At 45.9% G+C, this 406,445-nt stretch overlaps 2 protein-coding genes across 3 annotated transcripts in view; both read right to left on the reverse strand.

Annotated features, from left to right (window-relative positions):
- CIMIP6 (ciliary microtubule inner protein 6) overlaps nt 1-14,184 on the reverse strand; it is a 53,955-nt gene extending 39,771 nt beyond the window's left edge. Inside the window, exons 1-2 of the mRNA XM_073553921.1 lie at nt 14,049-14,184; nt 7,980-8,211 (exon numbers count right to left, since the gene is read on the reverse strand). Of these exons, the coding sequence (XP_073410022.1) occupies nt 7,980-8,211; nt 14,049-14,131 (315 nt within the window). The 5' untranslated portion in view covers nt 14,132-14,184. The remainder of the gene's footprint in view (nt 1-7,979; nt 8,212-14,048) is intronic.
- Nucleotides 14,185-45,861: 31,677 nt separating this feature from the next.
- ACYP2 (acylphosphatase 2) lies at nt 45,862-299,641 on the reverse strand. Of its 2 annotated transcripts, none has more exons than XM_073553923.1 (5): nt 299,492-299,641; nt 294,865-294,881; nt 282,435-282,544; nt 50,409-50,565; nt 45,862-46,182 (listed from the first exon to the last, which is right to left on the reverse strand). In XM_073553923.1, the coding sequence occupies exons 1-4, from the start codon at nt 299,628-299,630 to the stop codon at nt 50,451-50,453; spliced, it is 381 nt and encodes a 126-aa protein (XP_073410024.1). In that variant the 5' UTR covers nt 299,631-299,641; the 3' UTR covers nt 45,862-46,182; nt 50,409-50,450. The 2 variants fall into 2 exon arrangements, with proteins under 2 accessions (XP_073410024.1, XP_073410023.1); XM_073553922.1 differs by having other exon boundaries at nt 50,405-50,565.
- Nucleotides 299,642-406,445: the final 106,804 nt, after the last annotated feature.

A 406,445-nucleotide genomic window follows, 5' to 3' on the forward strand; every position in this document is an offset into this window, starting at 1 on the left:
TCCAGCCACTATAGCCTCAGTGGCGCCGGTTTAATCTTCAGGCTCTCGGGGGTTAATCCTGCTGGAGACCAGGTTGGAAGGTTAGTCACGCCCACGGTCTTTAAATAGTCATACTGGCATATGGGCGTCGCCGATTATAGCTTGTGTTTCATACCAAGTGGTTCCGGTCTGGAGTGGAGGTGTTCAAGAGAGAGAGATTCATATCTGGTGTCGTATGATCCGTCGTTATCCTTTCTCCTTCCCATATTTGTGTTTAGTTGTTCCCTGTTCACATTACTGTTTATTCCTGTGTGTGTGCGGCGCAGTGCAGTTTAAGTTCTCCCTGTCTGTCATTATTTGTGTGGGAGCTTTGGTGGTGTGACTCCTCACTGGGTGGAGGGTTAAGTGCAGGGCTGAGCAGGAGATAAGGAAAGGTCGGAGGCTCAGGCATTTGCACCTTCAGCAAAAACCCTGGGTTGAGGGTCAGACAGGGTTTCCCCTAGTAAAAGGGACACCACAGGGGCCCCGGGTATTTCAGCCTTAGTTGAACTAAGCCCCCGTGACAGATATTAATAGACTCCCTCCCAGACTAATAACACCAGCCCTCTGCAGCTCCAGAAATGACGCATCCATTAGATGCACCGATTCTGGCACTTAGCCTCAGCTCTTCCCACTTGCCCTGGTGGATTGGCAAGCGGAACACAGAGTTAGTACCGTGAGAAATTTCCGGGTACAGTGATGAGCGGTGAAGTAATTAAGGTTACCGCAGGTCACAGGCAGTGGTTCTCACGGTAAGCTCTGTGTGAGTTTGCCACCTGTGGACTGCTTTAACGTTACTGATGTCACTGTTTGCACTGTGAGAAAGTTTTCATGCTGTGAGCGGTGACATCACTAAGGTAACTGCAGTTCACAGGCTGGCTCACAAAGAGCTTACCATGAGAACCGCTGCCTGTCACCTGCGGTAACCTTAATTATGCCACCATTCAGTGCAGCCGGAAATTTCTCACGGTACTCTCAGTGTGTTCCAGCTGGTGTGCTGTGCGGTCACATTACTGATGTCACCACTCAACACACCATCCGAATGTAGCAGAGTTGGGGATCGCAGTGGGAACTCCTTAATATGGAATTACAGAAGACAGGTGAGTACAACTTTGATTTCCTTGAGAATAAATGGCTAAAAGAGGGTATGGGAGTGTTTTTTTAATTAAAGGACATTTCTCTGTATCTTTATTATTTTTGACTATGGGGTTAGTAATGGGGGTGTCTGATAGACACCCCTCCTTTACTAACCCCTGGGCTTGATGTCAGCAGACATAAAACTGCTGACATCAACCCCAAAACTATTACTCTGATTGCCAAGGCTAAGCGCCAGAATTGGCGCATCTAATGGATGTGGCATTTCTGGGATCCTGAGGGCTGGTGTTATTAGTTTGGGAGGAGGCCAGTATCCATTGCACCTTCCCAGCCTATTAATATCAGTCATTAACTGTCTGTTTAGCCTTTGCTAGTCATGAAAAAAAGAGGGGACCCCATGTCATTTTTTTGGGGGGTCCCCTTCTTAATAACCAGTAAAGGCTAAGCAGACAGCTGTGAGCTGTTATTAATAAGTTGGGAAGATCCATGGATAGTGGCCCCTTCCCAGAATAATAACACCTGTCCCTGTCTGCTTTCCCCCAGCTGTTTTTTTAAAAATTAGGAGAATCTCAAGCCATTTTTTTTTTTCATTTATTAGCTAAAAACATGTACAGTAAGCTGCACATGGACTGCTCTATATATGTCACTGACATCTTTCTATCTATTCTATCTCTATATCTATTCTATTCAGTCGGCTCGGGTTGTGAATTTACTGTACTTGGCTAAGGAAATGTTGGTTTCCTATGAGATGGGTGTGTAAAAATCAAACGGCATACACATGGGTCCATGTGCTGTGCAATTTTTTTCTCGCATCCTTTAACTTGCATTGGCAAGTCTCACCCGATATACACGGCCATTAGCAGCATGCTGCAAGTTTTTTCTTGGATCGATCACAGCTGTGAAAAAAATTGCAGCTGAGCACTGAATCAGTGAATAACATTTGTGAGAGTGAAATCCGATTTTTTTATTGTATTTCACTTGCTCAAATTATACGCAGATGAGTATGAGCCCTTAAAGCACTGTTTGCAGCTCACATGAAAAACAGTGTGGCCACAGTGAGGGTGAGGCTTAGCAAGGGGGAGAAAGCGGGGATAGGTCATGTTTCAGTGACCTATCAGTCAGAGACAGGAGGCAGGCTCTGTGCGAGGAAAAGGCATAGAGGCAGGATAGCTGTAGTGCACGGCCTGCCCACTGCACTTGCAACTCATTAGCATACAACTTCAACTATATATTTGTTTCTGTAAAACAGCAAAATGGATTTCTACAAGAAATGTAAGGTGTAATCAGCATGAATTACATACATGCCATTAGTTTGAGGAATAAAATCCTTATGACAGGTTATCTTTAAAGACAGTTTGTCAGGCCCTGTTCACAGTTTATAAATCTCATCTACTTGACCGCTATTGTAATGTGCTGTGAATTTTAGCTCTACAAATTCACAGGTAAAATCCACATTATATCCAGGCTTGGACAAAGCCTTAGAAGGGTGGTTCTGTCAAAGTATTGGGTCGATATAGAAAAGATCTACAACTCATCACAGAAAAATGTGACCTAGAATTGGGATGGTCTTATCACAGAGGTGTCATTTAGGTAGATGTCACAGTATAAGTATTACCTGTATGAAATCTGACTAATAGGGCAGGGAGGTGTCAGGGAAATAGATTTTCCGGAGACCAAAGACACTGTCCATGGGATATGGTGGCTTCAAGTTGGAGCTATAATTACATTTCCCATACATCCCCGAGCAAAACTAATCCAGAATCTGAAACACCCAACCCATTCCTAGACAGTGATATAGCCAGGGGTGGATTAAGGGTAGCCAGGGCCCTGGGCTGTTCAGACTCTGTGGGCCCCTCGGTCATGTGAGGGGATTGGGAAGTCACTAGTTTTCATGATGCATACGGTGCGTCAAGGGGCGGGAAGGGGTTAAATACTGAGGTAAAAAAAACCTCTGCAAATACGCAACATGTGCATGAGGACTCACAAATTCTGAGGTAAAAAACACCAAATGCCCAGCGTGTCCATGAGGCCTTACAAATACTAAGTGAAAAACTCACCAAATACTCAGCGTGTGCACGAGGCCTTATAAATACCGAGGTAAAAACTCACCAAATACTCAGCGTGTGCACGAGGCCTTACAAATACTGGAAGGCTTCCACCCAACATCTAGTCCTGACTCACCTGTACCTTAGATCGAAACCAGCTAATAGTCTGCAATCACATGCTGACCTGGACCCATGACCTGTCAGACAAGTTACTTCACATGAGTCACACAGAGGCTTCTGCTTCATGAACTTCCCCAGATAGAAGCAGCCTCCGATGTGCAGCCTGTGGCCAGATACACAGGAAGAGACGCTCCTCATCACAGGCTGTGTCCAACATGTCAGCAGAGGGGTTAACGCCAGACAAGTCGCCGTTTCCTTACACATTGGACATGACGCTGCATCTGGCGACATACAAGCGCACATTGCGCAATGTTAGTCATGTCCCAGATGTTCAGCATGTGGAGGACCAAGGGGGGACCAAAAAAGACCCCAGGAGCATGGGAAAGTGGATGGCGGTAGGAGGGGAAGGGTTTATATAGGGGTCGGAGTAAGTAAATATACATATATATGCAGGCAGCGCACAGATGCACAATCCTCAGGTTGTATAACTTTCAACTGGTCAAAACATTTCGCTCAGTAGGCCAAGAAAGAAATGTGTCAGGAATAAAGTACACCTCATAGTAACTTATGTGTAAGGCAGAGGTGACAAAACCCGCCATCTCGTGCCCACCTTACTAGAGGTGCCCACTGCCCACATATAACAAAGTTGATGGAAACAGGTGACTTCCACTATGATGATTGGTTACCGGCCGCCTGACCACACCCATTTCACAACTAGTCACACCCATGTCCACGCCCCAACCACACCCATTTAGCACTGCTGATCACACTGACTGGTACTGAGGGCACAGTGGCTGGTACTGTGGGCACACTGACTGGCACTGAGGAAAAGAAAGAAAGAACAGAGAAAGAGAGAAAAGAAAAAAGAGAGAGAAAGAAAGGAGAGATAAAGAAAGAACAGAGAGAAAGAAAGAAGAAAGAAAGAGAAACAGAGAGAGTAAGGAAGAAAGAACAGAGAGAAAGAACGAGGGGACAGAAAAAAGAACAGAGAGAGAAAAAACGAGGGGAAAGAAAGAACAGAGAGGGAGAGAGAAAGAAAGAACAAAGAGAAAGAAAGAGGGGAAAGAAAGAACAGAGAGAGAAAAAAGAAAGAAAGAAAGAAAGGGGAAAGAAAGAACAAAGAGGGAGAGAGAAAGAAAGAGGGGAAAGAAGGAACACAGAGAGAAAGAAGGAAAGAGAAAGAAGGAGTTGAAAGAAAGAACAAAGAGAGAAAGAAAGGGGAAATAAAGAACAGAGAGGGAGAGAGAAAGAAAGAGGGTAAAGAAAGAACAGAAAGTGAAAGAAACAAAGAACAGAGAGAGAAAGAAAGAAAGACAAGGAAAGAGGGGAAAGAAAGAAAGATTCTATAAAGATACTATACCAGCCTGGCTCACATTGTAGTGCCCACCTGAGCCTCCTGGTGCAGGACATATCATGATCCACTCACATGGCCAATATCCCCGAGTCCAAGGCGATCCCGCTGTCCGTGCTGTCGGAAGAGGACATAGGACATGGTGATGATCTGAAGCATTCCCTGAAGCGCCTCCATGGTTCCGTCACAATCTCCTCCGGTCAGCTTCCAGCACGTCACTTCCGATGGAATGTCACGTGCGAGTTTTCAAGTGCTGCTCGGGGCTCCGCCGTATACTCCTGTGTCCGCGGGAAAAGTAAGCTCCCGGTCGGGGCAGTGGGGCAGACTCTCAAAATCTGGGACGGTTGGGAGGTATGAATGCTCCCCATCATACACCATGTACACGCATGGCTCCGCACACCTCATACACACACGGTTCCGCTTTGTATGCCTCGTACACACGGCTTCGCGCCGTACACCTCGCATACACACGGCTCCACTCAGTACACACATGGCTCCACTCCGTAAACCTTGTACATATGCGGCTCTACGCCGTACACCTTATACACATGCGGCCACGCTCTGTACACCTTGTACACACATGGCTCTGCTCAGTAAACCTTGTACACATGCGGCTTTGCTCCATACACCTCATACACACACGGCTCCACTCCATAAACACACGGCTCAGCTCTGTACACTTTGTACACACAGGGCTCTGTTCCGTACACCTCATACACACGCGGCTCCGCTTTGTACACCACGTACACACACGCGGCTTTGCTCCGTACACCTCGTACACATATGCGGCTTCGCTCTGTACACCTCGTACACACACGCGGCTCCACTCCGTACACTCGTGGCTCTGCTCCGTACACCTCGCACGCGCGCGGCTCCGTACACCTCTTACACGCGCAGCTTCGCTCCGTAAACACACGGCTCAGCTCTGTACACACAGGGCTCCGTTCCGTACACCTCATACACACGCGGCTCCGCTCCGTACACACATGCGGCTTTGCTCCGTACACCTCGTACACACACGTGGCTTTGCTCCGTACACACATGCGGCTTCGCTCCGTACGCCTCGTACACACATGCAGCTTCGCTCCGTACACCTCGTACACACACGGCTCTGCTCCGTACACCTCGTACACACACACGGCTCCGCTCCGTACACCTCGCACACACACACGGCTCCGCTCCGTACACCTCGCACACATGTGGCTCCACTACGTACACCTCGCATGCGCGCAGCCCCGCTCCTTACACCTCGTACACACACGGCTCCGCTTCATACACCTCGCACGTGTGCAGCTCTGCTCCGTACACCTCACACATGTGCAGCTCTGCTCCATACACCTCGCACATTCGCGGCTCTGCTCCGTACATGTCGCACACGCGCAGCTCCGCTCCGTACACCTCGCACATTCGCGGCTCTGCTCCGTACACCTCGTACACACACGGCTCAGCTTTGTACACCTCGCACACACGCGGCTCTGCTCTGTACACCTCGCACACACACGCAGCTACATTCACTCTGTAAACCCCTCCTGACCCCACACATAATTCCCTCTTCCAGCACCATGACAACCAGCACAGCAGTCCCACATACAATACATTGAGGGCTGTGTGCACAGGACCTGTGACCTCATCACAGGTCCTGTGCGCACAGAGCAGAGATTTATTAGTGAGGGGCTGGCGCTGCAGTGGCCGGTGGGTCTGATAGGGGGAGGAAGGGTTCGGTATATGGGGGGGGCGTGGCGTTATGGTGGCAGATTATAATGGGGCAATTTTCCTTGTGCTGGTGGGCCCCCCCACACCACTGGGCCCTGGACTACCGCCCAGATTGACCTCAGTATAATCCGCCACTGGATATTGCTTCTGACCTTTCCTTTGTGCCTGTTCGCCCTTATCCAAGATGGAGTCTTGTATCTCATCTTGTCATGGAACTTCCTGTCTGTTCTGATTATTTAAGTCCGGCCGTGTGCTCCTCTTTGCCTGAGTATTTTGTTGCTGTTGGCTCCTGAGCTACTCACTGTCTGCTGGTGGACTACCTGCTGCTGCTCATTAGTCGGTGCTCTGCCTCTCCACGTTCTGCAGCCTACAGGTCTCTGTGCATCTCCCTGATCCTGTCTGTGCTTAATTACTGTCTGGACATCTAGTGTGGAACTATTCGCCTGTGGATCTGCTGTGGCCCGTAAAGAATCTTGAGACATCACCATCTCCTCTAGGCCTGTGTTTGTTGGGTTGCGTTGCTGGACTTGTGTGGGACTTTCAGCCCAAAAATGTATATATAGTGACCTTCTGCTGTTAATGCCACTCCTTATAATGCTGGTCTTCTACGTTTAAGTGCCATGCGCATTTACACCCATATGATTGCTGGACTTCTACACTTTAGTGCTGTGTGCGTGCTCCATCATAATATCGCTGGACTTCCTTATTAAATGCGGTGTGCTTACTCTCATACTAGCTGCTGGACTCCCATGTTTAGTGACTCGTGCACACCTGCATATTACTGTTGGACTGGTTCATATTAGCGGTCGCGCCCCACTCGTCAGTTACACTGGACATTTCCATATTGTGCTGTGCAGTCATTACTGTTGCAGGAAGTGCTCTGTTAGTTTTGCTTTACTTTCATCATTCTATATTGTGCAGTGTTTTCATTACTATTGCAGGAAGTGCTGTTATTTTTGTTTCACTTGCATTATTCTATATGTGTTGTTTTCATTACTATTGCAGGAAGTGCTCTGTTAGTTTTATTGCACTTCTTAATATACTTATGTACATCAGCTTTGATCTCAGTTTCATATTATCCCACGCAATCCGAGTCCGTAGTACTCATATAATTGTTACACTCGCTGCCCTTGCCCTGAATCTAGTTAAGCAGGTCATAATACAGTTGAATCTTGGCCCCCCTACCTGGCACCTAACACCAAGGTCCCCCCCAGTTACACCTTTTCTTAAGGCGGCCATACACTTTAGATGTCTGTAGGCTAAACCATGCTTCAGCTGATCGTTCAGCCACCAGCCATCTCAGCAGACTCTCCCATAGACAGGAGCGCACACTCAGCTGAGCGCTCGTGTTCTCTATGAGAAAGCCGCTGACTGACATGTCGGCTCGTAGCTTATCTCAGGGACAGAATGCGATCGGCAGTCTGAAATCAGAATTGCATGCCTGACATCTCCCCCGACCATCAGTCGCCTGACGCCCCCATACACATTATATCGTTGGCCACACCAGGATTCTGCTGACATTAGTTTTCTTTGCATGGGGCCATAGGGCTGAGTGCCTGGTTAGTAGCATCTGTGGTTGTGCCAGGTGGCAGAGGACTATGACGCTAGTCAGGCTCACAGTATTGGGCGGCACTTACCTGCTTGTGTTTGGTGTTTGAGGTTAACATGTAGGTTGTAGGTTCATTCAAGCACCTGACATTGTCTCGGATGAACCTAGCATGGTACGGATGTGGCACGTTGTTTCGATTTGGAGACCTGGGATGTGGCGGAGGGTTATCAGACTTCTTGACCAGAATAGGAGGCATGATTTTACTTTGATCCAAACTCACGTCAAATAGATTTTCATTAAATATTCTGTACGTATTTGGCCTGTTGACAAGAGCAATAGTTATCCCAGATAATAAATCAGAAGTCACAGAAGAAGGATTCATTTTGGATGTCACATTTTTCCTTGTCCTCCACAAATCCATACACTGCAGCATTGCTCATCCTGAGCTTCCCTGTTCATATGGTGATTGCAGAACTACAGAAAGAGCCGCTTAGTTATGTGTGCGGGAAGTAGGTGAACACCTGAGGAAGGCTGGGCACAGCTGAAATGCACTGCGTTTTTAAATACATTTTTATTTTCATTTTATCTCTTTGCCTTTGTCAGCGCCGGATTTTCTACTCCTGAACTCTCCAGTTTGGCCGCAGCCATCAGTATTTGTACCCGCACCCCCCAGCATGTTAGAGGGTTTTCTTTTAATGTTCACACCTATACTCACCTACTGCGCTCAGAAAAGCGCTACTTTCCTTTCTCACCCTTTTTTTTCCTCCCTGACAAGAGGATTTTCTCCAGATTTAGCCCGTCTCCTAGAACATGCTCACTTTACCTTTCTTCCATTTGAGTCACTGGAATCTGGTGGCCTCAGTGCAAAATCTCCAACAAGACCCTCAGGTATCACAAGTATCAGTAATTAATAGTATTGATCTGGGTCAGGAGGGACCTTCTGAGGCCCCCTAGGATCCAGGGCCCTGCACCCATTATAATTACGCCCCTGCCCTCTCGCACCCCGCACCTTGCAGTACAGAACATCAGTATGACTCTTGGACCAATTCCCTTCCCCCCTAATTTGCTAATGTTACAGTATGTGGAGAAGGGTACCCCTAATAAAATGTGCACCCCTCAGGAAGAGCAGGTTGTCTTGTTCCTTCTTTCCATTCTCCTCTCAATGGCTGCTGCTGATACATGCTCAGTATTTATATACATTTTTGAACACTTTGACTCTACAGGGGGCACTTTAGCTTTATTTGGGGAAACACTATGGCTCTTTATGTGGAGGCACTAGCTGATTATGGGGGCACTCCAATTCTGCTAATGAGGGCTCAATCACTGGTTACGCAGTCTGGCTGTTATGGGGGCTCAGTCACTGATTATGGGGCAGTCTGGCTGTTATGGGGGCTCAATCACTGGTTATGGGGGCAGTCTGGCTGTTATGGGGGCTCAATCACTGGTTATGGGGGCAGTCTGGCTGTTGTGGGGGCTCAGTCACTGATTATGGGGGCAGTCTGGCTGTTATGGGGGCTCAGTTACTGATTATGGGAGCAGTCTGGTTGTTATTGGGGCTCAATCACTGATTATGGGGGCACTCTGGCAGCTATGGGGGCTCAGTCATTGTTTATGGGGCACTCTGGCTATTATAGGGGCTCAAGCACTGATTATGGGAGGAGTCTGGCTGTTATGGGGGCTCAATCATTGATTATGGGGGCAGTCTGGCTGTTATTGGGGCTCAATCACTGATATCACTGATTATGGAGGCAGTCTGGCTGTTATGGGGGCTCAGTCACTGGTTATGGGGGCAGTCTGGCTGTTATGGGGGCTCAGTCACTGATTTTGGGGGCAGTCTGGCTGTTATGGGGGCTCAATCACTGATTATGGGGGGCAGTCTGACTATTATGGGGCTCAGTTACTGATTATGGGGGCATTCTGGTTGTTATGGGTGCTCAGTCACTGATTATGGGGGGTAGTCTGGCTGTTACCGAGGCTCAATCACTGATTATGGGGGCAATTAGGCAGCTATGGGAGCTCAGTCATTGTTTATGGGGCACTCTGGCTATTATAGGGGCTCAAGCACTGATTATGGGAGGAGTCTGGCTGTTATGGGGGCTCAATCATTGATTATGGGGGCAGTCTAGCTGTTATGGGGCTCAATCACTGATTATGGGGGGCAGTCTGGTTGTTATTGGGGCTCAGTTACTGATTATGGGGGCACTCTGGCTGTTATGGGGGCTCAGTCACTAAGTATGAGTGCACTTTGACTTTTATGGGGGCTTGATGAGATTGCGAGGGCACAGACTATCTGATAAACTCCATCAGCCGTATGGCCATGATTCCTGCCCTCTGCCTTGTTCTCACCCCCTCAGTCCTCACACTGGTGTGGTCACTTCTTCATTCATCTGATAACCTGCAGACACACAGGCAGTGAGCGGCCGGAGCACCCGGAGGGGCCGCACTTACAGCACGCGGTCGGGCGCTCTCTTCTTCCTCGCCATGTACATCTCCATGGTCCGGTACATTGTGCCGCGGCGCAGACTCCCGGGAAATCACTGCTCCTTCCAGGGATATAGCACCGCGTTCTCGTCGCCTGGTAACCACTTTGGGCGCATGCGCAAATGTGTGTCTGGAGACGTGACTTGTGCTGTAGCCTTCATATACTGTGATGTAAAGTTCACAGCACAGAGCGGCGGAGGCTGCAGGCGGTGTGCGTGCACCCGTCATCTGTCCAGCCGTCCGTCTATCCGTCTCTCTGTCATTTATTTGTCCATCCATCTGTCTTCATCCATCTGTCAGTCTGTCTTCTATTTGTCTTTCTAGCTGTCCAACTGTCCGTCTATCTGCCTATCCATCCATCCATGATCTATCCGTCATCTATTGGTCTGTCCGCCTGTCTATCCATCCATCTACCTATCTGTCTGTAAACTATTTGCCTGTCCGTCCATCCAGGGGCAGACATTGACAGCTTGGGGCCCCTGTGCAAGAAATGTGTCTGGGCTCCCTTCCTTTTATGGCGACAAAGCGACAAATATATATATATATATCCACACACACCTACATGTATATAACATAGTCTCCTTTATTATGTATATTACTGTCCCTTATACAGTGCCGTCTCTTGTTATGTACAGTACCGTCCCTTACATATTGGATTATATAGAGCCCTGTTTTGTATTACATACCATCCTGTCTTGTTAGCTGTATAATGCAATGATGGCTGATGGAGCATGGGAAAGCTTTTTTCTAATTGAGGGGCTGATGGACTGGTCATCTGGTCACCGCCACCTCGATCAGCAGTCATTTTATATCTAAAAAGAGAGGGGACTATGGAATAAAAGGGGGTGCTAATCTGGCGCCCCCAGGGGTATGGTCGCCATACTGGCTTTGCCTTCCCCCAGGGGAGTGTAAATGCCAGGCTTGGAAGCAGTGATGGGTCTCTCCAGCAGTTAACCTAATGCATGCAACACAGTTCCACTCCAGGCCAGCATGGGGGACTCTGAACCAGGATTCTGGAGAGGAGTGTCCTCTGAGGGCCAGGAGGAAGACGGGTCAGATAGTCTGCGGAGGGTGAAGTGTGCAGACGGGAGGTGCGAAGCTGGAGGTCGAGCAGCAGAAGGCGAGCTCCCTCAGCTTGAGAGCGCACAGAACTGGAGCCTGGTCTCCACGGTGGTACGGATACTGACGGTCCTGCCACAGATACCAGAGGAGTAGGAGGCTGTAAATGCCCTGCTCCCGGCAAAGACTTGGGACACAACAGCAATTGAATAGAGAGCCAGGACCGAAGAGAGGAGTCCCCGAGAGAGGCTACAGCTGTCTGTCATACAAGTATAGTTCTAGAAACATCTGAAGAGAGGCATTTCAGAGTAACTAAGTACTGGAGTGTTTCACACCACAAGGCGCTAGGAAGGAGACTGCACAGCCCTTCTGCTGAGAGAGAATCCTGATCTGCTTCCAGGCTAACCTGCCCCAATACCATCTGTGATCAGGACCCTGGACTGCATATACTAAGTAAAGGTACAGAAACTGCAACCGCAGTGTCTTGTCTGTCCCCTACGCTTCCAGCACTGCTACATCCCCGTGCCGGTTACATCTACACTGCCCTGGGACTACAGCTCCACCTGTGGGGAGCTTTTACATCTTTGCTGCGCCCTACCATCAGTCCCAGCGGATCTGTATGCAGCGTTGGCCTAACACCATACTTGCCAACACAACGGTGGCGTCACGAACTATTCCACCATTAACTACATCACCGCCATTAATACTGGGCGCCCAGGGCCACGGACCTGGTCACCGCTGCTGTGACACATCCCCCTGACACTGGCCCGGTACCAAGTACCCCACAGCCCTGGGAGGGTGTCCCAACTTGGCGTCACGAACAGGATTATGGCGCCCGGTATCCCCGGGTCCTGTGTGCCATAGACTGTGATTGTGAGCAAGGTACTTTCCTTTAAACGAGCAACCCCTGGGACAGAGGGCCAACCCCCAGGAGTAGGATCACCAGGCCCAAGGAACTGGAGAGCCTAGTATGTGGGAGGGAGACCGATCCTTCCTGTGGTGATTGACGGCATCCCCATGAACGCTTTGCTGGACACTGGCTCCCAGGTGACCACTGTGCCGTATATTTTGTACAAGAGGTATTGGGCTGATTCTGAACTCACCCGAGGCCCAACTGATGAACTAACAGTAGTTGCTAGTAATGGTCATACCTTGCACGCAGATTGGATGCAAGGAAATTACTGTTAAAGTGGGACGGTAGAGTTAAAGTCTCAAGGTTGGATAATTGTTGATACTGATCGACGTGAATGCAATCCCATGATGACTCTTGGTACAAATGTAATTGAAAACTGTCTGTCCGAGGTTATTGTCTTGTTGCAACAGGTGGCTGAGACTGCTGGTTCCAGAGAACAACGAGTCCTGCAGAAGGAGATCCGAGCCCTGATGCAAAGGCAACAGGTAGAACTCTCTGGCGGGGAGATTGGCAGCGTCAGAGTGAGTGATGCTTTCCCCATTGTAACACCCCCCAAGAATGAAATGTTGATATGGTGTCGGGCAGCTATAGGCCTTAGAGGGAGGGATTACCAGGCATTGGTGGAACCAGTATACTCCGAAAGCAGGCCCACTGTCCTGACAGCCAGAGGGGTGGTTGATGTACGAAAAGGGAGAGTACCTGTACGCCTTTTGAATTGTGGGGAGGAGGAGGCCACAATACCTCGGTATGCCACAGTTGCTAAGTTGCTCACTGTTAATAATAACTCCTTGCAGGCAGCAGAGCCTTTGGTCTCATCCGATCAGGTGGAGGACAATGGCTCTGTGAAGCAGCTAGAAGAGTGGTGCAAGCAACTGCAGGTGGGAACTGACTCTACACCTTCATACCAGAGAAATGGGGTCTATAGAGTGACACAAGAGTATGAGCGGGTATTCAGCAAACACCCACTAGATTTTGGGCAGGCAAAAGGGGCTCAACATCATATCCCCACAGAAGACCATCCACCCATAAAGGAGAGGTACAGACCTATACCCCCAACACAGTACCAGTGTGCTAAGAGTATGTTGAGGGAGATGAAGGAAGCTGGGGTTATCAGAGACAGTTGTAGCCCCTGGGCAGCTCCAATAGTTTTTGTAAAGAAAAAGGATGGTACCATGGGAATGTGTATTGATTACAGGAAAATTAACAGCATTACACATAAAGATGCCTACCCATTACCTAGGATTGAGGAATCCTTAGCTGCACTTAAAACTGCTAATTACTTTTCCACCTTGGATCTCACCAGTGGGTACTTGCAGGTTCCCGTGGCAGAGGCAGATAAGGAGAAAACCACATTTACCACTCCAATGGGTCTCTGTGAGTTCAATTATATGCCATTTGCGCTCTGCACTGCCCCAGGAACATTTCAACGGCTGATAGAGTGCTGCCTGGGACACATGAACTTTGAAACAGTCCTGTTGTACCTGGATGATGTCATTGTTTTCTCCAAAACCTATGAAGATCACCTGGAACACCTGGGTTTAGTGTTTGAAGCGTTGTCCAATTTTGGCCTGAAGGTGAAGCTGTTATGCTCGCCATGTCTGTTATGTCCGCCATGTCTGTTTTGCCTCATGACCCTGGAGCGGTGTGCATGCGCATCTCATGTCTGCTATCCTCCTTGTTCCCTAGAGCAGTGTGCACACTCACCTCATGTCTGCTGAGCTGCAAGATGCCTGCGTTTCTGCTTTGTCTTCTGTGATCTTCTCGTCATGTCTAGAAACCTTGATCATGTGACGTTTCCTAAGATCCTGCACTGTCTGGTTCTGCAATCATCTCGTCATGTCTGAAACTCTGATCATGTGACCTTTCCTAGGATCCTGCACTGTCTGGTTCTGCAATCATCTCGTCATGTCTGAAACCTTGATCATGTGACGTTTCCTAAGATCCTGCACTGTCTGGTTCTGTGATCATCTCATCATGTCTGAAACCCTGATCATGTGACTGCGCTCTGTGATCCTGGAGCATCTGAACTAGGAAGTTCTCCCCTGGTCCTGACCCGGAAGAGGAGGTGCTATGCCCTATATTAGACCGCCCCTTCCTATGCTCAGGGCCTGAGTATTGTCCCTGCATGGCTGCTTGGTCTGTGGGGCGCTCCCTCTATTCTGTGCCCTTGCACTCTGCTCTGTCGTGCAGATCTGCACACGCTCCGTGCTCGTGCTCCATCTCTTGTCCCGTGCCTTGTCTTATGTTTGTCCGTTGTGCCATGTTCGTCTTTGTCTTGCTTGGACTTGTAGTCCTTCTGTTATTCTCTGCCTTGCCAGTTTTCACTATGCCTTGTTTCGTACCTTGCCTAGCTCTGCCTTGTTCCTCCCTATGGTCTCAGTCTTTGCTTGCTCTGCCCCGCTCTCTCCTATGGTGCTCTGTAGTGCTCCCTGGCACACGCACCATCCCTCCTTTCTTTCCTTTTGTGCTCTTTTCCATGTCTAGTCCCAAGGCTCTGCCTTGGCCCGGCTCTGGGCTTCGGTCTACGCTCCGCTGCTAGACTGTTTCCTATTATGCTCTCTTGCACGTTTCTAGGCTAGTCCCAAGGTTCTCCCTTGGCCCGGCTCTGGGCTTCGGCCTACGCTCCGCTGCTAGCTCTGTTCTTGCTCTGACCTGATTCCGTGTTTCTGCCTATGCTTCCGTCCCAGGTTCTGTACACTGCCTAAGCTCTGTCTTGTTTCTCGTCTTATCTTCCCTTGCTCTGTTTCTTCGTATGCTCTTTGCATGTGCCTGGCCTTCCTAGCCTCCTGTTTGTGCCTCAGCCGTGCCTGCCCTAGCCGTGCCCGCCTGCTTGTGCCTCAGCCGTGCTCGTCGGTCAGTGACAGCTGTGTCGCCTGCCATGCCTCAGTTGGGTTTGCTGGAGTCGTGCCCGTCTGTCAGTGCCGCAGCCCGATCAGCTAGTCAGTGCCCCAGCCGTGCCCTCTGTTCTCCCTTGCACTTCGCGCTGTTTCCGCACTGTGCTCTGCGTGCTCTCTAAAGCACGTGCCTGCCCTCGCCTGCCCATGGCATACCTCCCCGTGCTTCTGTAAAAGTACGCGCAGGCTTTGCCATGTCCCCTGTTGTGCCCTCTTGCACGCACAGGCCCTAACCCTGTCCTGGAACCCTGACCCTGACGTGCCTCTCTGCACGTACAGGACTCTGCCTCGCCTGACCCTGGCGTGCCCCTTTGCACGCGTAGGACTCTGTCTAGTATCTTGTGCCTTGGCGTGTCTCTACACACGCACTCTGTCTTACCTTGTGCTTTGGCGTGTCTCCAAGCACGCACCCTGCCTTGAACCCTGGCGTGTCTCCAAGCACGCACCCTGCCTTGAACCCTGGCGTGTCTCCAAGCACGCACCCTGCCTTGAACCCTGGCGTGTCTCCAAGCACGCACCCTGCCTTGAACCCTGGCGTGTCTCCAAGCACGCACCCTGCCTTGAACCCTGGCTTGCCTGCCGGATTCCCGAAACCTGCCGACCGTTGCCAGAGGTCCGGAACCAGATGACTGCGGCCTGATGTCTGGAGCTGATGTCCGCAGCCTGATGCCTGGACCCTGTCGGTCGTTGCCAGTAGTCCGGAGTCCGATGCCATCGCACCCCGTCTTGGATCCTGGCATGTCCTAGCATGCATCCCTTCTAGGAACTCTTGTGTGATCCCTATCACGTATCCTGTCCTGGACCCTGGTATGTTTTCGTGCACATACTATGCCTGGAACATTTGGCGTGCCCTTGCACGCATCCTGCCGTGTTTCACTGTTTGTGCCCTGCACCTGATTCCCTGTTATGCCTTGCACCTGAATAAAGTGTGAATCCACGTTTGAGGAAGAAACTGTGTGACTTCGCTTTATGTTTGGTATCCTGTCCGTCCTGTTGTCAGACACTCAATAGTGTCTCCTTGAGCCGGCCGTCTGGTCCAGCTGCCGTGGTGGCTCACCCACTTGGTCTCGCCCCTGACACTCCCTGTTCAGGGGGTGGGTTCTCACTAGGTCAGCACGCCCTAGGTGGGTGGGTGCCACGGCCCAGAGGGTCCACTCTAAAAAGGAAAATGGCCTCAGCAGTAGCTGAGTCCATCACAGAAGCCCTCCAAATGCCACCTCCTGAAGCCCAAGGTACAGTACCTCGGTCATGTGGTCAGTGCAGAAGGTGTGGCACCAGATCCTGATAAGGTTACAGTCATCCGGGACTGGCCGAAGCCCAGCAACCTCCATGAAGTTCGCCAATTCCTTGGACTGGTAGGTTATTACCGAAGATTCATCAAGGGCTTTACTGAAATAGCCACCCCTATGCAAAACCTTCTGGTGGGGCAGTCCAAGAAGATCAAGCAGAAAAATTCCACCTTTGAATGGACAGAAGAGTTGGAGGGGTCCTTCACCAGATTGAAGATGGCTCTCACAGGTGACGAAGTTCTGGCCTACCCAGATTATGAGAAACCCTTTGTGCTGTATACAGATGCCAGCAATGTGGGACTAGGGGCGGTACTGTCGCATGTACAGAATGGAAAAGAAAAGTGATCTCCTATGCCAGCAGGAAGTTGCGTCCCACTGAAAGGAACCCCGATAACTACAGTTCTTTCAAGTTGCAGTTCCTTGCCATAGTCTGGGCTGTCACCGAAAGGTTCAAACATTACCTGGCCTCAGCCAAGTTTACAATCTTCACGGACAACAATCCGTTGACTCACTTGGACACTGCAAAGCTAGGTGCACTGGAACAGCGATGGATGGCTCGGCTATCTAACTATGAGTTACCATCAAGTACCGGGCAGGGCACAAGAATGTTGATGCGCTGTCCAGAATGCCGAACCTACCAGATGCAGGAGAAGACCCTGAGGCTCTTGAAGCGATAGAGCTACCTCCCTTCCACCGGCCACTTGCATCCCAACGTGCTCAAGGAGTGAGAGACAGACGGTCTGGCTTGAAGGAGGTCACTGTAACGGGGTCTACCAAGCTGGGGTACCTCTTTCAGTACCACCCCGTGTTTTCGGAGGTCCGCTCTGCGTTGGCTGGAGTCTGAATGAATGACGCTGGCTGGAATTCCTTGGTTACATGGGCGCATATAAAAGATCACTGCTTCTCCATGTATTTCCAGTCTGACAACACTTTACTCACAGGACACAGAATATATCACACAGATACAGAGGGCCGGCCAATAGAAAAGCGGCAGGCCAGACATACATTACAAAAGCCGCAGGTGGCCGGAGCCTGCCGATGTTTACTGTGGGAATTACAAAGGTGGGGGAGGGCAGACAAAAGGAGAATATCGTGTCCCCCCTGCCCAGGGGCGCAGCCTGTGAACTGATGCATTAGGGACATGCATCTCACATGGAACCTATTATACATACATATAACTGCACAACATATTCTGGGTGCTGAGTGGTTCTGTAACACGTAACATGGCTCCCCTTTTCAGCGATGCGATCGGCATACACAGTGTGATCCTCAACGGATCGGTTTGGGGATGACCGAAGTTTATGGGGTTGGTACAAGTTCCGTTTGTCGACAGTCTATCGGCGTTACAGTTTTGTTTGCTGGGTCTGTGGTGGATGGTGAAGTCCAGAGGTTGTAGGGCTAAACTCCACCGCAGCAATCTGGCGTTGTCTCCGGAGACCCGATTAAGCCAGACTAGGGGATTATGGTCCGTTAGGAGGGAAAACTCGTCCATACAAATATGGTTGCAACTTCTTGAGTGACCATACTACCTCCAGGCACTCCTTCTCGATGGCCGCATAGCTTACTTCACGGGGCAGTAATTTCCAACTCAGGTAAGCTGCCGGGTGTTCTTGGCCGTCCGGCCCGACTTGGCTCAGTACTGCCCCCAATCCAAACATAGAAGCGTCTGTGTGAACAAGGAAACGTTTAGTTGGATCGGGTGCGGCCAATACAGGGGTATTGGTGAGGGCGTCCTTTAGTTGGCGGAAGGCTTCGTCACACTCTGAGGTCCAGGTTACCTGGCGGGGTTGGTTCTAACGGGTCAAATCAGTGAGGGGCTTGGCTACGCTGCTGTAATTGGGAACGAATTTCCTGTAATACCCCGCTATCCCTAGAAACGCCATGACCTGGGTTTTAGTGCGTGGGATGGGCCACTTGGCTATGGCCTCAATCTTGGCTGGTTCTGGTCGCTGTTTCCCACTTCCCACCCAATGCCCTAAATACTGAACCTCTGCTTTGCCCACGTGACACTTGTTTGGGTTCAGGGTGATTCCGGCCTGGTGGATCCTGTCCAATACTGTCTCTAGGTGATTTAGATGCTCTTCCCATGTCGCACTGTAGATGGTGATGTCGTCCAGGTAGGCACAAGCCTAGTCCTGGAGACCATCCAGAAGCCGGTCCGCCAGCCTTTGGAAGGCCGCCGGGGCATTCTTCATCCCGAATGGCATAACTCGAAACTGGAATAAGCTGAACGGGGTGACAAATGCCGACTTGGGAATAGCGTCAGGACTAAGGGGAATCTGCCATTAGCCTTTGCATAGATCGATGGTGGTCAAATACTTTGCCCCCGCCAGCCGGTCTAACAACTCATTCACACGCGGCATGGGGTATGCATCCGTCACTGTTTTCTCATTGAGCCTACGATAGTCTACATAAAACCGTGTAGTCCCATCCTTCTTGGGCACTAACACTACGGGGGACGCCCAGGGACTATCTGACTCTTCAATGACCCCTAAACGCAGCATCTCTTGTATCTCTTGTCGCATCCCCTCTCGTACAGACTCAGGGACGCGGAAGGGGTTTTGTCGCAGGGGGGTCTGATCCTGGGTCTCAACCTTGTGTTGTGCCAGGTGAGTGTACCCTGGCCTCCCCGAAAACATCCTCTGTCGCTGCCTCAACAACTCCTCCGCCTGCTGTCTCTCCCGGGGGCCTAGGTCTTCACCCAAGTGTACCTGGTCCCATGTTTTAGACTGAGTCCTTTCCCCTAAGACAGCCGGCAAGGGAAGTCCGGCTAAATCCTCTGCTTCAGGTGCACAGATGGCCACTACCTCTTCAGGGCGCTCCCGGTAGGGCTTCAGCATATTCACGTGGAACATGCGGATAACCCTGGGGTCGTCACAATCGGCGGCATTATAGGTTGTGTCGGCTATTTTCCCCACTACCTGGTAGGGCCCCTGCCATGCAGCTTGAAACTTATTCTGCTTAGTGGGCTCTAACACCAGGACCTTCTGTCCTATTTCCAAAGTGCGCTCTCAGGCCCTCCGATCGTACCATATGCGCTGGTGCCGCTGGGTCGCCTGCATGTTCTCACGTACAGCCTGAGTCAGCTCTTGTAGGCGGTCCCGGAATTCCAGCACATAGGGTACAATAGGTACCCCTTCTATGAGGCCCTTCCCTTACCAGTGTTCCAGCACTAAGTCTAGGGTCCCCTTACCCGTCTCACGTATACCAGCTCGAACGGTGAGAACCCCGTGGATTCTTGGGGCACCTCCCGATAGGCAAACAGGAGATGTGGCAAGAATTTCTCCCAGTCCCTGTATGTCCTGGTAAAAGTCCCAATGAGCTGTTTTAATGTCCCGTTAAAGCGTTCACACAACCCATTGGTTCGCGGGTGGTACGGGGCGCTTCTAATGGACTTTACGCTGCACAGCTTCCACAGTTGGTTGGTCACCTCTGCTGTAAACTGGGTACCCTGGTCCGAGATAATCTCCCGGGGAAATCCAACCCGTGAGAACACCTGGAGCAGGGCGGCCGCCATCGTCTCTGCCAGTATGTTAGGTAACGCAACCGCCTCTGGATACCGTGTGGCATAATCTACCACTGTCAATATATACTTTTTCCCTGATGGACTGGGTTTGTCTAACGGCCCTATCAGATCAACCGCTACTCGGCTAAATGGTTCCTCCACAATGGGGAGGGGGCGTAATTTGGCCTTGCATCGATTCCCCCCCTCTTGCCAATGCACTGGCAACTGTCACAGGTCTGGCAGTACTGACGAACATAATAGGTTACCCCCGGCCACAAGAAGTTTTGTGTCAGACGATGCCTGGTGCGACTGACGCCGAAGTGCCCGGCTAAGGGTATGTCATGAGAGATTCGCAGTATTTCCTGCCTATACTTCTTGGGAACTACCAGCTGTCATTTTATAGTGGGGCTTGTCCCTGTGTGGTGCTGCTTTGTGATCCGGTAGAGGAGTCCCTGCTTCCATACAAACTGTTCCCCTTCCAGTACCCCTTTCCCCTTCTGTGCCTTCCCACGATATCCCTCTAATGAAGGATCCTCAAGTAACTCCCTCTTAAATTAATCTGGGGTGGCCCAAGAAATGTGTCTGGCTATGGGAATACGTGTAGGGCTGGGATGTCTTACCTGTGCCTCCTCTGAGTGTGATTCCGCCTCCGCAGCTCGAGCTTGTTTCCGGGTGGTCAAAGGATATGTCTCGGTCAAAGGATATGTCTCAGCCAGAGGGGCCACCGAGAATGCAGACAACATGGGCCCCAAGTCATTTCCCAGCAAGACGTCTGCAGGCAAATCCTCCATCAAGCCAACCTCAACAAGGCCATCCCCGACTCCCCAGTTCAGGTGAATCCTGGCAGTGGGCAGTCGATGTATGGCTCCCCCTGCTACACGGACTGCCACTGTCCGGTCCGTCTTCTCTTGGTCCCGGACGAGATGAGGCTTCACAAGGGTCAAAGTTGCTCCGGAATCTCTTAGTCCCTGCATACGTTTCCCATTAACCCACACGACCTATCGATGCTGTTGTCGATTATCTGCCCGGGCTGCCTGCACGGGGTCTACTTCATGCAGCACTTCCTCCATCTCTTCCACTCCTTGGTTAGTCGTAGCCCCCAATGCCGGGTCAGCTTCGCCTTGGTAGCAGTATACAGCAGCCCAGCTGAAGGTAGCTGTTCCTGCCTTTGGCCAATGGGTATGCTGAGTCGGTTGGGACATTGTCTTTGCAGGTGGCCCAGCTGATGGCAGGTGTGGCATCGCGCCCCAGGGGGACTGTGGTAGGCCGGGTTTCTAGCTGGTCCCCCTACAATCCGGTGGTTTGGGGCCCTCCAGGTCCATGGGCGGGCCCCTAGTGACCATCTTTGATCCGGACAACTACGGCCTCCTGGCATCATGATGTTCATCGGCCAGACGAGCGGCTTCCTCAAGAGTCATTGGCCGCCTGTCCCGAAGCCATTCCTGTGTCTCGGGGGTTAGTCCATTAAAGAATCGTTCTAACAAGAAGAGCTGGAGGACGTCCTCCTTAGTGGTTGCTTGGCTCCCTTGTACCAACTGTAGCAGTGACCGCCGTAATTTACAGGCCCATTCAGCGTGGGTATCGATTACGCGTTTTATAAGTCCGTGGAACTTTTGGCGGTATGCCTCTGGTGTCAGTGCATACCGGGCCAAGATCACTTCTTTGATCCGCTCATAGTCCATACAGTCCTCATCAGGTACCGTGCGATAGGCGTCCGCTGCCCGGCCTGTCAGCTTGCTGGCCAGAATCTGAACCTGTTCCTCCGGCTTCATTTGATGAAGGGCACACTGCCGCTCAAAGTCCTGCAGAAAGCCATCAATGTCTTCCTCTGCCTCCCCCAACTGTCGGAATACTATACTAAGTAAAGGTACAGAAACTGCAACCGCTGTGTCTTGTCTGTTCCCTACGCTTCCAGAACTGCTACATCCCTGTGCCGGTTACATATACACTGCCCTGGGACTACAGCTCCACCTGTGGGGAGCTTTTACATCTTTGCTGCGCCCTACCATCAGTCCCAGCGGATCTGTATGCAGCGTTGGACTAACACCATACTTGCCAACACCACGGGTGGCATCAAACTATTCCACCATTAACTACATCACCGCAGTTGATATTGGGCGCCCAGGGCCACGGACCGGGTCACCGCTGCTGTGACACATCCCCCTGACACCGGCCCGGTACCGAGTACCCCACAGCCCTGGGAGGGCGTCCCACTGTGAATAACAAAATTAACAAGAATACACTGTGTAAGAGACAGCACTGTACATAACAGCAGAGAAAGCTATATAATAAGGGACAGCACCCTATATAACTAGAGAGGATGGTACGTAATAAGGGACGGTGTTATACATAATAAAAGAGGAAACTATGTAACTAAGAATGGTGTTATACAGAATTAGTGAGTACACTATATACTAAGGGACTGTGTTAGACATAATAAGCGATAATAATGTCTTCCTCCACCTCCCCCTGGTCCCAAGTCCATTATAAGTCCCCCTTCCTCCCATCCCAATCCCCACACCCCTCATTGTCCTCCTCCTCTTGCATCCCATTATTGTCCTCTCCCCACCCCATCATTGCCCATTCCACCACCTTCATCATTTCCTCCTCCCCACCACCTCCATTATTGCCCTTTCCACAACCACAACCATCATTGCATTCTCCTCCACCACCTCCATCATTGCTTTTCCACCACTACCAGATCAATGTCCTTTACACCACCTCCATCATTGCTTTCTCCCCTACCACCCAATCATTGCCCTTTCCATCACTCCCATCATTGTCCTTTTCACCACCTCTTTTATTGCCTTCTCCACCACCTCCATCATTGACTTCTTCCCCACCACTCCCATCGTCTTTTCCACCACCACCACCATCATTGCCTTCTCCCCCACATCCATCATTGACTTCTCCCCCACCCCCATCATTGCCCTTTTGTTATGAATGAGTCACCGAGGAGGAAAAAACAAAAAGCAAGCTAAGCCCAGAAAACCGGAGAGCTTGGTAACTAGCGTATTGCAGACCCCTGATCCTATCCACAACAACTAGCAGTAGCCGTGGAGCGTGCCTACGGTGGTCCTAGATGCTTCGTCACGGCTGGAGAACTAAATAAGCCTAAAGAAAGAAAGGGAAAATCTAAACTGCCCCAGAGAAGACGCCAAAGCAATAGACAGCCCCCAACATGTATTGTCGGTGAAACAAGATGAAAACAGACACAGATAGAAAGATAGGCTGAGCAAACGATGGGGCCCTCACTAACTAGAAAGGACAGGAAAGAAAAGCTGCTGTCTGCAATCACGCAAAAAACCCTGCCAAAAAAAATGTCCAACATGCCTGATAGAAAAAGGCCCTGAAGTCGCTAGACTTCAAATCACTATATCAGCACTCAGGTATATTCTGGAGACAGAGCAAAAGAGATCAACTGATCAGAGACAAAATGGGGATTCAGCCCAGTCCCAGCCAGGGCTGGCTGAACACAAAAACTAAGTAAACCAGACAAAACTCATATGAACAATAGCAGAGAAAACTTAGCTTTAGGAAGGCAGGAACCAAACTGGAAACCAGAAGCCACAGTCAGGAAAAATCACCAGCAAGAAACTAGGGAGTCGGCTGCCTTAAATCCAATCAGAAACTCCTGATGTCCAATCGCAGTCCTCTTCCTCAGGTGGCCGGTCTCTGCCATTTAGATCAGCTTCATTACCTCCCTTCGCCAACAGAGGGAGTCCAGATAGAGAATTCACTACTCCTCTGTCAGCACAGCCAGCTCCATAACCCTCACCAGAAGCCAGAGGCAAACCTGAAAATGAGCTCACAACACCCTTTCCACCACCCCCATCATTGCCTTCTCCCCCACCACCACCATCATTGCACATTCCACCGCATCCATCATTTTCTCCTACCCCAATATCCCCATCATTGCCATTTCCACCACCACCATCCTTGTCCTTTCCACCACCTCCATCATGGCCTTCACCACCACCATCATAGCCCTTTCCACCACCTCCATAATTGCTTTCTCCCCTACCACCCCATCATTGCCCTCTCCATCACTCACATCATTGTCCTTTCCACCACCTCCATCATTACCACCTTCCCCACCACTCCCATCATTGTCTTTTCCCACTACCACCATCATTTCCTCCTCCCCCACCATCCCCATCATTGCCCTTTCCACCACCTCCATCATTTCCTCCTCCCCCACCATACCCATCATTGCCCTTTCCACCACCACCACCATCCTTGCCCTTTCCACCACCACCATCCTTGCCCTTTCCTCCAACTCCCTCATTGCCTTCTTCTCCACCACTATCATTGCCCATTCCACCAAGTCCATCATTTCCTGCTCCCCCACCATCCCCATCCATGCCCATGCCACCACGACCATCATTTCCTCCTCCCCACCATCCCTATCATTACCCTCTCCATCACCCCATCATTGTCTTCTCCCCATTACCTCCATCATTGCCCTCTCCTCCACCTACACACACAGGCACACACAGCACCATTCACCTCTCTGCACATTCCCCCGCAGCGCTATGCATGCACGCACACACACACAACACACATACATACAAAAAACACACACACACAGCACCTCTCACCTCTCCACACGCTCTCTCCCGCAGCTGAAGCATCACCATCGCCGGCAGCTTCCTCTCTCTGGCACAGCAAGCCGCTGAATGATTACGTCATTTAGCGGCACTGCTGTCTGTGTGAGAGGAAGCACGGACAGGAAGCAGGAAGGATCACTGCAGCTCCACTCCACAGCTATTTTCTCTTGTAGATAGCGGAGCTCCAGGGATCACTCGCTGCCCGCCGCACAAGAGGGAAATCTGGCCAGGGGCCCCCCGGAGCCTCGCGGCCGGATAAACAGGCCAGATTGCCCTCATCATTAGCCACCCTGCAGGGGCCCCTATCCATCTGTCTGTCCATCCGTACATCTATCCATAATCTGTCCGTCCATCCATCTGTCTGTCTACCTGTCCTTCTATCCATAATCTGTCTGTCCGTCCATCCGTCTGTCCTTCCGTCTATTTATCCATCCATCTATCTGTAATCTATTAGTTTATCTATCCATCCATATGTCTGTCCATCCATCTATCTGTCAACTATTTGTCTATCTGTCCGTCCGTCCATCAATCCATCATTGTCTGTCTATCCATGTATATTCAGCTCTCAATTTATTTTACTCACTTATATATCACCATCATATTCTGCAGCTCTTTACAGACATTATCATCACTGTCCCCATTGGGGCTCACAATCTAAATTCCCTATCATTATATCTTTGGAGTGTGGAAGAAAACCAGAGAACCTGGAGGAAACCCACACAAACACAGGGAGAACATACTGACTCCTTGCATATGTTGTCCTTGATGGAATCTGTCTATCTATCTGTGGAGACGGGGGGTGGGCGGGTGCCCCAGTCCGCTAACTGAAACCACATGGACCAAGGATCGTCCCACAGAACGACCGCTCTCCCTTTTAATATGGGCAAAACACTACTCAGACAACACAGTATGAGGGTAAAACAGTGTGGCAATGTTTATTGAACCACAAAACAGTCCCAGCAAAATACTTAAAGATGGTGCACATTACAGAGTCTCACCCTTCCACTGATTCACCTCGATAATGGCAGATGTTATGTCAGAGCTCCCAGGGTCGGCTACCCCACCTGTGGCACACATACACAGAGGAGGTAACAACAAGCTTAGAAAGATGACAGTCCATTAAGGTACAAGGCCAGTTGACCCGAGGGTCACAACCTGGTTTCTCCGAATATCTCCATGGAGCCAGGCGACCTGCGGGTCCCAATCCTGGTTTTCTCCAAATGTATCCATGGTTCAGTGATGGTCAATGGAGCAGATCTGTATTCTTCCAATCGGAGCCTAGAACTCCTAGGTTGTTTCCTGTACAATGATAGATCTGTTTCCCTCTTGATGAAACCGTGATGTATTGGCTGCTGTCCTGTTTCTGGTCCTTTTGATGTATGGCTGTCTTGGCAGAATCTCTAGTTGTCTCTCTCTGTCTCTGAGTCTCTGTCAGTCAGAGAGGCATATCACATCTTTTTATGTTTAACAAATGTCCTTCAATCCAGCATCACAGATAAGGGGAAGAATGGTGATGACAATGTTGCATTGTTTGATTATGTTATCTATTTGCATAGATTTTCCTCCTGTTTTAAAAATAAACAAACTACTTCGCTTAGAGAATGATTAATTAGCATATCAGTAAACATGACTAGTCATCAAGGATAAGCACACAATACAAGTCATTATTACAGGCTTATACAAGCAAAAATCTGTTTTCTTGACCAACACATAAACTCAAAAGCCAACATACAAATAACAGTTTATTCTTCTTGGTTTGCTAAAAAATAGTCGTCTGGGTAATTAAGATACAATGTTGTGTCTCCACACTCTATCTATCTATCTATCTATCTATCTATCTATCTATCTATCTATCTATCATCTCATAGAACCTGACAGCGGACACATGCTGCACAATCCACGGGCCTCATGTATCAGGTACTGGCTGCATGATTTCAGCCATATACATATATGTTTGACTCTGAAACTATGCAGTATTTCATAGAATCAATTTATCTAGTACATGTCCAAATGTAAGTACAGATTAGAGCCCGCTAATGATAGATTAGATAAAGCTAAATAAACGGGATAAAAACTAACTTTGAATAAAAAATGTTTCAAATGTGTCTCCCGCGGCTGTATGGATTAATGGTATGTTAATATAGTGTTCTCACTTATAGGCTCATAGACTGTAAGCTTGCAAGCAGGGCCCTCACTCCTCTTGGTATTTGTTATAATCTACTGTATGTGATTATTGTTATGCTGTAATGTCTATTGTCTGTACAAATCCCCTCTGAAATGTAAAGTGCTGCGGAATATGTCGGCGCTATAAAAATAAAATTTATTATTATTATTATTAGGCTGGTATAAATGTAAGGAATATCCTTGTGTAACGAGGATAGATTCTCATGTCATCAATATCATAGTTGGCTGAGATCGTACAGCGAGTGCCTGATACATGTTACCTGTGGATCGCACAGCTCGTATCATCTGACAGGTTCACTTTAATATACTGTTTATTGCCAATGCAAGTATATAATCCCTTGAACTTTGGATACTCAGTGCTTATATTATTCATCCCAGTTTACTGTCAGATAATTGTAAACTTCTAAAAAAGGGGTAAAACCTATGAATAGGTGATATGTGTCTAATGGCGGGGTCACACTGGCAATGATAACAGGGTTCCTATGTCACCTTATTAAATAGAGCAGTGGTTGCTCTTCCGTATTGGCGTAGTTTCAAAATCTACGGAACTGAGAGAGAAAGCCGTGCCGTATTCAGCTGTCACCGACCTCATAGACTTTGAATGAAGCAGTAGGTAAATACATGCTTTATTGGCGCTCCATTCAAATAGGGTACATTGAACCCCCCTCCTCGTTATCTGTGGGACCCCCAGCTCCCAGACATACTTCTAATCTGTGGATAGGTAATACATTTTAACTATGTTGAGAAAGGGATAGGGTGCGATGAATTCCAGGCGCTGACACTTGACAGACTGACTCCAATCATGAGGATAAAAAAACTGTTTTATTTCTGCAACATGTTTCGGAATAGAGCTTTCTCCTCACTAGCTTGGCCCGTGCAAAATTTTCACACATTGGTCGTCGGGGGCGCAGGCAATTTCAGAAAAAGCAAGCTGGTCAAATGTAAATGTATTTCATGAGCTGATGAACACAGACAGTTATTTCTAATATATGTAGATTAGTAATACAATAAATTGTTTTGATAAGTAGAGGCCAAAAAATGTCTTCTGGTTGAGGTGCCACCTGCAGGTCATTGTGTCTTTCTGCAGGTTTATGAAAATGAATGTTTAAACTGTATTTAGTGATAAAATCATGAATGTGTGGTTTGTTTGGCTGTTTTCTTGCTGAAGGAAGCAAGATTACCTTTCAAATGGTGTATCGTGTATGTGGGGGGCGATGTAATCAGCGAAAAAGCAGTGCATGTTTACAAATGTGTTGGTAGTGTGCTTTGGGGTTCTGTGGTGCCACCTGCAGGTCATTTTTCCTTACTGCAGGTTTATGAAAATTAATGTTTAAACTGTATTTTGTGATCAAATTGTGGATGTGTGGTTTGTTTGGCTATTTTCTTGCTGAAGGGGAAAGTTTACCTTTCAAATGGTGTATCATTTGTGTGTGTGGGTGCAGTATGAACGGGGATACAAAGGAATCACCGAAAAACAGTGTTTATAAATAATAGAATAGATGTGGGCATAATACAAAAGACGTACCTTCTCCCATATAACGGGATCGGACGTGACGTTTTTTTCCCCCACGTTAACCATCATGATCAAAAGCAATATTAAAATATATGTGAATCTAAAAACACGATATGATATTAAATATAAACATATTGTAAATCATTATCAAAATATTACTGATTCTATCCTCGCGATTGGAGTCGCTCTCCGGAGTTTGAGTGATCAGATATTGAAGGCCTACCGTATTTTTCGGACTATAAGACGCACCGGACCATAAGACGCACCCCAATTTTCAGTAGGAAAATAGGGAAAAAAAAAATAATGTGTCAAATGGGGGTCCGTCTTACAGTCCGAATTCAGCTTACCTGGGAAGGGATCCGGCACAGGTGAAGTAGTCACAGGGGTCATTCAGTGGTCCAGGCTCGTGCGGTGGCAGCTCTGTGCTGGGGCAGGTTGGTTGTGCTGGGGCAGCTGCGCTGGGGTAGGGGCAGCTGTGCTGGGGCAGGGGCAGCTGTGCTGGGGCAGCTGTGCTGGGGCAGGGGCAGCAGTGCTGGGGCTGGGGCAGCTGTGCTGAGGCAGGGGCAGCTGTGCTGGGACAGGGGCAGCTGTGCTGGGGCAGCTGTGCTGGGGCTGGGGCAGGAGTGCTGGGGCAGGTGGGCTCTGCGGTGGTGGCAGCTGTGCTGGGGCAGGGGCAGCTGTGCTGGGGCAGGGGCAGCAGTGCTGGGGCAGGGGCAGCTGTGCTGGGGCTGGGGCAGCAGTGCTGAGGCAGGGGCAGCTGTGCTGGAGCAGGTGGGCTCTGCGGTGGTGGCAGCTGTGCTGAGGCAGGGGCAGCTGTGCTGGGGCAGGGGCAGCAGTGCTGGGGCAGGGGCAGCAGTGCTGGGGCAGGGGCAGCAGTGCTGGGGCAGGGGCAGCTGTGCTGGGGCAGGGGCAGCAGTGCTGGGGCTGGGGCAGGTGGGCTCTGCGGTGGTGGCAGCGGACGGCGCTCTGCGGTGCGGTAGTGGCAGCGGCCTGTGCTCCGGTGCAGGGGCCGCGGCTCCGCCGGCATTTCTTCGCAGCCCGGAGGCCTCTGCAGTTCCCTTGCTGGCCGCCGCCATGTTGCGGTGGCCTCCGGGAGCATGGACGCCGGAAAGATGGCCGCCGTTCCGGGGACGGCGTATGCGCGGGATCAGATCTCGTCCCGAGATCTCGGGGGACGAGATTCAAATCTCGGCAACGAGATCTCGTCCCCTGAGATCTCGGGACGTGATCTGGAGCTGCGCATGCGCCGTCCCCGGACCGGCGGCCATCTTCCCGGCGTCCATGCTCCCGGAGGCCACCGCAACATGGCGGCGGTCAGCAAGGGAACTGCGGGGGCCTCCGGGCTGCGAAGAAATGCCGGCGGAGCCGCCGCCCCTGCACCGGAGCACAGCCCGCTGCCACCACCGCACCGCAGAGCGCCGCCCGCTGCCACCACCGCACTGCAGAGCCCCGCCCGGTGCCACCAGCCACCAGGTTAGACCGTGTATTGCGACCATAAGACGCACCCCCCACTTTCCCCCAAAATTTTGGGGGAGAAAAGTGCGTCTTATGGTCGGAAAAATACGGTATTTTAACTTATTTATTGATCCATACAGACATACGTTTTTTTTAAAAAAAGGATCTGACAATCTGTGAATTCAGTCCGTTAGACTCAGCATGTCCTAATTAGATCCATTTTTGGGGATCAGATCCGGTTGTTAAGGTCTATGGGGATCTGTTAAAAATGAATGAAAAGCAGAAGACATCCAGTTTTTCATCCATGTTTCGTCGGTTTTTAACTGATTGCTAAGAATAAATGGTTAATAAAAAGTACAGTTAGCCTCAGTTTAAAAAAAAATGGATTTAACACAGAAGTGAAGCGGAGGTAAAATAGGTGACACATGAGAGAAACACGATACTGATTTGATGAATGTAAAAATGTAAATGGATGTGTAGCCCGGAGAGAATGCTGATATTTTCTGCTGCACAAAAGATCATTTCACCAGATCAAAGAGCGTTTTCTTAGTTCATGGGATGATCGTCATGTCAAAATATATGTAACGAGCCTTTTTGACAACATTTTGCTCTCGATTATCTTGCAGTGTATATGCACCTTTAGGCTAGGTGAAGACGACCGTAGATTCTCTCATCTGAGAAAATCGGGTCGATTATGCACATCACACTCTGATCAAACTCTGATCAGTGTCAGCATAGTATGATCATAGTGCACTCCGATTCTCTCGGGTGAGGAGAAGATGATGAAAAAAAAATTCTACATCATCTCCATTCATTTAATCCATGGAAATTGCATTGCACTGCGCTCAGATGACATTCCAGTGCAGTCCATTGTTTTCCATGCACTCACTGACATGCGATTCAAATATCAGGTCAAACTCCTGCACCGTCTCTGCCCAAGGAAAAAATCTCACATGTGTGTGGCGCCCCTGAGGGTTCAGTCGCCACAGAGGTACTGCACCTGCTCCTGAGGTGTGGTACCCCACCATCCAGGTAAGGTGGAGACACCTGACCACACTCCAACACCTGCATCCCACACAACATAGTAGTGTAGCAAAGCACCCTTTGGTGGCTCCCTGCTTGGAATATGAAGCGTGCTGGGAGGCGGATGGAGTTTAGTTTGCACTAAAAGAGCGGGAAGAAGATAGGATTTAGTCAGTTAGTCACAGGAGTCTGACGAGGTCAGTCTGTGAAAGGAGATCCCCTGAGTGGGATGGAGGAAGGAAGTGCTGCAGCCGACCTCAGTGACCTGAGTCCGCTGGCACAAGAAGGGAACATTGATAGAAAGCCTGACTCTCCATAAGAAGGAAAGGATTGATACGGAACGTGAGGAGAATAAGAGAACCAAAGATCAGGGTTAGAGGAGAACACTTCCCAAGTTCTAAGCACAAGGCCGGGGTCCGGTCCCCCGAGGTTGTATGGACACTAGTGGTCCTGCAGTAGACACCGGAGGAATAGAAGTAGTGACCACTTTATTCCCACACCAGACTTGGGGCACAACAGCAACGTGTGTGAGCCGGGACAAGGTAGAAGGAGTCCCCGAAGTAGGCTACAGCTGTCTGCCGTACAAGTAGAGTTCATAGGAATATCTGACAGGAGGAACTCCAGTGTAACAAAGTACTGTGAGTACTTCATTCAAAGGCGCTAAGAGGGAGACGTTCAGAAAAGGCACATATGTTGGCGGAGTGTTGGAAAGGAGTACTTCATCTTGCCTGAAAGTTGGCTGAGTTCCTGACCCAGAGGACACGCACGGATGCAGGCCCCTGTACCACAACAGACTGTGAGTAAAGCTTTGGAACTACATGCCCTGGTGTCCTCCACTTATTCCTGCGTCAACCTGCCCGGCACTGCTACATCCCTCCTGCGCCCAACACTACACCATCTAAGTGTCACTTCACCTACACTGCCCTGGGACTACAGCTCTACCTGTGGAGGGCTATAACATCATTGCTGCACTACACCATCTGTCCCAGAGGATCTGTCTGCAGCGTCGGCTTAACATTTGCCGAACACCACAGGTGGTGTCACGAATCACTTATAAACTTTCACCACCATAAGCACACTGAAACAACAACTTTTGCAATGGAGCCCCAGGGCCACGGACCGGGTCACTGCTGCCGTGACAACTCCCGTTGAGAAGATCAACCGGCCCAGTACCGAGTACCCCACAGCCCTGGTGAGTGAGAGCGCTCCATGTGCACGGCCCCATAGCATAACATTAGTCCCAGTGTGATCCAATGTTTTATCAGATTGCACTTGGACTGATAATACGCCTGTCTGCACCTGCCCTTACTCAAACACTTGTTTGGCCGACAGTCTGCAGCCTTCTCCCCTTGCTTCCCCAATACTACAATACCGGTTCATTTAAACAGGATGTGATTACGGGACTATCTACAGTGCTGCAACTATAACACACAGTGGATTTTCCAACCGGAAAATGTGTATGAAAGATCCTCTGTGGATTCGACCTGTGTGAACACACCCTAAGGCTAGGTTCATATTAAGGCCGGGGTCAGACTTGCGAGAAACTCGAACGAGTCTCGCACGTCAGTACTCGGCACTGCCGCCACCACTCGGACCAGAGCGGTCAGCTGCATGTATTTCTATGCAGCTGAACGCTCCGATCCGAGTGCCGGCGGCAGTGCTGAGTAGTGACATGCGAGACTCGTCCGAGTTTCTCGCAAGTCTGACCCCGGCCTAATACTGTGTTCTCCGTTGAACACTGCGTTGGGGTTTATGTTGCAATCCACAAAAAAACAGGATACCAACAGGAGCCCCAATGGGGCCATTCACTTCCATGAAGGTGACAGAGTCACTGTGGAGCGTTGTATCCTTGTAAGCCTAGCCTGTTTTCATTTCCACACCTGAACCTGTCAAAGCGTCAGAATAATTCCAATGTAATCAGAATATTTCATGTTTTCAGATGATCCGAATGTTGTGAGTGAAGATCCTGGTTCCTTCGACTGACCGCTCCCAGACATCCAGACGAGGTTTCTGCAGATGTGGATGAACAGTCTTCTCCATATATGACGCGGTCCCTCTAAGAGATGGGCATGCATTGCTGACACTATAAAAACAAAGTGATGACTAGTGACTACTGCGCTCTCATAACAATGACTGACAGAGCAGATGAATAGGCCTAAATGCAGCATTTGTCAGTGTTAATCCTCTGCCTGAACACTGGAGTGCTGATTGTCTAAATTCATTATGTGAGCGGTATCATCCAGCATTTTGTAAGGTACATGTGAGGAGGAGTAACTTTTTTGCTGCAACAGTGTTACATTTCTTGGATGTCTGACAGTTCTTTAATTAAATCACACATCACTTTGCTTCTGTCATCTACATAGTTGTGATATTTGTAAAATGACTTATTTGTTTTAGAAAATGAATATAACAATATTAAAGGGATTTTCAGTAAAGTTGTGTCCCCAGGCACAGTTTCGTATAAATAAAACCCCAAACAAACAAACAAACAAACAAACCCGTCTTTACTCACCCGTCTCCGGTCAAACACTGAGTCTAAGTCCCCCGGTGAGCTCAGCAAATCACTGAGCTAAGCAACTTTGCTTGGGTAGATGGCACGAGCGAGCTGCACAGTACTACTGATTGGCTGCAGCACCGGCCATATGATGTCAGTGTAACAGACAATACAGACACTGGAGCAGCATTGGAGACTTGGCATTGGACCTGGGAAGGGTGAGAAAAATTCAGTTTGTTTCCTAAGGCTATGTGCCCACGTTAGCGTTTTTAACCGCTCAGAAAATCGGACTCCTTCCCAGAAACCGCTCGTTTTTGATGCGTTTTTTTCCGCGCGGTTTCTGGGAACATTGGAAATGGCTAAAAACGCGCAGCTATGCGGAAAATAATAAGCATGCTGCGTTTATAGCCGCTAAGCGTTTTTTAAGGTTTTAAAAACGCATGCATTAGCACAAAAAGCCAAAAATGCATTAAATTTAATGGGAAGCATCTTTTAAGCGTTTCTGCAGCATCTGATCCGGCTCAAACGCTGCGGAAACGCTTACAAAAACGCAATGTGGGCACACAGCCTTAAACAAACCACGTGGGGACAAGTCCTCTGAAAACGGAAATACCTTTTAATGTAGTGTGAGGCAGTGAGAGGTGCTATATGCGAGGGTCACTATCTCCCAGGATGTGCATAGAGGCGTATTATGGACGCTGGAGTGCATTGCAGTCACAGATATAGCTGTGGTTGAAGTGCAAGATACAAGTAAGTGTGGACTTGATCAAGCTATTTGCCCAACGCAGATTTAAGGAAATTCGACATGAGCTTTTTTTTTTGTAGTAAACTACAGGACGGTAGTGGGGCGGTTCACTCCCTCCAGCCGGGTCTTACAAGTGGCCCATGGCCACAGATCCCATTTAAAAAACCCTGCAGCAAAGGGTTGGGTGTGTCAGTGTTGGTTTGCAAGCTGCATCCGGCTTAGGTGTGCTGTTAACACAGAACCAAGGGAGGCGAACGCCTGGTGCCCCTCAGCGTGACACGGTGGTGCCGGATAGGGACTGTCTTGACGTCCCGGCTACAATCCGGAAGATACTGTTTTGCCTTTTCATTTGTGAGTTTATGGACTTTAAAAGTGTCATGTGGGTCGCCCTCACAGGGCTGTGGGGTACTCGCCACCGGGCCGGTGTCAGGGGGATGTGTCACAGCAACGGTGACCTGGTCCATGGCCTTGGGCGCCCAAAAATCATTGGGAGTTTGTAATGTAGTTTAAGTGGAATGGAATAGTTTGTGACGCCACCTGTGGTGTTCGGCAAGGGAGGTGTTAAACCGACGCTGCAAACAGATCCTCCGGGACTGATGGTGTGGTGCAGCAAAGATGGTATAGCCCTCCACAGGCAGGGCTGTTGTCCCAGGGCAGAGCAGATGTGGGGACACTTAGGTGGTGAAGTGTCTGGCGCAGAGGATGTAGCAGTGTCAGGCAGATGGACGCAGGAAGGAATGGAGGACACCGGGGCATGTAGTTCCAAAGCTTTATTCACAGTCAGTAGTGCCCGCTTCTGTGCCGTGTCCTCCGGGTCAGGGACCCAGCCAACCCCCAGGCAAGATGGAAAGCTCCCCTCCAACACTCCACCAACTTATGTGCCTTTCCTGAATGTCTCCTCTATAGCGCCTTTAAGTGTGAAGATCTCCAGTACCGTGGTACGCTGGAGTTCCTCCTGACAGATGTTCCCAAGAACTCTACTTGTACGGCAGACAGCTGTAGCCTGCTTCGGGGACTCCCTTCTCCTGAGTCCCGGCTCTCTATCCAATTGCTGTTGTGCCCCAAGTCTTAGATGGGAGTAATGCATTTACAGCCAACTACTCCACCGGTGTCTGCTGCAGAACCATAAGTGTCCATACAACCTCGGGGACCGGGCCCTGGCTTTGCGCTGAGAACCTATAGGCAGAGTTCCTCTTCTAACCCACGTCCTCTCTGTTCTCTCTACTCCTTCGTTCCGTACTTGTCTTTCTTATGGAAGCTTAGGTTTTAGTTCTACGTCTTTCTCCTTCTTTTCCTTTCCTGTGCCAGCTGGCTCAGATCACTGAGGCAGCTGCAGCACTCCTTCCTCCATCCCTTCTTCCAGGGATCCTCACTCCTGTCTGAGTGACTTCCTACCCGACTGACCTTCTGTCAGACTGAACCTCTCATCCTACACTTTCCCACTCTTTTATGTATCTTAACTCCACCCACCTCCCAGCACGTCCAGTGTTCCAAGCAGGGAACCACCAAAGGTGCTCTGCTACTCTCTAAGCACTGAGCCACAATGTGGTTGTGCAGAACTACCCTGTTGTGTGTGGGGTGCGAGTGTTGGAGTGTGGAAAGGAGTTCCCACCTTACCTGGATGGTGGGGCACTACACCTTAGGAGAAGGTGCAGTACCTCTGTGGCGACCGAGCCTCAGGGGCGCCACACATGCCCATATGTCTGTTATGCCACATGACCCCTGGAGCAGTGTGCAAGCGCACCGAACTATCATGCCGGTATGTCTTTTGCTGCAAGATCCCTGGAAGCAGTGTGCACATGCACCTCGTGACTGTTGTGCTGCAAGATGCCTGGAGCAGTGTGCACGTGCACCTCATCTCATGCCTGCCTGCCATTGCCAGTGCGCATGTGTGTTTTACCTCATGGCTACACGCCGTTGTTGTGTGACCAGCCGTCTCTGCTCTGCCTGCAGCAATCCTCTCTGTGTTCCTGGTGCTCCTGATCATGTGACCTTTCCTATATTCCAGCACTGTCTGACCCAGCTAACCTCTCAGTGTTTCTGGAGCCCCTTATCATGTGACCTTCTCTATGGTCCAGCCCAGTCTGATCTAGCAATGCTCTCTATGATCCTGGGGGAACTGAACCGGAAGTCCTCGCCTGGTCCTGACACGGAAGTGCAGGTGCTAATGCCCTATATCAGACCGCCCCTTCCTATGGTCGGGGCCTGAGTATGGTGTTGCTTCCCTGCATGGCTGCTTGGTCTGCTCGGTCGCTCCCTGTAGTGCTTCTCTGCACACGCTCTGTGCTTGTATTCTGCCTCTTGTTTCGTAACTTGTTTTATGTTGTCTCTCGTGCTGTGTTTGTCCTTGTTATTCTTAGACTTGTAGTCCTTCCGGTGGTCTCTGCCTTAGTCTGTTTTGCTATGTCTTGCCTTAGCTATTCTTAGACTTGTAGTCCTTCCTCGTTCTCTGCCTTGCCTGTTTCACCATGTCTGGCCTTTGCTATTCTGAGCCTTGTAGTACTTCCACGTTCTCTGTCTTTGCCTGGTTTTCCTTACTCTGCCCTATGGTGCTCTCTTGCACATTCCATGTCTAGTCTCAAGGTTCTGCCTTGACCCGGCTCTGGGCTTCGGCCTACACTCCGCTGCTAGACTGTGTCCTATCGTGCTCTCTAGCACATTTCATGGCTAGTCTCAAGGTTCTCCCTTGATCCGGCTCTGGGCTTCGGCCTACACTCCGCTGCTAGCCCAATACTCTCTCTGACCCCACTCTGTGCTTCTGCCTACGTTCTGCTCCTTGTTCCATACCTTGTCTAGCTTTGCCTTGTTTCTTGCCTTGCCTTGCCTTATTTCTTCGTGTGCCCTTTGCAATCGCCTGGCCTTCCTAGCCTCCTGTCTGTGCCTCAGCCGTGCCCGCCCTAGCCGTGCCCGCCTGCTTGTGCCTCAGCTGTGCTCGTCGGCCAATGACAGCTGTGTCGCCTGTTATGCCTCAGCCGGGTTCGCCTCAGTCTTGCCCGTCTGTCTGTGCCTCAGCCCGACCAGCTAGCCAGTGCCCCAGCCATGCTCTCTGTGCATCCTTGCACCCACGCTGTCTCTGCACTGTTCTTTGCGTGCTTCTCCAATAGTATGCACAGGCCCTAGCCTGCTCCTTGGCATACCTCCCCGTGCTTCTGTAAAAGTACGTGCAGGTCTTGCCATGTACCCTATCGTGCCCTCTAGCATGTACAGGCCCTAGCTTGTACCCTGTCGTGCCCTCTTGCACGCACAGGCCTTAGCCTGAACCCTGGCGTGCCTCCTAGCACGTGCAGGTCCTTGCCTTAGCCTGAACCCTGGCGTGTCTCCTAGCATGCGCTAGACCTTGCCTTGAACCCTGACCCTGGCATGTCCCTTGGCACGCGCAGGACCTTGCCTTGTACCCTGACCCTGGCGTGTCCCTCGGCATGCGCAGGACCTTGCCTTGTACCCTGACCCTGGCGTGTCCCTTGGCATGCGCAGGACCTTGCCTTGTACCCTGACCCTGGTGTGTCCCTTGGCACGCGCAGGACGTTGCCATGTACCCTCCTCCTGGCGTGTCCCTCGGCATGCGCAGGACCTTGCCTTGTACCCTGACACTGGCGTGTCCCTTGGCACGTGCAGGACCTTGCCCTGTACCCTGACCCTGGCGTGTCCCTCAGCACATGCAGGACCTTGCCTTGGACCTTGAACCCTGGCGTGTCCCTACACACGCACCATGTCTTGTACTTTGAACCTTGACGTGTCCCCTACACATGCGTCGTGTTTTGTACTTTGAACCTGGCATGTCCCCTACACACGCACCTTGCCTTGCACTTTGCCCTGGACCCTGGTGTGCCCCTAGCACGCACCCTGCCTGGAACTTTGCCTTGGACCTTGGCGTGTTCCCTAACATGCACCATGCCTGGAGATCTGTCGTGCCTCCTTGCTTGAACCCTGGTTTGCCTGCCGGATGCCCGGGACCTGCTGATCGCTGCCAGAGATTGTAAGTCTGATGACTGCGGCCTTATGTCCGGAGCAGATGTCCGCAGCCTGATGCCCTGATCATGTTGATCGTTGCCAGCTGTCCGGAGTCCGATGCCATTGAGCCCTTGCCTGTACCCAGGTGTGCCGCCTGGCACGTACCATGCCATGGATCTTGGTGTGCCACGCACGCACCTTGCTGTGTTTTGCCTGTTATCACGTCTTGCACCTGATGTTACCCTGAGTTTGCCTTAATGAAGATACCTTGAATTCACGTCTTGTCTTGTCTTGTTTCCTGCACGTCCTTTGTCGTCAGACACTCGTATTTAGTGTCTACCTGAGCCGGCCGTCTGGTTCCAACAATCGTGGTGGCTCACCCCCTTGGTCTTGCCCCTGACACTCCCTGTATAGGGGTGGTTCCTCACAAGGTCAGCTCGCCCTAGGTGGGTGCCACGACCCAGAGGGTCCACTCTAAAGAAAACGACTCAGCGTAAGCTGAATCCATCACAAAAAGACATTTTGCTTTGAACTTTACTGGGTCACTGCCTCACTACTGCACGGTGTGGACACTGCCGCACTACAGTCATCACTACTGAGACATCGGCTCAGGATCCTTATCTATTAGCAAGGAATTGCTACAAAGACTGTCTGATGTTCCAGAAGACCTTGTTTATTTTGGACCACAAGGAGTACTATGTACAGCATCATTTCTTCTTTATGGTGGGGCTGACTGAAAATTAAACATTTACTTCTTCCATTTTTATTTTTTCCCAGTCATTAGATATTGATGAGTGATCCTCAGGCTAGATCATCAATATAAGATCAGGGTGGGTCCAAGTCCTGGCACCCCACTGATCAGCTGTTACAGGCTCCGGCGGTGACCCAGGTGTAAGCATTGCGCAAAGCTCCAGTGTGCAGCTCCTTTCTATGTGTAATGGCTGCATTCAAGTATTATAGATCAGCACCTGTTCTCTTTAATAGGAACATCATGCTGTTAAGTATTGAATGGAGCTGGACAATGAAGCTTTGTCCATTTTTTACCTCCTGTCAGAGCCTGTAACAGCGGATCAGTGGGGAGCAAGTTGCTGGACCCACACCAATCTGATATTGATGATCTATTGTCATGATGGTTCCTCAGTATCTGTTGACTGGACATCCACTTTAAATTTAGGCTGGTTATGTACAAAAGATATCAGGGTACTGTAGAATGGTTCCCATACCCTTGAATTGTTTTGAATAAGAGTTGTTCTGTAGTACTCTGCAGCTGCCACTATACATTGAATGGACATGCACAGTGCAGCTCCATTCATTGTTTTCATACAGCCACAGCTAGAGCCTGTAACAGCTGATCAGATCAGTGGTGGTCAGACTCCCAGCACACTCCATGTATTGTGATAAGACAACCCCTTTATTTCTCAACTTTTATCATCATGTAGCTTTTTCGTCTAAAATTCCAAGTCTATTCATTTCTTATTATATTTTTACAGCTGTTAGAGCTGAGTCTTACTGACAGTGGAATATCTAAGGGGGGTAGGCACAGCATTTGCAGCCGTCCGAAGTGTCTCTCAGTGTGATTCTGCCATTCTCTGAGCCACTTGTGAAACTGACAGCCAACTCAGAAGATGTAAACCGTCGGATCCTTGAATTAAATTGTACTCGTGTCTTCCTGGTACAAGTACAACTAAATGGTGGTTTTGGTTTTGATGATGTATTTCAGTTCTGTTGGTGGTTCTAGTGATATATTCCTTTACTGATGGTACTTCTAGTGATGTATTTCTGTACTGATAGTAGTTCTAGTGCTGTATTTCTGTGAGGAGAGTCCAGCTTCTGGTAGAGAAAAAGTTTTTACCCTTTGCCACGACAGCACCCACTGGAGGTATCGAATCCGCCCCATTGGAACAGGAAACCCTACAGAAAGATAAAAGGGGACGGTCCACCTTTCCTCCTCTGTTTTGGTTCCCTGTTCCCAGGGAACCCCAGGATTATCCTTCAGGAAGACATACCTGGGCCATTGCACGCCGCCTGTGCAGTATCCGTGAGAACGGCAGAGGCTGCGGTCCAGAGGCAGCGTCGGGGGAGTTTCCGATAGATGGCTCCCCCCTCGTCTGACAGATAGAGGTGATGACCGGGTCCGGGAAGGGCCACCCGGTCTCACCTAGGAGCGCGCTGGGTAGAGCCGATCTCTCAGAGGCCGCCGCTGCAGGAGTGGTAAGTGCGCCAGTGGCGCGAAGAAAAAAAAAAAGAAGGGGAGATCCAAGCAGCGGTGGCGGCAGCATCATGGTGAGAGGCACGGGCCGTATACAGAGCTGGCCGGCGCAAATGCTCCAAGCCCCGGAAGTAATGGGTAAACTTCCGGGGCATGATGGCTGAGGCGGAGCTCAAGTGTGCAGGCACGAGGACGCATGAACCTGGAGGGGAGGAGGAACAACTTCCGGGTCGTAAAAGAAAAAAAAAAAAAGGAGGGAAAAGGCTATTTAAACAAGCGCCGCGGGGTAAGCAGCACTGAGCCATGTCATCTCCAGGGGACATGCACGCTCCAGCAGGGGACTCTGCTGGGGGCAATTCCTCCAGGGACCGCGCTACCAAGGGATCCATGGACACTGCTCGCAGGAGTGAGACGGGAGAATCAAGATCCAGGACTGGGTCTCAGCCATCTGATCCGGTACCGTAAGCTTCATTGGGTGAGTGGGCAAAATATATACTCTGCCTAATAAGCTGACACCCCCCTTTTTCTTTCGCCATGTCTCCCCCTCTTTCCAGGTGAAGAAAAAAGAAAAATCCAAACACAAAGAAGGCGCTTTATGCGCTCAGCCTCTCCCTGACTCCTACCCCAAAAAGCTCTGTAAGCAATGCACCAGAGAGACTAGACAGGGGACCGAAGTGTCATCAAAGGACATACGGACCATAATTAGAGAGGAACTACAGGCTATCACCCGTGCCAGTACTCCCTCAGAATCTAGGAGCAAAAAACAAGTAAGGGTACCGTTACACCTAGCGATCAGGATCGCTGGTGCATCGCTAGGTGGTCGCTAGTGAGCTGCCACACAAGCAGATCTCACTAGCGACATCGCTGGGGAAGGGGGTCACTACTTACCTGTCAGACGTGGCGATCCTGACATCCTCCCGCCCGGCTCCACGCGTCGCTCATCGTCACAGCAGGAAGCGCCGCAGGAAGTGACCGACGAGGAATGATCCAGGAGCTTCTTGCGCGATCAGCGATAACCAGCGGGGGAGCCGGTCGGAGGTAAGTATCACATGCAGCGATATCGCTAGCAATATCGCTGCAATGTCACAAAATCGGTGACTTTACAGCGATATTGCTAGCGATATCGCAGTGTGTAACGGGGGCTTAACTCTCAGCTCAGATTCGGAGGAGGAACAGGGGATAATCTCTTATTCCTCACTCATGTCATCATCATCATCGTCGTCATCAGAAATTGAGGGACGATCATGTTTTCCTCTGGATAGTGTGGATAACTTAGTCAAATCCGTAAGGAACACTATGGGGTGTGAGGAGACAAAGGGCGCCCAAACCACGCAAGATATAATGTTTGCGGGTTTGTCAGAAAGGAAAAGGAGAGCGTTTCCAGTAATACCGGCAATTAAGGCCCTAATAAAGAGAGAATGGGAAAAACACGATCAAAGAAGTTTTCTCCCATCGGCCTGAAAGAGGAAATATCCATTTAGCGACGACGATCTATTGAAATGGACAAAAATTCCAAAAGTTGATGCTGTTGTAGCCTCTACCTCGAAGCAGTCTACTATTCCAGTAGAGGATGCAGGCTTACTGTCCGACTCACTAGACCGTAAAGCGGAGTCATCATTAAAAAGGTCTTGGGAATCTACTACATGCATTTTTAAGCCAGCAGTAGCCAGCACATGCACCGCCAGTTCAATGCTCATGTGGTTGGACCAACTAGATCAACAGATCGAGCAGAAAGTGTCTCGGGAAAAGCTACGGGCCGCTATTCCATTAATTAGAGGAGCAGCAGCCTTCATGGCCGATGCATCGGCAGACACCCTACGGCTAGCAGCAAGGTCGGCGGGTCTTGTAAACAACGCCAGGCGGGTGATATGGATGAAGAGCTGGAAGGGGGACGCGCAATCAAAATCTAAGATCTGCGCAACCCCGTGCGAGGGTGAGTTTCTCTTTGGGAAAGCCCTAGATGACATACTCGCCAAAGCGAAAGAAAGGAAGAAGGCTTTCCCTGATTCTTCTATCCCTTTCTACAGGAGAACCTTTAAAAGGCGACCGTTTGGGAAAAGGAGACAAACGGATAGATCAACTAGATGGCCCACAAAAGAAGAGAAGCAAAAGGGTAGCATGTTTAGATGTTCAACATTCCGAAAAGAAAATAAATACTGAACAATCAGTCCCCCCAGTAGAGGGTAGACTGAAATTTTTTTTTCAAAATGGAAAGCAATAACATCAAGTTCATGGATTCTAAATATAATTAAAGAAGGAATAAAATTACAATTCCTTCATATTCCTCACGACTTATTTATCATAGCCCGCCTTAACTCAATAGTGCAACAAAAGGCCCTCGAAATAGAAATTTGGAGTCTACTATCCAAGGGGGTTTTAGTAAAAGTCCAAGGGGGACAAGAAGGTAGAGGATTCTACTCGCCTTTGTTTTTAGTTTCCAAACCAGATGGTACGTTTAGAACAATCAGAAATTTGAGGAAGCTTAATACGTTTATAAAAAATTATACGTTTAAAATGGAATCAATCAGATCCACCATTAAACTTCTCTTTCCAAACTGTGTAATGGCAGGAATTGACTTAAAAGATGCTTACTATCATTTTCCTATTCATTATAGGTACCAAAGGTACCTAAGGGTCGCAGTGGTATTCGAAGGCAAGATCCATCACTTTCAGTATAAGGCCATGCCCTTCAGTCTCTCTACAGCACCGAGAATCTTCACCAAGGTGATGTTAGAGGTGATGGCCTATCTTCGTCAGAAAGACACCTTAATCGTGCCTTACCTTGATGATTTCTTAGTTATTGGGAACTCGATCACCCAGTGTGCTAGATGTGTGGCTGATACGGTCTCATCTTTGCAGGATCTAGGCTGGATCATCAACTTCCAGAAGACCAGACTTGTTCCACACTCCCTTCAGATGTTCTTAGGGTTCCAGTTAGACTCTACAACCCAGAGATGTCTGCTCGATCAGGTAAAAATTGCGCTCATAAAAGATAAGGTTGAGGCAGCAATGGATAGACCACGTATGTCTCTGAGAGAGGCAATGTCCCTATTGGGGTCGCTCACTTCTTGTGCCCCGGCAGTTCAGTGGGCCCAATATCACATCCGCACACTGCAACATCAGATCCTCCAAGAGGACAGGCGGTGGTCACCTGGAGAACAAGATAACCTTATCCCAGGAAGTCTTGACTTCTCTACAATGGTGGCTAGATAGTAATCATCTGTCCACGGGAGTCCCATGGGTAATATTACCATCCCATATCTTAACCACCGACGCTAGCCCCCATGGCTGGGGAGCCCATATGGGGAGTAGCTTCTGACAAGGAAGGTGGAGTAGGGACAAACTGTGCTACTCATCTAATTTAAAGGAGCTGACGGCAGTATATTATGCTCTACATCATTTTCTTCCACAGCTCCAGCAGAAGCATGTCAGGATCCTATAGGACAACACCACTACAGTGGCCTATTTAAACAGACAGGGAGGTACTCGATCAGAGACTCTGATGTCTTCTGCGGCAAGAATCTTAAACTTAGCCGAAAATTATTTGTTGTCCCTCTCTGTCCTCCATATCAAGGGAAAGAACAACCAAGAGGCAGACTTCTTAAGTCGACCCACACTTCGGCAAGGGGAGTGGCGCTTCAATCACCGAATTTTCAAGGACATAGCAGCTCTATGGGGGCAACCTCAGGTGGACCTCTTTACTACGAAAGAGAACAGACAAATAAAAACATTTGCCTCCCTGTCCCTGTCAGATCACCCAGACATACTGGACGCCCTCCAGGCCTCATGGAAATTCAACCTGGCAAATGCCTTTCCTCCGATAATCCTTCTACCACAGGTCATTCGGAAGATCAGAGAGGACAAGGCGAGAGTAATTTTGATAGCACCATTCTGGCCCAAGAGACCGTGGTTCTCATGGCTACGAACCATGTCGGTGTCAGATCCTTGGGTTCACCCTTCGATTCCCAACCTACTCTCCCAAGTCCCTTTTTTCCACCCCCCAAGTGGACAGCTTACACTTGACGGCGTGGAATTTGAAAGGCAGCTACTAAGATCAAGAGGGCTTTCCGAAACACTAATTGCTACGCTCCTACAGAGCAGGAAGCAGTCCACTACTCAGATTTATACAAGAATATGGGAAAAATTTCTGCAGTTCCATACAACCCCTCATACCACAGAAATCCCGATAGTTCCTATCTTGGAATTTCAGGGAATAAGTGGGTATCACGATTTATTACAGCTTGTGAACGAACGGCCCCAGTTCACATACCTACAATCCCTTCGTGGGACCTAAACTTAGTCTTAGACGCCCTAACGGAAGCCCCCTTCGAACGGATAGACACGATATCTCTAAAATACCTGTCACTCAAGACGGCCCTCTTAGTAGCACTAACGTCTACTAGGAGAGTGAGCGACATCCAAGCTCTATCCATAGACCCACCCTTTTTTCAGATACACCAAGATAGGTTGATATTAAAAGCAGACCCCTCATACCTTCCTAAGGTATCGACAAAATTCCATAGATCTCAAGAGATACTCCTCCCGACCTTCTTTAGAGACCCCTCCACTCCTGAGGAGCAGAAATTCCACACCTTGGACGTTAGAAGAACTGTCATAAAATGCATTGAGAGATCCAGGAGCAGGAGGCAGTGCAGGGCTCGGTTCGTATCTTTTCATGGCTGTAAAAAAGATACGGAGACACGAAGAGCACCTTGTCCCGATGGATCAGGGATGCCATTCGTCTAGCCTACTCTGCGAGAAGTGAAGATCCTCCGGAGAATATCAGTGCACATTCTACCAGAGCAATGGCATCCTTCTGGGCGGCAATTTGGTCAACCCCTTCTACCTTCTATAATCACTATAGACTTGATCTTTCATCAACTTCTGACCTAAGCTTTGGCAGGACTGTCCTTGGCACGGTGGTCCCATCAGACTACATCAGACGGTGAGCTGGCTACTCTTCGCAGTACGCTGTATTTCTGTATTGGTAATTGTAGTGGTTCTGGTGATGTATTTCTGTGCTTGGTTCTGATCCTGTTCACATGTAACAATCCATAACTTGTCAGATAGCATGATACATAGCTACAGCTATAAAGTTTTGTGGTGTCTGACAAGTTAAGGATTACTACATATGATATAATTATGTTAGTCACATTAACTGGAAAATTAAGCCCTGTAGCCTGCCATATCCCAACAGTGTGTACTATATTCACTGTCAGGATTTTGTCCTGCTTGACAGCTAAAGTGATCATCACATGGCCACTCATACACGATTTTCATACTTGTGATCGCCTGCCTGCTTTTTTGCCTTTTTCACAATCACTTTTTAATGTGATTGTATATTATTTTTTTTCGTTCACCGTTGATGTGGGGTTTGGGATCTCCAGAATTTTAGGCCTGATTCATCATAAGTAATTTTTTTAAAAGTCTTAATTTTCTTTGCACAAATACAGTGTACTCCCTCTCTAGAGTGATTTTATGTAATTTTGCAGCATTTGGTAACATTTTGTAAAATGTGTGACTTTTGCATTGAAAAGTTGCAATAAAGGTTAAAGACAAAGTAAAGGTAAATTTTTAACAGTAATGAATACCATGAGACAAAAAAAGAAAAGAGACTTAAAAAAAAAAGGATCAATCGGGGCCCATGACTTTGCAAGCAATTTATTACATTTTATATCAGTTGTCTATAAGGAAAAACTAAAAACCAGCAAAGATGAACAATGAAGATTTAAACGACAGGTTGAGCATTGCAACAAGCCAAGTGTTAATGTGATTTAATAATATTGATCATGACTATTACATTATATAAAAATACTTGGCAATTTTTACAAATTGACATAAAACAGATAAAATTTTAGTGATACAATAAAACATGTAGATTCAAGGGGGAACATTCACACATCAGGCGTGCTACAAGTTCTGCACTGCAGAGGGCCTCCATGACATCCAATAATCCAGTGATGAACCTATAGGGGCGCATAGGAAAGAAATCATGATGCAGAAGGGTTGGATTATAGGATCTGAAGACCAGTTGCCTCTACAACAGACCATGTAGATCAGATACGTGAAGAATGGAGAATATTAATAAAACCGTCTAAAAGAAAAACTGCTTGGTTTACCCATAGCAATCAATCACGGCGCAGCTTTTTTTCGGCATCCTGCTCTTTAAAAATGATTTGCAATTGGTTGTTATGGTAAAGAGAAATAAAGAAAGAAAGACAGTTTTTGTTTAAATTTTTTTTACATAAATCTGTCCCATGATGTCAAACTGAGGAAATCTGATCGTTTTCAGTTGCAATCAAAATTATTCAGCCTCCTTACAATTTAGAGTTATTAGCAAAATTTCTGCAGTTTGCGTTAAATCAATCGAACAAGAGCCATTTTATGAACCCAACAAAACTGATATAACAAGTGGCTTTTCTCTATTCAGCACAAAATGGCACCTTTACTGACTACTCATAGGGTCATAGGGTAGAGGGATCATCCGTATTCTAATTTGCACATGGAAACACGAGAATCAATGGGATGAAATTGAAAGGGAGAAGATACAGATTAGATATTAGAAAAAACTTTTTGACAGTGAGGGTGATCAATGAGTGGAACAGACTGCCAGAAGAGGTGGTGAGTTCTCCTTCAATGGAAGTCTTCAAACAGAGGCTGGACAGAGACCTGTTTGAGATGGCTTAGTGAATACTGCTTTCTGCAGGGGTTTGGACACTATGACCCTATGATTCTACTGCAGTCCTAGAATTATTCAGCCCCTTCATGACTGGCATCTTAAGTACCTAGTAAATTCCCATAGACCGTTATGACCTGTTGAAAATGTGATGTATAGCCAGACACCAGCTTCTAGCAAAGTTCCTAAGGAATCTTATGTCAATCCTCATGAGCAATGGCCTCTAGCTTATTAATGTTCTTCACTTATCAAGAGTGGTCCAAAATGTTACAAGAACATATCACTGTCTTGCACAAATAAGGAACAAAAAGATACAAAAGCATTGATTGTTCCTAGTAATACCATAATCCTAAGGAGGTTGGTGGTCAAAATACATTGCGTGAATGTAAAAGATATGTAATGCAGGAAGATTTGCACAGTAAGGTACAGTACACGCTAAATACTGAATGTCTCCATACTCCAACTCCAAGACATACACCTCTATCAGCCCAAAAATACAAGAAGAGTTGACTTCAATAAGACTCAAAACCATATAAATAAAACAGAGGAGTTTGCAGATTCTTTCCAGTGGAGCAATGAAACAAAACTGGAACTTTTTGGATCTATGGATCATTGGTACTGTATGTCTACAGGAGGAAGAATGAAGCATACATTGAAGAGAACACTCTGCCAGCAGTTAAAGGTAACTTGTCTGGTCCAATAATGCAATTAGCCTGCAGATATAGAGTTTATCTGCAGGTTAATAGTGTTATGAAGGTCCATGGCTACAATGTTGGACCTTGGAGATACTGTAACTTTATTCCTCCTGTGAGCTGCCAGCTTTCAGTCATGCAGGCATGCTTGGAGCACACTGTGCACAGCACTGAGAGCGGTAGCTGTAAGCACACTCCAGGGACAGATGACTCTGTACAGATAGGTGTGCTTACAGCCACCGTTCTCCGTGCTGTGAGTGGTGACAGTGACTACTCCGGGTACGCCTGCATGATTGAAAGCCGGAGGCTTAAGGAAGGAATAAAGTTCATTTTCTCCCAGGTGTCGCCCTTTCAGTACAGTGGCAGGGCACGTTGATAATACTGTTAACTTGCAGATTCAGGCTATATCTGCAGGTTAATAGCATTATTTGACCTGGTAGGATCACTTTAAGCATGGTGCTGGCTCGGTGCTGCCTACAGTGAAGCATGACTGAGTCTCCGTAACGTCTACAGCGGAGCGCGTCGGTTGCTTGATGCCTACAGTGAAGTATGGCAGTAACTTGATAATGCCTATGGTGCAGCATGGTGGTAGCTTGGTGATGCCTACAGTGAAGCATGGCATTGTCTCAGTGATACCTACAGTGAAGCATGGCAGTGGCTCGATGATGCCTACAGTGAAGCATAGCATGGCTTGATGATGGTCTGGGGCTGCTTTGTGCGGTGATGTTTTTGGACTGCTTTGCTTCCTGTTAACCTGCAGCGTGTGGAGGGCAAGATGACTCAATCAAATATCAGCAAATCCTAAGAGAAAGCTGAAGCTTAGGCATCATTTCACATTTCAACAGGATGCTTCCAAACATAGCTCAAAGTCCTCCGAAACATGGTTTCGGAAAAAGTCCAAAAAGATTCTAGAGCAGCTGTCACAAGTGTCTGACTTGAACCCTATAGAAAATCATTGGTGAGATATGAAGAAGCAGATTGCAGCTCGTAAACCGAACATTATTAGCTAACTGGAGTCCAGAACCGTGGAGGATTGGGCTAAGGTTCCTCAGGGGAAAAATGGTATCTGGCTATGCATCATGTTTGCAGCAGTCATAGAGTATTAAAGACACTGGTCATGGAGGGGTTGAATAAATTTGAGACTATAGATGTCATTTGGAGAAACCACTTGTTATATTAGTTGTGTTGAGTTACATTTATTTATTTTACTGAGTTATATAGCGCCATTAATTCATTCCACAGCACTTTACAGACATTATCACTGTCCCCATCACAATCTAGATTCCCTATCAGTATGTACATACAAACTCCTTGCAGATGTTGTCCTTGGTGGGATTTGAACCCAGGACCCCAGCGCTACAAAGCAACAGTGCTAACCACTAGATATAAATTGTTATTGTGATATTGGTATATTACTGTATAAATGGCAGAAAGTTTTTAAACTTTGATTTCATCTGTACACAATAAGTGTCCTTTCACAGGCTGATAAATTGCCTGCAAGGAGCAGTGTGAGCAATCATCACGTAGAGCCCATGCAATATAGGAAAGGGCCTTAAGGCTGTGTTCACATACGCATCACGCTCTGCATCTCTCAGGAAAACCATAAAGTAGTACAAGATCTGTCACACAACACGACCGACACTGCAAGTGTATGATGCACCACGTTGACTTTAAATGTTGTCCATTAGGCTCCACCAAGGTGTCCATCACTTAATGTTAATCGTTCCCTGTTATCTGCTGCTATTAAAGGAAAAACCTCTGTGTAAATTATTATTTCTCCTGCAAGGCACTTACCAGACAAATGGCACTCAAAAGAAACAAATTTTTTGTTTTCCAAATATTGTATGGAGCCTTTTATATGTCTTACATGGGCTGTCTAGTTTAGAAAATGTATTTTTATATACAGTATCCAATTGGGAAATGTTTGAATTAGTCAAAATATATCCTATTAATTCAGATGGGTCATTCGTCAGGGAGGAGAGTGGATGCAGAAAGTCTCTGCCTCTGCGGAGGAACTGTCCTGCGTTACACACAAAACCTCTTGATCTGAAACGTTTCTGGGCAGTGCTCAATTTCCCCCTGTGGTGGCGCTGCCTGGAAATTGAACACTTAAGCCCACGTCACACATAGCGACGCACCAGCGATCCTGACAACGATATGACGAGATCGCTGGTGAGCTGTCAAACAGGCAGATCTCACCAGCGATCAGGACCAGTGAGGACGCGGGTATAAGCGCGTGCGTCGCTTAGTTACCCGCTGTTTACCTTGGATACCAGCTCCCAGCGTCTGCTTACAGCGCTGGGAGCTCGCTGATCGCTGGTCTCTTGCTGCCACACACAGCGATGCACCCTGGGCAGCGGGCGACCAACGATCAAAAAAAGGCCCAGGACATTCCTGAACGATCAGCGATACCTGGCGGGGGGGGGGGGGGGCGGTCGCTGATAGGTGTCACACACAGCGATCTCGCTGCTGAGGTCGCTGTTGCGTCACAAAACTTGTGACTCAGCAGTGATCTCGCTAGCGATCTCGCTTAGTGTGATGGGGGCTTCACTGCCAGGTTGTCCCACATATTCAGCCGATCCCAGCAGTGGATCCCATTATCAAACTGAGATTGACCGGAGTGTAGTCTCTATACAGCCACAAAACTGTATTTCATTAGAAACCTCGGTAGTAGACACAATTCCATCGATTCCTGAATGTTCAGTGACAATTTAATCTGGAATATTACTAAAAGAACTTAATTCTTGGAGAGATAATAGTTGGTAAAACATTACATTGGTATCCCACTATGCATATACTATACAGTATCACACTACGTACATACTATACAGAAGCATATTTGTTATTTGTCGTCGTATCTTCTTTCTTAGTATTTGGTACTGAATCCCGTGAATTGAAGACTAGGAATCTCCTTCTCGTTAGAAAAGTCAGTACGGTCAATCCTTGAGCTGGGACTTCCTACTTTACTCAGCCAGGCTTTCCTGAAAAAAAAAAGTAAGAAAAAGAAAATGTCATAGTAATAGAAATGAGTGACATAGAAGAAAATGTATTCTAAAAACATTCCTATTCGGCTCTTCTGTGCCCAATGTGGAGCTCATACACAGATCGCTAGAGCCACAATGGATACCGATCCGTCCATCATAAGGATACATTGTAAAAAAAAGTATGGTATTGTGGTGTAGTGACCACTGTGTCCGTAGGGGGCGCTGTGTGGAGGTCCCAGGACGGGCGTACAGGCACATCCATTGTGGTAATGGGAGTAGGATGATAAATTACAATTATGTATCTCAAGGTGGGTGGCCTTGGGATGGAGGCTCGAGTGTTATTCAGCAGAGGTACTGCTGAGGTTTCTGGTACAATGTGTCAGGGAAGCCTTCAGGTGACCGGTGAGATGGGTGGGACCAGTCACCTACAAACCCACCCAGGGGCGTGTGTCTAAAAACGCCCATAGTAAACTGTATGTGTGTGAATGGTTGTGAATCTGATATAGGACCTGCGATGAGGTCATAGCCATGTGATCTGGTGGGCGTGGCTACAGACCATATAAGGTGACCAGGGAAGGTCACATGAGAGAGTTTCTGGATCTGATTGGAGCGCGTGTGGAAGGTCCAGGGAGGCCGACGTGCTAGAGGGTCTGCTGCCCTCCTGATCGGCACATGCTGAGGCCGTGGACCTGGTGAGGCTGGGTATAATGGCTGCGTGTCTGACAGTTCCCAGGAGGGACCGGACGTCTGCAGTGTGAGCAGCTAAGAGGTAACTCGGACAGGGAAGATTAACTGAGAGACTGTATAGCCTGATGGCTGGATAAAGCACAGCCTGTGTGACCACAGGGCTAAGGGAGCAGAGCTACACTATGAAGATTCATTGTTGTCTGCAGTAAGAATGTTCCGTTTTCCTCATGCTGCTATGGTTTATGCTGCCTAATAAACCGCATGGACTCTGTTTATGTTGGAAAGCCTGTGCCGGACCTGGGTTTTTCTGCAGCCAAGAGAGTATCCCCAACCTGAGTAACAAGCGCTACCTTACAATTGGTGGAGAATGCGAAGGGCACTGTTGTAGCCTTGTTGCTAGGGGCAACGGACGAGGTCTGGAAAACTAGGTTGCTGAAGGCAATGGTCCCAAGAAGCACATGTTGCAGTGCTGGCGACTCTGAGCCAGGAGAGCGGACGGTCTTGAAAACCGTGAGTTATACTGACCGGGGTCAGTGAAAGAGATTTATAGGACACCTCTGCAGTAGAGGGGTCAGAGAACTTGCGTGGCCGTGTAGTAAGGTGGTCCTCTTACCGCCGCGAACAGACTGAGACGGAGACTGAAGTGCATCCAACAGGTCCTCTTTATTGGCCATCCTCTTGACGACCGCAGCAACATACAGCAGCAGCTAGACACTTTCCGCACACAGGCCCGGGTATCTTTGCTTCCTCCTTACTTCTGTATGACGGCCCTCGCGGCTCTTTCACTGCAGCTGCCCTAGGCCTACCACTACAGCGCTTCGTCTGCCCGAGTCCGTCCGTCTTGTGGTACCCCCAGGCTCTCTCAGTCTGCGGCTTCTCTTGTCTCTCCGTCTGCAATTTCTCCTGTCTCTCCATCTGCGGCTTCTCTTGTCAGTGTGGTAATTGCAGGTAAGCAGGATGCAGTGACGAGTCGCGAGACAATTTGGTGCTTTCTATAATAACGTTTATAAGACTAGAGGGAACTTTCCTCAGTCACGGCTTGATCACCAAAAGGGGTAACACGGGATGCCCTCGCAGGGGCTCTAAAACAAGCAAACACAAACGGGTAGAACACGACTACTTCCAGCAATAGCCGGTCACTATAGGGCCGCGGTATGGCCAACTACGGGTCCGTAAATATATAGTCAACTTAGCCGTCCAGACGTCCCTCGCCATTCGGGATGGTGGTCTTTCGGCGTAGTAGTTGCTGGGCCCAGTTGCTGAGCCGTTGGCGAAGTCTTTGCGCGCTCCGGCGCGCTGATGACACTGGAGCCCCACAGGCCCCGGCGGAATCCTTGAACGGATGGGCCGCAGTCTCCGGACTGGGGCAAGCAGCAGCGATGTAGGGTGGCGAATCACAGACCACCTGCGCAGCTAACGGCTGCAACGGGGAGTCCGCGGCAAGCAGAGGCTCGGCCCCTGCTGCGGACACAGAGCGGGACAGTGGTGGCCGGCGGCAGCACTGTACTTGCCGCGGCCACTGGTGAGAGCAGGGTGGCTGCGGGTGGCGGGGAACAGGCCGCAGCCGCGGGCCAGAGCGAGATGGCAGTGGTCGCGGGTGACCGCGGGTAGGCCGCAGCCGCGGGCTGAGGTGAGGCGGAAGCGGCCGCGGGTCGAACTGGGGCCGCAGAGACCGCGGGCTGGAGTGGGGCAGCAAATCTCGGATGATCGCCCTGGTGCCGTCCCTCTGGAGTCCTCAGTCGGCGTCTTCCCTGGCACTGGTGGGTCGCTCTATCTTGCAGTCGCTGCCACGGTCTCCTGCTGCCTCTGTCCCGGTCTGCTGACTCATCGTCCTGGGGATTCCCCGCCTCCTTTATACTGGTCCCTCCCCTAGCCCATCTGTCTGTCACAACGGTCCGTCCTCAAACTCTGTCCCCCGGGGACAGTTTCCCCCGGAACCCAGATGACGGCTCCCTTGGTTCCGGCCCGGACACTCGACGGGGGCCGTTCCTCCCACATCAGGGCCACCCCCCTGACTGTCTCAGATGTCAGTCCCTTCTGGAGCTTCACCACTGTACTTCTCTTCCTCATGTCTACTCTTCTCAGCTCCTCTCCCTGGACTGACTGCTTCTAGAACTCTACCTGCTTTTTATCCCCCTCCTTGAGGATTTATCCCAGAGTTATGGTAACACTGCCCCCCATGACTATGCGGTTTCGTAGCCCTAAGCTGGTGTTAAGTCTTTTTCTCACAACTCTCTCTACTCCCATCTTGCGGCCAAACTTCAGTATTGCACCCATCTCCACTATTTCAGCTGTCTCCCATCTATAAATGCAACAGTCCACCTAAAGCACGCTATACCATTACTATCCCACTGCAGACAGGTCCGTACGTCAGTCCACCTCCCCTACAGCCGGCAGGTGACGGTAGTGAAAACTGTGTGGTATGCTGACCGGAGTCAGAGAAAGAGACTGTGGATAAATTGTGGGATACCTCTGAGGAGAAGAGGCGTCCTGGAACCTGTGGGGCCATCACCAACAGGTTTACAGACAGGAGTCTGTGTTGTACTGACCGGGGTCAGTGAGAAAGACTGTCGACCTAGAGAGGCCGGTGTGTTGGGAAACCCTGGGAGGAGGGTCGGATCCCTGAATAGCACCCGGTGAGGCCACGTGTGTTTTGTGTTGTGTTTTTTTTTCTTTTCCCTCTCAAGTCAGCTTGCGGTGGCTCAGTGGGGTCACGAAGGTGACAAGTGGCTGGCTGTAACTCGGAGGGGTTACGAAGCTTGCTGTGGATCGGTGGGTCCATGAATACAGCGCAGAAGGAGCTGCATTGACGCCAGCAGCTGTTTGTGAGCGGCAGCCGGAGGTGCTGGTGATTTGAGGCTACAGCAGGAGCTGTGGCACTGCCAGCAGGAGCTGGTGTGGTGTAGTAAGAGTTTATCAGAGCGTTCAACCTCTTAAATGGCCAGTACCAGCCCGAAAGACAGAAACTGTACTGTGTGAACTCTGGCCTAAGAAGGCCTGTAGAGGGGACATGGGGAAATCCCAAAAGGGGGCGGTGACCCAAATGGGGGTGGTGGCCCAAAAACGGGTGGAGTCCCAAAAGGGGATAGTGGCCCAAAAGGGGGTGGAGTCCCAAAAGGGAGTAGTTGCCCAAAAAGGGGTGGAGTCCCGAGGAATGGGGGCAGAGCATCCTGATGTAAAAGGGGTGGAACAGATGAACTGTTGCCAGGAGCAAATGTCCTATGTATGTCCTATCTGCCTGGTGAACTACCCAGCTGGCACGATGCTACGGGGGTGTGGCCTCCAGATAAATAATGAAGATATAGTTGGTCTGGTCGACCCTGGGAGCTCGGTGACTCTAGTGAGGGTTGCTCCTGAGATACCTAGCAGAAAGGTGGGGGTCACTTACAACCACGGGGGCACTAAGAATTGTCCAGTCGTCAGGGTAGTCTTTGAGACAGGCTGGGACATTGTGGGACAGGATGTCACGATAGTCCCGAATTTGTCCTGTCCAGTGGTTATAGGCTGCGACTCTAGACTGTTCTCTGGCTTGTGGGAGAGGGGAGTTCCTCTACAGTAAGGGGATGGAGAACTTTCTACTGTTGGGCTAGCAGACATTGAGACGGTGACGCCTCCTAAAGTGGACAGGTCAGATGTAGAAGTGACCGGAAGAAGGGGTACGTCTGCCCAACTTACGGACCTGATGTCTCGTGACATGACTGATGGTGAGCTGGTAGATAAGACGACTGGAGCGGACACACGGTCAGAGGGTAACTGGAGGGTTCACTCAGCAGATCGGGGTGTCTCAGAATCTGGGGGTGACTGTGACTCTAAGACAGAAAGGGAGCACAGAGTAGATAAGCTGGAGAAGGAAGTCTCTGAGCACAAAGGTCACCTGTCAATGTGGCAAATTCTGAATAAGACCCTCAGAGAAGAGGTAGAAATGCTCAAAGAAACAGTACGAGGTCTTCTGCGGGAAAAGAAGGTGGCGGACGAAGACTTGCAGCAGCCAAGCCTGAGCGATAACAAGACGGAACTGCCAGTACCCATCTTGGCAAAGGGTCGCGAAGAGGGTAAATCTCATGAAGATTTTGAGCTTAGAGCTGAACAAGACAGTCACCCAGTCGGGACAACTGTAAACCTGGAGCCATCTGTCCAGGAAGAGAGCGAGCCCAAGATCTTCAAGTACCCGAAGACGTGCAAGAAGCCTGTACCAGTGAAGGTGTGCATGAGGCTTTTAAAAAGGCGGTCCAAGCATGTAGTGTGAACTGGGCATTAGAGACAAAACAGCTGGTGGCACTATCAACCAGGGAAGACACAGCAAAGCGGGTAGCTGTCCTGACAGAGATGCATCTGCAATGTCTCCACGCTAAACAGATGTTCAGGCGGAGTAATGGGAAAGCGGCTCGACGTTTAGAGCTGGCAAGGGAAGCTAAGAATCGGCTGGGCCTGGGGGAAGATGTAATTCCGGTACCCAAAGATCTGGTGGGGAGAGTCATGGGAAGGCTCGGGAAGGTGATGCAAGACCTTGTAAATATCTCCGGTGTAGCGAGGGTGAAGATCCCTCCTGATGGTGAATTCCAGCTATCTGGTGAAGAGGACATGATTCCCATTGTTGTGGTTGGCTCCATGGAAAGCCATAAAAACTTTCAGTTGCTCCTAGAATATAGAGTAACGTACCTACAGGAGATTGAGCAATTGAAACTTGACCGACTACAGATCAACAAAGAGATGCGGAACATCAGGTGGCGGCCGCCTGCAACCCAAGATGTAAGGACCCGAAGGGTCCCTCCAAGTAGTGAAATTGCAGGTGGCCGAACACTGTCAGCGAGGCAAGGACATCAAAAATCTGCAAGTGGCAGTTCGACTGGCAGCACGAGGCTGAGAAACCTTAGCTCTGGTGCGATACTCAATGGGTCAGACTCAGGCCGGACAGTTGACGTGACTGTAAGGGGGACTTCTGACTGTACCCACCGGGAGAGCCAGCCAATGAGAGAAAGGTCAGGTGACGGTGCGCACTGTAGAAAGGTGGAGACTAAAGAGTGTCTGGTCATGCAGATGGACTTTGACTGGAAGGCCAAAGCCCAAGGCCGATATACTGACCGCTGGAGGCCGGAGAGGCCTAACGTAAATATGATGCGGTATGACAGCCAAAACAGATGGAGACGGTCCTCTAGACTTGTAGGGCAAGGTGACATGGGTCCCCGGTCTCGAGATCCCTGAGTGATGTCATGTGTTCAACCCCACAAGTTTGAACAGAGGGGGGAGGTATGTGGTGTAGTGACCACTGTGTCCGCTTGGGGGCGCTGTGTGGGGGTCCCAGGACGGGCGTACTGGAATATCTATTGTGGTAATGGGAGTAGGATGATAAATGACCATTATGTATCTCAAGGTGGGTGGCCTTGGGATGGAGGCTCGAGTGTTATTCAGCAGAGGTACTGCTGAGGTTTCTGGTACAATGTGTCAGGGAAGCCTTCAGGTGGCTGGTGAGATGGGTGGGACCAGTCACCTACAAACCCACCCAGGGGCGTGTGTCTAAAACGCCCATAGTAAACTGTATGTGTGTGAATGGTTGTGAATCTGAAATACGACCTACGATGAGGTCATAGCCATGTGATCTGGTGGGCGTGGCTACGGACCATATAAGGTGACCAGGGAAAGTCACATGAGAGAGTGCCTGGATCTGATTGGAGCACGTGTGGAAGGTTCCGGAAGGCCGATGTGCTAGAGGGTCTGCTGCCCTCCTGAACGGCACATGCTGAGGCCGTGGACCTGGTGAGGCTGGGTATAATGGCTGCGTATCTGACAGTTCCCAGGAGGGACTGGACGTCTGCAGTGTGAGCAGCTAAGAGGTAACCCGGACAGGGAAGATTAACTGAGAGACTGTATAGCCTGATGGCTGGATAAAACACAGCCTGTGTGACCACAGGGCTAAGGGAGCAGAGCTACACTATGAAGATTCATTGTTGTCTGCTGTAAGAATGTTCCGTTTTCCTCATGCTGCTATGGTTTATGCTGCCTAATAAACCACATGGACTATATTTATGTTGAAAAGCCTGTGCCGGACCTGGGTTTTTCTGCTGCCAAGAGAGTATCCCCAACCTGAGTAACAAGTGCTACCTTACAGTATATAGTGTGGCACTCTATATAGGAAAGCCCAGACTGCTGTCCTTTCCTATAAAGTAAAACAAATGGTCTGATGGAAGCCAAAAGATCACATATTTGGCCTTCATCTGGTGAATGGGGGCCCACAGGAACGTTACAGTGTTCGTCAAGAAAAGCTCCTGACATATACTTTAGGCCAAGTGCTCAGAAACAGTGCACTTAGCCTTATTCAGCTAAAGGCTTTCTATACAGGTCTAGTTGTGCTCTGTAAATTAGTCCTGGATGCCAAAATACATTCCAAACAGTGCAACAAAATCCTGAATCCGGATCATGGAAAAAAAAGTGCACGGTATGTTAAAAAAATAGCTTTAAAGGGAATCTGTCAGCAGGTTATTGCTGTGTAATCTGAGTGGCAGCATGAGGTAGGGGCTGAGACGTTGAATTCAGTGACGTGTCACTTATTAGGCTGTGTGCTGTTCTTTCAATACAATGAATGTTTATCATCAGACTACAGTTCACGTGCCAAGTGGTCCATCTGTGACCCCAGCACTGATTATATGCTTACTCTCAATATACATTGTACACGGAGAGCCTTTCACAGCTCTGCTTCACGCTACAGCTAAAAAATCTGATTGTCAGAACTGCTGTACCTAGTAAACTAAGTAATACATTGCTGGAATCAGGGTCTCTCTTCCTACATTATGCTGCTCTCAGATGAGGTAGCAAAAACCTGGTAACAGATACTCTTTAAGGAAATTTAGATTGTAAATCCCTCTTTCATAAAACCTCTTAAATTGTACATCTGTAGTTTCTATTGAAGTTGTGCTCAATTTGATTGAGTATAACTGCCAAAACATAAAATGCCGAAGCGGTAACAGATATGGTTGATACACTTTCATGAATTGTCCTGAGTCACTAGCTTAATGCTGGCTTTGTATTATAGCACATAATGAAGGCAATTGGCCAATTGTGTCCTGAGGATCCACGGTGAGCATAAGCTCCGACCTCGTCTCCCTACTTTAAAAAAGTTTTTATTACCTGTTAAACATCTCATGTTTCCCTTTACGTGGCCGACCAATTGTTCTCCACGATTTTGAAATCTTGGTTGCACTTACTCAATCACTTTATCAAGTTGCAATGGTTTAGACACCGGATTTACTGGCTTCCTTCTACATGTACTGTGTACAACCGTTGAAAATGAAATACCCATCAGTGCTTTTAGGCTCTCAAGGACAGTCATTCCTTAAGCCTCAGTTATTTGGTCTGCAGACTTCAGGCTACTTTTTCTAATTCTAATCCCAAAACAAGGCTAAATAAGCAAAAGTTCATCCATAATAATACAGCAAAAACTCAAAAGAAAAAATAGGACCAAGAGCAGTAGAAAAGATAAATAAATGTTATTATTGCAAAATTTATGAATGTAAAATTGTATATAATGTAACAATGTATAAACAAGGGAATCAGCGACACCTAGATACCACACTCAAACTAGGTCGGTGCATAAATGACAAATTAATTAATAAAATCTGTATACATCACATATAACCATGGCAGTAAGACAAAGATTCACAATCGGCCATATATATGATGAACCACCAGTATAAGAGTACAAGTAAAGAATTGCCACCAGATATAAAGTGCAAAAAGATATATATATATATAATGTATATGGTCACAGGAGGACCTTCATAAAATATATATATATACACAAGTAGAGTATGTGTGTCAGTGTCCAGCTCCAGCAATGAGACTCATGGGTCTTTCCCATCTGGTAATCAGGTGGGAAATCCGCCTTCAGGTTTGGACCGTGAAGAAGGCAGATTAGGCCGCCGAAACGCGTAGTCCCATTTGCGCTTATCTCTGCCATGCACTCTGGTTTCTGATCCTTGTGGGTCGTTTTTTTACCTTGTTGAAGAAATAAAGAAAAGCATAATTTTACTCCAACCCTGGTTTGCTGAGTTCTTGCTGGATTTCCTTTTTGTTCTCATACATACACAAGTATATCGGCAAGTATCTCTCAAAGAGCAAATAATATCAAATATAAAGTGCAATGGTGCAATATATGTGGACCAAAACACGGACTCACTAAAAATATATACAGAGATATATACTGTATAAACTGACAGCTAAGTTTTCAAATAACATTCAGTGGTTCAAAAGTTAAAAAATACTGGCCATGATGATACATACAATGAGGTATATGTAGGTATATTAAGCAATGTATATATATAATACCGAAGACCAACCTGGCTGAAGTGTGGGCATGGAGACCCCAACGCGCGTTTCGCTTTGATGCTTCTTCTTCTTTTGTGATATATACAGATTTTATTAATTAATTTGTCATTTATGTTCCGACCTAGTTTGAGTGTGGTATCTAGGTGTCGCTGATTCCCTTGTCTATACATTGTTATATTATATACAATTTTTATGTTCATAAATTTTGCAATAATAACATTTATATATCTTTTCTACTGCTCCTTGGTCCTATTTTTTCTAAATCTCTAAGATTGGCAGCCATGTTAGAAATACACTGGAGTTGCAGTTCAGTCCTGGCCACATTGTCTACAAGCCTGCAAAGTCCTCTTTCCGCAACTCTTCTGGATTGCAGACAACTATTTGTTTCACAAGGACATGTACGAAATGTAATTCCATCTGAGTAAGGAGGAGATTCAGTCCCCCCTTAGATGTGGTTCTGAGTACTGTGGCATCGCCACTGCAGGTAATAACTGGCCTCAGGGTCACATGCGGGTAGTTGGAACATCATTAGTTTAGGACAGCTGGCAAAGACAGGCAAGAGTGGAACCATTGTAGTCAAAAAAGATTTACCAAGTACAACTTATTCTACCACATGCCCTGCTTGGACCATCCCTTTAAGAAACAAATGGAGCGAAAGCTGGTGTAAAACACTTGGAAAAGTTGAAACTAACCCATGTTACACATCCATGTTGGCCGTGTTACAAATCCATGTTGGCCGTGTTACACATCCACGTTGGCCGTGTTACAAATCCTTGTTGGCCTGGTTACACATCCATGTTAGCCGTGTTACACATCCATGTTGGCCGTGTTACACATCCATGTTGGCCGTGTTACACATCCATGTTGGCCTTGTTACACATCCATGTTGGCCTTGTTACACATCCATGTTGGCCTTGTTACACATCCATGTTGGCCGTGTTACACATCCATGTTGGCCTTGTTACACATCCATGTTGGCCTTGTTACACATCCATGTTGGCCGTGTTACACATCCATGTTGGCCGTGTTACAAATGTACTTTCCTTTCATTATGTGATATTGGCATTTCATAATACTATAGAAACATTTTAGGCCAGTCTTTTTTTGAGGTACATATCATTTATTGACTAATTTTTTTTTTTTTCTGCGGGGGGATGCCTTAATTTTGTAGCAACAGTGTGTGCTATGAGGTCTACAGTATATAGCAATGATTAATCATTTAAAAATATTAATTTTCATTGATTTTTTTTCTTAAATATTTTGTTTTAGGGAGGTTCTTTATATCTGCAGTTGTATCACATGGGGACCATTGCTGCTTTGCATTGGAAAGTGTGCCATCTTAACTTTTTGGCTCCAGCGTGGCTGAATTGGTTGCACCAATGAAATGTCTGCCCCGTCCTATTTCCGTCAGTATCCATTGTTCTGCCTTCTTCAACGTATGACGCTGTGTGGATTCCAGCATACGGCTTAACCTTTCATCCACTCCCAGAAACAAGACTGTATGGGTGCTTAATTCTATATTTATTGGGATGATACGGATAACAATGGGAGATGATAACAGATGGTATGGTAGAACACAGTAGTAGATGAGATCAGGGGTTGTTGTACAAAGTTGTAGATGATATCAGAGATTGTTGAACACAGTTATGGATGATTCAGAGATTGCTGTACACAATGTGGATGATTCAGAGATTGCTGTACACAATGTGGATGATTCAGAGATTGTTGTACACAATGTGGATGATTCAGGTAAAAACTATAAGAAACAGATATTGCAGCATGTCAGTACTAGTAGACAATATCACAGCAATACAGGGTACTATCACAACAGTAGCAATGATACAGGATACTGTTATATCGGTAGCATGCATTATATAGAAGCTGAGCAATACAACATACACAGCAGTAAAAGAGAAAGAGATATCTAAAACAACTAATGGCTGCCAGCTTTGCACTCACAGAACAGAGGATGCATATAACTATCATGCAGTGTAATAGCATTACAGGAGCTGAACATGCATTGCAAACATCATAAGGCATGCACTATGGCCAGCTAACACAGATGCATAGCATAGTTTACATAAATGCATTTAACCTTACCGGAATCCACTTGTTATAAGCAGTGGTTTTGCATGGAGCTGAGCACATGTGAGCTACTGAGAAGTTCGGCAGGAATGGTTACATGCTGCAAACCCCGGCAGGAAGAAGGGGCGGTTCTGAACAGTTAACCATTTAGAGGAACAAAAGATTCCAAACACATGAATAAGAAAGAGAATGGCAACTATGACACCTAATGGCCATAGCTGGAACAGCACTTAAAATATCTTGCTGCACAGAATGGGCAGAACATCCATGATGGATTTATCCCTTGTAAGTGCAATGTTTGGCACTATGTCTGGAATATATCGCTCTGTGGGGGCAAGATTTGACAGTATATGATCATTGTCTGGCTTTATGTGGGCACTGCATAACATTACTGTTTAGCAACGCCGCTCACTCTGGGCAGAGTAGTGTTCACCGTGTGTCTGGGCTGTGTGCAGCGCTGGGTACTTAAGTGGTGCGTGGCACTCTTCAAAGTGTGCGGGGTTTCTGGGCACGTAAGATCACTGTTATACAATGTCCTTGTGGCACTTCAGCAGATTCAGATAAACATATACAGATGCCAACATTTATAGAGCACACGACAGCCCCACATTTCTCTAGGAGTCATGTTTTATCTTGATTATATGTAAATTTTAGCTAGAAGTCCTTGTGAATGAAAAAAACAAAACAACTTGTCATATTTTTCTTGCAGGCATATTTCTAAAATGTTTCCAAACTTGCAAATAAAAAGATGTCATTATGCTGTAAAACTGAACAGATAAAGGGATATTGTCACCGTAAGCGGTATAATACGCCCGTGCATCCCTGGATGGTGGGTGGCAGTGCAGTAAGTGTAGACCGCCAACAGGTGCACAGAACAATGATGAATAGATTTGCTGCCATACAAATATGAGTTCCTACAGCACAAAGCCTCTATTTATACCCGATGACAACTTAGCATAAATTTATTGAATAGTACAAAGACATGCTAAAGATATTACACAAGTTATCGTTATATGACCACTATAAAGCCACACTCGTTTTGGTAACAATCACAGCACTTTATATCTATACAGAAATACATAGAAAATGGAGATTTAGTGATATTCCCATGCGGCTACATACTGATATAAGCGGGATGAGATAAGATATATCCAAGACAGTTTGATATCCATATCAAGGCATAGCTTGCTAGGGGCTTTGTTATCTCCTCTTGTCGAGGCCTGGATTTTTATGAAAAGATGGGTAGGTTTGGTAGCAAAACCTGACATTCTCTACCTTTCCTAATTTTGTTGTCCTCAATCAATCCAGGTGCTAGGCTTAAAGGTGATTTGTCACAGGGTCAATACGGTCCTGTTTGTGTTCTTAATTTATTCCCGTTGCTCTCCTGACCATTCCGTTTTTTGTTTTTTAAAAATCCGTCATACAGTTCCAGAGATATTGACCCTTTTATTTAATTCAAATTTGTATGTTTTGTATCAATAAGGCGTGGCCCACAGATTATCTGGGTGTGTCTTTAGGCTGCTCTGAATAATTACCATGTGAGCCACGCCCCCTTTTTAATGACCATAAAAATTTACACTAAATAAAAAGGCCCAAATCTCTGGAACCATACAGTGGATTTAAAAGAAACAAAAAGCAACTTACTCAGGGGAGCAGGAGCAGTAACGCAAGGGCAAAAATTGTCTTCTTCTGACCTGGTGACTGGTCCTCTATAAATCATTACTGGGTGGATAAAGATGTGGATTGGGATGGGGAGATCCCATATAAAGGGACTGATGGTATCTATCTGATGGTATGAGATCTACCAGCCTCCAGTTGGACATTTTTGTATTTGTTTCAGAGAGTCAGGAGTATGCCACTTGTATAGTGTACTCAGCTGTAAAAGATATATATAACTATGGAGCTAATTTCCCACACTGGGCAAAGAGCAATGTATTAGAGCCTCACAGAAAGAAGAAGCAAATGTGGTTGTCCTGATTTAAAGGGTAAATAATAGTGGTGAGCGAACGTGCTGGGATAAGGTGTTATCCGAGCATGCTCGGGTGCTTACCGAGTGTCTTCAAAGTGCTTGAATAATATGTTCCAGTCCCTGCGGCCGGATGTCTCGCGGCTGTTTGACAGCTGCAACACATGTGGGGATTGTCTAACTAAAAGGAAATCCCCACGTGTCGTGGCTGTTGAAGAGCCGAGAGACATGCAGCCGCAGGGCCTAGAACATATTATTCGAGCACGTTCAAGACACTCGGTAAGCACCTGAGCATGCTCAGATAACACCTTATCCCAGTACGTTTGCTCATTACCAGTAAACAATTTGAAAAAAAGAATCCAAATGATAAAAATGGTCTGCAAAAGTCTGATCATGCTCATTTCTATCTGACCTCTCATTCTTGCAAACATACATTACATTACGAGGACAAGAGTATAGCTGTGGAATCAATACACACAAGGTTTGTTCATAATCTGTAGCCATGGAGACACATTGGTCAGCATGGTAAATGGTAAACAAAAGAAAAATGGTATATTTGTAATTGAGACTATTATCAAAGTTTATCCTTTTGTTTTTCATTTTCTGTAGGTATTTTAATTCACATGAGATTAAAAATAAGGGAATGAAAGATAAAGTATGTTAGAAACGGCAGTATTCTATTTTTTGGCTCCAGTCTCGCACACTTTCTAATCTTTACTATTAAGTCCTATAGTCCTCGGATATATTGGTAGGTACAGTGAGACCTGAGGGGGGTCTGAGGGTGGAAGGAATTGTGTGAACCTCTCACAGTTTTTTGACATGGCTGAAGTCCATTCAGGATAAGTCTGGAATGTAGGTACGGGGTCTCCATAATAAAACACATTCGTCCATTATTTCCACAAGGTCATGAAGAAGTTAGAGGATATCTCAAGGTTACGTGGGGACAGAATATAAATAAAGAAGGGACGTGCCCCAAGAAAGATTATGCCATCCGATGCCTGCGGATTGCAAGGATTAATATTAAACAAAGTGAATTAACGAAATGACAGAAATAGCCTGGGATTAAAAGCCCTCATTCTGCCTGTATCATAAGGAAGCCTGGTGATGGGATTCTCAGGCTGCGTTCCGTTATTCTGCGTTCTGTCATCGCAATGTAAACTCCTATCGACTCTGCTTCCCTTTGTCTACATTAAGCATTGTGACTCTGTTATGCTTTCCTCGCTACAGACTTCCGGTCACATTGTTACTCAATAATTCCATTAGCACCAGCAGAAGAACTGGAGCATACGCTAAGCAGGATAGAAAGGCCGTGCCAGAGAGCGGCTACACGTACCGGCAGGTCAGAGTCATTGCACGGATTTGTCTATGTGGAGGGCGTATCCAGGGAAATGCACTTCCAAGTGGATTTTAATTCCAAGCGTGCTGAAAAAAAGTATATACCCCCTCACATTTCCATTGTCATCATTTATCACAATCATTTTTAAACATTTGTTATATCCGCTACTTACCGGCAAAAAATAAATAAATGGACACTTACAGTAAATTAGGTGGATTTTCTGTAAACCGCGACGTGTCTGTACCCTAAGGCTCATTTCCCACTACTGAGTCTTTACAGCTCCAGAATAGTTGATGGAATTTATAGAAATCTCACGCCCATTGTGCTTTTTTTTTTGCGTTGTGTAAATTAACCTGCGGTGCGTTTTTTTTTATCCTCCACATGTCATTTTTTCTTGTGGGTACTCAGAGTTTTACGTGCAGAGTTTCTCCATAGAATTGCAATAGATGTGGAAAATCCAAAGTTAAAAAAAAGCACAACCATTTTTAGTGTATTTTTGCTGTAGAAGTGCATGAAAGTCGCAGGTAGTCTGTACATGACTGTATCAATAAAAAGTTGTCTAAGTCAAACACCAGGAAATATAAAAAAAACAAAGCAGCTTTATTTATAACATGACACCCCAAAAGGAGACAAAAAATGTAGGGTCAAAAACACCATTAAAAACTTTAAGTAAAAAACGTACTAAAAACGCAAGAAATCTACCTTCGGTACAGTAATAAGTGCAGAAATGCTGCAGAAAACCTGTTACATCAAAAACTCACCAAATTTTTATTATCAAAACGTAGTCCAAAACTGTTATGTTATCCTTCTGTTGCCTTTGTTTTATTTATATATATATATATATATATATATATATATATATATATATATATATATAAATAACACTTACGCGGTACAAGTGTTACCACTGTCATCAGTAATTTTCACGGGTGGAGAAATAAGTTACAAAGCTTCTTCCTTTTCAATCACGTAGTACAGCAAATGGATTCCACACTGATGCCATCCGTGTGCTGTGCATGTTTTCCCCGGACCGATAGCCTTGTTTTGGCCCTTGTCCCTGTCTGCTGGAAAAAAAAAACGGATATGTCTCCGTGTGTTTTGCATGGACACACGGTCTGTAAAATAACACAGACATGTAAATAGCACCATGGATTATAATGTTATAATGGGTACGTGCTGTATGCATGAAGAAAACTGATACGACATGTACGTGCAACACGGACATCTGATTGAGGACCAAAGGGTTAGACATTGGAATGGACCTCGCCCTGTCACACATCCCAAATGTGATTGCTGGGAGCTGTTGGGTTTGTGTGGATGTAAAAGACCGGGCTTGATAGGATGCCTATTAGTTTTATACTGGCAGTCATTTTGCACTGCATTCCAAAAACCGCAGTGCTTTATAAAAACTGTCAAACATAGTCTAAAAATCAGATCAGTTTAGTTTACTGAAAAAAAACACATGTAAGGTTTTTTTTATAGGCAAAACAATAAAAGTAATATCTCAAACTTTAAAATTAATAATTCTGACATTTTTTCTTGTAGAAATCTAAAATAATATACCGTAAAAATGACATTTTGGTCTGATAGCATAAACCTGTATCAACCTTATATGACACGCCATACACGCTGACTACTGACGTAGGTTCCTCAGCGTGGACACTATGCTTAGTTTCTTTTCATTCATATGCACTATGTATGTTTGATTGAAGAGGCCGAAGAAAATATGAAAGATGGGGAAGGAGGAAAAGATGATGCACTGAAGACCGGGCAGCGAGACAGGTAAGCAATTGGGTCGCCCTCCCAGGGCTGTGGGGTACTCGGTACCGGGCCGGTGTCAGGGGGAAAGGTGTCACATCGGTGGTGACCAGGTCCGTGGCCCTGGGCGCCCAAATCAATGGTGGTTTGTGATATAGTTTATGTGATAGTTCGTGACGCCACCTGTGGTGTTTGGCAAGCAAGATGTTAAGCCAACACTGCGTGCAGATCCTCTGGGGCTGATGGTGTGTTGCAGCATAGATGGTGTAGCTCCCCACAGGTGAAGCTGTAACCCCAGGGCAGTGTAATAGCAATAGATGAGAATAGGCGCAGGAGTTGTGAGGAATGCTGGTACCCAGATGTAACGGTGCTGACGGTGTTAGCGCACAAATGAATGGAAGACACCAGGGCTTGCAGTTCCAAAGCTTTACTCACAGTCCGTGGTACACACTGGTTCCTGCCTCCGTGCCATGTCCTCCGGGGCAGAGACTCAATCAACCTCCTGGACAAGTCAGGATTCTCCTCTCCAACACTCCTCCAACATGTACCTCTCCTGAATGACTCCGCTATTGCGCCTTAAGATGTGAAGATCTCCAGTACCGTAGTACTCTGGAGTTCCTCCTGTCAGATGTTCCTAACAACTCCACTTGTATGGCAGACAGCTGTAGCCTCTCTCAGGGACTCCCTTCTCCGGAGTCCTGGCTCTCTATTCAGTTGCTGTTGTGCCCCAAGTCTTAGATGGGAATAGTGCAATTACAGCCAACTACTCCACCGGTGTCTGCTGCAGAACCATAAGCGTCCATACAACCTCGGAGACTGGGCCCCGGCCTTGCGCTGAGAACCTATAGGCAGGGTTCCTCTTCCGACCCACAACTCCTCTCTGTTCTCTCTACTCCTCTTTCCTAGGGAAGCTTAGGTTGCAGTTCTACGTCTTTCTCCTTCTGTTCCTCTCCCGTGCCAGCTGGCTCAGATCACTGAGGCAACTGCAGCACTCCTTCCTCCATCCCTTCTTCCAGGGATCCCCACTCCTCCCGAGTGGCTTCCTTCCTCACTGACCTTCTGTCAGACTGAACCTCCAGACTGATCTCTAATTCTAAACCTTCCCAACCTTTTATATGGATCTCAACTCCACCCACCTCCCAGCACATCCAGTGTTCCAAGCAGGGAACCACCAGGGCACTCCTAATGTCTAGGAGGAGAGAGAACCCTCACTGTGATTGTGCTGAACTACCCTGTTGTGTTGGATGTGATTGATGGAGTGTGGAAAGGAGTTCCCAACTTACCTAGGTGGTGGGGCACCACACCTTAGGAGAAGGTGCAGTACCTCTGTGGTGACTGAGCCTCAGGGGCTCCACACAATGAGGGGAGTTTAAGGAAGGAGGAGTTTGAGGACGCAGCCGGAGAGGTGAGCATATCGTCGTCCCTGCATGGAGAGAGCAGGGAAACCATGCGGGGGAGCCACCAGTGTATGTTACAGTAATCCCCTTTTACACCTCTTCTTCTTCAAGCCTGCGAGGACTCCCTGCAGAGAAAATGGAGCCAGATTCTTCCTCCTAAGCTCCCACAACCTTTCATCAGGACCATGATCTCTCCAAGCCACTGGAAGAAAGGTTATGTCTCCCACCTTCTTCTTGGTCAGGATGCTTCTCACCAACTGAACATCCAGGAGCAGAACGGAGTGGGCTTGGAAACAGGAACCTTAAATTGCTCAGTCTCTCTTAGCCCAGCAAGGCTGACTATCACCTTGGAAGAAACGAAGATGGACTGGGATTCTTCCTCCTGGTCGGTAGATAGTAGAGACTCAGAAGATGTCTCTGCCTTGACGTTCTCATCCTGTGACCACCTGTAAGCAGAAGGTACCTGCTCAGGGTCAATCTTCATATTGGTCTCACCAAGGATTCATCCTTGAGGCGGGAAGGGGGGGTCAGGAAACAGGTCATTGGAACAACTGCCTGGCAGTGAAGATGGCATCACTGGAGACCCAGTTTACAGTGTAGCGACCAGACACCTGTTGCAAGATGACTGTCCCTAATGAAGTACTTCGCCGGACCTCCAGTCTAGCACAGGCTATTGAGTTCTTAGCCAGGTAAGACCTAAGAGAAGTTGGTGAAAGATATCAGACAGCACATAGAAAGCAATTTTCTCTGAACGGAATACTCCTATCTGGAGTTCTATAGGTTACATGATGACTTGAACTACTTGGAGTGGGTCCTTCCCTTCAACGGATGTTATTCTCAATGGATTCTGCAGGCACTGAATGGAAATTTGACTTCCGATCTACCACGGCCTGCTGTAAGAAATTTCCCACCGAACTGGAGTCAAGATAAGCTGTTTCGTTCAACTGGATACCTCCACAGGTCATGGATGCATTCAAAATCAGTGGTGGAGAAACTCCACTCTCACTTGGGAAAGCTCCACCTACAGACCCTAGGTTTTGGAGTTTTTCAGGTCTCTCAGGACAGCAATTAATTAATTTCTTGGCGCTACCGCAGCCAAAGCACACTCCTTTGACACGAGCATGTTCCTTCTTCTGCTCTGCCAGCCTAACGCGATCAACCTGCATGAGCTCAGTGTAGACGCATGTCTCAGGTAGCTGGAGAACAAGCAGTCTCTGGAAAAATGGAGCCAAACGTGACAGTTTCCTTTAACGCGTCACTTCTCTGGTCTGCTCTTGAAACTTGAGGTCGATCTGAAATGTCAGAGATTTTAATTCATCTAGAGTGGCAGGAATAGACCAGGCAATTTGTCCTTGATCCTTCTGGATAATCCCTCCCAGAAGGTGGCTACCAATGCTTTGTTGTTCCAACCTAGTTTGGAAGAAAAGGTACTGTACCGGATGGCATACTGGCTGATGGATAAATCTCCTTCACATAGTCTGAGATGGGAAGATGCAGTGGAGGAAGCATGACCAGGTTTGTCAAAGACCGCTCGGAAAGCCACCAGGAAGGCCTGTAGGTCCATCATCACAGGATACCTTCTTTCTCACAAAGCGTTAATCTATACCAGGGCATCTCCTGTAAGGTGGTACATCAGGAATTCCACTTTAACCCCATCAGACAGAAATTGATGGGCCAAAAGCTCATAGAGCAAGATGCACTGGTTCAAAAATCCACGGCACTGCTTGGGATCTCCGTTGAATTGTGATAGAGCCGATAAACGAGGATTGGTCTTTACAGATGGTATCCGAGTGCTGTCCAGTTTTTTAATGTACCTGTTGACTTGAGTTGCCGATTTTGATTCAATACTTGGGTCAAAATAAAACCTTTTTCTATGCTTTTGTGCAGACCACAAAAAACTGGATATTTGAACAGCCGCTTAAACTATCATAGGTACAAGTGCTATGTGTAAAAATCACGGATAGAACTTGTATGTGATTAACAAATGTCTAAATCAGGCTTTTTTGTGTTTCTGTGAAGTTGACCCTAATGTGGAAAGTGGTTACGATCTGTGTACAATAGAAAGGTGAAGAATATGCTAATACTATATAAACAGTTAATAAATGATATTGTTGGATTTTACATTATGGCACGACTCATTGTGGGATGATTTTTTAATGTTCTACATTATACCAAATAAACAGATACATGAGCGTCTTATGTTTTGTAAATATTGTACCCAGCTAATCATATTTGTAGAGATCTTATCTAAGAGGCGGCTGCTCCTTTAAAGTTTTAGACTTATTGGACATCTAAAATAAGCTTGAAAAGTTCTGAGCTGCTTCTATTGCTAATTAAACATTCATAAGCAGTCATATTTCTTCACAATGTACAGTCAAAGAGTGCCAAGAACAGCCAAGCCACCCAAAGAGATCATGCCCGGCATTGTGAAGAGACTGAACAAAGTTATCTGGAGAACAGATCTAAGAGCAGAATGAAAATAGAAAGATGAAAACCCTTCCAGGTAGGAAAGCTGCAGTGAACATTTCACTTTATTATAAACTGCAGTGGCTCCGATTATTACAGGTTAGGGGGTTTCACTACAATATGTACTGATGGAATATCGACAGGATTTGGCATAGTATTCATGTCTGATCTGTGGTCGCATTTGCTGACACCTCCACTGATTTTTCAAATAAATGTACTGCGATTCCAAGTGAAATACACTGGTTATTCTGCCTATTTAAAAAAAAACAAAAACAAAAAAAACCCAGCACCACGCCCTTTCTAGTCATGATTCAGGATTGTTGAACAGCCTTAATTAATGTGAGAAGACCGAATTTTTGGTCTAAGTGCGATCTGACAGAACATCGTATGTCACTCTGACCAATGTTAGTCTATGGTGTCGTGCACATGTCCCATTTTTTCCTTGGATCTCTTCTTGCCAGAGTTTGATCTGCTGTTTAGATAACACTTGTCCATGCAAGGCAATGAGTTCGTCAAAACCATTGAACTCACTAGGATGACATCTAAGTGCAGTACAATTTCCGTGGCCTCACAGATTAGAGAAGAGGGAGACATTTTTTTTTCTCCACCTTCTCCTCATCCAAGAGATCAGATCACACTAAGATCACACTCTGATCAGAGTTTGATCAGAGCGTCATTTGTATAATCGTCCGATTCTGTAAGAGAATCTAGGGGTTTTCTCAAGTTGGTATCTTCATGAGCGCACCCGGCTTCCTGATTTGCCTCACCGCTCTGAACTGTGTGCTCTCACAGCCTGGTAGGACAGGCAGGGCTGCATCAACAGCATGGGAGAGGCACCGTAGCTGGACAATTTAAGAAAATCCGGTCAGCTTCAGAGCAGCACCTGCCGGCTGTACAGCATAGATTCTGATGCTACCGCAAGCTCCTTGCCTAGGTAGCTGGCGAGGCTGGGATTTCAGGATGGCCAGTAACCAGATCTGTTGAGAACAGAGTGGGTTTTTAATAATATGTAAATTGCAAAGTCGCTTGCTTTATGAAACACTTAGTAATTTTGCTTTTTTAAGAAATGTAAACAACCACTTTAAAGGGAATTTGTAACCCCTGGGATGTATATGACCTATTAATATGGGCATACAAGTAATAGAAATGATACACTAGTCCTATCTGTATCCCTCGTATTAGCTGTTGTGTTGTTGAGAAATCTTAGATTCTTTCTTTAAGTTAATTTCTTTCAGGCTCTGGTGCGTGCAGTGCCTGGAATAAATCCCTGCCCCATCTTCATTTTAATACTACTCCCCTCCCATGCACGTCACTTCTGGCACTGCATTCAGGGATCTTGTGCGCAGGCGACTTCTGCTCCACTGACCTCCAGTGTGCGCGACAATAAGGTGCTCTCCCCACTTCCTCCCTGCATAGTCATCGCTATGTACACAAGGTTCCTAGCTATGACTATGCAGGGAAGAAGAGGGGAGACCACCTTATCATCGCACACACCAGAGGTCACAGTGACTCTCCTGCGCAGAAGATCCCTGAATGCACTGCCCATAGTAGGGAGGAAAGGGTACGGATTGTGGAAGGAGTGCAGTGCGCAGGCGCGGGATTTCAGCACCACAGGTGACCTGCATGGGAGAGGTGTAGTAATGTAATGAGGACAGGAGGCAGGGATTTCTTCTAGGCACCGCATGCCCCAGAGCCTGGAAGAAATCATTAGCATAAAGAAAGAATATAACATTTCTCAACAACAAGGCCATTAATATGAGGCATACAGGTAGGACTAGTGTATCATTTCTATTACCTGTACACCCATATTATTAGGTCATATGCGTCCTGGGGGGGGTGACAGATTCCCTTTAAACCACACAGACAGCTAATGGTCAGCCCACCTTATCTGTTCTGTTTGATTAAGGACTAGGTTTGCATCCAGCATTCACATTGCAGTCATTGCTTGACATGTGACATTACATCCAAACTGCTACAAACTGTTTAGTTCTTCTTGTACTTATTAGGTTCATGTTGTCCCCAAAACAATACATGGTTTGTATCTCTCTTTATTAATTTGTTGCTGGGTGCAATAGACATTGGGCAGTGGTTTAGAGCTCGTAATTCCACAATCCTAATGCTGGAATCATTTATTTAATCTTACTGTATATAATAAGAGGCAGAAAAAATATCTCCTCCTGGCTCTGCTCAGTCTGTATTCAATACCTTGAAAAAGTATTCATACTCCGTGAACTTTTCCATATTTTTTCACATTACATCCACAAAATTAAATTTTATTGGGATTTTAATGTGATACACCAACACAAATTAGTGAGTATTTTTGAAGTTATACATGGTTACACCACTCATTGTGTCTGTGACACACTGAGTGACAGTTCAGCCGTCCAATCTGGGGCTGCAGCGTGCTGAGCTGTCAGGGTTGTGAGTGACAGTTGATCCTACCAATTAGGGCTGGGGAGTGCTGGGTTCAGGGCCGGCCCGAACGTATAGGCAAACTAGGCGGCCGCCTAGGGCGCCGACCCAAAGGTTGGTGCCAGAGAAAAAATAGAAAAAATTATAAAAAATCTTTTCAAAAGGCAAAAAGTTTTAGGGATGGAAAGAAAAGTGTACATATTTAAGGGCAAATATGACGCAAGAGAGGTTGGTAACAATTTTGATAGAATCTAAAGTTGCTAAACAAATTAATCTCGGTGACTTAGTGTCATCCTTTTATAAAAAAGGCAAGGAAACAAAAATTTTAATTACCTATGGTCGTTTTTGTTTTGTGTTATTGATTACTTTGTATATATTTGTCCTATACAACTTCTCAGAAGATTAAAGAGTTAGGAGAGAGTTAATTAATCATTGTTGTCGTGGTTTATTTTGCTCCTAAATTTATATCCCAAGTTTTCATCTACTGCCAAGAATAGTAGGGGCGCAACAAAATAGCTTCGCCTAGGGCACCGTAATCTCTCGGGCCGGCCCTGGCTGGGTTTCCTCCAGGCGTCTCCCATCCTGGATTATTATCTGACTATTTAGCTGGCTATATCTGATTGCTGCCAGTTGTAGCTTAGCTCAAGTGGTGTGTGTTTGCTCTGTGCTCTGAGTTCTCATATGCTGATCTTTGTTGCCTGACCTTAGATTTGACTTTGACCATCCGTTTGCCTAGCCCCTTTTGTCTTGATCGGCTACCTTCTTGAAATTCTGTCCTTCAACCGTGACCTGACTGCTCCTCTGCCTTTCACCTTAGTTTACAACTAGCTGTCTTGGTATCGGACCCCAATCCCCTTGACTACCCTGTTTCACAGCTTGTAGCCTCATATCAACCTATGTATAAATTTCAAGGAGGAATAACAGAGGAACAACACAATGCAGAGTTATAAAAAAATGCTCAAATGCTCCAGAATATTTCATGAAGAATAGAGACATTTGCCAAAATTGTCATGTCAGAGATGGTGACAGTTCCTCTTTAACTAATAGACAAATGCTGAAGTGACAAAAACAAAACAGAGATCAAAGTATGACGTAAAATATAAATTTAAGAGTGTATCGACAAAAGAAAGAGGTTTACATGTGTGCAAGATTAATGAGGCGGGAATCCTAATTTATCTCTAACTGGCTTATGGATGGCATTGAAATAGTTTTAAATAGATATGTATCATTGCTGAGAGGGGCTTGCATTTGTTTTTGCTGACAGCAAGAGACTTCCATGCATTGTAAGGTCTAGTGCCAGACAAAAAGGGAAGAGTCTGCAGCGTGGACTCACCTTATAAATTATTCAGACACTAAGTGCATTATGCCTCTCCTTGTTCTGTAGCCGAAGCAGTGAGAAACAAGAGCAGGAACCTTGATGGAACAGCATTCAGGATATGTGGCGCCCGACATCTACGCAAGCTTCAATGGATACCTCTGTTATTGCACGTAAATTATCCGAAGACCCCTTTTTATCTGATGCTTATGGCTCAGTCTTTATTTTTTTCCCTTTACACTTTACGTTGTATTTTAAGGTAAATGGGTCAGTAGACTAATGCAATTATATTCCTCAAATAGTTCAGTAATTAAGAGAAAGAAGGAAGCCGCGGGGAGAAGATATCATCAACCTATTATTAGTATATGCGCACATCACACAGATCCAGGACTCACATTTCTATTTCTGTATGTAGTATTAATGCTTTGTGAATTCAGCTAGGCACATTTTCACAATGTAATCCCGATATCTAAAGCTAACTCTTTAGCTTTGAGGAGAATGTCCTTAAAGAGAATCTGTCAGCAGGTTTTGCTTTGTGATTTAAGAGCAGCATGATGTAGGGGCAGAGACACTGATTCCAGTGATGTCTCTTACTGTTCAGTGTGTTACTGTTTCTATAAAATGAATCCTTTATCAGCAGGTTATCACTACGGGACTAGGCATCTCTTGCCTCCTAGTCAACTGTTTTATGTAATTCTGCCTCAACCACTGATTAGCAGCTTTCTGTCACTATACAGTGTACACATAAATCTGCCAATCAATGGTGTGGGTAATGTTAGGCATGGCTCAGCATTCAGAGCTCTACTAGATCTGTAGCAGAGAAAACTGTGATTCTATCACAACTGCTGCACCCAGTATACCAAGTGATACATAACTGGAATCAGTTTCTCTGTTCCTGCATCATGCTTCTGTCAGATTTCATAGCAAAAAAACTCCTGACAGAGTTCCTTTAAAAGAGTGTTACATGGGCATAGCTATCAAATTCTTGACCTGTACCACTCCCACAAACTTGTTTTTCGGATGTGTAGGCCACAGTGCTGCTTTTAGGCTACATTCCCATGATGAGATTTTGTTGAGCTTTTTGATGTTGTAGATTATTTGGACCATTGCTGCACACATTAAGTAAATTAGATTACTTCCATTTTTCAAAAAATATGCAGCACAAAAGCTCACCGAAAACTTATCAAGGGAACGTATAAAAACGTATCTGCTGCCCTTCAAAAAAATACATACAGGTGCTTCTCACAAAATTAGAATATCATCAAAAAGTTAATTTATTTCAGCTTTTCAATACATAAAGTGAAACTCATATATTATATAGCGTCATTACAGAGTGATCTATTTCACGTGTTTATTTCTGTTAATGTTGATGATTATGGTTTACAACCAATGAAAACCCAAAAGTTGTTATCTCAGTAAATTACAATAATTAACAAAAAACACCTTCAAAATCTTCCTAAGTGTTTAAAAAGGTTCTTAGTCTGTTTCATTAGGCTCCACAATCATGGGGAAGACTGCTGACATGACAGATGTCCAGAAGGCCGTCATTGACACTCCACAAGGAGGGTAAGCCACAAAAGGCCATTACTAAAGAAGCTGACTGTTCACAGAGTGCTGTAGCCAAGCATATTAATGGAAAGTTGAGTGGAAGGAAAAAGTGTGGTAGAAAAAGGTGCACAAGCAACCGGGATAACCGCAGCCTTGAAAGGATTGTTAAGAAAAGGCCATTGAAAAATTTGGGGGAGATTCACAAGGAGTGGACTGCTGCTGGAGTCATTGCTTCAAGAGCCACCACACAGACGAATCCAGGACATGGGCTACAAGTGTCACATTGTGCTAAGCCACTCATGACCAACAGACAACGCGAGAAGCGTCTTACCTGGGCCAAGGAGTGTCACGATCCATTTTTGGATCCGTGGCAGATTTGGATCCTCACATTAAAACTTTTTTCCTTTCAGGCCATTGGGCATTAATATCAGTTTTCCCCCTGTTGGCCGCTGATGTAATTACATTGTTGGTGAGTTTTTTGATGCAGGTGGTGACTACTTTCACCTTCCTTTAAAAGGCCACCTGATGCATCAGCTGACTGTTGGTTGTACAGGTCCTTTTGGATACCAACCGTGCTGAGGACAGGAGGTTGCTGGTGCAGTGGTGCTTCAGCTGAATGCAGTTATCTGGTGCCTTACTCTGCTGTGCGGTGCATTGCAGCAGAGAAAGCTAAGTGTGTTTTTTGTTAACCTGTTCCTTTTGTTGTCTGTCATATTAGTGCAGCGCTGGGACCAGCGCACTTGCCAATTCCCTACTTAGGGGTAGGCGCTGGGCAAGCGAGGGCTAAGGTATCCTGCTCGGCGACAGTTTGAAAGAAGCCATATAGGGACATCAGGATAGACCAGGGCACAGCCTCAGGAGAGTGCAGAGGTGTCCATTCCCCATACCCTATCGCAGGGCCCACCATTGTACTGTAATTGTGTCCCTGGTGTTCCCTTGTTTGTTTGCTGTTTGGTGACCGAACAATTGTTGGGTCGTGTCGCACTGGTCAGACACTCCGTGACAAGGAGAAAAAGAACTGGACTGCTCATTGGTCCAAGGTGTTTTCAGATGAAAGTAAATTTTGCATTTCATTTAGAAATCAAGGTCCCAGAGTCTGGAGGAAAAGTGGAGGGGCCACAATTCAAGCTGCTGGAGGTCTAGTGTGAAGTTTCCACAATCAATGATGGTTTGGGGAGCCATGTCATCTGCTGATGTAGGTCCACTGTGTTTTATCAAGACCAAAGTCAGCGCAGCCGTCTACCAGGAAATTTTAGAGCACTTCTTACTTCCCTCTGATGACAAGCTTTTTGGAGATGTAAATTTCATTCTCCAGCAGGACTTGGCTCCTGTCCACACTGCCAGAAGTACCAATACCTGGTATAAAAACAACAGTATCACTGAACTTGATTGGCCAGAAAACTCGCCTGATCTTAACCCCATTGAGAATCTATGGGGTATTGTCAAGAGGAAGATGAGAGACACCAGACACAACAATGCAGACAAGCTGAAGGCTGCTATCAAAGCAACCTGGGCTTCCATAACACCTCAGCAGTGCCACAGGCTGATTGCCTCCATGCCACGCCCCACTGATGCAGTAATTGATGCAAAAGGAGCCCCGACCAAGTATTGAGTGCATTTACTGAACATACATTTCAGTAGGCCAACATTTTAGATTTTAAATTCATTTTTCAAGCTGGTGTTATAAAGTATTCTAATTTACTGAGATAATGACTTTTGGGTTTTCATTGGCTGTAAGCCATAATCATCAACATTAAAAAAATAAACACTTGAAATAGATCACTCTGTGTGTAATGACTCTTTATAATATATGAGTTTCACCTTTTTGTATTGAAGAACTGAAATAAATTAACTTTTTGATATTCTCATTTAGTGAGAATCACTTGTACTGTATATACAGTGGGTACGGAAAGTTTTCAGACCCCTTTAAATTTTTCACTCTGTTTCATTGCAGCCATTTGGTAAATTGAAAAAAGTTATTTTTTTTCTCATTAATGTACACTCTGCACCTCATTTTTAATGAAAAAGAAAACAGAAATGTAGAAATTTTTGCAAATCTATTAGAAAAGAAAACTGAATTATCACATGGTCATAAGTATTCAGATCCTTTGCTCAGACACTCATATTTAAGTCACATGCTGTCGATTTCCTTGTGATCCTCCTTCATTGGAGTCCAGCTGTGTTTAATTAAACTGATAGGACTTGATTTGTAAAGGCACACACCTGTCTATATAAGATCTCACAGCTCACAGTGCATGTCAGACCAAATGAGAATCATGAGGTCAAAGGAACTGGCCAAGGAGCTCAGAGACAGAATTGTGGCAAGGCACAGAGCTGGCCAAGGTTACAAAAGAATTTCTGCTGTACTCAAGGTTCCTAAGAGCACAGTGGCCTCCATAATCCTTAAATGGAAGAAGTTTGGGACCACCAGAAGTCTTCCTAGACCTGGCCGTCCAGTCAAACTGAGCAATCGTGGGAGAAGAACCTTGGTGAGAGAGGTAAAGAAGAACCCCAAGATCACTGTGGCTGAGCTCCAGAGATACAGTAGGGAGATGGGAGAAAGTTCCACAAAGTCAACTATCACTGCAGCCCTCCACCAGTTTGGGCCTTTATGGCAGAGTGGCCAGACGAAAGCTTCCCCTCAGTTCCAGACATATGAAAGCCCACAGTTTGCTAAAAAACACATGATGGACTCCCAGACTATGAGAAATAAGATTCTCTGGTCTGATGAGACGAAGATAGAACTTTTTGGTGATAATTCTAAGCGGTATGTGTAGAGAAATCCAAGCACTGCTCATCACCTGCCCAAAACAATCCCAACAGTGAAACATGGTGGTGGCAGCATCATGCTATGGGGGAGTTTTTCAGCTGCAGGGACAGGATGACTGGTTGCAACTGAAGTAAACATGATTGCGGCCAAGTACAGAGATATCCTGGATGAAAACCTCTTCCAGAGTGCTCTGGACCTCAGACTTGGCTGAAGGTTCACCTTCCAACAAGACAATGACCCTAAGCACCCAGCTAAAATAACAAAGGAGTGGCTTCAGAACAACTCTGTGACCATTCTTGACTGGCCCAGACAGAGCCCTGACCTAAATCCAATTAAGCATCTCTGGAGAGACCTGAAAATGGCTATCCACCAACCATCACCATCCATCCTGACGGAACTGGAGAGGATCTGCAAGGAAGAATGGCAGAGGATCCCCAAATCCAGGGGTGAAAAACTTGTTGCATCATTCCCCAGAAGACTCATGGCTGTACTAACTCCAAAGGGTGCTTCTACTCAATACTGAGCAAAGGGTCTGAATACTTATGACCATGTGATATTTCAGTTTTTCCTTTTTAATAAATTTGCAAAAAATTCTACATTTCTGTTATTTTTCAGTCAAGATGGGGTGCAGAGTGTACATTAATGAGAAAAAAATGAACTTTTTTGAGTTTACCAAATGGCTGCAATGAAGCAAAGAGTGAAAAACTTAAAGGGGTTTGAAAATACTTTCCGCACCTACTGTATATGGAGTGTATATGTTCTCCTTCCGTATATATGCATTTGTATGTAGAATTTCATTGGTTATTACACAAGATCCAAGGCAAAAGAAATGAGAAAGTATGCAAAACAGGTCAGTCTTTAAAGCGAATCTGTCAGCAGATTTTTGCTATTAGATCGGAGGACAATATGATGTAGCAGCTAAGACTCTGAATTCTGGGATGTGTTATGTATTAAGCTGTGTGCTGTTGTTTCCATACAATAAATGTTTTATCACCAGGAGATTATTCCTGCCTGGACTACGGGACACAGGAGCCCTGGTCCCACTTTGCCCCCTCCTGTAATAAGCAGCTCACTGTCGATAGACAATGTTCATACAGAGCCTGGTGTGGGCAGGGGCAGCTTCTGAGCTCTGTTACAGCTAAAAACTCTGATTGTGTTACAACTGCTGCACCCAGTAAAGTAAGTCAGGATCTCTTTACCTACATCATGCTTCTCTCAGATGAGTAAAAAAAAAAAATAAAAAACAAATCTAAACTGAGAAAAGTAAGTTAATGTGTATGCACAATGTAAGTGCATATTAACACATGACCATTAATCAGAGAAAACAAAAAACACAAATATCCTGAACTAAAAAGTGAAAAATATACTGCAAATAATGCATAAAGGTAATAATAATAATAAGGGTATTTAGTAAACATAATTTTGATCAAAACAATGTACAAGCCATCCCGCCACGTCACGGCAACCCTTGTGGGACAGTCCCTACTCTAGTATTTAGTTCAGGATATTTGTGTTTTTTGTTTTCTCTGATTAATGGTCATGTGTTAATATGCACTTACATTGTGCATACACATTAACTTACTTTTCTCAGTTCAGATTTGTTTTTTATTCATTTCATTGTGCATTCAATGCATATATGGGTGTGACCGCCCTTTTTCTGAGCTGGGAAAGCCATCCAGTCTGGCCTAAGCTGTTACTAGTGGTTCAGCCGCTCGACCCTTGTTCACATTCACGCCACTTGGCAAGTGAAAAGGTTTTAAATACTAGAGTAGGGACTGTCCCACAAGGGTTGCCGTGACGTGGCGGGATGGCTTGTACATTATTTTGATCAAAATTATGTTTACTAAATACCCTTATTATTATTATTACCTTTATGCATTATTTGCAGTATATTTTTCACTTTTTAGTTCAGGATATTTGTGTTTTTTGTTTTCTCTCAGATGAGGTAGCAAAAACTTGGAGACAGATTCCCTTTAAGACTCTTTTTATACATATTTATTCCTAGGTCTATCATATCCCGTCCTGGGGAGCAATCTCAGAAATAAATTTCAGCATCACTAATAAGATACACAATTTAACCTTGAACTCATCCAATACTTTATTTATTTTCTTACACATCACTAGCCCATCAACCAGTTATAGAAAATCCCATTGTATTTGCCAAATGTTGAGTTCCGTCAAAATCATTAAGTTTTCTTTATCAACATCCTGCAGTAAAATGAATGATCACATAAACACAACTAAAACTCTATTTACTTTATTTCTTGGAACGTAATAATATACAATTGTTCCCAAAAAAACGTTTCCAGACTTCACAGATCCAGAGTGGTAGAAGTCGCCCCACATACATCACAGCTCTTACAAATGTTTGATGCTTATGAGCAAATATTTAGAAGTGGAATTAAACATTAGTTTATGAGAATAGTTCTTATAATTAGCAGATGACGGTTTACAAGTGGACATATACAAACAATATTAAATAGCGGTTCCTCTGGACTATAACATTAATAATAATAATAATCTTTATTTATATAGCGACAACATATTCCGCAGCGCTTTACAGTTTAACAGTTTCAAACCACAAGTCATAAGTAACAACGTTAACAATACAGTAATTAAAGTAAAATAAGACGACCCTGCTCGTGAGAGCTTACAATCTACAATGAGGTGGGGGAGATACAAAGTACAGGTGTGTATTTACAGTGATGTATTTACAATGATGGTCCAGCCATCTTGAGAAGGTGGGGGACAGAGATAGTGAATGGGCTACATACTCACACTTGCACATAAAATGACTGATTAGTGAACGTGATAGCCTGCTCTCAATAGATGTTTTGAGAGAGCGCCTAAAACTGTGCAAATTGTGGATAGTCCTATTTTCTTGGGGTAGAGCATTCCAGAGGATTGGCGCAGCGCGGGAAAAATCTTGGAGTCGGGAGTGGGAGGTGCGGATTAGTGCAGAGGTTAGTCGATAGTCGTTTGCAGAGTGCAGCGGTCAGTTAGGCCGATAGACAGAAATGAGGGAGGAGATGTAGGGGGGTGCTGCACTGTGGAGAGCTTTGTGGGTGAGAACAAGTACTTTGAATTGGATCCTGTAATGAATGGGCAGCCAATGTAAGGACTGGCGAAGAGCGGACGCGTCCGAGTACCGATTAGCCAGGTAGATGACCCTGGCTGCTGCATTAAGTATGGACTGAAGAGGGGAAAGTCGAGTAGCGGGGAGGCCAATTAATAGAGCGTTGCAGTAATCCAGGCGGGAGTGGATCAATGCTACAGTGAGGGTTTTTGTTGTTTCCATGGTGAGAAAAGGGAAAATTCTGGAGATGCTCTTTAGGTGTAGGCAGCAAGAGCGGGCAAGACCTTGTATATGGGATGTGAAGGAAAGGTTGGTGTCAAACATAACACCCAGACAGAGTGCCTGCTGCCGGGGTGTTATTATGGTGCCACCCACGGAGAGGGAAGTGTCAGATTTAGGGAGGTTAGTAGATGGTGGGAGCAGAAGAAGTTCAGTTTTTGAGAGGCTAAGTTTCAGATAGAGAGCGGACATGACGTTGGAGACTGCGGACAGACAGTCACTGGCGTTCTGTAGTACAGCGGGGGTAAGGTCGGGGGATGACGTATATAGTCGTGTATCATCAGCATAAAGATGGTACTGAAAGCCAAATCTGCTGATGGTCTGTCCAATTGGGGCCGTGTAGAGAGAGAAGAGAAGGGGGCCAAGGACTGAACATTAATGACCTAGCCATAGGATAGACTTTTTATTATCAATGTAGGTCTGATCTGTGGGATCCTTACAATTTAGATGGGCAGAGGCTGCAGTGCCAGGCATGGATGTTTGTGCGGATGAGTCATTGTGCCTTTGTTATGTAGTATAGGTCTCCATACAAATTAGATAAAAGTTGGGAAGGATTCGCCAACTATCGCCAACCATCAAATGTCTATGGAGTTCTCCCAACTCTCCCCTGACAATTGATGACATAAGGGGAGGGATTTTGTTGACTTTCAACAGCCATCCTATTTTTCCCATTTCAGAGATGAACTGCTGTCAGAGTAGTCCGGCAGTGGCTCTTTCATGGAACATTTGGGTGCGCCGAGAAATCCTGCATGTAGCAGCATTTAGCAAAGATATCCATCAGCCAAACAATCATTTGGCCAACAGCTAACTAATTTATATGGGGGCCTTAAAGGGGTGCTGCAGAAGCTGGATTTCCGTGGTCCTCTATTGTGCTTATTGATCTGCCCCCCCTTTAAAACAGCTGCCAGTACCCACTGGTGATGGCTTATCTCTCATGATGGACAAAGAATTGAAATCCAACATGCATGAATCCTTTCTCTTCTGACATCTGCCATTTCAGGGAAAAAAGAGGAACGACACCCATACCAACTAGATGATCAGTCAATCCTGCTGGCAGGTTGACATTAATAGTCTAATCTTATCCTGCCCAACCAGAGTTGTACAAGTGCCGTGTCTCTTTTTTATTTAATCTGTAAGGGAAGATGTTCTTGGTACTGCAGCTCAATCCCATTTAAATGAATAGGACCATGCGCAGTAAGGGCTTATGCACACGACTGTAAAAATCAGACAAGTGCTGACAATATAGAGAAGATGGAGAAACTTTTTTCTTCCTCCACCTCTGAGAAAATCACATCACACGCTGATCCCACGCTGATCCCACTCTGATCCCACTCTGATCCCACTCTGATCCCACTCTGATCCCACTCTGATCCCACTCTGAATTCACTCTGATCTCACTCTCATCCCACTCTGATTTCACTCTGATCACACTCTGATCACACTCCAATCAAACTCTGATTAGAGTTTGATAAGAGTGTGATTAGCATATTCGGTTCATGTTAGCCAAGTGTAAAAGGCACAGTCACCCCTACATTTAATGTAATTGATACAGACATATAATCTGCATATCAAATCGACTTTCCAAAAAACCCGCTGACCTGCCATCACACCTTAATTTCTATTTCTTTTACTGTATATCTAGTGTTAACACGTTGCTTATGAAATCATACAATATCTGTGATTGCAGATTGAACAAAATATGTTGCCAAATCTTAATCGAACATATTGAACTATTTATATGTAATCTATGAAAGGAAAATACATTATATGAAGTGAAGAGAACAGGGAATAAACTATACATGGAGTAATCTCAACAGTTACAGTATACGGGTTTCTATCCTCTGTAGGTTTTTCTAATATTACCAGAACACCTGGAAATAATTTATTTCACTTATTGCGGAGTTAAACATGTTTTAGGTTGCATTTGCTAAAATCCATTGAATGTGTTTCCGAGGTAATGATTTAATACATATCATATGGGGAGCTATAAAGAATGTATCACAGGGACAATGGTATCAATCCTGAACTTTAGAAGGTAAAACACTTCTAGAAGCAGTTCCTGTCCTGATTACGCTGTGTAATATTTTCCATCTCTCTACATTGATGGATTGGTAAGAGTGAAGTGACTGAAACATGTTAATGGAATTTACAAGTGTTCGCTTTCATTGTCCAGTCTTCTGACCTTTTCTGAGGGTGGGGCTTTCTTTAAAACTCTGAATCTCAGACATTTCCTCTTTCCTGACATAAGGGAGGAAGGTGCTTTGTGCTCACGACAAGTCATATTTAGCATTGTCTTGTTACTGTTTATAAGCAAAAAAAGGGCATGAACAGTTTTGTAATGATTTATATGACTTTCACCGTAGCCAAAACTGTTAGGATGTACTAAGTCTGTCAACGAAATGTATGGCTCTTCTGTTGAGTGCATAAAAACTTTTCAAAGGCACCAGTGGACAAGTTACACTACTAAGGGAGTCTGTCAGCACAGTCACTAAGGGAGTCTGTCAGCACAAATGACTGTACAAACATAGCACAGATGCTCTAGACATTCTTGTCAAGGCCCAGAAATTCATTGCATGTTCCCACCTTCTGGTTTTCCATCTAAAGCTGTCCTCCTCTTTCTTGATTGACCGCTCTGGTTTTACAGGAACCAGAGAAGGAAAGAGAAGGTGCACTGCACTGTATGGCCAAGCCAAAGGTGCACTAAGTGACTGGGCTTGATTTGTACAGACATTTTGTCCTGTGAGATACCCTCTAAATGTCTTGAGGTAGTAAAATACATTGTATAATTTCAAAAGTACAATCTATAATCAATATGTGTGTAAGAGGGTGTGACATAAAAGATGAGAATACCCAGCACTGTGCCTGATGAAGAGACCTGAGTAGTCTCGAAAGATTGCAATTTGTTACCATCTTTTCAGTTAGTCATTAAAAGGTATCAACCACTGAGGACTCTCAATATCTGAATATTTTTCTATCTCCCAGCACCTTGCGGCCTTTGTGCAGGAGGATTGCCATCTGTTGTTCAAATGGGACCCTGCGGAACCAACCAGAAAAGGGAAAGTTTCAGGAGGGACGAGTCTGAATGAAGAACCGGGTCAGGTGACCTTAATGACACAGTTCCCCGGTACAAAAGGCCAGCGCGGCAAAACGAGAGAATATTTGATGCCAAGAGAATGGCTGGTCAGGACGTGTGTTGAGTAAGATGGTAAGGCCGAGGTTCCAGAATGTGTCTGGAAGCATGACTCAACAGGTTGTGAAGCAGAACCCATATGGCGTCCGAAAAAAGTTCCGGAATCCCAAACACCAGATCCGCGCCAAGCAAGTTCTGGAGCCCAAAATACACCAGTCAAGGTCCTAAGACCAGGATTGTGCTGGTCAAGACTAAGAGGCCAGACGACACCTGTCAGGAGCTGAGGCCCAGCCCTCATCCCATCGGGTACGAGAGACATCCGCCATTGATCAAGCACTGAATATCCGTTAAGAAACTCCGCTCCGGGGTGGACATCTGCGGTGGTGAACGGGAGGCATGAGTGAGTCGGGCCTTTGCTTCCAGCACTGACCTAAGGTACAGGCGATGGCCTGGGCTAGCACAGCAGACAGGGCGGGGGCCGGATGAAGTGAAGGAGGCCCAACGTGCCATGTTAAAGTTAGTCAGGAGGACTTGCAACCAAGTTGGGAAGAAACAGAGACCCTCGCTAGGGCTTGTGTTAGAGGAAGAAACAGTACAGTGACTCTCATGGAACCGGGATTATTATCCCCGTTAGATAGTTATAAGAATATATAACAAGCGACTGTTGTAATACTTAGAGTGAACCTGAGGATTAATTGTATATCTTATGTTGTATATTTCATGCTGTAATTGCTCTGTTTTGCACTATTCACTGTTGCTATTATTAACACAACTTCCCGCCACACTAAAGAAATCAACAGTTTAATTGGTTACTTCCGCTTTGTCCCTGTCTGGGTGTTGCATCCAGTCACCTGCTTACATGTGTGTAAGAGTGATGGACAATGGATGTCACGTTCCTACCTCTGAAGACACCAATCATGTCATGTGTATTGTATTATGTGAATAGTGTTATGCATCATCTTTTGGTATAAATTGTGTCATGTGATGTTTGCCTGTTTAATATGCATAAAATGTATTGTGACATAGAGTATGATAAGCATTGATAGTATAATGTAGTGTATAGTGTATGTGTAAAGAGGTGGCTGGGACCCTCATGTGCCTTCTCCCTCTTGGTCACTGTTCACATGTGGCACCTTATTGTTTATTAGTGATTATATACTGTGAGGTCATGTACTGTAATGCAAATGTACTATGTGTTGCTGTATTATGTATGTAATGTGTACTGCATAAAATTAGGGCTAGGATAGGATCTTGGATAGTATAGAGCCATAGAGGTTAGAACAGAGGGGGGCATTATAAAGTTAAGGAATAGAGTAGCATAGAGTGATAATAAAGTACAGACAGTAAATGGGAGGGACAGCACTGAGCAGGGAAGAATGGGACTGGCACTTCCTGATTAGAGCAGAAGCCCAGGCAGTCTGCCCAGGGCAGGTGGTATGAGAGACAGTGGAGCAGACAGCTACAGGCCCTGGGGATAAAGCTGTGATGGCAGAAAGGGGCCCCAGGCTAGAGAGTAGTGCAGGCGGGCACCAGCTCAGCAGGACCATCCCCAGGAAGGATCCGGGGTCCACGACTGGGGCGGGAGTCATGGAGTTGGCACTACCAGCACCTTTCCCAATTGGAACCGGATGAGGGGCTGACAGGGAGCTGGTGATGTAGGAAGTACAGATGGGACACAAACTGTCCACAGAGATAGCAGGGATTACCGGGAGAACAGAAGGAGAGGATACAGAAAGTAGCAGGGAAAGTGCAAGATATGAGGCTCTGTGTGAATTGTGCTGCCAAAGTGATGCGTGCCCATGTTACCAGTTAAGTTGAATTGTTTGAAAAGGACTGTGACTCTGCAGTGTTTTATGAAACCTGAAACCATGAAGACGAAGTGACAGAAACTGTGTTATGCTGCAGCTGAAGGAACTTTGCATTTCATCTATGGGGCGCCAGGGTGTGGGAACAGATCAACCAGTGGCCACGGCTACCTTACTGGCCGCGTTACATATATGTAATGTAAAGTTAATGCCTAGTGTTGGTAGTGTACAGCATAGGGTAAGGCTTAGGTTAGGACTTAGGACACAAGATAGGTAGGATAAGGTAGTGACTGTAGTAAGATAGTGACTTTAGGGTAAGGATAGTGTTAATGTTCAGGACTAGCCCATAGTGTTAGGGGCTAGTGTTAAGTCAAGTGAATACTTCTAGATAGATAAATAGATAGATAAGGACAAGTGCAAGTACAAGTATGAAGTGTTTGTGAGCAGTGCTGCTGTTTGGGTGAACTACTAAGAGAAAAGGATACAAGGGATTAGCGTGACCTGGAACTGACTGAAGAGACAGGGTGGCCTTCCACCTTAAAGGGGTCCTTGGATAGGACGACATTTCACAAGAAACCCCGAACTTGCAAAACGCCGAAGGTAGTGGACATAAACAGGACTGAGTTTGTGGGACTAGTGGGTGGTCCTGAGCAGTAGATATGAAAATGTTACATGTTGCATTTTTTAATCTGGCTCAATGATTTTGCAGTAGAATCAATTGAAATACAAATAATTGATCATAAGCTGAATTAGTGCAAAGCCTGTTCATGAGAGCATAAAGCTGGCAGCGCAGTTCAACGGTCTCCTTAAGAATTAAATATTCTCCCCAAAAAGTAGTGCTTGTAGAGGAAAATCCTTCTGTATTTCCGTTCAGTCAGAACAAGAATGCTATGCTTGATTTTGGCAGATTTATAGGGAATCTGACAACAAGCCTTATTTATGCCTCTTTATGATGAAATTGGAGACATACAGGAGTACAGTAGCGGTCAGAATACAATCCCATGAATGAGCCTTTAGCATTCCCCTGTCTCATTAAAAATTAAAAACAATTCCAAGTAGAGGTGTTACAAGTAACCCATGGCCAATACTAAAATATCTTCAGGTTTCCAGGTAGCAAGATTTATTTTGTACATTACTAGTGTGGAAACACAAGAGTCAGTGGGTTTTCTCATTTGCTGGCAAAAGACGACATGGACCTGGGTTCATCCCACTAAACGCCCGCACTCCTTTCACGTGGGCAGAATACTACTCCAGACAACACAGGGTGAGGGTAAAACAGCATGGCAATGTTTTATTGAACCACAAAACAGACAATAACATGTAGCACATTCCCAGCAAGTACCCAAGATGGTGCAAGTTACAGTCTCACCCTTCTGCTGACTCATCGGGATTAGAGCAGCTGTGACTTCAGAGCCTCCAGGGCCGACTGCTCACACCAGTGAGGTACATGGCCAAGTGACATAAATTGTCCCAACCTGGATTATCCAAATGTCTGTGAAGGTTCAGTGATGCGCTTGTAATAATCTGCAGGTACTGATGATGTCACCACGGATCAGCGACAGATCAAGAGTTAAAGGGTTTATTTACAGGGAATAGACTCTCCATGCAGGGAGAAGCAGTGGGGGCTAAAAATGATAAGGTAAACGGTAAAGCGGTACACAAAAGGCTAGGTAAAGCTATGAAACTGTTAAGCAGAGTAGCAATAGTTAAACGGGAATTCTTGTAACTTATCAGTCCGGTGAAGTCTTGATTGTGTGGCGCCCCTGAGGCTCAGTCGCCACAGAGGTACTGCACCTCCTCCTGAGGTGTGGTGCCCCACCATCCAGGTAAGGTGGAGGCTCCTGACCACACTCCAACACATGCACCCCACACCACAAAGTAGTGTACCAAAGCACATTCCGCGGCTCCCTGCTTGGAGTGTAGCAAAGCACCCATTGGTGGCTCCCTGCTTGGAACACGAAACGTGCTGCGTGGTGGGTAAAGCTTAGTGACATTAAAGAGAGCGGGAAGAGTTTAGGTGAGGAGAGTTGTTGTTCAGTTGGAGAGAGAAGAAGATCCCCAGAGAGAGGGATAGATGGATGGAAGTGCTGCAGCAGATCCCAGTGACCTGGGTCTGCTGGCACAGGAAAGGAAGAGAGAGAGAGCGACATAGACTGAAAGCCTGATTTTCCATAGAAAGAAAGATTAGTACGGAACGTGAGCAGTAAAAGAGAACAGAGGACGTGGGCTAGAAGAGAACCCTTCCTAGAAGTTCTAAACGCAAGGCCGGGGCCCGGTCCCCGAGGTTGTATGGATACTAATAGTCCTGCAGCACACACCGGAGTAATAGAAGTAGTGACCGCTTTATTACCACACAAGACTTGGGGGCACAACAACAACTGGATAGTGAGCCGGGACTTAGTAGCAAGGAGTCCCCGAAGCAGGCTACAGCTGTCTGCCGTACAAGTAGGGTTCATAAGAACATCGGACAGGAGGAACTCCAGTGTAACTCAGTACTAGGAGTACTTCATTTAAAGGCACTCTAAGGAGACGTTCAGAAAGGCACATGTTGGCGGAGTGTTGGAAAGGAGTATTCCATCTGGCTTGGAGGTTGACTGAGTCCCTAACCTAACCCGGAGGACACGGCACGGAAGCAGGCACCTGTTTCTACAACAGACTGTGAGTAAAGCTTTGGAACTGCATGCCCTGGTGTCCTCCACTCATTCCTGCGCCACAAACCTGGCACCACTACATCCCTGTGCCTACACTGCGCCATTCCTGCAACGCTTATCTACACTACCCTGGGATCCTGCTTCACCTGTGGGGAGCTAAAACATCTTTGCTGCACCATACCATCAGTCCCAGAGGATCTGCATGCAGCGTCGGCCTAACACCCCCCTTGCCGAACACCACAGGTGGCGTCACGAACCATTCAACTTTATTCCACCATTCAATACCCCCCTTTTTAAATGGGCGCCCAGGGCAACAGACCGGGTCACCGCTGCTGTGACAATCCCCTCTGAGAGACCGGCCCGGTACCGAGTACCCCACAGCCCTGGGAGGGCGACCCATTTTGGCGTCACGAACAGGATGACGAGACCCGATGCCATCGGGTTCTGTGTGCCTAGGACTCAAATCTTTTGAAAATGAAAAGGGGGAGACAGGGCGCTTCCAATGCGTAGGTCTGTATGGAAAGTAGATGAGTGCGCACAGCAAGTGTTAGGCTCACCTGATAGGGTTGTGAGAGTCACAACACCTACAATCGCATAAAACAGCTGCAGCAGTCTGCAGGAGGTCCAAGGACTTGGTACAAAGAGAAGGGTGGTAGTGCAATAAGAGACTGCGCTGCTGTGGTAGAATTCAAGGTATCTTTATTGCCAACGCGTTTCCTGAGCCAGTCCCAGCTCACTGACATGCCCTGATGGTGAGCTGGGACTGGCTCAGGAAACGCGTTGGCAATAAAGATACCTTGAATTCTACCACAGCAGCGCAGTCTCTTATTGCACTACCAGCCTTATCTTTTGAAAATGTGCAGAAGACCCAATTTAACAGACTGTAAAATGAACTCTAAAAATGGCCGCTGGCGCAGTGAAGAAGGGCATGACAATATGGGTGGTCCTAAGAAAAGACCACAAACTGTCCTGGGCTTCCCCTGTCTGAACTTCTATGCAACAGCAACATGGCCCACCCCCTGAGGGGTTCGTATACTGGCCTGGTAAGGAGAAGTAGGAAGAAGACGCCGCCCTCAGAAGGAGGGGCGAGAGCCAGTGGCGGGAAAAGAGTCCAGGTAGGGAGAAGGATGCCAGAACGCCATGATGGAAGGAGCACGGAGGCCAGAAGAAAATGGCGGGGAGAAGTCATCCTCCCCCAAGCAACACCCGCGGAGCATACAGCCGCTGCGACACCCTTTACAGCGGTCGCCACCACCTCCGGGCCGGTGCTGTCACTGGAAAGGCCTGCCAGAAGAAGGTACATGAGGGTTCCGGAGGCTGTGGGACAGGAGCTGAGTCTCAGCCCGGCTCTAGCGCGGCCGCGCAGGCTTTTATCGGCATGCCCCCGTCCTGTGCCAACACGGATGCAACTACCGGCCGTTCATCAGTCCACTCCCGGGGTTGCGGCTGCCATCATTCGTCCCCCGGTACCTAAGCAGGAGTCAGCACATCACAGGGAAACACCGGGTATGGTCGCTGTACCTGCCATGATCCTGGTACTAGGAGCCGTGCCTGTGGACAGAAATGGTCCGGTGATTACTCAAACCATGAGAGGTGGCATTCCAATGGCATCCAGCCCACAACGACCGGCCATAGCACCGCCAAATGTGGTACCACTTGGGGTCGCAGAGTAGCATCTATCGGTACTGGCTACAGCCCTTGCTGACTTGTTGGCAGCAGAAACACCACCTGCAACAGCTGATGTGCAATCCGTACCGGTAGCAATGACAATCGCTGCCATTCCACCTGAGCCAGTGGCAACCCATCCCTCTCCAGGAGAAAAGGAGTACCTGCAATTTGTAGACCGCTAGCAACAGGAGGAAGACACCCAGAGCATCCCCCCTGGAAGCAGCCCAAGCAACCAGCTTCCGGAACCCCAGGAGGGGATAACTAGTCATAATGTTGATTTAAACTAACTTTTGTTGCCCAGGAGGGTATTTGCACCTTTGCTCTTGTTTTCTTTTTTTTTTGGTTATCATATTGTTGTTTTCTTGTTTTCTTCCAAGTTGTTGCCCAGTTTGGTTGGCAGCCTTTACACTTGAACTGTGGAGATCATGGACGCTGAGTGATCCAGAACTGCTAATGTACATAGTTTGCACCTCTTTAGGTGCTTTCTCTTGGTTTTACATAGGAACCTGCCCTTGGAACAAGGACTACCTCGTTACAGGGACATTTCCAGACATGATGGCCGGTCCAATGTCTACTCTTTGCACTTATTGATAAAGATTAGTATTTTTGAACAAGAAACTAGAAAGTGATAGTGTGAAGTGAAAGTATTAATGACAGATTTCATAGGGTTTAATTGAGAAAGAAGTACAATGAATGTTTTACAATGTTTGAATAAAGATGTGAGAATTGAATAAAAATATGCAAATGACGAATCAGGCAATAACGGTTGTCACTTCTAAGACAAAAGGAAAAGAAGAGAGTAGAAAATGTGAAAGATAACAGAAAAGAAATGTGTTACTAAAGCTGATAGTGAATTTGCCTCCATAGCACTTTAAATTAGGTAGCATAACTTTAAATATAGATAGACAGTTAAATTGTTTGTAACGTTCAAGAAACAGTGCCTCCCACATTGGGAAGTTTAGTATAAGACATGTTCATTATGCAATATAAAAATTTGTATATTCCTGTATTGTCAACTTTGTTTCCTTGCAGCTCGCGGACGTGCTGTGTTTAATGGGGGGTATGTGGCGCCCCTGAGGCTCAGTCGCCACAGAGGTACTGCACCTCCTCCTGAGGTGTGGTGCCCCACCATCCAGGTAAGATAGAGGCTCCTGACCACACTCCAACATCTGCACCCCACACCACAAAGTAGTGCAGCAAAGCACCTTCGGCGGCTCCCTGCTTGGAGTGTAGCAAAGCACCCATTGGTGGCTCCCTGCTTGGAACACGAAACGTGCTGGGTGGTGGGTGGAGCTTAGTGACATTAAAGAGAGCGGGAAGAGTTTAGGTGAGGAGAGTTGTTGTTCAGTTGGAGAGAGAAGAAGATCCCCAGAGAGAGGGATAGATGGATGGAAGTGCTGCAGCAGATCCCAGTGACCTGGGTCTGCTGGCACAGGAAAGGAAGAGAGAGAGAGCGACATAGACTGAAAGCCTGATTTTCCATAGAAAGAAAGATTAGTACGGAACGTGAGCAGTAAAAGAGAACAGAGGACGTGGGCTAGAAGAGAACCCTTCCTAGAAGTTCTAAACGCAAGGCCGGGGCCCGGTCCCCGAGGTTGTATGGATACTAATAGTCCTGCAGCACACACCGGAGTAATAGAAGTAGTGACCGCTTTATTACCACACAAGACTTGGGGGCACAACAACAACTGGATAGTGAGCCGGGACTTAGTAGCAAGGAGTCCCCGAAGCAGGCTACAGCTGTCTGCCGTACAAGTAGGGTTCATAAGAACATCGGACAGGAGGAACTCCAGTGTAACTCAGTACTAGGAGTACTTCATTTAAAGGCGCTATAAGAGGAGACGTTCAGAAAGGCACATGTTGGCGGAGTGTTAGAAAGGAGTATTCCATCTGGCTTGGAGGTTGACTGAGTCCCTAACCTAACCCGGAGGACACAGCATGGAAGCAGGCACCTGTTTGTACAACAGACTGAGTAAAGCTTTGGAACTACATGCCCTGGTGTCCTCCACTCATTCCTGCGCCACACACCTGGCACCACTACATCCCTGTGCCTACACTGCGCCATTCCTGCAACGCTTATCTACACTACCCTGGGATACTGCTTCACCTGTGGGGAGCTATAACATCTTTGCTGTGCCATACCATCAGTCCCAGAGGATCTGCATGCAGCGTCGGCCTAACACCCCCCTTGCCGAACACCACAGGTGGCGTCACGAACCATTCAACTTTATTCCACCATTCAATACCCCCTTTTTACATGGGCGCCCAGGGCCACAGACCGGGTCACCACTGCTGTGACAATCCCCTCTGAGAGACCGGCCTGGTACCGAGTACCCCACAGCCCTGGGAGGGCGACCCAATTGCAGGGTCTCTTTCTCCAACGTTGGCACCGTCAACAGCGGCACTTGAAGTCTCTGTATTCTCTCCTCTCTTTGAAACCGGGAACTCCGGGTTTAAAGCAGGAAGCAGGGAGACGCTGTGAACCTGAGTCTCCCCTGCTCTAAGTCTCTGTATGTAAAGCAGTCTCTCCGCAGGAACGATGCTGTGCACACTGAAAAGTCTCTCTGTTACACTCAGGGGCTCTGGCCAGTTATTACAGGCACTGGGGCTGCGCGCACAGGTCACTCTCATCACTGTCTCTGCACTGTCAGGGGGAAAGCCTTCTCTGGTCACAGGGGCTACCGAGTCCACGTACTCACAGACTATATCTCGTCCTTCAGACCTCGTCCTCTGACGGGGAGTTCTCTCTCTCCTGGAGTGTGGTGCTGCAGCCTGCTTCTTATGTGACGTGCGCTGCTCTGCCTCTGGCACGCTCTGCGGGCTTTTGTGCCCTCAGACTGCTCAGCTTCCGGTCACTTGGTGTAACTTGAGAAGCATCGTTCTCCAAAACTGTGCTATGAAAGCTGTTTCAAGTCATCACAGCTTGATGAGTATAGCGCTAGCTTCTACGTAATTTCCTGATTTTTGGGTTTCGTCACTCTCAAAGTATTTGTTAGAGCATCTATGATGGCAGTAAATACACTGCTCAAAAAAATAAAGGGAACACTTAAAAAACAGAATATAACTCCAAGTAAATCAAACTTCTGTGAAATCAAACTGTCCAGTTAGGAAGCAGCAATGTTTGACAATCAATTTCACATGCTGTTGTGCAAATGGAATAGACAACAGATGGAAATTATTGGCAATTATCAAGACACCCTCAATAAAGAAGTGGTTCTGCAGGTGGGGACCACAGACCACATCTCAGTACCAATGCTTTCTGACTGATGTTTTGGCCCCCTCCAGGAGACGTGGAGGGGGCTGTAGGAGGGCAACAACCCAGCAGCAGGACCGCTACCTCAGTCTGTGCAAGGAGGAACAGGAGGAGCACTGCCAGAGCCCTGCAAAATGATCTCCAGTAGGCCACAAATGTGCATGTGTCTGCACAAATGGTTAGAAACCGACTCCATAAGGATGGTCTGAGTGCCCGACGTACGTAGATGGGGGTTGTGCTCACAGCCCAACACCGTGCGGCCCTCCAAAGAAATGCCACCCCACATCATTACTGACCCACTGCCAAACTGGTCATGCTGAAGTATGTTGCAGGCAGCAGATCACTCTCCGTGGCGTCTCCAGACTTTGTCACATCTGTCACATTTGCTCAGTGTGAACCTGCTTTCATCTGTGAAGAACACAGGGCACCAGTGGCGAATTTGCCAATCCTGGTGTTCTTGGCAAATGCCAATCGTCCTGCAAGGTGTTGGTCTGTGAGGACAACCCCCATCTACGTACGGCGGGCACTCAGACCATCCTCATGGAGTCAGTTTATAACCGTTTGTGCAGACACATGGACATTTGTGGCCTGCTGGAGGTCATTTTGCAGGGCTCTGGCAGTGCTCCTCCTGTTCCTCCTTGCACAAAGGCGGAGGTAACGGTCCTGCTGTTGGGTTGTTGCCCGACCTACGGCCCCCTCCATGTCTCCTGGTGTACTGGCCTGTCTCCTGGTAGCGCCTCCAGCCTCTGGACACAATGCTAACAGACACAGCAAACCTTTTTGCCACAGCTCGCATTGATGTGCCATCTGTCAGAGACACCGCACTGAACTTGCTCACTGAGCCAGTGTGCGTGTCCTGAGTAAAGCGAAAGCGTGCTCAAGGCTACCTGTGGAGCGGGCAGCAACCAAATAGATGCGTACTTCAGAGCTGCAGGGCCTGAAGCACGTGACTGCTAGAGGCGTGGCCTAAACTCCACAGAGCTAGGAGCTGCAAGACAATTCCTAGCAGAGTAACTGTGAGACAAAGTTACCAAGGGGCATAGACAGGGAGAATAGTCAGGACATAGCCAATGAGTCACACACAGAGATAGCTGCAAGGTACCAGAGGGGTGAGCAGAGAGTGGTCAGGTCACAGGCAATGAGTCATACACAGATAGCTGCAAGGTACAAGAGGGGCAAGCAGAGAGTAATCAGGTCACAGGCAATGGGTCATACACAGATAATAACGCAGTACAAAATCAACAGGCAAACTCACAACGGGAAACAGAATCGGGTCAGAACCATATAAACAAGCTATAGCAATAAACAGGCACACGGGGGTCAGCACACTAGACCAAAGGCAAAAGTATAACTGGCAGGGATTGAAGCTACCCAGAGGTTTATGAAGCTCTCCCAGAACCAGAAAGAGGCCACAATCATTAACTCCAAGTGTGCAGGTCAAAACCTGCACAGAGCTCCAGACATTAACCCCCGGTGTGCAGCTCAAAAACCTGCATTGGGATCATGACAGTACCCCCCTCTCAACGGGGGGCCTCTGGACCCCCAGGCTTCCCCGGGTACTTGGCATGGAACGCCCGAACCAGGCGATCTGCATGTACCGAATGAGCAGGGACCCATGAGCGCTCTTCTGGTCCATATCCCTTCCAGTGGACCAGGTACTGCAAAGAGCGGCGCACCCGCCGAGAGTCCACAATATGTCCGACCTCATACTCCAATTGACCCTCCACCAGCACTGGGGGAACAACAGTCTCAGAGTTCTCTTTGACAGATCCTGCTGGTTTCAACAGAGACTTATGGAACACATTAGATATTTTTAAGGAGGCGGGGAGACGCAACCTATATGCCACAGGGTTGACTATCTCCATAATCTCGTACGGACCAATGAACTTTGGTCCCATCTTAACTGATGGTACCTTCAAGTTGATGTTACGCGTGGAGAGCCAAACCTTCTCTCCCACCTGAAACATGTCTCCCGAGGCTCTCTTTTTGTCCGCAAAATATTTGTATCTCCCCTGGGCCCGAGAGATATTACGCCAGACTTCAGCCCAGAGGTTTTTTAACCGTTGAACAGACCCCTCTGCTCCTGGACAACCGGAATCCACCCGAGAAAACTCCCCAAAATGCGGATAAAAGCCATAGTTAATCAGGAATGGGGACATGTTGGTGGACTGACTCACCCGGTTGTTAAAAGCAAATTCAGCCAACGGTAACGCATCACACCAATCCTCCTGTCTGGCGGAGGTCAGACACCTGAGAATTTGTTCCAGAGATTGATTGGTGCGTTCCGTCTGACCATTGCTCTCCGGGTGATATGCCGACGAGAAGGAGAGTGAGATGCCCAATTTCATACAGAACGCCCTCCAAAATTTGGCCACAAACTGCACACCTCTGTCAGACACAACATTCAGGGGTACCCCATGCAATCGGACCACATGCTGCACAAACAACCTTGACAATGTTTCTGCTGAAGGTAATGCTGCCAAGGGAATGAAATGGGCCTGTTTAGAAAACCTGTCCACCACCACCCAGATCACGGTATTGCCCCTGGAAGGTGGAAGACCAGTAATAAAATCCATGGAAAGATGAGTCCATGGCCTATCAGGAACCGGTAAAGGTATGAGTTCCCAAGCCGGTCGGTTATGCGAGCTTTTGGAACGGGCACACATGCCACAAGCAGAAACAAATTCCTTGACATCGGCCCTTAATGAAGGCCACCAAAAACCCCTGGTTACTGCCTCTCTAGTGGCCGTGATACTTGGATGAGCACTCAGCCTAGAATCATGAAACTCCTGCAGAAGTCTAGGCCGCAATGAATCTGGAAAAAACAGTTTATCGCTTGGCCTGGTTGCCGGAGCTAGGGCCTGAGCCCTTAGGATTTCTTGCTCCAACTCAGTTGAGACCCCCGCCACTACCACTCCTGGGGGAAGAATGGAGGACGGCGGCTCAGGGGGAGACACTGGATCAAAACTTCTGGACAGGGCATCCGCTTTAACATTTTTGGATCCTGGTCGAAAAGTAATTGAGAACTGAAATCGTGAAAAAAAAAGTGACCAATGGGCCTGTCTAGGAGTAAGCCTCTTAGCAGATTCAAGGTATGCCAAATTTTTGTGATCCGTGACAACCGTGATAGGGTGAGCCGCCCCTTCCAAAAAGTGCCTCCATTCCTCAAATGCCAGCTTGACCGCAAGAAGTTCTCTATTGCCTACATCATAGTTTTTCTCAGCTGAAGAGAACTTCTTGGAGAAGAAGGCACAGGGTTTGAGACTGGTAAGAGTGGCCGGACCCTGGGACAGCACAGCCCCCACCCCCACTTCAGAAGCATCCACCTCCACAATGAATGGTTTGGACGGGTCAGGTTGCACCAACACCGGGGCAGACATAAAACATTTCTTAATTGCTGAGAAGGATTCCTTAGCGAGTACAGACCAATTTTTTACATCAGCTCCCTTCTGGGTAAGATCCGTGAGTGGTTTAACCACTTGTGAGAAACCCTTAATGAATCTCCGGTAATAGTTCGCAAATCCTAAGAAGCGCTGGAGCCCCTTGAGATCTCGAAGCTGAACCCAGTCAGCGATCGCCAGCACCTTCTTAGGATCTATACGAAACCCCTCACAGGACACAATCAACCCCAAAAAAGACAACTCCTGTACAAAAAACGAACATTTTTCCAGTTTGGCGAACAATTGGTTCTCCCTGAGTCTCTGGAGAACAGTCTTTAGATGTTACAAGTGAGATTGACTATCCGGGGAATACACCAACATATCATCCAAATAAATAATAACAAAACGGCCTATCAGATCAGAAAACACAACATTGATGAAATTTTGGAAAATAGCGGGTGCATTAGTTAACCCAAATGGCATTACCAGGTTCTCAAAGAATCCCTCTGATGTGAGGAATGCCGTTTTCCACTCGTCCCCTTCCCGAACCCTTATCAGATTGTAGGCCCCCCGCAGATCCAACTTGGAGAACCATTGGGCCCCAGCTAACTGGTTATATAAGTCTGGGATGAGGGGAAGTGGGTAAGAGTTCCTAACCGTTATCTTGTTCAGTTCCCGAAAGTCGAGGCACGGTCGCAAACCACCATCTTTTTTCTTCACAAAGAAGAACCCTGCTGCCACAGGTGACACAGAAGGCCTTATATGCCCTTTGCGGAGACTCTCAGCTATGTACTCCTTCATGGCTTGGCGCTCAGGCCCAGACAAATTGAACAATCGAGCCTTAGGTAACTTGGCTCCGGGTACTAAATCAATGGCGCAATCATAGGGTCTATGTGGTGGCAGCGCCTCAGCCTCACTTTCGGAAAAAATGTCTTCGAAATCTTTCAGGTACTCCGGAATACCTTCCAGATCGACAGACGACACAGACACTGATTTAACAGCGTTAACAAGATGTCCCCGGTTACCACATTTACTATTGCATCCACATTGAGTGATTTCCCCTGTAACCCAATCAATGGTAGGATTATGGCGTTGAAGCCAAGGCATCCCCAGTACCAGTCCTGCAGGCAAGTTATCTACCACCAGACAACTTAGTTTCTCCACATGAGTGGAACCCACTTTTAGAGAAAAAAGTTCAGACCTGCAACAGATACCGTCTTGGGTAAGAGGAGATGAGTCAATTGCCACAAGTTTAACAGGATCGTGAAGCCTGACTGTCCCTATCTTATAAAGAGTCATAACCTTGGTATCAATCAGGTTCACAGCCGAACCGCAGTCAATAAAAGCAGTAGTCTGAACAGGACCATAACCAAGTTCCAGTTCCACCCGCAGCACCATTTTTGCACATGAGGAAAATTGTACCTGAAGGTCTGGGTAGCCTCCTCGATTACTACCCAGACCTAGTCGTTTCCCGCCATCTTGGAGGATGACGGACAGGAGGGGCAGTCCTTCTTCCAATGTCCAGATTTCCCACAATAGAAGCACAACTGCTTTTCCCGGCGGCGTCTTCTTTCCTTTCCCTCACAGGTGACAGCGTTCACCTCCATAGCCATAGGAAGAGTCTGGGTCTCATCTCCACTGAAGAATAAGGGCGTTTCCCATTGCATAATGCCTCTAGCCCGCAGCCTGCGATCCATGCGAACCACTTGGACCATGGCATCCTCCAGGGAGTCAGGCGAAGGATGAAGTGCCAAAGCATCCTTCAGACGTTCACACAGGCCTCTGTGGAACAGCCCCCGCAGGGCGGCGTCACTCCAGGAATTTTCCGCTGCCCAACGTCTGAATTCAGTACAGAACCATTCGGCCGAGTGCTCCCCCTGACAGACACTCATCACTTTGTCCTCAGCCAACCGCACTCTATCAGGCTCATCATAAATAAGCCCTAAGGCTTCAAAAAATGCATCCACAGACATTCTCTCAGGGGCAGAAGAGGAAAGCGAGAATGCCCAGGCTTGTGGGGACCCCCTAAGCAGGGACATCACCACCCCCACCCTCTGTTTCTCATCCCCAGAGGAGCGGGGTCTCAAAGAAAAAAAAAGCTTACAGCCCTCCTTAAATGCCCTGAAATCATCCTTGTTACCAGAAAATATATCTGGCAATTTAACCGGGGATTCAGGTGGGACTAAAATGACATCACTATTCCCCACCTGCTGGAAGCCAGCGGAAAGTACCCCCTGAACTGAGTCCTCAACCCGCCGTTGGGACTGGGCCAGAGCTTGGTGTTCCAAACTAAGCTTCTGCAGTGACTGAGTCAAGCTTCTCACCTGCTCAGATAAAGCACACATTGGGTCCATGCTGCAGAAGTGAGGAGAGAAAAAAAAATTGTAGGCCAGTTATAATGTCAGAGACACCGCACTGAACTTGCTCACTGAGCCAGTGTGCGTGTCCTGAGTAAAGCGAAAGCGTGCTCAAGGCTACCTGTGGAGGGGGCAGCAACCGAATAGATATGTACTTCAGAGCTACAGGGCCTGAAGCACGTGACTGCTAGAGGCGTGGCTTAAACTCCACAGAGCTAGGAGCTGCAAGACAATTCCTAGCAGAGTAACTGTGAGACAAAGTTACCAAGGGGCATAGACAGGGAGAATAGTCAGGACGTAGCCAATGAGTCACACACAGAGATAGCTGCAAGGTACCAGAGGGGCGAGCAGAGAGTAGTCAGGTCACAGGCAATGAGTCATACACACAGAGGCGTATCTAGGCTTTCTGGCACCCGGGGCAAGATTTGGTTCGGCGCCCCCCCCCCCCCCCAAGTACATATGCGACTTGCACACTTAGCCATGTACCTGCGAGCTGCTCCTCCTAATGCTCTCAATGTTCAGTAAAAAACTGAAAGCAGGAAGAGAAGCTCGTTGTCACAGGACCATAAGTATGAAAATCGCATATGAGTGAAGTGTCCATGTGATGGCACTGGAACCTGCAGAGCTGAATCCTGACATTGCAGCTTCTGTATTCTCACAACGAATGCACTGCACACTTTTAGGATTCTCCCTTGTCGATGTACAGTCATGTCAGCACAAGTATGTGATTTATATACTTCTGGCCACATTCCGACTAGACGTGTCCGGCCTCGCTCCGTTCATTTTCATGGAGTGAGGCCACACATGGCTAGTCAGCATGTGACCGCATGTATGTAAATTACCGGCATGAGAGAATCCTGACAGCGTTCAGTGAGCACTGTGAGAATTCAGAAGTCTGCAGTCACATAGAATGACTGCAGACTCAGCGCAAACCTGGACAACCCCTATAATGCTCCTAACAAATAAAAACATGAGAATTAGTCAGTGTCACAAATAACATTTACACCCAGGTACCTTATAGATGACGTCGTCTCTGCAGTCGTTCTCCTTTTCTTCTTCTTGTCCAGAACCCATGATGAGTTTTCTCATCCACAGCCATCTCTGTAGACTTCCATCTTCTCCGGTCTTCTGCAGCAAATCTCCACACGACGCCCTTAAAGATAGAAGTGTCATTATAATGCTCCTGAATAAAAATATCTGCAATATACTGTCACCTCACACTATTCCCCTCCCTCCTCATACTGTCTCCTCATATATTTACCCCCTCACTCTCTATACTGCCTGCTCACACATATCCCCGACTTCCCATACTGTGTCCACATACATTCACCCGTTCGCACCCCTTACTGTCTGCACCCAACCCCCATACTGTTTCCTCATACTCTTCATTTTGTGTCCTCAAATCTCCCCACACACATTAAATACCATCCCCACTCCAAATCCCCCATCACTAATCCCCCACACACATTAAGTACCCCCCATCCCCACTCAATAACCCCTCATCCCTACTCCCAAATCCCCCCACACATTATGTACCCCCACTCCAAATCTCCCCACACATTATGTACCCCCACTCCAAATCCCCCCACACATTAACCCCCATCCCCACTCATTAACCCCCATCCCCACTCATTAATCCCCCCACTCATTAACCCCCATCTCCACTCATTAACCCCCACAGTCATTAACCCCATCTCCACTCATTAACCCCCCAATCATTAACCCCCATCCCCACATTAACCCCCATCTCCACTCATTAACCCCCCACTAACCCCCATCACCACATTAATCCCATCTCCACTCATTAACCCCCATCCCCACATTAATCCCATCTCCACACATTAACCCCCATCCCCACATTAATCCCATCTCCACTCATTAACCCCCATCCCACATTAATCCCATCTCCACACATTAACCCCCATCCCCACATTAATCCCATCTCCACTCATTAACCCCCACACATTAACGCCCATCTCCACTCATTAACCCCCCACTCATTAACCCCCATCCCCACATTAACCCCCATCTCCACTCATTAACCCCCACACATTAACCCCCATCTCCACTCATTAACCCCCATCCCCACATTAATCCCATCTCCACACATTAACCCCCATCCCCACATTAATCCCCATCCCCACATTAATCCCATCTCCACACATTAACCCCCATCCCCACATTAATCCCATCTCCACTCATTAACCCCCACACATTAACCCCCATCTCCACTCATTAACCCCCCACTCATTAACCCCATCCCCACATTAACCCCCATCTCCACTCATTAACCCCCACACATTAACCCCCATCTCCACTCATTAACCCCATCCCCACATTAAGCCCCATCTCCACTCATTAACCCCCATCTCCACTCATTAACCCCCTTCCCCACATTAAGCCCCATATCCACTCATTAACCCCCATCCCCACATTAAGCCCCATCTCCACTCATGAACACCCCCATCTCCACCCATTAACCCCCCACTCATTAACCCCCATCTCCACTCATTAACCCCCATCCCCACATTAACCCCCATATCCACTCATTAACCCCCATCTCCCATCTTCGGTGGTTCTTCAGCTCCACAGAGGAGCACACTTACCACCAGCGTTCGCTCTGGGCGCCGGGGAGTGACTTCAGCAGCGTGATCACATGACCTGATCACGCTGCTGATGTCGCTCTGGCCCGGCGGTCAGAGCTTCAATTGTACTGGCGTCTGTATAGACGCCAGTACAATTGCTGCCTGGGAGTCGGCGCGGCCTCCTTCTCTGTGTCGGCTGTCAGCTTGACAGCCGACACAGAGAACCGCCGACACACAGGACGGGGGGCGGCAGAACGCAGCCGCAGGGGGAGAGACACTGCCGACTGCTGCATTAGGCGGCCGGGCGGCCCGACTGCGCCCCCCTGCTGCCTGCGCCCGGGGCAACTGCCCCGGCTGCCCCCCCCTGGATACGCCACTGCATACACAGATAGCTGCAAGGTACAAGAGGGGCAAGCAGAGAGTAATCAGGTCACAGGCAATGTGTCATACACAGATAATTACGCAGTACAAAATCAACAGGAAAACTCACAACGGGAAACAGAATCGGGTCAGAACCATATAAACAAGCTATAGCAATAAACAGGCACACGGGGGTCAGCACACTAGACCAAAGGCAAAAGTATAACTGGCAGGGATTGAAGCTACCCAGAGGTTTATGAAGCTCTCCCAGAACCAGAAAGAGGCCACATTCATTAACCCCAAGTGTGCAGGTCAAAACCTGCACAGAGCTCCAGACATTAACCCCCGGTGTGCAGCTCAAAAACCTGCATTGGGATCATGACACCATCCTTAATGAGCTGCACTACCTGAGCCACTTGTGTGGGTTGTAGAGTCCATCTCATGCTACCACGATTGTGAAAGCACAACCAACATTTAAAAGTGACCAAAACATCAGCCAGAAAGCATTGGTACTGAGATGTGGTCTGTGGTCCCCACCTGCAGAACCACTCCTTTATTGAGGGTATCTTGATAATTGCCAATAATTTCCATCTGTTGTCTATTCCATTTGCACAACAGCATGTGAAATTGATTGTCAATCAGTGTTGCTTCCTAAGTGGACAGTTTGATTTCACAGAAGTTTGATTTACTTGGAGTTATATTCTGTTGTTTAGTGTTCCCTTTATTTTTTTAAGCAGTGTATGTAGAAGTCAAGCGATATGAGCGTAATAATTCATCTAGAATCACTATTGTAACTCCAAATCTGGAATTTTGCTTTAACACGTGGATTATGCTGTGCCGCTCAATTTATCTAATGTATATGGATGTAAATTTAAAATCTAGAATTTTATATGGCACTTTCAAAATAACACTGAAAAATGTGTAAATATCTGGTTCCTATTTCTTCTATATATACGTCCCCCTGTCTGCTACGCCCTTCGCCATGTCCTAGGTTGGCCTTATGAGAAATTCGACCCTGGTTGTCTGCATATGGGGACATTTTTTTTTCCATTCCAAAATTTTTTTCCTTTTCAATATACAGTGCAACATAGAGGCTATAGAAAGAAAATGGCGCAAAATGTATAGCCCCTAATAAATGCATATAAGTAAAAAAAAAATATCCCCAAGAGGTGGACAACTCCTTTATAGAGTTTCTACTGCTACCTGCCATGTTACATGTGCTTGTTCGACCTATTAGAATGCCACAATGAATTATTGGACCTTGCAGGCCAAGTGGCATATTTTACTGTTACACACAGTTCAATGCAAGTGAATACGCTTTTGCAAAATCCTATTTACAAGAGGCGGAAAAAAGTATTCAGATAAAAGTTGGAGTATGAATTTTAGTAGTTTTCTTTTACCTGCTGTCATATCAATTGCTTTGAAAAATATTTGATGCATGCTTTTCCTGCTTGATGCCCCCACTTATCCACACAATACCTGAAATATAGTACATGGTTAAAACAGTAAGTCACTTGATTGCTAGGGGAGTATTCTGGCATAATAGAAGAAAATTTGAGGAATGCAGAGACTCCCAATGGTATTTATACAAATTAATAATAACCTGCCTCTTTCTTCCTCGCTTCTCCATCATACAGGGTTAGGTGGGAGTGCTGGATTGGCAGTGAACGCTATCAGGAATGCAAGTTGAAAGAGAATAGTTTGCTATCTTATGCAGTCAAACTGTGTTTCTCTGGATTTTTAGGCCAAGTATGCTTTTAATTAATGTCAGGATTTCTGTGAGATTGGAATACCAATCCACTGCTTTGCTACAATGCATTAATTCAGACCTCAGCATGGCCACAGAAAAGTAGGAGCAAGTCAGTAATAAAAGGTACAGAACCGCTTTCTACTGTACATATGTGTTAGAAAATGTCTTATAATCATCTTATCTGCACAGTTTTTCAGTAAAACAAACCAGAGGTGAACATGGCATTCTTGAATTAATTAACTAAATGTTAGTAATTTTAAATGGTTATCATCATGTTTATAATGATGGATGGAATACAGGTAGTACAAAGTAATAGAGGTAGTACACAATAATATAGGCAGTGCACAGGAATACAGATAGTGCTCAAAAATACAGTAAGTATACAGGAATACAGGTAGTACAGAGGAATGAAAGTAGTGCACAGAAACACAGGTAGTACACAAAAATGCAGATAGTACACAGAAATACAGGTAGTGCACAGAAATTCTGGTAGTACACAGGAATACAGGTACTGCTCAGAAATACAGGTAGTACACAGAAATACAGGTAGTGCACAGAAATTCTGGTAGTACACAGGAATACAGGTAGTGCACAGGAATACAGGTAGTGCACAGAAATACAGGTAGTGCACAGGAATACAGGTAGTGCACAACAGGAATACAGGTTGTACAGGGGTGTATAGCTAGCAAGCATTGTTCTGAAACTGGCTGGATTCAGTGCTACTGTGTACTGATGATGCTGCAGAGGGAAAGCTGCCTGTGCTTGCAATATTGAAAGTGCACAGTTAGGGCGCACTATCTGAACCGTCAATCATTAGCAGTATAATATCTCCTGGCAAGCAGGAACCCTGGAGGCTGCGGAACGTCTGAAAATATATCATGAGAGTACCCCTTTAAGTTTTACAGATCATACTTTAAAACACTTTTCCAAGGAAAAATGTTGGCTTTGTAAATATGATTCTTAGATTATTTTACACTGATTTTAAGAATGACCTTTTCATCACGGATCACACCCAAAATGAAGGAGAAAACATCTGCTGGTTCCTTCTTGGAATCTCGTGGTTTATTTGTACTTTGCCTGATGTAACTATAAATGCATAAATGTGTAAGAGGTCCGAATAAGATCCAGTGGGTCACAAACCGAGACTGAGGCAGAAATCCTAGAATTGTCTTTACTCAAATAGCAGATAAAGTAGAACTTAGTATGTGGAGGAAACAGATTGAAATACCCTAATAGAGTACACTCACTCAGCCAGAGCTGAAATCACTATGCTAATCCAAGGTTCTCTGAAAAAGTGTATCACACAGAGATTTAAAATAAATTTACCTGTCAAAAAGGTCAATTCAGGTACTCAGAGAACAGGTGTAATCGAATGAAGTAATATGAAGCGACCCCCTGGGATGGCACACTGAGTATAACCTATGCAATCCTACAATAACAATACATAATAATACAATACAATGTTCTTAAGCGCTTTAACTAGGAATACCCGGGGATGTATGACTATGGTACCGTTAACCTGAGGTGAGTCTCCTCTCAGGCATATAGATTGCATCGGCTGCAGCCAGTCCCAAATCTTCGGCGCCAATCAGTTGCAGCAGCATAAGGTTCCTCGTCTTGTCGGCTAGTGCCGAGCCCAAATGCCGGGGACTTGTATTTCTGTAGCCACAAGATGCCGTCTCTCCTCCTGTAGTCCTCACGAATTCTCCTAGAATCAACCCGCCTGATTCTGTATAAAATATCTGTCCAATGTTGCTTTTCAGCTCACCACAGCAGGGACTCCACAGAGCTCCACAGTCACACAGCTCTCTGGAACATTCTGTCTCTGTTCCACAGCAAGGCCTCAGGCTCCCAGGTTAAAGGGGTTAAGACCCTCCACACACGCTGGCAGTGAACAGTCTCTTAGAGCGTCCAATCTCTTTTCTTCTCTTAAGCTGCTCCACACTCACAGTGTCTCTCAGGGCAGTCTCTCCTCTTACTGAAGCTTTCCTTACAGCTCTAGACAGCAGACACTTGGCCCCACCCCCAGCAACAGAGTTTCCTGGAAGAACCTGCTCTTAGCTGCAGCAGGCAGACACCATGGGGTCCTAGTGCTCTCCTAGTATAATTAAAGTTTACCCTCTTACAAATGTAGTCTTCCATAAGAAGGTGATAAAGTGACAGGACTGGAAGATGTAGGGTATCAGCATGGCACTGGTTACTCTGTAAGGTCCTCTGTAGAATAGAGGGCTAGCCCCACACCTGACCATGCAATAATGGGGTCAATAGGGGATGGGTCTCTTTCTTCATGTATTCTCTCATATACTGTATATTGAGTTTAAATGTTGTCATATACATGATTCATTATAGTTAATAGCCTAATAGGGTGTCTGTCAGGACAGGGGGATGTGCATAAGGTATGTAATATAAATCGGTTATAATTATATCAATAATATTATTACTACAACATATACAGTAATTAGAAAAACTATGTACCCCCTCTTAGAATATACGACAACTTACAATGTGATATTTATTTAACAAAAGCTAGGCCAAAATGCAGAAGCCATGTGTGAAAAATTAAGTATATTCATTGAATCCATAGAACCTTTTTAAGCACTAGTAACGTAAGGCTGTGTACGCACGTTGCGTTTTTTTAGCAGCATTTTTCCACTGCAAAAACGCTGCAAAAACGCATCCCATACAATCCTATGGGATTCCGCATTGCAGTGCTAATGCTGCGGATTTTTCCGCTGCAGAATCGCATAGCGGAAAAATACGCAGCATGTTCATTCTTTGTGCGGCATCGCGGCGATTCCGCACACATAGGAATGCATTGATCCGCTTACCTTCCGCATGTGGCTATGCAGATGGTACCCAGAAGTCTGGAGGAGAGGAGACTCTCCTCCAGGCCCTGGGTACCATAATCCTGTAAAAAAAATAGAATAAAAATAAAAAATTGTGATATTCTCACCTTCCGACGGCCACCGGAGCCTTCCCGCCTCTCACCACGCTGCCGGCATCTTCCGGTCCCAGTGATGCTTTGCGCGAATCACCTGAGATGAAGTCGCGCTCTCGTGAGCGTGACGTCACAAAGGTCCTTCGCACAAAGTATCACTGAGACCAGAAGATGCCAGGAGCACCGATGAGGAGATCGGGGGCAGTCGGAAGGTGAGTATAACCATTTTTTAAATTTTTTAAAATTATTTTTAACATCCTATCTTGTAAACACTATGCTTGACAAGTGTGACCAACCTGTCAATCAGTTTTCCAAGCGATGCTACAGATCGCTTGGAAAATGGTAGCAATCTGCAAGCTAATTACGCTTGAAAAACGCTAGTGTTTAGCGGGAATACGCATGCCAATTCCGCATGCGTATTTCCTACGGCAGGGAGTTCCAGAATTGCCATGGAAATTTCCGCGGCAATTCCGAACGTGTGCACATAGCCTGAAGCAATCAAAAATACCAAAAATATATAAATAGTAATAAAAAATAACATAGTACTCTCTATAAACAATATTATTACTTGTTATTTTGGATGATAACGGTGGTGCAAGTGGATTTGTGGGCCAAATGTACCACAGGACCGGGCCTGCGTAGGAAGGGGCATAGCTAAGAGTCTACCAGGTAATTACTGGAGCTCCTGATGGTGGAGACAGACTGGACTGCAGGTATCCACCAGTTACCTCTCTTAGGCAGATCCTGGCACTGCAGCTGCTTACCCCAGGGGTCAGGTTTGCTGCCACTGACTAAGGCAATGTTCAGACACACCGGTCTAGGACACTGGATAAGGGACTGGCAGCACTCGGACTGAGGGACCAAGTTCAGGCCCTGGCGTCACTGGTACGAGGGGACTTTAGGAACAGGACTGTCCGCACCAGATCCAAGGGACAATGTTCAGACACTGGCAGCACCTGAACCAGGGGACTTTGGAAACAGGACTGACCACACCGACACCAGGGGGCAATGTCGAGGACACGGCTACATCGTGTCAAGGGATTTGGATTCAGGACACTGGCCGCACCGGGTCCAGGTGACCTCACAACTTCACTGGTAGAACACCACATTACATAATGACTAAACTCCTTCCTTGGTGACTCCCTAAGGGAAAGGGAGTCTTTTATACAGGATGACCCCCAGAAATTGGCTTCGCCTCCTCTTCATGAAAAATAATGGCAGACGCCTTCCGAGATCTAGCAATCGGCACCTGGCAATAGCAGTTTTTTTCCTATTTTTTTTCCTTTTTATCATTGTGATAAATCCTAGCACAGTGATCAAAAGACAATAATTTGTATGTCATACCCCCATGTCATTCCCTTAATCAGATTATTTTTTTGTTTATCATTTTATTTCTTTGCCATTAGGGTTAGGGTTGGGCTTAGGGTTAGGGTTTCCAGTTGGGTTTAGGGTTGAGCATAGGTTATTTTTAAAAGTAAAAAAAAGATGACGATCTGACGACTAGTGTTGAGCGCAAGTGCTCGCTACTGCCATACACGGGCAATCCCTGCAATTGTTTTGGATGTCTAACAACCGCGAAACATGTGGGGCGGGGACTCAAGCATGTCACTCGAGCACCCGTGATACTTGGTGCATACCTGAGCACCAGATAAAAACTTGAGTAGCGAGCACTTATGCTCAACACTAATGACAACATATTCAATATGTCATAACTCTCATAACATAAAATTTTTTAGTGTTACCTCTTGCAAAAGTGAGAATTTTGGGGCTAAATAAAGATTTTAGTGAAAAACACTTTTGGGGAGTTTCCAATTTATAGGCCGCTCAAAGCAAAGTCCACTCTCTCAGTGGGTCATGGCCCCCGTAAACCATAACAATAAAGTCTGCACTATAATATGGCACTCTTTCTCTTCTGAGCTTTGCACTGTGCCTCAAAAGTAGGCTCCAATTACATGTCGAATATTGGCGCACTCAGGAGAAATTGCACAACAAGCTGAGAGGTCCATTTTTTCCTATTAGCCCTTATAAAAATTAACAATTTGGGGCTTAAACATAATTTTAGCGATAAAAATGCAATTATTCTTTCTTTGCTGCTCAATGTTATAAATTTCTGTGAATAAATGAACGGGTTAATGTGAATATCATCCGCACTGCTGAAAAATTGATAGTCCAGACGTGCTTCACATAGAAAAATGGTGGTGAATAAACGCTTGGACGTTCATTTATTTATAACATAGGCACTTGCTGACCATGGATCTGCTGCAGCAGATATTTCTACATGCTGTAATAATAGCTCCATTTTGTGTGTATAATCTGACTACCGTATATACTCGAGTATAAGCCGACCCCCCTAATTTTGCCACAAAAAAATGGGAAAACTTATTGACTCGAGTATAAGCCTAGGGTGGAAAATGCAGCAGCTACTGGTGAATTTAAAAAATAAAAATAGATACCAATAAAAGTAAAATTAATTGAGACATCAGTAAGTTAAATGTTTTTGAATATCCATATTGAATCAGGAGCCCAACATAATGTTCCATACAGTTCATGATATCCCCATAAGATGCTCCATACAAAATACACCCCATATAATGCTGCACAAAGGTTAATAATGGCCCTATAAGATACTCCATAGAATAATATGCCCCATATGCTGCTCCATAAAGGTTGTGGCCCCATAAGATGTTCCATAGATTGTGCCCCCATAAGATGCTCCATAGATTATGCCCCCATATGCTGCCCCCATAAGATGCTCCATAGATTATTCCCCCATTAGATGCTCCATAGATTATTCCCCTATATGCTGCCCCCATAAGTTGCTCCATAGATTATGCCCCCATATGCTGCCCCGTAAGATGCTCCATAGATTATGCCCCCATATGCTGCCCCCATAAGATACTCCATAGATTATTCCCCTATATGCTGCCCCCATAAGATGCTCCATAGATTATTACCCCATATGCTGCCCCCATAAGATGCACCATAGATTATTCCCCCATATGCTACTGTGGCGCCCCCAGGAGTATGGTTGCCACACTGACATTACCTTCCTCCTTAGGAGTGTGATGTCAGGCTTGGAGGCAATGAAGGGTCTCTCTGACAGTTAATCAATACACACAACACAGTTCCCACTCCATGGCAGAAGAGGGAGCTCTGAACCAGAATTGGGGGAGGAGTGCTCTCTGAGGGCCAGGAAGGGAAATGAGTAGTTAGTGTGAGGAGGGCAAAGAGTGTAGACGTGTGGAGAGAAGCTAGGGGTTGAGCTGAGGATAGAGGGCTCCCTCTGTTGTGAGTTCATTCTCCCCTTCACCTTTGATGTCTGATAAACTCCCTCTGCTGGTGAAGAGAGGTAGTGAAATTGATTGGGATGGGAAGAACCTGTCGTCTGAACAGGCGGAGTGTGATTGGACATCTGGAATTTCTGTTTGTATTCAGCCAGTCCTGGTTGGGACTGGCTGAATTCCATTTTTGTCTCTGATCAGTTGATCTCTTTGCTCTGTTTTCAGAATATACCTGAGTGCTGATATAGTGATTTTGAAGTCTAGCGACTTCAGGGCCTTTTTCCCTATCAGACGGTTGGGACATTTTTGGTAGGGTTTTTTGCGGATTGCAGCCAGCATCTTTTCTGTCCTGTCCTATCTAGTTAGTTGGGCCCCATCGTTTGCGCAGCCTGTCTTTCTGTCTGTGCTTGTGTTTTCATCTGTTTTTCACCGGCAATACATGTTGAGGGCTGTCTATTGCTTTGGGGTCTGCTCTGGGGCAGTTTAGATTTCCCCTTTCCTACTTTAGGCTTATGTAGTTCTCCGGCTGTGACGAGGGGTCTAGGGCACCGTAGGAACCCCCCACGGCTACTGTTAGTTGTGGTGTATAGGATCAGGGGTCTGCAATCCGATAGCTACCAACCTCTCCGGTTTTCTGGACTTAGCTTGTATTTTTGTTTTCTCCTCCTCCGGTGACTTATTCATAACATCCCTCCCAGTGATAGCGCATGATCTGAAGCCTGGTCTCCACGGTTGTATGGATACTGAAGGTCCTGCAACAGAAACCAGAGGAATAGGAAGCTGTAAATGCTCTATTCCCAACTAAATGTGGAGCAACAACAAAAAAAGCGGTCTATATGAGCGCTAAAGGAGAGGCAGAAACCAGAAAAAGGGTAAAAAAAACTCAGCTTTAATTATTCCTCCAATACCCACAACGTGTTTCTATGGTCACAGCCGTCTTCCTCAGGTGGAAGGTGGAATAGGAAGCTGTAAATGCTCTTTTCCCAACGAAGACTCGGAGGCACAACAGCGATGGGTGAGCCAAGAGAGATAGAGGGCTACAGCTGTCTGCCATACGAGGTAGTTCTAAGAGAAGATAAGAAGGAGTAACTTCAGTGTAACACAGTACTGGATGTACCTCAAGCCAGCGCTAGGAAGGAGACTGCACAACCCATCTGATATAGAGATCCCTAAGTTGCTTCCAGGCTAGCCTGCTCCTGTGCCATCTGTAACCAGGACCCTGGACTGTGTTTGCCAAGTAAAGGTAAAGAAACTGCACCCCGTTGTGTCCTTGCCTCCTTCCTGCAGCATCCTCAGCACTGCTACATCTCTGTGCCAAACACTGCACCCTCTTCCTAAACATTCCGCTACACTGCCCTGGGACCAACATCCCTACCTGTGGAAAGCTATAACATCACTGCTGCACCCCACCATCTGTCCCAGAGGATCTGTCTGCAGTGTCGGCTTAACACCTCCCTTGCCGAACACCACAGGTGGCATCACGAATCACTTATAAACTTTATTCCCAACTCAAACCCTTTTACATGGGCACCCAGGGCAATGGACTGGGTCACCGCTGCTGTGACCTTCCCCTCTGAAGGACCGGCCTGGTACCGAGTATCCCACAGCCCTGGGAGGGCGACCCATTTTGGTGTCACGAACAGGATTACGGAGCCCGGTATCCCCAGGTCCTGTGTGCCAGAAACTGTTTTGTGTACTGTGGACTGTTGGTGCCATTGCCGCCATTATCCCGCTGCTTGGCGCGCGCGGGAAACCAGAGAGGCGGGCCGTCGTGGGCGGAGCCTGCCAAAGAGCGCAAGGAAGTGAAGTGCCAGTGTGCAGTTTGTTTGATGTGTACCCTCTATCTGAAAGCCATAAGGTGAACATCCTGATTGGGCAGCTAACTGGTGCAGCACAGAGAGAAGTAAAAGCCTGGCAGGACACTGACAAAGAGACTGTTAAAAAGATTTTGGCCAAGCTAAGAAGCACCTTTGACACCCGCACTGCAGCTGAAATCAAGATGAGGTTCTTTGGATGTAAACAGAAAGCACAGGACAGTATAAGAGACTATGCTCTTAACTTCCAGGAGGCGCTGCGAGCCTTCAAGCAGATTGACCCTGACAGTGTGAAAGATGGGGATGGACTGTTAAAGGAGCAATTTATTGAAGGACTCTTATCCAGCACCCACAGAGCACAGCTGCGCTTAATAGCCCTACAGAACCCTGATATGGACTTTGCTGATTTCAAGGACAGGGCTATCCAGGTGCTGCAGGAACCAACTGTCAGCCGTCCAGCGCCCCCTAGGCGCCAAGCGATCACCTACCACCAGGAAGCAACATCTTTCCCTTCCATCCCTGTGGAGGCTGATGCACAGACTCTGGATAATGATCCGACAGAAGAGCTGCGTCTTCAGGTCCAGGAGTTGACCAAAGGGATGGCTGCACTTACTAAGACCGTGCAGTCCCTGCAGGTGTCCTCCAAGGAGAAGATCCAGCTTGCTTCCAGTCCAGAGGATGTCCGTGGCTCCGGAAGAGGAGAACCCCACCACTCCGAAGGAGGAACAACGATCGCTATGACCAGGACGAACGACCCATCTGTCGTCACTGCCGCAAGGCAGGTCACCTTGCAAGATTCTGTTATTTAAACGAGCAACCCCTGGGGCAGAGGGCCAACCCCCAGGAGTAGGACCACAAGACCCAAGGAACTGGCGAGCCAAGTATGTTGGAGGGAGACCGATCCTTCCAGTGGTGATTGATGGCATCCCCATGAACGCTTTGCTGGACACTGGCTCCCAGGTGACCACTATGCTCTATATCCTCTACAAGCGGTATTGGGCTGACTCTGAACTTACCCGTGGCCAAAGTGATGAACTGACAGTAATTGCCAGTAATGGTCAGTCTTTACCGGAAGTGGGATGAAATTTCTGTTAGAGTAGAGTTAAAATCTCAATGTATGATAGTTGTGGATATTGATCGACGAGAATGTAATCCCATGATGGCTCTTGGTACAAATGTAATTGAAAATTGTCTTTCCGAGGTTATTGTCTTGTCGCAACAGGTGGCTGAGACTGCTGGTTCCAGTGAACAATGAGTCCTGCAGAAGGAGATCAAAGCCCTGATGCAAAGACAGCAGGTAGAACTCTCTGGCGGAGAAATTGTCAGCGTCAGAGTGAGTGATGCTTTCCCCATTGCAATACCCCCCCCCAGATGTGAAATGTTGATTTAGTGTCGGGCAGCCATAGGCCTCAGAGGAAAAGATTACCAAGCATTGGTAGAGCCAGTGTACTCTGATAGCTGGCCCACTGTCCTGACAGCCAGAGGGGTAGTTGATGTTCGCAAAGGGAGAGTACCTGTACGCCTCTTGAATTGTGGGGAGGAGGAGGCCACAATACCTCGGTATGCCACAGTGGCTAAGCTGCTTACTGTCAGTAACAATGCAATGCAGGCAGCAGAGCTCTTGGTCTCATCCGACCAGGTGGAGGACAATGGCTCTGTGAAGCAGCTGCGGGAGTGGTGCCAGCAACTGCAGGTGGGAACTGACTCCACACCTACATACCAGAAAAATGGGGTTTACAGAGTGACCCAGGAATATGAGCGGGTATTCAGTAAACACCCCCTAGATTTTGGGAAGGCAAAAGGGGTTCAACACCATATCCCCACTGGAGATTATCCACCCATTAAAGAAAGGTACCGGCCTATACCCCCAACACAATACCAATGTGCTAAAGGTATGTTGAGAGAGATGAAGGAAGCAGGGGTTATCAGAGACAGATGTAGCCCCTGGGCAGCTTCAATAGTTTTTGTAAAGAAAAAGGATGGTTGTTGTGAGTTCATTCTCTGGTTCACCAGTTGTGAGTTCTCTTTCCAGACTCCCTCTGGTGGTAACAGGAGGTAGTGAGGCTGATTTGATCGGTGGAGATCTGCCACCTGAGAATGAGGATGATGATTGGACTTCAGGAGTTTCAGATTGGATTTAAGACAGCCGACGCCCAATTCAGTTGCTGGTGATTCCTTCTGGCTTGTCAGCTCTTGGCTTTCAGCTCTGTTCCAGTCATCTAAAGCTACGATTTTCTGCTAATGTTCACACTTGATTTTGTTGGTCTATTCAGTTTTTTGTGTGGTCAGCAATCCCCGGCTGGGGGCTGTGCTGAATTTCTACTCTTATTTATCAGTATTTTGCCAATTTGCCCCTTACTAGTTTGGCCTCTTTTTGCTCTGTCTCAGAATATTTCAGAGTGCTGATATAGTGGGAGAAGTCTAGTGACTTCAGGGTTAATTTTGCTATCAGAAGTGTTGGACATTATTTTTGTAGGCTTTCTGCAGGTTGCAGACAGTGTCTTTCCTTTCCTTTCTAGTTAGTTTGGGCCCCATCGTTTACTCAGCCTATTTTCCTGCCTGTGTTTGTGCTTTCATCTTGTTTCACTGTCAATACATGTGTGGGGGCTATCTATTCCTTTGGGGTCTGCTCTGGGGCAGTTAGTTTTCCCCTTTTCATGCTTCAGACTTATTTAGTCCTCCGGCTGTGACGAAGCGTCTAGGAACATCGTAGGTACGCTCCACGGCTGCTGCTAGTTGTGTGGTAGGATCAGGGATCTGCAATCTGCATAGTTACCAACCTCTCTGGTTTTCTGTGACTTAGCTTGTTTTGCTTTTTTCTCCTCAGTGACCCATTCATAACAGAATCACCAGCCATACCGCAGATTCTAGGGTACTCAAAAGCAGGAAAAAGTTGTTAAAAAAAAAAAAGTGTCAGAATTTTTTTTTTTATATTTTTTCCTCTTTTTCTCTGGGGCCGTAGGAGAATTTTTTTTTCTTTTTCCTAATGGAGATTAAGCAATTGTCTGATTGTGTGGAGCAGCTTGCTGCTGAAGTGCAGGGAATTTCCACCTACCTCATTCAGTCACATGCTGCTGAACCTAAGATCCCTACTCCTGAAGTGTTTTCTGGGTATCGGTCTAAATTTCTGAATTTTAAGAATAATTGTAAATTATTTCTGGCCTTGAAGCCAAACTCATCGGGGAGCTCTGTGCAGCAGGTTAAAATTGTCATCTCCTTGCTGCGCGGCGATCCCCAGGATTGGGCTTTTTCTTTGACACCTGAAAATCCTATTCTGACTAATGTGGATGCATTTTTTCAAGTCTTGGGGTTGTTGTGTGATGAACCTAATGCTGTTGATCAAGCTGAGAGAACCCTGTTGGCATTAAACCAGGGTCAGGATTCTGCAGTTATACTGTAAAAACTTCCAAAAGTGGGCGGTCCTTACTACATGGAATGATAGTGCAATGGCAGCTCTCTTTCGGAAGGGTTTATCAGAGACCGTAAAATATGTTATGGTGGGATTTCCTGTTCCCTCTGGTCTGGATGATTCTATGTCATTAGCCATTCAAGTTGATCGGCGTTTACGTGAACGTAAAACTACACGGGAGGCGCTGCCACCTTTTGAACAAACGTCTGAACCTATGCAATGTGATGGGGTTTTGTCTAGGGTGCAACGTCAGGAGTTTAGAAGGCGTAATAAGCTGTGTTTTTTCTGTGGAGACGTCTCTCATACTATTTCTGTCTGCCCTAAATGAGAGAAACGTTTTGCACACACATTTTCTGTGGGCAGTGTACAACCTAAGTTTCTTTTGGCAATTACTCTGATCTGCTCCTTATCCACGTTTTCCATGAGGGCTTTTGTGGATTCAGAAGCGGCGTTGAATCTGATGGATTTGGACTTTGCTAAACGTTGGGGTTTTTCCATGACGCCTCTGCGGACGCCTATTCCTTTGAGGGGTATTGATGCTACTCCTTTGGCGGAGAATAAACCTCAGTTTTGGACCCAGGTGACAATGCGAGTTGCCCCGGACCACCAAGAAAATTGTAAATTTTTGGTGCTGCATAATTTGCATGATACTATTGTTCTGGGTTTTCCTTGGTTGCAAACTCATAATCCAGTTTTGGATTGGAAATCTGGGTCTGTGGCGAGTTGGGGTTGCCAGTGTGTTCTTAGGGATGCTCCTGTTTTCTCCACCTCTCCTCAGTCTCATGATATTCCTGATTATCTAGCCGATTTTTCTGATGTATTTAGTGAGAGCAAGTCTGCATCTTTGCCTCCTCATAGGAGTTATGACTGTGCAATTGAGTTGATGCCTGGGTGTAAATTTCCTAAGGGTCGGCTTTTCAACTTATCAGTACCCGAACATGATGCTATGCGATCCTATATTAAGGAGTCATTGGAGAAGGGTCATATTAGACCATCCTCGTCACCTTTAGGTGCTGGGTTTTTTTTTGTGGCCAAGAAAGATGATTCATTAAGAACATGTATTGATTTTCATTCCCTTAACAAGATGACGGTTAAATATCAGTACCCGTTACCTCTGATGTCTGATTTATTCTCCAGAGTTCAGAGTGCCTGCTGGTTTACTAAGCTTGACCTCAGGGGGGCGTATAATCTTAGTCGCATTAAGCACGGGAATGAATTGAAGACGGCGTTTAATACTCCGGAGGGACATTTTGAGTACCTGGTGATGCCTTTTGGGCTCACTAATGCCCCTTCTGTCTTCCAGTCCTTTATGAATGATATTTTCCGTGACTTTGTGGATAAGTTTTTGATCATCTATCTGGCTGATATTTTGATCTTTTCTAGTGATTGGGATTCTCATGTGGAACACGTCCGGACTGTGTTCCGCATTTTGAGGGAGAATTCCCTGTTTGTTAAGGGATCGAAATGCCTCTTTGGTGTACAGAGGATTTCATTTTTGGGATTTATCTTATCTCCATCGACTATTGACATGGACCCGGCCAAGGTACAGGCCATTTATGATTGGGTTTAGCCTACTTCTTTGAAGGCCCTCCAGAAGTTTTTGGGTTTTGCTAATTTCTATCGTAAATTTATAGGTAATTTTTCTGGTATTGTCAAACCACTGACTGATCTGACCAAGGAGTCATGGGAAGCCTAGGTAACTTTAGGCTGAAACCCTGGAGCCCCTGCGGTGTCCCTCAGACTAGGGGAAACCCTGTCTGTCCCTCAACCCAGGGTTTACACTGAAGGTGTGCCTGCCTGGGCCTCCACCCTGTCCTTGTCTCCTGTCCAGCCCTAAGCTGAACCCACCACCCTCCACCCAGTGAGGAGACCAAACACCAGACCCCACAAATAAGTATGGACAGGGATAAAGGAAACGCACCACACCGCGTACACACAGGGGAATACAATAATGTGCAAGGGCAACCAAAAAATACAACACAGGGAGGCAAAATGGCAACAACGGAATATACTACACCAGAAACCGTAGGCTCCTTAGACCACCACTCCAGACCGGTATCGCTAGCAGAAGGCAAGAGCTATAGTCGGCGACTCCCATAGTCACGCAGGACAATTTAAAGACAGAGGGCGTGGCTAAGCCCTCAGCCAGAATGACAACCTGGTTAACCCAATCCAAGCCGGATCAGAAGACCAACCAGCGCCGCTGAGAACCAAGTGGTAGGATGGGGTATTACCGCTGTCTGCCGGACACCCTGGTGCGAACAGTGTCCGACATGACAGAAGGGCGCTGATGTGCTGAATTGGTCTCCTGAGGCTATCTCAGCATTTCAGGAGCTTAAGCAGAGATTTACTTCAGCTCCAGTTTTACGGCAACCTGATGTCTCACTTCCATTTCAGGTGGAGGTAGATGCTTCTGAGATTGGTGCAGGAGCTGTTTTGTCCCAAAAAGACCCTGTGACTTCTAAGATGAATCCCTGTGCCTTCTTTTCTCGAAAGTTCTCTCCATCTGAACGCAACTATGATGTGGGGAATCGGGAACTGTTAGCCATGAAATGGGCATTTGAGGAGTGGAGACATTGGTTGGAGGGAGCTAGACATCAAGTTGTGGTCCTCACCGATCACAAGAATATGATTTATCTGGAGTCGGCCAAACGCTAGATGGGACTTGTTTTTCACGCGTTTTAATTTTGTGGTCTCTTTTCTTCCGGGCACTAAGAATGTTAAGGCAGACGCCCTTTCTAGGAGTTTCTTTGCCAATTCTCTTAGTGTGACCGAGCCTAAAACCATCCTAGGTGAAGGGGTAGTTCTTTCTGCCATTTCGCCCGATTTGCGACGTGCCCTGGAGGATTTTTAGGAGGATAAACCTGAGCGCTGCCCTATGGGAAAATTGTATGTTCCTGACCAGTGGAGAAAGAGAGTGATGTCTGAAATTCATTGCTCCGCATTGGCTGGTCATCCAGGTATTTTTGGTACCAGAGATTTGGTGAATCGGTCCTTTTGGTGGCCTGCCTTATCTCGTGACGTCAGGAATTTTGTACAGTCCTGTGGGTCTTGTTCTCGGTCTAAACCCTGTTCTCGTTCTAGTGGGTTGCTGATGCCCTTGCCGGTGCCCAAGAGGCCATGGACCCATAAGTCAATGGATTTTATTTCTGATCTTCCTTTCTCTCAGAGAATGACTGTTATCTGGGTGATTTGTGATAGATTTTCGAAGATGGTCCATCTTGTACCACTCCCAAAGTTGCCATCTTCCGCTGAGTTGGTGCCCTTGTTTTTACAACAGGTGGTTCGGTTACATGGGATTCCTGAGAACATTGTGTCCGACAGAGGAGTCCAGTTTGTTTCCAGATTCTGGAAAGCCTTTTGTTCCAGTCTGGGAATTCCGTTATCCTTCTCCGCGTTTCATTCCCAGACCAATGGACAGACTGAGAGAACAAACCAGACCTTGGAGTCTTATTTGAGATGTTTTATATCTGCTGATCAGGATGATTGGGTCTCATTTTTACCCTTGGCCGAATTCGCACTGAACAATAGAGCTAGTTCTGCTACTTTGATGTCACCCTTTTTCTGTAATTTTGGGTTTCATCCTCGATTCTCTTCAGGGCAAGTGGAATCTTCGTCCTGCCCAGGGGTGGACACTGTGGTTAAGAGAATGCAGCAGATATGGGACCAAGTGGTGGATAAGTTGTCACTCTTTTCCAATCGGCATAGGACCATTGGTCCCCGATTTAAAGTGGGTGATATGGTTTGGTTGTCGTCTAAGAATATTCCTATGAAGGTTGCATCTACTAAATTTATGCCAAGATTTATTGGTCCTCATAAGATTTTGGAAATTCTTAATCCTGTTTCGTTTCGATTGTCTCTTCCAGTTATGTTCAAGATCCATAACGTATTTCACAAATCTCTGTTGAAGAGGTTTGTTGAGCCAGTGGTTCCTATGGCAGCACCTCCTGACCCTGTGTTGGTTGAAGGCAATGTGGAATATGAGGTAGAGAAAATATTGGATTCTCGTCTGGCTAGACAGAGACTCCAGTATTTGGTTAAATGGAAGGGTTATGGTCAGGAGGATAATTCTTGGGTCTCTGCCTCTGATATTCATGCCAATAGATTGGTTCGTGCTTTTCACCGGGCCCATCCTGATTGGCCTGGTGGCGTGGATGAGGGTTCGGTGACCCCTCCTCAAGGGGGGGTACTGTTGTGAGTTCATTCTCTGGTTCACCAGTTGTGAGTTCTCCTTCCAGACTCCCTCTGGTGGTAACAGGAGGTAGTGAGGCTGATTTGATCGGTGGAGATCTGCCACCTGAGAATGAGGATGACGATTGGACCTCAGGAGTCTCATATTGGATTTAAGACAGCCGACGCCCTATTCAGTTGCTGGTGATTCCTTCTGGCTTGTCAGCTCTTGGTTTTCAGCTCTGTTCCAGTCATCTAAAGCTAAGTTTTTCTGCTAATGTTCACACTTGATTTTGTTGGTCTATTCAGTTTTTTGTGTGGTCAGCCAGCCCCGACTGGGGGCTGTGCTGAATTTCCACTCTTATCTATCAGTATTTTGCCAATTTGCTTTTTGTCCCTTACTAGTTTGGCCTCTTTTTGCTCTGTCTCAGAATATTTCAGAGTGCTGATATAGTGGGAGAAGTCTAGTGACTTCAGGGTTAATTTTGCTATCAGAAGTGTTGGACATTATTTTTGTAGGGTTTTTTGCAGGTTGCAGACAGTGTCTTTCCTTTCCTTTCCTTTCTAGTTAGTTTGGGCCCCATCGTTTACTCAGCCTATTTTCCTGCCTGTGTTTGTGCTTTCATCTTGTTTCACCGTCAATACATGTGTGGGGGCTATCTATTCCTTTGGGGTCTGCTCTGGGGCAGTTAGTTTTCCCCTTTTCATGCTTCAGGCTTATTTAGTCCTCCGGCTGTGTCGAAGCGTCTAGGAACATCGTAGGTACGCTCCACGGCTGCTGCTAGTTGTGTGGTAGGATCAGGGATCTGAAATCTGCATAGTTACCAACCTCTCTGGTTTTCTGTGACTTAGCTTGTTTTGCTTTTTTTCTCCTCGGTGATCCATTCATAACAGATGGTACCATGAGAATATGTGTTGATTACAGGAAAATTAACAGCATTACACTTAAGGATGCCTACCCATTAACCAGAATTGAAGAGTCATTAGCTGCACTTAAAACTGCTAACTATTTTTCCACCTTAGATCTCACTAGTGGGTATTGGCAGATTCCCGTGGCAGAGGCAGACAAGAAGAAAACAGCATTTACCACCCCAATGGGTCTCTATGAGTTCAAATATATGCCATTCGGTCTCTGCACCGCCCCAGGAACATTTCAATGGCTGATGGAGTGCTGCCTGGGACACAAGAACTTCGAGACGGTCCTGTTGTACCTTGATGATGTCATTGTTTTCTCCAAGACTTATGAAGTCCATCTGAAGCACCTGGCTGAGGTGTTTGAAGCCTTGTCTAACTTTGGCCTGAAGGTGAAGCCTTCCAAATGCCACCTCCTGAAGCCAAAGGTACAGTACCTCGGTCATGTAGTGAGTGCAGAAGGTGTGGCACCAGATCCTGACAAAGTCACAGTCATCCGGGACTGGCCGAAGCCCAGCAACCTCCATGAAGTACGTCAATTTCTTGGGTTGGTAGGCTACTACCGAAGGTTCATCAAAGGCTTTACTGAGATAGCCACTCCTATGCAAAATCTTCTGGTGGGACAGTCCAAGAAAGCCAAACAGAAGAGTTCCACATTTGAATGGACTGAGGAGTTGGAGAGGTCCTTCACCTGACTGAAGATGGCTCTCACAGGAGATGAAGTTCTGGCCTACCCAGATTATGACCAACCCTTTGTGTTGTATACTGATGCCAGCAATGTGGGACTTGGAGCAGTACTGTCACAGGTACAGAATGGCAAAGAAAGAGTGATCTCCTACGCCAGCAGGAAGCTTCGTCCCACTGAAAGGAACTCTGAGAACTACAGTTCCTTCAAGCTGGAGTTCCACGCCATAGTCTGGGCTGTGACTGAAAGATTCAAGCATTACCTAGCTTCTGCCAAGTTTACCATCTTCACGGGCAACAACCTGTTGACTCACTTGGAAACTGCAAAACTAGGTGCACTGGAGCAGCGATGGATGGCTCGGCTGTCTAACTATGAGTTTACCATCACGTACCGAGCAGGGCATAAGAATGCCAATGCTGATGCGCTGTCCAGAATGTCTAATCTGCCAGATGCAGGAGAAGACCCTAAGGCTCTTGAAGAAATAGAGTTACCTCCCTTCCACCGGCCAATTGCGGCCCAACGTGCTCAAGGAGTGAGAAACAGGCGGTCTGGCTTGAAAGAGGTCACTCTAAATCCATTGCCCCATCATGACTGGGCAGAAACGCAGGATAGCATCCCCGCAGTCTGCCTGGTGAAGGAGCTACTGTCACAAGCTGACTCACGCCCAGAGTCGGATGCTCCTGAAGAAACCCAGCAGTTGTGGAAGGAAAGAGGCCGGCTGTTCATTTATGAAGGAAAGCTGTGTCAGACTAGTATCAATGCCCGCACTCATGAGCTAATCTGGCAGGTGGTAGTCCCAAGGAGAGAGGCATCAATGGTCTTGGAAGAATACCACAATGGAGCTGGACACTTCGGATGGAAGAAATTGGAAGCATTGCTCCGGGAGAGGTTCTACTGGGCTGGTATGAGGAAAGCCATTGAAAAGTGGTGCCGGGAGTGTGGACAATGTAACCAGTGCAGAAAGGATCGAAACTGCCAGAGAGCTCCTCTACAGCCAATAATAACCAAACAGCCACTTGAGTTGGTCGCCCTAGACCATGTGAAGCTGGTCCCAATCCGTTCAGGCTACATCTATGCTCTTACCATCGTGGACCACTACTCAACATTCCTGGTAGTTGTGCCTGTCAAAGATCAAACAGCCAGGACAGCAGCCAGAGCGTTCCAACAGCACTTCTGTAGACCACATGGATACCCAGAGCGAGTGCTTACAGATCAAGGTCCAGCTTTTGAGGCAGAAGTGTTCCAGGAATTCTGTAACTTGTACGGTTGCAAGAAGATCAGGACAACACCGTACCATCCACAGACCAATGGCATGTGTGAAAAGATGAACCAGGTAGTGATTGACCTACTGAAGACCTTGCCTTTGGAGGAGAGGAATCTGTGGCCAGAAAAGTTGCCAGATCTTGTAGACCTCTACAACCACAGTCCTGTGAATTCCACCAACTGCACTCCAGCCTACCTAATGAGAGCGAGGCCTGGCAAGTTGCCTATTGATCTGGATATGGGAGTCCTTACCCCTGAAGTGACATCACCCGATGCTGACTGGGATACAGAGAGGCAGCAACAGTATAGGAGAGTACAAGAGTGTGTGGAAAAGAGTCTAGCTCAGGCAAGACAAAAACAAGAGAGGAACTACAATCAGCATGCACCTGCAGTCCCCTTGTCACCAGGAGAACAAGTCCTCAAGAGGAAAACAAGACTGCATAAATTAGCCGACCAATGGAAAGCTGAACCCTATGCCATTCTACCCTCAAATTTTGACAATACCAAGGTGTGCCTTATTAGTAAAGATGGAGAGAGACCTCAGCAGCAGTATCAAGGGATCATTTCAAATTATGCCCGGACCAGTTAAGAGAAAGAATGGAAGAACAAAATAACATCCAACCCATAGAAGAAGAAAAGGTCAGCACTATATTTGGAGAATTCCCTGCCAATTGGACTAAAGCAAATGATGCCATAGTGGTGCCAGTGTTGACATTACCCCAACTGATAGTACAAGAAGTGACCCAAGAAAATCCTGAAAATCAGGCAGTGGATGCTACACTAGCAGTGGAGCCAGAGAATCATCGCCCTGCCAGTGGTGAATCTGTCATGCCCACAGTGAGTAGAAGTGGTCCTAGGAAATCTAGTATCCCCGTGCTACGCAGAACCACCAGTAGTGTATCCAGTACATCACACACTACACCAGTAGTTAGCATCAGGCAACCAGTAAGATCCTCAACCATGCCAGTGTTACGTAGATCTACCCATACTACACAAGGTATACCGCCCATCAGATATCGTGTATAGATAAGTTCCTGTAAATATTGAAATTGTGTGTATATAATGTATGTAACTGTTCAAGTTTTGTGCCTACAGATAATCTGTAAGAAATCCCTTTTTGAATATTCCAGTTTAGTTTTGATGGACATTCTGGCCACAGGACTGTGTGTGGTCACTATCCATGTAAATCGTTCACCAATTGCCCAGGAATGGACCATGGACGTTGATACATGGACTTATCATCACAGGACTATTTTTGGAGCTTTTGGTTTTTGTAATTTTTCATTTTTCTAAATCTTGTACATTTATATTTGTTTATTCGGTTATATGTTGTGTATGTTTTTCATCAGCCCAGGAGTGCTGAAATGCACTAGGGGGGAATGTGGCGCCCCCAGGAGTATGGTCGCCACACTGGCAATACCTTCCTCCTTGGAAGTGTGATGTCAGGCTTGGAGGCAATGAAGGGTCTCTCTGACAGTTAATCAATACACACAACACAGTTCCCACTCCATGTCAGCAGAGGGAGCTCAGAACCAGAATTGGGGGAGGAGTGCTCTCTGAGGGCCAGGAAGGGAAATGAGTAGTTAGTGTGAGGAGGGCAAAGAGTGTAGACATGTGGAGAGAAGCTGGAGGTTGAGCTGAGGATAGAGGGCTCCCTCCCAGTGATAGCGCATGATCTGGAGCCTGGTCTCCACGGTTGTATGGATACTGAAGGTCCTGCAACAGAACCAGAGGAATAGGAAGCTCTAAATGCTCTATTCCCAACTAAGACTCAGAGTCACAACAGCGACGGGTGAGCCAAGAGAGATAGAGGGATACAGCTGTCTGCCATACGAGGAGGTTCTAAGAGAAGATAAGAAGGAGGAACTTCAGTGTAACACAGTACTGGATGTACCTCAAGCCAGCGCTAGGAAGGAGACTACACTACCCATCTGATAGAGAGATCCCTGAGTTGCTTCCAGGCTAGCCTGCTCCTGTGTCATCTGTAACCAGGACCCTGGACTGCGATTGCCAAGTAAATGTAAAGAAACTGCACCCCCGTTGTGTCCTTGCCTCCTTCCTGCAACATCCTCAGCACTGCTACATCTCTGTGCCAAACACTGCACCCTCTTCCTAAATATTCCACTACACTGCCCTGGGACCAACAGCCCTACCTGTGGAGGGCTATAACATCACTGCTGCACCCCACCATCTGTCCCAGAGGATCTGTCTGCAGCATCAGCTTAACACCTCCCTTGCCGAACACCACAGGTGGCATCACGAATCACTTATAAACTTTATTCCCAACTCAACCCCTTTTACATGGGCGCCCAGGGCCACGGACTGGGTCACCGCTGCTGTGACCTTCCCCTCTGAAGGACTGGCCTGGTACCGAGTATCCGACAGCCCTGGGAGGGCAACCCACTACCCCCATAAGATGCTCCATAGATTATGCCCCCATATGCTGTCCCCATAAGATGCTCCATAGTTTATTCCCCCATATGCTGCCCCCATAAGTTGCTCCATAGATTATTCCCCCATATGCTGCCCCATAAGATGCTCCATAGAATATTCCCCCATATGCTGCCCCCATAAGATGCTCCATAGATTATGCCTTCATGTGCTGCCGCTGCTGCTGCAGTTAAAAATAAAAAAATGACATACTCACCTCTCCGTCGCTGGGGCCAGGTGCCGGTGTCACTGCTGGCCCCTGATATACTCACCTGTCCTGCGTCCATGGTTGCTTGCTGCTGTCTGGCACGTCATCTGTCAGTGACGTTCAGACTGCAGGGGGAGCAGCGCACACTAACCATGTCACCGCGCCCTCTGCTGTCTGAACATCACTGACAGATGACGTGCCAGACAGCAACAAGCAGCCATAGACACAGGACAGGTGAGTATCACTATACTTACCCGTCCTGGCGCTGTCTCTTCAGCCCCCAGCTTCTCCGCGATCTCCCTTCCTGCCTTCAGCGGTCACATGGTACCGCTCATTAAATCTCATGAATATGCACATATTCATGAGTTTAATGAGTGGTACCATGTGACCGCTGAAGGAGCTGAGATCGTGGAGAAGCTGGGGGCTGAAGAGACCGTGCCAGGACAGGTAAGTATGACCTGACACCCCCGCCCCCCCTCCCCCTCTGACCCCCTGGTGTATATGACTTGAATATAAGCCGAGAGGGGGACTTTCAGCCCAAAAAAATGGGCTGAAAATCTCGGCTTATATACTAGTATATACGATATATTGATTTATTGTGCATCGGATAAGACCCTATTTACGCTGATCTCTCCAGTAGCATTCGTTTGATAAATTTCTGTGAGGCACATGTGGTATCAACATGCTCAGTACATCCCTAGATTAATTTATTGAGCCCTGTGGTTTGTAAAATGACATCACTTATGGGGAGTTTCTGTTGTTGTGACACCTCAAGAGCTCTGCCAATGTGACATGGCATCCCCAAACCATTCCAGCAAAATCTGCAATGTGGTGCTTCTTCCCTTCTGAGCTTGCACTGTCTGAAGTTATTTTCGACCACATATGGGGTATCAGTGTACACAGGAGAAATTGCATAACAAATTGTATGGCCCATTTTTCTGCGCTACCCTTGCAAAAATGAAAAATGTGGGACAAAATCAACATTTTTTAAGGGAAAAATGTATTTTTTCATTTTTACAGTTCAACGTTATAAAGTTCTGTGGAGCACCTGTGGGCTCAAGGTGCTCACCACACATCTAGATACATGTTATGAATGAGTCACCGGAGGAGGAAAAAACAAAAACACAAGACCGATCGCCAAAAAACACATCAGGAGTAGTGATCTTCGGTTCAGCAGCATGTGAATGAGCAAGATAGGCGGAAATTCCCCGCACTTCAGCAGTAAGCTGCACCACACGATCAGATAATTGCTTAATCTCCATTGAGAAAAAATTCCCCCTACGGCCTCAGAGAAATAGAGGAAAAAATATACACAAAAAAAAAAAAATTCTGACACTTCTTTTTTTTTTGTTTACAATTCTTTCCTGCTATTGAGTACCCTAGAATCTGCGGTATGGCTGGTGATTCTGTTATGAATGAGTCACCGGAGGAGGAGAAAACAAAAATACAAGCTAAGTCCAGAAAACCGGAGAGGTTGGTAGCTATCGGATTGCAGACCCCTGATCCTATACACCACAACTAACAGTAGCCGTGGGGGTTCCTACGGTGCCCTAGACCCCTCGTCACAGCCGGAGAGCTAAATAAGCCTAAAGAAAGGGGAAATCTAAACTGCCCCAGAGCAGACCCCAAAGCACTAGACAGCCCCCAACATGTATTGTCGGTGAAAAACAGATGAAAACACAAACACAGACAGAAAGACAGGCTGAGCAAATGATGGGGCCCAACTAACTAGATAGGAAAGGACAGAAAAGATGCTGGCTGCAATCATGCAAAAAACCCTGCCAAAAATAATGTCCAACACGTCTGATAGAAAAGGCCCTGAAGTCACTAGACTTCAAAATCACTATATCAGCACTCAGGTATATTCTGAAGACAGAGCAAAGAGATCAACTGATCAGAGACAAAAATGGAGTTCAGCCCGTCCCAACCAGGGCAGGCTGAACACAAACACTAAGTAAACATACAAAATCTCATGGAAAAATAGCAGAGCAAAAACTTAGATTTTAGTAGACAGGAACTAAACTGGATGCCAGAGGTCAGAGCAGAAAGGATCACCAGCAACCCTGCAGGGCGTCGACTGCCTTATATCCACTCAGAAATTCCGGATGTCCAATCACACTCCACCTGTTCAGATGACAGGTTCTTCCCATCCAGATCAATTTCACTACCTCCTTTCACCAGCAGAGGGAGTTCATCAGACATCAGAGGTGAAGGAGAAAATGAACTCATACCAGATACATTTCATGAGGTGTCGTTTCCAAAATGGGGTCACTTGAGGGGTTTTCCACTGTTTAGGCACATCAGGGGCTCTCCAAACATGACATGGTGCCCGCCATTGATGAAAGCAAATTTTGCGTTCAAAAAATCAAATGGCCCTCCTTCCCTTCTGAGCCCTGATGTGCGCCCAAAGAGAAGTTTTCCCCCACATATGGGCTATCTTGTACTCAGGAAAAACTGCACTACAAATTGTATGGTCTATTTCTCCTGTTAACCCTTGAGAAAATGTAAAATTTGTTGCTAAAAGAGGATTTTGTGGGAGAAATATGATTTTTTTATTTTTATGGCTCTACGTTATAAACTTCTGTGAAGCTGCTAGGGTTTCAAGGTGCTTACCTCACATCTAGATACATTCCTTGAGGTGTTTAGTTTCCAAAATGTGGTTAATTGTGGTGGGAGTTCTACTGTTTAGGCACATGAGGGCCTCTCAAAAAGCGACATGGTGTTCACTCTCAATTCCAGCTATTTTTGCTTTCCAAAGGTGCTCCTTCCCTTTTGAGCCCCGTCGTACACTCAACCAGTAGTTTTCTTCCACATATCGGGTATATGTGTACTCAGTAGAAATTGCACAGCAAATTTTGGGGTTCATATTCTCCTGCTTCCCTTGTGAAAGTAAAAAAAATTGGGGCTAAAGTAAATTTTTTGTGAAAAAAAAGTAAAATGTTAATTTTTTCCTTCCACATTCCATCAATTCCTGTGAAGCACCTGAAGAGTTATACTTCTTGAATGTGTTTTTTTTTAGGACTTTGAGCTGTGCAGTTTTTAGAATGGTGTCACTTTTGTGTATTTTCTGTAATATAGGCCCCAAAAGTCACTTCAAATATGATGTGGTCCCTAAAAAAGGTAATTGTTTCAAAAAGTATGCAGAATTAAAGTAGACATGTGGGAAATGTGATTTATTAACTATTTTGTGTGGTATAATTATGATTTAAGGGCATAACAATTTAAAGTTTGCAACTTGCGAAATTTTTTAATTTTTTTTGTCATATTTTTGATATTTTCAGAAATATACACACATCATATCAACCAAAATGTACCACTATCATGAAGTACAATATGCCACGAAAAAACAATATCAGAATCACTGGGATCCGTTGAAGCTTTCCAGAGTTATTACCACATAAAGTGGTAAGGTCAAAAATAGCTCCGTCAATTAGAGATTACAAATACTATCTATTAAAATATTAAATTAATTTATTCATATGGTAAACACTGTAAAGAGATAAAAAAATCAAAATCCAAAAATTGCATTTTTTTTGTCCAACTCCCTAAAAAAATGCAATAAATAGTAATGTTCATAAAGCAATTTTTTTTTGTTTACAAAAGTCAGATTTTTTTATCACATAAATAGAAAAGAAAATTGATGTTACTTTGGTATTGCCATAATTGCACTGATACAGATTATAATTTCTTTAGGTAATTTGGAAGTGTTGATAATGTTACACAACTAAACTCATCTGTTCTGCTCTTTCCCCTAAAGGGACCATATCTGAAAGGGGTGAGTCATTTCTACTCTAATATCCCAGTACTTTCTAATCATGTAGGAGGATAGACCAAGTGATCAGGGCTGTATTCTTACATCTCACACACTGAGAAACCGGCTTGGTTTGTGGGGCGGTGTTCTTTTCTGTTATGTTGCTGCCTGCTTATGATTGGGCATCTGTTATGCTGTGAGGCTGAATACCTCCGGGAGCTGAACCCTCAGGACCGCGACGACAGACCTCCCCTAGGCGAGCTGACCAGGTGGACCACCCCCTATACAGGGAGTGTTCGGGGCAGACCCAAGGGAGACTATCGCCGCGGAAGCTGATACCCGGGGACAACTGGAGGATGACGTAGGCCGGGGGAGGACTGGAGATCCGGCGGGGAAGGAAGACGACTACAGGGGAGACTGCTGTTGCCGCGAGGATGGAGGTGACCACCAGGAGGGATGCTGGAACAGGTAGCGGAAGGGAAGCTGGAACAGGCGGACGAGGACAGGAACGGAGCAGACCTGGAAAGGAACCCGAGAGGGTAACTAACAGGCAGACTAGCAGGAAGTCAGGAGGGGTGCAAGGCACAGAGACAGACAGAGCGCTAGGAAGCGTGGACCCGATATCAGAGCGCGAAGCACAATTGATAATCAGGCAGGGAACCTAGGGAGAGGCTGCCTGATATAGGGCACGCAGGTGGACTTCCGGGTTAGGGAGAGGCGGAGTCTGGGATCCGAGGGATGGGACGCTTGGTCAGGGGGGGCGTGCGCCTGCGTACCTGGAGAGGAGCAGAGGAGGCGGGCCGAGAGGACCGGAAGTGCCTGGACAGCGTGGAGCCAGAGGGGAGAGCGGAGACCGTCGGCGTCATGGCAACAGGGGACGCAGCAGTGGTGGGCAGCACGGCGGCGGCAGGAGCAGGACCAGAAGCAGGGCCAGGACGCACTGTGGCGGCAGCGGTCAGAGCGGCGGCCACAGAAGCCGCAGGACGCGCCGGAGCCGGGGAGGTGAGCGTGACAGTACCCCCCTCCTTACGCCCCCTCCTCTTAAGGCCAGAAAGGAATCGGGCTAGGATACGAGGAGCCTGAATATTCTTGCGGGGCTCCCAAGATCTCTCCTCGGGGCCGAATCCCTTCCAGTCAATTAAGAAGAGGGTCCTACCTCTGGATCTTTTCATCGCAAGAATGTCTTTAACTTCAAAGACATCCTGTGCGGACACAGGCAGGGGAGAGCGGCCAGTGGAAGGGTGAACACGGTTCAGGATGACAGGCTTTAAGAGAGAAGCATGGAACGAATTAGGAATTCTCAGCGAGGCGGGAAGTTTTAACTTGTAGGCCACATCATTGATACAAGCCAAGACTTCAAACGGACCTATATACCGTGGACCCAGTTTGTACGAGGGTTGTTTTAGACGGACAAATTTTGAAGACAGCCATACTTTATCTCCGGGTTGGTACAGTGGAGAATCCAGGCGTCTTTTGTCCGCATGTCTCTTGATCCTACCTTGAGCCTGATCAAGTGCGGTTTTGGTCTCCTGCCAGACCCTGGAGAACTCCTCGGTCAGAAGATCGGCCGCCGGCACACCAGAGACAGGAGGTACCGGCAGAGGAACACCTGGATGTTGTCCATAGACAATGAAGAAGGGTGATTTGGAGGAGGATTCACTGGTATGGTTGTTGTAGGTGAATTCAGCCGAAGGGAGTAGGTTGGACCAATCATTCTGGTGGGCGTGGGAAAAATCCCGGAGATAAGATACAAGGATTTGATTCGTGCGTTCAGCCTGGCCGTTGGTCTGGGGATGGTAGGAAGAGGAGAAGTCCAATGTTACCTCCATCATACTGCACAGGGCCCTCCAAAACCGTGAGGTGAACTGAACCCCTCTGTCGGAAACGATATGTTTGGGGAAGCCGTGAATCCGGAACACATGGGTGACGAAAATCTTCGCCAATTCAGGCGCGGAGGGTAAGCCGGGCAGAGCAATAAAATGGGCCATCTTAGAAAACCGATCCACCACGACCAAGATGACGGTGTGACCAGAAGACCGGGGCAGATCAGTAATAAAGTCCATTGCGACATGCTGCCAGGGGGCCGAAGGAATCGGAAGCGGGTGTAAGAGTCTGGAGGGTAGGTGCCGTGGGACTTTGTTTCTGGCACACGATGGACACGAAGCGATGAAGTTTCGGACATCTTGACGAAGCGATGGCCACCAATAAAAACGAGAAATGAGAAGGAGCGTTTTCTTGAGGCCTACATGGCCGGCTAGTTTGGAGGCATGGCCCACGACGTAGTACTGGTTTTCTCTCGCTTTCCTGCACGAAGGTCTTACCCGACGGCAATGAAGTCAAGCTAACGGGTGCGACCATGATGACTTTACTGGGATCCATGATGTGCGATGGCTCCTCTTCATGATCCGAGACCAGAAAGGACCGGGATAACGCATCTGCTTTGAGATTCTTGTCTCCAGGACGGAAATGCAGTTCAAAGTCGAAGCCAGGTTCTTGTGGTCGGTGTAGATTTTGAACGGATGCACAGCTCCCTCCAGAAGGTACCGCCACTCCTCCAGGGCCAATTTGATGGCAAGCAACTCTGTCACCAATGGCGTAGTTTCTCTCCGCGGTGGAGAACATCTTCGAGAAAAAACTGCAGGTGAGCAGACGACCGGAGGGAGATCTCTGGGAAAGAACCGCCCCTGCTCCGATGGCTGATGCATCTACTTCGAGAATAAAAGGTTTGTTGACCTCAGGACGATGGAGGATGGGAGCCGTAGTGAAAGCTTGTCTCAAGGCTTGAAAAGCATCCTCAGCCTCCGGGGACCAGAGGTGAGGATTGGCTCCCTTTCGGGTTAGGGCGGAGATTGGAGTGGTCAAGGTAGAAAAGTGTGGAATAAACTGCCGATAATAATTGGCAAAACCAAGGAAACGTTGGATCGCCTTGATTCCCTGGGGACGCGGCCATTTGAGCACGGCGGACACTTTTCCCGGGTCCATACGTAGGCCTGAGTCCGAAATGATAACCCAGGAACGGCAGAGAAGACTGCTCGAAGGCGCATTTTTCGAGTTTGGCGTAGAGACGATGCTCTCTTAATCGTAGTAAGACTTGACGGACGTCTTTTCGGTGGGCAGCTAGGTCCGGGGAAAATACGAGGATATCGTCCAAATACACCACCACACAAGATCTCGAAACACGTCGTTGACGAACTCCTGAAACACTGCGGGAGCATTAAACAGACCAAAAGGCATAACCAAATACTTGTAGTGGCCGTCTCGGGTATTGAAAGCGGTCTTCCACTCGTCTCCGGAGCGAATGCGGACCAGATTATAGGCCCCTCGGAGATCCAATTTCGTGAAGACTCGAGCTCCCCGTAGACGGTCAAATAGCTCTGGAATGAGAGGCAGCGGGTATTTGTTTTTGATGGTGATATTATTGAGACCCCGATAATCAATGCAGGGACGAAGAGATCCATTCTTTTTCTTGACAAAAAAGAAGCCTGCTCCTACCACGACTACTACGACGACTTGCGAATAAAGCCTCTGGCCAAGTTTTCCTGGATATATTCGGTCATGGCCAGTGTCTTGGGAGGGGATAAAGGATAGATCCGATCGCGAGGTGGAGTCGACCCTGGGACCAGATCGATTGGGCAATCGTAGGGTCGATGCGGGGGCAGAACCTCCGCCTCCTTCTTATCAAAGATGTCCGAGAAAGCCCAATAGGCTGATGGAAGATCAGTGGAGGCCAAAGTGAGAGGCGTGAAGTTCTTCGGTAGAACGGCTGACAGACATCTATCTTGACAGGACTGTCCCCAGCGCAGGATGTCCCCGGAGCGCCAGTTCAAGGTAGGCTCGTGCGTTCTCAACCAGGGTAGGCCCAAGAGGATAGTATGGGATAGCGCGGGCAGTACATAAAAAAGACAATCTTCTCCCGGTGTAGGGCTCCAATCTGAAGTTCCACTTCTTCGGTGACCTGAGTAACGGACATCTGCAAGGGTCGGCCGTCGACCGAAGCAATCTGCCGATGAGTCTCCAGGGATCGCACAGGGATCCGAAGTCTCTTAACCGCCTTGAGCTGAATAAAGTTGCCCGCTGCGCCTGAATCAAGATAAGCCCACTCAGAGAAACGTTTGGAGCCTATGTGCAAAAGAACGGAGAGAACCAAAGGTAGAGAGGAATCATAATCACCTAGGGAGGCCTCTCTTACCTGACCTAGGCGGAGGCGTTTCCCGGGCGGATAGGACAGGAACGGAGGAAGTGGGAAGCACTCCCACAATAGAAGCAGAGCCTCTGTTCAATCCTCTTTCTCCGGCGCTCCTCCACCGGTTTTAGCCGATCTACTTGCATGGGTTCCGGTGCAGATACCACAGAAGACGAGGCAGGACGGGAGCGGGGAGGGCTACGAGCGACCGGAAGGACGCGAGGTCTTCTCTCTCAGGCGGTCTCACGGGATCGCTCCTGGAATCGTAGGTCAATGCGGGTGGCCAAGGAAATCAAGTCCTCCAGGGAGGCTGGAGTATCACGGCCTGATAACTCGTCTTTAATTCGAGCTGAGAGTCCCCGCCAAAAGGCTCCCACCAAAGGCCTCATTGTTCCACCCCAACTCAGAGGATAGGGTACGGAACCGAATGGCATACTGACCTACCGAGAGTGCCCCCTGGTGGAGATTAAACAGCGCGTCAGTAGTAGAGACTAAGCGACCTGGTTCATCGAACACCTTCCGAAAGGATCATCTCGTTCCCAGAGGGGGTTAACCCAAGCCAGGGCCTCCCCCTCCAAGTGGGACACGACAAAAGCAACCTTGGCCCGGTCAGTGGGATACTGCAGAGGGGACAGTTCAAAGTGTAGCTGACATTGATTTAGGAACCCTCTGCATAATTTGGGATCGCCGTTATAGCATGGGGGCTTTGCTAGACGTGGTGGGTGGGGTGCTGCGGCCTGGAGTGGTGTGGAGGTTGTGGACTGGAGGATGACGTAGGCCGGGGGAGGACTGGAGATCCGGCGGGGAAGGAAGACGACCACAGGGGAGACTGCTGTTGCCGCGAGGATGGTGACCACCAGGAGGGATGCTGGAACAGGTAGCGGAAGGGAAGCTGGAACAGGCGGACGAGGTCAGGAACGGAGCAGACCTGGAAAGGAACACGAGAGGGTAACTAACAGGCAGACTAGCAGGAAGTCAGGAGGGGTGCAAGGCACAGAGACAGAGCGCTAGGAAGTGTGGACCCGATATCAGAGCGCGAAGCACAATTGATAATCAGGCAGGGAACCTAGGGAGAGGCTGCCTGATATAGGGCACGCAGGTGGACTTCCGGGTTAGGGAGAGGCGGAGTCTGGGATCCGAGGGATAGGACGCTTGGTCAGGGGGGGCGTGCGCCTGCGTACCTGGAGAGGATATCTGATAACACCCAATGGGATTTTACAAAAGTTAACTCATTAGGTGCCAAGTACTTTGATTTGCTTATATCTCCAAAAGAGAGAGGAGACATTTTAAAAAAAAAAAGTTTTATTCTACTGCAGTCACTATTACATCATGTGTCCAGTTCAATGAGAAACATTTTGTGAAATGTCCTCTTTAAATATAATATCAACATTTTGAACTTTGAAATGTGTTTTACGTGTGCACATTAAAAAAGCAAAGGGGCAGTAGATACAACATATATTTTCATATAACAATTTTTTCTCATTTGTAATAAGTAGAGTTGAGCGACTTTGGTCGGATCGGGTTTCATGAAACCCAAATGAAACAAAATTTGAGTCGGATGAAACTGGTCCGACTAGGGCAAAAAAAAAAGTCGGAGTTTCGTCTCAAACCCGACCCCAATGCAAGTCAATGGGATCTAAAAGTCGGCATTAAGCGGATGACATTTTTTTGCCCTAGGCGGACCAGTTTCTCCAACTCAAATTTTGTTTCATTCGGTTTCACGAAACTCAATCCGACCAAAGTCGCTCAACTCTAGTAATAAGGTTCTCATGAAGCCTGCAGTATAGGAATACATATACAATGTTTTATCGAGATTAAATTAGAAAATGCGTTGGGACGTGTAAAAACTCATAGAAACAGCAATATGGGATAATAGCAATTTAATGAGATATAATGATTGTGACAATCAGCATAAGTTGTGTGGCTACGTGATTGTGGTCATTTAGCACTGCTAAAATTTACTTAAGAAGCTCTATTGAATGGTTTTACCATTATGTATCTTCCAAAATAGCAAGTATAAATAGCATTTATACCTTGATTGTCAAATTCATACGAATATATCTTATGAGGGTTATAAACACATAAATGCGCCAATAAAACTAAATCCGCAATATTTTTATTCCATGAATTCTAGTAAGTTTTATTAGTATACCATTTTTTCAGTTGTGTGCTTCTATTGTACAGCTCTGGAAAAATCAAAAGACCACCACATCAAAATCCTGTCATGGGCAGCCCATTCTCCAGACCTGAACCCCATTGAAAACCTCTGGAAGATGGATAGTCACAAGCCATCAAACAAAGAAGAACTGCTTACATTTTTGTACCAGGAGTGGCATAAGGTCACCCAAAAGCAGTGTGAAAGACTGGTGGAAAGCATGCCAAGACGCATGAAAGCTGTGATTAAAAATCATGGTTACTCCACAAAATATTGATTTCTGAACTCTTCCTAAGTTAAAACATTAGTGTTGTTGTTTCTAAATGATTATGAACTTGTTTTCTTTGCATTATTTGAGGTCTGAAAACACTGGGGTTTCCTTTTTCATTTTGACCATATTTCCTTTTCAGAAAAAAAAATACAAAATTTATTTCTTGGATATTTGGAGACACGTTGTCAGAAATTTTAGTCTAAAAGTACAATTTACATTTTACTCAAAAATAGACCTATAAAGAGAAAAATCAGACAAACTGAACATTTGGAAGTGGTCTCTTAATTTATGCCAGAGCTGTATATGTTTAATTTTGTGTCGGCTCATGTAAATACATTGGTATGACTAAATAGATTAATAAATTATATTTATCTGTAAGAGGGATATACAAGCGTTGAAATTTATTTGATTTTAATTTGAAGTAATTATTTTCTGTATGACTGAATCAATTTCTTACAAAATTTTGAAGGAATTTTGGCCCATTCTTCTTTTCAATGTTCTTTCATTTCTGCAAGGTCTAGGGGCATTCTTTTGTGCACACCTCTGTAAAAGTCCCACCACAGTATTTCAAGTGAGCTGAGGTCTGGACTATGACTTGATCATTGCAACTCCTTGAGTTTTCTTTTTAAGCCACTCTGATGTAAATTTGCAGATATGCTTGGATCACGGTCCTTTTGCATGTTGTAGCTTTTGGATAGATGGCCTTACATTTGACTCTAGAATACCTTGATTTACAGAGGAGATCATGGTTGACTCATGCCTACAAAAAACCCAGGACATGTGACTGCAAAACAAGTCCAAATTATCACCCCTCCACCACTGTGCGTGATAATATGCATTGTTTGTGCTAATATCATGTATTTGTTTTTAGCCAAGCTTCTCCACTCTGGTTTTGTTTATCCAAACGACATTGTTCCAGAAGTTTTGCAGTTTGCAAACGTTTTTAGAAAAAAGACGCTTTTTTTCTGGGAGTCCTCCAAAACAAACTATTCCTGTTCCGCCTTTTCCTAATTAGACTCTCATAAACTTTTACTTTAACATGCTAACTGAGGCCGTTAGAGTCGGAGCTGTAACTCTTAGGTTTTTTGCAATTTCTCTGGGAATTGATTGGTCTGATCTTGGGGAGAATTTGCCGAGATGTGCACCCTAGGGAATACTGTCAGCTATCTCAAATGTTTCCCACTTATGAATAATATTTCTCGTTATAGAATATTGAACCCCAAATTGATTGAAAATGACCTTATAACCCTTACCAGATTGATGGGCAGCAGTAATTGATTTTTTATCATCACCGCTAATATCTTTTCTCCTTGGCATTTGCTGCTCCAGACCAGCAGACCACCCAAAATTTTGCTTTTATAAAGGTGGTTACATTTACTGATGAACAATTAACCTCTTCAACCCCAAGGGTGGTTTGCACGTTCATGACCGGGCCAATTTTTACAATTCTGACCACTGTCCCTTTATGAGGTAATAACTCTGAACTGCTTCCATGGATCCCGGTGATTCTGACATTGTTTTCTCGTGACATATTGTACTTCATGTTAGTGGTAAAATTTCGTTCAAATAACTTGCGTTTATTTGTGAAAAAAACGGAAATTTGGTGAAAATTTTGAAAATTTCGCAATTTTCCAACTTTGAATTTTTATGCCCTTAAATCACAGAGATACGGCACACAAAAACTTGATAAGCAACATTTCCCACATGTGTATTTTACATCAGCACAATTTTGGAACCAAAATTTTTTTTGTTAGGAAGTTATAAGGGTTAAAAATTGACCAGCGATTTCTCATTTTTGCAACACCATTTTATTTTTACGGACCACATCACATTTGAAGCCACTTTGAGGGGTCTATATGATAGAAAATACCCAAAAGAGACACCATTCTAAAAACTGCACCCCTTATGGTGCTCTAAACCACATTTAAGAAGTTTATTAACCCTTTAGGTGCGTCACAGGAATTTTTTGAATATTTAAAAAAAAATGAACATCTAACTTTTTTTCACAAAAAAAATACTTCAGGTTCAATTTTTTAAATTTTACCAAGGGTAACAGGAGAAATTGGACTGCAAAAGTTATTGTGCAATTTGTCCTGAGTAAGCTGTTACCTGACATGTGGGGGGGAACCACTGTTTCGGCGCATGACAGAGCTCAGAAGGGAAGGAGCGCCGTTTGACTTTTTCAATGCAAAATTAGCTGGAATTCAGATCGGACGCCATGTCACGTTTGGAGAGTCCCTGATGTACCTAAACAGTGGAAACCCCCCCAAGTGACCCCATTTTGGAAACTAGACCCCCAAGGAACTTATCTAGATATGTCGTGAGAACTTTGAACCCACAAGGGCTTCACAGAAGTTTATAATGTACAGCGGTACAATTAAAAAATCATATTTTTTCCACAAAAATGATATTTTCACCCCCAATTTTTATTTTCCCAAGGGTAACAGGACCCTATACGTTATTGTGCAACTTGTCCTGCATACGCTGATACCCCACATGTGGGGGTAAACCACTATTTGGGCGCATGGCAGAGCTCGTAAGGGAAGCAGCGCCATTTGACGTTTTTGGCTGGAATTGAGATCGGACACCATGTCACGATTGGAAAACCCCTGATGTTCCAAAACAGTGGAAACCCCCACAAATGACCCCATTTTGGAAACTAGACCCACCAAGGAACTTATCTAGATGTGTCGTGAGAACTTTGAACCCCCAAGGGCTTCACAGAAGTTTATAACACAGCCGTACAATTAAAAAATCATATTTTTTCCACAAAAATGATCTTTTCACCCTCAATTCTTATTTTTCCAAGGGTAACAGGACCCTAAAAGTTATTGTTCAATTTGACCTGAGTACGGTGATACACCAAATGTGGGGGTAAACCACTATTTGGGCGCATGGCAGAGCTCGGAAGGGAAGCAGAGCCATTTGACGTTTTTGGCTGGAATTGAGATCTGACACCTTGTCGTGTTTGGAAAGCGCCTGATGTACCAAAACAGTGGAAACCCCCCACAAATGACACCATTTTGGAAACTAGACCCCCCAAGGAACTTATCTAGATGTGTGGTGAGCACTTTGACCCCTCCAGTGCTTCACTGAAGTTTATAACGCCCGGGCGTGAAAATAAAAAATTCGTATTTTTTCCACAAACATGATCTTTTAGTCACCAATTTTTTTATTTTCCCAAGGGTACCAGGAGAAATTGGACCCCAAAAGTTGTTGTCCAATTTGTCCTGAGTACGCTGACACCCCATATGTGGGAGAAAACTACTGTATGGGCACACGTCGGGGCTCGGAAGGGAAGTAGTGACATTTTGGAATGCAGACTTTGATGGGATGGTCTGCGGGTGTCATGTGCGTTTGGAGAGCCCCTGATGTACCTAAACTATTGAAACTCCCCACAAGTGACCCCATTTTGGACACTAGACCCCCCACGGAACTTATCTAGATGTGTGGTGAGCACTTTGAACCCCCAAGTGCTTCACAGAAGTTTATAACGCCCGGGCGTGAAAATAAAAAAATCATTTTTTTCCACAAAAATGATATTTTTTCCCCCAATTTTTTATTTTCCTAACGGTAACAGGAGAAGTGGGACCCCAAAAGTTGTTTTGCAATTTGTGTAGGCTGATACCCTACATGTGGGGGTAAAACACTGTTTGGGCGCATGGCAGAGCTTGGAAGGGAAGGAGCACCATTTGACTTTTTCAACTCAGAAATGGGTGTGTTGTGAGCTCATTTTCTCGTTCACCTTTGATGTCCGATGAACTCCCTCTGCTGGTGAAAGGAGGTGGTGAAACTGATTTGGATGGGAGAAACCTGTCATCTGAACAGGTGGATTGCAATTGGACATCCGGAATCTCTGAGTGGATATAAGGCTGCCGACGCCCTGTAAGGTTGCTGGTGATTTCTCTGCTCTGAGCTCTGGCCTCCAGTTCAGTTCCTGTCTTCTGAAAGCTAAGTTTTGCTCTGTTATTGTTCCATGAGATTTTGTCTGATTTGCTTAGTTTTGTGTTCAGCCAGCCCCGGCTGGGGCTTTGCTGAATTTCGATTTTGTCCCTGATCGGTTAAATCTCTTTTGCTCTGTCTTCAGAATATATCGGAGTGCTGATATAGGGATTTTGAAGTCTAGTGACTTCAGGGCCGTTTTTCTTATCAGACATGTTGGGACATTTTTGGTAGGGTTTTTGTGGATTGCAGCTAGCATCTTTTCTGTCCTTTCCTATGTAGTTAGTTGGGCCCCATCGTTTGCTCTGCCTGTCTTTCTGTCTGTGTTTGTGTTTTCACCGACAATACATGTTGGGGTGTTATGATTGAGTCACCGTAGGAGGCAAAAACAGAAATGCTAGCTAAGTCCTGAAAACCAGAGAAGTTGGCAACTATCAGATTGCAGACCCTTGAACCTATCAACACAACTAGCAGTAGCCGTGGGGGGTTCCTACGATGACCTAGACCCCTCGATCACAGCCGGAGAGATACATAGGCCTAAAGAAGGAAAGGGGAAATCTAACTGTCACAGAGCAGACCCCAAAGCAATAGGCAGCCCCCCACATATAATGACGGTGAAGCAAGATGAAAACACTTACACAGACAGAAAGACAGGCTGAGCAAAGACGGGGCCCAAAAACTACTTAGATAGGAACGGATAGGAAGGCTGCTGTCTGCAATCTGCCAAAACCCTATCAGAGACAAAAGCCAACAAGCTGATAAAAAATGGCCCTGAAGCAACTAAGCTTCAAAAACTAAATCAGCACTCAGGTACTTTCAGAAGACAGAGCTCACGGAACACTGCACACTCCAGCAGGGAGTGGCAGAATCCAAAAAGCAAGAAAAACAAAAACAAATCTTAGCTGCAAAAAGACAAAACAGAAAACTCCTGCTCTTTAGGAGAGCAGGAATCAGACTGGTGTCCAAGAGTCCACAGAGAAATCACCCGCAGGGCAGAAAGGGCGTAGGCTGTCTTAAATCCAGTCAGTGACTCCACTCAGCCAATCGTCTTCATTAGTCCCAGGTGCCTGATAATCAGGCTCACTACCTTCCTTCACTAGAATAGGGAGTTCACCAGGCCTCAGTGACAGAGGGGAAAATGAACTCACAACATTGGGGGCTGTCTATTGCTTTGGGGTCTGCTCTGGGGCAGTTTAGATTTCTCCTTTCTTTCTTTAGGCTTATTTAGCTCTCTGGCTGTAACGAGGTGTCTAGGATCACCGTAGGAACACTCCACAGCTACTGTTAGTTGTGTGAATAGGAACAGGGGTCTGCAATCCGTTAGCTATCAACCTCTCCAGTTTTCTGGACTTAGCTTGCATTTTTATTTTTTCCTCCTCCGGTAACTCATTCATAACAGAATCACCAGCCATACCGCAGATTCTAGGGTACTCAATAGCAGGAAAGAATTGTAAACAAAAAAAAAAAAGTGTCAGAATTTTTTTTATGTATATTTTTTCCTCTTTTTCTCTGGGGCCGTAGGAGGAATTTTTTCTTAATGGAGATTAAGCAATTGTGTGATCGTGTGGAGCAGCTTACTGCTGAAGTGCGGGGAATTTCCGCCTATCTTGCTCATTCACATGCTGCTGAACCAAACATCCCTACTCCTGATGTGTTTTTTGGGGATCAGTCTAAATTTTTGAATTTTAAGAATAATTGTAAATTATTTCTTGCCTTGAAGCCTAGCTCATTGGGGAGCTCTGCGCAGCAGATTAAAATTGTCATCTCTTTGCTGCGCGGCGATCCCCAGGATTGGGCGTTTTCTTTGACACCTGATGATCCTATTCTAACTAATATGAACGCATTTTTTCAAGCCTTGGCGTTGTTGTATGATGAACCTAATGCTATTGATCAAGCTGAAAAAGCCCTGTTGGCATTGAGCCAGGGTCAGGATTCTGCAGAGTTGTACTGTCAAAAATTCCAAAAGTGGCCGGTCCTTACTACCTGGAATGATGGTGCCTTGGCAGCTCTCTTTCAGAAGGGTTTGTCAGAAACTGTAAAAGATACTATGGTGGGACTTCCTGTTCCCTCTGGTCTTGATGATTCTATGTCATTAGCCATTCAGGTTGATCAGCGTTTACGTGAACGTAAAATTACACGAGAAATGTTGCCACCTGTTGAACAAATGTCTGAACCTATGCAATGTGATAGAGTTTTTTCTAGGGCGCAACGCCAGGAGTTCAGAAGGCGTAATAAGCTGTGTTTTTTCTGTGGAGATGCCTCTCATATTATTTATGTCTGCCCTAAATGAGAGAAACTTCTTGCACACACATTTGCTGTGGGTGGTGTACAACCTAAGTTTCTTCTGGCAATTACTCTGATCTGCTCCCTGTCCACATTTTCCGCTAAGGCTTTTGTGGATTCAGGAGCGGCTCTGACCCTGATGGACTTGGATTTTGCTAAACGTTGTGGGTTTCCTATGACACCTCTGCGGATGCCTATCCCTTTGAGGGGTATTGATGCTACTCCTTTGGCGAAGAATAAACCTCAGTTTTGGACCCAGGTGGTAATGCGGGTCGCCCCAGACCATCAAGAAAATTGCAGATTTTGTGTTGCATAATTTGCATGATACCATTGTTCTGGGGTTTCCCTGGTTGCAAATCCATAATCCAGTTTTTGATTGGAAATCTGTGTCTGTGGTGAGTTGGGGTTGTCGGTGTGCTCTTAGTGATGCTCCTGTTTTCTCCACCTCTCCCCAGTCGCATGATGTTCCTGACTATTTGGCTGATTTTTATGATGTACTTAGTGAGAATAAGTCTGCGTCTTTGCCTCCTCATAGGAGTTATGACTGTGCAATTGAGCTGAGCCCTGGGTGTAAATTTTCCAAGGGTCGACTTTTCAATTTATCTGTACCCAAGCACGAGGCTATGCGATCTTATATTAAGGAGTCGTTGGAGAAGGGTCATATTAGACCATCCTCTTCACCCTTGGGTGCTGTTTTTTTTTTCGTGGCCAAGAAAGATGGTTCATTAAGGCCTTGTATTGACTATCGTTCCCTCAACAAAATTACTGTTAAATATCAGTATCCGTTACCCCTGATTTCTGATCTATTCTCCAGAGTTAAAGGTGCTTGCTGGTTTACTAAGCTTGACCTCAGGGGGGGGCATATAATCTTATTCGCATTAAGCATGGGGATGAATGGAAGACGGCGTTTAATACTCCGGAGGGACATTTTGAGTACCTGGTGATGCCTTTTGGGCTCAATAATGCCCCTTCTGTCTTCCAGTGCTTCATGAATGATATTTTCCGTGACTTTGTGGATACATTTTTGATCATCTATCTGGATGATATTTTGATCTTTTCCAGGGATTGGGACTCTCATGTGGAACATGCTCGGACTGTGTTCCGGATTTTGAGGGAGAATTCCCTGTATGTTAAGGGATCAAAATGCCTTTTTGGTGTACAGAGCATTTCATTTTTGGGATTTATTTTGTCTCCGTCAACTATTGAAATGGACCCGGCCAAGGTACAGGCCATTTATGATTGGGTTCAGCCCACTTCTTTGAAGGCCCTCCAGAAGTTTTTGGGTTTTGCTAATTTTTATCGTAAATTTATAGCTAATTTTTCTGGTATTGCCAAACCATTGACTGATTTGACTAAGAAGGGTGCTGATGTGCTGAATTGGTCTCCAGAGGCTGTTTCTTCCTTTCAGGAGCTGAAGCGGAGGTTCACTTCTGCTCAAGTTTTGCGGCAACGTGATGTCTCACTCCCGTTTCAGGTAGAGGTGGACGCTTCTGAGATTGGTGCAGGAGCTGTTTTGTCCCAAAAAGATCCGGTAACATCTAAAATGAATCCCTGTGCTTTCTTTTCCCGAAAGTTCTCCCCATCTGAATGCAACTATGATGTGGGGAATCGGGAACTGTTAGCCATGAAATGGGCATTTGAGGAGTGGAGACATTGGTAGCAGGGAGCTAGACATCAAGTCGTGGTCCTCACTGACCACAAGAATTTGATTTACCTTGAGTCGGCCAAATGCTTGAATCCTAGACAGGCTAGGTGGGCCTTGTTTTTCACACGTTTTGATTTTGTGGTCTCTTTTCTTCCAGGCTTTGAGAATGTCAAGGCAGATGCCCTCTCTAGGAGTTTCTTTGCTGATTCTCCTATTGTGACCAAGCCTGCTACCATCTTAGGTGAGGGGGTAGTTCTTTCTGCCATCTCACCCGATTTGAGAAGTGCTCTGGAAGAGTTTCAGGAGGACAAACCTGAGCGTTGTCCCATTGGAAAATTGTATGTTCCTGACCAGTGGAGAAAGAGAGTAATGTCTGAAGTTCATTGCTCCGCATTGGCTGGTCATCCAGGTATTTTTGGTACTAGAGATTTGGTGAGTCGGTCTTTTTGGTGGCCCGCCTTATCTCATGATGTCAGGAATTTTGTGCAGTCCTGTGGGACTTGCTCCCGGTCTAAACCTTGTTCTCGCTCTAGTTGGTTGTTGATGCCTTTGCCGGTGCCCAGGAGGCCATGGACCCATATTTCAATGGATTTTCTTTGTGATCTGCCTGTCTCCCAGAGAATGACTGTTATCTGGGTGATTTGTGATAGATTCTCTAAGATGGTCCATCTTGTACCCCTCCCTAAGTTGCCATCTTCCTCAGAGTTGGTGCCCTTGTTTTTGCAACAGATGGTTTGCTTGCATGGGATTCCTGAGAACATTGTATCTGACAGAGGAGTTCAGTTTGTCTCTAGATTTTGGAGGACTTTTTGTTCCAAGCTGGGAATTGAGTTGTCCTTCTCCTCTGCGTTTCACCCTCAGACCAATGGGCAGACGGAGAGAACAAACCAGACTTTGGAGTCTTATTTGAGATGTTTTATCTCTGCTGATCAGGATGATTGGGTCTCATTTTTGCCCTTGGCCGAATTTGCTTTAAATAATAGAGCCTTTTTTGCCACTTTGATGTCACCTTTTTTTGTAACTTTGGGTTTCATCCTCGATTCTCTTCAGGGCAGGTGGAGTCTTCTGCCTGCCCAGGTGTTGACATTGTGGTGGAGAGAATGCACCAGATTTGGGACCAAGTGGTGGATAAGTTGTCTCTCTCCCAGGAAAAGGCACAGCGGTTTTCCAACCGACATAGGACCATTGGTCCCCGGTTTAAGGTGGGTGATATGGTTTGGTTGTCATCAAAGAATATCTCTATGAAGGTGGCTTCTCCAAAGTTTAAACCTAGATTTATTGGACCTTACAAGATTTTGGAGATTTTTAATCCGGTCTATTTTCGATTGGCTCTTCCTCTTACATTTAAGATCCATAACGTGTTTCATAAGTCTCTGTTGAAGAGGTTTGTTGAGCCAGTAGTTCCTGTGGTGGCACCTCCTGACCCTGTATTGGTTAAAGGTAATGTGGAATATGAGGTTGAGAAGATACTGGATTCTAGTATTTGGTTAAGTGGAAGGGTTATGGCCAGGAGGATAATTCTTGGGTCTCTGCATCTGATATTCATGCCGAAAGATTGGTTTATGCTTTTCATCGGGCCCATCCTGATCGGCCTGGTGGCGTGGATGAGGGTTCGGTGACCCCTCCTCAAGGGGGAGGTACTGTTGTGAGCTCATTTTCTCGTTCATCTTTGATGTCTGATGAACTCCCTCTGCTGGTGAAAGGAGGTGGTGAAACTGATTTGGATGGGAGAAACCTGTCATCTGAACAGGTGGATTGCGATTGGACATCCGGAATCTCTGAGTGGATATAAGGCTGCCGACGCCCTGTAAGGTTGCTGGTGATTTCTCTGCTCTGAGCTCTGGCCTCCAGTTCAGTTCCTGTCTTCTGAAAGCTAAGTTTTGCTCTGTTATTGTTCCATGAGATTTTGTCTGATTTGCTTAGTTTTGTGTTCAGCCAGCCCCGGCTGGGGCTTTGCTGAATTTCCATTTTGTCCCTGATCAGTTAAATCTCTTTTGCTCTGTCTTCAGAATATATCGGGAGTGCTGATATAGGGATTTTGAAGTCTAGTGACTTCAGGGCCGTTTTTCTTATCAGACGTGTTGGGACATTTTTGGTAGGGTTTTTGCGGATTGCAGCTAGCATCTTTTCTGTCCTTTCCTATCTAGTTAGTTGGGCCCCATCGTTTGCTCTGCCTGTCTTTCTGTCTGTGTTTGTGTTTTCATCTGTTTTCACCGACAATACATGTTGGGGGCTGTCTATTGCTTTGGGGTCTGCTTTGGGGCAGTTTAGATTTCCTCTTTCTTTCTTTAGGCTTATTTAGCTCTCTGGCTATGACGAGGTGTCTAGGATCACCGTAGGAACACTCCACGGCTACTGTTAGTTGTGTGAATAGGATCAGGGGTCTGCAATCTGTTAGCTGCCAACCTCAACGGTTTTCTGGACTTAGCTTGCATTTTTGTTTTTTCCTCCTCCGGTGACTCATTCGTAACAGGCTGGAATTGAGATCAGACGCCATGTTGCATTTGGAGAGCACCTGATGTCCCCAAACAGTGGAAACCCCCAACTCTAACTCCAACCCTAACGCCAACACACCCCTAACCCTAATCTCAGCCCTAACCCTAGCCCTAACCCTAGCCCTAACCCTAGCCCTGGCCCTAACCCTGGCCCTAACCCTAATGGGAAAAAGGAAATAAATACACTTTGTTTTAATTTTATTATTTTTCCCTTACTAAGGGGGTGATAACGGGGGGTTTGATTTACTATTTATGGCGGTTTTTATATTTGCCAGCTGTCATACGCTAAAAGACGCTTTTTAGTGTAAAAATAGTTTTTGCATCACCACATATTGAGAGCTATAATTTTTCCATATTTCGACCCACCTAGTCATGTGAGGTCTTATTTTTTGCGGGATGAGTTGACGTTTTTATTGGTATCATTTTCGGGCACTTGACATTTTTTGATCGCTTTTTATTCCGATTTTTGGGACGCAGAATGAACAAAAACCAGCGTTTCATGAATTTCTTTTGGGGGGGTGCGTTTACACCGTTCCGCGTGCGGTAAAATTGATAAAGTGGTTTTATTCTTCAGGTCAGTACGGTTACAGCGATACCTCATTTAGGTCTTTTTTATGTTTTGTCTGTTTTATGCAATGAAAACTATTTTATATAAAAAATAATTATTTTTGCTTCGCTTTATTCTGCAAGCTATAGCTTTTTTAATTTTTTGCTCATGAGTCATGATGCTGTGTTGCGGCTCGTTTTTTGCGGGACAAGATGACGTTTTCAGCGGTACCATGGATATTTATATGCATCTTTTTGATCGCGCGTTATTGCACTTTTTGTTTGGTGGTATGATAAATCATTATTTTTTGCTTCGTTTTTTATTTTTATTTTTTTAGGGGTTCACTAAAGGGGTTAACTAATGGGACAGTTTTATAGGGCAGGTCGTTACGGACGTGGCGATACGTAATATGTGTACTTTTATTGTTTTTTTTTATTTCAAAAAAATGGATTTATTGGGATAATTTTTTTTTTTTCTAATTTATTTGCCAATTTTTTAAAAATTATTTTAACACTTTTTTTTTTTTTTACTTTATTACATAGTCCCAGGTAGGACATCACTGTCCTGTGACAGATCGCTGATCTGTCACATCACAGATCACTTTGCAGGCACTGAGGAAGCTGGCTCCCTGCAGGCCCCCGTCGCCATCTTGGATTTGGGGGCCTGCAGGGAAGGAGCCCCCCGCAGTGATCGCGGTGTGCAAGGGGATAACGTGTCGGGGGTGGTCCGTGACCGCCCCTGACACATTGTGCCGGGTGTCAGCTGTGATAATAAGCTGACACCCGTCCGCGATCAGCGGCGCTCACCACGTGGGCGCCGCTAATCGCTGAGATGTACTATCCCGTCCATGGGCATAGGGGCCCGGGTCCCATGGACAGGATAGTACGTCTGATGTCAGGAAGGGGTTAATCAAGGGTATGTAATTAGCAGCACTTGGTTGCTACTTTCTCTCTTAGTTCCTAGAGAAGAAGTAAGAGTGTACTTAATTTTTCAGACATTGCTTCTTTTTGGCCTAGTTTTTGGTAAATAAATAATAACACAGTATAATTTGTCATATGTTGTCATTCATCTGAGGTTTTACTTTCCTAATTTTAAGATCTCCTGAGGACTAGATGTTTTTCATTATTTCCTGATATGTAAAACTATAGAATTCAAAGAGGGTGTACTTAGTTTTTTCATGGCTGCATGTATCTATGTCTCAGCATCATTTCAACCATCCTATATCGATCTGGATACTCCCAATTTTTAGACACTGTCACAGTAGGTCTATCACTTTTCAATGCAGTCACAATGTCCCATGTCGCTCCTATGACTTTGATGTCAATGTGAACACGCCATTTGACCAGCATGTATTCCGACCTAGAGTACCTGCTTCAGTACAGCGCTGTCAAGGTTGAATGGGGTGTGAAAGTGAAGTCCATAGTCATCCCATCCATTACTGAGCAGGACTGGATGTGCCTTGGCTGAGATTGGGTGTAGTTAGGCTTTGCCTACCATATGTAATCAGGCACTGCCAGTGGTCACCTGGCAGCTCTAAAATAGCTACCAAGGACATGCTTAGCGCAAGCCACTCCACTCACCATATCCCATGGGCTAGACTGATCTTTACCCTTTAACCCCTGCACAAAGATCTGGACTTATACAGGGCCTCTAGGCTGGGGCCATGGAAAAAGCTGCTGTTTAGTGGTGCAGTCTGGCAGGAGTGGTCAGGTAGCTGAGTCAGAACCAAAAGTGCAGAAAAAGTACAAAATCAGAATATGTAAGAATAATCAGTAAAACAAAAAAGTCTAGGTCAAAACAGGAAACAATGATGATACATAGGAGCTGAATGGATCGGACTAAACCAGAGAAGAACAAGACTTTATCTGTCAGCTTTCAGAAGTAAGCTGGAAGCTTAAGTAGGCTTAAGTAGGCTGTGGTGCTCTGCAATTGGTTGGAGCAGTTTGCTGATAACTCCAGCTGGATAGCATGCACCCACATACTGCCAAACTGGGCGGCATTGCAGGTCTCATCCACCCTAATCTTAGTGCCTGGACAGAGCCTGCGCCATTCAGAGCTTCTGGTTTTGTTTCTCCTATCACCAGTGATACCCGCAGAATGAATTCAGGAAACAGAAGCCGACATTGCAGTAGCATGATTTGGCGTAGATATGACACCATATCCCTTGTTTTATTCATTCAGCTTTGGGATGTATACATTATAATTTCAGCCTATTTATTTAAAAGGGAATTGTACAATTCTTAATTTTCACTGGTTTATTGCCAGATAACTCTTGTCTATACAGACGATTTGGTTTAAAACAAAGCTCCAAACTCGATAAAGATATATTAATTAAAGACAAAATCAATACAAAATAAAATCTATTCTCACTTTAAATGCCGTAGCCACAAAGATCAGAATTATTAATGTTTCTACTAAACAAAGTTTTGTTCCACAACGTGCGGTGAATTTCTATAAAAATGAAGAAATAGTTTCTGAATTTCCCCCCTTCATGTACTTTTACCCTTCATCCAGATCTTGTTAGGAGTAGATGGCTCGCACCAGAATGTTACTCATGTTAGACAATGGCTGGCAGCAAATCAAACAGTAATTACTGAATCTCTGTCACGAATCTATGAGAATGTCGGAGTACATAAACATAACCCTTTGCACTTTAAGACAGCTCGTTTGATTTATCTGCGCCACTATATATTTTAAGACAAAATTGTTCTACTGGTGGCATCTATTCTATTGTCTCGTTACCCTTTCTCAAATATCATTCCACAAAGGGATCTATTCACAAGTTACCAGTATTTCATATTATTCATGTAACTTCTTCTAAATTAATTATAATCGTAACTAAGTTAATCCTGTAGCAAGAATCCATGACTCTTCCTCTTCATTTCTATTGTAAAGTCACTTTGGTGTTCAGTGTTTTGTTCTTTAGAAAAATGCCAGGTGGAACAAAGAAAGTAGACGTCTTGATGGAATCTGCTCCAGCATAAGCATTGACCAATTAAAAGGCTTCAAAATGCTTCCGGAAAAAAACTCTTCCAAAGCACTTTAAAAACTCTTGAAACCTCAGGAAAGAAGAAAAACTCCTCCAAAAACACCTCCAAAACTCCCCCCATAGCTTATAAGTTCGAGAGCTGGGCCCACACTCCTCTTGGTATATATTGAGTTATCTGTTACTCTAATATTGACTGTATATATCCCCTCTGAATTGTAAAACGCTGTGAAATATGATGGCGCTATAGAAATAAAATTATAATTATATAGTTTCCATTTGAAATATTCATAGTTTTTGACCGACACAAAAAACTCCGGTCACATACTGGTGAACTACATAAGTATTATTTTGCACTATGTAATATGTACCATGTGATTGTAATAAGCCCGAGGCACTGTACTATGTAGAATTAAGGTCCCTGGAACTTCCTCTCAGTTTGCTTTATGTTACATTTTAATTGGATTTGTTTTATACAGTTTAATGTAGTATTTCAGTATCGAGCATTGAACAGAGCTGTTGTCTACCATGACTGTCGTAATTTTTCAGCTCTGGGAATCCTTAAATATTTTTTCTGCCATTTTAGATCCTAAAATCCATTTAGTATTAGTATAGCTAAAGGCACATTTATTGTAGTATTAAAATACAAGCTGGCCATACTTCTAACATAGCTCTGACCCAAATATTCATTTGCTAACTTATCTGTCCCAACTTCATACGCAAACTTGCAGGTAGTGAATTCTATATCTATCTTGCCCATAAAAAGCATGGGATCCGTCACCCATTATATACAGTAACTTGTATTAGCCCAGCCTATATTGAACCTTAAGGCCACATTCCCAATATGAGCTTTTGAAGTTGCAGATTTTCTGCACCATTTCTGCACCCTGTAAGGAAAATAACATATTATCAGATGCACCCGATCACTAGGCGTCCCCATTGGGGTTCAAAATAGGAAAGCAATTTTTTAACTAAAATGGTGTTGTGTATTTTAGTCCATTTTAATGGGAGCTCTCCTGCGGGGCAGTGGCAGTGGAGTTGGGTCACAGGAGGCAGGGTTGCTGCTTCAGGGGGTAGGCGGCGGCAAGAGTGGGGCGATGCTAGGGGCCCTGGTACCTCAGAAGATGTTGGCGCCGGTGAGCAGAGTCTTTTCCTGTAGATGTCCCTGTGGTGGGCTTCAGGATAATAGCCGCTGGAGGCGGAGTATGCACAGATTGAGATCCTGGTAGATGCCGCCTCACCCCGTACCATCCCCCCGCTCCTGCTGCTGGCCTCCTGAAGCAGCAACCCTGCCTCCTGTGACCCCTCTCCATCACAGTAGACCCCTCACCCCTGGTAAGATACTAAATTTTGGTGAACAAAATGTGTCTTATAATCCAAAAAAATATGATCGATTACTTGCATTTTTTAAAAACATGCAACATAAATGACTCACCAAAAACTCATCGCAGGAATATAGCCTAAGGTGGTTGTACCAGGATTGCAACCTATCACGTATCCACATACTGAAACCATGTAGCATATTGTGCTTATTAAAGTGACAGTAACCAGAAAGCTTTTTGTGCCAATGTTTGTGCAGTTCTATACAGTAAAGTTGAACTGTTTGCATTGTACAGTATGTGATTGTCTTCCATTAATGGGACACCACTCCAGAACGAATACCCATTCTACAAGGAGGTCTGGCTCCTAACCTTGACAATCAGATGTTATCACTAATGCAATGGCTATATCACATCATAGATGGACAGTCTTTGCTATAACAGGAGCCCCTCTAACTTAGTGTATCTCCGTTCTATCACATCTACAGTATATACCACCATAGGGAATATAAAGTTTTATGATACAACCTATAAACTGATAATTGGTAGCTACAGCTGGTCAATAGGCTACATACATAAAGTTTTACCCTTATATGCAACTAACACTTTAGGCAAAATATGTAAATATATATTGTAATTTTTTACATTTTAAAAATTACAAAAAGGAAAATGGGCATATGCAAAAGTTTTAGCGCCCGTGGAGATTTGTGTGCTTAAATAACTTTGACCAAGTTTTCAGACCTTAATTAGCCTGTTAGGGTTACGGCTTGTTCACTATCATCTAAGATCAGGTGGTGCAAAGTTTCCAGCTTTATAAAAACTCAGCCTCCTCTAACCTTATGCCAAAAAACAGCAGCCATGGGTTCTTCTAAGCCAACACTAGCACTCTGAAAATGAAAATGGTGGATCCCCACAAAGCAAGAGAAGGCTGTAAGAAGGTAGCAAAGTGTTTTCAAGTTTCCTTTTCCTCAGTTCGAAATGTAATTAAAAGATAGCAAATAGCAGGAAAACAGTGGAGGTAAAGATAAGGTCTAGGAGACCAAGAAAAAATTTCAGAGAGCGCTGCTCATAGGATTCTAGATCTTCAGAAAGATTTAGCAGACTCTGGAGTTGTGATACATTGTTCTACAGACACTAGCACATATATCGTCTTCATGGAAGACTCATCAGAAGAAAACCTCTCCTGTGTCCTTAACATTCAGTGTCAGAAATATGCAAAAGATCCTGTGGACTGATGAGGTTAAAATAGAACTCTTTGGCCATAATGATCAAAGATATGTGTGTAGAAGAAAGGTCACACAATTTCAGTAAAATAACAATTTTCCACCCATGAAGCATGGGGTCGATTTGGGGTTGTGTTGCAGCTAATGGGAAGAATGAATTCATTGAAATTTCAACAAATTCTTGATGCAAACATAACACCATCTATAAAAAAGTGAAGTTGAAAAGAGGATGGCTTCTACAAATGGATAATGATACTAAACACATGTCAAAATGCACAATAGACAACCTCAAAAGGAAGAAGCTGAAGGTTTTACAATGGCCCTCACAGTCCCCTAATACTTACATGTTTACAATTGCTCATTTTGTCCTTCTACCCAGCTAATTCTTTTAATTTCCTTTAGTTCTATGACATCATGTGATTAAAAACTGACTAGCGGAATCCTTCTAAGCTCTATGTTGAAACAGGAGGTCGATTTTCCCTGGTTGAGTCATGAGTCACTGCAAAAGTCACTGGCTGGGGGTAGGGGAGCAGCTGCTTCAGGAGGTGAAGAGGGGGAAGACTCAAGCAGGGAAAAGTGACTTTCTTTTTCTACATGGAGCTAAGAAAACAAAAAATTTAGCTGGGTACGGGTAGAAAGGCAAAACGAGTAACTGTAAGCGCAAACTGCTATATAATATAATGACTGCAATATATTAAGAGGATGAAAACTTTGATGGGAGTGCTTCCTTAACGTTTCATGTAAAACATTTTTAGGAATTTAAAGATACTCCACTAAAAGATAATCTGTCACCAGGTTTTTGACACCTAATCTTAGACCAGCATAATATAGAGGCAGCGATTCTGATCCCACAATGTGTCACTTACTAGGCTGCCCTTTGGAGTTTTGATAGAATCACTATTTTATCAGTACGAAATTATCTCCTACCATATAGTCATCCATAATCATGAGTTCTTTATGTAACACCTGCACAGGGAACTGTCAGAGCAGCTACCGGTATACTGGAGCTTACAGACACTAAGAAGAGTTTTGCAGCGGCTGTTAAACAAGGACCTACAGACATTAACCGTTTTTCCCCTGAGCGGCAGTGGACTACAATTCCCAGGGACCCTTGTTTCAGTCAGATGACACGGCCTGGAAGGATAGAAGGAGAGAGAGTGGATTGGAGGAGGAGTGACTTGGGGGAGGGAGGTGGGCAGGAAGTGAAAGTAAAGATTCAGAGGAGGAGCGTGGCAGCTTGCTGTGAGAGACAGAGCGGTGTGGATCTGCATTCCTCTACGCTGCAGAGTGTGGCGGCCCCTGCTGAGATACCCGTGCTGCTGGAGAGAGCACGGTCCTGTCACCCTTTGAGGCAATTAACATCAAAGACCAAGAGAGTTCTGCCGACACTCCCACCGCATAAAGGCCTAAATCCTGCCGCCCCCAGCTGGTGTCCAGAGAACCCTCCGACCGTTTGAGACACACAGTGAGTGCCCTTCTGAGCCTTGTGGTTCTACCAGCGCTATTTACAGTGAGTACACTACAACCCAGACTATTGACAGTAATATTCATCTAAGTGCACTAACGGTTCTAATTTGTGCGCCAACACCCGCGGCAACTGGGCCCCAACGTTTGGACTGAGTTAATACAAAAGAGGGGGAACCTGCTACGTTATGTTTGCAGGGTTGGAGTAGAAGTAGACTGTGATGTGTATATAACTTTTATAGAGCACTGTTATTGTATTGTATGTTATTCCTTTAAACCCACCTCAATTCTGCTGAATAGCAATAAATCTGTTAAACGGTTTTACTCCTGCTCCCTGGGTGTGTACTGAGCTGTGGCAGGGGTTTCCCGAATCAGTCCCTGGCAGAAGATAACTGTCCTTCTGCAGTCCCAGAGAGAGAGCTCCAATCAAGATTCGGGTGGAGGCACAGCGCCCTAGAGAGGTGAGACCCCCCCATAACACCCAGTGTACCGTGGTAGCCCTAAAGGGGTGTTACATTTATAACTCGATCCCCACTGCTGATTGGCAGCTTTCTGCCTATGCACAGTGTACACAGAAAGCTGCCAATCATTGGTGTGGGTGGGGTTATACAGAGCTCAGCATTCAGAGAACTGCTAGATCTGCAGCAGATACAAGTGATTTTATAAAAAATGTCATAATGCAACCCAGTATGTGATATATCACTGGACTCAGGGTCTCTACCCCTACATTATGCTGCTCTCAGCAGAAAACCTGGTGACAGATTCTCTGTAAACACTTCACATCAAGGCTAATTTCTGTTTTTGCATTTCCGTTTTTTCCTCCCCTTTTTCCTAGAGACTTAACACTTATTTTTCTGCTCACATAGACATATGATGGCATGTTTTTTGCAGGACGAGTTGTACTTTTGAACGACATCATTAATTTTACCGCATAGTGTACTGGAAAACGGGAATAAAATTCCAAGTACGGTGAAATTGTGAAAAAAAAAATTGTGAAAAAAAACACAATTCTGACATTGTGTTTTGGGAATTGTTTTAACAGTGTACATTTGTGTTAGTAATGACCATGCAATATGATTCTCCACTTTAATACAATTACGGTGATACCCAAAATGTCCATTTTTTTAAATTATTGTAGTGGTGAAAAAAATCAGAAGTTTGTAAAAAAAAAAAAAAACAATTGGGGGGTTTATGTCATGATTTTACGAGACCCAAAACATTTTTGTTTTCGGCTGATGGAGTGGAGCTGTGTGGAGCTTACTTTTTTGTAGGACGAAACAATGCTTTTACTAGTACCATTTTGGGATAGATGTGACATATTGATCACTTGTTACAGCCATTTGGTGGAATTGCAGTGGCCAAAAAACCCTGTAACTTTCACGTTCTTGAATTTCTTCTGTTTACGGGATCATGAAGGAATCCATGAAGGAATCCATAGGAATTCCGAAACGCGTTGGTTTTTTGGTCCTCTTCTCAATTCGTACTTTTCTCTGATACCACGTGACCGTGTGAGTCATGTGATTGAAGACGTCACGCAGGTCCTGTCAGGTCCTGCATGTATACCGCTGAGTATACCAACACTTCTGGACAGAAGTAACTGAGCGTCTGTCACAGGCCAGGACAGCGCTCCTGAGCTCACTCTGAAGCCGCCAGCTAACGACCTCCTCTCCGCCCTTTGGGGCATAAGTTGCTGCTACCCACCGGATCTCGTCACCAAGTCCTCTACAAACATATACCTCACAAATACTTCACAGGTAACATACCACTAGCAATATCTGGGAAGTTTGTTACCTTTATATTGCATTTATATTGCATGCACATTGTACCGTACTAAAATAACAACTAATACAGAGTACAACTGTATCTAAATACAAGAGAAAAAAAGTTCAGCTCCAGCTGCTTGTAAAATCTTCTTTAATGGAAAACATTTAAAATAAGCAATTCGAGAAGCTCTCCATATAACTGCACCACAGCAGAAGAAAACAGGCTACGCGTTTCGACCTGACGGTCTTTGTCAAAGCCATGCTTAGAGTCTACCCTGGGTCGGATATATATATGTGGATGACAAATGAAACAACGTATAAAAATCCCGTTACATTATAGACCAATCAAATAAAACACATATAAACCGATACATACATTCACAGTAGATTTAGCAATAGTGCAACAATAAATCATGTCTTTTGTTAAGACCATATGGATGTCTTGTGTTTAAATGGTATATCCAAAACGCTTCTCGGGTGAGGAGACATCGCCTGATGTTTCCCCCCCGAGATGACAGGTTAACTCGTTCTATTCCCTGGACTTTGAAGTGCAATGTATTGCGGGCATTACATTCAATAAAACGTCTAGAGACTGCTGAAATATTTCGCGTATAATTGTTTGTGCTACTTATGTCATTTAAATGTTCCCTTATTCTTATCTTGAGCTGCCTAGAAGTACAGCCGACATAGGACAAATCACATTGATCACAATTAATTTTATAAACTATATTGCTGGAATTACAATTAATGTAATTTTTTATTTTAAATTGTGAGGTGTGATTATTGTTAGTGAATTCCTGTGATATTTGGACATGTTTACACATCTTGCAAATATTGGCACCGCATTTGAAAAAACCTTTAATAGTTAGCCAGTTTTCCTTGGGTTTTTGATATGTTAATGAAAACATGCTAGGAGATAATATACTCCCCAAAGAAGGTGCTTTTCTAGATACCACATTAATTCCTGATGACAAAATTTTAGCTAATTTATCATCCTCATAAAGGATGGGTAAAAACTTGCAAACAATATTTTTGATAGACGAAAATTGCCGACTATACTGGAAACATATATAGGGTTTAATTCCCATGTTTGCTACCTTTTTTTTCCCCTCTGTATTGGGTGCCAGTAATTCATCCCGATTTTTAGTCTGCACTATTTTCTTCGCTCTAGTCAGAGTCCAATTCGGATAACTGCGGTTTCTCAATTTATTAGTGACATGCCTGAATTCTTCTTGTAAAACCTCACTCGAACTGCAATTTCGTTTAATTCTAATATATTCACCCACAGGAACAGACCTAATTGTATGCTTGTTATGGCTGCTTGTTGCATGTAAAACCGTATTTCCACTATAAGGTTTATGGTGCGTTTTGGTATGAATCACTGCACCATCTATACCCCTTAGATCTAAATCCAAAAATGAAAGCTGGCTTCTTTTGTATTTTCTACATTTATCTAAATACAGCCCTGAAGCTGCTAAAAACACCAATAACGGGCGTGTGTTCTTCCTCTTAGCATCTACCTGTACAATTGCAATCTGCTTTATGTTGAATCTGCAGAACCTTGGCACAGGCATGAAAATATCATTCCACATCTAAACATCTAATTTAACATGCCTGCAACATCAGTTATTTTATTTTTGTTAGCCATTAAAAGGTACCATAACTACAAGAATATCTTGTTTTCCCACTGAGAGCATTCTTTTTTCAACTGACTGACATGGTGTTAGGAATCTGTGTCCTGCCATACTTATGCAGAGATCCAGATCCTCACATTTGTCTCCAGAGGCTAAGTCCTTTCAGCCAGCTTCTGAGCATGCTCATGGAATGAGCTCCCTTTGGAGTTCAGGAGTCAGGTGCTCAGGTCCTGCTCCTGATTCCATTGGTTCAGCTCAGGGCTCTGGAGATTTCTGGCAGGTCCCGTACACTATAAAAAGTGCGCATGGCCGCTATTCCATGCGATAGTATTTTCTATACTTGCTGCTGTGTGCTTGGTGATGGATGCTTGGTCTGGTGAATGACTTATTATGAAACCCCTTCCCTCTGATATTACGTTTGTGTGAGTGATTGGGTACAGCCAGTATTGCGCTAGCGCCAGCGCGCTCAAGCATCACCTGTTGCAGCAGTCAGCGTCCTGCATTTGCGCCTGCAGTCATTTTGGCGTTCGCAGTTGCGACGCCGTGCACACGTCCTACAACGGTAAGTCCACTCGGGTGTAGTGACGTCTTTTAACTACTACGATTATTGACTACCGTACGTGTGCTGCTGAGTATCTGAGGTTACTCAGACTCAGCATTTTTGTATTTATGTTATTTGTGTAGCTCTGTGAGTCCTAACAGAGCTTGCTTTAGTGCACTAGGTGCAGTTCAACCCTGTGCATACTACCGCTGTAGTGCTCTGCCTCCCTTAGCAGCGGTTTTGCCATCTGCCGCACGGTGGACCCCGAGTGGCGAAGGCACTTTAATTATTTTTTTTTTTTAGTGCCTTCCGCCACTCATAACATAATACTAGCGCCAGGGTCTGGCTAAGAGATGGCAGATCAGCAGCAGCTGTTACAGCTTGTGCGTCTGCTCGAGGCTCGTCTTGCTACCCTGGAGAGGTCTCTTGCAGCTGCGCAGGCTACAGATGCTGCCGTCCAGGCACTCACGGATGCGGTAGGGCGTATGTCCATGTCCACCCTTGCGCCGACAGTTACCCGCCTCCCGTTGCCCGATAAATATGCTGGGGATGGCGCCTCCTGTAGGGGTTTTATCAGCCAGTGCTCGATACACCTAGAGCTGCTGGCAGCGCAATTCCCTACGGAGCGGGCTAAGGTGACTTTTGTTATCTCCCTACTGTCGGGCAAGGCGCTGGAATGGGCTACGCCTCTGTGGGAGCGTGGCGACCCCGAGATTCGGACCGTTGCTAACCTGCTAACTGCCATCAGGCAAGTTTTTCTCGGTCCTCGGGTCACGCATGATACGTCCCTGCAGTTACTCGCCCTTACTCAGGGGTCACTCTCGGTCAGCCAGTACGCCGTCCGTTTTCGGACACTGGCGTCCGAGTTGGAATGGTCCGACAAGGCCCTAATCCCCATTTTTTGGCGAGGTCTAGCGGAGCATGTGAAAGATGCTCTCTCAACTAGAGAGATTCCCACCAGCTTGGAGGAGCTAATCTCAGTCTCCTCACGTATCGACCTCCGTTTTTCGGAGCGCGGTATGGAGCGGGCTCACTCCAAGCGCAAATCCGTTTCGGCTCCCAAATTTTTCGTTCCCCTTGAGCTAGACGAGCCAGAGGTTCTACCTCCTGAGCCCATGGAGGTGTCTCGTACCAACGTTAATCCAGACTCTGAACAAGAATCCATCTGCGGTTGTCATCATGTCGGTGCGGTTTCTCCGGAAGCCGGCTCCCTGCAAAGGTTAGAGTCTGGACCAGTTATTGAGACCTTTGTCCCTCCTCATCTTAGGGCTCAGGTGCTCGCCTGGGCACATGCGCCTAACACGCACCACCATCGGGGCTATATGCAGGTCTCAAAACTATTGGCTGGTGCGTATTGGTGGCCCCATAGAGCTCGGGACATAAAAAAATTTATTCAGGCTTGCACCTTATGTGCTCAGCCTAACCCTCCTAGGCAGAGGGTGGTGACATCTGCCGACACGCGGCAGCGTGCCTCTGTCACTCCCGCTCCTACTATCTCCCAAGTGTCCCTCTTGAAACCTGGTGACCTTGATTCCTCTGCCTCCCAGGTGTCTCGGGTTACTGTATCTCCTACCGGGACACCAAGCTCGCCCTCGGACGAGTTTGAGCCCTATGCCACCGTAGGGCACAGGGTATTCACCCTGAAGGCTCAGGGAGGAGGGGGCCTTAGGGGGGGTAATGTTAGGAATCTGTGTCCTGCCATACTTATGCAGAGATCCAGATCCTCACATTTGTCTCCAGAGGCTAAGTCCTTTCAGCCAGCTTCTGAGCATGCTCATGGAATGAGCTCCCATTGGAGTTCAGGAGTCAGGTGCTCAGGTCCTGCTCCTGATTCTATTGGTTCAGCTCAGGGCTCTGGAGATTTCTGGCAGGTCCCGTACGCTATAAAAAGTGCGCATGGCCGCTATTCCATGCGCTAGTATTTTCTATACTTGCTGCTGTGTGCTTGGTGATGGATGCTTGGTCTGGTGAATGACTTATTATGAAACCCCTTCCCTCTGATATTACGTTTGTGTGAGTGATTGGGTACAGCCAGTATTGCGCTAGCGCCAGCGCGCTCAAGCATCACCTGTTGCAGCAGTCAGCATCCTGCATTTGCGCCTGCAGTCATTTTGGCGTTCGCAGTTGCGACGCCGTGCACACGTCCTACAACGGTAAGTCCACTCGGGTGTAGTGACGTCTTTTAACTACTCCGATTATTGACTACCGTACGTGTGCTGCTGAGTATCTGAGAAGGTTACTCAGACTCAGCGTTTTTGTATTTATGTTATTTGTGCAGCTCTGTGAGTCCTAACAGAGCTTGCTTTAGTGCACTAGGTGCAGTTCAACCCTGTGCACACTACCGCTGTAGTGCTCTGCCTCCCTTAGCAGTGGTTTTGCCATCTGCCGCACGGTGGACCCCGAGTGGCGAAGGCACTTTAATTATTTTTTTTTTTTAGTGCCTTCCGCCACTCATAACATAATACTAGCGCCAGGGTCTGGCTAAGAGATGGCAGATCAGCAGCAGCTGTTACAGCTTGTGCGTCTGCTCGAGGCTCGTCTTGCTACCCTGGAGAGGTCTCTCGCAGCTGCGCAGACTACAGATGCTGCCGTCCAGGCACTCACGGATGCGGTAGGGCGTATGTCCATGTCCACCCTTGCGCCGACAGTTACCCGCCTCCCGTTGCCCGATAAATATGCTGGGGATGGCGCCTCCTGTAGGGGTTTTATCAGCCAGTGCTCGATACACCTAGAGCTGCTGGCAGCGCAATTCCCTACGGAGCGGGCTAAGGTGGCTTTTGTTATCTCCCTACTGTCGGGCAAGGCGCTGGAATGGGCTACGCCTCTGTGGGAGCGTGGCGACCCCGAGATTCGGACCATTGCTAACCTGCTAACTGCCATCAGGCAAGTTTTTCTCGGTCCTCGGGTCACGCATGATACGTCCCTGCAGTTACTCGCCCTTACTCAGGGGTCACTCTCGGTCAGCCAGTACGCCGTCCGTTTTCGGACACTGGCGTCCGAGTTGGAATGGTCTGACAAGGCCCTAATCCCCGTTTTTTGGCGAGGTCTAGCGGAGCATGTGAAAGATGCTCTCTCAACTAGAGAGATTCCCACCAGCTTGGAGGAGCTAATCTCAGTCTCCTCACGTATCGACCTCCATTTTTCGGAGCGCGGTATGGAGCGGGCTCACTCCAAGTGCAAATCCGTTTCGGCTCCCAAATTTTTCGTTCCCCTTGAGCTAGATGAGCCAGAGGTTCTACCTCCTGAGCCCATGGAGGTGTCTCGTACCAACGTTAATCCAGACTCTGAACAAGAATCCATCTGCGGTTGTCATCATGTCGGTGCGGTTTCTCCGGAAGCCGGCTCCCTGCAAAGTTTAGAGTCTGGACCAGTTATTGAGACCTTTGTCCCTCCTCATCTTAGGGCTCAGGTGCTCGCCTGGGCACATGCGCCTAACACGCACCACCATCGGGGCTATATGCAGGTCTCAAAACTATTGGCTGGTGCGTATTGGTGGCCCCATAGAGCTCGGGACATAAAAAAATTTATTCAGGCTTGCACCTTATGTGCTCAGCCTAACCCTCCTAGGCAGAGGGTGGTGACATCTGCCGACACGCGGCAGCGTGCCTCTGTCACTCCCGCTCCTACTATCTCCCAAGTGTCCCTCTTGAAACCTGGTGACCTTGATTCCTCTGCCTCCCAGGTGTCTCGGGTTACTGTATCTCCTACCGGGACACCAAGCTCGCCCTCGGACGAGTTTGAGCCCTATGCCACCGTAGGGCACAGGGTATTTGCCCTGAAGGCTCAGGGAGGAGGGGGCCTTAGGGGGGGTAATGTTAGGAATCTGTGTCCTGCCATACTTATGCAGAGATCCAGATCCTCACATTTGTCTCCAGAGGCTAAGTCCTTTCAGCCAGCTTCTGAGCATGCTCATGGAATGAGCTCCCATTGGAGTTCAGGAGTCAGGTGCTCAGGTCCTGCTCCTGATTCCATTGGTTCAGCTCAGGGCTCTGGAGATTTCTGGCAGGTCCCGTACGCTATAAAAAGTGCGCATGGCCGCTATTCCATGCGCTAGTATTTTCTATACTTGCTGCTGTGTGCTTGGTGATGGATGCTTGGTCTGGTGAATGACTTATTATGAAACCCCTTCCCTCTGATATTACGTTTGTGTGAGTGATTGGGTACAGTCAGTATTGCACTAGCGCGCTCAAGCATCACCTGTTGCAGCAGTCAGCGTCCTGCATTTGCGCCTGCAGTCATTTTGGCGTTCGCAGTTGCGACGCCGTGCACACGTCCTACAACGGTAAGTCCACTCGGGTGTAGTGACGTCTTTTAACTACTCCGATTATTGACTACCCGTACGTGTGCTGCTGAGTATCTGAGGTTACTCAGACTCAGCGTTTTTGTATTTGTTATTTGTGCAGCTCTGTGAGTCCTAACAGAGCTTGCTTTAGTGCACTAGGTGCAGTTCAACCCTGTGCACAGTACCGCTGTAGTGCTCTGCCTCCCTTAGCAGCGGTTTTGCCATCTGCCGCACGGTGGACCCCGAGTGGCGAAGGCACTTTAATTATTTTTTTTTTTTAGTGCCTTCCGCCACTCATAACACATGGTACCAAACTCTTTTTTTCTTTTAACCTGCACTAATTAGGAGCACTTCTTATTAAATAGTGCAAATTTCTATTAGCAGTGCAGGCGTTCAACTGTTCAGCTTAGAGTCTGCCTGGTGTGGAATGGAGGTTTCGGTTATTGGTAGAGGCGTTTGGCATGTTGATCTGAGATTGTTGCTTGGTGTCTTGGCTGTGGATGAGGCTTCAATCCTCATCCTCTCCTATTAGATTTTCCTTCATTTTCTCTCCGGTGTTCCTCTCTGTTGTCTGTGACTGCATATTTGTATGTTTGCTATTTTCATTTATCCTTGTACGTCCTCCCTTGTTAGTCTGGTTTTTGTATATACACACATTATTACTCCCTCGATGGGGGAGGGGGACAGATATACGGCTGATTCAGGAGTTGAGAAAGGTAATCCAGGGAGCAGGGATAGCTACGGCGCCCCTAGAATTGGGGACAGGGAAGGAGCCCCTGGCCCCAGGAATTACGACAATAGAGTTGTGATAGCAACACTTTGCTCTGCCCTAGATAGATAGGACAGAGAGAATTATGCCTGCACAGGAGCAGGATGCTAGACACTGTGTGGATAACATGGGACGTGTCATCCACACAAAGTGGTGAAGGAGGACAGCGATCACAAGAAGAGAGTTGGCACCAGATCCAGACTAGAGACGCCCATTGGACCGGACGGCTCCATAGGTGAGAATCATAAAAACTCTTTTTCTTGTCTTGCAGGCTGTATTGGGGATTAAATTAAAGCAACAGAGACACCGAATATGGCATAAAAAAAATATATATGCAAGAATTTATACGTATCTATATTATAAATAAAACCCAGTGCTCTGTGGAAAAAAAAGTGGAAACCACTCAAAGTGTACGAGGTGACCAAACAACTGAAACCACAGAATAGCCAAAGAATTCCAGACAGGAAATTAGGTAATAATTATTTTTATTAAATAATTGTGCCAGAGAAAAGAATTACATAAAAACAATGTGCGCACACTTAGGACAAAAGCCATATTGGAAAAGGCGGACATTAAAATTATATGCATGAAAAATATATAAACCTTAAAGTACAAGAAAAAAATAAAAAAATATAAAAAAAAAATATAAATACGTGCAAATGACAAGGAATATTCAGAATAAAATTAATCACACAAATAGTGCATGTGCAGTATATGTGAAAAAACATGAAATGTGCATGATGAATAAAATGTATATACAATTCAAACTGAATCCAAACCGAATCTAAACCATATAAAAAGTGCCAGGAGGCGTACTAGTGGAATAATATATAACAGTAATGTACCTTTAAGGGTCGCCGGGTCCTGTAACCACGTGCACCCTTAAAGGTACTGTACATTACTATTATATATTATTCCTCTAGTATTTATCCTGGCAGTTTGGCACTTTATATATGGTTTGGATTCAGTTTGAATTTTATATATGCACATTTCATATTTTTTTCACATATACTGCACATGCACTTTTTGTGCGATTAATTTTATTCAAAATATTCAATGTCATTTGCACGTATTTATATTTTTTATTTTTATCATTTTTTTATTTTTTTTATTGCACTTTGAGGTTTATTATATACTAGCTGAAGAGCCCGGCGCTGCCTGGGCATAGTAACTAACTGTGGTTAGTTATAGCAAATTATAATTATCCTCCATCCCATAGTCCCGTGCCCATATACCCATCATACATATCCACCATCCCATAGGCCCGTGCCCATATACCCATCATACAGATCCTCCATCCCATAGTCGAGTGCCCATATACCCATCACACATCCTCCATCCCATAGTCCCATGCCCATATACCCATCATACAGATCCTCCATCCCATAGTCCAGTGCCCATATACCCATCACACATCTTCCATCCCATAGTCAACCATTATGACATCATAATGTGCGGCGGCGCTTGCAACCTATGATGACATCAACGTCGCCATGGCAACCATTGTGACATCATAATGAGGGGCGGGGCTTGATACGCACACACTTTTTCCCCATTATGTACCTAGGGGCAAAACTGTTTGGTGAATTGGAACGCACGGGGTTAAAATTTCGCCTCACAACATAGCCTAGGACGCTCTCTGGGTCCAGACGTGTGACTGTGCCAAATTTTGTGGTTGTAGCTGCGACAGTGCAGATGCCTATCCCGAACATACACCGATACATACACACCCACACACCCACATTGAGCTTTACATATTAGATTTTTCATACATATAATTTTTGGGTCCGCCTTTTCCAATATGGCTTTTATATATTTTTGTCCTAAATACACGCACATTGTTTTTATATAATTCTTTTCTTTGCTACAATTATTTAATAAAAATATTTATTACCTAATTTCCTGTCTGGAATTCATTGGCTATTCTGTGGTTTCAGGTGTTTGGTCAGGCTGTATTGGAATACCCCTTTAAGTCCAATTAAATAATATTGTGAAATTCATTCCCTACACTTAGTTAATGTATTAATTAAATCAAAACAATAAGAACCTCGTTTTACATCCACTTACTTCAAGTCTGTGTCACAAGCAAAACTAAGCAGATTGCAACAATTTTGTGATATTGGTTCCAGCTGGAAATTCTGCAAAAGATTCTTGTTATCTTCAGAGGCAGATTGGTGCGTCCTCGTATAAATATGTATTGGGAGTATGTGCTGCATCTTCATACATAGCTAGACTTACTTTATAAGAAACGACTCGAGAGCGTAAACCATAAATCCGTAAAAATAGCAGCTCAGCAGAAGCTAAAGATGCAAAACTGTGTAAGTCAAGAGCAACCATCAGCAACAGCGTTTTCTGCGAAGAGCAGGGAGGCTGCAGCGAGGGGTATTGATTTAGGAACAATCTAGAAGCAAAGATATTTCTATAAGCGGGTTGACATCTAGTGAGCACATCTGGTACTACAACAACAGAACGTGCGGTAGCAGGGTCTTCGCTCATGTTATAACATTGATGTCAGTAAGGCCTCATTATAGACTCACTGGTGAATTTGGAAGTGACCACAGTGCAGTTTGCTGTGCTTTAAGGGGATACGTCAGTCTTGATGGCCGTGGTGAGGTCCACCGAATTCATTAAGAGGCGCACGCCAGTTAATGAATTTGGTACATTTTCTCAGTGATATGCACCTCTCGCGAAATGTCACCTCTGGTGTAAGGTAAACTACTAAACTGGCATAAAATGATGACTCCGACAGGCGGAGTCCCGCCTATTCCTTGCCTACTGTGGCAGAGCTGACTGGAACTGGAATGAAAACAACAAAATCACAATTTTTTTTCCTTAGGTCTCATTTATACGTCCATGGCAATCGGTCCCAGCATGGAACACTAATGCACGAACTGGTCAGTGCCTCTCCTGACCCGAGAGTGACAGCTTCATATACTTCTATGAGGTTGTCACACTCGGGTCAGGAGATCCGCGGTCAGTACAAACATTGTGGTCCGAGATCGGACCGAAATCCACAGACGTTTGAATGAGCCTTATCTTTACATTGCACCATTTTTATTCAGCACTTGCTGAAGAGCCCGGCACTACCCGGGCATAGTAACTAACTGTGGTTAGTTATAGCAAATTATAATTATCCTCTATCCCATAGTCCCATGCCCATAAACCCATCATACATATCCACGATCCCATAGGCCCGTGCCCATATACCCATCATACATATCCTCCATCCCATAGTCGAGTGCTCACATACCCATCACACATCCTCCATCCCATAGTCCCATGCCCATATACCCATCACACACCCTCCATCCCATAGTCCCATGCCCATATACCCATCATACATATTCGCCATCCCATAGTCGAGTGCCCATATACCCATCACACATCCTTCATCTCATAGTCCCATGCCCATATACCCATCATACATATCCTCCATCCCATAGTCCCGTGCCCATATACCCATCATACATATTCTCCATCCCATAGTCCCATGCCCATAAACCCATCATAAATATCCACGATCCCATAGGCCCATGCCCATATACCCATCATACATATCCTCCATCCCATAGTCGAGTGCTCACATACCCATCACACATCCTCCATCCCATAGTCCCATGCCCATATACCCATCACACACCCTCCATCCCATAGTCCCATGCCCATATACCCATCATACATATTCGCCATCCCATAGTCGAGTGCCCATATACCCATCACACCTCCTCCATCCCATAGTCCCGTGCCCATATACCCATCATACATATCCTCCATCCCATAGTCCCGTGCCCATATACCCATCATACATATCCGCCATCCCATAGTCCCGTGCCCATATACCTGTCATACATATCCTCCATCCCATAGTCCAGTGCCCATATACCCATCACACATCCTCCATCCCATAGTCAACCATTACGACATCATAATGAGCGGCGGGGCTTGCAACCTATGATGACATCAGCGTCGCCATGGCAACCATTATGACATCATAATGAGGGGTGGGGCTTGATACACACACTTTTTCCCCATTATGTAGATAGGGGCAAAATTGTTTGGTGAATTGGAACGCGCGGGGTTAAAATTTCGCCTCACAACATAGCCTAGGACGCTCTTGGGGTCCAGACGTGTGACTGTGCCAAATTTTGTGGCTTTAGCTTCGACGGTGCAGATGCCAATCCCGGACATACACACACACACACATGCATACATACATACATACACACACTTGAGCTTTATATATTAGATTTCAAAGTGTTCTAGAAAACTGTCATAAACCCTTAGATGTTTCAGCTCCACGCTTCACAAAAACCAAGGACATGTGAACGACCCCATAGACTATAACAGGTGCTTGTTCTGAGAAAGACGCAAAAAATGATGGGGCAGATTTACTATTCAAAATGCTCCAGAATTTCATCTTAAATTCAGCCAGAAATGTTGGCACACATGCTGTTACACACACTGTGACCTCAGGAGGGAACAGGGTTTAGCTGATTTTAATGAATACATGTGCTATCTGTGAAAAATGCCCATCAACATGAGGCCAAACATTTGTTAAGTTTATCATCCAGCATGAGCCGCTTTCAATAAATTTGGCACATCTAATCTAATTGTAAGCTCTATAATTCTGAGACAAATAATAAATCCAGGGCTCCCAACCATCCCAGATCTAGCGGGACAGTCCCGATTTTGACACTCTGTCCCGGCCAGGATTTTAGTTTTCCCGCACTGTGAATCAGCCTCCACACCAACCTGTCATTTCAGAAGGGGCTGTGTGTTATGCGTCGGGTTCCTGCAGTGGCTCAGCAGGAATCTATAGCCTCATATTCTGCGGTCTCCCATTATCTATCGACCGCAGAGGAGATTGCTCAGCAATCCTGGCATCCCAGACACTCTGCCCAGTCCTGCTCTGTGGGTCTGGCAGTTGCTGCCACCTTTGGGTCAGCAATAGCAATGCAGGCTGTTCAGCAGCAAATCACTCCAGAGGCTAAGTCCCTCCGTCACTCTACTGGGCATGCTCACAAGACGATCTCCCATTGGAGATCGGGAGTCACGTGCTCAGGTCCTTCTCCAGATCTGATTTGTCCATCTTAGAGTTCTGGAAGGTCCCGGAAGCGCACGGCTATAAAAAAGGCCCGCATGGCCGCTCGGTTTGGGCCCCATCATTTGCTCAGTCTATTTTCTGCCTGTGTTTGCCCCTCTTCTGGTCTCACCGACAATATGTTTGGGGGCTATCTATTTCTTTGGGGTTCTTCTCCCAGGCAGGTTAGATTTCACCTTTCTTGCTTTAGGCCTAGTTTGTTCTCCGGCTGTGTCGAGGCGTCTAGGGAATCGTAGGTACGCTCCACGGCTACTGTTAGTTGTGTTGTTAGGATTAGGGGTCTGCAATTCGCTAAGTGACCAACCTTTCTGGTTTCCTGGTGGCCTAGCCTATTCCTGCCATCCTCCTTGGTGACCTGTTCATAACACGGAGCCCTGTGTATACAAAGTGTACGGACCTAAGCTGCGTGTGTATGAAATGGAGCCCTGTTTGTACAAAGTTTACGGAACTGAGCCGTGTGTGTACAGAGCGCAGTAGAGCCTTGTGTACACGGTTTGTGTATGGAGCGAAGCCACATGAGTACAAGGTGTATGGAGCAGAGCTGCATGTGTACAAGGTTTACGGAGTGGAGCCATGTGTGTACAAGATGTACAGAGTGTGGCTGCGTGTGTACAAGGTGTACGGAGCAGAGCCGCATGTGTGCGAGGTTTACGGAGTGAAGCCATGTGTGTACTGATTGGAGCCGTGTGTGTGCTAGGTGTACGGAGCGGAGCCGTGTGTGTACAAGGCATACAAAGTAGAACTGTGTGTGTATGAGGTGTGCGGAGCCATGCGTGTACGAGGTCGGTGTATGGTGGGGAGCATTCATATCTCCCAACCATCCTGTATCCAGCGGGACAGTTCAGATTTTGAGAGTCTGCCCCGCTGTCTCGGCAGGGAGCTTACTTTTCCCGCAGACATAGGAGTACACGGCGGAGCCCCAAGGAGCACTTTAAAACTCGCACGTGACGTTCCACCAGAAGTGACGTGCTGGAAGCTGACTGGAAATGAGGTAATTTCGGGAGGGGATTGTGACGAAACCATGGAGGCACTTCAGGGAATGCTTCAGATCCATCACCATGTCCTCCTCTGACAGCGCGGACAGTGGGATTGCCTTGTAATTGGGGATGCCAGCCATGTGAGTTACTCATGATATGTCCTGCATCGGGAGGCTCAGGTGGGCATTACAATGGGAGCCGGGCTGCTATAGTATCTTTATAGAATCTTTCTTTCTCTCTGTTTCTTTCTCTCTCTGCTCTTTCTTTCCCTCTCTAATCTTTATTTCTTTCTCTCTGTTCTGTCTTTCTTTCTTTCCCCTCTTTCTCTCTCTCTGTTCATTCTTACTTCCCCCTCTTTCTTTCTCTCTCTGTTCTTTCTTTCCCCTCCTTTCTTTCTCTCTGTTTTTCCTTTCCCCTCTTTCTTTCTCTCTGTTCTTCAGTTATTTCCCTCTTCCTTTCGCTCTCTGTTCTTTCTTTCTCTCTCCTTTCTTTCCCCTCTTTCTTTTTCTGTTGTTTCTTTCCCCTCTTTCTTTCTCTATCTGTTCTTTCTTTCCCCTCTTTCTGGTCTTTCTTTCTTTTGCTCTGTTCTTCCTTTCTCTCTCTCTCTCTGTTCTTTCTCTCTCTCTTCTTTCTTTCTTTCTCTCTCTGTTCTTTCTTTCCCCTCTTTCTTTCGCTCTCTGTTCTTTATTTTTCTCTCTCTGTTCTTTCTTTCTTTCTTTACCCTCTTTCTTTCTTTCTCTCCGTTCTTTCTTTCTTTCTCTCTCTCTGTTCTTTCTTTCTCTTTCTTTTTTTCTCTCTCTCTGTCCTTTCTTTTCCTCAGTATCAGTCAGTGTGCCCATAGTACCAACCACTGTGCCCTCAGTACCAGTCAGTGTGATCAGCAGTGCCAAATGGGTGAGATTGGGGCATGGATATGGGTGTGACTAGTTGTGAAATGGGTGTGGTCAGGGGCATGGCTAAAACTTGCCATGGCGCACTGCGCGCTGCAGCCTCTGTCCCTCCTTCAAAAGTTGGGAGGTATGATAAATCTACCCCAGTCTCTGAGCTGCTATTACTTTAGGTATAGGAACTTTTTTCTTTGGTGCTGTGGGAATGGTGCTTTTGTAGAGAGCTATTTCCTGCACAGTCTCTCAGGGAGCTAGTAATAACCGTGGCTTCAGAAATGCTCAGGTGGCCATGTTTATGCTATGTTCAGACATGGCATACCAGCTCTGCTTGTGTAGTGCAGACTTTGTACCATAAATCCACAACAACCTACAATACAATACATGTGATTAGGGATGTGATAGAAAAATTCTGCATGTGCAGCCCAATACTCATTGTTTTCACAAGTTTCATCCCTTAGGGCTCACTCCCACTAGTGATCAAATCTGACAAATGCAATCCAATTTTTAACTAACAATTTAATCCTATGCTTCTGCTGTTAGGCATTGGATTCCTGCCTCTGCACAGGACGAATCCAGAGCCTTGCCCTCTGCGGTCTCCCATTCCTCTCCAGCCACATAGGAGCCTGCTCAGCAAAGACGTTGTTCCCAGCATCTTGCTCAGTCTACTGCTGTTGGCTTGGTTACTGCTGCTAATCAGGGGTCAGCTATAGTAACCTGCAATAGCCAGCAGCGAGCTGCCCTTAGGACTAAGTCCTTCTTTCGTCCCACTGAGCATGTCCGTAGGAAGTCCTCTCATTTGAGGTCTGAGGTCACATGCTCAGATCCTATTGCTGCTCCCATTGGACCACTAGGAAGGTCCCGGAAGAACGCCGCTATAAAAGAGTCGCATGGCCATGTGCTAATATAGACTCTTATTGTATATTGTGTGAGTGATGATGGATGCATGTATCTGGTGACTGACTCATTATGACTGCCCTCCCTTGGATACGTATGGTATAGGGCTATAGAGTTAGAGTCAGCACCTACTAGTGGCTTGGTCTGCGCCACGGTGCTTCCACATCTCAGCACCTCACTCAGCGCCATATGGTGCCATCCAGAGCTGGGCACCTTCAGTACCGCATTAAGCGGCTGCATCCGCCAGTGCGACGCCGTGCGCAAGTCTAGCGCTTTCCTCCATTGTTCTGGGTGGTTAGTGGCGTCCGCCAGAGCGGTGCAGTTTGCACACAGTGCGCTTTAGTTATTTTATTTGTTTCTTCCTGACACCACTGTTGCGGTGCCGAGCATGGTGTGACTAGAGGGTCTCTAACCCAGTGTCTCCAGGGTAGAGTCCTGTGTCTATACACCAGTGCTCACATTGCCGAGCTCTGTGAGCATAAACAGGCTGCGGCATTTGTGTTTGGTGGTCGGGCGGCTCTGTGAGGTAACAGAGTCCGCCTCTGTACACAATAAGTGGAGTTAACCCTGTGTGTTCCTCTATTGTACCGCCATATAATGTCTGCCATTACCGAGCAGCAGTTACCATCCCTGCACGGTGGACTCCGGGCTGCGAACGCACCTACATTAAATACCTTCCTTATTATTTGGTGAGTTCCGCCAGCCTGTAACATCTGTTCTCAGTGGCGTTTATTTTTCCTGTTCCAATAGGATCGCGATCTGCCAGGAAAAAAAAAAATTGCAGAATGCTGCGATTGCATGCCAAATTCGGGTCACATGCACCAATATAAAAGTCTTTGGATGTGTGTGAAACATAGTACTGCACTTGGATATCACCGGTAGCAGAGGAGATGGAGAAATCACTTTCTCTGCAGCTGTGCTCCGATCCTCTTGCACAAGAGGATCGGCGCACAGAGCACTGACACTTGGCTCACGCTCACAGCAGAACAGGAGCCAAGTGTCATTACCATATCACTTCCGAATTGATATGCTGGTGTGACTCCGGCCTTAGAGTGTATGCACAAAGCGTCGTTTTTAGGTGGATTTCATCCACCTGAATGAACAAATGCACAGTAATGCTAAAACCACTTGTTGTGCCTAAGTTCAAAATTCGTGAGGCAGCTAAAAGAACTAATTGGTTTATTGTTCTTGCAGTTTCCACTTGGAAACGCCACTATGTTATACATAGAATGTAAAAAAAAACACCAGTGGCAAAGCTGCCACTGAAAAGATGCTTTCAGGAAAAACAACACTAGCATTTTCCTGAATCGTCTTCCCCTTCAAAAACAATTTGGATACTCCTGCATCTAAAAGACATTGTGTGCACATAGTGTAAAAATAGAAACCATATATACTCGTGTATAAGATGAGATTTTCAGCCCATTTTTTTGGGCTGAAAGTCCCCCTCTCGGCTTATACACGGGTCATATACCTGGGGGTCGGTGGGGGAGGGGGAGCGGGGGTGTCAGAGATCATACTTATCTTTCCTGCCGCGGTCTCTGCAGCCTCGCTCGCTTCTCCACTGTCTCCCTTCCTGTCTTCAGTGGTCACGTGGTGCTGCTCATTACCACTCATGAATATGCGCATATTCATGAGTGGTAATGAGCGGTACCACGTGACCGCTGAAGCCAGGAAGGGAAGGGAGACAGTGGAGAAGCGAACGAGGCTGCAGAGACCGCGGCAGGATGGGTGAGTATAGCGATATTCACCTGTACCCCGGTCCATCACTGCTCACCGCTATCTCTGCTGCATCCTGTGTCAGTGACGTTTAGGCAGCAGGGGGCGCGGTGACGTGATTAGTGCGCACCGCCCCTCTGCTGGCTGAACAGTCACTGACACAAGACGAGGCAGACCCAGGAGAGGGGAGTATGTTTTTTTTTTTTGCAGCATATGGAGGCATATTCTATGGGGCAGCATATGGGGGCATAGTCTATGGGGCAGCATATGGGGGCATAGTCTATGGGGCAGCATATGGGGGCATAGTCAATGGGGCAGCATATGGGGGCATAGTCAATGGGGCAGCATATGGGGGGCATAGTCTATGGGGCAGCATATGGGGGCATAGTCTATGGGGCAGCATATGGGGGGCATAGTCTATGGGGCAGCATATGGGGGCATAGTCTATGGGGCAGCATATGGGGGGCATAGTCTATGGGGCAACATATGGGGGCCATAGTCTATGGGGCAGCATATGGGGGGGCATAGTCTATGGGGCAGCATATGGGGGTATAGTCTATGGGGCAGCATATGGGGGGCATATTCTATGGAGCAGCATATGGGGCATATTCTATTGGGCAGCATATGGGGCATAGTCTATGGAGCAGCATATGGGGCATATTCTATGGGGCAGCATATGGAGGCATAGTCTATGGGGCAGCATATGGAGGCATAGTCTATGGGGCAGCATATAGGGGCATAGTCTATGGGGCAGCATATGGGGGGCATATTCTATGGAGCAGCATATGGGGGCATATTCTATGGGGCAGCATATGGGGGCATAGTCTATGGAGCAGCATATGGGGCATATTCTATGGAGCAGCATATAGGGGCATAGTCTATGGAGCAGTATATGGGGGCATATTCTATGGGGCAGCATATGGGGGCATAGTCTATGGAGCAGCATATGGGGGCATAGTCTATGGATTCCACCCTCGGCTTATACACGAGTCAATAAGTTTTCCCAGTTTTTTGTGGCAAAATTAGGGGGGTCGGCTTATACACGGGTCGGCTTATACGCGAGTATATACGGTATTAGAAATATTTACTGCACTTTGGTATCATAAAGCAAGTGTCATCCTTGGTATATTCACCACGATGATAGTGTCTTTTCTTGATAGCCCATCCATTAATAATCTTGAAACTTACAGACTAGGCAATCAGTAGTTTACTCAGTTTTCTCAGTATTCATAAGAGCATTCACGGAGGCCGCACACTCCGGCTTCTGCTATTATTATGCACTTACTCCAAAGAGAAGCGTATTTGATTTTTACTATGGATTCATTAGAGCAATTATTGTGGAATTTCTTTGTATATCATATGCAGTTATTGCATTTATTGTGAGTTTCAAAAGCATAATTCTTATAAAGCGCCTTTGTAGGTTGCTTGCATTTTCGCAAAATTTGTCTGGTATTTACAGTGGGTACGGAAAGTATTCAGACTCCATTGAAATTTTTCACTCTTTGTTTCATTGCAGCCATTTGGTAAATTAAAAAAAGCTAATTTCTTCCCCATTAATGTACATTCTGCACCCCATATTAACTGAAAAATACCAAGAAATGGAGTAAGTTCTGCAAATTTATTAAAAAAGAAAAACTGAAATATCACATGGTCGTAAGTATTCAGACACTTTGCTGCAATAAAACAGAGTGAATAATTTAAAGGGGTCTGAATACTTTCCATACCCACTGTAGACTTCTGTCATTCTCTCACATGTATGACTGAAACATAGCAGGTGGTGGTGTATTTGGAGTGTGCCGTTTTATGAATACTGAGAAATAAGTAACCTAGTTTGACTACTTCGTATGTTTCAAGTTTATAAATAGATGGACTATCAAAAGGACATAATCATTGTGCTTGTAAGCAGGTTGCGGGATGCAGTGATGCAAGGGAGGCAAAGCAAGGGTTAACAGGGTTAACAATTTAATTGGAACAATAGAGAAACTCCTTGCAGGGAGAAAACAGTTAAATTGAAAAGGGGAAATTGCAATGTAACAACAGTCCAGTAATCAAACTTATTGTGTCTTTAAGGTCCTCCAGATGAGGTCCAAAAGTTAACGATCCAACTTCTGGCTACGGCGGGCTGTCACCGGTTTTACCCACTGAGCCCCTAGTCTCTAATTCTGAGATCTGCCGAAGTCCTGGTGTCACGTGTTGGCTGCTGTGCTCTGGCCCACAGAGAAGATTGCAACTTAATGTCCTGCAGCCGTCTCTCACCTCTCCACACGAGCGTGGTCTCACTTTCAGCTGGGCGCATAGTGCTCTCCAATCTCACCTTTCTACCCGAGTGTCCAATGTAAGCCGGCGCAGCATGTCGTGGCGCTGATGCTTGGGGTGCGGAGCGCACTGCTCACCCTGCTGCGCTCTCCCTGACGGCGGGAAACTGACTGCCGCTTTGCATGCTTTTGGCTCTGCTTCCGGTTTAACCATGCCCCCTCGCCCCGGGTCATGGGACCTGTCCGGTTCACTTTGTCTTCGTCCAGGCAACATGGGACGCAGCCTCGACAGTTACGGACCCGGCTCAATACAGGTACCCGCAGCCCGGTTCACCTCCTTACATGGTGAATATACTAAGGATGAAACTTGATTTGATATGAATGAATATTTTAATTGCATATCTCCTTTTGTGCATTTAGTTTTTTAACTCTAAGGGTTCGATCGCACTATCATATAAAAAACATTGGTCTCATTCTCATCCAGGAGAGTGTGACGATTTTTGCTCTCACTTGTCATCCTTGTGCAATCCGTTTTTTTACTCAGCTGATATTAATAATTTCCAGGGCCATTTACAGTTTCCTATGCTACAGAACTGTAATGTATCCTTAAAAATCAGATGTTATACTGATGGTTCGTATACTGGTGCTCCGTATACTGATGCTTCATATACTGGTGCTTCATATACTGGTGGTCCGTATACTGATGCTCCGTATACTAGTGATCTGTATACAGGTGGTAAGTGTACTGGTGGTCCGTATACTGATGGTCCATACACTGGTGCTCCATATACTGATGGTCCGTATACGGCTGCTCTGTATACGGATGCTCCGTATACTGGTGCTCCATATTCTGGTGCTCCGTATACTGATGGTCCGCATACTGGTGCTCCGTATACTCGTGATCCTCATACTGATGCTCCGTATACTGGTGTTCCGTATACTGATGCTCCGTATACTGGTGGTCCGTGTACTGGTGGTCCGTGTACTGGTGGTCCGTGTACTGGTGGTCCGTATATTGGTATACCGTGTACTGGTGGTCCGCATGCTGATGCTCTGTATGGCATGGAATTTTCTTTCTTGCACTGTACTGATTTCGGAGTGAAATCGCAGCCTTCTGTGATTTATTTTCTCATGATGAATACAGCTGAGATGAAATACTCAGATCTGCACTGCCTCATTGGTCTGAGTACAATCAGATTATCAGATTGCACTCGGCCGATTTATATGCTAGTATGAGAGGACTCTTAAGTGGAGTGCACGGATTGCGCATGGTTCTCAATGTCTACACCTTTCTTTTTGCTTATGTGATGGTTTGCACACGCCCCTAGTGTCACGTCCCATGATTTAGAATCATACAGGCAGTGCTGCATTTAATTATATTGCTTTTTATGTGTATAGATCTGTCCCTTTTAGAGGTTGTCTCCTCTCCCCTCGCATGTGACTCTCATTTCTGTAACCCCCCCTTCTTCTCCATCTTTGAGTCCATCTCCATCTTGGAGACACGTTTTATACAGCTCTGTACAAGGAAAGTCTCTTTTTACCTACTGTAACTGTGCATTATGCAAGGATTCAGCTGAGAATAAACCTTCTACTGGACCCTTCAAACGTGCTCTTTTACAGTCGAGTTTAAGCTATCTGCGGACATCACTAAACGTGAGTAATGGTAAACAGACGCCATGGGATGGCAGTCTGAGCGCCCAACGCTTACAGTTTGGCCATGGAAGCAGAATACTTAGTATATAGGGTCAAAATCCAGTGTGAATTTACAGCAAAACCTGTAACAATATGGATTCAATGCAGATTTATAGTAAAATCCATGTCACCTATGGCTTTAGTTTAGGCTGGGACTACACTGCAATTTTGGTAATGATGTATGTAGCGCAGGCCCAAGATTCCTGAACCATAGTGAAAGCGAATCTTTGGCTACGCTACACATGTCGTGGCCGAAATGGTAGTGCAGCTCCAGCCTTAGGCCGAGGTCACACTTGCGAGAAACTTGCACGAGTCTTGCATGTCAATACCCGACACTGCCGCCGGCACTCGGGACCGGAGCGTTCAGCTGCATAGAAATACAGACTCGTGTGAGACTCGTACATACAAGTTTCTCGCAAGTCTGACCCCGGCCTCAAAGAGGTTGTCAGACTCGAAATACAAATTTTTTTCAAGCTAATCTGTGCTGTATTGTGATATACAACATCCCTCTACATTTTGTTTTTTTTCTGCCTTTCGTTTCTCCTGAATTTCACTTCAATCCTGCACCCAAATTGTTTACCTGTGGCTCTACCAAACTTCTCCCTGTGTTTTGTTATCTAACCTCACAGTCAGAGCTGGAATCACCCGGCCTCAGTGTCCAGCACAGCCCTCTGCACACTCATTGGCTGTCAGTAATCTGCCCCTGCGCTGACCTCTGTCATCACTCCAGTATTGGAAATAACAGAGCAGTGCCCTGCGTCCTCATCTGTGGAAAGCAGAACAATCACTGCACTCCACATCACATCCACAGTGGTGACTGAGCATCACATGTCCACACATCACATCCACAGTGGTGACTGAGCGTCACATGTCCACACATCACATCCACAGTGGTGACAGAGCATCACATGTCCACACATCACATCCACAGTGGTGACTGAGCGTCACATGTCCACACATCACATCCACAGTGGTGACAGAGCATCACATGTCCACACATCACATCCACAGTGGTGACTGAGCGTCACATGTCCACACATCACATCCACAGTGGTGACAGAGCATCACATGTCCACACATCACATCCACAGTGGTGACAGAGCTTCACATGTCCCCACATCATATCCACAATGGTGACTGAGCGTCACATGTCCACACATCACATCCACAGTGGTGATAGAGCGTCACATGTCTCCACATCACATCCACAGTGGTGACTGAGCATCACATGTTTCCACATCACATCCACAGTGGTGACTGAGCGTCACATGTCCACACATCACATCCACAGTGGTGATAGAGCGTCACATGTCCACACATCACATCCACAGTGGTGACAGAGCTTCACATGTCCACACATCACATCCACAGTGGTGACAGAGCGTCATATGTCCACACATCACATCCACAACGGTGACAGAGCGTCACATGTCCACACATCACATCCACAGTGGTGACAGAGCGTCATATGTCCACACATCACATCCACAGTGGTGACAGAGCTTCACATGTCCCCACGTCACATCCACAATGGTGACTGAGCGTCACATGTCCACACATCACATCCACAGTGGTGACAGAGCGTCATATGTCCACACATCACATCCACAATGGTGACAGAGCGTCACATGTCCACACATCACATCCACAGTGGTGACAGAGCTTCACATGTCCCCACATCACATCCACAATGGTGACTGAGCGTCACATGTCCACACATCACATCCACAGTGGTGACAGAGCGTCATATGTCCACACATCACATCCACAATGGTGACAGAGCGTCACATGTCCACACATCACATCCACAGTGGTGACAGAGCTTCACATGTCCCCACATCACATCCACAATGGTGACTGAGCGTCACATGTCCACACATCACATCCACAGTGGTGACAGAGCGTCACATGTCCACACATCACATCCACAGTGGTGACAGAGCGTCACATGTCCACACATCACATCCACAGTGGTGACAGAGCGTCACATGTCCACACATCACATCCACAGTGGTGACAGAGCGTCACATGTCCACACATCACATCCACAGTGGTGACAGAGCGTCACATGTCCACACATCACATCCACAGTGGTGACTGAGCGTCACATGTCCACACATCACATCCACAGTGGTGACAGAGCGTCACATGTCCACACATCACATCCACAGTGGTGACAGAGCGTCACATGTCCACACATCACATCCACAGTGGTGACAGAGCGTCACATGTCCCCACATCACATCCACAGTGGTGACAGAGCGTCACATGTCCCCACATCACATCCACAGTGGTGACTGAGCGTCACATGTCTACACATCACATCCACAGTGGTGACTGAGCGTCACATGTCCCCACATCACATCCACAGTGGTGACAGAGCGTCACATGTCCACACATCACATCCACAGTGGTGATAGAGCTTCACATGTCTCCACATCACATCCACAGTGGTGATAGAGCGTCACATCCCCACAACACATCCACAGTGGTGATAGAGCGTCACACATCTCCAGATTACATCCACAGTTGTGATAGTATAGGGGGGGTACGGAGTCTAATTTAAAGGGGTTGTCCGGGCTTTTCACATAATCTCACGTCCAAGGGGGGGGGGTGTTATGGCATTGAAATGAGAACTGGTCGTAACCTCCTACTCTGCTCCAAACATGCCCTCTATAGCAACAACCCCACCCTCCATAGATACAGGCCCTCCCCGTCCACATGAAGAAGCCCTCACACAGTAACAAATCCTCCCCCTCTAGCAGCCTCACTGCAGGGAGCTGCTCCTCCCTCAGACACACGCTGAACAGTGATCTATGGAAAGTGAAACTAGTGAGGAGGAGGGAAAATCGTCCTGTATTCTGGGCCACTCCATGATTACAATACATAACTCATTATCAGTAATTCCTTCCCTCACTGTCCCAGGCTGCTGGCAGCAGTGAGAACAGACTGTGTGATGGCCAGTGATGGGGGTCTGCAGCTTCTAATCTGCACAGGGGATGGCAGTCACTGATGTAATCTGTTGTGTGACAAAGCCTCTGCTGTGTGAATGAGACAGTTCTGTGTCACTGATGGCTTCACACAGCAGCAGATTTGGTGCAGTGTATGTGTGAGCACTGTGTCTCTAATGACACAAATACTGATGGGAGCAGCCTGTCCAATCAGCAGCTGTAACAGTGTGAAGTGTTGGGGGGTGTATGTATGGAGATATACTGTATATGATACTAAGGATTCTGATACTATAAATAAAGGGCTTGTTTGTGTTGTTGAGGAGCCCTTCCTTCATTCCTTCTTAGCTTTTCACTATTCCTTTCTGACCCTGGCATACCTCCAGCCTGTGTAAGGTGTGTACCTATATCCTATCACTTTATAATGTTTCTAGCAGAAATACATAACCGGTGCACACGAACGATTCACCTCTGCCAGTGCTGGGAAAGACAAGCTGCAATTTATTTATGTATTTTCCCATCACCTCCGGGCAATTTTCTGTTTTTCGTTTTTCCCTCTCCTTCCATAACTTTTCTATTTTAGTATTTGTGTCATTAGAGACACAGTGCTCACACATTCACTGCACCAAATCTGCTGCTGTGTGAAGACATCAGTGACACAGAGCTGCTCTCTGCAGTGAGGCTGCTAGAGGGGGAGGATTTGTTACTGTGTGATGACGGCTTCTTCATGTGGACGGGGAGGGCCTGTAGCTATGGAGGGTGGGGTTGTTGCTATAGAGGGCATGTTTGGAGTAGAGTAGGAGGTTACAACCAGTTCTCATTTCAATGCCATAACACCCCCCCCATGGACGTTCTGTTCAGAATATCTAGAAAACCGTGCAAACTAGTGACAGAAAGTAAATTACTTATTGTCATAATTCTGCAGCCCAGATATGTACTGAGATTATGTGAAAAGCCCGGACAATCCCTTTAAGCCCTGCTCACCTTGCACACGTCCTTATGTCTCTGTACAATTGGTATATATGGTGTAATGCTTTGTCTGTGTGTGTGTGTGTGTGTGTGTGTGTGTATATATATATAAAATTGAATGTGTGTGTGTGTATCACCAACCAATCACAAAGTATCTTTCATTTCTTTCACCAGAGCTGTTTAAAAGAAGCTGAGCTGTGATTGGTTGCTATGAGCAACAGTTTTCCCACTCGACTACACCTCAGCAGACACTGACATGGTGGGAGAAATCTAGTATCCCTGGGAACATAAGTTCCCAGCCATTGTCTGCCACCAGAAAGGAGCAGAGAGCACATGACAGAAATGAATCACTCCCGTGCCCATATACCCATCACACATCCTCCATCCCATAGGCACATCTTCCCTCTTAAAGGGATCTCCAGTATGGAAGTTAGGGCAAAATTCTATCAGGGCTTTGATACTGACCCCAGGCCTCTCTTAAAGGGATCATTGGTATGGAAGTTAGGGGAAATCCATCCAGCTCTTTGGTTTTGACCCCAGGCCTCTCTTAAAGGGATCCCCGGTATGGAATTAGGACTGTTCCACTCAGCACTGTGGTTCTGACCCCAGGGTCTATTAAAGGGATCATTGGTATGGAAGTTAGGGCAATTCCACTAAGCGCTCTGGGTCTGATCCCAGGGTCTCTTAAAGGGATTCCCGGTACGGAAGTGAGGGCATATCCACTCGTGGGGTATCCTTGATCATGAGGAAGGTGAGAGATCAGCCTAAAACTACAATGGAGGAACTTGTTAATGATCTCAAGGCATTTGGGACCACAGTCACCAAGAAAACCATTGATAACGCATTACGCGGTAAAGGTTTAAAATTCTGCAGTGCCCACATTGTCCCCCTGCTCAAGAAGGCACATGTGCAGGCCCGTCTTAAGTTTGCCAATAAACACCTGGATGATTCTGAGAGTGATTGGGAGAAGGTGCTGTGGTCAGATAAGACAAAAATTGAGCTTTGGCATTAGCTTAACTCGCCGTGCCTGGAGGAAGAGAAATGCTGCCTATGACCCAAAGAACACCAGCCCCACTGTCAAGCATGGAGGGAGGTGGAAACATTCTGTTTTGTGGGTGTTTCTCTGATAAAGGCACAGGACTACTTCACCGCATCAATGGGAGAATGGATGGAGCCATGTACTGTAAAATCCTGAGTGACAACCTCCTCCTATCCGCCAGGACATTAAAAATGGATCGTGGTTAGGTCTTGTTGTTTTGGATCTTTCAAGGCAACAAAGGAGTGGCTCAAAAAGAAGCACATTAAGGTCATGGAGTGGCCTAGCCAGTCTTCAGACCGTAATCCCATAGAAAACTTATGGAGGGAGTTGAAGCTCCGAGTTGCCAAGCGACAGCCTCAAAATCTTAATGATTTAGTGATGATCTGCAAAGAGGAGTGGACCAAAATTCCTCCTGACATGTGCGCAAACCTCATCATCAACTACAAAAAAATATCTTAATGCTGTGCTTGCCAAAAAGGGTTTTGCCACCAAGTATTAAGTCTTGTTTACCAGAGGGATCAAATACTTATTTCTCACTGCAAAATGCAAATAAATTTATATAATTTATACAATGTGATTTTCTGGATTTTATTTTTGATATTCTGTCTCTCAATGTTAAAATTAACCTACCCTTAAAATTATAGACTGTTCATGGCTTTGTCAGTGGGCAAACTTTACAAAATCAGCAAGGGATAAAATACTTATTTCCCCAACTGTATACCACATAATACACTTCAGCTGCTGCAGAACCTCTGTCTATAGTGATGTGTGTATGAATGTTTGCGTAGATGGATGGATGAGGTAGGGATGGATGGATGAGGGTGGCATGGATGTACAAGGGTGTTAGGGATGGATGCACAGAGCACATTATACTCAACTATGTAGAAACCTTTTCCTTCCTGGTTTGTCCAATAATCTGAGTCATTCCCCTGCTGCCTCCCACTGGGAGGCTGGAGCAGGAGGAGGGGGAGGGTCTGGAAGAGACTGGGAGGGATATGACCTGTCTATCCAAGATAGGAAAACTCTAGTCTGGGAGTGAGTAGCTCCTCCAGAATCAGTAGGCAGCTGCTCATCAGACTAAATGTGATATCTAGCACACTATGCAGAATGCTGACAGGGAATATATTACAAATTGTCAGTGTGGCACCCCTGAGGGTTCAGTCGCCACAGAGGTACTACACCTCCTCCTGAGGTGTGGTGCCTCACTACCAGGTAAGATGGAAACACCTGACCAGACTCCAGCACCTGCACCCAGCACGGAAACCTTAGAACAGCAGAGCACCCTCTATGGCCCCTGCTTGGTTCATGAAGGGTTCTGGGAGGTGGGTGGAGCTTAGATTGCACTAAGAGGGGAAAGCTGACAGGAAGTTAGGGCAGATCCCCAGAGAGGGATGGAGTGAAAGGACGTATTTGCAGCAGCCTCCTGTGAGCTGGAGCTGCTGGCAAGGAAAGAGAGAAAGAGAAAGATCAGTTCTTCAGAAGAAAGATAGAAAAGGACAGAACGTGAGGACAAGAGAGCTGGGGATTAGGGCTAGAGCAGAGCCCTTCCCTAAGTTTAATGCGCCAAAGGCCAGGCGCTGGTATCCGAGGCTGTGTGTGATACTAATGATCCAACAGCAGAAACCGGAGGAATAGGCGTTGTGACCACTTTATTCCCACCTAAGACTCGACGACACAGCAGCAACGTGTGTGAGCCAGGACATGATGGTATTGAATCCCCGAAGTAGGCTACAGCTGCCTGTCTTGCGAGTGAAGTTCTAAGTAACAGCAAGAAAGAGGAACTTGAGTGTAATTCATAACTACAAGTACTTCAGATTAGCGCTTTTAAGGTGACGTTCAGAAAAGGCACATGAAATGGGGTGCTGGAAGGGTGTATTCCATCTGCCTGGGAGTTGGCTGAGCCCCTGAGCTGGAGGACACAGCACTGAAGCAGGCACATGTCTATGCCAGAAATGTGAGTAAAGCATTGGAACTGCATTCAGCTGTGTCATTGCCTTCTTCCTGTGTCAACCCCCTTTAGTACTGCTACATCTCTGTGCCTAAATACTACACCATCTACCTCAACATCAACTACTGCTGCCCTGGGACTCCAGTTTTGCCTGTGGAGAACTATTACACCTCTGTGCATCATACCATCTGTCCCAGAGGATCTGCACTGCAGCGCTGGTCCCCTTCTGACCAGATACCACAGGTGGCGTCACGAACTTATCCATACATAAACTTTATTCATTCCACCTATCTTACATGGACACCCAGGGCCACGGACTGGGTCACCGCCACCGCAACACATCCCGTTAAGACACCAGCCCGGTACCGAGTAAGTGAGAACTCCCCACTTGCCCCGGGGGTGATCCATCAGCATTCTGCATCCTAGGTACACACACAAATTATACAAAAAGCCCTGACAACCCCTCTAAGTAGAATCCCACAGGAGGATCTCTAGAATGGTGGTAAGTAGTGATGAGCAAGTATACTCGTTACTCGAGATTTCCCGAGCATGTTCGGGTGATCTCCAAGTATTTGGATGTGATGGGAGATTTAGTTTCTGTTGCCATAGCTGCATGATTTGCAGCTGCTAGACAGCCTGAATACATGTGGGGATTTCCTAACAAACAGGCAATCACCACATATATTCAGGCTGTCTAGCAGCCGCAAATCATGTAGCCACGGCGACAAAAACTAAATCTCCGAGCACATCCAAATACTCGGAGATGACCCGAGCATGCTCGGGAACACCCAAGCAGCGAGTATACTCACTCATCACTAGTGGTAAGCGCTAGGTAAGAATTTTGTTGGTTCGGTCTGTGGCACTGTTAGATTTATTCCAGAGGGTCACTTTGAAAAGGATTGGAATATAATGTTTTTATCATCTTTCCTTTTTATGGTGTAATGTACTCACATTAAAACCTCAAAAATAAGAGAAACAGTTTCTTGTCTTATGTCTATGGTATGCATTTAATTGCAGCTGTAAGAGCAAAACAATTCATCTGGACATCAGTTTATCTAGGATGTTTTCCTTCTTCACAGCTAGAAAGGAGCTATTAAATATATTTTTAGCTTTACATGGTAATGGTTGTTTGCTGCAGCTACGGGATACTAAGCTTTCCTCCCACCGTAGGTGGATTTGGAGTTGTCCCAGGCTGATGAGAAAATAACATTGTTATGCAGTGTATAATGGAAACACCATGGGCACAGCACCCTAAATATAAGGCACACCTCACCTTTGGCTTGGTTAATGGTTAATTATAGAACACATCTATCTTTCATTTATTTTCCAAGCAGCACAAGCATTTACCCATCACTATTTATGTTCATGTAGGGAAGGTGACCTGACGGACGGACGGACTAGTCAGAGTGAAGAAGGAAAGGTTTGCACAGTGTGGGTAGGTGTTAGGTATTACAGTGGGAAAACAGCTAGGAAAGTGTAGTGGACGTGCAGTACCTTGGGTTGACCATTAGATGGCAGGGAGGAGTGTGAGCAAAGGACTTGACAACAGCTTAGGGCTTTAGAAACCGTTGGTCATGGGGGGCGTGGTTAGAGTGACAGTTTCAAGGAACCGGGTTAGCTATAAATACTGAGGGAGGGTTCCAGAAGGTGCCAATCCCCAGGGGGAGCTCCAGTGACAGGAGGACTGCGACAGTCTGTGCGCTGTGAGGAGAATCCAGACCAGGGGGACTGAGGAGAGAGAACGTCAGGGGGGTGGTCCTGACAGGAAAGTACCGCAAAAAGGGACGAGACAGAGGCGAAACACACCGTGTGAAAGGAGACGTCTGACCAGTAAAATTACTGTTGGTGTACGGGCCTAAGGCGGCCACAGTGACGGACCTGTCAGCAGCGTCGACAAAGTAAAGTAGGGACGGTACGTGCATGAATGTCCCTGGTGCTAAGGTACAGTGTGTAAAGCGGGCCTTGAAACGGAGGCTCAGGAAAGTGAAGTGTATTGAAGTGAAGTGCGTTGTACTTCAGAGGCCGTCAGGCGGACGGCCAGCGAATAAACCTGGACCTGTTGTACCCAAATGTTGCCTCCAGTTGTCTCTGTACGTCTCTGCGCGGTATAAAGAGGGACCACCCCCCAGCTCGGCCCACACCACCTCTACATTCACACAGGGTTTCTTTCTTGTTGACAGAAAATCAGCACCCTTTGGACGGGGTAAGACTAGTGTATGGCATCCGATGCCAGAGCATCGAATGCGATATGCTAATGACCCTCGGGCTCCTGCTCTGCTGCGAACAGGAGCAGAGTGTCATGCGTCTGTGCTCCGAGCCTCTCGCACAGAGAGGATCGGAACACAGCTGCGGAGAAGGTGGAGAAATGAATTTCTCCATCTCCTCCATTGCCGGGGTCAGCATATATCGCACATCACTCGAAAGTTATCCGAGTGATGTGCGTTGTCTCACTCGCACCCATAGACTTATATGGGTGCGAGAGCCGAGACTCGGACGAGTGTCAGTGACAATCGCAGCATGCTGCGATTTCACTTACATGCTGAAAACGGCCGCATAGCACTCGTCCGTATTCATCGCTAGGGTGACCCTGGCCTTAAATTTAATTTGTCACCAAGGTTTTTCTATGTACTCTGAGAGCAACATGATGTAGGGTCTGTGACCATGATTCCAGCAATGTTTCACTTACTAGGCTGCTTGATGTCATTTTGATACAATTACAGTTTTCTCAGTTGCTGATCTAGCAGTGCTCTGAATGCTGAGCCCTGTAGAAGAGGAAGTACAAGATTGGGCATATCTCTCTTGCACCAGTTCCGGAACTAATGGGACTGTCAACAATGTTGCAGTGTGGAAGACTTTCAGACAAAGACCGTCCCATGTGGTTGCGGTAGGCGGAGCCGGGCTAAAAAGCGCTGTGCGCGGCAAAAAAGGGTCAGAGTCCAGGCAAGAAAGCTAAGCAGACAGTCAGCTGTGAGAACATAGCATACATTTGTCGCAGGCCGTCTTGATTGATCCCTGGTGTAGGCGCAGGCTGACTTGATAGATCTCCGGTGTACCGGTTGACTGTGTGTGGACGACGGACTGCCAGCTTCCCGCTTACCTCCATGTCTGGAGGTGACTCACATTCTCAACCAGAGACTGTAATGTGCGTGCAGCGCAGTGAGAAGTAGGTGACTAGGCTAGATCCTCTTAGCCAGATACCTGCATACACCGCGGATCGAAGTCTTGTTCCGGCGGTCCCTTGTACTGGACTGAGCACAGCTTGTGGCGTTCTTGTGTGTGGGAATCTCTCACATCCTTTAAGAATCCTTCACCCTCCCCTTGGACTGGAACCCCGTCTTCTACAGACACCGCAGAGACGTCACGTGCCGCTGTTGTCGGTGCCACCGTTGGAGAACCGAGACGCTGCAATCAAGAAGACTATACACTGATAAGTTTGACTCTCCTTCGTTCCTACCCTTCCCCTTCCAAACTTCCTGTCCTGTCCTCCGTCCTATCATACCCCCGTTTCCTTACACTCCCTGCGCAGAGTATTCCTGTTGTTAATAAATCCCTGTTAATCGGTCGCTCTCCCAGGGCTGTGGGGTACTCGGTACCAGGCCGGTGTCGGCGGGATGTGTCACAGCAGCGGTGACCCGGTCCGTGGCCCTGGGCGCCCAATTAATGGGGGAAATTGAATGGTAGAATGTAGTGAATGGAATAGTTCGTGACGCCACCTGTGGTGCTCGGCAAGAGAGGTGTTAAGCCGACGCTGCATGCAGATCCGCTGGGACTGGTGGTATGGTGCAGCAAAGATGTAAAAGGTCCCCACAGGTGAAGCTGTAGTCCCAGGGCAGTGTAGATGTGGTTAGCACGGGGATGTAGCGGTGTCGGAAAGGTAGGAAGCAGACAAGACACAGCAGGGTGCAATTTCTGTACCTTTACTTGGTAAATGCAGTCCAGGGTCCTGATTACAGATGGTACCGGAGCAGGCTAGCCTGGAAGCAACTCAGGGATTCTCTCTCAGCAAATGGGCTGTGCAGTCTCCTTCCCAGCGCTTACTTGAGGAATCTCCAGTACTGAGTTACACTGAAGTTCCTCCTGTCAGATGTTCCCAAGAACTCTACTTGTATGGCAAACAACTGTAGCCTGTTCCAGGGACTCCTCACTCCTAAGTCCCGACTCACTATCCGTGCTGCTGTTGTGCCCTCAAGTCTTAGATGGGAGTATTGTATTTACAGCCTTCTACTCCTCTGGTGTCTGCTGTAGGATCATCAGTGTCCATACAGCCGTGGAGACCAGGCTCCAGTTCATGCACTCTTACGGGAGATGAGCTCTTCCTCTCAGCTCTATCTCAGCGCTCCTTCCACACGTCTGCACATTTCACCCTCTGCAGACTAACTACCCACTTTTTCCTCTTGGCCCTCAGAGAGCACTCCTCCCCTGAATTTCCTGTTCAGAGCTCCCCCTGCTGGCCTGGAGTGGAACTGTGTTGCATGCATAGATTGACTGCGAGAGAGACCCGTCATTGCCTCCAAGCCTGGCATTACCCTCCCTGGAGGAAGGCAAAGCCACTGTGGTGGCCATACTCCTGGGGGCACCACATTAACTCTTGATCTGTCTCCTGTCCGTGACGACATCCCACGTTCCTGCGATTTCTACATAACCCCACCCACAACACTGTTTGGCAGCTTTCTGTGTATACTGTACATTGTCAGAAAAGTACCAATCAGTGGTGGGGGTGGGGTTCCACAGAGCAGATGACAGGAGGTAGGAGACACTTAAGTCTTGTTTTGATAATCTCCTGCTGATAAAATACTGATTTTACTGAAACACCTCCCACCAAGTCTCTAGGACCCTGGTGTAAACTAAGGTTCAGGTACCTGTTTAGCTATTGTTCTCATTCTATAAGGCTCCAGTCAGATTTATTATGTTAGTTTGCGGGTCCTCCGCAGATATTTTTTATTTAATGTACAATGTAAGCATCAGTAATTCTCATACTGGTTTATTCTCCATAGCCCCATAGAGTAAATAACGATACTACTGTACATTCATTGGACTTACTGTACATTTGGCTTCCATAGTTTTTTTTCCTCACTGGCACTGCATAAACACCTGCAGATTACTGGATAGCCCGTAAAGCTTTTTGTTATTTTGTTTTTTGCAAAGGCAAGCTCGACAAGTTAGAAATGATAACGAAATGTCATATGAAAGAGTGAGATTTCTCTTGCTTGTCATTCTAGAAATGTTCCCTCAAATCACATGATCTTTACTATATTGTCCTCTTATTAATTCTTTCTACTTTATATTTTCTATGGAAGGTGCTGCGAGGAAAACACTTACTAAAATATGCAATAAAGACTGAGCACACAATATTACATTCTATATTACGCCTTGTCTTCTTAAAGCACACCTAAATGTTATGCAAAACCTGTATATTTTTTAGTATGTTTCCTCAGCTCTTCCATTTGCACATTATGTGTCCCCTCTCTGAGTCAGCAGGCTCTTCCTGGCAAGTGTGGACATATTACTTGTGGAGCTTTTGTAGCAACCCAGGGACTGAAGTTGTCAGACTGAGTACCATGGCATTAGAACGGCTCATTACTTATCTACAAAACATGGATATAGCCAAGCATAATGAGATGGTGCCACCACCTCTTGGGCACCAACTAACAAAAGACTGGTAAGTGTGAATGACTCGTACATGGCTATGTAATGTGTCAGGATGTGAATGGCGCATTTGCCTATGATGGTAGGTCCTGATATGAATGGATTGTGAGGTTTGTGTCCAATGAATGTGTGGCTCTTGGTGGCAGATATGATATGTGAGCCATAAGCCCTATGTGTGTCAAATGTGTCCTATGTCTTGGTGTCCCATCTATGGCATGTTTGTAACAAATGAGTAAGCATACCTCCCAACTTTTGAAGAAAGGAAAGAGGGACAAAGGATGTCACGCGTGCCGCAGCAAAATTTAGGCCACACCCCGACCACACCCATTTCACAACTAGTCACAACCATGTCCACGCCCCAATCACACCCATTTAGCACTGCTGATCACACTGACTGGTACCGAGGGCACAGTGGCTGGCATTATGGGTACAGTGGCTGGCATTATGGGCACAGTGGCTGGTACTGTTGGCACACTGACTGGTACTGAGGAAAAGAAAGAACAGAGAGAAAAAAGAAAACAGAGAAAAAGAAAGAACAGAGAGGGAAAGAAAGAAGGGAAAAAAGAACAAAGAGAGAAAGAAACAAAGAAAGAAAGATGGGAAAGAAAGAGAGAACAGAGAAAGAAAGAGGGGGAAGAAAGAAGAAAGAAAGAGATAGAAATAAAAGAGAAAGAAAGAGGGACAGAAAAAAAGAACAGAGAGAGAAAGAAAGAGAAAGAAAGAAAGAGAACAGAGAGAGAAAGAAAGTAAGAACAGAGAAAAAGAAAGGAAGAACAGATAGAGAGAAAGAAATAGGGGAAGAGAGAACAGAGAGAGAGAAAGAAAGAGGGGAAAGAAACAGAGAGAGAAAGAACAGAGAGAAAGAAAGAGGGGACAGAAAAAAAGAACGGAGAGAGGAAAAAAAGAAATAGGGGAAAGAAAGAACAGAGAGTTAGAGAGAAAGAAAGAGGGGAAAGAAAGACCAGTGAGAGAAAGAGAACAAAGAGAACATAGAGAGAAAGAAAGAGAACAGAGAGAATGGAAGAACAGAGAGAAAGAACAGAGCAAAAGAAAGAACAGAGAAAGAGAAAGAGGGGAAAGAAAGAGAACATAGAGAGTAAGAAAGAAATAACAGAAAGAAAGAACAGAGAAAGAAAGATGAGAGAGATAGATTAGAGAGAGAAAGAGAGGAAAGAAAAAACAGCAAAAGAAAGAACAGAGAGAAAGAAAGAAAGATGAGAGAGAAAGATTAGAGAGAGAAAGCGAGGAAAGAGAAAGAACAGAGCAAAATAAAGAACAGAAAGAAAGAGAGAGGGGAAAGAAAGAGAAAGAATAGAGAGAAAGAATGAGGAGACAGACAGAAAAAACAACAGAGAGAAAAAAGAAAGAGGGGAAAGAAAGAACACAGAGAGAAAGAAAAAAACAGAGAGAAAGAAAGATTAGAGAAAGAAAGAGGGGAAAGAAAGAACAGAGAGAGAAAAAAGAGGGGGAAGAAATAAAGAACAGAAAGAAAGGAAGAGGGGAAAGAAAGAAAGAGGGGAAAGAACAAAGAGAGAAAGAAAGAACAGAGAGAGAAAGAAAGATTAGAGAGAGAAAGAAAGAGGGGAAAGAACAGAGAGAAAGAAAGAGGAAAAAGAAAGAACAAAGAGAAAAAGTGCAGAGAAAGAAAGAACAGAGAGGAAAGAAAGAACAGAGAGAAAGAAAGAGGGGAAAGAACAGAGAAAGAAAGAACAGAGAGAGAAAGGAAGAACAGAGAGAGAAAGAAAGATTAGAGAGAGAAAGAAAGAGGGGAAAGAAAGAACAGAGCGAAAGAAAGAACAGAGAGAGAGAAAGGAAGATGGGAAAGAAAGAAGAGAGAGAGAAAGAAACACAGAGAGAAAGAAATAAAGATTCTATAAAGATACTATAGCAGCCCGGCTCACATTTTAGTGCCCTCCGGAGCCTCCTGATGCAGGACATATCATGATCTGCTCACATGGCCAACATCCCCGCGTCCATGGTGATCCTGCTGTCGGAGGAGGACACGGTGATGGATCTGAAGCATTCCCTGAAGTGCCTCCATGGTTCCGTCACAATCTCCTCCCGAAATTACCTAATTTCCGGTCAACTTCCAGGACGTCATTTCCGGTGGAACGTCACGTGCAAATTTTAAAGTGCTCCTCGGGGCTCCGCCGTGTACTCCTGTGTCCGCGGGAAGAGTAACCTCCCGGCCGGGGCAATGAGGTAGACTCAAAATCGCGACTGTCCTGCTGGATCCGGGACGGTTGGAAGGTATAAATGCTCCCCACCATACACCTTGTACAAGCATGGCTCTGCACACCTCATACACATGGCTCTGCTCCGTACACCTCGTGCACACATGGCTCCACTCAGTATACACATGGCTCCACTACGTAAACCTCGTACAAATGCGACTCTACTCCGTACACCTTGTACACATGCGGCCACGCTCTGTACACCTTGTACACACATGGCTCCACTCCATAAACCTTGTACACATGCGGCTTTGCTCCATACACCTCGTACACACGCGGTTCCACTCCGTACACCTCGTACACACGCGGCTCCGCTCCATACACACGCAGCTCCGCTCTGTACACCCCATACACACACGGCTCTGCTCCGCTCCGTACACACACGGCTTAGTTTCATACACTTCATACACACAGGGTTCCGTTTCGTACGCCCTGCACACACGCGGCTCCGCTCCGTACAACCGTACACACATGGCTCCGCTCCATACACACGGGGCTCCACTCGGTACACCCCGTACACACGCGGCTCTGCTCAGCTCCGTTAACACATGGCTCAGCTCTGTACACTTTGTACACACAGGGCTCCGTTCCATACACCTTGTACACACGTGGCTCCGCTCCGTACACCTTATACACACGCGACTCCTCTCTGTACTCACGTGACTCCACTCCGTACACCTCGTACACACGCGACTCCACCCCGTACACACGCAGCTCCGCACACCTCGTACACACGCGGCTCCGCTCCGTACACCCCGTACACACGCAGCTCTGCTCCACATGCATCTCTGCTCTGTACACCTCATACACGCAGCTCTGCTCCGTACACCTCGTACACACGCGGCTCCGCTCCATGCACATCTCTGCTCTGTACACGTCGTACACACGCGGTTCCGCTCCGTACACATGGTTCCACTCCATACACACACGGCTCCGCTCCGTACACCTCGTACACATGCGGCTCCGCTCCGTACACCTCGTACACACGCGGCTCTGCTCCATACGCATCTCTGCTCTGTACACCTCGTTCACATATGGCTTTGCTTCGTACACCTTGTACACATGCGGCTTTGCTTCGTACACCTCGTACACACGCAGCTCCGCTCCATACACGCGGCTCCGCTCCATACATACGCGGCTCTACTCGGTACACCCCGTACACATACGGCTCGGCTCAACTCCGTAAACGTCTCAGCTCGGTACACATTGTACACACAGGGCTCCATTCCATACACCTCGTACACACGCGGCTCCGCTCCGTACACCTCGTACACACGCGACTCCACTCCGTAACACGCAGCTCCACTCCTACACCTCGTACACACGCGGCTCCGCTCCGTACACCCCGTGCACACGCAGCTCTGCTCCACATGCATCTCTGCTCTGTACACCTCATACACACGCAGCTCTGCTCCGTACACCTCGTACACACGCGGCTCCGCTCCATGCACATCTCTGCTCTGTACACGTCGTACACACGTGGCTCCGCACACATGGCTCCACTCCATACACATACGGCTCCGCTCCGTACACCTCGTACACATGCGGCTCCGCTCCGTACACCTCGTACACACGCGGCTCTGCTCCATACGCATCTCTGCTCTGTACACCTCGTACATATACGGCTTTGCTTCGTACATCTTGTACACACGCAGCTTTGCTTCGTACACCTCGTACACACGCAGCTCCGCTCCGTACACGCGGCTCCGCTCCATACATACGCGGATCTACTGGGTACACCCCGTACACACACGGCTCGGCTCAACTCCGTAAACGGCTCAGCTCCGTACACTTTGTACACACAGGGCTCCATTCCATACACCTCGTACACACGTGGCTCCGCTCCGTACACCTCGTACACACGCGTCTCCGCTCCATACACCTCGTACACACGCGGCTCTGCTCCGTACACACGCGGCTCCGCTCCGTACACCTCGTACACACGCGGCTCGGCTCAACTCCGTAAACTGCTCAGCTCCGTACACTTTGTACACACAGGGCTCCATTCAGTACACGTCGTACACACGCGGCTCCGCTCCGTACACGTCGTACACACGCGGCTCCGCTCCGTACACCTCGTACACACGCGCTCCGCTCCGTACACCTCGTACACACACGGCTCCGCCCCATACACCTTGTACACCCCTTCTGACCCCACACATAAACTTCCCTCATCCAGCACCATGATGACCAGCACAGCAGAGAGTCCTGCATACACTGAGGCTCATCGCTAGGCTGTAGTACTCTTCTCTGTGCGCACAGGACCTGTGATGAGGTCACAGGAGGAGAGGAGTCAGGAATCACATGATCATCATGTGACTCCTGACTCCTCCTGTCCTGTGACCTCATCACAGGTCCTGTGCGCACAAAAGAGAACTACAGCCTAGAGACGTCATTCTAGGCTGTGAGTGGCTGCGGTAGGTCTCTGGGAGGGCGAGGATTGGGTGCATGGGGGGGCGTGTGGCTTATCTCCCTGCAGTGTGGGAAAAATAGTGTCCCGGGTGGGCGGAGATGCAACCTTCATAGGAATATTCTTAGACGACAACCAAACCATATCACCCACTTTAAATTGGGGACCAATGGTCCTATGCCGGTTGGAAAATCGCTGGGGCTTTTCCTGAGACAGTGACAACTTATCCACCATTTGGTCCCATATCTGCTGCATTCTCGTAACCACCGTGTCCACACCAGGGCAGGACGAAGATTCCACTTGCCCTGAAGAGAATCGAGGATGAAACCCAAAATTACAGAAAAAGGGTGACATCAAAGTGGCAGAACTAGCTCTATTGTTCAGTGCGAATTCGGCCAAGGGCAAAAATGAGACCCAATCATCCTGATCAGCAGATATGAAACATCTCAAATAAGTCTCCAAGGTCTGGTTTGTTCTCTCAGTCTGTCCATTGGTCTGGGGATGAAACGCAGAGGAGAAGGATAACTGAATTCCCAGATTGGAACAAAAGGCTTTCCAGAATCTGGAAACAAACTGGACTCCTCTGTCAGACACAATGTTCTCAGGAATCCCATGTAACCGAACCACCTGTTGTAAAAACAAGGGCACCAACTCAGCAGAAGATGGCAACTTTGGGAGTGGTACAAGATGGACCATCTTCGAAAATCTATCACAAATCACCCAGATAACAGTCATTCTCTGAGAGACAGGAAGATCAGAAATAAAATCCATTGAGATATGGGTCCATGGCCTCTTGGGCACCGGCAAGGGCATCAGCAACCCACTAGAACGAGAACAGGGTCCCACAGGACTGTACAAAATTCCTGACGTCACGAGATAAGGCAGGCCACCAAAAGGACCGACTCACCAAATCTCTGGTACCAAAAATACCTGGATGACCAGCCAATGCGGAGCAATGAAGTTTAGACATCACTCTCTTTCTCCACTGGTCAGGAACATACAATTTTCCCATAGGGCAATGCTCAGGTTTATCCTCCCGAAATTCCTCCAGGGCGCGTCTCAAATCGGGCGAAATGGCAGAAAGAACTACCCCCCACCTAGGATGGTAGTAGGCTCGGTCACACTAAGAGAATCGGCAAAGAAACTCCTAGAAAGGGCGTCTGCCTTAACATTCTTAGTGCCCGGAAGAAAAGAGACCACAAAATTAAAACGTGTGAAAAACAAGGCCCATCTAGCCTGTCTAGGATTCAAGCGTTTGGCCGACTCCAGATTAATCAAATTCTTGTGGTCAGTGAGGACCACAACTTGATGTCTAGCTCCCACCAACCAATGTCTCCACTCCTCAAATGCCCACTTCATGGCTAACAATTCCCGATTCCCCACGTCATAGTTGCGTTCAGATGGGGAGAACTTTTGAGAAAAGAAGGCACAGGGATTCATCTTAGAAGTCACAGGGTCTTTTTAGGACAAAACAGCTCCTGCACCAATCTCAGAAGCATCTACCTCCACCTGAAATGGAAGTGAGACATCAGGTTGCCGTAAAACTGGAGCTGAAGTAAATCTCTGCTTAAGCTCCTGAAATGCTGAGATAGCCTCAGGAGACCAATTCAGCACATCAGTGCCCTTCTTGGTCAGATCAGTCAGTGGTTTGACAATACCAGAAAAATTACCAATAAATTTACGATAGAAATTAGCAAAACCCAAAAACTTCTGAAGGGCCTTCAAAGAAGTAGGCTGAACCAAATCATAAATGGCTTGTACCTTGGCCGGGTCCATTTCAATAGTCGATGGAGATAAGATAAATCCCAAAAATGAAATCCTCTGTACACCAAAGAGGCATTTCGATCCCTTAACAAACAGGCAATTCTCCCTCAAAATCCGGAACACAGTCCGGAGGTGTTCCACATGAGAATCCCAAAAAAACTAGAAAAGATCAAAATATCATCCAGATAGATGATCAGAAACTTATCCACAAAGTTACGGAAAATATCATTCATAAAGGACTGGAAGACAGAAGGGGCATTAGTGAGCCCAAAAGGCATCACCAGGTACTCAATGTCCCTCTGGAGTATTAAACGCCGTCTTCCATTCATCCCCGTGCTTGATGCAAATAAGATTATACGCCCCCCTGAGGTCAAGCTTAGTAAACCAGCAGGCACTCTTAATTCTGGAGTATAAATCAGACATCAGAGGTAACGGGTACTGATATTTAACCGTCATCTTGTTAAGGGAACGATAATCAATACACGGTCTTAATGAACCATCTTTCTTGGCCACAAAAAAAACCCAGCAGCTAAGGGTGAAGAGGATGGTCTAATATGACCCTTCTCCAATGACTCCTTAATATAGGATCGCATAGCATCATGTTCGGGTACTGATAAGTTGAAAAGCCGACCCTTGGGAAATTTACACCCAGGCATCAACTCAATTGCACAGTCATAACTCCTATGAGGAGGCAAAGACGCAGACTTGCTCTCACTAAATACATCAGAAAAATCGGCTAGATAATCAGGAATATCATGTGACTGAGGAGAGGTGGAGAAAACAGGAGCGTCCCTAAGAACACACTGACAACCCCAACTCACCACAGACCCAGATTTCCAATCCAAAACTGGATTATGAGTTTGCAACCAAGGAAAACCCAGAACAATAGTATCATGCAAATTATGCAGCACCAAAAATTTACAATTTTCTTGGTGGTCTGGGGCAACCCGCATCGTCACCTGGGTCCAAAACTGAGGTTTATTCTCCGCCAAAGGAGTAGCATCAATACCCCTCAAAGGAATAGGCGTCCGCAGAGGCGTAATGGAAAAACCACAACGTTTAGCAAAGTCCAAACCCATCAGATTCAACGCTGCTCCTGAATCCACAAAAGCCTTCGTGGAAAATGTGGATAAGGAGCAGATCAGAGTAATTGCCAAAAGAAACTTAGGTTGTATACTGCCCACAGCAAATGTGTTTGCAAAACGTTTCTCTCGTTTTGGGCAGACAGAAATAGTATGAGAGATGTCTCCACAGAAAAAACACAGCTTATTACGCCTTCTAAACTCCTGACGTTGCGCCCTAGACAAAACTATCACATTGCATAGGTTCAGACATTTGTCCAAAAGGTGGCAATTCCTCTCGTGTAATTTTGCGTTCACGTAAACGCCAATCAATTTGAATGGCTAATGACATAGAATCATCAAGACCAGAGGGAACAGGAAATCGCACCATAGTATCTTTTACGGTTTCTAACAAACCCTTCCGAAAGAGAGCTGCCAAGGCACCATTATTCCCGGTAGTAAGGACCGCCCACTTTCGGAATTTTTGACAGTATAACTCTGCAGAATCCTGACCCTGGTTCAATGCCAACAGGGTTCTCTCAGCTTGATCAACAGCATTAGGTTCATCATACAACAACCCCAAGGCTTGAAAAAATGCATCCACATTAGTCAGAATAGGATCTTCAGGTGTCAAAGAAAACGCCCAATCCTGGGGATCGCCGCACAGCAAAGAGATGACAATTTTAACCTGCTGCGCAGAGCTCAATGATGAATTAGGCTTCTAGGCAAGAAATAATTTACAATTATTCTTAAAATTCAAAAATTTAGACCGATCCCCAAAAACACATCAGGAGTAGGGATCCTTGGTTCAGCAGCATGTGAATGAGCGAGATAGGCGGAAATTCCCCGCACTTAAGCAGTGAGCTGCTCCACACAATCAGACAATTGCTTAATGTCCATTAAATAAAAAAAAAATCCTCCTACGGCCCGGCCTTAGAGAAAAAGAGGAAAAAATATACAAAGAAAAAAAAATTGACACTTTTTTTTTTACAATTCTTCCCTGCTTTTGAGTACCCTAGAATCTGCGGTATGGCTGGTGATTCTGTTATGAATGCGTCACCGAGGAGAAAAAGGCAAAGCAAGCTAAGCCACAGAAAACCAGAGTGGTTGGTAACTATGCAGATTGCAGATCCCTGATCTTACCACACAACTAGCAGTAGCCGTGGAGCGTGCCTACGATGTTCCTAGACGCCTTGTCACGGCCGGAGGACTACATAAGCCTAAAGCAAGAAAAGGGAAAACTAACTGTCCCAGAGCAGACCCCAAAGGAATAGATAGCCCCCCACACATGTATTGACGGTGAAACAAGATGAAGGCACAAACACAGGCAGGAAAATAGGCTGAGCAAATGATGGGACCCAAACTAACTAGACAGGAAAGGAAAGGGAAGACACTGTCTACAACCTGCAAAAAAACCCTACAAAAATAATGTCCAACCCTTCTGATAGCAAAATTAACCCTGAAGTCACTAGACTTCTCCCACTATATCAGCACTCTGAAATATTCTGAGACAGAGCAAAAAGAGACCAAACTAGGAAGGGACAAAAAGCCAATTGGCAAAATACTGATAAATAAGAGTGGAAATTCAGCTCAGCCCCCAGCCGGGGCTGGCAGACCACACAAAAAACTGAATAGACCAACAAAATCAAGAGTGAACATTAGCAGAAAAACTTAGCTTTAGATGACTGGAACAGAGCTGAAAACCAAGAGCTGACAAGCCAGAAGGAATCACCAGCAACTGAATAGGGCGTCGGCTGTCTTAAATCCAGTCTGAGAATCCTGAGATCCAATCGTCATCCTCATTCTCAGGTGGCAGATCTCCACCGATCAAACCAGCCGCACCACCTCCCGTCACCACCAGAGGAAGTCCAGAAGGGGAACTCACAACTGGTGAACCAGAGAATGAACTCACAACAACGTCTCTCAGGTGCCAGCACTGGCCAAACGTCTGGCAAGTGTAATAAGTATGTATTTTGAAAAAATGGCATGTGTACTTTGGGTGAAAGGCACATGTGCTGTATGTGTGATGCATGTGAAGCTTGTGTCCATCATGCTTGTCAACAATAACACTGGAGAGATCACAGAGATCCCACTGATGCAACCAATTGTTAAGATTGATACTGGGAAGCTCACACAGATTCCACCGCTGCCCCAATTGTCAACGTTCGCAGCCAAGGGGTCACGCTGAAACCACCACGCTGTTATGTCACGAACAGCCCCCTGCTGCCCCTTATCATCAGGACAGTTACACAACTGGCCAACAATTAATGGATGAGGCTGCGGCTGTTACTACTAATAGGCCAGTTATTGGAGAACTAACTGAGCATAAGTATGTACACCTTCGATTTCAACGCATGGAATATAAAGTATATATACCTGGTGTATGGTCACTGCTAACTTCATGATAACCCAAGAACTACACGCTGCCACCACTAGTTGTTTATACCGGCCGACTGGATGCCTGATTTCTGGTACTGTATGGCTTTCAGGAGTGTAGTTTACAGAACAAAAGGAACAGAGCTATTAAATTTAATATTTAATCCAGAACGATAAGCATTGTTTATAAAAAATATTTGTGAAAAAGATTTTACAAAGGGGACAAAACAATACAGTATATACAATTATATTAAATAAAAAGATAAAAGAAACATAGTACGCTGGTCACAGAGATGGCTCAGCTTAGTGAAAGAGAGCATTTTGATTGGAAGCGTCCAGTGAACGTGGATCATGCATACACTGATATGTATCTCTCTGCATGGAACACAGATCATAACTGCCTTGTCTATTTATCAGCACCTAAGTTACACCCACACACTCCTCCTTGATGACCTCATGTGGGGCTGACCTTGGAATATGACTTCAGTTAACAAAAATTGTGATATTCCCAACATTCAGGATATCTTCACTCCTGACGATCACAGGCGTTCAATCTCGACATTGTGACGCTAGTCACTTCTCGGCTAAGCCATGAGTCAAAGTGGTCAAGGAGTCTAAGGTCAGAAGCCAGTAGGGTATGTCATAAACAGAAGGAAGAGATACAAAGTGTGTTCAGGTAAAGTTCCAAGGTCAGAATACCAAGAGGATAATGGATCAGAGCAGAAGGGGTTAAACAGTCGGATGGTCAGAACGAAGTCCAAGATCAGGCAGCAAAAGATCAAGCATACAGAACTCAAGGCACAGGAAACACAAACCTCACTTGTTGAATGCACATCTGGGAGAAGCAGCTCAGTTAAGCAGTATGGCACCCGGGATAATGAACACTTGAAGACAGCCGACAGCTCCCAGTCTCAGACTGGATAGTCGAGCTGTCAATCAACACACTGACAGCTCAGCACGCCCTTGTACCAGATTGGATGGCCAAGCTGTCAGTAACTGCATCCCAGACACACTGAGGGCTGGAACTGTGACAGTACCCCCACTTCTAAGGGGGATCACCGGACCCCCAGGTTTCCCAGAAAATTTTAGATGGAAGGTCCTGACTAAACATTCGGCCTTCACATCTTGGGCAGGGACCCATGATCTCTCCTCTGGTCTGTATACCCTCCAGTGGATGAGGTACTGGAGGTGTGGCGCACCCTACACTAGACGTCTCCAGACTAGGGAGGAGCTGGGTAGAGGGTGTGAGTGGAGAAAATGGAGAAGGGAGGAGCTAGAGTTAGTGACAGTTGGGGTGAGACAGTGAGAAGAGAAAACAGTTGGTGGAAGGGACTGGAGGAGTGAGGAGCTAGTCCCAGGAATAGAGAGGAGTGACGAAGGAGTCAGAGAGGGGCTCCAGAGAGTAAGAAGGGGTCCTAGGGGCATGGGAAGTGAAGAATCCACCCATTGCGCCCGAATCCATGCCGACTGCAGTCGGGTGGAGGGACCAGGTTGCAGTGGGGGACCGGCCCCAGACTAGTGGATAGACTGTAGGACTCAGCTAGAAAACCAGAGGCTGTAGTATCTGTATATGCGACAGCCAAATATGCACACAATCGCTGAAAAGGCAGCCTCAGAGGATAAAGGGGACCAAGAGGACATCACCCGACAGGATCTGCTGCTGGCTTGGGACACTGTGTGTGATGCTAAGGGCAGGAAAGGTGGGAGCCAGTGCAGAGAGACAACCAGAGAAGATACATAAGAAGGGAGGTCCTGGTAAAGCGTACCCCAAAATACCCGAGAGCTGGCTGGACCACAGATTCGGAGGACACAGCACCCCGTTTGGTGATTCTAACTTGAAAGACCGTGAGTAAAAGTGTGAAGACTGCATCCTGCTGTGTCCTCCAATTATTTTACTGCGCCATTTACCCTGCACTATAGCTGTGACAATCATCTACTACTCTATAATTGCCCTGGGGCCTAGCTCTACCTGTGGAGAGCTGTAAAATCTCAGCTGCATCACCAACGGCTCAAGTGGATCAGAATTGCATCATCAGCCATCTTCTTATTGCCTAACACCACGGGTGGCGTCACGACATAATCCCCTATAAACTTTCCCCTTACATTTTATTGCACCCCCAGGGCCACGGACCGTGTCACTGCTTCCGTGACATCCCCTAAAGAACTACCGGCCCGGACCGAGTACCCCATGGCTCTAGCGGGTGTTGCAGAGGTAATTAGGGACCATCCAAAAATCCACACAACTCTCTGAACCTCATACTCCAGGCCATTATCTACTGAAAGCGAAGGAGGCAGGGATGAGAGAGACAATGCAGAAGAGACATACTCCTTTAATAGGGATTTATGGAATACGTTAGGGATGCGAAGGGATGGAGGAAGCTTTAATCTAAATGTCACAGGATTGACAACTTCTAGGGTCTCATATGGACTAATAAACTTTGGACCCAACTTCGCCGACAACACTTTAAGTTTAGTGTTCCTGGAAAACAACCAAACCTTATCCCCAATCTTAAAAACAGGACCCTCCGAACGTCTATCGGCCTTTTGTTTTTGGCAAATCTGAGCAGTTCTAATATTCTTCTGAACCTGACTCCAGATATCACAAGTGTCTGTACGGCGACCTCCACCCCAGGGCACTAAGAACTAATCCTAGAAAACCATAATTATAGAACGGTGAGGCTCCCGTAGATTGATTTACTCGACTGTTAAAAGCAAACTTAGCGAGAGGTAAAAAGGAAGACCAGTCCTCTGTCGAGCTGCCACAAAGCACCATAAAATTTGTTCCAAAGATTGATTTGTCCTCTTAATCTGACCAATGGTTTCAGAGTGATAAGCAGATGAAAATGACAAGTCAATCCCTAGATTACTGCAAAAAGCACTTCAAAATTTAGAGACAAATTGTACTCCACTATCAGACACAATGTTCAGCGGGATCCCATCTAACCTTACAATATGAGAAATAAACAACCTGGAGAGTGTCTCTGCATTAGGTAATCCTGACAAAGGAACAAAATTAGCTTGTTTGCTGAATCGATCAACTACCACCCAGATAGCAGATTTCCCATCAGACAGAGGCAAATCTGTAAAGAATTCCATGGAAAAATGAGTCCATGGTCTTTCTGGACTTGGCAATGGAGCCAATTCCCCAGCCGACCGGCCATGACTGACTTTGGCGCATGCGCAGACTTCACAAGCAGATACAAATTCTTTAATATCATTATGCATGGATGGCCAGCAAAAAAGTCTAGCAACTGCTTTCTGTGTAGCAGTTACCCCAAGATGACCACTTAAAACGGAAATATGAAATTCCTGTAACACCCGCAATCTTAGGTATACAGGCACAAATAATTTGGACCCTGGGGAAGCGGGATGACAACTGTAATGGGTGAGAAATGTAATCCAGCAAAACTTTTAAAAAAAAATTCGGATTGTTATATATCACAGAAATGTACTATAGAACATGTGAAACTGTATGGTTGAGAAATTTAAGACTTCAGAATTTTTGAATGCTTTTTATCAGTTTATAGATCACAGACCAAGGAATAGTGTATGGATGAGAACTGTAATCCAGTCAATATTTTTTAATGCATTTTTGGAGTGTTAGATATCACAAAAATGTGCCACAGAACACGTGAAACTGCATAGCTGAGAAAATTAGGACTGCAAAATTTTACAACACCTTTTCTCAGCTTTAGAGATCACAAAAATTTATCTAGACCATGTAATACTGTATGGCTAAGAAATGTAAGCTTGCAAAATACTTTTTTGTAGTGTTTATATATAAAAAATTAATTCAGAACACAGAATAGTGTATGGGTAAGAAATTTAACCCAGGGAAATGTTTTAAAGCTTTATATAACACTAAAAAGTAACACAAATCACATATTACTAGTTGGATCAAAATATATTCAATTTTTTCTCCCCCCCCAAAAAAAAGCTACAAAGCTACTATATATTTGCCAATGGACTACACAGCCCTAATCCCTGTCTACAGACTGGAATCTGTCATTCTCCCTGCTCCTGCAACTCTCTCAAACTCCCTAGGCTTAATATACATTGTATGTGATACAAACAGCAATGCAAACGATTAAGACTTAGAATAACTGTACTGTAAGTATGATGGCTCAGCTTTAGCACCAGTATCAACAATACAGGTCTCTGATTCTTTATACTGTTCACACACAGGCCTAGACAAGCAGTCTCTCCCTCCAATGGCGTCAGTATGTCAAGACTGGCGGTGCCTGTTCTTTTATAACCCCTGATGATGTCACACAGCCAGCCAATCACAGTATTACCACAACCAAGGTCGTTATGGCAATACAGTGAAGCGCAGGCTGTTAGGCGTCGGGTTCCTGCAGCCGCACAGCAGGGATACAGAGCCTCACATCCTGTGATTTCCCATTCTCCATCGACCGCAGAGGAACTTGCTCAGCAGCCCCGTCGTTCCCGACGCTCTGCTCAGACCAGCTCTGTGGGTCTGGCTGTTGCTGCCACCTCTGGGCCAGCAACAGCAGCGCAGGCTGATCAGCAGCAAGTCACTTCAGAGGCTAAGTCCTTCCGTCGCTCCACTGAGCATGCTCACGAGACGATCTCCCATTGGAGATCGGGAGTCACATGCCCAGGTCCTTCTCCAGATCTGATTGGTCCATCTCAGGGATCTGGAAGCTTCCGGAAGGTCCTGGCTATAAAAGGTTCGCATGGCCGCTCGGCCATGTGCTAGTATAGACTCTAGTTGCTACCTGTGTGAATGATGATGGATGCATGAACCTGCAAATGACTCATTAAGATCCCCCTCCCTCTGATATTATTTGTGTGGATAGGGACTTAGTCATAGAGTCAGCGTCAGTAAGTGGCACGCTACAGGCCACAGTGCATATTTCCACAGAACTAGCGTCCGACAGTGCGCCCCCTCCCAGGCATTGTCGTATAGCGGCTGTGTCAGCCGCCACGCTGCAGTCAGCAGCACTTGTCGGTGTTCGTGGTAGCGACGCCGCATGCACGGTAGGTCTAGACGTACACTGACCCTGTGTCTTGGGCCCTAGTCCTGTGACCATATACCATCATGCATGCATTCTGCTGAGACCTGTGAGTCCAACAGGCTCGGTATTTAAGTTTATTGCTTTGGCGCCTCTGTGAATCAACAAAGTATGCCTAGCGCTCACCGGGTGACGTTCAACCCGCGTGCGATATACCGCCACATTGCGTGTCTGCCATTACCTAGCAGCAGTGTAACACCTTCTGCACGGTGGACCCCGGGCGGCAAACGCACTTTCTATTATTTATTATTTAGTGCATTCCGCCGCCCCTAACACAGGCAATCCCCACATGCTTATTGACTATGTAACAGGTGCCAAAAATGCGGGGCGGGGATCCAAGTTTTACATACAGTACCTCTGATTACTCGCCGAGTACATCCGAGCACAGTGATACTAGAATGGTAACTGAGTAACCTTTGCTCATCCCTAGTGATAAGGCAGACAAATGAAGATATGAAAACACTTGCTAACATAAAATGAAAAAATCATGGATAACAGACAATAAACACCTGCCGAAAAGGGGTATAGGTCTGTTCTTCTCTTGCCACAAAACAACCACTGCATGTGTGTCACGATTCCAGCCCTCAGTGTATCTGGGATGCAGTCCAATCTGGTACAGGGACATGCTGAAGCTGTCAGTACTTAGATTGCCAGCTCTGTGTTCAGTCTGTTACAGGGGCGTGCTGAGCTGTCAGTGTTGTGATTGACAGCTTGGCCGACCAATCTGAGACTGGGAGGTTCTGGCTGTCCCCAGGTGTTCATTGTCTCAGGTGATTGCCCGGGTACTTGACTGGGCTGTTAGTTCCAGAACTCTGCCAGATGTACATTCAGCTTATGTGTGGTTTGTTTCTCTATGCATTGTATTTTGTTTGTTGATCTCTCATTGCCTGACAATGTACTTCTTTCTGATCATCCGTCTGTTTAACCCCTTTTTTTCTGATCTGCTACCTTCCTGGTATTTTGTCCAAGGACTGTTGCCTGACTTTAATTTTGTCTCTTCCTTACGTTTAGGACGTACTCTCCTGGCTTTTGACCTCAGACTCTTTGACTATCTCGACTCACGGTTTGTCTGTGAGAAGAGACTCAGTGTCACAATGCAGTCATGCTAGACACTAAGACTAAACGTCTACGCTAGCTACAAGCTATGCTGCCCTGTCTGAGTTACTGCCAGGAAGTCCTCTATGATTCTGCTACATAGCTTATATAGGCTAGTCCCAACACTCAACTGTGTTTTATCCTACTCACTGTCTGTTTCTGGGAAGAACTCAGCTTCTTAACAGTACAGCACAAAGCACTACGTTGTATCACAACACAATTCACATTACACATCACTCTCACAATAACACATGACATTACACTTAACATTGTACATAGCACTGATATCTTCAAGGGGTACAGGGCAATATATCCATCTCTTTACATATGCAAGCCTTCCCTAAAATAGACATTGTCTGGATAAGATCATATGTTGTTCTAAAATCTCAATATGATGCTCAGTATTGAAAGTGCCTTTAATATGTGTAAGCTGCCAATGCCATAATCACAAATGCACCCCCATACGATCAAAGATGAAGGACTTTGAACTGTGTGCTGATAACAAGCTGGATGATATCTCTAGTTTTGAGTCTGCAGGACACAACATCCATGGTTTTCTTAAAGAATTTCAAATTTTGATTTATTTGACCACAAAACCGTTTTCCATTTTGCCTCAGTCCATTTTAAATGAGCTTTGACCCAGAGAAGATGGCAGCGTTTCTGGATTGGGTTGATATAAGGCTTCATCTTTGCATGATAAAGCTTACATTTGCATTTGCGGATTGCAAAGCAATTTGTGTTCACCGACAATGATTTCTGGAAGTATTCCTGAGCCCATGAAGTGATCTTCACGTCCCAATCATGAATGTTTTTAATGCAATACCACTTGTAGTCCTGAAGATTACGAGCATCCAATATTGACCGTCTACCTTGTCCCCTGTGCACATGGCTTTTAAAGAATTTCTGAATCTTTTGATATAATGTACTGTAGATGATGGGATATCCAAAGTATTCGCAATTTTACGATGAAGAACATTTTTTCTGAAATTGCTCCACAATTTGTAGACTCAGTTGTTCACAGATTGGTGACCTCCTCTGACAATTTTTGCTTCTGAGGGACTCTGCCTGTATAACATGCTCCTTTTATATAGTCATGAGACTTAGTCGAAAATTGATTCTAAAGCTGTTTTTCATTTTTTCAGGGTTTTTCAGGGTTTTGTTATCCATGTTCCAACTTTTTTGAGATGTGTTGTTGGCATCAATATCAATTTCTAAATTAGTTTTTTCAAATGAAATGGAAGAATGTCTAATTTTCACCTTCAGTTGTGTTGTAAATAAAATATCACAATATGACATTTCCAAATCATTGTTTTCTTTTACACAGTGTCCCAACTTTTTTGAAATGGTGCTGTAGAAAAGAGTTTTCTTTTTTTCATTATGTGGATAGCAAATCAGTGTAAAGTATGGTTGAAAATTCTTTTTATTCTTCTTTAAATGTCAAAATTTGAGAAGCCCAGAGCCCATGTAACAGTAACTGCTCTGTGTACTGCAAGCCATCCGGAAAACAGACCTTTGGCAGACGTGAGACCCTGAACTGACGAGGCAGGAAAGGAATTCTCTCATCTCCAAAAACTTCAGCAAGTGAGATATTTACATCCGCTTGTCTGTATTTTGGCATATGCAAGGTCGTAGTTAAAAAGAAACAAAGTTCTTGAACCTATTCTTTCATTTGTTAAGGTGCAACATCATGTCACATTGACAAATAGCTGGTGCTTACTTCTGGGATTTTCATACTGTTGTCAGCTCAAAGCAGATATAAAGAGCAAGTGCAGTCAGTAACAGAATATGAAAGCATATGTTCTAAAAAACTGAGCATTTATTAACCTCTTCCTACCTGTTTAGTTTGCAAAAAAGAAGGCGAAGAGGAGACTTAATAGCGTCTACAAATATCTGAAGGGATGTCACAGTGTAGAGGGATCATCCTTATTCTTATTTGTACATGGAAACACAAGAAGCAATAGAATGAAACTCAAAGGGAGAAGATACAGATTACATATTAGGAAAACTTTTTGACAGTGAGGGTGATCAATGAGTGGAATAGGCTGCCACCGGAGGTGGTGAGTTCTCCTTCAATGGAAGTCTTCAAACAGAGGTTGGGCAGACATCTGTCTGAGATGGTTTAGTGATCCTGTATTGAGCAGGGGGTTGGACATGATGACCCTGGTGGTTCCTTCCAACTCTAACATTCTATGATTCTATGGTACTTGCCCCACATAAATAATAATAATAATAATAATAAATTTTATTTCTATAGCGCCGACATATTCCGCAGCACTTTACATTTCAGAGGGGACAGACAATAGACATTACAGCATAACAATAATCACATAGATCATAACAGATACCAAGAGGAATGAGGGCCCTGCTCGCAAGCTTACAATCTATGGACCAGCTATAATGTTAAGTGTGTAACCGTACAGACACAGAGGGCTAATGGATGCATCATAAAGCATGTGGGAACATGATGCGGGGAACCTGGTTATGGTAAAACTTTTGGCTGTGCCACACAGGGATAGATTAGGTTAATGCATTGAGGCGATAGGCCAGTCTGAATAAATGCGTTTTCAGGGCACGCTTAAAGTGATCGTATGTGGGGGGCAAAGGAAAGCTCGGAATCAAGTAAGACCCCAAGGCAACGGGCATGTTGCTGGGGAGTAATAGTGGAGCCACACACGGAAATGGCAATGTTGGGTATAGGTACATTAGCAGCGGGAGGAAACACAAGTAGTTCAGTCTTTGACAGGTTCAGTTTCAGATATAGTGAGGACATGATGTTAGACACAGCGTTTAGACAATCGCTGGTGTTTTCTAGGAAGGCAGGCATGATGTCGGGAGAAGAAGCATATAATTGGGTGTCATCAGCATAGAGATGGTACTGGAAACCCAATCTACTGATTGTTTGACCAATAGGGGCAGTGTACAAAGAGAAGAGGAGGGGGCCTAGGACTGATCCTTGAGGAACCCCAACAGTAAATTAAAAGGCTAATAGTATGGAGCACAATGACAACTTAATCTTGTAATCTGACAACTGGAAATTCAATTCCGTTCTTGAAACATCTAAACACCAGGGACTGTTATACCATTAGTGCAACCTGTGCAGCCACATACAAGGGAGATCCATATGCCCTCCATGACGTGAGGATTAATGAATATACTTCTCAAGGTGAACCTCACAGGAGGAAAGTTAAATAGACTGGCCCACCACATGAGGCGTACATCAGCCTGCAAAAGCCGGCTAAAGGACCGGTGTTCCTCCAGACTTATGTATGAAATTAATTTGTTCCATTCTCAATAAAGCAAAATCATGGTGCAATAAAAGTCATGACATTAGGCCATGAAAGAAGATTCAGTATTACTAGATATTGTGCAGGAATGGTAAATGGCTCACAACCAAACATCCTCCATAATGGTGTCCATCCCAGGAAGGAGATGACTCAGTCATTAAGAACACTCAGGGACACATTTATCAAGAGAAGAGGCTTGTCGTCTGTTCTACAACTGCTCTGCACCAGCTTTCCAGGGTAATTGGGTTATACAATATTTATATCCTCCAGCTCTACAAACTCTTGATTTGCAGACACATTGTACTTCCATGACTGAAAGGGAAATGTGCTGTGTCAATAATAATCAATAGTTCTGCTCCTATTTAAACCGGTAATTATTTGCATTATTGCAAAAATGTATCATAGAGGCACAAAGACACCAAGAACGCACTCCATTCCTCTGTAATATCCTTAGAGAGCTATTAAAAGCCAATGTGTCCTCCTAACAAACCAAACTGTGACTAAAACTTCACCATCCTACAGTTATACGTACACAGAAAAAAGGCTGTAGGCAACTATTTACCCCAGCTCCATTATAAACATGGGCTTGGCTAAATGTAAATGTTTATTTCAATCAGACCTTATCAGATACTAATATCTGCAAAGGTTATGGTTACCACCTCTGGGACCCTCTCTTATTTCAAGAACATGCGTTCCTGATGCGGATTAGGTGGCTTTTCTCGAGACCTAGAAGTGGGACCTGCATCTATCAGAAATTAATCCCTTTAAATGTTTGAGATTGTAATAACTTTTTAATATAGACAGACCCCAGTATTAAATAAAGGTACTGTATATAAGGTTTTAGTATAGACAGATCCTGGTATTAATTTGTTAAATTCACTAACAATTATTTTAATCCTAAATATCTATTTAATGTATTAATCAAATCTATTTTCTGATTTACTTTAATTAATAATTCCCTTTAGTTCCCTCTCTACTCTGCTTCCTTGCTTTATTTTTTTTTCCTTCCTGTTTGATGACGCTTCGTTTGATAACTCCCAGTGCATGCTGGGACACTCATATGAGTCGTCATCTTGGGCAGGGGCTGCAGTCACTGCCGGAGCCTCTCTGCCCCACCCCTGAAACGAAGCGATATCTGTGACGTCCATTTCAGGGTCTTTCCTAGATCTCCGCTCTACTAAGCATGCGTCAACTGTCAATTGCTATGTATGCTTAGTAAGATTTTGTCACTGCACAGCGACAGTGTGCTCCATCACCAGCTCTGATGAGAATAAGAATTGACGAGCCGGCAAGAGATCACACTGTCATATTAAATTCAATATGGGTGCCCTCACAGCTCCAATCTGAATATGGGGGTGTGGCGCCCCCAGGAGTATGGCCGCCACAGTGGATTTGCCTTCCTCCAGGGGAGGGTAATGCCAGGCTTGGAGGCAATGATGGGTCTCTCTCGCAGTCAATCCATACATGCAACACAGTTCCACTCCAGGCCAGCTGGGGGAGCTCTGAACCGGAATTAAAGGGAGGAGTGCTCTCTGAGGGCCAAGAGGGAGAAGTGGTCAGTAGTTAGTCTGCGGAGGGTGAAGTGTGCAGACATGTAGAGAGAAGCTGGAGGTTGAGCTAGGAAAGGAGAGCTCCCTCACAGTGAGAGCGGATGAACTGGAGCCTGGTCTCCACGGTTGTATGGATACTAACGGTCTTGCAACAGACACCAGAGGAGTAGGAGGCTGTAAATCCCCTACTCCCATCTAAGACTTGAGGGCACAACAGCAGCTTGGATAGTGAGCCAGGACTCAAGAGAGAGGAGTCCCTGAGAAAGGCTACAGCTGTCTGCCGTGCAAGTAAGGTTCTTGGGAACATCTGACAGGAGGAATGTCAATGTAATTCAGTACTAGGAGTACTTCATTCAACCAAGCGCTAGGAAGGAGACTGCACAGCTTATCTGATGAGAGAGAATCCCTGAATTGCTTGCAGGCTAGCCTGCTCCCTTACCATCTGTAATCAGGACCCTGGACTGCAATTATCAAGTAAAGGTACAGAAATTGCACCCCACTGTGCCTTGTCTGCTTCCTACCCTTACGGCACTGCTACATCCCCGTGCCAACCACATCTACACTGCCCTGGGACTATAGCTTCACCTGTGGGGAGCTTTTACATCCTTGCTGCACCCTAATAATAATAATAATAATAATTTTTATTTATATAGCGCCAACATATTCCGCAGCACTTTACAATTAAGCGGGGACATGTACAGACAATAAATTCAATACAAGTTAAGACAATTCAAACAGTGACATTAGGAGTGAGGTCCCTGCTCGCAAGCTTACAATCTACAAGGAAATGGGGGGACACAGTAGGTGAGAAATGCTTGTTAATTCAGGTCTGGCAATTATAATAGGGATTTTCATATAAAGCTGCATGATCCGGTCATCAGCTCGTGTGTTTAAGTGCAATAGACAAGTATCAAGTGCAGTTATCATTTGCATGAAGGGTGTGGAGACAGATGAATAGTAGGGTGCAGATTCAGAATAATATTTGGAAGGAGGGAACAGGGCAAAGTTAGCTTGCTGAGTAGTTGATGTGGTAGGCTTGTTTGAAGAGATGGGTTTTCAAAGCGCGCTTGAATAGGTCAGGGCTAGGTATCAGTCTGATCGTCTGGGGAAGTGCATTCCAGAGAGCTGGAGCAGCACGAGAGAAGTCTTGGAGACGGAGGTGCGAGGTTCGGATTACGGGGGATGTCAGTCTTAGGTCATTTGTAGAACGGAGGGCACGTGTAGGGCGATAGACAGAGATGAGAGAGGAGATATAAGGCGGTGCAGAACAGTGGAGAGCTTTGTGGGTGAGAGAGATGAGTTTATACTGGACCCTGTAGCGAATAGGTAGCCAGTGTAATGACTGGCACAAGATGGAGGCATCGGTGAAGCGGCTGGACAGAAATATGACCCTGGCTGCCGCATTCAAGATGGATTGGAGAGGAGAAAGTTTGGTAAGAGGGAGACCGATCAGAAGAGAGTTGCAGTAGTCCAGACGAGAATGAATAAGAGCGACAGTAAGAGTCTTAGCAGTTTCAAAGGTGAGAAAAGGTCGGATTCTGGAGATGTTTTTAAGATGCAGGTGACAAGAGCGACTGAGTGATCGGATGTACGGAGTAAAGGAAAGTTCAGTGTCGAATATGACCCCAAGACAGCGGGCATGCTGCTTGGGAGTTATGGTTGAACCCTCCAGGGTTATTTCGATGTTAGGTAGAGTGAGGTTAGTAGAGGGGAGAAACACAAGAAGTTCAGTTTTAGAGAGATTTAGTTTCAGATAGAGGGAGGACATGATGCTAGAGACAGCAGACAGACAATCCTTGGTATTTTGAATTAGGGTAGGGGTGATGTCAGGGGAAGAAGTGTATAATTGGGTGTCATCAGCATAGAGATGATACTGGAACCCAAATCTGCTGATTGTTTGTCCAATAGGGCAGTGTATAAAGAGAAGAGGAGGGGGCCTAGGACTGAGCCCTGCGGGACCCCGATAGTAAGGGGACGAGAAGAGGAAGAGGAGCCGGAAAAAGATACAGTGAAGGAGCGGTCAGAGAGGTAGGAGGAGAACCAGGAGAGGGCTGTGTCCTTGAGGCCTATAGAGCGGAGCATAGTGAGGAGGAGCTGGTGATCCACAGTGTCAAATGCGGCAGAGAGATCCAGGAGAATCAGCAGGGAGCAATGACCTTTCGATTTAGCTGTTATTAAATCATTAGAGACTTTAGTGAGGGCAGTTTCAGTAGAGTGTAAAGAGCGGAAACCAGATTGTAAGGGGTCGAGAAGAGAGTTATCCGAGAGATAGCGGATTAGACGGGAGTGGACCAGGCGTTCCAGGAGTTTAGAGATGAAGGGAAGGTTAGAGACAGGTCTGTAGTTAGCAGTGCAGTTCTGGTCCAGGGATGGCTTTTTAAGTAAAGGGGTTATGATGGCATGTTTAAATGAGGAGGGAAATATACCTGAAGAAAGAGAGAGGTTAAATATTTTAGTCAGGTGAGTGGTGACCACTGGTGAGAGAGACTGCAGGAGCTGTGAAGGAATAGGGTCACTGTTGCAGGTTGTAGGCCGAGCAGAAGCGAGGAGCTTGGAAACTTCTTCTTCTGAAACAGGCTCAAAGATGTCTAGTGAGCTTGAGGTGCGGCAGGGAAGGGGATCCAGGCACTGAGGAGATAGGGCTGAGATATCCTGATGGATGTGGTTGATTTTTTCTAGGAAATAAGTGGCCAGATCCTCACCGCTGAGGTTGGTGATGGGGGCCTGTACTTTAGGTTTCAGGAGGGAGTTTAAGGTTTCAAAAAGTCGTCTTGGGTTGTTGGATAGTGAGGTGATGAGGGTGGTGAAGTAGGATTGTTTGGCCAGATGAAGGGCAGAGTTATAGGTTTTGAGCATGAACTTATAGTGGATGAAGTCTTCTGCTAAGAGAGATTTTCTCCACTGCCGCTCTGCACACCTCGAGCAGCGCTGAAGAAAGCGTGTTTGCGTTGTGTGCCAGGGCTGCCGTTGTCTGTGTCGGGTCTTTCTGCGTATAGAAGGTGCTGCTTCATCTAGGGCATTCTTCAGTGTATTATTGAAGTGTGACAATGCTATGTCTGGACAGGAGAGGGTGGAGATGGGGGCTAAAGATGTGTGGAGATTGTCCCTAAGCTGTTGGGTATTAATGGTACGTGTATTCCGATAAGTGTGGTAAGTGGGGGTGTCCCGGGTGAGGAGACAATTCTTGACAGAGAAGGAAAGAAGGTTGTGGTCCGAGAGCGGGAGAGGTGAATTATTAAAGTCGTGCAGCGAGCCGGGACTGGAGAAAACCAGGTCCAGAGTATTCCCGTCCTCATGTGTAGGAGAATTAGTAAACTGTGAGAGGCCGAATGAAGAAGTTAGAGAAAGAAGATGAGAGGCAGACTGGGAGAGCGGATCATTGATGGGGATGTTAAAGTCTCCCATGATGAGGGTGGGGATGTCACAGGATAGAAAGTAAGTAAGCCAGGTGGTGAAGTGGTCTAGAAACTGGCGGGAGGAGCCTGGAGGGCGATAAACGACCGCCACTCGTAAGGAGAAGGGCTTAAAGAGTCTGACGGCGTGGACTTCAAAGGAAGGAAATGTAAGTGAGGGAACCGGGGGGGATGACCTGGAAAGCACATGGTGATGAAAGGAGCAAACCAACACCTCCACCCTGTCTGTTCTCAGGTCTGGGGTTATGTGAAAATTTCAGCCCACCAAACGAGAGAGCGGCAGCAGCGGTGGTGTCTGAATGCTGGATCCAGGTTTCTGTAATAGCCAGAAGGTTAAGGGAATTAGAGAGAAAAAGATCGTGAATGTAAGTCAGTTTGTTACACACAGACCGTGCATTCCAGAGAGCACATTGGAAAGTGAGAGGAGAAGGCATGCACTGAATGTTAATAAGATTAGCAGGGTTTCTATATGCAGCTGGAGGAGAGTAACGTATGCTGGTGGAGGTAGGCCCAGGGTTGGGGGAGATGTCACCTGCAACTATTAAAAGGAGAAAAAACAGAAAAAGCAGGTGGTGGGATGATTTGTATGAACGTTTTGAGTGCTGCATGGAGGTTTTGGATGGTTTGGTGTGGGTAAGAAATGTCAATAGAGCCTCAGAGTTAAACATGGGAGAGGGGAAAAGGGAGGGGTGGATATGCAGAGAGTGAACAGAATGTGTAAAAGGGCAGGCGAGTTGTAAAAAAAGCAGAAGTGAAGACAAATAAGCAGCAGGGTGATATGATCAATGCATATGTAGTACGACTGACCAAGAAGCAAGCGTGCATGAAAAACTTATGCACCTTACCTGTCTCCTGCCCTGTCCAACTGCATTGTCTAACTGCAAAACACTTGATCCTGTTGCACTTAATATCTGTTGCACGCGTGAGCCTGCACGCGTGCTATCCCAGCCAGAGCTAAATATATATGAAATGAAATGTCTGCTAGCTTCAGCCACCAAAAGGCCACAATCAGTAATTAACCAATTAGCACAAGGCCAGAGCAGGCATTACTATGCAGGGTAAATAACTAACGCTGGACAAGGCCATCAAACAGAGAAAGGGAAAAAAAAAAAAAAAAACCTTTCTACACTTCAAAGCAGAAACCAAATAGATAAAAAATAAAGACCCACCACAGGAGTGATGGAATGAAATACCATGAAAATATCTGGCAATATATGATGCAGTTCACACTTGTCAGACAGCATACATGGATGATGGAATGAAATACCTGTGTGAAGAAGAGAAGAGAGGAACATCAGCTTCAATGCATTGTCTAACTGCAAAACACTTGATCCTGTACCATCAGTCCCAGCGGATCTGCGTGCAGCGTCGGCTGGACACCTCCCTTGCCGAGCACCACAGGTGGTGTCACAAACTATTCCACTCCATTAACTACATTTCCCCATTACTTGGGCACCCAGGGCCAAGGACCGGGTCACCGCTGCTGTGACACATTCCCCTGACACCGGCTCGGTACCGAGTACCCCACAGCCCTGGGAGAGCGACCCAATTTGGCGTCACGAACAGGATTACGGAGCCCGGTACCCCCGGGTCCTGTGTGCCATAGACTGTGTGTGAAAATTGGCACCAATAGCCACCATTACCACGCTGCTTGGTGCTCGTGGGAAGAAAGAGGCAGGCCTTCGTGGGCGGAGCCTGCCGCAGAGCGCGAGGATGCGAAGTGCCACGCGGGATGAGAGGACAGCGCGCAAGAGAAGGAGGAGATAAGGCCTACAGCCCGGAGCGTCGGGCCTGTGAAGTGACCGCCGGTGAGCTCACATAACCCCCGGCCCTGGCTAATGTTAACTAGGGGGGAAGAGGATGTCTGCGCCAGATGGCAATGCAGTGGCAGGTGCCGTTGCCAACCCCGCAGCACCGCAAGGAGAGCCCACCGCAGCGGTCTCCATAATGCCACTGTCCATGCCCTACATCCCGGGAGCGGCCTGGCTACCGCAGTACTCGGGTGAGTCGCATACCCTGAGTGAATTTAAAGAAAGACTGTGCAGTTTGTTTAAAGTATACCCTCTATCTGAAAGCCAGAAAGTTAATATCCTGATTGGACAGCTAACGGGTGCAGCACAGAGAGAGGTGAAAGCCTGGCAGGACACTGATAGAGAGAGTATTGCAAAGATCCTGGCCAAGCTGAGAAGCACCTTTGACACCCGCACTGCAGCTGAAATCAAGATGAGGTTCTTTGGCTGTAAACAGAAGGCGCAGGATAGTATCAGGGACTATGCTCTCAACCTGCAGGAGGCGCTGCGAGCAGTTAAGCAAGCTGATCCTGACAGTGTGAAAGAGGAAGATAAACTGTTAAAGGAGCTGTTCATTGAAGGACTAGCCAGCACCCACAGAGGACAGTTGCGTATCATAACCCTGCAAAACCCTGATCTGGACTTTGCTGATTTTAAGGACAGGGCTATACGGGTACTGCAGGAATCCACTGACAGCTGTCCAGCGCCCCCTAGGCGCCCAGTGATCACCTACCATCAGGAAGCAACATCTTTTCCTTCCATCCCTGTGGAGGCTGATGCACAAACCCTGGATAAAGATCCAACAGAGGAGCTGCGTCTTCAGGTCCAGGAGTTGACCAAAGGAATGGCTGCACTTACTAAAACTGTGCAGTCCCTGCAGGTGTCCTCCAAACAAAAGATCCAGCTGGCTTCCTGTCCAGAGGATGTCCCGTGGCTCCGGAGGAGGAGAGCCCCGCCACTTCGAGGAAGGAACAGCGATCGCTATGACCAGGACGGACGTCCCATCTGTCGTCGCTGCTACAAGGCAGGTCATCTTGCGAGATTTTTTCCTTTAAACGAGCAACCCCTGGGGCAGAAGGCCAACCCCCAGGAGTAGGATCCCCAGGCCCAAGGAACTGGAGAGCCAAGTATGTTGGAGGGAGACCAATCCTTCCAGTGGTGATTGACGGCATCCCCATGAACGCTTTGTTGGACACTGGCTCCCAGGTGACCACTATGCCGTTCATTCTTTACAAGAGGTATTGAGCTGATTCTGAACTTACCCGTGGCCCAACTGATGAACTGACAGTAGTTGCCAGTAATAGTCAGTCTTTGCCGCAGATTGGATGCAAAGAAATTACTGTTAAAGTGGGTTGGGTAGAAATAAAGTCTCAAGGTCTGATAGTTGTTGATATTGATCGACGTGAATGTAATCCCATGATGACTCTTGGTACAAATGTAATTGAAAACTGTCTTTCCGAGGTTATTGTCTTGTTGCAACAGGTGGCTGAGACTGCTGGTTCCGGTGAACAACGAGTCCTGCAGAAGGAGATCAGAGCCCTGATGCAAAGACAACAGGTAGAACTCTCTGGCGGAGAGATTGGCAGCGTCAGAGTGAGTGATACTTTCCCCATTGCAATACCCCCCAGATGTGAAATGTTGGTTTGGTGTCAGGGAGCTATAGGTCTTAGAGGGAGAGATTACCAGGCATTGGTAGAACCAGTATACTCCGACAGCAGGCCCACTGTCCTGACAGCCAGAGGGGTGGTTGATGTGCGAAAAGGGAGAGTACATGTACGTCTTTTGAATTGTGGGGAGGAAGAGGCCACAATACCTCGGTACGCCACAGTTGCTAAGCTGCTCACAGTTAATAACAACTCTTTGCAGGCAGCAGAGCCCTTGATCTCATCCGATCAGGTGGAGGACAATGGCTCTGTGAAGCAGCCAGAGGAGTGGTGCCAGCAACTGCAGATGGGGACTGACTCTACACCTTCATACCAGAAAAATGGGGTTTACAGAGTGACAAAAGAGTATGAGCGGGTATTCAGCAAACACCCACTAGCTTTTGGGCAGGCAAAAGGGGTTCAACATCACATCCCCACTGGAGACCATCCACCCATAAAGGAGAGGTACAGACCTATACCCTCAACACACTACCAGTGTGCTAAGAGTATGTTGAGAGAGATGAAGGAAGCTGGGGTTATTAGAGACAGTTGTAGCCCATGGGCAGCTCCAATAGTTTTTGTAAAGAAAAAGGATGGTACCATGAGAATGTGTGTTGATTACAGAAAAATTAACAGCATTACACATAAAGATGCCTACCCATTACCCAGAATTGAGGAATCATTAGGTGCACTTAAAACTGCTAATTACTTTTCCAACTTGGATCTCACCAGTGGGTATTGGCAGGTTCCCGTGGCAGAGGCAGACAAGGAGAAAACAGTATTTACCACTTCAATGGGTCTCTTGGAGTTCAATTATATGCCATTTGGGCTCTGCACTGCTCCAGGAACATTTCAACGGCTGATGGAGTGCTGCCTGGGACACATGAACTTTGAGACGGTCCTGTTGTACCTGGATGATGTCATTGTTTTCTCCAAAACCTATGAAGATCATCTGGAACACCTGGATGAAGTGTTTGAAGCTTTGGCCAATTTTGGCCTGAAGGTGAAGCCTTCCAAATGCCACCTCCTGAAGCCCAAGGTACAGTACCTCGGTCATGTGGTCAGTGCAGAAGGTGTGGCACCAGATCCTGACAAGGTCACAGTCATCCGGGACTGGCCGAAGCCCAGCAACCTTCATGAAGTACGCCAATTCCTTGGACTGGTAGGCTACTACCGAAGATTCATCAAAGGCTTTACCGAAATAGCCACCCCTATGCAAAACCTTCTGGTGGGGCAGTCCAAGAAGACCAAACAGAAAAATTCCACCTTTGAATGGACTGAAGAGTTCACTCCCCTGAAGATGGCTCTCACCGGTGATGAAGTTCTGGCCTACCCAGATTATGACAAACCCTTTGTGCTGTACACTGATGCTAGCAATGTGGGACTAGGAGCAGTACTGTCGCAGGTACAGAATGGAAAGGAAAGAGTGATCTCCTACGCCAGCAGGAAGCTGTGCCCCACTGAAAGGAACCCTGACAACTACAGTTCTTTCCTGCTGGAGTTCCTTGCCATAGTCTGGGCTGTCACCAAAAGGTTCAAACATTACCTAGCCTCTGCCAAGTTCACTATCTTCACGGACAACAACCCGTTGACGCACTTGGACACTGCAAAACTAGGTGCACTGGAGCAACGATGGATGGCTCGGCTGTCTAACTATGAGTTTACTGTCAAGTACCGAGCAGGGCACAAGAATGCCAATGCTGACGCACTGTCCAGGATGCCTAATCTGCCAGACGCAGGAGAAGACCCTGACGCTCTTGAGGAAATAGAATTGCCTCCCTTCCACCGGCCACTTGCGACCCAACATGCTCAAGGAGTGAGAAACAGACGGTCTGGCTTGAAGGAGGTCACCCTGAATCCATTGCCCCATCATGATTGGGCAGAAACGCAAGATAGTGACCCTGCAGTCCGCCTGGTGAAGGAGCTGCTGACACGAGCTGACTCACGTCCAGAGTCGGATGCTCTTGAAGAAACTCAGCAGTTGTGGAAGGAGAGAGGCCGGCTGTTCATTTATGAAGGGAAGCTGTGTCGGAGGAGTATCAATGCCCGCACTCATGAGCTGGTCTGGCAGGTGATAGTCCCAAATACAGAGGCATCAATGGTCCTGGAAGCATACCACAATGGAGCTGGACACTTCGGATGGAAGAAGTTGGAAGCATTGCTCCGAGAGAGGTTCTACTAGGCTGGTATGAGGAGAGCCATTGAGAGGTGGTGCCGGGAGTGTGGACAATGTAAGCTGCGCAGAAAGGATCGAGACAGCCAGAGAGCTCCTCTACAGCCAATCATCACCAAACAGCCCCTTGAGTTGGTAGCCCTGGACCATGTGAAGCTGGTTCCAAGCCGGTCAGGCTACATCTATGCTCTTACCATTGTGGACCACTACTCAAGATTCCTGGTAGTTGTGCCTGTAAAAGATCAGACGGCCAGGATGGCAGCCTGAGCATTCCAACAGCACTTCTGTAGACCACATGGGTATCCTGAAAGAGTGCTTACGGATCAAGGCCCAGCTTTCGAGGCAGAAGTGTTCCAAGAATTCTGTGACCTGTATGGTTGTAAGAAGATCCGGACAACACCGTACCACCCACAGACCAATGGCATGTGCGAGCAGATGAACCAGGTAGTGATTGACCTCCTGAAGACTTTGCCCTTGGAGGAGAGGAATCTGTGGCCAGAGAAGTTGCCAGATCTGGTAGACCTCTACAACCATATTCCAGTGAACTCTACCAACTGTACCCCAGCCTACTTAATGAGAGCACCACCTGGTAAACTGCCTATTGATTTGGACATGGGAGTCCTGACACCTGAAGTAACGTCACCAGATGCTGACGGGACACAGAGAGGCAGCAACAGTACAGAAGAGTTCAAGAATGTGTGGAAAGGAGTCTGGCTCAGGCAAGACAAAAGCAGGAGAAGCTTTACAATCAAAGTGCACCTGCCGTTCCTTTGTCGCCGGGAGAGCAAGTCTTGAAAAGGAATAGAAGACTGCACATATTGGATGATCAATGGGAAGCTGAACCTTATAGCATTCTGCCCTCGAACTTTGATAATACTAAGGTATGCCTTGTTAGTAAAGATGGAGGAGAGACCTCAGCAGCAGTATCGAGAGATCATTTGAAGTTATGCCCTGACAAGTTAAAAGAAAGAAAAGAAGAACCAGATAACATCCAGCCCATAGTGGAAGAAGAGAAGATCAGCACAGTGCTTGGGGAATTCCCTGCGAATTGGACTAAAGTGAACGATGCTATAATGGTGCCAGTGTTGACATTTCCCCAACTGGTAGTACAGGGAGAAGTGACTCAAGAGAATCAGGAAAATCGGGTAGCAGATGCCACACCAGCAGTGGAGCCAGAGAACCCTCGCCCTGCCAGTGGTGAACCTGTTGTGCCCCTGGTGAGTCTAAGAGTTCACAGACAATCTAGGATCCCTGTGCCATGCAGAACCCCCAGTAGTGTATCCAGTACATTACCCACTACACCAGTCTTACACAGACCTACACGTATCACCCAAGGCATACTACCAGTTAGATTCCGCATCTAAAGTAATATGACTGTTGAAATGTAAATATGTAACTGTTTTTCAAGTTTTGGTGCCTACAGGTAACCTGTAAGAGTTTCCTTTAAATTTGCCAGTTTGTTTTATGGACATTGTACCACAGGATTTGTGTAGTCAAAAACTTTCCTTGTAAATATTTCCCCATTTGCCCAGAAATGGACCATGGACATTGGTGCTTGGACTTATCATCATAGGACCATTTTTGAAGCTCTTGGTTTTTGTAACTTTTTCATTTTTAACTCTTGTACAATTATTTTTGTCTAACTGTTTATATGTTTCACGTTTTTTTTTGTTCAGTCCAGGAGTGCTGACTTGCACTAGGGGGAATGTGGCGCCCCCAGATGTATGGCTGCCACAGTGGATTTGCCATCCTCCAGGGGAGGGTAATGCCAGGCTTGGAGGCAATGATGGGTCTCTCTCGCAGTCAATCCATACATGCAACAAAGTTCCACTCCAGGCCAGCAGGGGGAGCTCTGAACCGGAATTAAGGGGAGGAGTGCTCTCTGAGGGCCAAGAGGGAGAAGTGGTCAGTAGTTAGTCTGCGGAGGGTGAAGTGTGCAGACGTGTAGAGAGAAGCTGGAGGTTGAGTTAGGAAAGGAGAGCTCCCTCACAGTGAGAGTGCATGAACTGGAGCCTGGTCTTCACGGTTGTATGGATACTAACGGTCCTGCAACAGACACCAGAGGAGTAGGAGGCTGTAAATGCCCTACTCCCATCTAAGACTTGTGGGCACAACAGCAGCTTGGATAGTGAGCCAGGACTCAAGAGAGAGGAGTCCCCGAGAAAGGCTACAGCTGTCTGCCATGCAAGTAAGGTTCTTGGGAACATCTGACAGGAGGAACTTCAGTGTAATTCAGTACTAGGAGTACTTCATTCAACTGAGCGCTAGGAAGGAGACTGCACAGCCCATCTGATGAGAGAGAATCCCTGAATTGCTTCCAGGCTAGCCTGCTCCCTTACCATCTATAATCAGGACCCTGGACTGCAGTTATCAAGTAAAGGTACAGAAATTGCACCCCGCTGTATCTTGTCTTCTTCCTACCCTTACGGCACTGCTACATCCCCGTGCCAACCACCTCTACACTGCCCTGGGACTATAGCTTCACATGTGGGGAGCTTTTACATCCTTGCTGCACCCTACCATCAGTCCCAGCGGATCTGCATGCAGCGTCAGCTTGATACCTCCCTTGCTGAGCACCACAGGTGGCGTCACGAACTATTCCATTCCATTAACTATATTCCCCCATTACTTGGGCGCCCAGGGCCACGGACCGGGTCACCGCTGCTGTGACACATTCCCCTGACACTGGCCCGGTACCGAGTACCCCACAGCCCTGGGAGGGCGACCCAGGGGCATTCACAGTCCCCCATAACCTCTCACGCAGTATTATTGCCCACAGTCCTCCATTCAGTATTGTGGCCCCCATAGTCCCCTGTACAGTATAATGGACCTCATCAGCTGCTCACTCAGTATGATGGACTCCACCACCCACTTCCCCCTCAATATTATGACCCCATCAGCCCCCCACTCAGTATTATGGCAAAAGGCTCCCTGTTTCACCATTCTGTTGAACGGTGTCTGTAGTATGAGAATGTGGATATCGCTGAAATTGTGATTACAGGTGGAGGAGGCCCGATGCCGAATGTGGACTGCTGCTATGGACGGTACACTACTGTCACAGTGTGGTCATATTATAGTACGCAGTCTATGTATAAAGAGTTTGCTTACATGGACTGGAATGTCAGCACTACACGACTGCTGTTCAGAAAACCTTTACTGATTGGCGTTTTTTAATTGCATCTTTACACAAGCCAAATGAAGAAAATGATGGATACTAAGCGATCTGTAATAGATCACTCCGTGCGCATAGGCCGCCATAGTTCTTTGCAGTGCGAGTCCTGCTTACATAGGACGATGCGCTGTTGAGAATGATGATTTTTTTTCCATTGCACAAAAGATTTTTTCACGCCATGAACGAGCATTTTGACATTTTTTCGGCAGCCTGTCCACACTGGAAAAACGTTTTCAAGTATGCTCCTTCATGATTATCTTTCAGTGTAAATGCAGCTACAGACTATGCATGCAAGTAATTTATATAGTAATTCACAGAAAAGAGCAAAGATTCAAAAAATATCACAGAAAAAAACAGACTTTCTTACTAACACCAGATCACAATACCAAAGGACTCCCGGATGCAGAAAACGATAAAGGCGGGAGCAGCACAGGGGCAGAATACTGCTAAATCAACCACTCACAAACCTTCTAATTCTTGGAGGAGGTGGTTGCCTAGTATTATAAATGTACATAGAAGAGTCTTGTGTAGGGCGCTGATCACACAGATAAGTGTTATACACTGTGTCTGGTGAGCAGTCTATTGATGACGCCCATACTATTAGATCAGGCGGGCTGTCCAGCACTATATAAGTGCATCCCAAGGACGGACACCCCAATTTACCCAGGCAGCACTAAAGAACCCGACTGCATCCTGCATAGAAATGGAAAAAAATATGCAATAAAAAGTTAGATATATAAAGTACATGAGGTGTTGGGTGATATTTTGGCCAAAATATGAAAGCTTGCAACTAGCCCATTCATGAATGGTAGGTTGTAAGTGGTTGTATCATCAGTATTTTGCAACTGTGCTGCCCCCGCCTTTATCATGGGGGTCTGCTGCATCCTGTATGGCTTTGGTATTGTGCTCTGGTGTTGGACAAGCCCCATCCTGGCTCCTCCCCGACTCCACCCATTTTGGTAAAGCTCTTTAAAATTAGTGTGAAAATGCCAAAACTTGCAACATTTTTGCACAACTCTGTGTTGAGCAAAACAAAAAATAATTGATTTTTCAAAGCTCTTTGGCTAGATTTCTGGTGTAAAAATTTTGATGAAACAGTTCCTATGTCTATAGTTTCAGTAATTAGTTTGCATAGGGCTCATAAGCTAAAGTATTAGCAGTCTAAATAACTTAGTCGAGCGTTATGTAGAGAAGCAGAAATCTTCTGCAGCAGGTGTGGTGGAACGCACTGTCAATAGGATAAGGAGCTGTGTGTCGTACCAGTCCCTCATCTATACGATCCCTAAGAAATTTCCTCGTTGGCAAATTTTGAAAGATCCAATGACAAACAGTGTTTTTGTCCTGAACACTATAGATTGCAGAAAAAACATGTTTTTTGTGGACTGACCATAAATTAACAAACATTTGGTAACCCTGATTAGACTGGATTCACAATGACAGTTGGGAACAAACAGATGGAATTCACAATGACCGAAGAAAATGATGGATGGCACTCACCAATGCGGTTTCAACTTGCTCAGTTTCAGAACTGATGTAAACGGAAGCAGAGGGTTCCCGTTGTTTATTATAGGGCCCATTATGTATCAATTTTTAGAAGGAGAAAAAAAAAAGCAAATCATTTAACTTTTTCCAAACAGACCCCATAATAATTAATGAGGTATTGGGGTCCCTCTGCTTCCTTTTGTATCAGTTATGCAACTTACTACCCATTTTGGACATTACGGTAATTCTGTTTTGCCTGTTCCTAAAACATAACAAAATTCCCAATTCAGCTTTATATCCAAAGAATATCTTGTAGTCACAATTATTATATGTATAGTAGATGTGCAGTCGGTCAGTTCTTCCTTAATACAACATTACATGGGTCACAAAAGGCTTTCTGTCTATTCCATCGTTAAATTAACAAACGTAGATTTTTACGGTCATAGATCATACGCTATTAAAGCTCAGTGGGCACTGCCATCTGCTCAGTCTTGACAACACCGATATATGAATATAGCATGGTGGCGAAGCTCATATTAATTGTAAAAAATAATAATTTTATAGCTTAATTTTATGCACAGTGTGAGAATCATGTGGGAATAGTGGATGAGGGCAGGTATATCTCGCCCAGATTCCTTTCCTATGTGGCCTAGTCTGGTCAGTATCGCACCTGCTTGCTAATGAATAATGGGAGGTGGATATAAAAGGATGCCAGGTGGTTGTGTGAGTGTCTCAGCCTGGGAACACAGAGAGCCTGTCTGTGTGAGAGACACACGTGAGTGGAAGCAGTGCCCACTGCAACTGTGGTTTGGCTGGACGGGAGAAGCCCGCCAGTTGGTAGTTAGGTTGTCCATTGTTTAGTTAGTGCCGGACAGGCAAGGATTTGTTTTATGTTTTATTTCCTTTTGCATTGCTTTCACCGTTAATAAACCTGACCCAGGGTCAGTTATACACGAATCCCAGCTCTGCGCCTGAGTTTCATGCTGAATGCACGTGACCTTTGACCCCAGCAAAAGCGATCCCGGAGTGTTTTATCACAACAGATATAAAATACAATGTAAACTAGAGGTCTCAAATGTTTTTTCAGTTTATACAAAAGAAGCATTTTTAGTAAGAGGGAATAGTCCCACTTCGCTCATTAATAATTTGCTCATCACTAGTGACACTTCCTGTTTGAGCCCATTAAATCCATTTTGGGACCTCCCTTGTTTATTGGCACACTCGATATCCTTCCTACAGAGTAGCCAATTTTTTTTATTATTAGCATATCTGGACACAAGAAGCTGTTTTGGTTATAGTCAGAAAGTGAATATTTTATCAAATGGTTCAAGAAGATCAGTGTCCAAATCATTATTATTTCATTTATCCTTCCATTCATCAACCCCCCATGTACGATTTGTATGATTTATTCCCTCATTTTGAGATTAATGCAACATTGTATTCAGGAGTCAGCAATGTTAACAACTGAAATTAACAGGCTATATATCATAATAACCTGTCTATATCAGTGTGTAGATCACGGTCTCCTCCAAAACAGGTGCATACTTAGGATCAAAGGCTTTCCAAAAGGGACAAAGAGACAAAAAGTGTATAATATGTACCGTGGTTATAAAAAGTCTACATATACCAGTTAAAATGATTTTAGAACTTTTTTATTTCAGAACTATTCCACCTTTAGTGCTACCAATAATATGAACAAATCCATTCAGAAATAAACTGAATTCATTTTGAGATAAAAATAACGAAACTAAATTAATGTGGTTTAATAAGTGTGAACACCCCCTCATAATTGGGAATGTAGTTGTGTTCAGAATTAGCAAATCACATTTAAACTCATGTTACATAGTAGTCAGTACATAGTTGCCATCATTTACAGTGATTCTGATTAACTCCATATAAAGTTTAGCTGTTCTAGTAGGATTGAAAATGTTCTTAGTAGCATTTTACAGCAGAAGCCACTGTCCATAAACAGTTTACAACACAGCAAATTGCTCAAATTTATCAGCCAGGAAAAGGATAGAAAAAAATTTCCAAGGCAGATGGAAGCACTGCCCATAGATATACCATGGAGCACTGTGAAGATGTTTATCAAGAAATGGCTTAAATTTGGCACACCGGTGACATTGTCATGCTGGTGACTCGCACCACTTCTAAGCGCCGCCCCTCCCTGCGTCAGATTTTCACACTGAGCTGCCTATTGCACACTCCCAGCTCTGCCATATCCACTCCCCAGACTCTGCATGAATTTATATCCACTATGTGCTTCTCTTGCCTAAAGGCCCCGTCTCACATAGCGAGATCGCTAATATGTCACCGATTTTGTGATGCAACAGCGACCTCACCTGCGATCGTGCTACATGTGACACGCAGCAGTGACCGGCCCCCCTGCTGGATATCGCTGATCATGCAGGAATGTCCTGGGCCATTTTTTCGCCGTCGGTGTCCCGCTGGCCAGCATGCATCACTGTGTTTGATTGCTGGATCATTGCTGCGTCGCTGAAGAGATCTGCCTGTTTGGTAGCTTACTAGTGATCATTTAGCGATGCACCAGTGATCCCTACCAGGTCGTATCATTGTCAGGATCGCTGGTGCTTCGCTAAGTGAAACGGGACCCTAACCCCTGCCAGCATGTGATATATTAGGAAGCTCCTCCCCCAACATCTTGCCTGAGCTTTGCTCCAGTTGCAGTTTGCTACTTGTGCTGTCAAGGTGTTGTATTGTTCTGATTAACCTGTTTTGACCTGGCTTGTTCACTCATTTTATCTGACCTCTCTGCTCCTGACCCCAGCTTAGTACATTGAACCTGTGCTGCCTGCCCTGACCTCAGACTTCCTGTCTACATCTCAGTCTTCATCATCTGTTCCTCGTATTCCTGCCTTGACTTGAAGGTCAGCTGCTGCAGTACCGGACACTGCCCAAGAGTGCCACCTGGTGACTACCCTAATGGCCCAAGCCTTTCCTCACTATCAAAGACTCTAGTGAAGAAGAAGTAGTCACTTAATCACACCCCTCCAGGGTAAGCCTGGCCAGTGGCAAAGTGCACCATCGTCACAGACATTATCTGAAACTGGACTTCCCTCAGAAATTGATACAGCACATTAAAGCATCTGAAGGAATATCTGCAAAGTACTGTTGTATATTGAATCTGACAAGAGTCTCCAGTATTCTTCATGTCTGGCAGGCTGGGGAAGGTGGCAAGACTGAAGCTTTTTCTTACAAAGCTATGTTTTGCCAAAACGTACGTCAAGTCTGCCAAAAGCATGTGGGAAAATGTGTATTGGTCTGATGAGACCAAGGTTGAACTAATTGGTCATAATTCCAAAAGTTACAGTGGGTACGAAAAGTATTCAGACCCCTTTAAATTTTTCACTCTTTGTTTCATTGTAGCCATTTGGTAAATTCAAAAAAGTTCATTTTTTTTCACATTAACGTACACTCTGCACCCCATCTTGGTTTTATAAAAAACAGAATTAGACGTTTTTGCAAATTTATTAAAAAAGGAAAACTGAAATATAACATGGTCATAAGTATTCAGACCCTTTGCTCAGACACTCATATTTAAGTCACATGCTGTCCATTTCCTTGTAATCCTTCTTGAGATGGTTCTACTACTTCATTGGAGTCCAGCTGTGCTTAATTAAACTGATAGGACTTGACTTGGAAAGGCACACACCTGTCTATATAAGACCTCACAGCTCACAGTGCATGTCAGACCAAATGAGAATCATAAGGTCAAAGTAACTGGCCAAGGAGCTCAGAGACAGAATTGTGGCTAGGTACACATCTGGCCAAGGTTACAAAAGAATTTCTGCAGTACTCAAGGTTCCTAAGAGCACAGTGGCCTCCATAATCCTTAAATGGAAGAAGTTTGGGACCACCAGAAGTCTTCCTAGACCTGGTCATCCAGCCAAACTGAGCAATCGAGGGAGAAGAACATTGGTGAGAGAGGTAAAGAAGAACCAAGATCACTGTGGCTGAGCTCTAGAGATGCAGTAGGGAGATGGGAGAAAGTTCCACAAAGTTAACTATCACTGCAGCTCTCCACCACTTTGGCCTCTATGGCAGAGTGGCTCGTCGGAAGCCTTTCCTCAGTGCAAGACATATGAAAGCCTGCATAGAGTTTGCTAGAAAAACATGAAGGACTCCCAGACTATGAGAAATAACATTCTCTGATCTGATGAGGTAAAGATAGAACTTTTTGGTGATAATTCTAAGCGGTATGTGTGGAGAAGACCAGGCACTGCTCATCATCTGCCCAATACAATCCCAACAGTGAAACATGGTGGTGTCAGCATCATGCTATAGGGATGTTTTTCAGCTGCAGGGACAGGATGACTGGTAGCAATTGAATGAAACATGAATTCGGCCAAGTACAGAGATGTCCTGGATGAAAACCTCTTCCAGAGTGCTCTGGATCTCAGACTTGGCCGAAGGTTCACCTTCCAACAAGACAATGACCCTAAGCACACAGCTAAAATAACAAAGGAATGGCTTCAGAACTGTTGCGGTGGCGGAACACACTTAAAAAAATATAAACAAATCGTGTTCACCGCCCGGAGTCCACCATGCGGCAGGTGTAATAACTGCTGCTAAATAGGCAGAGCACCAGGACGGTAATGTGCACAGGGAAGAAATGTACCTGGTGCACAAAAGCAAGCTCTGTTAGAACTCACAGAGCTGTACCCAAAAAACACAAATACAAAAACGCTGAGTCTGTATTAACTTCACAGACACTCAGCGGCACACATGCGGTAGCCAGAGCCGGAGTAGTTAAGAATGGCACTACAACCGAATGAACTTACCGTAAGTAAGTGTGTGCACGGCGTCGCAACTGCGAACGCCAAAAGCGGGCTGCAGGCGCGATATAGCAGGCGCAAAGCAGGATGCTGGCTGCTGCAATAGGTGGAGCTCGAGCACACTGGCGCTAGCGCGCACACTGGCTGTATCCCAATCACTCACACATTCGTATTATCAGAGGGAAGGGGTTTCTTAATAAGTCATTCACCAGTCCAAGCATCCATCACCAAACACACAGCAGCAAGTATGGAAATACTAGCGCATGGTATAGCGGCCATGCGCACTTTTTATAGCGTACGGGACCTGCTGGAAATCTCCAGAGCCCCGAGCATAACCAATCAAATCAGGAGCAGGACCTGAGCACCTGACTCCTGAACTCCAATGAGAGCTAGTCCCGTGAGCATGCTCAGAAGCAGGGAAAAAGGACTTAGCCTCGGAGACAAATGTGAGAATCTGGGTTGCTGCACAAGCATAGAATGACCCAGATTCCTAACATTACCCCCCCTCCTAGGGCCCCCTCCTCCCTGAACCCTCCGGTCCACAAGCCTGTGCCCGAAAGGAGCACAGGTCTCAGACTCGTCAAAAGGCGAGCCTGATCTCCCGGTAGGTGAAGCTGAAAACCGGGAGATGCGGACGGTATCGGGGGAGACCAGATCACTAGGTCTCAGGAGGGACACCCGGGAAACAATGGGAGTTTTAGGAGAAGGCCGCCGTGTATCGGCGGGCGTAGCCACTCTCCGTTCGGGAAGGCTATCCCAAGCACATAGGGTGCATGCCCGAATTAATTTTTTTACATCCCGAGCCCTGTGCGGCCACCAATACGAACCGGCCAGTGACCTGAGCACCTGACTCCTGAACTCCAATGAGAGCTAGTCCCGTGAGCATGCTCAGAAGCAGGGAAAAAGGACAGCCTCTGGAGACAAATGTGAGAATCTGGGTTGCTGCATAAGCATAGAATGACCCAGATTCCTAACATGAACAACTCTGTGATCATTCTTGACTGGCCAAGCCAGAGCCCTGACCTAAACCCAATTGAGCATCTTTGGAGAGACCTGAAAATGGCTGCCCACCAACGTTCACCATCCAACCTGATGGAACTGGAGAGGATCTGCAAGGAAGAATGGCAGAGGATCCCCAAATCCAGGTGTGAAAAACTTGTTGCATCATTCCAAAGAAGACTTATGGCTGTACCAACTCAGAAGGGTGCTTCTACTCAATACTGAGCAAAAGGTCTGAATATGTACAGTATTTAGTTAGCCACCAATTGTGCAAGTTCTCCCACTTAAAAAGATGATAGAGACCTGTAATTGTCATCATAGGCAGACCACAACTATGAAAGTCAAAATGAGAAAACAAATCCAGAAAATCACTTTGTCTGATTTGGCAAGATTTATTTAGCAAATTATGGTGTAAAATAAGTATTTGGTCACTAAAAACATGCAAGATTTCTGGCTCTCACAGACCTGTAACTTCTTTAAAAGGCTCCTCTGTCCTCCACTCATTGCCTGTAGTAATGGCACCTGTTTGAAGTTGTTATCGATATAAAAGACACCTGTCCACAACCTCAAACAGTCACACTCCAAACTTCACTATGGTGAAGACCAAAGAGCTGTCAAAGGACACCAGAAACAAAATTTTAGCCCTGCACCAGGCTGAAAAGACTGAATCTGCAAAAGGCAAGCAGCTTGGTGTGATGAAATCAACTGTGGGAGCAATAATAAGAAAATGAAAGACATACAGGACAACTGACAATCTCCCTCGATCTGGGGCTTCACGCAAAATCTCACCCCATGGGGTCAAAATGATCACAAGAACGGTGAGCAAAAATCCCAGAACCACATGGGGGGACCTAGTGAATGACCTGCATAGAGCTGGGACCACCGTAACAAAGGCTACCATCAGTAAAAACACTACGCCACCAGGGACTCAGATACTGCGGTGCCCAACATGTCCCCCTGCTTAAGCCAGTACATGTCCGGGCCCGTCTGAAGTTTGCGAGACAGCATTTGGATTATCCAGGAGAGTATAGGGAGAATGTTGTATGGTCTGATTAAACCAAAGTAGAACTGTTTGGTATAAACAAAACTCGTTGTGTTTGGAGGAGACAGAATGCAGAGTTGCATCCAAAGAACACCATATCTACTGTGAAGCATGGGGGTGGAAACATCATGCTTTGGGGCTGTTTCTCTGCAAAGGGACCAGGACGACTGATCCGTGTACATGAAAGAATGAATGGGGCCATATATCGTGAGATTTTGAGTGCAAACCTCCTTCTATCATCAAGGGCATTGAAGATGAAACGTGGATGGGTCTTTCAGTATGATAATGATCCCAAGTAGATGACGGTCCTGGAGTGGCCTAGACAGTCTCCAGATCTCAACCCCATAGAAAAACTTTTTAGGGATTTGAAAGTCTGTGTTGCCCAGCGACAGGCCCAAAACATCACTGCTCTAGAGGAGATCTGCATGGAGGAATGGGCAAACATACCACCAACAGAGTGTGCCAACCTTGTGAAGACTTACAGAAAACTTTTGAACTCTGTCATTGCCAACAAAGGATCTATAACAAAATACTGAGATGTACTTTTGTTAATGTCCAAATACTTATTGTTACACCCGGTCCCCGTCCTGGCGCTGCGCCCAGGTCTGCCGCTGTTACACCTGTCCCCCGTCCTGGCGCTGCGTCCAGGCCTGCCGCTGCTCTGCGTTCTGGGCACTCACCTCGAGCCTCTCATGCTGCTGCTCAGCATTCTGTCCTCCCTCCTGGATCTCAGAGGGGCTTACAATTTGAGCCGAATCAGAGATGGAGAAGAATGGAAAACAACCTTCAACACTCGTGATGGCCACTACGAGTACCTGGTAATGCCATTTGGTCTAAGCAATGCTCCCGCTGTTTTCCAAGAGTTCGTCAATGACATTTTCAGGGATCTGCTTTACACCTGTGTTGTTGTCTACCTAGATGACATTCTGATTTTTTCTACTGACTTGGTCTCGCATCGCAGACAAGTGCGCCTGGTCTTACAGAGGCTCAGGGAGAACAGACTGTACGCCAAGTTTGAAAAGTGCCTCTTTGAACAATCCTCTTTGCCTTTCCTCGGTTACATTGTTTCCTCCACAGGATTAAAAATGGATCCAGAGAAGTTATCGGCTGTACTCAAGTGGCCTCGTCCGTCTGGGTTGAAGGCCATACAGCGATCCCTGGGCTTCGCCAACTACTACAGGCAATTCATTCCTAACTTCTTCACCCGAGTGGCGCCCATCTCAGCTCTAATCCGGAAAGGTACAAATCCGAAGGATTGGCCTCCTGAGGCTGAGGAGGTCTTTGTTTCTCTCAAAAAGGCCTTTGCTGTCGCACCTGTTCTTCATCGTCCTAACTCCAATGAACAATTTTTTCTTGAAGTTGATGCCTCTTCAGTAGGTGCGGGAGCTGTACTAACCCAGAAATCGTCCTCCGGGCGAATGCATTCCTGTGGTTTTTTTTCCAAGGTTTTTTCTTCCGCAGAGAGGAATTACTGTTGGAGATCGGTAATTGTTGGCTATCAAATTGGCTCTGCAGGAGTGGAGGCATCTTCTAGAAGGAGCTCTTCATCCAAACTGCACAAAGGCTGAATCCTTGTCAAGCCCGCTGGGCTTTGTTTTTTGCCCGTTTTAACTTTGTTCTTCATTTTCGCCCAGCTGACAAAAATGTCAAAGCAGACGCACTTTCCAGAGCCTTTCTACCTCCTTATCAAGAAGAAGAACCGCAGCACATCATTGAACCCTCAAGGTTAATCAGGGTTGTTTCTACTGATCTTGCCCGGCTGCCTCCCTGGAAGACTTTCATGTCAGCTTCTGAGCGTACTCATGTCCTTCGGTGGGGTCACTCGTCCAAGTTGGCTGGTCATGCTGGCCAGAGAAAGACTCTGCAACTCATCTCCCGGTACTACTGGTGGCCTGCCATGGCTAAGGACATTCTGGAGTATGTCACAGCCTGTCCTTCCTGTGCTCATAACAAGACGGCCAAGCATCTACCCGCAGGTAGGCTTCAGCCTCTTCCAATTCCGTCTGCCCCCTGGCAGCATATCACGATGGACTTCATCACAGATCTCCCGATCTCATCTGGCTGTTCTGTGGTGTGGGTAGTGGTGGATCGCTTCTCCAAAATGGCTCACTTCGTTCCACTACCCGGTCTTCCAACTGCTCCTGAGTTGATGGACCTGTTCATCTGGCACATCTTCCGTCTCCATGGTTTCCCTCTCCACATCGTGTCCGACAGAGGAGTCCAGTTCACCTCAAGATTCTGGAGAGCAGTTTGTAAACTGGTAAGAATTGAACTGGATTTTTCCTCAGCGTACCATCCCCAGTCCAATGGACAAGTGGAGAGGACAAATCAAATCCTGGCTGGATGCCTGTGTCACTTTGTCAACACCCATCATGACGACTGGGTAGACTTACTGTCCTGGGCCGAATTTTCTTACAACAATCAAGTGAATCTTCTGGAAAGTCTCCCTTTCAGATTGTCTTCGGATTGCAACCCGGAATACCTCTTCCCATCTCCAGATCATCTGGCGTTCCAGCTGCCGATACTTTCTCCGAAGATTTTTCTAAGGTCTGGAGGGATACCAAAACTGCTCTGGAGAAAGCCTCCCAGCATATGAAAAGGCATGCGGACAAGAGACATTTGGATGCGCATATCTTTCGTCCCGGAGACAAGGTATGGCTCTCTTCTAAGTACATCCGGTTAAAGATGCCATCCTACAAATTGGGTCCCCGGTTCATCAGACCATTTGAGATCTTGAGACAGATCAATCCAGTCTCATACAAGCTGAAGTTGCCCACTTCCCTACGTGTGCCTAACTCCTTTCATGTTTCTATCCTCAAACCAGTAGTTTTGAGTCCCTTCTTTAAGGATCCGGGTACCACTCCTGACCCTGTCTCCGAGGATGATGTTTTTGAGGTAAAACATATCCTGGCCGTAAAAAAAGTAAGGTGTAAGACCTACTACCTGGTGGACTGGAAGGGTTTTGGTCCTGAGGAGAGATCTTGGAAGCCTAGGGAGAACATCCAGGCTCCTCTTCTCCTTAAACGGTTCTACGCAGGCTTGAAGAAGAGGGGGTGTAAGGAGGGAGATACTGTTACACCCGGTCCCCGTCCTGGCGCTGCGCCCAGGTCTGCCGCTGTTACACCTGGCCCCCGTCCTGGCGCTGCATCCAGGCCTGCCACTGCTCTCCGTTCTGGGCACTCACCTCGAGCCTCTCATGCTGCTGCTCAGCATTCTGTCCTCCCTCCTGCCTCCTCCTCCTGGCGTCCTGTGAGGAGATCTGTAACTAAGGCTATTCGGGCACGCCCGCCCGCTCTCTTGCCTTTTTAAAGGGGCGGAATGCATTATTCAAACAATGCAATCAACCAATGGCAGCGCACTGGCTGCTATTTCTGGCCTCATAGGGAGAGCGCCGGAGCAACGAGTATCTATCATTGCTACATCCGGTTCTCATGCTAACCTGTCTGCACTGCGTCTGCAGTCTCTGTGCATTGTCTAATGCTCTCTGTTTCCACAGCATATCAGTATCCTGTGTTACCTGGTTATATCAGCAATTATCTGGGCCTAAGCCATCCCGTTCCGCCTACAGCCATCCGAGTCCAAGGACTGTGTGAAGGTCACTGGAACCGACTCCTTACCAACTAACCGGATCCAGGACCCAGCGCATTACGGACTCTGCTGTAACTTTTGTTATCCCTTTTGGTCCCGCTGGGACAGCTGCCACGTGTTCGGGGTCTAACTGGAGGTAGCACCTGTGTCCTCTGGGTATTCCATTCTGGCCCTGCCTGAGGGGCTTTACTACGGGTGCCCGGGGCTCACTAGTCACGCCCACTTCGGAGCCCCCGGGACCGTGGTCCCGAGGTTCCACTTAAAAAATAAAAACGAATGTGAACTTCACCATCTCTGCCTCCACTTCCATTCGTTACACTTATTTTCCACCTTAATTTGCAAAATAGATCTTGCCAAATCAGGCAAGGTGATTTTCAGGATTTGTTTTCTCATTTTGACTCTCATAGTTGTGGTCTACCTATAATGTCAATTACAGGCCTCTCTCATCTTTTTAAATGGGAGAACTTGCACAATTGGTGGCTGACTAAATATTTTTTTTCCCTCTGTACATAACCCTTATCAAGTTCAGTAAAGTTTCCATGTTTGAACGCAAGTCTCCTTTATTAATATGTGGAATTCATGGTCCTGGAGAGCCAATACCATCACCTAAAGGCAGCCTGCATGGGCGCAAGGCCCTCACACCACCAACACCCCACCAGGACCCAAGCCGCGACTCGCCCACGGCTACCGCCCTTGGTCATTTTACACATTCCCCAAACTATCCAAAAAGGCTGAAAGATTAGTGTGTGTTGAAAAAAAACTGTGAAAGAGAAATGCTATGTATATTTGCCGTGAAATTCAGTTGCGGTCCCACACCCACTGAGTCCAGGCACCCCAGAGTCACTTCTCGAGCAGCACTTGTGTAGCTCAGGCTTTCAAACTTAACCCAGCCTCGTGTTATTGATCTTGGTGGTCAGTGTAACCTGAATACTACGTAAGCCACCCCAAAGCCACCACCCAGTGTGCAATATGGTAACAATCTATATCGGTGGTCCTGGCACTAGCTATAGACACAGAGGTCTTGATCTTGAGACTTGATCTTAGCCAAAAGAATGAGAAGGCTCAAATTTAAGGTGAACAGAGCCTAGAGCTGACATTCCGGAAATTCATGAAAACTGCAGTATGTGCTTCTGATGTAATTGAGCACCATGTGTTATTTCTTCTGTGTGGATGACTGCAGGTACTCTAACTCTTTTGTATATGTTATGTGGTGCTCCTGATGCTCAGTCGCAACAGAGGTACTGCACCTTTTCCTAAGGTGTAGTGCCCCACCATCCAGGTAAGGTGGGAACTCCTTTCCACACTCCAACACTCGCACCCCACACAAGAGGGTAGTTCTGCACAACCACATTGCGGCTCAGTGCTTAGAGAGTAGCAGAGCACCTCTGGTGGTTCCCTGCTTGGAACACTGGATGTGCTGGGAGGTGGGTGGAGTTGAGATACATAAAAAGAGTGGGAAAGTGTAGGATTACAGGTCAGTCTGACGGGAGGGTCAGCGAGGAAGGAAGCCACTCGGGTGGAGTGGGGATCCCTGGAAGAAGGGATGAAGGAAGGAGAGCTGCAGCTGCCTCAGTGACCTGAGCCAGCTGGAACGGGAAGGGAAAAGAAGGAGAAAGACGTAGAACTGCAACCTAAGCTTCCTAAGAGAGAGAAAGACAAGTACGGAATGAAGGAGTAGGAGAACAGAGAGGACGTGGGTTGGAAGAGGAACCCTGCCTATAGGTTCTCAGCGCAAGGCCGGGGCCCGGTCCCCGAGGTTGTATGGACACTTATGGTTCTGCAGCAGACACCAGTGGAGTAGTTGGCTGTAAATGCACTACGCCCATCTAAGACTTGGGGCACAACAGCAACTGGATAGTGAGCCAGGACTCAAGAGAGAGGAGTCCCCGAGAGAGGCTACAGCTGTCTGCCGTACAAGTAGAGTTCTTGGGAACATCTGACAGAAGGAACTCCGGAGTACCACGGTACTGGAGATCTTCACACTTTAAGGCGCAATAGAGGAGTCGTTCAGGAAAGGTACATGGTGGCGGAGTGTTGGAGGGGAGCTTTCCATCTGGCCTGGAGGTTGGCTGAGTCTCTGACCCGGAGGACACGGCTCGGAGGCAGGCATCCTTGTGTACCGCAGACTGTGAGTAAAGCCTTGGAACTGCAAGCCTCGGTGTCCTCCATTCATTCTTACGCCAACCCGCTCAGCACCGCTACATCTGGGTACCATCCTTTACACGGCCTGCGCCTTTCCACAACCATTACAACAACACTGCCCTGGGACCTCAGCCCTGCCTGTGGAGGGCTATGCCATCACTGATGCACCATACCGTCTGTCCCAGAGGATCTGTCTGCGGCGTCGGCTTAGCACCTCCCTTGCCAAGCACCACAGGTGGCGTCACAAACTATTCCATTCCACATTGACTACATATCGCCATTACTTGGGTGCCCAGGGCCACGGTCCGGGTCACCGCTGCTATGACGCGTCCACTGATATTGGCCCGGTACCGAGTACCCCGCAGCCCTGGGAGGGCGACCCAGTTACATCCTTACTTTCAGAATGACTGCAGATTACACATTATTGTCTACCAAAATGACTACAATAGGAACATTTCTTGCTTAGATAATTGGTTGCTATTGTAACCCAGTGACGTTTCAATTCGGATACATTATTCACAAGAATAGTAGGACACAAACATAACTTATCTTAAGCAAATGCCAGATATACAGCTTTCATCCAGTAGTAAAGTGTACTTGTAAGGAGATGGCCGGTCCCCTCAGTTGCACCCCCTCCTTTTGCTGTGTGACTCCCCTGTGCACGTCCTATGTACCCATGTTACATTCTGTAATGTTTTGTAATGTGTTTTGTCATGTCATGTGAATCAAATTGTCTTATAGTGTTCTCCTTTTAAATGCCTGTCTAGTTAGGGACATCAATGGTTAAATGTGAGGGTCTGGGTTAGCAATAGAGAGAGGAAGTTGCTCTTTCCCTCCAGTTCTGCCCGGAGTGTCAGCCAGGGCAGACGTAGACAAGAAGAGGGGCATTGCCAGACTCCCGGATGGGAGAGATCTGCTGCCCCGGACCAAGAACCTTTATGGACTAAAGCATTGCAACACAGGTCTTCAGGACTTTGAAGGGGCCTTTGCTAAAGGGTCTCAGACGCCCAGATTCCAGCGAGCGGTTTGCTGTTAACTTTGGCTGCTGCGGCCGTTGTGGGTACGACTGCAGCAAACATCAGGGAAAGAGCAAGAAAGTCTGTGTTGTATTTGTCTTTCATGTCCATTCTTCATCTCTGTTCAATAAATAGTTACTGTTCCCTGTTGGAATACAGCTGCATCCCTGGACTCTTAATTGCCCGGACTGCTGTGACCAGAAGAAAGAAAAGGTAACTCTGTTTGGGGGAACGACTGAATCCATCCCAGACTGCATGTACAAGGGGCCGGGGTGTCTACATACTGTGTTTAGAGGGTGAGCTCGGTCCGGACTAGCACCCCGGTGTCCCTTGTATTACACTCTACAATGGTGATATAAAGCCTGAATAATCAAGATGCATTGCATTTGCATTTTACATGTAATTTTACATGATAAAAACAAATCTCACTTTGCTCACCACTTACTCTTCTAGAAAGAAGAATTGGAGAAATCAAATTCCATACAGTCTTCTAGCAGACGCCATAGTAGAAGACAGGAAGTATTTGTGGTATTAGTGTATTATAAGAACTGTACTATTAAAAGAAGATACTTTTAACAATATTTAACCCCTTCACCCCCAAGGGTGGTTTGCACGTTCATGACAGGGCCAATTTTTACAATTCTGACCACTGTACCTTTGAGGTCATAACTCTGGAACGCCTCCATGGATCCCGGTGATTCTGACATTGTTTTCTCGTGACATATTGTACTTCATGTTAGTGGTAAAATTTAATTCAAATGCGTTTATTTGTGGGAAAACGGAAAGTTGGCGAAAATTTTGAAAATTTCGCAATTTTCCAACTTTGAATTTTTATGCCCTTAAATCACAGAGATACAGCACACAAAAAACTTGATAACTAACATTTCCCACATGTTTACTTTACATCAGCACAATTTGGGAACCAAAATTTTTTTTGTTAGGAAGTTATAAGGGTTAAAAGTTGACCAGCGATTTCTCATTTTTACAACACCATTTTATTTTTAGGACCACATCACATTTGAGGTCACTTTGAGGGGTCTATATGATAGAAAATACCCAAAAGTGACACCATTCTAAAAACTGCACCCCTTAAGGTGCTCAAAACCACATTCAAGAAGTTTATTAACCCTTTAGGTGCATCACAGGAATTTTTTTGAATATTTAAAAAAAAATGAACATCTAACTTTTTTTCACAAAAAAAATACTTCAGGTTCAATTTTTTTTATTTTACCAAGGGTAACAGGAGAAATTGGACTGCAAAAGTTATTGTGCAATTTGTCCTGAGTATGCTGATACCTGATATGTGGGGGGGAACTACTGTTTCGGCGCATGGCAGAGCTCAGAATAGAAGGAGCGCCGTTTGACTTTTTCAATGCAAAATTGACTGGAATTCAGATCGGACGCCATGTCACGTTTGGAGAGTCCCTGATGTACCTAAACAGTGGAAACCCCCTACAAGTTACCCCATTTTGGAAACTAGACCCCCCAAGGAACTTATCTAGATATGTGGTGAGAACTTTGAACCCACAAGGGCTTTACAGAAGTTTATAACGTACAGCGGTACAATTAAAAAATCATATTTTTTCCACAAAAATGATCTTTTCACCCCAATTTTTATTTTCCCAAGGGTAACAGGACCCTAAAAGTTATTGCGCAATTTGTCCTGAGTACGCTGATACCCCACATGTGGGGGTAAACCACTATTTGGGCGCATGGCAGAGCTCGGAAGGGAAGCAGCGCCATTTGACGTTTTTGGCTGGAATTGAGATCGGACACCATGTCGCGATTGGAAAACCCCTGATGTACCTAAACAGTGGAAACCCCCCACAAATGACACCATTTTGGAAACTAGACCCCCTAAGGAACTTATCTAGATGTGTGGTGAGAACTTTGAACCCCCAAGGGCTTCACAGAAGTCTATAACATAAAGCCGTACAATTAAAAAATCATATTTTTTCCACAAAAATGATCTTTTCACCCTCAATTCTTATTTTTCCAAGGGTAACAGGACCCTAAAAGTTATTGTGCAATTTGTCCTGAGTACGCTGATGCCCCACATGTGGGGGTAAACCACTATTTGGGCGCATGGCAGAGCTCGGAAGGGAAGCAGCGCCATTTGACGTTTTTGGCTGGAATTGAGATCGGACACCATGTCGCGATTGGAAAACCCCTGATGTACCTAATCAGTGGAAACCCCCCACAAATGACACCATTTTGTAAACTAGACCCCCCAAGGAACTTATCTAGATGTGTGGTGAGCACTTTGAACCCCCCAGTGCTTCACAGAAGTTTATAACGCCCGGGCGTGAAAATAAAAAATTCGTATTTTTTCCACAAACATGATCTTTTAGTCACCGTTTTTTTATTTTCCCAAGGGTACCAGGAGAAATTGGGCCCCAAAAGTTGTTGTACAATTTGTCCTGAGTATGCTGATACCCCATATGTGGGAGAAAACTACTGTATGGACACACGTCGGGGCTCGGAAGGGAAGTAGTGACGTTTTGGAATGCAGACTTTGAGGGAATGTTCTGCGGTTGTCATGTTGCCTTTGGAGAGCCCCTAATGTACCTAAACAGTGGAAACCCCCCACAAATGACCCCATTTTGGAAACGAGACCCCCTAAGGAACTTATCTAGATGTGTGGTGAGCACTTTGAACCCCCAAGGGCTTCACAGAAGTTTATAATGCCCGGGCATGAAAATAAAAAAAATCGTATTTTTTCCACAAACATGATCAATTAGTCCCCAATTTTTTCATTTTCCCAAGGGTAACAGGAGAAATTGAACCCCAAAAGTTGTTGTCCAATTTGTCATGAGTACGCTGACACCCCATATGTGGGAGAAAACTACTGTATAGACACACGTCAGGGCTCGGAAGGGAAGTAGTGACGTTTTGGAATGCAGACTTTGATGGAATGGTCTGCGGGTGTCATGTTGCCTTTGGAGAGCCCCTAATGTACCTAAACAGTGGAAACCTCCACAAATGACCCCATTTTGGAAATGAGACCCCCTAAGGAACTTATCTAGATGTGTGGTGAGCACTTTGAACCCCCAAGTGCTTCACAGAAGTTTATAACGCTCGGACGTGAAAATAAAAAAATCATTTTTTTCCACACAAATGATATTTTTGCCCCCAATTTTTTATTTTCCTAAGGGTAACAGGAGAAATTGGACCCCAAAAATTGTTTTGCAATTTGACTTGAGTAGGCTGATACCCTACATGTGGGGGTAAAACACTGTTTGGGCGCATGGCAGAGCTTGGAAGGGAAGGAGCACCATTTGACTTTTTCAACTCAGAATTGGCTGGAATTGAGATCAGACGCCATGTTGCATTTGGAGAGCCCCTGATGTGCCCAAACAGTGGAAACCCCCAATTCTAACTCCAACCCGAACCCCAACACACCCCTAACCCTAATCTCAGCCCTAACCCTAACCCTATCCCTAACCCTAACCCTAGCCCTAACCCTAATGGAAAAATGGAAATAAATACATTTTTTTTATTTTATTATTTTCCCTAACTAAGGGGGTGATAACGGGGGGTTTGATTTACTATTTATGGCGGTTTTTATATTTGGCAGCTGTCGCACGCTAAAAGACGCTTTTTATTGCAAAAATAGTTTTTGCATCACCACATATTGAGAGCTCTAATTTTTCCGTATTTTGACCCACCGTGTCATGTGAGGTCTTATTTTTTGCGGGACGAGTTGACGTTTTTATTGGTACCATTTTCGGGCACGTAACATTTTTTGATCACTTTTTATTCCGATTTTTGGGACGCAAAATGAACAAAAACCAGCGTTTCATGAATTTCTTTTGGGGGGGTGCGTTTACACCGTTCTGCGTGCGATAAAATTGATAAAGCGGTTTTATTCTTCGGGTCAGTACACTAAGGCTGAGTTCACACGTGGCTTTTTTTCGCGTTTCCATGGCGGTTTTAACCGCGCGATTTTGCCGCGAAAACGCGAAAAATAAGCATCCCATGCATTCCTATGGGATTCCGCAATCATAGAATCGTAGAGTTGGAAGGGACCTCCTGGGCCATCTGGTCCAACCCCCTGCTCAAAGCAGGATTCGCTAAATCATCCCAGTCAGATGTCTGTCCAGCCTCTGTTTGAAGACTTCCATTGAAGGAGAACTCACCACTTCTCGTGGCAGCCTGTTCCACTCATTGATCACTCTAACTGTCAAAAAGTTTTTTCTAATATCTAATCTGTGTCTCCTCCCATTCAGTTTCATCCCATTGCTTCTAGTCTTTCCTTGTGCAAATGAGAATAAAGTTGATCCTTCTACAATGTGACAGCCCTTTAGATATTTGTAGACAGCTATTAAGTCTCCTCTCAGTCTTCTCTTTTGCAAACTAAACATTCCCAAATCCTGCAACCTTTCCTCATAAGACAGGGTTTGCAGACCGGTCACCATTCTGGTCGCTCTTTTCTGAACTTGCTCCAGTTTGTTGATGTCTTTTTTAAAATGTGGTGCCCAAAACTGGACACAATATTCCAGATGAGGTCTGACCAAAGAGGAGTAGAGGGAAATAATGACTTCACGTGATCTAGACTGTATGCTTCTGTTAATACATCCTAGAATTGCATTTGCCTTTTTTGCTGCTGCATCACACTGTTGACTCATATTCAGTCTGTGATCTATTAGTATACCCAAGTCTTTTTCACATGTGCTGTCACTTAGCCCTATTCCTCCCATTCTATATATGCTTTTTCCATTTTTATTGCCCAGATGTAGTACTTTGCATTTCTCCCTGTTAAAAACCATTCTGTTAGTTGCTGCCCACATCTCCAGTTTATTTAAATCTTTTTGAATCCTCTCTCTCTCTTTTCTAGTATTAGCTATCCCTCCTAGCTTTGTGTCATCAGCAAATTTAATCAGTTTACCCTCAATTCCTTCATCTAAATCGTTGATAAAGATGTTGAACAATACAGGGCCCAGGACAGAGCCCTGTGGTACCCCACTTGAGACATTCTTCCAACTGGATGTGCAGCCATTTACGACCACTCTTTGGGTCCGATCACTAAGCCAGTTATGAATCCACCTAACAGTTGCCTTGTCCATTCCATACTTAATCATTTTTTCAATAAGGATTGTATGAGAGACTTTGTCAAATGCTTTGCTGAAGTCAAGATATACTATATCTACAGCATTTCCTTGATCCACCCAATCAGTGATACCGTCATAGAAGGAAATTAAGTTAGTCTGACATGACTTATTAGTTACAAACCCATGCTGACTCTGTTTAATCACTTCATTCTTATCCAGGTATTGACATACATGTTGTTTAATAATTTGTTCAAAGATCTTTCCTGGTATAGAAGTCAGACTCACTGGCCTATAGTTACCTGGGTCCACCTTCTTCCCCTTTTTGAAGATAGGAACAACATTTGCTCTTCTCCAGTCTTCTGGCACTTCTCCTGTTCTCCAAGAATTTTCAAAGATTATAGAGAGGGGTTCAAAAATTTCTTCTGCTATCTCCTTCAGTACTCTGGGGTGTAATTCATCTGGACCTGGAGACTTGAATTCATTTAGGCTAGCTAAGTGTTTCCTCACTATCTTTCTGTTTATAGATATCCTGGATTCTTCTATTCCCTTAATAGGACAGTGAATAACAGTTGATGTTACATTTCCTTTCTGAGAGAAAACAGATGCAAAATAGGAATTTAAAAGTTCAGCCTTCTCAACATCCTGTCTTACCATTTCATCATTTTCATCCTGTAAAAATCCTATAGCATCTTTGACTTTTCTTTTACTTTTGACATATCCCCAAAATCCTTTATTATTGCTTTTGACATCTCTTGCAAGCCTCAATTCATTTTCAGCTTTAGCTAATCTGATTTGTGCCCTGCAGGTTCTGCAGACAGCATTATATTCTTCTTTAGATATGCCTCCCTCTTTCCATTTTATAAACATTTTTTTCTTCCTTTTTAGCATGTGCTTAAGTTCTGTGTTCATCCATCCTGGTTTCCTTAACTGCTTCCTATTCTTCCCTCTTTTCGGAATTGTTAACAACTGTGCTTTGAGAATTTCATTTTTCAAGATTTCCCATCCTTCCTGGACATTTTTGTCTTTAAGGATATCCAGCCATTGGATCCCTCCAATTCTCTTTCTGAATCCCTTAAAATCTGCCTTTCTGAAATCTAACCTTGACATCTGAGTCTTCACAGGTCTTCCGCCTCTAGTTATCCAAAATTCTAAAATAGCATGGTCGCTACCTCCTAGGGTCCCAGCCACTTTTACCTCCTCAACCATTTCCTCCCTGTTTATAAGGATTAGATCCAAGGTAGCAGTTCCCCTTGTTTTCTCCCTTACCTTTTGGAAGATAAAGTTGTCAGCAAGAGAGGATAAGAATTTCCTTGACCTGTTAGTTTTGCCTGAGAGAGATTCCCAACAAATGTCTGGATAGTTGAAATCTCCCATGACAACTATGTCATATTTTTTGGAGAACTTGGCCATTTGATGCATAAAGAGTTCATCCATAGCTTCAGCTTGCACAGGCGGCCTGTAGTAAATGCCTACAATGGTGTCCTTTCCATTGTTCTGTCCTTGTATTCTTACCCAAACAGTTTCCACAGAACTCCCAGTCTCTGAAGCTTCAATCTCTGTGCAGATATACGCGTTTCTAACATACAATGCGACACCCCCTCCTCGTTTATCAAGTCTGTTTCTTGCAAATAAGTTGTATCCTTCTAGTCTTGTATTCCAATCATGTGTATTGTCCCACCAAGTTTCAGTGAGTCCAATGACATCATATTTCTTTTCCTGTGTTAGTAGTTCCAATTCTCCTTGTTTGTTGCCCATGCTTTGTGCATTAGTATAGAAACATTTTAGTTTGTGATTGGTTTCTCTTTCTCCAATATTTTTATTAATTAGATTCTTTCGTCTTTGTTCTTCCTTTCCACTTCTAATAGCAGAGTTCTCAATAGCATTTGTCAGGTGTATGGCTTTTTCTGGTCTTTTGCTTCCCTTCCCATGTTGTTCTAGTTTAAAGCTCTCCTTACAAGTGTAGCAAGGCGACTTCCAAATACATGCTTACCAGTCTTCGTAAGGTGCACCCCATCTCTAGCAAGTAGTCCATCGTATAAGTAGTTCACTCCGTGATCCAGAAATCCAAATCGTTGCTGACGGCACCATCGACGTAGCCAGTTGTTCACCTGCAGAATCTTATTCCACCTCCTTGTTCCATGGCTGTACTAATGCTGCGGTTTTTACCGCGGTGGAATCGCTTCGCGGTAAAAACCGCAGCATGCTCATTAATTTGCGGAATCGCGCCGATCCCGCACCCATAGGAATGCATTGTTCCGCTTACTTTCCGCATGTGGCTGTGCACACCATGCGGAAAGTAAGCAGAACATTTGCGGATGGTACCCACGGTCCGGAGGAGAGGAGACTGTCCTCCGGGCTTTGGGTACCATATCCCTGCAAAAAATAGAATTTAAAAATAAAAAATATTGTTATTCTCACCCTCCGACGTCCCGCGCAGTCTTCCTGCTTCTCTTCACGCTCTCGTTCCCAGTAGTCCTTTGCGAAAATGCCCGCGATGGCGTCCGTTCTCGCGGGATCGCGAAGTCTGACGTTATCGCGAATTACCGCGAAATGTCGCGATCCCGCGAGAACTGACGTCATCGCGGGCATTTTCGCAAAGGATTACTGGGAACGGATGAGCGGGACGTCGGAGGGTAAGAATAACACTATTTTTTTTTTTTACATTCTATCTTTTACTATTGATGCCGCATAGGCGGCCTCAGTAGTAAAAAGTTGGTCACACTTGTCAAACACTATGTTTGACGAGTGTGACCAACCTGTCAATCAGTTCTCCAAGCGATGCTACAGATCGCTTGGAGAACGCTAGCATTTTGCAAGCTAAATACGCTTGCAAAACGTTAGTTTTTCTGCGGGAAAATCGCGGGAATTTAAAATGCGATTTTCCCGCGGACTGGAATTCCGGAATTCTCGCGGTAATTTCCGCGAGAGTTCCGGTACGTGTGCACTTAGCCTTACAGAGATACCTTATTTAGGTCTTTTTTTATGTTTTGTCGGTTTTATGCAATGAAAACTATTTTATATAAAAAATAATTATTTTTGCATCGCTTTATTCTGCGAGCTATAACTTTTTTATTTTTTCGCTGATGATGCTGTGTGGCAGCTCATTTTTTGCGGGACAAGATGACATTTTCAGCGGTACCATGGATATTTATATGCGTCTTTTTGATCGCGCGTTATTACACTTTTTGTTTGGCGGTATGTAATAAATCATTATTTTTTGCTTTGTTTTTATTTTTATTTTTTAAGGGGTTCGCTAAAGGGGTTAACTAATGGGACAGTTTTATAGGGCCGGTCGTTACGGATGCGGCGATACCTAATATGTGTACTTTTATTGTTTTGGGTTTTTTTATTTCTAAAAAATGGATTTATTTGGGGGAATATTTTTTTTTTTTTCTAATTTATTTGGCGATTATTTTTAATTTATTTTAACTTTTTTTTATTTTTTTTTTACTTTATTAAATAGTCCCAGGTGGGACATCACTGTCCTGTGACAGATCGCTGATCTGTCACATCACAGATCACTGTGACAGATCAGCAATCTGTCACAGGCACTGCAGAAGGCTTCCTCATGCCTGCGCTTTGCAGGCACTGAGGATGCCAGCTTCCTGCAGGCCCCCGAAGGCCCCCGTCGCCATCTTGGATTCGGGGGCCTGCAGGGAAGGAGCCCCGGGCAGCAGCGCTGCACATTGCACTGCCGTGGGGGGCTCAGGGAAGCAAGGAGGGAGCCCCCTCCCTGCCGATGCTTCCCTTTAACCCCCCGTACACCGCGATCATGTTTGATCGCGGTGTGCAAGGGGTTAACGTGTCGGGGGCGGTCCGTGACCGCCCCTGACACATTGTGCCAGGTGTCAGCTGTGATAATCAGCTGACACCCGGCCGCGATCAGCGGTGCTCACCACGTGGGCGCCGCTGATCGCAGTAGACGTACTATCCCGTCCATGGGCATAGGGGCCCGGGTCCCATGGACGGGATAGTACGTCTCATGTCAGGAAGGGGTTAAAGAAATCTGTCAGCAGGTTTTTGTTACTTCTTCTGAGAGTAGCAAGTTGTAGGTAAAGAGAACCCTGATTCCAATGAATCAACCTTTACTGCATATATGTCAAACTCTAGGCCGCTGGTCAAATCTGGCCCTCAGAATGAGTAAAATTGGCCCTTGAAACCAGACAGGTTCAACCGGCATCATACTTTTGACTGTTTCAGCACCCTAGATGCCGATAGGCTAAGTGCACACGTTGCAGAAAATTTCAGCTCAAAAACCTGACTCCCTTCCCAGAAACCGCACCTTTTTTGTCTTCACGTTCTCCGCGAGATTTTGTCGCGGTTATGGCGCGTTTTTTGCACGGTTTTGATGCGTTTTTTTCCGCAGCGTTTTCAAAACGCATTGACCAAGCCAGAAACGCGGAAAAATGCGCAAAATTAATGAGCATGCTGCATTTTTTACCGCGATGCGTTTTTTCGCGGTAAAAACGCATCAATATGCACAAAAAGTGCAAAATGCATAGAAATTAATGGGAAGCTTATTTTTAGCGGTTTTATAGCCATTTTATAGCCAAAACTGCATTAAAAACCGCTAAAAAAACGCTGTGTGTGAACACAGCCATACAGTTAAAAGCAAAGATGGAAGAGGGAGCATCAGCTGACAAGGAGGGAAAAGTTTTTAATGATGGTCAAGCAATACCTGGCTGACAAAATCAGCATACCCCCTAATTCCTCTGAAACCTTCAACTATTGGGTTTCAAAGCTGGACAGTTAGCATGATATGTCCCTCTATGCCTTGGCGGTGTTGTGCTGCCCTGCCACTAGCATGTTGTCTGACCGGGTATTTAGTGCTGCAGGGAGGGTCATAACAAACAGGCACTTTCGCCTGTCAACAGAAAATGCTTATAGGCTCGCTCTGATAAAAATGAACCTTGCCTGGATTAGCGCCGACTTTTCCATACCACCAAATGACAGCAGCACATAAAGTGTTTTTAATCTTCAATATTTGAATGAGGCCCTCCAGTTGTTGCCTTCAAGGGTGTATGGATGATCCTCCTTATATTTTTTTGTGGCTTTACACTGTGTGCAGAGCCTTTATGAGTGTAGAAGAACCACAACTACACTTTCTTAATATTTGAATGAGGCACTCCAGTTGGTGCCTTCAAGGCTGTATGGATGACCATCCTAATAATTATTTTTCTGCCTTTGCATTGTGGGCAGAGCCTTTATGAGTGTAGAAGTACCACAACTACTCTTTCTTCATATTTGAAAGAAGCACTCCAGTTGGTGCCTTCAATGGTCTATGAGTGAACCTGCTTGTAATTTTTTTCAGGTTTTGCACTGTGTGCTGAGCTTTTATGAGTGTAGGAGAACTACAACTACACTTTGTTCACAATACTTGAATAAGGCACTACAGTTGGTGCCTTCAAAGTTGTATGGATGTCCCTGCTTGTAATTCGTGTCAGGCTTTGCACTTAGTGCATAGCCTTTATGAGTCTAGGAGTACCACTATATGACAATTTGAACAGAATGCGTATGAGGCCCTCCTTTATGTCTAATAAAGGGTGTATCTGAGTCTGTCTTCCATCTAATTTTTTGCAGTTCTTGCTTCCTAAATAAATTACACTGAAATTTAAATTTTTGTAATAAAATGTAAATTTTGGTTTATTTAAATTATTTTTTAAAATACTTTTTAAGTTTTGCTTTATATACAAATCATTAAACAGGAATCAATGTTTCTTATTTTTTTTTTCCCAGTAACCCCCATTTTCTCTCCAATTTTGAATGTTTTATTGTCAGTCCTTAAAGTGGAGTAAAAGTTTGACACCATTCTTAGCAGCGATCTGGGAGTCAGAAATGTTTCCAGGGGTCTTCCCCAAGCTGTTCCATTCAGCACTTTTTCCTTCCATTTTTACATTTTCACTGCCCCCCAGACCTCCTTGTAGGGTCTGCCAGAAAAATGGATTTCCTATTGACTCCCTTACACTAGTTACTCAAAACGAGCATCTGAGTTATTAAGAATTGCTCGGTTTGAGCAAGCATTTTAGTTCTCGCTCATCACTATTTGTTATTCCTGTGTTTCAAAACAGATTATCTAGAGGAGGTGAATGTGAGAGCAGTCTGCAGCCCTTCCGAATGTATTGGTGCTAAATATATAATGGGAAATAAGTAATGGAAAAGAAAATATCATAAAAATTGGCTTTGGAAGTCAGGGCTCTTCCATATTAGAGGCATTTCAGACATAACAAAATATTTTGCAAACAAGCAATCTTGTTACTTTTTGTGTCTATATGTTTCTTTTTTGCTACCTTATCTATAATTGCAATAGGGTGAACTAATCCAAAAATCCCAGAAAGCTGTGCAGTTCTCTACTTACACAATGTCAATGATCTCATCCCCTACTGACACAGGCTTCTCACTTCTGCTACCATTAATCTCACCTCACATTACAATGTCTTTATTATTATTACTATACATGCCCCATGAACAGGAAACAGGCAGTTGAATGGGAACTCTAAATAATTTCTTTATGCTTATTGTAATCTACTGACCATGAGATCATGTCCATATGACTAATTCTCGTGTATGTCCAGATTAGGGGAAGGATGAGGATAGGTTAAAAATATTTTATTTATCAATGTTATGAACTGTTCACATTTACGGACAATGGATCTGCGCATTGGGGATGAGTATGAGATCTGCGTAGTGTGACTGGTAATAGGATCTGTTCACTGTGGCTGGTTATAGGATCAAGGTAGTGTGGCTGGTAATAGGATTTGTGCATTAGGGCTGGTTATGGGATCTGTGTACTATCGCTGGTATCTGTGTAGTGACGTTAGTAACAGGATATAGACACTATGTCTAGTTATAGGATCTGTGTAGTTTTGTCAGCAGATAGTTGGATTTGTGCATGGAGGCTAGTTACAGAATAGGATCTTTGGCTGGTAATAATAGATCACTTACAATGTGCTAGTAATATGGTCCTTATAGTGGTTACAGTAATAGGGTTTGTACAGTGGCGTAACTACAAAGTTATGGGCCCTGGTGCGAACTTTCAAATGGAGCCCCCCTGCCAAAATACATGCACATCTCTGCTCCGTACACCTCGTACACACGCGGCTCCTCTCCATCCACCTCGTACACACGCGGCTCCACTCCGTACACCTCGTACACACGCGGCTCCGCTCCGTACACCTCGTACCCATGCGGCTCCGCTCCGTACACCTCGTACACACACGACTCCACTCTACACATCCCATACACACACGGCTCCAATCCGTACACACACAGCTCCGCTCTGCACACCCCACACACACAGGGCTCAGCTCCATAAAGTGCGTACACACGCGGCTCCGCTCCGTACAACTCGTACACACGCGGCTCCGCTCCGTACAACTCGTACACACGCGGCTCCGCTCCGTACAACTCGTACACACGCGGCTCCGCTCCATACACCTCGTACACACGCGGCTCCGCTCCGTACACCTCGTACACACGCGGCTCCGCTCCGTACACCTCGTACACACGCGGCTCCGCTCCGTACACCTCGTACACACGCGGCTCCGCTCCGTACACCTCGTACACACGCGGCTCCGCTCCGTACACCTCGTACACACGCGGCTCCGCTACGTACACACGCGGCTCCGCTCCGTACACCTCGTACACATACGACTCCGCTCTACACATCCCATACACACACGGCTCCAATCCGTACACACACAGCTCCGCTCTGCACACCCCACACACACAGGGCTCAGCTCCATAAAGTGCGTACACACGCGGCTCCGCTCCGTACAACTCGTACACACGCGGCTCCGCTCCGTACACCTCGTACACACGCGGCTCCGCTCCGTACACCTCGTACACACGCGGCTCCGCTCCGTACACCTCGTACACACGCGGCTCCGCTCCGTACACCTCGTACACACGCGGCTCCGCTCCGTACACCTCGTACACACGCGGCTCCGCTCCGTACACCTCGTACACACGCGGCTCCGCTCCGTACACCTCGTACACACGCGGCTCCGCTCCGTACACCTCGTACACACGCGGCTCCGCTCCGTACACACGCGGCTCCGCTCCGTACACCTCGTACACATACGACTCCGCTCTACACATCCCATACACACACGGCTCCAATCCGTACACACACAGCTCCGCTCTGCACACCCCACACACACAGGGCTCAGCTCCATAAAGTGCGTACACACGCGGCTCCGCTCCGTACACCTCGTACACACGCGGCTCCGCTCCGTACACCTCGTACACACGCGGCTCCGCTCCGTACACCTCGTACACACGCGGCTCCGCTCCGTACACCTCGTACACACGCGGCTCCGCTCCGTACACCTCGTACACACGCGGCTCCGCTACGTACACACGCGGCTCCGCTACGTACACCTCGTACACATACGACTCCGCTCCGTACACCTCGTACACACACACGACTCCACTCTACACATCCCATACACACACGGCTCCAATCCGTACACACACAGCTCCGCTCTGCACACCCCATACACACAGGGCTCAGCTCCATAAAGTGAGTACACACATGGCTCCGCTCCGTACACACACGGCTCCGCTCCGTACACCTCGTACACACACGGCTCCGCTCCGTACACACACGGCTCCGCTCCGTACACCTCGTACACACACGACTCCGCTCCGTACACACACGGCTCCGCTCCGTACACCTCGTACACACACGGCTCCGCTCCGTACACCTCGTACACACGCGACTCCGCTCCGTACACCTCGTACACACGCGGCTCCGCTCCGTACACCTCGTACACACGCGGCTCCGCTCCGTACACCTCGTACACACGCGGCTCCGCTACGTACACCTCGTACACACGCGGCTCCGCTCCGTACACCTCGTACACACGCGGCTCCGCTCCGTACACACGCGGCTCCGCTCCGTACACCTCGTACACACGCGGCTCCGCTCCGTACACCTCGTACACACGCGGCTCCGCTCCGTACACCTCGTACACACGCGGCTCCGCTCCGTACACACGCGGCTCCGCTACGTACACCTCGTACACATACGACTCCGCTCCGTACACCTCGTACACACTCGACTCCGCTCCGTACACCTCGTACACACTCGACTCCGCTCCGTACACCTCGTACACACACAGCTCTGCTCTGCACACCCCATACACACACGGCTCCGCTCCGTACACCTCATACACACACACGACTCTGCTACATCCACCCTGTAAAGCCCCCCTGACCCCACACAGAAACTTCCCCTCATCCAGCATCAGACAACCAGCACAGCAGAGTCCTGCAGACATCCTGATCATGTGACCCGTGACTCCTCCCCTCCTGTGACCTCATCAGAGGTCGTGTGCTCACAGAAAAGGACTAAATTGCAGGCAGGAGGGCGAGGAAGGGGTGCATAGAGGGGGTGGCGGCTCAGTGCTGGAGATGCGGGGGGGTCAAAAACGGGACTATCCCGCGAGAATCGGCACGGCTGGCAGATATCACAGTCTGACCTGCCGGGCCACTCACTCCCCCCGGGCCCAGTCGCAGTGGCGACCGCAGCGACTGTGGTAGTTACGCCTCTGGGTTTGCAGTGGAACTCAAAATGTGGGGTTTTCTCCCCAATATAATATACAAATATAAAATAAGGCATAAACAAAAAATGTTGACATAGTTTCCTTTTTACATTCCACCACAGTTTCAGAAGTGAATTCATAACAGATGGGAAAATATAAATGACTGACTTATATTCCTTTCCGCAGGATCCACTTCACCAGTGGAGTTTTTCTAAAAAAAAAAGCAAAAACACTTTTGATACACTACTAAAGTTCAATTTCCAATAAAGTAAGTGATGGTGAATGTACGCACTTTCAGTATAGAATGACTGTTAAAGTTATTCTTATGGTTTATAAGCTATATTTCCACCACTATCCACCACCAGTGGATCCTAAGGAAATGGCAAAGTGCAATATATATTTCCGGAACAGGTCGGATTTAGAGCACAAGTGGTGAAAATGTAGCTGTATCAGAGTGGAGTGTTTTATTTTTTCTTCTATTTCATCTCTTATCCCTTTTACCTAAATTTTATGTTTATCATTGGAAAAAAACATTGTAAATTCTTTCTATGTATATCCAAACCAAAAAGAGAAGATGGGTAGTAGGAAAAGGTGATTGACTCGTAGAAGCGCCACAGCACGAAATGATCGTCGTCAACTGCACACTGAAGATGTGTTAATTGTTATGAATAAAGTGAAATTTCAGGACTGGTCAGTGCTACCCATCTTCTCTTTTTGGTTTGGATCTGCGATGCTGTCTTTTCTGGGTGAGCTCCCGAAGTCTCGGGGTAAACACCTTTAGTAATTTATAACACCATTTGCACATGTTGCTAGCGGTATCGGCGGTGCTGTCCTCTTTTTCTATTTCAAGTATGGACTTTCTATGTATATGCGTAGTGTATATAGTTTCTTCAGCAAGAATTTTAAGAAACTAAAGCCGCCCAAACACTAGATGGCTGCAAGCCAAATGATTATTCGGCCAATTGAACAAGCACTCCTGTGTTCTCTATGTGAAAGCAGTCGGCTAACATGTTTGCTGGCGTCTTATCTCTGAGGGAACAATGCGATTGACATCTACCCTGATTATCAGTTGGCTGGCACCCCCAAACATTAGAATGTTGGCCAAACCCATCGATATTGGCAGGTTCAGACAACATTAATCTCATGTGTATGGGAGGGCTTAATAAATCATATTGGCATATTAATGGAATATGAGTGACTTTAGCATAGGCAAAGTAAAAACAGAATTATATTTTAGTTTATTCTTATGGCTAGGTTGGTAATTGCAAGAGAGTGGAAGTCTTAAGGCCCCCATACAAATACGAAAACCAACAGACCAACGTTCAGCCAACAGTTATCTCTTCTGACTCCCTCTAGCAGCGGTCTGAATAACCAAAGGGTCAAACATTAAAAATCAAACTTCTCGACAGTTGTCTTCACCAATTTCATCTGTACAGGGTTGCAATGGACTATTCACATTAGACTATCGTCATCCAAACCCGCCAATATCGTTCAGCTAACATGTTAACGTGTATGGGGACTGAATAAGTTACAATTCATATATGTATATACAGCATATATATGTATATAATATATATATATATATATAGATCTTAGTAACAAAGCCACTGGCAAAGAGGGGAGATATGTTTCGCTGAAGCTAATGGTTTCAGTGTTGTAAAATCCAGAAGATTTCCTCCAGCACATTAAGTGTTGCGAAGGGTTAACTGGCCAATTTGTTTCGGTTTTTGTGGACAAACATAAAGTGGGTGGGAGGTTGGCCACCTTTACTCCACCCTAGGGTGTGGTCTGGGACTTAAATAGTTAGTCTCCAGAGGCAGTCCAGTGTTAAGTAGAACTGGAGAGAGGAACTCAAGCGGTTTGTATCCTGAGGAGTAATGACTGAACCTGTGGCTACTAAATTCTCCAGAGCAGGCAGATCTCTGCAGATGTTTGGACTTTGATACACCATTTTGTTTAGTTTTCCTCAAAGCACTGTGTTTATTTTTTACTTCATGTTGGTTTATGCCATCTGTATAATAAACAGAAGATTAAAAGAGACAGTGTTCCCGTTTTCTACAACCGTGTACGGCTGAATGAGCTGATCTATCACAATATATATACACTGTATATGCACCCTCCATTCTGGTTTTTATGGAGGACATATACTATGATGAGGGACATAAAGTGTAATGAACCCCATAGTCATCCATAAAATATAATGCACCTCATAAGTATAATGCACCCGATGTCATCCATAAAATATAGTGCACATCCCATAGTCATCCATAAAGTCTAATGCACCCAACAGTAACAGTCATCCACAAGGTACTGTACAACGCACCCCTTAGTCATCCATGTATTAGTATGGCCACTGGTTTAAAAAATACTCACCTTCCCTTCATTCTCCGTCACGCGGTGTGCTCTTGTGAAGCCAGCAGCTGACTTCGATGTGCAATGGGAGCGTAAGACGTCACTGCCATGCGCCCCGTCATGTGCATGCCAATGTAAGCCCTTAGCCTGTGATTGACCTGCTGCGTGTATTATGGCGCAAGGACCCAATGTGTCTGTACAATATATAATATAAGCATAAATATTAATATAACAAGGACGCACATCCAGTTAATGTTTCTGCTGCCATAGGTGTGCCACTGACCCGCCGGGCCTGATCGCATCAGCCACCAGGGTCATTACACCCCTGCTCCTCACCATAGCTGAGGCCTAGGATTAATTACAATGGTGACATATTATAGTCCTTCAAAAATTTGGGAGTATGATGCCCCATAATACAATGAGAGCAAAAGAGTGTTAGGAACGGCGGAACGCACTAAATAAAAATATAAATAAAGTGCGTTCGCCGCTCGGGGTCCACTGTGCGGTAGATGGTATAACCGCTGCTAGCTGGTGGCAGAGCAATATGGCGGAGGTGCGCACGGGGTTAACCTTCACCCAGGTGCGCAGAGCAGTCACTGTTTAGTCACAGAGATGCTACCGAACATAAAGTGCTGAGCCTGTTAGGGTCACAGGAACTCAGAGAAATAACACTCATGGTAAATGGTCACAGGAGTAGCCCAAGATGGCGGCACTAAGTCCTTCTAGACCTACTGTGTGTGTCCGCATGTATAGCGTCGCAGCCGTGAACGCTCAAGAGGTCTGCTACTGCAGCGCGGCGTGGATACTGCCGCTCAACGACACCGCTATGGCGCAAGTGCAAGGTCGGACACTAGCAGCTGTGGCTATGGAGCAATAGCGCGCTGGTACTGGCAATAACTCAATCCCTCACACAAGCGTATTATCAAAGGGTAGGGGTTTCAAATGAGTCATTCACCAGATCACGCATCCATCCACATTCACACAGCAGCAAGTATGACTATACTAGCGCCTGTCGGAATAGCCATGCGTGCCTTTCATAGCAGCCGGGACCTTCTGGGAGCTTCCAGACCTCCGAGATGGACCAATGAGATCTGGAGCGGGACCTGAGCACATGACTCCCGATCTCCAATGGGAGATCATCTCATGAGCATGCTCAGAAGGCAGATGGAAGAACTTAGCCTCTGGAGAGATTTGCTGCAAGGCAATCTCCTTTGCAATCTCTTCTGCAGTAGATAAAGCGCAGGAGACTGCAGAATGTGAGGGCCTGGATTCCTGCATAGTAACCGCAGAAATCTGACTCCTAACAAAGAGATCAAAATATATTTTTAAAAAAATCAAAATTTTATTGATACCATTTAATAACATGATGTAAACAAACAGTACATATTGATGAGTGAAGGTGAATGACAAGGTGGACAGACCCGGCAAAAAAAACACACACATGGCACACCATCTAATCAATAATTAAAATTTGGTTTTGAGTGGACTGTGTGATACTCTGTGTCCTTATGTATGTGCTGCAGTGTGGATAGTGAGGAGTGGGGCAAAATAGTGTGTACACCCTTGTAAAGTGAATTTATAGAGCAAAAAAAGAGTCAATTGCTAATATCATGGTGTCACACATAATGCTCCCCATTGCTACCTCCATCATTGCACTCAGTCCAGCTAAAAATGTTCTCACATGAATGTAAAGTGCTGTGAATAGTGCTTACTCATAAGGGATGTCTGTTGGGAACATCCACCAAAGCCCCGAATGGTGACATGCTGTAGGCAGGACATCATCGCAGTAGCCCTATAAACAAAGACCAGATGAGCAACAAAGAGCCAACATTGGAGCATTATTGGAAGGTTATAGGGGCAAGGCAGATCAAAGGGGCCCCTGCCTTCCACCTTTAACAAGGAACTGGACTTATTACAGAGTCCCTGGATTATGTCCTTGGAGTAACTACAGGCCAGTGGAACTAGCTGACAAAGTAGAGTCCAGGCAAAACCTGAGCATTCAGATAAAAAGAAAATCCAGAAGTCAAAGACAACAACAGCTGGGGGAAGGTCTAAGAGAACAGAGTCAGAGGCAGAATAGACAGGCAAATGGAGGGTTAAACCAGTTCAGGGTCATCACCGGGTATCAAATAAGCTTGGTCCGGGTAGTACAGGAAAACAGACCATGGTAGGTAAATACTTATAACCGGCAACTCCGAGAAAACTACTAGGATGTTAAATAAGGTGTGGTCCTCATTCAAAACCCACAGCAAAGATTAGCCACCCTGTAGAAACACAGACTCCCTGTCCTAATCATGCCAACACACATGACTGGCCTACACCTGTATCATCCAGCACCGTCCGCAGAGTAAGGTTGAGCCAGGTATAACAAGAAGGGGCTTCAGCATTTAAGTAGTGCTTATTTTTATTTTAAAGCATTATTTTAATGGACAATTACTTTAAGTGTCTGCCAGTTATTTTGTTTAGAAAATGTTAATTTTACATTCAAAGTCAAATGCAGTAAAAAGAACTAAAAAGTTAGGAAGGAAAAGGGGTCAGGTAAACACACAGAGGGAATAGTATTTAGACACAAATTCATTTCAGTGTACATTTATTACAAGGGACATGCATACATCCGTTGTCTATAGAGTGCAAAATTGAGGTAAAAAAGAAATTTGGTAATATTTTGATATAAAATTTGCAAGTCGTTCAAGCCCTGTCTGTGGTCCATAAACAGTAACAGGGGTCATTTACTTGGGACTTTGAAATCTCTGATCCCAGATTCATTGGAGAATAGAGACTGTGAAGTGCAGATATATCAAGCGCACAGCTGTTTTCTACAAATGTCCTCCCAAAAAGCAGTGCGTTCTGCTGTGTTTCATAGCCTCACCCTTAGGCGTTCTCTGTTATCCAGACTGGACTATCACCAAACTTATCACATTACTAATGGAAGATAACTGTACAGCTGCAAAAACATCTGCTCCCCTGATGAGATCTGCAGATGCCTGCACTCGCAAATATGGTATTTAAAAGAACAGGAGGCGAATGTGTGAATTATTGTATATAACACAAGACCAAAGATTTTACTCTTTTATATCGTTGGAAGAACAAAAATGCTGTTTGTTTTTGTTTTGTCTTGTTTTCTTTTTTTAATTAAATGTTGGACTACAACACAATGAAGAAAATATAATACCAAGGTGAGTAAGCAAGGAGGGAGGGAAACCCTACCTAAGGGTACCGTTACACGTAGCGACGCACCAACGATTCCGACAACGATACGATCTGGCTAAGATCGTTTGTGCATCGCTAGTAAGCAGTCATAGAGGCCAATCTTCATAACGACGCATCAGCGATCAGCGATGTCACTAACGACCACGGCGATCGTTGGTACCGTGTCACACACTGTCTATAATAGCGATTCAGACTTTGAATAGGCGTCCTTCAGCGCTATCTATATGAGTTCGGAGTCGCCAACGAGGTCGCTCGTCGTTGATAAGGGGCGTCAAACACAGCGATGCATGCTGGTCAGCGTGACGCCAGCGATCAAAAAATGATCCTGAACGTTCGCGCACGATCAGCGACATCGCAGGAGGGAGCCGGTCGTTTCCGCGTATCACACTTAGCGAGATCGCTAGCGATGTCGCTGTTGCGTCACAAAATCGTTGTCACTTCAGCGATATCGCTAGCGATCTCACCGTGTGTAACGGGGGGCTTAAGAGTCATCACTATTTTTCCTTTGAGGGACATGAATGGCTAAAATGACACACTTGTCGCTTGTTTTCCGGGATTTGTTTCCTTACCCGGAGTCCGCTGCCCTCTGCTGTGCTCCACGTTGAGTTTTGTAAGTTGCTCAGAATGGATAAATGACATCATCTCCCTAGAGCTATTTAAGGCCCATTTAGACACACACCTGTGTCTTGGGATTGAGACTCTATTCCTATGTTTTGTGTGCTTGACCATCTGTGCTTTTTGTGTTTGAATTTGTGCCTGCATTCATCTCTGCTGGCAGTGTCGGACTAGGATGCCAAGAGCCCGGGCTTAAAGCTTCACCTGGTGAGCCTAGGAGCTACAAATGAAAATTTGATCCAACAAATTGACCAAATTTTTTTTTGGGGGGTGGAGGTGTGTGCAGAAGAGTGTCCGAAGCTTGGCCCTATGTCTGTATAGGGCATGTGTGGTCAAAAATGTGCAACTTTTCTGGTGCACATTTTTGACCACAAGCCTTTGGCTTAATGAATCGTTCTTATTAGATTGACTTGCAATTTTAAGGAAAATCACATACGGTATGGCATACTGTGATATCACAATGAGTTGTGTGAAAAGACAAACTATGGTTTACATTAAAGCAGAATAGGAGAAACACAGCAGGACATGGAGCATAACCATGTGATTGCTCTTCTGTAAGACTCCGGTAAGATATGGACAATTATCTCACTGCTTATCAATGACGTGGTTCCTCAGTCTGCCAACTTGTACAGTTGTCAAAATTACAAATGTGTAACCACTTATAAAGTAAGGGAGACAAGTCGAGAGCAGTCTGTGCGTAGTCAGTGTATGGTCAGTGTGCAGGGTTTGCTTTATCAGTACAAGGGTGTATGTTATGTAAGGAGCTGAGACATGTACTATGTCCTTCATCACTTGTTACTGCTTCCCTCCCAGCATGAGATCCGGATGCTACATTATAATTTTCTCATCCCTGAGCTCAGCTCAGCTGTACGGCTCTGCAGTAATGTCAGGGAATCAAATCCTACTTTTGGCATGTGCACACATGGCTAAATAAGAGGTTATGATTCTCATTGTGATGAGGTCACCTTCACTGCATGTTTGGCGCACTTTGTAAAACTGAATATTTACCGTGTATATGTAAGGGTCAGCAGGTGTGCGAGATGCAGTGACGAGCAGGAGGCAGATCAAGAGTTAAACGGTCTTTAATACAGGGAATACTCCACACAGGGAGAGAATAGAGGAGGTATGGGGGGGGTTAAGGTTCAGGAAGAGAACAAGTGTTCAAATAACAGGTAAACTTATCAGTCTGATGTTTCCAGAGGAGAGAAGCTTTGAGATCCCACGGTGGCGTTGTAGGAGACACGTGAAGTCTCTGGCCTGGTCCTCGAGGAAAGTGAGGCACTATCTCCTGACAACCACGATGTATCCTGGCTCTTCTAGGCGTATTCTTGCAGTACCGGGGCAAGGTGTCCGTGGAGGAGGCATCTGTGGCGCCGGTACAGAAGGAAGGAGATCAGCGGTGGGGACCGGAATTATCCTTCCAGTCTCTGTGTTTACCCCTGTCAAGCCTTTCAGTGTGTACTGTCATCAGGCAGCGGTACAGTACCAGATATCTCCTCAGTGTCGGAGGTGAGAGAGACCACCGTCATGCGCTGCTCGCAGCCTGGCTGGGCGTGTGTCGTCCGTCGGCAATTTTCTCCTGCTGCGCTCAATGTCTTACCGCTAAAGAGGCTGTTTTGGCACGCGCCGTCCCTTTTATCACAGACCTGCCCCCTGTAGTCAAGTACAAAGGTCTGTCCCGGTCAGAAAATCCTTCCCCCGGCAACAATGGTGACAGCCCCAATAGTTCCGGCCCTGATACAAGCGAAGTACCACTAGCCTGGTCCATCTGCCTACATATATATATTTATAATGGGAAAATGCTATATGTCAACTTTTTCTAATATACTTTCCTATACAGTCCTCATTTGATGTTTGTTACAATTAAAATTTTTGCTATAATTTTTACGACTTGACACTACATGCTCAGGTTTACCTTCGGCAAGTCTTTGATGGATTATCATCATGAATGATTTTATAATCTGTGAGTGTTAATCTAGGCCTGATTTATCAAGACTGTTTGACAGAAATCTGGCTTTGTTGCCAAAGCAACTAATCGGTATTCAGCTTTTATCCCTCTGAAATATAAAAATATAGAAAAACACTAGCTCACCTCCAAACCAAGAATCAGGATCAGTTTGTAACACTGGTGAGCTTGTGACATAACTCCTGACTTCCAGCCAGTCAGAAGTTGCAGTCACAAAATGGCACCTCAGGACTGGAGAAGAAAAAAGGTGACTACACTGGGGAATTAGTACAAGGCTGGGGGGCAGGAACCTTACCTTAGTAGCACTACTACAGCGCTGAAAAAAAAAACACTGGCATGGTGCTTTATCCTTACCCTATCAAATATTTCTGATATGAGAAGCAAATGGTAGCTATTTTTTATGGTGATTTAATTTCAACCTAAGATTCCCATCTTTCTTCTTCACAAGGAAGAAACCAGCTCTGGCCGATGGTGTTGACTTTCGAATAAAGTTCCTCTCTCCTCTCAAATTTTGCATAATAAATGTAGACACAGCTTAAAGGGAAGGTGCCATCCAAAAAATTTTTTTTCAGCAATTGAAAAAATGTAAAGAATTAATGTTTACATTTTCGTAAAAAATATCATTTGTTTTTAATTTTGCTAAATAATTTTAAAAAGTTTGGCATTTCCACTTGTTAACACTAGGGGGAGCAGCTACTGAAATCTGGCACAAAAACCTATGACATCTAGGAACACAGTGAGCAGCCATTTTGATGGGGCCTGCAAAGTTACTGTCTTTGCATGTAAACTCTGGATCAGAACGGCCATCAATCAGCCTGATCCAGACTTTGCAGGCAAAGACCCCATTCCCCTCCTCAGATCCTGTCCTGGCGATGTGTGAAAGCGAGGCGACAGGCGCAGTCCGGGGTGACGCTGGGAAGCAGGATGGGGGAAATGTAGCCATACAGTAACATAAAAATGAGACCCCTCTCTTCAGCTGCCTCACCAGCCCTCCCCTGACTGCACCTATTACCCCTGACCCGTGTGCAGGTGCTCAGCCAGAACCACCCTAGGATGGGTCCCCTTTTAGCAGATAATACTGCCATAGTCTTCTCACATAATACCGCCATATAGATCATACACAATACCGCCATATAGATCTCACACAAAACCAGCAGGGTGACAGCAGCACAGAGTATTTCAGGAGAGCAGTATCACACAGGAGAGGATTAGATACACGGCTCAGCAGGCAGCATCACACAGGAGAGGATTAGATACACAGCTCAGCAGTCAGTATCACACAGGAGAGGATTAGATACACGGCTCAGCAGGCAGCATCACATAGGATTAGATACACGGCTCAGCAGTCAGTGTCACACAGGAGAGGATTAGATACACGGCTCAGCAGTCAGTATCACACAGGAAAGAATTAGATACACGGCTCAGCACACAGTATCACACAGGAGAGGATTAGATACACGGCTCAGCAGGCAGTATCACACAGGAGAGGATTAGATACACAGCTCAGCAGTAAGTATCACACAGGGGAGGATTAGATACACAGCTCAGCAGAAAGTATCACACAGGAGAGGATTAGATACACGGCTCAGCAGTTAGTATCACATAGGATTAGATACACGGCTCAGCAGTCAGTATCACACAGGAGAGGATTAGATACACGGCTCAGCAGTCAGTATCACACAGGAGAGGATTAGATACACAGCTCAGCAGTCAGTATCACACAGGATAGGATTAGATACACGGCTCAGCAGTCAGTATCACACAGGATAGGATTAGATACACGGCTCAGCAGTCAGTATCACACAGGAGAGGATTAGATACACGGCTCAGCACACAGTATCACACAGGAGAGGATCAGATACACGGCTCAGCACACAGTATCACACAGGAGAGAATTAGATACACGGCTCAGCACACAGTATCACACAGGAGAGGATTAGATACACGGCTCAGCAGGCAGTATCACACAGGACAGGATTAGATACATGGCTCAGCAGTCAGTATCACATAGGATTAGATACACGGCTCAGCACACAGTATCACACAGGAGAGGATTAGATACACAGCTCAGCAGGCAGTATCACACAGGAGAGGATTAGATACACGGCTCAGCAGTCAGTATCACATAGGATTAGATACACGGCTCAGCAGTCAGTATCACACAGGAGAGGATTAGATACACGGCTCAGCAGTCAGTATCACACAGGAGAGGATTAGATACACGGCTCAGCAGTCAGTATCACACAGGATAGGATTAGATACACGGCTCAGCAGACAGTATCACACAGGATAGGATTAGATACACGGCTCAGCAGACAGTATCACACAGGAGAGGATTAGATACACGGCTCAGCACACAGTATCACACAGGAGAGGATTAGATACACGGCTCAGCACACAGTATCACACAGGAGAGGATTAGATACACGGCTCAGCAGACAGTATCACACAGGAGAGGATTAGATACACGGCTCAGCAGGCAGTATCACACAGGAGAGGATTAGATACACGGCTCAGCACACAGTATCACACAGGACAGGATTAGATACACGGCTCAGTAGGCAGTATCACAAAGGAGAGAATTAGATACACGGCTCAGCACACAGTATCACACAGGAGAGGATTAGATACACGGCTCAGCAGGCAGTATCACACAGGAGAGGATTAGATACACGGCTCAGCACACAGTATCACACAGGACAGGATTAGATACACGGCTCAGCACACAGTATCACACAGGACAGGATTAGATACACGGCTCAGCAGGCAGTATCACAGGAGACAGTATTACAGATATGCCCACACTGGTGAAACTTCCAGCCCCCCCCCCATACACTAGAGTATGGGCTGTATATGTCACTGTCCTCCTCAGACAGCCATAAAAGCTCTCATAAAAGTAAGGTGTCAGATTACCGGAGATCACTGGGGCTGTGAGTGAGGAGGCGGAGACAGAAGAACACAGTAGAGCAGGAAGCACAGGGCCGAGCCTGGAGTAGCAGGACAGAGGAGCATAGAGGAAAGTCACCCACACTCACCACTCTCCATCCTCCGGCTCCAGTGAGCGCTTCTCTCCTCTGCTGACCACCTTCTCCATATCTTCAGCCTCTCCTCACAACACAGGACCTGTTATGCCACAAGTGGTCCTGTGATAGAGGGTAAGTGGAGCTCAGCAGATAGCACTGAGCTACAGTAAAATGGCGCCCAGCCACACCTACAGCAGTGAATGGTGCAGCCCACAGGGGCGTGCCCAGTTCACTGCTAATGAGGCTGCAATGTGGGGTCGGGAGCCGATCGCAGTCTCCTATGTCCAGGGACGGCCATATTTGCAGAGTGCTCCACAGATCTGCAAATCAAGATGGCAGCGCCCAGTGGCTACATGAAAACATTATTACAAACAAACCATAAATCCTGGTTAGTACAACATTTGCTTTAACAACATGTTTTGTTACTTACTATTTTTTTGCAAATTATATAAAATTGCGGCACCTTCCCTTTAAGTCTCATGAAGGGACAAAGAATATATCCTTCATCTAGGTGGCTCAGTTACAGAGAAAAGAGGAATAGCACAGTCAAACGACCAGTGAGACAGCAGAGTTTCAGCTTGTTTGGAGAAGACATTTGCAAAGTCATGATAAGAATGAAGAGGAGAAGGAAGTTTGGAACAAATAATAGAGAGGAGATTTAATACAACTTTGGAAACAAGAAAATCCAGGTGATCTTGTCCATTGACCAATGAATAGCTAGAACATGAAGCCTTATCCACAGCAGTCCTAAGTGCACCAATGATTTTATAAGAGACAAATCTAGAAAAGAATTGTCCTCAAAATGAAATGCTCAACTTGGAGGGTCACCTTCACAGTACAGCATTTTCTATGGCTTGGCAAAATTGTGGATTTTCAGAGATCCTGTAAACTTCAGTGGATTTCATAAAGAAATTAAAGGAATTCTCAGCCCACTGACCAATGTAGACTCAATAAAGTTCTCTGCAGCTCTGAAGTCTATAGAGGATGCTCCCACAACCAGAGTATTTAAAGAAGAGTGACATGGATACGATTATCTATAGTGGAGGCTAACGTTAACCTAAAAGATCCAAGCGTGCAGAGCCGAAGACTCTACAGACCTCCACCTGTGTGAGGCTGTAAGCAGGTTACTCCACACAGGGAAGTAAACAGTTAAATGAATAGTTCAATTTGTAAAGGATATGCAGAGTTAAGGAACAATGAATCAGGTAATGGCAGTTCCTGTAAATCACTTAATGTGGCAGTAATTCCTCAGGCTGTGAATTCTGCTGGGAAGGCAATAGCGCCAACAACAGCTGGTGCGGTGCTTATCCAAGAAGGTCCTGTAGGCAAAGAGGATCCATCTTCTGGTGGCAGTGGTCGGTCTCTGGTACCTTTCGCTGAGCCCCTAGTCCATGAGTTGATGCGGCTGAGACAATTAAGTCTGCAGCGCTGTCCGGGTCCAACGTAGACCGGCAAGTATGAACTGGCAAATCAGGGAGCAAGTGTCTGTCCTGTACCTGGTCTCTCTTATCTGGCACGTGTGCGGTACTCACGGACACGGAACGTATGGTGCCTGGCTCTCGGGTGGTCACCGGCACACTGCACCTCTCTCACTGAAGTCTCCGCTGTTGGCGGCGGGAGTCAATGGACGCTGGTCTACGCAATGCCTGTACACGCGGAATGGAGCACTCCTCTCTCTGGCTACTGCAGACGCACGACACCTCTCAGCGTAGTGGTCCCTCTGCAGACGGCAGGGCCCAACCAATGCGGCCTATCGCGGCATCGGTACTCGGGGGGGCGAAGCGTGCCGCTCAGCTGAAGGCGCAATGCTGCGGGTTGGCGACAAACTCCCTGCTGCTGTGCGCGCTTTGCTTTTTATGTAACTCTGCCTCCCCAGGTCGTCGGGTCGGTCCGGCTTCTCATTTCTTCCCCCAGGCAACAGGGGATACAGCCTCAACAGTTCCGGACAAGGCAAGCATGTACCCGCAGCCCGGTCTTCCCCTTACAAGGCAACACAGGGCCAAGAGGAGCCAAAAGGCCTGGCACCCCTCAGCGTACACAGCGGTGTAGTCGCCATCTGCAACCATTCTTTTTTCTTTCATTGCCTGGTCTCTGCTTAGTAGTGAAAGCAGCAGTGACCTCATCCATCAATTGTCAGACAACTGCATAATTGTTTTGACGATTGGAGGCAGCGGAGTACAGGATCCTGACAAAAAGAAGACAGAAGTGGGATATCTGCATGTTTCCCCCAGCTATTCCCTGACACACACAGGTTATTCTGAAATTACCTGAAATGACGGGTATTATTGAAATATCTTTATTATCCTGAAAGATGAAACTTTTATCATTATTATTATTATTATTATTATTATTATTATTATTATTAATAAGCCTTTTTATAGCTCTCCCAAAGGGACATTAACATGTAATGTTTAAATGCTTCCACAACCACAACGCAAAGCTTTTAGTATTATAATTTATATGTGGCTGAGCTTCATAGGAGTGCCAATATGGCGTCAAAAGTTGCACTCTACAGACTCCAGATTGCAATGGTGACCCATTGGCATCTCATTGAATGGGGCAGGGTCAGCCATTGGTGGTAAAATGAACTTACCCCGGGATCTAATCTCTTAAATGTCTTTGTCAGTGATTGAAAGCAACATTATCGTGGTGATACTGCAGTGATCAGTGCTTTTTAAACAGCAGCGTTGGAGACAGGTGACAGCTGTATAACACAGCCAAACTCATCACATAGAAAGGCGGCTCAGCTTCTAGCCCACTACATAAACTCACAACTGTCGTTCACTGTACATGTATGGTGTATGTCAGGAAGGGTTTGGTTCAGACAGTTTGCACCTACAGGCTTTTTGGATGTAATACTAACCTCATGTACCCTGATGGATTACATGTGTAGAATGAATCTTACATGGTAATTAACATTTGATATTACTGAAGTTTGGATCTGTAAACCCCCACAGATTGCTGAAATGGAGAGGACAAAGCACTCAGTTAAGTACAATCCTCCTTCGTCTATGATCGTCTATTCTTCGGAGACACAAGAAGAATAGTGTCCATACTCATATACTTTCCATATAGTTGTGGCCAAAAGTATTGACACCCCTGCAATTCTATCAGATAATACTCAGTTTCCTCCTGAAAATGACTGCAAACACAAATTTTTTGGTATTATTATCTTCATTTAATTTGTCTTAAATGAACAAACACAAAAGAGAATGAAGCAAAAAGCAAAACATTGATCATTTCACACAAAACTCCAAAAATGGGCCAGACAAAAGTATTAGCACCCTCAGCCTAATACTTGGTTGCACAACCTTTAGCCAAAATAACTGCGACCAACAGCTTCCGGTAACCATCAATGAGTTTCTTACAATGCTCTGCTGGAATTTTAGACCATTCTTCTGTGGCAAACTGCTCCAGGTCCCTGATATTTGAAGTGTGCCTTCTCCAAACTGCCATTTTTAGATCTCTCCACAGGTGTTCTATGGGATTCAGGTCTGGACTCATTGCTGGCCACCTTAGAAGTCTCCAGTGCTTTCTCTCAAACCATTTTCTAGTGCTTTTTGAAGTGTGTTTTGGGTCATTGTCTTGCTGGAAGACCCATGACCTCTGAGGGAGACCCAGCTTTCTCACACTGGGCCCTACATTATGCTGCAAAATTTGTTGGTAGCCTTCTGACTTCATAATACCATGCACACGGTCAAGCAGTCCAGTGCCAGAGGCAGCAAAGCAACCCCAAAACATCAGGGAACCTCCGCCATGTTTGACTGTAGGGACCGTGTTCTTTTCTTTGAATGCCTCTTTTTTTCTCCAGTAAACTCTATGTTGATGCCTTTGCCCAAAAAGCTCTACTTTTGTCTCATCTGACCAGAGAACATTCTTCCAAAACGTTTTAGGCTTTTTCAGGTAAGTTTTGGCAAACTCCAGCCTGGCTTTTTTATGTCTCGGGGTATGAAGTGGGGTCTTCCTGGGTCTCCTACCATACAGTCCCTTTTCATTCAGATGCCGACGGATAGTACGGGTTGACACTGTTGTACCCTCGGACTGCAGGGCAGCTTGAACTTGTTTGGATGTTAGTCGAGGTTCTTTACCCAACATCCTCACAATCTTGCGTTGAAATCTCTTGTCAATTTTTCTTTTCCGTCCACATCTAGGGAGGTTAGCCACAGTGCCATGGGCTTTAAACTTCTTGATGACACTGCGCACGGTAGACACAGGAACATTCAGGTCTTTGGAGATGGACTTGTAGCCTTGAGATTGCTCATGCTTCCTCACAATTTGGTTTCTCAAGTCCTCAGACAGTTCTTTGGTCTTCTTTCTTTTCTCCATGCTCAATGTGGTACACACAAGGACACAGGACAGAGGTTGAGTCAACTTTAATCCATGTCAACTGGCTGCAAGTGTGATTTAGTTATTGCCAACACCTGTTAGGTGCCACAGGTAAGTTACAGGTGCTGTTAATTACACAAATTAGAGAAGCATCACATGATTTTTCGAACAGTGCCAATACTTTTGTCCACCCTCTTTTTTTATGTTTGGTGTGGAATTATATCCAATTTGGCTTTAGGACAATTCTTTTTGTGTTTTTTCATTTAAGACAAATTAAATGAAGATAATAATACCAAAGAATTTGTGTTTGCAATCATTTTCAGGAAGAAACTGAGTATTATCTGACAGAATTGCAGGGGTGTCAATACTTTTGGCCACAACTGTAGATCCATAAACTTCTTTGGCCAGTTCTCATGGAGAGCTGATCAAAGCCGATCAAAGCTGAAGGGGGGTGAGTGCTCAACCTCGCTTCAGTACACGTTCTTTCAGTGATTAGTAGGGGTCTCATTACTTGTGGGGTGCAGACGCAGTGTGGGGTGCAGACGCAGTGTGGGGTGCAGCACGCAAGCATCCCATAAGCAAAGCATCACAGAAGCTAAGCATCAAGCAAAATGTCAGTTATCCATGGCAGTTAATCAGGGCAGCAATCAGGTAACCCACACTTTACTTTCCCCTTTAACCATGTGCTTTATTTCTATCCTCCTGTGCTCCCTTGCCATCCACATTCACCGCCCCATCCCTCCTCCATCACGACTCATACACATCAGCCCCTCTATACTTCCCTTTTCCATTAACAGCTCTCATGCACTCCTCACATTCCTGAAAAACCTCAGCCCATCTTGCCCAAACACATTGCAGAAAAAAACTACTTACAATTCCAACAACTATTTGCTCTTTATCTTCCTACTCCTATTGATTTCAGGTGACATCTCCCCCAACCCTGGTCCACCATCCCCTAACCTCAACCCCTACCCTACCTCATATTGAAACCATAATAATCTTATTAATATTTCTGGCACTCCCTCATCTCCATCTTTTAATTGTGCCCTCTGGAATCCACGGTCTGTATGTAACAAGCTTCCGTTCCTGAACAACTACATTCTGAACAACTCTCTTAATCTATTGGCCCTCACTGAAACCTGGATTCAAGATTCTGACAGTGTCTCTCCTGCTGCCATTTCCTATGGTGGCTTACAATTCTCTAATTCCCCGTGACCCAAAAACAGACATGGTGGCAGAGTCGGCATACTCCTGTCCCCACTATCCACTTTCCAGGTCATCCCCCCAGTTCCATCACTCTCATTCCCTTCTTTTGAGGTCCACACCATCAGGCTCTTCTATCCCCTCTCCCTCAGAATAGCGATCATATACCGGCCCCCAGGCTCAGCCACCCACTTCCTTGACCACTTTTTAGCCTGGCTGCCGCACTTCATGTCCTCAGAACTACCAACTCTTATCCTGGGAGACTTCAACATCTCCATTAACAGCCCTACTTCCACATCTGCATCCCAACTTCTATCACTAACCACCTCTCTAGGCCTCTTGCAGCTTTCAACCTCTGAGACACACAAGGACGGTAACACCCTTGATCTGTTCTTTTTCTGGCTCTGTTCAATCTCCCACCTAAATAAGTCACCGCTTCCACTCTTTGACCACAACATTCTCTCCTTCACACTCACAAATCCTCGCCCACCCCAGCTCCCTCTTACCTACCACACAGTCAGAAATCTACAAGCCATTAACTCTCAGACACTTTCAGACTCCCTACACTCATCACTGTCCCCAATCTCCTCTTTTTCCTGTCCTTATCTGGCTGTTCATCACTACAACGACACTCTTAGAAGTACCCTTGACCAAGTAGCTCCCCTCACCCTCAGAACTTCCAAGCACAGAGTAAAACAGTCCTGGCTCACATCGCAAACTCAACTTCTCCAGTGATGCTCTAGGAGTTCTGAACGCCAATGGAGAAAAACGCACGCACCAGAAGACTTCATCCACTTCAAATTTATGTTAAGAACCTATAACACTGCCCTTCACCTTGCCAAACAGACCTACTTCACCACCCTGTCTCCTGACTAGCCAACAGCCCCAAGAAACTTTTTGACACTTTTCACTCCCTCCCCAGGCCAAAAGCACAAGCCCCTATCACAGACATTTCTGCTGACGACCTGGCCTCCCACTTTACAGAAAAAATAGATAATATCCGTCAGGAAATCTGTTCCCAACCACCAAGTGCTGTGACTTCCATCCCTTCCAGCATCTCCCTTGGCTCACTTTCCACATTTGATCCCATCACAGAAGAAGTCTCCAGACTCCGCTCTTCCGACCACATGCACTACTGACCCCATTCCCTCACATCTCCTCCAGTCTCTCTCTCCAGTCGTCACAACTCACCTAACTGCAATCTTTTATCTCTCCCACTCCTCGGGCATTTTCCCATCCTCCTTCAAACACGCCATTGTTACTCCATTACTAAAGAAACTCGCTCTCGAACCATCCTGCACAAACAACTACAGACCAGTCTCCAATCTTCCCTTCATCTCTAAACTTTTGGAGCGCCTAGTTTACTCCCGCCTTACCTATTACCTCGCCACTCACTCCCTCCTAGACCCTTCACAGTCCGGCTTCCGCCCCCTACATTTGACTGAAACTGCACTCATCAAAGTGACCAATGACCTTCTGACAGCAAAACGTAATGGTGACCACTCTCTGCTCATTCTTCTTGACCTATCTGCAGCTTTTGACACTGTTGACCACCATCTTCTACTCTCTAGGCTCCAGTCTGTTACACCGCTTTGACATACTCACCCGGCCTCCGATCCCACGCCGTCTCTGCATACTCACCCGGCCTCCGCTCCCACGCCGCAGCCTCTCGCCACCCGAGGGCCACGGCGGTCACCTCTGACAGGCTCGCGGCCGGCGCCATCTCTGCATGCAATGCGCATGCGCCATAGGCCGCGGCTACGCCTCCCTTCTGCTTCTTGTGCTCCGGCTGTGCCCTGACTCGGAAGCACCTTCGGACCAATGGCAGACCAGACGGGGCCATATCACGCTGCTTCCCCCTAGGGGAGGTGCCTGATCGTTGTGTTACCTTGCACACTGGGCCCTGCTTCCTCCTGTGCTCCCTTCAGCCTCTCAGTTCTGTCCTCGGTGTTTCTTGCAGCAGCCTCACAGCCCTGTCATCAGTGTTCCCTGCAGTCTTCTCCGTCCTGCTCCAGTCCTGCTCCAGTGTTCCTGTTCCCTCCTGTTCCGCTCAGTTCCAGCGTTACTACAGTCCTACTCCAGTCCTGTTCCAGGGTTCCTGTTCTTTCCTGCTTTTGCTCTGTTCCAGCATTCCTACAGTCCTACTCCAGTCCTGTTCCAGTGTTCCTCTTCCCTCCTGCTCTGCTCCAGCGTTCCTACAGTCCTACTCCAGTCCTGTTCCTGTGTTCCTGTTCCATTCTACTCCAGTCCTGCCTGTGGTGTTCCTGCTCCATCCAGCTATCCACATTCCTGCCTTACAATCTACATTTCAGTCCTGCACTCCTACTCCAGTCCATCCTGAGCCGCCCCTCTCGGTACCAGCTACCGTGGTACTTGAACCCTCTGGCCTGCTCCTAACGGTCCCTGTATTGGGGTCGGTTCCACCTGGCAGCTCGCCCGGGGCCCCTCGGTGCCACGGTCCAGAGGGTCCACTCCTGGAGATTCTGGCTCCTGACCACCACGCTAACAGAACGATCAGGCCATGGACTCCGCCGGTACTACTGCAGCTACTCAGAAAGAGTTGCTCTTCCTGCGGGAGAATCAGGGACGCATTATGTCGGTCATGAAGTCTATGGACACCCGTTTGTCGGCCCTGCAGGTGGCTGATCCTGGAAATGCCACTGAACTGGCCAGTCTCCAACAGGAGCTGGGTCAGCAACAAGATACTCAAGCCCACATTTTGTCTTACATGGCCTCCTTTGACAGTCGCTTGTCAGCCCTCCAGGCTGCCACCACAGCCCCGACTCCTCCCTCCGCGTCTACAGCTCTCCCAACGCCCCGCCTCACCAAACCACCTCGCTTCAACGGGGATCCCAAGCTCTATAGGGGGTTCTTAAATCAGTGTAGCCTCCACTTTGAATGGTTGCCACAGCAATATCCCTCTGACCGGGCCAAGGTGACCTTCATCATGTCCCATCTGGAGGGGGAGGCCCTGTCTTGGTTGAATCCCCTCTGGGAACGTGACGACCCTGTAGTCTCGAGTCTTCCGGTTTTCCTGGATACTTTTCGCAGAGTCTTCGATGAGCTGGGCCGGTTAGCCTCACTCACTCAGTCACTCTTTAACTTACATCAGGGTTCTCTCACGGTCGGACAGTACGCTATTCGCTTTCGCACTATCTCCGAGCTCGGCTGGAATAACGCGGCCTTGGTGGGGGCATTCTGGCGCCGTCTTTCAGGCAGAATAAAAGATGAACTCGCAGGTCGAGATACCCCATCCACCTTAGAGGACCTTATCTCGCTGGCTACCCGCATTGACCTACGCTTCCAGGAGCGCGCTCGGGAGTCAGCAAGAGACAGGAGGTCCACCATGCCAGTTCCCCTTTTCACCCGTTCTGCCAGTCCCCGTTCGGCCGAGTCCTCTTCTCCCTCCTCGGTCGAATCCATACAGATAGATCGCCTAAAGTTGGCCAAGTTGGCTCAGAGAGAGAGGCGGGCACAAGGTCTGTGCATTTATTGCGGTGATTCGTCACACTATGTCCGCAACTGTCCTAAGAGGCAGGAAAACATCTCCACCTAGGTCAGATAAGAGAGGCCTCCCTAGGTAATGATGATCCCTCTCAACCTCTTACGATTTCTGTGCTTTTGGTTTCAGGGGAGAGATGTGGTTCCGAGGTGGCCTAAGTGGATTCGGGCTCGGCAGGTAACTTAATTCGACCTGAAGAGGTGGACAAATACCAAATTCCCATGGTTACTCTATCTAACCCTATCCAGATTGCCGCAGTGGATGGCAAACCGCTACAGGTGACCGTCACCTTGGTCACTGAAGAAGTGGAGTTGCAAGTCGGAGCCTTACAGCGAGAGAAGATAGCCTTTTACGTTTTGCCTAAGCTCTCTCACTCCATTCTACTCGGTCTTCCATGGTTAAGGACTCATCAGCCTGTTCTCCACTGGTCTTCTGGGGAGATACTCCGCTGAGGGCACCTGTGCCAAGCTCGCTGTCTGACTCCTGTCTGCCTGGCGGCCGCTCCTCGGTGACCTCCAGACCTTCCAGGTCTTCCTCCAGCCTACAGCTCCTACGCCGATGTTTTTGATAAGAAGGAAGCGGAGGTCCTTCCTCCACACCGGCTGTTTGACTGCCCAATTGAACTTGTTCCTGGTTCAACCCCTCCAATGGGCAGAATCTACCCCCTGTCTCCCGCAGAGACTACCGCCATGTCCGAGTACGTCCGAGAGAACCTCGCCAAAGGCTTTATACGGAAATCCGCTTCGCCCGCGGGAGCTGGGTTCTTCTTCGTCAAAAAGAAGGACGGAACTCTACGGCCGTGCATTGACTATAGGGCCTTGAATGAGATTCCCATCAAGAACAGGTACCCTCTTCCACTCATTCCGGAGCTGTTTGACCATCTCAGAGGGGCTCGGGTCTTCTCCAAGCTGGACCTCAGAGGAGCCTATAATCTGGTCAGTATCCGTGCAGGTGACGAGTGGAAGACCGCTTTCAACACTCGAGACGGCCATTACGAGTACCTGGTCATGCCATTTGGTCTCTGCAATGCTCCTGTGGTGTTTCAAGAGTTCGTCAGTGAGATCTTCCGGGATCTCTTGTACTCCTGTGTAGTCGTGTACTTAGACGACATCCTCGTCTTCTCGCCGGACCTCTCGTCCCACAGAAAGAGTGTCCGCCTGGTGCTACAGCGTCTTCGGGAGAACCGCCTGTATGCGAAGATAGAGAAATGTCTCTTCGAACAGACCTCTTTGCCGTTTCTGGGATACATTATCTCCGACACTGGACTAAGGATGGATCCCGAGAAGTTGTCTGCCATTCTCAAATGGCCTCGCCCCATCGGAGTAAGGGCGATACAACGCTTTCTCGGATTCGCCAATTATTACCAGCAATTCGTCTCCCACTTCTCTGCGATCACAAGACCTATTTCTGCTCTCACCCATAAAAGGACTACCCCCAAAGACTGGACTCCTGAGGCGGAAGAGGCCTTTCTGTCCCTAAAACAGGCTTTCTCCACGGCTCCGGTCCTGCATCACCCTGAGGGCAATCGACCTTTTGTAATCGAGGTGGACGCTTCCTCGACAGGTGCCGGGGCAGTATTGTCCCAGAGATCCGCCTCCGGTCGCCTGCACCCTTGTGGCTTCTTCTCGAAGGCCTTTTCTCCATCCGAGTGTAACTACTTGATCGGCGACCGGGAACTCCTGGCCATCAAGTTGGCCCTGGAGGAATGGCGTCACCTCCTGGAAGGAGCTGTCCATCCCTTTGTCATCTTCTTGGACCACAAGAATCTGGCCTATCTCCAGTCTGCCCAGAGACTCAACCCTCGACAGGCCAGATGGTCCTTATTTTTCGCCCGATTTGACTTCGAGCTCCGTTTCCGTGCTGGCAACAAGAATACCAAAGCCAACGCCCTATCCAGGGTCTTCCAGCCACACGAAACCACAGAGGAACCTTCGCATATCATTGATCCCACTAGGATCATCACAGTGGCTCCATTGAACTGGCTTGCTCCTCCTCCAGGCAAGACGCTTGTGCCTGAGAACCTCAAGTGAAAAGTCCTCCTATGGGGGCACTCCTCCAAACTGGCCGGCCGTGCCGGAACTAAGAAGACCCTTGACCTTATCACGCGTCACTACTGGTGGCCCATGCGTCGCCAAGATGTACTCGACTTTGTGGCTTCTTGTCCATCCTGTGCTAAAAACAAAGTGCCACGAAGACCTCCGTCTGGCTTGTTGCTTCCGTTGCCCGTCCCTGCGGTCCCTTGGGAAAACATCGCCATGGATTTCATCACCGACCTACCCTGCTCTTCGGGCTGCACAGTCATTTTGGTGGTGGTGGATCGTTTTTCCAAGATGGCTCACTTCGTCCCTCTGCCGAGTCTTCCCTCAGCACCGGAGCTGGCCAAAGTTTTCATTCACCAGATCTTCAGACTCCATGGACTATCTCAACGCATCGTGTCTGACCGAGGGGTTCAGTTTACCTCCAAGTTCTAGCGATCACTTTGTAAGCTCATGAACTTTTCCCTCGACTTCTCTGCCTACCTTCCACAGTCCAACCAGCAGGTAGAGAGTACCAACCAGACGTTGACTGGGTACCTACATCATTTCTCCAACGCCCACCAGAACGATTGGGTCGACTTACTCCCCTGGGCAGAGTTCACTTATAACAACCATGCTGGCGAGTCCTCGGCCAAGTCTCCATTCTTCTTTGTCTTTGGCAGACATCCTGGTGTTCCCCTTCTAATAACCCCTGCCTCCGAGGTACCTGCGGCCAAAGCCTTGTCCTCTGAAATTTCCAAGATTTGGGCCGAGACCAATACATCACTCAAGAGGTCTGCTGATCAGATGAAGAATTATGCCGACAAAAGGAGATTGGATCCTCCACCGTATCGTGTCGGGGACAAAGTCTGGCTCGCCTCCAAATTCATCCGGTTGAAACTGCCCTCCTACAAGTTGGGACCATGCTACATCGGTCCGTTTGAAATTCTTGGATGTATCAACGAGATCACCTACAAATTGAGGTTGCCTGCTTCGCTCCGGGTCCCGAACACCTTCCACATCTCTCTCCTGAAGCCTGTGGTGCTGAATCGCTTCCATTCCTTGCCTGATCCTGGTCCTCAGCCGGTGGGTACCGATGATGTCTTTGAAGTGCAGGACATTCTCGCTATGAAGAGGGTTAGAGGTAGGACATTCTTTCTTGTTGACTGGAAGGGCTTTGGTCCTGAGGAGAGATCCTGGGAACCTCGGGAGAATATCAATGCTCCCCGTATCCTCAAGAGATTTCTTGCTAATCTCCGGGGAGGGCAGCGTAGGGGAGGGGGTACTGTTACACCGCTCCGACATACTCACCCGGCCTCCGATCTCACGCCGTCTCTGCATACTCACCCGACCTCCGCTCCCACGCCACAGCCTCTCGCCACCCGACAGCCACGGCTGGAACCTCTGACAGGCTCGCGGCCGGCGCCATCACAGTATGCAATGCGCATGCGCCAAAGGCAGCGGCCGCGCCTCCCTTCTGCTTCTTGTGCTCCAGCTGTGCCCTGACCCGGAAGCACCTTCGAACCAATGGCAGACCAGACAGGGCCATATCAGGCCGCTTCCCCCTGAGGGAGACGCCTGATCGTTGTGTTACCTTGCACACTGGGCCCTGCTTCCTCCTGTGCTCTCTGCAGCCTCTCGGTTCCGTCCTCGGTGTTTCATGCAGCAGCCTCGCAGTCCTGTCATCCGTGTTCCCTGCAGTCTTATCCGTCCTGCTCCAGTTCTGCTCCAGTGTTCCTGTTCCCTCCTGCTCCGCTCTGTTCCAGCATTCCTACAGTCCTACTCCAGTCCTGTTCCAGTGTTCCTGTTCCCTCCTGCTCTTGCTCTGTTCCAGCATTCCTACAGTCCTACTCCAGTCCTGTTCCAGTGTTCCTGTTCCCTCCTGCTCTTGCTCTGTTCCAGCGTTCCTTCAGTCCTACTCCAGTCCTGTTCCTGTTCCATCCTACTCCAGTCCTGCCTCTGGTGTTCCTGCTCCATCCAGCTATCCACATTCCTGCCTTACAGTCTACACTTCAGTCCTGCACTCCTACTCCAGTCCATCCTGAGCCGCCCCTCTCGGTACCGGCTACCGTGGTACTTGAACCCCTGGGCCTGCTCCTAACGGTCCCTGTATAGGGGTCGGTTCCACCTGGCAGCTCGCGCGGGGCCCCTCGGTGCCACGGTCCAGAGGGTCCACTCCTTGAGATTCTGGCTCCTGACCACCACACTAACACAGTCACTAGGCATTAAGGACACAGCTCTCTCCTGGTTCTCTTCCTATCTTTCTGACCGCTCCTTCAGTGTTTTGTTCTCTGGCTCCACGTCATCTCCTCTTCCTCTCGCTGTCGGGGTACCTCAGGGCTCAGTCCTTGGCCCCTTCTCTTCTCTCTCTACACGGCCCAATTGGACAATCAGCAGATTTGTCTTTCAGTACTATCTTTACACTGATGACACACAACTATATACGTCATTCCCTGACCTTACCCCCACTGTACTAAAGAGCGCCAGTGACTGTCTGTCCACAGTCTCAAACATCATGTCCGCTCTCTTTCTGAAACTCAACCTCTCCCAAACTGAACTTCTTCTGCTCCCGCCGTCTACAAACCTCCCTAAATCTGACATTTCCCTCTCCGTGGGTGGCACCACAATAACACCCCAGCAGCAGGCGCGCTGTCTGGGTGTTATGTTTAACAACAATCTCTCCTTCACATCCCATATACAATCTCTTGTCCGCTCTTGCCGCTTACACCTAAAGAACATCGCTAGAATCCGCCCGTTTCTCACCATGGAAACAACAAGCACCCTCACTGTAGCATTGATCCACTCCCACCTGGATTCCTGCTCTATTAATTGGCCTCCCCATTACTCGACTATCCCCTCTCCTGTCCATACTTAATGCAGCGGCCGGGATCGTCCATCTGGCTAATCGGTACTCGTACACGTCCGCTCTTCGCCAGTCCTTACATTGGCTGCCCATTCATTATAGGATCCTATTCAAAGTACTTGTTCTCACTCAAAAAGCTCTCCACAGTGCAGCACCCCCCTTACATCTCCTCCCTCATTTCTGTCTATCGGCCTAACCGACCGCTGCGCTCTGCAAATGAGTTTCGACTAACCTCTGCACTAATCCGTACCTCCCACTCCCGACTCCAAGACTTCTCCCGTGCTGCGTCAATCCTCTGGAATGCTCTACCCCAAGAAATTAGGACTATCCACAAATTGCATAGTTTCAGGCGTTCCCTCAAAACACATTTGTTCAGAGCGGCCTATCACGTTCACTAATCACAGTCATTCTATGTGTAAGTGTGCATGTGTACCCCATTCACTATCTCCATCCATCCCTCTCTCCCTCAAGATGGCTGGACCATCATTATAAATACATCATTGTAAATACACACCTGTACTTTGTATCTCCCCCACCTCTTTGTAGATTGTAAGTAGAGTTGAGCAACTTTGGTCGGATCGGGTTTCATGAAACAAAATTTGTTTCAAATGAAACTGGTCCGACTAGGGCAAAAAAAGTTGGAGTTTCATCCGAAACCCGACCCCAATGCAAGTCAATGGAAAATAAAAGTCGGCATTGAGCGGATGACATTCATCCACTCAATGCCGACTTTTCATCCCCATTGACTTGCATTGGGGTCGGGTTTCGGACAATACTCCGACTTTTTTTGCCCTAGTCGGACCAGTTTCATCTGAAATAAATTTTGTTTCATGAAACCCGATCCGACCAAAGTCGCTCAACTCTAATTGTAAGCTCTCACGAGCAGGGTCATCTTATTCTGCTTTAATTATTGTATTGTTAACGTTGCTACTTATGACTTATGTTTGGAACTGTTAAACTGTAAAGCGCTGCGGAATATATTGGCACTATATAAATAAAGATTATTATTATTATTTAACACATATCATTAAGGCTATGTGTCCAAAATCCGGAAGTAGCAGCATTTTGGACACCGTTTTTTCACTGCTTACAAAATACTGGGTTCTATTGAACGCAAGTAAATCCGCCTGTGTTCATTTACCGCAATCAACACATTTCTATTGATGAAATTGACATGCTGCGGATCTGAAAGACGTGTCGCATGTCAGTTTCCGCAGGTGATCTTCAGGCGCATATATACGCATAGTGAACATGGGATTTCTCAAAATCCTATCCACTATGCTGTAACATCTGGCTACTGCGGTTTTGACGCTACATAAATGCGTGTCTTCAAAACCGCAGTACTTCCCGATAGAGTTGAGTGACTTTGGTCGGATCGGGTTTCATGAAACAAAATTTGTTTCAGATGAAACTGGTCCGACTAGGGCAAAAAAAAGTCAGAGTTTCGTCCGAAACCCGACCCCAATGCAAGTCAATGGGGAATAAAAGTCGGCATTGAGTGGATGAATGTCATCCGCTCAATGCCGACTTTTATTTCCCATTGACTTGCATTGGGGTCGGGTTTCGGAGGAAACTCCGACTTTTTTTTGCCCTAGTCGGACCAGTTTCATGTGAAACAAATTTTGTTTCATGAAACCCGATCCGACCAAATTCGCTCAACTCTATTTCCCGATCATGAGCACGTACCCTAGCATATGTCAGATGTTTTATTTCAATTTTTTTATTAAATACATTATGATGACAGTAATGTTACTATTTCTTATAGCGATATACAAAATGACATAGGCGATTACCACCATTTTTTTATACATTAATGTAGCATTATTTTCATATGAGCTCATGTTATGTGCACATTTGCTAAATGAGTCCTGTCTTATGCCAACTGTTACTTATTCTTATGAAATCATCCATCACAGTGTAAACTTTTCATGTTACGCTGATCAGTTTCATTAAATGTTTCACTCTCCTGGAATGTTTTTATTTCAGGAAGGATCAGATGAAATCTTCTGCTTGGTCTACAATATCAGTAGCAATTAGGAACACTCTACTACCAGCTGCTCAAGTGAAAAACGTCATCTGTAACATTAATTCTATTATCTAATTCTCGCTCACAATCATTTTGAAAAAGTTAAAAAAGAGTAAATATCATTATATTTATTTTTTTTGTGCGCACTTTGAGTATTTGCAGAAATTTCTGCAAGATTTCTGCATCTCTTAGCAGCACAAAAGTTGCTGCAAAAACATGCGTTTTGCCGCATTTATTGGTGCGTTTTTGCAGCAGTTTTGTATATGTTTTTTGCATGTGTTTTTGTACAGCAGCGAAGGCTTTTTTGAGCTAAATAAACAGATATTTTAAAAAATTTTGTGATGTAATTTCTTGGTTCAACACCTCATTTTTCATTCTGATGCAATAGTATCAGGGTAATGGGATTAGGGCTTGGTGTCAGCAGATGTCATTCACACCAAGCCATAGGTTTAGTAATAAAAAGATGTCAGCCCGACACCCTCATTACTAAGCCGGAAAGTAAACACACACATACATTGTAACCAGACTATGTAGGAGCCTTAACAAAATAAACCTACATAGACTGTAACCAAACAGTAACTGTTAATTTTTACAAAAAAATGAAAAAAAATTGCATGGGCTCCCACAGAATTTTCATAACCAGCAGAGGGAAAGCCGATGGCTGAGCGCTGATGTTAATATTCTGGGAAGTAGCCAATAGCCATAAAGGTTACCAGGCTATTATTAACAGGTCAAAGCTGTTTCCTTAGCCTTTACTGCCTAATTTACAGGGGGACCCCAGAAAAAAATTGACATAGTAAAATCTAACCAGCAAAGCCTAGGCAGACAGCTGTGGGATGATATTAATAGTCTAGGAAAGGGCCATGGATACTGGCCCCCTCCCAGACTAAAAACATCAGCTCTCAGCCACCCCAGAAAAGGTGCATCTATAAGATGCACCAAATCAGGTGCTTAGCCTTGCTCTTCCCACTTTCCCTGGTGCGGTGGCAAGTGAGGTAATCAAACCCACAGGTTAGTAACGATGAGAGGTCTATAAGACACCCTAATTACTAATCTCATAGTGATATTATAAAAAAACACACACACCCAGGATAAAGTACTTTATTTGAAATAATGACACAGTCCTTTATTGAATCTAAATTAAACCATACTCACCATATACCTAATCCACTGAAGCCAATGTCTCCTGTAGCAAAAATAAAATAATAAACCACAATATTCCTCCTGTCCGCCGAGAAAAAAATAATCCATAATGTACCACGATAATCGCAATTACTTTGAGAGCAGTCACTGGTGTGACTGCTGTCAAGAACAGCCGGCTACACACTGACACAGGAGGTAGTCACTCCCTTAGTGTATAGCGCTGAGCTGCGGCGATAGAATTCACTTGAGTTCATCAGCTGATCAGCTCCGGTGATCTCTTTTACGGCACCACCGCTGCGGGAGAAAGTTCTCACACGGCGGTGGTGCCATAAGCGAGTTTATCGTAGCTTATCAGCTGCTGAATTCCAGTGAACTCTATCACCGCAGCTCAGCGCTGTACACGGAGGGAGCGTTAACGCTTCTGTGAGTGTGTAGCCGGCGGCCGGTTAGAGCAGTCACATCTCCTGATGTGACTGTTCTACTCGTTTGATTGCCGTGGGACACTCTGGATTACATGGACTACAGCAGACAGGTGGTATATGGTTGTTAATTTTTTTTAATTGTTTTATTGCACGCTCCGCTCCTGAGTGACAGCGGCAGTGCCGGGTATTAACATGTGAGACTCCGCCATGTTTCTCGCATGTGTTATCCCGGTCTGAGGCAGAGACCCTGATTACAGCCAAGTATCAATAAATGGCCTGTGAGTCGTATTTTAAAAAAATAAAATTATAGTTTTAACTGCCTTAGATCTAGCCATTCTCTGAATGCTGACCTCTCCATAAGGCTGGTTTCACACGTCCTGATATTTGCGTTACCGGAAAAACCGGTAGCAGAGATATCAGTGTCCGTGTGTGTACTACGTGCAGCACACCTGTGGCAACCGTATGCCACCCGTGTGCCGCATCAGGACCACACGGACGGACACCGGGGAAGTAGCGCTACTATAAGCCGCTGTCCCCCGGCAGCTGATGCTGAAGCTGGCTGTCATCCATTCTCCCCTGCTCTGCCGCGATCAGCGCGAGCAGAGGAGAATGAATGAAAAACTGACCTGCTGTGACCTCCGTCAGAGAATGCAAGCGATGAGGTCACTGTGTCAGAACTCGAACTGCCGTGACCTCATCACTTGCATTCTCCGACGGTCCTGAGGTCATGGTAGGTCATTTTTCTCATTCATTCATTCTCCCCTGCTCGCTGGCACAGCAGGGGAGAATGGATGACAGTCACATTCAGCACCTGCCACCGGGGAACAGCGGCTTACTGTAGCGCTACTTCCCCGGCGACCATCCGTGTACATGGAGGACAGTGTGCACTGTTCTCCGTTTTTATGTGTGCAGCACGTTTTGCGGCCCGTGTGTCCGGGTGAAAACGGACATGTCTGCGCACGGACACACGGTGCGTGAAAACACGCAGGCATGTGCATAGACCCATCTATTTGAATGGGTGTATGTGTGTCAGTGTCTCCGGTACGTGAGAAAACTGTCACCACACGTACCGGAGACAATGACGTGTGAAACCGGCCTAACCCTGCCTACACCAACGTATAGCAGCTTTATGTGTACACCGTGCATTAGCAGAAAATTGTTAACCAGTGCTGAGGAGGGTTATACAGAGCTCATGAATATTGAGGATTAAATGGCAGCAGTTTAAAGGGAATTTTTCACCCCCTGGACGATTTTTATCTATTACTATGAGTATACAGGTAAGTGAATGGTTAAACCAGGCATCTATCAAAATCTGTAAGGCAAGCTAGTGAGGTTACATAGACTATGTGCCTGAAGTATGTTTCAATAAAGTGAATTTATCATGTACCCAAATTTGTAGAGGTCTTCTACATCTTACTTATTTCTGCTTCTCTGCTTTTTCTGCTTCTCGATAAACCTCCCCTTACATTATAGAGATACACTGCCTGCGATCTAGGCACTTAACCACTCTATGTTTTTGCTGCATTTGTTTCACACTTGTAAAATAGGCATATTACCTTTCACATGCACAGTAATCAGCTTTTTTTTACAAATCGTTTCTTAGAAAATGACATCCCCTAAACCATGAATCTTTTCAACAATAGGAACACTGTGGCTAGCAGAAATGTGTCCTTATTTTTATCAAATGTTGTAGATATTTTCAGTGTAGGTCATGTTTTATTATACGGTATTTTGTTCTAAAAACACTCACATGGAATTCACTTTTTCTTCTGATCCTTGGACTTGCCCCTGTACAGTGCCTTGTCTTGTATTTTTCACCCATCCAACAACACCAAGTTTGTTTCCTTCAGCTTCTGTGTACTGCACCAAATGACATAGAAATATTCTTTAAATATATGTTAGTATAAAATGTGAATTGATCATAGACTTTTTCGGTGTGAGGAATTGAAATGTACTGCACAATTCTCTGTTAGGCTAGAGTCACACACAATGTAAAAAAAAATACAGTCCGTTTTTCACGGACCAGAATCGCACAAATGTTTCATGAACAGTGATCCATATGTCATCCGAATGTCATGCGAGGATGTGATTTTCTCGCATCTAAGCATCCGTGTGACATCCGTATGGCATCCGTATGACGAGGTTTTCTCGCCGGCTTGCAAAATGGACATATAATGGAGCCCAATGACAAGTTAAAACACAAATGAAAGAATAGATATATACACATAGATTACACACACACACACATATATATATATATACACATGTCATTGAGACACATATATATATATATTTATATTTCATAGAGTTCTACATAGCATAATAGCCGCTAAAATCAATTGCCGGCTTCTGTAAAATCAATACACAACCCGACATGAAATGACACATGGTTTGCATACAGTAATTCATACAGTTCATTTCATTTATTTTTTTATATGTTCTTGACTAATAATTAGATTAGGGTATGTGTGTAAAATTTTGGACACATAGGTGTTAAATTAAAGGGTAAATTCATTGAAAAAAATTGCGTAGGCTCCCGGGGTAATTTCTGGGTTTTTTTCAGGACACCAAGGGATTTTGTTGGATTAGCAGAATAATAAATTTGGTCAAAAACGTATTATTAACCCATGAGCCACCGCTAAAGACAATGGGAATAGAGAGGCTAAGTGTCAGAAAAGGCACATCTTATAGATGTGCCTTTTTTGGGGTGGCTGGGGGCAGATTTTTTTAGCCGGGGGGAGCAAAAACAATGGTCCCTCTCTAGGCTATTAATATCTGCCCTCACTCACTGGCTTTCCCTCTCTATGATTCACACTATAGGAACAGAAAAGCGCAAATAGGGTCTTATCCAATGATAGGAAATAGAAATATATAAATTCTACTCACCCGTTCTCGGAGAGAAAAGACACATAGGATTAATAAGCTGCTGCACGTCCAAGGGTCAGACAGATAACCGCCGAAGTATAAAATCCAATGGAGCTTTTTTTGGACTCCGTGCGCTGCTTAATAATATACAGGATTACAGTTGAGATGAAAGATCAATGCTTTTATTCCCAACGCGTTTCGAAGTATAAGCCACTTCTTCTTCAGTGGATGGCAGACATGAAAAATTAGCGTTTTTTCATGTCTGTCATCCCCTGAGGAAGAAGTGGCTTATACTTCGAGACGCGTTGGGAATGAAAACATTGATCTTTCATCTCAACTGTAATCCTGTATATTATTATGCAGCGCACGGAGTCCAAAAAAAGCTCCATTGGATTTTATGGCTTTCCCTCTCTGGCAGAGAAATTACCATGGGAGCCCACACAATTTTTTTCAACGAATTTACCCGTTAATTTAACACCTACATGTCCAAAATTTTACACACATACCCTAATCTAATTATTAGTCAAAGACATATAAAAAACTAAATGAAATAAAATGGTTTACCGTATGTAAACCATGTGTCATTTCATGTCGGGTTTTGTAATAATTTCACAGAAGCCGGCAATTGATTTAGCAGCTATTAGGCTATGTAGAACTCTATGAAATATAAATATATATATGTGTATCAATGACGTGTGTATATATATATATATCTATCTATATATATATTGCCTTGTTTAACAAGCAGAGAAATGTTTTACCTCACCTCACAGAAAGAATCAACTGAGATACCCTGCTGTAATGTCTGTATACTCACCATGCTTCCCCATCACTAGGACATGTGTAAAGGTCCCGTTACATTTAGCGATGCACCAGCGATCCCGACAACGATGCGACCCGGTCAGGATCGCTGGTGCATCGCTAAATGGTCGCTAGTGAGCTGCCAAACAGGCAGATCTCACCAGCGATGCAGCAGCGGTTGGCGGTCGTTACTTACCTGTCAGACGGCAGCTCTGGTGACGACTTCCTCATGCATCTATAGAGTCGCTTGTCGGCGCCAGCAGGAAGCCGACAATGAGAAATGGACCAGGCCGATCTCGCGCGATCAGCGATATCCAGCGGGGAGCCAGGTCGGAGGTTAGTGTCACATGTAGTGAGATCGCTACCGATATCGCTGTTGCATCACAAAATCGGTGACGCTTTAGCGATATCGCAGGCGATCTCGCTATGTGTGAAGGGGGCTTTATAATCATAGAATCATAGAATCGTAGAGTTGGAAGGGACCTCCTGGGCCATCTGGTCCAACCCCCTGCTCAAAGCAGGATTCGCTAAATCATCCCAGTCAGATGTCTGTCCAGCCTCTGTTTGAAGACTTCCATTGAAGGAGAACTCACCACTTCTCGTGGCAGCCTGTTCCACTCATTGATCACTCTAACTGTCAAAAAGTTTTTTCTAATATCTAATCTGTGTCTCCTCCCATTCAGTTTCATCCCATTGCTTCTAGTCTTTCCTTGTGCAAATGAGAATAAAGTTGATCCTTCTACAATGTGACAGCCCTTTAGATATTTGTAGACAGCTATTAAGTCTCCTCTCAGTCTTCTCTTTTGCAAACTAAACATTCCCAAATCCTGCAACCTTTCCTCATAAGACAGGGTTTGCAGACCGGTCACCATTCTGGTCGCTCTTTTCTGAACTTGCTCCAGTTTGTTGATGTCTTTTTTAAAATGTGGTGCCCAAAACTGGACACAATATTCCAGATGAGGTCTGACCAAAGAGGAGTAGAGGGAAATAATGACTTCACGTGATCTAGACTGTATGCTTCTGTTAATACATCCTAGAATTGCATTTGCCTTTTTTGCTGCTGCATCACACTGTTGACTCATCACACTGTTGACTCATAATCAGACCATATCCCTGTACAGTCAGACATGGTCATTGCACAGTACACAGCAGGGGCACATTTATAAGATTATCTCACCACAGGAACATTTTTTGGAACACATCCAATTGTGGAAATTATTATTCCAAGATCTATTGATTAAGATGTACTTTGTTTATGGGACAACCCCTTTAATGCATGTTTTTTTTTGTTAACATGTTTTTAGTTACTTGTTGCACTCTTGAAATTGCAAATAGTCTGCATCCCTCTGTAAGAATTATAATTTTTGACTTTTTAGAGTGCGCATATATATATTTCCCATTTAAATTGTAGGCTTCTCTTGAGAGGCATGTTTAGTAGAATAGGCACCCATCAAAGGGAGGTCACCTTGCCATTGTTGATGGATAAACATGAATTGGGAAATTTATGCACTAAGAGCCATCATTTTTTTGTAAGCACATTCTATTTAGTAATAATGTAGTTTAAATCTCATGTATTCAGTGTTTGTATATATCTTGGCTTTACAGAGTGCTGCTGTGTTAATTTTTTTGTATGTTATGTAGTCATTGCAGCTTGCACCTGTTCACATTACATGGAGGTGCTGGTGAGGTTTTTTATTTTTTACGGTTTACGATTGGAGGTTGTGACTGCCTCCTTTTTAACTTTGCACTCCTCACATCAGCCCAAAGGTGGTTTTAAATTGAAGGCTTATAGCTCGAGAGAGGCATGATTAGTAGGATAGGTACCCATCAGAAAGAGGTCACCTTGCCACAGTTGATGGGCATACATAAATTGACCAGTTTGTGAACTAAGCACATTTTATTTAGTAACAATGCAGTGTAGATCTCATGTATTCATTTATATATATATATATATATATATATATATATATCTTGTCCCTTACAGAGTGCTGCTGTGTTCCTTTTTTGTATGTTATGTATCCATTGCAGCTTTCACCTGTTCACGTTATATCAAGATGTTGATCAGGTTTTCTGTTGTGTGCATCTCTTTCTCTCTCTTTATATATATATATATATATATATAGTGGTGTAGTGACCACTGTGTTCGCTAGGGGGCGCTGTGTGGGTGTCCCGGGACGGACAAATAGCCATGTCCAGAGTGGTAATAGGAGCAGAGTGCTAAAGGATCGTTATGTATCCCATGGTGGGTGGCCTTGGGATGAAGGCTTGATTATGTGCTGATAAGCAGAGATGATCTTTCGTGCCAATGTATTAGGGAGAAGCCTTCAAGTGATTGGTGAGATGGGTGAGATCAATCACCTACAAACCCACCTAGGGGCAGGTGTATAGAACGCCATAGTAAAGTATATGTGTGTGAATGATTGAAGGATCTGTGATGAGGTCATAGCCATGTGATCTGGTGGGCATGGCTACGGACCTTATAAGGTGGCCATGGTAGGTCACATGAGTGAATGCTTGGACCCGGTTGGTCCGTATGGAAGGTCTCGTTTGGGCTGACGTGGCTGCCTTCCTGACAGCACGTGGAGAGGCTGTGGATAATGGCTGCATATGTCTGAGAGTTCCCAGGAGGACTTAGAAGCAGCTATGAGAAAGTAATCCGGAGAGGGGATATAACTGTGAGGCTAGAGAGCCTGTGTGCTGGACAGTACACAGCCTGTGTGACCACAGGGTTAACAGAGTGAAGCTCTGTCATGGACGCTATGCTGTTTATATGAACTTTCTGTTGCTGTTGCTTGGGTTTATGCAGCATAATAAACCGAACGGACTGAGTTATGTTAAGAAACCTGTGCCGGACGTGATTTATCGGCTGCCAAGCAAGTATCCCCTACCTGAATAACAAGTGTTACCTTACAATTGTTGGAGAATGCTATGGGCAGTGTTGTAGCTTTGTTGCTAGGGGCAACGGACGAGGTCTGCAAAGCTCGGTTGCTAAGGGCAACGGTTCCAACAGCACATGTTGCAGTGCTGGCAACGCTGAGTCAGAAGGGCTGATGGTCTTGAAAGACGTGCGTTATGCTGACCGGGGTCAGTGGAAGAGACTTACAGGACACTTCTGTAGTAGAGGGGTCTGAGAACCTGCGTGGCCAGCAGGTGACGGTCGTGAAAACCGTGTGATGTGCTGACCATGTGATGTGCTGACCGGGGTCAGAGAAAGAGACTCGTGAATGCTATAGGGTGCCTCTGTGGATAAGAGGTACCCGAGAACCTGTGTGGCCGACACAGGTAACGGACAGGTGTCCGTTTTGTACTGACCGGGGTCAGTGAGAAAGACTGTGTACCTGGAGGGTTCAGTGTGCGAGGTCCTGGAGGGTCAGTGTTGGGCGATTCTAGGAGAAGAATCGGATCCCTGGTGCACGTGCTGTGACCTTGGACCTGGTGAGGCGTGAGTGTTGGGCAGTCTCAGGCGGAGACAGATGTCCTGAATAGCACCCACTGAGCCCCTGGACCTGGTGAGGCCGGTGTGTTGGGAAACCCTGGGAGGAGGGTCGGCTGTTATGAATGAGTCACCGGAGGAGGAAAAAACAAAAATGCAAGCTAAGTCCAGAAAACCGGAGAGGTTGGTAGCTAGCGGATTGCAGACCCCTGATCCTATTCACAACAACTAACAGTAGCCGTGGAGCGTTCCTACAGTGGTCCTAGATGCCTCTTCACAGCCAGAGAACTAAATAAGCCTAAAGAAAGAAAGGGGAAATCTAAACTGCCCCAGAGCAGATCCCAAAGCAATAGACAGACCCCCAACATGTATTGTCAGTGAAAACAGATGAAAACACAAACACAGACAGAAAGACAGGTAGAGCAAACGATGGGGCCCAACTAACTAGATAGGAAAGGACAGAAAAGATGCTGGCTGCAATCCGCAAAAACCCTACCAAAAATGTCCCCACACGTCTGATAGGAAAAATGGCCCTAAAGTCACTAGACTTCAAAATCCCTGTATCAGCACTCCGATATACTCTGAAGACAGAGCAAAAAGAGATTTAACCGATCTGGGACAAAAATGGAAATTCAGCAGAGCCCCAGCCGGGGCTGGCAGAACACAAAACTGAGCAAATCAGACAAAATCTCATGGAACAATAACAGAGCAAAACTTAGCTTTAGAAGACAGGAACTGAACTGGAGGCCAGAGCTCAGAGCAGAGAAATCACCAGCAACCCTACAGGGCGTCGGCTGCCTTATATCCACTCAGAGATTCCGGATGTCCAATCGCAATCCACCTGTTCAGGTGACAGGTTTCTCCCATCCAAATCAGTTTCACCACCTCCTTTCACCAGCAGAGGGAGTTCATCGGACATCAAAGGTGAACAAGAAAATGAGCTTACAACAGTCGGCTCCCTGAATAGCACCCGGTGCGCCCTGTGTGTTGGATGGTGTCAGGAGGAGACGGACGTCCTGAATAGCACACAGACAGGACACGTAAGTTTTATGTGTTTTTTTTTCTCTTTTCTCAACTCAGCTTGCGGTGGCTCAGTGGGGTCAAGAAGGTGACAAGTGGCTTGCTGTAACTCAGCGGGGTTATGAAGGTGACAAGGGGCTTGCTGTAACCCGGCGGGGTTACGAAGGTGACAAGCGGCTTGCTGTAACTCGGCGAGGTTACGAAGGTGACACCAGCAGCTGTGTGTGAATGGCAGCCGGAGGTGTCAGAGATCGGAGACAGCAGGAGCTGTGGTGGTGCCAACAAGAACTTGTGTGGTAGCGTTAAAGAGACATAAACTGTGTTGTGTGAACTGTCTAAGGAGACCTGTAGAAATGACATGGAGAAATCCCGAAAGGGGGCAGGGACCCAAAATGGGGTGGTAACCCAAAAAGGGGTGGAGTCCCAGAGGGGGGCGGCGACCCAAATCGGGGTGGTTCAGAAAAGGGCAGCACTGGTTACCTCAGTGGACATGTCTGGGGAACCACAGTGTGTGTGTATGACTTTTTCAGAAAGTGGGACAGTCTTTCCGGATAATGACGGGCCGCAGGTGTGTACCGTGATGCTGCACCGGAAAAGTCTCTGGTCGGCTGGACTCAAAGAGTCAGGTGACTCTGACAGGTAATCCTCTCACTTTCTGAATGACCGAGAAAATGGTCCAGGTTCGCTGTAAACATGGGGTCACGGTGAACTATGCGGTTGACAGAGTAATGTTTGACCCGTCCCACAGCGTTGAGTGCTAAGGTGGCGGTATACCACCAGACTTAGTGTATGCCATGGAGATGCGCCGGGAATTTGTTGTGTTTGATGATGTAAGGCAGGGGGATGGAGACAATTCTACTGTTGAGCTAGCAGACATTAAGATGGTGACGCCTCCTAAAGTCGAAAGGTCAGATGTAGAAGGGACCGGAAGAGGGGGTGCGTCAACCCAACTTACCGACCTGATGTCTCATGACATGACTGATGGTGAGCTGGTAGATGAGACGACTGGAGTAGACACACGGTCAGACGATGACTGGAGGGTTCACTCGACTGATGGGGCTGACCCAGTGGTTCCCGTTGAAGATATAATTAGAGAAGTAGTGGTGCGACATGTGATGGCCAAAAAAGAACAAGACCATGAGATACAGTTGATAAAAGAGACAGTGGAAGAACATCTCGAACGAGAACGGGTCCTGAGACAAATGGCCGAGCACAGGGTGGAGGGGCTCGAGAAAGAAGTCTTGGAGCTCAGAGGTCACTTGTCAACCTGGCAAAGCGTGAACAAGACCCTTAGGGAAGAGATGGAAGAACTCAGAGGAGTAGTAAAAGGTCTTCTGCGGGAGAAGAGCTTGGATGAAGATTTACAGCGGCCGGGCCCGAGTGATAACAAGACGGAACTGCCATTACCCATCTTGGCAAAGGGTCATGAAATGATAAAATCTCATGAAGTTTGTGAGCTTAGAAATGAAGAAGACAGTCACCCAGTCGGGTCAACTGCAGTGAGTGAAGTGTTCGTGGTAAACCCAGAGCCTTCTGTCCAGGAAGACGGCAGGACCACGACCTTCAAGTCTGTGATTGACGTGCCCGAAGACATGCAAGAAGCCTGTGCTGAGGAAGGTGTGCATGAGGCTTTCAAGGAGGCAGTCAAGGCGTGTAAGGTGCACTGGGCATCTGAGACTAAGCAGTTGGTAATAATATCAGCCAGGGAAGACACAGCAAAGTGGGTAGCTGTCCTGAAAAACATGCATCTGCAATGTCTTCACGCCAAACAGTTGTTCAGACGGAGTAATATAAAAGCTGCTCGATGCCTAGAGATAGCAAGGGAAGCGAAGAAACGGCTCGGCTTGGTGGAAGATATAATTCCCGTACCCAAAGGTCTGATTGGAAGAATCATTGGAAGACTCGGGAAGGTAATGCAAGACCTTGTAAATATGTCCGGTGTGGCAAGGGTGAGGATCCCTCCAGATGACGAAGTTCAGGTATCAGCTGAAGAGGGCGTTATTCCCGTCATGGTGGTTGGCTCCATGGAAGGCCTGAAGAACTTTCGGATACTCTTGGAGTATCGGGTGAGGTACCTGCAAGATATTGAGCAGTTGAGGCTGGACCGACTGCAGATCAACATAGAGGTGCGGAACATCAGGTGGCGGCCGCCTTCAACCCAAGATGTAAGGACCCGAAGGGTCCCTCCAAGAGGTGACATGGCAAGTGGCCGAAGAATGTCAACAAGGCAAGGACATCAAAAGGCTGCAAGTGGCAGTTCGACGGGCCGTACAAGGCTGAGAGACCTTAGTTCCTGTGAGACGCTGACTGGGTCAGACTCAGGCCAGACAGTAGGCTCAACTAAGACTTATGACCGCACCAACCGGGAGAGCCGGTTGGGGAACGGAGTGCACTGGAGGAGTGTGATGAATAAACAGTGTCTGATTATGCAGACAGACTGTGACTGGATGGCCAAAGATCAAGGCCGATATTCTGACCGCTGGGGGCGGGGGAGGCCTAATGTAGAGATGAGGCCATATGACAAACAAAACAGACGAAGACGGTTCTCTCGATCCAGTTGGGCAAGGTGACATGGGTGCCCGGTCTCGAGATCCCGGGGTGATGTTGCATGTTCAACCCCACAAGCTTGAACAGAGGGGGGAGGTATGTGGTGTAGTGAACTCTGCGTCCACTAGCGGGCACTGTGTGGGTGTCCCAGGACAGACGGATAGCCATGTCCAGAGTGGTAACAGGAGCAGGGTGCTAAAGGATCGTTATGTATCCCATGGTGGGTGGCCTTGGGATGAAGGCTTGATTATGTGCTGATCTGCAGAGCTGATCTTTCGTGCCAATGTATTAGGGAGAAGCCTTCAGGTGATTGGTGAGACGGGTGATACAATCACCTACAAACCCATCTAGGAGTGCGTGTATAGAACGCCATAGAAAGTTTATGTGTGTGAATGATTGAAGGACCTGTGATGAGGTCATAGCCATGTGATCCGGTGGGCGTGGCTACTGACCATATAAGGTGGACAGGGTAGGTCACATGAGTGAATGCTTGGACCGTATGGAAGGTCTCGTTTGGGCTGACGTGGCTGCCTTCCTGACAGCACGTGGAGAGGCTGTGGATTTTGGCTGCATATGTCTGAGAGTTCCCAGGAGGGGGAATGAACGTCAGGACTGAGAAGCAGCTATGAGAAGGTAACCCGGAGAAGGGATATAACTGTGAGGCTAGAGAACCTGTGTTCTGGACAGTGCACAACTTGTGTGACCACAGGGTTAACAGAGTGAAGCTCTGTCATGGACGCTATGCTGTTTATATGAACTTTCTGTTGCTGTTGCTTGGGTTTATGCAGCATAATAAACCGAATGGACTGAGTTATGTTAAGAAACCTGTGCCGGACGTGATTTATCGGCTGCCAAGCAAGTATCCCCTACCTGAATAACAAGCGCTACCTTACAATATATATATATATATATATATATATATATATATATATATATACAGTCATATGTAAAAGTTTGGGCACCCCTATTAATGTTAACCTTTTTTCTTAATAGCAATTTTGGTTTTTGCAACAGGTATTTCAGTTTCATATATCTAATAACTGATGGACTCAGTTATATTTCTGAGGAGCCCATGATGCCACTCTTCATAGGAGAATCAAATAGGAGAACTACTTGCAAGTGGCCACTTTAAATACCTTTTCTCATGATTTGATACACCTGGCTATGAAGTTCAAAGCTCAATGAGGTTACAAAACCAATTTAGTGCTTCAGGAAGTCAGTAAAAAGTAGTTAGGAGTGTTCAAATCAAGAAAATGATAAGGGTGCCCATACTTTTGCACCGGTCAAATTTTGTTTAAATGCAGATTGCACATTTTCTGTTAGTACAATAAACCTCATTTGAATCCAGAAATATAACTGAGTCCATCAGTTATTAGATATATGAAACTGAAATAGCTGTTGCAAAAACCAAAATTGTTATAAAGAAAAAAGGTTAACATTAATAGGGGTGCCCAAACTTTTACATATGACTGTATATATACAGTTTTGGCCAAAAGTATTGACACCCCTGCAATTTTGTCAGATAATACTCAGTTTCTTCCTGAAAATGATTGCAAACACAAATTCTTTGGTATTATTATCTTCATTTAATTTGTTTTAAATGAAAAACACAAAAAGAATTGTCCTAAAGCCAAATTGGATATAATTCCACACCAAACATAAAAAAGAGGGTGGACAAAAGTATTGGCACTGTTCGAAAAATCATGTGATGCTTCTCTAATTTGTGTAATTAACAGCACCTGTAACTTACCTGTGGCACCTAACAGGTGTTGGCAATAACTAAATCACACTTGCAGCCAGTTGACATGGATTAAAGTTGACTCAACCTCTGTCCTGTGTCCTTGTGTGTACCACATTGAGCATGGAGAAAAGAAAGAAGACCAAAGAACTGTGTGAGGACTTGAGAAACCAAATTGTGAGGAAGCATGAGCAATCTCAAAGCTACAAGTCCATCTCCAAAGACCTGAATGTTCCTGTGTCTACCGTGCGCAGTGTCATCAAGAAGTTTAAAGCCCATGGCACTGTGGCTAACCTCCCTAGATGTGGACGGAAAAGAAAAATTGACAAGAGATTTCAACGCAAGATTGTGCGGATGCTGGATAAAGAACCTCGACTAACATCCAAACAAGTTCAAGCTGCCCTGCAGCCCGAGGGTACAACAGTGTCAACCCGTACTATCCGTCGGCGTCTGAATGAAAAGGGACTGCATGGTAGGAGACCCAGGAAGACCCCACTTCTTACCCCGAGACATATAAAAGCCAGGCTGGAGTTTGCCAAAACTTACCTGAAAAAGCCTAAAACGTTTTGGAAGAATGTTCTCTGGTCAGATGAGACAAAAGTAGAGCTTTTTGGGCAAAGGCATCAACATAGAGTTTACAGGAGAAAAAAAGAGGCATTCAAAGAAAAAAACACGGTTTTTACAGTCAAACATGGCGGAGGTTCCCTGATGTTTTGGGGTTGCTTTGCTGCCTCTGGCACTGGACTGCTTGACCATGTGCATGGCATTATGAAGTCAGAAGACTACCAACAAATTTTGCAGCATAATGTAGGGCCCAGTGTGAGAAAGCTGGGTCTCCCTCAGAGGACATGGGTCTTCCAGCAGGACAATGACCCAAAACACACTTCAAAAAGCACTAGAAAATGGTTTGAGAGAAAGCACTGGAGATTTCTAAGGTGGCCAGCAATGAGTCCAGACCTGAATCCCATAGAACACCTGTGGAGAGATCTAAAAATGGCAGCTTGGAAAGCTTCAAATATCAGGGACCTGGAGCAGTTTTCCAAAGAAGAATGGTCTAAAATTCCAGCAGAGCATTGTAAGAAACTCATTGATGGTTACCGGAAGCGGTTGGTCGCAGTTATTTTGGCTAAAGGTTGTGCAACCAAGTATTAGGCTGAGGGTGCCAATACTTTTGTCTGGCCCATTCTTGGAGTTTTGTGTGAAATGATCAATGTTTTGCTTTTTGCTTCATTCTCTTTTGTGTTTTTTCATTTAAGACAAATTAAATGAAGATAATAATACCAAAGAATTTGTGTTTGCAATCATTTTCAGGAAGAAATTGAGCATTATCTGACAAAATTGCAGGGGTGTCAATATTTTTGGCCACAACTGTATATATATATATATATATATATATATATATATATATATAGGTGGCACCTCACTTATAATGAATTTTTTTTATAGCCATAATGCTCTTGTGTTTTCAGTATGACAGTTTGGTAGCAACATGACTGTGCCATTAGAACAGAACCTTTAAGACTAATGACCATGAGCGAAGATGTTATACTCTGGAGCATCCTCTATCCACCAGAAGAGAGCGGCATATGATGCTACATTTTCCTAATGATACAAGTGTACAATAATATGAGTTTCAGGATGAGGGTGCCAATCATTGGACTATCTCTTTAATGTTTACTATGAATCTCTACTAATTTGTACAGAGGCTAATGCAAAATTACAACTATGGTTGACAGAAGTATTAATCCATGAATCATTAAATATGTGAACACTTACCATTCTGAAGCAAACACCTAAAAGAGAATGAAAAAGAATATTTCACTATATACTGTAGGCTGGAAATACAATTATCCGTGGTAAATTCATGGTTCCTGGTCACCATGGGCTCTCTAGATCTGACATATATTTTAGGCTATATTTATATCTCTACTGGAAAATTGACTTATTAATAGGAAAATCTAGCTTATTAAGGAAGAACTCATGAAGAAAACTGCAGATCCCATTTGAGTTTATTGAATCAATTGAGGGCCATTAGCATCTGCCATGTGACAAATACAACCTGGATTTCTCTGTTTTGTTCATATGATGGAGAGAAACAACGGAATTGAATAGTGCAAATGTGAACAGAGCCTTTCTCGAGATATTTCTTACCTATTATCTATTATTATCTGCCTGCTGTCTTCTCCCTGCTAGGCTCTGCTTCACTGTCAGGTCTCACACACAGAGGGATAGTCCTGTCAGTCAATCAGAATCGGGTGGGTAGAAGTCTGCGGGAACCAGTCCACCATTGACTAGTCTTCTCTCAGTCACATCTTTTCTGACTCCTTGTTCAAAGCATGTTTTCTCTAAATTGCTGTTGTGTTTCAGAGTGAGACATAGATGTAAATGCTTATGTCCCCCTAAAAAATTGAGAAAAGTATTCAAGGAGTGATACCTTTATTGACTAACCAGAGAAATTTTATTTGCAAGCTTTCAAGGCTCAGAAGGCCCCTTCTGAGCCTTGAAAGCTTGCAAATATAATTTCTCTGGTTAGCCAATAAAGGTATCACTCCTTGAATACTTTTCTCAATTTTTTGGGGGGACAAAAGTATTTACATCTATTTTTCTGGCGAACACGGTACCACAATATTATTTTGTATTGTACATCGTAAGAGTGAGACATAGATATGAAGATGGAACCGGTCTCTAATTCTTCCAGTGGTTTGAGCTGCATAAATCACATAACAGGTTCCATTTGGTGTAATAATAATTATTATTATTATCATTATTATAATAGCAAAATTTATTCCATGGCACTTTACATGTGAGGAGAGTTGTTAGGAACATCTGACAGGAGGAACTTCAGAGTACCACGGTACTGTAGCTCTTCACACTACAAGGTGCAATAGAGAAGTCATTCAGGAGAGGTACATGTTGGCGGGTTATTGGAGAGGAGAATCCTGACTTGCCTGGGAGGTTGATTGAGTCTCTGCCCCGGAGGAAACTGCACGGAGGCCGGTACCAGTGTGTACCACGAACTGTGAGTAAAGCTTTGGAACTACAAGCCCTGGTGTCTTCCATTCACTTGTGCGCCCACGCCGTCAGCACTGCTACATCTGGGTACCAACATTCCTCACACCACCTGCGCCTATACACTGCCCTGGGGTTACAGCTTCACCTGTGGGGAGCTACACCATCTATGCTGCAACACACCATCAGCCCCAGAGGATCTGCACGCAGCGTTGGCTTAACATCTTGCTTGCCAAACACCACAGGTGGCGTCATGAACTATTCCATTTCATTAACTACAAACCACCATTGATTTGGGCGCCCAGGGCCACGGACCGGGTCACAGCTGTTGTGACACATCCCACTGACACCGGCCCGGTACCGAGTACCCCACAGTCCTGGGAGGGTGACCCATATGCTGTATATGGGGCAGCTGTGTGGGGCTCATGCTGTATATGGGGAGACTGTGTGGGGTTCATGCTGTATATGGGGAGGCTGTGTGGGGCTCATGCTGTATATGAGGAGGCTGTGTGAGCTCATGTTGTATATAGGGAGGCTGTGTGGGGGCTCTTACATTAAAAAACGGGCTGGGGGGTGCTTAAACAATATATAGAAGGGGCTGTATTGAGGATCAAACAATATATTAGGGGATGTCAGCATACTTAATTCTGTTCAATATTACGTGATACAATAATATTAATATAATTATCAATAGTATAATTATAATATATTGATATTAATATTGAGCAGAATTAATTTCAGCCTATTGGCTCGGCCCTCCACAGCAGTCACGGTCTCTCATGTGGCCCCTCAGGAAAATTATTTGCCCACCCCTGCTCTACAGTATACTACTACTACACAAAGGATGGTTCCCTTTTATGCCTCTTTCATATATCTGTAATTTTTATCATATATAAGAACACTGACTGTTGCTTAACAGTGTTTTTCTCTCAGCCTGGTTTATAGCGTTTGATCAATGTCTCAGTTTTTAACATCAATGTTTCATCAGTGATTTTTCACTGTTGGAAAAAAAATGCAAGGCTTCTTCTATCCAAAATAATGTTAATATCATGTATAGCACATGGACTGCAAATTGACGCCATCCGTGTGCTGCTTATGCTTTTCATGGACCCATAGAAGTTTATGATAATGTTGACCTGTGATAAAAAATGGACATATCTCCGTGAATTTTTTTGTGGGTCACTTAGTCTGCAAAAAAGCATGGAAATTTCACATTAGACCTCTCTGGGACCTTGATTTCCAAGGTCTAGTGTGAAGTATCCACAATCAGTGATGGTTTCGGGAGCCAGGTCACCTGCTGATGCAGGTCCACTGTGCTTTATCAAGACCAAAGTCAGTGTGGCACCCCAGGAGCTCGGTAACCACAGTGCCATTGCCTCCCTCCCGGGGGGGTGATGTCATGCCTGGCAGCAAGGAGGGATTCTTTGGCCAGGTACAACAACATACAACACTTTCTTACTCCAGATCAGAAGGGGGAGCTCTAAACCCAGTTTCAGGGGAGCTTCCAGCAAGTTCTGGGCTGGGGGTGGAGTTAGTTTAATCAGTCTGAGGGAGATAGAGAGGAGAGTGGACATGAATGAAGGACCTGAGGAGTGGAGCTAGAGTTAAGCTTACCTCAGGGTCAAGTGCTAAAGACCGGACACCGGAGTCCATGGCTGTGTGGGTGCTGAAGCCCCGACAGCTAAATCCGGAGGGCAGGGGATTTCAGGTCCCCTGGCCCCACCATAACACCTGAAGGCACAGCAGCAACAGGCAGTGTCGGATCCACAGTGAAGTAGTGACCCCTGCAACAGGCTCAAGCTGCCTGCTATACAGGCAAGAACAAAAGGAACAGAAAAGAGCAGATGGCTGAGCACAGCTTTAGGCAGCAAGGACCTTAGCATACAGCACAATAGGGAGGCCTACTCTGGCCCACCTGGCTATATGGATCCCAAATTGCTTCCAGGCTGAACGGATCTCCAATACCAGCTGTAATTGGTGCTATGGACTACATCACGAACTGTGAGTAAAAGAGTGAAGACTGCACTTTGCTGTGTCCTCCACTTTATTTGCTGTGACACTTGCTCTGTACTACAATCACCATCATCTCCATATATCACACTATACAGACCCGGGACTAGCTCCACCTGTGGGGAGCTGTACCAACTCTGCTGCACTACCATCAGCCCCAGTGGTCTCCTCAGCAGCATCGGCTAACACTTTTAGTGCCGAACACCACAGGTGGCATCACAAACTGCAAACTATACTTTATAAACTTTAATTCCCCTTTCCATCATTTTTATTGGACCCCCAGGGCCACGAATCGGGTCACTGCTGCTGTGACGCACCCCCTTAAGGACTGGCCCGGTACCAAGTGCCCACATGGCCCTGGCAGGGCGCTCCATCAGCGCAGCCATCTACCAAAAAATTTTAGAGCACTTCATGCTTCCCACTGATGACAAGCTTTTTGGAGATGGAAATGTCATTCTCCAGCAGGACTTGGCATCTGACCACACTGACAAAAGTACCAATTTTTTCAGTGTTTTTTCACCACCCATTCATTTCAGTGGGGGAAAAACGCTGAAAGAAGTGGCATGCTCAAAATCCTACTGACAAAAAAGCAAGCTGTGTGCATGAGTTTTCATAAATCTCAAACACTTTGCTGGTACTGTAAAATGCAGCTGAAAATTTGCAAAAAAAGACGCTGCAAAAACACCTAGTGTGAACTTAGCCTGAGGGTGTGTACACAGGTCAGCATTTGCAGCAGATTTTTCTGCACCAAAAACCAAAGTGTTGGCAGGAAAAACACTGTGGGAAATAAGTGCATTTTTTTTTACATGTTTTTAATGCATTTTTAATTGTGTTTTTTCCCATTCATTTTAATAAGCGAAGAATGCTGTAAAATGCTGAGAGAATTGAAATGCTGCATATTTTAAAAAAAAAAAACTTTGTTCAAATCCAGAAGGAAAAAAAGCAGCTTGTGCAGATTTCAGAAATCTCATTCACTTTGCTGATAATGTAAAGTGCAATATTTTTTACCCTTGACAAATGTAGCATGTGGACAATCTCTTACATCAAAGCTTTTTATAAGGGCAATGATTGTGATTGACAAGATCATGTTTGGTGCCTCTGTGCATGAATACACAGCATGTCTTTTTGTGCACCTTTTCCTTGACAAAGCCCTGCATATTCCCTGGATAAGATCTCGCTGGAGGGTCTGACGTGTGATAAGAAGCAGTGGTAAGGAGCATGAGCACATTACAAAATCACACACAGCTCCATGGCTTTCTGTACCCGGCCTGCAGATTCCTGTTTTCAAGATGAGCTATGTTTAGAAGCACTGCGAGTTTCTTAATTTATCATGCATGCAGGAAAGCTCTGCAATTCATAGGCCAAGAAGAAAAAGCACACCTACCCTGAACACGGCCAAAGACTTCATAATCTACAGATTTCAGAGAGTTTGATGCCTTTACTAGGCCAGACATTGTCATAAAGGTGAAAGCAAGCACCAGGGCACAGGCTGAATGCATCGAGGTAGGTTCCCAGTCTGACATCTCATCTTACTGGTGTCACGATGCTGCGGACAGCCAACCAGGGCGAAGAGGAGGATGCCACCAGTCTGAGACCATCTGAGCACTTACAAGCTTAGCTGTTGCAGAGACAAACGATCCTGGCATTATCTGAAAATAAGAGGTTATTGAACATCTCTGTGTATTTCCAGATCTTGAGATTTTATAATCAGTTTGTACCATACTACAATGTACACAGGCTCTATTATTGTGGGGTGGTCCACTACATTGTTAGTGATTACTTATCCTTAAGATCAGCTTAGTGAAGTCCAACACCTTGCAATCCCACTTATAAGCCGTAATCAGTTCCTGTGGCAGCTGGATATAAGTACTGAATGGAGCTGAACAGCATGGCTTCGTATATTTTAGGGGAGTGAATTGAAACGTCCCCTTTAATGCCACCTCCCCTTTAAGGAGTTCTAATATGAATATATTGTAAATGTTGTACAGGTATAATTATGCTCCTGTACTGCTACATTACTGTGTATTACTGCTGTTCTCATTGGTACTGTCACATTATATGTGTTACCATGTTGTCCATATTGTAATATATTGTGTTTATTATGTTCTACATATAAATAGATAGGTTAGGGTAAGCTGGTGCATCATTCGGGTTCAATAGTGGAGGGCACTATTAGTATAGAGTTTCTAGATATGGATAAGTATAGTTCTGTAGTGGGCCACTAGATGGGAGTATACTAGTGGGTCTCGTTTGGTATAGCTATAGGAAGTTCACACAGGGTTAACTGTAGGAGGAGCTGCTATGGGTTAAGCAAGTGTAGGAGATAGGAACAGTTTAGAAGGACAAGCACGCCCAAAGGGTCCAGAAGGGCTCTAAGCCCAGGACACCATAGCAGCTATGCAATGTTATGAAGAAGAAAAGCACGGGCACAGTCAGACGGGTGCCGGATAAGAACGGAGCACCTGGGAAATTGCAGTTTATGACAGCATCAGGAAAAGGATGGAATATGTGGTCCAAAAGTCGTGCAGGGCGCAAAATATTCACCATGCGGCAGATCTTGAATAGGGCTGAAGCTTGCAAATCCGGGACAAATGGGATCCCCTATGTGCTGAGGTCCTACAAGAGTGATGCTGCGGTACCGCCAAGGGTGCTACTACCCCGTAATGTGCATGAGGACAAAGAAAACAGGAAAGGGAAAGTGCAGGTGGAATGATGTGTGGACTGTAAAGGACCGTTGAAGAGAAAAGGGACCGTTGAAGAGAAAAGTAAAATTATTTGGTTGGCATCTGAACCAGTATCTGTGTCCGTTCTTTCTACCCTGTGCACAGAAGCTGAGAACCCTGAACAGGTACGCCGGTAGAAGATGACAATTTTTCCGTAGGAAGAGGCTGGGACACCAAGGCCCTGGTGTCCTCAGTCACGACTACCATCCTGGCCCCTTCTTACATATTGTGTAGTAGTTGCTGCTTAAAAAAAAAAGAAAAAAGGAAGGAATCAAAATTGCTGGAAAAATGACAAACATTCTTAAATAATTAGGAAATACAATATTAATAGCAACAAGCATAGATGGAATGAATGACTTATTACAAAGTGTCAAGATGGAAAGCTCAAACATAGGACTGCTACTCAACACATAGACAAAGATATTGACTACTGCCAGGTACAACTGGGACACATTTGAGATGGATGGTGATGACCTGGAAGTTGTAATGGACCTCAAATTTCTTGGCTCAATGATCGCTCAAGATGCAGCAATGACACTGAAAGTCAATAGAAGAATAGTTAGGACAAATCTTCAATGAAGTCACTGGACAAGATCTATGAATCGAGGAAGCGGTGATGAATACACAGCTCTTAGAGAGTTTGGTCATTTTTGTGGTATCATTGGGTCGCCCTCCCAGGGCCGTGGGGTACTCGGTACTGGGCCGGTATCAGCGGGATGTGTCACAGCAGCAGTGACCCGGTCCGTGGCCCTGTGCGCCCAAGTAATAGGGGAAATTGAATGGTGGAAATGCAATGGATTAGATGAATAGTTTGTGACGCCACCTGTGGTGTTTGGCAACTGAGGTGTTAGGCCGACGTTGCATGCATATCATCTGGGACTGGTGGTGTGGTGCAGCAAAGATGTTAAAGCTCCCCACAGGTGGAGCTGTAGTCCCAGGACAGTGTAAAAAGGAGATAATAGTGGGGAGACGTGGATGGTGCAGAAATGTAGCGGTGTTGAGGATATTGGCGCCGGAATGAGTGGAGGACACAAGGGCTTGAAGTTCCAAAGCTTTACTCACAGTCTGTAGTACGTACAGGTGCCTGCCTCCGTGCTGTGTCCTCCAGGTCAGGGGCTCAGTCAACCTCCAGGCAAGATGGAATGCTCCCTTCCAACACTCCGCCAACATGTGCCTTTCAGAACTTCTCCTCTATAGCGCCTTTGAGTGAAGTACTCCCAGTACTGAGTTACACTGGAGTTCCTCCTGTCAGATGTTCCCAAGAACTATACTTGTACGGCAGAGAGCTGTAGCCTGCTTCGGGGACTCCTTACTCCTAAGACCCGGCTCACTATCAAGGTTGCTGTTGTGCCCTCAAGTCTTAGATGGGAGTAGTGCATTTACAGCCCACTACTCCTCCGGTGTCTGCTGTAGGACCCTTAGTATCCATACAACCTCGGGGACCGGGCCCCGGCCTTGCGCTTAGAACTTCTAGGCAGGGTTCTCTCCTAACCCACGTCCTCTGTTCCCTTTTACTCCTACGTTCCATACTAGTCTTTCCTTCTTATGGAAGATCAGGTTTCTCTTCAATGTCTGTCTCTCTTTCTTTCCTTTCCCGTGCCAGCAGACCCAGATCACTGTGATCTGCTGCAGCACTTCCTTCCTCCATCCCTCTCTCAGGGATCTCTTCTCTACTTACAGTGACTGACTGACTGACCCAAATCCTAAACCTTCCCGCTCTTTTATGTATTCTAACTCCACCCGCCTCCCAGCACGTTTCGTGTTCCAAGCAGGGAGCCACCAAAGGTGCTCTGCTACACTCCAAGCAGGGAGTCGCAATGTGGCTTTGCTACACTACTTTGTGATGATGGGTGCAGGTGTTGGAGCGTGGTCAGGAGCCTCCAACTTACCTGGATGGTGGGGTACCACACCTCAGGAGGAGGTGCAGTACCTCTGTGGCAACTGAACCCTAAGGGGCGCCACATCATACTGATACAAAACCTCAACTATGAATTCCTCCTCAAGTTATCCAAATTTCTAATGTAGCATGATCGCTGCCTCCTAGGGTCCCTCCTGTTTATAAGAATTAGATCCAAGGTAGCAGATCCCCTTGTTCTCTCTTTTACCTTTTGTAAAATAAAATTGTCAGCAAGAGACGATTAAGAACTTGCTGGACCTCTTATTTTTGCCTGAGATTCTCAAGAAATGTCTGGATAGTTGAAATCTACCATGATCACTATATCATTTTTTTTTATAACTTGGCAATCTGATGCATAAAAATTTAATCCATATCTTTAGCTTGCTCAGGTGGCCTGTAGTAAACGTCTACAATGGTGTCCTTTCCATTGTTCTCTCATTACATTTTAACCAAACAGTTTCCACAGAACTCAAAGTCTCTGAAGCTTCAATGCCACACCTCCTCCCCAATTATTAAGTCTGTTTTTTGCAAATAAGTTGTATCATTCTAGCCTTGTATTCCAATCATGTGTATCGTCCCGCCAAGTATCAGTGATGCCAATGACATCATATTTCTTTTCCTGTGTAAGTAGTTCCAATTCTCCTTGTTTGTTGCCCATGCTATGTGCATTTGTATAGAAACATTTTAGTTTGTGATCGGTCTCTCTTTCTCCAATATTTTTATTATTCTGATTTTTTTGGCTTTGTTTCTTCTTTGTCCTTTCCACTTCTAAAAGCAAAGTTCTCAATTGTATTTGCTTCCTGTATGGCTTTCCCTGGCCTTTTTCTTCCCTTCCTACAATGTTGTAGTTCAAAGCTCTCCTGATGAGTGTACCAAGGCGACTTCCAAATATCTGTTTCCAGTGTTGGTAAATTTCAGCCCATCTCTAGTAAGTAGCCCATCGTATAGGTCAGTGGTTTTCAACCAGTGTTCCGCGGCACACTAGTGTGCCGCGACACATGGTCGGGTGTGCCGCGTGTCCGCATGGCTAATTTACATGCGATGCAAATTAGCCATGTGGAGGCAAGCAGGGCGGCGGGTCGGAGAGGCAGCAGTCCCGTGTCGCTTCCTCCCTGACACAGCAGTCAGCGGCGCGGCTGGATGACATCATCATTCAGCCCCGCGGCTGCTGTGCCAGTGAGAGGAAGCTGCCGGTGAGGAGAGGTGAGGGGTGTGTGTGTGTGTGTGTGTGTGTGTGTCTAGGTGAGAGGTGTGTGTTTGTGTGCGTATGTAGGTGAGTTGATGGATGTGATGAGAAGCAATGATGGGAGTCATGGAGAAGGCGGTGATGGGGAGAGGGCAATGGAGAAGGCGGTGATGGGGGTGATAAGAAGGCGGTGGTGGGGTGAGAGCAATGATGGGGTTGTCGAAAGGGCAATAATGGGGTGGTGGGGAGAAGGAAATGATGGAGGTAGTGGAATGGGCAATTTCTACATGAAGGGGATTATGATGGGGCATATTACTAAAAGAAGGGGATAATGATGGGGCATATTACTAAAAGAAAGGGATAATTATGTGGCTCATATACTGCAATATAAAGGGGTACAATGAGAAATACTATGGCCATGAGGCTGGAGTACAAGCGCCAGCTCATATACTATATATATATATTGTATATGCTGATAATTATGTGGCTCATATACGTGGGACTGTATGTATGACTTTACATGGGACTGTATATATATATGGGAATACATGGGACTGTATGTATGAGGTTACATGGGATTGTATATATGAGGGGGTTATCCTTTTTTATTTAACTTTTTTAAAATAAATAATTTATTGAAAGGACCTCTGCCAGGCATATTTCACTCTTGAGGGCTTAAAAAGCAGCTCTTGTGGTGATAAGAAGCTGATTTAAAACCCCCAAGAGTGAACTCCGTGAGAGCTGTATGTGTGGAATAATAAATGATATTTTGCCGGTCTTCAGCAGTCATGTCCTGCTTGAATTGTATTGAATTGTACTGTTTTAGTGTCATTTTGTGCCATTTTGGTTGGTGGTGTGCCCCGGGATTTTTTACGTATAAAAAGTGTGCCGCGGCTCAAAAAAGGTTGAAAATCACTGGTATAGGTAATTCACTCCGTGATCCAGAAATGCTATTCCTTGTTGGCGACACCATTGATGTAGCCAGTTGTTTAACTGTAGAATCTTAGTCCACCTCCTTGTTCCATGCCATCTATTATTATTATTATTATTATTATTATGCATTTATATAGCGCCATTTATTCCATGGCGCTTTACATGTGAAAAGGGGAAATATAGACAAGCATAATAAACATGTGTAAGACAAGGGACACACAAGTACATAAGGAGAGGGTACCCTGCCCGCGAGGGCTCACATTCTACTGGGAGGATGGATGAGAAGACCACTTGCACTCCCAGTTCTTTCACTTTCTTACCTAAGTTTTGAAAGTCTCTGCAGATGGTTTCCAGGTCGTTTCTTGCAGTGTCATTTGTCCCCATATGTATTAGCAGGAATGGGTAGTCATCTGTAGGTCTGAAGCGTCCTCCTGATATCCTGGCAGCCACATCTTTGATTTTTGCACCTGGAAGACAGCACATTTCTCTTGAGGTTATATCCGGTCCGCAGATAGCGGCCTCTGTTACTCTCAACAGGGAATCTCCCATGACCACCACTTTCCATTTCTTCTTCACAACATTTTTCTTTCTCCCTCCAGGAGGACTCTGAGGGCGTACAAGGTTGCTCTTTATGGGCAAAAACCTCATCTTGATATATTTGATCATAGTTCTCCTGCGTGAGAGCCTGGTACTGGTTCCTGAGCAGTATGGATGCTGACTGCCTCCCGATCCTCCTGCTTCTCTGTGTCACGTGTTTCCATTTCTCTGTTTCTTCAGATGCACTACAAAATTATTCTCTTTCTGTATTCTAAGAATTAATCACTTTCCTTAATTTTCAATGTAGCTATTTGCTCTTCGAAACTTTGCAACTTTTCCTCCAACAGGGACATGAGCTTCAATTTCAGGCAAGCGAAGTTTGTATTTTCAACTGGTAAGTCTGTGAACATTGTAGCCTGTAATGCTGCTTACTAAAAGGCTATTGGCCTCTTTCATGTTCTTAATATTTATATGATGTCAAAGTAGTGAAGATCGGGTCAAAATTCACAAGATTTTAGTGTATATATAAGAGGAGCAGATGTCGTAGTCTCGCCTTGGTCCTGGTGCTTGAGCCCAAAGACCGTCTACCACATAAGAAAAATTAAAACTTCTTTATAATTAAATGGTAAGAGAATATACATGTTCTATCATGCAAAGGATTATATCATTAGTAATACTGCTCTGTGCAATGTAAACAATCTTTATAGAAGGAAAAGTGCACACGCAGCATCCATCTCCGGGAAGGCATTAATATACAATATACAATATATAAGATTCACAGCCAGATAACGAGCCTATGCTATTGCATCAATGGTATTTCGCACTGCAGTTTGCGGAGTTTGGAATACGTCAAACTAATTTTATCATAGGCTTCCTTTTAATGGTGAGCTACTGCCATCGAATGGACAATCTGAAAAATGCACAAAGCCAACATCTTTTTTTATTTATATAGCGCCTTTACAATTCAGACGGGACATGGACAAATACCATGAGACATTAAAAAGTGCTCTCTGTCGCAAAAACAAAATAATAATCTTGTAGTAATGATACAATGGCATGTAAAAGTTTGGGCTCCATTGGTCAAAATTACTGTTATTATGAACATTTAAGCAAGCTGAAGATGAAATGATCTCTGAAAGGCCCAAAGTTAAAGACGACACATTTCCTTTGTATTTTAGGCAAACAATAAATAAATAAATATATATATACAGTGCCTACAAGTAGTATTCAACCCCCTGCAGATTTAGCAGGTTTGATAAGATGCAAATAAGTTAGAGCCTTCAAACTTCACACAAGAGCAGGATTTATTAACAGATGCATAAATCTTACAAACCAAAAAGTTATGTTGCTCAGTTAAATTTTAATAAATTTTAAACATAAAAGTGTGGGTCAATTATTATTCAACCCCTAGGTTTAATATTTTGTGGAATAACCCTTGTTTGCAATTACAGCTAATAATCGTCTTTTATAAGACCTGATCAGGCCGGCACAAGTCTCTGGAGTTATCTTGGCCCACTCCTCCATGCAGATCTTCTCCAAGTTATCTAGGTTCTTTGGGTGTCTCATGTGGACTTTAATCTTGAGCTTCTTCCACAAGTTTTCAATTGGGTTAAGGTCAGGAGACTGACTAGGCCACTCCAATACCTTGATTTTTTGCCTCTTGAACCAGGCCTTGGTTTTCTTGGCTGTGTGCTTTGGGTCATTGTCTTGTTGAAAGATGAAATGATGACCCATCTTAAGATCCTTGATGGAGGAGCGGAGGTTCTTGGCCAAAATCTCCAGGTAGGCCGTGCTATCCATCTTCCCATGGATGCGGACCAGATGGCCAGGCCCCTTGGCTGAGAAACAGCCCCACAGCATGATGCTGCCACCACCATGCTTGACTGCAGGGATGGTATTCTTGGGGTCGTATGCAGTGCCATCCAGTCTCCAAACGTCACGTGTGTGGTTGGCACCAAAGATCTCGATCTTGGTCTCATCAGACCAGAGAACCTTGAACCAGTCTGTCTCAGAGTCCTCCAAGTGATCATGAGCAAACTGTAGACGAGCCTTGACATGACGCTTTGAAAGTAAAGGTACCTTACGGGCTCGTCTGGAACGGAGACCATTGCGGTGGAGTACGTTACTTATGGTATTGACTGAAACCAATGTCCCCACTGCCATGAGATCTTCCCGGAGCTCCTTCCTTGTTGTCCTTGGGTTAGCCTTGACTCTTCGGACAAGCCTGGCCTCGGCACGGGAGGAAACTTTCAAAGGCTGTCCAGGCCGTGGAAGGCTAACAGTAGTTCCATAAGCCTTCCACTTCCAGATGATGCTCCCAACAGTGGAGACAGGTAGGCCCAACTCCTTGGAAAGGGTTTTGTACCCCTTGCCAGCCTTGTGACCCTCCACGATCTTGTCTCTGATGGCCTTGGAATGCTCCTTTGTCTTTCCCATGTTGACCATGTATGAGTGCTGTTCACAAGTTTGGGGAGGGTCTTAAATAGTCAGAAAAGGCTGGAAAAAGAGATAATTAATCCAAACATGTGAAGCTCATTGTTCTTTGTGCCTGAAATACTTCTTAATACTTTAGGGGAACCAAACAGAATTCTGGTGGTTTGAGGGGTTGAATAATAAATGACCCTCTGAATAAACTTTTCACAATTTAAAAAAAAATTTAACAAAGAAATAACATTCTTTTTTGCTGCAGTGCACTTCACACTTCCAGGCTGATCTACAGTCCAAATGTCACAATGCCAAGTTAATTCCGAATGTGTAAACCTGCTAAATCTGCAGGGGGTTGAATACTACTTGTAGGCACTGTATATATATATATATATATATATATATATATACACACTGCTCAAAAGAATAAAGGGAACACTTAAACAACAGAATATAACTCCAAGTAAATCAAATTTCTGTGAAATCAAACTGTCCACTTAGGAAGCAACACTGATTGACAATTGTCACGGCCCCCACCGCCGCATGCCCTGCCACGGCCCCCACCGCGCACCCGGCCGCACGCTGTCATACTCACCTGCCAGCGCCGCAGCTCCCCTCACTGCAGCGTCGGCGGCGGCGTCCTCTGTCCCACCCGCGGCCGGTGACGTCACTGCGACTCCTGCGCATGCGTCCTAGGCCGCGGCCGGCTCTCCCTGCTGGATCTTATACTCCGGCGGTGCCTTAACCCGGTAGCACCGCCGGACCAATGGGGGCGGGTCCTTACCTATATCAGGCCGCCCTCCCTTAGTGGAGGCGCCTGATCGTTAATGTTTCATTAGCACTCTGGGTCCCCGTGGTGTTGCCCCGTATGTGGCTTACCTCACCCTGCCTTGTGCTTCCTTGCAGCCCTGCCTGACCCGTGCCTGATCCTGCTGTCTGTGGTCTAGTCCTGCCTTCCTACTCCGGTCCTGCTCCGTCCTGTTGTCCGTGCTCCAGTTCCCATCCTGCTGTCTGTGGTCCAGTCCTGCCCTCCTACTCCGGTCCTGCTCCGTCCTGTTGTCCGTGCTCCAGTTCCCGTCCTGCTGTCTGTGGTCCAGTTCTGCCTTACTGCTCTGGTCCTGCCTACCCGTGCCTTCCTCCGTAGCGCACTCCGAGCCGCCCCTCTTGGTTCCGGCTACCGTGGCATTCGAACCCCTGGACCTGCTCCTAACGATCCCTGTATAGGGGTTGGTTCCACCTGGTTGCTCGTCCGGGGCCCCTCGGTGCCACGGTCCAGAGGTTCCACTCCGTTCCACTCCGGGACACCTTGCCTAGGCGGCGCTAACAACAATCAATTTCACATGCTGTTGTGCAAATGGAATAGACAACAGATGGAAATTATTGGCAATTATCAAAACACCCTCAATAAAGGAGTGGTTCTGCAGGTGGGGACCACAGACCACATCTCAGTACCAATGCTTTCTGGCTGATGTTTTGGTCACTTTTGAATGTTGGTTGTTCTTTCACACTCGTGGTAGCATGAGAGAGACTCTACAACCCACAGAAGCGGCTCAGGTAGTGCAGCTCATCCAGGATGGCACATCAATGCGAGCTGTGGCAAGAAGGTTTGCTGTGTCTGTCAGCGTAGTGTCCAGAGGCTGGAGGCGCTACCAGGAGACAGGCCAGTACACCAGGAGATGTGGAGGGGGCCGTAGGAGGACAGCAACCCAGCAGCAGGACCGCTACCTCAGCCTTTGTACAAGGAGGAACAGGAGGAGCACTGCCAGAGCCCTGCAAAATGACCTCCAGCAGGCCACAAATGTGCATATGTCTGCACAATCGGTTAGAAACCGACTCCATGAGGATGGTCTGAGTGCCCGACGTCCACAGAGCCTGCGACCATGACATAATTATTTCCTAGTGTTCACATCTGGCTACTTGCCTTCTTTAGAAATAATCATATATTGGTATTGTTTGATTTATAATTGTCTTGGTGACACTTTACTGTGATATGGATCACCAACTCTTGATCTCAGCTTCATAATATGTAAGGGTTTTCATGTAAAGCTTCAAGGACCAGTCACCAATCAGTGTGTGTATGTGTCCAGATACAAAGTGCTACTGAGTACATTAAGGGTGTGGAAACACACTACAGGACCAAATTTAGGGGAGAATGTGGGTCGCCCTCCCAGGGCTGTGGGGTACTCGTACCGGGCCGGTATCAGTGGGATGTGTCACAGCAGCGGTGACCCGGACCGTCGCCCTGGGCACCCAAGAAATAGGAAGATGTGAATGTAGTTAGATGAATAGTTCGTGATGCCACCTGTGGTGTTCGGCAAGGGAGGTGTTAAGCCGACGCTGCATGCAGATCCACTGGGACTCATGGTATGGTGCAGCAAAGATGTAAAAGCTCCCCACAGGTGAAGCTATAGTCCCAGGGCAGTGTGGATGTGGTTGGCACGGGGTTGTAGCGATGCCAGAAAGGTAGGAAGCAGACAAGACAGCAGGGTGCAATTTCTGTACCTTTACTTAATAACTGCAGTCCAGGGTCCTGATTACAGATGGTACCGGAGCAGGCTAGCCTGGAATCAACTCAGGGATTCTCTCTCAGTAGGTGGGCTGTGCAGTCTCCTTCCTAGCGCTTATTTGAGGGATCTCCAGTACCGAGTTGCACTGAAGTTCCTCCTGTCAGATGTCCCCAAGAACTCTACTTGTACGGCAGACAGCTGTAGCCTGCTCCAGGGACTCCTCACTCCTAAGTCACGGCTCACTATCACTATCACTGTTGCTGTTGTGCCCTCAAGTCGTAGATGGGAGTATTGCATTTACAGCCTTCTACTCCTCTGGTGTCTGCTGTAGGACCATCAGTGTCCGTACAACCTTGGAGACCAGGCTCCAGTTCATGCGCTCTTGCGGGAGACGAGCTCTTCCTCTCAACTCTATCTCAGCGCTCCTTCCTCATGTCTGCACACTTCACCCTCCGCAGACTAACTCCTCACTCCTTCCTCTTGGCCCTCAGAGAGCACTCCTCCTCCGAATTTCGGTTCAGAGCTCCCCCTGCTGGCCTGGAGTCGAACTGTGCTGCATGCATAGACTGACTGTGAGAGAGACCCGTCGTTGCCTCCAAGCCTGCCATTACCCTCCCTGGAGGAAGGCAAAGCCACTGTGGCGACCATACTCCTGGGGGCGCCACATTCCCCCCTAGTGCAAGTCAGCACTCCTGGGCTGAACAAAACATGAAAACATATAGACAGTTAAACAAGGTGAACAATAATAATTATACAAGATTTGTAAAAAAAGGAAAAATGTACAAATACCAAGTGCTTCAAAAATGGTCCTATGATGATAAGTCCAGCATCAACGTCCATGGTCCATTCCTGGGCAAATGGTGAACTATTTACGAGAAAGTTTTTGACCACACAAGTCCTGTGGTTCAATGTCCATAAACAAGGGAAAAACTGGAAAATTTAAAGGAAAGTCTTACAGATTACCTGTAGGTACAAAAGCTTAAACAGTTACCTATTTACAAACAGGTTAACAGTTACAATACTTAACTTTATTTTATATTGGACAGTTATACGCGGAATCTAACTGGTAGTATGCCTTGGGTGATACGAGTAGATCTGCGTAACACTGGTGTTGTAATGGCCCTTACTGATCGTCTGGTTCTAACTACTGGTGTAGTATGTGAACTGGGTGGTACATGTCTACGTGTTCTTAGAGTCACTATGGGCATGACAGATTCACTACTGGCAGGGTGAGGGTTCTCTGTCTCCACTGTAGAGGTGTGGGCGCCGAGCTGGGGGGTGGTCCCTCTTCTTACCGCGCAGAGACGAAACAGAGACAAGATGAGGCAACATTCGGGTACAACAGGTCCAGGTTTATTCGCTTGCCGTCCGCCTGACGGCCTCTGAAGTACACCGCACTTCACTTCAATTCACTTCACTTTCCTGGGCCTCCGTTTCTAGGCCCGCTTTACACACCGTACCTTAGGACCAGGGACGTACATGCACGTACCATCCCTACTTCACTTGATGACGCTGCTGACAGGTCCGTCACTGTGGCCGCCTTAGGCCCGTACACCAACAGTAATTTTACTGGTCAGACGTCTTCTTCCACACGGTATGTTTCGCCTCTGTCTCGTCCTTTTTGCAGTACTTTCCTGTCAGGACCACCCCCCTGACGTTCTCTCTCCTCAGTCCCCCTGGTCTGGATTCACCTCACAGCGCACAGACTGTCGCAGTCCTCCTGTCACTGGAGCTCCCCCTGGGGACTGGAACCTTCTGGAACCCTCCCTCAGTATTTATAGCTCACCCGGTTCCTTGAAACTGTCACTCCGCCCCCCATGACCAACGGTTTCTAAAGCCCTAAGCTGATGTCAAGTCCTTTGCTCACACTCCTCCCTGCCATCTAATGGTCAACCCAAGGTACTGCACGTCCACTACACTTTCCTAGCTGTTTTCCCACTGTAATACCTGACACCTACCCACACTGTGCAAACCTATCCTTCTTTACTCTGACTAGTCCGTCCGTCCGTCAGGTCACTTTCCCTACACCACTGCTGGTGTATCATCTGCTGCCTGATGTTCCTGATCTTCAGGGTTTTCTGGAATCACTTCTTCCTGTGCTACCTATTGGGGAAATGTCAACACTGGCACTACTATGGCATCATTTACTTTAGTCCAATTTGCAGGGAATTCTCCAAGTATTGTGCTGACCTTCTCTTCTTATTCTTTCAGTTGGATGTTTTCTGGTTCTTCCATTCTTTCTTTTAACAAGTCAGGACATAGCTTCAGATGATCTTTTGATATGGCTGCTGAGGTTTCTCCTCCATCTTTGCTAATAAGGCACACCTTGGTATTGTCAAAGTTTGAGGGCAAAATGGTATAAGGTACAGCTTCCCATTGATCATCCAATTTGTGTGATCTTTTCCTTTTTAAGACTTGTTCTCCTGGTGACAAGTGAACTGCAGGAGCATTTTGATTGTAAAGCTTCTCCTGCTTTTGTCTTGCCTGAGCAAGACTCTTTTCCATACATTCTTGAACTCTTCTGTACTGTTGTTGTCTTTCTATATCCCAGTCAGCATCTGGGGACGTCACTTCCGGTGTCAGGACTCCCATGTCCAAATCAATAGGCAGCTTACCAGGTCTTGCTCTCATTAGGTAGGCTGGGGTACAGTTGGTGGAGTTCACAGGGATATGGTTGTAGAGGTCTACGAGATCTGGCAACTTTTCTGGCCACAGATTTCTCTCCTCCAAAGGCAGTCTTCAGTAGGTCAATCACTACCTGGTTCATCTTCTCACACATGCCATTGGTCTGTGGATGGTACAGGGTTGTCCGGATCTTCTTGCAACCATACAAGTTACAGAATTCCTGGAATACTTCTGCTTCAAAAGCTGGACTTTGATCCGTAAGTACTCTTTCAGGGTAACCATGTGGTCTACAGAAGTGCTGTTGGAATGCTCTGGCTGCTGTCCTGGCTGTTTGATCTTTGACAGGCACAACTACCAGGAATCTTGAGTAGTGGTCCACAATGGTAAGAGCATAGATGTAGCCTGACCGGCTTGGAACCAGCTTCACATGGTCCAGGGCGACCAACTCGAGTGGCTGTTTGGTTACTATTGGCTGCAGAGGAGCTCTCTGGCTGTTTCGATTGTTTCTGCACAGGTTACATTGTCCACACTCCCGACACCACTTTTCAATGGCTTTCCTCAATCCAGCCCAGTAGAATCTCTCCCGGAGCAAGGCTTCCAACTTCTTCCAACCGAAGTGTCCAGCTCCATTGTGGTATGCTTCCAAGACCATTGATGCCTCTCTCTTTGGGACTACCACCTGCCAGACCAGCTCATGAGTGCGGGCATTGATACTCCTCCGACACAGCTTTCCTTCATAGATGAACAGCCGGCCTCTTTCCTTCCGCAACTGCTGGGTTTCTTCAGGAGCATCTGACTCTGGGCGTGAGTCAGCTTGTGACAGTAGCTCCTTCACCAGGCGGACTGCAGGGTCACTATCTTGCGTTTCTGCCCAGTCATGATGGGGCAATGGATTTAGGATGACCTCTTTCAAGCCAGACCGTCTGTTTCTCACTCCTTGAGCACGTTGGGCTGCAATTGGCCGGTGGAAGGGAGGTAGCTCTATTTCTTCAAGAGCCTCAGGGTCTTCTCCTGTATCTGGCAGATTAGGCATTCTGGACAGCACATCAGCATTGGCATTCTTGTGCCCTGCTCGGTACTTGATGGTGAATTCATAGTTAGATAGCTGAGCCATCCATCGCTGTTCCAGTGCACCCAGTTTTGCAGTTTCCAAGTGAGTCAACGGGTTGTTGTCCGTGAAGATGGTGAACTTGGCTGAGGCTAGGTAATGTTTGAATCTTTCGGTGACAGCCCAGACTATGGCAAGGAACTCCAGCTTGAAGGAACTGTAGTTGTCCGGGTTCCTTTCAGTGGGACGCAGCTTCCTGCTGGCATAGGAGATCACTCTTTCGTTTCCATTCTGTACCTGCGACAGTACTGCTCCAAGTCCCACGTTGCTGGCATCAGTGTACAACACAAAGGGCTTGTCATAATCTGGGCAGGCCAGAACTTCATCACCTGTGAGAGCCATCTACAGTCGAGTGAAGGATCTCTCCAACTCCTCAGTCCATTCAAAGGTGGAATTTTTCTGTTTGGTCTTCTTGGACTGCCCCACCAGAAGATTTTGCATAGGGGTGGCTATTTCAGTAAAGCCTTTGATGAATCTTCGGTAGTAGCCTACCAGTCCAAGGAATTGGCGCACTTCATGGAGGTTGCTGGGCTTCTGCCAGTCCCTGATGACTGTGACTTTGTCAGGATCTGGTGCCACACCTTCTGCACTCACCACATGACCGAGGTACTGTACCTTAGGCTTCAGGAGGTGGCATTTGGAAGGCTTCACCTTTAGGCCAAAATTGGACAAAGCCTCAAACACTTCAGCCAGGTGTTCCAGATGGTCCTCATACGTCTTGGAGAAAACAATGGCATCATCAAGGTACAACAGGACTGTCTCAAAGTTCATGTGTCCCAGGCAGCACTCCATCAGCCGTTGAAATGTTCCTGGGGCGGTGCAGAGCCCGAATGGCATATAGTTGAACTCACAGAGACCCATTGGAGTGGTAAATGCCGTTTTCTCCTTGTCTGCCTCTGCCACAGGAACCTGCCAATACCCACTAGTGAGATCCAAGGTGGAAAAGTAGTTAGCAGTCTTAAGTGCAGCTAATGATTCCTCAATTCTAGGTAATGGGTAGGCGTCTTTATGTGTAATGCTGTTAATTTTCCTGTAATCAACACACATTCTCATGGTACCATCATTCTTCTTTACAAAAACTATGGGTGCTGCCCAAGGGGCTACAACTGTCTCTGATAACCCCAGCTTCCTTCATCTCTCTCAACATACTCTTAGCACATTGGTATTGTGTTGGGGGTATAGGCCGGTACCTTTCTTTAATGGGTGGATGATCTCCAGTGGGGATATGATGTTGAACCCCTTTTGACTGCCCAAAATCTAGTGGGTGTTTACTGAATACCCACTCATATTCTTGTGTCACTCTGTAAACCCCATTTTTCTGGTATGAAGATGTAGAGTCAACCTGCAGTTGCTGACACCACTCCTCTGGCTGCTTCACAGAGCCATTGTCCTCCACCTGATCGGATGAGACCAAGGGCTCTGCTGCCTGCAATGAGTTGTTATTAACAGTGAGCAGCTTAGCAACTGTGGCGTACCGAGGTATTGTTGCCTCCTCCTCCCCACAATTCAAGAGGCGTACAGGTACTCTCCCTTTTCTGACATCAACCACCCCTCTGGCTGTCAGGACAGTGGGTCTGCTATCAGAGTATACTGGTTCTACCAATGCCTGGTAGTCTTTCCCTCTGAGACCTATGGCTGCCCAACACCAAATCAACATTTCACATCTGGGGGGTATTGCAATGGGGAAGGGATCACTCACTCTGACACTGCCAATTTCTCCGCCAGAGAGTTCTACCTGTTGTCTTTGCATCAGGGCTCTGACCTCCTTCTGAAGGACTCGTTGTTCACTGGAACCAGCAGTCTCAGCCACCTGTTGCAACAAGACAATAACCTCGGAAAGACAATTTTCAATTACATTGGTACCAAGAGTCATCATGGGATTACATTCACGTCGATCAATATCCACAACTATCAGACCTTGAGATTTTAGCTCTACCCGACCCACTTTAACAGTAATCTCTTTACATCCAATCTGCGGCAAAGACTGACCATTACTGGCAACTACTGTCAGTTCATCAGTTGGGCCACGGGTAAGTTCAGAATCAGCCCAATACCTCTTGTAAAGAATGTACGGCATAGTGGTCACCTGGGAGCCCGTGTCCAGCAGAGCGTTCATGGGGATACCGTCAATCACCACTGGAAGGATTGGTCTCCCTCCAACATACTTGGCTCTCCAGTTCTTTGGGCCTGGGGATCCTATTCCTGGGGGTTGGCCCTCAACCCCAGGGGCTGCTTGTTTAAAGGACAGAATCTTGCAAGATGACCTGCCTTATAACAGGGATGACAGATGGGACGTCCGTCCTGGTCATAGCGATCGTTGTGCCACCCTCGGAGTGGCGGAATCCTCTTCCTCCGGAGCCATGGGACATCCTCTGGACTGGAGGCAAGCTGGATCTTCTCCTTGGAGGATCCTTGCAGGGACTGCACATTTTTAGTAAGTGCAGCCATTCCTTTGGTCAACTCCTGGACCTGAAGACGCAGCTCCTCAGTTGGATCTTTATCCAGAGTCTGTGCATCAGCCTCCACAGGGATGGAAGGGAAAGATGTTGCTTCCTGGTGGTAGGTGATCGCTGGGCGCCGAGGGGGCGCTGGACTGTTGTCAGTTGGCTCCTGCAGTACCCGAATAGCCCTGTCCTTGAAATCAGCAAAGTCCAGATCAGGGTCTTGCAGGGTTATGATGCGCAACTGTCCTCTGTGTGTACGGGATAGAAGTCCTTCAATGAACTGCTCCTTTAACAGTTTGTCTTCCTCCTTCACACTGTCAGGATCAACTTGCTTAACTGCCCGCAGCGCCTCCTGCAAGTTAAGAGCATAGTCCCTTATACTGTCCTGCGCTTTCTGTTTACATCCAAAGAATCTCATCTTGATTTCAGCTGCAGTGCCGGTGTCAAAGGTGCTCCTCAGCTTGGCTAGGATCTTTTTAACAGTCTCTTTGTCAGTGTCCTGCCAGGCTTTGACTTCTCTCTGTGCCGCTCCTGTTAGCTGTCCAATAAGGATATGCACTTTCTGGCTTTCAGACAGGGGGTATACTTCAAACTACACAGTCTCTCTTTGAATTCACTCAGGGTATGTGACTCACCCGAGTACTGCGGTAGCCAGGCTGCTCCTGGAAGGTAGGGCATAGACAGCGGCATTATGGGGACCGCTGCGGCGGGCGCTATTCAGCGGCACTGAGGGGTTGGCGGCGGCGTCTGCCACTACATTGCTGCGGGACACAGACATCCTCTTCCCCCCCCTAGTTAACGTTAGCCAGGGCCGGGAGTTGTGTGAGCTGATCGGCAGCCGCTTCACAGGCCCGATGCTCTGGGCTGTAGGCCTCAGCTCCTCCCACTTCTCGCGCGTTTCTCCCCTTCCCGCGCGGGACTTCACTGCTTCGCGCTCTCGGAGGGGCTCCGCCCACGAAGGCCCGCCTCTTTGGTATCCCGCGCATGCCAAGCAGCACGGCAATGGCAGCAATGGCGCCAACACAGTCTTTTACACAAACACAGTCTATGGCACACAGGACCCGGGGGTACCGGGCTCCGTGATCCTGTTCGTGATGCCAAATTGGGTCGCCCTCCCAGGGCTGTGGGGTACTCTGTACCGGGCCTGTATCAGTGGAATGTGTCACAGCAGCGGTGACCCGGACCGTGGCCCTGGGCGTCCAAGTAATAGGAAGATGTGAATGTAGTTAGATGAATAGTTCGTGACACCACCTGTGGTGTTCGGCAAGGGAGGTGTTAAGCCGACGCTGCATGCAGATCCACTGGGACTGATGGTATGATGCAGCAAAGATGTAAAAGCTCCCCACAGGTGAAGCTATAGTCCCAGGGCAGTGTGGATGTGGTTGGCACGGGGTTGTAGCGGTGCCAGAAAGGTAGGAAGCAGACAAGACACAGCGGGGTGCAATTTCTGTACCTTTACTTGATAACTGCAGTCCAGGGTCCTGATTACAGATGGTACCGGAGCAGGCTAGCCTGGAAGCAACTCAGGGATTCTCTCTCAGCAGATGGGCTGTGCAGTCTCATTCCTAGTGCTTATTTGAGGGATCTCCAGTACCGAGTTGCACTGAAGTTCCTCCTGTCAGATGTCCCCAAGAACTCTACTTGTACGGCAGACAGCTGTAGCCTGCTCCAGGGACTCCTCTCTCCTAAGTCCCGGCTCACTATCAGTGTTGCTGTTGTGCCCTCAAGTTGTAGATGGGAGTATTGCATTTACAGCCTTCTACTCCTCTGGTGTCTGCTGTAGGACCATCAGTGTCCGTACAACCGTGGAGACCAGGCTCCAGTTAGCTCTTCCTCTCAGCTCTATCTCAGCGCTCCTTCCTCACATGTGCACACTTCACCCTCCACAGACTAAGGATGTGGGCCCACGTAGCGTTTTAAAACGCTCACTAAAAACCGGACTCCTTCCCAGAAATCGCGCGTTTTTTTCCACGCGATTTCACTGCGATTTTACCGCGATTATGATCGCGATTTTGCCGCAATTTTCACGTGCGATATTCAAGCACTTTCCAAGCGATTTGAAGCATCGCTTGGAAAGTGATTGACAGGTTGGTCACACTCGTCAAACATAGTGTTTGACAAGTGTGACCAGGTTTTTACTATTGATGCTGCCTATGCGGCATCAATAGTAAAAGATAGAATGTTAAAATGCTAAAAAAATAAAAAAATCGGGGTATATTTACCTTCCGGCGTCCCGCGCTGCATTCCCGGGCCTCAGCGTTCCCAGTAATGCCTTGCGAGACCTGTGATGACGTAGTCTCGCGTTACTATAGCGATCTCGCGAGACCGCTAGAGTCACGCGAGACTACGTCATTACAGGGCCTTGCCGCAAGGCATTACTGGGAACGCTAGGCCGGGAATGCAGCGCGGGACATCGGAAGGTAAATATACCCCGATTTTTTATTCTTTTTTTTACAGGGGTATGGTGCCCAGGGCCTGGAGGACAGTCTCCTCTCCTCCACACCGTGGGTACCAACCGCACATGAGACGCTTAACTTCCCGCATGGTGGGCATAGCCACATGCGGGAAGTAAGCGATTCTCATGCATTCCTATGGGTGCGGAATCGCGGCAATTCTTTGCGATTCCGCACAAAAGAATGAGCATGCTGCGATTTTTTCCGCGATGCGATTCCGCCGCCGAAAAAAGCGCAGCATTAGCACAGCATGTGCGGAATGCCATAGGAATGCATGGGGGGCGTTCTGTGCACGATTTTTAAACGTTTTCGCTGCGTTTTCACGCCGAAAAACGCGGCACAAACGCTTAAAAATCGCTAAGTGGGCACATAGCCTAACTCCTCACTCCTTCCTCTTGGCCCTCAGAGAGCACTCCTCCCCCGAATTCCGGTTCAGAGTTCCTCCTGCTGGCCTGGAGTGGAACTGTGTTGCATGCATAGATTGACTGCGAGAGAGACCCGTTGTTGCCTCCAAGCCTGGCATTACCCTCCCTGGAGGAAGGCAAAGCCACTGTGGCGACCATACTCCTGGGGGCGCCACAAATGCAAGAAGGGAGAACAGAGAAATGTTAGAATAATGACATGATGGGATATGACTGCTTAAAAACTTGTGCTTTTAGGACAATTTAAAACTGTGGACACTGGGAATTATCCTGGTTATCTGGGATAGTACATTCCAGAGGACAGTTGCAGCACAGGAAAAGTCTTGGAGACGGGAATGGGAGGTCTGGATTATAGAGGATGTCAGTCTTAGATCATTGGCAGGATGTAAAGCACAGTTATGGTAGTAGACGGAGATGCAGGGAGATGCAGAACTGTGGATAGCTTTGTCAGTGAGAGTGGTAGGTTTATGTTGTATTCTATAGCAGAGGGGCAAGTAGTGCAAGGAATGGCACAGGTTGGATGCATGGGTGTAGCGACTGAACAGGAACATGAGCTTGGCTGCTGCATTCAGCATAGATCGGAGAGGGGAGAGTTTAATGAGAAGAAGACCAATTACTAGACAGTTAAGCAAAACAAAATGATTTTAGAATGTTGGAGTGGCCCTCACTCCAACTTATAAGTATATGGAATATAGTTTACAGCCAATAAGAATAGAAGAAATACATAGAAATGTGATTTCCAATAATCTCCAAGGGCTACCCACAGTGTTCGTTTATTTATGTACTTCATGAATACAAGTGTTCCATACATAAATGTGGGTGTTTTGTACATGATACCAAATTCAAAGCTACTGTATATAATAAGTAAAAGACACTTCCTGTGACCACCCATCTTAGTCACATCCCTCATCAGCCTCTTTGTGCACGTCCTCTTGTGAGAACTATAACACCCAAAGGGCAGGTGCAGATGACTGTATTATTCATCCGAGTGCGATCCGAGAAAACATCAGATCGCACCAGGACCAGTTAGTCTATGGGGCCATGTGCATGTCCGATTTTTTTTTGGAAAGCGTCCTTCCAAGAAAAAAAAATGCTGCATGTCCAAGTTTGATCCGATATACAGAACACACTTGGCCATGCAGGTCAATGAGTGTGTGGAAATCATCTTACTGCATTCACATGACATCTGAGTGCAGTTCGATTTCCACGCACTGATACATTGGAGTCAATGGAGAAAGTTTGTTCTCCAACTTCTCCCCAATGCGTGCTCTCTCTCGGATCACACAATGCTGACACTCTGATCAAACTCTGATTAGAGTTTGATCAGAATGTCATTTGAATAAATGGCTGACACTCTCGGATGTGAGAACCTAAGGCTGTCTGCAATAGCCCTAATTGTGATATTTGGCAGACCTGGAGACATTTACATCTTCCTTATTCGAATAAAAGGACAAAGACATCTTATCACTTCAATATTGCTTCCAAAAATAGAGAACAGGAGTAAGACGCCTAAGTCTAAAAAAGTATTTATATTTCAAATATACATCATATTACATCAGATAAGGATAAAAAGGAGACAAGTGGTTGTAGATGGTAACTTTTAGGTCCTAAACAATTCACAAAAGAAAGCATTCCTTCATATAAAACCTAGCAAAACAAGTCAATGGACAGGCAACGTGGCTGCACCACCCCAAATATTCTAGGGTTGGAACTCTTAAACCCAAGTCCACCTAGAGGTATAGTCAGGAAGTGCAGTGAAGGGTGAACATATAACCCAATCCAGAATGTGATAGGGCAAGTCAAAAAAGGAAAATTTAAACCACCTGGAGAGGAGCAAACCAAAAGGGGGGAACAAAAACAATCGGAACCATCAGCATTTGCACTGGGAAGAAAAGGCAATAGCTCAGTAGACAGAGGAACCGACTATGGAGAAACAGGTGAGCCGATCAAATCCTCAAGCCGAGCCATGACACCAGATACTAAAAATGCTGTAACCTATCCATCAGTTGCATAGTAGTTTAAGACATAGCAGTTATTACCAGGTCTGTCTATCTATCTAGCTATGTGTCTATCTATCTTTATTATGGGGCACATCATACTATGTGGGACATTACTTTGGGGGCATAATATTATGTCTGGATGCACTGTAGAGGCATCATACTGTATAGGGAACATATTTTGGGGGCATCTTTCTGGAAAGGGCTATGGGGCATCATACTGTGTATGTGGGGGCATCATACTGAATGGGGAACCGTGTATAGGGTGTTGCATTGCTGTGGGGCATCATATTGTGTCTGGAGGTACTGTGGAGACATCATACTTTGTGGGGCACGTATTTTGGGGACATCAAACTGTGTGTGGGGGTGCTGTGGTGGCATCATATTGTGTCTGGAGGTACTGTGGAGACATCATACTTTGTGGGGCACGTATTTTGGGGACATCAAACTGTGTGTGGGGGTGCTGTGGTGGCATCATATTGTGTCTGGAGGTATTGTGGAGACATCATACTTTGTGGGGCACGTATTTTGTGGACATCAAACTGTATGTAAGGGTGCTGTGGTGGCATCATAAAGTGTGGGGCGGCTGTTGAGGGATCATACTATGTTAGAGGCTGTGTTAGCATCATATTGTAATGAGAAGGCACTGAAGGGCATTCTACTTTATGTGGGAGAGACCGGTGACATCATATTGTGTGTAGAGGGTTGTGGGTGCAGCATTCTGTGTATGAGAGTGCTGTGAGCGCATTATACTATTGCCAAGGGTAAATCATGCTGAATGGAGGGCCGTGGGGGCATCATACTGTGTGGGCGGTTGCTGTGACGGTATCATATTGTGTCTGGAGACACTATCAAGACATCATACTGTGTGAGGAACTTATTGTGCATGCATTATACTGTATGTGTGCGGGATGCACTTTTTTTGGAGGTATGCAGGGGCACATCTGAGAAAATAAAGGAGTGTAAGCAATGTTTTACCTCACAGAATCAAACCCATGCTGTCTTGTCTATATACTCTTGTTGCCACCCTTGCCCAGGAAATTTATGTTCAGACCATGTTTCTGTATGGTTAGACACAAGCAACCATTACACAGTACACAGCAGGGGCACATGTATAAGATTATCTCAGCACAGGAACATTTTTTTCAACTCATCCAATTGTGGAAATTATTATATTCCTAGATCTGTTGATTAAAATGAACTTTGTCTGTAGGACAAACCTTTTAATGCAGTTTAATTTTCATATACTCTATGCTTGCATACATTCTAGTGCATACAGTGCTGCTGTATTCTTTTTTTTTGTGAATTATGCAGTCAAAGCAGCTTGCACATGTTCACACTTCCTGTATGTCTGTTTTCTTGATGTATTATTAATCTTCTCTGCACTGTTTGCGGAATTGATGTGTTTTCCTGTTTAACTATGTTAAAATTTCAATAAATATGATTTTGGAAAAAAAAAGGAGGTGCAGGTCAGTTTTTCATTTTTTACAGTGAGCATGAGGTTTCATGAAATCACATTCACTTTGCTCAAACTATTAAAAGCTGCAAATTTTCTGCACTATAAAACTCAGCAACAAAAAATGCATTTTTTCACTATGTGGCAACAAGACCTTAGGGGCATAATGATAGAACTAATATCAAGGCCAAAGAGAACCTGTCATCTGGAGGCCTCAGTCATAGGTCTGTATAACAGAATCGCTCACAGGCTATGTGCAATGTCATACAGGCTGCTTTCTCAGCCCTTAGGGCTCATACTCACTTGCGAGAGACTTGCACAATTCTCATGCGAGTCTCTCGCATGAAAACCTGGCACTGACGCCGGCACTGGGACCGGAGCGCGCGGCTACATGTATTGCTATGCAGCCGCACGCTAAGGTCCGAGTGCCGGCGGCAATGCCAAGTTTTCATGCGAGAGACTCACACGAGAATCGTGCGAGTCTCTCGCAAGTGAGTATGAGCCCTTAAAGTGAACCTGTTACCTAATGTCTCTGGTTCTACCTGTACTCCCCAGGAACTTGCCCGCTGCCTTGGGGTCATATTTGATTCAGATCTTTCATTCACCCCCCACATGCAATCATTGGCTCGCTCTTGTCATCTACAACTCAAAAACATTTCTAGAATTCGCCCTTTTCTTACTTTTGACTCTGCAAAAACGCTTACTGTAGTTTTGTACTGTTATTCATTCCCATCTGAACTATTGTAACTCTCTGCTAATCGGTCTCCCTTTTACTAAACTCTCCCTTCTCCAATCTGTCTTGAATGTTTCAACAAGGATCATACCCCTCACCAACCATTACACTGATGCCTCTAGAAGTATGCCGCAGCATACCTCGATGCCATTGTGGTCTTTAGCCCTGACAGGGCTAGTCATGTGCCAAAGGTACAGGCGGTTCTGGATGCTTTAAGAAATGCGGAGTTCACCATAAATCCCAGAAAGTGTGCCATTGTAAGAGGCGGCCAGGACGGTAGTCATAGCCGAGGACACCGGGGTTGTGGTGTCCTGGCCTCCTCCCACAGGAAAACTATCAGCTTCTACTGGCGTACCTGTTTGGGGTGCGACCCAGCTCCTGTACACTTGGTTTCAGTGCTTAAGGTTGAAATAACGGACACAGATACCAGTTCAGAAGATACCAGTTCAGAAGTCAACTCAACGATTTTACTTTGCTCTTCAACAGTCCCGGACACATCAGTTACATTACAGTCCACACATCATTCCTCCTGCACTTTCCCATTCTTACTTTCTGTATCCTCACTCGCACTGTGGGGTAGTAGCACCCTTGGCGGTACCGCAGCATCACTCCTGTAGGACCTCAAGACATAGGGGATCCAGTTCATCCGCTTCGCCCCGGAATTGCAAGCTTCAGCCTCATTTAAGATCTGCCACATGGTGAATATTCTGCGCCCTGCACGACTTTTGGACCACATATTCCTTTCCGTTCCTGCTGCTGTCATAAACTGTAATTTCTCAGGTGCTCCGGTCTTATCCAGCACCCATCTGACTGTGCCCGTGCTTTTCTTCTTCCAACAACGTTACGTAGCTGCTAGCGTCCTGGGCTTAGAGCCCTTGTGGACTTGTCGGGCATGCTCTCCCTTCTGACTTAATCCTATAGCCTACACTTAATAATCCATAGCAGCTCCTCCTACAGTTAACCCCTATGTGAACTTCCTATCAGCTATACCTAACAAGGCCCACTAGTATAACCCCCATCTAGTGGCCCACTACAGAACTACACTTACCATATCTAGAAACTCTATACTAATAGTTCCCTCCACTATTGAACCCGAAGGATGCACTGGCTTACCCTAAACTTACGCATCAATATGCAAAACATAATACAATACAATCTATACAGCTTGGTAACACATATATAATGTGGCGGCACCAATGAGAACGGCGGTAATACACAATAGTGTAGCAATACCGAGCATAAATATATCTGCACAACATTTACAATATATTAATATTAGAACTCCTGAAAGGGGAGGTGGCATTAAAGGGATATTCTACTTCAATCCTCTATACCATAGGGAAGGAAGAGGCAAAGTACCTAGGTTATGTCGTCGGGAGGGGTGAAATTAAGCCGCAAATAAACAAGATCGAGGCGATTCAAGAGTGGCTGCAACCACTTTCTAAGAAGCAAGTGAGGGCTTTTCTTGGAATTGTGGGGTATTATCGGCGATTCATTCCAAGTTTCGCCATAATTACTGCACCATTGACATATCATATTAAAGGCATCAAATTGATGATAATTAAATGGACTGCTAACATAGAGATGATGTTCCAGGAGCTGAAGCAGGCTCTATGTAAACATCCGGTTCTGATCGCACCAGACTTCAGCAAAGAGTTCGTGGTCCAGACGGATGTGTCAGAAGTCGGCTTGGGAGCCGTGCTGTCTCAAAAAATTAACGGAAAATAACATCCCATCCTGTATTTGAGCCAGAAGCTCTTGTTATATGAGAACTACACCATGGTCAAGAAGGAGTGTCTAGCTATACAATGGGTCGTGGATACATTGAATTATTATCTACTAGGCCGGAGGTTCAAACTTGTGTCCAACATGCCCCACTGAGATGTTTAAGGGAGAAAAAGGCTAAGAATGCACGGGTGACTAGGTGGTTCTTAGGCCTTCAGGATTTCAGGTTCCACATAGAATACAGGCCCGGGAAGGTACACAGTAATGCAGATGCCCTCTCCTGAATTCTCTGTTTGGTGTTTGAATGTGCCAAAGCCCCCGGCTTTGGGCAGAGGGGGGATATGTGACAGGGTCACTGGCACTGTACGTGAGGGGAGATATGTGTCACAAAGGTTGCTTTCTTGCGTGATGTGAAGCCATAAGATTTCCTCCAGCATGATATGTGCTGAGAGCAATCCAGGCGCTATATGGGTCTGGCTTTCATGGTGGGTAGGTCAGAGATAGTATTTCACATCTCAGGAAAAATAATTTTTGGAGTGCACAGCATCAAAAAATTCACAGAAAAAAACCCAACTGTTTCACTATATTAAAAGATAACTTTTAAATTTTATCTAAAATTAGCAACCAGTACAATCAACACAATACCATCACCAATTATTAGAAAGACACTAGATAGAAGAAGCTGAAGGGGGTGCCTAACCCTAGTCTATAACTGTATCCACCCTTCCTACCAGCGGAGGTTGGCACCCTATTCCTGCGCAAATGGCACCTTCGATCACCGTCGACTATCCCTTCTACCCCTTGGAAGCTCTATTAAATACACAAGGAAGTGGATCACCAAATAAGTAATAGTAAAAGAGAAAAAATAAAATATATAAATATTAAATCTTACACATTAAAAAGTTAAACCAAATCCCGATAAAGAATAGGATGGCAGACAATCCGGAAGGTGCAGAAAAAAGGAAAACAATACTAGGTACGGACTGGAAGAAAGTGGAAGAGACAGGTAAGATAATACCAAACATGCATAAATAAAATAAAAAATAAAAAAATATACCGTATATATAAAAAATAATAAAAATATAATAAAAAATAAAATAAAACAAAAAATAATTAAACCCAATAAGATTATTAAAATGCCTTTATTAAAATATGGCATTTAATAATATATAAAATAATTAATGGCAATAAAAGGTACGTATAATATAGCTTAGTAAAACCACAAAAAGAGAGACCATCAGCACACAATATATAACCAATACAATATAGCACCACAAAAATAGAATGATAAAATTATATAGAAAAATAAATCTAAGATGGCACGTAATGTGAGAGGTACTAATACCAGATACAGTAAATAGCATGGACATAGCCATACAAATTATTGCACATACATGCTGTAGGTCCAAATAGACCGAACAAAAAACATTAAATACAATAATGGTAATTAAGCATAGATACCTGGAATGGGCTATAGGTGTAAAAAATGCACCCCGACGTGCGTTTCGGATCAATATCCTTCGTCAGGGGGTTGGAAGCCCTTGGAAGAGCTATAGGAATAGGGTAGAAAAACGATTGTTTTTTTTTTTAAAAATGGTACTTATCAGTAGGAAAGGGGGAGAGATAAAGCTGACAGTCAGTATACAAGTATAGTATATTCTGGACAAGGGGCAGGCGGTGTGGCTGTCCCTATTCTGTCCATGCCTGTCAGCAGAGGTTGGCACCCTTTTAAATGGCCAGATTGGTGCCCCCGCTCCTCGACGGCTATCCCAAATAACCGTAGTCGGCTGATTTCATGGGGAGCTTGATAACATTTAAAGGGCTAAAGTGCTTCGGCAAGGCATCAACAGAATAAATGAACTGCTGAGTCGGGCAAATGACAGATTCAAATATAAGTGGTATTATAAAGAAGAGCTCATCTAAAGAAAGGATGTGTGCAGATGTACTGTTATAAAACAATGCAATAGATTTACTGAATGTAAATAGTAAATATTGATATTTTGCATTTGTATCAACTATAGTATGCCAAAAGATATCCACAGCATCAATCCTCTATATTGATCACCCCATAAGCGGAGTAAACATCCACACCGTAAATATGCAATCAAATTGGAGCTCATCATTAGGTACAAAAGAGCCCATAAATCCGACAAAGAAACCATGTATGCAATAAATGAAACTCGACGAGCTTCCCCTCTATAGGAGATTCATCAGGAGTGCATATACATGTTGAAAGGACTACTTAGCTTGTTACTTAGTGGTACATGAATATGGATGAAGTCCTGAGCGCACAGGGAGAGTTCCCTCTGGATGTAGTGCCCTTTGTCAGAGGGTCATCATGCGACCTTCGCTCTTAATTTTTCCAGGGTGTGTATGATGCTCTCCTTCATAATTTTTACAGGATGTGTATGAAACCTACCTTTACAGTTCTCTTACATATAAATATGTATCCCCCCAAGGGGTAAATGTTTTTCAGCCCTTGCACTTAGTGCATAGCTTTTACCAGTCTAGGAGTCCCACTCCTTAAAAATGGGAAAAAAATGCTTTCTGAGGTCCTCCTCTATGCGTCTTCCAAGGTATATTGCAGTCACTCGTCCTAATTTTTGGCAACCCTTGCACTTAGTGCATAGGCTTTATGAGTCAATGAGTCCCACTACCTAACAATTTTATCAGAATGTGAATGAGGTCCTCTTTTATGTCTAATACAGGGTGTTGTGAGTTCATTTTTCCCTTCACCATTGAGGTCTGATGAACTCCCTCCTCTAGTGAAGGAAGGTAGTGAGACTGATTACCAAACACCTGGGCAGCTAGATGATGACTGGGTGGCTGGAATTGTGGACTGGATATAAGGCTGCCGACGCCCTTCTTCCTGGCTGGTGATTTTCCTGCTGGATTCTTGGAGACCAGTCTGATTCCTGCATCTCAAAGCTAAGTTTTTCTGCTCTGCTTTGTACTCTTCAGTTTTGTTTTGCCTTGTTTTTTGGGAGTTCTGCCATCCCCGGCCGGGGGTGAGCTGAATTCCATTTTTGTCTCTGATCTGTTGATATTTTGCTCTGTCTTCAGAATATACCTGAGTGCTGATATAGTCTTTTGAAGCCTAGCGACTTCAGGGCCTGTTTTTCCTATCAGTCGGTTGGCTCATTTTGATAGGGTTTTTTTTCAGATGGCAGACAGCAGCTTTCCTATCCTATGCTATGTAGTTAGCTTGGGCCCCATCATTTGCTCAACCTATCTTTCTATCTGTGTTAGTGTTTTCATCTTGCTTCACCGTCATTATATGTTGGGGGCTGCCTATTGCTTTGGGGTCTGCTCTGGGGCAATTTAGTTTTTCCCCTTTCTGTCTTTAGGCTATATAGTTCTCCGGCTGTGATCGAGGGGTATAGGGCACCATAGGAACTCCCCACGGCTACTGCTAGTTGTTGTGGATAGGTTCAGGGGTCTGCAATCCGATAGCTGCCAACCTCTCTGGTTTTTCTGGACTTAGCTGGTATTTTGTTTTTTCCTCCTTCGGTGACTCATCATAACAGAATCACCAGCCATACCACAGATCCTAGGGTACTCAATAGCAGGACAGAATTGTAGAAAAAAAAAAAAAAAAGTGTCAGAATTTTTTTTTTTTTTTTGTGTGCATATTTTTTCCTCTATATCTCTGAGGCCGTAGGGGGAATTTTTCTCTCAATGGAGATGAAGCAATTGTCTGATCGTGTGGAGCAGCTCGCTGCTGAAGTGCGGGGAATTTCCGCCTATCTTGCTCATTCACATGCTGCTGAACCAAAGATTCCTTCTCCTGATGTATTTTTGGGGGATCGGTCTAAATTCTTGAATTTCAAGAATAATTGTAAATTATTTTTTGCCTTGAAGCCTAACTCGTCGGGGAACTCCGCGCAGCAGGTTAAAATTGTCATCTCTTTGCTGCGCGGCGATCCCCATGATTGGGCGTTTTCTTTGAAACCTGATGATCCTATTCTGAATAATGTGAACGCATTTTTTCAAGCCTTGGGGTTGTTGTATGATGAACCTAATGCTATTGATCAGGCTGAAAAGACCCTGTTGGCATTAAGCCAGGGTCGGGATTCTGCAGAGTTGTACTGTCAAAAATTCCGAAAGTGGGCGGTCCTTACTACCTGGAATGATGGTGCCTTGGCAGCCCTCTTTTGGAAGGGTTTGTCAGAAACTGTAAAAGATACTATGGTGGGTTTCCTGTTCCCTCTGGTCTTGACGATTCTATGTCATTAGCCATTCAGGTGGATCGGCGTTTACGTGAACGCAAAACTACACGAGAGATGTTACCACCTGTTGAACAAATGTCTGAACCTATGCAATGTGATAGAGTTTTGTCTAGGGCGCAACGTCAGGAGTTCTGAAGGCGTAATAAGCTGTGTTTTTTTTGTTGAGATGCCTCGCATATTATTTCTGTCTGCCCTAAACGAGAGAAACGTTGTGCACACACGTTTTCTGTTGGTGGTGTTCAACCTAAGTTTCTTCTGGCACTTACTCTGATCTGCTCCCTGTCCACATTTTCCGTCAAGGCTTTTGTGGATTCAGGAGCAGCTCTGTACCTGATGGACTTGGATATTGCTAAACGTTGTGGATTTCCTATGACACCTCTGCGGACGCCTATCCCTTTGAGGGGTATTGATGCTACTCCTTTGGCGAAGAATAAACCTCAGTTTTGGACCCAGGTGGTAATGCGGGTCGCCCCAGACCATCAAGAAAATTGCAGATTTTTGGTGTTGCATAATTTGCATGATACCATTGTTCTGGGGTTTCCCTGGTTGCAAATCCATAATCCAGTTCTGAATTGGAAATCTTTGTCTGTGGTGAGTTGGGGTTGTCGGTGTGCCCTTAGTGATGCTCCTGTTTTCTCCACCTCTCCCCAGTCACATGATGTTCCTGACTATTTGGCTGACTTTTATGATGTATTTAGTGAGAATGAGTCTGCATCTTTGCCTCCTCATAGGAGTTATGACTGTGCTATTGAGCTGAACCCGGAGTGTAAATTCCCCAAGGGTCGGCTTTTCAATTTATCTGTACCCGAGCACGAGGCTATGCGATCCTATAGTAAGGAGGCATTGGAGAAGGGTCATATTAGACCATCCTCTTCACCCTTAGGTGCTGGGTTTTTTTTCGTGGCTAAAAAGGATGGTTCATTAAGGCCTTGTATTGACTATCGTGCCCTCAACAAAATTACTGTTAAATATCAGTATCCGTTACCCCTGATTTCTGATCTATTCTCCAGAGTTAAAGGTGCTTGCTGGTTTACCAAGCTTGACCTCAGGGGGCGTATAATCTTATTCGCATTAAGCATGGGGATGAATGGAAGACGGCGTTTAATACTCCGGAGGGACATTTTGAGTACCTGGTGATGCCTTTTGGGCTCACTAATGCCCCTTCTGTCTTCCAGTGCTTCATGAACGATATATTCCGAGACTTTGTGGATAAATTTTTGATTATCTATCTGGATGATATTTTGATCTTCTCCAAGAATTGGGACTCTCATGTGGAACATGTTCGGACTGTGTTCCGGATTTTGAGGGAGAATTCCCTGTATGTCAAGGGATCGAAATGCCTTTTTGGGGTACAGAGGATTTCATTTTTGGGATTTATTTTGTCTCCGTCAACTATTGAAATGGACCCGGCCAAGGTACAGGCCATTTATGATTGGGTTCAGCCCACTTCTTTGAAGGCCCTCCAGAAGTTTTTGGGTTTTGCTAATTTTTATCGGAAATTTATAGCTAATTTTTCTGGTATTGCCAAGCCATTGACGGATTTGACTAGGAAGGGTGCTGATGTGCTGAATTGGTCTCCGGAGGCTGTTTCTTCCTTTCAGGAGCTGAAGCGAAGATTCCCTTCTGCTCCGGTTTTGCGGCAACCTGATGTCTCACTCCCGTTTCAGGTGGAGGTGGACGCTTCTGTGATTGGTGCAGGAGCGGTGTTGTCCCAAAAAGATCCTGTGACATCTAAAATGAATCCTTGTGCTTTCTTTTCCTGAAAGTTCTCCCCATCCGAATGTAACTATGATGTGGGGAATCGGGAACTGTTGGCCATGAAATGGGCATTTGAGGAGTGGAGACATTGGTTGGAGTGAGCCAAACACCAAGTCGTGGTCCTTACTGACCACAACAATTTGATTTACTTGCAGTCGGCCAAGCGCTTGAATCCTAGACAGGCTAGGTGGACCTTGTTTTTCACACGTTTTGATTTTGTGGTCTCTTTTCTTCCGGGCACTAAGAATATCAAGGCAGACGCCCTCTCTAGGAGTTTCCTTGCTGATTCTCCTGTTGTGACTAAGCCTGCTACCATCTTAGGCGAGGGTGTAGTTCTTTCTGCCATCTCGCCCGATTTGAGACGTGCTCTGGAAGAGTTTCAGGAGGACAAACCTGAGCGTTGTCCCAGTGGAAAGTTGTATGTTCCTGACCAGTGGAGGAAGAGAGTGATGTCTGAAGTTCATTGCTCTGCATTGGCTGGTCATCCAGGTATTTTTGGTACTAGAGATCTGGTGAGTCGATCTTTTTGGTGGCCCGCCTTGTCTCGTGATGTCAGGAATTTTGTGCAGTCCTGTGGGACTTGCTCCCGGTCTAAACCTTGTTCTCGCTCTAGTGGCTTGTTGATGCCTTTGCCGGTGCCCAGGAGGCCATGGACCCATATTTCAATGGATTTTATCTCTGATATGCCTGTCTCTCAGAGAATGACTGTTATTTGGGTGATTTGTGATAGATTCTCTAAGATGGTCCATCTTGTACCACTCCCTAAGTTGCCATCTTCCTCTGAGTTGGTGCCCTTGTTTTTGCAACAGGTGGTTCGCTTGCACGGGATTCCTGAGAACATTGTATCTGACAGAGGAGTTCAGTATGTGTCTAGATTTTGGAGGACTTTCTGTTCCAAGCTGGGAATTCAGTTGTCCTTCTCTGCGTTTCACCCTCAGACCAATGGGCAGACGGTTTAAACCTAGATTTATTGGACCTTACAAGATTTTGGAGATTCTTAATCCGGTCTCTTTTCGATTGGCTCTTCCTCTTACATTTAAGATCCATAACGTGTTTCATAAGTCTCTGTTGAAGAGGTTTGTTGAGCCAGTAGTTCCTGTGGTGGCACCTCCTGACCCTATATTGGTTGAAGGTAACATGGAATATGAGGTAGAGAAGATACTGGATTCCCGTCTGGCTAGACGGAGACTCCAGTATTTGGTTAAGTGGAAGGGTTATGGTCAGGAGGATAATTCCTGGGTCTCTGCCTCTGATATTCATGCCGAAAGATTGGTGCGTGCCTTTCATCGGGCTCACCCGGATCGCCCTGGTGGCATGGATGAGGGTTCGGTGACCCCTCCTCAAGGGGGAGGTACTGTTGTGAGTTCATTTTTCCCTTCAACATTGAGGTCTGATGAACTCCCTCCTCTAGTGAAGGAAGGTAGTGAGACTGATTACCAAACACCTGGGCAGCTAGATGATGATTGGGTGGCTGGAATTGAGGACTGGATATAAGGCTGCCGACGCCCTTCTTCCTGGCTGGTGATTTTCCTGCTGGATTCTTGGAGACCAGTCTGATTCCTGCATCTCAAAGCTAAGTTTTTCTGCTCTGCTTTGTTATCTTCAGTTTTGTTTTGCCTTGTTTTTTGGGAGTTCTGCCATCCCCGGCCGGGGGTGAGCTGAATTCCATTTTTGTCTCTGATCTGTTGATATTTTGCTCTGTCTTCAGAATATACCTGAGTGCTGATATAGTCTTTTGAAGCCTAGTGACTTCAGGGCCTGTTTTTCCTATCAGTCGGTTGGCTCATTTTGATAGGGTTTTTTGCGGATGGCAGACAGCAGCTTTCCTATCCTGTCCTATGTAGTTAGCTTGGGCCCCATCATTTGCTCAACCTATCTTTCTATCTGTGTTAGTGTTTTCATCTTGCTTCACCGTCATTATATGTTGGGGGCTGCCTATTGCTTTGGGTTCTGCTCTGGGCAGTTTAGTTTTTCCCCTTTCTGTCTTTAGGCTATATAGTTCTCCGGCTATGATCGAGGGGTCTAGGGCACCGTAGGAACCCCCCACGGCTACTGCTAGTTGTTGTGGATAGGTTCAGGGGTCTGCAATCCGATAGCTGCCAACCTCTCTGGTTTTTCTGGACTTAGCTGGTATTTTGTTTTTTCCTCCTTCGGTGACTCATCATAACAACAGGGTGTATCGGAGTCAATCTTCCTTCTAATTTTTGTCTGTTCTTGCTTTGTCAGCATAGGCTTTGTGAGTTTCAGAGTCCCTCCTTAAAGGGGTTGTCCAGGCTTTTCACATAATCTCAGTGCATATCTGGGCTGCAGAATGTTGACAATAAGTAATTTACCTTCTGTGGCCAATTTGCAGCGTTTCCAAGATATGATCTCTTGCTTCTATGAAAAACATCCAGGGGGGTGTGTTCTGGCATTGAAATGAGAACTGGTCGCTTCCTCCTACTCTACTAAAAACATGCCCTCTATAGCAACAACCCCACCCTCCATAGCAACAGGCCCTCCCTGTCCACATGAACAAGCCTATCCCTCCTCACACAGTAACAAATCCTCCCCCTCTAGCAGCCTCAGTGCAGAGAGCAGAGCCACCCAGCTGCTCCTCCCCCAGACACCCGCGGAACAGTGATCTATGGAAAGTGAAACTCTAGTGAGGAGGAACGACCAGTTCACATTTCAATGCCAGAACACCCCCCCTGGATGTTTTTCATAGAAGCAAGAGATCATATCTTGGAAACTGTGCAAACTAGCCACAGAAGGTAAATTACTTATTGTCAACATTCTGCAGCCCAGATATGCACTGAGATTATGTGAAAAGCCCGGACAACCCCTTTAATAAATTTAACAGGTTGTGTCTCACAATGTCACAAACACCACATGCCCAGATAAGTTAGTAAAATGTTAAAATTACATTTACCGGTAACTACCATTGGGTGTAGTTTTATTTGTCCCTCTACTATGTCATCTACGGTAGTCATAGGCGATGGGGAAATATGGACTGGATGGAGGAGGCAAAGTTTTATCTTCGGTTTTGTATGTTTTATTGTCAGTCAGTAAAAGTGCAGTAATACTGTGTCAACATTGTTCCCAACAACGACCCTGGGGGGTCATAGATACATCCAAGCTTCTTCCCCATGCTTTTCCGATTCCATTTGAGTACTGTTTCCATCCATTTCAGAGATTTTCCTGTCCCCCCCAGCCGTCCTGTAAGGGTCTTCCACAAAAATGCTTGTTTCCCATTGACTTCCATTATATTCGTTACACGAGTCGAGCCCATCTGATCGTCTGATCTGCTCGATTTGAGTACCGAACCACTCGAGCATTTTAGTGCTTGATCATCACTACTCCCAATGGGATTACAGAGCGATGTTCTTGGCTTTTTCTGGCAGTCGCAAAGAGAATGAATTGAGCAGCTGTTGTGCATCCAACCTGCCACTCCACTATATAACGGGGATAACATTTTTCCGTCGGGGATAAAATTTCTCTAATCTGCCAAATGGTGCTGGTTCCAGCAGATAATAACCTATTTTCTATGGATAACCCTCTAAACATACTGTAACCTTCACTTTAATAAAATTATATGAATAAGAAACAAAATCATAAAAGCACAGTAGGATATATATGAACCATGAAAAACAATTATCCAATGCCCCAGCATGGCCATAAATATCTAGAAGAATAAAAAAAGTATAAAAGATGAATTCTTAAAAGAATTATTAAAATGGTTCACCATATAATTTTCAGCACTTTGGTTTTGACCTTCTTTTTTAGTGGAAATGTTAATAGTGCATGTATAAATTGTATTTAATTGGCATCCTGTGGTTGTGGCAATCATTGTACAGGATGCATGGGATGCTGAAGTATAAAGTCAGTAAGTCACAAGAGTTATTTTAATTTTAATTTACAGCCAAGAGTCAAATGATGGGGCTTATAGACCGAGGCATAAAACCAGGCGCAATAGAAAAACAGGATCCAGAAGGGCTATTGATGAGTGATATGAAGGTAATATTTTCAAGAACAAAAGCTCAGAGATGAAACATCATGTTAAAATAAGTGGTATTTTTGAGGTGAAATGCAGTGCCCTTTGGCTTCCAAACAAGGTGTGTATTATGGCATCCAAAGAGTTCAATTTTTGTCTCATCTGGACAGACTATATTCTCCCAGTATTTCACAGGCTTGTCTAAATGCAGTTGAACAAACTTTAAACGCGCTTGAACGTGCTTTTTGTTCAGCAATGGAGTGTTGCTTGGTGAGCGTGCATACATGCCAGTGAGGTTGAGTTAATTACTTATAGGTTTCTATTAAACAATTGGTTTTACCTATAATGAGATATTTCTTATGTGACACCTTGATAATGAGACACCTTTTTATAGGCCATCAGTGGAAGCGGCTGATTTTTTTTTCACTAATTGGCAGGATTGCTTTCTAATTATTAATAGATTTCAGCTGATAACATAACTTTACATGTTTTTTTGCACCTCTCTTTCTTCATGTGTTCAATACTTTTTCCCCGTGTCATTTCTCATGATTATACATACCTCAATTTATGGACATCTATGGTTTAATTTCTTTGCTTGTGTGGATTGGAAGGGCTGTTACCGACAACTAGTGAGAATTTAATGTCAATAGCACCTTTAGAAATATATTAGAAATTTTTTGATGCATTTAATACTTATTTCACAAGCTGTATATGAATTTAAAAAAAAACAAACCAGAAAACAGCCAGAGTATAGCTTGAATAACTTGAATAACATGCATGATGTAAAAGCATGTTCACACTGGCCATAGAAAACAAACAAAACCAAAGAAAAGAAAGACAATGTGTGCATATAACCTAATGTAAATAAATAAGTAAAAACAAGTACATTAAATAATTAAGATAGGGTACTTAGTAAACAAGGTTTTTAATAAAAAAAAGCATAACGCTATCCCACCGCGACAAGGTGTACCCCATTGGGACAGTAACTACACTCTCTAATGTTAAAACCTACTTAGTGTGAATAGTGGCAGAGAGTCACCAGGTTTTATTTTTCAGCTATATATGAATGCCTGATCATGCACATAGTAATGCACAGGAATAATGATATCCCACTGCAAGACACAGTATAGGGATAATAAACACCTTAAAGTCACAGCACAGAGATAATAAACAGTGTTCTCTGCACTGGGATAATAAAAATAATGCTATAATAGCAATACATAGCAATCAAAGTGAAGTTATAGTGAATAGTCACAGTGTGGGGTGCAAGTGATGTCAAAGCACAAAGCACAAAGTCATGATGCTAGGATAATGCACACAATGATGTCACCGTTCAGAATAATACCAAAGGTACAACTGTGTAATGGTGTGGACTGTGGTTGACACAATCGTGCCTCTCTTGAAGTCATGTTATTGGGGTTATATTGAATGTATAGCACATGTTATATGCTACTGTTTAATTGATTTATGTTTATGTTAAGAAAATGCCTGTTTTGACATTTGGTGTTACAAAGGGGAGAGGAATAAAAAACGAAAGAAATGAACTGGAATACATGCAGTGTGTGGGCATATGCTCACACTGGCCACTACACAGATAAAACCCAATATAAAACAAAAAAAGCAAATACCCTGCATTCAATAAATACGTACATAGCAATAGTGCATGAAAATAATATAAGTTACTTGGTCAACATAATTTGGATAGAAAAACATAAAAGTCATTCCACCACATCATGGTGACCCTATTCGGGATGGTACTAACCTCTAGTCTTAAAACCTTACCATATGTCTAATGACGCAAATGTGAATAAGGACCGAGAAAGGGAGAGGAATGTACTTCTGTTTTGGCATGGCATTTTCTGTTATTAGTTGATGGAATTACATTAAGTTAAGAACACTGCTCCTGTCATTTTACGGGAGGTAAAGGTACCATTATCTGGTAATCATGCATTAAAATTATTAGGAATCTTGGGTGCAAAAGCATTGGTGTTAAAGGACATAAGATCATCCTTTAATCGTCCCACCATGGGGAAATTCAGAGCATTACAGTAGCAAGGCAGGAACAAGTACAGATACAGATGCATAAAGGCATTACATTGACAGTAGGTAGGTACATATACGGGGGGGGGGGGGAAATGTAACCGGACTGTCACAACTTTGAATCTATCAGTTCACTGTTTGGGTCGTTCTCTGTTTTGGACAGTGCTGGTTATACAGACTTACAGCAGCAGGAAGGAAGGACTTTCGATAGCGCTCCCTCTCACATTTAGGATGAAGTAGCCGGTCACTGACAGTACTGCACATCTTTGTCACGGTCTCATGCATGGGATGGGAATCATTCTGCACCATGTAGCTCACCTTTGCCAGTATCCTCCTGTCGCCTACTTCCTGAACTGGATCAAGGGGGTATCCCAGGACAGAGCTGGCCCTTCTAATCAGTTTGTCCAGCCTATTCCTACCCCTGGTTGATATGCCACTACCCCAGCACGCCACACCAAAGAAGATGACTGATGCCACAACAGAGTTGAAGAAGGATGCAAGGAGTGCCCCTCTAACTCCGAAGGCTCTCAGCCTTCTGAGCAGATAAAGCCTACTGTGGCCCTTCCTGTACACTGCATCCAAGTGATGGGCCCAGTCAAGCTTATTATTGAGGATCACACCAAGGTACTTATAGGTGTCGACTATCTCAATGTAATTTCCCTGAATGCTCACCACTACTGGTGGATTTTTGCCCTTGATCCCTAAATGCTAGTGGTTGTCACTATAAGACTTAAGTTATTGAAGAAAAAGGAGATATGTAAGTGATGAGGTCTAATAGGTCAGAGCCCCACCATAAATATATTGGGCCTATTTGCTATTTGTACATGTGGACTGTAGGGAGGCCAAAAGACATGGAATTCAAGGGGACACAGGCCAGAGGCCTGACTTATAGGTGTGTCCTTTCTTGCCGATGCTCTTGACTCAATATTTCCCACTATGTGCAGTATGAGATTACTTGTATAAAAAAAAATAAAGAACCGATACTCAGCTATCCTGTTTATAGGTTTTAACTTTCAATATTGGGAATAGGGGTATCGTTTGCAGAGAGTGACATGTCAAGCCTGACGTGCCAAGGTGAGGAGACTTTTAAGACTTGCAATGCTCCTCTGGGAAATAAAGTGGTAAAGTTCCTCCTTGTGGTGAGTGATATGTCAAGCCTGACATGCCAAGGTGAGGAGACTTTTAAGACTTGCAATGCTCCTCTGGGAAATAAAGTGGTAAAGTTCCTCCATGTGGTGAGTGATATGTCAAGCCTGACATGCCAAGGTGAGGAGACTTTTAAGTCTTTCAATGCTCCTTTGGAAATAAAGAGGTAACATTTCTCCTTGAGGCGTGTGGCATATCAAGCCTGACATGTCAAGGTTAGGTCACTTTTAAGCCTTGCAATGCTCCTCTGGGAAATCCCAGTCAGACACCTCTCACCCATCCAAACCAGATCTCACACTTTAGACTGACATTGGGCAGTAAAACCACAGTGTCTGCAAATTGAGATTTTGGTTTTGGCTTTTATTCCAGTTATGTGACAAGGCTTGGATTGATTTTGACTTTTAGGATTGCTACTTCCAGTAGGTGGCACTAAAGTACTAGTCTTCTTCCTCTCTGAAGAGACAATTTGCAGTGATGTGAACAGTAATTTATTTAATCACAACTTGAATACAGAATAGTATACCAAAGCTTATAAATGTGCACACCTTCATCACTAAAACAGAGAAATAGATATTGTCTCAAATAGTTTTCAGTGTAAAACTGCTTGAAATGATGCAAAACTTGGCTTTCTTTATGCTAGTTCTAGCTAACTCTGTGGTCTTCATTGCAGATCTGCTATGAACACCGCCCCGAGGCTGGCATTCATAGCAGACTATCATTTCTGCTACACATTATAAAATCGCAGCTTCAAGTGTCCTAAGGGAACTATTTAAGCAAGTGAAAAGTTCCAAAAAAAGTTTTTAAACATATAAAAAAAATTATAAAAGTTGTAATCACCCCCATTTGCTCCATTCAAAGTAAAACAATTAAAAAAATACACATATTTGGTATCAGAATCGCCCGATCTCTCAAAATATAAAAAGAATTACGGTAATCCTAACGATAAACTGTGTAACGAAAAAATATCAAAACTCCAGAATTACTTTTCTTTGCAACAAAATGCAATGACAGGCGATCAAAAGATTGTATCTACCCCAAAATTATATAGCTAAAACATCAGCTTGGTGAGCATAAAAAAAGAACACACCAAGTACCAGATCCCAAAAAATGTAGAAGCTACGGGTCTCTGAAAATTGTGCCTTTTTTCTTATTTGGATTTTTTGTTCATTACTTAAATAAAAAAGAACCTAGACATTTTTGGTATTTTCATATTCGTAATGATCTGGAGAATCATAATGGCAGGTCAGTTTTAGCATTTATTGAACATAGTAAAAGAAAAAAACATGCAAAAAACAATTGTGGAATTTGTGGAAAACTTTTTTTGCAATTTCACTGCACTTGGAATTTTTTTCCCGTTTTCCAGTTTACTATATGGTAAAACCAATGATGTCTTTGAAAAGTACAACTCGTCCCGTAAAACACAAGCACTCACATGGCCATATCGATGGAAACATAAATAAAGTTATGGCTCTGGGAAGAAGGGGAGCAAAAAATTAAAACACAAAAACGGAAAATCCCAATGTGGTCAAGTAAAGAGGACCTATCACTTGCCAAAAAAGTTAAAATCCCCGTAAAAATTCCTGAGGTCTCCTGATTCTGCCACTGTGTTGCAGAAATATTCACATTTGATGCTTTTGGGGCACAGTATGTGAATTTTTTCCTCATAGTGCAACTAAGTATTTTTTCAGAGCCTTCTCTAGGGGTGCGAGCTTCTCCCGTTACTCCACTTCCCCTATCCCAGATGTTGACAATCATAGCTTGAAAGCATCTGAACCTGCATGATTCCTAGATCAGCTGCTGAGCTGTGATTGGCATAGTCTGGGAGGGAGGGATGGAAGTGCACGCACTGAGAAAAGACTCTGAAGAACTGCCCAGTTGCACTGCAAACAGAGATTTCACATATTGCTCTATGAAAGTAATAAATGTGATATTTCTGCAATGATGTGACGCAGCACAAAACAGAACAAAACTCAGGAGAGTTCAGTTTTTTAACTCAATTTTTATTTAGCAAGTTACAAGTTCTGCTTGGTGAGGAGGAGTTTCTACTAGAAGGTATTAGGAGCACTTTAGCAGCCTCCTAATACGCTATTCAATACCTTCCAAACCGGGTGATTTTTCATTTTTACACTTTTGTTTTGGCCTCCTCTTCTTCCATGAGCCATATCTTTTTTTGTTTTTCTGCCGACATTGACATATGATGGATTGTGCTTTGCAGAATGAGTTTCGCTTTTGAATAACACCATCCTTTTTATCATGTAATGTACTGGAAAATGGCAAAAAAAAATTCAAGTGTGGTGAAATTCAGAAAAAAAGCCCAATTCTGCCATTGTTTTTTTGTTTTGTTTTTAAAGCGTTCATCATATGGTAAAAAGTTATTTCGCAATTTGATTGTCAAGGTCAGTACGATTACGTTGATACCAAACATGCATAGTTTTTTATTATTATTGCTTAAGCAGTGAAAAACTTGGGAAATCTTAACAAATATTTTTGCTGTTGATGGAGCTTTATTGGATTGCCACTAAAGGCATCACTTCTAGAATAGTCTTTTTTGGGTATAAAAGTATTTGCATACATTTTTCTGGCTAATACGGTACCACAATATAATATTTATTGTACATCATGGAAATCACAATAACAATGCTTCACTTTTAAAGAACATGAGGACAACCCACAAGGAAAGAATTGACATCCCACATGAATAAACAATGGCAATGAGAAGGAATTTGTGTCACCATTCCCACTAAAGCCTATAATCTTCACTGCATTGATTATATTCGATGCCATGCGCACAGATACTTTGGATTCTTATGTTACTGTTTATGATGTAAGAAACGTATTACCATTGCCTGCACTGAACAGACCTGCTCTTTCTTAATGCCGAGATCTTAAAATAAATCATGACAAGCTTTGTAAGCATGCACAGTGAATGTAGAAAGAAGCAGTTGTCCATGAAAGCTTAAAGAGGATCAACCATAGCGCCTACTCATATTATTTGCTAGTCTAAAAATTTAGCCCTCCAAAGTGAGACTCTTTTTGTGGTTACATTAATATCTTTGGGCACACATTACATTTTGCTAAAGTTTTTTTTTCCCCCACATTTTATTTGATTATCAAAGGGTATGTATAGTCTGAAAACTCGCTATTGGTTAAATGAAGTTTTTTCTTTGTAAAATATATTTAACCCCTTAGTGACAGAGCCAATCTGCTACTTAATGACCAGGCCAATTTTTACAATTCTGACCACTGTCAATTTATGAGGTTATAACTCTGGAACGCTTTAACGGATCCCGCTGATTCTTAGATTTTTTTTCGTGACATATTGTACTTCATGTTAGTGGTAAAATTTCTTCGATATGGAAATAAATACATTTTTTATTTTATTACTTTTCCCAAAAGGGGGTTTGATGTACAATTTTTTTTATTTTGATCACTGTGATAGGGTCTATCACAGCGACCATAATGAACCAATAGGAAAAATCTCCTATTGTTGCCGGGTGCTGGCCGGCAGATCTCGGCGGGCGCACTGCGCATGTGCCCGCCATTCTCGTCCTGAAAGAAGACGCTGGAGGCCATGGGGGAAGCAGAAAGGCCTAGGGCCACAGGGAGGTACCAGGGGGATTGAGGACCCTATTTCTCTCTCCACTAATGTGCGATCACATTAGAGGAAATATGACACGTTTATTTATGAAAAAAAATGAAAATATGGCGAAAATGTTTAAAATGTTGCCATTTTCAAACTTTTAATGTTTATGATGTTAAATCAGAGAGATGTGTTGCACAAAATACTGAATAAATAACATTTCCCACATGTCTACTTTACATCAGCACAATTTTGGAAGCAAATTTTTTTTTTTTATTAGGAAGTTATAAGGGTTAAAAGTTGACCAGCAATTTCTCATTTTTACAGCAAAATTCACAAATTCACAAAACAATTTATTTTAGGGACCACGTCACATTTGAAGTCACTTTGAGGGGTGTACATGACAAAAAATACGCAAAAGTGACACCATTCTAAAAACTGCACCCCTCAAGGTGCTCAAAACCACATTTCAAGACGTTAATTAACCCTTTACGTGCTTCACAGGAACTGAAGCAATGTGGAAGGAAAAAATGAACATTTAACTTTTTCACAAACATTTTATTTCAGAACCAATTTTTTTTATTTTCACAAGTGTAAAAAGAGAAAATGCAATTGCTCCTGTTTACGCTGATACCCCATATGTGGGGGTAAACCACTGTTTTGGCACACTGCAGAGCTCGGAAGGGAAGGAGCACAGTTTGACTTTTTCAATGCAGAATTTGCTAGAATTGACATCGGACGCCATGCCACATTGGAGAGCCCCTGATGTGCCTAAACAGTGGAAACCCCCCAATTCTAACTCTAACCCCAACACACCTCTAACCCTAACCCTAACCACAACCCTAACAACACACCCCTAACCCTAATCCCAGCCCTAGCCATAACCAACCACAAACCTAACCCTATTCCCAACCATAACCCTAATCCCAACCCTAACCCTAATTGCAACCCTTACCCTAATCCCAACTCTTGCCCCAACCCTAACCCTAACTTTAGCCCCAACTCTAACCCTCACTTTAGCCCAACTCACTTTAGCCCAACTCTAACCCTAATGGGAAAATGGAAGTAAATACATTTTTTATTTTATTTTTCCCTAACTAAGGGGGTGATAAAGGGGGGTTTGATTTACAATTTTTTTATTTTGATCACTTTGATAGGGTCTATCACAGTGACCATAATGAACCAATAGGAAAAATCTATTGGTGCCGGTCGGCAGATCTCGGCGTGTGCACTGCGCATGCGTCAGCCATTCTCTTCCTGGAAGAAGATGCTGGAGGCAATGGGGGAAGCAGGAGGGCCCAGGGACACCGGGAGGTACTGGGGGGGATCGAGGACCCTATTTCTCTCTCCTCTGATGTGCGATCACATCAGAGGAGAGATAAATTAAATGGGAAATTGGACTTTTTTTTACGGTCATCGTTATACCATTTATAACGGCGACGGCAACACTGGGGTCAGTAAACAATTACCCGAATCATGTTGGCTGGGGTTTCGGCTACCCCCGGCAGCCGAGATCCCGGAAAAATTCCGACTCTGGGGAGTGCTATAAACTTTTTCCTCAGCACCGTTAATTAAGTACCCTTAACTGCCGCCGTTAAAAGGCATATTGGCGGTTGTTAAGGGGTTAAATAATGAATGGTCCTTTTTTAATTTCATTTCCCTTGCCTTCTGTATTATCCTTAAAGAAGTTGTCCACTATTTGGACAACTTCTTCTCATACCCCCGATAAAATAAAAAAAGCCATTAGTCACCTCCCATGCTGGAGCCGTTCCTGCGGTGTTGACACTCGTTCTCCCTGAGGCTCCCATTCTGTTGTGACATGTGACCATGGCGCAAAAATCAGCACTAGTGTCACTGTCCCCACCTCCTGTTGAACTAAAAACACGAAGAGAAAGTGAGAAAACAGCTGCAGCCTGGACTTCCTCTTCATGTTTGATTTGTCCGAAGGTGAGGACAGTGACGCCAGCGCCAATTGGACACCAAGCTCACGTGTCATACAACCGTACAATTGCCGCGGTGTGAGCAAGTGCCAACACTGTAGAAACAGTGCCAGCACGGGAGGTGAATATAGTTTTTTTTTATTTTGGTCCAGTAGTCTTCAGAACAAGGCCAACTCCTCACAGTTTGAAACAATTTTTTGTTTTAAATACCATATATTTTTTAACCCCTTCACCCCGAAGCCTATTTTCACCTTCCTGACCAGGCCAATTTTTACCAGTGTCACTTTATGAGGTCATAACTCTAGCTTCAACGGATGCCGCTGATTCTGAGACTGTTTTCTCGTGACATTTTGTACTTTATGATAGTGGTAAAATTTCTTTGATATGACTTGCATTAATTTGTTTAAAAAAATATGGAAATTTGGAGAAAATTTTGAAAATTTCACAATTTTGTAATTTTTATGCCCTTAAATCAGAGTCATATCACACAAAATAGTTAATAAACAACATTTCTCACATGACTACTTTACATCAGCTCTATTTTGGAAACATAGTTTTTGTTAGGAAGTTATAAGGGTTAAAAATTGACCAGTGATTTCTCATTTTTACAACAAAAATTTGCAAAACCATTTTTTTAGGGACCACCTCACATTTGAAGTGACTTTGAGGGGTCTATATGACAGAAAATATCCAAAAATTACACTTTTCTTAAAACTGCACCCCTCAAGATTCTCAGCCACATTGAAGAAGTTTATTAACCCTTCAGGTGCTTCACAGGATTTTTTGGAACGTGGAAGAAAAAAATAAACATTTACTTTTCTTTCACAAAAATTTTCCTTTAGACCTAGTTTTTTTTACTTTTGCAAGGGTAACAGGAGAAAATGGACCATATGCTTTGTTGTGCAATTTCTCCTGAGCATGCCGATACCCCATATGTGGGGAAATACAACTGTTTAAGGACACGGCAGCGCTCGGAAGGGAAGGAGCGCCATTTCACTTTTTAAATGTAAAATTTACTGGAATAATTAGCGAATGCCATGTAGCGTTTGGAGAGCCACTGATTAAAAAACTGGACTCCTTAGGAAACATATCTAGATGTGTATGGAGCACCTTGAACCACCAGGTGCTTCACAGAAGTTTATAACGTAAAGCCATGAAAAAAAAAGTCACATTTTTCCCAGATAAATTTTTTCTAGCTCCAAATTTTGCATTTTCATAAGGGTAACAAGAGAAATTGCTCCATACAATTTCTTGTGCAATTTCTCCTGAGTCTGCAGATACCCAATACGTGGAAGAAAACAACTGTTTGGGTTCACGGCAGGATTTGGAAGGAAAGGAGCGCCATTTGACTTTTTGAATGTAAAATATGCTGGAATAATTAGAGGTGGCCATGTCATGTTTGGAGAGCCTCTGATGTGCCTAAACAGTGGAAACCCCCCTCAAGTGACTGCATTTTTGGAAATTATAACCCATTGGGAATTTATCTACAGATGTAGTGCCGATTTCGACTCCATGGGTGTTTTCCAGAAATAAGCTGCAGTGGATGTTGCTGATTGAAAATTGCAAACTGCAGTTGTAGTGACCAGTAGGTTGCAGTCACCAGTACATTATGCCCAGCTCCTGCTTCTAGAGTCAAGCACCTGTAAATTAGGCAGGCTCTCATCACTACAGAAATGCCAAACATGTGGGCGCTAAATGTTGTTTCTCTATCGCTTCATTGGGGGACACAGGGAACATGGGTGTATGCTGCTGCCACTAGGAGGCTGACACTATGCATATAAGAAAATTAGCTCCTCCTCCGCAGTATACACCCCCCGACTGGCGCTCAATTAGTCAGTTTAGCTTAGTGTCAGTTGGAGGTGGACACGGGTCTTTCATTAGACCCCTATCTACTTCAGTGTGCGTCGTTCCCTTTCAGGTTTCCGGAGGGATTCAGAGTGAACAGTCACATCTGTACTCCCACAAAGAGACTGAGTATGGCGTGTACTGCCACCCCATATCCTCATAAGTCTAGCTGGCAAGATCAAGAGCCTCTAACGCTGATGCATGTCCAGGCCACCCAGAGATCCTAGCCTCTCCCTCCCACCCACTTGCCCACCAGAGCCTGTCGGTAGATGGAGGCACAGACATCCACTAAGGGGTATGGACGTCCTATTCCTTCACTGGATTCAAGGTACCTTTTCTTACAGGGGTAGCAGCGCTTCCTAACTCCCATGGCTCCTATGTCAGCAAGCGCTGGCTTAAACATCGGCAATTCCATCGTTGCGGCGTCTCCTGCACTGTTCCTACATAGCGCTGCAACAGTGAGGCCTGTGGGATACCTTCACACCGCACTGCGCCCCTCTGGTGGCCGCCGCTTCTAATTTAGGCTTGGCTTCTACTCGGGCCTTGTGCTGAGACGAGGCCACGCCCCTTCTTTCGGTCGGGCTTTCTCCCGCCCATCCTGTACCGCCCACCGCTCCATTAAGGGGACTGGAGGCGGCAAATGGTCCCACCCACTCCCCCCAGCCGTCCTATAGGCTTCAAGCGGGTCTTTTTCAGCTTCTAATAGTGCGGTTGTTCCGCCCACCCTCTCTATTCCGGCCGCATTTACCACCCACTGCTTCAGCAGAGCGCGTTTTCTCTCAGGCAGTCACCATTTTCTTCAGCCTGAGAGCCGGTCGCCTTTGCCTGTCTGCGGGAGCCATACCCAAGTGAGCAGAGCCCCATAGCTGGAAGTCGCTCCAGACACCGGTTCCGTGAGTAGCTCTGCACTGCAGACTGACACCCTCCTCAGCTCTCTGTTCCCTAACCATCTGGTACTACTTAGTGGGTTAGCTCACCATGTCTAATTCTAAGCCACTTCGCTCTCGCCCCCCAACTTCCTCTTCTTCCTCAGCTGTGGTCAGTCACTTTGCATGTTCTTCTTGCAAACGCAAATTTCCATCAGGTCAGTCCTCTCCCCTCTGTCAGGACTGCAGCAACCCCATTGATCCCACCGCTCAGGAGCCCCCGGCTGTCCCAAGTGAGAGTGAGACCCCTATTCCAGAGTGGGCTTCCTCTCTTTCTCAATCTGTGGCGGATCTCACCAGGGTGTCTCAGACCCTGGTATCCGTACTTGATAAGTTGCCCCTGCAGACTTCCGCAGGACCCAGCAAGCCACAGGAAACTCCGGCTGAGCCACCCAGCATTAGCCGCAAAAGATCCAGACAGGCGCACCGGTCCGATTCTTCTCGCTCCGTTTCGCCCCATAGCCCGTTACAGCGGCCCGGGTCTTTCCGGTCTTCTTCTCCTGAGCCAGGCGAAACTTTCTCGGATGCGCCCTCTGAGGATGCTTTGGAGTTGGACTCGGACCAAATCGCGGACATGAGGGATATGGACCAGAGTCTCATTGCAGCGATCAACCAGACCTTCAAGATCAAGGACTCGCCCGTGGAACTCGCAGATCAGGGAGTTTCGTTCAGGCGGTCTAAACCACCTACCAAGGTCTTCGCTCCTCATTCTGAGTTTCAGAAAATTCTGACTAGGGAAAGAGAGAATCCGACCAGGTGCTTTCAAAGAGGAAAACGCCTTGGCGTGTTATACCCTTTCTCGCCGGAGCTCACCGCAGAGTGGTCAACTTCTCTTGTCATGGACACGCCGGTTTCCAGACTATCTAACAACACTGTCCTTCTGATATCTGGTGGAGCATCGCTAGGAGATCCTAACGACAGAATCATAGAATCTTTTGCAAAATCAGGCTTCGAAGCGGCGGCGTCTGCCCTAAGTTCGGCCTTCACTTCTACCTGGGTTTCGAAGGCCATAACCAATTTGGCTATGTATCTCCAACAAGGCATTCTGGCCTGGGCCCAGCCAGAGTAACTGGCGGACCTCGCAGACCAGATTTCTCATGCGGGCTAATATTTGGTGTCGGCCTCCCTAGATGCCGTGTCTTGCGCAGCCCTGACGAAGGCAAGAGGCTGAAACGCGCGTTGGGGAAGGGCGACTATCCCCAGGCGATCAGGAAATTTTATACCTGTAAGTTATTACTAGATATACAAACGATATTTGGAATTTTAGGCTGTGGGTTCTGATGATTGTCCTGAGTTAGGACACGCCGTGTCTATACATCTTTTATATGGATGGGGATGGGTATTATGGGTGCTGATTGTTTATCATACAATCAGTACTGAGACACCTGCTGTTCTCTTTCTTTTTGCTTCACATATATATTGGCACTATATTTTTCACTTCTTTATCAGTACATTATTGGTGTATTTTCACATATATGTGAACGGATATAAAATATTTTTTGGTGGTAATAATTTTCTCACATGTTTTTTGTATAAAAATTATAAATCACTTATATATATTTTTGCAGTGATACACATTGTTATTATTTGCACGTTATTAATTTTTCCAGCAAGATGTCTACTACTATGTCCCATCTGTCTGGATAGTTACACCCTTCTATTTCATGTAATGAGGATATAAATATATGTGTACATTGATGTGTTTCTACTATTGTGAAAACTTTATTTATTTTTTACTATATACTTAATAAAAAATATATTTTTATATAAGGACTTATGATCAATATTTCAGTGTGTTATGCTTTATCTAGCAACGTGGTGGCGATTTGGCGCACAGTTTGGCTTAAGGCCTGGCAGGCAGACTTATCATCAAAGACGTCCCTCACCAGCCTACCTTTTCAGGGTTTGCGCCTCTTCGGCGACAGGCTAGACCAGATTATTAAGGACGCCACTGGGGGCACAAGCTCCCGTCTTCCCCAGTCCAAGCCTCGTCGGCCTCCTCCGAAACGTCAGTTTCGGCCCTTTCGACCCTTTCGTCGCTTCACGACTGCAGAGACGCCTTCTGACCAGCAGAGGCCACAAACGCGCCAAGATAGGAAAAGAGATTCCTTTAGGCCCACTCCTTCCTGGCACTCCCATTCCTCCCAAGGTAGATCCACCAGGTCTAGACCAGGAAGGTCTTCCTCAGCATGACTGGCGTCAAAACCCCGGCGCATCCCACCGCTTGGGCGTCCACCTTCTTGCTTTCAGGGATGTCTGGCTCGCCTCGGTGGAAGACGCTTGGGTCAGGGAAATTGTATCCTCAGGATACAAGATAGAATTTGCTTCTCATCCTCGGGATCGATTCTTCAAATCCCAACCCCCGAAAGACCCCTCCCTGGTCCCGGGCTTCTTTACAGCCATCGCCTCTCTCCTCAATTTGGGGGTAATTGTCCCCGTACCAGAAGAAGAGCGCTTCACAGGTTTCTACTCGAACCTGTTTGTAGTACCAAAGAAAGGCGGTACAGTTCGGCCCATTCTGGATCTAAAGTTACTGAACAAAAGGGTCCGCCTGCAACATTTCAGAATGGAGTCCCTTCGTTCAGTAATCGCTTCCATGGAGGCACAGGAGTTTCTGTGCTCCATTGACATTCAGGATTCTTATCTACATGTTCCCATTTTCCAGGGACATCAGAAATTCCTGCGCTTCGCGATACATCAGGAGCATTTCCAATTTGTCGCTCTACCGTTCAGTCTCGCCACCGCTCCCAGGGTTTTTACGAAGATCATGGCAGCGTTGTTGGCCATTTTGAGGATCAGAGGTCTCGTGCTCTTCCCATACCTCGACGACATCCTCATCAAAGCTCCGTCCTTGCCCCAGGCTCGCGAAAGTCTCTCCATCGTTTGCGACACCCTTTCCCGATTCGGGTGGATTATCAACAGAAGAAAGTCCTGCCTGGTACCAACGCAACGTCTTGTGTTTCTAGGCATACTTTTCGACACCCGTCAGGCAAAGGTTTTCCTTCCCGAGGAGAAGAGAGTAACTCTCCGGCGGGATATTCGTTTGCTTCAGAGTCCCCGGCCCACTTCTCTTTGTTCAGCCATGAGAGTCTTAGTGAGGATAGTGGCAACATCGGAAGCGATTCCCTTCGCCCAATTCCACTCAAGACGGCTTCAACAGGCCATTCTGGCACAGTGAAACAGGTCTGTCTCCTCCCTGGATCGTCCAATTCGACTCTCGTTTCGAGTCAGGCTATCCCTCAATTGGTGGCTAACATCACCTCTCATCTCCCAGGGCCGGCCCTTTCTTCCTGTTCAGACGGGATGCCATAAGGTCCACGTCCGGGCTTCCCCATCGCAGGCAAATCTGATGGAAGACCTCCTGATGCAGGGAACATTCCCCTGCCGCGAGAAAGTCGACGGCCTCATTTTCCACGCCGGGGATGTGTACCGCGGTTATCGCTGGAACCGACGCCTCTGCCCAATGAAGGATCTTGGATACCTCGGCCAACGCCAAGGCACTCCGAGTCCCTCCCTGGTGGTTGACGTATGCCACCGCCATGGCATTGTCAGTCTGGATCCAAATTGGCAGACCCTTGAGTTGCCTGTGCCAATGAAGAAGGGACAGAAGAATTGCCCGTATCCCCAGGACGTTGATCGGAAGAGCTGCCTCTTTCGTCGACCAACGCCCCTGGACGGTCAGATGGCGAAACACCGCGCCCCTGCTGAGAAGGCTGGTGTCCGTCTGGTATTGCTGTAATTACACCGACTCAAAGAGTAAAGTCACCTAATCACTTATGCCGCGTGAGGAATGGCATACAAAATAAATGAAACCAATTCTTCACATGCTGTTGAGGAAGTTTCCATATAAATCTCTGAGTGACGTCATGGATGAAACCCCCGAGGGATTCATTCACTCTAATGAGGCAGCAGATTTACTCAGGACTGCATTTGGCCTCTGTTCAGTAGTGTCCTTTTCAGAAGTGCACAAAACTGTGGTTGACGGCACTTTTATGCAATCCTAAAAAGACAGACACTGTTGAATCACAGGTCCTATGGCATCCACAGTGCCTCCAGCTGACTCATTATAGGGAATCTTCTGCCGGGGGTTCTGTCTGAATCACATATTTCAGAGATTTACACATAAATCCCAGGGTAAGAGCTCAGCGTAGAGCACAGGATAAATGTGCACCAAGCCTTACTGCAATCTTTGCGAGGCAGAATGAAAAAAATCAACAGCATGTGAAGAATTGGTTTCATTTATTTTGTATGCCATTCCTCACGCGGCATAAGTGATTAGGTGACTTTACTCTTCGAGTCGGTGTAATTACAGCAATACCAGATTTTTATTGGGTTTTTACGTTTGGCTGCTGTCACACACAAAAAGACACTTTATAATTTTTGCATCACCATATTTTGAGTGCTATGATTTTTTTCATATTTCGGCTGAAAGAGTCATGTTGTGGAGATATCAGCATTAAAAAGTCCTTAAAGTACCATCTGGTTCAAAACAAGACAGAAAATCCAAAATTGTGGACTAGACCAATGACAATTGTCCAGAGCACACAATCAGAACCATGAAAACAATTGTTTTCGTTTAAAATAATTTTTTATTAATGTTTAAAAATGAACCAATTAGTAAAAAAAAATCATGTACAAGGTGCCTCAAATAAGAGGAACACAGCCACCACAATATAATAAATTTATGGACATATCCAGTACAGAAAAAAAAAATTAAGATTACAATAGAAATTATTTATATACTAATTTCTATTGTAATCTTAAAAAAAAAATTTCTGTACTGGATATCTCCATAAATTCATTGGTCTAGTCCACAATTTTGGATTTTCAGAGTCATGTTGTGGCCTGTTTTTTTGCAGGATGAGCTGACGTTTTTATTGGTACCATTTTCAGACTCTTCACATTTTTTGATCGCTTTCTATTCTGATTTTCGGGGGACAGAATGAACAAAAACCAGCAATTCAGGAATTGCTTTTTGTTTTTTTATACCGTTCTATGTGAGGTAAAATTGATAAGACAACTTTATTCTTCGGGTCAGTACGATTACAGCGATACCTCATTTATATCTCTTTTTATGTTTTGCTGCTTTACACAATAAAAACTATTTTATAGAAAAAATAATTATATTTGCATCACTTTATTCTGAAAGCTATAAGGGTATGTGCACATGTTGTGGATTTTTCCGGTCGGATTTGGCCAAATCCACAGGTAAATCCGCAGGACAAATGACCTGCGTTTTCGGGTATGTGCACACATTGCAGATTCGCTGCGTTGTACAGTACCATTAAAGTCTAAGAGAAATGAAAAACGCTGTGCACATGCTGCGGATTTTCTGCGGATCCGCAGCGTTTTGGCACCAGCTCCATTATAGGAATCAGCAGGGGAAATCCGCAAAAAATCTGCAGGTAACTGCAGATTTAAATCCGCAGAAAATTCAAGTGGAAAAATCTGCAGCATGTGCACTGCATTTTTCATTTCTCATAGACTTTAATGGTATTGTACGACGCAACAGAATCTGCTGCGGATACGCAGGGCCAAATCGGCTGCGGATCCGCAGCAGAATCCGCAACGTGTGCACATACCCTTTTTTATTTCTCTGCTGATGGAGCTGTATGGCAGCTTGTTTTTTTTGCAGGACAAGATGCCGTTTTTAGCGGTACCATTTTTATTTACATTCGTCTTTTTTATGGCGTTTTATTGGGCTTTTTGTTTGGCGGTATGATGATAAAAGCATTGTTTTTTGCCTCGTTTTTTATTTATTGAAGGGGTTAACTAGTGGAATAGTTTTATAGAGTGGGTCATTATAGACGTGGTGATACCAAATATGTGTACTTTTATTGTTTTTTTATTTACATACATATATGATTTTTTTGAAAAATATATTTTTTTTTCTTTAGGAATTAAAAAAAAAATATTTTTACACATTCTAATATTTTATTTTAAACTTTTTTACATTGTCCAAGGATGGGACAACACCATATAATATCAGATCGCTGATCTGACACTTTCCACTGCTTAGTGTCAGATCAGCGATCATACAGGCAGGGAAGGAGGCATGCCAGCGCCTGCAGGACCCGGCTCTGACAAGCCACCTCCCTTGCAGGACCCGGAAGGACCTCACTGCCATCTGGGTGCCGGGGGTCTCCATGGAGACCATCAGGCTATCGAGATCACATTGTGATGTGCCAATGGAATCGAGCAGGGATCCCCCTCCCTGCGCGATGTTTCTCTATGCCACTGTCACTACTGACAGCAGCATCAAAGCAGCTGACACCCGCACCCGATCGTCGCCGCACTCAGCATGAGGCCGCGCGATCGTGCCGCCGTAGATATACTGGTCTTTGAGGGAACACACCTCCCGCAGAGCAGTATATGTATAGCGTATGTCGGGAAGTGGTTAATTTTATTATTGTTTTTTCCTTATTTATTTTTCTTCAATTTGTATTCAAAAATAAAAAATAGTTGTAATTCTTGTAATTTTTACACTTGCCACCGAGAATCTTTCATTGTTTTAGGAAACAACACATGTACATAGCCACAATGATCAAACTCTGACCCTGCTTTTTCTATTGAAGCATTAAATTAGCCTGCACAAAGGTAAGGCTGGAGTCACACTAACCTGCGCAAAATACGCTCTGTATTTTACATGCGTAATACGGATGACAGACCCCTAAATAGTGCTCCGTATGTCATCCGTAATCAAGGTGTGGTCGCGTATCCGTCAGCATCCGTATGTAATCCGTATGGCATCCGTATGGCGAGTTTTTCTCGCAGGCTTGCAAAATGGACATATAATGGAGCCCTATGACAGTTTTAATAAAGAAATGAAAGAATAGATATAGACACATAGAATGCGTGTATATATATATATATATATATGTATTCTATGTGTTTATATCTATTCTTTCATTTCTTTATTAAACCTGTCAGTGTGAGTTTACTGTATAGCGCACTGAATTGCCGGCTTTGCTAAAAGACACCGGGTGCGTATTTCTCGCAAGTCACATGTGTGCTCCGTGTGTAATCCGTATTTTTTGCGCACCCATAGACTTGCATTGGCGTACTACGGGCGTAGTACGCTGACAATCGCAGCATGCAGCGAGTGGCACGGAGCGTAGGATACGGATGAGAAATATACGGCTGGTGCGAGGGACCCCATAGAGAATCATTGGTCCGTGTGTAATGCGTGCTTTTAGCGCCTCTCACTCTCCCGTATTCCTCGCCAGTGTGACTCCGGCCTAATTGTGATCATAGCCAGCCGTAGCTATGTGCGACCTATGTGATCACATAGAGCGCCGGCTGCCAGACTGCAGTGGGGGGGAGACAGAGTCAGGTGAAATTTATACTGTGTACTGACTGCTGCCGCCCACTGCCATGATCCATAACTGTAATTAACACTTTCCTTCCATGTGGGAGAGAGGTTCCTGACAGAGAGGAAGATGCATGACATACATTGCATCCTCCTTTAGAGCTGCCTCTAGTATTGGCTCATGAGGGGGAGGGGTGGAAGTCGCAGGACATCAGAAAGTAGAGTAAACATTGTAGGGCACTTCCAGGAATCTGTGATATGCCTTGCATGACCGATCTAATTTAGGAGGGGACAGTGTGTGTATATATGTGTGTATATATATATATGAGTCAGTTTTTCTATGTGTATTAGGGTGTGTGAACACGCTGCGGATTCTTACTGCAATTCCGCAGCGGATTTGGCCGCTGCGGGTCCGCAGCAGTTTTTGCTGCGGTGCACAGTACCATTATTCCCTATGGGAATAAAAAACCGCAGTGCAGACGGTGCGGATTTTTCCGCGCGGTTTTCCTGCGGTTTTGAAACCGCAGAAAGAATTGACATGTCAAAAAGGCAAGGAAACAAAAATTTTAATTACCTATGGTCGTTTTTGTTTTGTGTTATTGATTACTTTGTATATATTTGTCCTATACAACTTCTCAGAAGATTAAAGAGTTAGGAGAGAGTTAATTAATCATTGTTGTTGTGGTTTATTTTGCTCCTAAATTTATATCCCAAGTTTTCATCTACTGCCAAGAATAGTAGGGGCGCAACAAAATAGTTTCGCCTAGGGCGCCGTAATCTCTCGGGCCGGCCCTGCCATAACGCAGTATGAACCCAGCCTTTGCCGCCTCTCGTTCAGCCACCAGGTAGCACTGATCTAGATGCTGGACTGGAGTTCTGTGAATCAATACGATTATCTCAAGTCCCAACTGTCCCGGATACAGAACAATGTCCTGGATTTTGGTCTACGCCCTGCAGTCTTGGGCGTCTGCTTCTTTTTCCTCACTGCCACCGCCCCTCTGATATCTCCTCCTGCTAGGGTAGAAAAAAAATGGTAATTGCAATTGGATTGGGGTGTGGCCAGGGGCGTGGCCAAAATCTGCTTATCAGCAGCTGACACTGGGAGTCCCTAGGATAAATTTGCATGCATCTCCCAGGTCAAATAAATCCAATAAAGGAAGAATGAAAACTATCATCAACTTATCTCACCTCCTGATGATCCATACCTCGTGAAACGCATAGCAGTCACAAGCTACTAATCATAAGTACCCCCTTATGCTGTTGTTTCGATGTACTTCATGTATTATATTGATATGTTCATCATCACATAATTTATTATTCACTGCCATTTGATAATTTTCATTTTTCCAGCCGCCGTGAAGTGGGGGCGCATATCTCCTGGTGGTAGGCAGGATTTTATTGGCAGGGAACAGTTCAGGGGGTTATCACTAGTTCATCATAAATCATTTATATATCATTTTTGATGCCTGTCAGTTCACCCGCCCATTCATCTCTCTGACACTTTGTCCATATATATCTATAGTTCCAGTGGCTTGCTTATCCTGTTCACACCCAGTATGGATGAGTGTGTAAATGGTGCACCATAATAAAGACATATAGGGCGGTCAGGGACAGCCATCGAGGAGTGGGGGCGGCATTACTCGCATATATACACAGGGTGCCAACTTCAATTTATCTTAGAGTGTACTCGAGCACTTTTATAAATGTGTATGGTGTCTGTTGTTAGTTTTGTCCTTTTATACATACAATTACATTAAAAGTTATATTTTAGATTGTATATCTACTTCCTGGGGTTTCCTATGTCAGCCACTTCATGAATATAATGACAGAGTTACAATAAACTCTATCACTCCATCTGCACAGTACAGGTCATACACAAGAAGTTAGTTGGCCAAACGATGTAGGGGTAAACAGTCATAACTGCACATTCTCCCATGCACAAAGGCACTCACTCAGCCAAGGACTCCTATGTTTTCTATGAAGGAGGGCTTCCTGAAACATGTTCAACTACCAAACATGGCATTTTTGTCTGCCTAAAAAAAAAACTCTATGTGCACAAAGCCTTAAGGGCCTTTTACACATAGCGATATCGCTAGCGATATCGCTAAAGCGTCACTGATTTTGTGACGCAACAGCGATCTCACTAGCGATCTCGCTACATGTGACACTTACCTCCGATCGGCACCCCCGCTGGATATCGCTGATCGCGCGAGAACGGGATGGTCCATTTTCTCATCGCTGGCTTCCTGCTGGCGCCGACGAGTGACGCATGGACGCGGGCGGAAGACGTCAGCAGAGCTGTGTGTGACAGGTAAGTAATGACCGCCAACCGTTGCTGCATCGCTCGTGAGATCTGCCTGTTTGGCAGCTCACTAGCGACCATTTAGCGATGCACCAGCGATCCTGACTGGGTCGTATCGTTGTCGGGATCGCTGGTGCATCGCTAAATGTAACAGGACCTTTACATGAAAGATGTTTCAAAACAGTATCACACTTGAAATTTGGGTTAACACCAAGCTGCTTTGCATAAAAGGCCTTTATTGTGCATGTGTAAGGCCTTGAAGGCAACCTCTGCCTCAGAGGGCCAGTGATTGGGATCGGCTCCTTTGCGGACAAGAGCTGAGATGGGTTTAGTCAAAGAAGAGAAATGCGGGATAAATTGCCTGTAATAATTGGCAAAACCCAAAAACCGCTGAATTGCCTTAGTTCCGAGGGGACGTGGCCAATTGAGAACTGCAAAGGCTTTCTCAGGATCCATCTCTAATCACGAGTTCGAGACGATGTAACCAAGAAAAGGCAACGAAGTTCACTCAAAGAGGCATTTCTCTAACTTGGCAAAAAGGTGGTTCTCTCTGAGAGGTAGAAGGACTTGGCGAACGTCTCGACGATGGGTGGCCAGATCGGGGGAGAAGACTAAGATGTCGTCCAGGTAGACTATGACACAAGAGTAGAGGAGATCTCGAAAGACATCATTAACGAGTTCCTGGAATACGGCAGGTGAGTTGCATAGCCCAAAGGGCATAACCAAATACTCGTAGTGTCCATCTCGCGTATTAAACGCAGTCGTCCACTCGTCCCCGGAGCGTATGCGAACCAGATTATAGGCCCCTCGTAGATCAAGCTTAGTAAACACACATGCCCCCTTCAGGCGATCAAAAAGCTCAGAGATGAGTGGTAGTGGATATTTATTCTTCACCGTGATTTGATTCAAGCCACGATAATCGATGCACGGGCGCAGGGATCCATCTTTCTTCTTTACGAAAAAGAAGCCTGCTGCTGCATGGGGCAAAGACTTCCGAATGAAGCCTCTAGCCAAGTTGTTTTGGCTGTATTCAGACATGGCTTGGGTCTCTGCCGGGAAGAGAGGATAAATCCTTCCATGAGGCGGAGTGGTACCAGGAACGAGCTCAATGGGGCAGTCGTAGGGACGGTGCAGAGGAAGAGTCTCAGCCTCTTTCTTGTCAAAAACATCCAAAAAATCATGGTACACCGACGGCAATCCAGGGGGAACACGGGAAGAATGAGGGATAGCTATGGGACGCACCGACAGCAGACACCGAGTCTGACAAGACTCCCCCCAGTGCAAGACGTTGCCGCTATGCCAATCTAAGGTGGGCTCGGGGAGCCGCAGCCAAGGAAGACCTAGCAGGATAGGATGAGAAATTCCTGCTAAGACGTAAAACGAAATTTTCTCCTTGTGCAGCGCCCATACCTGCAACTCTACCTCATGAGTAACTAGAGTAACAGTCTCTAGCAGAGGTCGACCATCTACGGAGGCGAGAACTTGTGGTTTTTGCAAGGCCCTCACGGGAACAGAAAGTCTATTAACCTCTTCTAGCCTAATAAAATTTCCGGCGGCACCCGAGTCCACATAGACCACCAGGGAAGCCCGCTTCCCATCAACATGCAAGAGGACAGACAATGTGAGAGGGAGAGAGGTATCACATACACCTGGGGAGGCCTCTCTTACCTGGCCTAGGTGGAGAAGTTTTCCGGACGCTCTGGATAAGTTCGGATGAGATGGGAACCGCTACCGCAGTAGAAACGCTGACCATGGAGGCTCCTCTCCTTATGAAGCTGGTCAGAGAGCTTTAGGCGGTCCATCTGCATAGGTTCGGGCGCCGGAGATGAAGCGAGGCTCCTGGGTCGATGACTGGGTGGCCTGCGGACAGAAGAAAATGGACGAGAGACCCTTCTCTCCCTAGCCCGCTCTTGAAACCGGAGATCAATTCGAGTGGCTAAAGAGATAAAATCCTCTAGGATTGTTGGGGTGTCGCGGCCAGCGAGCTCATCCTTTATACGGCTCGAAAGGCCTCGCCAAAAGGCGCCCACCAAGGCCTCGTTATTCCAACCTAAGTCGGAGGAGAGGGTCCTAAACTGTATTGCGTACTGGCCCACAGTTAGAGAACCTTGGCATAAATTAAACAAAGCCTCAGTGGTGGAGGCTAAATGGCCCGGTTCATCAAAAACCCGACGAAAAGTATCAAGAAAAACGGAAAGCTGAGTGACTACCGGGTCATCACGCTCCCAGAGAGGATTGACCCAAGCCAAAGCTTCCCCCTCTAGATGGGAAATGATGAAGGCTACTTTGGCACGGTCTGTGGGGTATTGCTGGGGCAGCAGTTCAAAATGGAGACAGCACTGATTTATAAAACCCCGACATAATTTGGGGTCACCGCTAAACCGGGGTGGCTTGGCTAACCGCGGAGGAGGATGGGAACCCGCGGCAGGGGGAGCAGATGCGGCCGAGTGCAAAGCGAGCAACCGACCATCCACCGAAGCCATGTAGCTGAGGATATGTGACTGGGTGTCTTGCTGCTGAGCCAATTCCTGTTGTAAGCAAGCCAACTGGGCGGCGTTACCAGGGTCAGAAGACTGGAGGGCGGAGAGACGCGAGTCCATAGTTTTCATGAAGGACATCATGCGTGTCTGGTTCTCCCGAAGCAAAACTAACTCTTTTTGAGCATCCGTGGCTCCAGCGGGGTCCATGGCCTGGTTATGCTGTTGCGATGTTACTTGTGCAAAAGAGGAAAGTCAGATTTACCCGAGAGTGGACCCTCTGGGTCACAGCTCCAGAGCCCCCGAGGGCGAGTGCCCAGGTGAGGACCGCCCCCTATACAGGGAGCGTTAGGGACAGACCCCCAGGGGGTAGAACCGCGACAGCTGGAACCAAAGGGGAGACGGGGTAGTAGATAGGTGAGGAAGCACAGGCGTATCCGAATAGTTGGGTACCGAGACACACGGAGACCTAACAAGACACCGGACTGGAGAGCCAGGGGGAAGACAAGGACTGGAGGCTGCAATAAAAAGAAGTACAATGAAGTACACGGCAAAAAGGGAAGACAAACGGCAGGAAGGGAACGGAGTGAGAGAAGGCGGCAGGGACAGGGTAGCGAGGCAGAAAGACTCAGGGAAGCACGGGAGGCAGAAGACAGAGGTCCAGGGCGAGGAGCATGGAGGCAAAAAGGACAGCGCAGACAGGGATAATGAGAAGGGCCTGAGGACACAGTGATCGCCGCACAAGACAGGCGTCACCGCATACGATAACCAGGCGTCTTACCTGAGCAGACGCTGAGCATAAGTAGCGTTGGGCGCCGCCATGTTGGGGGCGGGGTCAGCGCATCAGACTACCCAGGAGGCTGCGCGCTGGGTGCCTGACGCCGGGGGAGCCGGAGGCCGGGCGCGGGGACGCGCCAATAAGCAGGAGCGCGCCGGGCAGAGCACGCAGGGAGATGAGCAGAGCCTGGAGCCATGACACCTTCTGTACCAACAGTATACCTTTGCCAACCAAAGTTGTCTATCTTGTTGTGGTTTAACAATTTTTACCTTTTGGCCACAGTTGTGTCCCTGGTTGTGTTTTAGGCAAAGTATTTCACCTTTTAACGAAAGTTGAGTACTGTACATTGTTAGGTAATCCCCAACAAGCTACACAACTTTGGCTAAAAGGTGAAATATTTTGCCTAAAACACAACCAGGGACACAACTGTGGCCAAAAGGTAAAGTTTATTTACCTTTTACCCAAAGTTATGTACCTGGTTTAGTATAACCAATAATTTTTACCTTTTCTCTACCCAGTATTTTACCTTTTGTTTAAACATATTTCGCCACAGAAATAAATGACAGACAACATTTGTAATCCAAAACTCAAACTTTCATTGAGCCATTTTTTTAAATCAACTTTGTGTAAATTTTTACTAAAGCTTGAAAACAAGAAAAGTTGTAATTTTTATTTTACACACACATTCATAAATTTGTGTAGTGTGGGGTGGAAATACTGCTGGAGGGGCTGCGGGACACTTTGACGCTGGGAGTATGGAGAGACGACTGGGATTGTGGTGGGGAAGGAAGAGTTAGAGGTGAAGGTTTGGAAAAAGCAAGAGAATGGGTGGACATGTGGGAGGCAGAACAGGTGGTGGGTGGTGGAGTGGAGGGTTGAGCAGGGACTGGAGTAGCAGATGATGTGGTTGTGAAGTGGTATGGTGAAGGAGTTTGGTACAGGGAAGGAGTTTGGTACGGGGCAGGTTGCTGGAAGTGGGGAGATGGCTGGTACTGGGGAGATGGCTGGTACTGGGGAGGTGGCTGGTACTGGGGAGGTTGCTGGTATGGAATAGGAGGGGGAGGAGGGACAGTGGTTGGAAGGGGTGCAGGTGGAGGAACTACTGGGGTGGGTGGAGGTTGGGAGGTAGCCTGCAGTAGAGCAGCGTGGCACAAATGCATTACATGCATCTGCTGGCTACCAGAGAGCGTTTCCGTGCGCTCCACAACAGACCTGAAAAAGGTGTGGTTTGGCGAAGATCTTGCTTCTGAATGCATGGTTTGCAGAAGTGTCTTCAACTCCAGAGTGGCGGAGTTGATCTGCTGAAAGCCTGCGGAGATTTGCTCTGACAAGACTTTTAGACAGTTCTGGAAAGATGCATTCAGATGCAAGAACTCTGGCGCATAGCTCTTTTCCTGACCCCTCTGCCGCTGCCGCCCAGTACCCGCAGGTGTACTAGAGGTGGCAGCGGCAGAAGGGTGGGGTAAAGGGAAAGCGATCTCACCAGTGGATTCATGTAATGTAGGCGGCCACGATGCTCCTGTGCTGGTGGATGGGAGAGATGGATCTAATGTGAGGGATGGCTGGGAAGGTGCAGATGTGTCGGGTTGGTCGAAGTGTCCCTTGGTGGCGATCTCCTCAGGGATCGCCTCAGAAGGGTCCAACCGTGCAGACTCCCGAGTGCTGGTCACCGTGCTGTGGAATAAAGAGAAAAAAATACAATTAATACAGTAACATGGCATGGCCCTGGCTGACAAAATTTTTTTAGACATGTAAACATTATTTTTTTACGTGGGGTTTGTAATATTTACCTTCTGGTGACCATTGTTTCCCGGAGGAACGACAGGGCTCGTGCGTACTTGTACTTGCTCCTGCGTCCTCCAGATCCAGTCGAGGCCCGCATCTCTTTGTTGAACTCCTTTTTGAAACGATCCCTCACAGACCACCACTGCTTCACAATTCTCTCCCCTGAAATGAGAAAGCACAAAGTGGTTAGTATACAACATCAGTGTTTCACAAACTCCAGTCCTCGTGGTCCTCACGGGTCATGTTTTCAGGATTTCCATAGTGTTGCTCAAAAGGAAATCCTGAAAACATGACCCGTGGGGACCACGAGGACTGGAGTTCGGGAAACACTGTTTTACATCAAGCAACCGGAACTGTATATACTTACGCTCTTGAATCTGGGCCCGAGCATCGAGGGCCTCCCAACGGTCCACGAGGAGCGAACAGATTTCCTCCCAGAGCCGTCGGGTCACAATAAGATCAGCATGGCGGCGGTCCCCCATATTCCATAGCGGCTCCCTTTCTCTGACCAGATCGATGAGGAGGTCCACGTCAATCCCCCCCTCACTGTCAGAGACGGGAGCACGCTGTGAAGCCTGTTAACCCCTTCCTGACATCAGACGTACTATCCCGTCCATGGGACCCGGGCCCCTATGCCCATGGACGGGATAGTACGTCTACCGCGATCAGCGGCGCCCACGTGGTGAGCGCCGCTGATCGCGGCCACGTGTCAGCTGATTATCACAGCTGACACCCGGCACTATGTGTCAGGGGCAGTCACGGACCGCCCCCGATACGTTAACCCCTTGCACACCGCGATCAAACATGATCGCGGTGTACCGGGGGTTAAAGGGAAGCATCGGCAGGGAGGGGGCTCCCTCCGTGCTTCCCTGAGCCCCCCACGGCAGCGCAATGAGCAGCGCTGCTGCGGGGGTCTCTTTCCCTACAGGACCCGAATCCAAGATGGCCTGTAGGGAGCTGACTTCCTCAGTGCCTGCAAAGCGCAGGCATGAGGAAGTCTGCAGAACTGCCTGTGACAGATTGCTGATCTGTCACAGTGATCTGTGATGTGACAGATCAGCGATCTGTCACAGGACAGTGATGTCCCACCTGGGACTATGTAATAAAGTTAAAAAAAAAAAAAAAGTGTTAAAATAATTTTAAAAAAATCGCCAAATAAATTAGAAAAAAAAAAAATATTCCCCCAATAAATCCATTTTTTTTAAATAAAAAAACAAACAATAAAAGTACACATATTAGGTATTGCCGCGTCCGTAACGACCTGCCCTATAAAACTATCCCATTAGTCAACCCCTTTAGCGAACCCCTTAAAAAATAAAAATAAAAAACGAAGCAAAAAATAATGATTTATTATCATACCGCCAAACAAAAAGTGCAATAACGCGCGATCAAAAAGACGCATATAAATAGCCATGTTACCGCTGAAAACGTCATCTTGTCCCGCAAAAAACGAGCCGCCATACAGCATAGTCAGCGAAAAAATAAAAAAGTTATAGCTTGCAGAATAAAGCGATGCAAAAATAATTATTTTTTATATAAAATAGTTTTCATTGCCTAAAACCGACAAAACATAAAAAAAGACCTAAATGAGGTATCGCTGTAACCGTACCGACCCGAAGAATAAAACAGCTTTATCAATTTTACTGGACGCAAAACGGTGTACACGCACCCCCCCAAAAGATATTCATGAAACGCTGGTCCCAAAAATCGGAATAAAAAGCGATCAAAAAAGTCATGTGCCCGAAAATGGTATCAATAAAAACATCACCTCGTCCCGCAAAAAATAAGACCTCATATGACTCAGTGAGTCAAAATACGGAAAAATTATAGCTCTCAATATGTGGTGATGCAAAAACTATTTTTACAATAAAAAGCGTCTTTTAGCGTGCGACAGCCGCCAAAAATAAATACCGCCATAAATTGTAAATGAAACCCCCCGTTATCACCCCCTTAGTAAGGGAAAAATAATAACATTAAAAGAAAATGTATTTATTTCCATTTTCCCATTAGGGTTAGGGCTAGGGCTAGGGTTAGGGCCAGGGTTAGGGCTAGGGTTAGGGCTAGGGTTAGGGTTAGGGCTGAGATTAGGGTTAGGGGTGTGTTGGTGTTAGGGTTGGAGTTAGAATTGGGGGTTTCCACTGTTTGGGCACATCAGGTGCTCTCCAAATGCAACATGGCGTCTGATCTCAATTCCAGCCAATTCTGAGTTGAAAAAGTCAAATGGTGCTCCTTCCCTTCCAAGCTCTGCCATGCGCCCAAACAGTGTTTTACCCTCACATGTAGGGTATCAGCCTACTCAGGACAAATTGGACAACAACTTTTGGGGTTCAATTTCTCCTGTTACCCTTGGGAAAATAAAATAATTGGGGACTAATTGATCATGTTTGTGGAAAAAAATATGATTTTTTTATTTTCATGCCCGGGCATTATAAACTTCTGTGAAGCACTTGGGGGTTCAAAGTGCTCACCACACATCTAGATAAGTTCCGTGGGGGGTCTAGTGTCCAAAATGGGGTCACTTGTGGGGAGTTTCAATAGTTTAGGTAGATCAGGGGCTCTCCAAACGCACATGACACCCACAGACCATTCCATCAAAGTCTGCATTCCAAAACGTCACTACTTCCCTTCCGAGCCCCGACATGTGCCCATACAGTAGTTTTCTCCCACACATGGAGTATCAGCATACTCAGGACAAATTGGACAACAACTTTTGGGGTCCAATTTCTCCTGGTACCCTTGGGAAAATAAAAAAATTGGGGACTAATTGATCATGTTTGTGGATAAAATACGATTTTTTTATTTTCATGCCCGGGCATTATAAACTTCTGTGAAGGCCTTGGGGGTTCAAAGTGCTAACCACACATCTAGATAAGTTCCTTAGGGATTCTAGTTTCCAAAATGGGGTCATTTGTGGGGGGTTTCCACTGTTTAGGTACATTAGGAGCTCTCCAAAGGCAACATGACACCCGCAGACCATTCCATCAAGACTGCATTCCAAAACATCACTACTTCCCTTCCGAACGCCGACGTGTGCCCATACAGTAGTTTTCTCCCACAAATGGGGTGTCAGCGTACTGACGACAAATTGGACAACAACTTTTGGGGTTCAATTTCTCCTGTTACCCTTGGGAAAATAAAAAAATTGGGGACTAATTGATCATGTTTGTGGAAAAAATATGATTTTTTTATTTTCATGCCCGGGCATTATAAACTTCTGTGAAGCACTTGGGGGGTCAAAGTGCTCACCACACATCTAGATAAGTTCCGTGGGGGGTCTAGTGTCCAAAATGAGGTCACTTGTGGGGAGTTTCAATAGTTTAGGTAGATCAGGGGCTCTCAAAACGCACATGACACCAGCAGACCATTCCATCAAAGTCTGCATTCCAAAACGTCACTACTTCCCTTCCAAGCCCCGACGTGTGCCCATACAGTAGTTTTCTCCCACAAATGGGGTGTCAGCATACTCAGGACAAATTGGACAATGACTTTTGGGGTCCAATTTCTCCTGTTACCCTTGGGAAAATAAAAAAATTGGGGACTAATTGATCATGTTTGTGGAAAAAATACGATTTTTATATTTTCATGCCCGGGCACTATAAACTTCTGAGAAGCCCTTGGGGGTTCAAAGTGCTAACCACACATCTAAATAAGTTCCTTAGGGGGTCTAGTTTCCAAAATGGGGTCATTTGTGGGGGGTTTCCACTGTTTAGGTACATTAGGGGCTCTCCAAAGACAACATGACACCCGCAGACCATTCCATCAAAGTCTGCATTCCAAAACGTCACTACTTCCCTTTCGAGCCCCGACATGTGCTCATACAGTAGTTTTCTCCCACATATGGGGTATCAGCGTACTCAGGACAAATTGGACAACAACTTTTGGGGTCCAATTTCTCCTGGTACCCTTGGGAAAATAAAAAAATTGGTGACTAAAAGATCATGTTTGTGGAAAAAATACGATTTTTTTATTTTCACCCCCGGGCGTTATAAACTTCTATGAAGCCCTTGGGGGTTCAAAGTTCTCACCACACATCTAGATAAGTTCCTTGGGGGGTCTAGTTTCCAAAATGGTGTCATTTGTGGGGGGTTTCCACTGTTTTGGTACATCAGGGGTTTTCCAATCGCGACATGGTGTCCAATCTCAATTCCAGCCAAAAACGTCAAATGGCGCTGCTTCCCTTCCGAGCTCTGTCATGCGCCCAAATAGTGGTTTACCCCCACATGTGGGGTATCAGCGTACTCAGGACAAATGGCACAATAACTTTTAGGGTCCTGTTACCCTTGGGAAAATAAAAATTGGGGGTGAAAAGATCATTTTTGTGGAAAAAATATGATGTTTTAATTGTACGGCTGTACGTTATAAACTTCTGTGAAGCCCTTGTGGGTTCCAAGTTCTCACCACATATCTAGATCAAGTTCCTTGGGGGGTCTAGTTTCCAAAATGGGGTCACTTATGGGGGGTTTCCACTGTTTAGGTACATCAGGGGCTCTCCAAACGTGACATGGCGTCCGATCTGAATTCCAGCCAATTTTGCATTGAAAAAGTAAAACGGCGCTCCTTCCCTTCTGAGCTCTGCCATGCGCCGAAACAGTGGTTCCCCCCAACATAACAGGTATCAGCGTACTCAAGACAAATTGCACAATAACTTTTGCAGTCCAATTTGTCCTGTTAACCTTGGTAAAATAAAAAAAATTGAACCTGAAGTATTTTTTTTGTGAAAAACAGTTAGATATTCATTTTTTTTTTAAATATTCAAAAAATTCCTGTGACGCACCTAAAGGGTTAATAAACTTCTTGAATGTGGTTTTGAGCACCTTAAGGGTTGCAGTTTTTAGAATGGTGTCACTTTTGGGTATTTTCTATCATATAGACCCCTCAAAGTGGCTTCAAATGTGATGTGGTCCGTAAAAATAAAATGGTGTTGCAAAAATGAGAAATCGCTGGTCAATTTTTAACCCTTATAACTTCCTAACAAAAAAAATTTTGGTTCCAAAATTGTGCTGATGTAAAGTAAACATGTGGGAAATGTTACTTATCAAGTTTTTTGTGTGCTGTATCTCTGTGATTTAAGGGCATACAAATTCAAAGTTGGAAAATTGCGAAATTTTCAAAATTTTCGCCAAATTTCCATTTTTTTCACAAATAAGCGCAAGTTATTTGAATGAAATTTTACAACTATCATGAAGTACAATATGTCACGAGACAACAATGTCAGAATCACCGGGATCCATAGAAGCATTCCAGAGTTATGACCTCATAAAGGGACAGTGGTCAGAATTGTAAAAATTGGCCCAGTCATGAACGTGCAAACCACCTTTGGGGGTGAAGGGGTTAAAGAAAAAGAGAAAAAAATAAAATTAGCCTCCACGCTTAACAAATTTAACCCCTTAAACGACCGCCGATACGCCTTTTAACGGCGGTAGTTAAGGCTACTAAAACCACAGCGCCGTTAATTCACGGCACTGTGATTTAAGTGAATAGCGCCCACCAGTGTCGGATTTTCTCCGGGGTCTCGGCTGCCAGGGGTAGCCGAGACCCCAGAGAACATGAATCGGTCGGTTTTTACCGACCCCGCTTTTGCGATCGCCGTTATTAACCCTATAACGGCGACCGCAAAAAAAAGCGGCGATTTTACATTTAATTTCTCTCTCCTCTGATGTGATTGCACATCAGAGGAGAGAGAAATAGGGTCCCCAATCCCCCCCGGTACCTCTCCGTGGCCCTCCGTCCCCTCCCGGTGGTCCCACGTCCCGCTGGCGCCCTCCGATGGGCGCCGCCATCTTGAAAATGGCGGGCGCATGCATAGTGCGCCCGCCGGGAATCTGCCGGCTCCGGCTGGCAGATTCCATTCATTATTTTGATCACTATGATAAACGATCATAGTGATCAAAATAAAAAAAATAGTACATAACCCCCCCGTTTATCACCCCCCTTATATAGGCAAATATAATGAAATAAAGAAAATATTTTTTTTTCAGTTTTCCATTAGGGTTAGGGTTAGGGTTGGGCTAGGGTTAGGGCTAGGGTTGGGGTAGGGTAGGGTTAGGGTTAGGGCTAGGGTTAGGGCTAGGGTTAGGGTTGGGCTAGGGTTGGGCTAGGGTTAGGGTTGGGGTTGGGTTAGGGTTGGGCTAGGGTTAGGGTAGGGTTAGGGTTAGGGCTAGGGTTAGGGCTCGGGTCACGGCTAGGGTTAGAATTAGGGTTAGGGCGAACTAGGATTAGGGTTAGAATTAGGATTAGGGTTGGGATTAGGGTTAGAGTTGGGATTAGGGTTAGGGGTGTGTTGGGGTTAGGGTTGGAGCAAGAATTAAGGGGTTTCCACTATTTACCAACTTTAGGGGTCTAAAAATTGGGGTCTAAAAAATCACTTTTGTGGAAATAAAAAAGACTTTTTATTTTCACGGCTCTACATTATAAACTTCTGTGAAGCACTTGAAGGTTCAAAGTGCTCACCACACATCTAGATAAGTTCCTTAATGGGTCTAGTTTCCAAAATGGGGTCACTTGTTGGGGGTTTCCACTGTTTAGGCCCATCAGGGGCTCTGCAAACGCAACATGATGCCCGCAGACCATTCCATTAAAGTCTGCATTCCAAAACGGCACTCCTTCCCTTCCATGCTCTCCCATGCCCCCAAACAGTGGTTCCCCCCCACATATGGGGTATCAACGTACTCAGGACAAATCGCACAACAACTGTGCAGGTATGATTTCTCCTGTTACCCTTGTAAAAATAAAAATTTGGGGACGAAAAGATCATTTTTGTGGAAAAAAATAGATTTCTTATTTTCACGGCTCTACGTTATAATCTTCTGTGAAGCACTAGGGTTCAAAGTGCTCACCACACATCTAGATAAGTTCCTTAATGGGTCTAGTTTCCAAAATGGGGTCACTTGTTGGAGTTTTCCACTGTTTAGGCACATTAAGGGCTCTCCGAACGCAGCATGGCATCAGATCTCAATTCCAGCCAATTCTGCGTTGAAAAAGTCAAACGGCGCTCCATCCCTTGCGAGCTCTGCCGTGTGCTGAAAAAGTGGTTTACCCCCACATATGGGGTATCGGCGTATTCAAGAGAAATTGTACAACAAATTTTGTGGTTGATTTTCTCTTTTAACACTTGTGAAAATAAAAAATATTGGTTCTGAAGTAAATTTTTTGCAAAAAAAAGTTAAATGTTAATTTTTTCCTTCCACATTGCTTTAGTTCCTGTGAAGCACTTAAGGGGTTAATAAGCTTCTTGAATGTGGTTTTGAGCACCTTGAGGGGTCTAGTGTTTAGAATGGTGCCACTTTTGGGTATTTTCTGTCATGTACACCCCTCAAAATGACTTTAAATATGATGTGGTCCCTAAAAAAAATGGTTTTGTAAATTTTGTTGTAAAAATGAGAAATCGCTGGTCAACTTTTAACCCTTATAACTTCCTAACAAAAATAAATTTTGCTTCCAAAATTGTGCTGATGTAAAGTAGACATGTGGGAAATGTTATTTATTAAGAAATTTGTGTGTCACATTTCTCTGATTTAAGGGCATAAAAATTTAAAGTTTTAAAATTGCAAAATTTTCTAAATTTTTGCCATATTTCCGTTTTTTTCATAAATAAACACAAGACTTATCGAAGAAATTTTACCACTAACATGAAGTACAATATGTCATGAAAAAGCAATCTTAGAATGAGCGGGATCCATTAAAGCATTCCAGAGTTATAACCTCATAAAGGGACAGTGGTCAGAATTGTAAAAATTGGCCTGGTGATTAAGCTGCAAACTGGCTCTGTCGCTAAAGGGTTAAAAAAGGGAAAAAAAAAACTAACAAAAATATACTTACACGATGGTGACCGCTGCGTCGCTGACGCCAAAGACCCTGGGAGGCACTGCGAGGACCTCTTCGCCGAGCACCAGATTGGGAAGACTAGAAAACAAAAAAAAAATAAGTTATGTGCTTGGGTGTAGGCATATCTGTTGGTTGCTGTGTGATGTCTGCACTAAATTGTTTTCTATGTGTTGTATGTAGTGTGATGTTGTATTTCTCCTATTGATGCAGGAAATGTCATGATACCAGTACTGGGTGACCGGCACTTCTGGGGTTAATGTTCTGATCACAGTGCAGACTCTCACCTGCACACCTGGGACCTATTAGGGTGGCCTCTCATTGGTTCTGGGGAGGCTTCTTATAGCCTCAGGAAGCTCCCATCCCCCGTCAGTTATACTTTCACCCTTGGCATTGTGTGGTGACCCCTGAGTGTGTTTGTGCTGTGTTCTGGTTGCTTGATTCCCTGTGTATGACTCGGTCTGTTCTCTGGATATCGCTTGGATTCTGCTTGGTACCTTCTCTGTCTGTTTGGTTTTGACTTCTGCTTGGCCCTGACTGTCCATTCTGTCTCATCCCTGGTACTGTATTGAGATCTTGTGTATGACCTTTGGCTTTGTCTGACCTTCCGTCTGTTTATCCCTCCTGTACCTCGCCTGCCTGTATTGTGCCGGACTTCTGCTTTGCCTGACTCTGAGTTTTCTTCCTCCTCTGAAAGCAGGACGCTAAGCCCCGCCCCCTTGCAGTCACATGACCGTTCACATGACCGTAGGTCCTGTGCCTATACTCCACTGACAAGCATTCTCATTTGGAACATGTACGAACTGTTCTCCAAAGACTGAGAGAAAATCGTCTGTAAGCCAAATTGGAGAAATGTGTATTCTGTGTGCAAGAATTGTCTTTTTTGGGGTTAATTGTATCCGGGGAGGGTTTTCGCATGGACCCCAAGAAGGTGCAGGCCATTGCGGATTGGGGGCAACCCCGAGATCTTAAGGGTCTTCAGCGCTTCTTGGGATAAGCCAATTATTACCGCAAATTTATCCGGGGGTTTTCGCAAGTGGTCAAACCTCTCACGGATCTAACATGCAAAGGTGCGGATGTGAGAAATTGGTCCTCACTCGCAAAAGAGGCCTTTGCAACGCTGAAAAAATGTTTTATGTCTGCTCCTGTCTTGATACAGCCAGATCCTTCCAAGCCATTTGTGGTGGAGGTGGACGCCTCTGAGGTGGGGGTGGGGGCGGTGTTGTCTCAAGGGCCTGCCACTCTAACCAAACTCAGGCCATGTGCCTTCTTTTCCAGGAAGTTCTCTGCTGCTGAAAGAAATTATGATGTAGGCAATAGAGAGCTTCTTGCGGTTAAGTTGGCGTTTGAGGAATGGAGGCACTTTTTGGAGGGGGCCAGTCACCCGGTCAATGTGATCACTGATCACAAAAATTTGTCTTACATCGAGTCTGCAAAAAAATTAACGCCCAGACAGGCCCGTTGGTCACTTTTTTTTTTCTCGTTTCCAGTTTACGATTACCTTCCATCCAGGGTCAAAGAATGTCAAGGCTGACGCCTTATCTCGTAGTTTTCACCCTGTGTCTGTCCCTGAGCCACCGTCATCCATTCTGCACCCTGGGGTGGTGTTAGCAGGGATCTCGTCTGAATTGGAACGGGAAATTGAGGGGGCCCAGTCGCTGGCTCCTGCGGCCAAGCCAGGGGGCAAGTTGTTTGTCCCAGAGCAACTTCGCCTTAGACTCTTGCAAGAGTTCCACGAATCAAAGTTGTGTGCTCACCCTGGTATATCAGCCACGCGACTGGTGGTGGCTAGGATCTTCTGGTGGCCTACTCTGGGTTCTCATATTAAGAAATTCATTTCTGGTTGTGGGGTCTGCGCTCGTTCTAAAAGCTCCCATAGCTGGCCGGCGGGGGAGCTGATGCCCTTGGAAGTTCCCGAAAGACCGTGGACCCATCTGTCCATGGATGATTTTATTACCAATCTTCCCTCTTCCAGGGGTAATACGGTGGTATGGGTAGTGGTGGACAGATTTTCTAAGCAGGCTCATTTTGTACCCCTGTCCGCATTACCTTCTGCTGAAATCTTATCCAGATTGTTTGTGCAGCATGTGATCCGCTTGCATGGGGTACCCTTGAATGTGGTGTCTGATCGTGGTGTGCAGTTTGTGGCTAAGTTTTGGCGTGCTTTCTGCAAAAAATTAGGGATATCACTGTCCTTTTTGTCTGCATACCATCCTGAGAGTAATGGTCAGACGGAACGCACTAATCAGTCTCTGGAACAAATCCTCAGATGTCTGACTTCTGCTAGACAGAATGACTGGTGTGATATACTGCCGTTGGCTGAATTTGCCTTCAATAGTCGGGTGAGTCAATCCACTGGTCTGTCCCCTTTCTTGATCAACTATGGGTTCAGTCCTCATTTTGGTGAGTTTTCTCGTCTGGATTCGGGGTGCACCGGGGCTGAGGACTCTGTTCAGCGGTTAAAAGATACATGGGCAGAAGTCCAGCGGCGTATATCTAGGTCTCAAGGCAGATATAAGTTTTTCGCAGACAGGAAACGAACACCTGGTCCCATGTTTCAGGTGGGAGAGAAAGTTTGGCTCTCCACGCAAAACATTAAGTTAAAGGTTCCGTCAGCCAAGTTGGGCCCCAAATTCATTGGCCCGTACAAGATTGTGGAAAAAATCAACCCGGTAGCGTACAGGCTGTGCCTTCCGCCCTCTTTCAAGATCCCTAACGTCTTCCATAGATCTCTACTGAAGCCGTTTGAAGCAGTCCGGGGAGAATCCGAGTCCGCTGCTCCCCCCGGTTTCGGTTGAGGGACATGTGGAATATGAGATTGGTCACATCGTAGATTCTAGTTTGGTACAGCGGTCAGTACAGTACCTAGTTCATTGGAAGGGGTATGGGCCGGAGGACAGGTCCTGGGTGCCGGCCCGGTTGATGCATGCGGATCGTCTGGTTCGGGCTTTCCATGCTAGGAACCCGGGAAAGCCTGGGGGTCCAGAAGCCCCCCGTTGAGAGGGGGGTACTGTCATGATACCAGTGCTGGGTGACCGGCACTTCTGGGGTAAATGTTCTGATCGCAGTGCAGACTCTCACCTGCACGCCTGGGACCTATTATGGTGGCCTCTGATTGGTTCTGGGAGAGGCTTCTTATAGCCTCAGGAAGCTCCCATCCCCCGTCAGTTATAATTTTGCCCTTGGCATTGTGTGGTGACCCCTGAGTGTGTTTGTGCTGTGTTCGGGTTGCTTGATTCTCTGTGTATGACTCGGTCTGTTCTCTGGATATCGCTTTGGATTCTGCCTGGTACCTTCTATGTCAGTTTGGTTTTTGATCTCTGCTTGGCCCTGACTGTCCGTTCTGTCTCATCCCTGGTACTGTATTGAGATCTTGTGTATGACCTTTGGCTTTGTCTGACCTTCCGTCTGTTTATCCCTTCTGTACCTCGCTTGCCTGTATTGTGCCAGACTTCTGCTTTGCCCGAATCTGAGTTTTCTTCCTCCTCTGAAAGCAGGACGCTAAGCCCCGCCCCCTTGCAGTCACATGACCGTTCACATGACCATAGGTCCTGTGCCTGCTTTCTAAACTTCTACATTCAGGTCCCGTGCATTGTTATTGTCCGGCTGTTCTTGTCCCCAGGGGTCCCTACGGTGCGGGTGAGTTCCTGCTTAGCACAGGCTGTACGCCGGCGATGTCAGGACCTTGACAGGAAACTTACCAATTGCGAGCCCACTCCAGGTACCTGTCCACCCCTTCGTTCTTCTTCTGGGAGATCCTCTTCAGCTTGTGATTCCTGTTTTGACAAAAAAGCCTTCTCCTGCGGCTGGCTACTCTCTTGGGTGGCATATTGGCTGTGGCTAAGGGTCCCACTGTCATGGTTTTATATATGTTTGCTGTGGGCAGGGCTACTGAGCATGCTCAGACCAAAAATAACGGATCCGGCCACCGGATCTGGCTTTGGCCAGATCCGGCTCATTGCGGCGCTCATAGACTTTCATTGTGTGAAAAAGCCGGAAGCGCCGGATCCGGCAGTTCCGGCTTTTTCGCCAGAGACAAAAAACGTTACAGTTGCCGTTTTTTCCAGACGCCGGATTGAGACAGATTGCCGGATCCGGTCAAAACCGGAACAACCGCATGGCCATCCGGCGCGATCTGGCGCTAATACAAGTCAATGGGGGAAAACCGGATCTGGCATTGCATTTCACAATATCCGGTTTTACTAAAAATAGCCGGATCGCGCCTGAAGGTGAAAAACGGATGTGTGAAAGAGTCCTTATTGTGCGCATAGCGACAAAAAATCGCAGCGTTTTTATGCGTTTGTAAGCGCTTTTCATGCGGAGAAAAAATCCTTGAAAAATTCTTGCAACACACTCCACCAATGGGACACCAGTGGGCGTGTCTTATGGAAATTCTTTATATAGCCCCTGTTTACAGCTGAATTCTTCACATTTGCTTGCATTTGACTTGAGAAACATGGATCTGTGCTGGAAGAGTTTTGACTTTGACTTGGATCTGGACATGAGGATGGCTCAGGCTTATGCAGTTGCTTGCCATGAACAGAGGGAGAGAGAGAGGCAGCGAAGACGGCAGCAGCGGCGTTTGTGGATACATCCCATTATTCAACTCCGGGAGAGCCGTGGAGCGTACCGCACCCTCTACAGCGAGCTACAGGAAAACCCGGAGAAATTTACGGATTATACCCGGATGACGCAAGAAACCTTTAACTATTTGCTTGGTCGGGTAAAAGAAGTCATCCGGAGGCGGGACACGCAGCTCCGGCGTGCAATTACTCCTGTGGAACGGCTCCTGGTCACATTAAGGTACGTTGTTTTGCTAAACCAATGCCTGCAGATTTTTCTTGGTTGTGACATGTACTCTTCCAAATCTGGCAGAATTATAGTTCTGCCATGTAGTTAACTAAAGGCTGCGGTAATTGTTTGATGGCATGTATTGAACCAAAGGCTGCAGATATATAATTGTTTTTTTTTTTTTAATTTAATGTGTGTAAAAAAATCCGTATACACAAATATTAATTTTTGTTTTTTTCTTTGTGTCACAGATTCCTGGCTACTGGAGAGACCCTCTCGTCACTGCACTTCCAGTACCGGATTGGAATCTCCACGTTGTCTGGAATTGTAGCGGACACCTGCCGGGCTTTGTGGAACGTTCTTTGTCCCGAATTCATGCCCCTGCCAACCGCAGAAAAGTGGTTGGAAATTGCCGAAAGATTCTGGACTCTCTGCAATTTCCCTAACTGTTTGGGAGCGGTTGATGGGAAACACATCCGGATTATCAAGCTCAAAAGAACAGGCTCTGAGTACTAAAACTATAAAAAGTACTTTTCTACTGTACTGATGGCCATTGCGGATGCAGACTGTATGTTTATTGCAGTGGACATTTGGCCGTGGGAATGACTCCCAGGCTTTTAAGAACTCGGACATGGGCAGGAGGTTGTATGGCAACAACTTCAATTTCCCCATGCCACGGCTTCTTCCCAACACCGAAGGTCCGCCTCAGTCCTTTGTAATGGTTAGTGATGAAGCATTCCAGATGTGCCAAAACCTGCTCAAACCCTACTCCAGCCGTGACTTGGACCTCAACAAAAGAATTTTTAATTACAGGCTCACCAGGGCCAGGAGAACAGTAGAGTGTGCATTTGGTATACTTGTATCTAGATGGCGCATTCTTGGCACAGCTATTAATCTGAAACTGGAAACAGTGGATGAGGTGGTGAAGGCCTGTGTTGTTCTACATAATTTTGCAATTTCTCGAGAGCACCCGAACTTAGATCTTGATGATGTTGCTCCTAATCCATTGCCTGAATTTACTCAGCACTCTCTCAGGTCATCCGTTGAAGTTGGCCAAATGAGGGACCAATTTGCGGCGTACTTCAACTCAGATGTAGGACGGGTGGAATTTCAAGAGCAAATGGTGTAAAAAAAATTTTGTTGGTATGTTAATAAAAAAACTTTTTTGATACATGTTGTTGCTATGTTAATAAAAAAAAAAATGTTTTGATACCTGTAATGAGTGCATTCTCTGTTTTTACACTCCCAAAACCATTAGCAAGTATCCAGGTGTATCGGTGAATTTATGATGCTGTGTTTTGTGCATCCTGTATTCACTAATACTCCTGAGTAGGTAACTATACATACACACACAAGTTGTATTACCTTCATAATCTCTACAGTGTGTGTTCAATTAACAGCGACGGTGGAGATAATGCAACTGTGTCACATGGGGTGATTTTACAAAAATATAACACCACTATTGCTTTCATTTAGAAAGTACACTGGTAAAATACCCAGGCCTTGTGTCATGCTGAATACTTATCAAATGGGCATTACAATACAGAATAAACTGCAGCATCACTACACTCTTTTGCAAAATATATGTAGAGTTAAGCAACGCTGCAGGTTCAAACTCTATTCACCTGCCCAGGTGTAATAGTGATGCAAGGTCAGGGTATTTGTTAACTAGATAGAACATTTATTTTCACCATCATTAATCTGTTTCTTCAACAAACACGTAATAGAGTATGTGGTAAATTACAAGGTATATCTATAGTTCCTTGCCTTTTGTCTAATAGTTAAATGAGGACGGTACAAAAAAGGCAAGTTAACCATAGATATGCCTTGCACTCAACACCATCCTCTATGCCAGGGTTTCCAAAATGTAGTCCTAAATGTCAACCAACAGATCATGTTTAAAGTTTTTTTTTTTCCCCCTCAAATGGAATTACTTTAAACATGATTTGTTTGTTGGCTTTGAAGACTGTAGTTGTGGAACCCTGCTCAAGCCAGTGTGTGCAATACATCAGATATCTCCATTACTGTTGTTTCTTGTGTCAGTCTTGGAGATATGTGTTGTCAACTAAACCAATCTACATTACTTTTCTTTTCCACAGCAGTCTCTACATTCTTGTAATATTGTACAGACTGGATCCAGCAGGGTTCCACTACTCCAGTCCTCAAGGTCCACCAACAGATCATGTCGTAATGAAATCCATAGCTCCGTTGATAACTGCTTCACAAAAGCCATAAAAAAAAGAGGATTCCAAACATGATCTGTTGGTGGCCCTTGAGGACTGGAGTTGTGGAACCCTGCTGGAACCAGTCTGTGCAATATTACAAGAATGTAGAGACTGCTGTGGAAGAGACAAGTCATGTAGATTGGTTTCATTGACAACACATATCTCCAACACTGACACAAGAAACATGTCTCAGTAATGGAGATATCTGGTGGCAAAAACGCTAAGTGTACGGTGCAGTGTGTGTGTAGTCGGCGATTGACACAGTAACCAATCCAAATATTTTGAAAGCACAATTGCACATTTATTTTTTAACAAAAAATAAAATAAAAAAAAGAAATTTTTATTAGGAATGACGTTTGGGGGAAGATTGGGATACTTTGGGTGTGTGGAGAGACGAGGAAAGACTGGAGGTTGAGGAAGGGGTTCTAGGAGAAGGGGCGACGAAAGTACTGGGTGAACGGAGCTCTGGAATGGACATGGAGGCAGGTTGAGACACATTAGGAGGAGAGGGTGGATGGACGAACAATGTTTTTTTTGTTTTTTTTTTCCTTTTCTTTGCAGCAGGAGTATCCTGCCCGGACCGACGTGCACCCTGTGACCGCCTTACATTGCTCAACCGCTAGGTGATGGTGGACTGTGGTGTTGCCCTGTAAAATAGCAAATGGGGATCACCCCTTTGCTGCTCTGTGGTGGCGGTGCTGCCAGAAGTGGCAGTGGCGGTGCTCCTAGAAGGGGACAAAGTTGGGTCGGTGCTCAAAGAAGTTGTCGTGTCGGTGCCCCTAGAAGGAGGCTGCCTGTCTGGGATCTCAGCCGAAGTTCTTGGGGGACTCCGAGGAGGAGACTTTGTGGCGGTGCTCTTAAGATGAGGAGTGGTGGTGTTGTTCCTTTGATGAGGAGTGCTGGCGGTGCTTCTTTGATGAGGAGTGCTGGCGGTGCTCTTTTGCTGAGAAGTGCTGGCGGTGCTCCTTTCATATTGACTGGTGGTGTCGGTGGCCCAAGCTGGTTCTGTGGTGATTTGGCTCCAAGCTGGTGGTGCTATGGCCGTGGTGGTGCTCCATACAGGAGCAGCGCTGGGCATAGTGGTGGTGGTGGAGGAGTGTCCAGCAGCACTCAGACTTGGGGTGGTGTAGTGGTGTCCGGCTTCACTGGGAATGCAGGTGGCCGTGCAGTGGTATGCAGCAGAAGTCGGTAGGGATGTGTAGCGAGTCAGCGGTGGAACTGTTGGAAATGACACCACTGACTGCTGAACATACCAATTCTGCTGCAAGGACCGGTCTCAGGAAAGCCAACTCTCGATAATAGCGGTACTTTCTTCTGCGCCTTGCCGCAGAACCACTCCGAACCTGTCCCTCAGCACGAACATCAGTGTTGAAGCGGTCCTTCATCGAGCGCCAACGTGTGCGGATTTTGTTCACTGTTGGGAAAAAAAAAAAAAGTTAGACAATGCACTGAAGGCAACTTAATTATCAGCACACACCTGATACAACTTTGCAAACAGTCAATGCTGCAGCAGAAATAAATTATAGACACAATGCAGTCACTGTTGTTCCTGAGGACACTGTTATGTTTCCTGCTAGAATATATGTAGCAGCCAAAACAGTATCATCCAGAGCAAGAGTGAAAACAGGATCAAGACAGCAGTTGAAAAAGCAATTAATGCAAAAAGCACAACAGCACCCTCAGGACCAGAAATCAATATGCAGCAGTTGAATACAAAAATCAATCACTGTTTTCTACAAGGCATTGTTGTGTTTAATGCAAGAATATATCTTGCAAAAAACACAACAGCACCAGCAGGACCAGAAATTAATACAGCAGTCGAATACAAAAATCAATCACGGTTTACCACAAGGCATTGTTGTGTTTAATGCAAGAATATATCTTGCCACAAACACAACAGCACCATCAGGAACAGAAATCAATGCAGCTTAAAGACAGCAGTTGAATACAAAAATCAATCACTGTTTTCCACAAGGCACTGGTGTGTTTGATGCAAGAATATATCTTGCCACAAACACATCAGCACCATCTGGACCAAAAATCAATGCAGTATCACAGAGCATCTTTATACTTACTGAACGCCCTTTTTGAACTCAGAGAGGCGCTGTCCCAGCCATCCATCATCGCTGCGGCCACCTCATTCCAGAGCTGCCGGGTCACCACTGTGTCTTTGTACTGCTGGTCACGGCTGTCCCACAATGGGATACGCTCCTCAACAAGGCGGATCAGGCGATCGTTGTCTGTATACTACTTCTTCGTCATCCCGTTGTGGAACCTATAAAAAAAAATTTTTTAGAATGTTTGGAATTTTTGAGAATTAAAAAGATACAAAAAGAAACAGAGAAGAAAGATAAAAGATGAAAATAAAGACAGAAACCCCCCCCACATTATATACATTGCGTCTCCACGACTTGACTACGCTGCTCTCGCTCAGACTGCTCCCACTCAGACAGCTCCCGCTCAGACTGCTCCCGCACTTCATCTTCACTGCCCGTGTCCGATGTCTGTGGATGGCCATGGAACAAGGAGGTGGAATAAGATTCTGCAGGTGAACAACTGGCTACGTCGATGGTGCCGTCAGCAACGATTTGGATTTCTGGATCACGGAGTGAACTACTTATACGATGGACTACTTGCTAGAGATGGGGTGCACCTTACGAAGACTGGAAAGCATGTATTTGGAAGTCGCCTTGCTACACTTGTAAGGAGAGCTTTAAACTAGAACAACATGGGAAGGGAAGCAAAAGACCAGAAAAAGCCATACACCTGACAAATGCTATTGAGAACTCTGCTAATAGAAGTGGAAAGGAAGAACAAAGACGAAAGAATCTAATTAATAAAAATATTGGAGAAAGAGAAACCAATCACAAACTAAAATGTTTCTATACTAATGCACAAAGCATGGGCAACAAACAAGGAGAATTGGAACTACTAACACAGGAAAAGAAATATGATGTCATTGGAATCACTGAAACTTGGTGGGACGATACACATGATTGGAATACAAGACTAGAAGGATACAACTTATTTGCAAGAAACAGACTTGATAAACGAGGAGGGGGTGTTGCATTGTATGTTAGAAACGCATATATCTGCACAGAGATTGAAGCTTCAGAGACTGGGAGTTCTGTGGAAACTGTTTGGGTAAGAATACAAGGACAGAACAATGGAAAGGACACCATTGTAGGCATTTACTACAGGCCGCCTGTGCAAGCTGAAGATATGGATGAACTCTTTATGCATCAAATGGCCAAGTTCTCCAAAAAATATGACATAGTTGTCATGGGAGATTTCAACTATCCAGACATTTGTTGGGAATCTCTCTCAGGCAAAACTAACAGGTCAAGGAAATTCTTATCCTCTCTTGCTGACAACTTTATCTTCCAAAAGGTAGGGGAGAAAACAAGGGGAACTGCTACCTTGGATCTAATCCTTATAAACAGGGAGGAAATGGTTGAGGAGGTAAAAGTGGCTGGAACCCTAGGAGGTAGCGACCATGCTATTTTAGAATTTTGGATAACTAGAGGCGGAAGACCTGTGAAGACTCAGACGTCAAGGTTAGATTTCAGAAAGGCAGATTTTAAGGGATTCAGAAAGATAATTGGAGGAATCCAATGGCTGGATATCCTTAAAGACAAAAATGTCCAGGAAGGATGGGAAATCTTGAAAAATGAAATTCTCAAAGCACAGTTGTTAACAATTCCGAAAAGAGGGAAGAATAGGAAGCATTTAAGGAAACCAGGATGGGTGAACACAGAACTTAAGCACATGCTAAAAAGGAAGAAAAAAAGGTTTATAAAATGGAAAGAGGGAGGCATATCTAAAGAAGAATATAATGCTGTCTGCAGAATCTGCAGGGCACAAATCAGATTAGCTAAAGCTGAAAATGAATTGAGGCTTGCAAGAGATGTCAAAAGCAATAATAAAGGATTTTGGGGATATGTCAAAAGTAAAAGAAAAGTCAAAGATGCTATAGGATTTTTACAGGATGAAAATGATGAAATGGTAAGACAGGATGTTGAGAAGGCTGAACTTTTAAATTCCTATTTTGCATCTGTTTTCTCTCAGAAAGGAAATGTAACACCAACTGTTATTCACTGTCCTATTAAGGGAATAGAAGAATCCAGGATATCTATAAACAGAAAGATAGTGAGGAAACACTTAGCTAACCTAAATGAATTCAAGTCTCCAGGTCCAGATGAATTACACCCCAGAGTACTGAAGGAGATAGCAGAAGAAATTTCTGAACCACTCTCCATAATCTTTGAAAATTCTTGGAGAACAGGAGAAGTGCCAGAAGACTGGAGAAGAGCAAATGTTGTTCCTATCTTCAAAAAGGGGAAGAAGGTGGACCCAGGCAACTATAGGCCGGTGAGTCTGACTTCTATACCAGGAAAGATCTTTGAACAAATTATTAAACAACATGTAAGTCAATACCTGGATAAGAATGAAGTGATCAAACAGAGTCAGCATGGGTTTGTAACTAATAAGTCATGTCAGACTAACTTAATTTCCTTCTATGACGGTATCACTGATTGGGTGGATCAAGGAAATGCTGTAGATATAGTATATCTTGACTTCAGCAAAGCATTTGACAAAGTCTCTCATACAATCCTTATTGAAAAAATGACTAAGTATGGAATGGACAAGGCAACTGTTAGGTGGATTCATAACTGGCTTAGTGATCGGACCCAAAGAGTGGTCGTAAATGGCTGCACATCCAGTTGGAAGAATGTCTCAAGTGGGGTACCACAGGGCTCTGTCCTGGGCCCTGTATTGTTCAACATCTTTATCAACGATTTAGATGAAGGAATTGAGGGTAAACTGATTAAATTTGCTGATGACACAAAGCTAGGAGGGATAGCTAATACTAGAGAAGAGAGAGAGAGGATTCAAAAAGATTTAAATAAACTGGAGAAGTGGGCAGTAACTAACAGAATGGTTTTTAACAGGGAGAAATGCAAAGTACTACATCTGGGCAATAAAAATAAAAAAAGCATATATAGAATGGGAGGAATAGGGCTAAGTGACAGCACATGTGAAAAAGACTTGGGTATACTAATAGATCACAGACTGAATATGAGTCAACAGTGTGATGCAGCAGCAAAAAAGGCAAATGCAGTTCTAGGATGTATTAACAGAAGCATACAGTCTAGATCACGTGAAGTCATTATTTCCCTCTACTCCTCTTTGGTCAGACCTCATCTGGAATATTGTGTCCAGTTTTGGGCACCACATTTTAAAAAAGACATCAACAAACTGGAGCAAGTTCAGAAAAGAGCGACCAGAATGGTGACCGGTCTGCAAACCCTGTCTTATGAGGAAAGGTTGCAGGATTTGGGAATGTTTAGTTTGCAAAAGAGAAGACTGAGAGGAGACTTAATTGCTGTCTACAAATATCTAAAGGGCTGTCACATTGTAGAAGGCTCAACTTTATTCTCATTTGCACAAGGAAAGACTAGAAGCAATGGGATGAAACTGAATGGGAGGAGACACAGATTAGATATTAGAAAAAACTTTTTGACAGTTAGAGTGATCAATGAGTGGAACAGGCTGCCACGAGAAGTGGTGAGTTCTCCTTCAATGGAAGTCTTCAAACAGAGGCTGGACAGACATCTGACTGGGATGATTTAGCGAATCCTGCTTTGAGCAGGGGGTTGGACCAGATGGCCCAGGAGGTCCCTTCCAACTCTACGATTCTATGATTCTATGTAAAGAAAAAGAAAAATTAAAACACATTTCTAAAGGCAGCTATACTTACCCAAAAGAAGCAATATCCTCACCTCACGATCAGCTTGGGCCAGTTCTTGCCGAGATGGCGAATACAGTGATCCAGAAGAAGACATGCTGAAATGTAAACAAAAAATACATTAGTACATTATAAAATTGAACAGGACACACAGACATTATGTTGAAGAATACTCACATTTTGGCTCCTGAAGCTTGAAGCCACAGGTGGAAGCCTCTTGTAGGTTCTTGTCTGGTCTCTGCAAGGCTGTCTGGAGAGTAATTGTCTGACCCTGAAGACACCTTTTATCCACACTCCTCCCAAACAATGTTGCTTGTTTAGGGGGAGGTTAAGACAAGTGTCTAGACATTGTTTACTCAAATCGTGTGCGCGCACAAGGCGCTGACGTGCCCGCAACCAAGCACACGTCAGCGACCACATAGACTGCAATGGTATTTTTGGGCGCACAACGTGCGAGCGCAATTTTTTTAACGATGTAGGCGGAACAAAAAATGCAACATGTAGCATATGGAGCGTCTGGGCGCACACCTGTAAAATGCGCAGCGCACACTTAACGCTGATGAGCGCATACAATCGCAAGACCCTGCGATTGCCATGTTAAAGATAGGGGAACATTGCGCGTGCGCCCGATAGCGCACAATGTGCTGTGTGATAAAACGCTAGTGTGAAACCAGCCTTAGTCTTGGACATGTTAGTGTCCAAGACAGAGGTAGGGAAAACCTGCTCTGGATGTTGTGTATGAAACAGATTGCAATATGATAGTAGTTTGTGCAGTCGGTTCCATTCCAGAAGACACAGGTTTCTGTGATAAAAGCCCTGCAGGAAAGGTTTAGAGAGATCTGAGGAAGTCTGAGTGAGTGCTTAGTGAGTCTCAGGTGTGTCAGGGGCAGAGAGAGGCCTGGCAACCCACCGTGTACATAGAGATGCAAGTCGTCTACGGTGACTGGTCTCAGATGTGGACAGTCCTGTGGCCGGAGGTGAATGTCCTGTGCCTGAAAGAAGACTGGCGTGTGTAACGATTGCAAAACAGGTGGATATGGTGCCTGGCTGCTATCCGGAGGACTGTGTATGGCTGGGTGAGTAAAAGAGACTATGATGCAGCGGAGCAAGAGACCCACGGGAACTAGTCAGAGGAGGATTAGAGTGTGTAGTGCCTGCAACATGTAATGCTGTGTGAATAGAGTCTTGTATACGGCGCATAGACACCCACAGGAACTAGTCAGAGGAAGACTGACGTGTTTAGTGTCTGTGAAATGAACATTGCTGTATAATATATATCCTGCAAATGGTGAAATGGATACTAATTATATGCACTGAAGTTATATGCACTTGAGTGGATTGGACTTTTAATGCTGTGAGAAAACACCTTAAAGAGACTTTTGTGTTTGAATTTTGTGGGTCACTGCCTCTTCACTGCGTGCTATCGCTGCCTTACACTACATATATGGGGTATCAGCGTACTCAGGACAAATTGTACAACTTTTGGGGTCCAATTTCTCCTCTTACACTTGGTAAAATAAAACAAATTGGATCTGAGTAAATTTTTTGTGAAAAAAAGTTAAATGTTCTTTTTTTTTTTAAACATTCCAAAAATTCCTGTGAAGCACCTGAAGGGTTAATAAACTTCTTGAATGTGGTTTTGAGTATCTTGAGGGGTACAGTTTTTAGAATGGTGTCACTTTTGGGTGCTTTCTATCATATTGTCCCCTCAAAGTCACTTCAAATGTGATGTGGTCTCTAAAAAAATGGTTTTGTAAAATTTGTTGAAAACATGAGAAATCGCTGGTCAACTGTTAACCCTTATAACTTCCTAGCAAAAAAAATGTTGGTTCCAAAATTGTACTGATGTAAAGTAGACATGTGGGAAATGTTATTTATTCAGTATTTTGTGCAACACATCTCCCTGATTTAACATCATAAAAATTAAAAGTTTGAAAATGGCAAAATTTTCAACATTTTCGCCATATTTTCATTTTTTTTCATATATAAACGTAAGTCATATCTCCTCTAATGTGATCGGGAGATACAGACAGTCAGATAAATATATAGTTAAGACTGTTAAGACTTCCGGAATGGTTTTTGGCAATGTACTGTAGAATAACAATTACACTTTAGTTGCTTCCACAGATCAGTTGAATCTACCATCAAGCTTTAATTAGGGAAGAACAATAAGCAATTCTCTCCTAGGTAACAAAGTGGAGGATTGCTGTTCTCGGCTTGGCAAACAAAGGGCACAGATTGAAAGTTATTGATATTTCTTTTTTTTTTTTTTTTAAATAAAAGCTGTGACTCATGTTCCTATCAATGTAGTCAGTGGGTGATTTCATATTAATGGCTATGTTTCAAATACTTTTGTCTGTTAAATAATGCACTTATTATACTGTGCTACAAAGTTGCTCACTTATGATATGCTATGGGGGCATCCATAAAGTCACATTTATCAGCTAAAAGTGAGAGTGTGAAAGAATCTGCTTCAAATTTGGAACTTTTTACAGTGTCTAGAGCCTGTATTGCTGCTATTGTATGGAGCAGTTCTGAATCTAATAAGAACTGCTTCTAGGAGAAAATGCCGCCTTACAATCCAATGGAGCATAGCATATAATTTTTTCTGGAAGAGCAGCAGTAGAGAGCTTATACACCTCAATAGTTGGCTACCAAATACCGTTACAGGAGTACGGTAAGTTCAAAGGTGGACAACTTTATTATTACATGGGAAGGAAGGCTTCTACTATCATGAGAGATCTAGTTGGAATTGCTTAGCTTAAAAAAAGCCCCAAAGGAAACCTCATTTACACGTATAAATACATGTTTGGCCAAAACAAAGGACTGACGTGTAATTTATTCCTCGCAAGGATTTCATAAAGGACCAAGGAACATTCATTACTTGTAGAGGAAAGGTGAAATAGACATAGCATTTGACAGTGTAGAATGGAGTTACCTGTGGGCAGATTGGAAAAAGATGGGCTTTGGTCTTTTCTACATTGCTTTAACTCTGCTGTTATACCACTTCTCAGATGCTAAAGTTCAAGTGAATGGCCAACTCTCTGAGACTTTTAAATTACAATTTTAAACTAAATTACTGGCCATTGAACCCTTGGCGTATCACCTCAAGAGATTTTACTGGGTTTAAATGTGGAGGAACACAGTGAGTATGGAAAGTATTCAGACCCCTTTAAATTTTTCACTCTTTGCTTCATTGCAGCCATTTGGTAAATTCAAAAATTCATTTTTTTCATTGTACACTTTGCAAATTTACTAAAAAAGAAAAACACATGGTCATAAGTGTCAGACACGGCTGTATAGTTCAGGCAAACAGGACCTGGAGAAGCTGAAGTAAGTGAGAAGTGAAGGACCTACGGTCATGTGACTGCAAGGGGGCGGGGCTTAGTGTCCTGCTGCCAGAGATAGGCAAAATGCTATACAGGAATACTCAAAATCAGACAAACCGGGTCATACACAGAGATAACAGTAAAGTACCAGGGATGAGACAGAACGGATAGTCGGGGACAGGCAGTGGTCAAAGCCAAACAGACATAGAAGGTACCAAGCAGAATCCAACAAGCAGTATCCAGAGAGCAGGCCGAGTCATACACCAAGTTATCAGGCAAACAAGAACACAGCACAAACACACTTAGAGGTCAACACACTCTGCCAAGGGCGAAAGTATAACTGACGGGGATAGGAGCTTCCTGAGGCCATAAGAAGCCTTCCCAGAACCAGGGAGAGGCCACAATAATGAGCCCCAGGTGTGCAGGTAAGCCTGCACTGGGATCATAACCTTTAACCTCAGAAGTGCCAGTCATCAGCACTGGTTCCAGACATTAACCCCACATGTGCGAGTCAAACCCGCACTGAGATCATGACAATATGCTGTCCATTTCCTTGTGAGCCTCCTTGAGATGGTTCTACTCCTTCATTGGAGTCCATCTGTGTTTAATTAAACTGATAGGTCTTGATTTGTAAAGGCACACACCTGTCTATATAATACCTCACAGCTCACAGTGCATGTCACCAAATGAGAATCATGAGGTCGAAGGAACTGGCCAAGGAGCTCAGAGACAGAATTGTGGCAAGGCGCAGATCTGGCCAAGGTTAGAAAAGAATTTCTGCTGCTGTATTCAAGGCTCCTAAGAGCACAGTGGCCTCCATAATCCTTAAATGGAAGAACTTTGAGACCACCAGAAGTCTTCCTAGACCTGGCTGTCCAGCAAAACTGAGCAATCGTACTGTAGCTTGGTGAGAGAGGTAAAGAAGAACACCAAGATCACCCTGTCTGAGCTCCACAAATGCAGTAGGGAGATGGGAGAAAGTTCAAAGTCAACTATCACTGCAGCCCTCCACCAGTTGAGCCTTTATAGCAGAGTGGCCTGACGGAAGCCTCTCCTCAGTGCAAGACATATGAAAGCCCGCATTGAGTTTGCTATAAAACACATGAAGGACTACCAGACTATGAAAAATAAGATTCTCTAGTCTGATGAGACGAAGATAGAACTTTTTGGTGATAGTTCTAAGCGGTATGTGTGGAGAAAACCAGGCACTGCTCATCATCTGCCCAATACAATCCCAACAGTGAAACATGGTGGTGGCAGCAACATGCTATGGGGGTGTTTTTCAGCTGCCTGGACAGGATGACTGGTTGCAATTGAAGGAAACATGAATGTGGCCAAGTACAGAGATGTCCTGGATGTAAACCTTTTCCAGAATGCTCTGGACCTCAGACTTGGCCAAAGGTTCACCTTCCAACAAGACAATGATCCTAAGCACACAGATAAGAAAGGAGAGGCTTCAGAACAGCTCTTTGACCATTCTTGACTGGCCCAGCCATAGCCCTGAACTATACCCAACTGAGCATCTCTGGAGACACCTGAAAATGGCTGTGCACCAAAGTTCACCATCCAACCTGACAGAACTGGAGAGGATCTGCAAGGAAGAATAGCAGAGGATCCTACCTCATACGGAACCATAGGTGCTCCATGTGCTACCATCGCTTTGCAGTGTGCATCAACCCTAAGTGTCATAACTGATTGTTATGTATGTATTGAGTCCTTTCATATAATTTTCAGGTACATAACTCACCCTACTTGATCCTATATTATTTTTCTCCTCTCTATCTGTCTTAACAAGAATGGCGGGTGACATTTGACTTTATTACAATACAACGATGATTTATTGCAATTGTTGATGGCAATACAACTGTTAGTAGAATGTAATGCAAATCTAGCCTGCTCCTTCTAAAGATCCCATTACAATTAGCGATGCACCGCCGTTCCCGACAACGATACGACCTGGTCAGGATCGCTGGTGCATCGCTAAATGATTGCTAGTGAGCTGCCAAACAGACAGATCTCACCAGTGATGTAGCAGCGGTCGGGGGTCGTCACTTACCTGTCGCACGCAGCGAGGGTGACATTTTCCGCCCGCGTCCATGGAGTCGCTCGTCAACGCCAGCAGGAAGCCGACGAGAAATGGACCAGGACGATCTCGCGCGATTAGCGATATCCAGCAAGGAGCCGGGTCGGAGGTAAGTGTCACATGTAGCGACATCGCTAGAAATATCGCTGTTGCATCACAAAATCAGTGACGCTTTAGCGATATCGCTAAGTGTGAAGGGGGATTTAGCCTCTTCAAAGATCATTCACTTGAATGCCCATAGATAAGAGTGCCACTGGTTCTTGTACAATCCATTGACATTGTGACTGATTGAAGGTAAATATCAAAAAAGTGTGGTACAAAATGTAAAACCACTTTGAAACTAGTTCTTTTACCCCAATGTTGTTGTAACAATGGTAAGCAAACTATTTTATCCATTGAATTTATAATCACAATTAGAAATAACCAAATATTCTCAAATTTGAGTTTGCCAAGTTCAATACATTTTTTGAATTAATTTTGCAGCGAATCGATTGCAATAATGGAAACCCTCCAATTGCCCTGAAAACATGTGTGTAAAGGCAACGATTTTGTGACGTAACATCGATCTCGCTACATGTGACACGTAGCGGCGACAGCCACCCCCCCCGCTGGATATCACTGATCATGCTCGAAAGTCCTGGGCCATTTTTTCATCGTCGGCGTCCCGCTGGCCAGCATGCATTGCTGTGTTTGACGCCGATGAGCGACCTCATTGGCGACGCAGAACTCAGAGATGCAGCTGCTGTGTGACAACGCACCAGCGATCCTTACCAGATCGCATTGTTTAACATAATCCAACATAATAATGAACATAATACTTTTTCCTATCTAGGAAAAAGGAAGTTCATAATGGCATAAACAAGAGGGCAACTCCCTTGGAAATATATAGACCTACATAGAAAACGGAGTATGACGCCATGAAGTCAATAAAATAGGTTATAATGTCAAAAAATATTCGCTCTTTATTGATACAGGTGCATAAAAAGTGTACATTACAAAATATAATCATATGATCAGATGTCGGATATGACACTACAAAGATAAAGGGGATGGATACACCGCACATGTATGGTAAATGCAATGATACCAACAAATCAAATTACAGCGCCCCAAAGGAATGCATGAAAACAGGTACCCATGCTAAAGAGTCTCCCATTTAACCGTCAAGTATTACTATCAAAGTGAAGTGCATAGCACACAGCATGGGGAGTTCATACAAAAACATTCCAATAAAGTGCTATGTGCAAGAAAACATGGGGAATTTTGTAGAAAGGTGATCATGCTTACCCATTACAAAAGTGCATGTGCGTAGCGTCCAGCCCCAAAACCCCTACGCACGTTTCGCGCTAGGCTTCATTGGGGGGCATGTGTGGTACTGCTAGAGGTGCGGGGTATAAATGATTGAAAACCAGGTGTCCAAAATTAGCAACTCTCCTGACGTCATTGTCCCGCCCCAGGCAATTTGCTTAGACACATCTTTGATCTCATTTTTCTACATTGAGCTTCATGCGCCTGTTCTGCGCTTCTTCCTCCACTTGCCCTTTCCTCTGGCCAGTACTTAAAATGGCCGCTGCGTCGTTGCGCATGCGCGGCTGGTCCCGTGGTCAGTGGGCGTCTCTGAAGGAGTCAGCTCTGCCTGGGGCGGGACAATGACGTCAGGAGAGTTGTATCTCTCCCTGTCCCTCCCACAGGCAATGACGGCCGGATGTGACGCGCCGCGACCGGGGCCCGCCTCTCATGCGCTCACTTCCCCCCGCAGCGATGCTAATTTTGGACACCTGGTTTTCAATCATTTATACCCCGCACCTCTAGCAGTACCACACATGCCCCCCGATGAAGCCTAGCGCGAAACGTGCGTAGGGGTTTTGGGGCTGGACGCTACGCACATGCACTTTTGTAATGGGTAAGCATGATCACCTTTCTACAAAATTCCGCATGTTTTCTTGCACATAGCACTTTATTGGAATGTTTTTGTATGAACTCCCCATGCTGTGTGCTATGCACTTCACTTTGATAGTAATACTTGACGGTTAAATGGGAGACTCTTTAGCATGGGTACCTGTTTTCATGCATTCCTTTGGGGCGCTGTAATTTGATTTGTTGGTATCATTGCATTTACCATACATGTGCGGTGTATCCATCCCCTTTATCTTTGTAGTGTCATATCCGACATCTGATCATATGATTATATTTTGTAATGTACACTTTTTATGCACCTGTATCAATAAAGAGCGAATATTTTTTGACATTATAACCTATTTTATTGACTTCATGGCGTCATACTCCGTTTTCTATGTAGGTCTATACAGATCGCATTGTTGTCCGGATCGCTGGTGCGTCGCTGAAGAGATCTGCCTGTTTGGCAGCTTACTAGTGACCATGTAGCGATGCACCAGCGATCCCTACCAGGTTGTATCGTTGTCGGGATCGCTGGTGCTTCGCTATGTGAAACGGGATCCTAACACTCTGAGGTCGTCTATATAGTATTCAACCACTTTCAAGCTCTTTTACACAAACAGTCTTTGTAATGATGGTAACCAGTCAGCTTATAACTCAAACTAATGCTTTCCGATGTTTTATCAGATAGTACTCGCTCCAATGTTATACTAAGGCCTCTTTCACACATCAGTTTTTTGCCATCAGTCACAATCCGTCAAAGTTTGAAAAAAAAAAACGGATCCTGTTCAGATTGTGAAAAACTGATGTGTGCAGCAGCTGTAGCTTGTGGTAAACTTTGTTCCTTGTGGAGAGAGAGAGAGACAGAGAGAGAGATTTTTATGTGCCAGAAAGGAAAACACAGCTGTAGGGGTTAAAATAAAGGAATAGAAATTTTGCCGGGCATGCTCAATTTTAAAAAACTGAATCCGTCAGTGGATTCTGTCTTTTGACGGACAGCGACGGATCCTGCACCCAAAAGCTTCCATTATAGCCAATGACGGACGGTGCTGGATACATCGCTGTCCGACTTTTCAACGTAGACAAAAAGCGTTCCTATGTCCGTTTTCTCTGGCCGATGGAGAAAGAATTTCCGACGGATCCTGATGAAACGTGTGGCCGTTCGTCGATAATACAAGTCTATGAGAAAAAAACAGATCCAGCAGCATCAGTTGCTGGATCCGTTTTTTTCAAAAAACGACGGATTGTGACTGATGACAAAAAACTGATGTGTGAAAGAGGCCTTGAGATGTGCCAACTACCATTTTTTTCCCATGCCTAGTTGGCATGAGAAAAAAAAATTGCTGCATGTTGCAATTGGCACCATATATCAGATAGCGCACACCCGTACAAAGTCTATGGGTGTCTGATATCATCTGATATATACCGACTCACAAAAAGAGAAGATGGAGAAACATTAAGTTTCGCGGATTTGCAGCGTCTTATTTTCCACAGCATGTCAATGCTTTGTGCGGATCTGCAGCGTTTCTGCACCCATTGACTTCCATTGAGTCAGGCACATCCGCAGAAAAACCGCAGATGTAAAAAAGATCTGCGGATTTGCTGCAGATGTGGGTGTGAGAAACGCTGCAGATCAGGAGGAGGGAAGTGTGTGGGCGAAGCTATGTGCGTGTCTGTGTGCGGGGGTATGCGTGTAGTGTGTGTGCCGGTGTCTGCGTGAATCTGTATGTGTGGGGGTCTGCGGGGCTGTGTGTATGTGTAGGCAGGCATCGTCTGATGGGACTACTAGCCCCACCGGCTATGCCTGCTACGGTGACACCATTGGCCGATGATAGGACATTAGTAGTACCATCATCCGGCTAATGTGCTAAATATAAAAAAGAAAAAAAAGAAAAAAACCACATGCACACATATAGTACATACTTACCATAAACTGCTAATCCCCAAAGCCCTCCCTCACCTGAAAAAAATTTAAAAAATAAACAAACAATATACTCCCGGTGTCTGACGTAGTCCATATAATAACGATTGTCCCACGACGATCTCCTGTGGTGAGCTGTCACATCAGCAGATGCGACCACTCTCCAGGGGCTCTGGTGATACAATGACAGAGATAATCCTCCGCATTGTATCACTCTGCCGCCGACAGGCCACCGGAGTTCATCCTGTCACTTTGCGGAACTACAGCATGACAATTAACTCCGATGGCACACTGCGGGAGGGTTATCTCAGGTTAGTGTGTTATCGCAGGCCCCATAGAGGGGTCACATCTGCTGATGTGACAGCTCTATAGGGGAGATCGTCGTGGGACACTCGTTATTAAAGAGGGACTACGTCGGATCAGGGAGTATACTGTTGGTTTGTTTTTTTAATTTTTTGCAGGTAATCGATGGCTTCGAATGAATTAGGCGTGAAATAAAAATTATGAAAAACTGTGTCGCGTTTTATTTCATTAAAATACTTTATTCTTATGTGTGTGGGTTTTTTTAACCCTTTGATACTATAAGATTAATAATGGATAGACATCTTATTGACGCCTCTCCATTATTATGCAGGCTTAATGTCACCTTACAATACAAAGGCGACATTACCCCCTTCATTACCCAAAGCAAGGCAAAGCATATGGGATAGATAGATAGATAGATAGATAGATAGATAGATAGATAGATGGAATGCTATCTATCTATCTATCCGTGTGTGAAATGGAGTGTGGGTTGGACAAATGTAAAAGAGGAGGTTGGACAAGAAATGACTTCACAAATCTTTTTTTTTGTTAAATTACATATCTTTAGCTCACAAAAATGCAGACAATCCGCATCAAAACACATTAAAAACACATCAAAAACGCGCTGATTTTTACCTGCGTTTTCTGCCAAGAGGTGCAGATAATTCTGCAACGTGTGCACATACCCTTAGAGACTAAAGTGACAAGTGTGCAGAGCTGCTGTGTAGGTGAATTACAGCAAAGGAGATGATGGGACGATGAGGTAGAGTGACTTGGAACTGACAGAAGAAGCAGAGTGCTATTCTACCTTAAAGGTGGCCTTGGATAGGACGACGTGTCACTAGAAACCCTGTGCTTAATGACCGCCGACGAAGGTACAGACTTAAAGAGGATCATTTACCAAACTGTGCCCAAGTTTTGCCAACTTTGAATGGAAATACTCGGAAATCCAAACAAAAATTCGAATGAGCTAAGTTTGTGCCGAATTTGAGATTGGTGAACATTTTCCGAACAAGTTCACTGATCTCTAATCATGTGATGTACTAGAAAGCGGGAAAAAAAATTACAATTGCGGTGAAGTAGATAAAAAAAGCACACTTGAGCAATTATTTTTGGGGCTTTTCATATGTAGCATTCATTTGACAGTAAAAATGATCTGGGTGTATTATTCTCCAGTTTAGAGGGAGGACTTGGAGCTGCAGAAAGCCACAGTAGAGTGTTAGGTATTGGATTCCTGCAGCTGAACAGCAGGAATCCAGAGCCATACATCCCGCGGTCTCCCATACCTTTCCGACTGCTCAGGGACCTGCACAGCAATCTCGGCGATCCAGGCGCCCTGCTCAGACCAGCTCTCTGGGTCTGGATGCTGCTGCCACCTCTGGACCAGCAATGGTAGCGCCACCTGCTTTGCAGAAAACCACTCCAGAGGCTAAGTCCTCTCGCCGCGCTACTGGGCATGCTCACGAGACGATCTCCCAGTGGAGATCGGGGGTCACGTGCTCAGGTCCTTCTGATCTGATTGGCCCATCTCAGAGGTCTGGAAGGTCCCGGAAGCACATGGCTATACAAGGCCCACATGGCCGCTCGGCCATGCGCTAGTATAGACTATACTTGCTATGTGTGAATGGTGACGGATGTATGATTCTGGTGACTGACTCATTTGAAACCCCTTCCCTCTGATATTACGTATGTAGTTAGGGAATTAGTTATAGTCAGCACCAGTCAGTGGCAAGCCATACGCCACAGTGCATACCGCACCGCTACACTAGCGTCCGATAGTGTTATGCCTACGGCACTGTCGTACAGCGGCAGTAGTTACCTCCGCGCTGCAGTTAGCAGCATTTACCGGCGTCCGCGGTAGCGACCCCGCACACACGGTAGGTCAAGACGGACACCGACCTCTGCCTTGGGCCGTGTCCTGTGACCATATACCGTGTGTGCACGCCAGGTGAGACCTGTGAAGCTAACAAGCTCGGCGTTTATGCTTTATTTATACTAAAGCGCCTCTGTGAGTTTAACAGAGTCCGCTCTGTGCACCTCGGGTGACGTTAACCCGAGCGCAGTATACCGCCATATAGCGAGTCTGCCATTACTCAGCAGCGGTTGTTACACCTACTGCACGGTGGACCCCGGGCGGCGAATGCACTTCCTATTATTTATATTTAGTACGTTCTGCCATCCCTAACAGTAGAGGAAACGAAGGATTTCATCCAGCACACCCATTCTGGTAAAATATGCCAATATTTTATTTAAATCAGGCTAAAACATATTAAAAGAAACCTGACGCGTTTCTGGCGCAAAAGCCGCGCCCTTGGTCACAGGATGTCAACGAAAAAGGAATATGAACAAGTATATGTAGAAGCATCAACCAATACCCACATAGGGGTAATCGCATAAGAAATGCATGCAGATGCAAACAAAGACTGCTAGCGACAACAATTAAATCTTTTAGACATACAGCAAATAAAGAAAAGAAAAAAATGTTTAATAAATACAAAACAAATCATTCCTATAGTTCATTACATTAAGGAATATAGTATTTAAGTACAAAATCCAGTATGCCTCCCTGAGGGCAAGTTCCCTTGGCCAGTTACCACCCCGTTTACAGTAAGGTACCTTCTCCAGACCAAAGAAACCAAAATGAGACAGATTTCCTGTGTGAATAGTGACAAAGTGCTTGCATGCTCCTGAACAAGAACTATTGATGCTGTTGATATTGGCCACGTGCTCAGCAATTCTTTGATTTTTCAGGTTGTATGTCCTATATAGTTTACATGTAGTGCAGACAATGCAATAAATAACATACCTAGAATCACAATTGATAAAAGAGGTAATGGTATAAGGAGTAGTAGGTGGGATAATAAACGTATGTGTTTTGTCAATAGCAAACGGACAAACATTGTGTAGGGGAGTGGGTCCAGGAAAGAGGACTAACTGTGTGTCTGGGCCGGAACTAGGAGGGCTGTCACCTGTGTTCCCGGGGGGGGTACGATTTCAAGCCAGGGCAGACTGGTGACCAGGCAACGAGGGGGGAGAGTCGACTATGAATATAGGACGAGGAGCACATGAAAACAAGGGAAACTTGGTGGGAAGATAGTCTGCACATAGTTGGAAGGAGGGAAGCAGGCCTCCCCCTTCAGCAGTGAGTCAGCACATTGGACAGCGGAGCGTGGGCACCCGACCTGTCAGGACGTTTGACCGATAGTGCACGACCAGACCGCTCCCAGACCCACTGCAGAACACAGCCCTCGGCGTGCCCTCAGGCCAGGCACTTCCCGTGCATTGGACAGCACCTCTCCGTGGGCATGCCGCCCAGCGTCACCAGGCCCAGCCTCCCCTGTTGTGAATTCTCTTGATCTGACTTCTGAGTTGGGGCTCCCTCTGGTGGTTACTGCGGGTAGTGGAGCTGGCCGGGTTGATAGAAGTCTGCCACCTGATGACGATGATTGGAAATCAGGGGTTACTGACTGGGAGGATATAAGTGAGCAGGCTTCCCTCAGTTGCAGCTGGTGATTGTTTCTTCCTGTGCATTTTGAGGTTTGCTGTCTCCTGCCTGATCCTGCATTTTTTAGTTAAGTTGCTCATTTGCTAATCCTTTGCATCTGATCTGGTTTTGTCTCTTTCTGCTTTGCTGTGAGGGTTCAGCGTGCTCCCTGCTGGGGCTGTGCTGGACCCCGCTCCATGTGTTACAGCTTGTGTCAGTTTGTTCAGTCCCCTGTTGTATTAGTCTCTTTTGCTTTGCTGCCAGTTCACACCAGTATGATGATATAGTGGGGGAGAGGTCGTGAGACCTCAGTGTTTTTTGTACATCAGTCGTGTTGGTTTTTTTAGGGTTTTTGCGTGATTTCAGACAGTGTCTTTCCTTTCCTATCCTATCTAGACAGTTTGGGCCCCATCATTTGCTCAGTCTATTTTCTGCCTGTGTTTGTGCCTCATCTTGTCTCACCGACAATACTGTATATGTTTGGTGGCTATCTATTTCTTTGAGGTTCTACTCCGGGGCAGTTTAGATTTCACCCTTCTTGCTTTAAGCTTAGTTAGTTCTCCGGCTGTGCCGAGGCGTCTAGGGCATCGTAGGTACGCCCCACGGCTACTGCTAGTTGTCTTGCTAGGATCAGGGGTCTGCAATCTGCTGAGTTACCAACCTTTCTGGTTTCCTGGTGGCCTAGCCTATTCCTGCTATCCTCCTCAGTGACCTATTCATAACAGAATCACCAGCCTAAACTGTAGACTCTAGGGTACTCTAAAGAAGGAAAGAATTGTAAGAAAAAAAAAAAGTGTCCGAATTTTTTTATATATTTTTTCCTCTTTCTCTCGGGCCGTAGGAGGATTTTTTTCTTTAATGGAGACTAAGCAATTGTCCGATCGTGTTGAGCAGCTCGCTGCTGAAGTGCGGGGAATTTCTGCCTATCTCGCTCAATCATCTGCCGTTGAACCAAAAATTCCTACTTCTGATGTGTTTTCTGGGGATAGGTCTAAATTTTGAATTTTAAGAATAATTGTAAACTATTTTTTGCTTTGAAACCTAACTCATCAGGGAGGTCGGTGCAGCAGGTTAAAATTGTCATCTCCTTGCTGCGCGGCGATCCCCAGGACTGGGCTTTTTCTCTGACACCTGTAGATCCTATTCTGGCTAATGTGGATGCTTTTTTTCAAGCCCTGGGGTTGCTGTATGAGGAACCTAATGCAATTGATCAAGCTGAGAAAACCTTATTGGCATTGAACCAGGGTTAGGATGCTGCAGTTATATTGTCAAAAATTCCGAAAGTGTGCGGTCCTTACTAAATGAAATGATGATGCCCTAGCAGCTCTTTCGAAAAGGTCTTGCAGAAACTGTAAAAGATGCTATGGTGGGATTTTCTGTCCCCTCTGGTCTTAACGTCTCTATGTCATTAGCCATTCAAACTGATCGACGTTTACGTGAACATAAAACTATGCGAGAGGCGGTGCTGCCTTTCGAACAAACTTCTGAACACATGCAATGTGATAGGGTTTGGTCTTGGGCACAACGTCAAGAGTTTAGAAGGCGTAATAAGTTGTGCTTCTTTTGTGCAGACGCCTCTCATACTATTTCTGTCTGCTGTAAACGAGAAAAACATTTTACTCGCTCATTTGCGGTGGGAAGTGTACAGCCCAAGTTCCTTTTGGCGGTTACCTTGATCTGCACCTTGTCTACATTTTCTGCTAAGGCTTTTGTTGATTCAGGAGCAGCTTTGAATGTGATGGATTTTGACTTTGCCAAACGTTGTGGTTTTCCCATGGTGCCCCTGCTGACCCCTATTCCTTTGAGGGGTATTGATGCTACCCCTTTGGCGCAATAAACCCCAGTTTTGGACCCAGGTGATAATGCTGGTCGCCCCGGACCACGAAGAGAATTGTAAATTTTTGGTGTTGCACAATTTACATGATATTATTGTTCTGGGTTTTCCTTGGTTGAAAACCCATAATCCTGTTTTGGATTGGAAATCTGTGTCTGTGGTGAGTTGGGGTTGTCAATGTGTTACGAGTGACACTCCTGTTTTCTCCACCTCTCCCCAGTCTCATGATGTTCCTGACTATTTGGCTGATTTTTCTGATGTATTTAATGAGAGTAAGTCCGCATCTTTGCCTCCTCATAGAAGTTATGACTGCGCAATTGAGTTAATACCCGGTTGTAAATTTCCCAAGGGTCGGCTTTTCAACTTATCGGTACCTGAACATGATGCTATGCGATCTTATATCAAGGAGTCATTGGAGAAGGATCACATCAGAACATCCTCTTCACCTTTAGGTGCCGTTTTTTGTTTTTTTTTTGTGGCCAAGAAAGATGGCTCATTAAGGCCATGTATTGACTATCGTTCCCTTAATAAAATCACTGTTAAATATCAGTACCCGTTACCCCTGATTTCTGATTTATTTTCCAGAGTTAAAAGTGCTTGCTGGTTTACCAAACTTGACCTCAGGGGGGCGTATAATCTTATTCGCATAGAATCATAGAATCGTAGAGTTGGAAGGGACCTCCTGGGCCATCTGGTCCAACCCCCTGCTCAAAGCAGGATTCGCTAAATCATCCCAGTTAGATGTCTGTCCAGCCTCTGTTTGAAGACTTCCATTGAAGGAGAACTCACCACTTCTCGTGGCAGCCTGTTCCACTCATTGATCACTCTAACTGTCAAAAAGTTTTTTCTAATATCTAATCTGTGTCTCCTCCCATTCAGCTTCATCCCATTGCTTCTAGTCTTTCCTTGTGCAAATGAGAATAAAGTTGATCCTTCTACAATGTGACAGCCCTTTAGATATTTGTAGACAGCTATTAAGTCTCCTCTCAGTCTTCTCTTTTGCAAACTAAACAATCCCAAATCCTGCAACCTTTCCTCATAAGACAGGGTTTGCAGACCGGTCACCATTCTGGTCGCTCTTTTCTGAACTTGCTCCAGTTTGTTGATGTCTTTTTTAAAATGTGGTGCCCAAAATTGGACACAAATGTGACGGCCGTCTGCGAATCTGGGCTGCAGTGGGGACAGCACCCCGAGTAACCCCGAGACCCTTAACCCCTATACAGGGATCTGGAATTGTAGCAAGGCCCAGGAGGTAGCTGTCTAGATTAGCAGTGGACCAGAGCAGGACGGCCACCAAGGGGTCAAAACTAAAACCCGTAATCAAGGTCAGGATGCAGGAGTCTGAGACCAGGGCGCCGCAGAGGCACAAAATCAGCAGACAGAGGGAGAGTCAAAAGTCCAGGCCAGGGTCAGTAAAACCAGGAGGGCAGCGAGGTACAGAATCAGCAGGCAGAAGGAGAGTCAGGAATCCAAGCAAAGGTCAGCATCAAAAAGTCGGAAGAGAGGCGGAGGTACAAAAACGGCAGGCAATAGAATGGTCAAGAATCCAGGCTGAGGTCAGAGTATACACTATAGAAATTCACACAGTAACACGCAGGGGAACCAAGAATATATCCGGCGGCTTGCAAGACCAGTCCCCAGGTATTTGAGGGATCAGGTCCTCCCTCACAGGTTCCCGGCCCGATGATGTAACCAGGACCGCCCCCGGACCAGGCCAGATGGACATGCAGTAAGCCCTACATGACTGACAGAGGGGCGGAGCCTGCGCCCACCAGATGCCTGTGCAGGAGCCCCCTCTCTGCCACCACCCTCACCCTGGAGCGAACCACGGCGCCTCCCAGTGGCTGAGGCAGGAATAGCCGTCCCCGAGTCCGACGGCGATGTGACGGTCCGGCGCCCCCGAGTGGCCGAGACCGGAACTGCAGGCCCTGAGTCTGGCAGTGACGTCCGGCGCCTCCTAGTGGCAGACGCTGGAACAGCAGGCCCCGAGTCCGACGGCGACGTGACGGTCCGGCGCCCCCCGAGTGGCCGAGATCGGAACTGCAGGCCCTGAGTCTGGCAGTGACGTCCGGCGCCTCCTAGTGGCCGACGCCGGAACAGCAGGCCCTGAGTCTGGCTGCGACGTGACAACAATATTCCAGATGAGGTCTGACCAAAGAGGAGTAGAGGGAAATAATGACTTCACGTGATCTAGACTGTATGCTTCTGTTAATACATCCTAGAATTGCATTTGCCTTTTTTGCTGCTGCATCACACTGTTGACTCATATTCAGTCTGTGATCTATTAGTATACCCAAGTCTTTTTCACATGTGCTGTCACTTAGCCCTATTCCTCCCATTCTATATATGCTTTTTTCATTTTTATTGCCCAGATGTAGTACTTTGCATTTCTCCCTGTTAAAAACCATTCTGTTAGTTACTGCCCACTTCTCCAGTTTATTTAAATCTTTTTGAATCCTCTCTCTCTCTTCTCTAGTATTAGCTATCCCTCCTAGCTTTGTGTCATCAGCAAATTTAATCAGTTTACCCTCAATTCCTTCATCTAAATCGTTGATAAAGATGTTGAACAATACAGGGCCCAGGACAGAGCCCTGTGGTACCCCACTTGAGACATTCTTCCAACTGGATGTGCAGCCATTTACGACCACTCTTTGGGTCCGATCACTAAGCCAGTTATGAATCCACCTAACAGTTGCCTTGTCCATTCCATACTTAGTCATTTTTTCAATAAGGATTGTATGAGAGACTTTGTGCATCAAGCACGGGGATGAATGGAAGACGGCGTTTAATACTCCAGAGGGACATTTTGAGTACCTGGTGATGCCTTTTGGGCTTACTAATGCCCCTTTCGTCTTCCAATCTTTTATGAACGATATTTTCCGGGACTTTGTGGATAAGTTTTTGATCATTTTTCTGGATATTTTGATCTTTTCCAGTGATTGAGATTCTCATGTGCAACATGTCCGGACTGTGTTCCAGATTTTGAGGGAAAATACTCTGTATGTTAAGGGATCGAAATGTCTCTTTGGTGTACAGAGGATTTCGTTTTTGGGATTCATTTTGTCCCTGTCTGCTATTGAAATGGACCCGGCCAAGGTGCAGGCCATTTATGATTGGGTTTCAAGCCACTTCTCTGAAGGCTCTCCAGAAGTTTTTGGGTTTTGCTAATTTCTAAATGAAATAACCATGTGGAGGAAGGGGAAAGGTGATTTCGGTAAATTGGGGGACAACATATTACCTCTAGTGAGGCCTCTCTTAGCAATTAAATGAAATAAAAATCATGGTCTCTTATAAACGCCAGACACAAGTTGGTTTTCAATGGAGTGCCATCATGACTGGCACACAGTACTTCAGCAGACTTCTGCCATAATGGCAACCCATCTACGTGCTACGATCATGTGACAGGGCACCAAGGAGCATGTTGAACGGTGAGCCCCCTGCCAGCACGCATGTCACGCTGTGACGGTCTTTGGTTAGAAGGGGGCACCTCAAACTGTCCCTGGAACTGGTACCCTAACTTACCCTGTCCTGGGGCTTCCCTTGAAGGTACAGAGGCCCGAGTATCTGACCTTGCTATGCTCTTATTAAAGGGAATCTGTCACCCCATTTTAGCCCTATAAGCTGCAGCCACCGCCATCAGGGGCTTATCTACAGTATTCTGTAATGCTGTAAATAAGCCCCCAATGTAACCTAAAAGATAATAAAAACAAGTTATATTATACTCACCTGGGCGTCAGGTCCGGTCCGATGGGTGTCGCGGTTCCATCCAGCGCCTCCCATCTTCATACGATGACATCCTCCTTCTTACTTCTGCTGCGGCTCCTGCGCAGGCGTACTTTATCTGCCCTGTTGAGGGCAGAGTAAAGTACTGCAGTGCGCAGGTGCCAGACTTCTCTGACCTTTCCCGGCGCCTGCGCACTGCAGTACTTAACTTTGCCCTTAACAGGGCAGATAAAGTATGCCTGCGCAGGAGCCGAGGCAGAAGTAAGAAGGAGGACGTCATCATATGAAGATGGGAGGCGCCGGACTGGACACCCAACGCCCCCGGTGAGTATAATCTAAGGGCCCCGTCACACACAGCGACTCACCAGCGATCCCAACAACGATATCAACTTGTCAGGATCGCTGGTGAGTCGCTACATGATTGCTGGTGAGCTGTCAAACAGACAGCTTCACCAGCGATCAGGACCAGCGACGCCGAGCGCGCGGCGTCGCTGTGTACTTTAGTTACCAGCGCGCTGATGCAGGAAGCTGGTAACTAAGGTACACATCGGGTTTCTAAGGGGCGTGCATCACTTAGAAACCCGATGTGTACCTTAGTTACCAGCTCCCTGCATCAGCGCGCCGGTAACTAAGGTACACAGAGGGTTTCTAAGCACAGCGCCGTGCTTAGAAACCCTGCGTTCACCTTAGTTACCAGCTGATCGCTGATCTCCCGCCTGTCACACGCAGTGATGCGTGCTGGCCAGCGGGAGACCAGCAATCAAAAAAATGTCCAGGGCTTTCCAACAGCGATCAGCGATACCGGCAGGGGGGCCGGTCGATGATCGCTGTCACACACAGCGATCTCGCTGGTGAGATCGCTGTTACGTCACAAAACTTGTGACTCAGCAGCGATCTCGCTAGCGAGATCGCTATGTGTGACAGGGCCCTAACTTGATTTTCTTATCTTTCAGGTTACATTGGGGGCTTATCTACAGCATTACAGAATGCTGTAGATAAGCCCCTGATAGCGGTGGCCACAGCTTATAGGGCTAAAAATAGGTTACAGATTCCCTTTAAACTCTGATCAGTCCCCTCCTCCACCACATGAAGTATTGGACAGAAATGCAAGATAAACAAGACACAAAAACAAAACATGGATAAGGCTACTTTCACACATCCGGTGTGTGGGGTCCGGCGGCGTGTGGCGAAAAGCCGGGCCGCCGGGTCCGGCCTGCAGCCGTGACACCGGATGTGTATGCGGCGAGACTATACGGCTCCGACATTATTAAAGGAGCCGCAGGACGAGGTGGACAGAGGCAGCCGATGAGAGACAGCTGCTGAAAGGGAGGTGAGGGGAGGAGAGGATAGGAGAGGGGAGGGGAGAGGGGGGTGGAGAGAGAGACATGGGGGGTTAACACTTAGTGTCCAGGCGAGAGAATCTCTCTCTCTTGCCGGGCACTTGTGGGGTTAACCCCACAGAGAGATCTCTCTCTCTCACCCAGACACTGTGAGTGTTAACCCCACAAGTGCCCGGCGAGAGAGATCTCTCACAAGTGTCCGGGTGACAGAGAGAGATCTCTCTCTCTCTCGCCGGGCACTTGTGGGGTTAACACTCACAGAGTCCGGGCATGCGCTGTGGAAAAAGCTGGTCCGGCGCTGACAAAAAACGTTGCAGGGAACGTTTTTTGCAGATGCCGGACGGCTAATTTATGCCGTGTCCGGCAACAACCGGACACGACGCATAACCATCCGGCACGATGCGGCGACAATGAAAGCTTATGGGACAAAACCGGATCCGGTGCTGGATCCGGTTATGAAAAATTTTGCCGCATCGTGCCGGATGACAAAAACCGGATGTGTGAAAGAGGCCTAACAGAAAACCTCTATCATACAACAGCACTAACCAACAATAGGATAGGGACAGGGAGGAATAAACTATATGGGAACAGGGAACAGGAGATAAACACTCAGTAACTAGCGGTGACGTCACAGAGCCTGTGCGCGCTGCTTCCATTCATTCCGCAGTAGTTTACAGTTGGAGAGTTTGCATTAGCAGCGCTCTGGCTGTAAACTGTTAATGTTGTGAAAGGGTCACCGAGGAGGATGGCAGGAACAAGCTAAGCCACCAGGAAACCAGAGGGGTTGGTAACTAAGCGGATTGCAGACCCCTGATCCAACTAGCAGTAGCCGTGGAGCGTTCCTACGATGCCCTAGACGCCTCAGCACAGCCAGAGAACTAGCTAAGCCTAAAGTCAGAAAGGTGAAATCTAAACTGCCCCGGAGCAGATCCCCAAAGGAATAGACAGCTCCCAAACATATGTTGTCGGTGAGACCAGATGAGACACAAACACAGGCAGAGAATAGACTGAGCAAACGGTGGGGCCCAAGCTGTCTAGACAGGACAGGACAGAAAAGATACTGTCTGCAATTATGCAAAAAACCCTAAAAAATCCAACACATCTGAAATACAAAAAACCTGAGGCCACACGACCTCACCCCCGCTAGATCAGCACTCTGGTGTAAACTGGAAGCAAAGCAAAATATACTGATATAACAGGGGACTGAACAAACTGACACAAGCTATAACATATGGAGCAGGGCCCAGCGCTGCCCCCAGCAGGGAGTACGCTGAACCCTCACAACAAAGCAGAAAGCAAAAAAAAAGGCACAACCAGATTAGATGCAAAGGATTAGCAAAATAATTACTTAACTGAACAATGCAGATCAGGCAGGAGACAAAAGAACTCCAAATGCACAAGGAGGAAATCACTAGCAACCACCAAGGGAAGATTGCTCAATTATATGCTCTCAGCCAGTAATCTCAGATTCCCAATTATCATCGTCAGGTGGCAAACTTCCATCAACCTGGCCAGCTCCACTACTCCCAGTAACCATCAGAGGGAGCTCCTGCTCAGAAGTCGGAGCAAGGGAATTCTCAACATGTTAACTCCTGAGATGGATTTACGCCGTGGGACATGACTGAGCGCCGGACAGTTATGGATATTGTTGGTTTATTATTTCATAATTTTTACAGGAGAACAATGGCCTTGATATGGAATTAGGAGTATAATATATGGAATTAGGAGTATAATAAAGCTTTAAACACTGTGTGTAGTGTATTCTTTCATTAAAATACTTTGTTCTTAGTGTGTGTGTTTATTTAACCCTTGAATAACTCTAGGATTAGTAATGGATAGGTGTCTTATTGACATCTCCCCATTACTAATCCGGGCTTAATGTCACCTTACAATAGAAAGGTGACATTAACCCCTTATGACCCCACTTGCCACTGCTACAGGGCAATTGGGAAGAACTTGACAAAGCTCCAGAATAGGCGCATCTTACCAGCCTGAGAATAGCAGCCCCCAGCTGTGAGTTTTGCCGGTTGGTTCACAAACAGAGGGGGCCACACATCGGGTTTTAATTCATTGATTCTCTCCTGCTCACTGTTGCCGGCAGAGCAGAAGAATGACAGCCACGTTCAGCACCAACATCAGGGAAACAGCGCTTACTGTAGCGCTTCTTCCACGGCGGCCGTCCGTGAACGCGGAGAACAGTGTGAAATGTTCTTCAGGTGCCAAGTTCAGCATGTTTTGCGGACCTACGCTCCCACAAACACTGTCATGTCAGCGTGTTTTGCACACGGAGCGTGTGTCCGTGAAAACACGCTTACATGTGCAGAGAACCATTCATGTTAATGTGTATACGTGTGTCAGTGTCTTCGGTAAGTGAGGAAACTGTGACTACATGTATCAGAGCTACTGACGTGTGAAACCGGCCTAACAGAGAGCCACATGCGGCTGTTAGCCAGTTAAATGCCGCTGTCAATCACTGACAGCAGCATTTAACACATGCAGGCTGGAAAAACATAATAAAGCCAGTACATCGGCACTCCTGACATGTTACGCAGGGCGCCAATAGATTGTCACGACAGTTGGGGGTCTGCAGAAACTCCTGCAAGCGTCAGCCCATGGCCGGCGTTCATAGGAGATCGTGATTTACGAAATACATAGCAGTGCTGCACGGGCAATTGGACGAGCGTAGCTTTAAGTCTGCTAAGGGGACTATTGAAGTCAGTAAATAAAAAAAAAGTTTTAATAAATATTGAAAAAATAACAAAAGTTCAAAGCACCCCCCCCCTCCTTTTAGGCCGGAGTGACACTAGTGAGAAATATGGACCAGTGCTATGCGAGAAAAAATCGCATAGCACTCGTACCAATGTTAATCTATGGGGCAGATCACATTTTTTCTCGGCCGTATTATACGTGCTGAGAAAATCGCAGCATGCTGCGATTGTCACTGTATTACGCCCGTAAAACGCCAATGCAAGTCTATGGGGGCGAGAAAAATACGGATTACACACGGACCAGACGTGTGACTTGCGAGAAATACGCACCTGTGTCCTTTAACGAAAGCCGGCAATTCAGTTTGCGATACAGTTAAATCACACTGACATGTTTAATAAAGGATATATACACATAGAATACACATATATATATAGTGTGTACATATATATATATATATATACACAATACATGTCATTGAGACACGTATATATATATATATTTATATTTCATAGAGTTCTACATAGCATAATAGCCGCTAAATCAATTGCTGGCTTCTGTAAAATCATTCCAAAACCCGATATGAAATCTTGAAATGACACATGATTTACATATATTAAATCATTTCATTTCATATATGTCTTTGACTAATAATTAGATTAGGGTATGTGTGTAAAATTTTGGACATGTAGGTGTTAAATTAACGGGTAAATTTGTTGAAAAAAATTGCGTGGGCTCCCGAGGTATTTTCACCGCCAGAGTGGGAAAGCCAATGAGTGAGGGCAGATATTAATAGCCAAGAGAGGAACCATTGTTTTTGCTCCCCCCTGGCTAAAAAAATCTGCCCCCAGTCACCCCAGAAAAGGGGCATCTATAAGATGCCCCTTTTCTGGCACTTAGCATCTCTATTCCCATTGCCTTCAGTGGTGGCTCATGGGTTAATGTCACCTTGCTATTGAAAGGTGCCATTAAGCCTGGTTAATAATGGAGAGGTGTCAATAAGACACCTCTCCATTATTAACCCTAGAATAGTAAAGGGTTAAAAAAGACACACACACACACACACATATATTAAAAATTCTTTTAATGAAATAAATACACAAAGGTTTTGACCAAATTTATTATTCTGTCAATCCAACAAAAGCCCTTGTTCGGTAAAAAAAAAATTAAAAGCCAGCAATATCCATACCTCTCCGCCGTTCAGTCAGGTCCCCCGCTGCAATCCATCACAAGGGGTTAACTAGTTTACAACAGGGACAGCTGCTAATGCTACCAGCCCTGCTGTAAACCACTGCAGAATTAATGAATTCATGTTTGCGCAGGTGCCCCGGCTGACGTTTCAATAGCAAGGTGACATTAACCCATTATTAACCCATGAGCCACCGCTAAAGGCAATGAGAATAGAGAGGCTAAGTGCCAGAAAAGGCGCATCTTATAGATGTGCCATTTCTAGGGTGGCTGGGGGTAGATTTTTTTTATCCAGAGAGGGGCCAAAAGCAATGGTCCCTCTTTAGATATTTTTTAACCAGAGAGGGGCCAAAAACAATGGTCCCTCTCTAGGCTATTAATATCTGCCCTCACTCACTGGCTTTCCCTCTCTGGCAGAGAAAATACCATGGGAGCCCATGCAATTTTTTTCAATGAATTAACTCGTTAATTTAACTCCTACATGTCCAAAATTTTACACACATGCACTAATCTAATTATTAGTGAAAGATATATATAAGACTAAATTAAATGGTTTACTGTATGTAGACCATGTGTCATTTCACGTCGGGTTTTGGAATGATTTTACAGAAGCCGGCAATTGATTTAGCGGCTATTATGCTATGTAGAACTCTATGTACTACAAATATGTGTATATATATATATATA

Source organism: Dendrobates tinctorius, unplaced genomic scaffold (assembly GCF_039654945.1).
Source record: "Dendrobates tinctorius isolate UK_male_01 unplaced genomic scaffold, ASM3965494v1 ptg000203l, whole genome shotgun sequence".
NCBI lineage: Eukaryota > Metazoa > Chordata > Amphibia > Anura > Dendrobatidae > Dendrobates > Dendrobates tinctorius.

Excerpts from the sequence above, each read along its gene's own strand:
- ACYP2 (XM_073553923.1), bottom strand. The coding sequence starts at position 299,630 with ATGTCAGACTGGGAACCTACCTCGATGCATTCAGCCTGTGCCCTGGTG. Across the intron at positions 50,566-282,434 it reads GAAGAAAAAGTGAATTCCAT|GAAAGCCTGGCTGAGTAAAG; the intron begins GTGAGTGTTTTT and ends TTTTTTTTTCAG.